The sequence below is a fragment of the Chamaea fasciata genome, unplaced genomic scaffold (genome assembly GCF_029207755.1).
Source record: "Chamaea fasciata isolate MVZ Bird 193981 ecotype frontalis unplaced genomic scaffold, bChaFas1.0.hap1 SCAF_11, whole genome shotgun sequence".
Classification (NCBI taxonomy): domain Eukaryota; kingdom Metazoa; phylum Chordata; class Aves; order Passeriformes; family Sylviidae; genus Chamaea; species Chamaea fasciata.
The window spans coordinates 10,178,291-10,726,193 of record NW_027094096.1 but is presented as its reverse complement, the minus strand read 5'-3'; the positions used below and the strand labels follow the sequence as shown (position 1 = coordinate 10,726,193).

Below are 547,903 nucleotides of genomic sequence, written 5' to 3'. Positions count from 1 at the left end.
GATCAGTTTAAACATGTTATTAGTTTGTATACAGCTGTTGCACCACTGCTACCATTCTGGTTCTGGAAACAACATAATGCCTTGGAAACTGTGGAGACAAGCCCTTCTGTGAGAGACAGATGAAAATAAGATCTGATAGTGAATGTTTTGTATGAATTCAGGGCTTACTCTTCTAGAGTCTTTGATCTGATATTAACTGTGCTTTTACTATGTAGTCCATCTCTACTAACTTCTTCTTTGCTGTTGCTTTCTCCAGTTCAGCTGCCAGCATCACTAACACAGTAACTGTATAATACAATATGGATGAATGGAGGGAAAAATAGAGATGCTTTCTCTCCAACTTACAGAGATAAAACAATATATCCTGGTTCTTGATTTGTTCCTATAGACTGCCAGAAGACACAGATGAAACAACCAGATGGAAACTAAAGGAGTGTCTTGGTCTTAATGTGGGCTGGAAGAAATGGACCAACATCAAAAAGGTTTCTCAACACTTACAGCCAAAGGCATCTGATCAGATGATCAGTCACCTCCTGCTTATCTGGATACTTCCATGCTGCAGTGAGACACTTCAGTTTAGCCAAAGCATTTTGAAAAAGCTCAAAAGCCTGAGCTGCTGTATGTAACCAGAAGAGAAGGGAGCAGACCAAAAGGCAGTGTTAAGGGAATGAAAGTGTGAACTATGTCAAGAAGATGGTGCCAGGCAATCTTTCTATGAAACTGAAGGGCTTTCTAAAAAGCAAAGGGAATAGGATGTGACATCACTGATGAAAACAAACTATAGTGTAAAAAGTTATTTGGTATGGACTAACAAAAGAGTAATCTACTGTCATCTAAAACTGATTTTAAAAGGTGCGTATGTAAGCGTTTATCTTCCTAAAAGCTTGATCACAGGATTAATAGTCAAGAAGTTGTTACTTGTAATAATACTGTAGGCAGAAAATATTCTGTTGAATACAGTTGTTTGGGGTTTTTTCAGTGGCAGCATAATTTACATCTCATCATTCACAGTTTATAAAAATCATGACGTTAAAGTATATTCTGCTGCTGGCAAGGAATTTTTCTTAATACTCTAGCTGTGAAAATTTTGTGATTATTTCCCATTTCTATCAGGCATTCACTTAATGTTTTCTGTTATGGAAGCATGGGTTTTGATCCAATTTTTTATGAAATTTCAACTACTTTATAACAAGGACGTGTCAGCATTCTGGTGACATTTGTGTGCTCCATTGGCCTGCAAGGAGCCAGGACAGTGGAAGCAATGTCCTTCCCAAGGGAGATGAAATGTTGATTTACTGTACTCCCAAGTTCCCAGCTCTTAAAGTTGGGCTAATCCAGAGGCAATACCAGAGGGCTTTATCTGGCACTCCTTGTAAAGGAGGATTTGTCAAAGATAGTACAGTAATTTCTCCAGAAATTACATTTAAGCCCCTTCTTGGAAGTCTTTTCTTGCTCTGTATTTTCTTCTGGATATATGAGTAGAATTCATGCTCTGCATGTTTTTGTCTTTCATGCTAACCTTGGTCCTATATTGTATATGCTCACTAGCCTGATTCTTGTTCCCTGCTGAGAGGCTGAGGGAGGGGTGAGGAGGCATTTGGAAGAGGGGCTGATACCAGCAGAAGACCACTTCAAAAATTTTACTTCACAATTTGGTCTTTTTATTTCTGTTTTCATACAAAGAGGGAAGCTTTATTTCCCTTGGAAGTTCGAATCCCAGGAGTTATGAGGAGACATAGTATGCCATAATATTCATGATATCTGTTACATTGAGATGGGCATTATTGTTTGTTTGGTTGGTTTGTTGGTTTCAACTTCCTAAAGCTGTCTTTAACATATTGTTATTTAACAAAACTTAGCCTAATGAAGGCATCTGTCACAGCTCAGAGTGCATTGATCGGCCTTAATTAGGCTTTAATAGTCCCTGACCTGCCTCATCTGGGTCCCCACAGTCACACTCCATCCTCGTGGGCCCAGAGCCCCATCTGAGGTCAGCCCGAGTCCTTGTGTCCTTCCCTAAGCAGGGCTGGTCTGGGGTTGGTCTCTGGCTGTCCCCCAGCCTTGCTCTGGCCATGGGCCCTTGGTTGATGGTTCTATCCCCAAACCGCTCCATCTAGTTGTAATCCCTGGTTGTTGCCTTCCTGCCCTTGTCTTTGCCCTGCCTTGTCCTCAATGGGCTGCCTTGTGCTTTGGACTCTTGGCTGAAGCAGCTCACAGTCCCTGGACCTTTCCTGCCCCTTGCTCAGGTACCTTGGGGCTGGGTCCCCTTCACAGAGGTTGTTCCAGAGTAAGGAAGTGGGGAGGAAAATATTCAAGGCAGTGAATCTGAAAGTGGCGGTTCAAAGCTGGTAAGCTCTATTGAAGCATTACTTTCACCTTTTTCAGTATTCGTTTTTACAATATTCAGCAGAAATTACAAGGCTGCTGTAGATAGCAGTAAAGTAAATGAAGATCAAATTGGATTTTTGAAGCACTTAAGCATTTTTTAGCATAGAAAGTAAAGTGTGAGTTATAATCAAACTACATAAAATTACTGAATATCACCAAACCTGAGAGCTTGTATTTTGTAGCTGTTACTCAGGTTCAGCTCAGGAGAAATTTCACTCTAACCTGATAAAGTAGCATTTTGTGGCAAATACAATATATTGTATTTGGTCAGCTAGTATAGATGGGAAAAGCAGACAAGCCTTCAGGAGCACAATGCTTTATTCAGATCTGAAATAGAAGCAGTGGTTTTCAAAGCTCAATAAAAATCGAAGGGTTTTGTATTTTTTTTAACTGCCTTTAGAGCATTGGAAACTACTGAAAGCAGCTGGTGGAAATAACTGGTGAGTCTGCTGGGGATGATGCTTTTTTGCTGTGTATGTATAGGACATAACACTCAGTCTTTACCTTGAATTCAAATAGCAGCTTTCACCCACCCCCACTTTTGCGGTACTGCTGCCGTGGCCATAATGATTGCCTCAGGACAAAGACAAATGTGTTGTTTCTTGTCAGACCAAGAAAAACAGGTGGAAGCCTTCCTTCAGACCTGGAGCAGCAGCAGGAGATGGCTCGGCGCTGTTCTCCCGTGACTGCTTGTCGTGACATGCATCTGAGCAATGCTCTGATGCGGTGCACTCACTGAGCAAACAGCTGCAACAGGTTGCTGTCTTACTACTCCAGTTTGTTTTCCACTCTGCTGAAGATGATTGCCTGTCAGTCCTCTGCTGATAGTGCTCTCTAATCTTCTTTAAACAAAATCAGCGAGGTGCTTGGGATCGGGTTGAGGCTGTCTCCAGGGGCTGGGTGGGGCTGGAGCAGGTAGATTCACATCGTGCTCTGCATGTGCTGAGAGCCAGCACAGCTCCCAGCTAGAACAAGTAACAGCCCCGGGCTGCCCTGTCCCACAAGCCATCTCCACTGCAGGAATCACTCACTTCAAAGGCCACTCCTGGAAACAGAGCAGAGGTCAGGGCAGAGGGCTTGCAATTGGCAAGGAATGAGCACCGGCAAGGGCATAAAGATAGTGCTCAGCCATCTGCAGGGGTGTTTATGCAAACTTTCTAGGACTTGTTCAGGTTTCTGGGGATCTTCCAGCTTTCTAGGTAGAAGGGCAAGTTTTTCAACCATTAGTTAGATGAACCCTCCCACTTCCCAGAGTCAAAGAATTCCCATGGGGATTGCCCTGGGGACCTCCTCATCCTCTTCTAAAAACTTGTGAAAGTCTATTTGAAGCTTTTTCTTTCAGCAGCTCACTAATGTGTGTTTCTGCTACCTGTCACATTTATTTCGATTATTCATTCTGTGTTCACATTTTGGTCCATGTCCAATGAGCTTGAGAAATATATATTTTTAATTACTTTCCTTGTTCTCTTTACTGGCTTTCTGTCTGTAATACAATGGTCTCTGGCAGCTTTCTGGGTTTTGGCACTGCAGAGTACCTAGATCAGTTACAACAAGGTGACTTGGCATTCTGTGCAGCTGCCTGTGAGGATTTCAGCTAGGCCTCTGCTTGATTAATGAGCATTGGCCTATTCTTGAGATAAATTCGTGCTGGATTTTGCCCAAGGGCTACAGAGTGGGCACTCCAGGGAGTTTAGTGGAAGAAATCTGTACTTGAAATGACTTTTCTTTGAGATCTGTTTACTTAATGATTGCTTGCATGAAGGTAATACCACTGATAAGGAGGAAAAGGCAGTCAAAATTGTCAAGAGAAATAAATTCATTAGATTTTTTTTTTCTCCTACTTGAGTATTACAGCCAGTTCTCTCTTGGAGGAAAGATTATATGGCACACCCTATGCTGGGCCAAGTCCCTGAGGTAGGTGGGAACTCACAGGGTGTTCGCTTGCATCTGCATGGTGCCTGTCAGCAGTGCCATTTGTACACCAGGGACTTGGCAATGAGCAGTAACCCCCCTTCTGCCCCTCCCAGAGCTACTTTTCTTTGTGATGACTGGCATACCCTGTTGGTATCAATCACCAATCCTGTGTATGAGCATGTTTTAGCTGATTTGCTAAAAATCAACATGTGACAATTTTACCTGCATGCTGCTCTCCCAGTAACTTTGGAATCTACTGACCACTTTCAGTCTCCTCTGCCAGAAGCGTGGGTTGCTTGTGGGCTGCAGCCCCACCAGCTCCTGCAGCTGCCACCTGTGGTCAGCCTGCCTGGTGAGGGGAGCTGCTCTGTGCTGCTGATGGGAGTGGCCGGGATGTCCTTGCCAGTCCCAGAGCTGAGCCCCAGTTCTGGAGACGTGGCAGGATACCAATTTGTTCCAAAGGGCCTGACCAGCTCTGCTCATTTGTGGCTGTGCCCCCTCCACAGCTGGGGCTGTGCAGCAGTGGGTTTGTGAGGAAACTCATGAGCTTTACCTTCCCCTACAATGTGCTGGTTCTTTTCTAAACAGCAGGTCAAATACGGCTGGGTGGGAGACTGGAAACCCTTGGGTTGAAAATGGGAAGCAGGGAACCTGAGGGGTAAACAAGCAGTGTGTAGGGAACATGCCAAGCTGCTGACAGTACTATGATTAAATCTGATATTCAGACCAGGCAATCAGGGTTAAATTTTCTGTTTTTCATGGTTTCTGCATCTGTAAGGAGTTGGACAACTGTTTCTATGCACCATTGGGGGATGGGTGTTGAAATACTTAGCAAAAAAATTTACCGAGGATATAAACTATGCAATATTTGAGTGCTTCTGTGGCTGTATCAGAGGAGTGTTTCTCTGAAGGAATCATGTGTGATTCTGCAAATCCCAGGTTCATTTGCAGAAGGAAAAGAAATAAATGGAAATGTGCACAAAAAGTCAATGTACTGAAATGAAAAAGCAACAGAAGACAAAACACAATATGTGTGTTTTTAAAGTATCTGTCAATCTAAAGTAATAAATAAGTAAACAGAACCTTTTTAATTCGTTCAAGTAAATCCCTTTCAGGGCTGAATTAACTAAAGCATATCCCTATGAAATAACCCTCATTATATAAATCAGTGTGCCGATGGATTACTGATTTTGCAGCCAAAAAACCTCACCACCATAGGTGTGAAGTTTCCTGATCATCTAATAAATTGATAACTTCGAAGCCTAGTTGTGACAATTTAAATGTCATCACTATTAAACAAGTTGCCAAAATGCAAACAGCCATCCTAAGTCATTAAAATGTAATTATAAAGGACAGCTGGGTCTACTATCAATCTGGGCTGTGGGGACTCATAATGGGGAAAAATATGAAATTTTCACACGAACAGAATGAGATTGCTGCATGTGCCAACCCTGCTCGAGAAGCAGGGGAAATGTGTGCTCAGTGCATGCACAGTTACTGGTGCTCATGGAAGGCTTGCATTGCCGACATGGACATAGGAGTCAGAGGCAGCGTGACATCCGTCAGATGTCTTCCCTGTCTCTTTGCCATACATAAGGAGTCCTTTTGCTTATCACCAGGGTCTGCCTTGCTAATGAGAGGCAGATAGACTGGGTGGCAGCCACAGGCCAGCAGAAATGCCAGTGGAGTGGGACTACATTTACTCTAGTGTAGAATGGAAGTGCAGGTGGTGTAATCGCTGTTTGGAAAACCAGGTGGACTCTAAGTGATAATGAAGGTTTGCTTTTTGGCTGGGAGGAATAAAGGAAAAAGTGACTATAAGGCTTTGCAGGCATAGACCTGATATGCCTATGAAAGCTGTGTTTAGTGATACTGATAACGAAGTTATTGAACTTTATTTTTTATGTTTATTATTTTCTTGATACTTTGATAAGGCCATGATGTGGGCAACAAGCCCAGTCCCTGCTACATGTGCTACAGCTCTAAATTCCCATTGGTTTCAGCTCCATCCCAGTAGGTTCTACCTTTAATTCAGCGATGCAGTGTGCAGGCGATGAGATTTACTGCTGATATGCACTGTGGAAAGGGTGGAACAAGCTAGAACTGTGATACTGCTTCATTAAAATAGTAACCCCAAAAGGAGACACTGCAGTTTTTGGCGTTTTATTTATATGCATTAGGGAGCTACAACAGCTGCTGGCTTCCATAATTAAGCCCCATTTTCCCTAAATGTGGTGGAAAGGGTAAAATAAGTGAGAAATGCTGATCACTGGTAAAACTCTAAAAGAAATCTTTTATGTTATGTCTCTTGATGCGTGAACAACTCAAATATTGGATAGCTTCTTTTTTTTTTTTTTTGAAGCCTTTATAAACTCAGGTTTAAAATAAAAAAATTGTATGAATGTTCACATATTATTTGAAATAGTGGAATTCTTTTTTCCTGTATGTCTGCCTATAGCACATTCTTCTCAAAACTGAGTTGCAAATAATTTCAAGGTGTGTTCTAACTGACTGGGGTTCCTAAAATATTTAGATATCAAATTAATGTATCTTTTTTACACCCATGAAGTAAATTCTTGTAGTGCCTTGGGGCATTCATTGTACTGAGAAATTTTTCATTTATTCTCACTGAGAAATGTCTGCTATTGCATGTGGGTATTCACAAACCATTCATTTCCTTCCTTTTGTGTACTTGGAAATGATCTAATAACAGAGTCTTCTGCTGTAATTATCTACCTTTCACTTTTGTAAATTGTAATTTTTGTTTGTTTTGAAACGAGAATCAGTTGGTATGGAGCTTAGAAAAACATTTAAGATTATGAACTGTTTCTAATGAACAGATTGTTTTCTGATGCAAATAGAAAGCCAAGCTGAGAGAGGTTTCTCTTTTTTATGCAGAAAGATGAAGCCTCTCAACAGGCTTTGTCCTTATTTTTTGGCAGAATTGGACTGCCCTACTCAAAAGCATAAACAAGCTTCAGCCTATCAACAACAGAAATGGGACACCAACCTGCCAAATACAGGGAAATGAATAAATGGAAGAACAATAAAAGTCAGTAAAGTAGGAAATCTCACGTGGTGTGAATGATTTCCTATATAGCGTAAGCAAGTTTTTTCTTCTGTTTGTTTCACACAGCTCCGCTAAGGATGAATAGATTTTTGTCACCAATGCTTTTATGAAAAACATGCAAATTTGAGAGAACACACTGACTAATGGACAGAATGGTTATTTTGGAAGGAAAAATAAGCTTTCCAGCAATTTTCATCACTATCTCCCAATGTGAAATGACAATTTACTGGAGGCGTTGGAAATCAAATGTTAGTTTTCCATGTGTACTGAAGAGGTTTGGAAATTAACTTAGCAAAGGTGAAGATACATGGTATTTCTCAGTGCACAGTGAGAGTCAGCAAGATGACATTGTAAAATATCCTTAGTAATAGGCAGTTAGAAAGTCTGCAGGGGATGAGGTCAAAGAAGGGTTAGCAGCTGACATCAAATCAGAAGCCAGATGTGCTGACCCTTAATCACAGGCTTTTGCAGGCTTTTTGTGTACTGCAATTCAGCATAACATTATTGAATTCACCTTTAGATTAAGCTGGTCTGCTTTGACATATACAAGCCCATATGCAAGTTAATGGCTGTGTCATCCACTTCATTATGCAAGCTTTGATAACAGACCAGCGCGGTGACCTCTGCAAGGAGCAACACTTCTCAAGGTCCTTAACCATTTGCATTTTTGGTGAACAGAATGTGGCACTCCCCATTTAGGTCATGTTGGATCATTAGCTTTGTGTATACAAATTAAAACTGGGAATTGTAATCTGCCACATCTTTTTTTTCTTCTTGCAAAGTTACAACTATTTAATTCAGCACTCTTATGAAAGTTCCCTGCTTCTGTACCAGTGCAAAATTTTTGGCTTTGCAGAGGATGCATTCTTAAGAGACAGTAGTTCCTGCAAAGACATAGGTGTTAGTGAACCAGAACTAAACATGGTCAGAAATTTTTAAAGAAATAAAAAATAATAATAAAAATATATGGTCTGGGAATAACAAGGTTAAAAATGTGCATGCAAACCCTAACTGTTCCGTGTTGGTTTTATATGCTTCTGCAGTCTTAGCTTGTGAGATTATTCTGCAGGGTATTTTTGCATTAGAACTGGAGTGAAAGAGGGCTTCCCATGGTGCAGTTCCTGTTAGCTTAACAAATACTTTTGGGTTGCTAATATAAGCTTAAAATAACACAATATTGATGTAATGTTATCTTTATTCAGAGGCTGTGCTTCTGACTTGCTCACTTACACAGTGCTTACTCAACAAACCGCACAGTAATCGGTAGTATTAAGGTCAGTGGCAACAGATCTGTCTCTCACACTATGCGCTAGAGACGACATTTACTGAATATTGCACCAGTAAACTCATTGCTGATTCCCCTGAAGCTACTTACCTTTCATGCGGCTGTGGGAAAGGATTTAGCCAGGAGCTGGCCAGTGGGCTTGTGCCCTTTGCAGTCCTCACTGTGCAACTCACATCCTGAATAAGGCAGGTATGCAAGAGAGAGGGCTTGTTCCTTACACTGAGTAATATCTGACCTTACAGTGAGGTGTCTTCAGTGGGAATTGTGTGTTCCTTCCGTGGATGACCCTGATGGCATCCTTAATGACCTGGAAATCCACATAAAATATTATCATCGCAGCTATTAGCATAAATCCTGGTTCTCAGATCCTGAAGCCGCAGAACTCAGTGGTCTGATGTCTGCTGTTCACAAGGCAAGGGGAGGCACATGTATGGGCCAGACTTTTCCCATGCTTGATTTTAAGCTGCTTTCTGAATTTCTTAGCCCCTATTTCACTCTTATTTTTATATTCTATCCTTTATTCCTATTAACTGTTGCTGTGGGAGAGCACAGTTGAATTGCTTTAGCACTTATACCTGAATTTTTGGTCCTTATTTCACGTGTATGAGGAGATTCAAGGCAGTAGGGTTGGGTGATTTTGTCTTCCCACAGGAGTTTCACCCAGGAGTTTGGTCACTTCATTTCTGAGGAATGCAGCTGTTGAGGAAGTTTGTCATCACAGATTAAAAGAAAATGGCTCTATAATGCTGCTTTCACAGAGACAGCTTCTAGTTGCCTGAGAAGCCTCTACTTTTTGGTGAAGACTTTGCTCCTCTAAACAGATATATTTCACTTGCAAGCCTTAAGTCTTCAAAGTATAAACTTATTTTATAGAGGCTGTGCTTTCTCTTTGAGGTTTGATTTGCAAAGGTCATGGATATAAAATACAGGATTTATAAACCATGTGAAAGGCATCCATATTGTGCCACTACTCTGCTGGGACAAGAAGCACTGCATGAATCTGCAGCTGCATAGATGGGGGAGACTTTGCAATCTATCAGCTTGTAATCCCCATGAAAAAGACCAAAAAAGTAACTGCTGCTTTCTTCTTTCTGAAGTGACTGATACTAGGATCAGTCAGCAGGCTCAGCTGAGAAGGAAGGCCTGACTTACCTTTTCACACCTTGGTTTTAGAGTTCCCTCTGCCCCTTAAAAGCACAGCAGCGAGGGGAATTCCTGCCAAACCCAGAGCACAACTGTGCTGGTTGCTGATGCTGTGCTCTGCTGTAGCACATACCTGCAGGACCTTAGTGCATGTGTATTTAGGACAATAATGTCATTTTGCAAACTGGACCCATGTTTTACACCAAATTTGTTACAGAAGTCTAATGCACCAGAAGAAGATGGGTATTCTACAGTAGCTTAATTAATGTTAAGACATTTGAAGTTAGTTAAATATGAAACTGTTTCATAATGAGAATGAATTCCTCTGAGATACCATTTTTTATTACTTTTTCTACTGCATGGCCAGCTTTGGACTGGAGGTTAAGAACAAAAGCTGGATGCTTCTGCTGGAATTCTCCATCTAGAAATAATTACAGAGAGCAATGCTGTAACTTATCTTTCCATTCCAGACGTGACCACCCTTTCAGGTGATTAGGGGGAAGCAGACCTCTCCATTAAATTTTTTCAGGTTGTTCTGCAGACTCAGGAAGACATTTATACTCTCTTCATGTATTTAAGTTGATCTTTGTCATTCTGTGGCCTGAAACATCTGTTTTAAACAACAAAAGCAGGGATTATTAATCACTATCCTATAGGAAGGACTTAATTCAGTAGCAAACTGCATAGCTATAGAATCATGCAATAACTGGAGCCTTGCTGATAGCATGGATAAATTGAGGCTTTCATTGTATTGAGATGTCAGTCTTGCATCTGTCATCACTGCTAAATAATTTTTAAAGGCTTAAAAAGCCCAAGAGGTATTCTGTCCCTGGATGAAATACCAAATTAATTTGTTCCTATCTCCTGGGTGCTATTTTTGGAAATAGCAGAAAAACCAGACAAATTATTCTAGCAACTATATTCATATTTATAGTTTAATCCTATGAAAGCGGGATAAGTAAGGCAATTGTAGCAATCTGTAGGAACCAGAATATGCTTAGTAGCATGTTCGTATTTTCTTTTTGGTGAAAATATTAAAATTGGAAAGTTGTGTGATCCTTAAAGATTTCTGAGAGGCAGAGGAACTGCAAATGGGCACAGAAGGGGTGTCTGGAAGCAGTCTGGATGTTGACAGTAACAACAAGGAAATGAGAGAGTGAAAAACATACCAAATAAAGCCAATTTTTTTTTTTTACTTCATGGTATTTACACTAGTTTTGTACTTATAACATGAAACAATAAATACAGAAGTGATCCAAAGAGCTAGATAAATCTAACTGCTGCAAACCTGGGGAGATCTTGGGTGTGAAAATACGTGAAACTACTCCAAATTTGCTACTTGAATCTGGTCCTTGGACTAAGGCTTAAAACAAAGATAAGACTCCTGCCGCTTCATATGTAAAAACCTCTGTAGAATGAGGAAAACTCAGCTTTGTGTTCTGCCACTCAGCCCTTAAGTTTTGGGCCTTTAGCTCTGGATTTCTGCAAATACAGGATGGGAAGTCAAGAGTGTGGCCCTGCCAGTCTGTGCAGTGGGCTGAGCAGCACATCTCCTAATCACACGGGGGTTACATGAGGAGAAACCCTGAAAATCAAACAAATATAAGAGATCTATTTTGCCATGTTCTCGCTCCCCTTTAGTAGCTATCCTGATTTTCCCAGATTTTACAGTTGGGCTTTACTGGCTCTTTTCAGTCTACCTAAATCCACCAATTGATAAATGTTTTCTTCCTGTCTGTATCAGAAAAACAGATTCATATGTTACCCGCTGTGAGACCCTCCTCTCCACAGCTGGGCTCATGTCTTGGGCAAAACAGCTGCTTGCTATACTTAGAGTGTGATCACCAGCATGTCAATCTGTACAGCGAGCCCGTGGAAACTGGGTGGTTGTCAACTTTGTTTTTCTGGGCTGTATGGCAAGGATAGCATTCTCTGAATCTATCTGCTGGCTGCAAATAATCCCCAGTAATGCTTTGTAAAAAATAATCTAATGCATGTAATAACATAATAGGAGGGGAGGATGTGTTTATGTAAATCAACTAAAATGTCCTCAAGAATTAATGCATTAAAGTAGTTAGCCAAGCCAGCAGTGAATAATAGGTGTGGAGACCTTCTCCTGTTTGTCATCAGAAGCTGGGAAATGGCTGAAACTGCTGTAGCTGTGTGCATGCCAAGTACATACCAAACAACTGTCAGCACTAGAAAATCACTTGATAGCAGTAACTCAAGTAATATATTGTATTTAACTCAAAGGGATGAATGTCATGAATACTTGTGTGTGCTGGCATGTAAGTGCATAGCAAAATAAATTATTTCATTAATGAATATTAGCATTTTCATGGGTGATCTTTCTGGAAACAAATTTTCTTTGTTCTCTGTGAAGTTGAAGAGAATTAGATAGCTGCATTTCTTTAAAAGTCTGGCTTTTGATGTCCAAAATTGACAAAAAATGCTATTTTAAGAAAGTGAAATGGTTAATGAATTTTTTTTAAATTTCAATTTATAGGAGCAGTCTGAAAGAGGTAGAAATCCTGCTCTGTTTCTATTACCTGTGTCATGCTGTGTGCAGTATTGGAGCAGCAAATAGTTTTTTCTAATATTAGCATGCACATGAAGGAGACCAGATGTCATGTAGTTTCCATAATTTGGCTTAATTTTAGAGAGAAGTGGCTACAGTTGATAATATTCAAAGCTAGTCAGATTTTTTTTATTTTTTGTAGCTGTAGGGTCTGTAAAGATGCAGGTCTTGGGGTGGGTGCAGATCCTGGCTGAGGAGCAGGAGAGCCTGAGGACTCCCACACAGAAAGAGCAGAGCCCTTGATCCCTGTTCTGTGACTTCAGAGGCTCTGTCAATTGGCCATGACGTGGTCTGTGTCTTCTAAAGGAATTATCAGCATTGAAAAAATTAAACTCCTGGGTGAATGTTTCATTTGCAATGTTTATTCTCAGTTAGTGGCTTTTGTCTCATTCTGCTCAATGAGATTTTCCTTGATTCAACTGTAACAACTTTTCTATATAAACATATGTGCATACATTAGTATTTCCTTTTCTTTCTATATGTACTCTTTCTGCTGGAATACTTTTCACTTTACTTTACAAAATATTTTTCAAGTTTACCTTGGCCCTGGAATTAACAGTAACTTGGATCTCCTCAGTTTACTAATGAAACAGAGTTTTAACTGATATTAAAAAAAAAAAAAAATTAAAAATGAGCTGAATGACTGTTTTGTGGCCAGATCAACATTGCACTGGGATGGCAAACTGTTTCCTATCTCCTTATTTCTCATATTCAGAAAGGAGATATTTCTCTGTTAAGTTCACAAGAATCTCAATAGATAATTTTTGGAAGGAAGTTCCAGTATCTGTTAAATAGCAAATTTTCAAAGTACTCACTAGAAAGAAATTATGTAACAGCCCTGTGACAGATTTATTTAGGGATAAACACACATACTGGTTGGGTAAACAGCTTTTAGTTGCTTACATTCAAGTTGTTTGCTTTGCTTCTAAAAGACAAAAACTGGACCTTTTTTATGGTAGTCCTAAAGTAATTTCTAATTCAAACCACATCAGATAGAGGAAAGAAGATGAAAACCAAACCCCATTATTTTGTCACAGCCTTTTTTTGAGCCTGGCATGTATTAGACGTATAATAAACCAAACTCTGAGTATTTCAGTAATTTAATCCATGTAAAATTCTACGCTAATTAAAAACAAAACAAAACAAAACCTAACAAACCCCATAACCAAATTGTTGCTTACAGGGCAAAACCACTGGCTTTCTGGGACCAGTGTCTTGCTCAATTTTAAGCTATCTGACATACTAAAAATAATGAAATAGAAAAATAGAAAAATAATGTTTTAAGAAGGCAGAAAAGTTTAAGATTTCTTCATGTGGTGTTTTCTTCCTCATTGATTTTTGAAGGAGCTATTACCATTAGTAAATCCTCCATTAAAAAGAGCAGATCCCCATTGATTTCAGCCCCATCTATGCAAATGTTTATGGAAATATAATCCACATTCCTGATCTTCAAAACTTTAAATCCCATTGCTGATACACAATCAGCTATTCTGTCCCTTAAATCAGGTTAGTATTTCTAATCTGAGAAGTCAGTGTTTTCCAACCAGCTCTTTGGAGTGACCAAGACATCCAAATGTTACGGGGAAGGTGGGCAGTTCTGAGTGACTGCTGCCCTTTGAGGTGCCCCCACACCTGATGCGTTTCCACAGGACCAGTGGGAAGCATTCCCAACCCATGGACCTCCCTCCTTCTGCTGCTTTTCACCTTCAACTGAGTCTATAAAATATTTGCAGGAGCCAAGATCAGGCATTTTAAAGAATATTCTTGTGCATGACTCACTAATTAAATGTGACCTTATTAAGCAATAATAGTAATGATGTTCCAGGTAAGTAGCAGCTATTAACTTCCATTAGGCTGAAAACAATTTCTTCAGCGATGTCCCTAAAAATGACTCTTCTAATTTGGCATGTATTGTTTGAGAAGTAATTACTGTGGTAACATTTTAAATGCATAAGGGTGCCTTTCATTTTAAATAGCAAACCTGCAGGAAGTAGAGGTAGAAGTTGAGAGAAATTAATGGATTTTAACTAGACTATTCAGAACAGGCTAGAAAAGGAAAAATTTGAATAGTGTTAAAAAATGAAATGTAGTTTGGGTTGCTCTTTCATGCAGGCAGAACTCAAAACAATTGATAGGATTTTGTCTAAGATTTGCTAAATTTGCTTTTTATCTGACATCAGTCAAGAAATTGTTGAGTCCTGAAAGTATGAAGAAAATTGAGTAATATGAAAATGGGCTTTAAATTATTTTAGTGCCTTCCTTTGCATGTCAAAATGTAAGAACTTGCAGGCATACTTACTCATCAGTGGGCATATATGAAAGTAAATATTTTTAGTGTTTTATACACGCCCCCCTGCCATCCACCCTGCAAATCCTCCCCAAATGCAGATAAAACCTTCTGGCAACTGAGGAGAACTAAATCACAGAGCACAGTAATTAACATGCATAAGTGTGCTTATGCCATATTTTTATATTTAAAATTTAAAGGGGTCTCACTGAAAACCTACATCTCATGACCTGCACTTGAATCAGCTGCAGATACATTTAGAAATCGAGGGAAAACAGGCTTTGGATGGTAACTTGTCCCTGGGTAATTTACCATACACCTTCATCCCTGATGTGAAGCCTCCTCATGGGGGTAAGTGGTTAAAAGTGTTCAGCAGAAATCTGCAAAATAGAAGCAATGACAGAAGAAGACTGGCTACAATTACTTCCAGTTCAGGTGATTTGAAGATGAGTCCGGTTTGGACCATCCCAGAAAAGTCCTTTGCTATGGAAGATGTCCCAATTACCTTTTCTGGGAGATTTATTCCAATATGCAAAGGCATATTGTGTGAAAGGTGTAATGAAAACCAGTGTATAAATAGTGCAATTACTACCCAGTGCTGCTTGCATCACAGACGAGCATATGGATATTCTCTGGGTCTTGTCCCAGAAACTGTTGAGATATTATGGTTTAGGAGAGATGTGGGATTCTAAGCAAGTCATTGAATCATTCTCTGTCCAACAGCCTTTTTTAAAAAAAAATCATTGAAATTCTTACTGCCATAACTGAACAGGATATTTGGCAGGTGCCTAAATGTTCCTGTTTAAATAATGCAGAATTAACATCACTGTCTAGAACCCTGAGTGTTTCTTAAACAGAATAGCCCAGGCTATGGATTCAAACACAGAAAGTGTCAACAGTTACCAAAGAACTCTTACAGGACCAAGTGAAATTAATCTTAAAAGCATAAGCATGTGTGCTCATCATACCAAGGTCCATCCAGGTGCTCCTTGGTGACACAGACATGTACAGGAGTAAGATCCATAAACAGTGGCACTTCTCTGAGCATACTGCCAGCTGCTGTATCTTCTGCAGTCCTGGAGCTGGCTGTTGTGTCTTTCTATTACATGGACAGACTTTCCCAAGTACTTGTCCACTGATTTTTCAAGTCAAAGCGTCCTGTGGTGATGATTACACAGGTTCATTGACATTAAAGAAGTAACTTTGTTTTGAACCTTCTAGTTTTAATCCATGTTCTTTATCTTTTGTATTGGAGCAATCAATCCTTTTCACCTTCTCCATGCCAGTAATGATTTTTCTAGGTATCTGTCACATCTCTTCTCAGACACTCCTTATCCAGTCTGAAAAATCTCAGTCTGCTAGCTCAGTTTGCACAACCTTTAATCATTTACTGTTATCTTTTTCCAATTCTTTATTATTGTTTTCAAGTCCAGAAAGTAGAATTTTTCCACAGTAGGCAAGGACAAGATGCACGATAGGTTGCGCATTTGAAAAAAAAAAAGTTCTCTATTTTGTTTTCTCTCCTTTACATGATAATTTCTAAGCTTCTATTTGCTTTTTGACTGCAAAAGTGTTAAGCTGATGTTTTTAAAGAGCTAACTCTTACAATTCCAAGACCATCTTCAAACGTAGCTGTAACTAACTTGGAGCATATCAATTAATATGTAAAGTCAGAATTGCTTTTTCCTGCATGCATTTAAGCTCACTATTTTATTGCCCAGCATCACATAATACAAGGAGGCTTTTCTGCAACTCTTTGAACCTTCAGTAATTCTTTGAAAGAGCAGAGACCAAGGAAGTATGTTCCATTTACGATCAGCAGGCCATGATTACACTTGATCATATCACACAAGAGAAAGCTCAGGGAATTCTGAATCACAGCTGGAGCCTGTGAAATGAGCCCATGTCTTCTCAGGTTGATAAAAATCAATAAATTTTGCCCACTATCACTGGACATAAGTCGGGTCTTTAGATAAGCTTTGCTGCTAAACTCTTTGAAGAAAACCAGAGTAAATCTCCTTTTCCTCTAGAAACTGTTGCTTACTCTTTTGCTTTGTTATCCCATTTTTCAGTCTCCCGTTCCTGACGAGCACAACTGAGGAATCAGTCATGTTCAAACACCTGCAGCTCATCCTGCTTAGAAGTAAGCAACCCTGAGGGCAGACTGAGTGCAAGGCCAACAGCAAAGGGAGCTGGTGACAGCAGTGTCCTGGTGGCCAGGGCAGGGCTCTGACTCCAGGCCATGAGCTTTGTGCTGCTTCCACCGCAGGAGTCCGGCTTAGCCCACCTGGATGGCACGGCTGGAGCAGGGGCTCAGCACAGCCCGGCTCCCTTCACTCTTCTCCAACAAAGCAAGAGAAAAGGTAGCTGATTCTTGCCTCAGAAGGATCCCCTGTGGGATCCTGTTGGGATTAACATGTTTCCTCTTTTTTCCTCCGTAGCTGTTAAATGGCACTGTGGGCAGCAGCAGGCACATTACCTTCTGCTTTATCTATCATTCAGGGTTAAACACTGACACCTTGAAGATGAAATAAAGCTGACTGAGCAAAACTGAGGCTGCTGCTGTCACCAAGTAACCATGGGTAAAACCTTCTATTTGGCTTTAATTTTCATACCTCTGTGGACTTTGCTACAGTGGTAAAAAACCCAAACCAACCCCCCCATGGACCTATGAAACTCCCTTGCTCAGTCAAAAAGTGCTCAAGACCATTGCTTTAAGCTATGCACAGACAAAACGTATTATAAATTAGATAAAAGATTCTGTAACTTGCCCTTTGAAATTCATGCTCCAGGCAATTTTGTCTGTGGTGAAGGAGACGGAACTAAAGCACAAAAAAAAAAAAAAAAAAAAAAAAAAAAAAAAAAAAAAATCTGTGAAGCATCACTACAGTTTTTGAACTTATTACAGCATGGAAATATAAAGATAATAGATGCAGAGCTGAAGGTTGATCAGTATAGTCTGGGAATTATCCAAAAGTCTTACTGAGCTTCCTGTTAGTTTAGTGATACTTCAGTTGGGATATCCATATTCCCCAATGGAAAGCCTAGGAATGATGTTTTATTTTTTCTGGCTTGTTTAAACAAAGACACGTGAAGCTATATATGGAGGTACTAATGTACAAAATCATATAATCTGTATGAATTAATTTTGATCACTAGAACATAAATATTTCATCGCATTAATGTGCTCTAAATGCTGTTATGAGTAACAGTGTTTTACACATGAACTAGAGAATACATCATAGAAAAAATCCTAAGAAGAGAAGTATAGAAAAGATGCCTTGAGTCTTCTAGTTCTCATTATGGTGATACAGTGGGATACAGGTGTCAGCATAATTTAATATAATACACTTGAAGATTCTAATTAATCATTCCACATGTGTTCTTGGTTTGCTTCAAAGAGATGACAGTAGAAGCCAGTGATACAAAATGTATAATCATGATATTACTACTACCATTTCTTTAACAGAGATATTAAATATCTTGTTTATTTAAGTAATGATTTAACTAGCTTAGAGATAGCTACACTATTTTTGAAGGCGGAGTTATGCAAATTTCATCCTTACTGTTGATTGTAGAAAAGTAAATACTACAAATGAGCTTAAAATAAATAAAATATGCAATCAACTCAACCCTGAGATGAGGCCCAGAGCATGCGTGTTTTAGTGTGAGAGCTGTAGCACACTTCTCTGTAGTGCCCAGTGTTAGGACAAAAGGCAACGGCCACACGCTGAAAAACAGGAAATTGTATTTATTTGTAAGAGAAATTTTACATCAAAAAAGCACCAGGGTTCCCTGCTCACCTTATTTGGGTACAATGGGAATGGGCTGCAATTGGGGAGGTCATTGCCCCTTGGCACCTGGCTCCCCTTCCCTGGCAGAGCAGCTCATTCTTCCTGCTCCTGGATAACTTCAATCAAACTCAGTAGGAAATGAAAGAAAAAAATGTTCAGAAAGTTTTGATTTCCTGACCTGTTGTTTTTGGTTTCTTTTAATTATATTCTGCCTAGAAATAGTTTTGTTTTGACTGAAGAGTTGGGTGTGGAAAATGAGATCAAACATTTTAGGAACAACTGGGAGTTAGGGTTAGAGGGAGCAATTTGTAGGTCAGTTGTGTCTGCAAGGTGAATGGAGGAAGGTGGGGAACAAGGGTCATTCTGCTTTTCTTAGTGACTTACAGTGATGTAACTTCACCTTTGGGGAATTTTTTATTTTGATTTGCATCCCTATGAGAGAGATTTTTTTAGTGGACCCTAGAATTCTAGAAGATTGTAATAACAAGTCTAACACCCTTTTAACAGAACAGTCAGATACATAGGAAAGTGAGCGAAGTGCATAGAGATGTGTCTGAGGAGAGAAAGGTGGAGAAAAAAGAGCCTAAAAGCAGTTGATGGGAGAGGCAAAAAAAAAAAAAAAAGAGAAAAGAAAAAAAAATCAAGAGCCTATGGCAATCACCTGAAAAGATAAATAAGCAGTGTTTTTTTTTCCTTACTGTTTTAAGGGTTTATGCTGAGTCTTAACTTCTACTTTTACTCATATTTGCAGCTAGCTGAGAATCTATATGTGAACAGGTAAAGGTGGCTGCAAGAGAAACCAGCCTTCATTGTAATTTAGAGCAGCGCTACCTCTTCAGTTACTTTTGGATCCTTGCAGTTGCCCTCCTGCGATGCCATTTCACCAACAGAGCATTACCAAAGCACAAGTTTTGATTGTCTCCCAGTCCTTACTGATCTGCTCTGCTAGGTTCAGGAGAGAGACTGTGAGAACTAATTGTCTCAAGCACTTTATGCCTCATGAGATTACCCTGTGCTAAATTAATCTTTCAACCACTTACTAGGGCAGATAAAAGTTAGGAACTTTGATCCTTATCTGTTGTATTATACTCCTTTCCCTTCTCTATATCAAATAATCATGTTGTCTCCAAGGGAATGGATATGGATATATATGTATAAATTTTTATGTATATATATATATTCTGAGGTGTGTGATCAGAATAGGGGGATGGTCAAAGGGTACTGCAGATATGAAATTCAGGATTTGGACATGGGTGCTAGACAAGCAACCTTAATTTTGTTCTTTCTTGTTTATTGAAGCTGAATTTCTTGTATAGAGAGACAGTGGTGTAGTGTGATAGCTATAGGTGTTTACACAGGGAATTAAATGTCTTGGTTTGAACCCCTTTGCAATTAGCTACAAAGTCGGACTTCTCAGTCACTCATGGTCAAGGCAGTGGCAGTGTTTAAATAGAAACAGTAAGGGTATATTCTTCTCTTTGGTCTGCTGGTGTGCACACTTATGTACCTCACAGAGAAGCACAGTACTTCAGGGTTTTGGAACTCAAAGAGCAAGAAAACAATTCCAAGATGTGGTCTGGCATGGTGCAAACTATCTTTAAAAAATAGTTTTCAGAATATGCTGGAAGTATGTTATTGCCTGTTATTTCTGCTGGGCAAAGGACATGAATCTATATATAAAGTTTGAAAACACTTCTGGGACATTTACTGAATCCCCTTGATAACCAGATAAGAACAACCAGATTTTCTTTTATCTGCAAAATCAGCTATTATTGAAGAGAATGTTCCCAGGATGAATGGAGCACATTTAAATATACTGTCTGGCCACAAGCTGTGGCTTGGACATGGGATGAACTGAAGAAAACTGTTATGGGAAGTTGATTGGACATTAGGAAAAGGTTCTTCACTGACAGGGTGGTCAGTCACTGGAACATGCTCTCCAGGGAAGTGGTCAGGACACCAAGTCTGTCAGAGTTCAAGGGGAGTTTGGACAATGCCCTTCATCATATGGTTTAGTTTTGGGTACTCCTGTGAGGAGCAGGGACTTGGCCTTGATCATCTGTATAAGTATCTTCTAACTCAAGAAATTCTATGATTACAAGACTGTCTCCTGCTTTTACTCTCAAATCCATGTTCCCTGCTGCAACACAAGTCAGGTGGTGGTTTTTCTCCATCAAGAGATCATTCCACTTACATGTGCACATCAGTGGAACAGTGTGCCAAGAGAAAGACTGGGGCAGAGCAAATAAAAGTTATTCTTTAATATTAATAAACTTATCTACTATATGCAAATTGTTTAATTTAAAAAGCAGTACATATTTTCTGTGCAAAAACATGCATTCCCATGCTTGTGAAGGGACAGGGAAAGGAGGTTTAGGAGCTATCCTCCTGCCACAGGACTTTTTAACCATGGATGTATGGGGATTGTGCCCTCTTCTCATAAAACATACCTTGTCATTAATGACAGCCACGATAGCTGATCTTAATATGCCTTGGGGCTGCAATTCTATCCCACAGCTCCATGGTGTGGGCTGGGGGAGCAGTTTCCTGTCCTACTTGTTGGAGGATAGAAATACACTTGGTTTGTACTAATGTTTATCTCCAGGTATGTATAACAGATTTATTTTCAATACAAATATCTGCGTTTGTCATGATGAGCTACGGTGTGGAGGAAAGAACGAGGTGATGATATGTTATTGTTACAGTGTGGATTGTATTTTTTTCTCACTCCTAACCAGCTAGACTCTGCTCTTGCATTAGAAATTGTCCTCTTGTGTTTGGCAAACACCCTTAAACAATTCTGTGCTTTATAGTGTTTTCTACAGGATAATACGCAAGGGTGGTCTGTGCTGCTGCCTGTTGTCCTTTCTGGGTTCTCCATGTGTTTCAACTGTTTCAGGGGAATTTTTCACCTTTTGACCAAATAACTGCTCCTCTCAAATAATTGTACGGCCATCATCTCTGCAGCAGCAAACTTAGTAGTGCAGACGCATTAGAAAATCCTCCAACTTACTTATCCCGTGTTTGGACCTACACAAATCCAAACGAGAGTATAATTTTGTATTTAATTTTAACCTGAACAGTAGATGAGAGCACCGCTGTGGCGCTTTCACCTCGGACCAGCTGCAATCAGTCTGCTCGGGCAGGGCAGTGCCAGCTCAGGGCGATTCGAGCCCCGCTGCCCTGCCAGGCTGTGCAGGGTCACCCATCCGAACTGGTACCAGGGCACACCGAGAGCATCCCCCGACCCGCCCCCGCCCCGGAGCCGCAGCCCGCAGGCAGCCCGGCGCGGCGGGCGCTGTCCCGCAGAGGGCAGCATTGAGCGGCGGATGCGGCCGCAGCGCTCCCGCACTTGTTCCCGGAGCCCAGGGCAGAGCCGCGGGCGCGGCACGTCCAGCCCCGGCACGGCCGCTCCGGCTGCACGCTCGGTTCAATTCGGCACAGAGCGGAGCGGGGAGCAAGGGGCCGCTGCACAGCCGGTGGCCGGAGCGCTGCTGCGGCCCGGCCTCGCCCGCCATGCAGGCAGCGCCGAGCCGAGCCGAGCCGCCCCTCCCGCCAGGCCCCTGCTGGGGACCGGCCGCGCTGGCAGCGCCGGGGCCGCGTCCCAGCCCCAGGAGCGGAACGAGTCCCGGGCGGGGCGGGCGCGGCCCCATAGCCACAGCGCTCCCCTCTCCACGAGGCCAGCGGCAAGGGCTGCGGGCAGGCGGGAGCAGCTCCCCGCCCGGCCAGGCCCCGGAGCCGCCACACTGCAGAGGCCGCCGGCGGCGGGTATAAATAACACGGCGCTGAATGGCGTCTACGCCTCTTTACTACGCGCCGCGCCCCAGCCCGGCCGGGCGCCGCCGCCGCCGTGACGGACGGGCGGCGGCACCAATGGGGGCGCGGCGGCGGCGGCCCCGCGGCCGCGCTGAATGAGGGCAGGGCGGAGGGCGGAGCGGCGGCGCTGGCCGGGAGCCCGGCGGCGGCTCCGGGGATGGTCCACGCACTGGCGCCGTCACGTGTTGTTCTCCTTGGAGTGAGCCTGAGCCGCGGCGGCGGGCGGAGGGGGCTGGACTGGCGAGCGCGGCCCCCGCCGCCTGTTTTGGTGCGGGGCGCCGGGAAACTCCGAGGAGAAGCCGGCGGAGAAGGAGCCGCCGCGGCGGTGCCCGCTCCTCCGGCGGGCTGGGGCACGGGAGGGGGCCGCGCCGCCGGCCGCTGAGGCGCTGCCGCCTGGAATGAAGAGGAGGAGGAAGAGAGGATGTTCCTTCGGCACTCGGGCTTGCCTCCCCTCCCGCCGCTGCCGGGCTGCGCCGCGTGTGGAAATGGCACTTTCTCTGCCTAACGAGATGGGACTGAATGGGGTCGCCAGCCTCCTCCGCACACACGAGCGGGAGCAGCAGCCTCGGCGCTGATATTTGGGGAAGGGGGGTCGTATAGTGGGCGGCATTTTTTTTTCAATTTTTTGCTTTTTTGGGGGGAGGGCGAGAGAGGGGGAAAGCAGCGTGTATTTTTGGGTGCAAACCCCGGACTTTGCAAAACAATCTCCGCCCCCGAGAGGATATTTAATCTGCAACAGTGATCGCTGCTCGCGGAGGCAAACTTGAGCCGGGGAAGGGGTGCAGGGAGCGGAGGAAAGGGACCCCCGCCCCGCTCCCGGCCCCGCCGGAGCCCGACCCCTGCAAGGGAAGATGCGTTTTTCATTCCCGGCGGCTCATTTTGGGACGAGACTTTCGTCTGGATTGATCGGGACTGGACTTTTTAAGGACGAGCTTACTCGTCTAAGCGCGATTTGGGCATAAACAGCAACACAAACTCTGATTTGGTGCTGGAAGCTGCCTCTGCCACTGAACAGCTGCTCTCACCCTGCTTCAGTCCCTCCCCCGTCCCGTTCTCAAAAGAGGATCCTGAGCTGTTTTGCCTTTTTTTTTTCTTTCTTTTTTTTTTTTTTTTTTTTTTTTTTAATTGTTGTTGCATGAATTTTATTTTAGGTGGTTGCCTTTCCTGGCTGGCTTGGCTGTTTTGGGGTCTTGCAGACTGTGAGCTGCAGTAGCAGCTCCACCACCTCTCATCATGGCCAGCCCCACGGATAATAACGAGGGCTTCTTCTCAGATGTCAGAAAGGTGGGTTACTTGCGCAAACCCAAGAGCATGCATAAACGATTTTTTGTGCTGAGGGCAGCCAGTGAGTCTGGACCCGCCCGGCTGGAGTATTACGAGAATGAGAAGAAATGGAGACACAAGTCAGGGGCCCCCAAGCGCTCCATCCCACTAGAAAGCTGCTTCAACATCAACAAACGGGCTGACTCCAAGAACAAGCACCTGGTGGCCCTCTACACCAAGGACGAGCACTTTGCCATTGCAGCTGACAGCGAACCTGAGCAGGAGAGCTGGTACCAAGCACTGCTGCAGTTGCACAACAGGGCCAAGGGCCACCACCACCTCCACCACCATCACCACCACCACCACAGCGATGTCACTTTTGGAGGCAGCAGCACAGGACTGGGGGAAGCAGGTGAGGACAGCTATGGTGAGGTAGCCCCTGGTCCAGCTTTTAAGGAAGTTTGGCAAGTAATTCTGAAGCCTAAGGGCCTAGGTCAGACAAAGAACCTGATTGGCATCTACCGCCTGTGCCTGACTAACAAGACCATCAGCTTTGTAAAGCTGAATTCAGATGCGGCTGCTGTGGTGCTGCAGCTGCTCAACATCCGCCGCTGTGGTCACTCTGAGAACTTCTTCTTCATTGAGGTGGGACGCTCAGCTGTCACTGGACCTGGTGAGTTCTGGATGCAAGTGGATGACTCAGTGGTGGCACAGAACATGCATGAAACTATCCTGGAGGCCATGCGAGCCATGAGTGAGGAATTTCGGCCCCGCAGCAAGAGCCAGTCCTCCTCAAACTGTTCCAACCCGATCTCTGTGCCCCTTCGCAGGCACCACGTCAACAACCCTCCCCCGAGCCAAGTGGGGCTCAGTCGGCGCTCCAGGACTGAGAGTGTCACGGCCACTTCTCCTGCTGGTGGCGGAGGTACAGGTGGCAAACCCAGCTCTTTTCGGGTTCGAGCATCGAGTGATGGGGAAGGCACAATGTCAAGACCTGCCTCTGTGGATGGTAGCCCAGTTAGTCCCAGTGCTAACCGGACTCATTCACACAGACACCGTGGCAACTCCAGGCTCCATCCTCCACTCAACCACAGCCGGTCCATCCCAATGCCTTCCTCGCGCTGCTCTCCTTCAGCCACTAGTCCAGTCAGCCTGTCATCCAGCAGCACTAGTGGCCACGGCTCCACCTCAGACTGCCTGTTTCCAAGAAGGTCTAGTGCTTCAGTTTCTGGCTCCCCTAGTGATGGTGGATTTATTTCTTCTGATGAGTATGGTTCAAGCCCATGTGACTTTCGCAGCTCTTTTCGCAGTGTAACCCCTGATTCATTGGGACACACCCCCCCTGCCCGGGGTGATGAAGACCTCAACTACATCTGCATGGGAGGGAAGGCCACCTCTTCTTGCTGCAGCCTGGCAGCGCCCAATGGCCATTTCATCCCACGCACCTGCCACCCTCAGCAGCAGCCCCGCTATCCTAGTACGCCCTGCTGTCCTCGAGGTGGAAGTGAGGAGGTTGCCGACTTGGAGAAGGCATTCAGAAAGCGGACTCACTCTGCAGGCACTTCGCCCACCATCTCCCACCAGAAGACACCCTCGCAGTCTTCGGTGGCCTCCATTGAGGAGTACACAGAGATGCTGCCTTCTTACCCCTGTGGCAGCAGCAGGCTGCCCTCCTACCGCCACTCAGCCTTTGTGCCCACTCACTCCTACCCAGAGGAGTGCCTGGAGATGCACCACATGGACAGTGGCCGTCATCGGACCAACTCTGCCCCACACACGGATGATGGCTACATGCCCATGTCACCTGGTGTAGCCCCTGTGCCCAGTGGTGGGGGGCCCCCCAAGGGTGGTGACTATATGCCCATGAGTCCTAAGAGTGTGTCGGCCCCACAGCAGATCATCAACCCTGGCAGGGGTGGCCGCCACCCTCCAGCCACAGTGGACTCTAATGGCTACATGATGATGTCCCCCAGTGGCAGCTACTCCCCCGACAGCAGCTCTGCGGGCTACGGCAAGATCTGGACAAATGGTGCCGGCCACCACCCAAAACTCTCAGTGGAGAGCAACGAAGGGAAGCTCCCCTGCGGCGGCAGCGACTATATCAACATGTCCCCAGCCAGCGGCTCCACCACCAGCACTCCGCCCGACTGCTACTTCGGGGCTGCGGGGCAGCCGGGGGTCGAGGAGGCGGCCACCGTAGCGCACCACAAACCCATCTATTCCTACTTCTCGCTGCCTCGCTCCTTCAAGCACGTGCACCGGCGGGGCGGCGGCAGGCCGGCGGGCACAGCCGAGGAGGGCAGCCCCCAGCCCCGCATCGCCCTCGGCTCCAGCCGCCTCCTTTACGCGGCCGAGGACTCGTCCTCGTCCACCAGCAGCGACAGCCTGGGCGGCGGCGGCGGCCCCGAGGGCGGCCCCCCCGCCTCAAGCGCAGCCCCCGCGCAAGGTGGACACGGCCGTGCAGACCAAGGGCCGCCTGGCGCGCCCCACGCGGCTGTCGCTGGGCGGCCCCAAGGCCAGCACCCTGCCGCGGGCGCGGGAGCAGCCCCCGGTGCTGCTGCCCCCGGAGCCCAAGAGCCCCGGCGAGTACGTGAACATCGAGTTCATCGCCGGCGAGAAGCCGCCCTTCCCTTCGGCTGCCCTGAGCATGGCCCTGCCGCCGCCGGGCAGCGAGGCCGCCGAGGAGTACATGAACATGGAGCCGGGCCCGCCGCGGGCCCCCTGCCCGCCCGGCTTCGCCACCGCGCGGGCCGCCCGCTTCGGCCGGGACTACGTGGCGATGCAGCGCGGGGGCGCCGCGGCCGGCGGGGGCTCCTGCTCGGACTACGCGGACAGCCCGTCCCCCGGCTCGCCCGCCCGCCTGCTCAGCTACGCCGAGGTGCGGGGGGGCCGCGCCGGCCCCGAAAAGCCCCCGCCGGCGGCCGCCACCGCCGCGTCCCCGGAGCTGCCGCGGCCGCCGGCCGAGCTGTCGGCGGCGCCGCCGCGCTCCTCCTCCCTGCTGGGGGGCCTGGGCGCGGGCAGCGCCTTCACCCGCGTCAGCCTCAGCCCCGGCCGCAACCAGAGCGCCAAGGTGATCCGCGCCGACCCGCAGGGCGGCCGGCGGCGGCACAGCTCCGAGACCTTCTCCTCCACGCCGAGCGCGGCCCGCGGAGCGGCGGGCGGGCTCGGGGCACCCTTCCCGTGCAGCGGCGCGGGGGGCACCGAGGAGGTGAAGCGGCACAGCTCGGCCTCCTTCGAGAACGTGTGGCTGCGGCCCGGCGCGGGGGAGGCGGCCGCCCGCCGGGACCCGGGGGCCGCCCCCGCGCTGGAGAACGGGCTCAACTACATCGACCTGGACTTGGTGAGGGACTGCGGCCACCGCCGCCACCACCACCCGCACGCCCCCGCCGAGGCGAAGCAGCCGCTGCCGCCGAAGCCCCCGGGCCAGCAGCGCGGGAGTGGCCACTGTGGCGAGGATCTGAGCGCTTACGCCAGCATCAGCTTCCAGAAGCGGGAGGAGATGTAGGAGAGCCGGGCGCCCGCCGGGGAAGGTGAGCCGGGACGAGGCGGGACGGGGCGCGGCTCCGCTCGGGGAGTGGAACGACCGCGGGGAGGGGGCTGGGGCGGGGGTCGAGGCTGCTGCTGGCGGTGCCTTCCCGCGGGCTGGGGGCTGGCGGCATCGTTCCCCGGGACAGCCACGAATTGGGTTGGTTTCGTTGAGCCTTTTGGCCTCACTGCAGCATGTTTTAGTGGCAGAAGCGTCCAGGAGCGCAGCATCTCTGCGGGTGTCCCCCCGTGGCACCTGCACGGGCTGGGGAGTGCTTCCAAAGCAGCTTTGGAGACTCCTGTTCAGCCAGGGATACATTACTGTGCTTACCGTGTTGCTAAGGTTTTTTACTTTTCAGAATTAGCAGTGCTTCAAAAGTGTGTGGGAGAGGGGTGTGAAAGCAAGTCACTTCTAGTATTGGGCTGGAAACAGGAAACTCCCAGCGTAATCCTGGTTTGGTCAGTAATCATCGCTGTGAGGCTTGCCGTGAGGCTTGGGGTCTCACGGGGCTGTGACCAGCGGTAATTCAGGTTTGTTGGAAGGAGCTTTGAGTTTGAAACCAGACTTCAAAGCTTTTAGAGGATTGTACCTATCACTTGTTTTCCAGTTGATACTGTGTGGCTGTCCCTCACCCGCAACAGTGTTACAAACAGCACAAGAAATGAGCCCTGTGAACGATGATTTTGGCATTGACTAATGTGTTCTGTTTCTTCCTGAAGCTTTTAATTTTTAATTCGGGAAAAAAACTTCTTCCAGGCTGTTGCGCGTTGATTACAGCCATGTAAGATGAGTAGGAGGCTAGTTGGAAGCAGTGTGATGTTTCTGTTGAGTGGGAACTTCATGCAGCACAGAACAGTGTATCTTGTTAAGAGCTCACAAAGGACAGCACACCTGTGTAAGTCCTTTCATGAAAGGTGAAGCCGGTTTTGTTTTGGTGCAGGCAAGTACTGGCAGATGGTTGTCTAGTAAATTTTGTCACTCGATTTTAACAGTTTCCTACATACCTGAGCAGCAGCAATCGCAGTAGTTTAAGCAGTTACTCTGAATATATGCAATGACATTACGGGATGAATCTCATACCACTGTTGACATCATCTCAGTATTTGTGTCACCTGTTGGCTGTGCTGAAGGGAACATCGAGGGCTGGTGTTGGTGTGATGCCTGGGATCAAATGTTTTTCATTTTTAGATGTTTTACATCCTTATAACCTGAACAAAAGCAAAACAGTCTCCTCACATTTGCTGCTTGGCACTTGCTGCTGTTGCCCATTAGAACAAAGCAATATTGAGTCTTAGTCTTACATGACCTACGAATACCAGGTTAATTTGAAAGTTCGAGGTAGGACTTAAGATCAGTGCAAATATTGCCAGTCTGGTTCAAGTGGTAACTGGTAGGAAGTGGTAATTTTTGTGGTGACAGGACTGTGCTGAGTGTCACCATACATTATTTGTGACTAAATGTACACAAATTTACACAGCCACACCTTTTCTCAGTTCTGGCATGTGCTTGCAAGAGCCCTGTTTTTGCAGATGGCTCCTTACCCTGGGAATCCATATCTGCTTAGGACTGCGTTAGTGTTGGGAATTCTTCAGGAGGGAATTTTTGCCAGAGGATGCTGCAGGTTCTGCAGTTAAGTCACTTTGCTGAGAGCATCACTGTTCCCTCCCACCTGTGCATTGCTGAGACTGGGGAGTAAGTGTGAGAGAAGATCCCTGGTCAGTGTGTGGGTAAATAAAGAACATATGAACGGTATGAGAAGGCAGGTCTAGCAGGGAGCAGTGTCATAACTGTTTGCTTACAGGTTTTTTTTTTCCAAATGCACTGCTTTACTTTTGCTTGGAAACAAGTGGAGAACTTGTTTGATTGAACTGTGTGTCATCCTTGACATAAAAGCTGTGGCAATGCTTTCCATGGTGGTGTTAGGTAGATACTTGGCTGTGATTTTGCTGTTCAGTGAAAGATTAGGATGTGGAAAATCTGATATAAGAACTGAAAAATACTATGCAGATTTTATTAGGGGCAGCATTGTGTAAAATAGAGTAATTGTTATTTGAAGTTTGTTCTTATTTCAGAAAATTAGAATTGGATTGAGAAGGCGCAGCTTCTTCTGGAGGGCAAGGGAAGAATCAGGTTGTAATTATATGGGGAGTTTGAACCATGGCTGTTCCTTCTCCCTTCCCACTATGAAACTTTGTTGCTTGCTTGTAGCCTTCTCAGACATTAACCCTCAGGACTCTTTTATTTCCCAGGTTAGATTTCTTGCCATCAACTGAAACTTCCCTTGCAAAATTCAAAACTCCTGAGCATGCTTAGGAAAGAAACCCAACAATGTGTTCATACTAGTTCATACTAAACCATTTTTACAGATATTTTTTGACATGTGCTTGTACCTTTTTTGCTTTGGAGGTAAAACTTAGGTTTGGCAGGAGACTTGTTCCATGTAAGGCTGTACCTTATGCCATTCTTAAGAAAACCTACCTGGAGCTGTGTGATTTATGGGACTGCTTGCACATGCCTGAAAAAGTTGTTGAGCACCTTCAGCCGAACTGTTCACCTGAAAACTCCACATGCAGTAAGGGTGCTCCAGTTCCCCAGAGCTTTGCCTGCCTTTCCCAGGGAGCAGCAGAGCAGGCTGTGCCTCCTTGGCCAGCTTCCCCCGTGCTCCTTCTGGCAGCTGAGGCTGTTCAGGCTGCAGCTGAGAAGCAGGGAGGTTGTGGTTGTGGTTTCTCCTGTTGGTGTCTGAGCAAGTGAAAGATGAAGGAAAACACACTTGGTGTGTTTGCAGGTACAGCGGAGAGGAGAAAACATCTGGAGCTGGGAAGGGAAAGGTGAAGCTGCAGGTATCAGAACAAGGGCTGGGGAAGGCTGCACTAAGTACTCTTGCTTTCCTCTCTCTCTCTCTCTCATGGGTTATTATTTACACTTTTAATCTCAGAAGTGGCAAAGACAAGACAATGACCCCAAATGTTGGCTATTCATCTCCTAAGGGGTAAAATGATTCTTGCTGCTTTGATGCAAACTAGCTAACTCCTGTCCTTTGCCCTGCTCTCCTGGCCTTCTCTCCCAGCTGCCTCCAAGTTCTTCAGGCATTAGATTCTGAAGTATTTTTAATCTCTTTCAAATGTAATTATTTCTCCTGACATTAAAGATACTGGCTGAAATAATCGTGTTGTTTCCCAAATTTAATTGAAAAACATTTCTCTCTCACCCACGGCATTCCTCTGCACTCTCCAATCCCATCGCCTTCCCTGTCATATACTCTTTGCTGTTTCCAAACAGCTTGCCCTGCCCTAGCTCTCTTCTTATTTCCTGTTAGAAGTGTTGTACTTTCAGTGCAGTTCTTTATGCTCTCCTGCCCACACTTTTACCTCTGCTTTAGAGAACTGGGCACTGTTGTGTGTATCTAGCCTAGATGGTCGCTCTTTGGTGCTCAGATCCTCTGATTAGTGGCCTTTTGTGCTGTGGCTGGAAGGCTGCAGATGCCAAGTTGTGCTGGGAAACACCAGCCCATGACATGGAAAAACTGAGGGGAGAGAGCAGTGTAGCCCTAAGGTGTTTTCCTTCTGCTTACAGTCTTGCATGCACAGATGTGGTGGGCTGGTCCTGGCTAGACACCAAGTGCCCACCAGAGCCACTCTCACTCTCCCCCTCAGCTAGACAGGGGAGAAAAAAAAATATAACAAAAACCTCATGAGTCGAGATAAGGGCAGGGAGAGATCATTCATCAGTTACTGTCACGGGCAAAACAATCTCAACTTGGGAAAATTAGTTTCGTTTATTACCAATCAAATCAGAGCGGGATAATAAGAAATAAGAACTAAATCTTAAAACACTTTTCCTCCTGCCTTCCCTTCTTCCTGGGCTTAGCTTTACTCCCCGTTCCTCTGCCTCTTCCCCACAGCAGCACAGGGGTATGAGAATGGGGGTTTTCGCCAGTTCACGGCATGTTGCATCTGCTGCTACTTCCTCTGCAGAGTAGTTCCCTATATCCACAGTGATCTCAGATATCCTCACTCCCCTCTCTGGCTGCAGTTGTGCAGGTGTTTTTCCTGTTCCTAAACACATCATCCCAGAGGTGCTGACGCTGTCAGTGGCACTGCTTGGCCTTGGCCAGCAGCAGGTCCATCCTGGAGCTGACAGGCAGTGGCTCTGTCACACACGGGGGAAGCTATCCCTATAGTCCCCTGCCACCAACACCCTGCACACAAACCCACGGCAACAGCTGAGCAGATGTTGTGGATATCCTGTGGATCCTGCTTGTGGGGTTGCTGTGAGAAGGCTCCTCAAATGAGCAGGGGTTTTGAAGATGAACTGCTGATAGCTTGTGTTCTGAGTATATAGTCAAAAAATATTCCAAAAAGGAAACCATTAGATGTTGGCTCTAGAGAAACAGGAAATGCTGTAGCAGGATAATAGAGTGAATCCAGGTATCTTGCTTTCATCTCCAAAGCTTCAAAGCTTCATTTCCATTTTGTTGATGACTCTGAGAAGTCCTGAATGTAAGTGCTAATAACACAGAATAGAATATGAGTAGTGTAAGCAAGTGGTAACTTGGCTCACTCTAGCTTTGATGCATGGGTGGTTTGGGGCTTTTGGGTGATGTAAGAAAATAGAAAACAGTACAATGAGAATTCAGCACAAGGGCATCTATATAGTTTTTATACCTTTTGCCTGTATCCAGTTAAAACAAAACACTTCTAAGGGTAGAACTAAACCTTTGTGTGGTTCTCATGAAAATACGCATGATGGTAAACAGAAAATTACTCATGTAATTCTTGTACTGTATACCTGGGTTTTATTTTTGTTGGGACACTGCTTGCTTGTTTAATTTGTTTCTTTCATAGTTTTCAATAGTTGTGTTCTTTTTCTCAAGTTAAAAACTTAATGTGGAACAACAGAAACACAGCAATTCATAAAATCATAGGATATCCTGAGTTGGAAGAGACCCACAAGGGTGCCAAAACAAGACTTGTTAAATTAAGTTTCTAGGGACCTGTTGTTTCCTGAACCGAAGAACAGAAGTTTCTGTAGTTTTGGGTCAGCACCAAGGTAAATACCAGCATGTTATGAAAGTTTTTCATGCTTTGTGGGTATTACTCTAGACAAAACAGTGCATTTTTTACTGTATGCACACACCAGTTTTCCCCCATACCTAATTATTTGCCAAAATTGAGCCTGTGTCTCTGCATACTTGCGTATTTGCAGTTCTCCTGTTTAACAAGACCACAAGTTTATAATTAATGGGTTTAGGTGTTTCTCTTTTGTTTTTCTGGCTTAAAAACTGAAACAGAATGATTTATAAAAAAAATTTGTATGATTATGAGATACTACCTGGACATCTTTAGCACATGGTTTTTCCATGTAGTTAATTTTTAAACTGGTTTTTGAATGTGGTTTAAATTTGAAAATGAAACAGGACATTGCAGGGTGAGGATGATGTTGATTTTTAATAGCAACTGTAGGGAGATTGTAAATTTCCTTAGATAACAATAACACTTGTAAATAGAGAATTACAGCTCTTAAATAAAATGCAGCAAGCAGCTGTGGAATGGGAATGTTATTTGACCAATATCTTCAGCATGTTGCCTTGTTACAGGAATGTTTTAGGATAGCTAAAATTTTATATTCATTAGGACTGTACAATTTTCATGACTTCCTAAATACATGAGTGCAAGTTATAAAAGTAAGTGTACTTGAGCATTCTTCTGAGCAAGTAACTGTATCATAGCTTGTTTGTGAAAAAAGTGGGGGTTTTTTTCCAGTTTATTGAAGCTCTGAAGGTGAATCTGTTCAGTACTGATTATTACGTGAATAAAGTCACATAAGCTTTAAAAATAATTTTGGTGTCCAGTGATATGGAAGAGAAATGGATATTATTTTCCAAAACTAATTTGGTTTTAGGTTTAACCTCTGTTCCAAGTTTCAATGAAAACTAATTATTATGTTTGATTGATGGAGTTATGAAATACCCTTAAGAGATGAGAGGAAAAAGGAGGGGAAAGCTGTTCATGGGACCTGTGCTGTGACTAGGAGAGACCAGGGGCTGCTGACATTAGATTATGGGGAACTTGAGGTAAAGGCCAGGCAGCACGTGTAGAAACTGGTATGGGACAGAGATGGAAATGAAAGAGAAATTACTTGGGGGACAGAGAAACTATGGCAGGATGATGTGGCTAGAGAGAATTGCAAGGTGTTTGTGATCTGAGGGGAACTGGGATGGTGATACTGGAAAGTTTGAGGATGAGCACAGAGAAATGTGGAGGGCCCAGATATACACAAAGGGTTTGTTCTAGAGGTGCTCATTTTGCATGGTACTGCAGTTTTCTTGAAGGTGTTTTTCCTTCTGTATTTTTTTAATCTTTATTACAGGGATGGACACTCTGCTTAGGAAGCATATGTATTCCTTATTTGTTACTGGATTTATTCTTTTTTTTTTAAGTATTCGGATATTCTTCTGACCCTAACAGGATGATTTGCTTAGTAAGGCAAGAAGAATTTACCTCCAGCTCTTCTTTCCTGAATTCTTTGTCTTGTAGTATCCATGTCACAACCACAGCAGTAAGCTGCAGATACAAATCTGAATTAAGTACAAGGTAAATGAATGAATTTTAACATTAAAACCCACTGATTTTATAAATTACATACAATAAATGAAAGGAGAACTGTATTCACAGAGGTTTTGTTAACTGCAGCATTTTCTTTTTCACACTCTCCTACTTGGACAGTTATAAATTTGATTTGGGTTCATTAATTAAATAATTTGTCTTACAGATTAGTAAGTATAGATTCTCTTACTTTTTTAAATTTAAAGAATATATTGTAAAAGAAAACTTCAAATGGCAAAGCTATTGTGGCTTGTTATGGCAGATGTGGTTTTCATTTTGTGGTAAGAGCTGCAACTCAAACATATTAATATTGACAAATATGTCTGAATTCCCAATTTGTCAGAATGGTAAAAACTGACTTTTGGTCATCTGTACATGATCTGGTGTGTTAAAGTACCTGGACATGAAAGTGAATAGCATTATTCTGTTTTTACAGAATTCTGGGGCTTTGATAAATGGTGATTATTATTTTGACTACATGAAATACAGATAGTAAAGGAAAGACATTGGTAACTTAAAAAAAAAAAATCACAAGTTTAACAGCTTTACACTTTGCTTACAGAAATGATGTGAAATTTAACAAAAGCCAAGGTGTGAACAGATAAAGGAGATTTAAATAAGCCTGGCACTCTTAACTAACTAGAGGATGTCTTGATATATGTCTCTCTGATCATGTTTGACATATCTAGGTCATGTTCTCTGAAGACTATTATTAGAGATTTAACCTTGGGTAATTGTGAAGTGTATTTTCTTCAGAGTAATTTTTGATCAAGTAGATGAGACAGTGGAAGTTTGTGTGTGTTCAAGTGCTTGTAATAATTTGGGAGTCTAGTTAGAAGATCTGGTGTCAGCCACCTGAGCTAGAAGGTGAAACGTGCTGTTCTGTGGTGCATCACAGAAGATTCACCTGTGTACATTTTGTCAACTGTTGTAAAATTCTAGTTTTTTGGAAGCTGGGAATGTGGAAGAAATGACCTGTTAAATTTTCAAATAAGATATGCTTCAGGAGGACGTTGTGCACTTTACTACTAGTAGAGCTGAGGTGAAGTGTACTTGCACATTTGAACTCTGATGATGTGTGTTATATAAGGGAGGAATGTAGGGTCTGGGAACATGTACAGTTTTCACTGACTGTGTTTCTTCTTCTGCCTCAGCCCATCCCCTCCAGCCTGTGTAGGTTGGACATTTTTAACCACTAGGGCACCTAAGGACTGCACATGCTTTCTTTGAAATACAGAATGTGTGTGAATAGAAAAAAATGGGAATTAACTAGCAGCCTTGGTTCCTGTCTAGTTTCAGCGGTCTGGCTTTCAGTGTGGTGCACAAATATTTGTTAAGACATAACTATAGGGTAGGGACTCCATAATCTGGATTTGTCAGTCAATAAAATACTTAACTAGTTTGTGCATGAGAGCTGTCCTACAGTGGCACAGTTTGCACAGTTCCCTGAAGGAATAAAGAGCTTGAAGCTGGAGTGGAGGAGACTAAGCCAGTCTGATTGTGTGGGTTCCTTCTGCCCTTACTTCACTGAACTGTGGAACTAAAACCAAATCAAAACAAACTCTCCCATCATCCTCCTCACAAGATACTGCATGTCTGTACATCACCAGTAACATTCATGTAAGTGCTGTGCCGAGTGTTGTGTGTCTTCATTGAGAGAGTAAAAGAACCTCAAGAAGTGTACATGGGAGGTAGAAGATTGAGTTTGTTTCTCCTCTTACAGCACATCTCACCTGGGGTCTTCTGTTCATCAGTTTGTAAGTGACGGCAAAGGAATGGAAGGGAGGTGGGGAGCTTGAAACACCACGGCTGGAGCTGTGACTTGTTTCAGGTCTGACCTGAGCTTCCCTTGCCCTGTGCTGTGTGAGAGATGCAAAGACACCTCAAGTGACAGCTGATGTGTGTCAGTGAGGGAATCTTTTAGATTAAAACACTGGATGGTAATTAACCTTCAGCCAGCTGGCCTTCATTTTGAAGAGAAGATTGCTGTGTTAGAAAAGAGAATTTTAACCCCTAAAGAGCAGGAAATGAGTGACAGGGGAGACCTTTTGGCTTTAGAGACAAACTCTGAGCTTGGAAGCCTTCTGTATGTGCTGCAGGGGAGTGGCGCTGTCCAAGTGAGTGATGCTTAGGCACTTCGCTGAAATACGTTGAAAATTGCTAGAGCAAGGAGACAGTGGTCCTCCAGTAATTCCCAGTTTGGTTTGATGGTTCCTGTACAAGTGATTGACAAGGTGTTTGGGACTCACTGTCAGCTGTGATGCTGGAGCCTTCACAGAGATATTAAAACAGGAGAAATACAGAAGCTCTTCTCTTTTCTGGAGAAGGCACAGGTGTAACAGAATGTCTTTTGCTGTGCCTGCTGTATCATAGGGCTGGTGAAGTCTGCAGCCTTCCCTGCATGGCACAATGTGCTTTTTCATGGTACTTGGTCTCTGTGGTGATACCCAGAGAAGTAAAGGCTGGGTACTTTGCTGAAATGATGGTGGCTGTTCACTTCTGACTCATGCAGGCGTTTTAGGTAAGTGGTGGTGGCATTGGCTGAGTGGTCTCTGAAAAATGGGATTAATTTTCATGTCCTCAGAAAAGTTTGCACTGTTGTACATAGCGATTCCTCTCCTGCAACTCCTGATCAGTTTCTGAATTACTTGTTACTTCAAAATAGCAAATGGGCCATTTTTGGAGCAGAATGTTATATAATAATGAGGACATAAACTAACAAGTTGTTTACTTAGTTGAGGCTAAAACAGTGTTATCTTACTTTTTTTCCTACTTTGGAATTTATCCACAAAGATTTTCCTTTCATAGTAGTTTTATTTCCTAGAAATGACCAACAACAGGTAGCTCAGCTGCTCACTCCTTGAAAGAGGTAGGGCAGCTCAGCTTGCCACAGGATTCAAAATGACTCTTAGATGTCAGTAAGGTAATGCATTCCTTGTTTTGATGGGAATGAAGATCTGTACCATGGTTACATGAAGGAAAAAAATGAGCAATACTCAGCTTTTTTTGCAGTGACGGTAAATTCAAATTGAACATTTTGATTTGGGGAAAGTGAAAGTGACTAATTGAAATCTTTAGGAGGACAAACATTATTTTAGACAGGTGGAAACAGCATTGTTGAAATTAAAAAATTTTCCTCTCTTTAACCTGTTACATTTACCCTGTTTCTCTTTTTGACTTCTTTGCTTGGTAAACATGGTCACACTGTACCATCCCTTCATGCTTTGCTATCCTACAGTATTTTTAGCATTTGGTCCACTTTTCTGTGTTGTAGACCACAGTCCATTTTTTTTCTTAAAAGTGTCAACTAAACTACAAAAAAAAAAAATGTTTCTCTTTTAAAAAAAGGGAAATTCAGGAGTACTAAATAGTTAATTGCTTGATTGCAGATACAAAATGAAATACAGGTAAGGAAACCTTAGTTTAGGTGTGAAAGCTATTGCAAACAAAGGAAACTTTTTATCTCGTGTGTGAGGTTCAGGAATCCCCAAAAGCAGGCTGGCTAGCGTATCTGGGGCAGGATCCTGCAAGTGGCATTTTGGGCAAATGTAACCAGCTTGGGGGTCTCACCTCAGCTGCCTTAAGCCATCTGCCTGCTCCACCTTTTCTGTGTGCTGGTTCCATACCATGACATGCTAACTGTAGTTGGGCTAGCCTGTTCTTCAGTAATTGTTTATATTTTCTCATTTTACACGTAATGGCATTCAGATTTCTGAGGAACAGCAAAATAAAATACATAAAGAGGATTTTAGTTTGTTTAGGAAGCTGTATGTTGAAAACTGTAAATATTTTTTCTTGTTGAAAGTTAATATTTGTTCTAGTGTCAGTATTTTGGAAATAATCTTGTATTTTGTTGACTTTATCATCATCTTGCGAACATGATGCATAATGTTCTTGAATGCCTTGGATATCTTGATATGGGTGGATAGCCATGTGTGATTTACATCTATCTTAGCAGTTTGAGATCAAAACAGAGGCAGATGAAACTAAATAGAAGAGCAGTGATGGAGGCCAAACAGCTCCAGATCACCCCTTGTCCTTTTCCAGCTGCTGTGCACACTCCCTCCTCCCACAGCTGCTTCTCGGGAGCAGAAGCTGAAGAATGGGTGCCCTGTGAACATCGTACTTTAAACATGTCAATGGTGAACTTTACTCTTCAATGATTAACACAGCTGATCAATTCATATGGAAGGCAGTCTTCGATCCTTCATACAATTTAAGAGTTATTAAAAGTGAAACAAATCTCTCAAATGTATTTAATTCTTTTCTGGATGAAGCTTCTTTCTCTAGCAAGCTCTGATAGGAGGGAAAAGCCCTGCTGAAGGTGTGCAGGCATGTAGCTAGGGCATGTTTTTTCAGGCCTTTGAACTAGGTTAGGAATGTGTCTCAAGATGGAAGAATGAATAGTTACTTGGTGCTTTTAGCCTCCGGGCTTGAAACTCGCAAGAGGAATGTTATTGTGTCTTCAAAGCCTGTTTCACACAAGCCTTTGTTGAGCAGGAACTTGGAGAGTCTTTGTATTATCATGCACACAACAAAAAGAGCCAGCCACCCAATTTGATCTAATTGGGCAGCAGTGGTGAGATGTTTCTTCAGCAGGGAGGCTCTGGAAAATAGGGTGCATAATTTTAATTAGGAAATACCCTTTAGAGTGAAGTGATTGCCTACACAGATGTTTACCAGCTTGCTAAAACCTTCTAATTATACTGATGCAATTCCCCATAAGCACATCCCCTCTTTTTCCCCTCTTCCCTATGTAGTGCTTTCCCAGGAAGGAAACAAATATTTACGTTTTCTTTTAAATTCTGTTTTGACCCTGAGGTGGTGGTAGCACATCTCTGGAGAAGGCAAGCTGAGGTTGAGAAAGAGGGGTGGTTCAGGTTGAAGTAATTTTTGTCTTGCTTTCTCAAAAATAAACCTGTATTCAGGACTAAATATCCTGTAATATATTAATACTACCTAAGTTAAGATAGAACTTTGACTCAGTGTAACTACCACATGTTTAGAGGAAATAAACCCATTGCTCTACTGAACATGAGTGGGGTTTGAAGTGCTAAAACCTCATTTCTGGGAACAGCAGCTGCTTCAGAAGACACCCAAAGAAATTTTTCATTTTAGTTGGGAGTAGCCTAACGTTTATTCAAAACTGAATGAGATCAAGAGAAATGGGAAGAAGATGGAAAAACAGCTTTCCTAAGTTTTTTCAGTAAAAAAACCCCTGAAGAACTCTACAAAATCAGAAAATTTGAATTTCACAGTAGCCAAGTTCACTCCATTTCACCTACTAAAGAGACAAGAGGCTTAAGAAAAAAAGAAAAAAAAAGTCTTTAAATGCAACATTTATTTTGTTAAGTAACATCATTAGGTGTTCAGGGATTTTGTTAGTTTTCATCCTGTTTTTCATTCAAACAGAGCTTGAAAAGTCATAATATAAAATTTAACCAGCTACTAAATAGCGACCTATGTTGGTCGTTAATTTCATGCCAAGAATCTGCACAAATATACACTAATAGTGTTGTCTAACTAGGGACTATATTAAATGCTAAATTAAAAGGTTCTATTACAGATCATCATGATTTACTGGTTATTGGTGTTTGAGAATGACCATTAAGGACATAAAAATAAGTTACCTCATTTGCTAATCTAAATTTGATTATTTTAATCACTTTAATTTGAATTAATCCACCGTGAAGCTAAGTGTCAGTATGAACATGATAATTAAATGTATTTGAACTGATATAATCACGCAGAAGTGAAGGGTAGGTGCAGAAAGAATCTGGATACAGGATGCCTCCTGATCCAGAGGAGCAGGAGCAGACATCCATGAAATGATAGGAAGTTGGGTTGGGGAGAGGAAAGGGCAAAACCACAAGTACAGAGAAGTGGTGGTTAAATGTATTGAAGGGGAAGAGTGACAGGCATGCTGTGTAAATTGGCCAGCTCCTGAGTCTTCTGTAAGAGAAGTTTCACAAGGTTAGAGAAGGGAAAGTTGTGTAGGAAGGGGTACAGGGGCTGAGTGAGCAGAAAGAGAAATTGGAAGGGAATTGCCGGGAAGCTCAGATTTCAGTTGATGTAATTGGACTTTAATGGCTTGAATGATTCATAATCTCTTAGCTTGATAGGCTGTTATAAAATTTTAAACATAGGTATGAATGAAGCCTTGTGCTGATAACATTGTGGGATTGCAGCAGTGGAAACATTGATGTGCCAAGAATTGTTAGGGGAAAAAATTCCTCTAACATGTAACGTGTTCATTGGTTTTGTGTAGGCATATTTTGGAGGAAGGTTTGAATGATCCTTCTGCATGAATGGGCTATGAATTATTTTTCACCCAGGTGTGGAAGGGGAGGAATCTCCAATAGATGTAAATTGCTGTACCTGCTTGAGGTTGGTGGTACTACAACAGCATGCCCCAATTCAGAATGTATCCCTTTAACAGTTTTTCTTCTCTTCTTTTTCTGGAAGCTGTTACTACACTGTTCTGTTTGAATTAATAGTGAATCCCTATTAATTTTAATTAGCTATAGTAATGAGTTAACTCTAAAGGGTTACAGAATAATCTGTAATTCAAAGTCTAGTTTGTCTCCTACCTTGCTTATTTCATCTTTTCCAAAACTTCTCCTGAAGATTGGTGAGATGTTTGATCTGTCTTGATTCAAGCTTGTTTACTTCTGTTTCTTAGAGTAGCTCATCAGCTTTTATTCCTTTATCAAATAACTCCTGTCATGTTAATCATAGACTTGGGTCATATTTTGGCATTTGCATTTGGGTTGAAAGAACAGGTAAAAGCAAAAGACTATTAGTAGGATTGCTTTATACATAGGAAAAAAGAGGACTACAGAACATGCAGTGGTAGCCTTTGCATTACGGGACTCCTGTTACCTGTAGGACTTTCCAATCTGTGTTTTTAACTGATGCACTCTTGTAGTAGCTTCTTACTGTTCTTCACTGTAACTTTTTGAAAGGTTTTGCTTTGGTTTTATGAAGTCAAGAGTGATACAAGTCACTGTCTGGAATGTTTCCCTGGCTTTATCTGCATATCATTTGGCTGATAGTTGCAGCTTTTACCATTGCTGTGAGTTTCTCTGTTCTGATTCCTTAGGCTCAGTTCATGCAGGTACATCTGACAGAATTAAAGCCAGGGAGAGCTGCAATAAATATGGGCAATCACTGCACTTCAGAAGCAGAATGCAGGACACAAGTTTACCATCAGCTTCAAGAAACGAAAGGCCACGCTGTTGTTTCTGTCTCCTTGAAGATGAAACTTCCTCTGGAGATTTGTTTTTGGCATCACCTGGGGAGCACTTGGGAATGTATTTAGGAGGAAATCCGGAACCATTTCTCTAGACATCAGCTAGCTCCTAGTTTGGTTAAAAACCAGCTGTGAAACCTCATCTGCTATATTCTTTCAGGCAGCAAATCTTCAAGTAGAATACCTTATGTGATTAATGCCTTACACTGCCCTTGAAACCACACTTGTCTTGGCCTACACTACTGCTCCCTCTGCCTGCTGCAGAAGCTGTGTTGAGGCTGCAGGGTTGCTGTGAAACTCTGCCTTCAGTGAGTTGTGATCCTGCCCAGCTGCAGCATCAGCCCCTCAGCCCAGCGAGCCTCTGCAGGTGTGCTGAGTGAGAATCGGAGAGGGTTTATCAAACTGGGTTTGCTTCTTCACTCACCCTGGAGCTGCTACTTTGAAGTAGGAGTGCAGTATGAGTGTATTTATGCTGTTAGAAAAAACCCCACTTCTCAATTACAGCTTGTTTTTGTTTAGGTAGTCTGTATCTGAGAAAAGACATCTTTTACTGCCAAACCTGTGCTTGCTGCGTTAGTATTCCTGCTAGTTTAGCCGTCTGTGTTAGTCATCTTCTCCAACAAACATTATCTGTTAAAACCCAAATCCACACTGACAAATTAGCCTTTCTAGTTTAGGTTGTAAATACGTGGAAAATATTTTCAGGTGAAAATGAAAAATATATGTAATGGCTTCAGACAGCTGTCTTCCAGACCTTCTAGTGTAGTTACTCAAGATGTCATATGAGAAACAGGCAGCGTTCTCACCCTTCTGTCCCCAATTCTCGGTCAAATTTAGTGATTGTAGGAGGATTCAATAAGTAACTGACTCCAGTATTCAACAAGTAACTGGCTGTGATAGAAGGAAACATTACTTTCCCTAAAACATTTCCTACTGGTCTCACAGCAATTCAGATGAGTCTGTGGAAGAGAACTTTTGTTCTTTTATTAAAAAATCTCTTGCATGTTTGTCCCCAGTGGTGTATTACAAAACTGGGTGTCTGTTGTCCGGCATGACTGGACAAACAAAACTTCCTTTTAACTATTCATTGAACTTCTAGCCTACATGATCTACATTAAGAAGTAACCTCTTAAAGACAACTCTGCCTTTCTGCTGCTCTGTGCAATGTTTCCAGATGTATTTGGGTACAGTTGTAACATTAAAGTGCTCCAAGAGCTACTACAGTTGTCTGTAGCTTGGCTTTGGTTTTTTCCTTTGCTTCAGCTTTCTAACGCTTTCTGTTTTAAGCCTTATTTATTAAGAAGCGTTACTGCATTCTGCTTATTTTTTCAAACTACTGTGTCATTTATTTGGCAGGAGAGGAGGAAGGTTAAAGTTCTCCTTACCTCCTCCCCTTCTCTCCAGTGAATTTTTTGATTGTTCTGTTTAATGAGTCATTTTCTCTACAGCTGAAGTTAATTTAGTGGCTAATCCAAGCAGTGAGTATTTTCTGAGTGAGGAAGTGAGAGAACTTCAATTCTTTCCCCTCTTTCCAAATACAAAGGTGTGTCTTGGGTGTTCCAAAAAAAAAAAATAAGAAAAGGAAGAGAATAGTGCCTGTTGGAGGTATTTTATCATTTAACAATAGGTAACAAAACATCCATTGAGTTCACTGGAGTGAAGTTTCCTCAGAGTACAGGGGGTGTAAGTAGGGTTTGCAGTGCTGTAGAGCTGCTGTATGTGCAGCAATGCTCTTTTCCCGGGGTTCCTTATCAGTATGTAAAAGCTGATAGTGAAAGCTATTGAACGCTAAGTTGCTCTAATTCTTTCTTTCCTGCGGAAGTGTATGTGTGCATTAGAGTGAGTTGTGTGCTCTGGGCTGTTGAAGCCAATCCAGGCAAGAGCATTGTTTTCCAAAGAAAAAGGATAATCAAAAATTTGAAATTAAAATCACTTGTGAAATATTTCTGATGTGTATGTCATGGATTTGTAAAATCTGTTTCATATACTTCTGTTTGCCGAACCTAGGGTGTTCTGATTTGGCTGAATAGAACCAAGTTATTGTGTGGCAGTCTCCTCACACACAAGGCTTTGATTAAGTGTAAAAAAATATTAAAGGATGAGCTACATACTAGAGAAACAGAGAAACAAAAAGTGTGACTTAAGGAAGATAGCATTTTAATACAAGTGTTTCAATACCATGCACAGCAGTGGCTCATCTGGGCAAATGAAAGCGATGGCATAGAGTGAAAGATTCATTGAGACCTTTGGGGAAGACACAGAGACATTTCATACCAGATCAGGGTTTTTTGAGGGTGTTTTTTTACAACTGGGTATAATTTTAACCAGGGTAGGTTCAGTGACTTTGTTTGCTCATGTGGACCACAGGTATGCACAGCTATTCAAGGTTCAGTCATCATCTCAACTTCCAATTGACTAAAGCAGATTTCTCCCCTTGCTGTGAGCCCCTTTTGCCTTTGGTTGCAGTGTGTGACAGTGTATTCCTGTGCTGAGCTGAAGTTGCTGTCTGATTTGGGCCTCCTCTTCCCAGGAAGAAGAAGGGGGGGTTACTGGGGCAGGTGTGGTTACAGCCTTGTCTCTGAACAGCCTCTGGACAAGGGAGAGTTTGTGCTCTGTCAGTTCAGAGCATGAATGGGACTTGTACACGAGTAGCTGCACGAGGGCAGCTTTGGACGTGCTTTCACTGCTACTTTTGACACTGTCATTTTGAAGAAGGGTTCTTACCCCAGCTCCCATGCTGACACCTCCTTTGCCTGAGTATATGCATTCCTGTAGCTGAGCCAGGCAGCCACCTCAGGGACTTAATCCAGGCTAAAAGTAACCTGGCTTGGGGGGGGGGGCAGAAATCAGAATTCGGATTAATTTCATTGAATTGCTACAGACCCTGGTGCCAGGGCAGAGGAGGGGATGCTGTGTGTGGTGGGAACATTTACGGCAACAACAAGACAGGTTTGTACAGGCTTCAAGTAGACATGAAACAGTGATCATCATCTCCTTGCAACATTTTCATTCTTTTTCCAAAGTACTTATTTCATTGGGCCAGAGCAATAATGATGGTGTGAAGCAGAAGGGGCTTGGTTTTTTTCCTGCATTAGGATCATAAAAACTTTCTTAGTCTAATGGCTGGAAGTGAGCCTTATGCACAAAGGTTCTTTTGTTTTGTTTTTGTATAAACCCATTTGATGTTAAGCAGCCAAATCTCATCCTTTATGGTTAGTCTAATGCGTTTTTTAGAAGCTACTGCACTTTTTGTTTAGCTTTCAGCCCTGGTTTCAGAAGGCTGCATCTCCTTACATGGTCTTGTCTCTTACCTGGTAAGTCAGGGTACCAAACCAGCACTGAACACCTCTGGTTAGAAACCTGAATTTCTTCTTAGGACTGCTAATTACTACAATAATTTTTCCGTCCTTCAGCTATGGAGAGTTTTCTGGGGTTTTAAAAAGAAGATTTCCAGTTCTTAATAGAAATGGGAGTGATTGTCCTGAATTATGTAGTGAGGTGAGGGGTTTGTTGTTGTTGTTTTGGTTTGTTTACTCTTGAATAGCTTTCCTGAAAGGCGTTCTCTCTGTGCTTATGGAGCCATACAGGCTCTTGCTCCTTGGGAAATGTTTCACTGTGAACTCTCTGTAGCAGTCAGGCAAGAAAAAAACCACAGTGACTGAGGTTTATGCTGTAAGCCTGTCAGAGTACTGACAGCAGGTGAACTGATGGCTTACCTTACCCACTATTTGACTTGGATGTCCAGGGCATAAGATAGATTCTAGGTTTTGTTCCTCAGATCTGCAAGCAAGTATTTTGATTTGAAATTTTTGCCATCTTACTGTTTATTTGAAAATTAGGAACAGATGCGGGCTTTATTTTTTTTTTTGTAACAATGATTAAATGATTAAAGCTTAAGACATTCTTCCAAAGAAGGAGAAATAAAGATTTTTTTTTCCCCTCCTATTTTAGGACTAGAAAGATAAAGGACAGGGAAAAAAAGGAACTTCAAAGAAAAACTTTCTGGATCATTCCATGAAATGCCAAATTAAAAGCAAAACCCAAAGACCAAAATTAGTTAATGAAATTTTTACTTGAAGAAACCTAAAAATTGTGGAATACCTGGTGGGTGACCTTTGCTGTAGTCTCAGTGGGCTGAGTTTGGAAACAATGAACTTGTAATCTGAGGCCTCTGGCCATGAAGGAATAATTGATAGAAGCCACACCACTGTAACCTGCTGCTCATCTTCTCACCATCCAAATGATAATCTAGTGCATCTTAACAGTGAGGATGTATTCTTAAAGCTTGAGATGAACAGCAGGAATGAAAACACCCAAACACAACTCCAAACACTCTCTCTTTTAATGTTTAGTGTCCTGCACTAGTCTAAGGCAACAAGTCTCACCCTTTGGATGGAAGTTCTCAGATGTGGGCGTAGGAAGGATGTTGAGTAGTTGTGCAATTGCAGCCATATGTTCATTAATTAATGAGAAGTGACCTGTCTGTGGTCTTTGGTGAGTTGTACATGAGCCTCTCAACATGTTGAGAAACACTCTGATGTCACTCCCTGTGCCATGATGTATCTACTGGTCTCCTTTTCCTTTCCATGTTGGTCTCCTGGGGCAGGAACTGTCATTTTCCTGTGTTTGTGCAGCATTAAGCTGCATGGTGCTAGTGTTGGAACCTCTCTGTTTTGGAGATCCATTAGGAAAGATGGATGCATCCTTCCGGGAAAACGAGGCCTTGAGGCGTGTCTGGAGTTCTGTGTGCTGTCCTGGCAGTGCAGATAATGCCAATAATCATTAGCACTGGTTATCACTCCTCATCACTCCTCATCCCTCCAGTTCTGTGCAGTGCTGGCTGGGCCTTGGCTGAATGTGTAACATGCTGAGATTCAAAGTCTTCAAAAACCCCAAATCAATAATCCTCACCTTGTTCACAAAACTTGAGCTGTTGAGCTTTCTCCCCTTCCTCCATCCTGGTAGCTGTTTCTGCCAAAAGTTGGGCAGTGGGATGTTTGTCAAGCCTGCCTCATTTAGGTTGTAACCAGGAATTTGATGTGTACACCAGCTTCTTTTCCTCTGCTTTTAACGCTGAGTTGTGTGTGTGCTGTTGCCTTCATTGCTCTGTACTCTGTCTTGCTTTTTCTACTTGCTGGTTGGTCTTTAGGAATAATGGCAATCTTAAAAGCCACATCTTGTATTATTTAATAAAGATTGGATCCTTTTTAACGCCAAGTGACACTTTGTTAGAAAACAAATGACAGGCGATCTGTCTTCTTCCCTGCCCACAGTTGTCGGGCAGCTTGTGTGGAAGGCTCTGTGTACCTGGAGTGAGCTGCATGTGCGGCAGAGGTGAGACTGACGGGGTCACTGCCTGTAAAACAGCTTGGGAGCTGCAGCACTTTGGAGAGGAGAGAAACAGCTTCTAATTCTTTAATTTTATCACCACAGTCATCTAAATTTAAATCTTCTGTGATTTCAGGGATGATGAAACCAGATAGCTTGGGAGGTTCCTCCTTTGGGGCACATGAGAGAGAGCAGCAGCCAGACAACTGGTACAGACAAGCAGGAGGCATAGAAACACACAGCGTGCTCAGTGGAGCTGTGCAGGAGGGAGAGCTATATTTACCAGATACAAGTGCTAATAATGAGACTTCAAAGAGAGCACACCCTTTTATTCCACAGCTGTGCTCTGCCATGCAGAAGAGACAGGGTAGTTTTCCAGTGGAAGTTTGCCACGTGTCTTTGCCTTGGGGAGGAAGTTCAGAGAGAAGAATTAGCAGAGAATTTCAGAAAGGAATTGATCTACCAGGAAAATCATTATCAATTACGTAAGAGATTGATAAAGGATTGACAGAATGGTGGAGTCTGGTCTTGCTAAAAATTCTTGAATGAAACCGTTCTAAGTTTGCTCTTCTGTACTGTGTCCTTACTTGCAGTCAAGCATGACCAATTCAAAGAGGATGCAAGATAACAGATAATCATTGTAAGATGCATTAACCTGTCATCATGTGCTTCATCTTCCTTAACTTGATATCTTATTGGATGAAAGTCCCAATCCAGGGAACCTCAATAATAATTGGTCAAAGGGAATAGAACACATATGAAAGTGAAAACACATAAACACTGCTAGTCAGCTGAGGGTAAATAAACCTTCCATTCTGATGTTTGGTCTGTGATTTGAAACTAGTCTGGCTGCTGAAAAGTGACCTCTGAAGATGGGCAGGAGGAGGGTTTTCAGTTCAAATGCTACTGGGGCAACTTTTTTTAAAGTCTTTAAAATGACTGTGAATGTTTCTTTCTCTCCCAAGTTAGAGGTATAAAACAAGACTTATCAAACTTAGAAGTGCAGCTTTAAGGCAGTATTTTAATTTCATTTGTCAGCACCTCAGTTTTCTCCTGTTAAGTTTTCTGTGGTTTAGAGGGGGTTTTAAAAAATTCATTTTTAAAGGCAAATGCAGATCAGAGAAACCAAAATATTAAGTCTAATGAATAGAGAGGGAATTGTTAAGAGGAGAGAGATGATCTGTAATGTTTGACACATAGCCTTGCCCTGTTTTAAACAGATTATAAATTACATTATTTATTGCCTGACTTGCGTAGGACAGACTGCTGTTTAGGGGAGGACTGGATATAGATGCCAAGGTAAATGTGACAGTAGTAGCCTTTCTTTTCTTTTCTAAGTTAAACTCAGGATGTGCAGGGTAAAGAACCAAATACCTGAGTTAGCCTCTGCTAGTATACCTAATGTGTGTATTCTGACAACTCACTAACAAGTTGTATATACAGATTTCAGAGTGTTTTGAAAATAGATTTTTGGGTTTCTGAAAACAATACACTGAGCAAACATTCAGTAAATCCCAACACACACATTAGGGGGAAGACAGTGCAAGTAGATTTCAAATACATTGAATTAATTTGCACTCTGGAATGTGGAAGTTAGTGGGGGGCAGTGAATTATGGCAGTTTTTCAGTAGGTATGATATGCTAATTGTTACTTGCAATATAAAAGCATCTTTGCAGATGAAAAATACAAAATGAATAAGGCATTTATATTTGTTAAGAAGCAATCTGTGCCCACAAACCTGCAACAGAGTCCCAGATCTAGTAGGTGTGGCTAAAAAAATTAGCTTTTGGTTGTAAAGTTACTGTCTAGACAACAGAATCTGATAAAACTAATACTTGGGGATTTTTTTGTCTGAAATTATTTGATGCTCAAGAGAACAGAATTCTCTTTGACTGACAAAAAGGGGAATGGAGCTTTGATAGTTAAATTAACTTTTGAGCTTGAATATAGGTATTGTGCATTTGTTATTTTTTTCTTTCACACAGCAAACTGCAATCATATTTAAAAATGGAAATTACCAGTCTTTTTTTAAACTTTAGATCTGCTACTTTCACTACATCAAATTTGTGTAGTACATTTTAGGGGACAGCCCTTGGCGATTCTGCACATGATAAATGATGATTTCTATCATGGTTTAACAGTGCTCAGCATGCAGCTGAGAGCCAAAATACTTTTTTTCTTAAGATCTTACATTAATCAGAAAAGTTCTTAAGGCATTTGTTTACTGTTGCTGGTTAATTTTCTTGTGTGATAAGCTGCTGTAGCCCTCTAATTTGGGTGAGTTTTTGTATCATTTCTGTTGGTGCTGTGGTGATTCAGCTTGCCCAAAACCAGAATTCTTTAGCAGAAGAATCTTGCTTCAGTCTTCAGTATGTTTTTTAATTAGATTTTTTTTCCCTCCAACATTACTTGGATTTTACATCAACTCTTTAAAAAGTAGTTTCGAAGATTCTTCTTGACAGTCGTTTTTCATTGTAAGGTAAAAGTGAGGACTGATAGCTGACAGATACAAAATGACATTAGGAAGCCTGATATCTGTCTGTCATGCTTGAGGTATCACCAGAGTTGGTGTTAACAAGATCTAATTTCCTCCACAGCAGTGTTCAAGTAGCTCCATCCATGGATAGTCTACAATTCCATGGACAATCCAATGCAGGTTTTGTTTGCCATCATCAGCCATGGAGGTGTGATGTGTGGGTTTGGGTTTTTTTTCAGTTTTGTTGTTTTGCACCCAATTTCTGTCCTGTTATTAATAAATCTCCTGTATCTGGTAATTTTCCCGCAATGATAAAACTAGCTCAGGTGGTCTTGATTGATCTCACTTGCCTTCCCTGTGACTTCTAGACATCACTCAAACCAACAGCGAGATTTGTTACCTTGCACCAGCCCCAGAATAATTCCAGTTTTGATGAAAAATGGTAGTACTGTTACTTTTGGGTAGCTAGATGCTGTCTAAGTGCAGAGGAATTCCAGAAGGCCATCACATAACGTCAGTGGACAAGAATGTGGTAGACTAATGTCAGCATAGGTAAACATAGGTTTTTAAACAGAATTTTTTTCCAGTTAGGAAAAAATTATTCTAAACCATGTTTTTGTGATGCTGAACTCAGAACTGACGGTTGCAGCTCGGAAAAGAGGCTTTGTGGTTGTCATTGACAGTTTTCCAGGATTATTGTCAGCAATGTGGAGTAGCAGCAGCCAAAAAAATCCAGAAAAACCTGGGCAGTGTGTGCCTCTTGCATCATCAGGAAAAGGTACTGAGGACAAGAAAATACCTTTTGCTGGTATTTAAAACATTGGTGCGCTCACCACATTTTGGGCATGGGGTCTGGTTTTTGTCCCCACATCTAAAGAAGGCAGAGTTGTGCCTTTAGCTTAGGGAAGGTACAGAGGAGGGCAGCCCTCAGTCCAGGGGGTGGTATCACTGTCTCCCGTGGAGTTGCATCATTTAAAAAGTTTGATTTGGAAGGTGGGCAGCTGAGAGGGGCAGCGGGTTCAAGGTTTACAAAATCATGAGCTGGTGGAAGGGTGAATGCCAAGCTCTTGTTGACAGAAACCCTGCAGTACCAGGACACTTGGTGAAACTGGTTGGGAATCAGTTTAAGACAGATGAAAGAAGAAAGTGTTTGTTTACATAGCAGGTAGTGAATTTATGCAACTTGCAACCAGAGGATGTTTTGAAAACAGGCTGCGTAGGCAGGTTCAGGACAGGGTGAGGAGAGTTCATGGTCAGCGGGGAGAGTGTAAGGGGAGTGGACCACAAGACATGGGCTATTGGTTCTCTCCAAATAGCAACTTTTCTGCCTTGTTGGAATGAATTCTGAACTAGATGAACCATCAGTCCGACCCAGTGGTGTGTTTCTTACATTCTTGAGCTCTCAGGCTTAGTGGGATCTTTTTGTCATTCACATAAAATTATGTTTTTGATTACGGCAGGGTGGTAGATGGAAAACATGAAGGCTCTTTTCTTTTTTTGTATGTTCAGTAAGCTGCACCTCCAAGGGAGACTCTTGGATCTAATTGTTAAATTCATCAGTGCTGCAAGACGATTTGGTTATTAATTCTTAATAAGCTGGAAAAAGTTTCCTCCTTCCTAGCCAGGAAAAAGTACTGGGAAATCCATCTGGGAATGTGATTCATCCGGGTCACAGTCGTAATTTTCCTCTCAGATTGTGAGGAGAGGCTTGGGCAGACACTAGTGATAAGGTTTTCTTTAGACATAGCTTTCAGTTGTAGTGGTGAGCACCTACACTGGTGTTTATGCAACAAGACTCCAAACACACTTTTTATTACTTCATCAGTGGGACACACTCCCTGGTATTTGGTTATGTCCCAGTGTGCTCTGAGAATTGGGAGTTATTCAGCCTCTGCCTCATCTTACAGCTACCAATGCTCAGGAGCAAGGGTAAAACCCACAGCTAGAAGTCATTGAATCTGAAGGATGTGAGTAATTCTTTTGCTAGAGAGTAGGATAGAGTATTACAATATTTTCAAGTTGGTTTTTTTTTTTTAAATCCTCCTTAACAAAGTTAACTTCAGTACAGCAGTGCCTTGCAGAGTGGTAACCATTGGTAACTGGAAGACAGTGAGCCTAGGTTTACTATCCATATTTTTAGATTTTATTTGGGTAGACTTAACATAAAAGAGGTCAATAAAGAGAATTTGGAGGTTTTTGCATGATGTTAAGACTGGAGAGACTGCAAAGCTGAAAAATAGTGATGGCATTCCTTTCAAAGGTGTTGACATTTTGTTTTACTTTTACCGTCAGTGTCTTACAACAGGGAAATAAATGCCCCATTTTTAATGTAATGTTCTACAATGCTTTTTATCCTAGAGGGAAACTTAATTAATGGAAAGAGCTAGGTTATGTCTAAATCTGGACACTGTCAAGCTTCATCATAGCTGAATGTCAAGCTGCTGTAGAATCCATCACTATGAAGGCTGTGCTAGCAGGAGTTATTATTCATGTGGATATATACATCTGACTTTTCCTTGCTGGGGCACAGTTGTCTTGGAAGAAGACTGAGTATGAGCCCTTTGAGAGCTTGTCCTGCTTTCTTCCTCCTTCCTTCCCCATCCCCACTTTCCACAGCTGCAGTAAAATTTGATAGCTCAAAGTGTAAATGAATCCTAAGTTATAGAAGTCCTTCCTTCCTTGAAAGAGAATGTAAATCTCAGCAATACACTTCTTAGAATACAGAAAAGGAACCTCTGCTTATGGAAGGAAGGGGACTTATTTTTATTTTTTTTTTATAAATACTGAATAGAAGTAAAGCTTCCTCAATAAGTTCAGAACCAACCAACCAAAAACCTCCCCAGCTTTTCTTCTTTGACCAAGAGAGAGCTTTCTTGCTGTTATGAAATACATCAAAAGTGTCAATATTTACTATTGTGTGAACAGGCTTTAATATTTACTATTTGAAGCAGCTCTGTACCTTTTTATTCAGTTTTGAGAGTGCCTAGTGTTTCTACTCAATACACTGAAAATATTAAATGTTAACACTATTTAGTCATCAAAATAATCTTCTAATTTGCATTAAATGAGTTTGGTGAGGTGATCTAAAAGGCATTCTTGGTGGGTGGAAGAAAAGCACTAGAAGAATACACAAAGAGTGGCTGTTTTCATGATGAGCACTGACACTGCAGACCTGAGCTTAGGAGCATTAGGATTTTGGTTGGTTTGGTTCCAGTCACATTGTGCAACAGGGAAAAACAAATGTATGGAGAAAGCCTCCTTTGCTTTTTGTCCCTTTCTAGGCTGCACCTGCCTGAATGACTGTATGTCCTGGTTTAGGGCAAATTTGGGAGGGAATTTCCAAAGGGGTCCCTCTGGAAAGCAAATTCAAGCGGCCCCTACCCCCACTGGTTCAGGAGACATAAATCTCTTTCGAGAAAAGTAGAGAAACCTGTTTATTTAACAAGCAAAGTATAAGCATAAAAAATGAATAATTATTAAATAATAAAACCTCTTGCTGTTCTGAAGGGATGGCAAATTCAGACAGTTCTTGTCGTGGGGTGCAGCTCGGCTTGCTCAGTCTTTCATCAGCCCCTCCTGTGCTGGAAAATGCCGCATCCCAGCCCCGGTGGGACACAGGTGTCTTTCTGGTTTTCAGTCCAGAGCAGGCTGATCAGTTCCAGGAAAAAGAAAAGCCACAGTCCAGGGAACTTCTCTGCCTCAGTTGCTGAGAACTAACTAAAACCAAAGGAGAGCTCTTCCTGCTCTCTGTGCTGCAGACCGCACTGTCTGTGTGAAGGGTGTGGGGCAGCAAGTGCAGTTTCTGCAAACAAACTGTGCTTCTTTCTCCCCCTTTGCTCTCAGAACCAGTCCTAAAGGTGCAGAACTTAATGTCCAGCATAAACAGAACAGACAACTGGGGATACAAGCATCATAAAGTCACCCTAGGACACTGTGGAAATTGATCTTCCCACCTTCTTACCATCTTAGTGCTCTAATGGTGGGGGAGGAGGAGGAGGAGGATGGTGACTTCTTTTTGCTTCCTACAAATCATTACCTGTAAAGAGAAGGAAGTGGTAGATAATGAAGTCTGCCTCAAACCTGTTTGGTTGTTTTATGCACAACCACATTGTAAAGCACCTTAGATTGCTTTGCTGATCTGTTGGTAGTCCTCCACTCCTTGAAATACTAAATTGCTGCAACTTGGTCTATGCAGGGATGGGGCACTGATGCCAGCCTGCCAAACTCTGAGGGACACATGGAGCCGCCTCTGGCACAGGGAAATGTGCAGGGGCCACCTGATGCACTGTACAAGTACTCAGGGACAAACATCAACATGTTTTTTGATGAGTGTGTCTGAGTCTGCTGAGAGAGCATTTAACAAATGCAGCATAAGAGGAGCTGCAAGATCCTGAGGTTCGCTCTGTGACTGACTAAGGCTGCATACCAGCAGTGATGAATTTGGTGCTCTCAATGTCCATTCAAGTGGCCTTGCTCCTTAAAGCATACATAGTGCTGTTCTGCAGGTGGATGAGTAGAGATAATGTTACAGCCTGATGGCTACTGAAGGGAGAGAGCTGCAGCACGGCCTAGAAAACTGTCACAACTTAGTTCAGTTTCTCTGTTTCTATGGAAGTTGTTTTTTTCCACAACTATACTTGTAGAGCAGAAACTGAAATTCAATCCAGCTTCCTAATATATATGTATTTCTATTGGCAGCTGTATTTGAAGGTTTCCTTGGCTGTTTAGCTTTGAGAGGCTGACAAGGCTGTCTGAAATACTCTCTCTGATGATGAGGTAACTGACAGTATCGCAGCATGCGGGGAAAGCTTCCTGGGCAGCTAGAGATGGAGGAGAGGCAGTGGAAAACATTCAGCTCCAAATCAGCTGGGGAGAGAGGACAGCTGCACTATGCTGCTATGAACAGAAAAGATGCAGTTTGGTTGTATCAAATGGGGGAGCAGCCTCCCTAAGAAGGGAGAAGATATATATATGATAAGCTGTCAAATAAGCCAGGTCCCAAGTTCTGGCTAGTGCAGGGATGGCAGCCTACCTGTGCATTTGAGGTGAGAATGGAGGAATTCTTTTAATAAAAAGACAAAGTCCTGAAGGCTACAGGTCCCTGTGCTGGCTGGATCCCTGTTTTCTCCCTGTTGCAGAACATCAAATATCGTGGTATTCCCATGACAGCCTCACTAATCCAGCTGCTGCAGTTAGGAGTGACTGTAGCCTGGTCACATGTGGAGATTACTGAAGCTACAAACTAAAGTCTGGCCATTGATATTTTGAGTTGCAGTCAAGTTCTCATCTCTGAAGTTCTGTGAGCAGAAAAATTCCATCTGTTACTCTTGGAGAAATATGTGAAGTATCCACATAATCTCTTCAGCCTCTCAGTTCCCACAAATCACGGGGTGCTCTGACGGACATGGTTGCCATGTTCATTATGAGAAGGCTGAAGTCTTGTTGCATAGTTTCAAAGTTAACTTTAACACCTTCTTGGATGTTATCTCAAACTGTGAGATTTGTAGGTTTTTATATTTAGCTCAAATGGTCTGCTATAATTGGCTTTGAGGCTGTGTATAGAAGGGTAGCTCACTGCTCAGGAAACACGCTTGCATTTCATGTTACTTAAAAACATGCCTCTGTCTTTTTGTCATCTCAGAATCTGCTTTGCAGAGTAAGATTTGTTGGCATAACTCTTCAATTTACTTCCTTTATTTCCTTGCTTCTGTGAGAATGGTATGAACCTCTGCATCTTCTCACTTGGCCACACACTTGTCTTGACACCCCAGCCCACTCCCGATGGTGCTCAGTTTGGCTCTGACTGCAGTTTCACACAGCCAGGCAGCAGTGAAACCTGGAGGTGGTGGCTCTGCTGGGAGCTCTGCTGAGAGGGACCCACACAGCTGGGCTGAAGAGCACACCCATCCCTGTGCCTTGGGGTCGTCTGTTCCCCGATATATTGTACCTTCTAATTATAGAAGAAAGCCGTGTAATGACAGAGCTGCTTGCCTTGGACTTTTTGAGTAAAACAAAAATATATCTGTATAGCTGTAATGTTTTATAGTGATAGTTGTTCTCAGTGCCTTGCTGGAGGCCTTGGGTGATAAAGAAAGAAAAGTGAAGTTGAATTCCTTCAAAACATTCTGTGAATGGTGTGGAATCAAAATATAATGCAAGTCAGAAGTTTCTGTCTTCGCCCCCCCCCAAACAAATGTTTTTTATTAATTTGCAGTTCAGTTGCATTCTCTCAAGGTTGGTTGTAGTTGTTCCAAAATTTCAAAAATAAATCCATCTAGAATGATGGTTCCCAATTGACATGCAGGGGCACGCAGAAGAGCCAGCAGGCTGTTCGATATGCTTTGAAATCTGAAATAATTATAGCGGCCTCTCTGAAGTGTTGCGTTCAGGTTGTAAGCACATTTACGCAAGGATTTTGGCACATGCAGGTATATCATGGAACAGTTAATGGATGCAGGAGGATGCTGGGAAGAAGGGCTCCTCAGGAGAGTTAAGATACTTGGGCATCAGATACTTAGCTGGTGTGGATCTTACTTGATGCTTTGTTTCATAGTGATGTGAACGTTTTTTCTTCTTAGTGGAACTCAGAGCTCTTATTGCACTTCATGTAAATGTTTGCATATTTGTGGTAATCAGAAAAATTGCAGCATGATGATCATATTAGTGACATGTACGATACTCTTGCTTGTTCTTTATCACATGTGGGTACTATGAATATCTCACTGTACACGAAACAGAATGAACAGAAGAATCCTCCCATATTTCATCATGACACACTGTATTAGAAACCCCAGTGCTATGGGTTTCTAGTCTTGATGTAATTCTTCCTTTGGAAGAGCTGCCTGGCTTAGCTGCACTCCCTTCAGTGATGCTTGTTCAGTTGGAGTGTAGACATACTTGTTAGTGCACAGCAAACCATGCAGGAGGTGCAGCAGGGTTTGTGAATTGGGTGTGCTGCAGCTGCTGTGCAGGGGTTGGAGTGTCCAGCTGTTTCCCAGCTGCTGGAATCTGTGCCAGGCACATGGCAAACTCACCCCCTTTACCTCGGTATTGGAGCCTGGGCTTGAACCTGAGTATGTGCTCTTGCCAAAAGAAAGGTGTCACAGCAGGCCTCGCATTAGAGGAAGAAATGTGACCAGACACACACTCTTGTTCAACAGCTTGAAAAAGTCCCAGTTTATTCTCCCTCACAGCTCAGCCAGCAGACTCTGACTCCAGCAGATCCCACTGCAGGCTCAGACTGACCTCCCAGCAGACCCTCACAGCACCACTTCTCTTCCCATTTGGTTAGACCTCTCCCAGCTGCCCAACCCACTCTTTTATCACACTCCTCCTTATTGGATATAGCTGTGACCTAAGGGCAAGGCTGGTTTTGATAATTAGCACAGCTGTGACTTATCAGGGGTGAGGTTGCCTGTAATGCATTCTCCTACAGAAAGGGATGCATGAAGTGGTAGAAAAAAACTATGAGACATAGGGCCTGTTAGAGATGCTCTGCACTGTGAATAGAATGTGCTTAGTAATGGCCTTTCAAAATGATAGTCAGTGTCTTTCATAAATGATAATATAATTCAAAATTAAACAATCCATTCCTTTATTTTTGCCTTCCTCCTACTTAGCTGATGGGTTTAAAACTGAAGTATCAGCTGCAGAAGGAGCTGCACATTGTGGGGCAGGGAGTACAGTTAAGTTTCCTGTGCTGAAAAGGGGCCAGATCCACAGGTGAAGAGGGGCTGGGGGAGGCCTCTCTGCTGTAACTTAATCTTAAGAACGGATAAATTATTTTCTAAGTCAAAGCAAGTAATTCTAAACTGGTTCCCTCTTGGTAAACCAGTGATACACTGATTTATAAATGACTGCTGTTTTAATGTTGTTTTTACAGCCTGTAAGATGGAGGGGCTTGAACCTTTGGGGGTTATTTAGGTGTGTAGACACAAGATTAATTTGTACTTTATTTTATGTGGGCATATATGGGTGCTAACACTTTATTTGATTTTCACAGAAATAATCACCGCTAAGTGCAGAGACTGGTTTAAAACCATAGGAAGGCTAAATATTGCTTGTTAACGTAGTTTGATTTCTCTGTTGTGTATACCAGAGCTTCTTGTAGGCTTTTTTCTGATAAACGTTCAAATCACTGAAAATAAAAGTCAAGATATATTCTCACAAGACACCTGAGCCTTTCTGTAAGCTGCTTTCCCCTCTTAGCCCCTTGCCTAGCCTAGCTTCTTTTGGCTATGGCTGTAATGCAGGTTACAATGGTACTTGAACTGCTTTGTTGCAGGTGAAGGCAAAAGGCGGTACTTTAAAATACTTCCAGCTCAAACTACTGAAACTCAGCCAAAGGATGTTCCTTAAGTGCTAAGTGACTCCAGTGTTCCTGTTTTACCTCTCAAAAGCTGAAGCTGCAGGCAGCTTCAGGACAAAGAGTGATGCACCCTTTGCAAGCTTCTGGGTCATGTTTGGAGCTCACAGTTTTCTAACAATTGATAAACCTGATACAACTGATAAAACTGATAAATTGATAATTTTTACCTGGAGCTGGACCATAGCACATACTGTAGACGTTTGAAGGAAATGCTGAAAAAAGTTTTGCTTGCCTATATCAACAAACGAAGACTGCTTGAATGTGTTGTGTGCAAATATGTATATACTTATGTGTATCAGTCTGTGTGTACCTGTGTGTGTAGAGGGAGGGGGAGATAAAACCAATTTGTGGCAAATGGAGGCGAAAAGTGGGATAAGTCACATCAAAACATGCATCTAAATGATTGCAATATCAAGGCTGGTGGAAGGGGTGATCTGCAGTAAAGTAAAATGTCCCCTTTTTGTCCCTGCCACCTGACAGCAGAAGCTCTGTAGTTGCTGCACCCTTTGGAGCATCCTGTCTACTTGGGCTGCAGTTGAGTTTGCAAAATACTACAGGGAATGCAGTGCTTTAAAGCTACTGTTGTTTTGTCCTTCATTAAGGCACAACATGTTTTGATTTGTATGGAGAATATCTTAAAGACTGGATGCTTTGGCAGTGTAAACAACTGGAAAAGGAGAATGCATCTGTTTTCTATTACAGTCTAATATTATGCTCATCTGTGGCTTCTAACTAATGGGCACTTGTTTACATATTACAGAATATAGATTATAATTTTATAAACAAACTTTATAGTTGCATATCGGTTTCCTAAACAAAAGAAAAGCAATAGTGGCTTATAGAAATGCTTGCACTGAGACAGTCCTGGAAGTCCAAAGAAGCAGCTGGTATCCAAGGGTGGGAGTGGAAAGCCTCTGCTTTCTGCACTGCCTTTCCCATAGCTCAAATACTGCCTCTCTTGATGCTCAAACCTGTGTGTTCCTACTAATGACTTCTGCTTACTAAATTTAGGGTTTGTTGTAAATGAAGGCTACAGCATTGTTGTCCTGTAACTGAATCTGATTTGTAAACCCTTAAGCAGAAGATAAAGTCTTCTTTAAGTGTTTTAAAGCAAAATGTCAGTAGACATCTGTGTACCTCCCTGGTTTAATCACTACATCTAAATTGCAGCTGTGGGATATTTCCAAACCCCTGTTTTCCTATCTTACATTTCCATTAATTTTCAATGAAGCGTGGCTTTGTTGAATAAATTGGGTTATTATTTTCTGAATCTCAAATACATCATGTAACTGTAGTGGCCAGTTCAACATTTAGAATCCACAGCTTTGAAATCTTACACATCTGAATGTGTTATTACTGTTTGTTAATATAAGATTGCTCTGACTGAAAGAACAATGCAGAAAAAAATTGGTAATTTAGTCCTCTCTTGAGTGTCTAAGCTGACAGTACACTTCAAGCAGCAATAAAGTAAAGCACAGAAGAGAAAATAAGAGTGTAGCATGTGTAGATACATTCCTGAGCCCATGTAGAAGAAACCTGAAAAATGAAAAAGTAGAAAAAGATGGGAGGATCGTGGTTTTTTAATTAAAAATCTGTGTTTACAATTATGCAAAAATGTGATGGTCTAAGATGAGTTAACTTTAAAATAATTGTTTTGTTTGCCCTATAAGGAAGTTCAGGGTATTTTAGCTAAATTGCTTATTCTTTTGCAAATATATATTACAAGAAGATTTTTCACTTAAAAAGTCATATGAATGTCTGAATTGTCTATATTTTGCATGGTAAAATAGCAGAACATTTAATTTGCTGCTATTTTTGACAACTTTCAGTGCTTAAGGCAGAAATTTCCCATGCTTGTTACTAGTCTCCCTCCAGTTGAAATTCACTGGAAAGCTTTAGCTGAAAGAATTTAACCATCTTCATTCCTTTTTCATCCCTTCCAACCACTGCTTCAGACAGTGCTGATGTTTGCATATTTTGAAGTGACCTTGAAGTTTGGAAGGAAGCAATTGCTCCATTTCAGGGGGTGTATTTGCCTGAAAGCCGCACTTTGTTATGTCAATATTCTGAGAGACTGAGAAATGCCAAGTTGCATTGACAGTAGAACTTGCTACACCTTCAGGTATTATTTGAAAAAGCTGTGGCTCCCACTGTGTGAGCTTCCACAGACCCTGACCATGTTCTTCTCTTAGCAACCAGGACTGCAAGCTGGGAGAGAATCACAGACAAAAATTAAGTTTGAAAGGCAGTTTTTTTCTTGCTGAAATAGCAGGACTTCGACAGAAAGAAAAGGTTCCCGTGTTTGTATTTCATCATATTGTCTCTGTAGGAAAAAAAAAAAAAGAGAAAAAAAAAAAAAAGCCTGCAGATGCTACAGAAACTCCTGAGTTCTAGTTGTCATGATTTTTAATTCAAAGTAAACATTGCACTAAACCTTATGCATAGTTGGTAACTAGAGAGAGAGGAACACGCAATTATTGAGGCTGGAGAACATGTAATAGAAAAACGACCATTTCCAATATAGGATGTATTTATCTGTAGAAAATAACTGTAGTTAGTTTTTCCCTTCTCCTTCTGTGATCATTCTTATTTCTAACAGTCCTCAGAATTTGAACTGGAAATCATAAATTTTGTCTGACAATATGGAGGTTTGGGGAGGAGGGTGTTTGTTTTCAAGGCGGGGAACTGTCCTGGTTTTGGAGAGCTTTTTTGTCCAGTAATGCAATTGAGCTACTTATTTCATGCTACTATAGCCTATTCTAGCTCCTTTTTGAATATACACACACTTACAGGCAGTGGTGTTACACTCTTAGCTTTGGTACATGTGATAAGTAGAAGAAGATGCATGTTACAGAACAATGTGATAGGCAATATACCTTCTGATAGAATTCTAAACTGCAAAATATATATTTTTGCATGATAACATATTTTCAGAGTTTTCTTTTGTTCCTTAAGTGATTCAAAATGATGAAACATATCTTCAGAAAAGCTTTAATAATATGAAAAATCTGCTGTTGCTGGAAAGCAGATGTACAAAATAACATCAAGATCTCTTCAGTTGCTGTGATGTGTACTTTTTTTTTACCCCAAAAGACCATGAACATGGAAGTTTTATAACAAAATTGCTAGCTATATCTTAATTAAAACCTTCATTTAAGAGAACTGGACCTTCAATTAGAATATTTTTGGCTTTGGCATGAAAATACAGATGGAAAATAGAAATTGGGATACTCTGCCATTGTTCATATGTCCTCTTTAGTGTAGCTTGGCCATTCAGAGTCCCTACCTTTGGAGGTACAGGGAGTTTCCAAATGTATACAAAATTAAAAAAACCAATGCAATATTCTGTTGGATAAGGGGGGAACACAGGAAGAATTTATAGGTAGCTTCTGAAAGCAGAAGTTGTTTTAAAAGGAACTGAGCTGTAAAATGTCTTGAAAACTGCACTGCTGCTGGTCACAACCACTGATTATTTTTTAAATTATATTTAAAATTTTATTTTATAATTTCCCTCTACATTTCAGGCTGCTTTCTTCCATCTCAGGCATATCTTTGATTTGCACTTGCTCCTTGAAGTACAATGCAAGCTTCTGTTTTTAAAGTTACATCTATAAGGCTGAATGGAACATTACCCTCCTTGTTTGACCTCCCACATGCGATACACAATCCATTAAACCTCATGTAATATTTAAGAATTTAATACATTCTTTGCATAACATAACAGTAATAATACTGACAAAACACTGCTCCAAGCAAAACTGCTTATACAAACAGCTGATCTGTGAGCAGTGGAACTAATGAAGCCGTGTTTGCTGTAGATTTTTCTCTTGTATGAACTGGCCCTTTCCCCTCTGCAGCTTCTCTGGAGTATCTGAGCAGCAGTGCTGGGCTGATGAGGGGATGGGTGCAGGGGTTTTGCGTGGGTGCTGACCACCCTGCTCTCCCCTTCAGTTTGGGGAGAGTTTCAAATGTATCATCAGGTACTTTTGTAATCACTGAGACTATCAGCAGGCCAAGTTAGGTACAGATTCTTCTCATGGTTAAGATTGGACTGGGTGGCCAGTGGCCCAAGTTTGTGTGGCAGGTTATGAGAACAGAGAACTTTCTGTTTTAGGAGATTGTAAAGTGCAGTGATACAGCATGATAAGCCTGAATTTTTATATATTTTGTCAAGGTTAATGTCTAGAGGATGTTTTCAGTCACTGATTAACCAAGACTTCTTAATAATATGTGATATTGTGTGCAGATCCTTTAGTGTGCATGCTAAGCCTGTCATCTGTGCTGCTATATGCTTTTAATTTTCAATTGACTTATACTAATAACTTCTAAAGGGCTATCCTTAATGCTGGATTTGACAACTCATGGAAGATTTATGTGTGACAATAGTACAGTGTCTATCATCTAGTGAGATTCTTACTGATACTCTTGTAAGCAACTTTCATTAGATGGAAAGAATTTCACGTGGCTTTTTTTTTTTAAGGTTTAAAATATCTGACTGAAAATTCACAGATGAGAAAAACTTTCACCTAGTTTGACTTTTGCTTGTGTAATTATACAGTTTCATAATGCTGGATTGGTGTTGCAATTAAATAGCTAATGTGACTGTAGATTAGTTTCCCATTTGAAATCATGGCGACTGAACAAGTGAAGGTTGGTCCATTTAGGCTGTTAGTAACTTTAAAATATAATATTGGCAGTCATTCAGGCTTTTAAGATTTTGCTGAATGAAACTGGAAAAAAAACATTAGTAAAATACTTGATTTGTCTAATTGGTCTTTATAATTTGGATTTAATTCACAGCTGTATCCAAATAGGGCTCCCCCCTCCCCAAGTGCCTGCCAGGTGCTGCCTCCTCTGCTCATGTATTTCAAACTTGAGATAGCTTCATTGTTTTGAATGAGATTGTATTTCCTTTGTGCCCTTTCATCACCCTATATTTAGTATTTTCTTGTCACTATGGTTTCTGGAAATAAATTGGATGTCAGTTGTTCTGAAAACCTAATCTATATACAAACAAGTTTTTCAGTGTTTAAATGGTGCAATGAATAGTTTAGCGTGGACTATCTCAGAGCTCATTAAAATGCTCAGCATTGTTTTTGAGGTTAATCCCATTGGAGTCTGGGGTTGATTGCTAATTCAGTGGGAGGAGAAGGGGTAGAGCTCTTTAGCAGTGAAAGCTTGTTTTCTGATGTTGGAATTTTGTTGTCTTTTTTTTTTTCCTGCAGCTAAAAATTATATTGCATGTCGAGTTTACTTAATTTTATATATCTGTTTTAATGTGGAAGAATGCTTGGCTGTATGTAGTCACACTCAAATGTTATTTATTTTTCCAAGCATTGATACTTTTGCCTCCCACCCTCATGTGTATGAGTTGTTGTCGTTTCAGGCCATGTAGCACAAAACATACATTTCCCACACAGAACATATTCTTCAGTTTGTAGGAGTGATCCAGGAATGAGACATTTTTTCAGTTCTTTTTATTCTCAGCAGTGTGTGGCTGCCCAATGTTTTATTTATAGCACCTTGTCCAGATGCTGCCCTGCGTCTGTCTTCATGTGGGCACTGTCAGGACATTACCACCCTGCTGTCTGCCCCTGGCACAGTCTGAACTCTGCTGGCAGGTAGCAGTTCTCAGCTCACAGGCAAGGCACTGAGACACAGGGTGATTAGGGGAGCAAAATGATTCCCTAGATATTCTAGTGACTGTGCATGTTTGAGACTTCATGACTTCCTCCTCCTCACAATAAAATTTCATGTAGGAAGTAGATGGGGTTTTATCTTTTCCTTGAGACTAAGACAAAGTAACTTGGGTAAAACTACAGAGCAAGTCAAAGCAAGGGCAGAACTAGATTTCAGGTCTTTCTGCGTGTAGTTGTGTACTTGTCCAACTGGCTGTAGGTCGTATACCCCAACCACAGCACTTTAGTTTTGGCAGCTTTTGACTGTGGCTGATGCTTTGAATTTCAGTTATCAGCTTAAGTGTCAGAGGAGTCTGAACTCCAGGTTTGAAGTGCTGGGAAGAAGAAGATGCCATGTGACTCTTAGAGAAGTTTTGCAATTTACAGCAGAGAGGGAAGGTAAAAAGGTCAGGTCAAATGAGTGCAAATTACTAGAAATAAAGTGTCAATGTTTGTGGATGTACATGAAAATGCATTCCTACTGGAACAAATGATGCTGTACTCAGTAGTTTCCTAGGATTTCTTATCTTGGCCTACAAAGCAGAAAATAACGTGTCAAAGCAGTTAACGTAATTCATTTAATGTCAGCCTGATGGTGATACCTTAGTGAAAAACTAAATCTGTGGTTAAACTATTGTTTTCTAGTCCAGCTTTAAGATGTAACAAACTTGGCTGTTGCTTTCTGCTTTTTACCAAAGGCGTTCAAAGCACAACCCCTAATTTGTTTTCAGCTGTTTCTGCTGTATATCCTGTTTTTATATTATGGAGTAGCAGACGGTTTCAAAATAATGGAATCTTTCCTTCTACCTTGGCTGTCCAAACTTCTTGGTACAATTTTGTCAACTTTATGATATTTCATTTGTTCTTATCCCTTCCCTGCTTTGTTTTCTTGGCATGCTTTTCACAATGTGTTTTCCAGTACCTCCTTATTAACCTTTTTTGCTATTTAATGCACTGTTGTTTTGAATTGAGGAAGTGTTTCATCCAAAATCACTGCACAACTTCCTTCCCACGCTGCTGCCCAGACGTGCTGCAGACTAGCTACTTAATTTGCACTGGCAGAATTTCAAAGTGAAGGTCAGCTGGCCAGGTTATCCCCCTGCAGGGCTTCTGTATCCCTTCCTAAATGCCATTTTTCTTCTGTCTGTTCTGCGTTTCCCCCTTATTTGTCCATTGGGAGGAAAATGGCTCCAGCAAAGTTGAATGGTGTGACTCCTTCCTTGCTTTAAGCTGTAACTCTCTCTCTCACAATTTAGCATGTATCACAAAAACAGTTTCAAGGCAGTTTAGACTATTTATTTAGGGGTTTTAACATGTCGTCAGAGAAAATAAATCTGTCAGAAAATGAGCATTATAAAGTTGGGTCAGAAAAGCACAGGAGAAAGTGGTAAGGTTTGGCTTCTGGAATGGGGAACTAGCCCAGAGTGCTAGGAAGGCACGTGAAATACAGATTCACAGAAAGATGATGATACTCAGCAGCTGAAATATATTCTGATTATGTGGTTGCTACACTTGGTGTAATGTGTTGCTGAGCTCCACTGCTGATGTAATTTAGTTGATATAATATGAGCACAGCTTCGGTGCACTCAATTTTGATCAAAATTAATTGTGTATGTTTAAATTGCTGACAAGCTGAGGGGATGTGAGTGCATCTAAAGGCACCCAGGTCATCTGACTCCCTATGGTCAAGAGCAGTTGTAATGATTCCCAGCATTGGTGAGTTTATTGAATTCGAAACTGCCATTAACGTAATTCAATTTGAAAAATAAAAGTTCTAAGAAAGCTCCTTTGGAGAACAAATTGCATAATGAAGTTGTTTCTGGGTTCCCCTTGTTAATACTGTCGCTATTTGGTTATATATTTGATAGAGATAGAAACTGAGCAGTGTTTTCTTTTGAAGGATACAGCCATACAAAGTGTACTTACCCGTGCTTTCTTGAACTGTGTGTGGATTATTGGGTCATCATGAGAGGTGTGAATGCCACAGATTCTTCAGGTTTAGACTCTGCAGATTTGGTGGCTGAACAGTACCAATTCCAAAATAATAAGTGATCCCAGTTGTTGAATTTGCAAGTTTATTTGAATCTTAAAGACACAAGCAGTGTTGCCCTGTGAGGACTGAAGCTCTTAACTGTTAGGTGGTGTACACATTTAGGGTGTGATATTGCTCTCAGTATTGCATTCTGGGGAGGAGAGAAGACCTTGGGCCAGCAGTGGGTTTATCTGAAGGATATCAAACACAAACAGTGCTGCCAAGTGTATTAGAGGAGCATTATGAGGAGATTTAGGATGAACTTGGAATATTGATCTCATGAGATCCCTGGCATTGTAGTAACATCATTATTTTCAGTCCTGAAGAAAAGGGGTTTTCTCTCTATTATAAGCTGGACTCAACCTTTAGCTGATTACTCAGATGGACTATTAGTGAAGGAAGGGAAAGATCCAGACCTTCAGTCTTTACAAAATTGGAAGACACAAACATGAGAATCCCATTTATAGCATCACACCTTTTAATGCGAAAGACTCTGCCCAAATTTTTCATTTCATAGGAACCAAAAACCCACAAACCATCTTGGATTTTTGTAACTTGCAACTGCTGGACGCTTGTTTTGTTTTATGGCTTGCTTAGCTGTGCCACCACAAGAAAAGTTGTAGAATTTCTTTACAAAACATGCTATTGAATTTAAGCTCTTTCTTTCTAAACTTAATTGTATTTTGTTTCTTTTAGTCTTCAAAAACCCCAAAAACTCGGTAACTTTTTTCCCCCAAAATTGAAAAGATGAAATATTTAATCAGAAATTCAGTATTTGGTTCATCAGTCTTGTTCAAACCCTAACTGCTGCTGATTTTGTGCAGTAGAGCAGGAGATGCCTTCAATATTTTTTCTACATAGAAACTTTGTGATTTCCTTTTTCCAGTATGTTTTATACCAGTGCAGAGAGCTGGCTGGTGTCCTCTTTATTGGTGGAACCAGGCAAATCCGACCTCCAGCAGCTTCACTCTCTCCCATGCCAGGTGCTCGGGGCAGGCAGTCCTTGGCTTCGTGTCTGTGGCAGCAGCCTTTCATGCTGACCTCAGTGATGGGTTGAGTTTTCTCTTGAATGAGTTTAAATCAGGTTGACATGCTGTGAAGCTGAAATCAAACATACGAATTCTTTGCTGGGCAGAAGCTCATCCAAAGAATGTGTGTGGTTTAGTTTGTGCTTTCCCACTGTACTTACATCCCAGGAAATGGGTTATTAAATGTAAAAACCTGGTTCTGCTCATCATCTTATTTCTAAAGTTCTCATGGTTGTTGTTTTTTCCCACCTTCTCTTTCTGGGGAAAAGAGGAAAATTTTCTGCTCTAGGGAGGATGGCTTTTTTGGTGCTAGTGCTGTACGTGAACTTTGTCTGAACCAATAGCAGAAAGACGGTATCATCTGTAAGTGGTCTTTAGGTTCCTTCCTCCAGCAATGAATGACCTCTGTGAAGACAAAACCGGATGGAAACACCAAATTCAGTTATTCTGCCTTATAGGAAGGGACTTGGTGAAACCGAATTTTCAGTAATTCCCCATTTAAGACGTTCACGGAATAGCTGAAATAGGCATTTTGGGGTACAAGGAAGAAAAGCTTATCTATTAAATGTAGATTATAGCCTGTCAAGTTAAATAGCAATGTTGTAATTACTTTGTTTGGTTCTGTTTGGAATTGCTTTTGTTAGAGCCGGGCTGCAATTAACACACTGGAGCAGCCATTGTTCCTGCCTGCATTCTTTGGCTCTGGCGGCGTCGCTGGGAGTGAGGAAGCGCTGCAGCTTATTTGCATCTCTTTGAAAAGGAGTTACTTGAGCTAGCTTAAATTTTGGTCTGTGTTTTTAATTTATCCGAAGGAGACGCTTCCCGTGCCTGTGTTCTCGGTAGTGATGCCGGGGAAAATGTAAGCAGGCCCTCCTTGTGCTCATCCGTGTGCGGGGCGCGGAATCGGGCGTGGGCTCGGGTCGGGGGTAGGTGCGCAGCGTTTCCTTCTCGCTGCCTCACGTCTCATGCAGATGTCAACAAGACGAGCTGTTAATGAGTTTTTCAAGACTTCTTCATGTGTTTCCTTTGTATCGGATGTCTAAAGACACCCCGTTCTACCTGTCCTGGCAAAGGGTGCCCAAGCTGCATGGAGACCTCGGCTGGTGGAGTCCTCCCGAGGATGTTCATAATGGCTCTCCTTTTGTTTCGAGCTTTTGTTCATGAGCTTTTTTTTTTTATGAGCTAGATTTGTTCATTATGTGGGAAGCCACTGTTTAATCTCCACAGACTATCTATGATCTATATGATCCTAAAGTAAAAAAAAACAACAAACGCACTTGTAAAACCTTGTGTTTATAACTAGTAACTATGACAGGGCGTCTTCAACAAGTCCGTGCTCATGGTTTCAAATGAGGTGTTGATGGGATAGGTACAGTTCTGGAGAATGTGTTTGGATTAACAAGGTGAATGACAGAGCTGCAAAATATCCCCATTTGGGAGATTGAGAAAAAAATCTGCATTTTCTTCAGTTAAGAACCATTTTTTCATTGACCTGGCTCTGTCACCTGTGGAGTTGTTTCCGAAACAGATGGCAGCTGACACTGGAAAGGTGTCACAGTGGGCTGAGCAGGTCTGCTGTTTGGGAGCTGTGTGTTCGACCTGCTGTGTTAATCAGTGACAAAGTAGTTGCATTTATTTGCTGAAATGATGGTGGAACTTCAACAGCAACTTCATGTTATTGAACTGTTTCGAAATTAAATGACCCTTTGGAAGGGCATTTCTATTGGTGTTTTAGGGACAAGACACATTATTGGCTCTTTATAGCAAATGGAAGTTTAAATTGGCTACTGGAACGCCTTTTGCTGGAACATTGCTTCAGTTTTCACTTTTGTTTGCTTTGTTTTATTTTTTCCTCCTTGGTTACTTTCAAAGAGAGTGGAGTGTAAGGAAGGAGTAAGGATTACACTTTAAGTGTAGTTTAGCAACATATCTATGTTATGTATGAAAATTCTGTTTAACTTCAGAAAAGGTAGATTAAGCTGTCTAGACACTTTGCTCTTAGTTCAAAACTTTAAGTACTCTTCTTCTCCAGCTCCCCAATAATGGAAATAAAATGAAATAGCACCTTATTTTTAGTTACTGGATTTAAGAATGAGATTTCAGCGGTAATAGGAACTGCAGCTAGCTGTGCTGTATCCATCCTGGACTGAGAGATTTGGGAAGGAAGCTTTGCCAGCTGGAATGTGCCTCAGTGTTATCTGCATGTGTGTTGTAACAGATGTTGAGCAGAGACTACTTGTCAGAGGTACCTTGTAGGAACTTTTAAAGATGCCTGTTTGTTTCGGTACATTTTTCTTGCCTCGCTAACTTTTTCCATAAAGTCAACCACAAACTGCATTATTGGGGACTCCAGCTGAAACTTGTGGTGAATAGGAAATAGATTGAACACAGGTTTTCCCTTTTCTCGGGTTGCCAACAGTGATGTCAGTAGCTTTAACGATCCTTACCTCAGCTCGCTGCTGTCCTCGCAGTCTCTATTAGAACACTCGTCTTCTGCACTGTTTTGTGTGTTGTTAAGGAAATGCTGATGGCTGGAGGCATCCAGCCGATTACTTCATTCCCAAATAAGGTTCTTTCACCTTAAAGCACACTGCAGTAGCTCACTGAGGAGAGAGGAGATTCAGACTGTTTTGTCAAAAATTGGGAAATACTCTTTTGAAGTCCAACAAAGAACATTTGTATGCTAAAACTGAGGATAGGGCTTATGGCTGTGCATGAGACACAAATAATGGATCCAAGCTTTATAGGTTGAGTGTATTTCCAGTGACCTCGGAGGAGCAGCTTTGCTCTCAGATTGTTTCCTACACATCTTTGTGCATTCCGACAGAACAGGCACCACTGTACTGTAGCAGTGGTGTGGGTTGTCATTCTTGGTTACTCAATTCGTGTTTAGTTGAAAGAGATTGGTCAGAGGAGTTGGGTATGAAAGCCAGTAATTGCAATCAATAATTTCAGATGGTCCTTAGCAAAGGTCCTAGCTGATTTTTTTTCCTTCCCAAAATTAAAAGAAAACAAAAGCTACCAATACATCTTTAGGGAAAAGAGACAGACAGATTTCCATGTTGTACTGCTGAAGATCTGGAGGTGTAAGTACAAGCTTGAAACTGCTCCATGCCCCTGTGTCCTGTCATACCTGCAGCTGACATTTGTGTGAAATTCAGCCTGTACCAGGTCATGTCCTACATGATTCTGGCTCTTCATGCTGTCTCCAACTCTTGGGTATTTCAGGCTTCTGTGATTTTTCACTCCATTTACACATGTGCAGGACTATAATGTACAAGCGTTTGGGTTTCTGTAACTGTGGGTTTCTTCACTTTTCTGAGTGAATTTCTCTAGGAAGTCTTTTGTTTTTCCCCATAGACTTTTTACTCTCTTTCTTCCTCTGCTCTTCTGACTTTGGAATCCAGGAATAAATGCCCTCCAGTAGTGGTTGAGATGACTTCTTGGCCGTATTGATGGAATTGCTGAGGAATTGGATGGGACAGGCCGTTTTGTTCAATGCATGATGTATTTGAGTTTCGATGACCTGAATACTGGTGAAGAGGTGTAGAACTTGGCCCTGATACTTCAGATCATGTATTATTTATACTCTTAAAATCTCTTAGCAGAATCAAGTCTGGCCATGTAGAAAAGCTGTTTCCTCCTCTTGCCCTGTGGGTGCAGGGCAGGTTGGACCTTTGGGCCCTGCTGGGGGCACCCAGCTGTTCCTCTGGCCCTGCTGGATGGCAGCTGGGTGTGGAACACCCACCTGGGATATGCAGCCCACACATCACACACACTTTGCTTCTCCATTTAAATGAAGCCATTTCTCCTTTGTTGCTTGTCTTTATTAATAAAGAATGGCATTACTGGCTAATTTTAGGTCAAATGTAGTTGAAAGCTGCTCAGCTATGTGAAACTGTGTATAGATACTTGGGTAGGAACATTCCAGTAGATTGCAATGTGAGTGCAGAAGAAAGTTGAAAGTAAATAAGAGATCTGTGAGATAATTCTCCAGGGAGTTTTCACAGCGTACCACACATCATTTCCAGGGATAGGCTTTCCTTTCACTTGAAGGACCACACAAAGTAAATTTTGTTTCTTGTGCAATTAAAGAATATAGGACAGGAGGTCTTTTCAGTTTTTTCAGTTTTTTCACTTCAACGTGTCTATGGGAAGCCTTTATTTTGTACTGAGGAAAATGCACTGTTTACCTGTCTCTTCAGGAGCACATTTAACATTGAACATAGGAATAGACCCACTTTTATGTAAAATATGAGTCTTGCTTCAGCATTTTAGCAAAACTACTCAAACGTAAATGCTGGTAGTCCTCTAACCCCAGTTAAAAGACAAATTATATTCATTTCAGTGCTGTGTGGTTCGGTCCCCAGTGGATCTGGCTGGATGTCAGTGGTGTGCAGAGAGGAGCTGGGGCTGTGGTGTGGGCGGCCCAGGGGTGGTGGGCAGTGGGGGACACCAGGGCTGTGTGTGTGGCCAGCCAGTGCCACAGGAGCTCAGGAGCAGTGGGAGGCAGCCCTGGTGCCCCAGCGTGTGACCTCAGCTCTGTGTCCCCCAGCAGGGACCGTGCTCCCCACGGGGCCTGGAGCAGCTGCCAGCAGGACACGAGGCCATCCAGCCCCAAGTGCGTCCTGCTGGGCACTGCCTCGCTCCTGATCAGGGCTGGGACTGACAGCCTGCCTGGGGAGACGCAGCAGAAAGGCAGAGTCCAGAGGACTTGCTGACCCACACTGGTGCACTGTGCTCAGTCAGGGAGGCTGCAGCAGATGAGAAGAACTGGGGGGACAGGGTCAAAGGCAGCTTCTGGCATTCGTTCCCCACTAAACCTGTGCCATGCATTATCAGGATTGCGGGACTTTGTTATTCACCCAGCCCTCTCTCAGAGGGAAGCAGAATGTAGATAAATTCATGGACTTTACCAGGATTTTCTATGTACAATTTTTTTAGAACTTGTGTGTCAAATAGGGAATGGTGATGCTGCACCCTGAATGCTCCATTCCTTGGTTATCCTTCCCAGGCCAGCCGTGGTGTTTGCAGGTGGCCAGGAAGGACTCTTGTAGGGCCTGGCATACAATGAGTCTTTCCTGTAGCTGGTAAAAACACCAACAGCAGGCTGGTGTTTGGAGCTTTTCTTTCTCTTGTTGCAGGAGCTTGTCAGAGTTAATCAGTATGGACACTTAAATTGTTTCTGCTTAGGTGAATCTCTTGCAAGTTTTAAATGTGTTTCTGACTGCTTTGAATTTTATTGCCAACATCTGTTTTAAATGCTTTTGGGATTCACATGCTTGAGTACAGTTCAACTGGGTATGCCACAATTTTTCAAGGTAACACTCAGTTTGAATGATAACTCTTTTCAGACAAAAAAAAAAAGGAGGGGGAGGGAAATAATTGCAGAAAAGTTTTAAAGTGCTCATGATGCTAATTTTCTCTCTCTTTCAATTTCAGAATGATGACCTACACAACCTCACCAAATCCTTCTTTTAAACTCATGGGTATCAAGACTATAAATGTTTCATGCTATCACAACTAGGACCTCACCTCCTCCTCCTCTTCCTCTGTAAATGGGTACGATGCATCCAGTTCAGTTTGTTTACTTTACACAAACCTCAGGAGTTGTTGACTGAGCTGCACATCCTGTGTTGTGCCAAGCAGAAGCACTGTGACACCTGGACAAGTCTCTCTTCATCCTCTACCATAAGGACTTAGCTGGCCACATGAACTGATGTGCCCACCACTACATCATGGTGAGAATGGGTATTTTACTAGCACATTTACACAACTTCATTTGCTGCTGAAAACCTGTATGACAAATCATCATTGTAAATTATTACATACAAAAACTTAATGTTGGTTGAAGAGTATTAAATATTTAACATAGGTTTTGATTTATACATGTACTTTTTTAATTAAAATGTAACTTTTCCTACAGCACATCTTTTTTGATGTGGAACTGAGGTATACTATATTCTGTTGTAAACAGAGTGGGGAACCTGCTTAAAACAAGGCTTCTAAGAATAGAGTAGGGTACTATTCTTGTTTTAAGATTGTAATTCAGAAAATAATATAATACAAGTCATTGGTCCCTGGGCCTTGATTGTACAGTCATATTTACTGATACTATCAGTTGTAAGATAACCCTGATGTTGAACTGAATTCTTTCCAAAAGAAAAATAATTTTGTACTCCTTGTAAAATAATAGTCTGTATTAACTGCAATGAAGACAAACATTACTGTACATGGGTATTTACAAGTGTCAACTTGAATTCGTCAATTGCACAGGAACTGACAAAAAAATCAGAAAAAAGAAATCAAAGTCTTCCATTGTATATATTGTAAAGAAGAAAAACAACAACAAAAAAAACAACCAACAGGAAACCACAAAGCAAAATGAAAACAAAAAAAGGGTGAACTTTTTAAATCGACTCTTTCCCTGGAATGAAAATGTGGGTGTTTGTAAATTCTGGAAATCTCTTTCTATATGTAATAAACTAGATACTGTTTTATCTGCTGTAGTGGATTTTGGGTCTTTTTTATTTCCTTGGTAAGCTGTCTCAAATATCTGAAATTGTCCCACCAGGTTTCTGTAATGTTTCCATAGTTTGTCATTGAGAATGGCTGTGGACCACCACAGCTTAAGAATGAAGTGTAATTAGGTGGAGTAGGGAGTATGCTTCCTTGCATTATTTCACTAAAGCCCTTGTTTCAGTTTTCTGGAGACTTTTCAGGATACAGCCCTCCTTCCGCTGAATTTGGGGGAAGGGTTTACAGCATGTAAAATCACTTGGAAGCCATAGCAAGACTTCAGCATAAAATTCAAAAAGCACAACTCAGATGATTATTTGGAAATCAGTGCAAGAGGCACAACAAGGAAGAATTCTGTGACTCTCCTCTGCTTTACACTGATTCTGTGCAGATGAAAATTCTTTTGCAGAGTCTTAATTCTTTTGGGGACTGGAAAAATACTGAGATCATGGATTTTCAAGTAAAATGTTGTTGAAGTGATAATTGAATTTGAAGCCATGTCAGGTCCCCGTTGGTCCCTCCTGCTTCCTCGAAGCAACTCCATGGACTAGTGCACATTCAAAAGAATTCTTGTTATCAGGAAAAGGCAGGCAGGCACAGCAGCAGCTCTCCCTGCAGGAAGGCTGTCAGCCCTCAAAGCAGGGGTTTCTTCCCCTTGAGATGTTTATGATGTCTGGGATTAGGCTGTGGTTAGTGTGGTGTCCACTTCTGACTGCAGTATAGATGAAGGGGCCATTGCACAGCTGCTCTTCACCTCTCCTATTGCTGGAGGCTTACCAGTCCCTTAGCTCTGCTGCTGATACTGCACGCATAAAACCACTTTGCCCCTGTCAAGTCAGAATATTCACTTAAGGAAGGACTTGTAGCTTAATAATGCTTAAATCATTCCAGATTCACTGGGAACAACTGCAGCAGGGGTGATGCTGGCAGAGTGAGGGTGCTGGTGTGTGGGGAGGCTGCAGCCTCAGAGGGACCTGTGCCTGCCCAAGTGCTGCCTTGTGAAATCTTGGCCTTTGCTGACAGAGCAGTCTCCTCCTAAAGGTTCTTATACCAAGCAGTAGCAGACAAGAGGCTTTGCTGCTGTTTTATATAGGAAGGGGCGACTGGATGTGGAGTAGCTCACCTGTTACCCTTGATGAGCAGTGATGTGGATTTTTTCAAAGAACCTTTAATACCTAAGAAGGCAGCACTTGCTTTAAAAAGAAAGCCACATGCATCAGACCAGTATTTAAATTTCCAAGTTACCCATTTTAATTTTATCTTAAGCCTTTTTGTTGTTGTTGTTGTTGTTATTTTATGAGATTTATTTGCAATGAAAGCTTGCATATATTCTGAAGTAAAAACATAAGAACAACTCACCCTCAACTCCTTTGCCCAGTCTTCTCCATCTTAGTGAATTAAATTAAATGTTCACTGTGTTGATTTGGTTGCTAAATATTAGCCTGTGTTGATGTTTAAGTGCCTTGCATAGAAAAGCATTTAATGTCCATTGTGTTTGCATTGTTCCAGGCAATTTGCAGAATCTGGCAGTTCCTAAAATCACAAGTTTGGAGGTGCTGGAAGCCACTGTTAAGGTTTAAAAGGCCACCAGTGATTCATTTAATGTTGGGAGGAGTATTTCACAGTTATACCTCTGTGGGCAAATTTTGTTCATAGAACAAAAGTGTAGGAATTGACAGTGGTCATTAGGGATGGCAGGGGGGATAGTGCTGATCAGGTGGGTTTCCGTTCGTCTTAGTGATAACACATGGGCAGAGAAGGAGCTTGTTAAAGATGTTAATGTTCATAGGGCTTACGTTAATCATTATTGTTTCCTGAGTAAAATTGAAGATGCCTGTTCAGCAAATGTTTTGAAAAGACTTTTGTAACAAAGTGCATTCATAACCAAACCTAAAACTCTTGATTATTGCATAGATTTATTCTTATGAATTACAAACTTTAATAAAGATATGATTATGAACTAAGCCCTTTTAAATTAAAGCATAAATGCCTCAAAAATACAGTGCTATACTATCTTATCCTTTTATGAATTCTTTTGCACTGTGCCACAGAACAGATTGTCATTTCTCTAAGTTTGAAAATGAGCACATGGGATCAGTCCTAGATCAGCTGGTAAAACTCAGATGCTCGGGAGTTTATGTTGCTTTTAATTTTTTTCAAGTGGAAGTTCCTGGTTATTATTTGAGTTCCTTTCTGGCACCTTTACTGGCACAGCTTCAGTGTTCAAAAATTCTGTACTGAATGCATTTTATTAGTGCTATTGGTTGAAAATTAGAGAGGTTGGAAAAACCATTTGAAGCAGTCTCCAGGAGCACAAGGAGCATTTATACACTTGGGTTTTGCCAAAGATTACTGTGTTCAAGCTCAGTTTGATTGAGTTGATGTGTTTGTTGTGGAACTCTAAATAAATTTTTGTCCTTCTAGTATTTGATACTAAACTCTTTACTTAGTATTTAAATTACACCATGTCTTCCATAGTGTTGTTTTGGGGTTTCTTCAGTAAAAGTACAAATTCAGAAAGCAAAAAGAGCGCTCAGGCCATGTTTATAAGCAGGTTCTGGTGCTGTAGCCTTACTTTGTGCGTATTTAAGAACCAAGCACTGTGTCCATCTTGCTGCCAGCTGACTTTGAGCTGGAGCTGTTTTGGTGCCCTCTGTTTCACTGCAGGGCTGGGTCAGGAGCAGAGTGTGCCTGGGTGTGTGAGTTGTGTAACCGCGGCGCAGCTGAGCGCGGCAGCCGGAGCAGCCTCGCGGGTGTTCCTGCAGCGATTCGCTGACTCCGGTGCTGGGGAGCAGCTTGACTACAGCATTCAACTGCTCCTTGAATCAGTCTGCTTCTTCTGCAGCTTCATTCACCTAAATGAATTTTAAAATTTCAGTTTAAGGAAACAATACTGAAAATAAAGCAGTTATGGCAAATTTTTGCCCATCTTCTGTGTGGCCTCCCAGCTGTCTTTGGGTACAGATGATTTGGGGGGTTTTTTGGGGTTGTTTTTTTGTTTGTCTGATTTCTTTGCAAACTTTGAGGCTAGTTCAGTGGTGATAGGGAAGTGTAAATACTGTAAAGTGACAGTATTCACCCTTGTCCAGTTCACCTTGTATTTATCTGCTTATCAGTATTTTCATTGGGATGTGACTTCGAAGCTACTGTAAAGAAGTTGTTTGTGAACTTAGCAGATCCCCATTAAAAAAAATGTGAAAGAAAGTTCAGGACTTTCAGTTTGGAGAAAAACTTCTATTTTGTCTTTGCTTCTTTAATGTGATACTATTCTCAAAAAAGAGGAAATGAGGAATCTGTGATTTCCAGATTATGTTGAAAGAAATTTATACGTAAGAGGAGAAGGTGGAGGCCATTCAATGACTACTTGAGGAAGCAGGTGTTATGCTAACTTCTGTATTTAAATATTTTCAGGTTGGAAGTTTTTGCTCTACATTTGGGATAGCAGTAACAGGATAATTGAATATTAATGTGTGCTTGCAGTGGCCAGTCTTGGATGTCACAGAAAACAGCCCAAGAACTCTGCATGTCTGCTGTGAGACAGAGTAAGGCTGGGTGGGAAGCCTCAGGGGGGAAGGGTGGAGGGAGAACTCAAACACTGTGCCTTGTGAAGCTTGCTGGGGACAGGTTTTTTGTAAAAGGTTCCATGCCATCCTGGATTCCTGTTCTGAATTGGTGGATGGTTTGAAAATTGGAACTTTATGTTACTGAAGGGGCCTGGAAAACAATCTGCTGGGAAGTCCCCCTAACACTCCACAACCTATGGAAAAGCTCTGCTTGGTGGGATCCCCAAAACTCCTGTTTCTGCTGTATTAGGATATTTGACAATTGTATTTGGAGATGGATGAAAATAAAATAAAATAAAATGAAATAAAATGAAGTAAAATAAAATAAAATAAAATAAAATAAAATAAAATAAAATAAACAAAATCAATCTGCCTTCTGTAGATGTTGAATACCTCTCAGAGAAATCAGTGTCTGTAGGCAGATAAACTGTATTGAATCAGAACAGCAAGAAGTGGAGCTGTGCTGTGTCATGGCTTGATAAAATGGTTCTGCTTTTTCAACCAGTCTTGGACTCTACTTCTGTCTACAGAAATTGAAGTGCTGGTTAATTTGAGGAAAATGACCTGCCTGGAGAACTCACCTACAGTGTTCATAGAGGATAAAGCATTGCAAGGATAAACCATTAGAGCAGCAGTGCTGCTACAGAATTGATAAAAAATTAAAACAACCAGATAATGTCTGATATTTTTACCACTAATTTTTGAAGAGGAAAAGTTGTGACTTAGAGGTCTGCTCCTGTCTGTCCGTTCAAATGCCTGTGGTATTGAATATGGCTGTCACAATCTGCGCCTTTCTTTTTACTTATATTTTTTTCATTTCAAAATCAGTCTGGCACCTTTTGGCTGCTGGATGTCACAGCTGAACCCTCCTGGAATATCAGGGAGAGAGAAAGTCCCTTCTGGCACGTGGCTCTGCTCATGGGGCTTTTCCCAGGGTCCATATCTCAGACTGGGAAGTGAGAGCTCTTCCTCCTCTTGTTTGTTTGTTTGATTTTGGTTTTTTTTTTTTTTTAATTGTAATAACCAGTTATTAGTTAGATTGAATAAAATGTCAGTTTTGTTGTGAATTATTTGCTGTCAGTAAAGTACAATAAAGCTGAAATGTCAGGGGGTTTATCCTCAGGTTATTGTGGACATGTCTACGGTCCTGCTCAGTTTCATCATTGCAGCGGCAGTGCTTTGGTTTTCCACCTTTTTGAAGATGGACTGAAAGAAGAAATGATAATTTTAACTATCTATCAATTTACAGTTTTACCTTCAGATTGTGAATTTTAAAAAGCAGTCCATTTTTCTTTACACTGTTTAGAAATTTCATTAAGGCAGGAGTTTGAGAGCAAGACAACCCCCAAATTTCTGGCACACCCTGATTCTGCAGTCAGTTGAGCTGGGTGCAAGGCAAACTTGTCACTGTTTCTTCCTCAGTCTGTATCTTTTGAAGTCAAGGCCAGGTTGGCTTTTGTTTTTAAACGGCTGATGGAAATAAGGTGAGTTCCAGTTCCCGTGGTTGTGACCTCAGTCCAAAACATGCATTTGAGCCCGTGCAGGGCCAAAAAGTCATTATTCGTCCTTTAAATTACTAACTTCAGAGAAAAACTGTTGTCTTCTAACACTGATGTCTTCAGCCACCGCTGTGGTTCCGTTGCAGCGGGGTTTGGTCATGGTTCCTCCGGAGCAGCCCCGGGGCCTCTGCGCTGCCGCTGCCGGCTTGGCCGCCCTCCTCCTCCTCCTCCTCCTCCTCCTTCTCCTCCTCCTCCTCCTCCTCCTCAGCACTCCCAGCCGCCCTTTCCCCACACGGTCTGGCTTTCCTCAGCCACCTGGCTGTGATGTGGCTGCTCCTGCCAGCCTGCCCTTATCCGCAGCGTGTTTTGCTTTAATTGCAGCCTCTTCACAGCGAGCCTGTGACTGTGGGAACGCAGCCCGCTGGTGGAGAGTGTCCGTCTCCTTCAGCCACGCGTCGGTGCCACCCCAGCGGGGTCAGGGAAAGGAAGCTGGAATTCTCTGTCCTAGGTCTGCCTGGAGGCAGTTTGCCTGGATTTCTTCCCTGTTAGGCTGTGTGAAGTGGCCTGGTAATCTCTTGGCTCATCACCAGTGTTCCCAGTCATGTGCGTAATCCTGAGGGTTGTCATCTGAGGTGAAAGATAAGGAGAAGGGCCTGAACGTGACACGTGGATGTGAAAGATCAAGAGTCTTTTGGTCGGTGTGTTATTTTAAAATTAGAGCTGTTTAGTTTTGCCTCTTCCAAAGCATTATATGAAGGTGAATAAATAATTTGGTATTATTGCGTTGGTTTTGCGTATGCAAAGCAAAACCGAATTTTACCTTCTTCGTTGAGGTGTTAGAACGATTAAGTAATGAGTAAGAATTACTTAACTCCTGTAGTGTTGGGTTACAAAGAAATGCTGGTAACGAAGCTAGAAGCTCCGTAAACTGTGTCCTTGCAGAACAGCAGTGCTGTCCAGCCCCTTTTGTCCCTCCAGATTACAGTGTCCACTTCAGTGCTTCCTCTGTTCTGTTTAATGCCATCTCACTCGCTCAGAAAACTCAGCTGCTGGAAAGTTTCCTTCTGTGTTTAGTCCCTTTCACTCCTGAGTTTCATTCTAACCTGCACAGCCAAGGTGTTCTCACCAGAAGACAATCAGTTCAAGCCTGGTCTGCAGTTCTCAACCCTCTTCCTTGTTACTCAGCTTATCCCTGACCCAGGAGGCTGCTGCTATTCAGGAGTTCAGAGCCCACTAAAGGTTCATCAAAGTGATCTCTACTAAACAAAGGCTATAAACCAAACACAGAAGCTTAAGCAAGTGTATCCTTAAATTAAGAATGGCTCTTCAGACACATAAGTGCTTTGGGGAGGATGTGTTTGTTATTCCAGCAGTCTCATTGTGAGAGCTGGAGCTCTATGAAATGCAGATCTTCAAAGCTTCCTTGAATATATGATGCCTACGATTGTCCCTGTCAAAACAGAAGTCTCTTTTAAGGTCACAGTCAGCAAGTTTTCTTCCTCCTAATACCTCTTCCCTTGGATGCTTCAAGGAGGGAACTTCTTATTGTTGAACTCCTCACCTCTTCACCTTACCAGTGAGCTCCCAGTGCCTTTCTGAACTTTTCCTTTGCTTTCCTCTTTTCTGTGAAGCACTTTTATCACCTGAATGTTCTTTGACTGCCAATGCTGACTCTGGGGACAGTGCTGCCTTTGTGAAACAAGCCAGCAGAACTTTCTGGAGACATCCTGTGAGCAGCATTGGCTTGAACTTAAATGACCCAAGAACAAGGGAAAGTGTGAAATCCTTAACTTGAATTTGCCGTAGTAGGCAGTGGGTCCTAAAACCACAGGCTCTTCAGTTTTACTGTGAGTAAATGGACTTATAGCATAACTATTGGGGAGGGGAGGGGTAAAGGAGGGGAAATAAGATTATTTTTTCCACATAATAGAATTATTTTGATCTTAAAAGATTTGGTCTTCTCTGGTATCTTCAGCTGGAAATGAAGCCCTGATAGAATACTGGGAGGGTTTTACCTGCTGGAGTAATTTTGACCCTGACTAGATATGTGGAATGATTTCACTTGAAATAAAAAATGAAGACATTGTTTGTTTGTTTTTTAAACATTATTAAATAAATACAATTTAGAACATGGTTACTCAGTAATAACATTACTCAAAAGGCAGAACTTTCCAGTGTGAGATAGCATCCTATTAAACTTACCCTGGCTTTAGAATAAGAGAAACAAGAAACCAGAAGGCCAATGGCTCAGAGAACATGTGATCTTTTTGATGGGATCCCAAATGAACTTGGTGTGCAGATCAGAGTCTCTTTCCCACAGTATGTGCTGCACACCTTGCTGTCTGGCAGTGCAGTGGAAGTGTTTCCTAATGAAACTTCCATCACTGTAAAATAATCACATATCCTTGCTAAGCAAATAATGTCATAACTGTGATGTGGGTTTGTCAGTCCATTTGCTTAACAGCCTTATTATTTAAGCAGGATGTTTGGCATGAATAACAGTAATATAAATTGATGCTGAATAGGTGAGATTTTTTTGAGAAAAGCTATGCTCAAACCTATAAGAATTTAAAGGCTGTTTGAGGTGTTTTTTCTTTGTTTTCTTGAGGTTCTTTTGCTGCTTATTAGGTTTGCGTGTGTGCAGAATAGAAGAGACTCTCAGTAGCTTGTCAGTGAAGAATCAATGACTGGTTGCATTGTAACAGACATTTGGATAGGTGCTCTCTGAAAAATTTATATTTGATCTTTGTGTAGACACTGCAAGTGTCACTTTCCAGCAAGCAGCAGCTCTTCTAGCTCCAGTGATCACTAAATGTTATTTTGGGAAGTTACAGGAAGTACGTGCTTAGTCTGAAAATAGTTAAGGCCAATACTTAAAAAGAGGAGTTAAGCCATCTATGACTTACAATTGACATAGATAACTGTTATTCTATTATAATTATTCTCTAAAAATATTTCAGGAGCTATAATTAGAAGGAAACAAGAAGTGAAAGTCAAGGGAAGCAAATTACAAGTCCAATGTGCTTAAATTCTCCCTTTGTCATCTTTGCATATTTTGTTATTTTCAGTATTTCCACATATTTATTCAAAGCAAACTTTACCCAGCAAACAAGTCAGATTTCTCATCCCTAACATTTGCATTCTGTGGTTTCTTCTCTGTTGTTCTCAAAGGTTGACAAAGATAAATTTAGATTGACTTTGCTTGGTGTTTTAGCCTAATTCCATCTGTAGAGTAGCTCTTTGGTGTCATTACAGTACTTTGGTCTCTCTAGGTATAATATTGAATGCATTTTCATTTGTTATGAGGGAAAATAATTCAAAAACAAACTTGTGAGAACTCTTAAGGCAGTGCCTTCAGAAACAGGTTTTACCTCCTCTATTCCTTCACAGGAAATGAAATCAGAAGAGTTAAACAGGAGTGCTGATTTTGCTGCAGGAAAATGCAGTGCCTCTGTGTGATCATGATTTTAAATTACTTCTCCAGCTTTGTCACTGCCAGAATTAATCAGGGTAATGTATGGCAGAGTGAACTGAAATACACAAACACAGTAAGGTACCTTGACTTCCTAAGACAAGAAAAATAAGCATTAATTTCTGAGAGATGGCTGAATTAACCAGATAATTCTTTACCATATGAAGCAGTCCATAAGATATTAGTGTATTGTTTTGTGCTGTGTTTTGTTTTAATGGTGACACTTAAAATGAGGCTGCGTAAAGGATGTTCAGTATCATAAGGATTCTTTGGGAGTTAGGGGAAAAAAATTGTGATTCCCTGCCAGGTTTTTTGTCTGAAAATGGGGTAGGTGTGAGAGTATGTTGTGCACAGGTTTCCATAAACCAATGTCCTGAGGCACACAGCAAATAAACACTCTAGAAATTGTAATTATTGTTCAGTTGATGCCCAGTTTAGATCCAGTTTAGAGAGCAGAGAAGTCACCCTTCCTCCCACCAGCAGAAAGACAAGGAGGTGAAAGCTGGGTGCTAGGCTCAAGCTTGGGCTGTGTTTATAGAGGGATGCAGTGGGATAAAAACAGACAGCAAGGATTAGGAAAAGCCTAACAAAGTCCACAAGTGCAATCTGTGCCCAGGGAAATGGCATGATCCAAGTGGAGCTCGGATGCTGAATTTAACTTTGCTCACGTGGTTCTGGCCTTACCTAGTCCCTGCTAAGCAGAAGTGACCTCAGAGGAGGGCTCAGCCGGGGCTCCGTGCTGTCCTGCTCCTGGAGCAGGAGTGTTTGCAAGGGCGATGCCCCGGCCGGGCTCGGGCAGTGGCTGCACCTGGCCCAGCTGGTGGGAAATGTCAGTGCTGATGATCACTCACCCCTGACACACCCAGCTCAGTGCCAGTGTTCAGTGCACGGTGGTTACGTGTGGAGTGTTTTCAGAAAAGACGCACTGTTACAGTTACAGACCTGAACAAAACAAGGGGGGATTAGGCTGCTTGTAGAGCAGTCAGAACATGTCATGATGAAGTAATTTTCTGCAATCCGAGTGGTCCTCCTTCAGTTTATAATTTATGAATATGTTCCTAGGAACAAACACAGGACTTGTGTGCTTGAGGCAATTGTTTAAAGCTCTATCTTGGTCTTGCTTCACTGCATAACAAAATCCCCATCACAGATTGTAGTCAGGCCAGAGACAAAGCTTGTAATGAACTGATGCTAATTTGCTTTTTTTTATCTAACACGCACCGTTAGATTTTTGTAAACATTTCTTTCTTTGTCCCTTCTTGGGTACAGAGTATCCTCACCTGCATGGAAAGTCTACCACTACTACGAGAATGACTTGACCTAGATTTTAAAACAAAAACTGAACCCAGGAGGTTTTCAGCTGTAGGCTTACATTTTCACTGGAACTGAACTTTCCCAAAAGTACATTGGCCTTGATCAAGGTCTGGAACGGGTGAGCCGAGAAGGGAATTCTTGCAACTCAACCCTGACTTTCTGATCCAGCCAGCATAATTACAATTTAGCTACCGGCCAGTAGCCCTGCTCTGGGTAGCATCAAAGCATTCTTGTGAAGCGTTTTGAACTACTCCCAATGACCACTTTTGTGGTCGCTGTGCAGCAGCTTCTGAGCACACCCGGAGCCGCTCCGTGCCCAGAGAGCTGCGGCTTCTGCTCCCAGAGCCCGGCTCGGAGCGGTGTGAATGGCTCATCCACCAAAAGCTCCCTTGTAAAGGCCCGATAATTTGCCTGCTCGGGCATTGTGGCATCCATTGCATAACTGCACTTCAAACGCTGTCTGGAGTCCGTGGCAGCTGCCCAAGCAGGATCTATCGGATCAGATGCATCCGGAATGGGCTCTATCAAAAGCTTTAGCGAATCAATGCCTACAGAAATGTAATTTGTCTTTAATCAATTTTATTGTTAGCAGTAAAAGAGGAAATTGTAGATAAAAGCTTTAGGAATACAGAAAGGAAAAAATTAATTTGTAGGAAGCCAATTAATTTGTTTTCAAGATGTGTTTTTCCAGTCCTTTGCTGGAGTGCAGCTTGTTGAAGGAAACTGATGTGCTGGAAAGAAAAGACAGTGTCCATAGCAGTGTGTTTGTCTGTGCAGAGACTAGTGCAAATTATTTGTGTTTTTTTCTTCTCTCTTGGAGGACCTGAAATACCTTATTGTATATGTGTGTTCTGATTCAAGAGAAAAAGAAGGGAATTAGGTGAAACTATAGAAGATAAGGAAAGGGGAAATGGCAAAAGCATCAGAGTGACTGTCTGAGAAAGTCTGTGTGTATGAATGTATATGTGTAAAACCAGTAAATGCTCCAACAGCACTGACTGCAGCTTAACCAGAAGTCACGAATTGCCCTTGAAAACTCAGTTCTATTTTTATCCCACAACAGTGTTAACATCTGAATTTCATAGGTATTTATTCATTAGTGCATTACATGACGTGATGGGTTTTGTGTGGGCTTTGAGTTATGATTTGGTTTCTGTTAAGATGCACATGTCCTATGGGATGTGTTTAAAGCTGGATGTTCATCCATTGCAGGAAATGTTGAACCGTTTGTGTTTCAGAGAATGTTGAATATTCACCCAGGATGCAATAGCCCACTCCTGTGAGGTGGCTACAGTTCAACAGTTTCTGCTGGCCAAGGTAACTCTGGGGTTGCTTTCCTGCAGGTGAAAGCTCACCTGGACCTCTGTGCATGTAAGAGAGGTCTGTGTATGGTTCTTGCTTCTGTAGCAGGCTGCTCAGGAAATCAGATAATCCTCTTGCTGTTTGATTTGAGGGATGTCTTCTGGGAAAGACAAATACATATAAATCTGCTTACCTGTTTAGATGATATCTGAAGAATGTTTGTGAAATTAAGAGGCCATATATTTACATTTAACTGTAGTCATTGTGTAATACTTCCTGTTCCATGTGCAGTGAAAGAAATTAAATACTGAAATTTCCTATAGATGTATCTAAGATTAGCTGTCAGTCAGGCCATCCTGGTAATGCTGTGAATCCAAGCATTAATTTTCAAATGCTCTCCTTTCCCCAGTTTTCAATCACCTTGCTGTTGCTATCCTTAACTCCTGAGCAGTCAGCGTTTGGGTTGGGGGAAGATGGAAAGTTGGGATTTCGTGTGTGTGCTTCTTATTGAGGACAGCTTAAAGCTGGAGAGGTGAATCTGACCATTTGTGGGGAAGAACTGTGTGAATAGAAATTGGAACTAAGCACTATGAATTTTTTCTATTTATTGTTTTAAAAGCAAGTGAGATTTTTATGAAGTTATTGGAAATTTACTTTAATGGGACAGACATAGGAAGTATCTTTATTTGCAGTTTTTGGACTTGGCCTGATTTTCACAAGTGCAAGGCACTGACAGATGCTATCTTTTACATTGGGCTCTGAGGTTATGACGCATTTCTGAACCAAGCCATTTGCTCCAACCTCTGAAACTAGCTTCTTAAGGTATTCAGGTCTATAAAATGTGATTTATATAATTTTCAAATATTGTAAATTATTTGAAAAAAGAGTTCTCTTTAGAGGAAAAGCATTGCAATTGTTACGGCGCCATTATAAAGCAGCAAACCTATCAAGATCACCACAAGGAAAGCATGTTTGCATAAACTATCATGCATCATTTCAAGACTTAAATATCTTCTTTTTGTTATATTGCCATTTGCAGTGTTTTTTCTGTTTTGTTCTGTTTAAGTGAGATAGTGCTGATAAAGAAACAACCCTCTCCTCCTCCTGCTTAATGTGAACTCTCACCTTTAAGTTAAAAATCCACATATTTAAAAGTGTGTGTCTGTGCACATACATGTGCTTGCACATTAATAACAATTTACACAGAGAGAGAGGGGGAATGTTGCGACAACTGCCTCAGTAACTTTATGAACTTCAGTGCTGACTGCTCTTCAGAGTTATGATCCTTCTGTTCTAGGGTGAGCATTGCTGGAGGGTCATATTACTATTCTTTGTGCTGTATATATTTCCTTGATTTCTTGCAATAAAAAGAATCCCTGCTCTTACTGTAAGCATTTCTAATTTGTAACAGATCAGCAACCCAGTGTTGTTTCTTTGGCAGAGTGAGGCCATCAAGACCTGTCCTTTATGGGTCTTTCCAGGTGATTTACTAGCTATGACTTTCCCTTCATATCACACTTGAAGTTTCATCAAAATCATTTGGAATGTACTGGGACCAAATAAATGGCATAGGCTAAAGCATCTGTTTGCCAAGATAACCACACTACAACCTGCCAAACCAAACATTATTGTTAGAAACATGGCTTGACCATAATGCCTATCTCTGAACTGGAGTGGGAATGGTTTCATGGGAAAAAGTTTCCTCAACAATATATGGGCTCATAGAGCCTACTTTGGAAAAGAGACAGCATACTTTAGTTTAAATAAGTTGAAACTGCAGCCAGTACTATGGCTTGTGGCTAATCTTTATTATGTGCTATGTTTTCAAATTCTACTTTTTTTGTTTTTAAAATGTTATCTCAAAATAATTCCTTCTTTTTAACCTTGCTTCCCCCATTGCTGTTTTTGAGGACTCATTGGAGAAAGCAAACTCAAGATCCTCAAAGATTCTTCTTTCATTTTGCCTTTGAATTTTGTGACTGTTCTCCCTCAAAGAACGTGCAGCTGATTCTTGACTTTACAATGCTTGGGTGCTTTAGCTTGAACCATCATTGCAGCATTGGAAGTTAGAAAAACATAAAGGTTTCATGATGAGATTATTGGAAAGGAAGTGGAAGGAGATGCACTGGATGTTGGGCTTACCAGCTTTGCATTCAGTACTGGTGAGAGATTCCCAACTTTAGTAGCATCACCTGAGAATGGCTCACTTCCCTGATGTGGCTTAAGGGCCAAGGCTCTAAAAGGCAGTTTCAACACTTTCATAACCTACCTGAAGTAATGCAGTTGTGGATGGGAACAACAGAGCAGGATGGATTCCTCAGCACCCAAACCTTGCCAGCCCCACAGAGAAAAAACAGCACAAGTTGATGGAGCCAGCTGCAAATTTAGCTGAAAAGTCTTTTCTGTTGATTTCTGTGCATGGATCACTCAGGTGTGGCAGTGCTGTGAGGACAGTGCAGCAGCAAAGCCACATGAACTGTTCATCACCCAGGGGCTGGACTGAACTAGAGCAGGGGCAGAGCACCACATTAACAGGATGAAAGGGGATTAAGTAATTAGAGTAAGTTCTTTTTCCTGGAAAACTTGGAAAGTTGGCAGTTGTTTCTCCTTGCTCTTTAGGGAGGAGACCCATGGCCGAGCAGCAATGCTGAGATTGTTTCTTGCCTGCACAGGGTTTTTCCAGTAGGTTCTGAAGAGGGAGAGGGAATGATGGAGCACTTGACTGCTGTGCTTTCAGCTGGCCTTTCCCTTTCCCTTAGAAAGCTTTTCTATTGAGGATCATCCAAATATGTGCCATCTTGCCTCGTGAATGTGTCTAGTGTTTCATTTTGACCTTGGTTCAAATTCTCAAGTGGTTTGAGTTTTGTTTTTTTCCAAGCACCAATGCAGCTCATGTTTTGTTCTTCCCATATTTTCCATCACACTTTGACAAATTTCGACTAATCCTTTCGCCAGCTTTATTGTCACTTGTCTCTGTGTTACTGTTTCTCAGCTTGTCATTTAATAACTGAAATACTAGGGTATATAAGAACACGAGAAGTGCCATATATCATCCAGTTGTCATGTTTGGAATTGCAGCAGCTCTGTTGCACATGATACAGTTATAAATTAAAATTTTCCATTGACCTGGAGCTTACAAGGATATTTTCATTGGAGTATTTACTTAGTTTTGCTGATCTTGATGTATTTATATCTATTTATCTTTTATGTATCTATTTGTATTTCTTCTTATGTTCCTATTTCTCACTTCATTTTGCTATTACTAGTAAAAATCCATTTCTCTGGCATGCCCTTCTCTCTACTGAGGTGATGTTTGCACCCATTCCTGAGATGGAGTGAAACCGTTTGATTGTAAATGGATTGGCAAAAATATACAAAATCCTGCATGTTCTATCTATGCAAGGAACTAGGAAAGTTGACTTTTCCTAATATTGAAGGAGAAAGGAGAAAATGATGTCTTTCAAAAAGGGCTGTCTCTGAAATAATTCAGGATAATTCAGGTTTTATGAGACCTGTCTTTATAAATTCTGGAACTGATCCATTTATCTCTTTAAAATTTAACTGCAGTCAAGAGAAAAATTAAAGATTGTGTCGTTTTGATAATGTAGTACAAAGCTATTTTTGGTAACTAAAAGAGCTTGTTGAAAGCACTTGCTTTCCACCAGGACTAGCACATTGAAGCCAACATGGGACTTGAATCCAACACATTTTTGAATCGTGACAGGTCCAAGACATCTTTAAAAACATTGAGATCGCAAATGCTGTCTGATTTGGTTCAGACTTTACAGGTAAGTTCTGCCTTGGCACAAGGTTGTGAAATTCCCGCTGTGTTGGTGTTACTTTGCAGGAGCTGGGACTGTGTCACAGTGGGCTCTGGGAGGGAAGGCCCGTTGCAGGTCCCTCCGGAGAGGCCATTGTCTCCTCAGGATAAAGTGAGAGGTATTTCAGAAGCGCTTTGAAGCCTTGCCAGCCTCCTCACAGGGCTGTGAAATCTGATACCTCCGCTTTTGAGCTGTTGGGGAAAGTACAAACTGTAGTACTTGTGGAATTCATTCACTGACTTCCAAAGTCGAGTCTGGCCTGGGAATGGAAGAAAGAGTTTAAGAAGAAGGCGGAAAAAAAGACTTCAGTAGTATGTGGCAGTTAACTGTCAACTTTGGCATCTTTTCAGATTTGCAGCTTCATGCTTTCTAGAGATAAACTGTGACTTTTCCCGAAGGACTGGAGGATTTCATTTTCCTTCCCACTGAAGCTGCTAGGATTGTATGACTGTAGGAGCTATGTGAAGTGCACAACTATCAGCAAGATGCCTGCTATGCTCTTTGGTAGTTAATTTAAGGTTACAGAACATTTCTTGCAGCTTGTTCCTATTTACATTGGCTTCTCAGTATTTTCCATTTGTAAAGCAAATCAATGGGGTCCTCCTGGCTGTATTACTATGCCTTGTCCTGTTTCATCTGGGTTTCCCTGAAACCTTTTGTCTCATTAAGAGGTGGATTGAAGATTTTCTGCGGGCTCAGAGCATTCCTGTGCACCCTGTGTGACAAAGGAGCTTGTGTAAAAGCAGAGAAGGAGCAACCAAATCTTCAAAGAGTCGAACTTTGTTACACTTTTTGTTTTCAGTGGAGCTCAAACGCGAGCGGGCAGCGAGGCCTCTGTTTCTGCTGTGTCGCCTGTTGCTCTTGTTTCATTTTGGCAGAGCTGAAGGGAAGCATTCACTTACGTCTCTCATGGTGCTCTCTGGGCTTGCCCTGGCCATGCAGGACGTGTGGGGTGCAGGTTCTGCGAGGAAAGCGGGAGCCTTTCAGGTGGGGATGGTGCTGTCAGCACTGCAGCGAGCGTCTCTGCGGTCAGCCAGCGCCTGGCCAGCTGCTAACGCGGTCATTCCGTGCAGTAACCCAAGCCCTGGGCGCCATCCAGGCCCCCTTCGCAGCTGCTCCCGGCTCACAGTCCCAGAGAGAGGGCAGGGGGAGATAGGAGCCTGGCTTAGTGCACTGAGCCGGGCAGCGAAAGGTGGCAAAGGTGTGTTCCTCCTCAGGGGCTGGTATGACAGATTTCAGGGACACATAAGGGGGAGTTGGAAAGCTCAGGCTAAAACTGAGCTGCAGCTGCTGAAGAAGGAGGAATAGCAAGAAAATACTTAAGTAACCAAAGAGGAGGAAAGTAGAAGTTTATAGCTTAATATGGAAATAAGCAAATAATAGGTCGTCTCTTTGATGTCTTTCTTCTTTCGACCACCACAGAAAAGGTGAATTATGACCAGATGCTTAAACCAGTTAATTTTAACAAAAACAGGACTAAAAAGGAACAGGTCAGGTGTACTTGATAGATAAAAAAGATTATGCAAGTCAGCAGAACTTGATACAGTATCCTATAATATGAAAAATTTGCAAATACTTACTTATCTGCCATTCTCTGTAAGAAAAGTGGAGTCGCCTGATGATGTCAAGAAGACAAATGCATTACCTGTGTTTGAAAATGCAAGGGCAGCTGAGAGGGAAGAAGCCGTGGAGAATTTAGAGAACCTTAATGCTTATTTAGTAATAAAAATGAATCACGGCATAAACCATTAGGTGATACTTAAAAAATCTTTCTAGTCCTTACAAATGTGATAAATAATTGTCCCGATGCCACTCCGTACTTGTGCATAGTAGATTTGGTAGAACCTTATTGCAAAGACAAGCTAGGACACCATCCCACATGACATTCTTGAAGGCAAACTGTGCTGGGTTTATGTGGTAAGGTGGGCTCACAACTGACTGAGGCAGTTGTGGGTACGTGGGTATTTGGGGATTTAGAAAGGGGTAAGTGGGGATTTAGAATGTTTCATGTGAAGATGGCCCAGGGAGGTCATGATGACTTTGCTGCTGGAGTATTTCAAAAAGGCTGTAGATATATTGTTCTTGATTTTGCCTCAGAGATGGGATATGGATGAGATGATTTCCTGTGATTCCTTTCGCTTCTCTCTTCCTGGGACTCTGATGTGAGGCTGACTGGGGAGGTATTAACTTAAGTGCAAATAACTCAAGTTAACTGTGCACTGAAGACACAACCCTCAGCTTAATAGATGTCATTTTAAAACCTGCCTGGGAAAATGTGGTTTCATATGTGGTAATAATGTCCCAAGAGGACATCCCAAGATGATTGGTAGATTTGAGAATGATGTGGGCTGATTGGAGAGATTCCAAAGTGGGAATGATCAAACAAATAGGAAACAAACCCAGAAGGCAGCCTGAAACAATTTAGATTGTGTAGGGAATAAAAGACCAGAAGAAGAATTGCAAAAGTCTTCAAATACTGAAAAGGCTGCTGAAAAAAAGAGCAGTATGATGCTTAGAGAGAGTCCAATCCCTGCAGAAGATGGAACAGGAGTTAATGAACTAAATTGGAGCAGAAAATATCCAAAGAAGGCATTAAAATAAAGGGAAAAACCCCCAAAACAACAGCAATCCAAATCAGGGATAGGAAGTACTGGAAAAGATTGCTTGGGTGATTATGAAATCTGTGATGATGTTAAAGGGCAGGTGAGTGAAACACCTCTCAGAAAGGACGTGGAGATGGTTGTTCTTATTTTGGGACCTTTCAATGTCCCTATCTGATTTCTTCAAAGACCTTTTTCTCCTGAGAAAGAATGCTTTGCCTTGATAGTTGAGGATTAAATTTATCCATTTACTGCTCAAAATAGAATTGCTACTCTCTATTCCTACCAAAAGTGTCTGCCTAGCCAGTAGGGAAAGTCGCCAGCCGTGCATCTGAGGTTTTCACCTTTCTGTTCCCTTTTGCCTGTGACAGGGAATCTGTGAGAGGTAACCTTTACCCCACTGCAGCTTGTGGGTGGGGAGACAGAGATGCTGTTTCTTTGCAGGAGGTGCTAGGGCTCTTCACAGACAGGCTGAATATCCAGACATGCCAGTGAAACTGCTGTGTGCAGCTCTGAATGCAGCTTCCTAATTAGCGTTTGCAATGGTCCTTCAAATAGCACTTACACCGGTGTTCATTGCACATATTTGAATTTTGTTTCAAGTAAAATCCTCACATAGCTAGAGTTTCTAAGTTGTCTTTGTCTTTTGGGTATCCAGCTGGAGAATGTGCTGTAAATTAAAAACAAACCTGGATGCAAAAGTCAGCTCCTATTTAGGCAGTGTCAGATAGGTTTTCTGAGGCTTGATCTGTGGAAAAACTGCAAACGGATCTGTCATTTCTGTTTAGAAGTTCAGAAGGAGGCAGACAGTTTGGATCAGGCAACAGTCTGCAGTGATGTGTCCAAAACAAGAGCTTTTGTTCCAAGCGGGGCTGATGCAGGCCACCAAATATGCCAAGAATGCGGGGCCGTTTGTGGTGCTGCACAGATACCATCACCGGCGAACTAAGCACTCACATTCCTGCTCAAAAACCAGCGCTCCTGGGATGGAGGCAACTGAAACAAGGGAAACCCCGAGCAGAAGATTGTCACTGCCTACATGTACACTTATGTCAAAGATAAAATGATCTCCGTTTTTCTTTGAAGTCCACCGTTTTCAGACCTCTCCCTCGAAGAGGCAATTAGCTGTTAAACCTCTCAGGGTCAAACGGTCAAGGTTAGTTACAAGGAGGGCGTTAAGAATTTTTGAATCAGCTGCTGTGATTTCAGTGAAAAATCTGTGAATGATTTCAGTGATAAATCTATGAAGTCTGAGTCCTTCACATCAGGAAATGATCTTTTTCCAGTTGACATAATTTCCAAAATCAAACATAGCCAAATATGTGAAAGCTCTGTGTGTAAATTTGTATGAATTGAAGGAGTTGTTGCACTCCCTGGCTTATGAAAAGGCTCTACCAATTGCTCTGAGCAATTTTCACACCCATTTCAGGGGTATTTTTTTGTAATTCCATGATAATTAACTGCTAAGATTGTGTTCATACTTTCAAAGTAAACTAGGGTTTATTTCTTGTTATTAGATATGAAAATACTGGTTGAAATAACAAAAATAAACAATGTTCTTAGGGAAAAGATTTATTTTTCTGGAAAATTGCAAGGAAATATACTACATCCTTTGGTAATTCAAAGAAGTTAAAATAAGTGGCCATTTGAATTTTACAAGTTCTGTGTAACATTTGAACAGTCAGGACATCGTAGTGGTTGAAGCTTTAGGGAGGCACTGATTGCAATCCACTCCAATAGCTTGTCTGTCTTGAAAACAATTTAAATGAACCACGACACCTTGTTAATAGCGGCTAAAAGAGCTAAAGAATTAAAAAACCCCAAACCCACAGTGCTCCAAATCTGCCATATGGCACATCTGAACTCTGACATTGCCAGTTTTGGATTAGCTCCTTTGAGCACTTGGTAGAGTTCATCTTTAGTAAAGCAAATATTTTGCAGAAGCAAGTTTACATTCCCCCCAGGATGTGGGGTGCAGCAGGGAGCTGTGCTTTGCAGGACCATGACTCTGAGAGGTTGCTCAGTGTCAAGATCACCATCTCCTGATGTGTGGTGTGCTGCAGGGGAGGCATTTTCATCATCCACAGGGGTGAGCCAAAGTAAATCTGTTTGCTGTGGGTAACCCCGAATAAGCCCAGCTGAGCACATCTGGAGAACAGGCGTTCATAGCCATGAAACACCACGGCCCTGGCTGGTTAAAAGCACTCCTCCTGCTGTACGGAGGCAGGAGGGGCCCTTGGCCTGACCAAAGCTGGCACTTCTGATACTGGAAATCAGAGTGTTAGGAGTCCTCGTGCCTGGAGGATACCTGGGTGGATGTAACAGATAAAAAAATGGCTTGGAAAATACTGATTAATAAGTAAAACCAGGCCGCTACTGCAGCAGCATGGGCTGACACCAGTGGTGAAATGGGAAGCAAAGCAGATTAAACTCTCTCTGGAAAGATCAGTTGGTGAAGGCAACGATTTGGATCCCAACCTGCCAATTAACCTGTCTAGAGGAGTCACTGTGGAGGATTCCCCCTGCCAATGCTTTGATGAAGTAGTTGAGTGGTATAAAATCACAAATCCAACACAACTGGTATTTTACTCTCTTTCATTACAACAATTTTTCAATCATGCTTCGTTTCATTAAGCTCATAATGCAGATTAACAGATTTCCTTGCCTTTTTAAAGAGAAACTGTATGGTGATACTAGGTAAAAAATTTAGGGAAGAGAGACAATTTATTTTCAGTATCTTTATTGTCTGTCAATGACAAGATGGACAATCAAATCTTCTCCGTCTTTTCAGAATGGAGTTTATGTTTAAATGGGTGGGTCTAGTCAAAGCTAAAAGGAAATCTCACAATATATTTTTTGTAGAGAAGACTCCCCATGCTAATGAGCAGCTGAATCTGTCTTGGGGAAACAGTTTGTTACTAAAAATAAGTTGCAGCCTAACTGTAACTAAAATCAGATTGCAGAAACCAAGCTACTCTGATTCCTGATTTCTGCTACAGAAGGAGATGAATCTATTACAAACAGCTCTGATTATTATATATTTTTAAATGTGCCAACTGAGTTCTGTTTTGAAATTAATCCACTTATGAGCTTCTATCAAATATGCTTACAGCATTCTCCAGAGATTTTCTTCAGACTCTGCAAAGCCAGTGAGGAACCAGTTCATAGTTATGAGGCCAAAAGGAAAAACAGTGCACATGAGCTATTTATAGAATATGAAGCAAAACAGTGTGATAAAGGGCAAATGAAAGCTTTCAACGAGAGGCTTTTCGTTCCCAGTCACATGGTCTTTACATGCAATTTCTTTTTTACTATAAAATTTAGCAGGGAAATTAAATCACTTGACAGCAGCCTTTTTCTGGTTAGAAGAACTGTTCAGTGCTCCTTTACCATTTATAATCCACTCACTTGTGGCTGTTGCTGTTTGAGAGGGTTTGTTTGCAGAAGTTTCTGCAGGGCCAGTACTTTCCTGGCAGGTGGAAGCAGAAATGGTGGCCAGAGAAGATTCTGCTCTGGGAAGATTTCAGTGTGGAACAAGGAAAACCACCCTGCTGCCGAACACAACATGCAAAGTTCTTAGTCATGAGCCCCAGATGTTTGGGAAAACAGGACAAGGATCCCCCTCCTCTGAAACTCTGACAGTTACAGGCAGTAGTAGAAGCAAGTGAAGGTAAATCCAACCTTCCTATTTGCTTTTGTGTCCCAACACCCACAGTATATAAATGTCCTTGTTGTGTTCCTGCCTTTTTGTTCTCAATGCAAAGAGCAAAGGACATTTCTGTCCTGGGAATTTATCAACTACCTCATTCTTTTTGGATTTATTTCTTCCAGAGCTGGTTTGTCCAAGTCAAGTATCTGTGCTCCATCTCTGGGGGCTGCCTTTAAGCAATTCTGACCTTGAAAAAAACCCCAGCTTGACCTGGGTGCCAGATTGTGACTTAGCCTAACACCATATTCAACTCTTTCAGAAATACAGGATTTGCCAATTTTTTGACAATTACTAAAATTAGATATTTTACTGCCTAAGTGTGATGACTCCAAGAAGGAGAATGGTGCAGAGGAGAAATAGCATGAACTGTGTCCCAGAGGTCCAGGCTACTAAAAATAAATGGCTTCTCAGATAGATTTCTTTTTGTTATCTTTCCTTTTTCTTTGTGTCTGTGATGAAGTTTGAGGGAGACTAAAGAAACTGGATAGTTTATCACCCAAATATAGGGCCTGATGATGTAATTTCAGAGTATTTTCACAGACAGAGTGATTTATGGCAGCAGCCTTTTCTCCTTGGACATTAGCAGCACGTTTGCAGGTTCTCAGTGTGTTCCATACCTGAGCTTCTCACCACTCAGGCCATCACCCAAACTGTCTTGTCTCATCTGTGTCAGATTCCTCCTTAGTCCTGGGAGCTCCTGTGTTTGTGTAAAAATATTAATCCTTCACAGACTCATTCTGCATTGTGACAAGTGAACGAGTAGATCAAATGCTGAGGCTTCAGCAGCAGTGGTGCTGTATGGGAGCCGAGTGCTGCAGCTGGGAAGCAGGGGAGCAAGGACCAATGAACGTGGTACATCTATCTTTAGTCCCACAAGTCAGTCCCTCAGACAATTTAACAGATTTGCTAATGGGAACAAGGTTTTTCAGTGAAGCTTCTTCAGGCCCTTACAAAGATGTGAATGTACTCCAGCACCCTGATGAATGATAAGCAGAAACACTGAAAGACAAATTTGCACTACTGCTTCTCAGACACATGAACTCCTTCAGAAGTCAGGAGTTACTCAGATTTTAAAGAAATCAATGTTGGCTTCCTCCCAGGACATAAACTCTTTTAAAGAGCTCTGTTTTATGTGTCTGCGTCTGTGTGTGTATATACATATATAATGTTGTTTCCAAATACCCAGTGGAAATTTAATGGAGTTACAGGAACAGCAGAATGGAGGAGAACTAAGTCTGTATCCAGCACATAACCCAAACAGTGCAGCTGAATTGATCTCCAAGAGGAAGGCAGGGCAGTAATGCAATACTAGAGTTCCGAGGGTTTGGGCTGCAGTGAGAAAAATCCCCAACTTCTCTGCTCCCCTAGTGTTCTTGCTGGACAATAGAACCAGCCTAAAAATAAAATCAAGCTAAACTGGAAGAAAAAAAGATATTGGAAAGAGTGGAGGGAAAAAAAAGTCATTTTCAGCAATGTATACTGTGCAAGATTTACTTTGCTGGGCAAGAATTAAGATGGCAATTTTGAGCCATCACGGCTCATTGCAGTTGTTCAGAGACGCGGTGCTCCCGTTCCCTCTACAGCCGGAACTTCCTGGTGACACTGGCAGTGTCTCTGGAGGACACTGCCTTCCCATCCAGCAGCTGCACAGGGGTGAGGCAGAGGAGCAAGGAGGTGCTGTCACCCTGCCCTATGAGCTGAGAGTGTCCCCTCTCTGTCACACCCTGTGCAGAAGCAGCTGCAAGGGGAGGTGACAGGAGTGCTACAGCGGGGCTTGGGAGCTGCCTGAGCCTGGCTTTGCTTCCCTCAGGTGTTTCTGGGGGCATCACGAGGCCTCAGCTCACCTGTTCCTGGCTGCTGTGGCATCGCTGATATTTCTTCACTTGTAGCCACTTGTGTGTGAAGCCAGCACAGGTCTCTCTTCCTAAGCTAGACTGTGACCGGAGCTCCAGTCAGTAGATTTTAGGCTGGAAACCAAGTCAAACCTCACATGCAAATTCCCTTACCAACCACCTGGAGCGAGGGTGAGTCCTAGAGAAGGGCCTTACAGCCGTGGTGTTGGAGCACAACAGACACAAATCTGCGCTGCCTGTCCCAGCCTGAGGCTCAGCCCCTGCAAGTGAGAAACAGGCCGATCCCATTCATTACTGTCACCTTCAAATATAAACCGGCTGGAACAGAGAGCTCTTCTCAAAGCCATCCCATACTCTATGTGCTAACAAACAAGACCGTGCTTGTAAGAGCACACCGTGAAGTGGCAGAGTGCTCTTTTTTTTTCAAGCTGATCAAGAGGGACAAGAGACACAGGAGAGTGGCTTAAGGCTATTCAGATCACAAGACTTTTTGATGAAGAGAACATGCAGCTGGCTGCATATGCTATTCCAGAAAAATAAACACCTCTTGTAAATATCTAGCCTTCTTGCCATCTCTGAAGAATTTCTGGCAGCTGATGTAAGTAGCTGAGGAAGAGGTTGGAAAGCTGTCACCCCAAGGCTGCCACCCTTGTGTGTTGGCAGGGTGAAACGAGTAGCCTACAAAATCTGGGGCAGGCAGGCAAAGATAAGCAGAAGGGACTGTCCCACTCCTGGTTCTGCTGGATCAGGTGTTGTGAGCCTGGCATTCTGCTGAAGCACACACGGAAGAGTATGCACTGCAATTTACACTGAAGACTTAAAGGGTGAACCTTACTGGGCACAGGCCTGTTTTAAGAAGTTGCTGAAATGATTTCTTAAAGTATGGGACTACATCACATGCACTTGTGTGCTCTCAGCTGTCTAAAACTGGCTTTTATCCTGCCACTCCAGATGCAGGGAAGTCCTTTGGCACAGATGGGATCCTCTGGCACAGCTGAAGGGGGCTGAGTACCAGGCAGAGCAGGGGCTTGGCTGGAAGGGCACCCAGTCACAGATACTGAGCTGAGCTTTCAGCCCTAGGAACTCTGCACATGCTAGGAAGTGAAGCAGCCCTTACTCAGAGAGACTTTTCTGGCACAAAGGCAACACTGAAGCAAGATCTCCCTTGTTTTGAAGGAAGCATTGATTTGTAAAATATCATGTAATGTGATAGGTCTCCTTCCTGAAGAGTGGCTTCAGAAGAAAACATTGTGCCTTTTATATATTTCTCTTTTCTTTGCCATTACAGTTTGCCTCTACACAGTTATGGAGACTACAGCAAGAAGTTTTCATTTTGGTATAAGAATTCATCTCCTGCCCATCTTTCTTCATACTAAGTCAGTGAAGTGAAAGTTCAGGTAGTATCTGGGTGTACTCACTCAATTTCAAGAGTAAAAGTTTCCAAAATACACCAGGATTGCTGGCTTTGGACTCCTGCCCACAGACACATGCGATTTTGATACACGTCTGATTCCCTGCATTGTTACCTCCTCTTTCACAGTTTTACTTACACTGCAATAAGATTAAATGAACTTTATTATGAATCATACATGAGCATACATGCAGGTCTGGATGTACATAGAAACAGGGAGAAGGGAAATACACTAGAATATTTAGAGTGCTTAGTATCTATATATTTACATAACAAAATCCGCCTATTCTGTTTCCATTTTTACACAGACTGGTCTGATTACTTAATCCAAAGCCACATCCTCCACTTGACGGCTGCCAAAGCGAGCCACAGGCAAGAGGCGAGCTGAGTTGTGTTTGTTAAGTCCCCATGCAAGTTGTTCTTTCCTTTTTTTCTTCTGCCCTGTGGGTTTTTTGCTTGCTCTTCTTTTTTTGCTTACTTTATTCCATACACCCCCCCCCCCCTTTTATTTTTTGGTCATCATTTTACATATGATCTTCTTGGTTTGGGATGTTCTTTACCTACATGTTTACATTGCACCCAATCACATTAGGCTGTGATCCCAAATTTGGGTCTATGTGCTACTGGAATATAAATAATGTCTTGTTGCTTTGGTATGCAACTCTACTCTGCATGTGGGCACTACCCATTGCAAGGCTGCTTTCTTAATTTTTGCCTGAAAGTGATACTATGTATACTACAAATACCACCACACAGCAAAATAATGAACAGCAGCAGCATAGCAAAAAATTCAGCTGTACCAACGGTGAAAGCATTTTCTTACAGGAGTGAAATTGTGCTGTAAGTACTTGTTGGTTTGTTGGAAATCTTGGGATGTGTAAATGTAACTGATCCCATCTATGTTATCATTAAGGGAGTTTATTGGTGAGTCTGAGGTTAAAAAGCCCCTAAAGCTCAAAGGATAAGGGAAACAGGTGCTTTCCCAGAGCCTTGGAAGTTATGCTATAATCAGTTTCTTCCTTCCCTTTGGGCTTAATAATATACTAAAAGTGGTATGTTATAGCTATGGTAACATTTATAATAAGAAAATATGCAAATACAGCAGCACCATAATTTTTCCAGACTGCTTAGCAAGTAAATGGTTGTGTACAGAATAGCCTTCAATCCTGTGAGCATCCTTCTGTCAGAGGCAGCTCCTATTATTTATGACAGCAATAAAACTACTGATTATTATTGGACAAATTTCTCAGACATGAAAAAAAAAACCAACAAACTTCAGACATTTTACTTCCAAATCTTTCAGTATGTAACAAAAGGTTTGAGGTTTCCAAAGTTTAGTCCCTGAGGATAAACAAATAAAGTTGTAAAGAGCACACCTTGCTAATATGATTGTTCCTTTTTAGCATAATAGTTTTCAAATAAACAACCTGCTAATGTCTATAATAAGCAATTACTCTATGATGAAAACTGCAAATGGAGCCCACTGGTGGGTAACAGATAACAGTAAAATCTGTCAATAAAACAAATATTGTTCTGCTTGAACAGCTCTCTTCTTCACTCCAAGAGAAGAACAGAGCTGCCTGGATATTTTTATAGGCTGGTGGTTGACAGCCAGATATGTTACAACACTGCTCCTCTGATGCTTTGCTGTGATGTTACATGGAATCTTTACTCTTTACAGTGTTAGTGTTACAACAAAATAAAGGTAGAGATCTTTACTTATTTGGTCTTGAGTCCAATAAAACCACAGTAGGGTGAATGTTTGCCCAGGAAGAGGGATTTGACAGATTAACAGGGTTTGCTTTCTTTCATAAAAGGAAAATGATAATTAAAAATTTGGAGTCCATCCTATCTCTGAAACATGCAAATGAAAAGAAGAAGCATCTCGGCACTCTTTTCTTCTTGCTAGTCTTAATCATTTGCAGTGGCAAAAAGGTGTTAAATGCATGCAACAATCTCACTTTCCCAAACATTGAAAAATGTATAAAAAAAGATCATAATTTTTCAAGCATGGTTGACAAATTATTTTCAAAATATTTGCAGTGCAATTTACATACTTGCCTAGTTGCTCCACCATTGATTACAAAGCTGTGTTGTTCTTGCTTTGTTCCCTGTACTTCTGCACTCATTTTTCCAAAACAATTTTGCATTTAGTTTTCAAGAAATAAGGATATGGAATATGAGAAAATCACAAATCCCCAAGCCTGGTCCTCTCCAAATTCCATGGCGAGTATGAGGGTTTTATTTTATATATAGCTTTGTAGAAATGGGATCATTTGAAGGAAAATCTTGAGCAATTCTTATCTTTGTTCCATTCTGGACTGACATCATGGTATGAAAACGCAAGGAATGTACAGTAAAGCCTGGTGTGGGAAGAAGATCTTGACAGAGGCATGATTAATGGTGTCTGAAAGAGGGAAAACAGTTATGTAAGAAATACAGCCCATGAGGCTGAAACTGAAGAAACCATCACAGGTGCAAACTGTAAACAGGCCCCAGAGGGAAGAATATTGGTCTTTTAAAGGTGGACTCTGTAAACAAACAGACGAGGCATAGGAAATATCCTTCCATATAAATTTTTATGGTACAAATAAGTACATGGAGCACATAAGCACTGTAAGTGTTTATAAACTCAAAGAACATCCATATTGCAGTAAAGCTGCACAAATAGTACCACGGTGTAAATTTATATAGCGTGAGGCAGATGTGTGGTCTGATGGCTTAGTTTGTTTTTTTTGACTTTAGCAAATGACATGATTTCTGTGTCTCTGGTTTTGTTTTGTTCCATTTAGCTGCTCTCAGCTACATAATTGTTCTTTCAGCTTGTAAATATTATGGTCAACCTCCAGCAAAGTTTAGATGAGGCCAATCAAATGTAAACAAGTGTGTCTGCACCAATGATGTGAGTAAGCAAAGTCATCTCTTGTGATGTTTCCTCCCCCTTTTCTTACTCCCCTGGGACTGCAAGAGCTTTGTGGAGCCTGCTGTGGTACTGCACAGCCTGGGGTTCAGTTTAACTGCCTGTCTGGGATTTTTTTTTCCTTTTTTTTCCCCTGGCTATTTGGTGTTGAATTTATCCAGTGAAATGAGCATAATGGACCAGGATCACCTCTGGAGAGTGTCCTCACATCTGTCCTTGTTTCTGCCCCTGCCCTGGGGGTGGCTGCCTGCAATCTGAGCACAAAGTTAATACAGGTGTGAAGTGCAGTGCAGGGGCCCAGAAGGGCTGAGGGTGAGCAGAGGCTCCTGAGGAGCTGCAGCCTGATGCAGTGCTGTGGCACAGAGGGGTGGCAGCGCTGCTGGGCCATGCTGTCAGACCCTCTGGGCAGTTTCCCAGCAGGGCTCAGTGCCCCAGGCTGCTGTGCCTGCAGCAGGTGACAGCCAGCAGCACAGGGCTCTGGCCTGGTGGCTCTGGCAGAGCTATTTCTGTGCCAGGACCCCAGGTGCTGCAGTCACCAGACCTTCTGGGTGAAAACCTTTGCATTAAAAAGGTGCACATGGAACAATTTTTAACCTTGAATGTGATCTTTAGGGTTTCACTCCACGTTGCTCTGCAGTCACTGTGCAGCCCCAAACGTGCAGGACATACTGGCAACACAGAGAATGCATCCCATGGGCTTTCTGCTGCAAACATGAACAAGCAGGTGGGTTTTCCCTGCATGCAACCTCCTCCCCTTTCTTTGGAGCCTCTCATTGTTGCGCACTGAACACAGGCCCTCCCTGCTCCCCTGCATCCAATATTTACCTGTTTCCCAGCCCAGTTTTGTGTCTCCAAGTGCCCAAATCCTGCTGTAGCTTTTTGCAGCTGTAGCAGTTCAACACTACTGGCAGCCTGACATTCCACACCTCATGCTCCCATAAGGAGTGAACTGTTGGGTCACAATTTTTGGTTAGATATGAATTAACCTTTAAGTAAAAAAACCCCACCAAAGTAATGACTGCAATGCTATTGATCTCCTGGGAACAGAGCCTGGGAGGTGTCTGACATTTTACATTGTTATCTATGGGAGAGGAAGGAGCTGGGCTGTTTTTTCCCACCAGAAATGTATCTATTTTAGAAAGCAAAGTACTTTCTTTGCCATGGGACCCAAAACAGTTTTCATTCACTGATTCACAGTCTCTGGAGGCTTTTTCCCTGAGCTTAGGAGGCAAATGCTTAGTGGTTTGCAGATGGAAAAGTGACAGCCCAATTAGCTAAAACTGTTAATTTAAAGGTAAAGATGTTACTTGTTTACAGCTATCTTGGCTTTGAGAACCAGTCTCCACCAGCCTCATTCCTCTGTTTTTACATACAGGGTTGCTGCAGATTTGGTCATAATAACTACTGGGTGAGAATATGAAAGCAATGTATCAACAGCATATGATTTATTCTGTGGTTCTTGTGCAGAAAGCCAGAACATGATTTCATGCTTTCCTGTTTCTCTTTTTGTCTTATGGTATGAAAATCATTATTAGTTATTTGCTGTTACATTTTTCCAATAGCCCATTTGCTTAATTATGGATGAATGCTTATTGATGAATCTTTTCCATCCCAAGAGACAGTCTCACCAAGACCCAGGCAGAAACTACAGGAAATGTATTTGGACAATGTTCACGTTGTATCTGTTCTTGTGGTGTATAGCAGAGCCAGTATGGGTCAGTTTGGCAGCTCATGGCCTCACATTGATCCACGGGAAGCTTCCATGTGTGTTGCTACTTATTCTTTGAACCATGAGGAATGCCTGTAATAGCATTCATGGTCCAAACAGCTGAAAACTCTCTGCTGCATCTGCCGGGTCTGAGGGTGGATCCACATCTGCCTTGTCCACATAGAAGGACAGGACTTGGTGGCAGATGTACTCTGGGAGCTGCCAGTGTCCACACAGGCTGGAAGTTTTGGCAGGTATGGGACACTGGCAGTTGGGACCAGATATCTAAACATGCTTTTCTGTTTCATTCAGAGATTGCATAAGAGTGTTTAACTTTTAGACAAAGCCTTTCCAAATAAAATGCTTTACCAAAGGAATACAATATCAAGGAAAGGGGTAAAACAATATTTAGAATTCTTCCACATAGCAAAATCTGTGCAAGGAGCATCAGAAGAGTTACTACCAAATGTGCCCAGTAGCATTTCTTAATATTTGTAGTTGTTCTTAAATCTATATACCTAATCAGCTCCTTAAACTATGCTCCAGGCATAGTGAAGTGGAAAGAAATATTAAAAATATTGCCTGAAGGGATGAATTCTCTTGGTATTTATGGTAAATGCACCACTTTGCTCTTGTTAGGAGCTTTCATTAGTTTGAATTGTCTGTCTTAATGCAGTTTATAAATTACTGACAGTAAAGGAGATTCCAAAATGGCACGTATTACCATGGAATACTTTTACTATTAATATACAATAAAGAGGTAACCCTCATATATCCCGAAGTCAAAAGGCAACTTCAGATTTCCTATTTAGAAGATATCTTAATTGAGCTCACCTGAGAGATCACCAGGTAAACTTCATGTGATGTTTTTGCTTAAGGTGTGTCTGTCAGGTGCAGTTGGTTGTTTTGAAAAACATAGCGAAGAATTTCAGTGCAGTGAAACCATTTTGCTATCTGTTCACCACAGGTCATGTTTTCTGTTGGCTTTCTGGAGTTTGGTGTGACTGAGGCTGTGCCACAGCAGGGCAGAGGGTCCATGAGCTTCTGTATCTCGAGGCACAGAGAAAACAGAGCTACAGGACAACACGCTGGAGTGGGATCCCTATCAAACAACTGAGAGCTCCTTGCACCACATTTTTGACACTGGTGGGCAGGCTATGGACATACAATGTACTGAAAGTGTGGGCAGGACTGGCAGGCAGTACCTTGTGTCTTTAGGGAAGGATTCCAGTCTGTAAAGGATCTGCTGCAGCTGATTTTATGCTTCTTCCTCCTATTCTTTTCAATCAGCCTCATATGCAGAATGTCAGCTTAAAATCCTTCTTAGTGATGTTTCATGGTCTCTTATTTCCATTATTTGACAATTACTAAAAGGAGATCTTGTAAGTGATGCAGTATTAAGAGCACATCTTAAGAATAATCAGTAGTTTCAGCAGCTCTTTCTATTCTCCCTGCTTTTGTGGCTTATTATAAAAGTGTCAATCTCTCACTGCTATCTAACAAACAAACTTCTGCCCTGGATCCATTTCCTCTTGGGCAGTTTGCCAGGAATAACAAATTAAACTCCAACTCTCAGTTTAAGAAGTTTCACTTCACTGAGTAGAGTTCAAGTACAGTCTATTATCCTGACTAAGTGATAGAGGAATCCTTTGATGTTTGCTTCTTGAGTGGTTTATACAAGCCAGGGCTTCCTGTAGGAAAAAGAACTGCAGCTGAAGGAAATACTTGATTGATCAGGTAACCTCTTCCTCTCACTCTTTCTTGAGAGTGTCTGAGTGCCCAATGAAAGAATCACGCGGAGAAACAAACAGAGACCCGGTATAGTCTTCACAAGAAGAAGTCACACAGTTTAATGACGTTTCTCCATTTTTTAAGGTGAGAGGGACCAATCCTGCTCCTTCCACGTTCCTATTCCTCACTGCTTTCCCCACATCAGCTCTGATGGTCCAGCAAGGCTTGTTCAACCTACTTAATTTGTAAGACTTCACAACTGAAAGTAAGTGTTCTGCCATCCCTATGAGCTGAACAGGATAATTAGTCGTGCTGAAGGGGTGGGGCTGTACTGGTGGCACTTGGAGCAGGAGGCACAGGGGAGAGAGGAATAAAAAATAATAATGTAGGAACACAAGTTCTCCATCTGCACCTGCCAGCCAGCCAGGTCAGCCTGGCTGTGTCACTGACCTGTGCACTCAGGGCTCCTCCGACCTTCAGCTGGGTGCCACTCTGAACTCTTCTAGAAGATGCTGGTTTTCTCCTTTGATCACCAGGGGCTGTGTTCATTTTATCACATAAAATGATTCAGTGCTGTATTTTTTCTCTATATAAGAAGGTACCGTGACGCTCTCCTCCTAGTAATTCTGGCCTGGAAGTTAGAGGGAAAAGCAGAAGTTGGCTAGAATATATAGAGGAGAAACTATAGGAGGGAGTGGTGCAGTGCACTGTGATCAGAGCATAGGGATCAGCTAAGAACAAAAAGGAAAGGAAAGAGGTACCAGCAAACCTTGCATTGTCTGAGTTGTTTCAAGATACCCACTGTTCTGTGGTCAGTGGTAGTGAACTGCTGTGCTTGATTTCTGAATCTGAGTATTTAAAAACTCCCTTTGTTAGCTTGTCACACACAGATAATTGGGGTAATTTTTTCTGTGCCAATAAATGTTCAGGACAACTTTGCTTCTCCCTGATTCTTGACAGGCGTGGCCACAACATGTGGTGGGTGCAGCATTGATTTCCTGTCCACCTTGGAGCACCTGGGCACAGAAGTGACTTGCAGAACTCTTGTCTCTAACCAGGGGAACAGCTGAACAGCACATGAGCAGCACTGCAGTGCCAGAAGCAGCTGTGCTAATAGTTCAGTATTACAGGGGAGGTCTTGCTCCCCTTCTTAGCTCCTGGCCTGGCAATTCCGCTGCTTTCCTTGACTTGGGTGTGTTGGGTGCCTGTCAGATGGCTGATTCAACTCACTAACCCAAAAGAAAATCATCTCCATGTAACATTGTCACTGTTGGCTGGAAGGAGAGCATGAGGAGATTTGGAGGCAAACAGCCTTTATTTTGCAATCAGATGTTGCAATACCTGTGGATATTGCATGCTCCACAGTGTTGCAAGAGTCCCTTGAGCAGAACTCATTGAATTTGGTTTGTAAAAGCTTGTCTAACTAAGTATGAGTATTGGAAGTTGTGAAATTACCTACCCGTTATTCACTGCATGCAAAGCAATCCTGTAGTATTTTATTACAATTTATTTTGGGTTGTGTGGTTCCTTCACCTAAAGCTTTCCATGCCTGAAACACTTTTAATCCCAAAAACCCAGACTCTCCTGAGCTCCTTTGTTATACAGAGAAGCATTTAATAAGGTCTAATTATCTGTAGAAATGCACATGTTGGAGACCTCAGCGTTTCCTTGCTTTGGAGCCTGATGCAACAGGCAGTTTCAGAGTACCCTCTGGATGACTGAATAAACCTGGGAGTTGTCCTTTTCCCACAAGTTATTTGCTGTTGCTATCCACTTTTCAAGATCTGGACTCCCATCACAGAGAACTCTGGAAACCTTTTTTGCATGTAGCCCCAGGAGTTTGTCCCATGTAATGGACACTGATGTTTTCCAATCAGCAATGTTATTTTTAAGCTCTGCCATGTCACTTATCTTATTGCTTCACAGACCCCGTGACTGCTTGTGCCTGCAGACAAATCTAGCTCAGGCCAGGGGGAGGGTAATTCTTCCTTTTTGGTCTGCCCCCTCCCCTCTTACATCCCAGAGGTCTATTTCTATCTGGAAGTGGAGGCTGGGAGACCGGTTTTCTATATGTGACTTTAAGTGACAGTGCCTCTGTGAATCCAGGCAGTCTAGCTGCCTTCTCTGAATCTCTCCTGTAACCCATGGTGCTTCTTCTATCCCCAGTAAGACTTTTGCCTCTAAACGGCAGTAAGTTTTCCTGGGAATCATTTCTAAAGCAGCTATAATTTTCCAGTTGTACACCCAAAATGTGTACACCTTTTCAAAGAAACCAAAATGTTTCTTTGAAACCCTCCTCTTCCTGCCATCTCATAGAAATGCTGCTTGCTCATCAGCTAGTTTGACATTTGTGCATTCCTTTTCTTGTCCTAGAGCTCAATGTAACTCCTTTCTCAGTCTGAAGATGGATAAAGGATGGTCCCTCACTAAATGAGAGCATATTTTTTCCTCTCAAGAGATTTTCTTTTATCCAAGTTGTTTCTTGAAGAAAGACAGAAATGTCAGAAAGAGAGATGTGAGCTGAAGCAGTCTGTTTGTCTGCCTGCAGGCTCACCCTGACATCAAAGTCCAGTGGAGCTGTGTGGTCAGCTTGTCAGGTGCGTCCTGAGTGTGAGGAAATGAAGTTTACAATGACTGCAAAGGAATAAGCTTTTAGAAAAGTTAAACTGGGCAAGTCTCAGTCACCTTTCTCTTGGTTGCACTCATTAAAAGACATATTCTTACTTTCTCATGAATTCTCTTCTGGATGGAGCATTAGAGTGAGTTCCATCATGCTCATCCCATGCAGGTAGTAAATCCCTGGGAAAACACAAGTGATAAAATTCTGCAGTCTTTGCCAAGCTTCTCATTTTTGCTCTCAATGAAACATATTCCAAGGTGGGTGTAAAACAGAGTTCCTCAGCCATAGAAAATTTTACTGTTGGTGGTTTTTAATTTGGTTTTGAATTTCAGTCTTTAGAATCATCAGCTTTGAAGTGGCAATCCAGGCTGGGTCCAGATTCTGACCTGCAGAAGGTTTGGAACAAGGTATTTCAAATAAACTGCATTTTCTTGGAATAATTTTTCATGATTTGAAATGTTTAATACTTCATACTGCTGGTCAATTGGATTTGTCATGCAGAAGAACCAGACTCTGTCCTAGATGCCCAAAACCCTCGGATTGTCCCTGGGTGTGTTCATGGAGACACAAGAGCAGGCACCTCAGCATCCCCTCCAGAAAGTCACCTCTGTGCAGCCTGTGGCATCTCCCCTTGCAGCTGCAAGGCTGGAACTGCAGCTTCTGTGACTGACTGCAGCTCTGATGATAAACATAAACCAGAAATACACTGACTATTTGCACTGAGAGACAAAGCAGCCCTATGGCAATAGGACTCCTAACTGCCAGCATTTCTTGCCTGCCAATTTACTTCCATAGTAACTGGGATAAGGCCTTAGGGGGAAAAAACCATGACAACGAACATGGCAAAATATGAAGCCCCTTTTCTTTAGTAGCAACTGCTCTCTTCCCAAAGCAGGCAGTGAGGGAGAAAACATGAAGAGAGCCTGAAGCTCCTTTTTACCCAGTGTGTATCTTTGTGATCAACTTCTTCTGCTAGCAAAGGACACATAAGAAATTCCTGCTCCAACAGACTATTCCTGCCACAGGGTTTTGAGCTAGCACATCACAGAGCCAGGACACACTGTTGCACAAGCAGCTGCACCTGTGTCCCTTGCGTGGTGAGCTGCTGGTGGAGTAGCCAAGAGCATGAAGCCACACTCACAGCACACCTTGGGCAGCCAACATAGCCCAAGGGAAAGGATCCTTCCCACCTGTTGGCCAAGCAGCACCACATGTGCTGTTGCTCTTTATCATTGTTTATGCAGGTGATTGCAGCTGGAATGCTGAATGTTGGATGCTTCTCTTTATTGAGGAAAGAAGACTGTGACATAATCATTTGATTGAAAAATATGCAAGGAAGCACAGAGGGCAGAGAAGCAAAGCCTTGACATTTCTCCAGCAAGAATGAAAGAGGAAGGTGATGATAGGTCCTTTTTAGGAAAGCTTTGCTGCTTCGTTATGAGTCACTCCCATTCAGCTGGAGGCCTTGTGTGTGCTGTCTTTTGCCCAGCACTGGAATAGCCAAAGCATCGCCCACAGGAACTGTAGGAGTCACAAGCCCATCCATCGAGTTCAGCTTTGGGAACTTCATGTTGTGCCAGAGGCACAGTGTGCCTCTCTCGGTGTGTCCTACAGGTAAAGGCATTCATTGCAAATTGGTTTCAAGGCTTCTTGGCTTTCACTTTTGTGGTAAAACACCCCTCCTAAAACTTTGGAGAAAGGATGAGAGAAGAGGAAAACTGCATGCAGCTGACATTTTTATATCATTATTGAACTATTCTGATGAGAGAGAATCCTGGAAGTATTTTAGTGATTTGAAACATTTCCATTTCTTTGGAAAAGTCTCTGCAGAAGCGCATTCTGGGATTTTGGCTGGCATTTCCCAGCAGATGTTGCCAGCTTTCCTACAGGTCTGCCACAAAGTACATAGACTCTGGTGTGCTGTGAGACTGTGTGTTCCTGGATGTTTTGTCTCTGTGACAGTCCCCAGTCCTCATTTCAAATTTCAGAAGTCTGCACAGCGATAAAGGCTTGAGCATCCTGCACTGGGCAAGTGCAAAGGGAAACTGCCTTTGCTTCACCCCTAAGGCCCATCGTCTTTGCTAATAACGATTCACTGTGTAACTCCCCATTAAAAGTGGCAGTTGGAGGCCAGGAAAAAATCAGTTATCCGGTGTTTGAAATATCCGTTTAGCTGCTGGGAGCCACTATTTGATCTTAAGCAGGATACTTAGATGTGTTCATTTTTAAGTGTCAGGTAGTACAATGACTTCACTCAGCATTTGCATTTTATGGGGATGCATGTAACCTGAAGAACGAAAGGAAAGTTTGCTATTTCCTGTAAACATTTTTATATAAAAGTGTCACATGAAAGGCTGTTGGATGAAAAAAAATTACTGTATTGTGGAGTGCCTGGAAAAAATCACTTAGGCATTATTTTAATCCTTGGCAGTAACTATTTCAATGTATATTGTTTGTTTAAGAAACCTAGAACACTGTTCCTGAAATGACTCTTATGACTCTGGGTACGGAGCCAAGGTGCAGGGAATCTGTGTTTGGGTGAGCAGATAGAGGCTGTCCCCTTTGGGACAGTCAGACCATGTAAGGATGCAGAAGGATTCTGACTGTTTTACCTGGAATTTAATTCAGACCACGTTGGCTTAGCAGTGGCATAAGTCTGTAACCAAAGCAAGTAAGCCTGAAGGTCGACAGTCATTAGGTGATTTCCCTTATACCCCAACAAAAAGCACTGATAATGAGCTCTTGCTCTTCATCTTCTCAGGCTCTTTCGATTGGTTGAAAGGTGTTAAACATGTCACTCTTTTAGGGCTTTCATCTTTATGGCAACAGTGTAAGTTTCTCTCTTTGAGTAATTATAGGATAAAAAAGAACAGGGAAAGAAAGAACCTGGAAAAGCCTGAAGATGCCCAAACGAGACAAGTGAAAAACACATTTTGTGATGATGAGGTGTAAATCAAAGATCTTATATATTCAACAGAAAATTTTGTCCTTTCAAGTGGCAGGAGTATTTTAGTGATTAATTTTATGTTTAATCTTGTATCTCACCACAGAAATAGAAGTTTAAAGAGTGATTTAGTGACTGACAACAGAAAGAGATGAAGAGTTTCAAGCCTTGATACATCTTCAGCAGAAAACAAGTGCCAGTAAGAAACAAAACCATCCTTGTAATAGAGAAATTGGTGGCACAGGTCACCACCTACTTTGACAAGTCCTTTTCTCTTGTGTCATTTGTTGGTTTTGCTGTTATCTGTAGGAATGATCAAGGAGACTGATGTGTCATTGGAGAGCAGGAGAGAGGTCACACACGACACTTGTCTCCTGTACTGTCTTTAATTGAACTTTCCCTGTTGTTTCTTCAGGCCGGTGGCTTTTCTGCACAGATTTAGCTGCAAGCAGTGCCTTCAGAGAAGACAGGTTGATGTGACAACTTGGCCAGAGCAAGAGTCTTGAAAGATTCCAGGAGAACTGCAAACATTGATGGAGGAAATGGTAAATGGCAAACAGATGTATACAAATAGAAGAAGGCAACTGTAAAAGGTCAGGAAAATGCAAATGAAGGAGGACAGGACACAGTCTTTCAATGTCTAAAGGAGCTCCTTTATACATGTAGTAGTTCTGGACACATGAACTGGTCTCATGTAGTCAAATACTTTTCCCAGGAAACCTTTAGGTGATTTGAATGATACATGTTTATTTTTTGGTGCTTAGGCAGCCTGTGAGTGATGGTATTGAGAAATTATGAAGTGGCTGACAAACTGCTAAACAATAAACTGTATTGTGTTTATCAGGACCTAACCTGTCCAGCTCTGCTTTTAATTCGAGAATATTTAGGTACCAGTTGCTATAGTGCAGACACACAGATCTGAGGAGAAATCAGCTTCTTTCCTACCTGCTGGTGTCATTGTCCCTGAGGGAGGAGTGAGGGAATACAGAGGCCCTTATTTCAAATATCCCTCTTCTGGGGCAGTCTTCTCCAAGAATTTTAAAGTCCCAATCATCCTGTGCTCTTTGTTCCACCTGAATGGAGGTGTCCTGGGTTGAAGTATATTCTATCACCATCTTCATGAACTGTTGAAACCAGGTGAGGCAGTGCTCCCTGCCTCCTCCACTCTGGCTTATCTTCTGTTAATGGACCATCAGCACCTTTGCCACACAGCTCACAGATAACCCCCTCCTGGACTACCTCCTGTTAATGGGCCCATCAGGCCTTATCACATGACTCACCATCCCATTGTGGGATGCTCCGCCCAGAGGGAGAAACTAAGCATTCCAGCCTGGATATAAGCTGAGACTCTGAACACCAGAGGGGGGCTTACCCACTGGATTCCCAGAGGACCCGAGCTACCAGACCTTTCTACAGGATCACTGCTTCAGGAAGACCACCTCATCTGGACTGCTTCCATCACTACGCTCAGGTTGTATTCTGACTCTGTCAGTGGTCTTTTGTATTATTGCATCGATTTTATTTTACTTTCTTTCCTTTTTTTTTTCCTATTAAATTGTATCTCTGACTTGGAGCCTCTCATTTGTTTTGCCTTCAAACTACTACATTTTTGGCGCCCAACGTGGGGCACAAGGCACTGAGAAAAGTCAGAATTACAATTTTGTATTGAAGAAGACACCTGTTCACTATGATGCTCAACATGCTTACATGTGTCTTATATCTATCTCTCTATATTTTTCCACAACTGGGGTACTATCTGCCAGTCTTAATGCTCCTGCGTAGACCAAAGTATGGTACTAAAATTGCTTTAGTAGTCTATTATGTCCATTGCTTGATAAACTCTGAGGCAATGAACATTATTCAGAATATACACCCACTTTTGTTTTCTTGTTCTGGTCTAAGATGCTACATCTGGGGCCTCAACAATCTCACCCAGCCCCTGTGGGGAGGGGTGAAGAATGATTTTTTCCAGCTTTTCAGGCATGACACAGTAGTTTTTGAAAATATGGAATACCCTCTGGATGCCAAGGACAGCATGATGTTGTTGTTAGTCCTGCTTTGTCTTCTCTGCACGGCCCGCACCATGCTTAGAATCAAAACACTACATGGTGTGATACAGCGTGTTCTGAAGGAAGAGGAAGAAAGAAAAAGAAGCAGAGCAACAATATCAGTGTCTACACAGAGTGTCACAGAAGTGAAAGGAACCAAAGGCAAAGCAACAGTGTCCTCATCTACACAGACCATCACAGAAGGAGAAGCTAAGCTACTGCCCGGAACACCATCTTGGGCCTAGAAAAGCAGGTCCTGTGAAGACATGGCACCCCTGAGAGAATTAAGTCAAACAACAAGACTCATTTCAAGAATGGCCTCATAAGCACTTGGGCCACAGAACACGGAATCGAATGGATATACCATATCCCATACCATGCACCAGCTGCTGAGAAGGTGGAACGCTGCAATAGACTGCTTAAAACTACCCTTAAGGCACTTAGTGGAGGGACCTTCAAAAATTGAGAACAGAACTTAGCAAAGGCCACCTGGATGGTCAATACCCGAAGGTCCATCAATCGAGCTGGTCCTGCCCAGTCTGAATCCTTGCATACAGTAGATGGAGATAGGGTCCCTGTGGTACACATGAGAGGTATGTTAGGAAAGACTGTTTGGATTAATCCCACCTCGGGCAAGGGCAAACCCATCCATGGAGTTGTCTTTGCACAAAGACCTAGTTACACTTAGTGAGTGATGCAAAAGGATGGGGACACCCACTGTGTACCACAAGGAGACCTTATTTTAAGTGAGAACTGTGTGTAGGATTTCATTATATATATATATGTGTGTGTGTGTGTAGTTTAAAGAAGGTATTGATTTGGGATGATGTAGATGGTAATAGAATAAGGAGTGGATAATGTCCTGGGTTGAAGTATATTCTATCACCATCTTCATGAACTGTTGAAACCAGGTGAGGCAGTGCTCCCTGCCTCCTCCACTCTGGCTTATCTTCTGTTAATGGACCATCAGCACCTTTGCCACACAGCTCACAGATAACCCCCTCCTGGACTACCTCCTGTTAATGGGCCCATCAGGCCTTATCACATGACTCACCATCCCATTGTGGGATGCTCCGCCCAGAGGGAGAAACTAAGCATTCCAGCCTGGATATAAGCTGAGACTCTGAACACCAGAGGGGGGCTTACCCACTGGATTCCCAGAGGACCCGAGCTACCAGACCTTTCTACAGGATCACTGCTTCAGGAAGACCACCTCATCTGGACTGCTTCCATCACTACGCTCAGGTTGTATTCTGACTCTGTCAGTGGTCTTTTGTATTATTGCATCGATTTTATTTTACTTTCTTTCCTTTTTTTTTTCCTATTAAATTGTATCTCTGACTTGGAGCCTCTCATTTGTTTTGCCTTCAAACTACTACAGGAGGTTTCTCTAGGAAGTCTGTAGAGGCTGTTTGTCTGTTGTACCAGAGGAGTTGGGGAAAAAGCTCCCTCACTCCTTCTCTCCTGCTCCTCAGAAGTAGCCACCTGACATTTTGCAAATTGTGGTCTCTTTAGAGGCAGGTCAGGTACATGTTGTCCTCATAAATTTGGGGCTAAAAGTGAACAGTAAAAAAAAAATTGCTGAAAAAGGTGAACATGTTTAAGAGGTGAATTGGCCCCCAGGAGATACTTCCTCTATTGTACTTTCCTAAAATGTTGTAAATAAAATGTCATGGGACAGATATTTAATGCATGGGAAAAGTTATATGACTTGAAATTTTATGCTACCAAATTGAATTTAAAGACTTTTCTCTTTGCTCTCTGTGTATTTCCAGCATTTATTTATTTATTAATTTTCCTTTCCTTTTTCCTTTCCCCTTTTTCCTTTCCCCCTTTTCCTTTCCCCTTTCCCCCTTTTCCTTTTCCCTTTTTCCTTTCCCCTTTCTCCTTTCCCCTTTCTCCTTTCCCCTTTCCCCTTGCCTTGCCTTGCCTTGCCTTTCCTGGAGGGGGTCTTCTATTTTTTTCCAGTTTTGCTTGCTTTCCTGGTCTGTCCCTGACCCTTCACAAGAAGCAGTTCTTCTTCAGACTTTTATGGAGAGCCAAATGTAGCAAACCAGAAGTGGTCTTAACTATGCAGAGCAAAATAATACTGTGTTTGAAATTTAATTTTATGTAACCAAGACAAGAAAAAGCTTGTCCAGGTAGAACTCATGTAGAAGATAATTATAAAATAGTACCGAAATCAGATAAATGACTGGGTCATCAGAAGCTAGAAAGTTTTACACAAGTTTAAAACTTGCTCAATGGAAGCTTGAACCCTGTTCTGGCCCCCATGCCCTGCTGCAGTGTAACTTGGAGTACTTCCCTCTGAACTGCAGAACTGCCCTTGTCAGTCCCGTATCTGAGAAGGGAAAGGAGGAACCCTTAGTGTCAGCCATAGGAAAAGCCCCAGAGGCTTCAGGCCAGGTTATTTATTCTCCTGGTGTTGCATGTTGTGCTGTACCATTCAGGACAGAGCCAAAGTCCTGGAGGCAGGTAGGTGAAAAGCAGTTCTAGGCTTTTCCCTGTCACAACAACTTGTCAGGGAATCTCTAATAGCTGTTCTCATTCTTGCATTGGTTGAGTCAGAGACATTTGATTCAAAACTGCTGCCCTGACATTTGAACCTTTCAGGCAGACTGCTCTGGCAGCACCTTATTTTTCAAAGGTGATAAAAAAAATCATTGACATGTAATTAATGGAGCCAGATATAATCTGAAATCTGAACGACACCCATTATTGAATAATGAGATATAAATTCTTTGTTATAAATCACTTTAACATCACAATGGCATGGGAGGATTCAGAGGAGATGGTGACTTGTTTTGCTTAAGCACTGATCTTGTCCACATACAAATGCTCATGAGAGTTGTTCTGTTAAAGACAAATCTTTACAGAGCAAACAGAATCATGGACCAAAATGGCAAAATGGAGCAGGTAGGAAAGGTGGAAGGAAAGGCAGAAGGAGATCAAGATCTTACTTGGCCTTTTTCAACCTGCTGAGTCCCTGTCTAATTTTGTTTTAGAATCAGGACTGTAGAGTTCTAGACGGGTGAACTCTGTCTTACATCTACTTTTCTGAAGTATCCATCCACAGATGTGTTTCTGTCTATACAATTGTTGTCTCTCAGAATGCTAAATATTACTAATGCATAGCTTCTAATTGATTACTAAGCTATAATTAATTGTTCTTTTTACTAAGAGGGAGCTTCAATGCTTTTAGATCTCCTAATTTTGAAAGTAATTAATTGCAGATTAAATCAGAAGCCAGTTGTTAGATTTAACAAAACCAAATTAAAATCTGAAAAAATGGCTTTATGCTGTAAGAAGTAAATGTTACATGGAGCAAATAGTTATAATTATAATTTGAATTATCTTTTTATCAGTCCCAAACTGTAAAATATCTGTATTACATGAAACCTAGATAAGTTTTGGAGGGATATTATATAGTAGTGTGGGATTCTGCAGAGACAGGTAGAGGTGTCAGACTGACACTGGATAGAAGCAAATGTAGGTTAGCTGAAATTCTAGGGCACCTCAGAGATGCTTTAAGAAAGTGCGATTTTACAGTGTTTTTAAGAAGGTGAGAGAGAAAAAAACAAACAAATGTTTACCTGTTTTAATAATATAGTCTGCAAAGATTGTGACATCTGTTTTTAGTGGTAACTGAAAGCTGAGGGATTTGGGGAAATGGAGCTGTCTGTGTGGGTAGAATCAGAGGAATGTTCTTTAATGCCACATCCTAGGATGTGAGCTGACAGAGCTGCTTTCTATGTAAAATGCATAAGACACAAGCTTTTTTCTGCTGTATGGAAAAAATAACTGAAACACTGGCAAATGTTCCAAATGTTCCAAAAGTTCAAAAATTTGCTCCATTCCGGCTCCCTGCAATTCAGAAAACTATTGAAATTTTTCTGTGTCATCTCTGGACAAACCCCCTGTGCCTGCATGCAGGCCTCCCCATGCTCTCTTGCTTTGGCTCATTGCTGACCCCAACCAGCTCCACTCAAGCTCTCCTGTAGTGCTTGGAGGATCTCTGTCCGTCTGGCCTGGCAGGCTGCTGCCATGGATCAGGCATGCTCAGGGACTTTCCTCAGGATTAGAAAGGTACAAAATCTGTTCAGTACCTCTCCCTGTGAGGAAGCCCATCAGCAAGCAGGATTTGGAGACAACCCAGGTAAGCATTGCTGAGTCTGCTGAGATACAACTGCGTGTTCCACAAAACATCAGGAAAGGGATTCCCCCACACCTTTTAGAAAAGAAATGGTTGGGTGATTTTATTCTGATATATATCCAGGTGGACTTGGCTCTGGAAAATGTGATTTGGTTTATGCTGTTGAGAAAAGTCAGGTTCCAAGACAGTTTTATCAGTGTATTCATAATTCTATGAGCACCACTCCTGGCAGAATCTACCTACTCTCCTTCTTAATCTTGTTTTTGCAGGTACATTGGAGACCAAGAGATTGGAGCCTAACTCAACAAAGTAGGACACAGCACAATGCAGTGAGCTGAGTATCCCACATGTCCTGGGGACAGATCAGTACCAAGCTGGTTAGAGAAGCCCTTGTGTTCCTCAACTGGTGCAGTAGGCATCAACTCACCCAAGAGGCAAAGGAAAGCAGTTACAATGTAAAAGTTAACTTGTAGGAACCATTTCTGGAAGAGTCGAACAGTAAGAACTTTTAATACAGTCTTGCTTTAATACCTGACAAATTAAAATGCTCCTTCTTTAACATATACTTTTTATATAAGTGTGTAGTTTCCAACTGAAATGTTTTTATATCTGATGCAACCTCTTCATGGAAACAGATTTTATTCTAAAAAGAACAAGACAAAAATGTCTAAAATTGTGCCTTTATTAGTACTTTGTCACTTAATTGGTGTTTAAAACATTGGTTAGTAGCTCCATATACTTCTTGCAATTGCAAACGGTGTGCCCATGGTTATACTGCAAATGTTTTGGGTAGTACAGATTAAGAAGCATGTCACCAATGAAATGTACATTCGACAGTTGTGTTGTGTTGTGACATTAGACTACTGCAGTTTAATTCTGTTATCTGGTCAGTTGTAGTATTCTGATGGGACTGGGGAAGATAAAGTTACAGGAAGAGGCTGATACGAGAAAACCTCATGTGCTGCATTAGATTGAGTGGGTCAAATGCATGGCGTTGTATATAGATAAAGAAATCTGTTCTTGGTTAGCAGCTTCTGTTGTGGAGCAGAGGAAAAGACAGTGCTGCTTCATCCCTGTTTCAATCCAGTAGGAGTTCATTGCTCATCTAAGCTTTAGTGACTGTGACATGGTGTCTCTGAGTGACATAAAAGAGAGGAAATGACGTTTGGAGAGGAAAATGCCACTTGACCTCAGAGGCTCATCCCCCCTTAAGTTTTTCTTAACCCCCACTTTTCTGTTTTGTCACTAGATCCTTTAATCCCTTCTCTCTCCATAAAAGTGCCAAGATGTCTCCAAGCCACTTAGACTGCCGTGTTTCCATGCTCTTAGTTGGCAACTAATTCCATGAGTTCATTATTCTGACCCTGAGCGAAATAGTTTGAGTTTCTGGTATACACAATTATTTTGGGTTATGACTTCTGACTTCTGAACCCCTCACCAGAATGCACCATTTAAATCTCTTCATCAGCGCTGAGTGCTGTCACTGGGTCAACTCGGTGTCAATATTTCCCTAACAGCATTATGCTACTCAGAATTTCTTCCTGTGTCTTCTCTTGGAATAACTGCAGCAAAATCTGCAATCTTCTGTTCAGAAGGCGTAATTCTTTCACTATTATGCATGTTCTCCAGGAGTCATGGGATTGTTTATAGCATATGGGACAGTTAGATGCTTTCTGAAAAGTAAACTGGAGTCAGTAACAAATAGTCCTTGCTGCGTATTTCATGCTCTCTGCAGCTGTGCTGGGCTGCATTCTGGTCTCATCTGCAGCGATACAAGCAGTAAGCAGCACAAGCAATTTTGGTACATGATCTGAATGCAAAAAAAAGGTATAACTTCAGGAAGCTGATCTGCTGACATCCCTCTGTGTAGTAAATATATCCTACATGCATTTTACTTTCAGTTTAAAACAGCTTCATTTTCAAAAATATAATTAAAAATTAGCAGATATTAAATACCCAGACATTGCACATGGAAAAAGAAATCTGATTTATCTTACTGTTTCTTCACATATTTTGCTCTGCAGCTGTAGGAAGTAATATGATATTAAAGAGTAATTTTCCATCTAGTTGCTTCATCCAGTTATTGTATTGGTATTGTCAAGTGCCCCTGTAAAATAAACTAGCAGCCCACACTCACTTAATTCGGCCAAATACTAATCTACCAGTATATATCTTTAGTGAAGCTCGATTTGGTGGAAGGGAGTTCAATAGAGGGTGCAAAATGGACAGACAGATGCATTCCCAGATGGAACGGTTTTGAAGTTTGTGTAAAAGCAGATAACAATCTCCTGAAATGCACTCTCAGCCAAAAAAGAGCAGAAAAGGACTTACACCACTGAAGTGGTATTTACTATTTTTTATTTCCTTCCTTAGCTTGCTATCAGCCATGGGAATTTACAAGCTTTCCAACAAGACTGAAGAAATCCAGGAAACCACAATGACAGATCCACTTGAAACAACCATTTCATGTGAGTGAGTTGAAAAAATACAAAAATATTTTTTATCAGTGGCTGAGGATGTCTATTGGAAACATCACTAATACTAAAAAGTTCAGTGTAATTAAGAGTGTTTCTCATGCACAGCTGGCAGGCATTTGTTGCCATCAGTATTTTTTTATGTGAAGGCCACTGTAAGCAATACACTTCTCTCAGAACTGAGTGTAAGATTAAAAGTTCTGGACACTTTCTTTAAGTAAGTGATTTGTTTTTCTCTTTAAACACTAATTTATAAACAAGAGATCTGCTAAGAAAATAAGACCTTGCTTCCACTGGGCGTACACCTTCCTTTTTCAATAATCCAATATCCCATCTTTGTACTGTAAATTTGCTGAAGCTCAAGCTGGTGACATTTCTACTACTTACTAATTCTATAGGAAGTGTTCAGAGCCTAGCTTTGAGAAACAGTGTGGTACTCACTTCTTCTCCATTTGATTCCAATACAAAGTTCTGGGGCAGAGAACCTGTCAGTGCCTTTATTTGTCCCACAAACTGATACTGTGGGTTGAGACAGAGAAAGCTGTTTGTCAGAATGAATCTCAGATCCCAAGCTGAGCTTCCAAAGCAAGCAAAATAAAATAAACTGAGCACAGTTTATGTGTAAATCAGTAAGATACAAGCAGTGTGGAACCTCAAATGTAATACTGGTGGGAATAGGTGAATTACTGTAGTTAGTGAGGTACCACTGTATATCTGAGCATGTGGGTTTGAGACAGCTTTTTGAAAATAGTCTTTGTCAGCTGTGCTATCCTTCTGGGTTTGGTGTTTTTTCTTTTTTCATGCTTCTGCTTAGTCTACTTTAGGTCTCATGAGTGGAAGTTTCCTTGACTGCTGTCTGCAGGTGATAACAGTATCACACAAAGCCGACACAGTTATGCTGATCCCAAGTATGTTTTCTGGGGTAGAGCTTCATTTAGAACAAGTTTTTGGTGCAAATGAAGGCATAAGGGCCCACACTCTCTGGCTTTTTCAAGAGGCTTTTTTGCTGGTTTCCACACCATTGTTTGGATATGCTCACTGCCAAGAGCTATTAATTCAATAGGATTGAGATTGTTTCCCATAACACAGTACTCCATTGCTTTCTTGTTAAAAATAATCATGTAGGTTTTTTGAAGGTTACAAGCAGTCATCGGAATTTTGTAATTTCATTGGAAGATGCCTATAATTACCAATTAACTTCAGGCTTAATTGGCTTATTAGCTTGTCTTGTAATTCTGCCTGCCCTTTAAATTTTCAGCTTTTTTTCCCAGATGTGCTCAGCAGAGTGTCGTTTTTTACTTATTTCAATTTTGTGGATGCTTGGTGATAAATTCTTTTTGAATTTATCAAGAATATATCAAGGTTTTGAATATAGTTTAAATAACTATGCCTATATAGAACCTAGAGTGCCCTGTATAAAATTTTGTACTGGCACCAATGTAAACAGAGCTGAAATGGCTAGCAGGCCACAGCATAATAAATCAGAATGATTAGTCAGCCTCCTGGGACACAAATGAGTCAGCTCAGGTCAAGACTCTTCTGGGAAAACTAGATAGCTGGTAAATGTATTACCAGCTGACTATCAAAGTCCCTGTGCCATACCAGGAAATATCCCTTGCCTTCGGCAATTCTTCCTCTCCTGCAGTGACAGAAGCAAACAGTTATTAAGAATGCTCTCCTTTCTATTCCTTGCTACCTACTCTGGCAAGTCAAACAAATTGTTTCTCCATGCTGTCCTCTGTACTTGTGAGCTAGCAACACAGCTTTTTATCAGATGCAGTACTATTTGCCGTGTAGCGTGCAGCCTTTTTATCTTCTGGTAGAAAAGAGGTAGAGTCAGCCCACGATCTTTTAAATTTTGTTTATTTAATCATCTTTTCGTCTTATATCAAATGGGGTCCAGACTCTGATTTCAGAATAAAGCAGAAATGTCCTCTTTTATTGCACCACATTCTACTGCGATGGACAGAATTAAAGCCTGTGCTGCCACCTGAGTAAGGATCATATAGTTTGCTCCATAATAGGATGTGAAACAACCCCCCCCCCCCCCCCCCCCATCTGTTCTCATCATTATCTCTTCTTTTTTATACTGGTGAATAAGAGGCACTTGGAATGCCCTGTTGGGGTTAAACACTGATGCCTCAAGGTAAAGATGTTTCTTAAACTCGTCTGGAAACACCCACAGCTCCTTTTTCATTTGACAGGCAGAGCTGATCAGCAGATGGACAAGGCCCTTTGCCTGTTTGTTTTTATAAGTAACTTCTCTCCAAATGAAATATAAAGTCTTTCTATCTTAGCCTTTTCCCTATCATCTTATTTTAGATGTCTTTCGATATGCCACAAACAGGGAGGGCCTTGGTGATTTGTCCATGACCTCACCAGGGATGAATTTACTAAGGAGTCTGTTAGTTACCTCTTTTTCCCTTCCCTTTGCTTTTGCCTATTATCATTTCTCAGCAGAACCTGTCAGCCAGGACCTGTTGAACATCATAGGTGGATCCAAGTCTGATCTAATCATTTGCATCCATTTTTTATGCCCCTGAAGCTTTGGATAACAACCTCATTCCAACATGTTCTCTTTATCTTGTGTGTACCTGTGTGTCAGAGGAGTAGTACCATTCAGAGAATCAGGACAAATGGAGCTGATGGGAGTGGAACTGTCTGGAAATGTTCCAGTGATGCCAAGGTCTGCAAACACAGATCTGTTGAGGCTGGAATATTTGGAGTTACATGCATTTTTGCTGAATTGCTGCAGCCTTGCTAGAGAATATAATCTTGCATCTGGCATATGGCTGCCTTGGGAACATGATCCCAATGCCTCTTGGAGTCTCAGATCTCAGGCTGACTGACAGTGGCCTGCCCTGCATCAGGAGACTTTGAGAACTTCGCAGAGGAGCAGCCCACACAGGCAATGTGATCTGGAAGGGGTTCCTTGTGTTTGGTGCCCTTTCCAGCTTTGGAGACAGATATCTCAGAATCCAGATACTCAGCCTCATGTGTGAATATATTCTTTGTCAGAGTCCTAAACAAGCAACTGAACACGTTTCTGTTCCTACAGGGTGTCACCTTCTTTGTGTTTACTTATTCAGATTCCAGCAGGACACATATTTATATAAAGAGTAATTGTGACCTGGAATTTTACCAGTGAATACATATATTTCAGAATTTGTGTTCTGTGAGCCGTATTAGTCGTAATGTTTGCTTTTGAATGAAAGGCTTGTTTAACTTACCAACCCAATGTGAGTGCACCTCTTGTCTCTTACAGTGAAGAAGCTGCAGCTGAAGACACATATCTGATAATAATTTTGACTTTTTGCTGTTTGAGTCGTAGGCCTATAAGAGCTTTCATGATACAGCTGAGAATTTTGCAATGTGTGGACAACGGCTAGGACAGAAAAAAAAAGGGTCAAATGATTTGGTTAGAGCCAATTTGTACAGGCCAGTGATGTTCAGCTAATAAGTAACTTAGTGCAAATAGTTAAAATTATCTACAAAGACAATATATTTTATATTTAGCCCCTCATTGCTGCTTTGTCACTTATCTGCTTTGGCCAGAACCACACTTTCTAAACCTATGAAAAACTTGAATTTGTTTCAGAAGAGAAAAAAAGGTTTTATTACAGGAGAGTTTGTTTATTTCACTCTGGTAGACATCATGAAGGATTTGACATTGCTGGATCAGATAAGTGTGATTCTTAGGTTTTTCTGACTAATCTTTTTGAAGCTCAGTATTCAGAGGGCTTGGCAGTGAGTATTTAACAAACTTTAATGTAAGATAAATGTCCGGTGGCCTGTCCAAGGTTCTGTTTCCTAGGCTGTATGGGATTCTAAACCTTCAGACAGATAAATCATGTATATGGCTCCTGGGAAATTCAGATGTTAAACTGATCCTCTCATGATAAAGCTCAGTTAAGTATTCCTTAAAGATTTTAAAATGTGGGACTCAGTCCCACAGGATAAGGCACATTGATTCACTGGCTTGTGCTAAGGATTTACTTGAAAACAGGTGTCCTCTTGTGTGTAAACAGGGCAGGATTAAAACTGATTCCCCCTTATTTTGGTTTCTGGGAAGCTTTTACCAGAGAGTATGGAAAACTGGTGCTACAACCAAATGTATACTGTTCTCAATGGCATAAAATCCCAGTGGTCTACAGAAATTGAATCTGACTGGCACTTTTGTCTGACTGAACAGACCTAGTTATCACCTACCATTATTGGTTTTCTTTTCTATTGCTGCAGTTGTGAATGTGACTCAAAAATACAGGCAATAATGTCAATGCCACAGAGTATATGCCTGAAATTGAAATGCTATCTTCATTGTGTGGATTTTAATTTGTAACCTGGATCTTAACTCTATTAAAAATCCAGGTAGAAGTATCCTTCTGCCTTCACACATCTCTTTTGGCCTCATTTCTTGCAAACAGAACTGCTCTATTAGAAGGCCCTTCCACAGAGAACTCTTTGTAGGATTAGGACCGTAAGCAAGCTGTGACAGAAATGCCAGCTGTGACACAGGACTGTGTCAGTGCTGTGGGAAGATGGCAGAAGAGCCTACTAGTTCCTGTGCAGCACTTCTCATTCATAGGTTCTTTGAGTATCATTTTATTGCAATATCTCAAGGTTACTCAGTAGATAAGTGACACAGCTGGAAATGAAGTCCAGGTGTTCTGAGCCCTAGACCACTGCTCCATCCATCCTGCCTCCAAAGCAGCAATGTTTACAAAGAGCTGTAGGAAATGCCCGATTTGCCTTGTGTTTCACCCCGGCAAAGGAATGTTAGGTCAGCAGTATTTATTTTCTTATCTTGATCTCACTAATTTTTACTTTTTAAAGAGCTCTCTCTGTAATGGAGCTTCTTGCAAACTCAAAACATGTTGTTGGTAGAGCCTGGAAAATTTCTTGCAAGTTACTGATGCTTGTAAAATGGTGATTCCCAGATTTTGCCTGTGAAGCCTGGAAAATGGTAGTGGGAGAAAGTGATCTTCTGGCAGCATGTGAGCTGTGGTCCCATGCGGTTCTGATCCCATCAGGTGACTGGATTTGAGAGTAAACCATGGCTGGTCCTGTCTCTGCCCTGTGTTGGATTTCACCCCTCTGCCCTTGCTCTGAAGGGAACGGACTTAGAGGTACGAACTCACTGTCTTGTTTTTTGGTCTGGAACTGAACAGATTGCCCGACTTAAAAGCCCCACCACCCATTGCTACAAATCTATTAAACATCTCCAGTTAACCATAGAGCCTCCTGCTTCAGCAGCTGAGCATGTAAATTCCTGTGACCAAATAACTGCACAGCTAACTGCTTTCACATGTGCTCCCAACGTGCCCATCTCAAAAGGCGAAATCCTAGCCTGGCTTCGCCCCGTGGGCAGCTGGACGGTGACCAGGACACGGCTCTTTGGGAGGCCGGATGGGGCACCCTGCAGCCTTACTCCTGCCTGTGCTGGGGCAGAGAGAGCGTGTGGGCAAAGGCAGCCTGCTGACAGCAGCACCTCTGGCTGTCCCCCAGCCTGGAAGAGCCGGTGGCTGCTGGGGGAGGCTTTCCCCAGGATCTGATCCTGATGGGGCTGGGCAGTAGGGCTCACGGTGGCTCCCCTGGCGTGGGCCGGTGTGTTCTGGGGTGCTCCCCCTCACAGCCCCATCACACCTGTGCGAGAGGAAACTGCTTATATTTTTCTACTCCGAGGCTGCGGGCAGGTTTTGTTCCAAGCGGAATAATGCTGTGAGGGGCGGGGAGTTTCCCCCGGCTGCCCGTGCCGGGGCTGGCACGCAGGGGCCGTGCGGAGCCGGCCGCGCTCGGCACAGAAGGGCCGCGTCCCCCCGGGCCGGGACCCCGCGGCTGAGGCGGCGCAGGCGGAGCGTGTTTGCCGCTGGCCGCCGGCCAGGCCCCGATGTTTCCTCTCGCCCTTGTTCGCGGAGGCATTCAGGAAAACAATCGGGAGCGATGAGGGCTTTCCCGTTCCGGTGGCGCCGGCCGGCGCAGCCCGGCTTGGGCACCTGCCATCAGTCACCTCCTCGCTGGGGCTGGCGGCCGGGCCGTGTTCGGGGTTTTGCTTTGAGATGAAAAAGCCCTCACCGCCGTGGTGGGATGGGTGTAAAGTCTGTGCACGAAGCAGGCCGCAGGCTGCCCAAAATGTCAGTTGTGCTGAGGAAATCCTATGGAACACAAACTAGTAAGGCCAGAAATACTCAAATTACCTGCCGTTTGCATCACCTGGGGCACGGCAGCAAAAAACGTGAACACAAGGAAACTTGGCAAGTCCCTCCTTGCACAGATACAACCACACCAACTGTAATGGAGCCAGCCAGGTGCTGGGAATGCTCCTTCACAGCTCTGGGACTGCCTGAGACCTTGCGAGATCCTGATTTCCTTTGCAGATCTGAGCCTGTGGGCCGAACCGGGCACAGACAGGCAGTGACGCGCTCCTGATGCCAGGGTAATTCCGTGTGACCAGGACAGGCTCCAGAGGAGATCACCAGCCCTCGCTAGCGGCACTTAGGGAAAGTGCCCACCTTGAGTCACTACGGCCCAGGGAAGCTGGACAGCTGAGAAAGAAGCAGCGGCCAGGGCTGGTATATAACGTAAAAACGGAGTCAGAACCTTGGCTGCAGAGTGATTGCTGGCCTCTTGCTCCATCCCCACAACACACCTTGTACCGCTGTCCTGCTCTCAGGAAAGAGCTGCTTGTCGGGGGAAGCCTTGCATGTGCAGATGAGGCACTTTCAATATTGCAGGTTGAGTTCTTAAATTTCGGGGTCAAATTCAAAGGAGTTTCCTTGTTCAGGAGGCAGGAATGCTAAAACTAATGTTGAATCTTGAATTGGTGTCTCTCATCAGAAGCCTGTACACAAACGACCATCGTTACTAGAACAAGCTTTTTCTTTTCAAGTAATGATCCCCTGACATCTAACTACAGGAACCTGTTTTGGAAGAACTATAGCCTTCAGGGCAGGTGCACTGGTTATACAGGAGCGCATCCATTTTTCCACTGTAGATGTGAAAGCCTTTGACATATTGCAGCCTAAACAAATTTTTATTTTAATGACATTTGAAAAGCACCTGAATTGTTGTTAAATGGGTTTCTTCTAAAATAGTGTCAAGAGCACACGCTGCAATTTTCTGTTGCACTCTTCTTCTTCCACATCAGAAGGAAGTTGCAGGTAGAAGCTACCTTGAGCTAAAAAATTGCACAGTTTCTGTTGCTGTTTAGCTGGAGAGGTATGCACTGCATGTTTCTCTTTAGGGCTGAACAGTTGTATCTCACATCCAGCAGTACCAACAGGGAGTTTTAGAAAGCAGTCTACCCTGAGTGTCGTGCCTTTTCATGCTCAAAGGAACGCTAGGAACTCTGTCTCAGTTCCAGTGAGCTCGTAATATTCCTTTATCTCTGTGAAGTCTTACATTTTTCTAGAAATTGTGGCAGCCCATGAAATGGACTTCATTTTGGAATTATAAACTCTGAATTCAAATTTTATCACTTCTTGGAGTTTAACAGAGCATTAGGTTTGTGATTTTATTCACAAAGCTATGGATCATTGCAAATTGCTTCCTACTATTTGACAGCTTCCTTTTTAGAAATTTCAACACTCCAGCTATCTGCCTTCAGCAGTGTATGATTCTAATCACTGATATGATTTCATAATCCTTTAATTCAGCAAACATTCCAGATTATCAACACATGCGATTTGTATTTTGGGAGATCACAGTGCAGCAAAATTTTCCTGTTGTCAGGCTTTGGGCTTTGTAGCTGAAATGTACACATTGTTAACCAGGGGTAATTTCTTAGATGGAGTTTATAAATGTGTGTAACTATTTTGGGTCGTAGAGATGACATTCCCTTCAATGAATGTAAGACATAAAGCTGCAGAATATAAAGCCAAATTCAGCAGGAAGAAAGAAAATTACTTCCATATATCTTCTGTATGTCATTAAATGGAAAATGAGATAATTCTCCCATACATCTGAAAACTAAATAAAAAGGTCTATTCTCCTCAGTTTCTGTGGATAACTTCAGCTAATTTTTGTGGCAGTTATGCACATTGATGGGAGAAAAGATGCCTCAAGTAGGATGATACGGTATACATTTATTACTAAATAAAATACTCGTTTTACTTAGGATAATCTCCCTTTGTTCCAGATATATGTAGGCATTCTTCTTAAAGCAAGTGTTTCAGTTGTCAGGATGACTTGATACATTTGTTCTTTGATGTCAAATTCAGTTGCATCACCGTGGAATGGTTGCTACAGAAACCCCAGCCCAATTTTTACATGTATTGAGTTCACTCCTTATTACTTAGAAAAGCTGGATTTGATTTCTTTCCTGTAAAAAAGTTCATAATAAAATGGGTGAAACCTCTAAAACTGCAGCAAGAAGCGTGGAAAAAGTACCCAGATAGTGAGATCAGAGACAATAAGGAAAAAAAGCAATTTAGAGTCCAACAAACAAAAGCTATCTCTTGATAAAATGCTCCCCATTGTAATTGAAACCAGAGCTAAATTAGATCAATACCGAAATATTAAAGTGTGCCAAACCTGTTTTCTGTAGGCTTTGCTATAATTGGATTCTGATGCAAGAGATAGCTTAAGTAGGCAAAGTCTGTTGACTTGAGACCACGATTATGCATAGAAAAAGAGCTTCCTGCTACGGTACACAGTACATTTATCTAGTGTTTCTTGATGAATTAATACATTTCTATCCTGCCCTTCCATGCTGATGCATTTGAAGTCTGTATCTTGCCTACAGTAAATCTCTGTCTTACTTAACAAGAAACTATTTCACTGCATAAGCGAAGCATATTGACAACAGATTTAACCCAGACAACTCAGCTTTATTCAATCAGAAAAATGCTGGCCTGGTTTCAGGTTTCTGGGATACAAGCACAAATGGACATGCCCCAAGTAGAATCCATTTGTTTTCCCATGAATGCACCTAGTAGGAGGTCAAATAAAAATAAATATTTTGGCTCTTCAGAGCAAGATAGATTTCTGGAGTATTTGTGATTCAGACTGGAAATGTGATTACAACAAGCCGAGGTAGCATCTGAAATATGTTCTGTTGAGAGAGAAAAAAACATTTTCTCTCTCTCTCTCTCTCTCTGTTTTAAGCTGTGGTTATGCCTTGTCTTCACTAATCAGGTTTATGAGAATAACAATGTATATCTTTATGTTGCTCAGCTCTTTGTTAGAAGCTTAGGAGTTAAGGAAAAATAGCCATTTTTGTAGTCTTTTATAATTTTTTTTAAAGTCAGTATAACTTACGCAAAGGAGTAGTTTATTGACTTCCCCTGTGATAGTAAGAATAAATCAATTTAGACCCAGCATACTAGGGGCCTCAGATTCTCTGTGGAGTTCCACCAAACAATGGAATAAATTGTGCAAGGGCAATTTGTCCCTAATGTTTTTGGCTATTTGATTTTGTTGAGGTTTTGCCGGTATTATTTAGATATTCACTGTAATTTATACGGCCGTGTAAAAAAACCCTGCATATTTGCCTGCAGGGGAGTGAGTGCTATCTGAAACAGTCCTTTGAACATAATAAAAATGAAATCCCCAGGTAATAAAAAAGAAAAAAAAAACTCTGGCTTTTATGAATAATGCATTTGTGGAACAGGGGGGAGAGGAAGTGCTCTTTAGATTTATCCCCCCTGCTCCCCATTCAACCTGTTGGCAGAAATAAAGTCTAGGTTGGGAGTGGGTTCCTACGTTGTGAATGTGCTCTCAGGCACTTTTTTAATGTCCTGGCCTAAATGCTGCAACACAAACAGGCACTAAATACTGGTAATTCTGATTTATTTGTTTGTTTGTTTTTAAAGTCTGTGGGTGTCTTCCCCTGTGTATTGACCATCTGGTTGTGGGTTAGGCTGTTTGGGATATGCCTGGCATGCTGAAAAGCAACATAAAATTGCAAAGTGATTGGAGGCCCATTGAGGATGGTTTGTTTGGGGTCCTCAGTGAGCTTTGACAGAGAGCAGGTGTTGCGATGATAAATTCAGAATGGGGTTGAGGATTTTTCTCTTCAGCTGGTAAGTGTGTGGGAAATGCTGGAGGCGCGCTGTAAAAATAAATGATTCTTATTCAGGAGATACTGAAATGGAAACACTTTTGTGTCACAATCTCAATGGGAGAGCTGTTGGAGGACTTTAATGGATTTCACCCCATAGCAGTGGTTTGGGTTCAGCACAGGAGGGTCCAAACTCAGAGCTGAATTATGGCTGTTAAGCCTAAATGAGACTTAAAACCAGATTTTTAGAAGGGTTCCCATGAACAAGTGTCCCAGCCATGAACATTGCCACAACACCTATTGCTGTACCTTTGGTTTTTGAAATAAAGCTGGCAGTTTCCAAAGAGAGGATATTGGAAGAAATTTTCATAAGGTGTGAGGGGTGTATACCAGGCAGTAGAGAATCAGTTCTCTCTGGTTTCTGAGAGTTTCAGTGGATGTGATGCTCTTACAGCCCGTTAAACTTTGAATAATCCTTTTAGGAATAAAATATATTTTCTGTGACTGTGATTGTGCCAAATCATTTTAACTTGCCAAAAAGCTGCTTTGGACGGACTTGAGGAAACCACAGCTGGGAATTGTGTCACAGATATAAAATGAGATTTATTTACTCTTCTACATCCAACACTGAAATAATAAGGAAGTCAGGAACAGATGAAAGAAACACTTGCTTTTTAGAGATTTTTTTTTTAAAAAATTGATTTACTTTTTATAGAGTTTCTGTAGCAAATCTGCATTTTCAATAGGGACTTAACACTCTTCTTACGGAGGTCATTGACCAAATGAAGACTAGGAATGAGTCTGTTTTGGGGGCAGGGAGTAGAGTGCATGTGCTTCATGCCTCAGCAGCACCTTGAGGATTTCAAAGCACCATGCTCAGTGTGCAGAGCCTGTTCCCAGGCCCGTGTTCACTGATGCTCTTCTCTGCACGCTTGTTTTGCCTGTGGACTCTGTTTATCTTACTGCTCAATATCAGAATTCAAGTGGTGTCCAGGGACCATACTTCCACAAATAAAGCATTTTATCACTATGATTTTTAAATGCTTTAAAAGGCTTCTGCATTTTGTGGATTGCAAGGATCCTTGCTTGTGCTAGGACCATTTGTGGGCTACTTCTAGTTCAGCATTCTCTCTTGGACAGTGTGTGGGAACTGTAGCTATATAGAAAACTTGCAGGTTTTACCTGGACATATATATCCAAATATAAACTGACCCCTGCAGATCTGTCTCCATCAATCCTAATTTTTTCAGTGTAAATTAAAAACAAAGAGACCTGCCAATAATTCTTCTGAAGTCTTTACTTTTTGGTGTTACTTGTATTTGCATAACAGACCAAGTTACAGAGTGAGGGGTAAATGTTATTTTCTCTTCTGTTTTTCCTTATCTAATTTACTGAGAGATGCATTAACAAGAAATCTGTCTTCTAGCCTGGTGCAGACAGGAACTTGCATGTATCCGAGATGATAAGGACTATTGTAATAATGGGAATCTGAAAATACAATACAGCTGAATACGTGTGCGTATATACATCTTACCTCATTGTATTTGTGTTTCTAAAAGTATTAGGCCAGTAAATTTTGTCTTCTGTTGATATGAATTATTTATTAAAATGTTCTTGCCTTGCGTCAAATGAAACATGTTAGAATGCAATGGCTTTTTTCCCCTCAAATGAATGCCCATTAAAAAATAGCACTCAATTATTTTTGAGTAACTGTTTTAATCATTGGACAGGTATCTACTTTATAAGCAGCAGCTGGCAGGGGAGTAAAGAATGAGGCAGAGCAGAAACATGCAGAAACTGCTAATTGATGCAGGTTCCACACTGCTGGCAGAGGAGTAGAGAGAGCAGTTTTCTACCAGAATGTAGAGAGAGCAGAAGCATGGTAAAGAAGCTGGCATTTGAAGAAAGGTATTTTAAACAATGAAAACACTTTTAGGGACTCCTTAAGAAGCAGTAGAGTTCTTGAAGCATATAGCATGGAGTCCTTTTTAGGGTCAAGCCCTTAGGATTGTATAGTTTGAAACACTGAGATTGGGATTTGAAGAACATGCTTCTTACCAAAAAGGCCTCTTTGTATTCTACAGGTATTAAAAAACCACCTAAACGTGACAAATTTGAGAGAAAGGAGCCAAAATTAGCAGAGGAAGATTGGCATGATTGAAATGAAATTATCTAGTTCACTTTGTATCTTTACAATCCATTCAAATGTTTATGGTAGGATTTGTGTGAGCAAATGTATAAACCCTGAGGCAAAACGTGCTGGAAGTGCTGTGTAAGATGCACTTGCCACCATTTCTGTTAAGTTCCATCTGCTTCTGCTTGGGGTGATTTTGTTCTGTTTTATGGACAGCTATTCCAACAGTTCTGAATGAGCTTTTTGGGAATGTAGGTGGTGTTATCAACACTTTTATTGAACTTTTTTAAAGGAAAAAATATTCACTGAAAGGAGAGCACTTTTTTCACATTACTGTGCTGCAGGTTCTCATGTTTTCAAGGCTCAACTGTCCAGTCCTTCTTCCTGGAACTGAATGCATGTTTACTCCAGTTCAGCTGATTCTCTCACATGGGAAAGGTATGTATGAAACCTCAACTTTATAAAAGCAAATAAATCTGTGGTTTTAATTCATACTCCATGAACAGCACCTTTAGGCACGGCAGGATTTGGGACTCTCACTGACCATTTCCACTGAGTGTAATTAGTTCAATTTTTCCTTGGCTTTGCACAACTTTGAGTGTAACTGAGTGCTTCATGACATTGCTGTTATGGGGAGGTGGATGAAATACTTTCTGTTAAAGTTGTTTTTTCAACCAAATATCAGTTCTTAGAATATTTACTGTTTATCTGAGCACCTGATCCTCATGGATGGTCTTGCTTTAGCTTTGGAAAACAGAACTTTAGAAAACTAGGGACTCAACTATGATGATGCTCTTCTGGGAAAAAAGGCTAGTGTTTCCTAAGAAAGTTTACTACAAGGCCAGGTTTGTTGTTTGCAATCCCTTGTTTGCAATCCCTTGTTTGCAATCCCTGCCTTATGCCCCCTGAAATTCTTAAGAAATGCCTCATATTTTCTTTGAGAGAAATGAAGGTTAAAGGAGTCTTGAACTATTTTACTGCTACTTTGGCAGTGTCAGCAGACCCCATTTAACACCTCACTGTTTAGCACATGCTTGCAGCGGAGGTGTATAGCTCTTTTTTAAACCACATAGTAGATTTTCTTGTTGTGATTTTAGAAATTGTTTTTCAATACAGTTCTGAACTTTATTATATTCATGACTTTACAAGATGCCAAAGAGAGCAGTCCTCCAAACTAAAGCTTTAGATGTAAAATACTAAAAAACTTGACCTAACACATCTCCTGACAGAGTAATAATCCATGTTTCTATTCCTTGTAGAGGAAGTTAAAAGATCTCAGATAAATAACTTGTCTGCTGTTGTCATATTTTAAATTAACTCCTTCTTAGTATAATCAGCTGCATCTCCTCCTGGAGTTTTGGAGCCTTGTATCATTGGCTTCTGTGACTTCAAATTCCCTTGGAAAATTCTTGTTCCTGTGATGCTGTTTTCTTTCCTCCCATTGAGCAGATCTGTGAATAGTCCAATGAATTGGCCTTTTCCTTGGGTTGGCCATAGGAATCAGTTGCTTTCACTTGCTCTTCATTTGTTTTTCTCTTCTCTCTATCCTTTAACCAAGTGCAATTACAGCATATTTTATACGGAATATCTCCTGAAAAATAAGAGACTTCTAGTTCTGTAGTACCAGCTGTTGCTGTCCTAGGAAATGTTGGAAGAGCCACTGAGACTCAGATACTGAAGCAGAGTTTCTACTAGGTTTGTATATCTTCTGTGAATAAACTCAGAGGCAAAGTTGCTTTCTTGTGCAGTGCTATTGATAATTGTGGAAGAGACATTATTGTTTTGCAATACAATGTAAAAAAATCTCTTTCATACATGCAAAAAGTGTGAAAAATAAAAACAAATCCCATTGTATCTAAGACTAAATACTTGCCAATTTTTAGGTTTTGGAACAAAACAAATTTTGTTGCTAAGAAAGCTTGTCAAAAACATTGAAACTACTAACTTCCACTCTTTATTTGGTGTATCTGCATTACGAATCAGTGTTACTTGGCACTTTTTAGAATAAAACATTTGCATCTACACTAGCAATTTGACATGATACTTCAGCTGAGTATGTCTTAAATGGTGAACTAATAAAGTGGTTTTAAATGGAAATTGAAATTATGTCTTTAAATAAAATTATAGTGATTATCTCAAATACTTTAGTCAGTTAAATAAATATTTGCTTAGGGGAATATGTACAGGATAGAAGAATATTCTCAACAGTTTTAGAAATACCTGTCTGCCTTGCAACATATTCAGAAGGCATTTGGATAGCTTCTTATCCCATAGAAGATTCAGGCTTACTCAGAGGCCCAAAACAGGTCAGTGTTGCAAAAGATAACATTGTCCAGGAATGAGCAACAGTCCTCGTGGTGATATGAAGAGAAACTGTCTTGGAGAGTGAAAAATCTGGCAGAAAAATTGTGATTTCCAAGCTCTGGAAGCCTGATAATTGCGGGGTTACTTGCAAAGGAAGTAAGTGCTGTCATTTAAAAACAGAAATCCCAATGGAGCTTAATTGGACATTTTGTAAATCAACTGTACAACTGTATTTATGTTATGTATTTATTCAAGTATAGCAACTGTGAAATTCTCTGATATGTTGTTATTTTGTTAGGGTGGGAGATCATGGCTAGCAGTTTTCAGGGGTCTTCCTCTATGGCCATTGAGTCTGTTTGCTTAAAGGGTAGGAAAGCGTGCAGGAAACACTGCAAGTATCTTCAAAAAACACCTAATCAAACTTGTTCTTAAGGGTCTTTTCCAGCCTAAATGGTTCTATGATTCTGTGATCATTACCCAAACAGAAACTGCACACTGCTCTACCTGAGGCCTTCCTGTGCTATTATCTGTGGAGGTGCCATCCTCAGTCTGGAGTAGCAGCTTGTGCCAAGGTCTGTGTTGGTGTGCAGTCTGTGTGGAACAGCAGTTCTCAGTGGCCACAGGTACTTTCCACCCCACACAGCTGGTATGAGACTGCAGTGAGGTAGCCAGCAAAACAGTGAAGGGTCACAAAGGGTGGGGTGTGTCAGTTCTGAAACTGCAGCTTACAGCACATTTTCATGGAGAAAGCATGCCAGAGGTGTGGAGGCCTTTGTCCTGGGGGGAATGCTGTTCCCCATCTCTGCACTGCTGACATAGGGAGCTTTTCTCACTGTTCTCAAGTTCCAGCAACATTGTGCCTTTTCACTGGAAGCTGTGCTGAAGCACTGGTGATTTTTTGGGCTTTTATTGCAAAACTTAAGTGATTTGCATAATTTGAAGTGAAGTAAAACCCTGGTTATAAATGGCCACCATGACCTGAGGAGGCCTCTTGACTGAGAAGACCATTGGGGCAGAATCACAGCTAGCAAAGGCTCTCTCTCTCTAATGTCCTAAATCTGACCCAATCTGCCTCTTTGTCTTTTGGGGAAAGGTAGTCTGAAAGCTTGTCTGTGATATGACAGCCGAGTGAGAGGTTAGGCAGTGTCCCAAGTGAGCAAAGATATGCCCAGATTAACATAGGGCTGTTTTATATAGAAATGTTGTGGATTGAGAAATGTTTTCCTTCATATGGTAGCAAAAGTCAAAAGGTACATAGTCTGAAAGGGGAATTCCTCTGTCTGGTGTACTTAGAGGGACCGAGAAACCAGAGCTTGGGCACTCTGGAATATAACAGGAGCAGTCCTGTGTTCCAGGGGGGAGGTAAACTTCTGGATGGAGGGGCAGGGAGGGACAGAAGCTGGGGTGGGGGTTAAGGAAGGTGCAGGTTGGTAAGTGAGGGATTCTGGAAGTACCCAGTGTGGGAGGCATTAGGAGAGACATACAAATGGATGGAGAAGGAAATCACAATATAATGAGGAAGAGGTGCATGCACAATGGTTTGTGTTGATTACAACTTCAGCACGTATTTTCAATGTTTCAGCTTTGTTTCTCTGAATTAAAAACTGTTTGTGGCCTGACTGCTGGCCTGTTCTGCAAATTTTTTCTTGCAAGCAATGGAGAAATTACAGATATGACTGCAGAATGCTGTGGAAGTATTTGAGTTTCCTAAATGCTAGATTACTCAAGTTCTGGAAGCAATCTTTCCACAGGAGTTTGAAGATCAATCCAGTTCAATTTAGTTGGCAGGAAGGTCATTAGTGTCTTGCAGCCTTTGTGTAAGGCTTCATGCTGCTGTGGGCAGCCAACCAAACTGGGTGGTTGGATTGAACTGCCTAATAGTCGTGGCTTTGCAGAAGTGTCTTGAGTAGAGTGTCTTATGAAGAGCCAGATTCTATGCAAGGGAATGAGGGACCTGCATTGGCTGTAAGACTGAAGAAGTTGAGGAGCAGAGGAGTAAGATTTCCAAAACTATCTATGGAGTTGAACAGATTTCAAGGAATCTTCTTGGCCAACATTAATGTATTGTGGCAACCCTAAGTCCTAAGCAGGAACATCTTCATTCTGGGTTTTGGTACAATGTCTAGCATCAAGAGCTTTGTATTTCACTGAGCCTTTGGCATCAGTTTAAGAAAATCATGATGATTTGTAGCTTAATATTCAGGCATGACTTTCAAGGCTACCAGATGCTGCTTATTTAATAACTGTGGTAGTAGGTGTGCTGGTTGATACATGCTCCGTTTGGGCAGCAGAAGATGAAATATTCCCTTCCCCTGCCACCTCTGAGAAGGCTTAAGTATAGGAAAAATCCTTGGGATACTCTGCAGTGGCAGTAGGGAGTTATGAACCTGGAGAAAATGAAGTCATGCCAGGGAATACTTATGCTCCCATCATCCATGTTCCCTGGCACGCCTGGTGCAGGTCAGCACCCTGGCCAGCCCTCCTCTGCCCTGCTCCCACCTGCCAGGGCTCTGCTGGCCATGCTGGGGAGGAGGCCCTGGTCCCTGCAAGGGGCTGGGATGCCTTGTGCTGTCTGGCACAGGTGTGTGAGTGTGTGGAATGTGGTGGGAAGGTGGGGATGGAAGGAGCTCATCTAGGTATTCCCTCTCCCTTGTGTACAGGAGTGTAGAGCCTGTTCATTCTTACACCTGATAAAACTCTGCAGGGATAAGATCAGCTGATTGTAGTTGCAAATGTGAAATTTACAGCAAGTAGTGAGCTTATTTAACCAAGCAGGAAACAACTGGCTCATAAGAGTGCACAGTACACTGGTTATAAGAGAGATGGAAAATCCTGGTTGTGGAAAACTGGCATAATTCTAAATAAATAGTGAGACTGGTGAATTCCTGTGCTCCTGCAGATCGTAGGCTCTACAGAAAAATTGTAGCTGAGGTTTCCCATTTACTTCTGCATCTAATTGACCTATCTGATCTTGCTTACTCTCCTCCCATTGTGCAGCTGTTAATGTGGCTCCCAGCTCCCAAAAGAGCGCACAAAGGGCACTTCTCTTTTTGTACACTCAGCTTTCTGGACACATGCTTTACAACATGAACACCTGTGTATACTGGGGTGCTGTCTTCCCTCTCCTGCAAGCACAGATGTCATGCTCAGAGAGTGCACTTGCTGACTTTGTGCTGCAGAACAGCATGGAAGCAAATGAAGGCAGCTTTTGAGAAGCTTGATGCAAGAGCATCTCCCTGCAGCTCTGACATGCCTTGGAAAGTGTATGGAGTTTTTCACTGTATTGCTGAGGGCCCGCTGTGCCCAGCTTGATGAAATTGGCAGTTTTTTGCTGGCCTTACCAGACTGGGTGTCTTTCTTGCTCCTATCCCTCACTTTAGTCTCCCTGTAACTGAGGGGAGATAGCCAGGGTCCTGTGTGTGATGTCATGTTCTGCAGCTACTGTTTGTGCCAACATTGTGTCCACCCATCAGAATTCTGTAAAGCAGATAACACAAAACCGCTCCCACATTTCCAGAACATGTGGAAGTGCAAAGTAAGGCCCTACTCTTCAGAGGATTTCTCTTGTTTCCATGTTAGAAATAGGAGGTGTTTATTTTTCAGACCTCTGCTTTTCTGGCAGAGTTGGTTAAAATTGGCCAATGGCTTCAGAAGTTACTGGAGGAGAGGGAATTTATAATCAGACACAGACAAGCTGGCTTTATGTGACTGTGTGAGCCTCATTTTTTAGGAAACCATGGTAAAATAAGTGGATAAAGTTGCAGTAATATTAAGGTTAGAGTTCATGCTGGCCTGTATTTCTCTCCCAATTTTTCTAGCATGACGGTGTTAGTCAGCCTGAGCTTTTGGAAACTTTTTATTCCATATGCTGAAATTTTTTGAACTTAGATTCTCTATCTTCCCTCATTTTTCCTTGCTGAGTTTAATCATTAGGTGGGAAAGTGAACGCTTTAAAAATAGAGGAGCCAGTGTAGAAATGTTGCTGGCTAGATTTATTTGTTTTCTTTTGTAAAAAACTCAGTGTTGGCAGAACATTTTGATTCATTATTACAGTCCTAAACCAGCATTAAAGCCTTCTGGCTAGATAGATTCCCTTGTGGCCTGCCAGGAGTCCCAATCACCACGATGATCTTACTTGAGAAAGAAAACATGCTCTACATCTGGGAGCAGGGCTGTGTCCTGTTAAGCATGGTCAGGGAGAGTGTTAACTATGTTCTCTCAATCTTATTTTTTCCACTTGAACCCAGTCTGTTGGATTATAAGATCTATAAAGACCTGAGCATAAGAGAAAGACATGGAAATATTTCAAGGTGTAGCATTGCCTGAGATTAGTGGATTTTGTTTGCAAGGCTGGAAAAGGCAGAAGTGGCCACATAGGAATCAATTCTCAGCTTTTTGCTTGCCACAGCATTTCAGATAGGTAGAAGAGATGAATGGAGAGGTACCTATCTGGTCATGATTTTCCCATCAGCTTCAGTGTGTGTGGGAAAAGGCAATCCTGTTGTGTGAAGTGTAACCTTTAGCAGCCTATTGAATAAGGGGATGATAGCAGATGTGGCAGGAGACATTCAGGCTCATTTGCTCCTACAACTGAAACAGCTCTAGCAGGGGAAAAAAAACCTCTTAAGAGAATTAGCTAAAACAAATGTGTCAGACAAAATTGTGCTTTGAATGCTTTATAAGCACTTACTCTCTTGCAGTGAGAAAAGACAGTCAGGTGTTGATAGCATGTAGGAGGCAAGAGCTGTTATTAGTGAGTGGGAAGAAACACATTGAGTGTGGTGTGGGAGTAGGGCAGATGGGAATGAATCTAGAGGCTTTTTTGGAATCACTCATTCTGAATTATCTTACTCTCAAAGCCTCCAGTGCAGAACACCGTCATCCTCCAAGGTCCGATGGCACTGCCTTGCTGAGTATGGCATTGAGAGAGATGTTGAGTCAGCTCTGCGCGCAATTGTAGTAGGAGATGTTCAGTGAGGAGTTCAGGTCACTCCTTCAGCCAAGTACATTGTGACCACAATACAGAGGTGGGATGCATATTCATTTATTCAAGCCCTCTGTGAGATGAAAAACTGGTAGTATATTGTTATTGAGGTAGTTCAGTGTGTCTGTGCCGAGCCACTAATGAAACAATTTCCATGCCCATTCACTTGTGAATGCAAGGGCTTTGTTGCCAAGAGCCTGGCTCTGCAGGATACCTGGTGGGAATCATAAGAGCATGTCCAAATGGCCTAAGAGCAGCCTGAAAATGTCTAACGAGAGAGCTCTTCCTTGGACTTGACATCCATGCTATGTGCTCTGACAGAAGACATATGGTGATGGTGTTAGAAATCTGGTCCTGGCCCTGCAGATCATGGTATTGCCTACACAGTGTTTTGAGAGGCACTGCAAGCTGTCTGTCCAGGCTCCCAACAGCCACAAAAATGAAGGAGGCAACAACAGATGGACTCAGTCCAGCAAGTTTGGTACTGGAGGTGTGGGCATCCCCACAGTGACACAAATGGGAGCTTGCCACAGTCTAGAAGTGAATGCCCTGTGAAAAAAGTGGCAGAGCTGTGACACAAAGGCTTGTGCCTCTGACCATTTGGTGACAATTTCATGGCTCAGCAGCTTGGAAAAAGCAGGAACAGTAGGACTTCCCTAGGACTCTCTAACCTCCAGGCCTGTGCAGGGTGTTTGTACACTGAAGGCATCTGGTGGTTTATCACTGAGGCACAGGGTCCTGTGACGTGAGGACCTCTTGGATTGCTGCTCTGGCAGTATCTTTTACCAGCTGCCACCTTAACATGCCACCCCACAACAGGAAAGTTGCAGAAGGCAACTTATTTAGATTCAGGTTTATGACTTTCACTAATTACAGTGTGCTTTGTATGCTCAGCTGTGTCTTAGGACATGCCTTGCAATGTGGAGAAAACAGTAGAAGCTGTGAGGGTGTGTTTCCTTTCTCTTCTTCTGGCCTCTTAAGGAAGAGCACCAAGAGTTGCTGGGTTAATGCCTGACTTCTGTCAATACACTGGGGCTGCACTGGGCCAGCCAGAGTCTCCCTTTGGATATTAAAGGTAGGTACATTCTTGGAGAATAGAAAATACAATCAGCAGAAGCAGATTGATAGCTTAACACATTGAAGCCTGTTCTCTGGGATTGTCACAAATCCATTACCTTTTTCACTAATGGATTTTAATTCTGAACTTTTTGCTTATATTTGAAAAAACGAGAATACATAATTTTACCAGACTGTTGCTTGCAAATGCACCTTCCTGTTTGTTGCCTTTATTTGTCGCTGAATGTGCTTGTAGCTGTATTTTTACTTCTCCTGCTTTTGTCTGCTAATCTAGTTTACCCCTAAAGGACAAAAGAAGATTTATTTTACAAATTTACACTTGAACTTCCTAGCACTAAGTGGTGGTTTTGCTCTCACGTTTCAAGAGTGGTGATGAAAGGTATTTCCCACAACACTTGTGAAATTTAAATGAAAATGAGTCCCTACATTACATTTTTATTATACTTCAAATGTATTATTACAATAATTGGATATTCTTTCTGAGGCTTATTATGTTGGGATTGTGTGGTATTTCTTGACCTTTGTCATTAATTTTGCCTCAGATTCACACATTTATTTAATGTTTATCTGTGTACATGGATGGGCAGCTAGCTAGCTAAATATTAATGTATTTATAGTTTGTTTCTGGACAATTGTTGTCCTATCTGAATAGTCATAAAAAAAATAGAAAGAAAGATAACAGGAAAATATATTTTCAACTCCAAAGGATCATGTGGATGAAAAGTGGGGAAGGAAGGAAGGAAGGAAGGAAGGAAGGAAGGAAGGAAGGAAGGAAGGAAGGAAGGAAGGAAGGAAGGAAGGAAGGAAGGAAGGAAGGAAGGAAGGAAGGAAGGAAGGAAGGAAGGAATCAGTGAATAGTCATAACAGAGAGGTGAAAACACACATCTTAAAAAACCAGTAAAAGCTGTAGATTCCTTCTGTGTTTTTCTGAAGCCTTGAAACAATTTAAAATATGAAAAACTTAGACTAATTGAGAACATTATATTGATTGGCCCCAATTTTCTTTCTTTGTTTTCAATCCAGCCTCTCTTGTTATAGCCTCTTAAATAAAAACTCTTTCTATAAATATCTGAAAGAGTCATTCTTATATAATAGCCCTTTCTTGCATCAAAATTTATCATTACAACAATGCTGTAGTAGTTTTGCTGGCAGAATCACAGCCAATCAAAGCTATTACAATAATGGAACATTTCATGGTTTGGAAAATTAAATGTGTAACCATGGAACTGAAATGTCTCTTAAATCATATTTGGAGATGTATTTTTCACCAAGTGATTTGCACATTATCTCATTCCATCTGAATTTTATTTTCATCAATATTTCACCATTGATTTTTTTTCCCTTTCTTTTTGTTTCTGCAGTAATTTTGCAATAGAACTTCCCATCTGCTTTCACTTTTTGCAAGCTTGATCATATTTGTTCAGGAAGCAGATCTAAACCTTCTTTTATCACAGGGCATAATTTAACAGCTGACTAATGGTCAAGCTGTAAATTGTGCTGTAAATAACTAGCATGCTCAGATTCAGGAGTGAGTAATACTGTTCTCAAAATTAGTAGCTGTATTTGTTTCCATACATAAAGAAAGTGGCTGATGCAGTCATTGTTCCAAGACCTGAAATCAGCTCAGGACACATGAATCCTCAGAAATTTTACCTGTTGGAGAATCATGGGAGCCAGGCACTTTTGAATAACAAAGGTAGAAATCTGCAGGTGTTTGCTCTCTGTACATACACCAAGTGTTTCCTGAGGTGTTTGTATGCACCTGGAGCCATTTTTGGAACTGAACTAACATGCAATCTCCTCTTTCCTAGGAACAATGTCTGTCTCTTGTTCAGAGAACTTCATAAGGTTTGTTAGTAGAACTTCCTGGACAACTGGAAGGAAAGATAAAATAGTAATTGAAAAACACAGAGAAAATAAAACTATGGAGAGAGGATAAAAACGTATCTGTGGCATGGCCATGGACTGCATTTTAACTTGCACAGCTCAGATGGGACATCTTTCCACTGGAGAACAGAGAAATAGTATAATCAGTGCCTCCAAAGCATTCACATGAATATACGGGTTTGAACAAAATGTTGAATGAGGAAATGAAGTAAAACCTCATCTTGGTTTTCTTTTTCAGTCATGAGGAAATGTTTTCTTGCGCTTTATAATTTTTGTTTATATGGATTTGAATGATTTTTTTGTGGATAAGGGAATATGTGAACATAATTTGCATTTTAGTTACATCTCAAAATGAAGTGACAAAATTTAAACAAAAGTATTAGTGATATTAAGATGTGTGGATTTTTCTGGACCTGTAGATTACCCATGACAATGGCAGTGGCTTGGGTGATATTTGGGTACAGACACACTCGAGGTAGTTCCTCCTGGAAGGTGCAGAGACACTAGACAGGGTTGTTGTGAATCTTTTTTGTGAAAATGATCCAGCTACATCAGAAGAGCAGGTGGGTTTGTTAGTTTGGGTGCAGAATGAAGCGCTCTAGGCTGTTGCATGCACAGACTGCTGTGTGAGGTCAGGTAGACTGTTAGCCTGGGATTCCCTCACCTTTAGTGCAGGGATTGGAGTGCTATTCCAGGGCACTGGCCTAGTGACAGGGTTGTTGGCTGCTCTTGGAATGTGATTTCTCTCATCAGAAATGCCATCTTGTACTCAAGAAAGTGTTCCAGACAAACTTAGTGTGTATATTCCTGCCAAAAGCTTTGGTTTCAACTAATTTTCTTTTGAAAAACAACTTAGAAAATGACCAACAAGCTCTGGTTTCTCACCCTCTGATCTGTCATCTCTGACCTGCTTAATGATATCAGGGTTCCAGTAGTTCTTGCTACTGGACTTTCAAAAATCTTTTAAGCTGCCTTCTGCTTTCATCTACGTTTCTCTCTTACTCCACTCATCTGCAGCTATTTTCCTCTCCTTAGGGAGAACCCTGATCCTGTTTCAGCCTCTTTCACAAAAGCTGTCTGCTGGTTTGCTGGCCTTTCCCTCAGCTCTTTTTTTCCCCAGAAGTGCCCATAACTAAAGTGTAATAGGAAAAGAATCATCCCAACCTATTTGCAAACTCCTTATCAGGATTATGCGGCTATTTGGCAAAGGTTCAGATCATGTTTTCATATGAGATCTGGGTATGAGTCCTAAATCCTGCATCCTCTGTCTGGTTGGTTCTTGCAGTACTGTACTCACAAGCAGTTCTAGCAAGCAACCCATCAATTAATCTGACTTATCATAGGCCAAGATTTTACCCTGGTTGTCACAGCATCCTATTCCCACAAATAACCAGAACATATTCTAGACTTTGTTTGTAACTGCCAAAAGTAATTTCTTTATATGGTATTTCATGTTGAAAAGGAATAACACCACATGATGGGGAAGGGAAATACAGAGGTAGTTCTGGATGTGTTGTGCTTCAGTGAACAAAAGCATTTCCAAATCTCCTTGCTGTGATATAGTAGATTGTAAGAAGGCTTTACACATATCTTTCTCAATGTGCCCATAAGTTACACAGGGTAAAAAAAAAAACTCCTCTAACTAAAACTGGCAAGTGTTCAGAAACCACAAGTATTCAGTGTATTGCCTGGACATTTTTAAAATGTATTTTGCACTTTTGGTAGATGTTGTAATGCATTCAGCACAGTGTGAAATCTTGGCATAGATGCTGGATTCTAAAATAAGATGAGCTCTGCCTTTTAAAAAAGTAATGTTTGCCTGTGAAATACCTTTGCTATTAAGGGGTTTTGGGAAGGGGGATAGGAAATGATTATGATGCTGTTACCACTGGAAAAACAGATTTATTTTGAATTTTGCTAAATAATCAAAGCAATGGACAAAGCCCTTCTTAGCGAACACTGGGTGGGTAGAATTTTATTGTCTTTATATGTTAGTCTCATTCCCCAAAAAACTCTATAAACAGTCAAATGTGCTCTTGTGTTGTGCATGTGAAGGTGACGTGATTTGGTAGAGTGGGCAGAGGTCTGTCCCACAACACACTGTTCCTGAGATCGTTTCCTCCTCTGCAAATTGCACATCAGCAGCTCCTTTCATGGGGTCTGGTTTAGCCACTGGCTGGGGGCAGCCTTCAGAAATGCTGGTGGTTTGGCTGACTCTGTCAGACTCCTTTCAGCGAGCACAGACTTAGATCAAGGTGCAGAGCATGAGAAGCTGTGGCTGACAGCAGAGGGGTTTGCTCACCTTCAGCAGGGCTGCAGCCTTGGAGTGATGTAGGAATGTAGGCAGTGTGGTTGTGTGGGTGACACACCTGAGAGCTGCAGTGCAGTGTGCTGGGCTCCTGTCCTTAGTGTCTGCACAGAATATAAAGGCTATGCAGACGCTAAACTTTTGTTAAAGGTGGGAAGGTTTTAGGACTAGAAAGGAAAGAGGGGAATTAAGTATGGCCATGCAAAATCTGTAATGAGCTCCATATAGGTGAAATTCCTGCTGTGGCAACGTGAAGAAAGTATTTTAATACAACTGAAGAGGCCTGAGCAATTTGCCATACAGATGGAAACTCTTTCCAACTTGTGTCAATCTGGAGATCTATTGCTCCCTCCCAGGTTCTCCTGTGATGTGTTTTGTACTTTAGGTTTAGTTGTCCTTGAAAGTGCCTATGGAATATCCCCATCCTCTCTAGAGGAATGAACAGTGGAACAGGGTCTTTATGAAAGCCCTGGAGTGGCCACCTTCCAGGCTCTGCCAATGCTGCAGTGCAGGAGGAACAGGTGAGCATTTTATAGTTGTGGTGTGAGGTGCTGGTTCTTGCTAGTGCACACTGCAGTGACTGTTGCAGGATTTTTTCTCCCGAGGAAAAGTGTATTCTAGCCCTGCTCTGCTTTAGATGTAAAATATAGTGTGCCTGAAGTACTCCCATGAAAAAAAACCTGGAGAGTAGCTGTAGCCTCTTCTGCAACAGAGAGACTAGTTGCACCAAGTAACTTGGCCTCAGCCACTATGGTGCTGAGAATAGTGTGGTTAGTGAAATCAGTGTTAAAATGAGGGCAGAGGTACAGGGTATCTATTCTTTTACTGACTGAGATTCTGTTCTAGGCTTAAAGTAGTATCTGTTACATGCCATGAAAACAAAACAAAATGAGAAAATAACAATCAATGACATAAAATATTGTAGCCCTTTTTACCTTTTCCTTTATTTTTCTCCATATCTGATTTCTTTCTAAGTCAGGTTGGAGCTGATTGGCGTAAGAAATCATTCTCCTCCTGAGGGCTGGTCACATTTGTACTTAGACCAGAGTGCTTCTGGTGGTCCTGGAGAGCCTCAGGAGTCCCCAGGGCTGGCTGCAGCAGGCTGGCTCTGTCTGGGGAGCAGGTGTGTGGCCTTGAAGCGCCATGGGCTGTGGTGTAGTGGCTGCTGCTCCTGCCCGCTCTGGGCAGTGCCATGTTCTGCGCGCCCCTGCCAAGGGCTCGCCTCGTTGCTGTGCTCCAGGGTGGTCTCCTCATTAACAGGGTCTGACCCTGTTACCCGTGTTGTTCGCTTCCATATCTGATCCCTGGGGGTGCTCGGTCATGACTGCGAGCGCAGGGCCGGCTCTGTGAGCCAGGGCGCTTTGCAGAGCACCTTTGTCACTGCAGCCGAGCTGTGGTGGGAGGGGGTGTCCCCCGGCGCCGAGCTCCTTTTGCTCCTGTCAGCCCTGCAGTGTGCTGCCGCTTCTGCAGCTGCGCCGGGGAGCAGAATAAACCTAAATTGGTTTGTTTATTAGGGCTCCAGGGAGCTGTTTTGCAGCCCTGGAAGCTCGTCTCGTGTGTTTCCCTTGCAAGTGCCGTCCGTGTCTCGCAGGGTATGCCTCTGAAGTGCTTCCAGCTGCTGGCTGCACCTCTGAAGAGTCCTGCTGGGAACCTGCAGCCCATCCCCGGGCAGCACGGCAGGCAGCAGCCGCTGCTGCTTCGGGAGCTCAGGTCATTGTCCTCCCTTGGCACAGCCCGTCTGGCTCTGCTGTGCCTCGGTGTTTGTGCCTGGAGGCAGGACTGGCTCCGGAGATGCGGCCGGGTAGCTGCTGCCTGCAGCATGCGGGGATGTCAGCGCTTCCGAGGGGATGGATTGCGGCCCTTGGATGTGCTGAGCGCTGCAGTGAGCGTGGAGGTGCCCTGCCGCAGGGCCGTGCCATACAGGGAACATTTGCCCTCGCTGCCATCCCCGCCCGTGGGCCAGGGAGAGCTAACACGGGCCCGCCTGGGAACTGCTGCCCGGGCTGCCAGAGCTGCAGGCGCTCCCCTGGGCACTGCGCTGAGGCTGGCCCCTGCCCAGGTGTGCTGGGGAGGGGAGGAGGACTCCATCTGGCCTCTTCTTTGTCTTGTGCACCCCTGGGAAAGGAAAGCATGATTTAGCTCCAAAGCATTAAACAAAAAAAACCCCTGAAAGACTATCCCTCCAGATTTGTCCAACCCTTTATGGCTTAATATAAGCATGCCGAGGATTGATGAGAAAAGGATGTCGCTCGTGTTGGTAATTACAAGTTTGTTCCTTTCAGTGTTTTTTATTCTGATTGCTCCATTTCAGCATTTAGTCTTTGTCGTAGGTATGTGCAAATGCATTCTGCTGTGTCAGGAGCTTTACTTAGCTATTCATGTGCTCATACCCTTGGTAAGATACTTATCCTTTCAGGCAGATCAAAGACACATGTTTGGTCGTTTGGAATAGGTAAGCAGGAAGAAAAAAATCTCTTAAGAGTGATGACATGGTATAACTGCTAAGTAACAAATACAGTTACATACATACATACTGTGCACGTTCCTCTAATCATTACTGTTGCCCATGACACAGAAATACTCTGCAGTTGAAATCTTTTAGTTAATTGCAATGGCTGTCAGTCAACCTGTCTTACCAATGATGTTTTTTCTATTTCAGTGATCTTCTCTCTTCTATTCAAGAGATGAGCTTCTGTCAACAGAGAGAGAAAATACAAGTTTTGGTTTAGGAAGCAATGTTTAGACCTGGGTCATGAAATTAAAATGCAGAATCCTTCCCTCTCTCCACAAAACTAAAGGCAAAAGAGCTAATAGATGATTACTGGGATTCATTTAAAACTCCATGTTTCAGTCACAGTATAAGCACGTGATGTAGTCAGTGTTGAATAGGAAATGTGGTGAGATGCAGGTGCTCTGTTTATTTGTAGATTGCAATGTGTGGATAGATAAATAAGTTTCAGTTTAGGAACAGACATTTTTGCATACTGGAGTGTTTAGAATTCAGACAGTCACGGCACTCTGACAGCCATGGGTCTGCAGGAGCAGGCCTGTGATGTGTGGAACAGATAACATTCAGCAGTGCAGAGACAAGCGAGCTCTGTGCAGTGAGGGGCTGTGTGAGCTGCAGAGCTTGTTCTGGATCAAAGCAGTATAATGCAGAGCTAGCCTGAGCTCATTAGCCTGGGCGTAATGCCATGTTAATATATCTATACTACTCCCAGGACCCAGGCTAATGGCTCAGCATGGTGCTATGCTGGGTACTCACACCAGCTGGTGCAGGGATTTCTGCATTGAATAGTGTAGACATGCCATAAGGTTTTCACACCGGCTCTGTAAGCAAGGAGAAATGGATTAAGGGAAAGATATAGCCCAAGACTTTAAAGAGCAGAGGTGTTTAAGTTTGGGTTCCTGAATCCTTGTTCATGAGAAATCCAGTGTAAATGTCATGGAAGTCAAGGACTGTCTTTGGATCAAACTCAAGAACTCCAAAGTACCTAGTAATTCCTACTGATGTGATTTTTCAACACCATTTAATTGTATTTCTGGTAAACAGGCTTGTTGAGCTAGTCAGTCAGATGCTGTGCTGCCTTTTGAATTTATCAGGAATGAAAAGTGACTGAAAGCTTCCACCCTTGTCTGGGGGATGTTTATATGAAATGTAAAAATAATGCCCTGTCTCTCCCTCAATAACAAGGAACAAGTAGCGCATGAACAAGAAGTGATTGGACTAGTTGATATTAGTTAATAATACTCTAACTGCCCATCACTGGCTGAAGATTTTTTTTTACAAAAGGTAAAAAACAGAGGCGCTAATAGTTGAGTTATATTTTTATTGATATTTTCACTGACTTGATTATCTGCACCAATCCATACTTACTAAGGCTGTAACTCTAGGTGTAAAAAAATCCCCAAAACAAACTCAAACTAGAAAAGAGATAGTTCATTTTTTAATTGTGGCTCAGATGCACTTAGGAAGTACAGGAAATTGCAGAACTGAACCTGCTGTCATGCCCAGTAGAGCCTCAGATTGCTCAGTGAAGAGTTTAGGCCCAGCAGACTCAGTGCACTATTAATTCCCAACATGGGAGGTGGTATCAACCAACTGATGTACATAGGAAATGCAAAATCTTCTAGTGGGAGTTCTGCCCAGGAACTACAAGTTCTGGCCTCAAAAGAGCAGGAGGTAGACAGTTTACATCTGAAAAGCAGTTATGTATTATTTCAGAAAAGGCCATACAGACACTAGAACTCCAGCACAAGAGATTGTTGTCACTGGGTGACAATAATAAAATGTTTATAATGTCCAGTTGAAATATAAACTAGTCTAAAATGTAATCTGGCGGGATTTCAATGAATGAGTAAGAAGGCAGAAGTGTGAGGGTCAAAACTGGGTAGAGCTATCTGTCATGGAGAGAGGAATTAAATAGTTTTTCTTTACTAAAAGTCATGATATTTTGCCTTTTTTAGCATTACTGAACACATTCTGGAGATAGATAAGAAATTAAATACCTATTTTGCCAATTTCACAGCTGAAGAGACTGAGGGAGAATGATTAAATGTTGGCTTTTCCATGTCAGTATTTTGTGTCCCACAGAAAGTCTAACCTGGGATTGTTGTGTCTGTAGTAATGCCCCAGAACTGCTCTTCTCTGTCATCAAGGTCATTGATACTGCAGTGATAAAAACCTCACTAAAAATCAAGGCTGATGTATTCCTGATTTCCACTCCTCTCACTCCAGCAGTAGTAGACTTTGGTTTAATACCTGCTTTTTTGATTCCTTGGATGATTTTCTATTCCTTGAAAATTATTGCATACACTTGTGCTTTGAACTAAATGAAAACACATAACAATAACAAATAATAACATGCAATAACATAACAATAACATAAAACATATAATAACTGTAACTGGCATCTTAAATACACTGATTTAAAATTGTCAGTTATATCTTCCAGTAGCATTTCTATGATTTTGGAAACATTGGAAGGTAAATTTCTCTTAGAAAAGTCAGTCCTGTAACACTGTTCACAGCTGAAGGAGGATGTGTGGAAATAGTACCTGCTGCAGAATGCCAGGAGGTCCTAAGGTCAAATCCCTCTTGGGAAATGGTAATAAATGGTAGCTCAGCTGCTGTGTTCTGAAAATATTTGCCAGATAAAACTGTTACCTACCCAAGAAAGATTAGAATCTTCTGTGGCACAGATGGGAGCTTGCAACTGTCTGATCTAACATGTGATTAAGTATGTACCAGGACCCAGAAAGCAGTAGCCTTAAAATGCAGCTCATGCAGCATCAACAAAATTGTATTTGCAGTCTAAACAGGGAGCTATTAAGTGGTGTTGTAACAGTGTAAATGCTCGTACTCTAGTGTGCTCCGAAGGTTGTCAGAACGTGTGCTAGGGTACTGTAAAAAGGAATAGAGAACATGGAAAGATGTTTCTGTCAAAACAGGATTCACAGTAAATATTAATCTTCCATGTGATTCTAAACTGCATTTTTGGTTGAATCTTGATGATGGCTCTCTGGTGCTTTGGAACTCACATGAAGTACTTATTGAGAGTAATATTTTTTTAAAGTCTCTGGCTGCTTGGACAATTTCTTTGTATTCCTCCCAGGCCACCTGACCTTGTTTCCATTCTGTGTAGGCTTCCTTTTTGTGTTTGAGTTTGTCCGGGAGCTCCTTGTTCATCCACACAGACCTGGCATTTTTGCCTGACTTCCTCTTTGTTGAGATGCCTCCCTCCTGAGTTTGGAAGATGTGATTCTTGAATATTAACCAACTTTCTTGGACCTCTCTTCCCTTCAGGCTTTTTTTCCATGGTACTCTTACTAGGCAGATCCCTGAAAGTGCAAAGTTTGCACTCCTGAAGTCCAGGGCAGGGAGCTTGTCGTGAGCCCTCCTCACTTCTCCCGGGATCTTGAATTCTACCATTTCATGGTCACTTCATTTTTCTTTTAATTTAAAATGTCAATATAATTTAATTTCCTTAATGCTTTATCTAGTTTCCCACTTGCAGGAATTTGTGGTGGAAATTGTGGGAGAAAGTGACCCCTGCATCAATTTTCTGTCATAGGTTTGAAAGTCATTTAGTATTGCTTCTTTGTTGGGGCAACAAAGCTCTGGAGTCATGTGATTAAAAGCAGCCTCTTTGCCAATAGACAGGCCTGTTACAAGGTGTGTTGAGGGCGGAGCAAAGCTGTTTGTTCTTTGGAAAAAACAGTTTAAGGAATGAATGTACCACTTTTCCAGTTTCAGCACACAGTCTTGTAGTGTCCTTTTCCTCAAATTTCCCATACTGTGTGTGTTAACTGATGACCCTGTGCTTTCTAACAGCAAGGATGGGTTCTAGAGTTCACCATGTGCCCAGGCAGTCTGACCACTCTAAAGCCCTATTGTAACACAAAATTACACTTTGTAAAGCCAAGAAAATGAGAGGGTGCTGCTGCTGCCCTTCTGAGAGGCACCATTGCTTCATTGCTCCCAGAGTCTGAGGGGTTGTGGCCAGCTGGCTGAGATGGCCAAAGGCTTGCGTTGTTCAAGTACGTCAGGCAAAGCTGAGTCCCATTAGTCAGTCCTGGTGCTGTGGGCAGACTCCTTTTGGGCAGAGTAGAACTTCGGTGTCCTGGAAAGTCACATCAGTGACCTCTTTTCATCTGCCATACAGCAGAGACCTGTGGGCTTGGCTAGCAAAGGGCAGAAAGAGCAGTATCTCTTTCTGGGAAAGGGGGAATGGCATCTTTTTGCCTCATGCTTCTGCCTCTTTGCTGAGAGGTGTGTGAAGAGTTACTTCTTTTTGCTCTTTAGTAGCTTTGTTTAATATTAAGAGCATTGTTTACTGCTAACAGAAGGTGTCCCTTGGAAAGGACACGTGCCTACTTCTTTGTTTGATTCTAAACAACGTGGAGAAGAAAGAGCTTTTGTGCCACGTTTTGCTGACTCAGTGTGTTCATGCTCACAGAATTAGCATCACTGCTGTTTCTGCTTGTAAAAATCTGCTGAGGTTTGGGAGAAGGTAAGCAGGGGAATGGTGAGAACAGGGGATGCAAATATTTATCCTCCTTTCCATCATGGTTTTTCATTTAAAAATTACTAAGCAGCAAATGGTTTGGCATTTCCTTTATTTTGCTCATTGGCACGTGAGTCTCAACAGTCGTGGACCAATCCTGCAAGAAGATCTCTCAGAAGTATCTGGGATGAGCCGTACTAGATGACATGCTCCAAGGAGCAATGGATCTTAGGGGCAATGGCTTTTGTCTGCTATTTAGGTAACCAACTTAGAAATAATAATAAAAAAAGACTGTGTCTAGATCATTTTGACTCCAGAATGACTGATTTCAGAATGGCTTTAGAAGCGTAATATGAATGGTAGAGAAGGGATCCCCTAGAAGACCCATCTGAAAAGCTGTAGTAAAGGAATGAGATGCAGAAGAAAACAAAGCAAAGCTGTTGGTGTTGTGAAGGGTGCCAGCAAATAAGCCTGTGGCAGATGTGTATGGGATTTTCACAGAGTGAGAGCAGTCTTCCCCTAAGTATTAGACAATTTCTGAACTGTATTTTTCCTCTGCTAGCAGGATATCATGTAAGCCATGATCAAACCTTGGTAATTCCCGTGCTCTTAGCTGGTGTTCCTTGTCCCCCTGGCAACCAAAAGAATGAACTTAATTAGCAACACTGTAAAAACACACCACTTAAAAAGAAATTAGTATTTCATTTTTCTTCTAAAAGACAAGAAATTCCTTAAATAACATAAAACTTGATAGTGATGTCAACGCAGTGATTGTCCTGGCACTGAACAAAGAGTTTTCGGGGTCATATCACCAGAAACAATGCTCACGATTTGGAGATGATGGCACTAGTTCATGTTTTTCCTGTGCCATGGGGAACTGTTACTGCAGGGGAAGCTGGCAACTCTGTTTTGTTTCCTATCCATTCTGCTGGATCACAACTATTCAACCTCAGCTGTATTTGTGTAAATATGTATATATACATTTGCATACATTTGAATCTCTTTATGCCATATGCTATTCCTAGATGTCTGAATGAATTAAAGAGAAAGAACTAATACAGAATTAAGAAGGAGTTTTAAGATTGTTTTCTATGCATATATTTAAGCCATGCAGAATTGCTTACTTGAACATATCCATTTCTAAGGTGTGCAGGGATTATTGTGAGCTATGGATATGTCGGCTGTTATAATCATATAGATGAGGTAACACAGGATGAGGGGCATTAAAAGAATTTATAGTACAAGTAGCATTATAAAATAGTCTTTGAAGATATGAAGATCTTAAATGAAGAAAAAAGGGTCTGTTTTCATACTCTAAACTTCTTAACTTGCTTACTGATATTTTAAATGTCTGATTTTTTTAAAAAAGTTTAACATATTTGGAGATTTTATGAATGTGGTCCCTCTTCCTCCCTAGTGTTGTCATGTGTTCAAACTGAAATTTTTTTATGCCTACAACTAATTAGTAGCAGAATCTGGAGACTTAGGCCTCTGTTTCATATTTCTCAGTGAGAAAGAATGGGCAATGGTAATTAAAAAAAAATCAAGTATTTTTACTTTGGATGCTTGGAAAATCATTAGCATTGTGGCAGTACTGAAGGATTTTATACTGGCAGAGCTTTCACTGAAATTTCCTTTATATGTCCAAAATACTGACAAAGAATGTGTCTGCACATGAGAGTTCACCCCAAAATGTTTCTGTTTTGGCATTTTTGCACATGAAGTTTGGAGATTTCCACATTTTTCTCCCTTACAAGAGTATTTCAGCTACATTCCCTTGTACTGCAAAGACTTTATTTCTATGCACCTCAGATAAAAGTGCACAGAAATCGTAACAGTTTTCTTCTCACTTCCTTAAATCCCATAATGAGAAGTTTTTGTATCTACTTGTAGATCTGCTAAGTTACTATATGAGGATGAGAAATCAAATCTTCAAAGGCAGAGACTTGCACAAATTCTGGACCCTTACTTTTCTCTCAGCAGGACCCTGCTGCTACAACAAGATCTGCAGTTAGTAAGAGAAAAGACAATTGTATCTGGTCTGTGCTTATCTCACTAAAGGAAGGATCTAAAACTGAAAATAAAATGTGACTTTTATTCTTTTTCTGAGCTCAAAGTTTTGGGTTATTTGGATTCAAAGGGCTTGGCTTGGCTGCTCCCAGGCTTTATAAACAATGTTAGCATCTCTATTTGGTTGCTTCCCCCCCCAGAGGCCACTGATACCCTCAAAAGGAGAATTAGCAGAGGCAGCAATTGCTATTTTGGCAGTAGTTAGTGGTCAGCAGGCAACTTAACCTGTGCTTAAAATGTAAAGTTTATTTTGGGGATTTTGGAGGGGCCTAAATGAGTTAGGCAATAAATGAAATTTGATGAGAGCTTTGTGCCAATGCTCCTGATGCTTCCTTGAAAGTTCCAGATTAGTTTACATCATTCTGGCCTCCTGGGCCAGCATGGTGATGAATCACTGTGAGAAACCAGACAGAGTTGCTGATAGGATTTCCACAGAAACCCATGTTGAGGAAATATATGCATGGTTTCATTGGCTAGCCCTCTCTGTGGCTATGTTGCCCACTCTTTAGGGAGAAAAAAATCGGGGGCACATTTCCCCTTGATAGTGAGCATATGCTGGCATGGTTGGAGATGTTTTTATATCTATGATGCTAAATAAAGATGCTCACTTGAGCATTTTGTTTTGGCTGAGTCTGCCCTTTCAGGATGCGTGTGTAACCTCTTTGTAAATTACTGAAATAAAGGAATTGCCTAATGCAAAAGATTTTCCACAAATATGAAACCCTTGGAATGTTTTCTACATCAGCCATTTCCTTTTTTGCTTGTGCAATGTGTATGGATTGTCAGCATGATGTGGTGTGTGGTAACCAATGTTTGCAGGAGGCTATTAATCTTCTTCTTACAGGCCTGTGTTCATCTAAGATTCGGGAGAGAAGTGGAATTCTGTTCAAACACTCTCAGCTTGTAATTATCTGCCCATATGGATCCTTTGCATGCACTCACAAATGTGAATCTACTTACTGTATGTGTCAGCATGTTCATCCTTCCCATACACTCTGGGTAATCAGTCAGCTCATGGATCTTGATGTGCTTTATTGATCTATTCCCTTTCTGGGGAAGGGGATTCATATTGTCCTGAGTGTGCTCAGGGTAAAGATTCTGGTGGAAACAATCAGGTCTGACCCACCACCTATGGGATTTAAATGCCTGAGGGCATGTGCTGTACTTTTAGATATGTAGATTTTGAGTTAATTTATAGATCAAGATTTCATTCTCTAACAACTTGCCAGACAGTGAAGCTTGCAGATACGTTATACTGCAGTTGAAATTTAAATAAGGGCTTAGCTGAAAAGGAGAGAACTCTTAAAGAAAAAAAAAAAATTGGAGGAAAAGTGATTTATTAAACTTTTTATTTCCACTGTCTTTGCAATTATAAACTATCACATTGTATAGTGGTTTTTTCCCTACAATGCTAATACTCCCTCTGGTATATGTAGGGTATTTTTTTTTCTATGGTGTTTAAAGTCTGAGGCTTTTAGCAGTTTAATCCAAACCAAAGCATCTATATCATGGGACTTGCCTTTAATTCTCTCTTAGATGCTTTTTTCCCTGTATGCAAAATTAGATATCATTCTGAAGGCATTCTTAATTAACATTTTTTTAATCAATGGCTGGATTCTCTGGAGGATTTTTTTTCTATGCATCATTATTTTTCTCTTTCCACAGCAACTTCACAAGCAAATTAAGTAAACAGAAACACTTTGTGGATTTTTCTTGTGACAGCCTGCAAACCTGTGAACTTTTTTTTTTTATTTTTAAGTTGAAGCTGCTAATTGTAGAACTGTATAATTAATGCGTTATCCACGACAACAAGGTTACACGGTTTGTGTTTAGCAAACATGCTTTTTCTGGAGGGTGGAAAAATACGTAGTGAAAACTTATGGAAACACTAGGCTGTTTTTTACCACTTCACGTGACAGGCAGTCTCTCAGCCATCGTTAGAGCTGTGTGCCTAATCAGACTGAAAAGTTACCCTGAAAATTGGCTGGAGCCCTGGTGTCACTGTCTGAGTCCACGGCTCAAACCTGGTGTTTTCACCTTGCAAGACAGGCCATTGCAGGCAGATATTCTCAGAACTGGAATGTTTACTCTGCTAATTGGCACATTCCTACTTAGATTTGGTAGGACATGCTGATTTGTAACATGACTCAAGAATTTACTTCTTAGTGAGTAATTGCTTCAACTTTCCTAAATCTTTCTGTTTACCAGCCTCCTTTCTTTATTGTGCCTGTCTACTGCTCATTCAGCATTTGTAATCTTCTTTCATTAGCTGGACATCCTTCTGATTATTTCACATGTTTTTCACTGTTTGAGAATTCCTTTGCTCCCTGGCCTTTTCATAAATCAACTATGCGTTGGTGTGTGCTGGAAGTGATGGAACGATTTCCTTAAAGCTTGCAGCAAATGATGTTGTATCAATGCTGACTTTGTTACTACAGTTGTGGAAACATTTTTAACAAATTGGATGATGCTTTCTGTATTCAGAATTCAATTGCAGTATGTTTTGGGACTTCTCTGCAAACTGAATGCTTGAGAGCCCCAGAAACAGTGTGACCTCTTCCACTATGAAAACCGGAAGCTTACACAAGTCTTAATGCATTTCCCAGTACAAAAAAATTATTCTAAATACCATAGATTTCACTGATTTTGTCTTTTTGACAACTTCTGTTCATGTAATTTCCCCCCCTTTACTCCTGGTCATTTAATTCTCTTGATTTTAAAAGTGTAGTGGAAGAAAAACCATATTGCAATTCTTGGATGAGTTTTGCAGTTACTGCCATTGTCCTTATGTGGTTATTGATGTCTTAGGGTTTCTTGGTGAAACACTTCTGTCACTGTTCCAGATTGAAATACCTGCAGGAAAACACTTCTGCTCTCAGGCTAAGTTTACACTGGGTTTGCTCTTTCCATGCCTCTGTGTAAGTGATGGAAGTGCTACAGGTGGCTTTGAGAGCGGAGAGATTTTTGTCTTGTCCTGACAATTTTCTAATACTTTATTCGGTTGGCTTTCCCCAGAATGACTTACCTGGTGTGTCTGTGTTCATCAGCACTTAGAGTGTGTGCAGGGAGCCACTGAGCAGCACTGTGGGAGAAGGGAAAACTTGCTCTGCTCCCTGCATAAGATTGTGTATCTATAATTCATTGCCTTTGAAAACTGTCTTATCACAGCATCGACTCCTTAGCGCTTTAATACAGGATAAGCTTATTAGAGATAATCTGTTTACTGAATGTCCTTAGCACAAAGCAATCTAGTTAACAGCATCTTTTGAAGCTTTGTCTTCTGGATATATCTTTTAAACTCATCCCTGATTATTTATCTATATCTGTTTCTTTAGATCCTGTTCTTTAGACTTGTATCTGCTTTGGCATGAAATTACAGTGTCTGCTGAATACACTGATAAACTTAATACTCTTGTGGGGAAATAAGGCAAACCCACAAAAAATGAGCTAGTCAGGGCAAATAATTTAATCTCTTCATGTTTCTTTAGGCTTCAAAATAATTTTTCTTCTCTAAAGATCTAGACTGTTATCAGACATTGCCACAATCTCCACAGTGCTCCTCACACAGCAACTTGTATATGCAGATGTTTCCCATCCAACATACTGTCCTACTTGAGGTCTGGACCACTGCTTAATTATCAAGCAGCCTTTACCCTTAATAGGGAAAGAGAATCACAAACTTACCAATAAAACCAGTGTCTGAGCATCTTAAGAAATTGTTTTCTCTGAAAGGCCCAAGTTTGGGACACAAAGATAACTGATGGCAATTTTCCTGTGATGAATTTTTCAAGTGAAGTGACTGTTTAAAAACCTGTATTAAAAAAACTGTTTAAACACTCTGTACCTCTTGCTTAACTGATCCTTTAATTGCTGAGGAGGCCTGGATGCCAAGGATGTAACCAACCTGTCAGAAACCTCCTGAGGCAATCACAGATTTTTGTGCTGCACTCAGGCTAATTTTGCTTTGGTGATTATTGTATCTGGTCAGGTCTTAGCATGTGATAAGCAGTGAAAGTGCTGCAGTTGGAGGGAATTGCATCTCAGGTGCAAGGTGTACTACATAATGCAGACTTGAAGAGTATCTTGTAGGGAAAAATCTTACAGTGTCTTGACAAGGCAAAACAAGCTCCTTGTCAAAGAGAGTTTTTATTTTTGATCTTCCTTAATCTTTTTTCCTTTTCCTCGATATTATTAGATACATGCACAAAAGCAGGTGCAAGAGACATTATGCTGGAGTTGATACTTGTGCACCAATGTGGTATTATTTCAGATTGTGTTCAAAAGCTGAACAGTAAAGGCTTTCAGTAGGAGTGACTTGCTTGGTAACATCATAGGCAAATTCCACAAAGTTCATTCTTTGTAGTGGAAAATATTATCATTGCAAGGGTAGAAAAACTTTTGTGTACATCAAGAGGAGAAAAAAAAAAAGAAAATAAACACTTCCTTGCCAATGTTTTTAGAAATGTAATGCCCATTCTTGCTGGTGTGGACTGAACATTGCTACCCCAATTAGAATACGATTGCTACGTGCTGCAGGAAAGTGGAGAAGTGTTTCCTTGCAAGCACTTTAAAGCTACTATTGAATTTCTGTAAGTCCAGAGAAATCTAGTACCTCCAGCCTGTTAAACAAGCTTCTCTATTTGGCCTCATTAATGTTTAGTCTGTTTTTTCTTGGCAAAATTACTTCAGTGACAGTCTCCACCAGATTGACACTAAAGTGTTTTCTTTACTTGCCATCTGTCTGGACTGATTGGAAAAAGTAAAGTGGGGCTTGTTTAGAAAAATACATAAGCAGTTCATTTGGCACAAAGTTTGTTATAGATGTATGAAAAGCAGCTGGGTCCAGCTCAGGAGGTTAAAAAATATGTTTTATTGCAGAGGGATGACTTTTCATGTACAAGTTCATGTACTAGATGTGTTCTTTCATTTAGCTTGCAAGAAGTGTCTAAATAAATTAGCTATGGCATTTAATTAGTTTTATTTGTGTTTTACCAGGTGAGTTATAATATTATGTGTGAATAGGGATCTGATGTTTCAAATGCCTATCAGTTTCAAGCACATTCAAAAGCACAACATTTTAAAGTAGCAGAATAGAGCTGAAAGGTGTATAAGCATTTTCTTCTACCTTAATTCAGCAAAGCACTTGAATACATCAAAGCTAGATGTTTTACTGGATAGATTCTGGTTTTTTTTTTCAGGTTTCTTTGACAGATTTGCAGCTTCTTGGCTTTTTTTTTTTTAACATTGAGAAAATTTGGCTGAAGATGGCTTGGAACAGTACTGAAATCCTGTTCACATGAATGCTTTCTCTAAAGATGTTGGTATGTGTGCCGGCAAGTACTTGTATGTGGAGAGAGCATAAGCATGATCACATGATGCTGTTTTCTTCAGCTGTATCCATTGTTTAGCTTCACCCTTAATAGTATTCAAAATGCATTATGGTGAGAGGTCAGAATCAGTCTTTAAACCAGCTCTGTCTGGCCCAGCCTTTATTCCCCTCCTCTTTTGAGCCATCCGTAGTTGTCTTCTGCTGTGTTCTTACTCTGAGACTTATGTGAGCCTCTGCCATGCTGAATGTAAAGCTGAGCAAAAAGCCATTTTTCTATGGTTTCTGAACAAGAGAGGAAGGCTGAATTCTAGTAGCAGAAAAAATAGGAAATAGAAAATTCTTTCTACTTTCTGAGGGACATTAATTCCTGGTGGGAATTGTCTACTGTGTATGTTTTGCTTCTGCTTGATCATAAAGCTCTCATTACTGTTTCTTATAAAAATTATTCAGTTTTAGGAAGGAAATTATTTTTCAGGCTCTCAGGTAGGAGGGGTCAGACCTCAGTTTTCTGTATTTCTGCTTATGGAGACTTTCACTTTGTTATTTGTAGTTTAGGGTACATAATCATTACAGGAGAATTATCAAAATAAGAATTTATTTCCCATGGGTTAAAATTCTAGTGTTGCGTCAGTGCTAAAGGCTAGTTCAATTTCTGGTTCCAGAAACAAAAGAAACTGAGTTAGCCCTTCTGAACTACAATTTTGCTTTCTCTGTGTTTCATAATCATAGACAACTCTAGGTTATAGATAGCTATAACCGTCTGAATGTGCTTTTAAATTTCAGACCCTCTAAATTTTCATATTTATATATACACTTGTTAACATCTTTAACTGAACTGGGAATATTTTGGACTGTTCTAATGTTTTTCTCTTCTGAGATTCCATTTTTGGGGCATTACTCATGTTGAGTGGTAATTCCTGACTTTGAAAATCTTTGATTTTCATAATTAGGAAGTATAGAGTGGTAAGGTGAAGGTTAGCAGTCCCCTTCTGATACAAAGATTGGCAGAAATGATGTACCTGGAAATTATTTATGAATAGGTGAATGTTTTCATTCATTAATTCAAATACTCAGCTATGTTAGACACTATCAGTCAGCGAGTTAGAGACATCTGTATAGGAATTACTGGCATAGGTTCTACCTGCATCTCCTCCATGGCTGGATTTGCAGGTGGGGTTTTTGCAAATTCTGTTGTTCAAAACCAGATGCAGCTGTTTTGATGCTTGCCAATATATTGATTTTTTTTTTCTCTTGAGACTTTGATTAACATATAATTATTTTTTCCATTGTGCTTGTTTTGCAGCATCTGTTCTATATGACATGTTTACTTTGTCTCATCTTGGTCTCTGTGGCATTTTCCCACTCAGTATTTTTCAAATATTTTCTGTTGGGTTGGATGATTCATGTTTTTGCTGGACTTTATTGGCTCAATTTACTGCTTTCACTACGGTTTGTTTTCAGTTCTAATGTAAAGGCTTATTCCTCCTTTCTTCATTAAAATTATTACTTTCAGTACATAATGTCTTTACGGATGAGTCAGTTATCTTGTCTAGATGGAGAGGCTAATTTTCTTTGAAATCTCATGTGTCCATATGGCACTTGATTTGTCTTTGTTATGCTTGTTTTCTGCTGTCGTAGTTCTACTAATGGCAGTAGAAATATATTTATATAGAATTTATATAATAGTTCTTTAGTACCGATGGCACATATTTCAGCATCTTTTGTGCATATAGTAGGTCAGGGAGGTGTATATAGAAAACCTATGGCCTGTTCTGTGTGCCAAGAACCCCCATACTATGAACTGGAATCATTCCAGCAAACTCTGACTTACCAGTTCAGATGATGTTAGCACTGTAGTTTCATGTTTGTAAATCTAGCTATTTTCATGGAGGAATTTGTAGGAATCTGCACCTTGTTCTCTCAGTGTTACTGGTCACTGAGCAGTAATAACATTGCTGCCTCTTTACACAAGCTATTGATTGTTTTGTGTGTTGATGAACTGGTTTTGACTACATATAGGAGCCTAAATTCTTTATAATAAAAAGAATATCATGCAAACACAAACCACACCAAACTAGATAAATCCAAGAGACATGATTGATTAGACTGGTAATCATGTGTGCTTTCATTTCAGAGCAGATACAAATGAATTCCTTCCTACATAGAACTTTAAAGAACAAACTCAGTTTCCCATTGTAAATCTACCAAAAGTGAGGGACACTCTTTGTGGTTTTCCTCCTTTTTGCATAAATAATTTGGTATAAACATAAACTTATGGGACAATAATACTTTTGACAGATCTAGTGTGGGTAGAGATTTTGCAATTGTTCTTCATAGTGGGCTGCTATTGAATTTCAGGCTGGTCAGGCAATGTTGAATTAAACTTGAAAGTCCTTTTGGTAGAGAAGGCAATTGTTGCTAAGTTTTCACATGATAGTTTATGAACTGAACAGACAAAGATCAGATATTTTTTGTCCAATTCATCCTTATAGTTGTGTAGTCCTGCATAATCAAGCCATGTCTCTTAGAGGATGTAGTAAAAAAAGGTTGTAAAATAACACAGGAAAAGGAGTCGTTTGGTTTCAGGAGACTGTACTGAGCACGTGGCTCCAATTTAGGTCTCATTGTATGGCATTAATGGTTCAGTAGAGATAGGAAATACCCTGCAGAGGAACTCAGATTATGTGCACTGTACTGTTTTAACTCACACAAAGACTGTCAGTAAGATCATCAGGTGTGGATTTGCCAGGTTTCCTTATACTGCTCTAATCAAACAAGTGTGGGCTTAGAAAAGATTGGCTGAACCAAAACTATTTGGGTGCTGAGGCAGTCAAGGAAAAATTCTGTTTTCTGAAATACTTTCTCAAGAAAGGACCATCTTCTTTAGGCAGTAAATTCACCTTCCTCAGTTCTGGCATAGAGTTCTTGGTTCCTTAAAAACATTTTGGCACCTATATTCAGCTGTGAAAGACCAGGAGCAGGAACTCAAGAAGCAGACTGGAGGCAGTGGATGGTATGGCCCTGTGCCTTTATCTCATAAGGTTCATCTTGGTCAAAACTAGTTTGCATTCTAGTTTTTTAGCCCTGGAAAACAGAGACTGGAGAAATCTTCTTTTACAGAAAGTTGTTCTGTTTTTTTTCCCATGCAGCTTTGAAAATCCAGCTGCAATTTCTTGCAGTTCATCCAGATCTCGCAGTGCAATTTGTGTCATGACAAAACCCCTGCAGCTGGTGTTGTGTACTGATGCCGACTGAGGGGGTTGGTAGACACGCTGTCTGTAGTGAGTGAGGAATGAGCAGGGATGGGTGCTGCAAACTCAGTACCAAACTTACCCTGTGGTTTCAGTGCTGGTGAAGGCTGTGGTTGCTGGAGATGTTTAGGGGAACTAAGTGCTGGTTCTCATCTCTAAACCAGTCTGTTGGTGTCATACCAACCTAACCCAGTGGTGCTGAAATTTGCAGCAGGAGTGATTCCAAATGAGGTACTGCTCTCACAGACCGGCTACCACTTACCTCAGTGCTCATGTGCTGGATGGAGAGAACGGTAACAGTCCAGTACATCATTTGACAGGTTTTCATTCTTGTGTTTACTTCCCATTCAACACTGGAATATTACCACCTCCCTACAGATGTTGTCAGACCTTCTTCCATGAGTTTGGGAGGTGTTTTGCTTCTTCCTTATCAAGTGAGAATGATGACTTTTTAATTCCTTCAGTATTTGAAATGTATCTGTGATGCATGAGCTGATGCTTTTAGGGCTCAAGGAATTTTTGGACTTTCTGGTATCCTTTTCCCCCCAAAATTTTGCTTGCCCCATGGGTGAAATCTGAGACTCATAAGAAAAACTAAGAGGGAAATAAAGAAGCCAAATTCCCATGAATACATTTTATAGATAGGGAAACAAAGGAACAGGAGACCACACAGTAGTTTCATATCCAAGCCAGGAGAAGCTTCAGATGATCCAACTTGTGCTTTAGTTATGAGAAAACACTATCTTCCTCCTTAATTCCTTAGCTGGTTAAAGCTCCTTCTCTGTCCTGGAGTGAAATTTCCACGTACCGAGCTTCTGAGAATCACCACTCTGGGGATTGCTGTTAACTCCAAAATGTGTTATTTGCACATTGAAGTACTTAACTAAGGAGCTTTTCTTTTTCCAGTTGCAGTCACTGGAGGCTTGATGGTAATAGAGCTGTCTTCTGCTCTCTGCCAAGTTGATTTTCCAAAAGAAATATCTGAATGAGGAAACAATGACTAAAGAGGATATGTGAACTGTCTAGCACACTGCAAAGGTCCACATATTAAGAAGAGCGAGGACTTTTGGATGGCTGAAGGGTGCTTTATTATGACTAGATTCATTCTTCGTGAAATTGAGGGAAAAGAAAGAAAGAGATTGGCTATCAAGAAACACTTTGAGAAGGGATTTGGTGAAAGTCTCATGACCTGAATGGTTCTAAAGGACAGAAAATCTTGGGAGTGACTCTCCATTGATGTGCCATGCACTTTATAACCAAAGAGGTATTTTCTATCTGCCTACTTTTTAAAAAACTGATTCTGTGTTCAGCATCAAATTCATGTGTTAGTGTCAGGCTTAAAAAAAAATGGGCATAATTTCAAGGCTGTTGGAAAAAAGAGGCAAAAAATGTTTTGAAACTGGAGGTGGTGGGAAGCTCTGAGGGGAGAGCTGAAGGTGGGGCTCAGCCCTACTTTCACACCTGCTTTCCAAAGTCCCGATGACAGTTTGCAAAGGCCCGAGAGCCTTGATTGCCCTGATGAGCCCCACCTGGGGGGCTCAGGAGCCCTATTTAAACCCAAACTCTTTCTCTTCTCACACAGTGCTTTTGCAGTGCCTCGTCTACTCCATCCCTGCTACTGGGACAGGAAACAGCTCTTTTGTGAGGAGAACATTGGTGGTGAGTCAGCTTTAGTACTGTTTTCGTATCACAGTTTTAATTTGAAACTTTTCGTTTTGTTGTTTTTTTGTAATTTATCTTGTTAAATTAGTTTACATCCATACAGAAGAAGTGATCTTTAGGCCAAATTGTTTGAATGCTCAGGAAGAAAATTGGATACCTCACAGAGGAGAGACATAAATTTGTGCTATCTGCCAAGTTTCAGGCTCAGCTAGAGAGTTAAAAAGTCAGCCAACTGGGCTAAACCATAACCTGTGATAAACTCTGGCCTTCCATGGAGATTGCTCTGTTTTGCTTAGTTTGGTGTGAAATCACCTCAAAGTAGCTTGGAGTTAAGGTCTCATATCTTCTCCTTTTCCTCTGTCTAATGCTTACTACACTGTGAGACTTGGAAGTTTTTGTTTTGATTGGACAATATGTAGAATGAAAAATAGCTTTCTAAAGTGAGTGTCCTTCCTTGCTCCTTCAAGAGCCTTTTCCCAGTCCTTAGTACTTTTAACAGCCATGCTGGGGTCAGTGGCAACGTTTGAAACCCACACAGGTTGTAATGTTTGAAACAGTTTGGCTGTAGTGCCTCAAGCTCCACCTGTGTTCTAATTTGGGGATTAAAAGCAGCTGTGAGAGATGGTCAGGTGTGCTGCAACCAGAGGGGCTGGAGGAGCTTGACTCCAAGCTGCTGTGGAAAAGAGATGCTTTCAAAACTGTGCTGGAACTTGGGCATTGCTTTACCAGGTAGCAGTTTTTCCTGTGTCAAATGACACTTAATGCATATTGTACTGTGGGTGACTGTACTGTGCATAAGTGCACACTTCTTTTAACTGGCACTGGCAAAGGTGTTGAACTGTTTGTTGGGATTTTGGCTTGTTATTCACAGATATTATTGGTTAATTTAATAGCCTGTACAAGTTGTCAAAGTCAGGTTGAAGATTCTCAGGTTTCCATGAGATTTTTCTGTCAATAAAGGTACTAGAACCTGGTCCTTGGCCAGTATTTTACAAGGATTAGAGCAGTAAAAATGAAAGGAATCTTGTTAATCTGCCTAAACAGTTCCTGCAGATATTTGAGTTGTGGGGAATAGAGGTGGATTTACTTGTTAGTTGCTTTTGAGAGAGACATATTTGAGAAAAGACACTTTTGTGTTCTATGCAGCTTGTTGCAAAACTTGATTATATAATAATACTACAGTACACCAGTAACAAAATGTTGATAGAAAATACTGACAACTTCCAGTGAAGAATTTCACAGGGAGGTAAAAATCACTGTTATAACACATAAAAGGAAGATTGAGAAATGGAATAAATTAGTGAAAACATGGCCTGGTAGTGTTTTAAGGGAAGAGGCAGGGTATTAAGTGCATCACGCAAAGGGGACCGCATGCAAGTGCAAGCCCCAGGAAATTAATGGAGTCTTACCAGGTCAAGACCCACCTAATACAAATGCATTTGAAGTCTTTGAACACACAAGGTTTTTTTCTGCCATCTAACTATTTCTTCTATTAGTATCAGCATAACTGGAATTCCTCGTAGTATTTGTTCAGTGCTCATTTCATCCTTTAATAAAAGGATCTGTCTTTCTAAAGATAAGCTTATTTTTCCACCCCAAAGAGAAAAGCAAGAATGCTTGACAGCTCCTTTCTTTCTTTCCTCTACTCACTATGCAGCAAATAATCAATCTTGGCTGAATGACATTTTAGAGAAATTACAGTCGTAAATGTGTCAGTACTTAAGAAAAGTGTAAAATGCCCCTTGCATTTTCATGGGTGGGAAATCAGAATTTAGCTAAATATACACGTGGCTGAAGAAAGCATAGAAATAAAAAGGATCTTGTAACAAGAAAATTACAAGGCAGCTTTTTGAAGAAAATTGCATGAATGGTCACCACTGTGGAGATTTAGATGGGTGGGTCCCAAATAAATCCTTGAGACAAGTGAGAGTGCCTAATTCTGGGTGGTGGTGGGTGCCCTTGAAAGGTTCTTCTTATGCTCTCTTTGCTGCATCAAGATCAGACATCACGTACCAAATGTAATTCCTCTCTTGCAGGCTGGTATGCAACTGTTTTTCTCTTCCTTTCTCCTAATTTTTTTGGTACAATGTATTTACCATTGTTTCAATAATAATGTAATAACATGCATTGATCCCTTAAACACATACGGTTTAAAGCTTTTTCCCAGTGGCACCTCAGCAGGCTTTGCAAACAGTGATCAATCAATAACCTTCACAAAGCCCTCTGCATCCCTCTCTTAGTTACACAGTTGGGGAACTGAAGGATAAGGGTGTTGAAAGACTTGGCCAAGGTCACACAAGGAGTTGGTGGCTGACTTTTTAAGTCTCAGACTCCTATTTCAGACTTCAGACCACACGTCTTCCACATAAGCATGTTTATATTTTGGGCAGGGTATAGGGAAGTCTTGCCACAGTGACTTTCCAGGTCAGTGACTATTCCTTCATGAATTCTAAGCTTTCCAAAGCCAAACATCTGAAAAGGAAAAATATATGAGGGATGCTTCAAGAGTGAGAAGGCTGATGTTGCGAGGATGTAGATTTCTCACCAATGGAAACCACTGATGTGTTCCAACATAATTTGGTTTGCCACCAACCAGCAGGCTGGTGACGGTGACACTGTCTTGGAGTCAGCCTGTGTGAGGTGTTGGTTAATGTTGCTACAACAGATATTCATTATAACCTACAGCTACCCACAGTTTACTCTGTTTATGCAATCATTTAGTGGTTATTCATTAAAAATAAAATTTATGTATGGTTATTGGATGTGTATTTTGGCAAGGAAGTGACCTTGGCAGAAGCATGTCTGGATCAACACTCAGCTAGCAGTCACTCTTTATGTTGTCATATAAAACCTTGTTAAATAATATTTTGTTTCTATCTTCAATTGCTGTTATATAAGACCAGTAACGAAAGTCTCCCAAAGGATTGGTAAATGGAGTGAGTTTTTCTGTACATTTTCTCTATAAAATAAAGAGCTAAGCCAATGAGCATCAATATTATTGCCTAGTTGAAGTGCTTGCTATAGACTCTGATAGTAAATTGTTTACTTTTAGATTTTTGCAGGTTTAGAAGCTCTCCACATTTAAATACAATTTGAATGTCTTTTGAAGAACTAAGGATAATTCACATTCAGAAAGCATTGAACTTTTGTTTCAGTGAGCCTACTCACATGCTTAGAGTTAAGTGGTTGGTTGAATTGTTTACTGCTCAGAAAAGACACTAAAAATAAAGCCAGGGAGAAACTGTGGCTTCAGACAGAGAACCAGTGCCAAAACTGATTGTAGCTGTGATATTTTAAGAAGACACCTTAATGTCAATGTACGATGTCATTGTGTTTTATTAATTTTCATTTATTTGATGTCATTTCAATATAGCATCAATTTCACCTGTTTTTGTGATTTATTTTTTATTTTTTAAAACAAAATCTTTTCATGAAAATCAGTGGATGGAAAGCTGCTATAAATCCAAGAAGGAATGTTGTTGCTGCATGGATTATATTTAAATATACTGGTACAAGTAATTGGTGGCTTGAAGATAGAGGAAGGCTAATTGTGGAGTCAGGTCTTCTTCATTAACATTATCAATAAGGTCTGAGGGGTGCATTTGTGCTTCTAGAGGCAGAGACATGTTACATGGACAGAAAAAAAAGGCTCATCAGCTTATGGACTGCTGAAAGCAGGGGTGATGCAGTGACCTCCTGTTCTTTGTTGGCTGTGATCACAAGACAGGGATGGGAGAGCTGCAGCCATGTAGCTGCACTGGCTGGCTGCAGGGACTCTCTGGGGAGCACCTAGGAAGTTTTTTGATATACCCAAGGGTTTGGACAGTTGATAAAGTGAAGAACAGACAAGAAGGGGTCCCTACCACTGCTAGCAACTCTGATAAATGAGGGTAAATTCTATACTTAACTGTTTTCCAAAACCAGGGGATATTTCCTCCTGGAGCACACCTGAAGCTGTCTCTCTTCACTAGAGTAAATAAGTAGTTTGTTTCCTGAGTCAAGAAAACATGCCATTGAGCTTTGGTTGTCAGGGGTAGGCAAAACAAACCTGCCTTTGGTTTCCAGAATAAAAGGACTGCAGTCCCTAGTTGTTAGGGGAAAACAAATCAAGAAAAACCTCAGGTTCTTGCTTTGGAGTTAAAACAGACCAAGAAGTGTTTTTGCTCTGGGCTGGCTGTGGTAGTTGCCATTTGGAAAAGTTAGACTTCACCCATACTTACCAGTTGGCAAGAATTATTTTCTCTATGTTCACAGGGTACCTCTATCAGGTGGGAAGTGGCTGCATGGTGACTTTTGAATTGTGACCAACACTGCTGTGTGTGCCTCAGCCCAGCACAGGCTATGGCCCTTCCAGTTGTTTGGTGTTAGGAGGCCAGGGCAGATTGAGTTTCTCCCTCCTAGGGGGGACAAAAATAGAAAAGGAGGCATGCAAGACTACTTTAATCATGGGGTTTTTTTGAGAGACTGACTGTCTTTTGCAGGCCTATGTGTGTTTTTTAGACTACAGACATCACCTATCTGAGCTGGCTAGCAACACCAGTTTCCATGATTAATTTGCTCGGTCTCCTGTCTCTGAGCTGTGATCTTCTTTCTCACTGCTGAATTGTGCTCATCAGGTGAACAGAGCAGTTTATGTAGTCCTAACAGAAATTCAAGAATGACTTTCACCTCCTGGCCCCTCAGCACTCCCCAAGATGTGCTGCCTCCGAGCCCTTGCTCAGGGCTGTCCCCTGACTCTGTAATGTGGGCACTGTGGAAGGAGGGTCAGGCTGGCCTCAAGCTGCTGTATCACCTGGCGCTGTGCGTGCTGAAAGCCAGCACTTAAGTGTGGCATTTAATCTTCCCACAGTGGCAGCACACTTACCCCTACCCCATCTTTTCTCTTTGCAAGGGGGAAGTATCTTTGTCCCTCAGAGCAGCAGTACTGGGAAGTGTTTCTGAGTGGTTTGGTGTGTGAGAAGGACTCCAGATCACATCTGTTGCTTTCCCTATCATTTTTTTGAGAATCCATCGTATTTCCAGTCACTCTGTTAGAATCTCTTGGGAAAATCTTGCAGCATTGTAATGTAAAGGATACAATGCAGTGAGGAGAAAGTCTTTACTTTGATAACTTTGAGAGCTGGAATTTGAAGCCTTTCAGAAAGCTCTTCCAAAATCACAATTACTTTTGTGATTATAGCTGGGTTTTTTTGTGATGTGTTTTCTCCGTACCTCATATAATGTTGTACGGGATGTTTCTTATATTTAAGGAGAGAACTATATGCCATGCTATGAACAGAGTAGTGAAATGGCCTTTATCCACAAGCCATCAAGTGAGCACTGCGCTTCATAGCAAAACAAGGCATGCGGTTAGAAGGTAGAGTCTGGAGCCATGCTTCTTGTTTGCTCAGCTTCAGGGGATCCTAAAGATCCCTTGAATGTGAGAAAAGTATGTATCAAAGGATATACTAGAGAGAAAAAATATAACAATAAAGGGGTCATTTCATCTGACTAGATACATTGTTTCTATTACACAAGCATTGGCTCTATTTTTGGTGTCTTTCATAGTTGTTTTTTTTTTTTCCTCTCAACTGTAGAACAACTTAGGAGCTGAGTAAGCTGTATCCTGGAAAAACACATTGCAGGAAATGGTATTTACCCTTTGATCTTTAGATCCTTCCTCTGCTGTGATATACAGTAACTTGTTTTGTCTTTGCTCAGTGAACAGGCTTTCTCCATTCAGATTTATGGCAATGGCTCATTGCTGTAAAAGGAGGCTTTACTGCCTTTCATAAAATAAGGAAAGAAAGGCCATGTTTTCCACTTATCTTACAATTTTCCATACTGTCTGGAGACCAAGGAATTTTCAGTTATATATATTTGATTGCAAGGTATTCATTGCACTGGATTGGCTGCTACTGTCCTGACTTTGAAGTGTCACTCCATGCACAGCCCCATTAAACTCAAAAGAAGCCTTTGTAGAGTAACTTGGCTAAATCAAAGTAAAAGTTTGCAGCAGTTCTCCCAGAATAGAGTATTTAGATTCCCAGTTAAATGCTTGGAGAGCAGTGTAGTATCCACTGAGGCTGCATATTCACTTCCAGGTGTATTACACTGAATTCTTTGTATTGACATAGCCAGGGCTGCTATTCAGTATCAGCAAGGGGATCAGAATCTGGACTGCATATATTATTCATGATGGTAAAGGGAAAAAGCTGAAAGTGGGGAGTTGATACACGCCTCTAGCACATGCTTGAAGCCTTTCTATTTAACTGTAAGAAAGAGAGGACTACTTCCCATTTCTCCAAGTACACTTCACTGAATCCTTCTGGGGTGCTGCCAGGATAGGATTTGCTTTCTCTGCCTTTGCTCTGTGTTTCTTTAACTCCACCTGCCTTTTGTTATGTTGGAGGCATACACTGATTGAGTTACAGCCTCAGTCTCTTCCTGGCAGGGTCCAAATTCTATCCCAAACTGCCTCTGTTGCCTTGGGAATGCCAGGTCAGGTGCTGAGGTACTCGATTGTTGGCAGTGGCCTTATGGACACCAAAGCTATCTCACTGTGATGTCTGTCTTATTGCGTTAGTATTTGAAAAGTGTGTGTGAGCATCTCCCAGGCACTCAAGGGACAAGGACCTTGAGTAAAGTGGGAATTGAGAGGGGAGGCATAATTTACTTTCAGCTCTTTTTCAACCCTTACTAACAACTTAATTTTAACAGACAAGTGAAATACCAGGGTGTAAAATTGCAGAAGGAGAAGTCAAAAGATTTTGAGTGAAGCTTGTGGAAAAATTCTATAACTTGCATCTGTATACAGTTATAATCCTTTGTGTTTGTTATATTTAAGGACTTTTAGACACTTTTACCGTGGTAGTGTTTTTGGAATTTAAAGGATATAATAATGAAGGGAACACTGACAAGATGTAGATTTTTTTTTTTCCCAAACTGACTGTTATAAAAGCTGTAGGCAAGGATATGTTTGAAAATTTCCTACTGGTTTACTATTTTATAATGCCACTTAAAAATACAATGGATAAAATTTTATTTCTGATCCAGAATTATATTCATATGTAAATATAACTTTGGTACAGAAAGAAACAAGTAACAAATCAGTAAAAATGTCTCTTTCCATAAATTTTCCATGTTTTGATTGCTTTATGTGCTAGTCCTGATGATCTTTAATCTCCAAGATCTACAGTCGTGCAACTGCTTTCTTTTCTAATAACTTAGACTAGAATTTTTCTAAGGAAAAAAGACTCTTTATATACAGCTGTATGCTTTCATGAGGAACTAATGACTTGATAAACATTAGACTGTTATTGTTTATGCAAATGCAGTCAGCTCCCTGAAAAGAAGGCCAGGTCACATAGTGTGTGCATGATTTAGTGCAAGAAAGAAAAAATATTTTTTTAGGAAAACAAAGAGTAGGATCCACAGCATAAACATCAGTAACTTCATATATGGAAAAATTCTCCTCTCTTAGAGAGCTCCCTGCTCCTTGATCACAGTTCTCTTTTCTCTTGGCAAAGAGTGGCAAAGAACCAAGGCCAGTTGAGTGAAGCTTTCTGTAGCTGTACATGGGTCTCTAATCAATTAACAAATTATGTCTATTAAAAGATACTGAAATAACAGTAAATATATAGAATAATAGAAATGGACATACCTTGGCTGCTGCAGTTACTTTTGTTTTCAAAGACTATGCATGATAGTCACCATTTATTTTGTTTGGGCATCTTGAGAAGGCAAGGAAGAAGAGTTTTAGCCATGAGGCAGTAAAGCATTTAATGTGCAACAATTTTGTTGATTGCCTGTGGAAGGGCAGACAATAGAGCCATTTTTTCCCCCTAAGAGATCAGGAGATGATTCTGAAATTCACATTTTCAGGAATGTCTTTATGAGGAGTCATGATAGAAACAAAATGACAGCCAGGGATTTCAAATACATTCCTTGAGGTTGTTTATGAAAACCTCTGCCAGGGCCCCAGTTTTTGGTATAGGTTTTATTTATGTGGGCTGCTGTTTGGGGACATGGTGTGCAGTGTTCTGTGCCCTACAAATTACTACTTCTTGCCAGCTTTCAAATGTTGCTGTTTTAGCTCTAAATGCCTTTGGGTAACACAGGTGTACATTTTAACACTTTGCACCCAGTAGTTAACAAACACCTGGCAAAGGGGTGACTTCCGGCTGCTGGAGGTTGCATAGGGTGTATTGCCCCAAGAATGCAGTTTTGTCTAAGGGCCAGAACCTGTCTGCTCTGGTGGAACTAGGGAAGAGCTGCTGTCAGAGGGACAGGTGAAGCAATGGGAATATGGGGTAGGTGCCTTTGGGATCCCTTAGCCTGGTTTACTGCTGCAAAATCTCCCAGGGCAGCAGCAGGAGGGAGAAGATGGAAGCAGACACAGAGCAATAACATCAGCAGTATCTTTGCTTCTTATGACACAGGGATGTTTTCTGTTATTGTGACTTTGCCAGCCCCAGGAAGCCACTGTCTGCTTTGTGGCTACAGCTGGCCATAGCTGGTGTCAGGAGATGCTGCCGTCTCAGTCTGGGATTTGCAGTTTTATAAAGCCAGAACTGGTTGGGTTGGAAGGGACCATAGCAGGTGACCTGGTCCAACCACCCTGCTCAAGCAGGGTTATCTTTGAGCCCATGGAACAGGATTTCATCCAGACAGTTCTGGAATATGTCCAGTGAGGGGGACTCTACACCCTGTTCTAGTCCTTTTTCCTCTGTTCCTCTTCGTGCAAACCTTGCATTATAGGAATTATTCTATAATGAGCTGAGTTACTAAATGAAGCTAGCATCAGTTATTGTAGTAATTAATGGGCCTAAGTGGAGTGAATAATTCTGTTGTATATTATAGAAATGGAATAGGTTGGTCTGCAGTCTTGTAGCAGCAAAGCTATTGTAACTTTGACCTAGAATGGGTTGACTCTAAAATGTCAAACAAAGCTCACACCAACTGAAAATTTGCTGATGACTTCAGTGGGTCTTGCCAAAGAGATCCATATCTTCTTTCACTGGTGCCAATGACAGAGTTTCCATTGTGTGGGAGAAAGCCAGAGTGGTCCTCCAGCATGAATTAAGCAATAGGAACATTAATTTAGTCATGCTTTTTTTTGGCTGTATGAGAGTAAAACTTATTTTCAGACAATTCCAGTTATTGTTGTCCTGATCTTCTGCTTTGAAAATAAGCAACATATGAAACAGCTTGAAGTACCAAATATACATAGAAATGATGTTTCCCAAGAAAGCAGCTTGAAGTTTTGATTATGGATGTGATTGAGGAGCTGTATGGTTGAAAAGCAAAACTAATAGTTTTTAGAGGGAAGGGGTCTCAGAGCATGTTTTTTTTTTTTGTCGTAGTCATGGTTGGCAATGTTGATAACTGGCATAGATCTGTAGTTCTTTTACAGAAGCTTTTATTTCAGAGTGCAGGATGAAGCACCATACAATGATGCAAAATGTTAAACTTTTGACTAATCTTAATACTAGTAAATATGTTAGTGGATAGGAATTGACCTGAAGGAATTTACAGTTTTATATGTGGCCATGGCCATTTTGATTTAAAAGATCGTAGAGTAGAGCAGCTTGCACTAGACAGTTACAGGGCAATTGTTGAGTGTTTTCTGCTTGTCATAATGAATTACATATAGTGTTTTATAGAATAGTCCCTGTTTAGGCCTCCTAACTCGGAATAATATTTTACTGAAATTAAATATTCTGTGGTAGGATGTATGTCTAACAATAAATAATCACCAACAGCCTGAAGTATTTACTGAGGTATAGCTGTGAAATGTCAACAAGATGTTGTAAGTGCACTTGCCAGAAATTATGCATGAGAAGTGTCTGAAATCCTGGCTTTGAAGATGAGATCTAAATAAAAAAAAAGTACAAGTAAAAAAGCCCTGCCTCTCATGCCTTTGTTTTCTATGTGCTTTTTACATTTTCTCGTGTATGCTCCATAAATAATAAAAGGTTTGAGGCTGTGCTTTCATTGTATCAAAGCTGGACACCTAAAATGCTTCCTACTGACCCATGTTTCTTAAATTCAGCATATTTATGGCTGGATTACGCCAATTTTAGCTGAGGTGCCAGAAAATCTCCAGTCACAGCAGGACTGAGTTTAGCACTGGCTAATATTCCTGGCCTCCTGGCCACTCATTAATTTACTCTGGGCATGAACTCTGTGCTGAAGCTCACACTGATGCATTTCTGCAACTCTCCTTGATCATGCACAGTAAAATATTGCTGTGATAGCCTGCACTATAATGATGCTATGGTAAGGACATAAACATCAGAACAGTTATGCACTTTCAGACTAAAGGTTCACCTTACCTACTTACTGTCTGCAGCAGTGACCAGTAGTGGATGCCTAAAGAATTTACAAATAGGGCAGGTATGTGGGAATACTTGCAATAGCTTTTCAAGAGCTTGCAGCCCAGAGATGATCAGAGCTGAGATGTCTTCTACTATTTAATTACCTTTTGGGATTTCTCTTTCATTAAGTCGTACAGTCTCGTCTTAAACTTACATAAACTTTGGTATCTGCTGCACCCTTTGTCAGGGTACTCACATTTTGGGTCCCCATGACTCTAACACATGACTAAAGTTTATTTAGATGGAAAAAAAACTGTGAGTGGAGTTAATTCATGCTTAGTGTTGTTTTGTATATTTTTGGACTCCTCAACTATGGTTTATTTGCCTGTTAATTATAGCTGTGACCAATTAACAATGTTCAAATGCATTTGATACATTTATAAATGTGTGCTGTGTTTTTTCTTCCTGTTCAGCTGCATCCTATTGGCTAATGGCAGCACTGAAAGCAATGAAAATGAATAGAAAACAAAAGCAACTTAATGTGCCTTGTTATTTAGTCTCTGGATACATCATGGCCGGAGGGTTTTCACTTTTCTGTTTAGGTGGGAAATTGTGGTTAATTTTTTAAATGGCAATTCAAAAAAAGTGAAAGATTTGTAATTGCTAAATGAAAGTATCTGAAGTAGTTGCACTGATGTAATGGGAGAGAGGAGAGTTTATGCCTAAGCACAGCTCAAATAAGCTTGAGCAAGCTGAGGGGATTTTTTTCACATCTGAAAGTGAGTGAGGCTGTTATTCTGGTTTTAAATCATGGGAGAAAGCCAAGAAACCTATTGCTGCTGTCAAAACCAATTGTGTGTGTTATTGTGGCCACTGTATTGGCAAAGTAAATATATTTACACATATAATGGAGAATATGATTGTGAGTCAGCATCAGGAGAACGATGTCAAGAATTTCTCAGCACAGCTTTATATTTAGTGCTATGTTGGTATTTGTTGCAGTTTCTCATTAGTCTGGCTCCACTTTATTTTTTGCATGCCTACCATTATGATTCTAGCTGTAATCAGTATGAAAAGTATCCAATATTCAAATAGCAGTTCTGTGTTCTGACGAAAAAAGCTGTGATCAAAATGTCCATAGGCCAGTTTCTTTTTTGCATCCACAGGGTTTATTCCTGACTATATTCCTCAAAGCTACTGAGGTATCAGAGTACAGTACTACCTGTGCACAAGAAACTGTCCTGAAGAGTAGTCACTTTTATAGCTTTGCAAATCTGTTGCAAGGAGATGGGTTGCGTCCCACATCAATCTCTTTTTCATTTTTAACTCCAGAATGTATGTGTAAATATAAAAAAACAATGAAAATAGAAGAATGTTCCCTAGATTTTATGTTGCAACTATTAGGTCATACCTGGCTAAGCATTGGAACATGGAATCACAGAATGGTTTGTGTTGGAAGGAGCCTTAAAGGTCACCTGGCTTCAATCCCCTGCCATGGACAGGGACCTTGCACAAAGACAGGTTGCTCCAAGCCCCATCCAACCCAGCTTTGGATATGTCTTGATGAGGTGGTTATTAAGGCATTTCTGGGATCTATTTAAATTTCTTACTCCAGATATATTTTCTATGAGCAATTAGTCCATGACTATTTTGAGATTTTTCTAGAACTCCAAGAGTATTTCTAGATGCTCTGATGAGATGGTCTGGGTTGTTTTTCTACTACTGGATGCCTTTTTTATCCTATTCACTGATGAGTTGCTGCATGTTGAGCTGTGTAGAAGGGTTGCAGCAAATTCTGGGATGCACAGTGTAGTGAAATGGAAGATATTTTTGCAGTGGCTCCATGACATGTTTGACTGTGTGCCCAAAGCTTGGCAGAATCTGTGGGCTTGAGCTATGAACTCCATGAGAAATGAATGCCGGGGGAAAAACAAAGATTCTTAAAAATGTTGTTGGGTGAAGAACAATGAGAAACTGGCTTATCTGTCATATCGCAGCTCTGAATATTTTCAATGTCATCTGAATTAGCCTTGTGGAGTACTGAGCATTATGAAACCTGAAGGTATTTTTTTCTGCAATATCGGAAGTACAAAGGTCGTCTTGAGTGCACATCAACTTGAATGTGTAGTGAGTGGCATAACATGAACTAAGTGCTTAAATATGCAAATTGCTGAGATGAACTCAGTTTGACATGCTGTTTTCCAGGTGCAGTTCAGGCTGACAGGTTATCTCCTTGGGTGGGTGTGAGATCATGGTTGAGATTTTCCACTTTATTCCCTTTAGGCTTGGGAAAGGGCAAGGGACATCAATAAAGGGACCACAGACACTGAAGTCTGATTAGGGAAGGATTTTTCGAGTACCAGCAGTGTGAAATGCCTGTTTAAACATTCATGGGACAGCTTCATAGCAGACATTGGAGCATTCACCTGAAAGATGTAGATTTAAATCTATTCAGGCAGTAGAGGTTGTTCCACAGACTCTGACTCAGAGGGTTCAAGACTCTGACTAATGTGCAACCTCATGAGAAAGATGGGGGAAGTAACAACTTCATGGCAATATGGCCAGTATTTCCAACAACTTGCTGAAAAATAAATTCTCAGAAGTGTGTCCCTATATATCTAGATGATGTCTCTAAGACTAATTTCTCTTTTACTTGAGTATTGAATTTAGTTTGCAACGCTTAAATACTCTATTGAGTAACTATAAAAATCAAATCTTAAAAAAATGAAATTCAAATTCCCACCATTCTCTTTATTCTATGTGTCAAAGGAGGTCTCTGTCTGAAAGGTGAGTATCAGTCAGGGAGCAGAACAAATATTAGCTTCCTTTTCTGCTTTGTTTTTGTGTGCTGGAAGGAATTGCCTCCCAAACTGCAGCATATAAACATGGTAGAGATGACTGTTCCTCAGGGATTCAGTATAATACAGAATATATATAAACAGGTAATACATAACACACTGTGCATGGGCTGGTTTTGCACTTGTGGACTTTATGCCTTGCTAAATGATGGAGGGTGCCAAGAGTGCTCAGACTGCTATGGGGTTCACACAAAGTGCTTTTCCAAATTGGCTGCTTCACTAGACTGCTAGACAGAGACTAACAAGGAATTTTTTTTTTAATATAGTAAGAGCAGCTATAATTGAAACTTCTCCCATCCCTATACAGCCACTATGTCATAGTAGCCTATATATAAGTCATTAAAAAAAGAAATTGTTTACACAAATGTTTTTTAATGAAATCTTTGTTGGCTCTAACACATGGTGCCAAAACAATTGCTGCTGATGTATTAGGTGATTGAAGCTGTAGCTCATTTACAGTGTTATGTCCTTTCACTTCTCTGTGTGGCCTTGGAAATGAGCCCACTGCATTTCGAGGGGTGCCCTTGGTAAATTCTTCTCTTATTCTGTTTCTACAGATTCACTCAGATCTATTATGAGAGGGAATTGAAAGCAATGTAGACATTTAAGAGATGAAACATAACATGGAATTTACTGATTAGGCCCCTGTAATTACGGTTTTTGCAGGAAGAAGCACTCCCAGGAGATTCCTGCAGATAAGCAGCAGGAATGATGGTGCCTTTCTCCTGCATTGCTGAAATGTGGATTTTCCCAGATGCTTCTAGGTTTCAGATAAAGGATCTGGAGGCTGCTTGTACCACCTGCACTGGCTGCTGCAAGGCAGCTCCAGGGGGCTCCTATCATCTCTCCTGTCTGTTAGCAACTCCTTCCATTGCTGCAGTTCCCAAAGCTTCCTGCCTTAGGCAGGGGTCCTGCTCTCATGGCGGGCAGCAGTTTGGCATTTCCCAAGGGAATGTTTGGTTCCATGACTTTGTGTGGTTGGTCTTGGTTTTTACCGCTTTGACATAAGAATGACTCAGGTGAATCAATGCCAATGTGCAGACCAGCTAATGTACAACTCAACAGAAAACTGCTGTGCTCATTACTCTGAAGTGTGGTGTGCCAATCTCACCTGGGGAAAATGTAATTTTTTTCTGTCTTTATTACTTCCCCTGAAATCTGTGTGAAATTGGAGAATGAAATGAAAACAGAGGTGAAATGCTGCTTCTTTGTGTTAATTTTTCTGGTGGTACATCAGCTGTGAAACCAATGGGGACTTACACTGTAGTAGAGACCTGCCTGGCAGTGAGTAGGGGCTTCTCTGCTTAACCTCCTTGCAGGGAGGAAGAGAGGGGGATAATGTGAATTCAGATACTATCCCACAGGGAAAGGTGTTTCATCTTAGGTCTTAGAGTAACAAAAAATAAGTTATTTTCTACCAAGAGTAGCTAAGGGAAAGAATCATGTTTAGGCTTATTCTGACTTTTTAAAAAGCAGGTTTGGTGAACTGTGCCTCCCAGTGACCCCTTAGCCAGGGGACTGGAATCTGTCTGTGCTGCTCCTCCTCTGTCTTACACTCCAGCCACAGAAAGGAGATATTTAATTATACATGGGATTTAAAAAAATCTGTCACTGAATGGCTTTGAAATGTTGCCAATAATGACATTCCTAAGTAATATTCTTGCTGCTTCAGAGAGAATAAGTACAAGAGTGCCAGCAGATACCTTTTCATTTCTCCGTGACTGGCAGAAGCTGTTTTAAATAGGTAGAATGTATCAGGAATCAGTGTGCTGCATCTAAAATTTTTTTTTTTTTTTTTTTTTTTTTTTTTTTTTTTTTTACCTGAATAGCATTCTTTTGGTAAACAACAAAACATTGTCTGTATCTGGAATTACCTGTGGCACTTTAAGTAGCTGTAATCTTGTTTCTTTTGATATCTGTTGCCCATCCTGCAGGTCCTGGGAGTGCTCTTTGGGGGTGGTGATACAGTAGCACTGGCACAGAAATTCTTTGAGTGAGTAGCTCTGCAGGCACAGAGGAGCACGTGCTAGCAGGATTTTGGTACTTGATACAGAGGGGAGATGTCTTGTGTGAGCAAGTTTATTGAATGCTCCCCAGTTTGGTTGCACCATCATGGTTGGTATGGTCTGTTCTAGTCTATCCTAACATCTTTTATCTATAGAAGAAATCCTCTGTTTTTCCACTAATGTTGCTTTTGAAGTTGTGCCCATCAGTTTTATAGAATTACAGCTTTAGTTTCATACTAGGTGATTTTTTTTTCCCCCTTAATGTATTCATTAGAAGAATCAGTGTTAGTTCACATGAAGTTGTCCTTTGATTGTTCTAATCCAGGAAGTGGTTGTAGTTGAAGAAAAACAAGTCAGGACTGGAGTGCTGATTAGAGAGCCAGCACAGATGGTGTGAGTTACTGCTAATGCATCCTTCCATCTTTAGGAATTGTAAACTCCTGGATGCAATAATGGAATATGATCTGGGATACCTGGGCATCTAATTGTTCTGTGCTTGCTTGAGCATGGGAATATGAACTTTCCTGTGACAACTGTGATGGTTCCAACCAGTGGCAAAGAGTTTTGTGGTTTTTTGGTTTTTTTTTTAAAGAATTTAGTTCTTTAGCTTTTATTAAAAATCCCTTGACTGCTGTAACTTCCATCCCTCTGACCTTCCCCCCAATCCAACAAAAACCCTAATCCCAAACCAAACGAATTTTTATATAGGAAAAGGGGTTGGGGTATCTTGAGCTGAAACAAGTATTTTCATAGTGCATGACATTTAGGATAAATTAAGTTTTGGGACTGATGTGAAATACTTCTGGTTCTTCATCCGGTGAGCCATGACATCAATTATTCACACAGGGGTTTTTATTTGTGCTGTGTTAGAAGGCAGGCATTTTATGGGAAGTTTTATGTTAACTTTTGGCATCTGAGAACCGTGGATAAGACTGGAGTCTACCTGATCTCTTTGGCAGAGACCAGGCATAATTTATACACACTAAAAAGACATAGGAGAGATGAGTGCCTCCCCTTCCCAACCTGTTTCTGTTGTGCCTGTCTCTCAGTAGATGTTGGTATGGATTGACTGAGGTTTGAGTGGGGAAGAGGGTCTTTGTTTTATGTTTATGCACGAGAGAGCAGAGAACAGCCCTGTACAGAGCAGGCACTTTAGAAGATGTGAATGGCCTCTTGGAATGGTAGTTGTGCATCCATCGAGTTCCCAGGGTGAAACAATTGAAAAACTTGGCAATTTCAGCAGTCAGAGGGCAGCTGAGCTTTAATCCTTGAGGTGTATTTAAATTGTATCCAGAAAGCCCTTCCCTCACCCTGGTAGCCTTGCATATCTGGAGGAAAATCTGCTCATGTTTTAATCAACTTCAGACTCCCTTTTGTATCCTTAGAAAGCTGATGTATGGTTTCAAAGCAACTAATTTTTTTTTCTTTAATCTGTGTGTGGGATTAATTATGTGAAGTTCAGATTTTTCTCCAGATCTGAATATAAGTTTTTCAGAACTCAGTTTGGTCAGGTGGCAAGTCCTACTGCTCCTGCAGTTTTCCTTGCTGAATCCCATGATGTGACCTGTGTCCTATTATATGTACAGAACAGGCAGAACCTCTGCCTCTGTGTTCTATAAACCTTTCTTGTTCAGCTCCTCAGGCTGGCTAGGAAAGTGCCTGTTAATACAGTGATCTGATTCCCATGCCTCCTTACCTCAGTACATTTCCAGCAGCTCTGCAGCAAGCAGGAAACTTTAGCTGTGTACAGCCTTCCTGTCAAGGGGCCACCGAGGGGGGATGCCAAAGACATTTGCTCTGCTTTCCCTGTGAATGCAGGGTCTCTTACCGAATTCCACAGCAGTCTCGTGTGTTATTCTCCATGAAATCGCTGAATTACAGGTCTGACAAAACAGACTTCCATCTGTGACTGTGTGTTGAGAAGCTGGATGAGGTACTGGATACTGTAACATAGGAAACACCCATGTAAATGGGCTTACTGATATGGTGAGAACATAGCAAGCAATGCCTTTTTTAAAAAATGTTTGACACTTACCTTTGCCATTCTAGATGCAGTTTTTTATCTAATCCACAGAAATTTGCTGAAGACATTAGTTTTTGTGATAGTTTTCTCAGTGATCAGCCCAGCTGAATTTTCCATGATACATATAATGGATTTTTTAATGCAATTCCCATTCATAATTTTCCAGTTAGCATGTATTTTTGTGTTTATCTACATGTTTAGAAAGTTATGCATAATTTGTAATTGTTATACTAAGAGAAATAAGCTTAGTAGGCTTTGAAAAAGGGTTAAGCATTTATAAGCGTAATAAGATAACCTAGAGTTAAGTTAGAAAGGATTAAAAACATGAGATATAAATCCCTATGCCTCAGGGTGTAATTGATGGAGTTTAAAGAAGAATTTCCCTGATGGGTAAATTAGTCTATAATTGCCCCCATAGGGACTCCCTCCTTAAACATCTGATACTGGTGTCAGTCAATACCATGCTTGATGGACCTTCAAACTAATTCAGGATGGCAACTCTCATAATAACTAACACAGTACTGTGTGTATATCATATTCCTTCCTGGCAGTGTAAACCAATATTAACTGTTTAGCAATAGTGTGTTATAGTAATATGTTACATCTTGTGTGATATATCACAGTATGTAATAAATAGTAAATGTAATTGCTGGTACTATGTATTGGCTCTGATTTGCAGTTTACAAGTGAAGTCTCTCTCCTACAGTGGAATTAAGTGATATATTTTGAAAGAAAATTCTTTTTATTTTAGAGTTTTAAGCAGTAGTAAAGGGGCTCTGAGTCCAAACCACCTGTGGAGACTACAAAAAGACAAACTAAGGACAGCATTCCTCTTGTTCCCACTCTGACTCACATGAAGCTTCCTTGGGCTTTGTGACAGAAAGGGCCTCAGGCAGAAAAGCAAGTTAAATATGTAGGTAGGCAGGGACTGAACACCTGACTCACCTCTGAGGCATTTTGGATGTGTTGGAGAAGGGAGATCATAAGTCTGAGGCTCCATGGATTAGACCCAAGCCACTTCTCAGGAGACTTGTGTAATTCCAGAAGAGTGGCAGTGGCAGCTGAGTAAAATACTTAGAGAACAGAAGAGGTTTTTTCCTTTGTGTTCAGTGATCTAAGAAGTCATCTGCTAGAAGCTCCTCCTGCTGCTTTTGAGAAATGACTGTCTGTGTGGGAAAACTGTTGCCTTTGGAATATGTGGTATTCTTAGTGGGAGTTATGGTACTGCACGGGAGCTACTAATAAGTAATAAATCCTCAGATTTGATGTGCATTAATGACAAACCAGCACTACCACTGTAAAACTGCGAACCAACCAACCACACACCAACAAAAAACAAGAATCACTCAAACTTTCCCTGCCTACAGATTCAGTTCCCCATACAGTGCATGAAGACATTTTATTGCTGGGGTTTTGACTGATTCTCATGCTAGTTGTGTATTGCTCATTTGGGGGTCAAACTCTCTCTGTGGGCTGAGAACATCTTTAAATGTGAACCTGCAGGGCCTGTGTATGAGGTTCCTGCTTCACAGCCCCTCTGCTGTGTAGAGGCAATAGAGAGCACAGTTTAGAACATATACCCTCTTTTATAAGTAATGTCAAGTCCATACCTTGATATTTTTGTACTTTAATTTAGCTACATCTAATATTTTTAAGGAGTGGACTTAGTTAATGCCCATGTATGTGATCACTGTGGGCTCGACAGTCAGCTACAACTGAGCTCTATGACCTTTAATTACAGGCTAGATGGTATTTTGGGCTGCTGGACTAAATATTCATGCCCAGATTAAACAATGATGTAAAAAATGAGAGTAGAAGACTTTCCCTAGTAAAAGCCCAGGTTGAGACCGGTAAGTACAAACACTGCTGCTAAAAATATTCTGATTTCACACCAGATGGTTCCCTTCTTTGCTCTGTGGGAGTAATGCAAGAGACCTTTGGATTCATTAATCAGAAGAGATTAATTATATTAAAAAAGCACTATAGTGGAATGACAAAGTCCTTCAGGACCAGCACTAGCCATTTTTTGAACCGTGGCAGTGTGTGGTGAGAGGACACACATCTCTATTGCCCTGCTGAGCAAATACCAGATGGGCCAAGTAGGAGAATGTCACTGCCTTGGGTGATGGAGCCCCAGCCAGGTGGTACAAGAAGCTTGAAGGTAAAAGGAAACAAAGGGAAAGAGGAAGGTGGAGGGTGAAAAAATCCTGGAGGCATGGATAGCTCAGAACATAATCAGAACAAAATATGCATGTTCCTGTAAAAACTGTGGCTTTTGTATCCTCTTTTCAGTATTCATGGTTCCAGTTTCATTTAATATTTACATAATAACGTTTGCTTTTGCATTCAATTAATACTGGGTTGTCCTATGGCAATTTTGTACATGAATTTTGTCTTTCCAATTAACAAACTGCACAATAGATTTGCTCCTCAACTTTTTGGATGAAAATATGATAGAAAGTTCTCACAAGTGCATTTTCTCTTTCACATGTGAATTCATGGAAGTGTGAAATGTGTGCTACTGAGTTATTGCTACAGATATGAGAAACAAAAACCAAGTTTGAGTGGCTGGCAAAGGTTCAGGAACTTTGTTTATACTGTGAGTTGCCTATGTCAGCCAACAGTCTGCACAGGGACAATCATCAAGTCAGGTATTCCTGAATGCTGGTTGTACTTGGCTCAAAGCATAAGATCTACTGAGTGCCCACAGGAAAACTCAGTGGTGGTGTCAGGTGAGTTTTGTCTCTGGACATGAATTCTTATGAATATAGAATTAGGAGCAGCAGAAAAAGCAATCTTGTTTTTACTTCAAGTTATGGGTGTGAGAGCTGGAAGATAATGCAGAGTTTGTTGAAATGGAGAGAATGGGTTTATCTACAGCTGCTGTGGTACCTTCTGCTTTTGGTGTTTCCTACATTTCACTGCTTCCATCAATCATGACTGTTTTATATATGAGAGATAAATTGTTGAAGATGAACTTCAAAATTAATACACCTAGGCTGCTCTTACTAATGAGCATTTGTTATTAGACAAGGAAGAACATGAAGCTGCACAACCATCTCTAGGTTCCACTTTCCCTGTTCTGTGTAGAACTGACATTGCCCAAGCAAAACTATATAATTGATGTAGCATCTAAAATTTGGGTCAGTGAAAGAAGAGCATTTTGGAGAGTGTCCTTGAGCTATAATCTTGACAATGTGGGGAAAGAAAGGAGCCCCCTCTCAAATAGTCACTGCCCATCTTGCCCAGCCTGCAGGTCTAGCACATGAGCTGGCCTCTACACAACTAATCTTGCCACAGTAAATAAATTCAATGCATTAGAGTGCACCAAGGATATAAACATCTGCTGACAGATAGATGGAGAATCACTTCCTACAGGGAAAGCCAAGAAACTTGGAGCAATTGTCTCTAGGCAAGTTTTCTTGGAAAAAAAAAAAAAAGTTTGTTACCCTTCCGTTTTGCCCCCAAGCATTAAAAACTAATAAAATACAAAAGGTGCTAAGGGTTATTGAGTACTGTGGATTTTAGTCATTTACCACAGGTGCTGCTGTAATTGATTCATTTGTGATGAAATGTGATTCAAAGCCAGACTGTTCACTGACCATTAGGCTCTGGCTTTGTGGAGTGAGGGTCTTGTGCTACTGTTCTGGGTTGCAGCATAAATCATATTGGTTGACTTAGGTATGTTTTGTTTTTCTCTTATATTGCTCTGGGCTCACTTTAGGTTTTGACTGTACTTGTATCTTCCCAGTTTTGCTTTCCAGAGACTTGTATTTTCATGCTGGGCAATTACTGTATGACTGCAGTTGAGAAGCTGTGGGGAGGTTTGATGTAGTTTGTCACTGTCTCTGAGGACTGGAGCACCTACAGGAGCCAGTGGCTTGGGAGGAGGGATGGTGGGAGAAAGGATGTGTGGACTTGTACATTCTGTCTGCCATGGGATGTAGGGATCATTTTGATTAAGACTGGAAGAATTGACTTGTGTAGTATTTGAGTGGTGTTGGTTTCTCAGGCTACTGTTCTCATCAGCTTGTCAGCCTGACAAAGAGTGTCATCTGCCAGATTCACTTCTGAACTCTTCTAGACTTGCTGTTCTCTTCAAACTTCTGTACCTGTGCAAGACCCCTTGGATAGGTCTGGTTGTCTTGAAGTGAGCAAAATTTCCCCTGATTCAATTGGGTAAAACAGGATCAAACTTTATTTTTGTAACTGTTGACTGAAGTGTTAATTAGGTCTTTAAGAAGTAAATATAAGTAGCTATACTGGCATGCTTGGGGCAACAAAAAGTTGAAAATAAGCTCAATTATTTAGTGTGTCTGGTAGCTTTCACATCTGGCACCTAAACAGTTCCTTTGGCGGCAGTCATATTTTTAGTAGATACGAAAGCTGCCTCTGACATAGTCAGTGATTTTGAGCAGATTATTTATGGTCTGACATGGTAACAGTGGTGTCAGGCAGAACTTTAATCTTATTTTTGATATGAAAATCCCCCAGTGGCCTCTGTAGTGAGCACCAATGAAAAGGCTATCATTTTCTTCTGCTTCAGTGTTATCCTAAATACTTTGCCTGTGATCATCTGATGACCTTGCCAAGTATTTGAGGAGAATTCCTACTCACAACATTTCACTGGAGGAAAAAAAAAACCCTAAACCAAAACAAAATCAGCTTCCATTAGTTGATATTCTTTTAGCATGTAGCTTCTCAAAACTGTGTGGTCCTCAGTGTAGCACGTTAGCCTGCGTGTTCTTTTCTACAGGTCAGAATGTCTTTTGAGATACCTTTTTACTCCAAGTTAAGATCAGTTTAATTCCTCTACCCAACTGGTTTTAATCCTTTTTGTTGCATATTATTTATTCTGAATCCTATATTATTCAATGGTAGACAATCAGGAGATTGACCTTCCTGATTGATTTAGGAACACCAGTAAGTTCTCTGTAGGAACACTAGTTCAAATGCTGTAGTAGAGACCCAGAATAAATTAATAATTCATGCCACCTGTAGCCTCTGAAGATTGGTCAGCCATTTTCCAATTTACATTTTCTCTTCATTTCCTTACAGCAACCTTCACTACTTTTTAGGCCATTATCTTTTTTGATTTGATGAGTGTTTTATAGGATAAGTGTGTCTTGGATAGTAAAGTGGTATGTTGGACTGGTGTAGAAATGTATATTGCTTGTTGAGTGACATTTACTTCTGTTCCCTGACACTCCTACAACTCTCCACATGTTTGAATGCCCCTCACCCCTCAAATTTTAATGAAATTCTCTTGGTGACATGAAGGTTTCCTGAAATAATGGCCAGCTAATTCTTTATCCTAAATTCACCCTTTCAAGGCTTGCTTTATAAAATTTAGGTTCACCACCTCATGGAATTTTTTTTTTTTTTAACTAAGTAAATAATGTTTTCTCTATTCTAGCTTGTTTTTTTACGTGCAAGTTTAGTGGTAATTTTAAGCTGAACTTGTTGCCTGTCCTTTTATTTGCAACTTTAATTTTCCATAGTTGTTCTTCCCCTTTGTCATCCAGCATAGATAATGCTAGAGCCTATAGGAAACAGCCTTCCCCAGGCCTGTGCATTCCTCCTGTCTGGGGCATTATATCAGCAGAAGTGAAGGGTGAATTTGGTTCCTGATGTGGGTGAGTTGTACTTGACTCACTAAGTATCTAGGTAGGAATTTATGCAACATCAAACCAGCTGTGCTCTTGATTAAGTAAATCAAAGAGTTTTCTGGTTAGGACAGTCTGGCCTAGATCCTTGTTAAAGAAAGATGTGACAAGGTTCAAGTATTTACTTTTCACAGGGTAAATTAGTATTTTTTTAAAGTGGGATACTTTACCAATATAATAAAGGAAACTCAAACACAGGCTGCTAGGTCTTGATGAGAATGTAAATTGACTTGTTCTGCTTGGTGGAAAAGCCCCCTGACCCAAAACATGTCATTCCATCTGTCAGCATGTAGGCATCAGAGGAAAAGAAAAATGAATGTTGTGGCTTTAGAAGAGTTACTTTTGGAATAATTTATGTAGTGCCTAATCTGTACTCTGGTTTAAAAGGGAGAGTTTTTTACTTTACCTCAGAGGTAAGTAATTTAAGTCAAAAGTAGGTAAATAAAATGTTATGGAAAATGGTACCTTGATTGTATTTTTACTTCTATTCTGTTCATCATCAAAGAAAGGAAGAATAACAAAATGGTATTACACTTTGATTTATCATACATCATTGTCTTGCTTGCAGGCATCTTTCAATGGAACAAATAGGGACCAGCTTTAGGCTGCCCTTTCCAGTGTCTTGCTGATGGTGTTCAGAGATGATTGTTTACCTATGCATCATTTGTTACAGGGACTTTTATTTCTTTTTAAATAAAGGGATGGAATAAATCAGGAAAAAGAAGGCCATTTAGGAAATACCTCAAATATACTCTACTGCACTTAGCAAAAACATTGAACAAACACTTGAATAAAATCACCTCTATCATGAAGAATTTATTTTTACAGAAATGAGATAATTTAATTTATTTTTTCTAAACTGTATAAATAACACTTTCCCTGCTTTTTTGTGACAAACTTCCACAAAAGAGAGACAAATGTGTTCAGTTCTGGTGCAGTTTCTCAAAACAGCTGAATCTCGATGTGCATGATTTCCTCTATTAATTCCTGTTATTACACAAAAATAGTCATCCAAAATGGTTTTACTTAACCACTTTATACAGACATTTATGTGGTGAGTTTTTGTCCTGCGGGTTATGTAATATCACAGGCATTCATGGCTGTTTACAGGACAAACATGGTGTCATTCTGTCCTTGGAGGTTAAACTCCAATATATACATGAACTGTGCTGGAATAATGAAGGTAGATATAGCTCATTTTTGAGGAGAATAGTATACCAGCTGTGGCCTCGAGATTTACATGTGAATCCAACCATCTTCTTACAGTTGAACTCCAGCTTAAATCAAAATATATCTTCCAAATTGTTGTTTGGAAGGAGATTGAAGCTTGAATTTTCAAGCTACAAGCTTAGATGTATGTTAGTGAGTAGATTGTGGAGGTTATCTTAGCACGTGTTCAGCACTAGGATAAAATACTCAGTTATTTTGCAGCCTAGGCAGAGCTTTTGTTTTGGCCTGCCTGCAGCTACCTCAAACTCTCTAAAGTTTTATCTTACAAGACCTACAGGATGCATCTTTAGATATACTTCAGGGTAGCCCTTCAGTGGGGAGGTTTTGTTTAAAAACTCTATTGGATTTTGGCAGCTGTTTGGTGGCTTCCAATAGAAGCGTTGGTGCTTTCTTACACTTAACTCAGTATCACAATTTTGACATCACTTGACAGAGAGATATTATGAAAACAGAGTTCAAGGGAGGAAGCGTAACTGCTAGTTAAACACCTGGTTCTAAGTGGAGAAACATGTACCTCTGTAATCTGTGTTCACATCCTATAAGCTGTGTGGCAAGGACATATTATTTGAGTTGGATGGATGGATTTTGCTGTTGTCTCTAAAGGGATCTGAACAAAACTTATTCCAGAGCTTTTTAAACTGTTGTAATGAGTTCTGTTACTTGTTACACCTCTTTCAAAGACTTCACGCATCTTGTCTTATTCCAAGGGATAATACACCCATTCACCAACATCCCCTTACAAATGAGTAAAAAAGTTAACTGGATATTTGTGGAAAATATCATAGTTTAGAGGACTTCATGGTCAGTTCTAATATTCCTTTAGTTCTTTTAATGCATCAAGCTTGCAGCATTTCTGAAATACAATCACCTGCTGTTTTGAAGAATGTTCTCAACTGTTTGTAATACCTGCTTGCATTTAAATATGTCCATGTGAATGTATGAGCATTCATTGAAAATTTTATACCCTCATATTGCTAAGACTCCTTTCCTCCAATAAATTAGTTTTCAGAATTTGCCTGGGTAACTTCACAGGTTGTATTCAGGGAACTTTGATTTAAAATCGTAGACTAATTTAGGAATTTGAAAGTAATCCATGCATTAGCAATGCTTCTCTTGCTGCATGCTTACATTTACTTTTTCTATCACTTGTGCAGGTCTTTACTATTCAGTGAAGCACGCTGAGCATGCTGAAGGTTAGCCCCAGGAGTAAATGTGTTGCTGAATAAGGGAGATGATCTGAACTGCTGCCAGAACTTTGTAATTTGCAAATCCACCCTTTACCTGTGGTACTGATTTTATCATAGGCTAGAACTAAAAATATCTCCCTCAGAAGGGAATATCCACTCTTTCATCTGCTCTAATGTAATTGCTTCAAGAACAGGTACTACTTTCTGCAAGCTGATGACCATCCCATAGGTAATGAATTGATAGTGGCTTCAATCCCTACTGGGCACCTAAGGCTTCCACATGAGCACCACAGAATATTATCATGGACACCCAGAGGGCACTATTCACTGGGCACTGAAAAAAAAATCTCTGAAATGGTTTAATCCTTTCTCTCCATGTTTTTAGGCAGCTTGTGATGATTGTGCTCCTTTTGTGGGCAAGTAGCATTTCTTGTCATAGGAGTTTAGAGTTTTAACCTGTTATTAAAAGGATAGCAAAGAAAACTTGAAAACTTATGACTTGTAAGGCCATAGTTATTACCTGTCTATCACAGGAAACTCATTTGCATATTTCCATCCCCTGTGGAATGTGCTGTTCAGGTGATTTTTCTTTTTTTGCCTTGTAAAGTAATTATTTTCATGAGTATGCAGAGTTTGGTCTGTAACTCCTGAGGCCCCATTACAAGTTCAGATACCTTTTCACTCTAAATATCCCTTTTGCTTATCAACATCTTGTATGCAGTTTGTCAGTTCATATTATTTATCAACCAAATTTGCATAGGATATTAGCTTAGAAAGCTCACAACAAGAAGTCTCCTAGGATTCTCACGTGGACGTTAAAGCAAATGTGATGCATCTGAGAGGATGCATTTTGAAGTGGTAAAGTCTAATTTTAATTACAGCGGGAGTATATCCTGATATTTTTCCCCTCTTGGACTTGATGTGTATTTAAAATGTGAAATAAAGGTTTAAATTGGGCACATAGGTTTCCACCTTCACAAAATAAGGTTAAATGTAGTTATTCCATTTGTGTTTGTTGACACCTCTATGAAACAGGAATTTTCTTCCTTGTGCTCTGAAATAATCTTAAATTATTTCTGATATGTGCTGGGAATTCTTTTCTGAAGATGGAGCTAAACCAGATCTGTTTTGTTGACCCAGTGACATTTTAAGCAAGACAATGGAAAAGAGCCTGTCTTAGACTCCCTACAGCAGCCTGGTTCTTGTTTTCTGTTAGTTGTGAGATCAAAGGTTATCCATGACCTTGCACCAAGACCAGAAAGCAGTCTGTGCCTGGCAACATCAATGTAAAATGGGCTCAAACTGAAGTTCTAAAGGTAAGATGGAGCCCTATCTGTAATGTGTGTTTTCAGATTTCGGTAGAAGAGGAAGAAGCTGGAAAATTGTGCTTCTCTTGCTTCCTGTGTAGGAAACCTGGGATACAACTCAGTGAGGAGTTTTCCTTTGTCACAAATAGCAGAAAGAAAGGGCTAAATAGCTTTCTAACCTCTGCAGTCAGTGACCTCAGGGTGTATTTTACGTGGTTGTCATAGGTTCATGGTGAATTCTGTTCTGTCTGTGCCAGGTATATCTTTCTAGAGCTGCCTTTGTGATACTGGATTTTGTTTGGTCTAGAATCCTTACCAACAAAGGAATAATGTAACAAATACTTGGAATTTTTGTCCCTGCTGTTTACTAGATTATTTTTTTTATTGAATCTCCAGACACCTCTGTCTAGCTCTGCTGAAGTGCAGTGTTTATAGTGTGGCTGCAATTCTCATATTTTTGTGGCTTCTGTTTTGCAGATAGGGTGACACTGGTAGCTCCTATGCAGTTTTCAAGTAATAATGTTACCCTGTGTGCATTCCAGCAAGTCTGGCCAAGTGTATTTCCTCTGTGAGATCACAGACTACTGTGCACAGCCTTCACTTCCTCATTCAAATTGCTTTTATTTCTTTCCTTCTCTCCTATTTTTAAAAAACTACTTTGTGAACTGTATTTAGTTTAATTACTGATGATCACCGTTGTTTTTTCATGCATGTGCTCTCCCTGTTTTTTATGCTGCAGACAAAACTAAGTATCAATTGCTGCAGATGTTGCTTCCTTCTGGAATGACTGAGTAGTGGCTGTCTCTTTTTACTGCCCTAGATGTATGGGCCAAAAGCTGACAGTTATGAAAGATGCCTTTTTTTTTTTTTTTTTTCTGGATAAAAGTAGTCTGCCAGTATCAAATTGAAAAGCAAAAGTGTTTGATCAACATTCTATTTTGTAAATCAATGAAATTTCTGTAATACTTTAGTTCTTGTGGTTTTGGACAAAATCATTTGACCTCTGTTTTTTGATAGCCAGATACTTTTTTCCCCTCTTGTTTATTTCACTTAAGTGATGTGTTGGGAGGGAAACAGTAGCATATTGTCATTATTCAGGAGAATACTTAATATATCATGCTTTCAATTTTGCAGAAATAATTTTAATTTTACATATTTTTCTCTGAAAGCCCATTTGCTCCATGTATGAAAGCATTATAAAGTGTCTTTGTTGTGTGAAGTTGAAAAAGGAATTATTTTCACCAACATTGAAAAATACTATGGATTTTGCAAGAGTTTAGGAGGTATATAATCTAGTGTTTAAGAACTGGCTGAAGATTTGAGATAAGGTGGATCAATTTGCCACTCGAGTGTGGATTTCCTGTTTGGATGAGGGCTGCTTCTGCCTGATTTCCTTACTGCAATGTGTTTACAGTTACACAGGGTGATTAATGTTTGCCAGGTGCTCTAATACTCCTTTGAAGGGAGACATCTAAATATTAGCAGCATCCAACAGAGTACCAGTGGGTCTGAGAAGCAGAAGTCTAAGTCTAAGTGAACACTGGCCATGAGACTTGAGCAAAAGGGACCTATTATCCTTCACTCATATTTATGACCTCCTCACATCTCTTCTGTGTAGTCACACCAGATCAAGTCCCCAGCTTAATGTAGGGCCTGGTGATATTGGCCTCAGATAAGTGATGAAAGTCAAGGTTGTTCACCTGCTTCTGTCTCAGGATCCTCTCTGTACAGATACCAGTAGAGTATAGGAGACCCTTTTCCCCACCTAGAACATGTCATTGCTCTAGAACACAGGTTTGCTTAGGTATGTTATATGTTGTAGAAATTATCAGAGTGCATTTCTAGTAGAGGAATGCAATTTTTCTATGTAAAGTCTGCCTTCTGGACCAGGAAATCATTAAAACTTTGAAGAAGAAAAATGTGCTCCTAGTATGTGTTTAAAAAAACCCCCAGAAGTTAAATTGATAGCTCTGGCAATACCTGTGTCTCAGTAATTACCTAAGAAAATCTTCCTGAGAATATTAGCTGTAGCAGAGACTTGCTAGATTAAATCTGAATTGTTAAAAAGTCCTGGAAAATGGAGAGAGAACAAGTCTGTTGTCTTGACATGTCCTTGGATGTATTTAGCAGCCTCTACTGTTGTGAACTGCTTCTAGAAGGCCAAATGACATGCCCAGGTATTTCCTCAAGAACTTTTCCAGTTTCCTGAGTCTGGCATTTTGCAGTAGCATTGCTCCATGCATTTCATTGGTCTCCCTTATATATCTGGCAATTCTCTCCAAAAGTTCAAACTTTGTTTGCATTACCTCCCACTCTCAGTAACATGAGATGTATACCTGCAAATACTTTTATTTTTAAATTTTATTTTTGTTTTTACTCCATTCTTGCATGTTAAACTACTTGTGAAACTCCAGAGCCAATCAGGCCATTTCTACACCCTGTGCTCTTTGGCTGTGAAAATTTCACGTTTGGGCAGAATAACTTGGCAGAATTTTAAAGCATTTTGACTGTGCTCATATATTCAGCTGTGGAAGTAATCTCACACAGGGAGCATGGTTTCATGTCTGCTCGGGGACCTGGACCTATCAGCACCTGTTTATACCTATGGAAAATCTTAAAGTCTGCACTGTTCTTCATGGGCTCAGTGTTAAATCCTGTGGTGGCAATGCCCAAAGCTGCAACTTTGAACACGACCTTCTCTCTGAAAATGCTTCTCAGATTTATTCTTAATGAATGTCTTCAAAGTTTAAGTTTGTCACTCTCTCAGTGAGCTCGTTTTGCTTGAGTCTGCTGCTTAGCTCAGTAGCATTAAACGCCGCTGTCAAAAGCTGATTGATTGCTGCTTTCCATGAAGCTGGACACAGGCCACCCAGTGGGTGATACTTTTGCGTTTGGTGCACTTTCCCATGTTGCTCTTTCTGGCTTCTTGATGATAATTTCTTGCTTTCTTGTCTACTTCTCTAGATCTGTGCAGAGACGCTGGAGCTATACAGATTAAACCCTAATTAGATTACCTCCCTTATATTCCTCACCTCTAGATCCTTCTAAACTTCTTTTGTACTCTGCTTTCCTAAAGGTTTTTTTTTTCCTCATTTTTATTTTAGCCACAATATTTTGCAAAATCGTACAACAGAAAAAAATATCCTGCCAAGTGGAATGCAATGCTCTGTGGATGGCACAGAGAACATGGGAACTGGGGGGTCTCATGTGCCTTTCTGCAAAATGGCAACAGCAGCAATCAGGGACGTCCTGCAGCTTCCTCCACTTTCTCTGGGGTTGGTCTATGAGCTTTCCATCTCAGAGGCTTTCTTCAAAGGTTTCTACCTGCTACAATTCTCTTAAAGAATATGTTTGTATGATAAAGAGGAGGATGACTTGCCTTTACCTCTCATGGAGCTGTTTATAAAAGAACAACTTTCTGCCTGTAGGGGAAAAGTTCCATCTGGATGTTGGCAGCTGTTAGAGATTGTTCATTTGCATGCTAGAAATCAGTTTCACTGGCTATTTTACTGTCCATCCTTATATTCCAGCAAGAGTAGGAGATTGATAAAGGTCCTGTCTCTGTGTGTGAACAAGCTGCATGCCACATGGATATTGCTTTAAAAATATCTGCAAAGACTTCAAATGAAAACTTAGATTCTTTACCCTGAGTTCCAAAGGCCATGTCTTTTATTAGAAGGCCCGGAGGAGGCTCTTGTCACTAGAGGCAGGTAAATATAACAAATTTATTCAGATGTTCATAGGAACAAAACAGCACCAGAAAGCTATAAATTCATGAATTTAGAGAACTCACCACAATGAGGATGGAAGTGATCATGGTAAACTACATCTGAATGCAGTATTCTGTTTCTACTCCTTTAAATTGACTTGGCAAAGATATGTGATATTCACTATTAGGATAAAATTATGTGAAGCAGCTGCACTGACAGGAGATTAATTATCTTTTACACTGCTGACATTAACCCTACCTGACATCAGGGTGATGAGAAGAGTTGCCTGCTCATCATGTCATTTTGTGAACACATTTACTATCACTGTTATTTAAAATTATCATAAAGCATGAGTGAAAATGGAGACTCTCACTTGTGGTTTTCTATCAACACTTTATGATGATCAAATCTCTTAGATTTTTAAAACTCAGAGGGGAAAATGCTAGTAGTCATCGGTTAGGCTTTGGGGTTCCCACAGGGTATGTACACCTTTGATACCCTTAGGATTTACTGTGGTGAATCTAAGATAGTGTCATAAAAAATCCCCAAGACCAGAAAGCTAATTCCTCTTTCTATAGAAATAGAAATAACTGGTGTGCTTTAAAGGGAGTAGGATGTCTTGCTGGTTTCATTGAAAAGGCTACTCTAGTTTCATTCTTCTATTTATCTGTTCCAATAATTATGATGAAGTAAATACTTACCCCCAGGGCTGGGCTGCACTAACAGAAACCAGGAGCTGGCCCAAGGTGAGGTGCAGGGCTGCCCAGTGGTTCTGTTGTCATGCACTCAGGTGAGAGATGAGCGTCTGGCATGCTCTGGCTGTGGTATCTGGCTCCAGACCTCTGAGAAAGGTGTGTGGGTTTTGGGAGCTCTGCTAGTCAAAGGTGTCTTGCTGGCAGCCTGGGGGTGGAGAGTCCTGGGCCTCTGCCAGCCTGGTGACATAATATATTGAAGAATGTTACTCTGATTCTTCCCATGCTGTGGGGAGAGTCTCCAGGGCATATCTCCAGATACAGGGAGTGGGGAGGCCAAAAAGAGCTCTCTAGCCTTTGTTGAGACCTCCTTTGCAGGACAGGGTGTTTTTTGCTTCTAAGAATTGAACACAAATTTCTAGAGTTCAACACACTGGGAGGGTGGGATTCTATCCAGAGGGACTTAGACTTGGGTGGTGAGTCTGTGCAAACCTCCTGAAGTTCAACAAGGCCCAGGGCAAGGTCTGGCACCTGGGTGGAGGCAATCCCAGTACCAATAGGGGCTGGATAGAGTGTGGATTGAGAGCAGCCCTGAGGGAAGACGTTGAGGGTGTTGATTGATGAGAAAGTCAAGATGACCCAGCAATGTGCCCTTGCAGCCCAGAAAAACCAATATCAGCATCCTGGGCCACATCAAAAGCAGTGTGACCACCAGATCATAGGAGGGGATTCTGCTGCTCTTGTCTTGGAAACCCCAACCTGGCGTTCTGCATCCAGCTCTGGTGGGGAGAAGATGGGTAAGAAGGATGGGGACCTGTTAGAGTGGGTCCAGAGGACGACCAGGCAGATGCTCAGAGGGCTGGAGCACCTCTCCTATGAAGGCAGGCTGGGGGAGTTGAAATCATTCAGCCTTGAGAAGATTAGGCTCTGGGGAGAACGTAGAGAACCATCCAGTATCTAAAGGGCCTTCCAAGAGAGCTGCAGAGGGACTTTTCATACACCCAGGTAGTGACAGGACAAGGTCTAATGGGCTTAAGCTGACAGAGGGTAGATTTAGGTTAGATATTAGCTAGAAATCCTTTACTGTAAAGATAGAGACACTGGTGCAAGTTACCCAGAGAAGCTGTGGGTGCCCCATGCCTGGAAGTGTTCAAGGCCAGCCAGGTTGGATGAGGCTTTGAACGGCTTGGTCTAGTGCAAGGTGTTCCATTAGCAAGGGGCTTGGAAAGCTGACCTTTGAGTCGCCTTCCAATCCAAACCATTCTATGAACCTTTTGTAATCCCATAGACCTCCCAGTAGGAGGTGGGAAAATGGCAGTGTTTAGTATGACATTAACACAAAAACTCTGTCTATAACAGTAATGCTAAATTTTCATCTCCTCTCAATTTTAATATGGATTTGGGGTATTTTTCATTATTGAGTCTTCATGTGGATGTTAGAAAAGTCATGGGCTTTCTGATTTGTGTGCTGAAACTCTTCTCCCTGTAAAGAGAAGAAAACTGTTAATGCTTGTAAAGAAATAGCATTTGTGATTTCCAGTAGGTTGGAGTAGCCTATCCCCTAGTTTGCAACAGAGTTAATTAGAATATGGAAACCATGAAGAAATATAAAGTGTTAACTTGATTAAATTGGAAATGGGGCTGCCCACCTGTTCATCTAAATATAAGTGACTCTGCAACATGACCTGACAGTCGTCAGAGGTGGGCAAAGCCAGCAGAAACTTCCACTGAGCCCTGGCTTGGGCTGGGCTCTCTGTCCATGAATGAGGGCAAGCCAAGGAAGGGAGAAGCCTGCAAGAATGTCTTGGCACTGCTTCCTGGCTCCCACAGTGACCTTAGATACATATCACTTTATGTAATATTTTTTTCAAATGTGTATAGTCAGCTCTAACAGCTTGTTGATCCCAGCTAAGCTCTTTGGCTTGGCTCTGCTGTCAAGTGTTCATGTTTGCCTGGGTCTAGTAAGCTGTGTAGCTTGAAGCTATGGGAGCTTCCTAAATATTATGGAAACAAACTCAAAAGCTCCATTGTGATCACTTGTTGAAACAGCTCTTAGTGCACCAAGGTTCCCTGATGCTGTGGAGCTAAATGACTTTGAATTGGTGCAAAACCTTGCCAAGCAAATCTGCCTCCAGATCTTATCCAGTTCCAAGGTGGTGTCTTACACCTTGTTTTAACTTCCTTTAAACAACTTCACACCATCCTTCTCAATAGAATTGAATCTGCATAATCCATGTGAATCTTTCGACTTGGACATTGAATCTCAATTCTTTTCTTCTTAGTGGGAGATAGTCACCATCCCAGTATTATTAATTAGCTCTTTATTTAAATGAGTCCCAACACTTCAAACTTCTGTGGATGGCAGATCTGCCAATTGCATCTCAAAGCAAAGCTTTGAAGTGCTCTTATTAATTCCACACATTCCTCTCAGCTGCATCTAGCGTGCTGCTGTCCTGCAGGTGTCTTCCTCTGCTCTGCTGCTTGTTCCCTAAAATACTGGCTCATTTCTTCTTCTGCCTAACATATGTATTTTTTGTAGGGCTACCAAGTGTTAAAATCTGTTTTGGTGAAGTAATGTTATGCTCCTGCTGTAGCTCTGCCTCACTGCAGTGACCCTCCCATGGCTGATCTTAAGCCTATTAGGGTGCACTGGCCAGCAGCTTCTTTTTTGAATATGTGTTATTTCCTTTCCCAGGAGTACTAATTTGAAGAAGCAGCCCACCTTCTAATGATAATATAGAGCTTGACTGTTAGTTGCAATTTAATGGTGCCTTGACATTGAAAATCTGCCTTCTCTCTGATTTTATACACTTTATTTATATACATCATATACTGCATTTGTTGCTGAATTAAAAACTGTATTCCTAATGACTTCCATGGCAAATTTGAAATAGCTGTCTATATTGCATAAATAACAAGCTTTTCAGCTCAGAGGTGATTTACATCTTCCCAAGTTGCATGATTTCTTTGTTAGGCTTATTAAAAATTCTCAAAGGGCACTTTATTTTTACCTCCCTTCCCTCTCCCTGCCATTGTATCTGTAATTCAGCACTCTCAGAAGCCACGGGGGAATGGCAACCCTTCACAAGCAGCCAGGTTGACAGTAAGTAATGCTGGTTCAAGTCCTACCCCTGTGCCTTTGCTACAATTGCACCTTGCCTCTGCTCTGCCAGTATCCTCATTTGCTCCTGGACCTCTTCTAAACAGGAATTAAGGGCATAAAAATGAGTTGTGCATGAACTCTCCTTTATAGTGATTTTATGCTGTGGGTAATTCTGTTAGAGATCAGCTTCTTGGCCCATAAAACTTCTTTCAAGTCTCTTTTGAACTGAATTCCAGTTTCCTGAGGTAAATAAATACAACTTTCCAATCCTGTTCCGTCCACCTGCCAAAATTGGGTCTATAAGGGCAGCCAAAATCTATTATTGGTTTACACTGGTGCGAATCTTCTGACGTTAAAGATGGAATCTGTGTAACTGAGAGTGGAATTTGGCTTGTGGCCTTGGTATCTTACATGGCCTGGGTGAAAGCATACGGTTCAGACCAGATATAACAAGGGGGGCTGGTGGGGGGATGTGATGGAAAAAAGGTACTAAAAAAGGCTGTATACAGGCATGTGAGCATAGGAGTGTGTGTAAATGCTCTGGTTGCTCATTTCTCCTTTGTTTATTAATAAACCTGCAAAAACTCCTTATATTAAAAAAAATAAATTTGTGTTTTTAGGTTTTGTGTTATCACTTCCTGCCAGCAGGATAACGACTCTTTTTTGGAAGTCTTTGACATCACGTGCATGAAAGCCAGTATGTTATTATTTTTCTGTAACATGGTGAATGTTTGGGTGTCAACTTTGCCAGTTTGTGCAGCATGAATGCCCACTTGGTAGTGGTTAGGTTCCATTATATTAGAGAATTGTGAGAAGTAACTGTTGCTTTTGTCTTTCATCCTGACTTTTGTTTCTATGTTTCCTTTTTTCCTTTTTACTATGACATCTTTAGATGCTGTCATCATCTTTTCAGTAGAATGTTTATCTGTTCCTCCAAGAAAATACAGTAGCTTTTTTTTTTAGGTAATTTTAGATAATGTTAGAAGCACTGAGTTTGAAAAACTCAATTAAGCAAAAACTATGATAACAGTTTCTTAGAGAAAAAAATATTTTGGCTATGGAAAGAACACTTGTGTATAGAAACAATTCAAAATAATAATACTGCTTTATTCTGGAGAAAATAAAGAATAATAGGAATACTCAGTTAATGATAATTTTAGAGCAGTAAATTCAGTGTTCACTTGCACTGTTTTAAGTATGAAGCAACCCCATTGTACCAAAAGGAATTGAGATTTATATGCTCACAGTCTCTTTGCTGTTGCCTTTCTTTACACATTTACTGCTGATATTTTCACAAAGCTCAGCAATTTTAAATAATGTCCAGGGGAAGAGAGGCTTCTTCTAAATTTTGAGAATATGAGAGGGCATCCAGGGCCAAAGTGGTTATCTGTGTGTTGAGTACTGTTTGTCAGAGCACCAAGGTTCTCTGATAGGCAGGAGAGTGATACCTAATATAGTAACTGGAGCAGGTTCTTGGCCCAGTGGAGGAATGGCTGCATTGTGCATGTGGAAGTCACTTGAAATCTGTGGAGTTTTTCACAAGTGCGGCTGAAAACAATTTCTCTCATCCTCTTTGTCCAGCACTGAAGATTAGTCAGTCTCAAGGTGTTAAAAATATGAATTATGATTTCACATGGTGTCTTGGCATGCTTAAATCTCAATGGATTAATTAATGCTTTTGTTTTGGCCTTGATTTTTTGTTGTTTGTTATTTGAAAAGTAATTGCTTTCATTAAGGTTTTTTTTTTTCCCTGAATCTTGTGCTGGTACAAAAATATATCTTTAAGTCTGAAATTCATTTCCTTAAAAATGTTATTAGGATATTTCTGGATTTGTGGGTGTTTAGATCAGATTGTTAATAAATTTGCCTTACAGGCTGTTTTACATTCCTTTAAGAATTCAGAATTTGGGATTGTTATTAGATATTTCCTGTCTGACTCTGAAAGAGGGAAGGAAACTGAAAACAGAAGGGTACTTCTTGAGGGAGCAGCTGTCTTGATAGTCCCAGGGGATTTCCTCTGAAACCCTGGCTGTGTGGACTCCGAGAGGGGTGAACATCTTCTGTCATCTGAGCCTGCCTAACAGACATGGTGAATTGTGCTGGGAAACAGCAAAAGGTGGATCATTCTGCTAGGAATGAGGAAGAAAAAGAAAAAGGCCAGGTCTGAGCACCAAAGCTGTCTTCAGCTCTACTTTTCAATGGCTACTGTGCAGACTCTCTAAAGTTCTGCTTCCAGTCCCTGGTGTGTTATAGGAGATGTGTGAGAAGGGTTGCTTTTTCTGGTGGGTGGTTGTTTCTTTTGGTTGTTTGTTTGTGGTTTATTTTTTTCCCCCTGAACTTCTCTGCAAATTTTATGCAGTGCCCGAATCCTGTGCTTTATGAGGAGAAAGTTTCCATATCAATGGATGCAAAGCTACTGGACAGGCCAAGGCCTGACTGCATTAAAGATGAAACTTTTGGGACCTTGATTTTATTTCTTGATAAACATAAAAAATTAAAAAAACACAAGAGTGACTTCTACTTGCATTATCCCTCTCCTCACCTGTGGAGCTGATGTCAAGACCTATCTATTCTGTAGTGTTATTCAGCATACTTGGACTTTTTTCCTTCTGTTTTTTCATCAGCATGAGCTTTGTCTTAGGTGAGTAGCGAGGGTATGAAATAAGGAGATGTGAGGAATGATGTGCATTTGATCAGGACATGGCAAGTAACATGATTCTGGCTTATGCTATGGAGCAGGGTGACAAAATGGCCCTTATTGGCGTGAGAAATCCTGTCCTGGGGAAAGCTAATGTCTCTGCAGCTCAAAGCTCCAGCCCAGGGAAGGTGAGAGGCGGTGGTCAGTGGAGTAAGAAGGGGCTGTGGGAATGTCCCCAGGCTGTCCTGGGGCTGGTGGCACACAGCAGCCTTGACTTGATCTCTGGGGAGTGGGGCTTGTTTGAGGCCTGACAGTATTGAGAACTTACATGCTGCTTTAACTGGAAAAATACGACATCAAGACACTCATACAGCAATGATTACTAGAAAAACTTTATATTCACCCACTTACTGGTTTATGCAGAAAATTTGGTGTTCTGACAAAAACACTTGTTTCTGGAGAGGTGATCAGATTTAAAAGGCAAGCGAGAACATGGGATATCTTGTTTCAAAATCTACGGAATAATCACCTTATAACTTATTGTGGGAGTTTCAAAACCTGTTTATGGGGGAGATAAAGAGCAGCAGAGATAAGTATGAAGTGTTCTGAGTTTTTGAATTGTCTATCTAGTATAGATTCTTAATTTTATATTCTTAAGTGATGATTTCTTTGGTAGTAAGGCTCAATTTAACTATGGTGTTGTGTCTACTAAGACATTTAAGAAAATCAGATTTATATGATGTCCTAGTTTATATAGGAGAAAGTGCAAAACAATGAAGTACAACTGATTGTACTCTGAAGGTACTGGTGTGTATTAAATGATGAGTACGACAACATGGGAATCAGGAGAAATGAACTGCAAGTAGCCTGTGAGCCTGTGATCTTAATGGAAAAACTGTGGGGCATGTGCAACACTACTCACCGGTTTCCTTTGTTGCGCTTTGTGTTGTAATGGATACCTGGTGCCAAGGAAACTGGTTGCCGCTGCCTCCATGGGTTCAACTCCCAGAAAATAAATGGGTCCCTTAATTTTCCTTCTGTGAGGTTTTATTTATTCATTTTCTTCCAGCTCTCTGTTCACTCCTTGCATTTTCCTTTTTTTCTTTTTTTCTTTTTTCTTTTTTTTTTTTCTCAGCTGTTGAGATAAGTGAGAGCATGAAGTATGCAGGCAGAGTATACCAAGCAGATATTAAACTTCTGGAATAACTGTTTACAGGGCCAGACTCTGCTTTCATGTACAACTCATAGTCAGGTATGAAGTGCTAAATGGCTTTGTGTAAGAATCCCACTATTGTTAAAACCAGGGAAAGCTTTGCTATGTCTTCTTCGATTACAAAATTGTCTTGTCTTTCTTCTCAGCTTTCCAGTGAGTTCAGTAAAGTGTTCACCAGGTAACACAGCTGCAGGGAAAGCTCTCCTAAGCTTGTGAAGTTGATAATTTGTCTTTTAGAAAAGTATTATGTCAAATGATAAGGTAAAGCTCCGTGTCGCTGCTTGCAAAATTTGAATTGCTGCAAGCAAAGCATCTAGTAGAGCTGCTGAATAGGGTGGTGTAAGACTTGGCACTGCTGGCTTTTGCAGGTTTTGCCTGGCTCTTTCGTGACTTTTCTTCCTGTGATATGAATTTCATCTTTTGCAACTCTGCTAGAAATAAATAGGAAATTAAGTAGTGAGCAGTGTTGTTTTAGCTGCCTTTAGGCTGCTGAGCTGCTAAGCAACTAAAAGACCTTTTGACATGACCCCTTCTTTAAAATAATCTCAAATATTAAAACATGTTTGCCTTGTTTTAGATTTAGGGATGAGGCAAGGAGGCAGAGAGAGAGACAGAATCTAAGCCTCTTCTCACAACTATGTAATCTGCATTCATTTGTTACTTTCTTTTAAAATAAGGGGACTATGGCACTACCTTGGGTGAAATGTCTAAGTACCTGTGTGGGTAAGGATTTGGTGAGATTAGTATTTCATTTAATTCATTGTATAGGAGCAGTTACCACATGCAAAGGACTATAACTCATGAGGGTAGTTCTGGTAGTAGGCCTAAATATCTTGCCACAACAGTCATCTTTTGAACAGGTATTTTTTCCTGTATATTGGCATGACATAATAAAGCAATAAATTGTAAGCATTTTTAATTGAGTTGAAAAGTTTACTGTTGAAAAAGGGATAAGAATTTTTTTCTAATGGAAAAAGCTTTTTGGATACATTTTGCAGTTGAGATTGAGTTTGTTAGTTGAGATGAAAAAACTTCTGGTGGAAAATTGAGATTTAAGTACCCAGGAGTGAAAAATAATAAATGAATTATTCTTAAACAGATATACTTTAATTTTTCATAAACTTTTCAACATGAACGCAGTTTCATGTAGATGAATTTGGACGTTCAGTACAACTTGTCATTCAGTATAAAAGATTATGCTGCTGGCAAGGTAACTTTCCCTGCAGCTGGAATATTACAATAAGGATTTTTATTTGTTTGTGACACGAATTTTGACTGATTCCAAGGACCCACTTTAATGACTGAATTCTGAACCTCTTGGTACTGTAGAGTCTAATTTGTAGCAGTCCCTATGAAACAAGACCAAGGTTAAGAATAGGAAGCTTTCTAACTCTTTTCTGTTTTAGGTCAGTATCCTAAATATCTAGTTGGCTCAGGGGATTGCTGGTAAGTTGCTTTCATCTGTAAGTGACCAGTCTGAATATTACTGAGCTTGACAGCATCTAAAAACTGTTGGCATGTGTGGAATAAGTTTGGAAATCTTAGCTTTTCATGGAAAGATACGTGTGATGCAGGAGCTGTTTTCACAACTGCCGGTCCTGTTGTCACTTGTTATGCATGGGGTGGATGAAAATAAGCATCCTGCTGGCCTCTGGATGTCATTCCTTTGGTCACGCCTTAAAGGCTTCAGTGAGGGAGTAGTGTGGGGCTCCCCCTGTGGAGTACCTATTTGGGAATCTCCACCTCTAAGGCCCTGGTTTGGCATATGTCACATGATCCCTAAGCCAGGGATTCCTTCCCTGGTGGAGTATTCCAGCCAAGGGAATCATGTGGATTCAAGAGGTCAAATACTTAAAGTCCAGGGCTTTTGGCAGGTTTGATGTATTTCAAAGGTGGCTGATTTTGTTTCCTTCCTAGTACTGATGGTTGACTGGGACCCGTCTTCTCTGGGAACAGCAGGAAAATGAAGTAGGCACTCCTGTGCTTCTAGAACCAGTGTCCAGCAAAGACAGTAGCAGCATCAATTAAGGCACTGTGTTGGTCAGCCTGCTAGTATTTTTAGGAAGCTGATGGAATTTGGCTTGTCATCTAATGCATTGATCCTTTGCCAAATGTCAGGTCCCCTGACCAGCCACCCAAGTCCCTCTACCAACTGTCACCCTGCCCTGCAGAAAGTGGAATGCCATGGAGTCGGCAACTCAGTGAAGGATTAACAGCCTCTGCCAGCATGCTCTAATTAAACAGCTGTATAGCCAACAGCTGGGAAAAATTCATCAATCACAGAATGTTTGTTATTGGAATTAAAACACCCCATAACTAATGCATAGATTTGCATTGATTACCATTTCCTGGAAGGAACAAGTGGTGCCAGCTCCATGTGTCTGGGCATTTTGAATGTTTGTATCACTTGCACTGGTCACCCATCTGCCTCTGTTTTGTTAACCATAGTTAAAGGTTGACCAGCTTCTTTGCAGCTAGTCAGGGTCAACATCTGTACAACTGTGAACGCAACAAGGAATTCTAAGTTTGTTTTGTCATGTGGTCCGCGGCATATTTGTTTGTCAGTCTTCCAGGCACATGGACAGGACTCTCAATTTATTCACACTTGAGCAAATTAGTAGCGATGCAGCAAGTACTAGCTTAGCTGCATAGACTTATAACCATGGTTAGTTCATAAACAGGCTTATGGTGAGTTGCTCAGATTGTTTCTCTGGGCATGTTTTGTGGTCTAATGTGGCAGCAGTGCAGTGGTGTGTGTTCTTTTGTAATACAAGGGGGCTATGTGGCAGTCAAACTACTGGGAAACTTAATAGATGAAACACTTTCTAAGCTTTTGAAGATAGTCATTAAAAAATATGCTCATGTGCAATCACATTTGTGTATATTCAATGCCATATTTTTTTTTAAAAATAAGGGCAACATCTTTGCCTAATTCAGAAGCAAACATTAAAATTTCGGTCCTTACAAGGGCTTCAGTAATATGATTACAGATGGAGTTCTGAAGCACTTGATCCATATGTTCATGGCTACTACAAGGTCTGAGGTCTCACTTAAGCCCTCCAAACTTATGGTATTCTTCCTAGAACCACTATATTCAAACTAAATGGAGCAAACTTTAATGTTAGAGGTGCAATACAATATCCTTTTCCAAGGAGTGAAACTGAAGATGCAAAAAAGACCAAGCAATAAGTTAGCTTTAAGGTTTTGAACCTCATGGTCTTCAGTGCTCGTGAAATGGTACTTACAGAATCGTGTGCTTGACAAGCTGCTAGTAATTTTTTTCTGCCTCTAAAAAAAAGGCTTGAAAATATTGAGTGGCACTGATAGTTTGAAAAATATATTGGTAGGTAGGCTGCCAAATCAGGTTACTTATGAATGAGAAAAATTGTATTGCTTTAATTAAATTAAAGAAAATGGTATTCAGTCCTGGAATGTTTTTATGACACAGTAAGCACTGGCATTTGTATTTGTCTGTGGTAGGATCTCGTTCTGCCTTTCAGCATGGCAAAAATATGGTTATCGTGGAGGAAGTCTACTGATTCTCTTTTAAATCATAAAATCAAAACCAAATATAAGGTGCGGGGATGTGCACCTAAACATCTGACTCCCAAAAGATAAGATTATCATCCAACACTTCATGACTGCAGTAGAAACTGTTTTGGTGGCTATTTTAACTTTTAGGTTAAACCTTGAATATTGCCCAAAGTGTGCAGACATTTGATGAGGCATTATAACAAATTCTTACCACTATATAATTGAGATAAATAACAGTTTTAAATAATAATTCTGATCTCTCCTTCAAGACATGAATGAGTGTGTTTGGAGAAGAGCAAAGCAGAATTTATTCTTTATCTCACCTACTGACTTAGCTGGCATTCATGAGGTAATTCAGGAAGCTGAGGAACCCTTCCTAAAAGGGGCATTGGGAACAGAGTTCATTCGCCATGTTGGTCTTTCTTTTGACGGGTCCTTTGCTACCCTTTGAGCACAGCCCAGACCTTTAAGAATATTCTGTTTACCAAGATGAAGAAAAAGATCATTCCAGTGAGTATTTCAGGGATTCTGCCATCAGCTGTTTTTCTGCGTTCACAAAGGCTCAATCCTGACATGACTGTTGGCTTCAGAAAGGTAAGATGATATACTTGTTGCTTTGTTTTTTCTCGTGAGAGCAAACTGGATGTGTCTTTAGATTTGCCCGAAAGTACTACTGGGATTGGCAGCAGCGAGACAAGGTAAAAAATCCACAAAACACTGAAATGTTTATTGATGCACGATGTAAATGCTTCATGTCCATTGTGACAGCTGATGAAGATTGTAGTCATAGCCAAGCTAAATTTCAACTTCCATGGACAGGTGTGCTGGGACAATGTGCCCTGGGATTTAGGTATATTGACTTCCTTGCCTTGGACCTGGAGGAACTTGCTAGATTATGGGTGGGGCAGGTCTACTAATAGCTGTACTTAGATTCTGTGCTCAAACTATGGTAATTTATTTCTGGTATGTCCATCTTAAACTGCTCTATCACATGTTCATGCATAGTGGAGGTTGTCAGTACTAAACCTGGTGCGTGTTGCTCCAAAGGCTCCATGGGCTTTAGAGGATGAGAGAGGTTTTAAAATGTGTCAGCCTTCACTGCACTGAAGGGTTTGACTTTAATGCCATATTTGCAATATTTCTTCTAATTAAGAAGAGTGAGGAATACTACTAATTCAGCAGTAAAGTTAATTAGCACAGACTATAAATGTTTATTTGTTTTTTTAATAGCAGCAAATGCATTATAAATTACTCCCATGTTCATCTATTGTAAAATCCTGCTGTTAGAGTAATTTGTTACATAGTTTTTTTCTTACAATAGCTGTTGGCATTGCAAAAGCATGAATATGATTTTGGTGTTGATTGTGGAAAAACCATGTTAAGTGTTTAGCCTGCTGAATTTTTAACAAGGACTTGCCATGTGAAAAAGATTAAAATAATTTTCATGTATATTGATGGATATTGAACTGCTTAATGTAATTTTTATTTACAGTCAGGAACCTACTTTTGCAGGCATTTCAAATCTGAGATAGATATGTTTTTCCTAAACACAAATTTACTATGTCTAAACTCTAAGAACTTGATGGTAATTCTTGGCTTTTGAAATAAGTGTGGAAGTAGAATTTCTAGTTTTGTCTCTTAGATTGACTGGAATTTCACAGATGCTTCTGAAAACTTGATAGGAAACTTTAATCTTTAAATATTTGATAGGCTTTTATAAAGTTTTTTTGGTAGCAAGTACTGTTTTTGTAGCATGGTAGATGTACCTAATAGTTTCAAAGTGAGTATTTGTCAACACTTGAACTAAAATATTGGAATCTTTTAATTTACCCCTTAATGCAGTACTGCAGTTCTTAATTTCTCAAATAGCACAACCCTGGAATGAAAAAATGCTTTGTAGTCCTGCTTCATTCAGGACAAACACTTTGTACTGTACTTAATCCCATCTGAAATGAGGGGAGCTTAAGAGATTCAGGTTTAAGACATATTCGATGAAGAGGGAAAATAGTAAGGTGCAATTTCTGCTGTGAGATGGTTTCCTTAGAGAAGTATCTCTTAGAGGAAGATTGAGAACTGAGAGCCAGTTTGGATTTCTAGAGTGGGAACCTTCAGTAGGTGTGGAAGGCAAAATATTTTGAAAATGACTAAAAGAGGGCTGGTGTGGGGGAATGGAGACGCTATGGGCAGAAAAGGTTATGCATACCTAAAAGAAAGGTTACTCGTACCTAATTCAGCCAGCACTAGAGAACTGAGAAATTGCCATCTCATATTGTCTTTTTTTTTTTTTTCCTTTTGTTTGAAGTAAACTTTGCCCTTAGGTCTTATGAGAGAGAAATCTTGACTCTTAACCCCTTAATCAATGCTATCATCTTTTCTGCAACTCCAGTCTTTTCATAGTCTTTTCAGTCTTGATGCTGGTCAAGCTTTATTGAGCCACTCATATTGATTAAGGTTTTTCCAATTTTGCAACATCATCTCTAATGCAATGAATCTGGTGACCTAACCATCTTCTCAGTGTTATTTCTGACTCAAGAAGAGAAGCTTGGAAGATTATGCAGCTGTTGATTATGGTGGTTTCTGAATTGTTGGTATTCCCATGGAGAAGCAAATAGTGTATGGAAAGCAGTGAACTTTTTTTGGGAACAAGAGGAACAAAACCCTTGTACGCACACTCAGATATACTGTTGGATACACTGAAATGTCACCATAAATGCTGAATAATATTTACTTGCACAGCAAAAGCTCCAATTCTGGGAAGTTGTGACTTTGGTAAGAAAATCAGAGCATCTGCTACACATTTTTCAGGATATTCTCTGCATAAAGCATGTATTTTATGAGGATTTCTGAGTAAATGTTTTTTTCTTTAATAAGTATGTTTCTAACACATATAATTATTTCTGAACTTTAATCTTGGCTTCTGAATGCACTGTCTATAACTTTGGTTTCTGCAGTAGTTCCCAGAAGACAGTTACTTGGTTGCTGAGTATCTTAGTGAGATTCTCTTTATTAGCCATTGGCTGCTTTATACTTTTCACAGAGGTATTTGCACATGTCTCATTAAAACAACAGATCCAAAAGAGTGGAGAGGTGGTGTCTTATGTAACCCTCAGTGAAAAACTCTGGACTGCACGGACTCATTATGAATTAATTCCAACTGATGCAGAATAATCTGTAAAGATATGGGTTATGTTTTCTTAGATTTAGAAGATTAGATGCAAATCTGACAAAATCAAAGTTGCTTCCCATTTTCTTGGACGTTAAAAATGGAAAAAAAAATCTGGAGTTTGAGCTGCATTTAGTTTAAATATTGACATTGGGCTGGTGAAGGGGATTAGGGGAAGAGGAGCAGAACACAGTGATAGGCAATTTTATCCTGGCTTCCAGACTCCTACCAAAGGCTGATTTCTCTTTCTCCAGCCTTAAGTGAATATCTGAGCACTTGGGAAAAGGGTTTAATTTCATGAAGAAGAAAAAGTATTCACTGTTTATAAAAGTTGGTGTATGATACTGAGGAAAGCTTGGGGCAATAGGTAAGTTTGAGGTGGACTTTTAAAAATCAGTGTTCTTTGAGCTTGCTTTGCTCTTCACATGGTCATCTCTGCCTTTAGACCTGTTTACAATCACTTAAGAGTTTTTACTAATCGATGTATTGATGGCAAAGTCAGTTTAATTTCTATGTCCTGGACTGTTTGTGTTGCTGGGCCCTAAAAAAGCTCTTTCAGGAATGCTGTTGCTCTTTTTTGTCTTTCATGTAGAATGCTCGGCTCTGAAGTCTGCTCACCATTCACAGAATTAGAATGGTGGTTAATAATCATCATATGATACCTTGGGTATAAAATGTGTGTTTCCAGATATTTCTGTCCTCCATCTCTCTGATTCTCTTGCCTTTAGCTGTGGTTCCCTTGAAACAAGTTGCTCATCAAAACACATTCAATCTATTGAGAATTTTCTTGAAAAATTCCATTCAAAAATTTCAGTTTCATAAGTTGAGAAGGTTGAATTATTTGCTACACAAATTGGAAATACTGTTTTAAATAATAGCTTAATGTCATTACTCAGTGTGTTATTACCTGCCTTTAAGCTCAGAAAAACAGAAAGTTGGCACAGGTGAGAATAATCATAAACCTATTGTTATTAAAATGCCTTAATACATTTTCAGAGGGGATTTCCCATTCGTGTGTAGGTGTGGCTGTACCTTTCAAAGTTTGATAAAGACGGCATTGAGAGCTGAAGTATTTTTAGCAGTCTTATAAAGGGGAATATATTAGGAAGACTTTGTGAGTGCATTTGTCTATTGCTTTTTCAGGCTCACACATCTAACTCAGAGCCTTAGTGCAGCTGATCTAAATACTCATTCTTTGGCTGTATTTAAGGTCAGCATTGCTGTGAGTTAAAATGAAGGAATCATATACTGCTCAGGCTGTGGATTCCAGAGACTGGAGATTTTCACCTGTGGAAATGTTTATATTTTGTTTCTGCTTTAATTCTGAATGGAAAAAACTTAAATATGTTGTTCAAAAAATTGAGAACTGAATTAGTAAAGCCCTGCTGAGCTGGTGATGGTTGAACCCCTGGATGGCAAATGAAAGGCAAAGTACTATCTGCCTTCAGCAGTAAAAAGTTTTATCTCCTGTTTGAGAACTCTATAGACGCATCCATCAAGTGGTCTGACAGGGAAATAAATTGGGTTACAGCACTGCAAGAAGCCCAGATTATGTTCCTGCTGAGCAGTAACAAATTGTGGTGAACTTTTTATAAAGTTTTTCTGTTTTCCACAAAATAATGCAGTATAGAGGCAGTCAGTGGTCACAAGAGACTCTGTGGAAACCCCTGGAAAAGTTTGCTATTCCTTAATAAGCAAAAGATATGAAATTATAGATGTGGCTTTCTTTTTCTATAGAACCACTTGTGTTCTCTGCTCCTTTGTAAGCACACTAAATCTACCAAAGGTGAAACTTGCTTTATTTGCTGCAAAATGAAAAAAAAAATTAAACTAGTCTCCTGACCATGAGATAATATACTTGGGCCCCAGTTGTGGTGGGTCACCATTAACTCCCACTGAACCTGGTAAGAGATGCAGCTAATTTTGCTGGGGCTCACTAGGGAGCCCCAATTTTCATCCAGTAATAAAATAGAGTATTTTCATTCCCTTCACCTCATGCATGCATTTCAACTAGACTGAGAGTTTAGTAGGCTTTTTAAATCTTTGATTTATTGAAAAAGGAGCTCTTACACACAGGATCTAAGTGCTTTTGAATGCAGCTCTATTCAGATTTAGAACCTCAGTGTATTGCTGACGTTCTCTCTTATCATTCCATCCTGGGCCTGAATATCCTTCAACTTGAAGAAACTTCAGACTCATCTCTAATGCCAGTGGGAAACTATGAATATTTGAAAACAGGTACAGAGCTGTTTTCAGGCTTTGTGAACTTCAGCCAGCCATTCCATTAAGGTGTCATTTTCTTCAACCAAATCTGAAAGAGGGAAAGGTTTCTGGAGTCAGATTTCTTTGCGCCCTTCTGCAAATCTTTGCATTCACATGGAAAATTACCATCCTTTATATCTTTGCATGTATCTAGGTATAGACAAATAAAGCCTTTAGCACGTGTGAGATCCTGGATGTTTTAACAAACAAGAATGAATTTATTTGCTATTTCTTTTGCGTCTCTTTCAAACAAGTTGCATTTAACTATACAGCCTGGACTATTTTTGAATAATATCCACACATTCTTAGACTCAAAAGAAAAATAAAAAAGGGAGAGATTTCCTTCCAGATGGGTTTTCCTCTTACAGTGTAAGCATTAGGAGCCATTGACCACCTAATATCTTGTTTATATGGAAGCTAAGATACCTTTTAAAAATAGATACAAATGAACGCAATAGAAAAATAAAGAAGAAAGTTTATTAGACAAGGAAGGCTGATGTTGTTTAATGAAGTGTGGCATTCTGATCTGTTTTTAAAAGCCTTATTCCTTCTTGGTAAGCAATAGGAGTAAAAAGTTTCTTATGGGCTTCTGCTTTACACATTGCATCCTTGCCTTGAGGGATTTGAAACCTAAATAAATCTTAACTCACAAAATATGTAAGTATGAGAAATCTCATCCTTTTTCTGGAATGGCTTGGGGGCTGATTGTTTATTTAACAAGCTGGTGCCCTGATTTTGCCACTGACACACTTCAACAGAAATGTCCTCACAGGCATTTAAAGTTGCAAAGGGGAAGGAAATTGAAAAGAAAGATGTGAGTCAATGCACAAAGCCACAAAGGTCTGCTGGCCTAGGTGTTTTCAGTATTTACTAGCTATGTCCAAAGTTGCAGCACTAGAATGGTCTGAAAGAGAGAGGAGTCAGTGATGTTCTGATATAATCAGACCAAAGGAGATTTTCCTGTGCGTTGTTGGTTGCTTGAGTTATGTACAGGAGCTCACTTGAGAAGAGGGAAATCGTGTCTGTGGAAAGACCCAGAAGAGTCCTTGCAAAAATCCTAACAGTCTAAAGTGAAATTTAACTAGTGCACGGGCTTTGTGCCAGCTCATAAAAGGTGAATGTGCTTTATCCTTAGATGTCAAGATCATTGAGCGGCTGAGTTTGGGAGTTGGCTTTTGTTCTCTTCACTGAAGGAGCTGGGAGCTGTTGCAAAAGGCAGGTGCAGATGTAAATGTAGCATCCCTACAATTAGCCCTTCCCAGAAGAGTGTGAAGTGCCAAACCCAAATATGAGAGCCAGGGCAAAAGTTTGGTGTTTAGTTGATGGATTGTGGTGGTGGTGGTTGTTGTTTTTCGTGTATTTTTTAAAATTTTGTTTAGTTGTTGGTTTTTTGTTTGTGTGTTTTTTTTTTTTTTTTTTTTTTTATTTTTGGTACGATAAATACTTATTAACGTTTTGAAACACTGATACAAAACTATTTTCATAGTTGCAAGATTCTCTTCCCACTAACTGGATTTTTTTTGATACTTTATTCCCTTTAAAAACTTTATTCCCTTTAAAAAAAAATCTGACTAGGAGGTGTTGGCTACTCATCAGGGAAGAGGGTTTTTTCACTTGTCTAGTTCCTTTCTCTTTCTTATTTCCACTTCTTGTACCAAGGTGCAAGAAGAGGGTGTATGGGGAGAAATGGGGAAGTGGGTGGAAAAACCCCTATTTATGTTATTTGGAACCAAATGGGGAAGAAGGAAAATAGTGGTTTCCCCACTAATTTACATAACTGTACAGTTGGATGGAAAGGCCAGAAAAAGAAGGTAAAGCCTTCCTTTGATGTTGTGGACATTCTAATTTTTTTATGAGCTTCTCGAAGTGTTTCTACAGGACTAAACTGTCATGTTTCCCCAGATGAGATTTCCTATGGTGCTTCATTCCAAGTCACAACAGGCTCCTCAGCAATCAGAGTTCCCATTTTTGACATTGTAGAACTTGGGTTCTGTTATAATTATTATATTAAAATGCAAACCCAAAACCTTCAAATAAGCAAAATTTTCAATTTCTTTTCATGTACCTGCAATATTTATGGGTTTCAGGAAGCACTGTTTCAATGGGATTTCACCTTGTGACCAGACAAATCATTGAAGTTTGTCAGTGACAGGGTTAGAAAACCTTCTGATCACAAAGGAAATTGAGCATGATTCTGAAATGTGCAAGCAGGTTATATTAGTAATTGGTATACATCTCATGTTAAATAGTTCATTCAACCATTTTTGTGTTTTTAAAGAAATTATTTATTAATGGAAATACACATTTGAAGCATAGTTTAATACTGAGATTGATCAAGAAAGTGACATACAGGTATATCCTAAGTTGCAATAAAAGCCAGCATTCTCAAATGCTCCTCAATGAAAAAAATCTTATTTGTCCTTACTTACTCTACATGTAGAGAAGAATAGACTTGAAGTGGTTCAAGAAACTTAAGAACAATTTGACTTTAATTTTTTTTTAGAACAAATGGTAGTATCTTCTTTTTCCATTCAAGTAGTTTTGACTGGAAAATAAAATAGTTTGTATAATTTCAAGTGATATAATTTTCCTTAGATAACTTTTCATGAAGAACTTTTTCTCTAGTGTTTTTTTTTTTAATTTGCTGAGGAAGTTGGGAGGGAGTCAAGCAGGAGAAGAGGGCAGGCACCTGTTTTAATGAAAGCTTTCCGACCAGTTCTTCTCTGTATGTACTCTTTTCTAGATTTGATTTTTTCCCTCACTGAATAAAGGATTCTCCCTTATTATCTACATTTGTAATTTCATTGTGTTTGACCTATTAAATACTGCATACAGCAAATCTTTAGTTTTCAATACTAGGTGGCTAAAGATGAAAATGGGTCTCGTAGAGTAACTGCCAAATGAGCTTTAAATTCTAATTAAAAATCATCTTATCAACACTACATTTCACTTTGTATAGTTATGGGTCTGATATTTTCTGAATTGGCTACGCCAGATTACTTTACAGTACATTGTGTTTGAGAGGGAGCATGACTTTTTTGAACAATTTCTTTTGCACAGCGGGGTGACTTAAATTGGTGTGACTGACATCCTCCTAATATGCTTACAAATCTTTGGAACAATTGATTTGAAATTTGAGCATTTTTGTTCTGAGTGGATAACAGCACAGGGAAAGAAGTTGGATATGCAAGCAAATTCAGAGAGCTGTTTCTCTTAAATCCCAATCCAAGGTACCTAAGCATATGTGTAAACTTAGTCTATGAATATTGCTAAAGCAAGTGGAAATACTCAGGCCCAGAAGAAACTGTCACACCTCATAGGAACAAAAATGAAGCCAGGACTTTACCAATGAGTAAATTTATAAAATGCAGGTGCTTAAATGTTTGAGAGAAATACATAAAAGAGGTGAGGAGAAAAACATTGCTGTTTGAAATTCTCCCAGATGAAGGATCCTAGCACATGTAAAAAATCCCACTTAATGTCAAAGTTGCTTTCTCTGGACTAAAACCTGAAAATTTCTCTGGACTAATCACTTAAAAATGATTTTCCTTAGCCATGTTGCTGTTAATCTCCAACATGATACATTCTTTACTGGAGCAGGGATTCCCTTGTATGGAATACCATTGCTATCCCCCTCCCCAGTGTCAGGCATTAATTAGCTTCCTTAATGTATTTTCTATAAAATTTTTGCTTATAGATCTCTAGTAGCCTGTCCTTTGTATCTGGCCAGTAGAGTAATTCTATCATTATAAAAGAAAATTTGGAAAATAGTAGCCTGTGTTCAAAGCATCAATCCAACAAGTGGATTGATAATCCTTGTAAAGAGTCATATCTTTCCTGCTGCTGAGTGTGCACCTCTGCTGAGAGCCAGTTCACCTCACAGTGTGGTGGAGGATGTACATGGGATTAGGGATGCAGGACAAGCTGAGCAGAACTGTTAAACAGTCATGTAAGTGAGCGTGCCCTGAGCACCAAAAACTGGAACTATCTGTGGACTGTACAGCAATTCATACAATATCTTGCTTTTTAAAGATACTGTCAAAGGTAATAGAAACAAATTTTGAGTGGAAACATACACACGCATCCTATGAAGTACCTGTGTGACCAGTGGTGTGGTCAGACTCAAATGAAGTCACCAAGCTTTGTATTTATCTGTCTGGGAGGTGAGCATGGTGCTAATAACACCCAGGTCACAGCTTCAGTCCCTCTATGGGCCATTCACTTAAAAGCTGGGCTGATGATCCTTGTGGGTCCCTTCCAACTTAGAATATTCTGTATTTCTCTGATTCTCCTCTCATGGGTAATTGTTGGCGTAGTGAAATTTATTCTAGACAGTCATTAGACTTGCTCAACAGTATTCCTTTAAGATCTTGCATTTCTCTGTGTGCTTGTTTTGTCTTAGAGATATCTTAGATCTTTTAAATTTAGGAATAGATCACTAAGAAGAAGCAGTTTTTCCTGGTTACTCAGAAAGTACCATTGTGTGTGGAATGTTTGAAGTAAGATGCACTATTGTAGCTGAAACATTTTCTAGTGACAACGTGAGTTTCTCTGAAGAAGTAATACTTCTTCCACCTGACTTTTTAGATTAGGAATGCCTTTACATTGACTCTTATGATATCAATATGGCAGTGCTAAAGAAAGGTACAGTCCTTTCCCCTTAATATCCTTGTCTTGTCTTTTTCTCCTGTGGCACAAATACTGTCTAGCTGGAACTAATGTGGATTGAAGGGGAAGTCATGTCAGCAGAGGTTTGTGAGTTGACCGAGCATGTGCCTGTCCTTTGGTACCCCCCAATCTGTTGTGGGGTTGTTTGGTCAGCTGAGAATGGAGGTCGGAAGTTCAGCTGGCATTTAGCACAAATGATGTCATCACCCCTATGGGGTGCACTTACAGGGCAGAGCTCAAGGGCTCTTGCTGATCACATATTGATGTGTAGTTTGTTATGCCGTGGATTAATCTCGTGCATTGTTACTGGTAGGCTTGCTAACAATGCATTTTGCAGCAGTAACTAGACTGCATCTTGGTTTAAGATAATTACAGATATGTAAGATGGTGAGTTTCCAAAAGACCTAGAGATGGGTATATGAATGCAGTTTTTGTGATATTCTTCTCTGAGATTCTTACCTGCTAATTCTCCATTTGTACAAAACTAGGGAAAAACTCTTCATGTGGCTGGATGGTGCTGCCTGTGCTCCTCTAAGTGCTGCCAACTTGTGCTGGAGGGTACAATAACTGCTCTTCGATAAGGACAGTCACTAGTGATATCAACATCACTGTCATGTGGCACCCAATCACACTGAGGCATTAAACCAGAACAGCCAAAGACCATGTCTTGCAATGAGCATGTTCACATGGCTCCAAACAGTAGCTCAGTTGCTTTGCTTTTTCCTTCAGTTGCTGTGTTTATGGACTTTCATTTTTAATATGCTTGATAAACAACAGTAATCAGAAGGTAAGGTAGATCTGCCAAATCCCAGTTTCTAGAAAGCATGGTGCACAAAAGTCTGACCTAGCCCTGGAATCCAAGAAGGGTGAAAATTGCAGTGCATGGGTTTATACTGGAAGGAGCTGAAAAGCATGCCCCCATGCTACCTGGGAGCCAGTTACTGCTTTAAAGGTCACAAATGTGCCGTCTTAAAACTGGATCCCAGAAACAGCTACAAACCTGCAGTCCCCCTGAAACTGAGCTCGTGGGACTGTGGCATGTTTGTGGTATCTATGTGGTATCTAGGCATTCCTGCCAGTGGCTAGAGTGGGTGTGCACCTGTTTTCTAGGTGCTGGGGGTTTGTTTCTTTTTGGTCTGCATATGACCAGAAGCTGAGTTTTTTCCCCCAGTAGCCCTCAATTATTTGGGATCAATCTTTTGAGATTTAAGTTGTAAAAAATCCTGTTCTTTTATCTTTATGGATATTACAGACAGTGGGGTTTTTTGGTTGGTTCCTATATAGAACCCGTACTGCCAGGTTTGGCATGTCAATACTGACAATCCTGTCAATACTGACCCTTGAAGTCCTGCTCAGTTTTCATCTGGTCCTAGAGCCATTGCTTTTCATTCCACCTGCATATTATGCATGTGCATGGTGTGGGACCTGAGGAGTGCATTGCGCCTCTCTGAGCGGTGTTTCTGCAGCACACCTTGTGGCTACAGGCAGCCTAATGGTTCTCTCTCACCAAACGGCTTGGGGGTGAGTGTATGTTCATACTATGTTAGATATATTATTTCACAAAAGCTACAGCAGCCTAACTGGCCACTAAAGGAAAACCAATCCAGCCTTTCCAGTTTTACAAAAAAATCTCTTGAAGTATGAAAAATTCGACATCTAATAAAATAATGCTGAATCATGTGAATACGTTGCAGCCTGTGAAGGATTGAAACTGGGATGCTGACAGCTCTGAAGCTTTTTTTAAAAGTTGGTAACAGTTCAAATCTCATCAGCTTCTGAGATTTCATCTGTTTCTTTGGGAGGGTGGGATAGATGTCTCTGGACGTGATGCCAAGATTGAATCTTTTGGAGGAAGACTTGGATGAAAACTCCTTTCTTCTTCTGACCTGTTCTCTTCTCACCCATTGTAATATTATACAAATTGAATTTCGGGGCTAGTGAGCTAAGGATTCTGCAGTGGTCGGCAGAAGTGTCTTTCCATCTGATTACCCTTGAGGTCAGAAGCATGTAATATATTCCGGGGGGTTTCTAATCGAACGAAACTCAGAATATGTGAGGGTTGTAGACAGCAGCTGGCCCCAGCAGAGACTAACAGATTTGCTGAGAACCTGCAAAGATCTTGGCAGGATGTCAACAAAGATACTGCAGGGTTGCTAGATGCCAGGAAAAAGAGTTCTTTGGTTGCAGCAAGGAAAATGGTATTTAGGGAGGATGGGATGTAATAAATTACAATAATAGCACTGCAAACAAGTCTCATCCAAAAGTATCAGAGACTGACTATAGCTGGAAAGCTGTGTACTCGTTTTCATTGGTGAAGAAGCTGAAGTGGATGCAGGTGAAAAGAGATGCTTTCTTTTAGTGGCAGAACATTATTATTAGAGCCAGGGAAAGCAGTAGCTGGATTCTGTTTTGGAATTGGTTTTTAAATTTAGTGAAGGATGACAGGAACAGAAGCAGTGACGGAGAAAGGGATGTAACTGATTTAAAACAATGGCAAATAGAAGGATGGAATCTGGATTGATAGAGACTTTGGGGAAGAAGATCACAGAAGAATTTGCAAGGACCTTACTGTCTCTCTGGGCTAATAAGAAGTTGAATCTCTGCAGCATCAGAAGTTTCTAGCTTTCATTATTCAACTATAAATTTACTCTACATTTGCTTAGTGAATTGCTCTGGGAAAATACATAGGTATTTCTTAGGAAGATTTGTGAACTGTAAATATTGGCTGGCCATTTACCTGATGGAGTGTAACAGTGCATGCCACTCCCACACATGACCCTTAGATGCTTTCAGAGGACTTTTAGTTCAGTCTGCAGGAATTTTTTTGATCTGTTGTGCTAAGGTGTTGCCCCTGCTTCTTCAGGAGGATTTTAGTGAAAAAGGTGCTTTCTAAAGAGCCTGTCCAGCATTAGTATTTTACTTGAAGCAAAATTCTGGCTTTTAAAAAGGCAGATTCACAAGGACAGAAAAGAAAACAAGCTCTCATCTAAATGGCACTTTGAATGTGGCACAGAGAACAGCAGCTCTAGTGGGGAATGCCTACATGGGAAATTTCTGCCCTACAGAATAGGTTTTTCTCAGGGTTTCAGAAATTTGATTTATATTATTTCAGGGGGATTTTCTCTTTTACCCAGTAAAGCAATCCCTGTAACTTCTCATTGTTCTTAGGACTTGATTTGGCGATTACCTCATCAGGTTAAAGTCTGTTACTGACAATCTGTCTTAACTAGAAGGCTTTGTTGTCCTGGCAGGATGCCAGCAGAGGGGGGAAAAGCAGCTGTTCCTTGAGATGGGAATAATAGAAAAATGCCAACTGGTAAAATCTTCCTGACTTTTGCTGAACTGAAAAAGGCCATTAACAGCTCTTGGAATTCCTTGGTTTCTTGCATCCTTGAGTTCCAAGAGAAATAATGTTGCAGACAGGATACCACTGAAAAAGTAGTGCAAGTGGTACTGGACTGAAATGTGTGCACTAAAAATGCCAGATGCTGGGGGCTCAGGAGAAATGCAAACTGTAGGCTATTTGTAAAATGCAAGGATGACAAAGAACTCTTTACCTGTATGTGGGTCTATTTCAAAGTGGGAGACAATGTGGGCTGGTTTTAAAACTACTGAATGGACCAAATCCAACATCCTACCATGCTGACAGCCTGCTCAGAAAATAGTGGCTTCAAATAGCAGTATAAAGCTCATTAGTTTTGTGGTAGCTACCCAAGCCTTACAGAAACTTTCAACTACTTGTGCTTTCTTCCTTTAGCACAAGTGTTCAACAGGTAATGATAGTCTCCATGTGAGCAGTCTGATGTAGAAAAGAGAAAACCCTGAACATCTCTGAGCCCTTGGGGTAAACATCTGTTTTAGAAGATCGTGTTAGAGCTGGGAGGCCATGGCAGCAGACTGGTCAGTGTGGCTTCGAAAGCTGTGCAGAGCTTTTGACAGCAGCTGCTGTGTGTCAGAAGTCTATAAATTGACTTCCTGCCACAGGAGGCCTCCAGCAAGTTCATCTGGAGAGTTACTGGGGGAAATCCTCGCCTTTCATCTCACCAACAGAGCAAATCTATCCAGGGCTGTGCCCAGGGCGGGGAAAGGGGCCTGGCCTGGCACAATCCTCATGCCAGCCAGCATGATATTGATGAATGAAACTGCTGTGGGTGGGGACCTCAATGTCTTGTTGAGGGAGAGAAGGCACTCTCCTTTGAATAGTATATACACATGCTCCATCATAGTCTTTGTTTTTAAAAATTCTCAGATGAGCACACACATCTTTCATCATGTCTAGGATAACATCCAGCAATATATTTTCTTTTCCCCCACCTCTTTCTTTGTCTTCAAGGCAGTAATGTGCTATCTGTTCTCTTCAGGGTGGATGCATGTTCCCTTTCCAGTGTTCAATTCCCTTTACAATAATCCTTATCTAGCAGTTTTGGAACTGTCCTTCTCCAACAGGATTTAATTTCCTTTAAAAATTGCACTCTCACTGAATCAATAATCCAACAAGAATCTCTGGCAAAGGATGGGTTTTGGTGTGGTAGGTGTCTCAAGAGTTAGTACCTAATATTGTCTTTGTTGGACCTCATTGTTTAATTGAAGTTTAACTCCTGAGCTGCTGAGTTCAAGCTTCTTCCATTTCCTTTCTGTCCCTGAGGAATCAGCCTGTTTTCTGCCAAGCAGAGGTGTATAATCTCAAATATATAATAGATCTTCTGTATTGCTAAAGATTTTCTTTACTCATTCAGCATATTAGATAGGTTTGAACTCCTTTAGGTTAAAAACTGAACTTGACTATGCTGCTTCATACCAAGAGGAGTAATTCTTTTTGCATATCTGTGGTTTTCAAATGCAGTCCTGAATACTGAAATGAGGAGGAAAAATCCACAATGAGATATTTGGAAAGTTTATCCTGGCCTGTATCCATCCTTGATTCCTTTGGTGTGCAGGATAAGGTTATGTTTATAGTGAAATGTGAAATGCAAAGAAAGCTAAAGGTTCAAAAGCCTGGAGATGTTTTAAGCCTTGTGGAAGTTGCTAAAGTGGAGGAAATGTAACTTGATTTAGAAAAGCAAAGTGCAATGCCTGAGATCTCAAAAGTGTGTTAGGCTTAGATTGTTTTAGCATAATAAATTCTAGAAATTGTATTTAAATGCAATTTAGGAAATGTATTCAATAAAGCTTTCTGACCTTGTTGACTTTGGGGGGTTGGAAGGGTGAGGTATAAATAATAGAGGGGGGGGGAAGGAAATCAGGAGTTGTCGTAATTCTTAAACCATGTTTATTAGTACTGTGGTCAGTTTTGGTCACCATGATATAAGAAAGATATAAAGCTCTTAGAGAGCATCCACAGGAGGGAAGATGAGGATGGGGAGGGGCCTTGAGAGAAAGCCACTTGAGGAGCAACTGAAGGCACTTGTCTGTTCAGGCTGGAGAAGAGGAGACTGAGGGGAGACTTCATTGCTCTTACATCTTCCTTGTGAGGGGAAGAGGAGGGGCAGACACTGATCTCCACTCTGTGCTGACCAGTGCCAGAACCTGAGATAATAGCCTGAAGTTGTTTCAGGGGAGATTTAGGCTGGATTTTGAAGTTCTTCACCCAGAGGGTGTTTGGGCACTGAACAAGCTTCCCAGGGAAATGATCCTAGCACCAAGCCCTGGCAGAGTCCAAGAAGAATTTAGCCATTACTCTCAGGTACACGGTGTGATTCTTGGGGTGTTGTTTGCAGTGCTGGGAATTGAACTCGACCATTGTGGATCCCTTCCAAGTCAGCATCTTCTGTGATCCTGTAATTTAGGCACCCCTGGCTTTAGCTGCTTACTGGAACACTCTCTAAAGCACTGAAAACTGCTTCCCTCCTGAGTTAAAATCCCAAATGTGTATATATTGGTTCAAATGCCACAAGGCATAGACACCAGATATGAATAGCACAGATTTTTGTCTTGTCTCAATGTTCTGCCATGTGTGGCTGTGTGGGTGATGAGCAGCAGCAGAGTTCCACCCTGCAGAGGAAATTCACATACCTGGGTATGGGCTTTGTTCTGCCCTCCTCTGCTTAAGGGAGTGGGGTCCAAGCAGAGTCTGCCTCATTTGTCAGCAACTCAGCCAGCAGTCAAATAACACTGCTAAGGAAAAACTCCCATGAAATTCTACCCCCCTTTCAATTAGTTTCATTTCAGAGTAAGGCAGAAGATGGGCAGAGCTTAATTATAAAACTCCTGTGACATGCTGCGCAGTTTGGTCTGTGAGACTTAATTGTCTGTCTGTGCATGCATAGTTTGGAGGGATAATAATGGGGAAGGGCCCTGGACCCATCAGGTAAACAGTCTGGGGTTCATACACACGCTCTCTTAGAACTCCCTTGTGCCTTTCTGTACAATTACCTGATACATGTATTGGAGTGGTTTGTGCATATATAAATACTGAACACTCATAGGAAGTGTATGGATATAATTTAGAAAGCACTGTTGAATTTTTGGCTTATGTAGGCACATTCTGTGGCCTGACAAGATTACTCCCGTTGGAGTAATAAGTAGAAGTTTTGCTTATTTAGGGCCTGTTCCTACTCCCTTTGAAGCCAATGGCATAATTCCCAGTAATGTTTAATGTTGCTGGGTCAAGTCTTTAAGGATGACAGAGTTTGATGTTGGAGGCCTCAGCCAGTGCTTACTGGAGTACACAGGGGTTTCCTCAGTTATTTCAGTGAGCAAATTGCCATTATTTAATGAAAATAATTATTTTAAAAACAACTTATGCAGAAATGATGTTAGTGTTAAACTTCAAAAAGAAAAAAGTAAATTAAGAGACTTTATTCTGGCTGACACCACACACTTTTTACAACACTAAAACATTCAATTCAATTAAGTTCCGAGAAGCTGGAACAGCTGTATCCAAAAGCAATGAACTTGTTAAATTGAAAAGGACATGTTGTGTTGCTGCCACATCTCTTGTGACTTCTGAATGCATTTCACTACTCCTGTTGCAAGAACAGCCGTTCTCATGGTGTCTCAGGCTTCATGCTTCTGGTCTCAGCTGCTCTGACACCGTATCATCTGCAGGGAGAGGGAGATGATGAAGAGAAATGTTGCAGCTGCTTGAGAAAAATGCTGGCTCTTGCTAATCAAAAAGGCCAGTACCATTGCAGGTATTTAAAAAAAAAAGATAAATAATTCCTTCCTCTTTCTATGTGTTTTAAATACACGGACTTTGGTATTTCAGGCTTGTTAAGCTGGATCTTTAAAGGGATGAAGTAAAAACACAGCAGATTGAGGAGAAGCACAGAAAGCTGCTAGAGGGTGTTGGCATTTTCTCTTTCTTTGGTTCAACATATCTATTGACCTAGAGGGTGTGCAGGAGGGTCCATCTGTTTTCCCACAGGTCTGAAAGGAAAGCAGAGAAGGACATGGAATTTACTGTGTGTATTAATATTTGGGTACTGCTGATCTGGGTTGCTTTAACTGAATACAGAAAACACTTTTCTTGTTATTTCCTCCTGTTTAGATCTGCTCATATGCAGTTATAATGGATCTAAGTACATAGAGCAATCTAAACTACCAGCCAGACTGCCCCAGTGCTTGGCTGGATGCTGTTGGGCCTTCTTAATGCACACATAATCTCATTTGTGTGATTTAAACTTCTTCAGGTCTCTATATGTGCAGCACTTTTTATCACCTGCAGTATCTGTTAACCTGTTACAGAAGTCAGGTTCAATGATCCAGATGTCCTTCCCCTTTCAGTGGCAGCATCAACACTTCAGAACTTCCTGTATTTTAAAGGCACATCCTGGAGCCCCAGCATTTGGTGGGGCCACCCTGTGTAGGGAAGGCACAAGATTCCACTTTAGATTATATGAAAAACACTGAGCTCTTGAAGTTAATGAACCAGTAAGTGTTTCCCTATCTCTCTTTCATTACTGCCCTGAAGAGTCCTTTAGGCTTAGGACTGTAGGGTTGCTACTTTCTGGGTAATCCAGCACGTTAAAGAAAATACAGCAACATGAAACCAATGTGCTTTTTAAGCCTTGTCACTGGAAAGGGAGATTCTGGCTGTTAGTGTTACATTAAGAAGCTGTGTTTGATTTATGATACTTCCTGCTCTTTTCCTTGTGTTTAGTCTCTCATGCAATTGCAAATTTTACAGCTGTTTGAATGATTGTCTTGTCTACTACAGAAGATGGCCATAAATTTTAATGAGTAACTGCACGAGTTCAACAAGACCCAGGTGAATGGCTTTTTGTACAATGCTTGCTGGAGTCCAGCTCAACAGCTTTTTGGTTGTGCTGTTCACAGACAGTGTGTGAAACCCAGGGAGCTCTAGGTGATCTGAATGCTTGGCTTTGGAAAGAGGTGAACCAGGGAGAGTTGTTGAACTCATCAGTATTGCTGGGTTGTTCGGAGACTGAACTATGTGTCCAACCCACCACCATCCTGCAGTGAGATGCTGGATCTTCTGGGAAATATGCAAACCACTCCTGCAGCTCCTCATCCTCTTGTCTCTGGGGCACTGCTGTCTGTGTGTGGCTTTCAGCCGTGGGGTTCACAGGGTTAGAAAGACTGGTTGCCATTTCAGACTCTGCTTAGAAAATGATTAATTTCATTTTCACATGTGTATTTGATAATAAATATGAAAGCGTGTTAATAGTGCAAGTATGTATATCCATAATGAGTGTGTTTTAGTATTTAAGTCTGTAGCAGAATTCCCATTAAGAAGTGGAGGAAATAAAGTATAGACATGATTGCAAGAATGGCTACAAAAATGCGTGGTGTGTATTTATAAAAGGAAGTTCTTTGTCCAGATGTCCCCCTGCACTCCTCAGGGAATGTTTCTGATTGCTCTCTGAAATTTATATTGCTTCAAATGAAATATATGATACACACCCTCTCACCCACCCCCTCCCCCCTGGGCCAGGAAAATTAACAAAGGCACTTAAACTGTACAACAGCAGCACTTAACTGCTCTTGTTGAATTATATTATAAATGAGCCATCACAGAAGCCTCTGGGGAGCTTCTGGTTGAACACTTCAATGTGAGACAAAGCTGCTTTTCTTGGGGTTGTTTTTAAATTTATTTTTATATTTGCACCGAAGAAGAGAGGAATCAAAAAACTGATGTCACAACATTAGTCACAGGAATCTGCCCCGGTAATACCTTTATCTGCTCCAGTGATGGATGTTGAATTTTGGTATAATTCTGAAAGTTCGTAGTGCTCATCAAAACTAATGGGGCTGATTCTCTTAGTGGGTTTTTTTGCTTGATTTTTTCCACCTTATACCTGTAAAATATTCCCAAGGAATGTAAGTTCTAATTTGTTAACGCTTTATACTCCCACTTTGCAAAGGTGTGAATAGCTGTGAAGGGAAAGAAATGGCAAATAAGGCCAAACTGAAACATGAAGAGTTCTACATTTCCTAGGCATCAGATAAAAAAGGCAAAATATTTTAAATAAATGTTGTAACCTAGGATTTCAAGATGAATGAGTCTGATGGTCAGATTTGTGGGCAGGAACAAATCAGAATTGTTTTCACCTCCCTCTGACCTAGGGCTGCCCAAAGACACTGTGTGCAGGAGATGCCCTTGAGCTGTTAACTCAGGGTAGCTTGCAGGAAACAATTCCCTGAGCTCAAAGAGTAGTGGCTCTTTCATCACTTTGTAAATTTCATATTGTTCTTTGGAACCCCTTTGGAAACACTCTGCCTGTCATACAGCAAAAGAGAAGTGTTAGCTGTAAATTTAAAACCTTTTAAAATGCTGTCTAATGCAACATCATAAGATCACTTCATATAGATTCACTCCTTATGTAGTTACAAAACCTGGGAAAAAATATCCAGTCCTATACAGCACAGACATAGAAGTTGAGTGGGTCAAAAAAATTCCTTTTTGACCTTAAGTTAATCTTACAGTTGCTCTCTTCATGGCAGTGTTCAATTCAGACATTGCTGACACCTACTGAAATTGAGTTTTAGGACAGACCCAAACTGATGTGGAAAAGAAGACTATCTCCTTGGTGCAAAGTTTTCATTCAAAAGGAGTGAAAAACCAGGAAGGATGGAAGTTTGAAATAGTCATCCCATGACAGTTATTAGTAGTTCAGTGTATTTTTCAATGGGTGTAAATGCACAAGAGATTCTTCAAGGAAAAAGTGAAATACAGATTTGCTGTTTGTTGAGAATTGCTCTTGTTTGCACTGCTGTGGTGTCTGTCTCATACTGGTGCCTCTTTTGCAAAGTGGCTTGGCTTCCGTAGCAATTCACAGCTACATATTTTAGTTTTTATTTGGTGGATAGTGGGTTTCCTACTTCTTTCCCTTATTTTAATGAAAAATAGCCTCTCTCTCTCATCTGTTCCCAAAGAGGAGAGAACAGAAGTTAAATAAGAACAGCCTCAAACTTCCCGTCTCAGAGCTGTAACAGCAGCCATGCTTCAGTCTGTGAGACTGTGTGTAAGAATTGATAAAGTTTTCCATAATCATAGTCTCTGTAATGCTATCCTTTCCTTCCTCTCAAAATATAAGCTAATGTTATTGTCTTGGACACAGAATTGCATCAATTAGAGATAAAGATTGATTTATTATTGTACTCTACCATAAAATTTTATAGACTAAAAAATGACTTACACCAAGTAGCCAATGGGAAGCTGATCCAATCTAAGCAAAAGGGAAAATCAACTTCATGAAAACAGCCCACCACATTTTTCATTGATTAATGTAATTCATAGCCTTTGACAGTTGCCCAGGAAATGCTGCAGAAATTTGCATGAGGCTAGTACTAACTTAAAAGGGAGGATCTGAAGCATCTACTTGGTATGTATAGTAAAATTGCCACTATTTTCTCCATTCCTGCTACTGACTGGGAATCCGAGGTTAATTCAGAAGGAACTGAGGCCTGAGAATCTTGCTGTTACTTTGACTTCTCTCTGTCTCCTAAAACTTATATACAGCTTGTTTTCTTTGTATGTATATCTTCTAGTAGCGAAATATAGGTGCAGGCACACTCACAAATTTATACACGGGAATTCTTGCCTTTCCCTTTCCAAAGGTAACTGTAACTTGCATTTTTCAAGTTTTTCAAAATACTGTTATTCAGGTTTTGAGTGATGCATATGAATCTTATAGGCATATTACAAAGTTGGTAGCCAGCTTCAAGCTGTAAAGAAAATAGCTAAATCTCAACCAATTAACATTGGTTACAAAAGTTTATTAAATTTGTGTTATAATTAATGCTATATTTTATTTATTCTGGTGTTTATTAACAAATATATGTCAGGAAAATGGAAAACATTGTTATTCAAAAAAGACCACTGTCCCATTTATGAGAGAAGCTTGTTGCAGTGGTTCTCCAGATGTGCCTGCACACTGCACAAGTCAAATGGACAGGCATCAGTATGCCTACTCATTTCTCATTTGCATACAATTCATATTTATAAACAGTAACATAATTATAAAAGTCTGCTGGAAAAAGTAATTTACTTTTTTCCTTGTGATTTCTCTCTCTAAGGCTGAAGAACACCCCTGGGGAGTGTAAATTTACTCATCTAACATTGTTTTTTTCCCCCAAGCACTCTTCTCCCATATTAACATCGATTCTAATAACTGTAGCAGTTCACATGACCACAGTAGTGTGTTTTCCTTGCTATTGGGAGTAGTAGAAAAATCCAGCAGACCTCAGGTTTTGGCTCCCTTTTGAACACTATGGGCACAAACCAGTCACAGACAGGATTGAGAAACCTCTATGGTGACATTGTTTCAGAGGCTTCTTATGTGAGCAGAATTCAGAAATTTAATTGGTTATGCAACCTATTACTGCAGCACTTCACATTGAGTGGCACTAAGTAATTACACTGTAAGTGCTGCACAACTGTTGTAATTTTTCATGCAGCTCTGTTACATGATAACACGATAACGCTGATGCTAATGCTAACGTTGGGTTAGGCAGCTAAAGAGAGGATTACAACCCAGAAGTGCTAATAGCATGTTGTTAGGAAACAGGATGCCAAGGAGTCATTATAAATGAGAGTAAAAGAATAAAATGAAAACTACAGTGGGAAGTCAGAAAAGATTTATTTAAGGCAAACTGCAGGCAGAGGGTGTTGTGCTGTTTTTAGTGTATTTAAATCCTTGTTAAAGGGTATAGACTAAGAGGTCAAGAAATCATGATGATGTGAAAAGCAGTGGGAAGTGATGGGCTTTAGAGTAGTCACCTCATTTAATGACTGCAAGGTGTCTTCACATAATGCATCTGCTGGGTTTGTGGAGTGTTTCTTTGGCATACTTCCATAGATATTTTTCTGAAAAAGAGCAAATTGATATTCCTAAAAATACCAAAGGTAATACCTGAGTAACATGAAAAGAAGAAAAGGGCTCCAGATGGTGGTGACAGGGATGAGACTTGCAGATTTGTAACAACTGAGGCAAAGAAGGTCAAAAAGCGCGTGTAGTTCTGCATGGACAAAGGCCCTCTGTACCCAGAGCGCTGTGACCTCTCCTTGGTAATTAAATTGGCTTCCTTGAGGTGTTATACATACAAATGCCAGCATGCAGAGATTGGGATTTTCACAAGTACATTCCGAATGTGATAAGTTTCCTGCCACACTATCATCACAGTGACATACACACAAGTGTCAGCAAGCTTGCTTTATTCTGCACCCATATGTGGCAATGGGAACAGCACACGGATCCTGGGGGAGAGGACAGGCAGAGGGCTGAGGAGGCAGCAGGGGCTGCTCCCTGCTGAGGCCCCCAGGCTGAGCCAGAGACACCCATGGCGGAGAAGGACGTGGGAGTCTTGAGGGCCTGAGACATTTACAGGACAAGCCTCTTGGAGAGCAGTGCTTGTGCATGTGGGTGTTTGTCCCAGAGGCATTGTAGGGGAAGGATGAAGCCATACTTGCAGTCTAGCTCCTCTCTTGTACACTGTTCACCCAACTACTGCTGCTTTTGCATGTCTTCCCTCCCTTCAGAATACTAAAGATTTCTATATGAAATATCTAGATCTCTTCAATTAACTGTTACACCAATAGTGTTTGCTGACTTTGTTGTACCAATCGCTTGCCTATGTTTGAGGACTGAAAAGAAAGATTATTTTAGTGTTAGTCACGCATGCAAAGGAGTTTTGTGCACACCAGTATGTTGGCATTAGACTGTCTGGTTCCTTTCTAGGTTAAACTACAAGGAATATACTGATAAATATTGCCACACTTATATGTATCAGCTTCTTAGTTTAGATTTCTGCTTATGGGCAGAAAAACCTAAAAGGAACAAGCCCTCTTAAAAACTAAACTGAGCTTATGAGAAGATTTTTCCCCCACATATTATGATATGAGGGTGGGAGGCAGGGGGCTCAAGTGAATTTTGGACTAATTATTGCACAGTAAATAGGTGTTTCAAATACAGAGAGGCATGAATAGCTTTTTATGAAAAAGCATAACAAAAAGTCTCTGATTAGAAAATAATTTTTCAAACACAACAGTGTACTCAATTTTTAGTTATTTTCCCTCCTGGAAGGAGGAAAGTAACATCTGGTTCCCATTTATTTAGTCTGAAAAACACCAGGAATATTAAACCTGCTCTTTGCTAGTGAGGGTTTAGGTCTTGTAACATGCCTATTGTGATTTCTTACACCTCAGCTAAATCTTTAATGAGTGTTTTCTTTCTGAAATACTAATTAATTGTTTTAAATGAATTCAATGTTAATATAAGTGTATCTGATTTTTTTCTCAGCTTCTTTTTCATGGCCATGCCTCAAGGGTTTTCACCTTTCTGCTAATTCTTACAAGGTGTCTCTGCTCTTTCAATGCCTAACATTTGGGCACAACCTCTCTACCCCCAGGAAACACTCAGCCATTTGTCTGACATAGAGGCAATGGACAAACCCAGTGGTTTTCTTTTGAACCTGACCCTTCCCAAGCAGTGAGGCAGTTATGACCCATTGCTTAATGCTGAATTCCAAAGTGAAGTGTCATTTATTTGGCTGAAGACCAAAAATCCCTTCAGGTTTGTTCCCATCTTGATCAGCATGTCTGCATTTTTCTGTCCTGCTCAGAAAGCATTGATGATCTTATGTAGTATCTGTATGCATTCTTTCTTGCATCTGCAGTTTTCTCTATCTTTTTGTCAGACCTGATGGCAAGAGTGGTATTTGAGGTTGTTTAACACTCTATCATAGCTCTCTCTTACAAGCAGCTTATTAAATTATTAGAGTAAAATTTTTCATGCTGCATGTTTGCTATACATTGAATATTGAGGAAAAATAAAAGGGCATCAACTCTTATTTCTAGACAAAACCATTTGGGAAAGTACATCCTATAATTCTTTATTCCGGGATGTGGGGAGCTTGGAGAATCTTGGAACAACTTAGGAAGTTGTTCTTAAAACTGATTCTCTGAGAAAAAGTCTGAGTTCTGACATAAATGTATTCTTTACAAGTTAATGTGGGTGGGAAGAGGGTCCCTTTTCTGTATTGTATTTCAGCTGAAATACGTTCCTAATATTTATCACTCTGGTAAAAGGAATGTTCCCACTTTGTCTTCTACTGCTATATGCTTTTGTCTTTTCAGGAGAACTTCAAGTCCAAGGTGGTTCTGGGATCAGGGATTGCTTTTGCTGTTCTTTCAGGACATTTACCTAGGATGGATTTGATCAAAGCCAAGTATCAAAACATTTTGGTTCAGAATTGCTCAGTAGAAGCAGATGACTTCACCTAAGATTGATTGCTGCTCTAAGCATCACCTCAGGGCATCCAGGTGCTCTGCGTGTTCTCCTTGTGATCACCTTTGCTGGCTGTGCAGATGTGGGACAAATCAGATAGAAAATAGATATTTTCTGGTGAAGAGATGATAAGAAAAGAGAACTTAGGACAAGGGTGAGACAACCCAGCTTTAGGGGCTGTGCAAGGCAGGAGAAAGCTGAGGCTGGATCATGAGGCAAGTTTTCTTTTGGTGAAACGAGGCTGAGACTGCAAACGGGAGCCAGTGAGTGTGGGGGGTAAACTGGAGGAAAAGGATATTGTCAGGAACACTGTGAATGAGGGATAAGTGAGAACAAGCAAGAAGGTAGAGAGCTGGGGCAGAGGTTTATAAGCTGAAAATAGTGGAGTGAGACAAGACTTTGGCTAAATGGAGTGGTACCTGGGTCAAGAAGAAACCAGGAACTATGACTGGGAGTCATCATAGAAAAGTCACATCTTGCAAGGTGGCATCTGTTTGAGAAAGTTAAATTTGTTCTTGTCAAAAAGAAAGTTGAGATTTGTTGTCAAAGCACTTGATGCCTTCCTTCCAGTGGCTGGTGTATAAAGAAGACAGCCAATGTACTGTTTCTGTGGCTGTGCTGTCCCTGCACTGGGCTCAGGTTAGTGTTCCTGTGTTTCCATCCCCTGTCCTTTGGAACAGTGTGATCGTTCCTGTTGTTGTTTCTTCCATGTGAACTTGCTTCCTGGGGAAACGAATTTCAGGCATTTTCTACCTTTTGGTAGATTGAATTTGCAGATGTGGTAAGTTTAACATATCTGTAATGACTACTAGATTCACCCACTCTTCTGTAGCTTTCAGTGACATTAGTTTAGCACTAGACAGCATTTCTCGTGAAGTTGTATTTTGAACCATCACTATTTGCTAGGACTGCTCTGCACAACAAAAAGGGAGCTCACGCCTCTGAGAGTTGAGGACTCAACTAAGTCTCAATTAACTCTACATTGAGACTCAAAGTCTAAATTAACTGCTGAAAACTGAGCTTGAGCTTGACTCCTTTTGCGTGGATGTGGAGAAGGATGGCATTGGTGGAGTGGTTCAAGTTCCAGGTCAGGCTGTGCTGCATTCCAGCAGCAAAGGGCTCTTTAACTATAGGCATTGCTGGGGTTGCTGGGTTAGGCTATTCCCAACTGGGTTGGATTGGACCAGTGCTGTTAAGTCCTCCTGACATGCCAGATTGTGTTGTGTGGTGTGGGTTCACTAGTGGGAGTCTGTGCAATTTCAGACAGCTTGGCACTACCTTCTCTTTCTCTGTATTAACATATATTTAAGTATGCAGCCCAAATCCTGCTTTTAATGTCAGCTCAACTTAGAGCAAGTTAACTGAGTAAATAAGAGTAGCTTTTTTTTGTAACTGTCTTAGAATTTGGCTTAATAATGCTAACACTGTTTTCCTCCAAAGTACTTATTATATTAGAAAACACTTTAAGTCTGTCAGCCAGCCCAAAGGCTGCAGCTGCAGTCTGATAATAAATACAAGCTAATGAACAGAATTTCACTATCTGTAGCACATCTCTTTATTCCAATAGAACATAAACACATATCAAATAGGGCATAGCATCTCATTTTTTACACCAAGCGCTCCAATTTATTGGCTTCCTGTGGAGCTAACAAAAATCTTCCAAGACCACAGGGAACTTCTGCTTCGGAAGCGTCTTAGAAAACGCTAATGTGAGTAGTAGAATACCACAAAAAATGGAAAAAAATGCTGTGTAAGTGAATAAGTAGCACCATAACATCCTTTAGGAGAAGAGGTTTTAGTGTTCAACAATGAAGGACTGTTAATGGTCCTTGGGTTGTTGCCCTAAATGGAGAATGAGCATTTCACTTCTCACAACAGGACGCTTCTGAAAGCAAGAGCACCTTTAGTGTTTCTGAAAGTCAGTTGTCAGAAACAGAAAGTAAATAATTGTATTGCCAAGAGCCAGGCTTAGTGACCTTTAATGTTCCAGGTTTTAGAATAATTAGACTTATAATAATTGTTTTGGTCTTGGCTAATATTATTGCATGGTTCAAAAATATTTGCACAACATGGCAAGAGACAGTTCTTTCAGCAATAAAATAATATACTACAGTGAAAAGTTATTAAATCTGTCAAACTTGCTGAATAATATAAGTAAAAATATCATATACTGTTCCACCAGGTCTGATTGTCACCTGAATTTTGAGTTTGCAGTTTCAGATTGTGTGTCATTTTTGTTGTTGCGATTGTATGCCTGGCTTGATAATACAGTGATCATCCAAGACTTAAACTGTACATTCCCAAAGGACTCGAGCTGCTCTTCTGTGTGTAAAACACTGAGGAGGAAAAATATTTCCTATACTACATTCCACTCTTGGGAAAGTCTTCATGAAAGTTTTGCTATCCTCCCCGTTCAACCCAAACCTTTGATGTGACACTGACACTGTGTTTGAAGGTGTCTTTCAAACAGGGATGAGTGCTTATGTGTTGCCAAAAATGAGCTGCAACTGAGCCCAAAGCTGCCGTGACTGCGGTTCTGGGATGGACTTGTTTGATTCGTGATAAGTAATCCTCTGAGGCCTCTGTGGTGCAGACATTTCTCTGTAGAATGCTAGAAAATTTGCTTGTGTTTTCTATGGGATATTGGAGGCTCAGCTGCAGACTGACTTGTGACACACTGACCTCAGCTTCACTGGCTGCACTGATGCTTGCCAGGATCCCTGGAGAAGGAGCCTGCACTGACTCAGTGGGGCAGTGGCTGTGCTCTGTTTCTCCTTGTGCCAAACAGGTGAGCACAGAGTGGGCCAAAAAGCCTCTCAGCTTGCTACTGTGTCTCTGTCCCTGCTAAACCCTGGAGCTAATAGTTTGCAATGCATCTGAATCAGCTGAAAAGCTAAAGTTGGAAGGCTTCCAAAGATCAACAGAAACATCCTATTTCTGCTTCCCTTTCTTTATCCCTAAAGATATTTCAGGTGTTATTTGAAGCAGAGGAGCTCATGAGCTCGTTGTCTCTCACTGCCTGTTCTTTGCCCTCCTGCAGGTTGACTCTCTTACAATTTCCCAGTGCAAGGGAATCCCTGCAGTTTCCTCCCTTGAAAATGGTGTGTGAGTGTTAAAGAATTGAATGGCAAACAGATATTATAGCTAATGGCTCTTGTGTTTGACAGGGTGTAATCCTGTGAGCTGTTCAGAGCCCTTAATCTGTTGATAAAAGCCAACAGAGTCTCCATGTTTTTCAGAAGTCCCAAAAGATGTGAGGCCAAGAATGCACAACTATTCTAGGAATGGGTGTCAATGAAGTGGAGTGCTCAGAGGTGTCATGGTCATATCCCTCTCAGGATATCACTCTTGAGTGGTGCTCACATAGAGGATACTGCACCTTACCTGGGCTCTGTCTTCACTTTAGTCTGTGTGATCCAATTGCTTAGAAAACAAATAGCAGCTCTAAATTCATTGCTAAAGAAATACTGTAGAGAGAACCACTCGAAACAGCTCATACAAAAAGAAAGTATGGCCACTGCATTCCTTAGCTATGTCTCTGGTCTTAAAAAAATCTCGGCTGCTGGTGCATACCAAAAAGAATTTTAGTCTCATTCATCACTTCCTATTTGTCTTAAAGTGAATGCTGTAGATGGGATCTGATTACCATGGCACAAAACCCTTTTGTGTTATTTTGCAGTGACACAGTTTTGCACCAAGATTTTATGGATCCTGTTTTCCCAAGAGCAGCCTGTGGCAGCTGGGATTTCAAAAGCTTTAGGATGCTTTCCAGCACAAATGGCATGTTCCTCAGCAGCCCTGCAGCTCCCACAATCCAGGGAGCAGTGGTAGACCAGAGGCAGCTGTGGAAAAGCCTCTCCTCAGCTGAGGCAGCAGGGCATGCCCTGGTAGCTGGGGAGAGGTGGCAGAGCTAATTCCTCCATGCTGCATGCTCTTTTTACCGTGGTGGCTGTAGAAATGTTAGCAGTGTGTTTAGAAGATAGTTTTCACTATTTTTCTGTACATTTGTTGTTTAACTGTTTACAGATCAGTTCTGGGAAATAAGTTCCCAGATTGTTGCTTACATTGGCTTTGTTCCCTGTTCATGTGTAATGGAAATCATAGGTTTATTTACTTGATAAAATTGTTTTACAGGAAGAATAACGATATATTGGGTTGGGTTGGAAAGACCTTAGACATCATCTCATTCCAACCCCTCTGCCATGGGCAGAGACACCTTTCACTAGACCAGGTTTTCTTCTCTAGCCTGAGCAATCCCAGTTGTCTCACCCTGTCTTCACAGGAGAGGAGCTCCAGCTCTGAGTGTTTTCATGGCCTCCTCTGGACTGGCTTCAGCAGATCCACATCCCCCTTATGCTGGGGCCCCAGGACTGGGGGCAGTACTCAAGGTGGGGTCACACTGTTGGTGTGACTGCCCAGCCAATTAGTTACCCACCACCAGTGATCCATCCACCGAATCTGTGTCTGCAGTTTAGAGACAAGGATGTTGTGCAGAACAGTGCCAAATGTTCTGCACATGTCTAGGTGCAGATGATGTCAGTTGCTCTTCCCTTACTTACCAACACCTAAATGAACACCAAGTAACAAACAGTGAATAGCCATAAATGCTCTTATTTACGCATGAATTTTGTCTTTCCAGCATTCTAATATTAACATTTGTATGAAGGAGAGTAATTCCCACAGTATTGTGAAACAAAACTTTTGAACAGATATTTGTATGTTGAATATGATGAGAATATTTAAGCATCTGGTATTTGACTGAATATAAAGTAGAAGCATGCATTTTCTTTTATGATTTCATCAGAGAGCGCTCAGGGGATAATTTTCAAAGACACTGAAGACAGAAGAACTAGCTGAGACTCAGAAGTTTTATGATGGGGAGCTGTGCTTGAGGAGACATGAATTCCAGTATGCTTTTGTACTGAATTGGAACAAAAAGTGACATTTCAAAATTTTCCACTCAAAGGAAAATGAGAACTTGAAGTTCAGAAAAACGGGAAAACGTGGTTTAAGCTTTCCTAAATGAAAGAGGTGTCATAACTTCTGACTCCTGGCTCTGCCATGCTTCCTTGGGGCACTCTGAGAAGCTCCCAACCTGTTGGAAGCAGCTTGGGAAGCTCCCTGAAGTGCCAAGTGTTGCTCAGGTTGGATCCATAGCGGCTGTCAGGCTCCAAAATGAGTGGCAGAAAATCAGGAAGCCCTGAATATGTCAGATGTGATTTGAAGGTTTCCAAGCAGTATCCTGCTGATTGGCTCTGGCAGTCGCTGTGGAAAGGTTGTTGTCCAGTGCAGGATCTGGGAAGGTGGATTTGCAGCAGTGGATCAGGCTAAGTGGAAGGAAATGCAGTTGTGCTTCCAGCAGGGATCAGCCTGTCACACCTTTTCTGTGAGATATTCATACATCACAATTCTCCATAAGCTGTTTCACCAAAAAATTCACCAAGTGCCAGTTGGAAAGAAAATGAGGTTGGGCTACCAAATTGTTACAGTGTTATGGAAAATTTCACTTGAGGTTAAAAATGACTCCATTAAAAATCATTCCAGGTAAGCAGTCTTCCCCTCCCTACCCCAAAACCTGACAGGGAAGTGGGGCAATTTGGCTTGATTCAGTTTGTGGTTTTGCTTTGTAAATTATCTATTCTCACTCTCACTTAATATACCCATAAGCTTTAAAATATTATAGGTTTTGCTTGCAAAAACATTTGGAAAGTGATTTTAAAAAAGCCTTGCCAGTTTGCACCAATTTGGGGTCTGCTTACTCATTCATTAGGGTACAAATACAGCCTTGTGAAGTGTTGGCAGTGTTAAGGGGCAGCTAAAGGAAGCAAATGATAGGCAACATTTAGACAACCTGTAATCTAATTTCTTTTTTTAAATGAATAGGGGAAATTATTTTTTGCGATTGGGTGACATTGGGAACCAGCTTGTCTATTGGGCAATGCTGTAAAAAGTAGCAATCCAGGCTCCTGTATTGGAACAGGGAAAAAGTATCCATTATAGAAAAAATAACAAGGGCATGTGAGGGTTAAGCTGAAGAATGTACCAGCACAGTTCAGTAGAAAAAAGACTCCAGGAAGGCATGCAGGGAAAGCAACTACTGACAGTTGTTTCTTTCAAGTATTTTACCTTGAAAACTGGAGCTATTTTTCATTTTTATTTTCTCATAAAATAGGCCGAACATTTAACAGAGAAGGAGAGTTGGTGGACTTGTTGTTTTAATAATGAACATATGCCTGCATGTGTGTGATTTCTTTTTTATGCTTTATAATTGGCATAAACTCCTCATGTGACAAGTCTTCAACTTTAACTACTGAACTTGTGCAGACATCAAAAGTCATTGTGGAATTTCAGACCTTTGATGTTTTAACAGAAGAGTTGATGGCTGCTAAGGAGTAGCTACCAGGAACAAACAGATTTTCTAGGTCTCGTCACACACAACTTATTTTCTCCCCATTTCTGACATTTTTCAGAGTTGCACAAATGTTCATGGTGGCTAGTTGTATGTACTTCTGTTGTTTCTGATGTTCATAATGAGAATTTGGCCTAAAAAAAAAATATCTGATATTAAAACCAGCCAGTCCCACTCCGCCCCCCAAGATTTCACAATATTGTGTAGTGACTTTTTAATAGATGTTTAGTCTGTTTTGCATGTCCTATTTTGCCTAAGTTGTATCTTTCTAACTCTGTGAGTTCTCATGGGTGTGCATTCACTTGCTTTCACTAATATTAAATCCAAACCCAACAAACAAACTATATTTATTATCTGAAGTCTTGCAGACAGGTTTGGTCTCACTTTTTCCTCCCATTAGATCCCAGAAATCCCGATTGCTATTTTAGTACAAGCAGACTCTATCATCTAAGAGCCTCCAATTCATGTGGCACACACGGCTCTGTAGTGTGCATAAACTATTTTTGAGTAGCACAGTTAGGGAAGAGCTGTTACAGATGGTAGTGGAGGTGAAATTACAAAAAGGAGGAAAAAAAATGCACAAAGAATGATGGTGAAAGATAAAAGGAGAAACAAAGAGGTAAGAAAAGGAAAAGAATGTGAGAGAAGGAACCAGAGGTACAGAACTGTGCTTTTTGTCCTTGCTTAGGCTGCTGTTTAAGTTGCTCTTGAAAGCAGTGATGAATTGGGTGGATCCAGCTGCTTTTGTGTAGCAGAGACTGCAAACAGATTCTGCTGGGTTCAGACAACCATTTTGAGAAACAAAAGAATAAAAAGAATCTTCCTGTTAGTCTACAATCTACTTCATAGGATGATCTCCTTCCACACTGTGGTCTTGAGTGGGTTTGCTGGGAAAGGCCAGCCTAGCACTGCACACGAGACCCCAGGACCCTGGGGGATCTGAAATCTGGGCTGTGGATGAGCCTCCCGAGGCACGTCCAGCCCTCCTGTCAGAAAGCAGGCAGGATGCCTGTGACCCTGTGCTGCTCTGCTCTGTGCCTGCAGCCTGCTGACCCAGGCCATGAACTTTCCCTGCTCACGACTGCAGGCATGTCTGCTCAGTTCCCTTTCCCTTCCCTTACCTTTGCACAGGCATGGATTGTTTCTGTCAAGTACAGTGCTAAGCACCTTAGGAGATTTCTGTGCTTGTGCGTATTTAAGTAAGAGGATTAAAAACAATAGTTCACTGTCTGGGACACTCCCAAAACAGTGTCCTTATTTGGCTTCTTGGTGAGGTGTGAGTACTTTCTTGATGATGGAAAGTAATTTTCATCACTGTTTCTAAGAGGTTTTCAGGCTGAGACACGATTGTCAGACTTGTCTGAGTAAGGAATATGAGGACACGTTCCTGCAGCTTAATATATGAGCACCATGCACACACTGGTTCATTTCTGTAGCAAGTAGGCATCACTGCATAATATCTTGAAGGCTTTATTTTCCAAGGAGCATCTGCAATATGCTGGATTCAACTGACTGCTGGTATTTGTGTTTGGCTTTAACAGACCTATAAGTGCATGAACTGTCCTGTGCGTCCAGCAGCATCTGCTGATCATCATTCTGTCTGCAGAGACTACTGAGCAGCACTTAGTTGAGCTGATGGAAATTTTCTGTTAGATAGAGCCCTGACTTCATAGCTGTTCTGATGTGTCTGTATCAGCAGTGTGATGGTATGAAGAGGTTACCCTACAACCAGCCTACTTTTCATGAAAAATTAACAAATGCAGATATGTAGCTCTTCATGAGAGACACAGAAACCCATGAACAGCATTCACTTTACCAATTTCAGATAAAATGGTTTATTCTTTGCTTGTCTCAGCTCATCCCCCTGAGTATCATAGACCCATGAAGCCTACTGTCTGAATCCAAGTTATTCTCTGGAACAACAGGCAGTATTTTCAATTGACTGTGCAATAAACTCAGCAATACAGATGTTTCAGACAAAATGTAGCTCCCTAAGGACAAAACTCCACAAAAGGATTAAAAAAGGTCTGTAACCACCATGCAGGGGTTGGGAGCAGCTGCAAGTGGAGCTTTCCAAAGTTCAAAGAACCACCCTAGAGCAGGTGGTCCATCCCAGCTAACATAACCCAGAGCAATAATATGTGGTCACCTGTAATAACTAGCTATCAATTGGGATTAGCCTTTCAGGTGAGCAAACCTTTAGTAGAGATTGAAGCAAAGCTTTTGGGACCACAGTAACGTACTTTGCCTCTCTGTCACAGAGCATGATGTCTCTAATTTAGCCTGTGTGGTGGGCGGAAGTGCTTACACAGCAGCTTCAGGAGAAGGAGGTGGAAGAGACACAACAAACAGTTATAGCCTGGTGGTAAAGATGCCTGCCTGCCAGGAAAAATAGATGGGTATGAATTCTTTTCGGGATAAGATGCAAATTGGCTCAGGTGGAATAAGTGTAGTATAGTGGATAAGTCACTTCTGGTTTGTTTGGGACTATTTCACGAAGTCAATGCTAAGTTTCCACTAGCTTGAAGGGGATGCATCCCTTTGAACACCAACTTAAATTCCTAAACCACAAAATGCAATTCTGCAAACTCCATGCTAGTTCCAGTGCATCAGGGAGGTGCATAAGTCTGTTTTCTGTCTGATGTTCAGAGGCATCTCTGACACTGTTCTGCTGCGCCACCACATTGAGCTCTGCTGCTGCCAGGTGCCAGAAATTTGTCTGATGCTTGCACTTGGACAGGAGTGAAACATCTGGTGATGTGCAAGAGCCCAGCTCACCTGCCTGCTGAAAATTCAGCAAACTAGGGCCCTGCATGAACCACAGTGGATCTGCAAGTCCTCCCCTGCAATCAGTTACCCCTGTAATTGCAGTGGGGTAAGATTGCAAGATGTAATCCTCAGTGACATTTGCGAGGGGAAACAAATGCCACAGCTGCTGCAAGCTCCAGAGGCAAGAGAGGAAAGTGCTGGTAAGGAGATCACCCGTTTTGCTTTCCGTGTAAATCTGTCCTGGATGGAGCCCTTGCCCTGTGTTGCAAACTGTGAAATTGGATCCCAAGAGGGTTCAAAGTGTGTTGGCTCAGCTGCTCTGTCCAGCAGGCTCAAACCTATTTTGGTACAGGGAGGTTGAGGATCAGCAGTCTCTTTCCTCCCCTTTTTTCAGAACTCTCCTGGTTCATATTCCTTAGGTCAGAGAGAAATATTGACTCTTACTCTCCTCCAGATATTTTATGTACTTACATAGGAAGAGGGAGATCTGTTGCTCCAAAATCAATCTGAGCATTTTTGCGTGAAAATACAGAAAATCATTTGCAGAATACAAAAAATACTATTTAAACCATGAACTGAAATGTGGGGATTCCACCGAAGCAGAGGCTGTTTACTCTAGTGTGCTCCTTCCCTCTCTTGAGCCACAGAGAGACGGTGAGATTGTGCTGGTTTCTTTTTCCCGGGATAATATGGTTTTATGACCATCCACAATGGTGCAAGTACTACCCAAGACTAGTCAGATAAGTCATTACTCATAAAATGTACCTAAAGCAGGCTTTCCTTTTTATTGGTTTTAAAGGGCAGAATTTGAGCTCCTGAACTTTGTTTTAATTTTTCACAATGAGTAATTAATACTTTTACCTGCTGTTCAGTTCTTTTATGGGCTAAATAAACAGCTGGTTTAAATCATCACTATTCTGTTAAGCCTGGCAGAATGATGCCAGTGTAAACCATTGAACAACTTGGCCCCATTTGACTTTTTCAAGTGTTCAAAAAAATTTTATTACACTTGCAGAAAAATAAATTAACAAGAGACATAGTGCATATCCTTGAGGAGTCTACTCATAACAAATCAGGTTCATAAACAAGTGAGATGTGGAGCAGAACAGAAAACTTGGCAAGAAACAGACTTCACTCCAGGCTGACAACTGCTCATATGGCAAACTGTAGAAAATATCATTACAAAAAATATATACCAGGTGTATGCATCCTTTAGCAAGCAGGAGACAGTACTCTTGATGGAATAATATGAACATGCTCATCACACAGCAGAGGAGATCATTTAGATTTGCTAAGATCCTTTGTGCAGGAAAAAATCACCAAAAGAAATGTACACGTGCAGGATGTTACCACACCGCAGCAGGAATGATAAATTCTAGAACATTTCAGCTGCTAAAGACATTGCTTATGGCAAGGTATTCCTTTTCAGCCAGCCAAAGGCAGCAACAGCTGTACATGGCAAGAGGGAAGCTTTTACTGTGGGGCACAATCCACTTAGTGCCCGGGCCACGGATGTCCCTGGTCCCAGTCACTCCAGACCCATTGCACCATTATGTGCTTACTACTCTAACTGGCTTGTTTATTCAACATTCACTCTAAGTAAAAATTAGACCTTGCTAAAACAGAGACTGAATGCTTTCCTGTTCCTGATGATTCATATTTCATTTATTCTGAATCTCAAAAAGCTTGCCACCTTCCTTTGTAGATAATGTTTATTTACCTTTAGTATAGTGAAGCCAGTAATCTGTATCTTCAGTGCTGCAGTTAATGGATCATGACAGGAGGGGTTTTCAGGGAGTTGGGATGCAGCTAATGATATCCTAATACTGTTTTTCTTAAGCTCTAAGGGTTTTGAGTCTTGCAGATGTGTTTGAATCCATATAAGCAAATCAAGATGGAGGAGGAAATGTTGCATGTCTTTAACTTTTACATCAGCAAATGGATAGGACTTATGTTGAATGCAACAGACAGCATGTAACTATTGTACTTAAATAGTTAGAAAGCAATTTACACTACTGAAACAATGTGTATCTCAAGTATGACAACCTTCATATTTATCACTCTCTCTCCATCCTTCTTTTTTCCTACATGCAAGTAAATAAAGTTGACCTATCAGTGATATTACTGATGGTACTTTTCTTTACTAGACAAACACAGAATTAAAGTTGCTATGGAAATACACAAATCTCACAGTTCATGCATTTATCAAAGGAGGATCATCAACATCACATAATATTGATAGAGTGCATGCTGTCTCCTACATACTTATCACAAGACTCTCAATGTCGAACAGAAAAATGAGCTGCACTATTTCATTGATGTTGTGTCCATTGATCATTGCCTAACGTGACCAATTTCTCATTTTTATGGTGTTTAAGGTGAAAATCACACTCCCCAAACCCCAAATGTGCAGGTGTTCAGTGTGATCTCATTTCAGAAGTCTGGTGATTTTGAAGGCCATGGCTTTCCAGAAAGCCAACTCATGACAGAATCAATCTCTGAGATTTTTTTATATTTTTTGTATGTTTGTTTTTATTAACGAACATTTCTTTGATTGAGTTTGATTTTATTCCCCATCTTCCACCCTCTGTAAACAGAGAAAAGGAGGCAGTAATTTATTTTCTATCATTATTTGGGATGTGGTAGCTTGTTGCACCAGCTGTTCTAGTGCTGCTGTAGAAACTTCCAATATATTTAGTCTTTCTGCTTTCTGACTTTGGATTCCCTTTGATCTATAGAGGCTTCTGGGGCAAATGGGTGAGGTTAGACTATAACTTACAATTTGCATAGACTATATAAACTGGTTCCCACATTTGTACATGTGGGTGCTGATGAACTTGAAGACCATCAAAGCTTTCTGTGTTTGTGTAGCCTGGATACAAATGTGTCATCATCCCTTGCCTTGATTCCAGTTCTCAGATTTATTTCTGAATGGCTTTTGCATGAGCTTTTCTGTCACGTATTTCAGTTTCGCAGATTACCGGCATCATTGGAGCAAATCATCTGAGCACTGAATGTGTAAGCAAAACTGAGATATCCAACATTTGTATAAAGGCAAATACATTAAAAAAAAAAAAGAAAAAAAGAAAAAAAAAGAGCAAATCCCTAAGCAAAACTACTGAGTTGATAGCCTTGAAGGAAAAAAAAAAAAGGCACAAATCTAAAATAGTTGTGAATTTGCAATGTAGGAATGGCACCAATCCAGAAACATATTGGGATATTTTGGTAGAGGAGTTTTTAGTGCTATCATTTCAAATATTTGCTTTGTTTCACGGTGCTGTGTTTTCATTGGTGTTAATGAAACTCTGAAGTTTCTGATGTGATCCAAATCCCAAGCCCCTGGTTTTGAAGTGAATATTCCTATGCCTATGTTGGCAGGAATGAACTGAGAAGCCTGACACATAAATGGAGTGGGAATTTCAGAAGCAGGTGAATCAAGATACTTCTTTGTCATTTGATTTCCTAAGGAAATATGGCTTGCATGATTGTACATGGTGGTTAATTTCAGTTTCACAGGGATGAGTTATCAGAAAAGACATTATTCTCTCAAAACTTTGAGTAACAAATGAGAAGAGTATGTACAAAGGACAGCCCATAATTCTGTCCTGTATGTTTTCTACCAATGCAGAGGGCTACATGCTAAGTTCAGACATTATTTGGCATTGGTGTGCACATGGAAGGAGCACTTTATAAATGCCCCAAACTGTGAAAAATCTTCTGCCAGAGTTTGCAGGACAGGAGTCTGATTTTAGTAGTTCTGATGCCAAGGGTACTGTTTGCTTTTTGTCTTTGTCCCTCACCTGCAGAGAAAGTTTTCACTGAGTAGAGGATCAGTCTTAAAGAAGAGCCAGCCTGGCAAGAGAAACCATCATGGTATAACTTGGTTCATGTTAATCAGTTCAACAGGTGTGAGACATGATAAATGGCACATTGGCTTATAACAGCTGACCAAATTTCTGCCAGATACAGGTCTTTTAACTATCATCCTTCCTTGCAGTCTGCTCTGGGGATAGGAATTCTCAACACAGTTGCTGGCCTCAGCTATAGGATTTTTTTTATTTTTAAAATGTCTGTAACAGTCACTCAGGCCATTGAAGAAGCTATATAGAATTGTTTATGTTGGAAAAGACCTCTAAGATTTTAGAGTCTAACATGCACTGTTTTTGGGTTCAGTGATTAGGATTTCTATTTTCTATACACTTCTTAGCTGAAGCGTTCTCTTGTGCAGGCCTGTGATTGGCTTAGATACTGCTTGGACAGACAAGTGATGATACAATTACTTACAGTTAAAAGACAAGATCCAATTTCATTGTGCAACTTGGCTATTTGTCTTTTCTTAATTAATTGTATTTTGGGGTAGACACACTATAAACTTATAAGTCTATTTTCACATGCCTGCTAATTTTGTAATTAATTATTATTGCTAGATTTGGGTGAATAATTTCTAAAAAATAACTTACTTTGATGACTTTTGCTTTTTTTTCCCTATTCATTAATCCCATACAAACATAATGATTTTCTGAAATTGGCTTGTTATTTTACTGTTATTCACTGAGTTATTCTTCATGAGTACCCAACACACAGTTCATCACAACCTTTAAAGACTGAAATAAGTTGCATTTTGACCAGAATCAAATCAGCATGTTACTTATCAACCCCTTTTCGTAACAGTGTGTTCCTTGCAGTTCTGGTTCTGATGTTGTTGTGTGGTTTTTTTCAGGTTTCTTTTTTTTTTTTTTTAAATGGTTATAATCACTAATCTGAAATTTGCTTTGTATCAGTGTTCTTCCAATATTTAATTATTGTTCTTTTTTTATTGGGAACATTCTTGCTGCTAACTTGTTTGGTAGCACATCAAAAGGTGTAAAGCAAATGAAGCAAGAAGCTGGAGAGGTTTGTTTTGGAAGGCTGTGAGATCTACAGTTTTGCTGCTGGGTACCATTCCCTATTAAATAGTTTGTGGAACCAGACAATGCAAATGCAGCTCTGCTATATCCTGACATGAATGGCAACTCTGCACTCAACCAGTGTTCTGTGATTTGAGGGTTTTTTAGGCTGCCTCAGTACTACCTCCATTGGGGCAGTAATGGTGTGTTGTAGACATGTCCTTTTGTTTAGCTGTGCTTTTCCACTGTCAGTTTTTCCCTCCTTAATTTCTGCTCTGCTTTCTCGGCAGAGTAAAATAGCTGGTAAGCTGGGCCCCACTCAGGCCAGGTTTGCATTCTGTGTTTGACTTGGGCCTGAATCAATGTTTATGTCGCCATTTACCAACCATCCACACTGTTAAATAAACAGTGTCATTGACCTCAGCCCGGTCAGTGACACTGAGGTTTCTCTTTGGAGAAGCAAAGATCCAGCTTTCCTGGACTTGAGGTGTGCTCAGATGCTTTGATGCAGTGTCAACACAGGATCTGCATGAATAACAAAAAGCAGCAGCTGAGAGGTGGCACAGCCCAGCTCCTCGGTGCCTCTCAGCTCTTAGGCAGTGGAAGGAAAGCACTCCCTTGGCCCTGCCATGGGCCACAGGGGTTTGGGCTACCTCTTACTGACTGCTCTGGAGCAGAGGAGGAGCCCTCACACTCTTGGGCTCCAGACCCAGCTGAGAAGCAGGTTAAGAAGTTTCCCTTTTCTGCCTCTGGGCTCTCAGATGCCTTGTCTCAGCAGGGAGACATGCTGGTTGTGCGCTAATTCGGAGTCAAGAGACTGGCCAGGCCATAGCCCCTCAGCTTAGGCTTCAGGTCAAATATACAACGTAGACATGCCCTAAGAAATGGGAGTGAAACTGTGAGCCTGGATTTCACTGGCAGAACCCACAGAGTCATTCTAGCTCCCTGTGTGCAGTAACTCATTTTGGACAAAGCTGCTTCTCTGCTGGACTGTGTGTATCCTCCAGTGTGACATTCCTGGTGAGCCCCCAGCTCAACCCTTGGGATCTGTTGCCATAGCTCTGTTTTGCTGCTGTTTGCTATTCCTAGCTAGATAACCTTCTGAGGTTCCTGTTACTCCACCCTCTCAGTGGGTGCCCAGAACCCGGCTCAATTGTTTCCCATCTTTTTTGGTCCGTGCTTCCAGCCCCTGAGCTCTCCTTCTGCCTTGTCAGATAACACTTCACCTCAGCAGCTCCCCTGAGGCTCTTCAGTCTTCAGGCTACCTATGGTATTTGGTTTTCTTGGTCTCCTCATTCCCAGGCAGGAAGAGCTATTATGGACTTGTCTCACGGAAAAGACCAAACCATTTGAATTTTGCTTTTCTTATCTCTAATGAGCTTTTCAGGGGTGAGATCAGATTGCTGTGTTAGGGCACAGAGTTTCTTGCAAGTGTCTTCAGCAATGACCCAGTGGCACCAAATGTGTGCACTATAGCAGTTTACAGGGCAGAATTTATTTTCGAAAATGAAGTTTGTTCTCTGATAAAATGGCTGTTGTTTTCAGCAAGGTGGATCCAACACAACTGCTTTGGATGTAGCTAGGAAAGGCATGAAATGAGGAGCCTCTAGTCCCTCCTGACGTGGAACTAAGTATCACAGGAGCTCTGCATGAGCGTTAGGGTAGGTTTGGATAAATGTGACAGGGACCTGAAAATTTTCTAGAAGGAAGACTGCAGGTGAAACCCTTGCTTACCTTATTCTACTACAGAGACAAACTGGAGAGGCAGCAGTCTCATGCCCCAAGCTGAGTCAGAAGGAAGGAATCACTCTATCTGTGGGTGGTGGATTTGATAACACCCAGGCAAGATTTCACCTTCCCTGAATAATTTTATAGTGGTTCTGAAGTGAAATTTTATTCACAGATTTCCGTCTTTCAAGTCTATGTTTCCTCCTGCCATGTATGATACACTTGAAACATCCTTACGGTATTTTTTTACAGTTTTTATAATTAAGGGCTTTTCTTTTTCATACTTTTTAAAGCAATCAGCATTGCATGGGTCTGGAGTTCTCCTAACATCAACTTCATGCTAGTGTATCACAATTTATTGCAGTGAAGTCCAAACTGCTCTGCTCTAGACAGTTCATTTATTTTCTAACAGCATGGTCTTTGCATTAAACTCCATTTTGTCTTATGCCATCCTTATAGTAACTTCTCCCTTGCCATTGGAGCTTGCACATGAATGGAGACTGGATTTTCTAGAAGCATTTGTCTATTTGCCAGCTCTGTATTGGCCTATTAGCTAACGTTGGTCAAGAAGGCCAATGGCATCCTGGCTTGTAGCAGCCAAAGTGTGGCCAGTGGGGTCAGGGCAGTGACTGTCGCCCTGTCCTGGGCACTGGTGAGGCCACACCTCAAATCCTGTGTCCAGTTCAGGGCCTCACAGCACAAGAAAGACATTGAGGTGCTGGGAAAGGAGTTGGGGAAGGGTCTGGAGCACAAGTCTGGTAAGGAGCAGCTGAGGGAACTGGGGGTATTTAGTCTGGAGAAAAGGAGGCTCAGGGGAGACCGTATTGCTCTCTACAACTCCCTGAAAGGAGGCTGTAGCCAGGTGGGAGTTAGACTCTTCTCCCAGGTAATAAATGATAGGACAAGAGGAAATGGCCTTCAGTTGTGCCTGGAGAGGTTTAGATTGGTTATTAGTAAAAATTTCTTGACTGAAATGTGATCAGGCATCAGAACAGGCTGTCCATGGATCTCGTGCTTGGGGATATACTTTAGTGGTGGACTTGGCAGTGCTGGGTTAACAGATGGACTTGATCTTAATGTCTTTTCCAACCTAAAAGATTCTATGACTCTAATTTAGCTAAGTATTGCTAAACCAGAACCCTTTATACATTTTCTGTCTTTCTCTGTTATCATAGGAGCTTGCTTCTTCAATACTGTGAAATAAAGGCTTCCTTCTCAGAGGCACAAGGTGAGATGTTTGCTCCTATGTTTATACCTCCCAGCTGCCCATGTTCTATCCTGTGCCTCCAATCACTCCCTCTCTTGCTCCAGGGTCTTCCAGCCACTACTGGCACCTTGGTGCTTTCCCTCAAAGATTCTCAGAATTTTTAATCTCTTTTTATTGGACAGCAGCACATAGGTTTTGAGTGGATTTGATGCTGTTTCATACTCTTCCACGGTTACAGCTTTCTGAATGCAGTGATAGGTTCTGGGACTAAATATTAGGAGTATTTTGCTTTATGAATAGCTGGTAGTAGTAACACTTCTCACTAGTAGTCCAGAGTTAAAGCAATAACAAGCAGTCAGAGTCAGAATTGTCATTTAGGCCATCATAAACCATTATTTTGCTTTAAAAATAATTTTCTGAAACTCAAGTTTGGCTCTTTCCTTTTTTGTGTTATGCTATAATACACTTTTCAAATACTTCAGTGGAAAGTTTCCTTAAACTTGAGCCAAATTACAATCTGGATGGAACACAAATGCAGGTTTACAGTTTGTAACTCAAGATAATGGATGCAGGATAGTATGGTGTCACATTTTAGAAATTTATTAATATTTATAACCCATACCTATTTTAGTATTATTCGTAAGTTTTATGGAATTACAGGATATTTCTGTTTGGTTTCTGGCCTGGAAATGTTTCTGGGTTGACTTGAAACATTTAATTTGTCATGAAGCTAAATGTTTCATTCCATCTTCCTATTGCTTTGCCCTTTTAATTTTTTTTTTCATTAGAAAGGTCATTTGAAACAAAAAGCCTAAATGGTTTATTTTGTATTCCCTTTTTTACAGTTGGAAAAATTTACTAAATTGAGTTTACATTTAAAAGCTATTTTTTGCAGTACACTGTTTGCCAAAATAACCACACTGGTCATCTTGGAATAATCTTTTTCTTACTTTGGTATCTATGAAAAATTTTAATGGAAAATTTGCCATATGCCCTTTACAATAAAAATAAGTGATACACTGTCTTAAAAAACCCTCACAAGACAATAAATACCCTGCCACCTTTCTCCTCCACCTGCCCCCCCCCCCAAAAAAAACCAAAACAAAACAACAAACAAAACCCCCAGGCTTCAATGTGCTCTTTAATGTTTCAAATATTCAGGGACTACTATTGATATATGTGTAATAAATTTTAAGTCTACTCTGTGCTAGGTGTTGATGAACCACAGAAACCTGGACTGTGGCATGGTGACAAGCAAAACCTAGAGTGACTTTGTGGCACTTGGAGTAAAATTTGCTCTGTAAATAATGAACAACAAAATGTTGTTTACATTGATGTGCTAAGCCCAGAGAAATTGCTACGGGCTGTGTCAGCAATCCCAACTTTTCCTTATTATGAAAATAAATGGAAGTGATTAAATGCACACAAAAAGCTCTGAGAGGACTGTAGGGGTGACTGAAATAACAAAATTTGATGGCTAGAGTGTCATCATGCTGCAGGTTTGCTCCTGGACAAGAATTCAAGTGTTATTTCCTGCATGGTTGGGAAAGGTTGCAATTCTTCCTGCAAGCAGGATGGACTGAGCAGGAGGCACCATAGCTGCCTCCAGTGTTCTAGGCCTGGCTTTAGTCACATTTATTCGTAGTGTTTTGCTTCTTGGTAATTTAGGTTTAGCCATCTAATTTCACTTTTTGGAGATTTCTTATGTGTCTGGTAACCCTCACCAAAAGGTTTTCCCATTCATGATACGTGGTATGCGTACACACACTTTATAATAAAGAGAAAATGATGGAGGACTGTATTAAAAAGTCTGTACTTTGAAAAATGTGTTGAGTTACCATTTTTATGAAAAGCAGGTGTTAGAGTCTGCTGAGAAAGCCTCCATCTTATGGCGGTCACACAGGTTTTTCTTTGAAGGTGGAAGTTGGGATCCAGGTTTGCTTGGCGCAGCAGGAGCTTTTCAGTTGTCACCAGTCAGGGGGTTGAGCCCCTGGGGGTGGTTATGTGGATGTGACAACTGCACCAAAGAGCTCCCTGTGTTATAAACTGTTATAAATTATAAACTAAGCTGAACGAGCACCCTGCCCAAGGCAAGGAAACAGGAATGTGGTGTAGAGAGGGAATGGGTGCGTTAATGGACACCAGGAAATTCATATTGAGACTTGAAAATGCCTTAGTGTGTGCCTCTCAAAATGTGGCAGCATCAGCTGGGTGTGGATTGCACCTGGGTGATAATGTGTGTAGCTAAATTAGATTGTAGTGCTCAGCTTACACAGCCCTGTGCCCTGAGCCAGGATTTGTTACTGAGCTCCATGACTTTGGGATTGTACCTGCCACCCCTAGGAACATGCATGCTGAAAATGAGTTTTCTTTTCTGGAAGTGTATGGAAAATGTTTGTTTGGACGTTGCCAAATGCTTCCTCCTTTACCAGAGACCCAATCACATACAAACACATACAGAAGCTCCTGCTTGCAAACATATTTCTTTTCATAATACAGTTTGCAGAAAAGAATATTATTTTTCTATCACTAAAAGTGTTTATTTGCTACCTTTTTCACAGCTAGAAGGTTTAAGAAAGGAATATGAAGTACTTGGAAAAACAGATGCTGGCTGAGAACTCTGTGATTTAGCTGAAGCTGAAAATACTTGTGTTAGTGTTTTTGTTGGTACCAAATATGCAGGTGAACTCAAGTCGCTGGTGCTGACTGGTAGGTGTTTAAAAAGAAAGTTTCAAAATTACTTCACTCTCCCAGGGTCAGAAGTGGGGCTGTCTTCATTTGTGGTTGAGACCTGTGGTGTAAACCAGGTGCAACAGCTGAAGAGGAGAGTGCAGAGAAAGGCAACTAAAGGCAGAGAATTAAAAAAACAGTAGTTACTTCTGGTTTGTGTGAGGTTTTCTTTATCAAAAGGCCTTGTCTAGAACATATTTTTACATATATCTTTTAGACAAGGTGTCTTTTTTAGTTTGAAAGTTGTGCTTGTATTTCACGATATTTTTAAATAGCTGTATTTTATTTGGAATATGACTGCTATTAAGTTACCACTGCAACAGCATCACTTTAGTTTTGTAGAGGTGTTACGTGTAAAATATTGTACCATGGCTGCTATCAGAAGGGCTTCTCTCTGTTTTTAGAAGCATAATGTGTAGTCAGATTTCTGGAGGTATTATCCTATGGTTGATATATTTATGGTTTTGTTCACATATAAACATATATATTTATATGTATATATTCATTAAGATATACAAACACATATCTATGAACACATTTATTTTTGCATGAAATGCAAAGTGATAGCTTTTTGAAAAATGGCTCTGATGTAAAGTGTAATTTTTCGCTGAAGTGTTCCTGAATGAGTCTGTATAATTGGCTTGTACATGTTTCTGAACTGGATGAAGCCTTTTGAGGTTTAGCAAGCTAAATGCTAAGGAGCAACAAGAGATGCACAGCCATGCTCTGTTGTATGTGATAGTGTTCTTTGTTTGTGTAAGAGGTTTCTCTATCAAATAACAGGATTAAAAAGATCTGGTGTATCATCAGTTGTTCAGGATCATAGAGTTAATTGATTCTGAGCCATTTATCATGAAACTCAGTGGGAATAAGACTGAACCTGATGAGAAGCATGATGAGCAGTGTTTTGAAATCTGCACAGCTAATTTGCAAGGTCTGAGTCTAACCAAGTAATCTGATTTTCAGAGGTAAGCAGCAGTGTCAGTTCACAGCAAAATGTAATGGGATCTCCAAATGAACTGGTACTTAACATGTCTTTTACTTCAGTGACTAAACAGAGATGTGGGTGTTTAACAACAGCAGCCCCGAAGTTCAAAAATGATATGCGGTGTGTATCAGTTTGGGATTCACATGTGTTGGCTGCCTGATGACATTACTGGGATTATGAGGAAGATGTCTGATAATCATCAAGGTCTCTTAGTAATAGAGATAGTAAGGGAGATGTTACCATTTCTAATATTCTTAACTTGCTGTTTTGCTTGCCCAGAACTGCCCCAGCCTGGCTCAAGAGTCACAGCTTTCAACACTGTGACCCATTTTCATTGTATGTACTCTTCAGTGCATCTGCCTCTGCATGTGCATCTTCACTTAAAACCTGTTGGCCTGAGCACTCTCTTGTGAGGTAGTAAATATGGATTTCTCCCTCCTTGACTGAATCCAATGGCAGAAGTCAGTGGTAGAAAGAAGGTTCTGAAAAAAAGGAGGCATGACTACTTCTAAAGGCTGAATATTGTGTTTAAGTAGGGCCACAATTTTCTTATAAGCGATCTGTAAGGGCTGATATTAGCACCCAAGGGCAAATCTTTAGTCTGGGGATCCTAGTAAAAGGCAATTGTTTCCTTTATAGTCTAGAGTCAAGTGCATCAGCTTTTGAAAGGAACAGTTGTACCCTAATTAGTGCAGGGGGTTATTTTGTCATTTTTCTCACTTCTTCCATGCACAGTTTAGGGATTGTAGGTGCCTTGTGCAGCAGACTTGATTGAATTTTGGACTAGGGTCTGAAAGGTAATGGGTGACAACTGACATGGAGGCATTGATTGCTACTGTCAGTTCTATCCCTTGACACACACACCTTGACACATCATTATAGCCGCATTGCAGTCTCACAGACTTACACCTCTGATGTAAAATGTTAGGGGTTTTAGTAATATTTTAGCTATTTGCATCCAGGCAACATAACTCTGGAAGCTGTAATTGATCACCTATCTTATCTTCTTATACTTTTTTTTTTTTTAGAGACTCTCCTTGGAATTGTGAATCTCTGTAGGACAGGGTAGTATGTGCTCACTGGGATAATGTAATTGAGAAATCAGGAAAAGCCTGAGCACAGACGGTGCCAGTCTGGTGTGGGAGTTCTGGCACAGGCTTTGTGCTGCAGCCACTCAGTGCCCTGGCGTGGGATCAGCACTTGAGCTCGTGTCAGAGAGGCTGGTAAGTGATGAAGAAAAGGCCAATGTGAGGAACAGATGCACCTCAGATCCAGATTTGGGAGGCAAGCATTCTTACTGAGTTTGCTTAGAATCAAATGCTTTTGCAGCAGGTTTAGTTGAGTTGCACCCCCCAAATATCCATTCAGCTACAGCACTCTGCACATGGTTCAGAGAGCTCAGAAACACACAAGTTATCAATATGGAGTTTATCCTGCTCAGTCTGATTAGCTGAGGCTATCTGAAGTGCATCTGCTCAGGGAAAGATGTTTGTCACGCTTGGGCTTCCAGGCCTGTTGTTAGAAATGTGACCATTAGGAAATAATGGGAATGGCAACTTAATCTCATTGCATTGTTGAAACTCTGAGGTTTTTTTCAGGTTTGTTTGCAATCTGAAGATCCCATGCTGGCTCTTTTCCTCACAATTGCTAGTCCATTATTCTGTCACTGATGCCCATTTAAAACACAATATAATTTTGAAAACAATAATACCTTCTACTCTGCTTATTTTTTCTGCATGAAAACAGACCCCATGGAATAGAGGTCTATGTGGTCTCTAAGCCAAGATAGTTCATTCTTCTTTCTATTTGGTTTTTATTTGTTGCATTTCCTAATTAAACTGCTGTACATCTGGCTACAAAACTAGGGAAGGAAGAAGCCCCAGACAAAATAAGCCAATTCATTAAAGTAATAGAAGTTGGAATTATTAAGGGTAAACTCCTTTTTTATTAGATTTCTTGAGTTATTGTTACCTCCAAGGGACTTGAGGCACTGGAAATAGTCAATCCAATTCCAGTCACAACTTTAACTTCTTGGATTAGTAATACCTCTGTTGTGAGTCAAATGTAAGAGTTTATCACTTTTAGAAGACGTATTTTGCTCACCTCTGCAAAGAAAAATTGGTTCATTTGCTGGAAACTTATAATATAAAGTTGTAAGTGTAGTCGAGCAGGACGTGAAAGAAATCCTGTGTAGAATCTCCAGCTTAGTCTTTACAAGTATCCCAAGAAAAACTAATTGCTGGTCCTGTTCAGGGATATTTCAGCACCTGATGCTGGAAAAAAAAAATCCCTCCACAGGGAGCTAGAGAAAAATAAAAATTATCTCTTTCCTCTTAGAAAGATATTTTTGTTTTTTGTTTTCAGAACTTACTCAACCTAATATTCATAGGGATAATCTATAGTCTTGTTGACAGATCTGCCAGGAAACACCTTTATGGCACTGATGGAAGGGGGGAAGCATGTGCTGCTTTGGTTTAAGAAAGACTGCTATAGCAGAAGTCCTGACTTTACACTCCAATATTTTTATCAGTTGTGTTTGAAGTGATGAGGTCTGGAGAGTAATGTTAACATGATTCAGAGAAAATTAATCGTTAGTCAGCACTTGTCTCTCATGTACTTGGGGTCGGGGATTGTTCCAAACTAACTTACTTTCTTCTTATTCAGTGATGCAGGAAGGAAGATTTAAAACTAGCAGGAGGGTAATAATAGTATGACAGGAAGGAAAAGGTCACTGGGAACAATATGAAAGCTGATTAATAGAATCATCCTCATAGGTGAATTAGAATTCTGCAAATGACTTGTCCATTTCTTATTCTTTCCCTACTCTATTTCTGGAGCAATTCATCTGAACAGGTGCATCTGAAAAACAAACCTTAAAAGCCTGTGAGAATTTTTTCCCATTGAATTTCCTTTGTCTTTTTCTTTGAGCATTGCAGTGCACTAAAATAGAGTTTCAAGCTGTGCATAGATTGTGAAGAAGAAACCAACAAAATACCCTGACACCAAAAATCCCCAATAACACCAAAACCCTCATGTCCATCAAAGCATGCTTGATCCAATGCAAAAAACCCCCCAACTTCTCCTGCTCTTCAAAGGCCCTGAAAAGTGGTTCTCAATATTAAGCAACAGCATTTCTTAGGCCATGCTGTTCATGATAGGCTTGGTCTCAGTTAATTGTGGTTTAGGATGCAGTTTTAGCATAGTCAGTATGTCTTGGGGAGAATAAAATGTTAATAAGTAAATGGATAAAATCCATGAACCTGTGATGCAGTGTTGCTGCAAATAAAGTCTTTAGAAGGTTCTGAAGGTGGGATTTCTCTTCCTCACCTTTAACCATCTAAAAGCTGGTGTTACAGGCTCTTTTTACACAAGCTTAAAACATAAGAACACCTACAAGATGCTTCTGCATTAAAGTTGCCTTCTTGAGGTGCAAGTCTGCTGGCTTTAGAGGTGCAGCTCGGATGCAAACATCCTCTACAGGCTGGGCAGTGGGAAGGTCTTCAGCTTCCTGCTCTGATCCCCACGTTCTGCTGGCAGTGCAGAGCCAGAGCAATATTGGCTGCACTTCCCATCAGTTTGCAATGTGCTGTTTAGCTATAGTTTTTGATTTGAACTCTTTGTGTACTTCGTGTACAATCTATTGTGAATGTGACTTCGGCTGTAAACTGGAGGACTAAGATCAGAGAGCAATTCTTGGGTATTTCAGTTCTCTTTTGCTGATTGCTCTAAGGGAGTGAAGTATGCACTGCTGAGATATTTTGTTACACTGTTGATTTAAGTTTTCAGTTGGTCTGTTTTCATGCCATGTTTGATTAGTTGGCTTTATTGTGCCCTCTTTTTTCTGCTCCTTTGCTGCTGCTTCCCAAACAGGCTGAAGGCTCACAAGATTTCTACAGGTAGATACAGTGTCCACTGCAGGTACATCACTGTGTGTGAGCACAGACTTACATATTCAAATAGGGTTTTCAAACCTTCTTTGTATTTTCTTGTGGGCAAGTTGTACTTTAGACTGCAGTGTGAACATAAAGGCCAGTATTGCTTAGGCCACATTATTGTTTTGTCCAAATATTTTTCAGTAATTGCCAGGGTATAAATCAAGTTTGGTGACATACACTTGATAGCTTTTTCAGTAGTGCTATATAAGGAACTATATATACTTGCAAATATAAAGTTCCATTGAAATGCAAAGTTTGAGTAAGAATGGATTTTATTCAAGTAGTTTTAAAAGTTCTTTAACCAGATGCTTGAGGAAAAGGCAAGAGAAGAAACTTAGTTCTTTCGTGCTCTAAAATTCCATATTCTGACCTTCATACACTGACACGTCTCTCAATATTTATCCCATTCGCTTGCTCACTTTGATGAGGTATATTAGGCCTAGAAATTTGCATGGGATCTCGAGGTACTTGTCCTGTGAAAAATCCCTCCCGCACTAGAAATATTTACTATTTATGACAACTGCCATCTGCCACTGTGAAGAGCTGAGATGTCTGTGATCTGAGATTTCAAAAAGACTTTAACTTCTTTCTCTATGTGGCAATCAATTAGCTTTAGCAGAACAAATCAACTAATTGGATTTGTTTAGGTAACTTCTAGTTATTTAAGGAAAAACTGATGAAGTCCAGTACATGAAGATGATGCATTATATCACTGTACAGAGATGTCTGTATTCACTGGGAGCTGGCTCTTGTACTGCCAAAATAGTGAACAAGTTCCTGAACAAGTAATCCAGGATAACATGAATGATATGGTAGGAAGAAAAGATGACCACACAGTGAGACAACACTTCTCTTTAAGTGTTGTAAAGAAGGAGATGGGGAGATTAAATCCCTGTTCTATGAACTGAACTTGGAGCAGGTCTGCTGCAGAGCTCCTCTGTGCCTTACTGGGGCTGGGGATTGACACCAGAGCTGGAACCAGCATCACAACATCATCATCACTTATCCAGAGCCAGTCCCCGTCTGGTTTACATCTTGTGAGATGACCAAACTGGCAACGTGTTGAGAATGTGGCTGTGATGATTGGGTTGGTCCATCCTGTAGCTTTTCAGCATGGGATGTCTCTGACTGCACTTGGAGTAAATCTCAACCCAAATCAGTTAACACTGAATTTAAACACAGAAAAATGGAAACCATAATCAGCATTGGCACAGAGATCACAGTGGCATAAAACTGAGCCTAAAGATATTTAATGAAATAATTTTTGAAAAATACATTGCTCTCGTTTACAGCTTCATTTCCCTCTCCCTCTTTTATGACTTTTCACAGCTAATAATATAATTTTAATTTTGAGATTTGCAAGGTTTCCAGTTTTCTCTTTCCACAGTTCAATGGACAATGCTTATTTTAAATGCATGTTAGAAGAGCTTCGTTCTGTGTTAAGGTATTAATTATCTTTGGTGCTCTCCACCTCCTTGTAACAAGAGAATAAGTCACCACGGCAGCTTGCCATAGAACCAGAGACAACAAGGAACTACTTAATCTAAAAGGCAGCACTGGCACAGGAACAAGTATATGGATTGATCATAAATGCATTTAGGCTGAAAATGAGAAAAAATATTTCAATGCATGCTTGAGCTCTTTTATGGGGAAAGAAAATGTAACTGTCCATAAGAGGTAAATTTCTGTTTTTGTGAGTAGAATTGTAAGATGTGGTGTGTGAAGACAGCTGGAAGTGGTGATCCTTGGAAGGTTTGTATATCATCTCTGGGGAACAGGCATGCCTAAAACCAACAAATGACATGTTTGTGTCAAATACAAACTCACATCTCTCACTGTCCCCATCTCCCACCTGCCTGAGACTGGAGTGAGATCTGTGGCAGTCTAGCTACCATATCATAGCAAAGTGCACCATCTGTTAGCCAGAGAAAAATCATCCTAGTTTCCTATAAAATACACATAGCAATTAACTGCTACTACCTTGATTTCCACTGGGAGCTCTGGATAAGTAGAGGATGCCCCCCAGGCAGTGGTGACTTGTGCTGTGCAGTTTGCAGGCCTTGTGAATGTGCCTGCACACAATTCATCTGTGTGAGGAGTGCTGGGTGGAGTTTTGGTCTGCATGGTAAACGTATGCATACAGAACTAGATATTTCAATCAGTTGTGATGCTCCTTTTTGCTTATCCCGTCCATCTGTGGTGGCTGACACGCACAGGGGCCCTTGACATGACAGTTTCTCAAATATGTAGTTCTAAGCTGGCTATCAGACCTCAGAATTGTACCCAGCTCTGCAGAAAATAAATGGGTGTTGTAAAAGTCAATATGAATTCTTCTTTGCCAATATACTAGGGAGGAGACTCTCAGGTGTAGCTGTAACACCAAGGAAGATGTGACGAAAGCTTCTGCGGGGTGGGAGGGGAAAGGTGTGGAAAAGGCCTCTAGTAATTAGGAAGCAGCACTCTGAGAATTGGCTTTTTGAACAGGAGGGTGCAGTAGCGACTGGATACCCTGAATTGTGCCTGGTTTGTGGAGTTTGGTCTCCATGGGAAAGTAGCAGCACGGCTAAGCTCTTTTGAGATAACTGGAAAATCTGAGTGTTCTGAATAGATTCCCACCTAACAGCTTGATCTGTGACACTTAATCCAGAGAAGACTGGAAAGTTGTACATCAGGCTAGAAAGGATGTAGTTGAGTGAGTGACTATATATACCTTTAGGTGTGTATATATAGGAGTTTGTTAGGTGTGTGTTTGCTAAGGCTTGTTTCAGAAGTTTTAATAGACCTGTAACACCCATAGAAACAGCAGAGTCCCCACCTGTTTTCTCAAATTAACTGTGTAATTGTCCCTTAGATTCAGAACCTGCATTCAATTTTTTTAAGATCAGTTTTCAATTCATCAGAGGATTTTTACCCAGCCTGTTCTTATGACTTCTGATATCTTGGTGTAAAGTCAAAGCATGCAAGGATATTGTACACTTGGCCAGCTGTAATACTGTATATGTAAAATTCTCTACTGGTATTTGGGCTTTTATAGAGGGTGAAATTTCATCACCCATGCCTCCACATTCAAAGCTACAAATAGCATAACTCTCATAGAAGGAACTGTGGAACTATTTTGTAAAACTGAAGGAAGACACAATGGAGTCCACTGAAGTTCTGGAGGTCATAGGGCTGTCATTTCAGGTATCACTGAAATGCAATCTGTGCACAGCACTAAGCAACCAGGAAAACTTCTTTTGCTGCAAAAAAGTCACGTATGGGTACATATTTTTGCAATACATAAGAGAGTTTTCTTAAGTGCATTTCCTGATTATTTTGGTTAGAAGAAACAAGGCTGTCAAATCTATGTAGACAATTTCTCTTTTCTGCTGCAGCATAAAAGTGGTGTGATACCTCCGGCAAACCCTGCAAGAGCTGGTGAAGAAAATCTAATAGTTTCCCATTATGGTTAGGACAGCAGTTTGCTGCCTACCCCTGCTCTTTAACGATGTTGAGAGGCTTGTGACAAACCTGGATGTCCTGCGTGAAATCATTCTTCTGATCAATAGTAAATGATTTTGTAACAACATTTCTCTGGGGCTGGTTGAGTAGTGGCAATATTGCACTGCCCTGAGCTTGCTCTCTTTTTCTTGGGGACTAGTTAAGGGATACTTTTGAACTATTTCTAAATGCTTAAGTATCATATTCTTGCTAGGAGGGACAAACTGTTGTCACAGGAGTTGCCTTTTGATAGGGGAATGCACTCTGCATGAAGCATTCGCTCCTTAGCTTACAGTGCAGGCCAGTTATGACCCCTTCTTCCTCCATGTAAATATAATATCACCTATGCTTTGTCTGCGCCAATCCTGTATCTAGAATCAAGCGCATGCAGGATTTACTTCTTTGCAATTTTGTGATGAGAAAACATCTCAAACTTGTTACAAAAAGGAAGTTACAGCTAAATATATTTTATAGTAAGTTGTACATTCCAGCTAATAATTCACATGGGGTGGGTTGAACAGTGGGTGTAATCAAGTTCCAGCTGAAGTCCTGAGAGTGCCCTGCCCTGGGACAAGGACAGGTCCTGTGAGGAGAGCCTTGTCTTGACATGTCTGTAGGATGGGGAAAGATGAAATTTTCAGTTCTCTTGCAGAACAGTTTTCTATTTGTCATCTGGATCCTGCCTGAGCATATGGACTCTGAAGTCGAAAGTGGTGATACTGATAAATAAGAAAGGAACACAGTTTCAGCCATGTCAAAACCACAAGGCTTTCGACAGAGGCGGTTAGTGTTCACAAGAAAATTAGGTGCTTTCAGGATGAGGTAGTAGATGAGTAGAATATATTAGGTTCTGAAACTTGAACTGAATTTTTAGACTTACTAAAAGGTACATCCTTAGTACTCGAGAGTGCTGTTGTCTGGCTCATTACCTTTTTAGTCCCAAATCTGACTGCCTCCAGGAAAAGATTAAGGAGCAGAGCATGCCTCGGGGTCTCACAAAAGGCTTGGTTTTAGAACGAAAGTCTTGTGTGCAGCTGTCATTGGGAAAATGCAATCTATAGCCTGCTTCTACTGTTTTAAATGGATATGAAGGGTTTTAATGATGTAGAAAAATATCTATCAATATTTTGCTTGGTGATTTATAATATTTATAACATTTTTAAGGTGTTCTGTGTGAAAGTTCTTGACTGTCTTTAATCTGATCAGATGGACATTTCTTGGCTTAACGAGTTTCAGAGGAAAGGCAGTCATTCTGGTTTTTTCAACAGTGGGTGAACTTTTGGAAAACTGAAAAAAGTTTACAAAAAAAAAATCTGTGTAGTGTTTGGAACCACTATTGCCTTTAAAATTGAAGCTAATAGCAGTAAAAAAAACAATTATGACCCCCCCCTTCAGTACTTCAGTGAAATATTTTCAAACTTGAAGTGCAAATGTTTTGATTGACCCAAACTAAATACTTCTGTTTGAGGACTGAATAGAAGAAAAAAATGAAAAGTGTTTCAGTTAAAGAGTTTGATGTTGTAACTCTTTTGCACAGTCTCCTTAGGGGGACTTTCGTGAAAACTCAAAAATCTTGACTGATCTGAATTCAGTTTCTAATTCCTAATTTTTATGAAAATGTAATCAGAGGACCTTGGTTTAATCAGTTGTGGTGGGAAACTCTAAATGTTACCAAAACTCAACACATTGGTTTTACTAAAACCTTTTGGTCAGCTCCACAAACTTCTCCTGTAGTTTAATGTCTCAAAGAATCCTGATAGAAAATATTCAGCAGCTGCTGCTGCTTTGATGGTATCTTTATCTGTTGAAAATGTTGAAGATTCTGCTGTGATGTGAGATAAGGTTCTTAGCTCACTAAAAGTGAAGTGAAAACTGTTCATCTCTACACTGCATTGTAGAATATTTGTTCCTGGGACTCATTCAGGGAATCAGTTAAGAATGGCTAAAAATCAAGTAGACCAGAGCTGTGAAGAGAGACTCTGTGATCACCTCTTCAAAATCTGTGGAACAGATGCCCAGTTAATTTAACTTTTCATGTCTGCATGGAAGCTGATAGCCCTGTAGGTCAAGATGATTTTCATGGAAAAGGCCACATTATACAGGGATGAATCTGACTGATTGTTGCTTCCTGCACATCATTATCTGCGTTTACTTATTAATATCTTTTCACGGACCTAAAGATTTTTGCAAATGTTAATGCGTACAACTGTACACTGAAATGTATAGCTGAGAAAATTACTGCTACAATGCAGAGGACCAAGCTGGGAAAGAAATAACGTAGACTACTGGATTAAAACAATGTAGGGCATGAAGTGAAGGCTGGAAAAGTATGCAATTCTGACCATAGGTTTTGTCTGATAATTGCAACATTTTCTTTCCCTAGCATCCTTCATGAGAATAATTTATCTTGTAAATATTTTAAAGTTTTCTACCTTATTTTTATGCTTCTTTTTAATGCAATAATTTCATATTATATGCATTTTTTCCTATTTACTCCATGCATTGTAATATATAAAGATTTTTTAGTCCTCTTCTATTCATTTGCATGATTTTTAGGCCTTCTACTGCTGGTGTGAAATCTTTTCAAGTATGTTAAGAATTTTTATCCTTTATCGACTTTTATGCACTGCTTCACTTGTCTCCAAGCCTCTCCAAGTTCTCTTCATTTAAATCTGTTGTCCAGTTCTAAGACTTGACAAAGTAAAGTGTATTTCTCTGTTTCTGTGAGCACACTTCAGTTATTCATGCTAATGGAAATTAGGTGTATGCTGAAACTAGAACTGACCTGGTGGAGGCCATTATGAATATTTAAAGAAAGAGAGATATTTTGACAGAGGAAAGATAAAGATACATCATCCTTTTTTATTACTTCCCCTTCCTTTCCTGTTTTTACTTCTCCTAAATAGTAACCTTTTCTTCTCTTTGTGTAACTCAAGAAGTTCTGGAAATATTGACAGTAAGAGAAAAAAGTGAAAAGGATGAATGGACGGAGTTTAACTTCTTTATTATAGTTGTTTTTCCTGTATTTTTTCCCAAAAACAACATTAAAAAATCTAATAGTTTCATTTTTTGGTATTAGTTTTCATTATATCCCTTAAAGAACAACAGAAGGGAATAGCAGCATACACGAAGATTTCTCAGGCTGGATTTTTTTGAGTAATTTTTTTTGTGTGTAGTCATTTCTGGGAGTAAATAGCAATAGATTGCTTAGTAAATATGGACATTGGTTTTTTACTGTTCACCAGTGATCAGTTAGGCTCCAAAGATTGCGTATCTCATTTCTCAACAGCTAAAACTTATTGATTTGCTCTCAAATATCAGGCCATGTGTTTTAGTAGGCTGTAGAAGTCGTTTTGTCTCATTTCTTTGGTACCAGAATGGTTTCACAGAGATTTATTGGTAAATTTGCTTAGTGCTGCATTATCAGCTATATTTTGAAACAAGGACTTTGTGTAATAAGATTTTTTACATTTACATATACAAATTCTTTTTGTGGTTAAAATGTTCAAGGTTTTGGTGGTTAGGGGTATGTCCATTTGGTTTATGTCTAAATCCTTTCCCTGTTTGTCCTGCAAAGTGTTGAGCATGCCCCCTTCAAAAATCAGGCCCATGTCTCAAAAGGTGTGCTCAAAGGAAGACACTTTTTAATGTTATGGCAACAGAAGAATAAAAAATAAAGTAGCATGCTTAAAGAATTGTCTTGAAAGCAGAAGAAATCTGGGATTCGCATGTTGTTATCATTTAGAGTATGGTCCTGACTCTGAGGCAAAGGTCTTCCTTTCCCAAGACCCATCTTCAAGGTCATCTTGTCCTTCATCCCTCAGATTCAGCTGCCTGTATAAATGCCCTCACCCTCCTAAAGGCAGAGAGCGCAGAGGCTCTGGTCCTGAGCTCAGGATGGGGGAGCATTGCTGGCTGACTTGCACTGAGATTTGCTGTTTTCATCTGCAGAGAGCATTCCCGCACTGAGAGAGCCCTGCTGGGCTTGGCTGGATGCAAAACTCTGCTCAAGGTTTCACCGCTGAGCAGGAAAGTCTCAGATCTTCAGTGCCATTGGTGAAGTTAGGCAGACGTGGCTGAAGATCTGATTTTGGTGCCTATTGCATGGCAGAAGACTTTGAAATGTTCTTGAATCCCAGACTGACTAATAGCCCAGGGTGCTCTTTGTTATGGGGCTGTTCACTGCCCTATAAGATAAAAAGTGGTTTTCTGCCACTGGAGAAATTACAGTGATTTTCTGTATCCGAGGAACACTGACTTTGTTGCAGCTGTTGTAGAAAGGAAAGGATTTTATTGCAGGCTGGGCCATGTGTTTGCACAGCTGGTGCTTCCTCTCACTGTTGAGATGTGATCATACCTTCAGCTTCTACTTTGGTGGAGTTGCAGAGTGTGGGGAAATGGTTCTGTTTGTTGCACCTGTGGTGCATCTTTTGTGACCTGAAGTCAGTGATTGTTTGGAGACTTGCTAGTAAAAATATCAGCTGTGGATCTTCATGGTAGGGAGGCAAACAAATCCTACTGGTGGAACAGCATTGCATCTCTTTAAAAATATATGCCTAGTAAAAGGAGGGAAGCAGGAAGTGGTACAGTAAATGAAGCCAAGATTTTACACTTAGGTAAATAGATGTCATAATTTAGGGCAGATATTGACTTACATGTATTATGCTTCACTGATCTTGCTCCTTGATCACACAATCTGTGCTAATTGACACAAATATATTTCCTGTAAGCTAACTCGGAAAGCATTTGTCATGGCTAAGTTCATGGTAACACACAACAGTTGGTAGGAGTAGCAGCCTAATGATTTCCACTTTGATAATGCAATGACATTACATTTATATTTAATAACAGAATTTTGGTTCCTATCAAATATAAATTCAGCAGATTTATTAGTTTGAAAAAGGATGTCAAATAATTTTCTTAGACTGCTCAATTACAAATCACTTGGAGGCTATGTAGAAGTCTCTCCTAGCACTGATAGCAACATGAAAAATCACACATTGTTTTGAAAAAGTGTTAAAATTCCCAGAAAATTCTGTGAATCTTTGGGTGAAGCAGTAAAAATATCTCGTATCTGTTAATCTTGTTCCCTCACTTACCCTGCTGTAGCGAACTGTCGAAGGTTATGTAAGAACAAGGCAACTTTCCTTAAAAAACCAGAACTTTCAGTGAACATACTGGGGATCAGAGCTTGCCTAATGAATCTGCTCTTCCGTTCAGGTTTTACAGCCTGTGCTTTTTTCCTTTGTATTTATTGGCTCCATGGGGAAATAAAATGAAGAGAAGGCAGCATCACCTCTTCTATTCTGTGTTGTTTCATGGTCTTGCCCATTTCTGGACACTTTGGGTTTATTTTTCAGTTGCTCCTGCACCAGCTTTGCAAATGAAAGGTTTATTAAAACCACTGGTGTAAACGCTGAGGGAAAACAGCCAAAGTGCAAATATGTTGCTACATTTTGACATCCCAAAGGTTTCTAATCACAACAGAATTGTGGTTTTTCTGGTTTAGTAGCACACCTCTGCACAACCCACCAGTGGGGTCAGTCAGGGGGAAAAACTGCATTTATTTGAACTGTTGCACTTGTAAGAAATCCAGTGAACTAGAAACCACCACTGTATTTCCACTTGCCTGAGTTACATTATTCCAGAAAAGAGCAAGAGACAAGGGGACTTTTGTGTGTGTAAAACGTGGCAGGTTACAGTCACGTTTTCCTGGTAGGCATTTGCAGCTAAGATGAGCTGAGATTATCCACAAATCTCATTTCCCCTAGTCTCAGGCGATATCAAGAGCCTCCTAACAGGATTACAAGGACTTTGATCTGTCTCCTGTGCTGACTGCTGACCATGTGGCACTGCTGCATGGCAAGAGGGATAAAGGAAGCTGCTGCGCTTGGCACGATGCATGCTCTGGCCTTTCTGTCTCACAGTGTTGTTTTTACTTATCTTAGATAACACTCCATGGGCAGAAAATTTGTCAGCTGACCTTTTTGTTGGCCAAACTCTTTCTTTCCCCATAAAAACGGATTTTAATACTTTTTCTAAAAGGGACACCAAGCTTGTCTTCCAGAGGAAGCTCTCCAGCTTTAAGTGTCAGTTAAGCAGTCCAGATCAAGGTGGTAAAATCTTCATCTAGCAAAAGCTGTGGCAGTTGCACTGAACAATCTTCTGGAACAACATAATCCCTTTAATCCCCAGTAGACTTTGACTTGCCCCCATAAAAATCAGATTTTCTTCTCTTCATAAAACCTTTAACAAGCTTTAGGAAGTGTTTATAATAAAAATGTCCTGCCACCATAACTATGCATCCTTGTCCAGACCAGAACCCATTTAATCCTTGTCAGTGGATATGAGAAAAAGGAGAAGCAGTCTTGGAGATCCACAACAGCACACGAAAGATAAGTGAGCATTTCACTGTGGAACATGAGCAGAAATAGGTGTGAGTACTTGAGAAAAGTATTAATGAATAGTAAATGTGTGAGAAATAAAAGAAAATAAGGGGAAATTACCTGATGGTCATCAGTGTCTAGTTTGTTACCTTAGGAGTGAAATGGTGTGGAGGAATACTCTGTAGAGGATATCCACACAGTGCAGACAGATTACCAAGCCAAAGCAGCCACTGCTTCTGCAGCAGTACCACAGATCTGGGATGCCATGGGGTAGGGTTCAGGCACATGCTTGACCACAGCACAGCCATAAGTCCCATTACCAGATGTAGGGAGATGGTGTGGTGACTCCAAGATGTGTGTGTTGGTGCGTTCACATTCTAACCCTCAACTCATTCTTTAATTGATTTTCTTCTTTCATTGCCTCAGTTAGCTCTGGGGTCTGCAATACCCCAGCCTGGGATGCTCCTGGGGGGACAATACTGCACTCAGATCTTTCTGGTGTTACAGCCCAGTGTCCCAGCAGCCCCCAAAATGCTGCTTCTCCCACCCAGGAGTTCTGTGATGGGTGGGCTTGTGAGGAGTAGGGCTGCAAGAGAAGCCTAATGTCCATATAGGGATTTCTTTCGTAGAGGGTCTGTCAGTGTCAGGACTTTCTTCTATATTTCTGAGCTTTCATAAATTGGAATGAGCCAGAAGATGGTTGCAGTTCTCATTTAGATCATGCCAATAAATTAGAAAATTTTTATAAGCAACAATCATATATACCATTTTAACGTTTTTGAAAAAAGAAGGGAGATAGAATAATATCCCTTGTTTATTAAGTAATTTTATTTAGTTAGTACTGTACAACAAGTCTTTAAATTTTCCTTTAAAATGCTATAGAAATGCATTTTTTTTTTTATTTTTATTCACCTGACTTCTGGCCAAGGACATCAGGATGTTTCAAGACATTGACCTTATGAATGTTTTTCTCTAACTCACCCTGTAAGTGAAGATAATTTCCAGAACTGATGTTAGATCGGTCCTATAGAAATCTTGAAAGTGTTTTACTCTTTGCAAGCAGTGCAGTGGGGAGTAAAAGGAGAGTTAAGCAGACACTATGTATTGATTTTATAATTTTTCATTGATGTAAATTAAGGATTTTCACTTTCCCCATTGAAACTTCACTACAGAGGGGGATCTGAACCTAAGTTTTTAAAAGGCCCCACAATAAAATTTTAATTTGTGGCTGATTTCAAAGGGTTTTTTGAGTTAGAAGTTTTTTCATCTTTTACATGTTCTGTGCTAGAGAAAATATTTTCCGTGGCCAAATATGTTAAATTATGGTAGTCCTGCCTTTATGTACTCTGCTGAGCCCACTATTGCTGTGTTTTTATGTACAAACTGTAGCTTTTAAATTTTAGCAGCTTAAAAAATTCAGCAGTTTTCTAAAAATTAGCTCAGAATTTATCACAGAAAATCTAGCACTAAACAGATAGGCTGCACTGTCACATGGACTTGGAATGCATTAAAACCCAGTATAATTAAAAAGTTTCAAATATTACACTTATGCTTCTACTTCACTGCATTTCTTGAGGAATTTATTCGTGAAAACTAGCCTTTAAGAACGTGAAAAGTTAATATTTCTGCTAAAAGGATGTTTTATTAGACTGTGCTGTTTTGCTCATCGTGCCATTAGCATATTAATAGCTATGTATTTTAAGAACAGTAAAATACATGTCTCTGTATGGTACAAGATAATGTGAGAAATTAAAAACAGTGGATTCGCTGTCTTCCTAGCTCTAGGTGGCTGTAGCATGTGACCTAATTTTTGGTCCATGGCTATAAAAATACCCCATCCTTAAAACATAGAGGTTACCTCAAATAACCCATCCCTACACAGAGTTATATTGCTGGCTTTCCAAATCATACAAATTACTCTGAAGTGAAAACCGCAATGGAAACAGTCCAAAATCACATTCTTGGCTCAGCTCATCATACCCTATGTTATTTGCCAGTTCCCTTTTCCATGAGCTTTTAGGATCATTTACAGCAATGTTTCAGTGTGTCACACTGAACACTCAAACCAATGTTATCTTCTCCACATTCATTAATTGCTGCTATCAAGATACAGAAACAAGAAGGAACAAATTATTGTAAATCAAGTGGCACATATATAGCTTGAGCTTCTTTATTATGTTAAAAGATGGCAGGTTTTATTGTGTTTATATGCTCCTTGTAGTAAACATTATAATTCAATACTTGGAAAATAAATAAGGTAATCAAAAGGATGGAAAACATCTTTGTGATATGCTACAAGCTTTCGTCTTGTTGCTCAGAGCTTCAACCAATCACTCATGAATTTCTGGGTTGTTAAAGTGCCTTTGGGGGGTTGTTTCTTGAAAAGGGATTTCAACGCAAGACATCACATAAGTAATCGGAATATCTGGTCTGCACTGGGCATGTTCCAGGAGAAGGAATTTCAGGGAGAAGAAGACATGAAGTCCAAAATGTCCACATGCATGTAGCAGTGGTAGTGGTTTAATTCCTAGTGTTGGGGTTCCCCTTCATTTGAGGAAGGATAGATTAGTTGGTGATTTCAGCCTTGAGTGTATCAGTTTGCAGTGCAGTTTGTTCTGAGACTGCTCCTGCTTCAGACTAAGGATCCATCAGTAGCTTCATGAATGGACTAAAACCATGCTGGCAAGTGCTGCCACAGCTCATCCCAGGTTTACTTTTGGTATCAGCCACTCATGGATATCTGTACTGCCACAAACATTTGGATGTTGACTGCTATTCACAGTTTTTTAGTCTTGTGTGAATATGGTTATTCATTCAGATGTAAAAATTCTTTGCTATTAAATTATTAGAAGTTTTCATGTATGTGGCCTGGAAGAAAAAAACCGCCAAAAAACTGTATGATGTGAATGACCAGTTACACAGCATAAATAAAAAGTGGGAAAGAGTCCAAGTGAACACTTCACAAATTCTTTGCATAAAGTTTGCTCATCTACAGCCCTTTCCCAAAGCCCAGTGAAGTCAATGAGAGTTTGGGGCTTTGGCTCAGGCACTTCAATTGTCTGTCCTACAATTACAATAACAAACACAGCAGTAGTCTGTTTGCAAACAGCTGGTAATTGGAAAAAGGGCTGAAGTTGTCAGCAAACGTATTTGTCAGCACTGATTTGACCAGTTGTACACATTACCTTAAATGACATTTCTTCCCTTCCATGAGGAATGTGGAGTCTGTGTCCAACGAGTTTCCTTGGTGGCTGTCATGCAGTGAGCATGGCAATCTGTGGTGTGTACCCTTTGCATGTTAAACACCCTCCAGCACTTGCTGTTTATTATACAGGATGAATAGGCTGGTTTCCAATTCATTTGTCAAAAAACAGTCCTGGTAACACAGTAGACATATTTGTGACAAGTGGATTTAGGCAGCTCTGTTCAACTTCAGATTTGCCTATTGATAACAGTTAAATGTTCCCTCTTGGCAGGAGAATGGTGACACTTCTAGAGGAAAAAGATACCTTCCTCTAAGCTATAGTTTTGTCTTATTTGGGTCTTTTTGGGTTCTGTTTTTTAGCTTGTTGTTTTGTTTTTTTTTTTTTTTTTCCCCTTTGGTTAAGAAACATCCTAGTACACAGTTCTCTGAAACAAATGAAGCCTGTGTAGTAGTCACCAATGCTCACAGAGGAGTTGATTGAGTTCTCCTACTTTTTTACATCCTTTTTAGAGGCTCATATATCTCCCTTGAACTTATCTGCATTTCCAAAGGTCCCTGTGCCTGAGAACTGTGCTGAGTCCCTGGCTACAGGAGAACCCTCCAGTGCGATAGCACAGACCACAGACGGCTCTTTTGCCTTTGTGATGTAAGTGCTGCTGTTCTTGCACTTTCTCACGTTTCCCTTTCAAGTTTGCAAGAGCCAGCAGTTATCACATCAGCTCATGGCCATTCTCCTGTTTCCCACACTTTGTGTGTGGATACCTTCGTGTTTTTTTTTTTTTTTTTTTTTTTTTTTTTAAGGGTGTGGGGGTTTTTTTTAGGTTTGTTTTTTTTTTAAGTTTTTTTCTAAGAAAGTAGATGGAAAACACGAACTCCAGTCACCAGTCACATTTGTCAGCCAAGACAGGATTACTGTTTTAGTCTGAAGCTACTATGTTTTTTCTTATTTATGGTTTGTGGTTGCTCCACAGGTACTGATAGCAAATGTTCATGGGTGATTTGTTAATCATCTCTTGGTTCTTGTGGATAGTTTGTTGTTTTGGGGTTTTCTCCTCCCTGTATTGCCATCTACCCTGTCCATGTTGTCTTCTGCTCTTTTTGCCTGCTCACTGTATTAATCTCTGACATTACGTATTAAAAAAACATGTTGGTATGCTGTTCCTTCTAAAATTGCCGGTTTTGTTCTGTGGCCTACAGATAGGAGTGAAGGCAGGGGTCACTGGTGGGTGTGCCTCTGCCCTGGCCTCTGTGTCTCATGCTTCTGTTACTCAGGCAGTTATAAAATCAGGAAATACTGTTGGTACTGTCATCAACACATGAAGAAAAAGCAAAGTATAAAGGTGAATTAATAAAGTTTTTTGTGAAGTAAAGCAAAAAAATAGATGGTACAAGAGCAGTTTTGTTAGGTTTTTTTTTTTTTCCCCTCCTTGTAGCAAAGGGAAACGCAGAGAGCAAAAAGCTCTTATTTCTCCTAATCTCAGACAGACCTAGATTTGGATTCCTTTGGTTAGATAGGAAAAGAATGGGCTGGAGAGAAGTTATGAATCTTGCTACTCTCCACTGCGCTGATAGGGTGAAAACATACATAACAGGCTTCATGGGAGTGAATCCTCTCCTGTATTTCATACTTATTCTATTGTCACTTCTTGACTGCAGCAGCTACCATGGTTTATTGCACATCCTCTTTGCAGTAGTTCCCTTTCTCTGGCTTTTCAGATTGTGGCCAGGTTGATAGGAAATTTTGCCTTTACAGCATTCCCATAATGGACTGAATAATCTGCAGGCACTCAATGAAGTGAATGTCCTATATTAATGCATAGGCAAGAGGTCTGTAAAAACATTACTGGTTTTGCAAGCATGAATTTTGCAGTCATCAGGTTAATTAGCAGTTGATGAAATTAAATGGTGAAGTACAGAAATATCAGCAATTCATTATAATGCTTAACAATGAGGAAAATAGCCCTTGGGATGCATATTTGATCAGTTGGGATGATGGCACGGTTGATGATATATTACCAGTCTAGTGGAAGGGAATTCTGTCTTTTGTGTCTTTTTGTTTGCCCTAACTTTGTGTGTGCTTTCCTTTATGCTCTTTGCTTGTTGTCTATAGGCTTCTCTTTGGGCTATTAAAGGTGATATTTTACGTTGGCAAACTTTTCATTATCTTCAGCCGCCAAGCTGTGATCCAGAGCACAGCCTGGCTCACCACAAACACCCTCACCAGGATCCTTAAAAGGCAAATCCTAAAATGGGAAATGGAAAACGTGGAGTCAAAATTCTCTCATCTTTCCATGTCCCATTATCACAAATGGAAGATGGTTTAATATTATTCTACCAGTAATCATCGTGTCAAGGCTAGAAATATTCTATCCACAGGGAGCCAGTGGATACTATCCTTTTAAAAGTATTCTATATGCATGATAAGACTTTCTTCTCTGTTGGCTTGCTAATCGTTTTGACTATTTCTTTTGAAGTAAGAAACAGATGGCAGCATTCACTGTAATAAGTGCAGCAAAACATGCCAGCCAATTAGGAATGTTTCAACTCACTGAAAACCTGGATCCTTTTCCAATATTTTGGTGATTTTTCCCTCCCTCTGTACGTCTAGAAGAAATTTTTATTTATCATTTGTTTAAAAGAATAATAAAATTAGAGATTAAAGGAATCTTAAGTCATGAAATCTCTAGTAATGAACCCAAGAACAAAGAGCTGAAATACAATTTATGGATTTTATGTATTCTTTTGTTTCCTAAAGGTTTGTTATCTGCTGGAAGATTAAAAAAACCCCAAACAAACAACAACAACAACAAAAAAACCCAAAAAAGCAAACCCAAATCAAATACCCATGCTAATGTGAACCCCATCCCTCACTTGAAGGGCCAGTATGAATTGTATCTCTAGATGATCCTAAAATATTTACTGATTTTTCAAACTCTTTTTCATTCAAAAAGTTAATTTTCAAATATTGTAGCATTTAAATACCTCTTTCATCAAACTGTTAATGTTATGTTCCTGAAATTGTGAAATTGTAATTCCAACAGTTCATTTCTCAGCAACATTTTGCAGGCAATGTATGCCCCTCTCACTTTCTCATCAGGGGAGGTTACTGTCCTCTTATTTCCTACCAAAATCAGGCAGAGTTTAAGATATTTTAGATCTCTTGGAAAAGAGATTCCTCTTTGTCTCATGCTATGAAACTGAAATTAGAGGTCACTGCTGAAAATGCAGGTCACTAGCGATCTGCTCTTTTTGCACCTGTTAATGCCTTTATCCCTTTATAGCAGTCAGTATTATTGAGGCTATAGGAAAAAGGGCATTTTGGCTTCTAACATGTATTTTAGTCCCTGGTTATGTAGGGCTTTGATCCTTTTTTTGTTGGATATTTTGCAGTCCTGTCCTCACTTTTCCACTGCTTCACTTCAGGACTAGAACTATGCAGATTTCACTGCTTCAGGATTTTCAGTCCAACTTCTATTTTTTTTTTTTTTTTTTTTTAGAATTTTATTCTACTGCTTTCTGTTGCTACATTTTTATTCTTAAGATTATACCCTCTAAATGTCTACTTTAATACCATTATGTATATTTTTCTACTAATCTTTCGGACTCACTCTTCTTCAATGACTTCTCAATCGTAGTCAATGAGCTTCTAAGGATGTTAACTAAAAGCAAAGCTGGTGCCACTTATTAGGGTCGATTTAGCCTATGAAAGATGAAAATCTGCTTCAGACAGTAAAGCAATTTTCAAAGTAGCATACTGGCTTTTATCAGGATTGGTCTGCTCTTCCTAAATGAAGATAGTCAGTCTGTTTATGGGTGACCATGGTCACTCTGGGAAGCATTTGGTGGTAGTTAAAGGTAAAATACTGATTGTTCAAAATTAGAAACAACTGCAGTGATGATTTAAATTTCTTTTTAAAATTCTTTCAAACCGCAAAGCTGTGTGTTGTTCAGTGATTGAATGCGTTTGAACTTATGGAACTTTTCATTTAATGCTGCTCTCCATTGTTTTTGGCTAAAGCCCAAGCCTCACATCTTCTAGTTGCAGGATTCCTTTCTGCAAACTCCATCCTTTGCTGAAGCCTCAGTGTAACATGAGACCATCCCTGTTTCCCAGCAGGCAGCACATTAAAGGTCTGCCTGGTGACCAGCTGCAAAGACAGGTGTTTTCTGCCCTTATTTTTCCTTCTCCCTTTATTTAGTCTTATAACTTCCCTAACACACTGTCAAGTCCTGAGTGAAATGAATGATTAAACTTTATAAGCTTGGAAAAAGCTGTGATTCAGACAGTGTGGAGCTGGGGATTTTCGTCTAAAGTTGAGCGTTGTTAACTGCTTGTTTGCCACATTTTCTTTGGGGCAGCAAGAGGCTGAGCCAGACTGGAAATTCAGCTCTTAAGGATAACTGCAGTGATCACAGGCATTAAGCATTTATCTTTCCAGGGCACTTAGCACTTACAGAACTAAAGTGCAGATGCTGCAGGAGCCTCAAGGTTTGAATATGGCACACTCACACTCTGCACACAAGTGATGTGCAGTAAGATCCAGTCCAAAACTCAGTCCAATTGCCTGCCCCATTGTTGATGAAACGTAACTCTTCCTGCTTTTGCCACTATTGTACACCCTCAATATTCTGTTTAAAATCAAATCTAAACCATAGCTGCCTCTGCAACAGTCCATTTCTCATGCTGGCCTGTATGGTGCCATGTACACCTCTGGTGTTCTGCTGGTAACACAGAACAACACATTTTAGGAGCAGAGTATTTCTCAAGAGGTCAGCATCTGCTCTAACAACAAAGAAATGACACCTGGAGTTTAAACTAATCCACAGCTTTAACTTGCTTTCTTACCAGTGAGATCAGCTCAATCCAGTAATGCTCTATCCACCACTTCACATAATTCTGGGTAAGATTTAACACTCTGCATCAGCACTGTGGGCCTGTCTCAGCTGCCATATCTGGTATTGCAGCCTGGATGACTCACTCTATCCTTTGAAATTATCACAGGTAAAGCTAACATTAAAGCCCTTGGAAAGATATTTTCTTAATTTTCTCAGTGGTTATGGCAGAGCAGTCTAGCCTTATTATGTGCTGCAAGAGTTTTTTAATGTCTATTATTAGTTAATAATAATCAGGGTGGAAAAGCTATACAGACATTTTTAAAACCTTTCTCTAACTCATGATTTTTTTTAAGCAGTAGCAAATCAGAGAACTGAGACTCTGTAACTTCAATGGAATTACAGTTTAGTGATTGGTATAATCTTTCTCTTATTAATTTGGTTAACATAGTAAACACTTAATATTGGATATGAAGACATTTTGAAATTATAATTGTAAGTGAAACAAATTATGGCAATATTTCTTTAAAAACATTTTTTTTTTTGCAAATAAGAACTTATCATTCAAATACTGTGAGGTGGCAGTGACCTCACACATTAAAATAATGAAAAGTACCAAAGATACAAACATTAGTCATCTATAAAACTCTAACCACATTCACTTTTCAGCTTTTCATTGCATAGCCAAGAAGCAGTAAGTGAACCATAAAATATGTGAAAAAACTTGGCTGATACGACAATAGTTTCATCCATCAAGTAGTAAAACTTCAATTCATACTAGTAGTATTTTCTATTCAGATCTAGAAGAGTTCAGGCAACCTTCTGAATATTTATCATCTTTTTTTTTTTTAAAGTTTTAAAAATTCTAGTGAATTAGAACATGTAGAAATGCTGATAGTTCTAGGTTTTATTTCTTTTTCCTTTGCCTGTCTTAGGTAAATCACTGGGATTTTCCTTAGGAGCTGAGTAGCTTTGAGTCAGACCTTGTTCAAGATATTTAAAGTAAATGCCCATGCTCACAAAATTGTATCAGGATACCCCATGCGCTGAACAGAAATAGTGATAATGTTGTTGTGGCCAGTTTGGTCAGATATTTCTACTACCCCTGACCAAAATGCTGTCCTTGACTTAAAAAAATACTATACGTCATTTACTGCTTTAAATTGTGCCAGTCGTTAGATTTTAGTCAATGGCAGGAGTCCTGCTGGTGTCACTGGAAAAAAGTGCAATAGTTATTGTTGGAAGTTGCTTTAGATGCCTCATATTATCTGCTTTTAAACCAGAAGTGTATCTGGAGTCTCTTTTCCTTCAGGCAAAACACATTTCTTGGAGATTACTCTTACAGAAGGCAGGGATTGACAAGTTTACATTTTTGAGTATACCAATCATGGTATCACTGGACAGAAATATTCCTTTAAATCTTTCAAGATTATTTACCTTTGATAAATATCATAACTCGGATGATGCGTGGTATCTTTTGGTTTCAGAAGAGATTGGTTGAGCTGAAGAACTGCAGAATTTGTCTAAGCATCGGTTAACTCCATTAGGGTGGGTTGATAATTTAGTGGGATACAAAAAATGCATGAATATGAAGTGCTTTGTTCCACGTTCCTTTCGAATCAAGGGTTTATTTCTGAGATTTTGGCCATGACTATGGCTTGAGACTTCTTCCCCTCAGGCTTCAGGATTTAAAATTTCGATTCAGGGTCTGGAAGTACCTTGGCAATGTTGATGCTGACTTTGGGATGAGTTGCTGTACCACGGTAACTGTACTACAAGGAGAAAGTCACACAGCCTCTCTGTGGCCATGTACTGAGGCTGGCCCACAGAAGGGTATTTTTAAGTCCAAACAGCCATTCATCCTAGACTTTATGTGCAGGAATGTGCTCTTGCACAGTATGATTTCATTTTCACTCTCTTATGTTGATATGCCCTTGATTTTAGTGATGTTTCATCCGATGCTCCTTTGCCTGTTCTGTGCAGAATTCGGTTCTGACATGGAAAGATCCTAACCTGTAGGGCCTGACGTACTTGACTAAAGAACAGAGAGAAGGGGAAACTTTTGAGACATAGCTAATAATGTCTGCACCTTTCTTCTCCCACTGGGAAGTCCTTGGAGAGTGCACTTGGCTGTTGAACAAACTAATACAGCCTTGAATGGACTGGCAGAAATTTGTATAAACGGATTTGCCAGAAGGGTAGAAAGTTGTTTCATAGCTTGTGACTTACAAAACATATGGAAAACACTACAGAATTTCAAGTGTATATGGTCACACTCTCTATACAACAAACCTTGTGAACCTCCTACTCTGCTGTGTTGATAATTGAGGGCAATGGCAATCTTAAGGATCAATTTTCAGCTACTGCCTCCTTTTGAGCCTCTGATAGCATGAGAACATGGGCATGATCAAAAAGCACTCAGGCTGATATATTCATGTGTTCCCTGTAGGCACATCCTGTGCTGCACCTACTGTAATCCTGAGTTCTGCACTAAAAAAGGCCTGTTTTTGTTATAGATGCAAAGGTATTTACAGGTAAATCAGAACAGCCTCATCTCTGAAAGACACACACATGTTTCTTTGTGAGTGAAACCCTTAAAAAGAAAAAAGGAGTAAGCAATCTTCTCCTAAAGTACCATCACAGAATGCATTAGCTAGCAAAGGCAGCAATGTCAGAAATAGTGGCAGAAAATAGCTTCTGAGAAAGTGAAGTGTGTTTAAGTTCTTTCAAGTAATAAGGGATTTGCTTTCAGCTCTGTGGGAAATACAAGACTTGTTAAACATCAGATATGAGCTGAAGCTACAGTAGAATCTGCTTGCATTTCTGTATTTGGATTTCAAACAAAATTCCAGAGAGTTTGTAACTAGGGACTTCTATCAACATGTTGTTAATGTGTGACACCTATATATAAACACAGGATCAGAAATGGAACAAAAAAAATGAATTTAGGTTCTGCAGATTGACAAGACACCATGCATCATCCAAGTTGCAATATTTATTTCTGTATGTTGTAAGTAGTTGCAGCAAAGGCAAGAGAATAAAAGTTGGATAACCCTCTTTAATAGCAGGCTAAGTTAAATTGAATTAAGCTTGCATTAGGCTGGTGAATATATCCAGACAGTTACTGTGCCTCAGCCAATTTGCAGTAGCTTGAATTCCTTGCATCATCTGGCATGTGTAACATTTTTGTTTTGGGTAGCAAGAAGCTGTTGGCTGCACAAATCTCAGATATCTCAATTTTCACAGATGAATTGTATTTCTGGACTCCTCTCTACAAAAGATAGAATGTGATATTCCTTCATGGAGGTTTTGGTTTATAAAGATACAGCTGTAGAAGTAACACACTTTCAGCTTAAAAGGACCCAATTCTGCAAATCATGTTCTGTTAATACTTTTCCAAGACAGCTCATTGACATTTCTTCCTGTTTTTCCACACAAACAATGCTCCTCCAAATCTCAACCCTGTACTGCACAAAAGCTGTGCATTGAGCTGGTACTTCATTCTCTTGAAAGCATTTGGAGTGCCAGGAACACTGCTGATATGAAAAACACCAGCTTCTCCAAATTCAGTTCTCACCACAGCATAAGGACTATAATCCCATCATCAGATTTATCATGTTTTAATTTGACCAGATATGTCAGTAGTTTAGAGGATTTTGCACTAATAAATTGCTTTAGGTTAATGTGAAATACCTTCAAATCATCAGAGATTTCATTGTGGAAAATGTTTTGCAAAGCTGCATATCCTAAATGGCTGCAGTCCAGAGTCTGGAATTCAAATCTCATTTACTGTAAATGACTGGCAACCAGAAGACGTAGACCTTTTTTTGACATGCTTAATAGAATATAAGGGAAAGGGGGCTGATTTTTCAATTCCTATGTAATGCAAATGGGTTTATTCAAGAAATTAGCTGTAAATAAAGGCAATACTTGTCAGATAGTAATTGGGATAATGCATATAATATTTGAAAGCAATCCAGTGAGATTTGACGTGTTCTCAAGTAATGGATATAGAGCTCATTTTGTTGTTTCTTTGTCATTTGGCATTCCCTTTCAGGTGTGATTGCTTAGTGCTGCTGTGAAACCTCAAGTTACAGAAGCCCAGTGGGAAGAGAGAAGTTCAATAGATGGTGAGTGCTTTTCAAAGCCCCACACATGGGCCCCTAATGGGAGTTATGTGGATGTGGGTGGGCTCTAACCTAGGAGTCTGATGTTCAGCTGGCAAATCGATGCTCATTATCCATGGTCCTCCCTACCCTAAGCCACCACCTGGGAATCAAGCAAGTGCCTAAAAAAAGAAATTTGAAGTCTAAATATGGACTCTTATTTTCAAAACTGTGTATTGACTTAGATAACAGCTGTTTGAGTTAGGCACTAATAGGCACTGTTTAGCTCTACATGCTTTCAGTATGCAATTAAAAATACAGTAGCTTCCATCCTAATTTTGGTAACTGACAGTTACAATTATGAACATTGAGAGGAATAATATTTTGCAATAAAGAAGTTTTTCTTTATTGCTTTGGGGGGAGTTATTTATCCATCTGCTACATCCCGTAGCAGTCATTACTTCCCCCATTCATACAAAGGAACTCCTTCCAGTTTCCTCCAAAGAAAAGGGTTCTATTTTGAGGAGAAAGAAAGCAAGCAAAATAGAGCACAGAACAAATGATGTCTCTAAATATTAATGAAGGACTTGTAGTAGGTCTTGCCAAATACTGCGGACTAATCAGGCTCTTGATGGGCCACATAGTTCCCATTGCCACAAGTAGTAGACTAAGAAACTTGGATTCTATTTCTGTCTTTGCCATTGACTGGCTGGTGTAACCCTTGGCCAGACATTTAATTCCCTTGTGGTTTTGTTTTCCCTATTACACATAGCCTGTTTTGTCTGTTTGGTTTGTAAGCATGCTTGGACAAGGATTGTCCCTGGTGATGTTTGTATAATGCCAAGCTGACAGGGTTTCAGTCTTGGCTGGACCTTTGATGTGCTACCTGGGTATAAAATTATCATGTTAGTACAGTTATCAGTTATCCCTGTTTGTTGCACTGACAGTTTTCTTCTTTGATTCTTGATTAACGTAGATGAAATCAGAGTGGGTCTCTGTGTACTCCCACAGCAGGCATTGTCAAGCTATAGAAATAAAATAATCATAACAAAGAATTTGTTGTAACCTTCTGGGCTATCCTGGCACCGTTTGGGTTGTTGTAACAACTCTTCCTTTCTTTGGGCTGAATCAGTTTTGGGATAGAGATTGTCATGCTTTGAATGGGAACCACAGTCTCTGCAAGACACTGAGTGACTGTGGCAGGTCACATCCCATGGCACTTGCTGGCTCTTCAGGGATGTCATGGGCTGGGTGTGCTCAGACACTGAATTACCCTGGGTCTCTGAGCCCAAGGAGAATCCCACTCCCTTTGCATGAGAATCTAAAGGGGGTGGAGATAAACTGGATGTCACACTGTTGGCTACAGATAAGAGGTTTTTTACATCAAAGACATTCATGGCAATTTTATGAATGCAAATAAAACTAGAGGAATATTCCTAGAAAGACTATCACTCAATGTGCTTAATTGTGTCCTAAATAGCTTTGTCAATATGCCTCTCAACTTTTCCAGTGTTGCCCTACATATGATTGCTTTCACAGGCCCTCTGTAGCCAGCCCTGCTGGTAACTCACTTGTACTGCTGCTGCTGTACAGTGTGGCAACCAAGCATGAGACCATCCTTTTGGGCTGTGATCAGGAGATGGTCTTTTCTGTCCTGAGATGTGAACAGGCAGATCTCTTCACCCACTGTATTTTAAGGTGTGCCTTTGAGGGCTGTCAGAAAGGGGATGGGGATAAAACTTAACCCATAAACAGAACCCCCCAAAACTTTGGCCCAGGGGAGAAGCTGGCACTGTTCACAAATAAAAGATTGTGAGGTGTGACTTTAAAGATTGGAGCAATGTCCATGGCATACTTTTCAACAAGGGGAGTGGTGAGCTGTGCTGGCTGTAGAAGAAGCAGCTTCACAATACTCATGGAATAGGAATAGTACCAGAGCGAAAAGTGTAGCAGGTAAGAAAGACTGCCCTTTTTTAAAGTAAGTCTCAGTTTGATAAATATATTCTTGAGAAGCTCAGACCTTACACATTAAATAAAATATCATGATCACTTTGGCATCACCAGCAAACAGGTACCATGCACTATTGATAAGAACAGTTGTAATCTGGGGAGTAATAGATCATCTCTGAGTAAGAGATTATTATGATCATCTCTTGGGAATATGTTAAATCAGGAAATTTGAGAAATGCTTATTTATTCATACTGTTACAAATGGTGGCTTTTGCTAAGTATGAGGCAATTCCTGTTGCTGAAATGTGTATTTATACTTGAAGTTTTTCCACAGCAGAGTGGAGAATTAAATCTCTTCTGTATTGATTTAAATCACACGGATTTAGGTTAAAAAAAAAAAAAAGAAAAAAATTGGAACAAATTACTTGTTCCATAAAGGTTTGAACCCCCTTGTAGCACCCTGTGAAATCCAACACCTGCTCATGACATTTTCCCCTTTAACTCAGCAGTGTGTGACTCCGGAGGACCAGAATCTGTCATCACCTGTTTGTGTCTGATGATCTCTTTTGATTCTCCTTGGAGGTGTGTACAAAATGTCTCCTTTATCTGGGGTTGCCACGGTGTCCCATGTTTGTACAGCACCCAGAACACTTGTTTCATGGCTGAGCCCCTGAGGAGCTTGTAGCATTCAAAAAAGAGGGTGCAGTAAAGAAAGAAATTGTTTCGTTGATGGATTTGTTTGTTGGTGGCTTTCAGTGCAAACATACGCTAAATGAAATCTGGGCAGAAATTTGGTTCTTTGGTCTTGCTGGTAATTTCCAAATGTGCCAAAAAAACCTGCTTAGGGCTTGACCTTGCAAGGTGCTGAGCATGTTTGGAAATTCCCCACGTTGCTCAACACTGAATATAGGTTCTTTTCTCTTAAAAGAAACTCTTGCAGTTTAGACAGAGGCAGCTTGGAGTTCTCCATATGTTTTGGAAGAGATGTAATTTACTGTCGGCTTTTGCAACAGTGGGCCCTTTGGAAACATTCCCCTTGAATAATATTAAAAGCAATTCCAACTTCTGTAATTTAGCCCATCCCTATCATCAGCATCAATAAAAAAGACATTTGCAGATTCCAGGCTCACCAGGACCTTTCCAAGAGCTGGCATACTCAGAGCCAAGTAACTCATAAACAATGACTATTGATCTCAACAAGTGTGGATGTTCTTGCAGGGTGTTTGTGTGTGCTGAACTGGCACCAGAGGTGAAGAGCTTCAGTTGCTGCCATTATACTTGCATTGATATCTATCAGAATCACTACTAAAGTTGCACGGGCGGATCAAATCATGCACTGTCTGAAAGGTTACCCAGGTGTGATGTATTAACAGACATAAACTGTGCAGGAATTAAGTCTTATTTAAGCTTAAAGGTTGTGAAAGTACTAAGAGCTTGAATTGTTGTATTCTTTTGGCCTCTATGTGCACCATGTTTTATAGTGCTACTCTATATCCTTAGAAGAATTGCCTTGGTGTTACTTGCATGTCAGAAGGTTTGGGTGTGAAGAGAGTGATAGTTTTCTAAGAACCTCAGGCTTTGCTGCATTTCCATAGCTGTAACTTGTGTATTTTGGCAGTGGCAGGAGAGAAAGGCCAAGTGCTCAGCTGATAAAACTGTCCACAACCAAAACAGCTTTGATGGTGTCCTGCACTGTTGGGTTCAAGCACTCAAGGACACAACTGTCAAAATTGAACTGCAAGAAGGGATATTAGAGCAGGCACACCACCAGGTGCTCTGATTCCTTCCTCTTCCAGTTTCTCCCAGGTTTACTTCCTCTGTGTTTGTGCCAGAAGAGACAGTTGCAAGGTGTGATATAAATTAAACCTCTCTGTCCTCTTAGTGCCACGTGCAAATTATGCAATTTTATAGGAAAGTAGGCTCAATATGGCTTGTTTGTAGCATGGTGTCTGGGGACTAGATCCCATCAACTTTATGGCCTTAAACCTAGACTTTCAGACACAGATCTTCAGAAAACTTTTGTTTTCCCCTTTTTTCGTGAAACTGTGTTTCTTCATCTCCCAATTTAGTGGAGCTACCACACAAATGATGAACCTTAGTGTTGCTGGAGACCTTCTTTCTGCAGTTTTCCAAGGGCCAGAATCCTGCTTGACCCACTAAGCATGACAAATATAGAGAAATACTCATCTCTGATCTGTTTGCTTTGGGTAATAAAAGATATTTTTGTTACCTCTTTATTCAACCCCTTTGTCCTTGTTGGTTATTTTTATTTTTTTGTTTGTTTGGTTGTTTTTTTTGTAGCAACAAAGTATTGTGTCTTTTTTCCCTGTCATGATCTCTCCAAGATGTTTTTTTCTTGGTTCTCTTACAATAATTTCCAGAGCAATAAGCCAGTGCAGTCCTTGTTATGAAGCCAAGGAATGCAGAGACCCCAGGCAGGTGCATGAGAAAGCCCTTTATTGCAGAAACCTGGCCTTTTTAAGCAGTTAGCTCATTATCAGGTACATTCTATTTAAGCACAACAAATGTAATTCAACCAACCAATAATCCACAATGTGAGCATGTAATGGTTTTATAACTTGTTTTTCTACCTCCAGTTTGGCTGAGTCACTTCCCCATAGTCCTCTTCTACTTAGCCAAAGTGGCAGGCCTGAGCCATGATTTTACAAGGGTAACAAGGCCTTTAATTTATGAGGTTTTTCCTGTATGCAGCACAGTCCCTACTATGGTCTGAGCTCATTCAACTCCATCTTGTACTCTCACTAAAATTCTATGTTCCCATGCCACATTTCCTAGGCCATTTTTCTATCCTCAGGCTATTCCAAAATATGTTCCATCTGCCTCACACAGTGGTATGAGATGCCTTTAGTTTCCCTGTCTGGATGGAGGATACACCTCAGACACACTGTAGAAAAATTGCCTTTTCCTTGTCTACTCCAAGTGCTTTTTCATTCACATAATTGAAACCTGTTTGCTTTTGTACCAGTGGCCAACTTAAAAATATCAAATGTGCCATCTGCTTTCAAGCTGATAGCATCTTCATCTTCTGTAGCAGAGCTATCCCTGGGCCCTGTGTCTGTTCTGGCAGGTACAAACTCTTAGCAAGTGGCACCATTCCCAGTCTGGCCTTGGCGTGGCCTGTGCTGGTGTTTGCACCTGCAGTCTGAACGCCTGCCTGGAGGACTGCCCTCGTTCCCCTCTGTCTTGTGTATTTCTTAAGGACTCCTGTCACATCCTTGGTGGTATGGTCATGTCCACTCTTCATGGCTTTCACTCAGGCTGCAGGACAAGTGTCTGTCAAATTGAAATAGCATATAATGAGTGACTGTGAGGTTCTTTTGTTCTTTCTCTTTAAGTTCTTTTCCTAGATCCAGGTCACTTGCTCATCCCAACACACACTGGGACTTGCTGCTCAGCTTTAGCTGAGAATGGCTCTTCTGCTTCCTTATGCTTTTTGTTTATTTAGAGCTTTGTTTATTAGAGCTTGTTGTTCCATTTCTGTGCAGTATGCAACACTCAGATGGCTGCAATCCCACTGCTTAATTAACAGCAAAATACCCAGAACATTGCAGTGCTTCTGAATCAACCATTTCTCTGCATTGTTCTGCCATGTGACTGGTTTCTCTCTGCAGACACCCATCACTTGCAGGTAGAGGGTGAACATCACTCAGTTCTCTGAATTAAGGGCCTAAAGAGCTTAGGGGGCATAGTGGGAGACATTAGAAAGGTATATAAATACCCTCAAGATGTAAGCTCAAAGTAATTTTCTCATTTTATGAAAGCTGCAGCTTCTATGAAGCTTCAGAATCTCTGTTCTCCCAGGGAGAAGACAACAAAACATTTTTTTACACTGGGCAACATGTGCTGTATTCAGTGATGGTGTGCAGGGCTTAAAACTTCTTACAAGAGATCTGTTGCACTGTCTGAAACCACTTGACTATGTGTAAAAAAACCCTTCCCTGAACCCTTATTAGACTTCTAGAGTCTGGGAATCCTCTTCCTTAAAGACAGAACTAGGACAAGGAACAACTTCTACAACTATGGAGAGGGAAGAGAAAGGTACACAGCCTTTGTAATACCCATGTAATATGAATTCTTCCTGCCTCAGAAGGATAAAAAATTGCAAGTGAGAGGAGAGCAACGATGCTTGTTCTGGGCTTTTAAGTTGACATTTGCCCTTTTTGTATGTTTGCAGGATCACCAGCTACGTAATTGAATTGGCAAATGCATAAAGCTGTAGTCAAAGCCTTTGTTTTGTATTGCACAATGAGATACTGTATTTCATTTCTCCTGTAAGATGCTTAATACTATTCTAGAGTGTCTTAGCCAGCCATTTCTGGCTTGAAGCAAATACTTTTAATAACTGGGACTGACCAAAAGGATGTTGTCTTCTTCTGTAGTTTAGGCATGAGGTATGATAGATCACTTTGTTACTGTCAAAGAATGCATTTTTTTCACTCCATTGGCAATGTGTTTACTTCTGGATCTTGTTATTCTGCTCTGTCTCTGCTACCATTTGCCAGGACAGAAAGAGGAGAGTGAAGAGGAATTTTGCCTTTGAATGTTCTGCTGAAGTCACTCGTTTTTATTGAGGCAAAAAATGTTTTGTCCTATTTGGAAATTAGCTCTGTGAATTGACTGACACATTGCTGGAAGAATAAATAGTAAAATACAGCATTGCTTGTCTATATCTGACAATGTGGATTTTTTGTGAAAAATTGAAGTACTGGATAGCACCCAAATGTAAAATCTTGTGCTGGCTAAAAACTGTAGCGTTCTTAAAATCAGCTTCATCGGATTTTGGCTGTAGGCTGAAAGGGCTAGAAGTTCAGTCTCATTCCAACAATCACTTGGTGAGATTTCAACTGCTCACCTTTCTAGTGAAACCATCCTGTTCGATTAGGGCTTGATTATCTTTTCAAATCAGTTTTATGTGAGGAAAATACCACTGATTTCATCCAGTGGTTCACCCAGGGGAGTGTCCTGATTCTCCTCCTTTTCCTGCTCCCACAGGTAGGGTTTATGCGAGCAGCTTTTAGAAGGGCCCATGGTGAGAGTCCCTGCAGTGTGTAATTCCCAGGCCTGGAGGATTTTGTCAGTAGGTCCTGCTTTCCCTAAATACCTGTTGCACAGTGTCATTCTGGGAGCAAAATGTCGATGGCTGATCCCTCTGCTGCCCTTCCTGCCCTGCTCCACATGGCCCTGCCATGCCAGGGGCCTGTGACTGTGCCAGGCAGCACCAGACCCTCCCTGCAGAGCTGTCACTGCATCACTGCTGTCCTGCCTTCTCATTCAGGGGCTCGTTCATTTGCATTCTGGCTGAAATGTCCTGAGCAATGTCTTTGGGAACATGGGGCTGGGAGTGGTCGTGGCTTTTCACCTGAGGTTTGTTTTCTGGGGTGTGTCTCCTCTGTGGCTAAAGATGCAATGGCAGCTATGGGGATGGAGCAGAGCTGCACTAAACTGTCTGGGGGCGTATTCCAGGACGCACAGGGATCACTGGGATTCTGCGAACGTGGGACTCTGTTAGACCCTCAGCTAGGGCTCTTGCACCTTGTCAGCTTCTGTACTGTCACAGGTACAATGTGATATGTGCCTGTGTTGGCTGGATGTGCTCGTGTTTCTGGGAGAACTACAGCACCTCAGCCCATCAGAACTCCCACCTGGAGATGCAGGCGCTCAGACCAGAAAGATGAGTGCTCATGTGAGCAGGGCAGCACCCAGTCCTTTTGGATAGGCTGCTGGTTACCAAAATCCCACTGTCAAGAAGGCTAAATGAGATTTTAAGACAGGTTAGATCCAATTAATTTTATTTGGGAGTAATGCAATGCTGCCTTTTGGTAGCAGCAGTCAGTTTCATGTAACTGTTTGGGAGCGATAGGCTTGTACTGATGGTAGGTGTCGTCAGTTCCAGAGGCACTTGGACTACATCCTTGAAGTTGCTGAGAAAGTCTCAGATCCAAACACATCCCACAAAGGAAGTTCTTGAAGACTAGGATGTGAATTCTCCAGTTCTGGCCTATTGCAATCAAATTTTGTAATAAATCCAGAGCAGGAGTTGCTATATATTTTTTCAGATTCTGCCCAGACTGTATGCTTAGACTTGAAGCGTGTCACTTTTCTAAATGGGAAGTCTACGATTCCACAATTTTTGGCTGGGTAAGCCACCTCCCAGCTCTGTGCAACAGGATGGTGGGCTCTCTTTGGTGTGTTGATATGCACATATGGTACATAGACAGTTGGTGAATTCTAAAGGAATGACCTTCCGGACTGACATTCTTCTATATTTTCATGTTTTTGTCATGCTGTGGTGGGTTTGTTCATTCTTCTTTCATCTCCTCTGAGTGAAAAACTCTGCAGTCTTCCAGACAGCGTCTCTCTCTCTCTCTCTCTCTCTCTCTCTCTCTCTCTCTTTCTCTCTCTCTCTCTCTCACTCAGACCATCTGTTCCCAGATTACAGATTTCTCTGCATGAGTACCAGGTAACAGACGTGACTTCGCCCAATAACTACAGCAAAAAAGGCTTTCACACACTCTCCACAATCTGTGAACATATGATCAGTCTAGGATAACATGTCGTGCCAAACACACACCAGAGACATTTATATGCAGTAACAGAATGAACCCTGAAATCAGGTACTTGGCAGCCCCAAACCTGACGTTTCCTCTGCGTGTTTTGAAAAGAGGCCTCTGTGCCCACAAGAAAGTCTGTGTTCTTGCCCTGGTGCCTTTTACTCAGAGGTGGAAGAATAAAATCCTTCTCTCAGGTTTTGCCTAAAGGGAAGCTGGTAATATCTCACTGTCCCATGTCGGTCCTTGAGGCTGGTGTGGGAATGAGGTCTCTGTTCTCTACTGGCAGCTCCATAATGAGCATTTGCCAAATAATGGGAGAGATCAGAAAGGATATTTTATCCATCTTTTATCATCTTCACTGGATTCTTGCTCATTTTGGGAGTAGGATATAGAGACAGGCTCCTATCCTATACATAAGTGTGTGTATGTAATAAATCTTCAATCGTATATTTGAGCTCTTTTATCCTCTCTCCCATTATCACGTGAGTCCTCAAAGGAACCCTTATCAGACTGGATATTAAAGCAGGATTTTTTTTAACTCGAGGAAGCTGCTGCTCACTTACTCAATGGCCATTGAGCACTTGCCTGAACCCTGTGCTGCTCTTTGTAAAGTTTATTTGCTGTGATGGTTGAAAAGTTAGGGAGCTGACTTAAAGCTGAGGAACCATGTGTGGGTACCGAAGATAGATAAAGTACAAAGCAATGGTTTGTTGAGCTATCACGTGATCTGTGGGCCAAGTTTAGTCTTTATCTCTGCTGCAGGGTATGTACTGCAACAGATTCCAACAAACTGGTAATATATTTATTTTTTGATAAGTAGATGTGTATGTTAAGTGTCTCCTGCTAGTCTTGTCTACTCCAGTGACTTGAAAGAAAAAAAGGATCTTAGACAAATTAGTTCCCAAGAGAAACTGGTACATATGCTGGAAGGGAATTTGCTAGTAAATATTCCTTTTAAGCATTTTATAATGTTTTACAATATTATTTATTATCCCTTTTATTTCTGATGAGAAAAATAATTGGTCATCTGCTAAAACAGCACTAGGTGAAAAAATACTTTTAGCAACTCAAGACCTGAGTGCAAAGATTTTTCCCAAAAGTGAGATAACTTCAACAGATTTTATCAATGTGCACTAGTAACCACAGAAAACTCTAAAATAATGTTCAGAGAGTTGGGATGCACATTAAATATTAATTTATTATTAACCTGCCTCATATGACCCTGCCTGAGTCTTGTTTCCCAGGGGCCAACATCCACTGTCATGGTTACAACATGAAAAACAAGAGTGGTAGAACAGTATTTTGACAAGTCTCAGTTGGAAAAATGCTTCCTTCTAAACATGGTGTAAACACAGGGCACAGAGATGCTGTGGGTGTCTGATGGAGTTTGATCCAGGACAAAAGACAGTCAGTGAGCGTGTACAGTTTGCATTCTGTGTGTGAGCTATTGCTGTATGCTTACCTGGGACCCCACACTTGCTGCTCTGTGTTTAACTGAGGGGCGTGCTGCTGATGGCATGAGCATGCCTGTCTTCTGAGTGTCTACAAATGAATATAGTCATTTGACAGACATCATCATTTGCTGTGCTGCTTTGTGTCTCAAATACAAAAATCTAGTGCGGCATTGTTGGTGTAAAGACTTCATTTTATATTCCGTAGTAGAGATGACTTCTACTGAATGGTGCTTAAGTTACCAGTAAACTCCCATTTAAAATCCAGCCTTGGTCTGATGCTTGAGAGACACTTGCCTCACTGAAACAATTTCTCTTCTGTATTTGCCCTGTTTGCTGAGCAGTTGTTTTTGTGCTAACAGCTCCTGTTGGGTCCTAAAGAGGATTTCATACACGTAGGAGATGCAGTAGGGTGATTAAGTGGAGGTTGACCTCACATTTCCTCATGCTGTTATAATATTTTAGCCAGTCAGTACCACTTTGACTTCTGAGAAATTGGGGAAGGTTCTTAGAGCTGGGCAGAGGCCCTGGGCTGTGTGATGATGTGTGTGCATAGGGTGTGCAGGGCTGAACCTGGGACACGGTAGTGTGCTCTCTCCCTGGGGTACACCAAAGGAAGGGCTTTCTCCACTTCCCTCTCTTCAAAGGAGGCATCATTTGCCCAGGGAGTTTGCAGTTGTTTCTAGAGCCTGGGGTAAAAGTGCAGTGTGTTTCTGGTTAACAGCACAGGAAAACTTGTATATTCAAGCTTTTGGCCGAGGCAATTCTCTTGTGCAATCAGAGCAGCAAACAGTTGCTGAGCACAAAGACACACTCAAATATTTGAGAGTGAAATGTAGTTATAGACTAATACAAAAGAGAAGATTTTCACTGTAAACAAATCATTCATTGCTATTCTTTCCTGGAAGATTAGCTCTCAATTTGGAAGAAATCCCCATTTATCCAAGGCACCCTCCTGTCTCTGCTTTGGAGAAAACAGGAAAAGCAGTTACTTAACCCATGGAATGGTAATCTCTTTGTCAGAAGAATTGCTATGTTCTGAAAATCAAACTGATCTTGGTGTGATTACCTCTGTGAAGAGATTTATGTTTTCAGTATTAGGCATAAGGTGTTAAATCAGTGTTGACTCAGGCTTCTGCCTTTTCTCTCTAATTTCCCACAACTTAATTCTTTACTTTGGGCAACTGCTTCTGAAACTTGGAACTAAATCTTCATTTTAATGTTCTTTTTTTTGCTTCTTTCACTGCTTCATCCACATCTTTCTGCTTTAATGCTACAATAGTGTGTGGGAGGATTAGTTACACTGATGAAAAAAATTAAAAAAAAGAGCAAGAGTGAATTAATCTACAAGCCAGACACCTTCATTAAGCACAGTAGGGAGAATAATATATATAATTAGCAAGACTTCTGCTTACTGTATGCTCTAATGTAATATATTAGCCATCTCATTATTTTAAAATATTAATTGCCTTGAAATTGGTAGCTACTGTTGTTAATAGCCAATTAGGGCTACTCTTAAAAGGGAGCTATTTACTGATAATTAAATCTTAGAAAATTGGGGTACTTAGCCACATTTGCTTTCATACTTTTTGTTTATTCCTTTTCAGAATCTATAATCTATGTTACTCCCTTAAAACAGAAGGGCAAAGAGAGACAAACCCATGTTATATAAAAGGTATTTACATTGGTGGAAAAAAGTGCAAAAGACCTTTTATTTTTCTCTTTTTTGTTAATATGAGTGTCCAAATACTCAGTAAAACACGTGGTGCACTGGAAGCCCATCTGTTTACTGCTCTCTGCAGTGCTCTTTGTGTTGTACCTGTGCTCCACAGCAACATGATTGATACGAGCACAGCCTCTGCCTTATTCCTGGAAGTATTTTTCTCATTTAATGTTAATGTTCTCAGAACAGAGATCACATTCCTGTTCACCAAGCTCCAGTCCTGCAAAATCTATTCTCCTGATTCACTTAACTTTTGCATCCATTTGCTTCTGTTTTGTTATAAATAGTTATTCATTATAAGATAATAATAAATATGTTATATATTATGTTCTTACATACAGCTTATTGCATGGTAGGTGGGGGGAAGGGCTAGAAAAAGCTAATTTTTTTTTTTTTGCATTTACTTCTACATAGAGAAAGGGATAGACAGAGATGCCCAACTGTGACTGAAAGCTCTGGCAGCTATGAAGGCTGTAGATAGTTTTGTCTTCTGCTGTCATAGCCGGACATTTACAGAACCTACAGAGAGGACAGTGGCAAATATTCTTTGAATAACAGAAATATGGCTTGTTCTGTCATTTTTCCCTTGCTGGTGTGCTTGTCCTGAGCAGCAGGATGTGACATCTCCCTGAAACAAGGACAGGATGGACACAGGAAATTCAGCACTTCCCCAGCACTCCATGTCAGTGGGATCCTAATTTAATATCTCCTGTCTATAACTAGTCTGGCTGAGATTTCTGAGGAAACTTAGAGAATTAGGGGTTGCTAATGAGCTTCTAACCCTCTTTAGGCCTTTTTCAGCCCTCTCACTCTCATTTCCACTGGCAGTCACTGTCACAGTCAGCAGTGCTCTCAGGGTCCCCAGTGAGCAGATCAGATTCAGAAGAAACCCATCAGCAGCTGGTACTTCAATGGCTCAGTCTTGCCTTGGTTGAAATAAGCCCGATCTGTTAAACAAGCAGAGATGCTTCCACTTACCTTTAGCCTGATTATGATCTATTGACTGTTACCTGATTATGATTAAAATGAAAAGGAAAACTCTTCATACCAGGGCAAACTTTGATGGAACATGAACCATGCTTTACAAATCTATCAGAGGCCTTTGAAGAGGTCAGTAAGAAAGTGAGTAAGGGTGAGCTCCTTGTTATACTTGTATTTCTGAAAGGCTCTTCATGAAGTCCTGTGCCAAAGACTTTTAAGGGAAACCAAGAAAATATGTTATGGATCTCAATAATAGAGTTCTGCATAACCTGTGCTGGGGTTCTGTCCTGGTGTAAACACACCATAAACTTCTGGGACAAGAAGGTGAACAGAGAGGTGTGACAATTTGAGGACGATAGGAAATTAGCTATTCAGGGTAGTGAATATGAAGGCCACCTACCAGGAAGCACAGAAGTATCTCAGGAGACTGTGTGGGCAAATGAAATTTAATATGCACAAATCTAAACTGATGCATGTGGGAAAAAGTTATCCTAAATTCACATACAAAATAATAGACTCTGATCTGACACTCATGACTCAGGATCACAATCCTGGGATTATAATAGTTTGTTCCATGAAAACATTGTATCAATGCTGCAAGGCAGCCAAAATGTTAACCAAGTGTTAAATGAGGAAAAACTAGAGAGCAGCTCTATGAAACAGTGTTCATCCACGTGCTGAAGAATGTACATATTTCCAGTCCTTTCATGTCAAATGGAATGTAGTACAATTGGGACATGCTCACAGAAGTCCAAGCACAGTGGAATTCCACAGTAAGGATGGTCTGTGCATGCCTGGGCTGTTCAGTTTAAACCTGTGGCAGACCTACAAACTGATGAGCACAATGGGTAAAGCTGGTCTTTGCTGTCTTTTCTAATGCAAAAGAACCATCGAAGGAAGGTTGTAGGAACCAAGTTCAAAGGAAACCAAATAAAGTTTGGTTTCTTCATGCAGCAGACAGTAGATGTATAACTTTTCCAAAGGATGTGGGGGCTGTTTTAACTTTACAGGGATTCGAGGAGAGACTGCACAACCCTCTAGATGAGAAATTAAGAGCTATTACATTGCAGAAACTGAAACCACTCAGAAAATCCCTGCAGCTAAAAATAGTTGTTCTGTGGCACAACCTGTGGGAACTGCCACACATACATGCCCTCTTCCTGCTTTTCCCAGCTCAGCTCCTCGGAAACCCTGCTGGAGACAAGCCCTGGGCTCAGTGGGCATTTGATGTGGTCCACTGTGGCTCTCAATATTCTACCAACACTGGTCTTGTGCCTCTGTGGTGTCCAGAGAGGTTTGGGCTGTGTGTGAATGGTTGGGGTAGTGAGACACTTTTCTTTCTTTCTTTCTTTCCCATTATTGTGTGCTGTGATAGATATCTGTTTAGCCAGCAGAGGATCACCTGGTCCTTAACTGACCAAACTTGCCTTGCCAGAAAAAGCACAATTTTAAACTATGCTCTAAAATTGAGACACCTCTTCTGGACTGGGCAAAGCTGCAGCGAGTAGCTGTAACAGTTGACAGACCTGTGAAACCCAGAGTCTTCTTACATACCCCAGAACAAATAAAAAAGTCTTTCTTATTGCCCATGATGAAAAGCTATCAGAAACTGTGATAGTATTTTCTTCATTGTGAATTTATTTCTTGTTTTTCATAGATAGAAATGAAAATTTCCAAAACTTACCCTGTTGAAGAAAAAAAACCCCAAACAACAAAAAATAATTAAACTATATGAAATAAAGAAAAGCAATTTAACTGACGGCACTCCAGTTGCAAAATGTCTGTCTTGAGGGAAGACATATCTGCCATGATACAAATTATATTATTAGAGGGGGTGTTCTTTAAGAAAAGACAGAGGGAACATCTATTAGGTTCTGATTGTCATTGTGTTAGGAAAATTACAGCTTACTGAGATATTTTATTAAAAAGAATTCTGCCACTTGAAACATTGATTTCTTGTCTAGCTTAAGGTTGTTCAGCTTGTGAGACAGAAGAGATGACTATAATCCTTTGTTCTGACCCTATGAATAAAATGGGCCATAGTAATTCACAAAATTATTCAAGCCACAAGCTGAAGTGTGGCTTTTGGAAAAGTGCCCAGTCCTGAAAAGTAAAGAGTATCTCAAAATACCAATAAAATAATGCCTGGACAATATTTGACACCTATATTTGAGGCATCAAGGAGAGGCTAAAAGGTCTTGAAGAGGCCCAGTCTATTGTTCTTGTGGTTTTGGTTTTTCTTTTTTAATGGTGGTGTCAGCTGGCTGTAGTGGATGCCTCTAAATTGTTACCATAGAAGAAAAGTGCAGGGAGCATTACAAACATTTTCCCCAAGTTTTTTTACCCCACCCCTCCCCTCCCCCAGTATTTCCTGGAGTTGCCTGGGGCCTTGGATTTTACCCTTTCTTTGAAATGTACTTATTTCCTTTTTTTAAGTGCAGACACTCACTGGAGAACGAACCTCACACAATGAATCCCAAACCTGAAATCAGTTGTAGGGAAAGCTGAGACTCCCACGAAGTTCACTCCTGTGCTTAATTCAGAAGTCAAGAATGGATTTGACTAACTTAATAAAGAAGTTAAGGAAACTGAAATAGCACAGAGCTCTTATGAAACACTTAAACAAAGGTTTACAAACTTTCTCCAGAGATAGAACTGAGGCAGCCACTGTAATCTTACAGGAGTTTGTTGATGAAGTGACTCAAGGGATAAAACTGTAGAAACAAATTACAAACTCCTTCCACCCATACCCAAATATCCATGGGAAAAGGTGCAATAGTAATTACAGTTCCCTCTTTCTTGTTATGGTATTTATAGGGGAAGAAATCATAAAACAGAAAAGTAAAGTTGAATTTGGATATTAGTCTCCTTTAGGAAAATAAATCCTGTAGCTGTTGTTATACTACCTCACAGGACAAATATCCATGCAAATAAAGGGAAACCATCTTAAATATCTTTGCTGTACTCTGAACTTTGTCCTTTTGAGCAACAGGTAAAGATTTTTCTAGAGTTTGATCCTGTAATGGTCCATCTCCTGCCTTTTAGGCTTCTAAACCTCAGTATGGCATTTAGGCTTGCTTTCTCTCTTTCTTTCTCTGCCCTAGCACCCACTCCAACTCACTTTGCAACACCTGCTGGGAAACAGGGGTATTATTATGTGAACAAAGTACTTGGAGAAAGATCGAGTTCAAACTGAAAAACCCCTGCATTTCCCAAGCTACCTGTATCAATGAAACCAGACATTTTTTACAGAACTAGGACAGTGGAAACCACAAAACATTTCAGCTCCAGCCCACAAACACACAGCTCAATGCAAGTCCTCAAGTGAATACAACTTACTCTCTTTGACTTTTGCGCATTGGAAAACCTAGTCTTAAATACCAAGATGAATAACCTTTGCTACCATCTTCACTGATAAAAAACCACACGCACCATTTTTATGTTCTCGTAGGAGGCAGAAACACTATTTGAGGAATCTACCTGGCTATAATTAGAAAAGACTGCTGGTGTCCAAGGTGGAGATAACAAGTAGAATAATGACATGTTCTGTTGTGCTGAACTGAGGTAATGTGACAAGAACTTCAACCATGACGGAGTGACAAAGCTCCTTTTAATGTTTATTGTTAATCAGGGTACAGCCCTATCCAGAAATGGCTTACTCCCATTTTGCATTGAAACGTGGAGGAACTCTAATATAAGGAGCACTAATTCTTTTTAGAATTCTCATTACTAATGTTCCTAATGTTTCCAGTTACTGAAATTTTTGTTTTGTGCCTGCAGCTTGTTGTAGTCGGTATAAATTGTTCAGAGCTTCTTGGTTCAAAGTGAGAGTAAGCAATATCTTAACAGCAGTCATCATCCCTGTGCACCCTGAAAATGAGTGAAGCAAAGCACCCCAACTGGAGAAAGATCTCTCTGTGCTGAATCTCCCACAGATCTGATCTCTTACCTGAGTGTTCCTGGTGTGGGTGGGTTCCTGCAGGAGCTCACTGATGAGGATCAGGGTGGTGCTGTGTGTCACTGCTCTGCTTCCCTGTGTGGCACAGACGTGGAATGGCTGGTTGGACCATGACTGTCAAACACGGCCCGTTCCTTCCACCTGAACCCCCACAGCACCAAACCTTGCGAGATGTCTCTTTCTGGTGGATTTGTGACATGCAGAAATGAACAGTGCAGTGGCAGAGGATTGTTATGCAGCTCCTTCAGTTTTACCTTAGCAATACAAGTTCTCTGAAGGGCCATGTGAATTACGTGAGGATGGATCTTTTAGGATATTGTGGATATCAGGTAAGTTAACCCTGATTTATGCTGAAACAAGTGATTTCTCTTCTTCAGAGTGTGCTGAGCTTGAATTTAATTTGCAGCGAGGCAAAAGTCTTCAGTAAGCCAGTCTTTCCTAGAAGAGAATATGTCTTAGCTTTTGAGTTTTTGTCACAAAACTGAATTTTACGAATGATTACAGGGTGGGAAATGCTGTTTTTAAATATTCAGCACTTACCATCTTTCAATTAAGAACTGACAGAGCTCTCACCTACATGTTTCTTAATCAATCCAAAATCAGTCTTGTTTTGCTTTGTATTTCCAAAGACATTTAGAGAGGGAAATCAAATGAGATTTGTGCATGTTATACATCTAGAAACATCCTCACACAGAGAAATGTAAGTCCTTCAGCTCACCCAAAAGTAAGAAGAACCTTTCTGGAGCCCTGATGCAGTGCTGTTTGCTGTCTGGTGGGTTCATTGAGGATGTGGTCCTAGGCATGGCCCTGTTACACCTCTGTCATTGTCAGCAGAAATTACAGATGAGCAGGCAGCTGTGTGTAGGGACTGGTGGTGCTTGTGAGTCAGACTTGAGGAATCAAGCACTGCATTTTTTTGCAGCAGGCTTCTACGTTTTGTTGGTAAGGAATGGTACAACTTGCTGTAAATATTGTCCACCCACAGGTCTCTGGGTAGCTGAATATTTTCGTGGGTTTTACATGTATTGTCACCTCATCCTGTGGCAGCTGTTGCTGCAGTGAGAGGCTGTGAGGCCATTCCTGGGGTTGGAGGGATGAACCTCTGCACAGGCTGCATCATCCAAGAGAAGGATGTACTATATGCTTCCAAAGGCACACCTTCTTTTCCTGATACTTTAGACTGGTTAAGCTCAGGTCTAAGTGTGCTATTTATTACCTAAAATTATATTCTAAGTGCTTTTAAGCCTGTTACCAGGCTTAAAATTAAAAATGATCTTGGCACCTGGTGCATTATTGCAATGTTTTTGTCTGTGAACAAAGCAAGGAGATTTCAAGTTAGCATCAAAGACGTGTGATTTTGAGATAACAAACAGTTTTTTCATGGTTCTGCTGATGCAATGGATCACATTTAGCCTGTGGAAAGATTAATATAGATATCATGTGACATCTTTGTGACCACTACTAAAGCACAGTGCTCTGTTGTGTCGTCCCTCACCCATTTGTCAACCATACCTAATTGATTAGGCTACTGTAACATTTTTATTCTGCACATGAAGTTCCCTCCTCAGCAATCTCTCCCTCCCAAAATGTACATTCATCATTAATTACAAAATCAATGGGAGAGATGGTCTGGACATATACAATTGATAGCTTCCCTCTTCAGATTAGCATAACCTCCCAATTCATTACATGGAGTGAATAATACGGTTGCTGCCACCATGAAAACGGGCAGGTCACCTGCTGTAAATTTCTTAACAAAACGTGGTGTCATGAGCCTTTTCATTTGCTGAGTGTTTACCGTGTGTTTGGAGGAGTCCATCTTCTTTCTGAGCCTCTCTCTTGGCAAAGAAACAATCGTAAATTTAGACAAATAAATGCTTAAATGTTGAAAGACTGAGAAGTTCCATCTGAAAGCTTCTGTGCTTAAAGTGAATCCTGCAGAGTGCTGACACTGCAGCTGTGAATAAGATATTAAAAAAAGATGAAAGGATCAAAAAATTTGGTCTCTTTAAACCCAGTGATGTTTCTTGCATGAGAAAGGTGATGGGAATTTAGGCCACAGTGTGCATAGTTTCCTGTGTTTTAACATATTAAAACATTGAAATCTCCCAGATCTTTTTTTTTTTTTTTCCTCTCTGTACTATATTCGGATTAGAGTTTTCCATTCCCCTTTTCTCAAAGAAAATACGCTTTCAGTCACATTTTCCAAAATAGCCTCTATGGTCTTTTAGTAGCTACCCACTTATAACTTTACAAGTCAGGTCCATTATCAAATAGATGCAACATTTCCTGTAAGAGTCAGAAATGTAACTGACATTAAATAAGGATTCCTTTAATAGAAGGATAGAAGACTGACGCTTTTTTTTTTTTTTTTTTTTTTTTTTTTTTAAGATGACAGTTGAGGTTCAGATTTTGAGATTGTTCTCCATGTTGTACCTTACTCCAGTAGCTTCACTGAAATTAATTGGACACCTTGGGGAATAAGGAGGTGGACAACAGGGCCGTCCTGTCACTGCCAGGACACTGGAATCTTTATGCTGGAATAAAACTTATCACAAGATATGCATATATATGAAGCATGTATATCTTAAATTCTAAGATAGGAAAGATAATTTAGCCATTTAAATAAAGGGAATTTATGCTTGCAATTCCCATAAACATTAACAAATTTATTGGAGTTTTAGGGGGAGTAAAACATCATTCCAAATTAATTAACTGCAAGAGAGCCATTCACCTCAGCAGGATGTGGACCAGGTTTCAAGTGATTTAGTGACTTTAATGGACTTTATTCTAGGGATTATAAAATCATGCCTTGTAATGTTTAAATTGGGGTTATAAAACAAAAGGTAGGAACTGAACTGAAGCGTTATTAGAAAGTTGTCATCTGTAATAAATAAATTAGGTACAATACCTGAAGCACGGCTAACATTAGTATTTACAACAAAATTTAAACCAGACTATGAATAAGAGTATTGATAATTGTCTTCCTTGTTATTAAAGGGTTATGTAATTATCTATGTGTTAGAGGTCAATGGGATATACAGATGGTTACGGGCATGCATTAAACCAGACATGTCTTTTTCTAGTTTGGTATGAACAGAAATTTATGATCTGTTTTTATTAGCACTTCTGCATTGTCCCTTGAACTAATTTTGCAAAACTCCAAATGCGATTGCCATACGCAGTTTTTATTTAGATCTCAGTGAGGAAAATTACTGCAATCTCTTGCTCTTCAGATGTACATTCTGAGTCAGATATTCCTTTCCTGAAAACTTTCCAATAGGATCCACTGGTGAAAATCCCATTGCAAAATCAAAGTCTTTCTCTATTGAAATTGTGATGTCTTTCAGCCCACAAAATAAGGGCAGAGTGCATGTAATGATTGAAGCCATACTTCTAATGGTACTTCCCTGTCAAATATCTATTTCTATTATTTGTTTCAGTATTATTTCTCATGTTCCAAATCATGGGGCTTTCCTGTATTTGTCAGCTCCTCAGTCATCTGGCAGGCTTTCCTAGCCGTTGTTTTCCAGTAACCACAATTCCAAGATATTACCAAAATCCTTGCCAGAACCCCTTTGTCTCACTTCAAATAATTCTTGCCCAGCCTCCTGGGGAGCTCTGCAAACCTCAGCAGCTGTGTGTGGCACCTTTCCTGCCTCACCCACACTGGATATCCTGCTGTCCCTGCAGCGGCACATGGAAAAGGGAAAGACAGATGTACTCCATTTGATTATTTCTACATGAATGAGGTTTTCTTAGCTAAATAGAGGCCCTTTTCATGTGAAAAATCCCTTGCAAACTATTGGCTTGTGTAACTACATTTATGAAGTTTTCTAAAAGCATGTTACTGACTTGTTTGTGATGCATTGTTACTACATTTTATTACATAAATATGTACTTAGGAGCCTTTATAAAATGCAGATTATTGACCCAGTCCTATAAATATTTACTCAAAGTTTTAAAACTCCAATTATTTGAGCTGATTGTATGGCTATTCATTCTTTAAAAAAGGAAAAGCCCTGTAGTATATCTATATTGGGAATTAAAACAAAAAATAGTTTAGAGTTACCTCAAAAAGCTGTTAATAGTACTTTTGGAATAATTTCAAATTTCGCACATTGTGTGTTTCTCTTCTAGTATAATGGCTTTCAAAATTTTCTGCTTAAAATACAAATTTCTCTTTTTTTTTTTTAATAATAGGAAGAAAAAAAATTAAATATGTTTCAGTTCTATAACTTGTTTCCTAAGTTTCAGCCCAGAGCAAAATTTTTATGGTTGAGTTACAAACCTCTGAAAATAGGGGTTTACAATGGAAACACTGGCAGCACTGGCAGAGCAGTGTAATATACACTAGAAATAGAAAGCAAGATTAGAGATGACATTTAGGACATGAGGCCTTCTCCAGGCTGTGGGAAAAATAACTGTGTTCTATTTTTTTCCACAGCCTGAAAAAGGCCTCCTGGTCTAAGTGTCATCTCTAATCTTATTTCCCATTCGTACCGTGCATTTAACTAACTCCTTTTTTAATTATTATTGACAGCAATTTGTTGCAGTTTTAAGTACCAGCCCACGTCCAAATCCCAGCTTCCCTGGCTAGCACATGTCAGGGTGGTGGGGAGGGTACCAAGGAGTACTTTGCTGATGTTTGTGTCCCAGAGAAGCCCAGTCCCACGGCTGTCGGTGCTGCGGGAAGCAGCCCTGCTGCTCCGGGTCAGGCAGCGCAGAGCTCCTCACCCCTGTGCCAGCAGGGCATTGCACTGGGCACACGTGAAAACTGCATTTTCTAAGGGCACAGGAAAGCCTGACAGTCAAATACACTTACCCTGCAGGGTCTGGAGTGGTAACCAGAGCAGGCAGGTACTCGGGTGCACTGATTTCCACACCACTTCTGGAGCAGGCCACATTTCCCACCACTATTTAGCCTTGATCCAGACTCCTGAAAGCTCCAAAGTGAGAATGTCCTGAACAATAAGAAATAATTTGGTGAGATGTGACTCCAGACTAGGCTTCCTTCACCACGGAGCCGTGGTGCTAATATCTACCAGTGTGGCCCCCATGAAAGCAGGGACTTGGTACTGTCTCCAAAAGGTAGCTAAGCTCAAGGGGGTAAGTTTTAGATTTCTCCATGTTAAACCCTTTTTCCATGCTTAGGCATCCCCCGACTCAGCTGCTCCAGTTTCGCTGCATTAAATGATAATTCCCTGTATACATTTATGGCCTTTTAATGCCTACTGTGCCACAGCATTGCTTTGCAGTGATCTTGCAATCTCCATTCTCAGTGTGGGGTAAAAAGGAGCAATAAGGAAAGAAAATGCCACTGCAGAACAAATGCAATGGTAATTACTTCTTGCTCCCACCAGAAAAAAGCCAGTAGGAGGGTCCATATCCTGAGGGTGATCAGTCAGACAGAATGCATCTATGTGGCTTGAATGGTCAAGGGAGAAACTTATTCTACATTTGAACTGCATTTTCAGTACTCATCAGATCAATTCTTTTTATTGCTGTACTCACAGCAGACAAAGATACTGGCAGCTACTGCCCATTCTCCGAGAAATGTATCCTGCAAAGTCAATAATAGAGGCAAATTTATTGCTGAAGCAATTGCCTAGTGAAGGTGCTTCATTCCAGCACTGTGAAAGCTGGTATTAATGTAGGGATAAACACGACCTGTTCTGTGTGTACATGTAAGTAGGTGTATAATTTTGTTTGTAAGCACAGTGTCTTCTTGGCAGGTACTCTGCAGCCAGCAATTGCCAGCTGCTAAATGTTCAAAGAAACACGATGTGAATTGTTCTCCTCATTGGGAGAGGGGCCAGGAAAATGCATTTAATATAATCAGTGGATTCAATTCTGACAGCAGAGACGTAGAAAAATTTGCTTACCTGTGAACATCTTTTGGATTTTAATTTTCAGAAAAAGCAGTTAATAAGAACTATTCTCTCTTGCACAAATGATATATCATACAGCCAGAAAAATTGAAATATGAATTATTTTGTAAAGTTGAGCTTTCACATTTGTTTTTCCACAAGATTTTGACATTGTTATTGGCACAATACTTCATTCTACTTTGTGTTGTTTATAGATCCAGGAAAATGTCATACACTTTCTTTAATCCTTACAAAATATAAACACTCTTTTAAAAATGTTCTTTTCTGTGGTTAGATCTCTGACTAAACAGTACTTTTTGCATAAGCCAAATGCATGATGTAGTCGTTTGTCAAAAAGTAGCATGAAGATTTGAAGTGCCATTAATTACTGAAGCTGCTGTAAAAGGCTGGTAACCACAGTACTTGTGCACAGGCAACCACTGGGACACAGAGTGTTCTTCCAAAAGCACCTTGGTCATATAGGGCTGTGAGTGTGGCACATGAAGAAGGGGTGGAAACCAAAGCCTGCACTTCAGGCTAGCTGTGCTAATCCCTGAACATGGAGTGCTGTTCCTGTCAGAACACTGTGTTACACCAGCCACTCTGTCTCACTTGTGACAGCTCCTAATCATTTTTTTGGCCAGAAGAGCCAGACCAGAAGTTTCTGAGACAAGATATTCTACCCACAGAGGCTGCAAGGGGTTAACCTGAAAGAACTGTGTTACAACAGTGCAGTGGAGTGAGTTGGCACTGCTGATAATCTCATCTGAGCCAGCCCAGTGTGAACCAGCATAACTCTGGTTTAAATGATGACATGAGTTTCCATGCAAAACCCAATTTAACTAAGCACACAGTATTGCACCTTCTGTTAGCCTGGCACAGCCCTGTGTCCAGGTGATTCTATCCCACCCAACCTGAAACAAAAATTGGGGTCTGCTGTTTTGCAGAGGGAAGGAATATATTTACAAAACAAAGCTTATGGCTGGCAGGCATGGATCTGCAGCTTTCAAGACCACACCAACCATGCAAGTCCTTGACCCAGAAAAAAACCCTTACGTTCTGTTTCTAGGGACAGTAAGTGACCTTGGAAGGACTGCGTCAGTGGATAATATCAAGTCAACACTAGGTCTTTTCTTCTGTATGCTCTTGAAAAATTTTGTGTGATGATTCTGAACATACATGGTACTACTCTTCCCCCTCATTATCAGAGAGCATATTAACTCTGAGCTGAACATGCATAGGAAAAGAGAACATGGCAAAATTTTCCTAGGTTCAGCACTAGCTCTGATTTTCCAACACACAAAAATTTAAAATTCATTGTTGGGAAATTAAGCAAAGCAAACCAGCCTCCTGGCACAATTTGCTGAAGCAAAAGTTCTGAGCTTCACACAACTCAGGGTCCAGCTTATCCAATTCCAGGAAAACTTCATGGCTTCATGCTGCATTTCTTCCTCTGAAAGTCAGTCTTGCTATTTCCTGGTGGTTTATTTCCTTCTTGTGCACCATAGAGATGTGACAGTGAAAGCTTAGTTGCAGTGTGCGTGCACAGCATGGGAGTTATCTCCTCCCAACAGGAGGTCCTGTTCTTCATCACTTTGTTCATAGGAAGCATTAGGAAGAACATTAAAATGTTAAATTGTGAAGATTTACAGCAACATTTTTCTATGATAACCTTATATTTATGTTAATTGGAAGCTGCTTGTAGTATCATGCTGGTCTCTTAGTACTACTACTCATAATCCATTTCCATCTTACAGCTTGGGAAGCATATTGGCTGGAGTTGACTGAACAGATTTTAATAGGTGATGAAAATGTCTTCCTGTAGACTCACCTTGGTTGCTTCCCCTCCTTGATGAATCTTTTCCTTGAAGTCACTTCGGGAAGCAGCACTACTGGGAAGCAGCAGGAATCCTCCTGCAAGAGATGAGGGTTCATGTCAGGATGACACTGCTGAGGATTCACAGTGCATCAACACAGGTCACACTGTCCTTTTCTTTATTGTGTGGTCCTTTTGGATCAGGCTTCAAAGCTGACCATCAGCTCTCATTTCTACATGCCCTGACTCAACTCTGAAGTTCCTGAGTGGCTGGAGTTGGCTGCTCACTCCTGTACTTCACTCTCACTTTCTGTGCCCTACACATGCTCTGCTCCACTCTGGAACAGAGATTTGAATCACAGTTTCCCAGATGCCAGAGAGTCCCTCAGCCACTACTAAATAGGTTTGCAGTACTCCTTTGTCTGGTTCAGGGCCTGTTTTGCTATTCAGACCAGGCTGAAATGCCCTGGCAGGCAGAGAGCCTGGCTCAGTCCAGGACTGCCGGTTACCAGGTGCTCTGGGCGCTCAGCTGGTGAGCATGTTCTTGCTCTGACTGAGAACAAGCTGCCAGTCATTCTGAAATCCTCTCCCATTGCATCAGATGTGTTACTCTGTGGGAAAGTTCACATCTGAGAAGTGTCTCAGAAAAAATACTGATGTGCCTAAAGCCCTTCTCCATTCACTCCATTTCTTTCTGCTCTCTTTAGTAACCTTTTCTGGAAATTGAATCCTCTGTACACGTTCTTGGGGAAACCTGCCTTTGACAAAGACATTTAATGATCCAGAGTTTCTGATGCTGACACTAACTCAGGTTTTGCAAGTGTTGCTGATAAGCTGTCTTATCTTCTCTTGGTGCTGCTCATTGCAAACAGGACAGGTTTTCTCTTAGATTTTAAGAAAGTACCTCTCTGATTTGCAAGTTAAACTATTAATAAAACTAAAAGCTTGATACATAGTATCTTACAAAACCCCTTAACTATATCATGATTTTGTAATACTTTTATCAGAAATAAGTTATAAATTCTTACATTGAAACTGCTGTTTCACAGACAGAATATTGCCGAAAAAAGACACTGCTAACTTATGTTAGTGGGTAATGCCAATTCTTGCAGTCTGGTCCTAATCTTCCTTTGAACATTTGTTAGGGAAAATATGTAAAATTGATTAATTTTTGAAGTATAATAATAGCAGCAATATTATACTGTAGTGAAGGTTATTTTGCATAACTTTAAAACATTTGCAGAAGGCTCAACATTTGGTGCCTTAATAGAGAAGTATCTTCCCAGTAACAGTTAGTGGTTTGTGGTGCCTGCTGCAGTAGCTGCCACAGCCTGGAGGGTCTCAGTCCATGTTTGCCATGCACAGGGCACCATGCAGTGCCCCCACCTCGGCTGAGGTCAGTCTCAGGGTGTTGGCTAAACAGCTCGGAGCTCAGCTGTGACAAGTGGACAAGCAGGGTGACAGGGTCCGTGCTAATGTCTGCGGGAATTTGCATAGGGGGAGCAGGGCAATGGTGAGAGCACAGAATAAATCAAAGTGTGAAAGCAACTGCAGTCAAATGTCACACCCAAACACTCAGGGGCCTGGCATGCTGTTTGGAGCTAGGTTGGGTTACCTGTCAGTGTGGCATTTTCTTTCTGTTGCTGGAGAATAATATTATCTGAGGATAAACCCTAAGGAGCATGGATGGTTGTTATACAGACCTGACCTTCTAAACTCTTGTCAAAGCAAATTATCCATTGATGTAAATTGGATTATTCCTGTGTAAAAGATCTGTTATATTATCCAATTCTTCCATTATTGAAGTTATCTGTTGAATACAGTTTTGTTGCTTTGTGTGTGTGTGTGCATGTCTATACTTCTATAATTAAATAACGTTATCCGTGGCACAAACTCTGTCATAGGCTAACAGTTCTGCACACTGCACTGTACATAATGTCTGTACATTATGTAGGACTGTAGGATATAAATTCTCACTTCATAAGAAATTAGAAATATTATTTCTGCACTTTCTAAACAAAGAGATATGAACCCTCATTTGGCCTTGGAATTTTCTTTGTTTGCCCAGAGTCCAACACCTGTCTAAAGTCTAATGCTTCCTTTTATAAAAGCATAGACATTGAGGACTTTTGGTTGTGGAGCAAGAAGAGTTTAAACTGTAAACAAGAGTAAAACAGATTAAAATTTAGAATCAAGCCTTACTTTGTTTTTACCTATTGTAAATTACTTTATGTGTTTTGATGCAAATCTCTCAGTATTTCTTGAAATACTCATTGTTTAAATGCAAATCATTTTTTCAGCTGCTGTTTCTGTTATCAGACAAGCCTCTACACCCTGTGAATCTCTCATGAACAGAGGCCTTACCCCACTTACTGTCTCAGGAAACAGCCCTGCTGGCTTCAGAAACATCAAAATAAGGTAAGCTGCCCTCAGATGGGAATTTTGCAGCCAAGAAATTGACTCAATTGCTTAACTTTACCATGTACCTCACTATGTCACTGTGCAATTCGGTTAGAAAACACTTCTCACTTCCTTTTTTCTACTTAGAACTGAAGCCAAACCCTTGGAAATCCCTTTTATCTAGGAAAAAATTAAGAGAAAATATTGAATCCTCACCCTCCTTCAGTTTTCAGGGGAAAAATTTACAATTTTTACATAAAAGCCATGCAGTTCAGCTCTGAGCCTGGCAACTTTCAGTGGTTGTGTAGTAGTTGGGCATTATTTAGACCTTCTCATTTACAGTCTACTCAACTATTTTTAATTTGAGGATACCTTTTCCCCAGGAAAACATGAAATGTTGGAGTAGAAACTATCCCTGTCTTGGAGTTTGAAGCCCTGGGCCACATACCCACCCTTATTTTTTAAACCATGCTGGCATTACTGGACCAGGTAGTGGCAGACTGGTTGTACAGAAACATGGTTTTTGAAATCTAGATTCCTTCCAATTAAAAACACTCCATGAATTCTCTGAAAGGAAAAAAAATCTTAGCATGGCTGATTTCTATTATAGCTGTCACTGTCACACTATGGAATCACCTAGCTGAACCATTTTTTATGAATAGCATTTAGTTTGAATTCTGGTACTTTTAACTGAGTGTTTCTTCATTATTTTACCAGAGATAGATTGCAATAAATCTGACTACAGTGTTTCTGACCCAGATTTTTTTAAAAAACAGAACCAATGTGATGACCTGCAGATGTTTTGCTTATTTTTGCTCCATTTACTCCAGAATTCTCCTCTGGTAGGAACGTACTTCTTCACTAAAGGCTGAAAAACAATGGTGTTAGTCCTAGGTTCTCACACTCAAAAGCTATGAGGAAAAAAAAATGGAACCATTTTCACAAATAACAGACCAGCCCAGAGCTCTTCCTAGAAAACAATGCAAGGAGATTTTCTACAGCTGTCCATGCAGAAAACAGACGATTCAAGTGGTTTAATATTTTTTCACAGAAACATTCTTGCTGCTGCTATAATGGAATATTCATCACTGCCCTTTATCTGAGGAAGCTAATCCACAGAAATCGTTTGGAGCTAATTTTCTGGAGTTCCACCTGAATCTCACTATGTGTCCATGTGACTCAGAGTGTTACAGACAATAACTTGTCTAGTGACACGAGAGGAGAGCTCTATATGTCAAAATGAACAGGCCTGACATCATAAATTTTGATCCAAGAGTGCCAGTGAAGCACAGTGGAAGATAATCCTGACATTCATTTTGGAAGCTGTAATTTAATTCAGTCATAAATGAGCTTGGTACAAGTATTAATTTGAACTCACTTTTATTTCTCATCTGCTGGCTAAAGCTTGCAAACAATAGGGGAAAAGTCTTGCTATACTGCTACAAATAAGTAAACAATCTTTTCTGCCAGGAAGACTCCAGTGTAAATGCAGAGTCAGGGAATAATTTTTTGACTAATTTATCCTGCATATGGATACTTGGAAACTACAGATGCTACATAACGAACTCTATCTACAAATATTTCCCAAAGGACAAGAGAATTTCAATTGCACCAAGTTTATAATAAATCATTGCCATGGAGTGCTGCTAGCTCACATTAGAGAAGCACTGTGGACAGGGTGAGGTGTGAGTGAGCAGTCTGGCTCAGTGTTAGGAGCACAATTCCCACCTGAGGTCAAAGCAAGGCAAGGTCAGAAGTTGGGAAGAGGATATAGAAGAGAATGAAAACCTCAATCTATCAGAAAGCAGCTGCTGGAGCTTCTCTGTAATTATTTCCCTGCCCTCCCTTCTCCCTTCCTCCCCCAGTGCTTTCTCCCTCTGTGCTTTGACCTGGGGCTGTTTTCCTCCTCTTCCATTATTCTGTGGATACCACCAACCCCATATCCCGGAGACAGCAGGAGTGCAAGGAAAACAAGGCTGCAAAATGAACTCTGTATTTACACTGGTTTCCAGCTCCTTCTATGAACAGGCATATGGTGTTAATCTAAACTGTCCAACACATTAGTGGGAGGGAAGTAGCACCCAGAGGATTATTACAACATTTTACCTGGCAGATGCCACCATATTTATTGATATGAAAATTTCCTCCCTCCATATCAGCCACTGAAACCTCCCTCTGTGAAATTCTCCTTATTTTAGGCATAGCTCTGTTAAAATATTTTGTTAAACTCCTTAAGTTTTACTGTGTCTAGAATGTACATTCATTATTCAGGAAAGGTTATCGCTAAAGTCAATAGAATTTTAAAGTAATGAATGATCTGTTTGTTGTAGTTGGCTGGTTGAACACATTGCATTTTTATGAGTAATTTCTGTGGGCTATATATATATGTGTCCGTATGTGTGCATAGGTATATATACGTATGTAGAAGTATAGATATGTAGATTTGTATATTTGTGTATAATTTATCTTCAAACCTGTGATTTTATATCAAATATTCCTGAAGGTAACAGTAAAATCAATAAACAGTGGTACATAAAAATGCTAAAAAGGAGGGCCAAAGTAAAGTATCATTGAATTAACTTTCAGATAATCCTGAAATATGTAATAGTGTCAAGCCAAATCTGGAAAGCATTTATAAACTAATGCAGATTATATTTGAAAAAAATTTAAAAATCTAAGTTTCTTTATTTTTCTTTTAAAAAGAATATTTTGAAATAGATTTTCTACAGTTTTTTATCAAATAACCAAAACCAATATACATATGAAAAAAACAGGTCAAAGACAATTTTAAAGGCATCTTTTAAAAGGGTAAACACTTTCAGTTCGGTTTTACTTTCACAGAGAAAAACTATATTCCATCAAGCCCCGTGTTTTCAAATATTTTGTGGTTCTGACTTAATTCCAGAAAGGGGAAAAACTTCAAAGTTAAGGAACAAGCCTCCAATACAACAAAGTTGGGTAAAATTAAGGATGGTAACCTGTTGTGATAGACAGTAGGGAGGGAGTGATCTCTGACCCTGGATTTCCTTCCTTTTGCTCAAATCACAACAAACCTCAAACAGAGATGAATTTCTTTTGCTATTGCAATAATATGTCTTTTTATTTTGGAAGCAAAAAAAGTCTAGAATATCTGCATATGTTTATTGGTAATAAAACATTTCATACCTCTAAGATAGCTACAAAACCTGACTCCCCTTTCCCAAGGAACTTTCCTGGGTAACTTTCCTGGGTTCTTTGTGTCTACAGTGCCTTGCAAACATCCTTTTCTTCCCTTTGGCCAGCATGGGAGTGTGATCATAATATCCAGTGACACATAGTACAGTTTTTCTTCCTCTAATAGGACTGGTATCTGAGAAAAGTCAAGGCTCACACATGGAAACATCATTGATAAATCCATTGTTAGAGCTTGAGAAACTGGGCAATGTTTTGGGCTCAAAGCCAATCACCTTTAATGCAATTTTCTATAGCAAGGCAAGTCAGTGGACATGCAGACAAGATGGAGGGAGGGGTGTGGAAACCACACATGTTGCTACATCTTATAGGCTAAAAATTTTCTATCTCCATCTGTTCCTTAAAGGGAAAGTTGGATTTTGTGACCATATTTTTTCCACAAAAAAGTATCTGCTTTCTGTAGAAAATTAGAGCTATTCATCAGACAGCCAAACACCTGCAAGCCAAATGTTTCTGGCTGAAAGTATTGATCCTTTTCAGGAGGATGAGAGTTTGGTGCTTCATTTCCATGTTCTTTGTGAGGGGCTCACAAGGGCCACATTTTCAGTGTCTTGTGTGGCTGAGCTCGAGTGGGGACAGGAGCACACATGACAGTGGTGCTGCCATGCAACAGAATTTGGGTGTGAGCTGATATCCCACTCACTCCTGCAAGACTAGGATCTGCCTGCAAGCAAGCCAGGGCAGTGGGGATGCTCAAGGACCTTGGGCTGGAAAAAGCTCCAGGATCAGGTTAAGCAGACACAGATTCTGATACAGCACTGCAGAGAACAGTCATATCTTCAAGTACATAAACCTACCATTTGCATGGTTAATGCTTTTTACTGTGAGTTTTCAGATGGAACCTTTGTTATTTTACTGTTATAAAAACAAATCTTTTCAGATTTTCCAATTAAAAACAGATCAATAAGCTCAAATAGTTCTTGGAAAGTAATGGGTCTCACTCTGCTCCATTAAACTCAGAGACATTAATTGGGCAGTAGATTATCTAGAACAGAAGCTTGGTAATGCTTGAATTTAAATTAGATATAAGAAAGAAGTTTTATTACAACACAGGTGGTTAAACACTGGCACGGATTGGCCAGAGAGGTGTCCCATCCCTGGAAACACTCAGTGTCAGGTTGGACGGGACTCTGAGCAGCCTGGTTGTTGGAGAGGTCTCTTTGTGTTGCAGGGGGTTGGAATAGATGGCCCTTAAAGGTCCCTTTCAGCCCAAATCACTCTCTGAATCTATAGATATTTGTTAATGGTGCTAACAACTATTTATTTTTTCAGAATTGCTTTTTAGTTTTGGTCAAATTGAGTTTTGAAATACAGCTGGCAAAATAAAAAATAATCAAGAAAAGTATAATTCTTTTTCAACCCAAAATATTTAGTTTTGCTTCAAAAGAATGGCTTCATTTTTGGTTTCGGGCTGTTTCATGTGTTTAAAAGCTTTTTCTCTTTCCTTTTAAAATTTAGAGCACTTTAGAAATGGACAGATTAAAAGCTTGTTTTGAAAGTTTTTGGAAGTGTTTTGGCAGTTCTGAAATGAACTACTCCATTTTGAAAATACTAAAATGAAGTGCTTAGACATTTTAATTTTTTTTTCTGCATTGTTTCATCTGGGACTATTTGCTAAATTCCATTCAAATTCATGAAGAGTCTCACTAACCCTGCAATTCATTTGTGTGGTGTATTTATTATTTGTCAGACAGCAGTCATTCATTAAACTCTGCATCAGTTCAACCTTAAATAATGGGAGAGAATTCTCCCATTCGAATTCTCCCATAGAGAGCTACCATTCTCACTCCCCTTGTAATTACTGCCCTAAGGGACACTCAGCTGTGCAGAGCCACATTTACCCCTCTGAGAGAAGAGGTGGCAAGACAGACCTCAGCCCCCTAAGCTGGTGTTGCTCCCTCTTCTCCACCCAAGAGAGTACTCCTCCTGGAGTACCCATATCACCCTTACAGCTCACATCAGGGTTTCTGTAGCCTCTTGCTAAGCTCTGTCTTTCTGGCTCTGGTTGCTCCTGCCATCAAAGGAAGACTCTTTGCTGTTCATGCCACTATATGTGGTCACTGCACTTCTCATGCTTTACCACCTTCTTTCTCACCTTTTTACCATTAGTGAAGATTGGCCTGTTTTATACTCCAACTGGTTGAAATGTTTCTAAAAGCCATTCACCTGCAGCAGCAGTCAACAGCTGGCATGCTAACATTTTTGTCTTTTCTGGCTGCTCAGCTTCACCAGGGCTATTCACAGCTTGCACTTTGCTAAGGTCGTTGGTATCACCCTTACACATTTCCTGTATTACATGAGGATCAGGTTCCAGTAGTTAACAAGTCAAAAAATATTCCTGGGGGAGGAGAGGAACTAGGTAGATAAGTGCGTTCCACATGTGCACTTTATTTTGGGAATTGCTGCCTTCATCTATGTGAGAAATAATTGTGATCAAACATAGGTCTGAAACCTGGCGCTCCAGATCCCACAGAAATGCCTTTGTACTCTGAATGTTCCGGTCCAGCAAGGCCAGAGTGTGATGGGATGTCAACTGCTGGCCACTGCTCAGTGCCTGGATCTATAAATAGTCTCTGGGTCAAACTTTGCACTACTGTAATTGGGAATAGCTCCAGTAAAATCAGTATCTCCACATTTATTCTCTTGAAATTTAAAGCCAGGTTTGGCCCACTATGTGGCCAGAGTCCAACTGGAAACTAGGGCCAACCCGAGTTATGGGAGAGGAGATGAGAACTAGCTCTCCTGCAGTTAGTTAGCCTCAATCCTCACGTGTCTCCCAGATATAACTGTTCTGACCTCAGTGGAATTGATCCTAATTTATGCCACTGTAACTGAGATAGCAGCGTGCATTGTTTGAATTCTGTTGGGTGCGCCTTCTTCCAGATGGAAACTATTTGCAAACTATAACGGCTTCTTTCCTAATGTCGAGGCTTGCCATATCTGAAATTTTTGGTGGGGCAGGGGTGTGGAGAAAAGGATATAATGCCAACTTTGTGCTTAGTGCTACCTAGTGACATTAAATTCTGCAGTGTTCTATTAAATTATCAGTGCCTAATTAGGGGATTAGAAGACTCCTCTCCTCTCATCCTAATTACAGAATGTGTTCCAAGATCACCCAAAAGAAGGGAGGAGGTAGCTCTAGGAAACTCAGAATGGCAATGTGGTGATTCTGTGCCTTTTTTTCTTATATGGGCGTTCCTGCTAATTTATTTTTCTTGCATCTGCAGCTTCTGTTTTTTCCAGCTTTACATATTACATTGCTGAAGCATTTGATGAATGGGATGCTGTGCAGCTGAAAGATCACACGTCTCAAATGGCTCACTTGGTGTTCTCAGACTGAACTGACTGGCAGAGTTGCAGCTCTCTGACAAGGGGAATGGCTGCTTTTCTCTCAGAAGAGCACTGTAACTCTTAAATTCAACATAAAGGCAAGATATTATACACACATATATGAGTGTGGCTGTCTATATACATATGTATGTGTGTGTGGTTATATGTGTTTTTGGAGTGAAAAGCCACTCTGTCTTCCCATAATTGCACTGGAAATGTTCAGTTTGTCAGCCTTTTTTCCCTGTTAGCAATGAAGTTTGGCCAGGAGTCCTAGCATGCCATAAGAAATCAAGCCGTGACCACATTAAGCATGAATGGCAGAGCAAGGTTAGAGCCTGTAACACTATGCTGGGGTGACCTGTTGCAGAGTTAGAGGCTGAGGTGTGAGGCTGGGTCAGATAACTATTTGCAAGTGAAGCACAAAATGAAGCTCAAAGCTGCTTTGACTATTTACTCTTTCAAGAGGTATTCAGTGAGTATTTTTTATTTTGAAAGCATATTTAGAAAACTTCAGCTGCAGGGCTTGTAGCCAACCTTCAGAAATCAAACCAGAATATTTCTTAATTTTACCTACAAGTATACTCATGGCACATTCCTACTTATTCTACTTTTCAATGATTTGAAAAGCTTTTCTATAACCTCATGTAAAAAGTGACTGCTGAGAAGCATCTGACAAAGATGGAGATGTTCAGCTGCAGTGAAATAAAGCACGAGATCACTCAACCAGTAAGAGGAGGAGGTTGGGGGATCTTTCCTGTGACCAGCTCTAGTGCTGTTCTGCTGACCAGGAAGTTAGATATTCTCTTATAGAAGAAAAAAGAGAGGTGCCAGGCAATTATTTGCACCACCTATGAACTTTCTGCCCTAAATCTGTCCCCTAAAATGCTGAATTGAATGCAGATGGAAAAAAAAACCCTCAAAACAAAGACATTTTTGATTTTGGAGCCTTCTTATTAATTTGTCTTTTTTTTTTTTTTTTTTTTTTTTTTTTTTTTTTTTTTTTTTTTGTAATTTTTGATTTATTTTGCTTACTAGAGCCTTTAGTCCAAGAGGTACATTTGAATGCAGCTTTGAAGGGAATTTGGCTCAGTGCTGTAAGGCAGGCTTGGGAAGAGCCTGGTCTTAATATAGACACAAAGCACAGTGCATGAATTGGCTTCCTGGATCCCACTGAAGCACAACCTGAACTTTGCCTTGTGGAGTAGTAAACTTGAAGAGCACAATGGAAACTTTCACCAGAACCAGGGCTGCAAAGGATCTGCTGTATCTCACCCTTTTACAGCAGTAAACAGGCTCTGGGGAAGGTCACCTACCTACACCAGCCTTGCCTCTGTCTTAGACTGCACACCTTTGTGTGGAGTCACTTACGAGTTATCTTTCTGTGAGGAGAGGATAGTCTGGCTGTTTCATGCCTCAGGCAGTTGGAAAACTATTCAAACTGCATTGGATATCACCAAAGCTGATTGAAAAATAACATTTTATATTTGTACGTTGTGTCTCAGACTTCATGGTACGGTCTGACTAAGACTGAGGTGTTTGGAAGGTTTGTACTGCAGCCTTGTTTAATAATATAATCCAGAGCTGGATTCTGGACATCAGTATGAGACTGATGGCAGCAGCCCCTGGCCAGGGAAGTGCCATAGTTCAGCAGACTGCTTAGGGAGCTGTCGATTGTCCCAGCAGGAAAACCATCTCCTCCTATAGTGCAGAGCAGCAGAGCATTACAGAATGCCAGTTCTTGCAAGAATTTCTGGATTAGCAGCACCGTGCAGCACTTTCTGCATCCTAGAAAGCTTAAGATGCTGAGGACATAAAAGGTCATTAAAGGACTACCCCAGCATAGGCCCAGCCATTTCTGCTTCATTTCTGGTTGACATTAGTCCAGTCTGTTCTTAAAACCCTGGAGACAAAGCACCTCCATAGCTTCACAAAGAGCAAGCTGTGCCTGGGCTGGTTCCTAGCATTACAAAGCTTTTCCTAATAATGTCCAGTACCATTCTTTCTTGCTGTCAATTATGCTGTTTTCGCTTCTTTTCTGCCAAGCTAATTCCTTCATTTTTATACCAGCCTTTTCTGTGTGTGCAGACTGTTATCCCAGGTATCTCTTCTGTGCAGTAATTATCTCTAATTATTCAATCTTACCTTTTAAGTTGTGTTTTCTAGATTTTTGGTTCTTCTCAGAGCTCCATCTAACAGCAGTCTGTCCTGTCACTTAACAACTCTCTGGAAGCCATGTGCTCAACACTGAACCCTGGTACTTTAGCTGAAGCCTTACCCTGGTTATGGCTCTTTCAGTCCCTCTTGCAGGGCTGCTTTCACCAGACATGCCAATGAGTGCTTTCAACATTTGTAAGTAGCTGAGGCTACTTATAATTAAATTAATTGCTTGATATAATTAAATAATTACTTGAGGCTGAAGTGATGCTAAGAGAAGCCAGACATTCATCTGGCATAAAACTGATGCAATGTCTCAATGTCTCTAAATAATACTGACTTACGTTATCCGAGCACAGTGAACAGGTTTACCAATGCCCTGGCATCACAACACCTGAGCCTCCTGAGCTGTTTCACTGCAGGTGCTGCTTCTGCCAACTGCATCTGTGTCTCAATCTGAAGCTGCTTCACTGTTGTGATGGACATAAACCCCCAGTGCATGAATGATGCATGTTTGCATAATTAATACCAATTGTTTAACCAGAAGCATTTGCTGCATGAAGTGTTAAAATCATATTACATCCAAATACTGCTGTGTTTTTCTGGTTTATGGACACTAGTGTTTAAAACTCCAAAATATTGTAATTAATTATTTAAGTTCTGTTAAAATGTATAAGCAGTGCGTTGTATTCAAAATGCCATCAGCTTGATCAACTCTAAAATTGAGAAACGTGTTTGGCTGATTTAAGGCATCACAAGATGATCATAATGTTATTGCAATTAACAATGTAATTAAGATTTACAGGTTGCATAATTCATTTCACATGTATAACAATTGAAATTTAATTGATAAAACTTAAGTGAGCTAATTAGCAGCATTTTCAGAACCAAAAATGTTTCAACAATGAAATTTGGATAATATCTTTTTCCTTTCTTACCATTCTTTGCTGGATTGTTATTCTGCTTCCACATTTTCAGGTTTCCAGACCTTCTTTTTTGTTGTACTTTACTGTAGGGGAAAAGAATGAAGTTTTTAAAAATTGCATATCTTTAGCTGATAAGCCATATTATTCCATTTTAAATTGTTCTTCTTTTACCCACAGTGGCTGTTGTACTTGCTGCTGCATGTTCTTATCTACACTTTGGTCATATATTCATTTAAGTCATTGTGTAGCAGAAAGCATGTTATATTCATGGATTTGTAAGATTGAACAGTTTTGGAGACTGCTGCAGTCTCATTTATGACAATGTAACTTAGTTGCAGGCTCAGCTGAAGCCTTTCAAAATGGAATGGATCAAGCAATAATTCTTATTAGAGAACGTTTTACTAAAATCAGGCAACACCTTTTTCTGTTACTATTACTGAACATGTAAGCAATAGCATGAAGCAGTAGAGCTCCGTTGTTTTAATGATTTCCCAGTTTTATTTAAATGTATTGGTAGATCCCCTACCTTGATGTTGAGATGAAAAAAGACAGCTTTGATGGATACTTACTCACAAGGGAGATTAAAGGGCTTAAAATCTGGTCCCGGTCTAAAAGGTGACAGGGTAGATCATTCCATGTAATCAAAACAGATAAGAGATGGCAGTGATTATTGTAACTGCTCCTACTGCTGTACCCAAAGTCCTTCAGTAGAATCACTCTTCTGAACACTATTACTATTTTGCACTGGCTTTGTTACTAATACTCAATGCAAGAAAACAACCCTGCAGGTGTTTTTCAACTTTGACATTTACTCATTGTCATGGAACTTTTGCAGGTCACACCTCACTGTGTGAGCGGGTTGAGGAACTGCTGGAAAAACAGATCTTTTTATTTTTATAGTTGAAGAAGTCCTCAATGCATAAAAGGACACAGCTTACAGGATTGGGCTGTCAGACAGCAGCTCATGACTTGCATTATGTTATATTGACAATGTCTTGGCAAATAAGACGCTGACAAATCGTTTTGCAATGAAAGCATAAACTATACAGAATATTGTGCAAAGCAGGCAATAGAAGGAGACACCCTCCAGTCTCCAAGGACTTGCATTTTTTCATTGCTTACCATACTTTTTCTAATATCTGTGCTGATGCAGTGTCTCATTTGAGAAGTGGGATTTTTTTTCCCTTCTGCCTCATGCAAAGCACCCATCCAGCCCCTGAGCCCAACAGCCCTTGTGTTTGTCAGGTGATGCAAAGGGAGCCCAGACTGCTGCATTACAGAGGCCAGAAGCTTTTGTAGGGGCTAACATCAGAGACTGAAAGATTTTAGGTATTCAAAGGGGTAATGTCAAGGAAGATTCCGGTTAGACCTTAGGTCCCCAGAAGTGCAGGTGGATACATTTTATCTAGATGTTATGGACTACCCATCCTGGTTTTAACAAAAACTTAAAATTAAGAATAAAAAAATAAAATAAAATAAATCTCCTACAAAACCCCACCATCATTAAGTTAAAAGCAAAGGCAACATGCAAATTTGGTTCACTGCTGCGAATGCAGAGGGTCTCTCGCAGCCCCTTCCATTGCTGCTTTTGGGGTCAGATCTTAAACTGATGCTGAATTCCTTACATCTGGGTGGACTCAGCATGGTTCATTGGTACTGATTTGTGTTTGCCTCCCTTTGGTAGGAGTGGGGATTTAACTGCTTAACAGCCCTGATACTCAACAATGCTCTGTCAATCTTGTGTTTATCAAAATTTCAGACAAAGTGATGTTTTTAAAACAAACTTAGAGATAGATTAAGAACAATAATTATTAGATGTGGCTGAGTTTCACAGTTCAGCCATTCTGGAAAGATGTTTTTAAAGAAATTTAGGTGTGTGGCACCAATTTACTGTGCAGAGAAAGATGGATTTTTTTTTGATTTCTGTCTTTCAAAAACAAGCAGAAAGTGGGGAAAAATATATTTTCTTTAACTTGTTAAAATCTGTAATTAAATAAGCTTTCCACTAAGATAACATATGGAAAACACTGATTGTGAACAAAAAATAAACCTAGAAAGACCTGAATTAGTGAAAAGGGATACAAAGAAGGAAGAAGCCTATAAATAAATGTTATAATAGAAATCACTGTAACACAACACCATCATTTCTGTTATATTTTTCTGCTCTAATGAAGCCCTATTACATATTTCTGTGGCCTCCTCTTTGATGAGTTCTTTGGTATTCCGTGCTGCAATAAGCAGTCATCTGAAATACCTGTGGGACTGGCCTCTCCCAAGACAGCCAGTGGGGATTGTTCCCTAACTACTGATTTTTACCATTTCAGTGGCACAAAGGATTCTGTGTTTTGACAGGAAAATCCTTATAACTCTAAAATGAATTAACTATTCATCCAATCATAAAATGACATCATGAAAGCAGCTCTTTTGCTGATATGTGGTGACTATAGAGTTGCTTGACATTATTCTGCTAACACAATTTGACTGGATATATGTTTTGACATCCAGACAACAGGGACACTGATGGAAACTGATGGACCCAATGTCAAAAGAAAAAAAGTTGGCTGCAGGAGGACACCCAGAAAATTAATAGGAGGATTGCAAAAAACCCCTTTCCTACAGGGCAAAGTCAATAAAGTGAGGACTGAATAAAATCCCCCCAAAAGAAAGAAAAGGCACAGAAGGAAAAACTAATCCTTATAAAAATAGCAGAGAGATTCTGAGGGGAGTTTTGGAGCTCAGTAGATGCAGGCTGAGGAATAATTATTTTGAACCTAAATAGTTGACATTCAGTATTCATATTTTTGTTTCTCCCACAGCCTTCAAAAATAACTGTGTTGATACTGTAGAGAACCTCATTATTTGAGAATCCTTTATATTGTTCACACTTTTAGTCTCTTCCTTAATTTCCACCATAATTATGTTCCAGAATACCGTGAACAAAATGCCATCCACAGGAGGACTAGAATTTTTAGACATTTTTGGGGGGACATTTCAATTTAGAAGCCAAGACCTTTTCTTACTTCCATCAAGAGCCTTTGTAAGCAGTTCTGCTTGCACATTTATAAAGTGTATTTATATATAATTTTAAAAATCTCCAAGATTAAAAAGGAAAATATCCAGTTTTGGAATCAGCCAGAAAGATTATCCTTCAGATATTTTGACCATTCTGAATTGAACATTTGTATCTATTATAGATTGGTCACTTTTCCCTGTCATTGAGTGACATGAGTCATAGGTAAAGGACTTGTTACAGGGCTCAAGGCAGAACTGTGTTAAATAATGCATTGCCAAGAATCCACTATTTGCGCAGTCAACAAACTCCTTTTCTCCAAGTAAATGATAACATTTACATATTTTGCCACCTGCTGACATCATGTCTCCTTTTGCACTGACTCCAGTATCAGACTATTTCTAATGCCAGTCAGAGAGACTTCATCATTCTAATTTTTGGAGTAGTCTCTGAAGTCCCTGAGCAGCAGATTTCAGAAACTGTGAGACTGGTATAGCGAATATAATTATGTATTTACTGTTCTCTTATATTCTCCTGTAGGCCTCTAGTGTTGGCTACTGTTTGATACAGGACACATATTTGCAAAATGGAACTTTGACTTGCTCCAGAAGGATCATTCCTATTGTTCTGTGCAAAAAAACCACACCAAACCAAAACAACCCTACAAAGAAGCCTCGTTTAAACAGTCATCCAAAATACTAAATGACAAGAAACTATTCTATTACTAAGAAATGATACTTAGATCAAAATACTGAAAATCAATAAAAAGGAAAAAATAAGTTTTGTGAAAGTTACTTGGCTTCATTTTCTGTAGTTCTTGGCTAGAACATTTCCATTGATGGAGTTGCTAAGTGCATTCTATTTACAAATATAAACACTTGATTTTGATCAGCAAAAATGCATCAGCACACTTGAACAGTGTCAATGATGACATAATTACACTCACAATTTCCTCTCTGTAATGATTTTTAAATGTCAGCAGTCATTTTTTGTCTAATTGTAGCCTTCATGTCAGCACTTCCTCTTAAAACAGCATGTTCCTCTCTGCTGGAATTTCACACCTCTCCACTCACTCACTCACTTCACCAGTGAAGATAATGAAGATGATAAAGAGCTCCAGGATATTTTCACTCCTGTGCTGCTTTACCATTTAACATCAAGCAGGCAGAATGAGGACTTTTATACTTTTTAAGTAGAGTTTGATCAGTTAAGCCATAAAAGATTATTTAATTTTAATGAACAAATCAAAAAGTAGTTTTCATTTTTTTCAGACCCCCAGCTGGTGCTTTGCTAATAACCTGCTAAAAAGCTGGGGCTTGTGATAAAAACATTCTCACACATCTAGGCCTGAACTTACTGGAGGAGAAGTGCCAGCCCTTGATCACTTCAGTGTTCAACACAGTGCAAAGCAGGTGAAGCTTGCTCTTCAAATGCAGCCTGGTTGGAGATATTATCACTACCATCTCTCGCAATGACCTAGAAAGTGGCAGTTCAAATGTTATTTTGCATGGCTCCAGGCCCCAGAGCCCACAGCATAACAAATAGGTGCTCCTCAGAGCTCTCTTCCTCCTCCCACAGATCACAGACCACATCATCAAGTGTATGGATCTCGTGCAGCAGACAGGAATCTCTGCACTGAGGTTAGCAGCAAACATTTTCCACTCATCTGAACATATGCTGGGACTGGAAAGAGGGGCCAAGGAGGCCCTCCTTCAATCCAATTTGCTTACAGCTCATCTTCAGCTCTCTGATGATGCTCAACTGTAGGGTTTAGGAGATAAAGCTTATCATTTGCTGGCCCATTTAGTATTAGAACAGGTGAAAAGCCAGAAAGAATTCACACTGTGTAATCAAATCATGAAATAAGGTTGAGACGTCTGATAAAAAAAGAATACAATTGAGTATCTCTAATTACAAATACACACATACAATGACATATCAACTAGTTATTTGTCTGAATAGGTCCCTGAAAGCTATAAGAATAAAAAATGAATAAATTGAATAAACACAGGTGAGGGGGTGGGAGTGGGTTTTCTACAGCCCATGGTAACACTCATTATGTGTCTCTGTGACACTGCCATGGCATGTAACTCCTCCATACCCAAATGTCTGTGTACACACAGGCATGTGGGGACAATGTACAGATTCGTACAACACAAATGCAGACCTGGGTCTCTGTGGTTTATGCTGCATTTTGTGCCCTGCACTTTGAATTTTCTTTTTTGGCTAAATTGGTGTCTCTGAAATCTTTTGGAGCTCTTGGAAGGGGCAGGGGTTTTTTAACAACTGCATCCTATGCACTTGTGAGATGTGTGGATGCATCGAGACAATCCGAAAAGAGATGCTCCTGCCCCCCAATGCAGAGGGATGCCCCCAAGGAAACAAAGCAAAACAAAGACACCAACAGCCAAGCAACCAAGAGCAAAAGAAACCAGTCTTTGAGTACTCCTAGGTGATTATGAGTGCTCAAGACAGAGGAAGACCTGCCATGGGGAACATGGTGTGTGTAGCTAGCTTGCCTGTGCCCACTCTTGAGAGAACAGGAGTCAAAATCTAAAAACACTAAAAGCTGAAAGATTATGTATGAGACGAACCTAGAACACAGAGGCACTGCTCTAAAACTTTCTTTCACCCCTACCCCTTTCTTTCCCAATACCAAAGAGAAAAGTAGACAATATTAAAATTAGTTTTAAATTGGGTGTAATATGCTCATGGTCAAGTCAGCTATACAGGAGTGTTAATGGAGGGTGGGGTTTTTTTTTTTTGTTTGGGTTTTTTTTTTTTTTTTTTTTTTTTTTTTTTAGTTTATTGCCGAGTCTCTCTTTCAGCTGGAGCTGAAACCCCAGCTTTTTAATGAACTACCAAAGGCAAAATGCATATTACACCCACCCACCCACCGCATTTGAACATGAGGAAATTTGCAAAGGGAAAGGGGAAATGGAGTTTTCTGTTTCAATGGACCAAAGGTATTGGAATATTGATGTTGCACATAGGAATTGAGCTTATGTTTTATATTACAGTCAAGCATTCCTGTAGCTTCAGACAAATAAATAAAGGCTGCTGAGAGAATGACACGCTGTTCATTTAGTGTCTAACAGTGTTCAGCCTGTAGGAGCACAGAAACATTCCCTATACTACCTGAAACAGGTTTATAGCCTTGTAAAAGAAGACTGTCACGGATTGTGCAGTTTGGCAGATTATTCATGACTCAGTCACTGCAAACAGAGCATTGGCTTCTGCTGTGTCTGAGGGTGCTTGACATCTCTTAAAGTCATGCCAAAACTATTGTAAGCTGGCCCCTCAGAAAACGAGGCACATTAAGTTAGAGACCACATCTGAAAACTTCAGTTGATTTGCTTCACATGAACTTGAATTGAACCTCAACCTTACAAAACAAGGCATATTAAAACATAAAGACAGCTGAGTGGTAACCATGACAACACTACTTCCAAAAAACCCAGAGGTATAGCCAACATTTATACATATATACTGCGAGGGATAATACATTCTTTTGTACACTTATTAATACCAGTTCATCCTGTGTGCATGACTTTTCATTGGCAAAACTGTACGTTACACAGGAATTTCCAGATATTAATTTACCTTTGATGGTTTTTGCTACTCTGATAAGGCCCATGCAAAATGAAACCAGTCAAAATGTTCCAAGCTTTAGGCTTGGGTGCAATATGGTCTCAAAATATTGCCTCAATTTTAAAAGTCTGTCTTGTGGCAAAATCTGTGCTGCAACTATGTGTTGCATTCCAGTGAGCTATAATATTAGTTGTTATATTTCTTTTATTTTTTAAATTGTGACAAAAAGAGTCACTTTTCTCATTGCTGTGTTTTAGAAAGATGAATGCCAAATTTTTTAACAGATTATTATGTTAAATGAACCTTTATTCCATCTAGATGTCTGCTGTTTTTCAGTCTTTGGACTAAAGGACGATTCTTTAGTTTGGGCTCTTGTCAGCAGTGATGTAAAGTGCTTTATGTCTCATTTTTATAACTGATTTCATCCCAACTAGGCTGCATTTTTAATCCCCTTTTCTCTAACTAAATTGAGGAATACAGCCCTTTCCATCAGTTTGGAGAGGAATATGTTTCATTTATTTTGAAATAGCCTGCCAAGGGCCATTTTCCTAAATGAGTATTTTCTAATCTTTAATTAGTATCACAAATACTTCTGCTGCCTGCACATTCTTCCAGTGAAAGGTTGTATAGAGTAGTCACTGCATGCTGCATGTCCTGTGGGACTGTGTGAGGAGCTACACACTCCCCTTTCACACAGTGAACAAAAGCTAAATTCTAGCCTTCTTTTCTTTCTTTTCCTTAGGTCTGAAATGCTAAAACTATAGGTGCAGTCCTGAGGGCTGAATACTGATGCTCTGACCTTCTTGGGTGGTACCAGGGTAAGGCTTGATCCAGGTCTGTGATTCTTCTGCTATCTCTTCTTTTGCAATTGCATTGCTTTTCTGACCTTTTATATATTTACTTCATAGCATAGATTCAGTGTTTACTGCTTCTTTGGGGACATAATGAATTGCAAACACAATGTCCTTTCCCCCAACAAGACCAGAGCAGAACTAGTTCAGTCGCTATCAACCACTACACATATATAATTTCTTATGTATTTTTATATGTGCATATATTTTTATAGATACATGAGATGCCGAACATTGACAATGTACTAACTTAGCCCGTTAATGAGTTGAGTATGTTTGTGGTATAGGCACTTCTATTACACAGCACACAGAAGCAATAGCAAAGGCAGCCTTAGAGTGCAAAAATCTCTACTCTGGTACTATTAATGCTTATCATTCTTAGCTCATCTGTGACAAGCTATGTTAGAGTTTTGCTAACTAGAACTGTAATCATACCTTTAAATCCACTCTTTCCTTTGGAAAAGAGATCTGGCTTGCATCTGGGCTGTCCTCAGTTGCTGTGCCTGCAGTCTCAGAACAGTGATTTCAGTGAGGTCCCTCCATCCTGCAGGGAGAACCCGGGGTTTGATTTGTCTTGACTTTCCCTGTTGGCTTCTCCCAGGCTAAAGCCAGAGCGTAAGCCGACACATAAGGAGTACGGATAAAATGGGTGCCAGGATTTGACTGTAAACTGCTGCCCAAATTAGCACAATGGTATAGTTACTATTAAAACAAATTTCCCAGTGTTGCAAAGAGACCTCCAAAAGTTGAATTTGTGAAGGTCTCATGGTCTTAAGCACAGGGATCTATTTCTTGCCTTTTCAAAATACAGAGCTTGAAAATGAAAACTTTCATTGACCTTCCCTATTCCAGGGTTCACTTGCCTATTCCAGGGTTCATGTAGTTTACATTGTATTAATTCTCAGATAAAAGGTATGGTTATGTAAGCATCAGTTATGAGTGACGGCTGCAGTGACGGTGGCATCCACCCCCTGTTGAGTTTTTTTGGTCTAAACTTTCCTTTCCTTAGTGTGTGGAACCTTGTTCCCCTTTAAGGGACAGTAGGAATATGTAATCCAAAATATCCATCTCCATCTGGATGCTCCCTTCCTTTCTTCATCCAGCACTTATTGCATGAATGCTACTGTAAAGGTACCGTGAGACAGTGCTAAGGGCAAAACCACAGTTCATTAATTGTTGTAGGAATGAGAAATGAAAGAGCAGTGACACCCTGGAGGCATTAAGGACAGAAGAATCATGGCATGAGCAACAAAACTCTGTCAATCCCCTTGGTGCAACTCTCCCTCTGGCTTTTCATTCACCCTGGGCCCTGCTCTGAGGACATGAGCTCCCACCATGGTGGCAGCCCATGCCCACTCCTGGCACCATGTCCCCTGCCGTCATCCTCTGTGACCAATGGCCACTCAGGTTCTGGGCAGGCAGGAGCCAGCCTAGAATCAGCCGTAGCATGGCTGCATCTCTGGGTGTCACCTGCACTAAATGAAATGGCAAGCAAAGCCCTTCCATAGCTATCCCAGTGCCATCCTTTGTTCTTTAATGCAGTTGGCCCAAGAAAACTTGACATTAAGAGCAAGGTTAGCTGGAATTGATACTGCTGTGATGCTGTAAAATCTTTAGTGAAATGGGGTTTGTAGCTGCTAATAACCCCCTCTCCTGTCAGGCCAAACACCACCACCGCACTGCACAACCTGTGCCAAGTGTTACCAGCCCAGCTGTGCAGGGCATCACCATGCAAGGCTCTGTGCTGCTCACAGTGCCACACCGACCTGGCTGGGATCTACTCTAGCTGGGCTTGTGCAAAAATCCCAGCTCTCTGCAGTAAGATTTAAATTCTGGTTTGTAGAGAATATGGAGAAATGTTCTGTCTCACAGTCTGCTCTGAAATATTACTGCTTCCCCAAACGATTAAGGTCTTTAGAAGACAATCAACAAACTGACTTATTTCTCCTGTAAACGGGAAAAACACATCCCTTACTTCTGCAGAGGTTCCTAAATAAGGCACAGCTGGATGGCTGCCAGTAAAGCCTTAGTATAGTAGTTGGCTGGGGAACAAGGATGCCCTGGCAACCACGTGTTTGTTAGTGAGGATGCTGCATAATTTTTAACAAATGGTTGTGAGCTAAGGCTGGGGGTGGGGGTGTGGTGAGGAGGGAGATTTGCTTCCCAGAGATTTACACAGGAGCTGCTGCAGAGAAGGTAAGCACTCTCCATGGAAAGCAGTGCTGGAACTATGGAACCTTAGATGTTTAAGGCTAAACAGCCCTCATTTTGCAGGTGTACTTAACTCTTTCTTCTATCTGCTTGAAGCTACAAACGTGACAAGGTGCCTCATGATCACAGGACAGACCTAAGGGAAGATTACACAGGCTCCTTTTGAAAATAACAAAAATTAAAGCTTACAGAGAAAAAGGGTGAAAAAGCTGGGTTATGAACTGTGATTGGTTTGGGCTGCACTAACATGCTTGATCCCTGATTTACTTTCATAGCTTCAGTCTCCTCCTGTGTGCATCAGTGCTCTACTAATTAAGGAATAGTTACTATTTTAACATTGATACTGGTGGTTTTTCTTGTTCTCCTATAAAGCTAAGTCAGGTCACTTCCTGTATACTGAGAAAGAAAGGTAAGTTCTTTTCATACAATTAATACACAGGATTTGTTGATCTCAGCCTAGGGCAAAGGTCCCCAGGGTAAAACATTTTGTGCTTTCATAAATCTAAACTTCTGAGGAAGACAATGGTGCACAGACAAGTCTCTTAAATAAATCTGCAGAATAGCATAACAGTTGCAATTACTAACTGAGGCCTTGCAAGCATATTCATTAATTCTGCCCACTAATGACAGCCCAAAGCCCACAGCAGCTCTTTGTGAGGGCAGGTGAGTTCTGGTGACCTTGCACAAGTATTCAGCTGGTGGTTCCTCTTCCAAACCTTTGCACAACAGGAAAGGCCACTGCTAAGGAACAGATGTCACAAAAAGCTCCTGCTCATGGGGCTGGGGAACAAACTCAGGGGCATATCTCATGTATTTCACAAAGGTGGTGTAAATCTTACTATGTGATAGCATTAGTTTTAATATTTACAAAGTATTTTAAATTCCCAGAGAAATCATCGTGAAGCTGTTGTAGACATTATTATTCCTATTACTGTCAGGAGCAATATTGTGTTTTATAATTTACACAAACGCTAATATTGTTTTGTTTCTTAAGCGTACTTATGTGCTTTATAAAATGTCGTGTATTGTTCTCTGTGTCCTCTGATCCACAGGAACTTCATAATTATATGAAACACTGACATTTGGGGATTGGTTTTTACTGTCTTTTTCTCATACTGACTTCCATGGAGGATTTGATAATGGTATATGTGTGTGTTTGAATTAAACCCTTTAATGCTAGGGGAGGAGATCAGTTTGACACGGAATTCAACAGCTGTTGTTTCTTTAAAGAGAAAAGGCCTGCTGGATTTAAGTGTGTTTGAGTATATCTGGTTGACTGAACAGTTTCCTCAAGGAAGTATTCATTCAGTCAATGTCCTGAAGGGTTAAGAAAACAGAAACCCATAGTGTTACTGAGTTGTTGTTATGTATGTTGCCAAGGGAACTGTGGCTGGAATGTTTAAATGTGTTGTTTCTCCCCAAACCCACAGGAGTGGAGCTTGAGTGTCTTGGTGTGCCCTAATCCTCACAAATAGTTTCTGTGTGGTGGTGGGGGGGGGCTTATGGGGGTGATCAGACTAAATACTTGTAGTGACACTGGGTAACATTCCCACCATGCTGGACAGTGATCTTAGCATCGTACTTATCACTGAGGAGAATCACAACAAAAAAGAAGAAAAGGGAGTATATTAGAAGTCTCCTTTTTTTTGCTTCTCCCTGAACCCTTTGGATTTCTTTTAGTAATGCATATTATAGAAATTAATGATCTCCAAGGAAATCTCCTAAAGACTTTGGTAAGAGAAATCATGACATTGATTGATCTTGACTCAGATCTTTAGTATCGATATTGTTTTGTCTCACATGCCACTTAATTTGCTTCACTGGTGTAAAGCAGGAGGAACCTTTGATGCAAATGACCATTTCAACAGAAGAGGCAAATTTTAGCCTTGTTTCCATGTAAGGGCTGGGCTCTTGCACGGCAACAGATCAGTCTGCAGAAAGTCTCATCAAGCACTCCTTATTGCCAGATAATTGCTGTAAGAAAAATACCTAAATGTATCTGTAGAGGTCAACTGTGCCATAGGTATTTCAAGAAGCTGGGAACAACCCTTCCAAAACCTTCCACTGGGCCATCACTCCAAAATGTTCAGCCTATTCTACCACCATGGCTTTTTCATGGGTGGTTGGCAGCACTCAGTTGAGTCAAAACTAGCTGAGCAGCACTCAAGCCCCTGTTGAGTCAAACATTTTTCCAAGCACAAACTGACCCACACTTTGACTGATTTATGTATTTTTCCTGGTATGTGGGAGGATTTGCACTCAGGGGAATGTTTCCACTTTTGTGCTTGTACCCCCTTCTATCACTCAACATAAGGTTTTTAATATAGTCCAAGATAATTCTGTCTTAATATTCTTTTAACCAAGTCTAGTTGAAATAGATGTGGAGAACATGCACATGCTCCTTGCAACTGCCTCTCAAGTGCAAAAGCTCTCCCAAGGCACATTTTCTGAACACCTGATAATTCTAAGCAGGACCCACCTCTTGAGGTGGAGACATCCTGAGACAGAAGAAGGTCTCCAGCTGGTCAGTGTTGGGGCAGATGATAAACTTTTTATCCACAGAAGTCCCATGTACACATCTTTTTGTGAGGTTTCCTTTCTTTTTTTTTTCTTTTCTCAGTAGGAAGCCACTGATGTACAGACCAAGAAGCCTTTCTCTCTGCACCCAGATAAAACAGTGAGCTTAGGCTTCATCGTGTCCTAGAGTCCTCATCCTCCAGTTGTTCACACTGGGAGTCACCTGAACTGCAAAACACTGAAGACTGGTTCACAGTCAGGTCTTCTACCAAGTGATTTCAAAACTTCTTTGAAGATGTTAGATTTATAAAAGTTAGGAAACCAGACACAGTGATAGAATCCTGGGGAGTCAGTGTTTCCATTGGTGCTCAGAGGCCAAGTGTCCTATTTCCTCTAGGATCAGAATGAGCGGACAGTGCTAAAGCTTGGGAATGCTGACACCACACATTTCCCAGCTGTGATGAAATCTTATGATTTAAAATAAAAGAACAAAGAAATAAATGCCGAAGCTTGATCAGTGATTTCTGTCTCTTTTACTTCATGACTTTTGATATTGTGATGCTAAGAGGGATGACTGACAAGAATTAATTTTTTTGTTTATTCTATTACCTATTTTTGTGCTTTCCGAAACTCCTACACAAGTTAGTTTGACCAGGCATTTCTGCATAGTTCTGAAAGTTTTATGTAGGCCAGCACTGAGGTGCATTGGCAGGAGCTGAATGTGGTTTGCCTACAATCTTGTTGGCTCAGGTTTGTACTTCATCACCCAGATATACCTATGTTTTTATTTAAAATAGTCTCTTAGAAGTCTCTTTAGGTATTCTCAGGTCTTGTAAACTGAATGAAAAACAGAAGCTATGATGTGAGCTGAGTCCGCTATGTATAAGACAAAGAATCTATTAAAAACCCTATAAAAAGCAATGTAACCAAAGCCCTGCACTCCTCAGAAGAGTTAATCCTGCAATGGGTGCTAAACTAGAGAGCCCTAAGGATGGGGCACTCCTTACCTCTCTTCCTTTGCCATTTGCAACCACAAGGTGAGGACGAGCAAAAATCTGACTTTTCCCTTTTATTAGGTGGGGGAAATTTCTGTTTTGGCAGTGCTTCTTTTTGTCATTCACAGAGTTTGTTTTTCTCTTGATTTTTTTGGGCACTTTTTATTTCCTGTCAGAGGGTGGAGGAGAAAGCTGTTCTAGTCTGTAAGTTATGCGCCCCTTACAGTGCCCCTTAGTTACACAGCACAAGGAAAAGAGAAACAGAATCCATGGCACCGTGCAGAAATGCTGCACTATATAGTTTGCCCTGGTTAAAAATTTCCAGAAAGGGAATAACACAACGCTGTGGAGCTCCTGAATGTCTTTTGGCCCTGGTGCTGCAGAGGCGCAGGCATTTAGGGTTAACCTGAAACAGTGCTGGATTCTGGGCAAATTGGTTTTCAGATCTGAGCTGCACAAATCACAATTATTTCCTTTTTGAATTACCACAAGACTATCTCCTCCATACCTGAAATAAGTGGCAACTGGAGCCTTGAAAAGCAATACACAACAGCTGTGTGAGAATTTAATTTGATATCGCCACATGCCCCCATCTTCAGCCACCTTTTTTGATCTTTCTTCAAGCAACTTATAATATCTACAAAATAATGCTGAAACTACTGTATGTACAGATTTTTTGGTAGTATGTAATTCTATCATTTTTTGCCTTGTCTTCTCCACATGCAGGGAGATGTCAAACTGGCCAAGAAAGAGTGGTTATTTACATTTTTCAAAGCCTGCAGGAGGCAAGAGTTGCATTTTTGGGTTGAGTTTGGGATGGTCTCACTTTCTCTTCAGCACTTTTCCTGTAATTCACTTTATCTTCCTCTAAAATGTTTTGGTGAGGGAACATGAGCACTGAATCTAGTCAGGTCCTTACAGCTGCTGGGGTTTTCTGAATTCTCCCTCAGTGCATTCATGGCTAGTGGTGCCTAATGATAGAATGGCTCAAACCATTAGACTTAAAAAGCAGCTTACATGAAATTTGAATGTACACCTGTAGTTTGTGAATCTTGTGTCAGCTGCTTCTTCTTTGCTACTAATATTTGAACCTTGCACATTCCAGAGTTTCTATGCATATGTTTTAAAGATGCAAGACCAAACCCTTTATCTGTTTATGCCTGTTCTTAAAGCACCATGTGGACTTTAAAGCTACAAGGACTGCTCACAGCTAACTTTGTCTACTAGAGGCTGAGTCCATGCAAAACACTGGATGGTAGAGCAGGTTCTGGTTGTGCTCAAAATCAACTGCAAGTAGGAGGCATCAGGATTTTAATAATGTAAACAAGAAAAAAAGAGTCTATCCTTTAAAAGTGCACATTGGAATTACATGGTAGCTGAGAACAAGTTTCCACAGCAGATGTATTATGAACTAGGAGAAAACTCTTTCTGATTTGTTCTGATTTGTAAACAATAATGTTGTAAACTCTGAAATATGGTTTATCTGCTGTTCTACCTATTAATAACTTTCTATTATGTTTAATTGATTAGTTATTGGAAAAACACGGAGGCCAGCAGTCGTACAACGAACCAAACCTTTCAGCACATTCAGATGCAGGGGACGCTGGCACACATCTGCCTTTTCTGCCAACAGCAGAGCAGCAACAACAACCCCAGCAGAACCATGGCCTTTGCTCAGCCCCTGCACTTTTACACTAGGATTTACCCAGTTGATATAAAATGGTAGCTCAGGCAGTCCAAGTCATCACTACAGGGGGCCTCTATAGGGGAAAACACAGCCCCTAAACAGGCTTCCAGAGTCCCCCCCCTCAGGTTCCAAGAATGCGGTTTTAACCATCCCTAAGACAAACCCCCCACCAACTTTTACAGAGGCCACCCTCTGCTCACAAAACCTAGTCCCTTCCCTGAAGGCATTCAGGATCCTTTGAAATGGAAAATTTATGCTGTACTGAAATAGTTCATACTATAATAAACAACTAGTGCCATCATTCTGCTGGTATTCAGAGCACATTTAAACCTGAACCTCGAGTGAGGACTCCATTTGGGGTGGAAGGTGGTGCTGTGGGGAGGACAGGCAGCTCACCCCAAGAGTCTTCCATACTGCAGCAGGTTTTACTGCTTGTCCTCCCCCTGCCCCTGCAGTGAACAGCCCCCTTCTCCCTCCCCACATTTCCAGAAGGCACGGGGGCTTGTGGGGGATTATATAACTTATAGGTCAATTTGTTGTTTGGGCAGAAGAATGTGGTATGTTGGCCGAAGCTGTTTGTTTGCTTAAGTTCTCAGAGTTCAATGAGGTCATTTTCTCATCTTCCCTGTGTTTTCTGTATTTTCCACAGACCTGCCAGCCTCAAACAACACCCTCTTTCTTCGCATTAGAAATGGAAACACGTCCTCTGCAGGAATTTTCCACTTAATAGCTCCTGCTTTCCTACCGGGGGCCTCAGTGCACCACCACTGCAATGCTGTATTTCTTTCCACTGCAGTTTGACATTTTGCAGCCAGAACAAGGAACGGCATTCACTCCATCCTGATTTTTGAAAAACATAGCTCTATAGGCCCACAGAACGCACCCAGTGCAGCAACCACCAGAGGAAAATGGCAAAGGTATTTAAACATCATTACATGTCACTAAGACTATGACATTGTCTGGTAAAAATGCTCTTTTATACAGTTGCTTTTCCTTACTCCCCATTCCTCCCCCCTCCAACCTTTTATAGACACACACACAGACACCAAACCTCTGCCCTGCTCTCCCACCACCAGCCACTCTTTTGTTCTGCACTCTGTTGTAATTGTTTGCCTTTGTGAATTATTTCCTTTGCATAATATTTACAAACTGTGTATCAGGTCCTGACACTGCGAGGTGCAGAAATGCACATTGCAGATAATCTGAGCAGTAAACAAGGAGCCTGCTTTAAAATGTGCCGAGTGACCTGTCTGAAGGCAGCAATATTTGCAGATTGTTTACTGCTGAGATGCAGTGATGTTGCTGAAATGCAGCAGCTTGAAGATTGGAGCAAAATGGGATCTCAGACACTCAGTCAAGCACAACCTGTAATTTTTTTATTTATTGTTTCTGTTCTGCTTTTTTTTTTTTAAAGTTAGAGCTCTATTATAAATTATTTAAAGCTATTTTCTAAAAATCCCTTTACTGTGTCTATGAAAAAACCCCCTAATTCCTTTAAAGGGAGCAAAATAAATGGAAGTAAACATGTTTATTGCTAGAAGGAAGGTCTCCCCTGTCTGCGCAGTGGTAGAGTCTCAGACAGCAAGGTCCCAGTAGGTCACACTGGCACATTGAATTGCGTATCAAATGAAACTGGTATTCTGGAAAAAGGGTGGAAAGAGGAAGAGGGGTGTTAGTGAGGAGGTTGCTCAGGCCAGGAGGGTGGGCCACTGAAAAACAACAAGTTAAAAAATAGGATTGATGATTTGCAGGACACCTAGGGTATTTCTTTCAGGGGGTATTACTTCCACTTTTAACCAGGAACAAGAGCTAGAAGAAAAAAAGCGGCAGGAGCTGACAGCTTTGTGCTGATCAAAGGGACGGAGCATTGAATGCCTCCTTTTGCTAGCTATTTATTAGAGAGAGAGAAGGGCTCCTTTGCCATTCTACTTAGGAGAGAAGGGATTAAAGATCAAAAAAAAGAGGAGGGGGACCGGCATGAGTTCTTTGTTCAGAAAATATTTCTCTCTTTTTATTTTTTATGGTGTGCTGTGCTGTCCACTACAAGACAAAAACATCATTTCTTTTTATAGCATTACTCCCCTTCTTTTCTCACTGACAAAAATTTCTAGTGATAAACAATTCCAGTAGCTTTTTTTTTTTTTTAATGTAAAGAAGGCCCCCTTTGGGAAACTCAGTTAACTGTCTTTTAGCCTGATTAACCTAGGAAATAAAGTTTAAATGCACTGCTGGGATTCTATTAGGATCATCAGTTCATACAGATAACAGCAAAAGGTGTTAAAATGCACTTCACTGGTGCAAGTGATCTCATGTTGTAAAAATGATTATCCCCAGCAGAAAAGGGAAGGATTAAGGGGCCTTGTCTACATCTGGGAAACTCCATAAGTGTTTTATTAGCATTAGTACATGTATTAATCACACAGACACAAAAAAAGGCCCGTCAGGATGGTGGCAAATGGCACAGCGCATTAAACCTACTCTCTTAAGTCAGTGGAATGTGAGCATCTTTATTCCTAGAATTGCAATAAAGCTGTTAAGTAGTATGAATGAAGGTGGGGAAAGCCTGCTTGTATGGTTGTGGATCATTGTGGATTATCAAAAAAGAGAGACTGCTTCTAAGGTAAGGCACTCCCATTGCAGAGACTTTGAACAAACGTGGGGTAAATTTAGTGTTCCAGCCTCAAATCAGTTGAACTACTGCAGATGTTTGATCACAGTGACCTAACTGCTCATTAATATTCTAATTTCTGTTATGTAGATCAGAAAGGAAAAGTTTATCCATGTCCTATGCTTCTGCTCCATCCTCTGCTCCTTAGTTCAGGTTGCTGCTTCCCAGCACAAGTGATAGTCAGGCTAAATGGCTGTGCAAGCAAGGCTGAGGTAACACTGATAAAAACAAATGTTGTTGACCAGACATGTGAATAATTCAGCAGATGATCACCGTGGGGTTTGAGATGATCAGCATTTTCCACACTTTCACTCCATTTCCATTTGCAGCCCCTAATTTTGTTTCATCTTGATAGCAACCACGAATAAAAAGAAGCATTGCCAAATACGTGGTGATTTTACAGCCAGCTTTTTATAAGGCCTATTGCCAGCATTAGGTTAGCAAACCAGATACAGGGTGATGATATTTAGGGTTCTTTTTGATCTCCAACCTTCACCACCACCAAAACAAATCCAAGTCCTTTAGTGGAGATTAGGAATGCAACTCTTGGAGGGAAAAAGTGCTCATGTTTTTGCTGTAGTCTTGGCTCTACTATGTTTGTTGACAATCACAAATACTAGAGCAGCATCTAGGAGAGTCTTGATAAAAACTACTTTAGCACCATGATAGATGTGATAGTGAGACATATTATTGACTTCATTGCTAAAAATATTATAGTTATACATGTTGAAATCCTGTCAAGAAGTTGCCTCTTTCATTCCAATATTAAACACTTTTCTTTCAGTGGATATTTGGAATATTGTATATGTCTGTCACCACAGCAGTGACATTTGTTATTTTGTTCATCAAAATGTCACCTGCCTATCAAGATAGCTAAGATAAGTAGGACTGGGAAACTTTGTTGAATCATCACACACAAGCTCTTTTCTGCCAGCAGATGTATTACATGAGACACTTACATTGATGTGGAATAGCAACAGAAGTCAGCTCCCTTGTCTGCAAAGTTAAAGAAATGATCATTTGCCTTACAAGGATATTTTAGTATTTCCTTCACAGCATTAAGGGGACAGATGGACTATAAAACCAGTCAGTCACTGATAACGCAGGGTTGTTCTTAGAGTACACAGAGCTGCAAAGGACTTTGAGGAGGAAGGATACTGTGTGAATATGAAGCATTTTAAGTACCATAGTATTTTGAGCATACTTAGCTAGCTTACTTGGCTGCCCTCAAAGCCTGAAAAAAACCTTAACTGAGGGCCTAGTAAGTAGCCAGGTGACAAAAGAGACAGGAAATAGGATGCTAGAAAACTGGAAATCAACCTCTGGACCGGGAAACAAAGAAGAAATTAAAAACCAAGCCCATAAATACACAGACAGAGTTTTAGAAGTGACACCACTCTGACAAAAGATCAACATTGTTTCAAATAAACTGTATTTCTCCACCCACCCCTGAGTAGATCTTAAGTACCCTTCACTGCCTTGGAGTCAGATTTCAAGCCAAAATGTCTCTGTTACTAGTTTTGCAAGTGCTACCACTAATTGAAACCACATAATGTTGCAGATCTGAAATAAGGCAGGCAGGGCATCTCTGCTGAAAAGCTACCCAGCAGGACAACCCCTTTGTTCTCTTTTAAAATAAACTAATTCAAGGGAAATGTTGTCTAAATCATTGCTTCTAAATGTATACAGAATTTCCTCCCTGCTCCCCCAGCCTCATTTTCCTGATTCACTATCAAAGGGCTTTGCTATTCTTGTAAACTGCAAAAACGGTTTTAATATGCACTCTTGTCATTTCTAGGTGTATAAATTTTGCTTTTGTGGGGATTTTACATGGCACATATTGTGATCACCTGTGGGTAGGGCAGTTAATTAGCAGTTCAGGTCCTATTTCATTTAATTTATACTGGAGCAATCTAAACCAACAGAATGATCACAGCCACACTCAGTAATGTAACTCCCTCCTTTCAAAGCTGTTTTAGTAATTATATTTGGGTTGTAAGTTTTCAGAAGGCTTTTACAGTACTTGTTTTCTAGCCATGTAAGCTCCCTCCCTTCTCAGCTCCCCTCAGTCCTGGCTTTTGTCCTTCTGGGTACTGTTGGCTGCATTCCATTAAGAAATTAGAAAGGATGCAGCTGTCATTATTTTGTCAATCGTAAAATCTAAGACATGGAAAAAGTCTTAGGAAGGCAGGGGAGTCATGTAACTTCTATTAAGAAAACAGATTATTCCTCAATACTTTCAACAGTAACTTCCACTTGACCTAAAAGGAAAACTTTTATGTGGCGGACTTTTATGATCCGGGCTTGAATTTCCCAGCAGATCACTGAGATGTGTGCACATAAACAACACTTTATACTTGCTTTGGAAATTCACAAAAGCCAACCCTCAGCACTTCTTGGGGAAGAACCCATTATATAATTTCATTTTGAGCCTCATCATCATTAAAAGTTTTGGATCAATAGCAATAATTTATTTACATGCTTTTACACCCATGGCATAGACAATATGCCTGCAGCACAGACCAAGTCAAAGCATGTTTCCTGTCACAGTGATTGAAAAAACAATAGCATGTAACTGGTAATGTGCGTACAAGTTATTCAGTTGCAACTCGGCAATGAAGGCCTTGATCCCCGTGTGCCCTTTTAAAATTGATCCTATTTTACAGTGACTTTGAGATTTAGAAGACTTTCAGGGATGGGAGGACTCTAAAAAATCCTGCTTTTGTTTTTCTCTCTGAATAGATACAAGAAAAATAATTTCACTGTAATGTCAAGATTCCACCAAAAAAAAAAAACCAAACCAACAAAAAACCAACCCCCCCCCCCCCCCCCCGAAACAACCACAACAAAAAAACCCCAACCCCCCCCCCCTAAAAACCCCCAAAAAACTGTGCAGTTTTGCCATTGGAACTTTGATTGCAAAGTAGCAGACAAATAGGTTAGTGCTTGCTTGTCACTACTGTAAGAGAGCTGCTGGTAGTATTGCCAGTTAACCACATTCTCATCAGACATACATTATAATTTAAAATGAAATAACTTCATAAATTCCTGTGAGTTTCTGTATGTCTGCTACAGATTATACACTAAAGATCAAGCTTTAAACATCTGTTCATGCTGGAAAATATTTTTGTGTGTTCATTTTCTTGGCTTAAAAGTCTTATTTAAAGTATGTCAAATAATTTGGTACTTATGAAAAATTCCTTCCTGACCAGTGTTCATCTTGTTTGTGTGTATGGAAGCACAAATCTCAACAGTTACCTCACTTTTAACTTAAACAGCTGGTGGCAGTCTAATTATTTATTTTCTTGGGTCCATAGCCTTTGGAGACACAGATTTCCAGTCACTGGTTAGTTTCCCAGTAGAGAGAAACCTTTTGTAAAATATGGCACTTCCAGAGGAGAAGAGAGGGCTTTTCTTCAGAATAAGAAAAGTGTCTGTGGATTGTGTTTGAAGAGACAATGTATGATTAATGATTCCCTATTCACTGGAAAACAGCAACTCTTATTAAGTGAAATGAGAGTGCATCAGAGTAAAATGCAGCCTGACTGAAAACAAGAACTGAACCTAGGAAATCCAAGCATCAACCTATTTTTCTGGGCAGTGAAAAACAAAATGTAGACGTATTAGGCTTAAATTTCCAGTGAAGAAGCCAGATATATTTTGTTGCTTTCTCTCCACCACATAGATTGGTCCTGAACTCTGCCAAGGGTTGTATGTTGCTTGTCTGGGCTAATGAGTAAGTTATCAAAATACGAGATTTATGACAGCAGTCAAGGAATTAATGAGCAGAGTTCTGAAGGCTGAGGAAGCCTTTGCAAATCCCCAAAATAGAGAGAAATCTCTGCTTGAAACATCTTCTGTTGTGAGTTGGTATGGCATCTGCTGCTCCAAGTCTAAAAGCGGAATGAATAGACAAAGAGTTTCAGATGTACAAGCTATGCTTAATCACCAAATAATAACAAATAGGAACTCCCAACAGCCCTCTGTGAGATCACGTTCAAATTAGCTACACATTCAAGTTTTAGAGCAACAATTTCCTCACTTCTATTTATGGGAAAACTGTAGTATATATATCAGCCACAGAACTTCAGTATCACATGACATGGATGATTTCCTAATTGACTCACTCTCTATATTGCTTCATGCATGGTCCTTTAGGAGCTTTTTTTAAATGAAGCTCACTGTAAAGCTCTTCTCAAGAGCACCTCCTGGCCATCTTTTGGATGTGAAGAAGAAAAAAATTGTCAGGCATTTCATGGTGCCTAGGAGAAATGCTTTGTCTGTGAGCCTTTGTATATTAGTCCCAGTTATATCTATTTGCTTCCTGTGTTTTCATGTCAAACTGTGTCAGATGACACAGAGAAGAGTTTGATTTCTACATAGTATTTTTCATACTGAAATTATCCCACTATAGACATAGGCAAGTTATGAGTGTTATCAGAGGCTTTTAAGTGTACTTAGTGGGTAAGCTGAATAGAAAAGTCAAGCTGTGGTTAATAATAATTCACATAAAACCCAGACAACGAGAACTCTTGTTTGAGTGGGAGAGTAGGGAAATCTTGGCCATAGACTCAGAGTATATCACTGTATCCCTGACTCTTTTTTCCTTTCATTCTTTCCTCCCTCACCAAAACTCCCTCTTGGTTTTTAAAACTCAGGGAGTAGCTATCCAAACTTTACTTTTCATCTGCTCCTTAATGTGCCTTTTTTTTCCTTCAGGCAGCCATAAAATACTGCACTTTGCTGCGTAAAGGATGAAGTGTTTTAGGAGGAGATTTCAAAGGTATTAGACACCTAAACAATACAGTAAGGATCACAGCAGGATTTTTCAAAGGTAAAAGCAGAAGTGGGTATTATGTGCCCTTTAGCTTTTTCAGCTACCCACAAAACTAAAAGGAAGCAAAACAAAACAAAAAAAAAACCTGCTTTATTTCCTCTTGAGGGTCACTGGTCCAAGACCCACTTACAGTGGAGCAAGGCTGAATCATTTAGGTTAAGAGGAAACTAGAATAGTAATTGGAATTAGTGGAACTTCTTTTAATATTTCAGAAATATCAGGCCCATTAGAGTTTATGTGGTGTTCTGTAGAACAAGATGTGTGTCCTGCCCCCTGTGGTAGAGTCCTTCCAGCACAGCTCCACAAGAGTGTATCTGAGGCCCTCACATTGCATTCTGCTCATGACACATTTACATTCTGGATACTAATGAAAAAAAAAGCAATGCTCCAAAAACCTCACACCGGCACCAACTAATCAATTAATTCAAATAATGTTCTTTCAGTTCCTGTCTGAACTACCTCTACCAGATAGTTTAACACCATTTTTATGAGTCTCTCTTGATGAAGCCAATCTATTTTGGATGAAGCTCTACCTTAATCAATGACATAAAGAGCATTTGCACCTTTTCCCAATGGATGCCTGGCTGCTTATCAGCTTCAGTACTGTTATGTAGTCAGGTATTTAATACAGGGCCCTGGCAAGATACCCTGCCACTCAGAATCACCCATAACCTGATGTTAAAAGTTTCTCAAAAAGTAGAAGGCTAATAGAGAGTTTTCTTACAACATGGGAGAGTGGTATGGATATTCCTGCATTTTTCATAGCTGAAAAGAAGAAAATTTTTTTCCAATTTCTTGCATGTATAAATCATGCCTCTGCATTTCCACTACTTGGCTTTAAACAAACACAAAAATAATACAAATTGATGCCTGAAAGGGAAAGAATATGCTTTTTGGAAGACTGAGTGAAAACAAATGTCAGTTTTGGGTCGACTGAAACATTTCATTCCACCCAAAACCAATTGTTCACACAAAGCTAAATAAAAGGTGCTAGAACCAAGCCATAAAAGCTGTTGCCAGAAGCGGAGCTGAATGTGTTACTCAGTGCTCTGAGGCTGCCTGCCTAGCTGTGGTTCAGTCACTAGAGAAGAAATACATATATTTTCAATTGAAAGATAGTAAAAAGTTTCTTGCTTCTCCATCTCCACTCCAGGTGGCTTCTTCATCGAACACAGTCCCACCCTCTCTCCCTGCTTTGAGCCACAATTAGCACATATTTTCAAAATAGAAATAAGCCTCTCCCTCTGTCCTCCCAGCTGTGCTTCCCACCCAGATTCCCATTATGAATTAAGACAAGAACATGTGTTTAAAATAACAAAAAATATGTCTTTCTTCCCTCCCCAGGCTTGCTGTCTTTTTCTACCCATCACCTCAGCTTCACTGAAATATTTCCTGGAGGGCTCCAGAGTTTCTGCTGAGCTGAAGGTGCCTCAACGATCTGATTTCTCCTGCAGTGTTTTTAGAGCACCACATGACCAGCATTGCCCAGCAACACTGGGCATAATGTCAGGAGTCTCTGTCACATTTGTTTAAGACAGTCAGGCACCAAAGGCAAGCTGGATGGAGGCTCAGAGACCAGAGGGGTGAAAGCTCTACTTATCTCTGTGATTCCCCAGGGGTTCCACTGCAAAGCTAAGCTCACTGACAAACAGGCCCCGCAGAAGCACTCTCAGTTTGAACATTAACCAGTGTGCAGAGCACGTAAGTACAGAGGGGTGGGAGAATATCCTAGCCGGGCAGGTCCACATATATTCTGATAGATGGATTCAAAAATAGGTGCCAAGGAAATTCACCCATGCAGGAGTCCCTCCACTATTCTGGCAGAAAAGGAGAGGCTTTCTGTAGGTTGACATGACATGTCCAGCAACTCTTCTCTGAGATGGAAGCATGTAGGTTGGTTGGAAATACCATATTGTTACCATGATGCAGAGAGTTACATTCATCCTTCTTCATGCCTCAGTTCCTCTGGAGCACAATTGCGCAGACACCTATTAAATATCTTAAAACACTCCAGAACAAGCTTATTTATGTTTAAAGGTTGTCCATAAAACTACTCTAGATACTTGAACAATGCATGTTTTCTCAGAGAAGTTTTTTATTCTGTTTTTGTTCAGTGTTGCATGGCTTTCAAACCAAACACTATGGTACCACCTCTTGAGATCCAATCCATACTTTTCAAAACCAAATCCTACTTCATGCTTCTCAGCCTTCTCAATCCGAGCTTCCATTCAGCCTTCAGCCCACTGTGTAACCAAATGAAACTGAGTTTTCCATCCTTAGGTCTCTGTGTTCTAGAGTAGCTCTGCTACAGATGAGTAATATTTGAGACAAGTTTGTTCCAAGGCGCAAAACTGGCATTGCTTGCACACTTCCCTGTAAAATTTTTCCCACAATGAAAACCACTGAGGATGTTCTCATTTTGAGTGACTTGCAAGAAGCTGCAAGGGTCCTGGGTGCTTTAAATTAGCTTGGCAGACTAATGCAGAAAAAATTATTTTTTGCCTGCCTAACCTCTAGGATTGCATTCATAAGCAAGGGGCTTTGGTTCAGTTTGCTGCTGGTTGAAAGGTCATATTTTGTACAAAATTGTTAGATTTTCACATTCTACAGTTGTCTTTTCCCAATACCTTACATCCATACACAGAATTACAGGCCTGGCTATTGAACTGTCCAAAATGCCAAGTGTGAGCCCTGTTGGCAGAGCAGAGCAGGTCCTGAACCCTGCCAAGCCCTCTGAGCCCTCAAGGTGACTGGCCAAAGCAAAGGTCAGCTAACAGCCACCATGCTATGCCAAAATCAGACCCTTAGCCATGGGATGGGCACCTGCCTGGCTTTCTCAGTCCAAGCTGAGCACATGAGCTCCAGGCAGGTGCATCAGCTTTTTCTTTTTCAGAAAAACACAGCCTAGATCAAAATGATTTTCTGTCACTAGAAAATATTCAGTTCAATTCTTACCATTAATTACAAATATTCATAAAAGCATTATCCAGCAAGCCAGAGGGGACATTTAAAGGACATCTCCTAGTATGTATATCACTATTGCATTGCCTGTTTTCATTGCTCTGTGAGCAATTTATATTTATTTATTCAGGCTTCTAAAGGCTGAAGAGGCCAGGACAATAAGCTTGCCATAGGTAGGCACCACGTCTCTATGCTGAACAATTAATGACTTGTTTCCCAGTTTTCCATTATGGGGTCTTGCATCCAATCCACCAGTTTTGATGCCTCCACATCTACCAAAGGCTTCATAAGGTAAAGGACAGTTTTGATCCTCAAAACAAAGGACAATGGATGATGTTGCTTCTACAGAACATTTCTTGCCTATGCTGATTCAGACTCCAGGGGGGTGGATCTGAGAATGTAGCTGTTTCCTGGAGGGCTTAGCCTCCTTCTCCAGCAGCATGAAATGGAGAACAATGCACAGGTGTCTTCCCTGGCAGAGCTCTACCTGGCACAGGCCACGGCCAGTTTCAGAGTCAACCACTATGAATGAAATGCAGCTTCTTATCTTCTCATTAACAGAGGCCAGAACAGGTCTTCAACCCACAGCATGCTTGTTTTTTATCTTCACTCCCAACAGAGTTAAAACATGTATTTACTCTTCCCAAAGCAGCCCGGCTCCCTGTGAGTGTCCCTCCCTGGAGGCTGAGCTGTCTCTGTGAGGGTTGCCTGCCTTCCCACTCTTCCCAGGGCTGCTCCCTGCCCTGGCCCTGCACAGCCACAGTTTGGGGACAGCTCTCAGCAGCCAAATGGCAGCTGCTGTCAGGGGCAGTTTGGCAAGTGGCACGTGGCCAGGCATGGCGGGCAAGATGGGCTTGGATGCAGAGGGGGAAGGGGTTTTGGCTGGCTGTGGCAGTTCAGGGACCATATGCTCAGGGTCAACCCTGAACAGCCTGGGTGGTTTGGAGCAAGGCAGTTAATAGATCCTTGATTGCAGCCAAAATTCTGTGCTATTTGTACCAAACAGGCCTTGATCTCCCACAGCTCCTTTGGAAGGAAACTCTGTCCTGACCCTCCTAGGTGAGGTACAAGGTGATACCCTTAAAGCAGAATGAGCATCTGCCCAAACTATCTTCACCCTGATCTTGATGCTGTGAAGAACCTTGGTGGTAGGAGTGACCCATGAAAGGGCAGGATAAAGGATTGTAGGATTCCAAGCACTTTGTTAGGGTCTGCTGGGAGCAGGAAACTGAAAGTACTGCTGACTTTCCTCTGGCTATCGGGCAAGTCAGAGTGCAAAGACTGCAGTCAATGTTTTGATGGTCCTGTAGACATGAGGCATGAACTGCACCAAAGGAGCACAAGGGAAACTACAGCTTGTTTATGCCGTATTTATGACTAGTGAATACAGTTGCCAGAGAAGACACTTTGTTTTTTTCCTTTTTTTGCTTAAGAGTAGGGTTTGGCTGCATAAAATTAATTCTAGGCAGAGATTGTACCTTGGGAAGATAGAGTTTGGGGTAATAGATTTTTTTTGTGCTTGGTTATTAATTTGTTGTGTAAGCAATGCTCAAAACATGTTAAATGCTGCACAAGCATGCCCAGGGAAAAAAATAAATTAGAAAGTAAATGGAATAACTTACAGAGAACAGGATGGTGCAGACTTTCTGCTGGGGTAATCAGGCAGGGGAGAAAGTATTAATATCTCTGCACTATTAGGCTTTGGTGTGCTTGTCATAACCTTCCACTAGCTTTCATATTTACCGACTAAAACCAGGCTACCAGATGGCATTATTTGGCTTTGCCTGTGCTTCTGAGACACCCTAGTATCATCCTGTATTCTATCCAGAACCCCTTGGTGTGTTGTTATACAGTAAGAAGAGTGAGTCTGGCACCTTTCATTAACAAACCATGCAATAAATAGTACGAGATCCCCAGGAACAAGCTGGTGCTGTTTTAATGCTCATTTAAGTCTAGTATTTTTCTGGCCAGTCTTCTCTGGATTTTAATTTATATCATAGTTTCATACTTCTATTTTTGTTTTTGAAAACATCAGGAAAAGGAGGCATAAAAGTTTCAATCAGTTAATTCCTCTCCCATTAGTTTTCTGTCTTTATAATTCTAATATCAGTATTGATTGGAGTTAACCCCTAAATTTACTGCTTGCTATAAATAAAAAGCAAATTGGCCGAAATACATTTCTCATCATCTTCTAAGTATTTATATCCTACAGCGATTTTTGTTACTCTGCCTTGCTCCAGTGATGCCTATCAATATTTTTGGCTTTTAACACACATTTTATGAAATTATTCATTTCTGAAAACAGAATTTTTCCACCCATTAAGTCTCTATGAAGCAACTTATGAGGTTAAGAAGTTATGGCATTTCATAATCAGTTGAGTAATCATCCTCACATATTACTGATAGCTAAATTTTAGTTCTATTAATATTTTGCATATAGTTTACATTCTATGAAGTTTGGGGAAACCCTTTTTAGCATTGAATGCTGCTGTGAGCTGTGTCTTTCATCTCTCAACTTGCTGAAGTGCCTGTGGTGGCTACCTCCTGCCTTAGGCACTGCAGATCTGTGTTTCATAGTTTATAGAGGTTTTGGGTTTTGTTTCAAATCAGTTCTGGAGAACAATCACATTAAAAGATTAAAAGCTCTTTTAAAACAGGCAGCTAGCAAGCCCTTAACTATGAGGCTTTATCTGTCAAGACTGGAATAGAAACCCCTACTCGCAAAAAGATGTTTGGTCCTTCAGCCTCAGTTCTCTTAAGGGAACCAGTACAGATCCTGCAAGGTATGTGGCTCAGTATGGGATTAACTGAAGGGTGCCTTTATGATGTTCTCATGAGCTGCTTCTGGCTGTGGCCATGTAAATAAAGCCTGGGCTCTGTGGCCTCTCCTGTTCCTCCACACAAAACTAATTCCTTTGAAGTCAGACTGTGACTTTTTCAAATATTGGCTGCACTGACAAAGTGTGCGCATGAGGCATGGACTCTGAGTTAGGAAAACCCCTCAGCAGGATTCAATTAAGATTACATCCCAACTTCCTGTTAGTATCTAATTTTAAAGGTAAAAAAGGAAAATTCATGGTCATTTGCCTATGTAAACAATGAAGGAGAACCTTGACGTCCTGCTGCCATGAGTTATGTTGTGGAGTAAAGCTCTTCCAATAGGGCCTGGTGCAGAGTCAGTGCCCTTGCACACACATTTGCCTTGGAGCTGAATTCCATTTTCTGTAGCTAAAGCTCAAGGAACTCCAAGTATGTTTACAAAATTTTAGGACTTCACAGTTCCCTTTGCCAGTGCCTCCAAGTAATGGGTTTTGTTCTGTCAAGCTTGAAAGGTCTTGTAGTTAAATTGCACATTGAAATCTGAAGACAAAGCAGTGAATATAGTGAGTATCCAGAGTCATTCATTCCCTGTATTTCCATAATGGAATTGCTTGCCCATGTGGTTAAATAACATATCTAAGCAAAATGCATCTCTGCAGGAATAACATTCTACGTATTAAAATGATCTTTGTCACTTACTTCTGGATTCCTCTAGTGATATTACAGTGAAGTGACGTGAAGAATAGAAATAAACATTTTTAATTTGGTAACAAGTTCTCAGTATTTCTGTAGGACTGGGTTCTACCACAAAGACACCATCTGTGCTTGAACATTTGCTTCTTTTTCTCTCTTTGTAACCCATAGTGGAATATAGGACAAAGGTAAATACCCTTCTGAAACAGAGCAAAGTACAAAGCTCTTTCTTGTAACAAGGAATCACAGATGTTGTCTACTTTTTTTCTCTCATCAGATAGTTAAATACCATCTTTTATTTTTTTTTTTTTTTGAATCAGAATTGTCAAGGTTGGAAGAGACCTTTAAGATCACCAAGAACAACTATCAAGCCAGAATTATCACTGTAACCCCCCAAACCACATCACCCAGTGGTTTAAACACCTCTGCAGATGGGAATAATAAGGCCTGGTGTAAAGACCAGCATTCTCTACAGAAATTAGAAGACATATCTTCATGGAGATCTAAAAAGCCAAGTGCAAGACTCTGCACAAAGTCCTGCATGGGGTGGGCTGGGGCAATCCCAAGCACAAATACAGGCTGGGAGGAGAATGGGTTGGGAACAGCAATGTGGAGAAGGACTTTGGGGTGTTGGTTGTCAAGAAGCTTGTCATGAGCCGGCAATGTGCACTCGCAGCCCAGAGAGCCAGAAGTGTCATGGGCTGCATCCAAAGGGTTGTGGGCAGCAGGTCAAGGAAAGGGATTCTGCCCTTCTGTTCTACACTGGTGAGACCCATCTGGAGTCCTGCATGCAGCTCTGGGACCTTCAGTATAAAAAGGACATGGACGTGCTGGAGCTAGCCCAGGGGAGTCCCTCTCCTGTGAAGACAGGCTGAGATAACTGGGGATGTCCAGCATGGAGAAGAAAAAGCTCTGAAGAAAACCTATAGCACCAAAAGGGGCCTACAAAAAAGCTGGAGATGTATTTTTCATAAGCATATGTATGAATTAGAAAAGGAAGAAGGGCTTTAAACTGAAAGAGGGTAGATTTAGTTAGCTATAAGGAAGAAATTCTTTTCTGTGAGGGTGGTGAGGTACTGGAACAAGTTTCACAGAGTTGTGGATGCCTCATCCCTGGAAGTGTTCAAGACCAGGTTGGATACGCCCCTGAGCAACCTGGTCTAGTAGAAGGTGTCTGTAGCCACAGAGAGGGGGTTGGAAAAAAATGATCTTTAAGGTTCCTCCTAACCCAACCCATCCTGTGAGTCTATTTCTTGTGTCTGAAGACCCTGCACTGGAGAATTGGCTTCTGGTTGCATTATTCTCAGTGCAAGAGAGGATAGGTTTACACTTGTGTATAGGGTTTGTGAGTTATTATCAATCAATAAATCTGCCCTCTAGAATCCCTCAGAAAATCATCAGAGTTGCATTAGCTGCATTCTCCAAAACCAGTGACCTTAGAAAAGACCTGATGAGACACTCCTGCTGTTGGTGAATGTCAATAAGAGAAGCAGAGAGAAAGCCGTATGGTCAGGCCCTCGGCTGAACCGCATATGTGCTAAAAACTTCAGTACAACAGCCCTCACACTTTGCCTCTCTTTAGAAGTCCCTGTACCATTGCCTTCTAGTTCTCTTACTAAATTTACAGTGGGTAATGTCTCTCATTGTGCTGTCTTTGCAACACAGCTCTCCTTAGAGATGCAAAAGTCTGCTTTGCTGAAGACACTTATACAAACCTCTCATTTAGAGCTAAGGGCTAAGAACATTTTCTTTTGGTGAACTTAAAGAGGATTTACCACTGATGTCAGTGAGGCCAAGTTCCCACCTCTTTTTCAAGCAAAACTAACACAATGAGGCGAGGTGACTGGTAGATATTATGCAAGAATTATAACTCCCAAGACAGAAAAACAGTCGGGTGTCATGTAAATCTTTGGTGTAACAGGATCAATGAGCATCAATGCAGATTTATGAGTACGCATTTATTTATATTTGTCTCCCTTTTGAGGCAGAACTTATGTCCTCGGGAAGTGCTGCAAAGCTCCCACACCTCGTTATATAGGTGTATGTAAATATGTCATGCACAGTAAATACACTCATAAAGTATTATTTTTGAAGTTGTCTTTTCAATCTCTTCTAATGTTAGCTCTGAGCAAATAGGCAAATAAAAGCCTCACAGCCACACAGGGAGAAACAAGTTGTGAGTAGCATTTACTGCGTTCATATATTGACCATTTTACTCCTCTGTCAGTCTGAGTCCGGAGACTGCTGCTTGGGTTGGAAATGGCTGAGAGCAGCTGTGCAGGTCTTTTCAGCAAGCTGACCTGGGGACAAGGGCCTGAGCAGCCATTTGTGCTGCAAGGGGTGATTATAGGGAGCCTCTGATGAAGTGGAAGGAGCAAGGTGTGCTCAGCTTTTGGAGCAGAAAAGATGATGGCAGAACAAACTGGAGGAAGACACTTGTTCCAACAGTTCTGGCGGTATCACAAAGCCAGCAGCACCCAGGTGCAATTGGAGAGGGCACTGACTCCACACAGTGCCAGGAATCCGCTCAAGCAAGACAATCAAGTATGCAGCCAAGAAAGCCCACATTCAGGCAGCAAAACAGGAGAGAAATCCAGGAACGTTACGTGTTCTGAGAAAGCTCTAATCTCTAATCTGGTGAGGAGTGGCATGTGCTGGCACACACCAGGATGAATGAATAGGCTAACTTTCCCAAATAATTTCTAGAGAAAGGTTCCTCCTGAAGAACCCTAGACTGCCTTAAGTGGCAGGATGATATAATCTTCCATGGCATGATAACTTTGCGGTAAAAATGGATGAATAAATCTGAGAGAGAGCACACTTGGCAAGCAGATTAGCAAATATCAGAAGTCCTCCCCAATAAACAGACCTTCCTCAGTGCTGAAGTAAAAAAAATGGCCAGAAATTTCTGACTAAGTGCATTTCCTTAGATCAGTCTCCACTATCAAAGCATAAAAATTTCTGAAGTATTACAAATTCAACAAGTTTATAATGTGAGTATTCCTGTGGTGTAGATCACTTCCAAATGAAGAGACAAAAAGGAAAAAACAGACCAAAAAAATGTGATCCCCCTTCCCTCCTCCTCCAATATTTAATATAGAAAAATCCAGCACTTCTGTTCAGTGATATTTTCTGAAGATCGTATTTTGTGTGTTTCAGGGTGGAACAAAATGAATTTGAGACCTCTAAAGTTATCATAGAATGGAATTGTTGTTCTAGGGCAAATTACTTAGGCAGACTTGAAGTTACAAGAAATGCTCTTAGAAATGAGAGATATAAAGACAGGAAATAGCATAGGAGCTGAGAAATCTGACTGTATGCTTAATTCAGGAAAAAAAAGGTCATCTCTTTGATTCCAAGCACAGTAGTGTCTTAAGGACAAAACATAAGACCTTTGGAATGGAATTACCTAGGACAAGTGAGAACACACCCAGAAAGCATCTAATAATATCTTAGCAGAGATTTTTTTTTTTTTTAAGTTGCCTTTATCTCTCTCCAAATAGCCTTGCAGATGCATAGCCCAACCCAGGAACTTTGCAAACATTAACACTTGCAAATAGCTGATAAATTCTGCAAAAGCCAATGTCTCTCCTAGCCTTGCAATAAATGGAGATCAGAATTTGTCAGATTAATATCTAGAGTTTGTCTGTGTAATGCTGAAAGCCAGAAATTTTTTTAATAAAAAAAAAAAAAAAGATGATCCTTTTAAACATTTTCATGTTTCTGAAAAGAACTTGCATGCTGGTTCTGCACCTCATGAAATTATTATTTCTAGAGGAGCTATCATCACCTAGTTCACCAGCTGGCCAGCCTTTTAGTATTGGCTTCCCTTTAAAATAAGACATCAAAATCAATGAAGAAAGTTACAATGATTGTTGCTAGAATTTCCTAATTTAAAAACAAAGAATTAATCAGAATGCAGAGTTCTGCAGAACAGAGTAGGACAAGACAGGCTGGCTGCCTTTCTTTCAATGCTTATCCTGAAGCCTCTATATCAGCTAGAGAAGCTGCAAACCCTTTGGGAGCCAGGATGTATCTTGCTAATGTCTGGAAAGTCCTTGTCACATTTTCAGCTCTGTGTTACCATTAAAGCCAAGTTGTAGATTTTCATGTTGTACAGAAAATGAAATGTATATTAAAGGGAACAGTATTGTGCAGCTCAAGCATGGTGCCTCTCTGCTTCATCCCGTTATGACAGTGTGTCCTTGTGCCTTGTTTGTACAGCATAGAAAAACCCTGATCTGCAGGTGAGCAGTCCTTGCAATTGCCCACATTGCAAAGGAAAGTGTTTACTGAATATTCTTCAGAGGAAACAAGCAGGGAGGCCCTAAAAACATGTTGTACTCAACTGAGAGATAGATGAAGATACGCAGTATGAATTTATTTTTGTTAACAGTCAGAGAAATAATGCTAGTTATTTTAACTTGCCCTTAGAGTTACTGCTCTGAAGGAATGTGCTAAATGCTATGCATTTCTCATGTGTCTATTTGAATATGAAGATTCAACAGCATGAGGCTACATCTGTTCAAAAAAAAAAAAAAGATCAGTGCTTGGCATCTTGATGTGAACTGTGTACAATTCATTTGATTCCTTGCAATGCAGCTAAGATCTACATTTTTAATATTGGCTAGCAGTGCCTCCAGTTTTGGGTTGTTAGCCTAAATTGCCTTGCAGATGTTGGATGTTCTGGGACTGAGTACTCTGTGCTGCTTTGAAAAGCCTTAAATGAAAAATCCAATATTATTTTGGGAGGCACTCAAGAATTATCAATTGCCTAAATACATGAATATTTCAAGTGCTCCTGAAGATAATAGTGCTTGAAAACCTCATGCAATAATATTCTGAGATGCTGTAGAGCTTACTTCTCATTATATCTCTTTGATCATTGATTAAATATTATTCACTACTCCTTCTACAATTCATGAGAGACTCTACAAGACTTTAAAATATCTTGAATTTGGAGTTGCTTAGTCAGGTCAGAAGCCTTATTTCTCAGTCTGAAAATTTCTCAAGTTCAGATTTTTTCAAAGGCAAAAAAGCAACACTATATTTCTTCCATGGCCTCAAATTGTGCAAGTCGTTCCAATACTTTTAGGAAATAACACTGAAATAGTCTAAACAAGTGCTATAAACAGCGCTTAGTATCACATAGAATTAAATTAGAATGTACACAGAAATGGCTTCATTTGAACCTGAAAACCTCACTTAATAAACAATAAAAACCAAATTAAACTCCTTGAGTTCCAATTTAACACCAAGCCCCCCCAAAAAAACCCAAAACAAACAAAACAACAACAACAAAAACTCCCAAAAACAAAACAAAACAAACAAAAAAAACCAAAACACTGACAACTGCATCCATGTCAAGCTATAATTTTCATAACTAGCTTAATTTCTGGGCTGCAAGAGATCCAATAACCAACTAGTGCAACGTCTGAGACTTTCACCGTTCAGCTACATTCATTTCACCCAGCAGAAGCAGCCCAAAAATGGTGTGTCTAAGCTGGATGTCTATTCTGCCTCCCTAGTCACTGCGGTGAGAGACTGGTATATCCAGAGATGTCTGAGAGAGGATGCAATGAAAAGGCCTTTGGAGGTGCTACAGCTGGAGATAAACATCTCCCTACATTTGCTAAAAAATGGAATATATTTCAAATTTTAAACACAAGCAGTCACTTGGCAAGATCTGCATTTCTTTTACTATCTTACTGTTTTGTTAGGTTGGTTCTGCACGTGGACATTTGCATCTGGTAGAACTTGTGCTGCTGAACTGACCCCAACATGCAGAGTTCCTGACATTTTTAGAAGTCGTTTGCGTTTAAATGTTTATAAAACAGGAGTTTCAAAGCTGTATCACAGAGAATTTGTGGAAACAAGATTTAAGCCAGCACATGTGAGGAATTGCTTCATAAATGCTTAAATATGTAAGAAGTACTGTGTGACTTCTCTGATGAACAGCAATTCAACAGCACAGCTTGACTTTCAAATATTCATAATCAATTCATTAAATAAAGAATGAATGGAAGAAAATTATGGTCAGATATTCCACAAACAGAGAAGAAAGCGAAATGACAGTTCTTATGTGTCCTCTGAATATTTTCATGAGGAAACTGTATTAATATTTAATGCATGTATTACCTTTTTCAGCCAGCTCTAATTTAAGTGAATTTCATTCTCTGTGAAATGTCTGCTAATAGAATACTAATGCTACTAATAGTTGCTTGCCATACTTGGAGAGGCGGGAGTTAATATTACCAACGTCTGTGTCTAAAGATGTTATTCTTAACACTGAATTAGAGAATGCTGTAACCATGTAAATTTATAAACTAGCACAATAGAAATGGAAGCAGTGTGTCAGAGAGCTATTTAATCTATCTACATAAATACATAACCTCACAGATGGCAAACAACCCCAGATTTGAGAAACAGACTGTGAGCAATACTGATACTAGAGAAAAGCATGTCTCTCAAATGGCAAAAGCTGGGGTGTCTCACAGCAAAGTCAATGCACCATGTTTCTAATTAGCCTGAATTGCCAAAGACCTGCCTTGAACTGGCAGCTTCTCTTCCCAGGTCTGTGATTCTCTCTGTGGAGGAAGGCACTCTTCCCTCCCTTGGGACACTCCAGGCTGTGCTCTCCACAGCTACTGAGCAACACTGCCAAGGCTCTCCAGCCTGGGGAGCAGAGCAGGGGAACCTTCTCCAGTGTGGGCTATTCCTGAAGACACCCAGCTCTCCTCCTTTCCTTTCAGGGCTGGCACTTCTGAGGCCTTGCTGACCCACAGGTTTCCAGGACTGATGGTAGAATAGGACCCTAGAAGCTTCAGTGTTATCAACCACATGCAACTCCCTCCCCACGCAGCAGTGACTCTCTCCTAGCTCCAACTGGATTTCTACTGGTAGGTTCAGTGTTTGAACTCAGACGGAAAATCACAGTATGGCTGACCAACACCACAAAGTTCCCAGAATCTGCTCTAAAGCACAGAAAGGGGGTTTCGCAGTTAACATGATCTACTGTTCTCTCAATCTTGCATTTCAGGGCGCGTATGGACTCAGGATGATACTAAATTTGGATTCCTTCGTGTGGAAGAATATCCTACAAAAGCAGTAATACCATCTCAGAAGCAAGCATAAATGTTGCCTACAACTTGAATAGTGGACGATTCCAGCACTTTCTTACTTTTTACTTCACTCTAATGCTATTCAAGCATGGGAATGGTGTTAAGAGTTTGGGGGGTCCACATCTGACCCAGCAAAGGCAGCTGAGCATAGGGTGAGCCTGCTTGGGGCAACCATTGCCTCCCACTGCCTTCTGCCTCTTAGATGGATGCAAAGATGGAAATCTCATGGAGATTTAGATGGGGAAGTGCTGGTAAGAGGGAGATGTGGAAGTGCTGGTAAGAGGGAGGTGGTTCTTTGATACTTCCCAAAGGCTCCCTCTGAGCAGTATTCTCTCATCAGAGGTCTCAGGCTACAGTAGGCATCAAGGTGGCTCTTTCCCTCCTTCCCCAGTGCTCTAGAGAAGCAGATGGCAGGATGTTTGCAAGTAGCTTGCTGGTACCTAGAGGAAGATCCAGCCCTCACAGAGCTTTTGGCAAAATCCATCTTCATCTGGCAAAGCTCTGACCCTCACCTGCCATACCAGAAATGAGATGGGGGTGGGCTCTTTTGAGACTCAGGTTGAGTCACGTGGTGCCTGTGGCACTGGGATCTATTTCTGTGTATTGTCCTGCATCCCCACCAATATCACCTGTGACCCAGGCTGGTGCTGCAGCTGTATTGCAGGGCCCCAGGAGAACTAAGTGGCAGTCCATGCCTGGGTCAGAGGGGTATTTAGAGCCTGAATCAGTAATGGATCCTCACTGCAAAATGGGTGTTTAATGGCTTTGGTCTGCTGCTTCTTCATCGTATCCCAACTCCTTGATGGAATTTCTCATGTGTAAGTGAGCCCCACTAATTCATCCTGGCCATACACATGGGTGCTGGTGAGGGAAGGAGCACAAACATGACCGGATATCAGTAACAGATATCCAGGCAGCAGTGTGGGCAGCTGGCAGCTTGTGAGGGATTAATAGCAATGTCTGCAAGGAAACCTGAGGGCTTGCCATATTCATAGCTGTAGGAAAGGCCAGGCTTTCTCTGCAATGCTTTGGTGGATGACACAGAGCACTTCATAGTGTTAGGGCGTTGCCCATAAGATCTGAGCCTTTCTCTCCCCTCTTGGAGCACATGAAGTGCTCCACTGAGAACAGGAAAACAAATTAGGTCATTGACCTTTCCCGTGACCTTGACACAAATTCCAGTTTCCATTGACCAGCAGAGTGCCTACTTGAATGGGACCTGTCCTATCCCCTTTCTCACCATGCCTCACTCATTTCAAAGTGGCAGAAAAAGAATAGAAAATCAAAGTTCAGATATAAAAAAAGATTTTTTAATAGCAGAACCCTCTTGGGGCCTCCCTGTCTTCCTAATTTAAGGAAATTAAGTTATTTCATTCTAATTCTGATATTTAGCAATGTTGACAGCTCTAATACGTTGTAGATGCTTCAGATCATATTGTTAAACTAGCTCACTTTTACAAGTTTATCTGAAAAAGACAGATGCCATAAATTGTGAGGCTGATAGGTAATGACAACTGCAGCTGCATTTAAATGCAAAGTGCATTTCTTTCCTTCTTGTGCTGCACTCTCTAGTCAGAGAGCATGCAAACATTTTCACAGTAAGGATTGTATCTTAACCGTTTGTTTTATGGGCCACCTCTTGTGTCATGGGCCACCAACATAGATCACCACTTCTCCCTGTTGGTTAGATACCAGCAGTACAGTTGTTTATATCAGGTTCTTTATAATAAAAAAACAGCATTTAGGTACATCTTCTAAAGCATATGGCTGTGCATGTAAACAAGCATTCAAGTATGGGCACAGCTTTATAAAAATTTAGACTGGGCCTGCAAGATCCAGAGCACAGGCAGCTACACAGGCAGCAACTTTTTGGAAACTGTGAGGCTTCTGCAACTGAGACATCACCTGCACCCTCCCTGAGTAGCTCGAGTTCTAGGCTGAGAGTAGATAAATATTTAGAGTTTTCCCAGGAGTAGGTATAAAGCCAGTGCTAACGAGGGGATAAAACCCCTTTAGCTCCACTCCTCCCCCAATGAATCCATGGTTTTGTAGGTTTCCCCAGACATCATATCAGTGATTGCTGCCTCACCAGGAAGGGAGCATGAAAGGAACTGGAAGTGTGGTGTAAGGCCATTAATTGCTAGAGAGAAAAAAATACATAGCTAATCATGATGCAGTTTAATCAACAGAGGAGTTGGGTCCAACCCCATGTGCATAGCCACAGCTTTCAACACCCTTTAGGCTACTAGTTGGTTTTGGATCACAATGTGAATGTGTGTGACAACCAAGAAAAAGTGTTTGCCAAAGCATTCATCACAAGCCTAATTTGGTCTCCTGTAAGTCAATAATGAATTCTTGAATTTCTGTCAAATGAAGCAAAATTAAGCCAATGCTAAACAGTTTTTAAAAACTCACCCAAAAATCATACCTAGCGATTCAATTCCTGTTAAGGATCTGCTTGTATAAATTCACAAGTGGTGCAGATGCACAGTCCTAACATGGGACTGCACTCTCCACACAAACAGGATGGAGTGGTTTATGAGCAGTTAGGAAAACTGACACATCCCTGATCCTTTCACAATTAGGTATTTGATCTCTGTGCATCAGGAATTCAAGTGTGTGCTGAGCACAGGTATAAGCCATTGCCCACGTATTTTTGCAGAGGAAAAGAGGGTTAGAATAAACATTTTTTGGTGTTAGGTGCCTTTTCTTGTTGATGAAGACATCTTTCTCCTTCAGCTATGGAACCTTAAAGACAGAAGAAGGTTCTAGTTCACAGAAAAGCTATGTGCTTTAAGATTATCCTGAAAGTTACTCAGTATTTTGTTGTTCTAAATAATTATGCCAGCTGCAAGCTATTAAGATTAAATATGTGATCCTATCCTAAGAAGGCAGCTAGTCTCCCACAAAGGGAGATGTGCCAAAATCTACATCAGCTGAAACAGGGATTTTAGTTTTGCTCCTCAATTTTATAAGGAAACTGTTCATGTACAGTCCTGGCAGAAAGACAGATGGATGAGGAGGGTTGATACATGAATGATCTGTCATGGGAATTTCAGATGGACTGCATGATTTGTCTTTTTTTTTTTAAGTAACAGGAAAGAAAAAAAAATTGATTAGGAGGATGTTAGAAATCAGACAAGCAACTTTTTAACAGAAGGGTTGACGACTTTTCTAAATTACTTCAGTCGAAATCATCATAGCTATTAATATTCAATAGCTAAGTGAGAGATCTTTAGCAATAAATAGCGAAAACAGAAAGAGGCACTTGTGTATTTAAAGCAGAAATTACTTATGTCTGTAAGCTGTCCCTGGGGACCTGTATTCTTCTTCTTGGTGACCAACATTTCATTTTCTCATCTGAGAGTTTACCCTGACATTTTCACATCAAAGGAGTTCTGCATTTCTTGCTCAGTGTTTGAGCGCCTCCTTCCTCCTTGGCCCCAGGCTGGAGCTGCTTGTCAAGGAGAGCACTGCGAGCTGGCTCTGCCTCACTGGCTCTCCAGACACACCAGAAGGAGGCTTCTGGTTTTCAACTCCCAACCATTTTCAAATAAGCAGCAGAAGTTTGCTGCCATTCAGCAAGAGCACTTCCCCCAGCCTTCCCCTCTGCCACCACTGTGCCATGCATGCTTGTAAACATTTTCAATCATCATAGCTATAAAAAAGCAAAGCTTTATAGTAACAAAATACTTATTTGTCTCCTTAAGTGCTTGTCTGTAATTCAGTTTAATGATGCTGCACTTTCTTGTGGTCTTTCATTGCCTAGAGGGTACTTTGTATTGATTAAGTCATTGTGTAGGTCTCAGTAAAAAAAACAACCACATAAAATGCAGACTGGAAGAGGAAAAACCTTCTTCAGGTGGAAAACCTCATGTATCAGAGTAATGAAACTTTTGATTTGGAGAAGTATTCAGAATGAAAATGAAAAGAAAGAAATTGAGTGCTTCAATAGAAACCTTCATGAAGAGGATAGGGAAATACCCTGTCAGTCTGAGGTTCTCTTTCCTTTCTTAAACTGACCATTCCAACCACAGACCATGAAATACTGCTCTATGTGCCCTGTGTCAAGTCCCACTGAGAGATACAATTGGACTGGGTTTGCCTGGCCAGGTTTTTGCAGCAGGGGGCTATAGGGGCAGCTATAGCTTCTGTGAGAAGCTGATGGAAGCTTCCTCCATGTCCAGCAGAGCCAGTGCCAGCCAGCTGTAGGATGGAGCTGCTGTGGGCCAAGGCTGAGCCACAGTCAGGAATGATGGTAACACCTCTGTGATAACACATTAGGTGTAACTGTGGACAGAGAAGAGCAGAGTGACAATATGTGAGAGAAACAACTCTGCATCCTCAAGGTCAGTGCAGAAAAGGAGGGGTAGGAGCTGTTCCAGGCTCCAGAGCTGAGATTCCCCTACAGCCCATGGAGGGCACAGGGCTGCAGAGATCCACCTGCAGCCCCTGGAGGAGCCCCATGCTGGAGCAGGGCCATGACTGAGAGGAGGCTGTGAACCCATGAAAGGCTTGTGCAGGCAGGAACCTGTAGAGCCATGGAGAGAGGGCCCACACTGGAGCAGGTTTCCTGGTAAAAATTCCTGTAGGGGTCCTGGCCGGGAGTAGGCTGTACCTGAAAGACTGGACCCTGTGGAAGAGTGACCCACATTGGAACAGTTTGTAGAGAACTGTTGCCCATGGGATGGGCTCATACTGGAAAAATTCATGGAGAACTATCTCATGTGGGAGGGAACTCAGGCTGGAGCAGGACTCTGCCTGAGCAGCAGCAGGAACAACGGGCAATGGACAGACCACAACCCCCATTGCCTCTCTCCCTGTGCCACTGGGGGAGGAGGCAGAGCTCAGGAAGGAGGTGGGGGGGAACAGGGTTTTAAGATTTATTTTACTACTCATTAACCTGCCCTGATTTTGTTAGTAATAAATTCAGTTAATATCCCCAGTTTTGGCCTGTTTTGGCCCTGATGGTACCTGGTGAGTGATCTCTTCTGGTCCTTAACTCATGAACCTTTGTCATATTTTCTCTCCCCTGTCCAGCTGAGAAGGGCAGTGACAGAGTGGCTTTGGTGGGTGTCTGGCATCCAGACATGGTCAAGCCATTATAACAACACATATACACTTAACCAAATTCCAAAATAATGGGGTTTGCCCAGTTGTAGTTATTAAAGATTTTTTTTCCAGAGAAAGCAAGTTATACATGATCAAACCCCAAATGTTATTTGATAAATGGCAAAAAGTGATCCAGCTACTATTCCTATATATTTAATCAATGATCTGAAATAGGACCTAGCATTGATATTGCTATGGCTCAAAGTAAAGTATTTAAGACTTTTGAATACTTTGAATTGCTAAGAGATAAGAATTTTCTTCTATTTTAGCTGCAATATAATGAAAACTCTCTTGAGCCTGTAGAAATTTTTCCCAGAGAAAACATTTCTTAAGGAGTTTAAAACAGCAGTGTAGGAAAAAGGTAAAGAAAAAAAAGAAGTAATAAGTCTCATCAAAATATGCAGAAACCATTACAGAAAGGTTCCTTCCTCCCCACAGGGATCAGACCCCGTGCCTGTCTGCTGGGATCCCTCAGTGAGTGGGAGTGCAGACCACTCTGGCAGGATTGGGATGTGGGATGTCAGGCAGGGAGCTGCTTTGCACAGCCAGAAGGAAGAAATGTAGGCAAAGAGACTGGGGAAAATTTGTGTTACACTGCCTTTCAAGTGCAGGTTTATGGGATGATGCTCTTCACTAAAAATCAGTGGCAACTTCAGCTTTCCCTTTTTTGATGGTGATGCCTTGAAACAAGCTGTGACTGACAAAAATATTCTTTAGACCACACTGGTGTCCTCTTCTTGTATCACTGTCAGCCTATAAGTTTCCAATTTTTGCAAGTTAGTGTAAAACATCACCTTCCAGCTATCTCTAGTTTTTGCCTTTCAGAAGCAGAAATTGTTTTGGAAGACACTACACACTGTGTAGAAACTCAGGAACCGCTGAAATGTTCTGCTAAGAGCTTCATCCTGCATGATGGCAGCATGTAGGTCTTAAACCTGGGCTTTTGGGTCTCTAGATTGAAATGCCAATATGGAGCAACTCCCAAACTGAGTGCTGGTTTTCAAATGAGAACTAAAGCCTCCCTTTTCAATTCCATCTCTTTTTAATTACCCTGTGTTCACACACTCTCATGAGTAGCCTCAAAGCAGTCATAACCAAAGGGCTTCCTAAGTATTTCTCACTGGAAAATGGCATTTTGTGCTGTTTTACAACTCTCGTGCTATTAACCACCTGATTGGCACAAACTGAGAAACAGTATTTAGAATTGCTCTTGGACAATGCCTAAGTTACTGATTCCTTAGGCACTAGTGAGGTGTATGTGCTTTTTGTGCAGCACACAGCTACAGACAGGCAAAGCTAATTTTTACGGCCACGCCATTCTATTACTGACATTCACGTGCAACACACTTATCATACGGTAATATTCATGAAGGAGCAGAAAACAAGCAAAATAAGACCGACAATTTGAATGATGCCAGAAATAACTCTAAAGATAGTTTCCCTAGAACAGCCATCTAGCACTAATTGCCTCAGCCATACAAGAGGAAGTATAGTCTTGGTTGAAGACCTGGAATTCTCTTTTTCAGAAGATGCATGAGCCTGGAAACATATTTGTGTTTCTAACTGTAAGCATGAGAATAATCCCATTAGAGAGATTTTGTGACTGGTTTTATGCTTGAAGTTAAAATTGCAGTAAGTGTTTAGAGGTTCTGTGCCTTAGGCAGATATCAATATTGAAAGAAAAAAGTGGTTAATAGACATCAGCTCTTTTTTTTTTCCCTAAGAATGATATCATTTGCTATCTTATCTTTAGCTGAAAATTGCAGGAATGGAAAATTCAGTTTTGTTTTTAATAAATAAATCATCATTCCTCTGATGTCTTATACTTTTTTTTTCCTGTGAAATCACTGAACTGAGAATTTCTCCCCATGTATTTCTTGTCATTTTCACAGAGGCCTGATGAAGAGGAAAAAGTGCTGTATAAAAAAACTGTTGCAGACTGTTACATTAAAAAATTTAATTTCAGTACAGACTTTGCTTCTTTTTCAGCCATTTACAGACTGTTTTCTCTCTAAGTCATACTTAATATATTTATAGCAAACAATTTAATCAATTAAATAGATTCCTTAACTAAAAACTACATTTGTACATGTTCTAGAACTTTTGAGTGCATTGCTTCTATTCAAGCAAATAGAAACAAACATAATATTCATATAGAAATATCACATGGAACATTAACACTACAGCACTAGTAATAGTGCTTGAAATAATTTACGGCAAATAAACAGCACTTCAGGCATTTTCTTTGGCAGCCTTTAATAAACCATGAACTCCAGGTTTACTACAAGTCCTCACAGCTGATGGATAATACTAGATGGTGTTGTAGCTCATCCAGAAGAGAATAAGATTTCCCTACTCCAGTCTCTTGAGCTGAAACACTGACACAAATCCACGGGCCTGCTCTCTGGTGTAGATTTACTGAGGAACCAACAACCATATAACTGAATATTCAATGTGTTTTCCAGATTTTAAGGATGTGACACTCTAATTTGAAGTTAAGAATCATACCCAAGATTAACATTTCACTCCAAAGGAGATAGCATGGGTACATAAACTGATGAAAGGATTCAAATGATCTCATGTAACCTCTGTAGATAACTGAGACAGTAGACACTTGTCTGGTGACATTTTCTGTTCACACTTAGGACTGGGATCCTGTGCAGTAAAAGAAATGCCAGTTTCTTCACAGTGTCTTCTCCCATGCAGGATTCACAGACTAAGTAATCACATTTTGCTGCCTGGTGCACTGCCTGGTAGTGGTGGCTGCTGAAAACAGCACGTTATACTAAAAATATATCAACCTCAGAGAGTAGCTACAGGATGTTTCCTAAAGCCTAGAGCAGAAATGTATCTACAGGTAAAGTAATTTGGAAGATTTTCTTCATCCAAGTTGTCCAAAAGAGATAATCACAGTGTGGCAGATGGAAACACAGTGTTGCAGGGGTAAAGGGAGGGTAATAACTTAGGTAACTTGGTAGTTTCAACAACCCTATAAAAAGAAGCAACAATCCTATTTCATAAGAACAAAGGAGAAGTCGAAAATTTGCATCTTTGTCACGCAAATCCATGACAATCCTTGTTTCTAGTCCTAAGTAATCAAGTTTTCATTGCAAACAACAATTTCTCTTACCTCCACTTAAAATAAATCCAGCCTCTAGGAACATACAATAAAGAAATACTGAGAACAACATGATCAATTACCCCAGAGTGATTATGTTAGATGGTATGTTCTGTCTATATTACAAACCCTCACTTTCTGTAACTGCTACCAGGGATCTGGTAAATACTCAGACCCCTCACTTATGTTCACAGGCACTATGAAATCTGGAACTCAAACTACTCACAGAAATGAGTCTCTTCAGTCACTGAAAAATTATTTTGAAACCTTATATTAATTGCTGTATTACCATCTGAGAATGCCAGGGCCCTCATCTTCAGCCTACATCCTATAGGCTCTACTCACTTTTAAAGCAAGTTCTCCTGAACTGCCTGTAACTTGCACAGGGTTGGGGTTGTAGTAGGTTACAGCAGCACTGGGCTCACAGCCTGTTAATGCTGTTTCCATTGTAAGATGTCTTACTTTTAATCAATCGGATTAACTGTGCTTTTTCCTGCCAAGAGTAAGCAAAATGTGGATTTCTGGCACCAAGGAGCCATGCCTACTGTGGATGGTATCCCTGACCTTGAAGAATGATCAATGTTTCATCCAAATGTCCCAGTCTACCCACATCCATGATGACAGGTGAATCCAGCTGGTCTTTGACTGAAGTGAAAGCTGTCAAGAGAAGAATGGCTAAAGCAAAAGACAGCTGATGGCACAGGACTGGGAGATGCCATCCTTCCGCCACCTGGGAACACTAATTTTTAGAGAGATGTGCTCTGTCCTGGGCAGTGTGCCTGCCCCAGTACAGCCATACAAGTGCATTTCACGATGCTGTTTCATGCTGCGAACTGTGGCAGCTTGCTGTTGCTCTTCCCCAAGGGAATGGCAGAAGGGCAGCTCATCTGCAGGAGCACAGGAAGCTTCTCCTGTACAAGATCTTTGTGATCTCCAGGTAAGATTTGCTACTAGGCCAGGCATAGTGGAGAATGCCATTTGAGAATGTCTCCCTTAGAGATTAAAACTGCTCAGAAGTGGAAGTTCTTAAGATTACAAAATAAGTGCCAGGACACATTTTAATCAGTTGTCTTTGGAACATTTTCATATCTTGGGGTAGGAGTTTGGTGAATACAGCCAAAAGGCTGGGTTTATGGTGGATAGTCACCAGGAATGCTGCTAAAAGGCTTCATGACAGCATAGCCTGCTGATCCTCAGGTATATCTCATTTACCTGAAAAATTGTCTCTGGAAATGATGCTGTGTGTTGTTGTCTCTGTCTACTGAAAGCAGATCGTATGCAAGGTTCTGTCACATGGGATTTGGTTGTAGAGTTCAACCAGCTGCTTCCACACTTTTTGCAGGTAACAGAAATACAGCCTCCAAAGGGTGAATCAAAAAGAAGACTGAAAATAGGTCTGAGTGTTTGTGTTTTCTAGCTTGAGCTGTGACCAGAAAGAGTCACCCATGCTTGGTGCCTCTCTTGGAAGCTGAGTAAGAAGAGGCAGTTCCTGATCAGTACAAGCCATCAGCAGTCACCACAACCCCTGGGAACTGGCCAGGCAGAGCTGGGACTGTGCTGCCCTTCCCCACCTGCCCATGGGAGTACCACCATGGCCACAGCTCCAGAGCATGCATATTCTGCATCCCAAACACAGATTCTTTAATAGACATCATGCAAAATTATCCTCTCATCAATATGCAGGTCTTCTTCCTACCTTTTCCATCCATGCAGAAAGACTTCAATAGATAGTAATGACATTTTGTGTCAGATTAAGAAAAGAGAAAGAATACTACTGTTGAAACTCATCTCCAGCATGACTGAATTGTAAAATATTTAGCTTTTGGTAACTGCTTATTGGTACATAAATAGAGGCTTTCATCTGAAATACAGCCCTCTGTTATCCCCAACAGAAAATTAATATCCCATCCAATATTCACTTTTTTTTTCATGGAGAAAATTAATAGTCTGTACTAAACTGTCCTGTTTTAGGGAGACTGTAAAGCAAGACAGTGCAGTCTGCACAAATAGTTTTGATGTTTTGTCACCAAAAATTTGAGGGAGTGGAGAAGAAGGAAAAGGGTGGAGGAACCTCCTGATTCTCAAGTACTCCTAGATACCAAAAGTTCCTGACGAACCCAAACTAAAGCTTAGTTTAGTTTAAGCCTCTGTAAATAAGTGCAATTCATATTTAAAAAATTGGAAAAAAAAAGAAAAGAAAAAGAAGAAATCTAGTAACTTCATTATCATGCTTTCTGAGATGCACAATACACAGTGATCAAAGATTGTATGCTTGCCTGCACCCCAGCTAGCTAAAATTGAAGTGGGTCTGAAAAGAAAAGTTATATAACAAAATATTTAAGAAATACCATTATAAACAACATGTGGTATTTGCATACACAAAAGAACCTTTGATTTACCAGTCCCAACCCCAATATCACTTTACACCTGCCCTTTCTTGAACAGGGGGTTTACTTGTCTTTGGGGCGAGGGGAGAAATCTCACAGCCTTACAGACAACTCTACCAAACCCTGCAACAGGCCCATTGCTATGAGCCAGTTAAAAAGGTAATTCAAGAAGCCCAAGTTTGTTTCCGTAGCTACATAACATTGCACAAACATTTTGGTTGCAATTTTGTGGCAATGGTTTCACAGTTATTTGATTAAACTGCAGGGCTGTACTGCTTGGAGCCTGGGAGTGTCTGATATCAGTGAAAGCTCTTTAGAAGTGCTACAATTTAAAATTATAGCTTACCCTGTTTGAAGGGATATTTTTAGTCTATTTATTCAGAGTATAAATATAGTTCTGTACATCACTGGTTTAATGTCTCTCTTGCACTGGTCAGAAAGACGCTTTACCCAGCTCCAGACAAAGGTCAACAAATGGGTATCTTTTTTTTCCCCTTCCTTTCTTTTTTTGTAAAGCTGCATTAAGGGCTTTAGAAAGCAAAGTATCTTGTAAGCAAAGGCTGCACGTCTAACCCCTTTACTGCAGTGACCTACTTATAGGAAATACTTCTATTGAAAGAGGCTTTTTCCAAGATCTAGCATTTCAAACAAAAACATATCTACAATTAGCTGGAAAGAGTTTAAGGGATCCCTGAGCAAAAATAATTGAAAGAATAAAAGGCAAGAGAAGGGAAATGGTGATGAATCACCACACAGTCAGGAGGAGTGATGTAGTGCATATTTCTGTGAATGGCCATTCTCTGGCTTTATTATCAACAGCTCCACGAGGTTTTTATTTCTGATTATTTGTTTGGGCGTCAGGGGGACTTTTGTGCCTGCAAACCCCTGGAAACCAAAGTTTTATGTACATACAAAAGGCACAGTAGTGACAGTGGAGGCAGCCACATCTTTGCTCAACTGTTGCCCTTGCCCTTGACCTAAAGGGACCCTCTTTTCCACACAACCACCCAGCAGCACATATTTAGTTTCTGTGTTAATGTAGCTCTGGGCTTTTCTTGAGCTGGGCTTGCTCATTGTGCTGAACTGTGACAAATTCTTCACAGAGCAGTAGGGTTGGGCTGATTTCAGGCTTGATGTGTGCTGGGGGAATGGGGGAAGAGGCAGAATTTCTTCTAAACACGTGGTCCTTCCAGCTGGAGCATACCTAAGTCTTACCGCAATTTACAGAACTGACCATACAGAAAAGACCATAAAAGTAGGCTCTGCAGTTCACATCTCAGTGGAGTTCCCACCAGAAAAAATCCACAAGAGCAGAATTACTTTTGTGTGGTGTTTCTCAGCATCTCATTTGGGAGGCAAAAATATCTTAACATCTTTCATATCATGAACTGGGGAGTGACGTGTGCAGGGGGACAATGTAATGTCCTTTCGTGGAGCCAGAGAAGACACAAAAGGAGTGTTTGAGGTGATGCCAAGGAGTAAAGGAGTTTGGCTGTCCAGGATCTGAGGAATGGCAGTGACATTTGTGCATATGTGGAAAAAGGTGTGTGACCAGGAGGCATGACGCAGGCACACACCTGAGAAACTTGTGTTGTTTCTAAGGACACACATTTATCAAAGCACACAATACCTATTCAGCCACAATCTATTTTTAACATCTTTTCGAGAGGAAATGTTTGAGATAATCCATACATTACTAACTTACAATAAGTAAGCAATTTGTCTGAGATGGGGTAAAGTTTTAGTGAGGAATATTGTTCTCATGATTTTTTCCAGTTTTGACTATATATTAGGAAGATTTTCCCCAAAAAGCATGCTCCAGAGAGGCAGGAGACTTTGCAAGACATTTCAATCCTCTTCCCTGTTCACTGTAAGTCTTGGCATGTGTCATGATCTTTGTATGTCCCAGTTATTCACAAAAAGTGTCTAGTGAATCTCCCAGTCTCATCTGCGTAATCTGAGATTACGCTCTTAACACACTTCTACACATCACAGTCAATCTACCACACAGACAGTGGTGTGACCAAATAGTACAATTACAAAAAAGAAAAAAAAATTCTAATTAGTTCAATCCTCACTTCATTACCTGACCCTTTCCAGCCCCTCCTTTCTTTACTCTGTCTATTTCAGAAAATGGAGATTTCGACTTTCCCGGGGCGATTAGAATGCAAGGAAGGATGCGGAGCAGTGCTCTCCTCCCCGGGCTGCAGCGCAGGGGCTGCGATCAGCAGCTCTGCACTCGCCTGGTGTGTGGAATACATATCCACGTCAAGGGGAGTTCCTCCCGCAGAACAAAGGTGGAATGCGCAAGCGGGAGCGGCCGGGGCCCCGCCGAAAAAACAGGGGCTGCTCCTGTGCGGCAGATGAGAGATAAACCCAGTCTCCATTGCAGGCTGAAGAATGGTGTGACGTAAGTGGTTTTCCTGCTAATTTTTATCCCACCCCAAAGAAACCTTTGGAAAAAATCCCCAAATGCTCAGCATATAGAATAAAAAATATTGGGGAAGTTGCTTGACACTCCATTGAGGTACACTGGAGTCCCAGAAGAGCGCAGTGGCTTCTGTGTTGTGTGTGTGGTTTTTTATCCCCTGAGCACTCTAAATACGACTTGCAGTATCTGCAGGCTGGGATGGGACTCCCCCGAACACTGCAGGTCTCACCACACAAAATCTGCGAGCTCCAATGTGTAAACAGCCCTTTCTGAATTCTGCTCATGAAAGCTGGGTGGATTTCACTGTGATCTCAGCCACCAGCTATCCTATTCCATTTCTTTGTGAATGATTATAGACAAAATAAGAAATATGTACTTTAATCTGGACTTTTACAAGCCTCTATGATCGACGTTGCTTAGCTGGAGAAGTAAAACTTGCTAGCTCTTTCCCCAAGCTAATTTGTAATTTTTAATTGTTGCTAGATTAAACACAGATTATCCATTATTATTTCATATACTTTGGAGTTTTAGGACTGCATACAGTAATCTGTATCCTACTGCCCCCAGAAAAATACCATTTCCTATTCATGAGCCAGAAATACAATAGACAGACAACAATGTGATTGCTGCATAACACAGCACCTACCCCACAGCAAGGATTGCACCTGGAAAATGTTTATGATAGCCAGAAAGACAGCCCTCCCTGTAGATATTTTAGATGTGACTCATGATAATGACTAATAGAAAGTTACTTTACTCATAAATCTGCTTTGTCCCTACTCCATCTGTTATGCTTGTTCTTACAAAAGACAAAACAATTTAGCAGAATGTTTTTACACAGATATAATACTTTTACATGACTGACTCTCCATTGCTGCTGGAAGAGCAAGCCATTATATCATGAGAATATAGTGCAAGAATTCCTTTTTGGATAGCATTTTTGCAATGGCAGCTCCAGGTGAGCCATCTAGAGGCAAAACCAAGATTTTCTTAAGAAATCTCCACAGTAGTAGTGTAATGTATTCCTCTCAAATAAATGTCCTGAAAACCTCAAAGCATCATATGTACCAAGAGCTAAGATTGCCATCTGTTAAATTCATAAACCTCTTACATGTTTTAATTTCCTGCATGCTCATACTATGAGTTTAACAGTTTCCTCTGCTTTTAAAAATAATTTCTGAGAGTGGCTTGGATTGCTTTATGCTAATGTAGTATCAAGAGGAGCCTGTTAATTATAATAAATAATATACCAATTAAAGGAGGGATTTTAGAGTTAAAATAACTTGGAGTCTCTTCCTGCTCTTGACTCAGTGTGACACTGGAAAATTCTCTTAACAGGAGTCAGTTTTACCACCCATAATGTACGGCTCATGATTTTACCAGCTTTGTAAAGCACTTTATGATCTTTGACTGAAATACTAAAACACTACAATAAAGATACACGCACAGTAAAGACAATGCACGGCCACATTCTGCCTTTACTTCCCTCTTGCTTAATCCTGTTAAAACCAGAACTACACGGTGCATAAATCAGAGCAGAGCAAGCAGCCTTCTTTGCACTTAGCAGTAGCAGCATCACAACACAGCTTATGAAGCAGGGATAAAAGTCACCAATCTAAAACACAGCTGGGCTCATCTTAGAATAGGGGTGCACCTGGTGCACCCTGTGGGAGAGTTTAGAGTGGGTAGTAATCACAGGCTGATTTACTATTGAAATTGCTAAATTATTTTGAAAACGTTTCAATTCACACAAATGTTCCCAGTGCCATCTAACTCTACTGAAATATGAGATGTTTTTGACAATGTGCTGGCTAAAGTAGTGCAGCCAAAAGCCTGACCTCCACCACAGGACCAGCACTCAAGCTGATTACAGGGTGCAGGCTCAGAGGGCTGCCCAGGCTGTCAAGTGGGAAGTATAGCTTCAGCCCCAGGGACTCAGAGTCCCAAATCAAACTGAGACTACCCTGATTTAGAAATTGTTGGTGTCCAGTGCAGCCACTACTACACCAGATACTAAAAGTAGATGCACATGCTCTGCCTTTGTACCAACTACAGCAACTGCAATGGGAAACAGAAGTGAAAAACCTCACTTAGCGGCTTTGTTCCAAGCCCACACATGGGAATCTCTGCTACACACAGAGTCACCCTTGGGGTCTGGAAGAGTCTTCTTTGGGCTACCAACAAGGCTCAATAGCTGTGTTAAAAAAATCTGTACGAAGCCTGGGATGTAATCTGTCATTGAATTTTTCCTGGGAGTACAAAACGTGAAACCTACAGCATATGTCAGACTGGACACATGCTGTCTTGAGTACTGCTGGGTGAGGCTGGCCTCCCAAGGGTCGAGGTTATTGTGGCTGGGAGCTTTGGGAAGCAAGGAAAGATGAGAACAAGGAACAGGCTGGTGATCTCGTCCTTCCCCAAGTTCACAGGGCATACTGGGATAGCCACTGCAGGAACACACTGTATTCTTGTCAAAACCATAAATGAAACAGAGAGAGTCAAGGAGCCAGAGTAATGATTCCTGCTGGGAGCTGGAATGAATCAAAGAATGTCCTATACTCTGGAAACACAAGTTTTCACGTGGCATGACACTATGCATGGAAGGGGGTGGTGAGGATACTCAGACAAAGGTGAAAGTCAGGCTATGAGAGCACATGGACTTTTTTTTTCTCCAAAAGCTGGAAATGGTGTTTTACTGGGTCCCCAAGAGACAGGGCTGACCAAGTTCACAACCTTGGTATCTTGGCTATTGGGGTGTGATTTGGATGAGGAGATTGACCCCATGCCTGATCCTGTCTGTACCTCTGGATTTGGTGAGCTGTGGGCAGCCCTTGCCCTGGCTCACACCATGCTCCAGGTGTGTGCTGCTCTCTTCTGTACAAGGGTTGGATTCCAGTCCCCATTTGCTGCAGACAGCTGTGGTCTCCTGGGGCTTCCCTCTCTGACCCAACACCATAAATGCTTCATAATATATTTGAACAGTTCTTTCACCTCTCTCTTTCAAGAATTACAGAGGATTTTGTTAACCGGTTAAGTAGTGCCAATAATTGCCTGGTATCAGCCTCATAATAATAAAAGAATTCACTGATTTTCCACAGGTAAAAGCAGGATAAGCCTCATGTATATATCACAGACACTTATTCAGACAGAATAAATAAATTCCATCCTACAGCTGTTTCCTAGGTAACTGAACCAGGACTACAGATACAGACTGTGCGCAGTTCAGAGTTGAAAAAACAAAATGCAGCATTTCTTTCTCTCTCCAAACTTTTGATTTTTTGGGACTGCAAATATGATGGAAATGTTTCAAAAATGAGATATGTAACTGGAAAATATGCACCTATTCTCATATAGCCAAAACATGCAATTCTGAGGGCCCTGCAATGTATCACTTCTCTAAACCAGTCAGAACAACCTTGTCTATGATTGGATTTCTGCCAGTGACTGGCTCTGCCAAACCCCTGGGAAGCTGCAGGGAGCAATCACCAAGAATTGTGGTTGTGTTTTTTGAACATGAAATCCAGTCATCTTAGGCAAACAGGCTTAATGTGCAAACTGAGAGGAAGTCAGCCCTGTACAAGGGACTGCTGAAATTTCTGGTGTCTTCCAGCAATGTAAGGGCTCCCTACCATTAACAAGCCAGAAAGTTCCAGTGGATGGTACTCACCTTGCATCAGCAAGGTGTGAGCAAAATTGTTCATCAGAGAAACTGCACACCCCAGATATGCTGCAGAAAAATGCAATCAGATCCTTTGAAGCCTTGTTTTGCTTTATTTTGTCCATGAGTTAGAGGAGTAAAGAAAACCCAGCAAAACTAAACACCCATGCTCTTTGTCAGGGAAAGCAGCAGGTGCAACTTTGCACCTGCAATGACAACAAAGGGAGAGCAGTTGTGAAAAATCATTGGAGTTCGACAAAGGTAAAAATTATTTGGCTTCCCACAGTTCAAAATGCTGAAGTACTTTCTGTTAGGACCTTGCATTCAGATAGGAAAATCGGAGAAAATAAAAGCTATTATGCTGGGAATACCCTCATTTCATCTATGGGATGAGTAACGTGCTAGAAATCAGATGCTAAATTACATTTGTTTATGACATTGTAATAATTACTTACAAATACATATTGTGCTGCTTGAAATAAATGTATTTTCTATTTAATACAAAGCTATGGAACAGTATTTCTGCCTTATGAATTAGAACTTTTTGTGGTGAGAACCACTCGCTGTCATTTGTAATGACAACAGGCTGATAAATATTTAACAGAACTGTTTTGTTAGCTGTAGGACCAGAGAAGGGCAAATATATTTGATCATCATTAGAACTGAGGTGATCTAGTTTTCATCACCTAAGTGAGTATGGAATACTCTGAAAAAATCAACAAATCTGCATTTACTAAGTTCATTGTAAAAAAAAAAAAAACCAACTCCTTCAGTTGTTCTCTTACATCTGGTTATTTTTAAAAATATGCAAAATGTGGATGCCAGTGTGGGAAAGGAAACTCTTTAAGGAATGACACCAAGACAAACTTCTATTCCTGTATAAAAGAGTCAGAAAATCATAAATTCCAGTGGGAAAAAGCCAAATCTTCTGTTTTAATGATGAATTAAATGCAATCTTTAGAAAGGGAATTACAGCATGTGCCGCCTATCCACCCCACCTAGAAACACAAGTTCTGAGACTGAACTTCAGGAAAAATGGTACCAGCTTTTTGCTGAATGGCATTTTTGGGGTCCTAGTGAAGGCAGTGGGCTTATATGAAATGAAAGTCCATGCAAAAATGGACTCAGTCAGTCCCTCTAGAGGTGTATAGAGACCACAGGTCCAGAGTCCATCTCTTCAGCAGTGATTTGAATGTGTTATGTTAAAGTCTATTGACTTCATGGGATGAACTGTTAATGTATGTCTAGGTAAATGTAGTTAGATCACCCACAGCTGTATCCAGCCCTGCAGCTGTGAAGAAGAGTCAAATCCTGATGATAAGGGTTCAATGGTTCTGATCCATTTCACTTCCATATGCAAATTCTAAATTTGCAGGGAAACAAGTTCCCATCTCCTCTGCTTCCAATCTCAACTCAACAGCTCTGAAAATTGCTTAATCTGCCCTTTTGCTGTTCATTAGCAAAGGGGACTTGCAATAGTAACTGTTCATGTAAAACTCCCAGTAAACCAAAGAAAACAAGTTTTTGCCTGTACTTCAAACAGAACATCCTTAGATGACCAAAAAAAGTTTAGTTTTCTGGTCAGAAGCAAGAATTAAAACTGAACAGAAGGAACACTTTGTCACCAAAATTCCGAGATTCCATTTCAAAGCCACACACATTTGTCAAGCAAAAAGGCATTTAGTTGCTGTAGTCCCTTGCCTGAATGTACGTATTTTAAAATTTGATCACCTACATAAAACTAAGAATAGGATCATATCATTTCATTGGCTGCAAGTCATAACCTTTCCAGGTCCTGTGAATACACCAGACAGTAAAATCCTGATGTTCCCATATATCACCTAGCTAGAAACAACAGTCCCCTGGGGTGAAGCTCTTTAGTAAGCATAGCAGGTCCAGGATTTCACAGCCCAGCTGGTTCAATCTTCCCCTGGGTAACAGGGAAGTGCTTGAGGACCAGGCTGGGCACACAAATCACAGAAGTTTGGTGCTTCCTATTTCAACATAGCTGGCCAGGCACCAGGACACAGCCTGCTGTTACCTGTTGCCCTGGCATTGCAGATGCAAGGGTGCTTAAGTTACTCTGACTCGTTAAAAGGCTACGGATGCCTCTCCTGAATAGAATGTATTTGCCACAGAGAACAGCTGATATAAAGAGAAAGCTGCAGCCTGCCAGGGGAGTGCAGATGATCTCCAGGTGGATTGTCTCACATGGAAATCTGCCTCTGACTTGAGTTTTGCTTCTCCCTTCTGGACAGTCTTAGTTACAAAGAGTTCAAAAGCAACCTGCAGAATTAATACATCAGTGAATTGCTAAAACTAGATAGTCTGAATGTGCAAATACAAAAGGGAATGTAAAAACAGACAAGAGAGCCGAGGAGTCATTCAATGCCATGCTGATGATGAACTCCAAGAGAAGAATCTATTAATACTGCCTGATGAGCTTGCTCATCCAATTTATTGGAACACACAACTAAATGGATGAGAAAGCTGTACCACAGCTAAGCTTTAGAGCAGAGATAAGGCCATGAGCACGAGTAAAGCTACATACACCCACTGAATTTTGTAATACAAACTGTATGCAACTTACAGGGTACAAAATGAAACATATCCACGACTTGGTTTATATTTTCTACTTAACCTTATTTCTCCCACAGCTGTAATTAACATTACACTGCAGCACAACCAACTGTCTCCAACTTCTACCAGACTGCCCCTATCTCAGGATTCATACTGGGAGCAACCCTTGTTTGGAGTAATCAAAACCTAAGAAGTTCACAACTATCCAAAAGAGCTGATAGAAAGATCAAAGGCAGCTTGACCCAACCTCTCCCTTTAACTAATACCCACCACTTGCACAGGAAGATGTTTCCCATACCGTATATACTCTACTGTGTTTAGTACATCAGGATGTATTGTAACATCAAGCTCAATGCAGAGTCAAAAAGCATATAGGGAATTAAGGTTCATTCATCCTCTCTCTCAGTCAGCTCTGAACCTGACAGGATTTTTGTCCTCTTGGTTTTGGTTGCTTGTTAATTTGTATCAGTCATTCTCTTCTGGCTCTGTTCTAACCTAGCAGACTTTTATCTATGCAGTCTGACAGTGAATTGAAAATATAAATCAGAAGGAAGGAGTTTAGCTTTGTTAAGTTCATAAGCTGCAGCATTTATGCACATAGAGAGCACAAAATGTACACCATTTGAAAGGAAGCAAGCCCCGAGTAATTAACCTCAAATACTGTAATTATCAGTGTTGTTTTCTTTTTAATCTAGACTCCTAAGAAATCACTTCAATTACTGTTTTGTTATTATGGAAACCACTTAATACAAAACACCTCAGGTTAGAAATGTTAATAGCAGATGAGCTTATGTGATCACAAAGTCTCGCAGTGATGGATCAATAGAGGTGGAGTAACTGGCAGGCAGCCATCAGCTCAGTTGTTTCTTCTTTCTGTTAGAGCTATTTCTTGTAGAATATTCATATAAAATTAAATGATAGATGTTTTCCTTAGGTTTACTCAGTGAAGTTCTTCCTGACTGAATGAGAGTTGGTGTTGGTCACAAATAGAGAAATGTTTGTAATTTCCCACTGCATAGCTAAATCAAAATGTGCTCTTATTTCCCACCCCAGCATACTCTTTAACTTTGCAGGAATGACAGGCAGTTTGCACACACCACCTATTTCAGATGACTGTGGTTCTCTTCTGCTCCCATCCTCCTTTTTTTGATCTACTGCAATGCCCACTTTTAAGAAAAATAATACTTAAATGCCCAGTGGTATTACCCAAACAGCCCTTTATTTGTTGAGAGTTCACTGATCCAGGCTTACACATCTCTAAGGAAAAGCAGTGGGATTTAGATGCAACAAGCTCAATATCAACATTTTTCATACGGAAATAATAGAGACTGTTTCTCTGGCTCCATTTCCACAGAGATAACAAGCCTTTTTGGCATGGATATCTCAGTGCAATGAGCTATCAGTGCTTCAAGGACCACCTCAGAGTAGGTACTCTGTTGGACTTGCTGGCATATAGGCTTTCAGTTTTAACTCAACTATGAAACGAAAAATAATAGATAAACATTGGAGTCTGCTATTAATACAGTTTGCTGGTAATACAGAAGAATATACAGGCAGAACATGGCTATTACACTTGCAGGAACCATGGTATCCCAATTTTTAACTTTAAAATGTGAAAATAAGAAACAAAAAGCACTCAATGTTTGTCTCGCAATGGCAAACCACTTTTGCAGGACATGAATTATTTTTTTCCTAGGACAAATTCTTATTTTCTATGATATTCACAAGTATCTCCATGTTCTTAGGGAGCCGAGAAAACATCCCAAATGCCCTGTAATATTGTCAAAACCTACTACTCCCTTTTTACTGTTTAAAGATGGAGGAGAATGCATTGACACCATCTTGGCAAAGGAAGGAGTCTTTCAGGTACCACACCAGAAACATCTTTATCCCTAGACATATGTGCCCCAGGACTAGAAATGCCTTTTCCCCCTTGCATTACATCATTAATAGCAATAATTTAATTGATTTATTATCATGACAAGCAACCCTGACATCCAACCCATCAGGGAACTGCATGAGCAATTAAAAAATACAATCCTGCAGAAAGCATCATGAAACTGATAACATAAAATGAAATAAGTTATTAAAGTTCCACTTAGAATTCTTATGAACCTATAAATATATGGTGAAGTATATTAACTTATTTCTCCCAAATGTAGATAGCTAGCACAGAAACATGTTGAAAAATAAGGTTTATAGTGAGAAACAAGGGACACAGGCTTCACTCCATAGGTCTGAATAACCCTTTGCAAAATAAACTTTGCAAAAATATCTCACATGCTAATAGTAAGAAAGTCTTTGCTCTTTGGGATGACATATTCCCGAGATTTAGGATGTGTGTTCCCACTTTAATTTTTTTTTTTCAGAACCAGAGAGAATTGTATGGTAATTGCTGATTCTGCAATAAGAGTTCTAGCAATATTGTTAACTGACTTTTCCTCCCAATGTCAGTTGGTAATACAGTAATTTTTCCACCTCCAGGATTATATTACCTGCCAACACAACCCCAAATGGCTTGGAAAAGAAGGGAATTTTATTGCAGTGCTTTAGGCCATGTCTACATTGGGTAGTTGTACCACTTTAACCATGGTTAGCTTACATTAAAGTAGCTGGTGCGTACATCAAACTGGTTTTCAAAGTGATTTAGTACCTCAGGCTACACTAAGCAGCCCTCCTTAGAGCAGACATTAGTCCACTTTGCAGAAGCCTGTTCCCTTTGGAGTTCGTATGGCCCTAGCTGCTCTGCTGCCACAAGTCCTTTACTTGGTACCTCTGTACTAAGCTGCCTTGAGATTTCTGTGTCTCCAGTGTGTTGATGGTGCCTTTGCTAGATGCACTTTCTGTTTAATTATCAGTAGCCCTACAGACATCAACATATCAAGCTTATCTATCTGCTCTAGGACACATGTAGCCCTCTGGGTCTCTTCATGGATCTGTGCTTAGTTCTTAGACCCAACTGCACTTGTCAAAGACACTTAGTCAACCTCACCACAGGAAGATACCCTGCAGCAGGGATGCTTTCAGGGAATTGCTAGAGCAGAAAAGCAAAAGGCTAACCAAAGCTTCACTCAATGCTGAGTTAAAGTACAGGACTCTGGTAAAAGTGAGGTAAAACAAGAGGCCATGATGGAAACACAAGCAGAGCTCCTAGACATAAGGTAACGGTTGTATTTTTTTACCCAGGCTATAGATAAAGCCAAAACCTAACCGGGTGCAGGGTGCACGCACTGTGATAAATACCCACAATAGAACTGGCAGGCTCTGAGGACTCACTGAGGGGGCCCAGTACCCCATGCACAGATGAGATCTGACCTGGAAGAGAGTTACAGGGTGCCTGAGACTATGCAGATGGTACAGAGGCAGAGAAGCCCAGGAAGGGCAGCAACAACGAAACACAAACTCAGCAGCCATCTTACCACCACTGCTGGGACTTGCCAGCAAGTATAATGGGCTATAGTGTTACACAAGGGCCCACAAGGTTTTCAAAGGGCTGGGGTTTTTTTATTAGGAGCTCATTTGAAAGAGATAGCCCCCTTCCACCTACGTGTTCAGCCCTCTCACAGACATCACCTTTGTCCTTTAGTACATGATATTCACACCTTTCCTCTGTCAGGAGGAAACTCCTGAGTCCTTCCTCCCAAATCCCAGCCCCACATCAAAAACGGATACTTCTAATTTCTGACTTAGGGTACATTTTTGTTTTCATATTTAGGGCTTCATCCTCTTCACACAACACAATCAAGGGGAGTGCACCTATGTGGAAGCCAGAGGGATGGGCAGGACTCAGCCCCTGCATTGCAGCACCCTCAGTCCAGAGCAGCTGGGGGCAAAGCCCCTGCTCTGCACAGCAGCAGGGGAGGGAGTAGCCACAGAGATGCTGCTGCTCTGGGAGCAGCAACATATCCTGCAGCAGAGGATGTTGGTTTGGAACAAGAGGGGGAAGAAAGGGAAACAGTCAGAATCTTTCTGCACTTCACCGTGTAACAGAGTGAGAGAACATACTGAGAGAACATGCACTGCATCAAATCTTGTCCTGAGCCCAAACACCTCACCATGGCCTCTGGTCAGATGAGAAATGCAGTCCCCATGAGATGCTGCCCTTACTATCCTTGAGATCTTCAGAACTGGAAGAGTTTTTCAAGCTCTGAAGGTTTGCTTCTTCTTTGCCACAATAAGTGCTCACTGTGTCTTAATGCTTGAGCTGTATGGTGGCTTGAGCCACTCATTCTCTTTCTCTCCATTTGGGACAAACAGGCCAAGTGTGACATAGGATTTCTTGCACTCATAACTCAAGTAAAGCATTATCTTAATTTCTACAGATGCTAAGTCTGCTGACAGTCAGTAGCTACATCCAGGAGAAACTGGTTCTATTTTCACTAAAATCAACTATAGAATGTCTTCTGCAAGTCCCAGTGTAAAGCCAGTGAATGAGGGGACCCTGCAAGCTTGCCACAGTGCAGTCTTGGGGGAAGCCACTTTTACTGAGGTGAACACAGGGCCAGAAATGGCTATTTATGTTTTTATGGCTGAGAAACAGAACAGACTTCCAGAGTTCAGACAGCAAAACGGCCTGCAAAGACAGGTGAGCTATCAATAGCCCTTGATTAAAACTCTTGAATTCAGACTGTTTCAGTATTCAAATTTCAGAAAAAGAGAAGGGCTCTTGCTTCTCACTTCAATTCTATTTCACGAGAAAAGACTCTTTTCCTTTCCAAATACAACAAAAGATAGTAAATTTTATTTGTTCCTACCTTTTGTATGAATAAAAGAGGGCTATAATTTCTAGGAAAATTAAAATAATATATCACCACATTGCCTTTGTATTTCTCTTTTATGTTGCAAGTTCTTTCCTTAACTCTTGAATCGGCTATGTGCAAAGGGAGTGAGGAGAGCTGCAAATATAATCTTGAGACCTCTATTTGCAGAAGTATGAATCGTGAGTGGTTCCTGGCTTATTTGCCTGTCTACAAGCATCTAGTGCCAACTGCCTATGCAGAGTAGCCTGCTGGGCTCCACACAACTATTCCTGAAAGCAGCAGGTCTGCCTGAGGTCCTTCACTACACCTTCTCTATGATCCCCATAGAGACACCCACATGTTTCAAACTGCACTGGGTGTTTTCCTTTGTTCAAGATACCTAAATCAAGCCTTCCGCTGCTTCCAATATTTTTAATTTCCAAGCCACAGTATAGGTCAATATGCAACCCAGACTAACATTGTACATGCAAAAAACTTGTTCTGAACAGAGTCACAAAGTACATCTAAACACAGGTCCCCCTTACTCCAAGAGGCTCCCACTTCTGCTGTACATTGTGGTCCACATTGTGAGGGAGCAGTAAAAAGTTCAGGGCCTGTCTGCACATCTTTAATACTGTCTTTGTAGGCATAAGAAAAGGAAAAGCACTGATTTCACATAAGCAATGAATTAGACATTGAGCCAGTTTGTGTCATGTTATTAAATGTGTTTCACATCTATCAATTCCACACCACAGAACTGCTCCAACTAGGTATAAAGTTCTGCAACCAAACATGAATCCCACTGAAATCAAGTGGTAAGACTGCCACTAGACTTCAGCAAGCCTGGGCCTTGCTCTAGAGGGATTGTTAGGACTGCAGTTTATTTTGTTTTCCTAAGGGAATGGAATTTATGCAATCTTGCTTTGCGTATAAGCATTTCAGTCTATCCCAGTAACTTTGTACCTACTGGAAAATTTCAAAAGACAGCCCAAAGACATCAAGTTTCTATGAATTCAGTAAAAATAAGAAGATGGGTGGCAGAGAAAGGCCCTATTAGTGCTAAGTGAAGGCCACGTGGCAAAACAGCTCACAGATCTTTCCACATCAGATGAAATAATCCACACAGGAGGCAATTGTAGAACACCAGACTTTAGTCCTGCAACCCCTGGAGCAGCTCAATTTTGTTGCTTTTTTGAGAGTCTAAGCTCAAGATTCAGGATTAAAATCATTCTAGATTAGGGGTGCTATTTGTGTGGTTTTTTATTTCATCAGAAGACAGAGCATGCCAGAGGCTGCACAAGTGAGCAGAAGTAACAAGAGTATGTGGTGATCAAACACCATTCCTTCCATGACACCATCAGACCCAAATATCCTACCTGCAGAAATCAGTGGAGAGTGATTTGAAAGAACACCTTGATGAGTAAGGTATTGCAAAAGCTGAGTGATCCTCTCTTTATATCCTCTCTGATTCTTGCAGAGTCACAATGGTTTACATTAAACCATTCTCATATCTGCATCTCAGGGGCTTTCCCTGGTAATTCAAGAAGAATTTCTTTAAATATTGTTTTGTGGATTTTTTTTAGATAAACACAGTAGTCAGTTTCAGCTGTATTCCAATGATAAAGACATTCCTAGGGGAAGACTTGCCAACTTAGAGCCATGAATGTAGGTTTTCTGCAGTTGTTTCTAGACTAACACTGAGATAAATATGGGGCTTGTCTTTATCTTCTTGGGCTGAACTCACCATTGCTAGAAATCCCACATAGCTCAGGAATTCAGTGCCCAGGAAAATTTTAGTCTGATAATTTTTGGATAGACTAGAATTGTGTAAGACCCAGATGAATTATGACTATCCTATAGCAGAAAGGTCTGTCACTTTTACTCTTTTTTCTGCTGTGCATCACTCATACTTGAAGAGTCAACCGGTGTTCAGGCAAATGGGAACTTCTTACGACTTTATTCAAAAAATAGAATTCTAAAAGTGTCAATTTAAATTCATAGATATTAATAAGTCACTAAATAGCCCATTTTACACTGAAAAATTATACCACACACATTGTTCTGAATAAAGGAGATGATATTCTACAGACAAATAGATAATTTATTCTGTATTGTACCCCTGATAGGGGTGTTTTCACAGTCATTTCTTTGTGTCAAAATTGGTGGGGTTTTTTAGGCTATACCATAGTTCTAGGACAGTTACATACTTAGAATCAGCCTTTGTCAGTATGCGCAATCCAATAAATATAAGAAATATCCCTGAATGAGAGAGCTGAGACAAAGAATTAAATCCTTCAGTACCATTAAAAAATTGTAAATTTTTTTGTACTATGACACACAGTTTCTTGAAGATACTACCTCATGTTGACAACTTCCACTGACTTCAGATGAATTTATACATAAATCAATGTTCATGCACATGAGTATTTGAGTGTGCCCACGTGCACGTACACAGCCTTCAAGTATTTACTGCATTACAATTTGAAGATTTTTGCTTTATCTCCAGTTGCTTTAAGATGTCTTTCCTTTTTAAGAATTCACTTTTAAATCTAACGGCTTTTCCCCCTTATTTATTTCTTCTAGGATCCAGTGCTCTACTTCTGACAAACATTAAGCAGTTGCTAATCTCAGCAAGTTATATCCTTAATATCTATAAAGGTGTCTTCCTATTATTGTGAAGCAATCTTACTGGATTATATAAAGAAATCCAGTAGTTGAGAGCAATATTACTTTTTAAAGTACAAACATCTATTTCCTGACAGATGCCAGAAGAAGTAAGAAAAGGATATAGAAAATATATCATGAGCAGAGTCTGTCATTAGAAGACTTGAATCTATATTTTAATCTTACTCTGGGAAGAAAATTTGTGATTATAGTGTATATACAATAACTTAAGCAATGTAACTCTAATAATGTTAAGTGAGAGGTTGCTGATATGATGAGATGAGCAACCAGAGCTATTAGGGAAAATTCTATAACAAGTCAAAATGTTACCAACAGAGCATAGCTGTTTCTCTGTCTTCCAGAGATAATTTATATTGGTTGCGACTGCCAGTCCTTAAACACTCTCCATGTTCTCTGTGAGGCAGGATAACAATGAAACAGAAAAGATCTGGGTGATATGACAGCTGTAGCAAGACACAAGATTCCCACAAGAACAATCTTCAACCTTGTGGTTGAAATATTTTAACAGAACTACAATAGCTGATCAAGGAGGCCAGCAGTGCTCATGGGTACAGAGAGGATACTCAGGTTCTTTATATCATGACACAGCACCAAGGACTCACAAGCACACTGTAGCCAGCTTAGGGTTTAAATGAATTCCTGACCTTAAGTTATTACAACAACTAAGCTTCTTATATTATTTAACTTTTTTTGTTCCTTATACCCTGATGGTTCTTCATGCCTACTTGTTTTATGAACTATGTCATTATATACTCTGTAAATTATAATAAGTAGTTACATACCATGTAAGTATATAGTACAATTATTATAAAACACTTGGATTTGGGTGTATATAAAGTTTTGTATCATATAGAAGAGAAATGATTGAGAGATTGTTGTAAGAAAACATAAGAAAACGCACAGCTCTCTTGCATAATGCCTTGGCACCAAAATTTCCAAGTGAATGACGCAAGCATAGCAAAACAGCTTGGTCAGTTGCTTCCAAGTCCTTGTACTTAGTGAAAGGATCTGACAGTTAAGGACTCCAACATGAGCTTCATAAAAATAAAAAATGCAACTTATTTTTTTTCTACTGGAAAATAAAGTACTTTTTCGACAGAGGCATGATTAGAGAATCCATTACATAAATGGCATGACCATGTAGATGCCACACATAAGACTGGAAGATTAAAGTTCCAAAGAACAGAAAGCCTCCAATATTTGACTTTTATTATGTTTCTTAAGCTTCTCTGAAAAAGCTCTGCCTGTCTAAAGGTTGGGGCTGTTATGTTATTTCTAAAGACTTCATCAGGGCCAGAGTTCCACACCAGCTCTTACCCTAAAATAAATATGCAGCCTCAATCCACAGGCAAGAGCAGTTGCAGTGATTTCTGTGAAGTTGTGTCACGCTGTGTGTCAGAGGCTGCTCTAGATGGCCAGAGTGTACCCTTGTGGCCTTAGGAAACAATGAAGATTCACATGCCAAAAACATCACCTGAACAAGACAAGATCTTTGCAAAATCAAGTCTCGTGGAGTTATGCACATACCTAAATGCTCTGCAAGGTCCAGACATTTTGCATTCTTGTTTTGATACCATATTTTTGTTGGCTAGAGTGTTTATTAATTGTGGTTGCTTGCTTTATTACAAGAGTATGTGACAGTAGTCAGGCATGCCACTTGAAGAATCCACTGTGCCCATTAGAAAAACCATGCCAGTGTCATTACAAACTTCGCACAAGGTTTTAGTGGAGTATCCCAGGGCTGCACATTGGAAAGTGTGGCTCTTCTATATAGCTTACACTTTTAAAAAAAATTCCTTCCCTGGTTTGATGTTACCACAGAGCAGGCGCTGCCCCAGGGGAGCATACGAAGTTGACAGGAGCTGTGGCACAAAACAAAGCTGGATTTTGCTCCCCCACCCCAGACAAAGTGTCTCTGTGGCTGCACAGTCCTGTGGAGCTGTGTGTTTGAGATGCTTGTGTAGGAAGAAAAAGGCTTATCCTATAAATCATCTCAAGATGGGCTCTGAACTGTTCACATTCATTGATCAACATTTTTTCCCCTCTGTCAGTCAGCCATGAAGTAGGATTCTGCAGGAAGGAGGTGACAATATATTTCTGAAACTGCTCTGGTACCTCCCCTTTCCCATGCTGAGAGGCCAGGTATTGATGTGCTCTTAGCTCTGCCCTGCTTCTTGCATTACCCATAGGATTTGTCTGTTGTAACTACAGCTCCTTGCTTACAACAACTGGAGCTCTCTGTCCTTTGCAGGATCAAGAACTCTGGTCTCACACATAATTGGTGTGATGAATACCAATTTATTAAAGATTCAGAGGTAAAGTTGGCCCCAGAAGTGCATTGCACACTGTTAACTGCTTGTGAACACAGAAGGCTCTAAGCTCCCCTCAATGAACTCACATATAATTTTTGCATCATGTGCTCAGGGACAATTTGGCAATGTATAAATTGTGGTTGCAAGAAGCCGTTTTTACTTTATTTGCTTGAGTGATTTTTTTTATTAGTTTTTCAGACTTTTGGCATTATTACACCATGGAAGCATTTTATAGAGAAACACACAGCCATATTTCTGGGGCTTTGAATCTGCATTACTCCAATTAAAAATACAAAATCCAAAACCCCAGACAAAACAATGAATAAAAAACTCTTGCTTTGGGCTTCACTCATGGTAGATTTGGATAATCTTCACCGAAGAGCACAAAACCAAGTTCTGCCTCTGCTGTTGAAACACATGGGATTTGTTCTTGCACAACTAATAGTGTTTTACTGGGAGCTTGCTGGTTGACTTGCACAAGTGGGCACAAGATCTTTTTGCATCACTCCAGATTATATTTTAATTCAATGCTTTATTGGTACATGTAGAACAGGTAAAATGAATTTGTAAATTCTAGATAGAATAACAATTCTTTTACCTTTGAAATTCTACTTCCAGTCATCATGTTTGGGGTGTCCTCCCAGAAAAGTTGAGGGATGTTAGTACAAAATCAGCTTTCAATCATGCAACTGTTTGCAAGTGAAAGAGCCAAATATCATCCAGGAATCACAAAATACGTATGTGAGTGTGATTCAGACTGAAATAAAACCTTTCATTTGTCATCACAAGGGAAGAAAACTAAACAGTGCTAAATAGAGCCTCTATAAAGAAGGTTAACATTTTACCAGAGTACAGTTTCTGCTCAGGTACTTTAGGGCAGCTTGTTCACTCTTTCAGCCTTGTACTATTTCCTGTGGGTGCTGCCGTGAGAGCTTGTAACATTCAAGAACAGACCTATCAGACAGTTTTCATATGCTAAGTGCTACTTTCAATGCAATCATTGCTGCTTTTAACTTGTAACTGGGGTCTACAAAGAGCTAGAGACTTCATTCAGAAGAGCAGGGGAATAATGTTATGTATATATAAACAATATACGATTATCTTACATCTCTGTGCAAGTAAGAAATTTCTATTTGAATGGCAGTGATCACCTTCAGCATGGCCATTCATTTCTCAATACATTTCCTAATTAACTGGTTCTTCTAAACCTTAGAAATTAGACCTTTAGCTTAAGAAATAAAAGAAAACATTATTCAGCCCAAATATTTATTACATAGAGTACATATGAAGCAGTACAACTAAGCACTGATATATAAGTCTCAAGAAGATAATGCTCCAAAACAGAATGATTTTAGAAATTATAACCTTGCTGACAGAGGTTAATTTTTCTATTTAAAGGAAGTATTTTTTATTTTAGCATCTAAATTCATTTCAATCTTCCTAAGTTACAAGCAGCTGCTGACTGAGAATTAGACATAAGTAAGCATAGGCTAAAACTGGAACAAAATTTTAAACCTAGATTGCTTGATAGTTAAATAGCAGTAACACAGCCCAAACCAAAATGGACTATGCAAATGAAAATTTTGGTGCTGACAACCTATAGGGTTGGGGTTTTTTCCAAATTACACATTCAATGGTTATTTGTAAAACATGCCTGATTAAAAAAAAAAACAAAAATGTCCTTCACTGTAATGTAGTTATTTAGAAATCTTCATACTAATGAGCTTTTTGATTTTCTCAGCATCTCAGGAAGTAATTTTCACTTAACACATGCTTGAACTTTTACAACTTACATAAAACACCAAAAGAGGAAAATGCACAATTCTCCCAGCTGCACAAGTATAAAGCAAGAGTAGGGATGCTGGCTACACTACATGAGGGTAGGTGTTCCCAAGTACATCAGAAGAAATGTTATGTCTGATAAGCTTTGACTTTACCTTTGAATTCATTAAGGGTCAAAGCACAGCTCACAGAGGTTTAAGTGTTCAAAAGAGAGGCAGGGGAAACTGCCAGAAGGGAAGTGCCTTATTCCTGCAAAGAGGATGCTTTCCCCTGGGACCCTGAGAAGGGGGAGTCAGGAAAATGTTTTCTCTACATTCACTATCATAGGAAAGATTACTTTAATCCTTTAGAGTTTGAGAACGGAAGGGCTCTGTGTGTCTTCTCTCCAGTTGAATGCTCAGTAAGAGACTTCAGCTGAGATAAAGCTGACTCAAACTTTTTTTTTAATTGAAAATCATTTATTTCCCCAAGTACCAACATATCAACTTTACAAGGCAGGTTTAATCTGGTATATTAGATGTTGAATGTATCATAGTGTCATTTAACTATTAAAGCTAATCACAATCTTTTAATGAATTCTTCCATTATTTTAATCTCTTCTAGGGAGAGGGACTAATTTTTTATGTACTTTGTATTTATAGTTCCTGCTCCTTCTCTGAATTGCTCCTGATTCTGAAGTTAGCCGCATCACTTGTACCAGTCAACAAGAGGTGCTGCAAACTCCCTTCTTACATTTGCAAAGCTATACAGATAAAAGAGTAAATCTAATTCTGGTTACTAGGCTAAGTATCTTGCTGAAGGACCTGGTCCACTACCATGCATTAGCAGGAAAACACAAAGCAGCTACAGATGGTTTTATTTGCTGAATCAGATTTAATTAAACAAAAAAGAAGAACCAAATGTTCACTCTGTATCATGGACATTGACTAGGCATTCAGTGCTATGACTTCTGATTTTTACAGTGCACAGATCACCCTGAGAGGAGAGAATTCAGCTGGAGTAGAGGAACATCCCAAACCCAGAGTTAGGTTCTTTCATAAGCACCATTCCATGCTCTGCACAAACTTCCTCATGAAGAGAGCAGCACATGCCAGGGCACTGTCCTGGCTCAGTCCTTTGGAGAGGCTGCATCACACCTTGCTAGTGCTCAGGGGACTGTGTGCCACCAGCCTTTCACCTCCTGCCAAGTGCTTGTGGCTCAGAAAACAGAGCAGCGAGGAAAGGAAAGGTGTCTTTGGGCCACGAATGGCAGGAGTTGGTGTCTGCACCCAGGCCTGCAGTGCAGGCTGGCAGCAAAGAGCCATCACTCACTCTGAATCTGCAAATGCAACGATTTCTCCCCTGAGTTTAATTACATTGACTACATCTTTATTAGGGAGGTGTCTTCCCCTGCCTAAAGCCATAGCTCAAGAAAGATTTTTCCCATTGCAAAATCTAGGATTGAAAGCAGATAATGCTAAGTTCCCACCTTCACAAATCAAGATGATTAGCCATGAGATTTCTTGTTTCACTACCAAATAAGATAGTTACATGAAAACATTAACATGGGTAAGACTGATTACTTACCAATTAGTCTAACTGCATAAGCTGTGTGCAGAAACCATGGAAAACTGACAGTGGGTAATACAATGCAGGTGTATATGCTGGCAGACAAATTAAAGAAATTAGACCCTGATCTGCTGCAAATTCACTTCCTAGGAGCAAAACCACAAATTCCAGGTGATCACAGGGGAAACATGATTCTGCTACTGGACATTTAACAGTGTTAAAATGACATGATCATTTTGGGAATCTTTTTTATAGTGCTCTGATGCAACATCTGACTTTGTCTGTTAGACTTCAACATTTGAAAACTTATGCCAAGAAAGAAATAGAGCAGAATTATTTCTTAGCAAACCAAAGGAAGAGTTACTTAAAGGGTGAAGAACAACGCTTTGAATGGAAAAATGCTAAAAAATCCAAGGACAAGATAAACTGTTCCTGATGCTAACAAAAAACCCAACATACAAGTTTTTAGTTCTATAAGCAAGAAACCGTAAATTACACGTGCTGTCAAAGCATAAAAATTCATATTCAGGAGACTTAATAGAAATAATCATTCCTATACAAATAGAGTCATCACTAGACTCCATATTCCTGCCTTCTAGTAGCCACTCTGAACATCAAGGCCTGCTGATGCACTGCTTGCCCCTGTTGCCTGCACATCTTGTTGACTGCAAGGAGGCCAATGAAGAGTAACACTCTTCCATTTTGTTCAAAAGTACTGACTGCTACGTCTTCTGTGAAAGGGATCAAAGGTATATTATTTATGTAGCTTCACTGGTTAACAAAAATAGGGCATCTTCTCAATCTTTTTCACTTCTGGGCTCTTCTTCCTTTTTTTAATCTTTTCAGAGTAATGGACCTCTCCTGCAATCATTTCTCAAACCATTGTCACCTGACCCATCTTTTTCATCCTACCCTCAAGTACTACAACAATTTGCAACAATGCTACTGTTTTTTGAAATTATTGCTGTTAAGCAACAAATGCCTTCTACTACAGTAAATCACCTGTACAAGCAGTTTACATATAAGACTTCTGTTTTCCATTTCCAGTTTCTTCTCAACTTCTTCCTCTCCTGTGGGCCTATTCTCACAGTGCACTTTATGAGCTGGAAGCCTGATATTTGAACCAGCTATACTATTATAGCTGAATTGCAACAATGACATCACCCTCCTCCTGAAAGTGTTTAATGGTATTTAATTTTTCCCCTGTGTTCAAATTTCCTTTTAAAATGAACTCAAGAAATGAATGCAAGAATTAAGGTTTTTTGTTCAAGTGTATTGTCTTCAACTTCATTTTCAATTTGTTTTACAGAATGTATTTGCCAGCTGCTCTTTTATTGTTTTCATACCTCTCTATATCCAACTTTCTAAATACTTATTATTTGGCCCAAATTCTGCTCCCTAATGTGCATGATCGGAAGTCACAAGCATATCCAAGAGCTGGAATTGGCTCTAGCTATTCACCCACAGCCTGTCACATCTTTCAGTCATTTTTTTACCATATCCGTTTCATTTTTCTTAAATGATCTAAACCATTTTACTGAGGCAGCTTTTAACAGACAAGTGTGCATAACTAACAGCACATTCACTGAATTTAAAATTACCCAGATTTTATGTTTTAAAACTTCGAGTGAAGCAGGTTACTTTAATACAATACTCCTGACAATTGAACAGAACCCAGTTCTACTCACAAATTGCTGCAATTTTAAATATCACTTCAATTAGGAAGCCAGATCACACAAGTTATAGATTAAATTGGTTAGAAACCTGATAGGATACAATACTTATTTGCCAAGTATTATAGCAGATAGATGGTATTATTAAATTCCCCTCCTCTTACAGCTTTGCAACATATTTCCAAGCACTTCTAGCACCTCACTCCATATAAACAGATGGAAATCTTTTAGAAAAACATGGAGTTATATTGCCTGCCTATAACATAAGATACAGCTGCTAATTCAAGAAATGAAGCATTTTGAATCTTAATAACAAAGTATTTTTACTTTAACAAGAGAGGCAACACTTATGCACTTCACCATTGCTTTACCCTTTAGTTTAGAAGCTGACAACAACTAATTCAGAAAACAGCATTTAGAATTCGTTTTAATTTTTCACACACTGGGGTATTTTTGCTAAACTAGGGGTTAAGGGAGAAGATAGTCCTAAAGAAACATTTCATAGATCAGATGATTTGTTTATGCAATTAAAAATTTACAGCAGGCTTTCAGCAAAACCTACCATGTTGCAAAATGACTTTTACCAGCATTAAAAGCATTTTACCAGCACCAAGAGAAGAGTTCAACCTTGCTCTGAAGCAGCAGGTGCTAGCTGCTGCTAGTAGGTGTGGAAAAAAAGCCTAAGCAAAGTTAGTTAACACACTAATGTTAACTCCTCTTGAAAGTTCAGGCTCTTGCAGTAAGTTTTACACATGAAGTGGCTGTAAGGACTTAAGAATGAGTCAGTCACAGTGAATTACTGCTGCTGTCAAAACCATCCATCACTGTGTCTAAAGATTCCCATAGTTGGCTGCAAAACTTGTAGATACCTTGTAACACGAATGCTATTGCAGCTGTACTCAGTTATATCAACAGATGTTTTAGCAGAGACAGGATACTGAAAGAAAATAACCCAGCTGGCTTAACTTCAACATGCAGAAAAATGCTTGGACTCCTTAGAAATACTTAGAAGATAACATGACATTTGACACATCCATAATGGACATTACAGTGTAACAGAAGGGAATGGGGTTGTATTGACATTATTTGTTTCAGATAACAGGTGCTATGGGCAGAGGAGAAGCAGTAGATGTCATGCCCTGGCTTTAGTAAGGATTTTGAAATGGTTTGAAAATCATATGCAAAGAGCAGCTGTCAGCTGCTCTCTGTCAGGAGAGAAGGGTGTCTCAAAGACTGCACTGGCTTTGGTACCATTCACTCTATGGATGTTGGATGGTCAAAGTTAATTGAATTCTAGACAAGCAAAAAAAGGTAAACCCACAGATACAAGTCATTAGGTAAACAGTATTTTTCTTCTAAAAAAATAACAATATAGGATTGTGCATGTAGCTTAGCTATAAAACAGATCAGGGAATTGCAGCCAATTGCATGCCAAATTCCATAAAACAGTCACTTTACTCTGTTGATCTTGCATGTGTCACAGAGTAATAATTACCTCCACTGTGGCCACCAGACTATAAGAACGATCAGTTAGGCCAGGGGAAAGAAATTAAAAATATTAACACCTAGAAAATTCAGCACAAACTATGGCAGGAAAGGAAATCTTCCCATTCTCATAGAAGATAACTTTAGGGGCTTAGAGGTTTCAGCTGATGGAAATGACACCAAAGAAAATGAGGAAAAGGCAGTGTTCAGAAGTGCAGGAACCAGCAACTACTGCAGTGGCCTTTGCTGCAAGGCTTTACAGCAAGGGAACAGTGGCAGAGACAGTGGAGGCACAGCTAATCCCACTTTGGGAAAGGAGGGTGGTTCTTGCAGATCTAGAAATACATGTCCTATAGAGAGAACTAGTCCTCTTGTGTTTCTACTGCTGGACTGAAACTTAGACCTCCATTAGATATTTCTTGTTGTTTCCTCTCCAACTCTTTTGGAAGCTTGTTCCTTTGCTGCTTGAACTAAAAATTCTTTATGTTTTCTGCATCACCTTACAGAACATACTGTGCAATTGCTCATACATGGCATGAAATTAGCAGCACAGTTAGCTAAAAGACAGAGATCTGCAGAACTACAGATAGTGATAAACCGTCAGAGGGACTTCTCCTGTCCCATGTTGACTTCTGTCTGGGGTACAAAATATTTCAGATTTTGTCTTGTAGAGCTGCTCTGCAGAAGGGAAAGAATATAAGCTCTGCCCTTCAGACCAAGGAAGGAGTTAAAAAGACATGAGAAACATTTGTATGCTTTTAGTTGTTGCACCAGAATAAGTAATTCCATAGGAAATATTACCATGAGAGCATTACAACTAATTAGATGTAAAAGCTACAAAATTAATCTTATGTTAGATAAGTACACAATGGAAAATAAATGCTGTTCTTTACACCTGATAAAGAGTGTAGAGTTTTTATGGCAATTTGTACTATTTTCTTATATTAAGAAGAATAAATTAGAAAAAATTTTGATGGAAAACAGCACTTTGCTTGTCTTTCTTTTGTAAAACAAACCTTCACTTCACAAACTATTCTGTATATGTTGACAGTATACAGATTTCATCCCAAGATTTAAAAATTATTTTTAAATGTCTGCAATATCATCTGACTTATGGGATGGAAGCCACTTTCTTCCATATTGCAGGGAAATTGCATCCCACAACACAGGAAGCCCAGAAACTCATGACACCTCTCAGATGGTCAGTTTTTGGTTTTCAGACAATGTTTATACCCCATCCCAAATAGTCAAAAGCTTTCCTTGGAAGTTATCTCCATTACCACTTCACCTCTTGAAAATTTTCAGTGGCTTTTTAGTTCATGATGTATACCTGTTCAACTCTCAATTCATCTAAAGAAATAATTATGTTTTTGATATCTGCTCTGTTTAAATTGACAGCTCAAGACTATCTATTCTCACCAAGTATCTACATAATAAAAAACCCCTATCCTTCTCTATCAAAAGACCAGCTGCCTCATCCTCCTTCTGCAGAGATAAAACTGCCCTTGGCTCCAGTGACTGCAAGGCTTGTTTCTTTAAAGCATAGAAATTGTTTCTTAAATGAGATTGTATTACATTTCACTTCAGTCCTTATTTTGTCAGATGCTAAGATAACCCACAAATTTGGTCTTTAAAGATGCTAAGCAAACCCATGAATTTAGATTTTTTCTTTAAAGTGAGCACTGATCCCCATTACAACAGAATTATGACAGTAACAGGAGGTAATAAAATTATCTGCTTGACAACAATGCGGAAAGAGGAAAATGTAACTATTCCTCCCTCCCCATCTCTTCAGAAACCAGGTAAGGAAGAGACTGTGAACATGACTGTGGTACCAAGGATCATATACTCACTAATCAAAATTTTTTCATTAATAATTAATCATAATTAGTTAGTTGTTATTTTTCATTTAATAACACCTTGTACCTTCATTCATTAACATTGCAAACCTGTCCTGGATATTGTAGAAACTTGCTACAAGGAATCATTTGTCCTCCAAATGTGTAATGCAACAATAAGCATTATTAAACACACTTGTGATAGAATCTCTAAGAATTATTACACATTATGCAAAGATTTTTTTCCATCTATAAGAATGAGTTTAATAAAAAGTTATTAGCATAAGAAAGGCTGAATAATTGTTTGTTCTAGAAATATCACATTTATTCCAAAAGTTCTATTTACATCCTGTTTACATCAAATTCCACAATGATGCTTTGTTTGCTTCAATCTGGTTTGCATTTCTGAGCACTTGTCACTATCTGCAGGTAACTATTTTGGTTACATGAAAAGATATCAAACCTACATTAGCCAGCTTTTCAAACACAATTTCAATCCTTTAAGTTGCTAAAATCGTTGCAATGCTTTACCAGGATTTTAAAAGGAAGGAGGAAAGTGCATTATTAAAGATGTTTTCAGTGAAAACTTCAAGGGTGCCATGAAAGTATTTTAAGAACACACAGCCACCTGAACATTCTTTTGACTTACTGATGATTTCCTTCTTAGGACAAAGGGGCTAATCCACAGTAAGACTACTTTTCTGACAGACCCTATAGACAATTTTAGCCAGTCAAAACTACAGCTTAGAATGCTGCCAAAAGCCATGACTTGTAGCCTAGTGTAGGGTTCAGTAACAAGAGCCAATTAGGAAATCTGTCTTTTGCAACACTGGTTTCCATTCTCAAAATGTCACTTTCCATCATGGAATAAATGAGCCTACTGCAGCCCAGTCCAAGAATATTCTATGCTTTTCCATAAAAATGCCCTGGCCAACGCTCTAACACTGCTGCAGGAATTGATCCCTGTTGTTAAGCTTTTCAAGAACATTTGACCACCATCTATCAATGCAGTTATTGCTTCTAAATTAGTTACAGAAACTCTCATAATGGTTCTTGAAGGAAGTGAAAGAAAACTGGACTAGGAATGCACTCAGAATTGGCCTTGAATAGATGTAAATTTGTCTCAGCTTTGGTTGAGTTGAGCTTCAGACTACAGATCATCCTGAGGAACAAGAATTTATTTAGGACTAAATTTTTACCCTTTTTTATAAAGCCAAGCCAAGTAACAATGCGAACCATATTAGAGTATACTTACACCTGCAACAGTCAAGACAAGAGCAGCTCAAACACACCCTTGGGCACTCAGCCCAATAGACTTGTCAAAAACTACCACACTACCTTCACATCATCCTACCCATGGTACTGGTGCTGCCCTTCTGGGTTTGTCCAGGAAAGGATAAAGCTTTCCCTGCTCAGCAGTGCAAGCTGAGCACAATGCAGGCATTGGCACGGAGTCATCCAGCTGGTACAGAACTCCAGAAGCCAGAGAAGCCCTTGAGCCCCAAAAAAAGCCCTGCCTCACACTGAACCTTTTCCCCAGCCACAGCCTGAGGTACCAAGGACTGTCCCTAATACATGCAGCAGAAGGTATCACAGCCAGCCCTTAGGAATAGGACAAGCAGGGGCAGCAGCAGTCACAACTGGGCCTGGCAATTCCATTCCTGCCCAGCCCTGGGCTTCACCTTGCAGATACCACAGAAAAAAGGGAGCAAACCCTGCCAGGCTCCAGAGCACTCGCTAACACCACCCTGCTGAGAAGGGGCAGCTGGGCCCACACCAGCTTTCCAGGCAAGTCAGTTTAAATCCCCCCTTAAAAAAACATGAACTAAGACTGTTCTGTAGTCTCTATGACCATCCCACACATAGCTATTAAATAACACAGCTAAGTTAGTCACAAATTAAACCAGAGCATATGATTCCTGCTGGGTAGACTACAATAATTTTAGTGAAAAAAGTATATATTTTTAGTGGAAGCTGACAATGAGGATGTGTTGAATTACCAGGATTTAATGGGTTTTCAGAGGAATCTAGTCAGTTTTGAAATATGTTCTCAGATTTTACTATGGAGACAGTTCAACCTTGACAGATCCCAAGATAATGATCTTTTAAGGGCATTATGTACTTAGCTGACACAAATAGCATATTTTAATTACAGTTAATAAGAGTCAGATTTTGTTTTGAATTCCATGATGTCAAACCTGGCATGCTCCTTTAAGGACAAAGAGCACAATAGTTTTGTTGTTGTTTTTTTTTTTTTTCCTGTAACTCATCTAGACTTCTTTTTAGCTCATGTCAGTTTGACCTTGAAGAGAACATGGTGTCCTTTGAGGTCTTTTTTTAAAGAAAAAGTCACACTCAGGGCCAACAATTCTTTCCCTAAAGAGACCTCTGTATCTTTAGCTGGTGAAAGCTGCTGCTCTACCATGCACCAAGAGGCAGTATTCCTTATCCTCTTTGTTTACAAAAGAATACAGCTACAACTGAGCTCTGATTCCAGAAGTACTCACCACCAGTATGGGAAGCTTTTGTACCAGTCTTAGAAGTCTCTGAGATAGGGTGTTAAACATACAGCAGAGCTATACAAGCTTATATAAAGTCTGAGCTCTTAGTTATTTAGATAGGATAAGAAACAAGGCTCCTGCAAGTTACTAGACAATGTGAATAGCCCAATTGATTTCAGTAAGCATATTTATATATCACCCATTATTAAAGTGTCTGTGAATTTGGGCTATTACCCTATCAATTGTAACTATGTCAGTTAATTTATTACATTTGCCTGCATGTAACATCTGGTGTTTTTTACTGATATCACAAGCTGTCCTTCAGATTCCATCATCCTGTAATAGTTTTGCAGTCAGCTGTAAATATGCCAGCAGCCTTACTAGGATTTCACTAGATAGTTCAGTGGAATTAAGCAAACAAGGCTGATAACAACAGAGATATTTTCCTACTATTACTGTTCTAATGGATTGGCTACAAGGAGGCATTTAGAAAATCCACAAGACTAAGTTTTTCCTTCATGCAGTGCCAGTCAACTGCTTGTGGACAATAATTTCTTCGCCTGATCCATAAAGCATGATTACAAAATTCATCAAGCTCAATAGGGATATACATCTAAGAAGGATTTATATTGCCAAATAATCCTGCTGGCAGCTACTTTGTCACAGAGTGTAAGGCAAAAAGAGACTGTTAAGATAGTATTGTCTGGCCTCCTGCATAACACAGGCCAGTGAACCTCACCCAATAATTTATGCTTCAAGACCATAAGTTGCTTTTGAGGTACAGCATCTTTTAGAAAGATCTTCACTCATACACTAAGTGGGGGTGAAATTATTACATGTCTAGGTAAGTTGTTCCAGTGATAAATAACCCTTACTGATAATAGACTGCCTTATCTCTGGTCTGAATTTACATAGGTTCACTTTTCACTATTAGATTCTTCTGTCTTTTCCAGCTGCATATAAGAGCTCTCTATAATTTTTCCCTACAAAGACAGTTGACCACTGTTAAGTAACATCTTAACCTTTACTTGGAGAAGTTAATGGACCAAGTAGACATCTTTCAAGACACAGCATGTCCTTATAGCCTAATTAATTTTGTAGTTCTCTGTATTTGCACTTATTTTAATGCATCCTTTCTGAAACTTTGCACCAAAAGGGCTACATAATTTCTGTACCACCAAGATTCTTTCTTACTTTTGTACTTAGCGAGCAAACCCTCAGAACTCCTTGCCCTCATGAAACCAGGAAAAATTACTTGTAGAGAAGCTTTATAACAGAGTAATTTAAAACACATAGGGAATTAAAGATGCCGATAGAAATCTTAGAACATAATTCCCACTGACAAGATGAAAATACCTGATGGAGTATGAGTCTCAAACTGAATATGACTCAGGATTAGGTTTGTTATCAAGCACAAAAATTTTCTTGTAATTACCATTAAGTTAACAGAAGAAAGACCAAGTATTTTTAGAATTTCCAATTTTATCTCAACTTTATATTTGGGTGTGTCATTTTTAGCTTCAGGCTGCATTTTAAGTCTGAGAACCTTAGAAAAATCTCCTTAAAAACAAACTCACAAATTTTGCCATTTTTTAATCCACCCTTACAAAGTCAGTTTTGAGAGAAGTTGTTTGCCAGTAAAGTCTGTATTGTTGGAAAATAAATAAATATAAACAAGTAATTAGTTCTACTTGATGCTGTTTAGAAGTGGCATACAGTTAAATGAGCCCTAAAACTTCTGAAAGCCTTTGCGTGGGAACAAGCACTCTAAAGAGCACCCACTAACCCATTCCTTTGCTTGAGCCAGGATTTCTTCTGTTTCTATGTCAAATTGTCTCCCAGGAAACTGAAGAAAGCAGTCCATTCGCAACTCCCCACAGATTTGTGTACCCTACTTTTCACTTCTTCTCTCTAGTTCTGTTGGGAAGCTCACTGATTTCCCTTGAGCTGTTCATACACAGTGTGTGCCTATACTTGCAGTTATTTATATACACACATACATGGGGATGTATTCCAGCTGAACAGGCTTTTGCTTTTTTAAATACAGAAAGTTTTCCTTTGGCCTGTGCATCAGTCCACTGCATAGGCCAAGCCAGTTATTACACACAGCAACACTGCAGGAGGCTCAGGGACTACTGAAAATTAGTTGCATGCGTAAATCATTTCACACAAGTAGGGAGACAGATCACCTCGAATTTTATAAAACATTTATTCTCTCTGACTAACAACTACTTGAAACTGAGCTCTTTTTCCCAAGTGTAAGTGTAACTTACACTTCAGGATCCAAGGTGGCTGCACTACATTTGAGGAAAAAAAACCCCAACAACTAACACTAGAGAATCACTGAAGACAAACTAAAGCTATTTGACAGATAAGACTGAATACCTTGGCTATCCAGATTCCTATTATACATTGAACAACTCTGTCTTTTTACCTGCTTTACAGCCTTCATATGTGCCAGATGCATGACCACCCAAGATGGTTGCTTCTCTTATCAATAAGGCAATTACTAGAGCAAATGGGGTTAGGGGATTTCTGTTCTAAAACTGAAACAATACTTGATCAAGATCCAGGGCAACTAAGTTCAGGGCTGTCATTAAAAATCTGGATGACTTAATTACTAGCATTTACAGTTAGAAGCTAGGCACTCTGTGAAGATGGTTTAATGAAACCCATGCCTCAGGCACCAGAGTTGGCAAGGCACTTCATATTTAATGCATTGCACAACTATCACAGATTTTGGGTTTCTGCTTTGTACAGAGGACTGAGAGATACAGAGCAAAGACCTGCTCTAGTAGTTGCCTCTGCCTTTCTCAAATACCGTTTCAGCAGTGCTACTGGCAGACCATTAGACATCTAGGTGAGGCTGTGATAGACCAGAACAAAAGAGACCTCATCCTCCTCCGCTGCTGAGCAGGCCCTCTCAGTTCTGGATGTAGAAACAACAGCATAAAAGTTACCCTGAAGGCCAGCACAGCACTAGGAGCTGTGGTAACAGCTAAATTATCAGCTGTTAGAGGTCTCCTTTGCATTATCTTTCTGCTATATTGTTCATTTCTCCCCTGCAGTTTTGAGCTTCATTTAAGACTCACATTTCTTGGTATCTTATTTGTTCATGCTCAAAAAAAGAAAAAAAACAACACTAATGAATGGAGCCACATAAACCTCAATTTCCACATATGTTTTAAAATAAAAGGACCAAACTCATCAGTAAAATCTTGTTCTTGTGACTAGAAGAGACCCATGCCTGTTAGCAAGAGCAAATTTGTTCCTTGGTTGCTTCCTCCAAAACTTCCGTAAAATTTCTTTCTAACAAAGAGTTTGCCTCGTTAACATGTGAGAAGCTACATGGAAGCACCTAGGAAGACACATTGTTATGCTAAGCTGGAAAAAATTAAGTCACTTTTAGAATTTTCTCATGCTATAAATAATTAAGGCTTTACCTTAAAAAATGCTTCCTCCAGATGCAATGGGGAAACCACCAGCAATCTGACTCATTACTATGAGTTATAAATCACAGATTAAGTTCTGATGAAAGGAGCCATGGAACAACCCACACACCTGAGAGATATTTGATTGCATAAACAGCCATAACATTAGTAATTCCCTTCAACTTGATCAACTGAATAAGATCACCGCTTTTCTGAATCACCATATTATACTCATGTGGTTAAATAATGAAAGCACCATTAGAACCAAAGAATTATTTAGATTGGAAAAGATCTTAGGATCATCAAGTCTAACTGTTAACATAGAACTGCCAAGTCTAAATCCAAAGTAGAAATACACATGATACTCGCTTTTAGATAGGAAGACACCTTGAATATTCTCTGACTTACATTTACTCACAGCTTTGCAGGTTCTCTAGGACAGGTCTCCTTTGTTCTGGAAATAATTACTTGGTTCTCAGGCCACAACTGCTACCCTCTCTAAAAGAGAAAAAAAGATGTCTTAATAATGGAGATTTTTAGCTTATTACATATAAGAGAAGCACATATATCATATCATTCTTCTAAACTACATTGCAAAACCTTCCCAGCCCTCCTCACCTCCAAGACACCCATGTTGGCTGCACTCCTACTCCAAGCCAAAAGCAGGCACAGGTACTCCCAGGGCTCCTTTTGTGTCATGCCTGGGTGAAGGGAGCACTCCCAGAACAGCTGAACCTCGTCACCCTTAACGAGCCTAAGGCCAGGGCTCCAAAGTGGACACAGGTGCTGAGGTTGGCACTTTTATCGCAGCTGGGTGTGGTTCATTTCAGCGACAAACTGTGGATGCACTTAAAGAAACGTTGCACTTGATGCAAAAGCTTTTCACTTCTTCACAGCCTAAGCTGACACTGATACTTTCAGTTATACTTGAGAGACTTTCTTGGGGAGGAACGTTTCACAGGTGTAACATTTTACACTGTAATTCAGCAGGGTGGCATGACTCATTTGATAATTAGTGAGAGGTCTTTTAGCAGGTCCAAACAAGGCCCCAGGAAGCTAATACCTTCCAAGAAACTTCTTATTCACCTCCTAAGGATTATATACCAGAATGAGGAGTGGCAACCATGAGCAGAAACACCTGGCAATTGCCATTTGGCTCTGTGGAGCCAAATTAGAGACATAAACCATTAAAGTTAATTTCATTAGATTTTGCTGTTCAGAAAAGAATTACATGGGAAAAAGAACTGGAGTAAGAAGAGGCAAATCATAAAAATTATACTATATGCACTTTCCAGGTATACTTTGGATATTCATATAGTCATATGCAGAAGTTAAGAAATCATTGTAATATGCATGTGTTTCTAGTAGGTGCTGGTTAAACTATTAGCAGTTTTAAGAGAAGGATACTTCAAGTCATTACTTCTATAGCACTCTTCATCAATGTTCAGCTCCAGTATGATTGTGCAAGGAACTAACTAAGGAACCTGTTGTAAAACATCCAGTGTCAAGGAAAAGGGGAAAAAAAACCCCCAAATCTGTGTAAAAGGTATGCAAGCAGCTAAGGACTGTTCCAGCAAAGCTCACTAGGTTCATATTGCCTTGTTCTTGTTCTTTCAATTACAGTTTCTGTCACCCTGCAGGGCCACTGTCATGGGTAGAGCATACAGTGAGAGATCAATCCTGGACTTAGGAGGATAGAAACACACTCTTCCTCATTTCAGGATGGGCCAATTCTGATGTATTCCACCTCAGGTTTGCGATGAAGCAATCCAGATTGGTTTAGTTTCTGCCATCTGCTGAAGGCTCAATATTATAGAGTCAGCATTTGCAGGAAGAGGTAATAGCCTTGATTAAAAGAACAGAAGAAAAAAAAAAAAAAAAAAAAAAGGAAAGCTGGGAAAAGCAGGGTAGATAGCAGGCACTCAGCCCGTCAGCCCATGGTAGGTCATGCAGAACACAATGTCATACATGAAGACAGGGTGAGTGCCTGGAAGTATATCTTTTTCCAAGAATATCAATCTAATAAAAACTATTAATGCTGCCCACAGATCCTGCCTGTCTTATACTCTTAGACTATCCTGGCTTCAGAAAAGATCTTACAAACATCTGGGAGCCACTGCTGGCAGGGACGGGCGAGTTCCAGCAATGCTGCTCCCTGCCAGGCCACCCTCTCATTTCCCAGCCAAAAATAAAAAGATGTGCTCCCTAGAAGAGTACTCTGAAGGGAAGCTGGCCATCATGTTTACCACAATTAAAGAGCAGGCTTGTAAAAAATATGCTCTGGGATTATAAAAGAACAACCTTGCTACTTCTGTCTCTAGTTCAAAGATGCCAATCCTGCCTCCCTTTGCTGGAATGAGGCTGATTTAGACCACAAGATACTGATTGTTACAGAAAAATTGCCAACTTCAGGACAAAGGGAGAACAAACTACTGTTTTTAAAGAGGCAGGTAGAGCTTTGAGAGAAATGAATCAACCTTTCTCATTCACCCCTTGACCTTTTACAGTATGTGAAAAGTCAGTCAATTAAAGAAAAGAAAAACTTTAAAAGCAAGAAAAATACCTCAAACAACCACAACCATTTTTTTCTTCTTCTTTTTTTTTTTTTTTTTTTTTCTTTTTTACTAAACACCACAGCTGCATTTACTAAAATTGTAGTTGAGACCACTAGAAAATTGCTAGGGTGATAAAACAGCTTGTATCATAACCACCATTTTCATTCTGCTCTGGGGTTTAAAAATGCATCTGATTTACTCTCTACCTTTTCTTGTCTGAAAAATGTAGCTATACAACCCTTAGTGGTTAAAACTCTGGCTGAGTCATTCTGCTTTGCCACAGCTGACTTATCCTTCAGAAAGCTCCCACCATGCTGTCTGGAGAATGACTGGACATGCTTTGGCTTCTGCAAAACCATTCCATGGAAGGAGACCACGTATATCCCCAAAGCTTGAAACTGTCCAGGGAGTTCTTTGGAAGCTAGAGATGAGAAAGGACTATGAAATGTGTGCAAGGAGTGTTTAGACACAGTAACAGGAAATGCAGAAAAGTATTCGCCAGCTGTTAGATTCTTCACATCAGAGAGTGATCTGAACAATAGGCTGCTTCCTGCACACCTCAGCTTCTCAATTCCAGGCTGTCATTGAGAGAGGATTCACTGGCTGATTCTTCATATGGGAAGGAAGAATAGATGCAAGAGAGCAAGACTGGGAGAAGTTAAGACAAGGTCACGGGAGAGTGCAAAAAGGTTTGGAGAAAGATGGAGAGGTGCAAAGTCTGCCAAATAAACCCACTATAACAAGACTACTTTTAATTGTGTTCCACTTCTGCTCACCAATGCTGCCTGGTCATGCCATGCAAATCCAGTAGAGCCCATTACTTCCCATTTGTCAACACAAGATATAAAATTGCCAGTGATGTGGGAATTTTGCCCCAACAGACTCTGCAGGTTTTCACTGTGTGTGCCACCCAAGAATGTAGATCCTGCTTTTCTCCCACGAGTAGGAATTTCTCCCTTCCCCAGCATTTTTTACCAGTCTGTCCCAAAACTCAGTATCCCCCTTATTAACTTTTTGCCTCTAATTGGTTTATCACGGGAGAAGATGCTAAACAGGTGGTGAAAGTACTCAGGCAAAAGAAAACAACCAAACCAAACCAAATATTTATTTAAAACAGCCCTATGGTAAAGTCTGCGCTTTGGCTTTCACATCCCCAGAGTAATCATAGCAGATCTTACTGAAAGTAGAAGTTCAGACGTGACACAGTCTTAAATAATCAGAAACAAAAAAATTCAGCAGGCTGTGTCCTCAGCTCATAAAAACACTACATCAAATGTAACAAATTTACTACAGCCCTCAAGGGTGCATAGTAAAAAGGTATATTTTTTACTCTGCAAGACCTATCCCAAGTCTATTTGATTTCACTTGGGAGTCTGGATTTCACTGGATTTAAGTGACTACCTTCTGATCTGTGCTCAGTGAAAGAAGGAGTTAGAGCCTGTGCAAAAGAACAAGCCAGGTGTATTTATTTAGTAGCATGTTCTCACTGCATAGCAGGATCTTAGAGTGCACATGGGTAGACACTTCGTGGCTGGGTAAAGCTGCTCTCAGCAGGTGGATGTAGCTGATTCCAGGGGCTCCCGGCAGGTAAAATTCATGTAACACAGGAAAAGAAAGAAACCCTGGACTCTGTGCTGGCACAGCAGTGTAGCAGCACTAATGGCCAGGGTTTAAATGCAATTTAAACACAGCATCTTCTCCCAGGCCAAAATTGTGCAAAAGTGACTCGGAGAAATTTTTCACTTCATGACTTCCCCTTGAACAATAAAGAGAAAGAATCTATGATCACAAAGAACTGTTTCAAAATACTGATAATGCCTAAAACATCTGTCATCTCCAAACACAAAGCTCAACCTTTATCACAGCATAACTCTGCAGATCCTTTGCTAGCATAAAAATCAGAAGATGAGGTAAATTATTTTCCTAAGTAAACTTTTACCAACACTGGTAAATCACCAGTATTTTATCACCAGTATTTTCGTTTCCAAGTGCAGGCAGAACCTGTGGTTATGTTGGATATTTTGTGGCTAACCCTGGTAAATGCTGCAGTTCTAATAGCAGGTTCCATAAGCAGCACTCACAATTCTGAAAGAGTTTTCCCAAATATTTTTCTAACAGCACCTTTTTTATCCTGAAGTGCTCAGGTGACTGCAAGAACACTTTGCCTTTAGCTCCATGGTGTAAGTCCTGGTCAATGGCTGAGAGGAAAAGTGCAGGGGATGCTTTCACTCCCAGGTAACCAACCTTGCCTGGGAAGGGCTTCTCTGTCACGCTCAGATTTTTGCCCAGGATTTTGAAAACTCTCAGAGTATGCAAGTTGAAACATAAAAATCTCATACTATTTAAAATAAACAAAACAAAATAGAGCTGTTGTTTTCTACTCCAGATGTGCATTAGGCTATCAGATATGAGCCCATAAGATATAACAAGAGCCCTACCTGCAGTCTCTTATTACAATCTAAAGATTGTATTGTCATGACAATGTGAAGGCAGCACATTTGGTTAGACACAAAATCTTAATGCTATCATTTCTTGATTTTTGAGTGCATAACAATGCATTGAAATTTTCTTAATGCAGAATTTTTAGTTAGCATCTTTTTAAGCCTCAGTAGTCTGTGAATATAAAGTCATTCAAGCATAAAATTGATAATATTTTAGATTCTTTGAATTTATAAATATTCAGGCTTACATAGGGAAAGAAAACACTAGGTCCTCCATTTTTCTCTTCCCTCACGTACTCTTCAAAATAATTTATTAACAGCACATATAAGAATGGGCATTTATAATAGAAAAAACCTCAGCCTTGATAAAAGATAAGTGTAGCATAAGAAGAAACATCCAGTTAGTGCCTAAGGAACTGAATAGTTTCATCTACCATAAAGATTTTTCAGGAAAAACCTAACTCTACTTTCTTTGTTGTGGTTCATATTCAGTTTTGTTCCTGTGAGCCAGGTGGTACATAAAGATACATGAAGATGTGAAAATCAGATTTTTCAGATAAGCCACAAAACAATAGAAATTAGGGCTCTGGTAGATGGATTATCACAAACCCAGAAAAAAGACTACTAAAAAAAAAGATTCAGAACTAAACTGCTGATTATCTTTCAGATATGATGCCAGGGTAATATTGGTACTCAACTAACCTCTGGAGCTCAGGAATCCTTCTGTACTCTGGGATCAATCAGCTCCAGTGCAATGAAAAGCAAGCTGTGGAAGGCATCCAAGGCAGGCCTCAGTTGTTGTAGAGTTTGCTTGAACCAGATTTCAGCTCTGTGCCCATTGTCTTTATGCAGCTTTTATGAAAATTTGGCTGTGATATCAAATCCATCCCAACATTTAATCTGTGGGGATTGAGTGCATCCTAAAGCTGAAGCAAACAGGTGTAATGCCACCATTTCTCAGAAATTGAGACTTCGGCTTTGTAGCTTCACTTTTGCAGAGCAGGTTTAACAAAACTGCTGAGAGGAAGTGTAAGGAAATGCAGTTCTTCACCATCCTTACACAAACACATATCTATCACAATTATATATGTATATATAAATATATATACAACTTCATTTCTGAGCCTGACATAAGCTAAGAAAACTTCAGTTTCTGAAGCAAGTCAGTATCCAGTCATTCATAAATAGCAATGACCACACTAAACTGCCTGGAAAAGATTCCAGAGCAGCAAACCTTCTCCTACCCTCAGGTTTTTTTGGTCAAACTTGGATTGCTGGGATTTAGGCACTGGTTCTGTTTCACCAACTAAAATTTCTGATGGTCAGGCTACATATTGCTGAAGACTGAAAATTAAATAAGAAAACGTCTCCCAGTTTTTGTTAACTGTGACAAAATTTCAGTACAATAGTAACCAAAAATAAACTCACTTGACAAATATCTCACTTTCGTCATTTCCATTTGTATTTTTGATATTTCTGAGTCATTTAGTAGGTGTTAGACTAACAGTGATCTGGAAGATTTGGAGGAAGTAAACTCTCCTGTGATCCATGCAGTAAATGTCACTTCATGTAATTTTTCTCTCTTTTTTTTTTATTTAATGTGCTATGTTCACCTTTAACAGAAAAATAATAAAACTCAAAGACTGCTTATCTACTTTGTGAAGGCACACAAAACTGATCACTATTTTAAAATCCTTATGTAGCTTTGTATTTTTCTTAAAAAGCTTAAATGCCTTGCTGTTAATATTTGAAACTACTCAGCCCAAAGTAATTTTAAATTTAACAGATGGAACTCTTTATTTAATAGCAAAACCCAACATGATTAATCTTGGATTTAAATGCTATTTAACTCCAAAGTGTTCAAAATGCTGAAGTCAAATATTGTAACCATAGCTAATCTCAAAACAAATGAGAACATTGCAACATGGTTCAAGCCAGAGGGAAGCTGAATGTTAAACAACATCTGGGAGCAGAACAGTCATTTAAAGAAGCAGTTTTACTAAACGAGGCAAGATAAACAAATACATTCTTCTGTAACAGAATAACTGAGTTCTACACAGTACCTGATGTGTAAAATACTGTAAGTGAGGGGCAAGAGACTAAATCCCCTTCAGAGCTGTGATCTACAGTCAAATACAAAAGTTGAAATTAGAATTAATATTTCTTTCAAGTTCTTGAAGTCATCTTAGTGCATCATGGGCCACATAAGCTGCAATACTCTCTCTAAAAGTGTCTAAAAGCAGAATGAAGAATTGTTAGCGACACATGTTTTTTTCTTTTGCACAGCCTGGATGGAAATAGATGTGCCTCCTTTTTTTCCCGATGGAAAACGTTATTGCTACAAAATACCAATAAACCCTACTGAAACAGAAATATTGCTCAGGAAATCATTACTTTACAGTCAATCACCAAAAATTTTCGTTTAAAATTGCAGGAAGATCAAACTGATACCTGCTGGGCAGGAGAGCAGGCAGACTTAGACAAGTGTGTACGTGCCGTAACTCTTCCTGAATTTCTCAAGTAAAGTTTGAGCTGTTATTTGAGGTCCAAGCACTTCTTATTCATTTGGAAAGTATCAGGTAAGTCAATTCCAATGAATCAATAAAACTAATTCCAGAACAGGGAGCAAATCAAAAAGACCAGAAAGGATCAAGGACCCTTAAATCAAAGTATTTTAGACAAAAAGAAAAGTACACATATTCATATTAATACATTACCATTCTGGAAAAAGCATTGTTATTAAGATGGTGCATGCTGTTATAACTATCATTGGCAGAAACCTTCAGGCTGTGCCATTTAATTTTATTTTTTACTGTACCAGATGGGATGTTGGTATCACTGTCTAGTTCTTTCCTTCTCTCATATCTTGACAGTATCTTTAGATATCACAAATGTTTAAAATACTATTATCAGGAGGAAATGGGATTGAATATAACAAATTTCTTGTCCTCCCACCTCAAAGAACAAAATTTCTCTGGAAAGAAAAGTAGAGGGGTGATACATAATGAGAAAGGTGACAGAAATCAAGGGAAGATAAACCAGAGGAAAAATAAGCAGGCGGAGAACATGTAGAAAAAAAACAGGGATTGATTAACAAAAGTGGTCTCACTAGACAGCTGTCAGATTTTAATACAATACTGATTGTGAAGTTCCAGTAGATATCAGAGCCCTTGTAGGCAATCTCCTTCATCTTGAAACACCGACAATCCTGTGTCCAGGGCTACTGGAAACTCAGAGCTTCACCTGCACTAGGCACAATGCTCCATCTCACCACAAAACACTCCCTGTGTGTTGCTCCAAAATCCCCACAGGGTGCTGGACAAAAACCCAGTGAATGTCTTCAGTAGATAGTTGAGAAAAATCACGTCCATTCCTTCAAAAGAGTATCGTGTTTTGAAAGATTTCTTCCTTCAAGGAGGGGCCAAAAACTTAGAAATGTGGCTTTTTCTCCTTTATTGACAAGGAATTCCAGGATAAAAGGGGATTGTTTTGGAAGAACAATAATGAATTTTCTCTTCCCGCTGAAAGGATCTTGGGAATTTCACAGTAATAAAATTGACCTGAACAAAGCCTAGGCTGACAGAGAGAATTCAAGCTCCCAGAAATTTTTTCCTCCCTTAGCTGGCTGCTTCAATGGCAGTGAGACTGCAGGGTACTCAGCATCCTCATCTCCCTGTAAGATATTCACAGGAAAAGAGCTTCTCAGTTTCATTTTCTCTCTTCAGGCAAAGTTTTCCTGAGGGGAAAATATTTTCTTTCCTGTAAAACCATATTTTTTGCATGGAAAAATGTTATTTCACCCAAAAAGGCATTTCATTTCAGAGAATTTGCATGACAGAAGAGACCCATATGATTTTATCATCTGATAAAATTGATTTCACAGTAAATTATTTTAAAATATTTGCTGGGAACAGATTATTAGCTCTTGAGAAATCAGTCCACGGCTTTTCTATTTAGATATCCATACTTTACATTTTTAATAAATCTAACCTCTTCCAAAGGAATAACTCTTAAAAATAAGTTTCATTTTTTTTTGAAGGTCTGGTTCTTTCCCATCTCTAATGCTTCTTCCAATACTCCAGTACATTGGTATAGCAAAAAAATCCTCAAGTTCATATGGTGAAATGCTCTCTCAGTGTCTTAAAGTGCAGAGATGTTTTGATTGTCCCTTGTGATTCCTGGGAAAGGTTCAAGTCATCAGCTGGCAGATTCAGTTACTGAGCACACAGAGTCAGTGAAATCTCACATCTTGGGCATGACACAAGAACTGGGAAGGACAAAGTATTTCAAGATTAGATGGGACCTCCATTCTTCAGAGGTTCACACGGGATAAGAAGCAGCATAACCATATAAACCCCTTGTGCCCTCCTCACATCACGTGGTGAATCAAGTTCAAGATCCTTTTAACTTTAATAACTCTGCCTTCTTGCTCCATCTTATCAAATTGATCCTTTAATGTCCATGAGCCAAACCAAAGGCTTTGTTTCACATGGCACATCCCTTCCCAAAACCTGGCTGAACCTCAGGGGCCCAGAGCATTTTTTGGCACTCCTTGGCATTTACTGCAGTGATTTGTCCAGCATATTCAAGAACTGCAAGGCCATAACCATTAACACCTAAACCAAGCTTTGTGTCAGTTTTGGTTTGGGCCATTATTATTAATTTTCTCTTAGATCTGTGCTTGGAGAGGAAAAAGATGAATAGAAGTCCAGTGCTGCCTTGTAAGAATTCTGGCAGAGAGTGTGAGTTAAAGTCCTGGTAACTAGAAACTCTCACAACTATAATGATCCTCAAGGCTTAACTAACAATACCTTTAAATATCAGCTTCATACAAACTATCAGTTAACTCACAGATCTCTGTACAAATATACACCTGGAAAATTTGAACAACTCTTGCATGATGCATTCGGAAGCTGAAATGTGCTTTGTAGAGGAAACTTCATTCTCTAAGTTAAGGGGCATTGCAGACGCAGCTCAGGTACTGCAGACAGGACCAATTCAGCCTGTTCAGGTCAAAAAGAATTTCTCACACAGTATGTTCAGGAATGATTTGAGATAGTCACACAATAAATGGGGTGACCACGAATGTAGATCATTGGAATGGGATGCCAAGTGACTGTTGCTACATCTGGGACAATTTATGACACACTTAACCTGTCTCAGACCCAGAGGCCTGTAAACACCCTGTAGTGCTGGTTTCTGCATGACTTTTTGCAATAGCACAGTGGGTGATGACCATTTGCTCATGTTTACAGCAGGACCTGCACCCCTATTTTCTTGCTCACATACACTTGGGGTAAACATACAGCATTCAACCTAGTATTCAAATACAGAGTTTTCCAGACTTAAGAACCAATGGATACGTAAAATGTAAATAAAACAAGCAGTGTTTTGCTTCATTATAGACTTCACTCCTTTCAAACTTCAATTGTACTTCTGTTATTTCAGGGATTTTTTTCTTGAAACATAATTTTATTTGATTATAATTTTTTTGATACTATGTGTCTCTTGCATTTTAATTACAGCTTTAAGGTACTTGTTAACCTACAATTAGTACGGTGTGAAGCTGAAGGGCTGCCTTGGTTGGGCCCAAAATAACCTTGTAATTTTCTCCTTATTCTCAGCTTTCTAAGCTCTAAGGCTCCAGATTGTTTGATTCCCATTTGGATTTTTAGCCCATCGTGAACTTGACACAGTTGCTAAGATACATATCAGTCTGCACCGTGTTGATACAATATTATTTAAACACTTTAAAGGGCAGCCTAACAGTTCTCTGTAAACACAAAACTCCACCATAAACTAACTGTTCTCTGCAGAAGCAAGCAGCCTGACAGAAAAATTAAATCCAGGGTATTTCAGAGATTACTGTGGAAGCCTTCATGAGCATCTGCCCACCACCAGCAAATTTTTGTGGCCACCCTGGTCCAGCTTCAGTGTGCGTACACAGGTCCTCTGGCTCGATGCCTGCAGCAGCCTCCCTGCCTCAGCTCCCTGTCCTGCCAGGTTCCTGTGCTGCTGTTACTGTCACAAGTGTGCAGAAAGTTTGATTTGATGGTGGCAGCCCAGGACCAACACTTGTCTACCTCAGTAACCCGCCCCAAATCAATCTGACCAGGAGCCCTGACCATGACCAAAGGCCTTGCCACAGTGCATAACGTTTAAATTTAAATTAAAAAAAAAAAATTAGAAGGTCGCCCCTTTACAAAGAGGGGCCAGAGAGTCACACAGTCAGCAGAAAATACAGGCCAAATTCATGAGGGTGCTCCCATAATTGGTGTATGTATTCCACGGCACCTTGTTAGCTCGGACAACAGCTGTCAGGAAAAAGGTTTAAAGACTTTCTCAGATGATGCTAAGAAGCCTTCCCTGAAACACAAGGGAACTCTTTCACAGAGCTAAGCCCCAGTGATGATGTTTTCTCAGTAGTGTTTGGTGCTTGGCCTGTGAGCCGCATGACCCAGCTGGGACAGCCACGGCGGCTTCTCTCCAACGTGGGCACATGAGGGGAGCGTCACACCCAGTAAAACACACACAACCACACAACAGCAGCTTGATCCTAACAGCTGGGTCACAGCCTGACATCCCCCATGACCATTTCCAACTCTCCAAAGACAGTGAGCAACATCTTATGCAAAATATCCCTATCTGGGACCCAAGATCCAGAGGTCATGTCTCATGCTGTGTATTAACAGCATTGCCCTTGTGCAATCATCCCCTGCACCATGTTGGCACTGGCAATAATAGACCAAGTTTTCAAAACCAGAAAAAACTTCCCCAAAACTCTACGTTGTTTTCAGAGTAAAAATATTTGTATCCACACCATACCTTGACTCGACAGTATCACAGTCTTGAGGACAGTTTCACGAGGGCCATGTATCGATATGGGTGATGGAAGGAATAAAAACACCTGAAAATTCTTTCCCACTTAGTTCATCCCTACCAGGTTTTTTTGTTTTTGTTTTTTGGTGGTTTTTAATTTTTGCTTTTGTTTTGGTTTGGTTTGGTTTTGGTTTTGGTTTTTGTTTTGTTTTCTTTTTGTTGTTTTGTTTTGTTTTGTTTTGTTTTCACTAATTATTCTGAATATCCTCAGGTCAGCCTTAAATTTTAACAGCATCTTTGGCTGTTTTCCTGGTTTTTACTCCATTAGGTACAACAGTGGTAAATGTTTATCTTCTCCCTTCTAGTTTTACTTCCTCCACTAAAGCATATTCAGTCTCTTCATTATCTCATTTTTTGGGCCAGGCTACAAACTTTTCAGTGTCATGTCTTCTCTTTCCTATGGTGGTTCAAATTGCTGCATCAGCTTTTCTTCTATCTGATTTTGCCCTTTTCTAAATATTCCTGTTAATCACTTCAACCATTAAGTTTCCAATGATATGATGAGTAAAAGCAGAGCAGGCTGGGGTGCAGGTAACGATTCAGATCACCAGCGAAGTCCAAAGCAACAGGGCTTTCTCTTGCAGAAAATGAATTTCTATCTTACAGAACAGGCCACAACACACAGCATGTCTTTTCTGCCTCAGTTTTTAGTCCCATCATTTTGTGTGGTCACAGAGACAAACACTTCTCATGAATCTGAGGGCTTGTTTTAGGGTTTTCTTGATATTCATGTTGTCCTTTGACACTGTGCCCACAGCCAGCTCTTCTGAAAGACCACACTGTGGCCACAGTCCGGGTGTTTATATGTCAGTGTGTCATGCTCTGGTGCTTCAAATTCCTATCAGATTTTATTTTGTTTTGTGGATCATGTAATCATTTTGCAGCCTGTTTCCAAAAGAAACAAGGTTTGTAGTCTTTCCTGTTCTAAGGTCCTAAACTTCAGTAACTGCACCAACGATGGTGATTTTTTTCTTGAGATTTTTATTAATATGTTAAACATGCTTAATGTTAAAAATACATTTCAAAATAAAAAAAAATTCTACTTGCAACATTTAAAAATTGCTTCATATTTTTAAACAAAACCAGAATTTTAACATCTTTTTCTATTAAAAAAAAAAGTCTCTAGATAAAAAGACTTCCATTTCAAATTTTCTAATCAACTGTACTTCCAGTTCTTTGAATTTATCTTCCTGAAATGTTCTGTCATTTATAATATGCAAAGAAGTTTGTTCCTCTTTCTCCTTTGGAGAAAGAAAATGGAAAGAGATCCAATTCATATTTTCCCCAAAGCCAGGCCTGAGTGTTGCAGTAACGTGAGACCACAATTTGCCATGCTACTGCTAATCCTGCCAGACCAGGGAGATGTGAACATCCTTCCCTGTACAGCCATCAGAGAGTACCAGCCTGAAAGCCACCTCCAAGCACATGGTGAGTGCTCTCAGCCACCAGGGGTCCAAGAGATGGAGTCAATTCCCTACACGCTCTACACGCTCAGCAGAAGAAGAGAGAACAGAAATTATTCTCTAGTCCTACTCTGACCCCATGAAATTTGGAAACTCAGTAAACTGAAGGCTTGTGAAGATACAAGACATTCCAGTTATCACATTCTAGGATCTGTATCACACAATTTCACATTTGTGAGTAAATATTTTCACCAATGTTAAAAGAAAAATAAAACAAAGCATGACTTTAAGACAGAATCCTTGGACTGACTGTTTTAAGATCCATGCTCGAATGAATACTGTACTAAGCATACCTTTTTCATTCTAAATTCAAAACTGCTAAGTGTCCCCACATGTTCTTAGTTACAGATGCTAGTTAGGACTTATGAGGAGGACTAAAATGTAAGAAAAATCAATAATGTTATTTTGAAGTGTTCAGCCATGAAAGAACTATCAATGGTTGAGAAGACCAGGAACAATTGATTTCAATGAGCAATTCATATTGGGGAACAAGGCAGCACAGAGATAAAGATTGAACTGATAGGAAAGAATATTTAAAGCATTAATTAGATACACTAGAGCTTAATGCCCCTCGGAACAGTTTTTAAAAGAAGACACTATCTTAAAGTTTCACATCCCATTGCAGAATCACAGCCATCAAATAGCACTTGACAACTGTGACATTGAAAACTATTTTCTTTTAAAACAATAATAATTTGTTAAGCTAAAGCATATACTGCTATTTGAATTCTGTTGGAGCATGTAATGTCATTTCTTGAACTCTCTAGAGGAAAGTTACCCACAAGTCTAAGTAAATAACTGCCAAAATCTATGGCAAAGTAAATGTCATCTTCAAATTGGGATTCCAAGCTGGAGCTATCATAACATGGTGTGAGATTTTCTCAATGTGAAGGCCCTGAATTCCAAAAAGGCATATGACCCTATTTTCTTGTTCTTCTATAGGAGCACTTGGAATCAGGTACCCATTTTAGTTTTAAGATGTACATACATACATACATGAATGGATGTGTGATATACCCATTCCGTGTTATGGAAAACTAGTTTATCTCTTATTTCAAAGGTTTATGGGAGAGTGTCAGGAGAATAAAAATATGTAACAAGACTTACAATCCCAAAACCTAACACAAAAGACCCACAGCAAACTAGTTAATAGCTGGAATGTGGAGAGCATCTGTAAGGCACACATTGTAAAAATGGTACTAAATTCAAAAATGGAGAGAAGAGTTAAGGGAATACGGGAGGTTGAGGTCTCCAACATTTTAAAATGTTCTCTGAAACAGTGGGATAAGTTGACACGCATCTTTCATTGAGGCTTTGATTTCCCTTTGATAGTATCAGACAGCCACTAACAGTCTACCCAAACATAAATCAAAAGGGTACAAAATATTTTTGGTCCAGAGTAAAACTAAGAGTGTACTTGTCTATGCCAGAACAGCAGTAAATGTACCATTAATTATTCGACTTGGCTGTATTATCTAGTGCTCTTCAGTCAAGATAAAGTTTGAAGGACAGAGAACACTTTGCCATAAGAAAAATCTAAAGTCAGCATTTTGTCCAATTTCCTATTAATTTGTCATGGAAACAGTATAAAACTTTCCCAAAATACGCCTTGAACTAGCAGAATATGTACATTAAGTGCTATATTTCACCACACTGAGACACTAAACAATCTTTCCCTTCCTTAAACCCACTAACCTCACTTGGCAGAGCCCTCATTTATCTTGTGGACATACAGAGAAAGAAAAACCTGAGTGAAAAATGCTACATATTCATTCTTTCTCAGAGAGGGAAGGACAGAAAGGTGATTTATACGTTGTAGAACCCTGTTAACAAAAGAAATAGTATCTCTGTGGAAATTAAATGGGCTATAAGAAAGCTTTCTTATGGAATAAAGAAAGCATGAACTCAAATTCACTATTCTATTGGATTAAAACTTGTTAAAATTTGAAATTTCTTTTGGTACCAAGTTTCAAAAGATTATTTGTGCTTGAATTCCTGAAAGAGATGGAAAATAAAGGAATATGAAAGTTATGGCAAAAATAAAAATAAGAATCAGAAAAGTTACTTCGTTCACTTCAAACCCTGCTATTATGAAGGGTTTCCAGCATTTCTCTCTGCCATAGACTCAGAGTATTAATTCAGACAGTGTGCTGGAGATATGTACTTCCACCTGTGTCTACAAAAATAGACATAAGTGATGTAACAGAGGGGAGCTTCGCAGGATAAATGAAACAGCAGCAAAAGTACAAGGAAAAACTCATGATAGCTGGTCAAATTCACAGTTCCTGCCAGTCCACAGCAGTAAATCCCTGCCACAAATGCTGGCAGGATCATTGCAGCACTGTCTGTGGTGCCTGTGCAGCACCTGTTTGCAAGGGCTCCCAGCGATGCCCTGGTCACACCTGAAGGCACATCCACACCACAGGGTGGGCAGTGCCAGGGCTGCTCCGAGCTGCTGCTCCGAGCTGCTGCTCCGATGAGATGCCTGGCTGGGCTTTTCCTCAAAGTTCACCGCCTTTCTGTAGTGCTGCAGACCCCAAGGAGTGCTGCCAGGGGCACTGCAAGGGGTGTTGAGTGGCTTAGTGAGCTTAAATGACCCTTCCAGGTGCTGATTTTCAACCCTTTGACCCTGTGTGCAGTACTGCAGGATTTCCTCTGCTGCTGCACAAGGAGGTCTGGTTTTTATTGAGGCTGATGGCATTGCTTGCAACCTTGAATACCCTGAATAGGTTGGATCCCAGTTAGTTTCAAAATTTGTCCTCTTTTTTGGGTGTACCACCAAATTAGATACCTTTTAGGAAGCTAGGCCAGGTGTTCTGTCACCATGGTCAGGGACAGGGATGGCCAAAGCATGGGGGAGAAGTCTTACCCATGGTGAACGCGGAAATTTTAAGTGACACAGTTCAGAGGATGAAGAAACACTCTCAGGTCATGTCTGGTCAGTGAAACGCGTACTCCAGGGAATAACTCATCCTATCAGCTTATTCCATCTACAACATGTGCCACCACATCCCACACACAGGGTAAGAGCCAGGGAAATAAAGTGTGGGCTCCTTGGATGGGCCACATAGTTCAGCAGAAACTGTGACAAAATTCTCAAATGAGCGTAAAACCCAGGCAGAAAGTGAATGCCTTTCCCTGCTTGGCCAAGGAGACCTTAGCCTCTTCAAACTTAATAAATAAACACGCTAGCCATTCAGTTGTTGTGTTTACAAGAACAGTAAAAAAACCCTGAAGAACTTGGGAAAGAATAAAGCTCCTTGGTAGGAGCTGGATTCCACAGGGGTTAATTTAAATTTCCCCAGACAGATGGAGCCTGGGGAAAGCCGATTTTCCAGTGCCCTGCACCTTGTAGAATCATTTACACTTCTCAAGTGGATGTAAAACCACGCTACAGACACTAACAACACCATTTAACACCCACTTTGCAGAGGTGTTAACGTCCACAGACAGTGTAAGGTCACGGAGAGCAGGCCGGCATTTCCCCGCTCCCCGAGCACGGCTCGCTGCCACGGCCACCAAGAACCTGGCACAGGAGGTTCCTCCTGGCGGGTGTCACTTGTGCGAGGGAAAGAGACCCTGCCCGGCTCCCGGCAGGGTCACTGTGACTGGCCCTGCTGCCTCAGGGACGCCCTTGTGCCGGAGGCTGAAGCTCAGGTGTTTCCCGTCACATTCCCAGCCGCTCCTCTTTCCCCAGCCCTCTGTGAAACCTGCTGTGTATGAACCAGGAGCAGCATTGATAAATCCTGCCTTCTAAAATAAAATCAATGGCGGTTCATCCTCCTGCTCTCCTTGTATGTTTTCATGAGGGTTGAGAGAGCACAGAGCCAGCTGAGAACAGGGGAGGGAGAGAACATTAATGGGGAAATAATAATAATTAAAAAAAAGGTGACAGGAACTCTTGTACCTACAAATATATTTCCCAAAGCACATCATGAAAGAAAGGATTGAGACAGAAAGAGAGGAGTCAAAAGAAGATGAAAATATACCACGGGTGGGGAGAACGCTGAAACCACCATCCATCCCGGTGCCAAAAATCTCAATTAAAAGGTGACAGATGTGTAACCTTGTATTAAAGGAAAAGAAAAAGCACCATAAAAGAGATGTTGGCAGGTTTAGAAAATGCCAAACGTGTTCAAGTCTTGCCTTTGAGCAGTGTTTCTTTTCAGTTGTCTTTAGTTTTTGTAAATTTTATTTAGTTTCCCGCAGTTCCCTTGCCAGCTCTGTGAGTGCTGGCCATTGATCTGAGATGTTGGCCCATCTTCCCTCTAAGGGCTGCTTGACTTCCCTGCTGTGCTCAGTGCAGGTTACTTGTTCCCAAGCAAGACAAGCCCCTCTGTGCTTTAATTGCTTCTCAGCCACTCTGGCACCAGCTGAGGTCACTCCGAGTGACTGCGGGGGAGAAACAGCAGCAACTCCAGCCAGTGCCATTGTGATGGCTTTCAAAATGCAAAAGGAGAAGAGACCCAAGATAGAGCACTGCAGGCACCTTTCCACTTCTAAGTAAACTGAGAGAAAATACAAGCGTAAAAACTCAACTGTTGCTTTTTATGGTTTTGTCTCCTTTTAATTTAAACCTCCTCTGTTTAATAAACAATGATATATAAAAAGTGTTTCTACAGTGGCAAAGAAAGAGAATACACATGTTTCAAATAGGAAAAGGTCTGAATTTGCCCCATATTTATGCTCCCTGTTGCATTTTTCAATGCTTCCATTTCATTCCTTCTCTGTTCAGGTGCTGCTGTGTCCAGAAGTGGTCAGGCATGTCATGCGGAGTAAGGTGAATGTTGGAAGTCACCGTGGCAAGCCTTTAAAAAGGAGCTAGGACACAGGACTTTGTGAACTGTACCACTGAAGAGCACATACATGAATCTGACAAACTGACAAAATCCCTTTTACTCTTTTAAGGCTGGAAAAATCCCTGTAAAACACTGTTAATTTGGAGTCGCCCATATGGAGTCTTCATACTAAACAGAGAGCCTGTGAGAAAAAAGCTGGACTGAGCATGAGGAGGTAGCAAAGCTCTTCATCCTAGATATGGGCCCTGTCAATGGGATGGCTGTTGAGGAGAGGGGCTGTGCCTTGGGGAAAGCAAGTGATTCCAGGGCCAGAGAGGCACTTGGAAAGTACCTTCTGGATCATTTGCAGCCTGTCCCAGAAGCAGCTCCTGCTGAAGACAACCAAAAGCTTCCTCTCACAGTGCACTTCTGCATGCAGATCTGTACAGACAAGGATAAGACCTTTTTTGCATATTAGAGTCAGCTTTTTTTCATGAAAAGAGGGAAATATGGTCTCAGTGCCACAGCAAGAGCATTACTGTTTCTTCTTGGGTTCTTTATTAACTACTTGTTTACTTGTCCTTGGAAACCTTTTTAAATTACAAAATGCCTTCTGAAAAATATTAGGGGGGATGTCTTCTTAAAAAAGTTGTGGAAATCCTCTGCAAGGGCTTGGTTTTGCATCCTAATGGGACTAAAGCTCTTGTCTGGAAACAGGAAGATTATGTTTACTTTAGAGCAGATTTTTTAGAGCTTTATGGAGAGTGTGATAGGTCCCTCTCCCATGTGGGGATTTTGTGCAAATGGAGATCTTTGAAGGAGGTGTCTTTGAAGCGAGCATCTGCCATTCCAAACTGTGAAAGGTGCTTAGACAAAAATTTATCTGCTCTTCAGAGAAATCTTATCCAAAGGATTTAGTTGAGGATGGCACTCATAGCATTAGATGCAACGAGGCATGACTTGCAAATACTAACCTATTAAAGCAATTAATTCATTTCCTCCAACAAATGGTACGATTAAAACTGTGCCTAGGGAATGCTATAAATACACATCTATGACTTGACTTTTCTTCCCAGGAATCTCTGGCTAATCCTTAGTGAATAACCTGTCTCTAAACTTAAACTATCAAATGAAAATGAACAGCCAAATATTTTAAACTATTGCTTTTTATTATAATTACACCGGAGCACAAATAAATAAGCACTAAATTATTGTAAAATATTGTCAATGCACTAAAGAAAGCAGAATTGATCTTCAAACAACATCTTATTACTTCAGAAGTATCAAAGTACATTTAATTACATCTTACCTAAAAAAATCACGTACAAAAATGAAAAGAAAATTAATATGTATTTATACTGTGTATATAGAAACGGCTAATAATATATGATTACAGTTAGCCTCTAGCTACTCCTTAGTCCTACACAATCTCAGGCACATACCTGACAATTTCTAATGAAATATATAAAAAAAAAAAACCCAACATGACATTCAGTTTCAAGATATTGGTAAATGTATTACATTGGAATGAACACAGAATGATTTCATTTTATTTAAAAACCCTGTCATTTAAAAACATAGTGCCATTGTCCACTTAAAAATAAACAACCCAAACCAAAAAACCCCATACTATTTTATACCATTTGCTTTAATTTGTCAAAAGGAGCGATAAAGTAGACATACATTGGCTAATATACGTAAACACATTTTTAGTGCAAGAATAACAAGACCTGTGACTTTACTGTGCTTTCTTGAAATCACAGTGCACCTTACACAAATTGCTACACTATAATGTTTAACTTCAGGAGTTTAAAGCAAAATAAGTGCATACCAAACAATTTCATATATACAGTCTCCATAAGTGTGTGTATATATGTGATCTGTATGTATATACAGATTGCATATTTAGACAGACTACAGCTTTAATGACTGTGTGTAACTAAGCACTGTCATTCACCCTGTGACACAGAAGCTGCTGAGACAAGAGGTGATGTAGGAAATGTTTGACAGCATTCTGATGGCAGCTCTTGGCAGGACCATGTGCCTTTTACTCGAGCCGTGGGGTGGGCCGGCAGTCACGGGAGAGGGCGGTGGCTGTGTCCTGCTCTGGCTCTGTCCCTGACCTTTGGAAACTACTCTGTCTGAGCCTCACGTCCCTCCTCAGCAAAACGGCTCTCACAAGCATGAGGTTTATTTCACATTTCTAAAGTGCTTTGAAGGTAAGTGCTAAGTTATATTTTACTTTCTCAGGTTGTCGCACTTTAAAACAAGAAGCCATTGTTTCCATGGGATACAATGGAGGTCTGGAAGCACGTGGGCAGTTATTTAGGAAGGACAACATAAACAGTGTTGAGCAATAAAAGCAAAACAAGGAGTTTGCAGTGGGCTAACTGTACAAGCAAGTCTGCTTAGGACAAGAATGCTTCAATTCCCTGATCATTATTCCTATTACGTCTGGATATGGAAAGGACACGATATGAACAAACACTAGCAAGCACAGAAGTGTTCACACTGACACTGCCTTCCCCCAGCAGGTGTGCCCGGGGTCCGCGCTGCCAGCCATGCTCTGGCAGCGCACCTTTAAAGGAGCTGCTCCAGGAGGAAACGAGTCAGGAAAAGGGCTGGCAGAGCTGACTGAGCGCCGGCTTGCATTTTGTCACCAGTGGCTTTGTGCAGCTGGGGGAAAGGGCTGAGCTAAGTATTTCACACATGGATATGGAAAATTCTTCTCTTGCCACATTACAAGGAAGACAAAGCATGAACACTTGCTGAATAATGAACCTGTTATCTCAACAGATTGCTCATGACCAACAAGTTGTCTTCTTTCCAGCAGATTCTGGAACTTTGCGAGATCTCTGGGGTTTTTCTTCTGCCATTTTCTTTCTTTAAAAAAAAGAGAATAAGCAGAATAAACAGTTGGTGTCTTTCGGATGTAACGTGTTCAAAGATTCCCTCACAGCTTCCGGGTTTTTCTCATGTCTTCTATCATTTTGGCTGTGAGAGGGTCTTCAAATCTGCATTTCGACTCTGTACCTATTCCAGCCTTTGTATAATTGTAACACACCAATATTTAACATATGTGGATATACGTATGCACACATCTATGGGTATATATAGATACATGCATATATACATGTATATGTGTGTACACATATGCATATATACATATACAATAATGCTAATATACATACACACATATAAACACACACTTCATCTTTTACAGAAATCTCAGTTTGGACATCAAAATATACATTAGTTAATTAGTTATAAAATATTTAAAAACTTTTTTTTAGAGGCTGAAAAGAAACTACTACTGATAAAACATTACTGAAACTCAAACTTTAGCAATATAGATTACAAAAACCTTCTAAAATTTGTTATTTTTGGTCTTTTTTGATCAGCAATTACAGCTGTGGCAATGCTGTCAATATAATTTTAAAGAAAAGCCAATATAACAAGTTTCAAACAACACACCTTTTCTCCTTGGCAAATATAACATTAAAATGATTGTTTTAAAGAGGGAATTTTGTACTACCAAACTTCAGACACATAGATAGAAATTTTAATATACAAAATATATGCCATAGATCTTTTTTTTCCCCTCTACTCCACTGCAGTACAAGTTTCCCTCATCCTCAACAGATCCTTTTGGAAGATATTTCACCGCACAGATTTCACCCTCATAATCAGTATAAGCCATCTCTTTCTCCCGTTAAAACCAGGAGGTCATAATTCTTTGGTCATGACATAATATTCTGTTAAAATGGGTGTAATATAATACAGGATTGCAAGCCAATTCCAGAAGCAGCCAGGAAGAAGAAAGGGCATAGCCAGGAGAACACGTTACGTGGGCTCCTGCTTCAAAACCGCATGAAATCAAGAGGGATTTCCCAACAGCCTTTCAAGGGGTCTGAAATCCAGCCCACAGAAACAACATGAGGAAATCTGACACAGCGTAAGTAAGGATGTGCTGCTGGATTTAAAAATAATAAACATGTAAACATATTTTGTCGCTTTTATTATCTGGGCCGTCGGTGAATGCGGACAGGGACGGCGGCTGCAGTGGCACTGCCTCAACCCGCTGAGCGACCGGCTCTCTCTGCCAAGGGCTGCACAATGCTTAGTCACAGTGAACCATGGTCTCTGCTAATCAACGGAACGTCATCAAGGAAGAGATTCTGTCCCAGGCTTTGCTGCAGAAAATTTAATTCCTCAGCCAAATCATTTTAGTAACTGGTTTATATAAAACCAAGGACAATTTATCTGGTTACCATTACGGGAAAAGAGATGCAGAACAATGACTATTTTAAATGCAACTTGGGCATCCGCACTGAGCACTTGTCTTTTCAGTGCTTGCAGGTTTGCTGTTTCCCCCCAGAACTCTCTCCTTTGTCCATCCCACCCCCAAGCTAAGGACATCTAACAAGTACAACTCTAGTTATCTTCTACAGCCCTAGCACCGAGTTGTTTTGAACATCGTCCTCTCCAACAACACGTACAACCACATGCTTTTGTACAGAGGCCACATCTAGGCAGGTCAGAGAAATGAAAAGGTGGCAGTGGGGGTGGGGGTGAACACTTGAATAGAACATAGAAAATAGGTAATAAAACAGTATAACAGTAACATTATATAGTAAAATTCTCCATAAATTTTTGAATTTTATATATATATATATATATATATTTATATATTTAAACAGTGTATTAGTTTGGGTGTTTTCAATATATTGGTGAAATATTTACATTTTGATATCTTCTGGATCCAAAAAAATCCTGGATAAATATGTATGCCTCAGCGCAGTTGGAAACTTAAATCTCTCTCTTGATTGACAGGTGAGCACTGTACCGCTGTGTTTTTTCCTAGGAAGCTCACCACCTGTAGGTAAGTCTTATGTTAGAGCCTTTGCCTTTTAAAGAAAGCAGGCTACCTGTCCTTGGTGCCACACAGCGGAGAGGGCATCCTCCACAGATCTGTCAAATTGCAGTGTCCCAGAAAACAGTTTGTTGTTTGGAATAAGGAGGAGGGCTGTATTTCTTGGTCCCGGCATTCTTTTTCCAACTCGGCAAAATAGGCATGCTGTCCTGTTTGCAGAGTCCTTTCTCTGATTTCTGTCGAGCCTTGATCTCTTTGCAGAGGCAACGCTTTTTTTCAATCATGTCCAGCATTGTATGGTCCCCTTGCAACCACTGCATGCACGTCACCTATTGGGGGAGGTGGATGGAGGAAGAAAAGAAGGGCGGGGTGGAAAAGAGGGAAAAAAACCCCAAATAACTGTCTTGGTCACAGAGTAAATATGATTTTTCTTTGCAAAGTTAGTTCATTCTTATTTGAAACACTCTAATTTTATGAATAAAAATCTATATGCCAACAACAGAAACAGAGTTAATCTTTACTTTTAACTACTTCTTTAAGGAAAAAAAGGGTAATAGAAGATCCCTGTTTAAACTTCTCCAGAGCACTATAATCTAATAAAGATAAATGGTTTTGGCTATCTCGCACTGGTTGGATTTTAAATGATTGAACAGATCTTAAAAAGGCACATGGATCTTAACAACATCCTTAAGTTGTGGAAATAAAAAATTCTACACACTGAAACCCATGTTTTACATTGCTTTCCAAATCCAATCTTTCACATTAAAAGCAGGGTGTTAACATTTTTGAGTATCAAGCTAAATATAACCGCTAAATTTTATTAAAATGATTTAATGAACTCCACGCAAATGGTATAGATTAACCTATCCTACTCTGTGATATTTCATTAACTGGAAGGCACCAAGAGTTAAGAAACTGCAGATTCTCATGCATGTAGAATACTGGAAATTGTGATCCTGATCCAAAAGGGGAGGTTAGCATATGTTTAGCTGTAAGGACATGTCACAGCCCCTCTGAAGCTGAGAATGTGGCTTCATTTGAGTTCAGTGGGGAGTTCACAATTGAAAATGTGTCTTCAGAGACATTAGACTGGAACAGAAATCACTAATAGTAAACTCTTCTGAAAGGGCTCATTGGTTTTGGATATCACTGCATACCTGCAGCTCAGGAAACTTCCTCTGAGCACTTACTTTGCAAATTTGAAGTGATATCTTGAGTGTCCCCACATTTATTTCCCATGAGCTGAGGATTTGTGTGTAAGTAAACACACACAGTACATTCACAGGGGCTGTCCAGGTACATCTCTGCTCTTTTAATATAAATGAACAAGTACAGCAATACTTTGCCAGAGTTTGTGGTTCATGAAGGGAATATCTTTATTATTAAGCATATTTGAACACATTTATTAATGCATATGCCTTTCATCCACAAATCTTAGAATGACAAGCATGGACACACACCAAGTCCCTAGAACTTGGGCCTGGTTTGCCTAGGACCCCTATAGAAATTTCCTTGGATTTCAGTAGTTTTTGTGTTCAGCTTGAAGCATATTTAGCATTTACTGAAATAGATTAAGCAAATGTTCAGAATCATAGCAGAAAACAAAGCAAAAGGAATAAATTTAAGAAAGCCTACTGGAAAAAGTAATAAAAAATTATGTACTCAAACAGAAAATAGAATACAGAAATGTCAGTATTTTTTGTAAAAAATAAAGGGACAAAACAGGATAAAATAATTTTATCACAAAACCATGCTTACCTTATACAATAGATAGCACTCTGAATAAAACAAGCCTAAACCATAATATGGATTTTGTTCTTAAACATTCATTCTTATGAATTTTGAATTACAGGTAACTTATCAACAATTTGTCCTCCTGAATGGCTGAGCCATTTCTTCAGGAATTCTGCTGTGCCTGCTCTTTTAATTGAATACTTATCTTTCATTTCAGGTGTGACCTAATGTTTACTGTGGTGCAGGTGGGCATCAGGCACAGCATCTTTCATGGCCATACATCTTTCTGTCTTTGGGTGCCCAGGCTTGGTCCAAAACTCCCTGTCTGAACTGGAGATGCTCCTCTCCCACCCCTCAGCTCCACTCCACAGATCTTTGGAGAGGCTCTTCCTGACCCAGATTTCCTGCCACTCTGTTCACCAGTGGTGGTGGGTCAGTACTTACACAGCAGAGTCTTCAGCTTGGCTGGGTCCTCCTCCATGGGGAAGGACAGGGACACAGTCTGCACACAATTAATTACACAAATATTCACCAGCACAGTGGTGTCCGCGCCGGGCTTGACGACAACAGCACTTGAGCACGGATTTCCTCTCGTAGGCACCGGGAAATACCTTCTCTTTTATAGCCCGTCAGTCCCAGGCAGAGCGTGTGCCAGTGCCAATCCCCACAGCACGTGGTGTGCTCCAGCCACCCAGTGTCACAAGCAGCACCCGCCACAGCCCCCGTGAGAGTGTCACATCCACGCCAGCCCCGCTCGCCGCCGTGCTACACACAGTGCAGTGCCAACACCGTGCCCAGTGCTACTCATCTCCTGCAGACAAGGATGTATTCAAGGGGACACAAGCAGCACTGATTGATTTCTAACATGTTGATTTCTAACATGCCAGTTGCAACTTCCCAAAGATAGAAATGGAGTTGTAGAAAGTATCAGTTACACAGACACTCTGCCACCCCCTGCAAAACAGCACCTAAAATAAACCAGAGAGTAGGCAGCTCCAAATTTTTTTTTTTTTTTTGTACTGGCCACCGTATTTTGTTACAGTTAGTGAATCATTTACTGTGAAGAATTTGAATTTTCCCACTTTCCCAGACACAGATTTTCAAGTCTACTTGGGATTTTTTAAATCCTATTTTTGTTTGATGGCTAAGTCCTTCCTATCAGCATCTTCTTATGTATACTGTCCACTTGGCACATTCCTCTCCTGGAACTGCATTCAGTAATTGTCTGTGCAGGGGAAACATGTAGAACTGGGATGGGTGAAGTCTTTTGCTAAAATACACCAAGTGAACACATATGATGTTGAAAGGCCTGGGGGGGAAAAAAAGCTTTAAAATAAGCCTGGATACTAAAGGTTTTTGTTGGTTTTTTTTTTTTGTTTTTTTTTTTTTTTTTTTTTTTTTTTTAATATAGTTTTGCCCAGTTCTTTAGTGTTTAAGTGCACCAAAATAAAAATATTAGTAATAAAAGTTCATAGCCACTGGAAGCTGCGGGACAGACCTGAGAGGAAATACTCACTCTGAAAATGCAGATCAATGAACTACAGAAATGGCAATAACCATGTTGATGATTTGAAGTCCCAGAGTGTTAACTAAATTTTCAGTGTGTTCTAGACAAGTAACAGACTCTGAGGCTCACAGGCCAGGACTCAACCCAGCTGTTTAATCAGAGTAAAAACCCTCAATGACTTCAGGAGGGCTACTGAGGTGTTTAAAGCTAATGTGTTTAACACTGCAGTCTTAGGCCTAATCCTCACAGTGACTGAACTGATGGCACTCACACTTAGTTCCAGCACTAATTTTTTTCCCATCCTCCCTCCTTTCTGGCTTTAGCCTGCTCCTTTGGTCATGCATCAGGCTGTTAATATCCCTGCTACATCATAGCAAGGAATTTGTTCAGTGTGAGAGGCACAAGAAATTTTGATGTTACAACCTAATTTATGGAAAAAAGTAGAGCATTCAGAATGTTTTACAGCTATACAGCTCTCCTGGGAAAGATCCCATCGTGCTTGAGGAATGGTGCACATACTGCAGCATGTCAGAGCTTGGCTGCAGAATGTGGATGTACACAGACAGGCACAAAATGCATCAGCACAGGAGGTAACAGCCAACAAGGCAGAACACAGGAGAGGAAAACTTGGTTCTGACCAAAGAATCTTGGCCCAAAGCCTGAAGTGGGAAGAAAGAGCCAGGAACTAAAGTTAGGATTGTAAGAAGGGACCTCCTGGAGACTCCAGGATGTGTATCAGGTACTATGCCCTTTGGATTACAAAATTTGCTGATTGCACATCAATTTTTGTTTTCATGGAATTTTTACTTATTAGGTTATTCAAGGTATAAGACACTTTTAAAAAATTTTTATTTTAGATCAGATAGAGCAAGAGAGTGAATAAAAACACCAGGCAAAGGCCTAGAAGTTTGGACATTCACCAAGAAGGTTTTGGAAGTAGGCTCAATTCCTTGCTCCTAAGCAGGCAGTAAAAGCTGTGTGATAACTGGATGTGTAGGAATGTGACTGAGTGCAAGAGTAAACCAGGATGTCTGACAAGTTGGTAAACACACTCACCCTGTGATTAGTCATCAGTCTCTAGTTTTCCTTCAAAAATCTTCTTCAAAGCAAATGCATGTGCCAAACTTGAACATCAACAACAAAAAGTGAGAAACTCCTTCCACTGTACAAAACTGAGCTTTTCCATACAGTTTTAATCACCAACGTGTTTACAATCTTTAGAAGAAGCCAGTCTATGTTGCCATCTTACTTTTACTATTTTCTCTCAGTTTTCTGATATGTTTTATTCCCAAATCATTGGAAGTAAATATTATTAAGATCTTTTATATACTCCTGGGTTCTATGTTGGTAGTGCCATGGAACAAGAAGTAGTATTATAAACACATCTTCAACTAAGATAAAACAACTTTACATATCCTCAAAATAATGCAAAATTAAAATCTTTCAAAGTAAAAAATATATCCTTTCTGGTGGGTGTTTTAATGCTCTGTGAGGGTCAAAGAAACATGCTAGACAAAGGAATTCCCTTCTCTGCAAAGTGAAAATGGTACGTTTTCGTGTGTGCCTTTATTAGCAGTGGGCCTGGCTTCATATTTCATTGGTTTGAAATTTCATATTATTCCAGAAAGATAATTAGCAGCCCCAGTGGTTTCCAAATGCATGTATTGCTTAAATTAGATTGCCCTGAGCTAGACCACAGAACTGTCTTGGAGCAGAGGTCTGATGGGCAGAACATGTCCAGTTCTATTGCTCTTAGAGGCCAGGACTTGGAGCCAGAGGTCAGTACATGCCGTAGCTCTCTGCCACATTAGAATTTACTGGGAAAAGCACATAATCCCAGGGAAAACTCAGAACAATCTTTGGGGAATAGACAATGACTGACACTGCCAGGAAGCCCCTGGTGTCACAGCAGACTCTTTGTTTTCCATTGTCCTGGCCCTGTGTCTGCCTGGCCCTGGGCAACCCAGCCCTGACTGCTGGACACTGCTGGCCCTCGCTGTGCTGTGACACACTGCACCAGCACACCCACTGACCTGCCCAAAACATGGGTGTTTGAAGCAAGAAAGAGAAATGTGAATGAGCATGGTTCTTTCCTTGCTCTTAACCAAGCAGGATAGTATGGTTTGGCAGAGAGAGTCATAGTTACAGATAAAAAATGAAATATTATCCAATGATACAATTAAGCAGCTACTGATGGACACAACTTTATACACGGGCTAGCTGTATTCACCGGATATAGAAAACACCTTGTATCTTTTTGTGGATGAACATCCACTCTATGAAGGCAGACTCTTGGGCCCTCCAGGAACTGGACACTTGCTAGAAGGAGCACCAGGCACAGTGCATCAGGACAGGCCCCAAGCAGGGCTGAGCAAGTTCCTGAACACATGAATGACACTGAAAAAAGACATTGTAAGTTACATATAAACCAAATGATCCCATGTAGCATAGCCTTTCCAAATGAAAAACATCAGGGCTGTGAAAAGAAAAATCAATAAGCAGAAGTAAAAATATAGAGTGAAACATCCTCAGCACCAGGCCTGGGACTCTCTTTGTTAGCTGTGAAAAACTTTATTTATTCATGTGTTAAATAGATAGCTACATAAATACATGGATGTATAAGGCTGTCTCTTAGTAAAAAGACATTTTGTGCTACGTAAGTCCCACACATATCCCCTTGCCTCAAGCCAAGCCCCAGGTAACCTTAGCCCTAAACACTGGGCAGGCAGGAGACAAGAGGAGAGCAAGTGCCAGGAGCAATTCTGCTCCTCCAGTGTCAGGCCACTGGGGTGAAGTGTGGTATGAGGATAAAGCCACTAATTTCCAGTGCTAAGAGGTGTTTCAGGAATCCTGCCATTGAAGGTGCACTATAACTTTTTCACAGAAGTGCCCATGAAAATATGTGCTGGTAAAAATGCCATGTGGGAGAAGAAATACCTGAAATATTGTACACAGCTCTATCACTAGTTGCTACATTTGAAAATGTTGACAATTTTCATTCATTTCTGAGGAATCCTTTCTAACATTTGAAGTGACCACATGATATCTCATTATCTGGACACATCTGTGACCAGGGTGTTCTTTCCTGGTGTATGAACTTTTAAAGACCAAAAAAATTATCTTCCAGTATAGTTTATGTGAGGGTTTTAGACAATACCATACCCCCTTCAGCTGTTTCTCCTCATGACATCTTGGCTGTTAAATCCTTTGCTTGACTTGTTTTAATGCTGTCAATTAAATTGATGTGAAATCAAAAGCTCTGGGCAATAGGAGAGCCCCATGATCCAGTTGTATTTCCATAACTTTTTCCTAGTAGTGTAGATTCCTGCTTATTGTGCTGAAATTCCATAAGGTTATGGGGCTGAGGAAGATGCTGTTCCCTTCTGGCCTTTGTGAGCATCTCCTTCTCCTGCTGGATGAGAAGAGGGGCTGACTCTTAAAGAATGGGGAAAACTACATCACATATCATGACTGTCATATATAAATATCCTTTTCCTTGTCAGAACTGCATAACACAGATAAAATAAAAGCCCAACAGCTGAAGTGAGGCTATAACAAAGTGATCTTAAACTAACACAAAATCCAATGAAATAAAAAAAGGCAGCAGGAGGAGATTATTAGAAAGGTCTCCTGGATCTGTAAGCAAAGTGGTCTGTAACAGTGCAATCTGTGTGCAGTGCTATACGTCATTCAGCAGAGCCAAGCATGCTGGTTTGTTTTGGCAGGCTGCAGTAAGTGAAGAAGAAAGGCTTTCTGAAAGCCACTTACCATCCTCAGGGAGGAAAAGGTACTCCCTCCCTCATGCCTGTTCTCAGACAGGAGTTTCCAAACTCTGTTTCCCACTGAAACTCTTGATGGCACTTTCTCTGGTGCAGATGGCTCCCAGCCCCCTGGGAAGGTGTGAAACCCCACTCCTAGAAGGCAGTCCTGTGCCCGGGGGCAAGCGCTGGAGGGCTTTGTTAAGCAGCAACAGTGACTTCGCTATCTGATACTCGGCTTGACGTGCAGGTCCTCTTAGCACATGTTCGCAAAAGGGGAGTTGTCCAAGGCAGGAAGGAGTTCAGCCAGAATCAGGTTTCAGAAAATCTGAGCAGAGAGATCCTCACCCATTTGAAGACAACAGGAATTGCTGGTCAGATGGTAATCTGACCTCCTGGGTCCAAGAATTTGACTACAGTTTGCTTAAACAAACAGTAAAAATAACCTCAATAAAAACGATTTTAAAATACTTCAGAAGAGCACTTGGAAAATTACTTTGGACAAGATATCTTTTGCTAACTGTGAGCTATAACCATTGCACTGCCGTTGAATGTTACTTCCAATAAGCTGCAAAAGTCAGTAAGTCAGGATGGAACTACAGGCTAAATTTGCAGTCATTCCCCTCTCTCTGACAGAGGTATTTTGGAGGAATATTGCCATGAAAGACAGCATAATTTGGCCCAGGATAGTTACTTGTTCATACAGCTCAGTACTGCTAACCCATCCTCCTGTTACTGTCAAATTCAAAACAACAGTTGATTATTAATACAAAGGTGATTAAAAGTAACAGTCTGTTCAGGAACACGCAGGGTGTGCAAGGTGAGCTGTGAAAGCAGACACTCTCCATGCAGTTTGGAGTGCCTGGGAAGGCTCCCTGGGGACAGTGGATGGCAGAACTGCAAATTCCTCCCTAGGAGTGCCTCAAGTGTTTTCTAGAAGCTTTCCTCTGACGCCAGCAGTCACATTAGAATGATCCTGTGCAATTACGTAGTTGCATCACAAGCACAAGTGCACACACAAGGTGTTAAGCACTACCCTTTCTGACCTTTCACAAATTCTTCTTTTCAAGGGACACAAGACCAATCTCTGTTTTCCCTCTAAGAACATGGGGAAGAATTTCCCCATCACACTAGTTTTTATTTCAACAAAACATGTAGGAGTGAACACTTTGTAATCTTACCCTGTTTATATTTAACATTAAAAGCAGTCAGTGACACCTGCTATTTCAACCTATGGAACAGCATATGCAACACATTTGAGGGCTCTTGTAACATTTGAATTGCTGTGTTTAAGGTTTTGATTTACATATTCCGAATTTCTAAACTCCTGGAAATATATTTTATTTCAAATGATACTACTACAGAAAAAAAATGAAAACAAGGGTGCCTGTAAAAACTGTGAACTAGAGTCTTGGAAAAGCTACATTATCACTCAATGTAATTACATGATACAGTACTGTAAAAATACTCTGGACACTTTTCAAACTTAGAAGTCACTAAAAGACTTGACTACATTGTGTTGCTCTCTATGGCCTGACTAATTCACCGCTTCAAAATGACTGACAAGATTATTTGGAACTCCAGGAACTCCCAAAGATTCAAGATTATGAGCAATTAATACTTATCCTAAAATTAAATTAGCAAATGATCAGTAAACCTTCAGCACCTCTGGTTCCAGACCTCCAGTTTCATGATTCATTGCTTTCAATTACTAAATGTCACAGTTACTTTACTCAGAACCAGCCCTGCACCTATTCCTATGCCTCAAGTTTTCCAGTAGCCCTCAGATTATTGCTGAGGCTATTAATAAAGCAAATTTTAGGTGACAAATTCACTGTTCTGCTTTCCATTTTGATACTGGCAGTCAGTCTAGGTATAGATCTTTCTGAGCCTGCATTACTATCTTATTTGGAAACATATTCTTTTCATCTAAGTTTTTTTAACACCAAACAACTGCCCAAAATGTACTGATGATCACACTCTGTAAATGTTGTCAAAAGAAGAGCCTGTGAATTCACATATATTGGGGATACTGTGGAAAGTCATCTCATGCATCTCAGTGGATCATCAAAAAGTGCATTCCTATTGAGATCACTTATTAAAAATCAAAAGTTCATCTATGTCTTTGCTAAGGAATAAATGCAGAACTCAAGCAACCCACCATTATACTTCCTGTAATTCACTGTAAAATAGAAAGGAAAATACAATATTGTATTAGGTCAATCACAGGAGAGACAAAGGACAGACACTGCTAGAGTTCAGAGATACAGAGATCTCCTGTGAACTGCATTTTGCAGTGCAGCAGCTGCAGGGTAACACTCTTGTGTCCCAGATTTCTTTGGGGGGTCACTAACCCGTTCTCTCCAGCATTTCCCTTTGATGGAAGGTGCTGCTTTGTGGCCACAACTGCTCTTGAGCCAGACTTTGCACAGCAGAGTGGTTTGGGCTGTGACCCCAATGGCCACTGCCCTGCCCGTGTCTGGGTGGTCCTGCCCACAGTACAAGCCACCTGCAGTTAATGTTACTCTCAGTCATGGCAGCTTTGAAAAAACTGCCAGATTTTAAATCTCATACAGAGGTGAACAGTCTCCCTCTCTGCACTGAGAGGTGGTGTGGAGCAGTGAGAGCTGCTGGGCAAGGTCCCTTCCTCCTCTGGATCCACAGAGGCCCTGTGGATTGCAAAAGCTCTCATGTACAAGGGAGCTGAAGGCAGCAGGGTGAATGCTCTGGATACTGCTCGAACAAAGAAGGGCCCAAAAACTGAGAATGGAAGGTTGAAAGTGAATGGAAACAAGACCATGACTTTGGAAGACCTAAGAACTGCAAGAAAGAGGACATTGAAACCAGTCCTAAAGTTACAAAAATGTGGGACGCGGGGACACCACAAATTCCATTAGCTTCCCCATTTTATTGCACCTCATTGTTTCCAAACTATAAAAAAAGCACGACCTTCAGCACTATTTCTATTGAAGTAATACTTGAACACAAGATTTAACTAACTTTTATTGCTGCAACTGATGAAGAACTTCACCACACCTGTTTACCAGCAAAGCTCCTAAGTCTTTATATTTCTCTAGTACTTTGAAGAAAATGGACAAAAAAGAATTTTAAAAATAAAGAAATATAAAATTAGCAAAATAATGCACGGAGTGAAAATGCCTCAGCACTGAAAGCTGCTTTACTTTAAAGTTGCTTTACTTATGAGAAATTTTGAAATATGCTCTTACAGTTCTCCATTTTTGATAGTGAAACTGATAATTTTCTTAGAGTAAATGCCATTTCTCAAATATTGTACTGATTGTATGGAGGGGAAAATGTTCAGGAAAACATGACTTAAAACCAACACTGAATGTTCAGAGATGACCATAGTCTTGTAGGTGGTCACAACTTCCTTGTAAAAATGTGTAAAAACATTATTAAAAGACTTAATCTTCATTAATCATTTACTTCTAACTCCAACTTGAAGTGCAGTTAAACAACAGTTGCTGCAGTTATAAACCATACTGAGAGTTTCTGACGAATACAAAGATATAAGAACTTGCCTCAGTATGGGATACCACATCTGATGTTACCTCACAGCAGCATCATGCAATTTGGAATATATCAGGAATAGCTAAACTATTCAGTACCCACATCTAATATAGACATGATTTCCTGGCACACAGAATGGCTGAGATACAGCAAGAGACTTGGTCTGACATCCATGTGCTTTAGAAAATAGGATTCATTGGGTTCAGAGATTCCCTGTACCTTGCTTCTGTTTTCTGTTTAAAAGGAATCTCTGAGGGGATGGTGCTGGCTGACAGAGTGTGTGAATCAGCACTAACACACTAAACCAGGAGCAACAACCTCCTCAACCGTGGAGTGACCTGGCAAGTTCAGCTTAGCCTATGCCAGCAGCATGGGCTGTGCTCAAATTCACATCTCCAGAGCAGGAAGGAAATTTAAATATCCAACTTAAAAGGAATGGCTAATGACAATGCAGGACAAAGAAAACATTGAGCTTCATGTTAACCTATGGATAGACACATATCACCTGTAACATAAGCAAACAAACTCAAATAGTAAAAACATGCTGCTTTTCTCCTTTTGTGTTTCAAAGTTTGATGCCAAGAACCATGATTTGATCAATGTTAATTTTTAAAATGCAAGTTGTCATTGTCTTTCCTCATTTTTATTCTTTCCTATTGTGAATTATACAACTGTGATCTGAAACACCAGATAGCAAATGTGCCTTTCCAGACTGTAAAAGAACAGAAGGGCCAAGTGAATCCAAGAGTCCACTAACTGCCACTGACTTGTAAAGGCTTAAGATCAGGCCACTGGCCCATAAACTCCTGCCTTAATTAGTGGAATAAGTCCTTTCTCCAGCCTATGTTTTGTTGAGGGAAAGCATTTTTTGGACATTCTTGTTACAGCTTAGGAATAAAATGGAAATTTGCTATTGATGTGTGTGAGGTCAGAATTTAACTCTGTAATTTCAAATTAAAAATGAAAAGGATTTTCTATTATGCAATTTTAGTTGGAGTGAAGGGTCTTCCTTAGAGTGCATCCATCACCCTACAAGGTTCTCAGTATTTCCTGCATAAAGACTTGTTTTCTGAGATTTTTCTGAGTAGCTGCTGCCACACTGCTGCAGTAACTTATTGCACACTGAGACTGGACCAGCTGGACAAACTAGTACAATGATAAAATTAACTGTAAAGAGAGAAAATTTATTACTCATAGGTCTCATAGAGAAACACAGATGATTATCATTTAAGTTTCAGTTCAGTGGATAACCTAAACACATGCTCAATTGGAAAAAGTGTATCTGTCATCATCCTGACTAACAGAAATATTTTACTGTTTAAGATAAGCCAGTGCTTTGCTGCCTCAAGGCCAGATAACTGAGCCTACGTACAGATGTGTGGTGATTCATTTTACAAAGGGCTAATAAATGATTGTTAGCTGTTTCAATAAGTGCTTAATCAATTGGCAATTGTATATTACTGTGAACTGCAAAGGGTAAGAGGTCTGACAAATAGTCTGCAATGCTCCCGTAAAATGCACTTATAAAGTTGAGAATTTTTTTCCATTCCTAACGCTCACCTGCACTGGAGAAACTTTCTTTCCAGCCTAAGGCCTTTCTATGTCCAGTATCTATTCATGTAAGATGTTATGGATGTGAGTCACCCCTAGATTGACAGCAAGCCCCTCATGTGAATGGAGCTGGGATCTGCAGCACAAGAGTCCAGCTGGTTTAGGGCATTTCTAAACCTTGGAGCACTTGATCTGCATAAGATACAGACAGCCAAAACTACACCGACTGAGCTGTTTCCAAATTTTTTTACCTACAGAAAACTGTCGGGAGAAACACCAATATATTTGCCATTTTGGATCTGAAAAACTGGAAACCTTATAAAATTAGTAAAAAGAATAATCTTTTAAAGTTCTCATTTAAAATACATGATGTTTTTATTTTCATTGTTTTAACAAGACAAAATGAGAATAAAAGTAGGTTATCAAAAGTGGGTGCTGGCATTCATACTTTCTTTTTTTTAATCAACATACACTTAATGTATATGAATAGCCACACATTTCTAGTGAAAGACTATGAACAAACACACGTACATATACAGAGAAACATCCTATACATACATACATGAGTGAATATACATATTTATGTGCATACAGTATACAGACAAGATTCTATACAGGTACAGTCAGTGCAATATACTGTATAAGGCTACACAAACACCGAGAGAGTCTGGTGGGGTGGTGACAGCCATGAGAACAAAGCCTGGATGGTTGTGACTCAACAGAGACAGTGGGGACAACCTGGCTGCCCCGTGTCGTGTTTTATGCATCAGGCACACGCAGCTCCAACAGAAACATGGCACAATACACTCAGCTCAAAAAAGGAGGACGAGTGGGAGCGCATGGAGGAAACTGAAATGCATATGAGCAGACAAATAAGGTTGTTCTACCTAGGATACAGAATGTTTGGTTCATTTACAGAGAATGTCTATATATAAACCCATGCTTTCATGAATTCATGCCATTTTTTATTTCTATCTTTTCCTTTAAGAATATTATAAAATTCTTGCCCTGAGTTAAACATAAATACACACAGAAAAAGGGGTGGGGAAAAAGGAAATTGCATGCTTCTGGGATTTTTTAAAATAAATTTTTAACCAAGGCACAATTTCTTCAAGAGTGGTTGCAGGACCATTTGAAATAAACTCAGCAAGTGCTATTGTTCTGGGACTGTGGCAAAACTAATTGTTTGCATACAAAAGTCTCAGAACAAGTTTTGAAGTGAATTTACAATTTTAGAAGAAAACAAGTAAATTCATTACATATGCCTTAAAGAGAGATTCCCTGAAGAGGAAGGAATGCTACCAATGCTACCAAATTAAATTATTTTATAGACAACTTATTGATGTTTGGACTGAAATTATTTCACACAAATGACATTATATATTTGTTTAGCATTAGTTGTTACCTATTTTTAGTAGAACCATGTACAATGCTGTAGGAGCAGCTAAAAATGAGATGAAGAACTTCCAGATAATTTTCAGTTTCTTTAGCAAGCAGTACACGCAGTGGTCTCACTGATTCAGTGAGCTGCAAGAATCACAGCTCAGGCACAGCTGATCAGTGGTGGCATAAGACTTTCAAGGCTATATCTCTCTCTTGTCATTGACCTGCATAAGTGTTTTATTGGAAATATTAGTTACTTGTTCCTGTGGGTCACACTGTGTACACCCATGCTCAAGTCTGACTCAAAAGAAAGGTCAGAGCGCAGAGGCCATGCTTGGCTGTTGCCCCCACATTCAAGCACTCAGGCTCCATAGACACACAGTTGTCATCAACTTCCAGGCATTCTGGAGGGTACCTCAGATTCCAGGGGCTCTGGAGGGTACCTCAAATTCCAGGGAACAACCACCTTGATTGTGCTGCATTGGCTGCGGCATCTGTCCCCATAAATCTCTCTGTTGATCTGACTGTTTTTCAAAGTGTTGAAATACACCATCTCAACTCTATCAAAACATGGCACAACATAGCAGCTCCCTGAAACCTCTGACCACACAGGTGAGAGCTTCTCATGTCTGTCCTGTGCCTGTTCAAGAAACTGTAACTCTCAATCTGAGAAACAACTAGGTAAGGACAGTAAAAAAATGCTGAGCATGAAAGGGAAAACCTCATAAATGCTGTGTTATTTCATCCTTTGTCAGAATATCATTGCATTTGAAAGGTTTCAACAATTTCTGTCACTAAGCTCAGCTCTTTCTGTTCTCTGCTGACAAGCTTACAAAGTTTGTGCAAGAATAAGATATCAGGGTAAAGGAATGGAATACTCTTTCTTCTCCTCTCTTCCATCACACCTGAAATAGTGGCAGCCACGTTGGCACTTGAGGGCAAGGCAGGATGACAGGCTCTAGGTGTGGTGCTCACATCAGTCACTGTTCCCACACCTGACACCCTCTTGTTGTGGTATTACTTTTTCTACAGCTGATCTGTATGCTGTAGAATGCTTTCACCCATTACTTCCTCCCCCTCACATATTTATTTTGTGCCTAAACCCCGTGCTATGACCCATATGGAGAGGGAGATTCACCAAAGCCATGGTGGGCTTTGGCACCTACCATGACAGCAGTGCAGGCTCAGAGCCACCTGTGCCTGCTGTCTCCCCTGCTGTGGGACAGAGGCTGCTTTGGCAGTGTGGGGCCACACTTAAACCAGAGTCCTGGCAAAGCAATGCACTGGCCTGCTTCTGCTGCATGATCAACCCAGCTGAATGATGAAGAAAAGATGTTGGGACAGCAACAGCAGGCTTGCCTGCCAGCAAAAGACATTGCAGCAAATGACACATTTGGTTCTCATGCCAGTCTGTCAGGTTGCCTTGGAGGTGAGGGATGATGGATGTGATAATTCCATCTACTTCAAGGCTTGAATTTTCTTTTATTTTTTTCTTTATTTTTTCTTTTTTTTTTTAGCTTTTACTTTTTTAATAAGCATTCTCTATTTGCAATTTGTATCTTTAGAAACCATTTGCACTGCTCTGTACCCGTGCACTGATTATGTAAGTCCAGATTCAAGCTTAAACTCAACACAATGCAATGTGGAACCTACTCCAAAGCATTAACATTCTTGTTGTTGCTCTCATCCAAAATTTTGACAGCATATTTGGCTGGACTGTCGACAGCAGAATTTTGCCTTCATGTGCGCAAGCGATTTGTCTTTGCAGGAAAAACCCGGAACAGCGGAAAGTAATCCAACCGCTCCCTCTCGTGGGCACAGCGTTCTGCTGCACTTTAGGAAGGCACAAATCACGTAAATCCCAGATCCTACAGATTCTTAGCAGTGCGAAGTCCCAGGACCCCAGAGGGCTGTGTGAGACTGCGGGACACAGTTCATGCCTCGTGCCCCTGCACTTCTTTTTCAAGGTGGTGGCAGACAGGGTGAGTGATCCCTGACTCATGTACATTCAGTCTGAACAAGAAAGCAAAATCCAATGGCTCTGCATTCATGTTTCTAAACACACTCAGGCCACACACGCTGGTCAAATCCAAACATTATCTCAAGGTAAAATTGGCCCCTGTCCCATAAGTGAAGTGCCTGTCCCACAGGCTTCTCTCTGTAGCCCGTTGTGGGTTCTTCCATCCCTGTCCATCCTCCCAGGTAGGACCCAGAGGATTTCGTCTCTCCCAGCCATTTCCAAAACCAGCATCCATAAGATTCAGTCTATGCCCGCGTTCCTTTCTCTTTGCCTACACAGACACTAAAGATTTCTCCATGACAGGGCCATTTGAGAGAGAGACATAATTTATAAAGTGTTCTGAGTCAAATATACCTGGTTTTCCACTTTTAGGCATTCAAATGCATTTAATTGTATCAGTGACACATAAAACTTTGTAAAATCACTGTAACAGTAAATTGCACCCCAAATAGTTTTTGCACTTTCTATTTTCACTAAAACCAAACCTTAAGCAATTCCTGTGAGTTATACCCTTACCAATCTACTCCCAAATGCAACCTCTTACTTCCTCATCCATTACACTGAATTTATAAATCCTTGGGGCCGGAACAGCCTTTGTTCCATGCATATTGTCTACAAACAAATAACTATGACTCTTGGACACCACCACAATCAATATTGTGGTAGATCCTATTGGCCAACATTAAGCAGGTTTTTGATCCAGTTACAATCCCAAGCCTTATTATATGTGATGGCTAAACATAGGGAGTAATTAAGTTCCTTTAAGTGAATATCTTCCCAGGCAAAAATAGAAGCTACCATCTAAAGTAATAAATAGTGTATAGAAAGTCCAGACCAAAGCCCCATGGGGTGCTGATTACAGAGTGAGCAGTATGGGACTGTTCCCACACTGTGGACATATATTTTGGATGAAGGAAAAGATCAAGTATCAAAAAGGAGCAACCATAACCTTGGCTCCAGGAGCCCAGAGACAGACATCTCAGAGGCATTGCACTGGCTCAAGAGGACTACTTGGCATGTACACACAAGGGGAGGAAAAGGATTGCCACTGTCCCATAAATTGTTTTGTATGTTTTGCTATTCTATGTCCAAAACACACAATAGACTTTCAGAACTTTAGAAAATTAGAGGAGGAAAGAGGGACAGAGAAAATTATAAGAGTGGCAATTAGCACAGTAGTTAGATATTCTCTTTGAATAGAAATCTGGGCCTGCATGTCCCCTGAGATCTTAAACCAGCAGCCCACGGGGATCATTTTTCCCTTTGGTCCAGAGGGCAAGGATGACAGAAGTTGATTCTTTCTTTGCAAATCCTTGTGCATAATAAGAGCCAAAACAGCAGAATCACTAGTGTCTGGTGCTAGTTCTAGGTTGAGATTCATCAAGGAGTGCATGTAGCACAGATTGACAATGCTGAGTGCTGTCATGGGTCCGTGCTGTCTAACACACACAAACTCTCTTGCTAGCACAATTTGTATTTTTTACTAACATTTCCCTAGTAATCAAATTGGATGAATGACTACTTCAGTCCACAGAGTTCTCCATCTACCTGCAATGACTATATTTCTTTCATATATGGAAGCTAGAAGAAGGACTGCTGTGATCAGATACGGAGCAGTGGATCTTAATTTATAGATGCTCATTTCTCAGCAGCAGAATTCATTAACTGTAGAATCAGGAACCCAGCACTGCTACTGTGCCCCACAACTGCAGGGTGTTTGCTGACTCTTTGAACTCTTGTACTCTACTGCTGGGAAAAAATGGCAACTTTAGGCTGAGAATAATAGAAGAGCACAGATGCTTTGTTTATGCTCACAGAGTATTCACTTTCAAATGCACATTTGCCAACTAAAGCATGATAATGTCAATTCATTGGGGAAGTACTTTGTCTAGGTGCCGTCAAAAATAATTATAGCCATAATGGTAACAATTTACATTCCCTGCATTCATTAATTACAGGGTGACCAAAATGCTTACAAGGCATACAAAGACTATAATATGTTTTGTATTCACAACTAAAGCTAGAGACATTACAAGCTGGGCTGGAATGACCCAATACAGAGTGAACTTAGGCATGAGACAAACATGTAGCTGTGTTGCTGAAGAGTACTTAGTACTTGAAAAAATTCAATTCCAAATTATTCATTTAAAGTTTTGTATATTTTTTACAATGAGCTTTTACTGTGCTTAAACTGTAAGGTATTGCTCTACTCATGCATATGAAAAGCTGCTAAAATATATCTCAGTTTCTCTGTGGTACTTCCCTTTCATCATGATTTTATTTTAAAATGGAACAATTAGAATACATGTTTGGGATTTTTCAGCTGAAGTACAAAATTAAAGAATAGTCACCTTGAAAGTCTTACATCAGTTTTATTGCTAGAATTTTTTTTTTTTTCACAATACAATGCATGCATTTTGGCTGCATTTCAGTTAGCATCTAAATATGGGGTCTTAAATAAAATATTATCTAAATTGTTGTGTGGAGGAGTGGGGATTTAACAGGTGAGGCTGGAGCAAGCCTCCTCCTTCTCTCCTTCTCCCCTTCTTTCCTTCTGTCCTTCTCTCCTTCCCTCCCTCCCTCGAGGGCAGGGCAGGAGCAGGTGGGGTGGCCCCAGTGAAGCCTCATCTTCCCCTGCAGATGGAGGATGTGGGATGTGGGATGTGGGATGTGGGATGTGGGATGTGGGATGTGGGATGTGGGATGTGGGATGTGGGATGTGGGATGTGGGATGGGCCAGCTGAATGGGGTGTGCTGGGCCCACCTCCCCTCCCCTCAGAGCTGAGCCCACCTGCCCTCCGTGGGACGGGGTGAAACCTCAGCAGCACCCTGCTTTGCCTCCCCAGCTCTGGGGCAAATAAAGCTTTTTCTAATCCTGCTGGATTAGTCAAACTGTCCATTTTGAACAGTTGCTAAAGTGCATTTTCACCCAGGCTGCCTCTGGCATGGATCCAAGCAATCCCAAGGGGCTTCTCTCCCGTCCCTGTTCTCACACCCCAGTGTACACCACCCCTGTCCTAGGCCAAGGGGACATGAACACAAGGACAACCGTCCCCAGCTTTTAAAGCTCCCCAACCCTCCCCTTTGCTATTCAAAGTAGCAAATCTGCTTCTTACTTCCCTACCTACACTGCTATGTTGGAAAACAGCTGGAAAACTCCTGGTCTCTGCTTCCCAGCTCTGTGAACCTTGGATTTCCATGATTATACTGCAGCCCCCTCAGCCTGACAGCCCCAGGCACCAGCCTCCCACAGCACATGGTTATTCTACAAGTCTTTTTATTTTTCTACCTAGATATGAATTTAAGGAGCCAATCGTATCTAAAATTCTTGTCTCTCAAAGACACATTCTCAAATAAACTATTGATGGATTCACTTCTTGTGGTGCAAAACAATGATCAAGTCCACTCTTGGGAGACCTTTCCCCTTTGCTATATTATATTAATACAAATCATAAAATAAGTGAGAACTGTCCTGAATTTTGGAGGGTAATGCTTAGTTTCTCCATCTTGTGACTTTTGTTGTGTTTATCAATGGGGTCATGTAAGGAAAGTAAAACGCTGCCTCAGCTTGCAGAGGGCTCAGGAAGATACCAGGCAAGTAATGAACTGAGCCGCAATTTTTCTAAAATAAGCCACAAAAAGTTTCAGTGTTAATGCTGATATATTTTCTAGCTTTTTCTTCATTCCTTCAGTGCACGTTGAAACTCCTTAATTCATAGCTGTCCATGGAGCTTCATTCCCTCCTCTGAGTTATTCCTTCTAATCTCAGCATGGCTCCTGGATTTTACTTTGATCATCTCTGTTAATTTTAAATCTTCTTTCCTTGCTTAAATTGGAGCTAGATATCACTGCCTGGTTCTCCCCACAATAAGACACCAAACCTTAAGAGGCATACAAACCCTCAGAATTAAGATAACATACCTTGAGGAGGCAACAGGAAAGGACAGTGCTGTCTGGCCACTGAAAAGCAAGAAACTAACAGGCAGCATGAAGAGAGGCTGTACATTTGCAGATAAGGAACACAGTTTTGTGGAAATCTATCTAAAAATAGGCTCTGCTTTGCAGGAAAGCTAAAATATTAAACTCTAGCTATCAGTAATTTTGTTTTCAAAGAGTGTTTTTTCTTCAGGTCATGGATCTTAAAAACATGCACTATTGTGCCGCTATGCAGCCTAGTACATGGGATTTTCCAATCACTATCTACAAATTAGTGAAAACAAATCTCACTTTGCAGAGTTCATTCACAGAAAAAAATCCCAATGTGTTTATATGATCTCTTTTTTTCTTAAAATGGAAATCAGTGGGGTTTTTCTGTGCTGAAAACTGTTTCAGAGAGGCATGGCAGTGATACAGAGAGGATTTTATGTACATTACAACTCTGGATGCAAGATGTTCTGCTCTCCAGCAGAGGGACTTCCACAATCTGCTTGAAACCTTTCCTTCTTTTGTGACAGACATGCTCAGTGCACACATACCCTGTGTGCCACAGGGATATCTGAGCTCATCGATGGAATGTAGTCCTTTGTTACCCTGAGGTGAAGATGTGGAGTACGATAGGATGGCAGGGAAACATCGTTGCATGGCCGTGATATCTGTGACTCCAAACCCTGCTTACTTTACACAAGTGCACAGTTTTGTTCACCGTAGCTGTCCCATTGCAGGGCTGAGCATTTACCACTGCAGGGTGAAACCCTTGACCATGCCTGCTGCACAAGTCGCGAGCACCAGCACAGAGGGTCCAGCAAAATGGGTGGGGAGTTATTTACTGGGGCATCTGTGGACCTTGTTTATTGTACTATATAAACCTCACAAAGTGGTTAAATTCTACTGTTCTCTGTCCACTTAGATGGCTACAAAAGACAGTTACTTGTTTTCATTTCCATATAAAGGCCAAATACCGATGGACTTTTACTATCTCTAATGTTAGTCACACACTTCTGTTCTCTAAGATAAAACTCACTTTGCTTTCTATATTTCTCCATTCCCTGTAAGCTTTTTGTGAACAATGTTGTATAGAATAAGTTTATGTCGTATAGAATATGTTTATAGAATAAGAACCACTTAGGCTGAAAAATGCCTTTAACCCAGCACTGAAAAGCCCTCTACTAAACCATGTCCCCAGGTGCCATATCTACATGTCTTTTAAATATCTCCAAGGATGGTGGAATGGACTCTTCCACTTCCCTGGGCAGCCTGTTCTGTTGCTTGACAACTCTTTCAGTGAAGAAATTTTTCCTGATATAAACACATGGAATCCTACTGTGTGTGTCTAAGTGTTAAAGTAGGTTACTGACCATTTCCCTGTGGATTATAGGGGCTTCATTCTGCTCCTGGTGTCCATCTTCCAGCTCAGGGGGATGGTACCTGGAGAACAGCTGGTCTTACTACTGAACACTGAGGCAAAGAAGGCATTAAGTATCTATCGAACCATTTCTTATTGTCTTTTCTGACTGTAGACAGATTGCTAGTCAAGATTTGGCCCTTCTAATTTTCTCCCTCCATAACCTCATGACATCCTTGTCCTCCTGAGTTGTCTGTCCCTTCTTCCAACTTTCATAAACTCTCTCTTTTCCTGAGTCCCAGCAAAAACTCTGTTCAGACAGTCTGTTCATATTTCCTGCTGGTTTGTCTTTCAGCACTTGAGGATGGCCTGCATGCTTAAGATTTCCTTCTTTCCTTTCTTTAGAAGACAGTACATCCTATCTAGAATACTCCTACTTACATCCCTCTCTGTAGGATAATTTTATTTAGATTTGCATTTAGGAAATACAGCTATGTGCTACTTTTGTAGCTCAAATATATTCTATGTTTCTGCCGTTAATACAGTTCCAAGCCCCCCACCTGACTTCCTCTGCTACTTCCTTCATTTCTTAAGCTTTGTCCTTTCACAATCAATAACTTCATTTCCAGGATAAACTAATGCTTATCTTTCAGTTTAACTGAGACAATTCATAACTTCATCCAAAGTTGCTTCCTGCAACCAACCCTTTCCAAATTCCCTCACCATTTCCCAGAACTAAGGACAGAAGGCAGGCTCTCAATCTGGCTCAGCATGTTGGTGAATGCTGGCTGCCACTACACTACAGAATTTTTAGTGTTCTCCATCAGAGACCAGCCACATAATTAATCTCTGCTTATAAGACCTTCCTTCTTGTGTGATTCCTCTACTGCCTCCAATCAATATCCCATAGATATATTCTGTGAATACTAACTGATTAATCATCACAATTCCTACATCAATAAGCAAACAAGAAATAAGAAAATTAGGAAAAGGGAATTAAATGAAAATAGTTACATAATTATCTAATATACGACTGGAATGATAATATAGGCGTCCTTAGATCAGATCTATTTTTAATTGCTAAACATAGTCACCACTTCTTTGGACAATTGTATTACAAATGATGGGTTTTGAGAACTCAGTTGCAAATTTGTCTTTTTTTCCAAATTAAGCATTTTAAAAGCCATTAGTTTGGGATCCATGAAGATTTGAGAAAACCAATTAACAGTAATCTGCCCTTTCCCAGATCTTATATTCCTGTTTGAATGTTACCTGTGCCCATATGATCAACAAAGACGTGGATAACACAATACGTCTTCTTAATATTTTGGAAAGTCTAACTGCTCATTATGATGTTGTTAAGGAAAGCAGTATCAATACAATCAATAGCCACGGCACACAAAAATAGATACCCTGTATTCCACAATCCAGCAGATTGAGAATGGGCTAATAGCCCAGCTGTTGGAAACACATTTCACCCGCCATCCATTATTTGCACATTAGGATAGAATAGACATTGAAAGAACAATCAGTGTTTGTATCTGCCATAGAGATAAGACTTCTGTCATTCCTCTGAAATCAGGGTCAAATCCACACCTTTGAAAATTATGCTATCATAGTAAATGGCAATGTAATAGATGGACAGTAAGAGATTGTCATCTGGAAGGGAAGACTTACAGAGAGAAAGCATATACTAGTTTTTCTTGTTTTTCGTGAAGTCATGACCGTACCATACATTATTCAATTAACAAGATCACCCTCCTACAGTCACTTGAAAATTCGTCTTATCCTCTTTGTTCCTTTCTTCTGTATGAATTGAGGTGGATTTTTCCCTCCACAGTTACAGTGAACCCTGGCCGCAGCTTCTAAGAGGCTCATTATCTCTTCTATCACATCAGCTTTTGCTTTCAAGGCTTATTGTTTAGCTCTTAGTATAAACTGACAGGCTAAAATCCCTTCAAAACACCCAAGGTGCCTTTGCCACTGAGTAAACAGCAAAGCATCATGAGTGCTGTAAGACCCATTTAATCAAAAATATATACTACATGAACACTGGGACACTGAAAACCTTTGGAAATACAATTACCCTAATTTCTTCCTTAGATGAAGGAACACTTGATGTGTTATTTAAATGGGCCATCATTTTGCATCTCCATTATGGATTTGATTTGCTTATGTAAAATATGCTTTAGAAATGTGCAGGGTTCTCTCAGTCTTCATGTCTGGCAGCACTCAGAAGTAATACAATCATATCAATTCACACAGGTTACAGAACTGTAACCTGTCCAGACATGGCTATCCAAATATAATCTTCCTAACAAGTTGCTGGCTGTTGGGAGTAAGTAAATCAACCTTACTCGTGGTCTTTGCTTTGGTCAAGACATTATTGGAGCAACTCACCAAGATACAAACACAAATATGTGATTATTGCAAAGCAGTGCTCAGGGAGATTTCCACTCAAACCTCAGTGACATTCAATAGGATTTAGGGGACTAACACCCTGAAAGCCAGTCAAAAATTCTCCATCAAAATAAGGGTGCCTGTGTGCATACATATACGCACGTGCACATAAATCCATCTGTGTTCCTGCCTCCTTGTGCACATACACCCCACACGTACACACCAGTGATGCAGTGCCACAGTGCTTTGACAGAAGCCATTCACATGATGTTTAAGCAAAACCTCTTCTTTCAATTGCTACTCTCAGCTAGTTCTGTCAAACTAATAATACAGGTCTGTGCAACAAAAGGTTACAATATCAGTATTAGCATATAAAATAAAGGTAAGTATAGGTTTCCCATGTCTTTATTTCTTTTCCATTTTCTATCTATTGGAGAAATTTGCCACACCCAAACACATTCATTTTTTCTTATGTGGTAGTTTTGTTTCTGATGAGGACAAAAAAAGTATCTCTGTTTAGGATAAAAGGAGATGTTGCTCCTTTGATTTTAGTTGTTTGTTTGTTTTTTTTTCTTTTGATTCTTAACAATGTATAATAAATATAATTACAGTGGACTATTTAATAGTCCTGTAAGCATTACATGGTCTATAGCTGAAGAGGGTCTAGCTGCCTCAACTAAACAAAATCACTTGCTGTAAGAGCAGTTTTCAGGACAGTGATAAATCACAGTGTAATACAATCATGCATTAAGCTCCAACCAGATGTGAGACTGGCACAAATATTAAAGTACAACTGGGAAGAAGTCAAGTATGTACAAGTCATTGACAACATTGGTGTAAGTGCTCTAGACAAGACATTCAAAAGAAATTTACATAAAAACAGAGATTAAATTTATCAACGTTTGATAAATTTTAAGACAGTAAAAAAGTACAGAAAACATGAAAAAATAAAAAACCCAGCCAGTTCATACAGTACAGTTTTACTACATTTATATTACAGAATGAAGACAGAAAAAGATACAAGGAGTTAAGAGCAAAGAAAATTCTGCTGGCTGCGGCCAGCGGAATTTCGTTGCCGATGAGAGATGCGCACACACAGATGCACGCAACACGCACAGAAAACAAAGAGACAAACCAAAACACTCATTTACTGTAACAAATGACAGACAGAGAGGTGGGAACATTTGGCATGTTGCAGCACATGGAGTCATTCCCGATGGGCTAAGGATGGTACCTGGCTCGGCTGGAGGTCGCTGGGCTGCCGGAGTGGCGCCACAGACGGAGGAGGCACTCCTGACGTGGACGCGGACCGGCCCAACCGGCAACTCGATTTCGACTCTGGAAGGGAGAGAGCAGAAAGAGCAGTGAACAGGAGAGGGGACTGCTGCAGCAAGCTGAAACACTGTGGATCCAGGATTCCCTTGAAATGGAGACTGCAGCCTTGGTAATGAGTCAAAGTCTTGGACATTTGGAATAATGAGCAGAAGTTGAGATCAGAAGAGGGATTCAGACAGGACTCATGCCGTGTCCTGGCCTCTTTGCTCCGGCATCTCTGAAGGATAGAACATAAAACAGCAGACAGGGAGAATACAAAAGAAGCATTCTTGTTTCCCCACTCCCCTGCTCCCCAACACCTTTTCTACTCCACAGTAATACAGCTGTGATTAAGGGAGTTACAGAGGCTTCTGGTTTCAACTCTCCAACCCAGAGCTGAGGGACATGGCAGCCCAAAGACTGACTGCGATGAAAGAAAGCATGAAATGCCAGAAAATGAAGGAGGCAGTATGTAAAAGTGGTGAGGATACTGGCACACTTGGGGATTTGGAATGACACCAAAAATACTTGGGAATCTCATGTCAGTGGCAATGATTTGAGAGACATAAAGTAGGAAGAAGAGACAAATCAAAACATCACCAGTGGCAAAGTCAGTTGCCCAGAACCAAGGTGATAAAAGAAGCAAAGTTTGCCTTGAGAGAAAGCTTCACTTCAGAGAATAACTGCACAGAAATGAGTTATTTTATTTTCCTTCTGCTGTTTTATATGGAATAATTTCTGAGAAGGCTCCCCATTGATTTCCAGTACAGGTTACTGTTGTACACACTGACATGAGGTGACCATGCAGTTCAGGAGGCCTGGACAAAGGTTTTTATATCTGAGCCATGCTGACAGCCATATGCTACCCCAGCATTCAGCTGGTCTGGAGGAAACTGTCTTTTCCTGAAAAAAAAGGATCTGCTTGTTTCTGCCCAAGAAATTTTTTTTGTCCTTACATTTCCTTTATATGGCTGAGGAAGCACCTCTCAGGCTATGGCTCTGCTCAGATCAATGTGTTCATTCTCCTTATGTTTCATAAACCTTCTCAACCCTGCACCTACTTTTTCTAATTAGTGGGCCAACACTGGAAACATTTGGACTCACCAGACAGATTTGGTAGAATAAGAGAGTCTCACTTTTCACACTGACAGTGCTGCTTTACCATGAATAACAAGTAGTTGCAATACCGTGCTTCATTACAATTTAAAGGATTTTAAGGGGTTTTAATAAGGTTTGAAGAATTCCTCCTATTCAAGTCCATGTTTTCAAGAAGAAAGAAAGGACCTATGCCTCGTGCAGTTGTGGTTTAGCACGTTTGCCTCTGAAGCATGTCTTTTGCCTGTGTCTGTCTGAAATTTATTTTCTCGTGCCTCGTTTACACGGCTGCTTTGTCTGTGTCTGTTTTACACTGATTTCTCTATTTCCTGTGTGGATCTCTAGTGTCACCGCTGGCCACTGGTCGGGCCACAGCTTGAAAGGCAGAAGATGCCTATCACCAGCATGTCCTTAAAGTCACTTGGCACACCTTGGAAACTTGAGGATAGCTGGCACATTACTCTACATAGCAGCCACATGCTGAAATGGATTCTTCCACTCTCACTGATGCTTTCTCATTGTCACCTTGAAAGCTTATTTTCCTCTGATATTTCAGAATTCAATAGGGCGTGGAGAAGAGCTATCCACTTATGCTGGAGCACTTAGACCAATGAAAGCATCTGTATGGGTGAATATTCATCAACTAAATATTAATAGGTTAGTTAACATCCAGCTGGCTGAGCAGCAAAAATATTTATGCTGTTCACCAAATGCATTATTCAATTCACTCTCTCCTAGTCAGTCTGTAAACACACCATGAGTCAACACAGCCACAGGCACACAGAAAGGAGCAGACTGGCCTTCTCCATAACCTTGCTTTTGTACACAGTCTGCTGGTTTGCTTTTTTTGGACTTGGGCAGCTACTCTGAAGGTTGATTAGATTTGTTTTTGTTCTGATTTCACACTGTCTGTGTTCCAGATTTCTGACTGTTCCTTTCAGTTATATAGATATAATAATGGATCTCATTATTATACCTCATCTCTCATCTCACGGAATTTTGCTGGGGTTTCAGAAAGGGCAAGAATTGGGGGTTTTTTTCAGTTGTTTTTCTCTACTGCTAAATAGACATTCTGCTGTGACAAGCAGAATCAGACACTCAGCACATAAAAAACTCCAAGACACTGTCTGACTATGCTTCTGAATTATTTTCTTTGCTTTAGGAAAGCAGAAAGAAGTGTCATAATTTCCAATTTGGATCTATGTGCAACAACAAGAGATTACCATTTCCTTGCCAAAGAGACTCCTTTCATCTGGCATCAAAGAAATAAAACCCATCACACACAGATGAAGTATTAGTTCCTTTATCTCCCTGTAATATATGTTACAGTATTAAGGAAACTATTGTGATTTCCATGGTGATCCTTACCAAAAGGTGCTTCAGAATTGGCTCCATCTAGCTTTTGTGTCTCAGTGGCAATATTTTTTAGACCAACTAAATACTATATTCTACTGTAATTAGTGGTCTGAGTAACATCACACCACTGTGGAGGAAATATAGTCCATAAATAGTCTGTTCTTTAAGAGCTGCACAACTCACTGTATTCTGCAGCATGTTATTTTTCAGCTATGGGCAGCTTATTCATTGTACTGGGGCTATCTGGATTTCCCTATTTAATGCCAAGGATCTTAAATGGAGAACCACAGCAAATATCAGGGATGGTTTCTAGTGTTTAGAAATTGGTGTTTATTTCTTGTGGGTGATACTGAGACAGCTCAGTGTTAACATCTGAAATGAGCACTCTTGGGCTTCCTGAGAAGTCCCCTTAGTAACAGTAATTCCTGGTGTGGAGCCGAGTTCTCTCAGCCATCCTGACAGGCACACGGGGAAGGCTCTGTAGGCCAGGGGATGTGAACAGCCTCGAGGGATGCCCCTTGCCATCAACGGGCAGCATGAGATCTGAATTCAGCAGATTCTTGGGGGAAGCCAGAAAGCTGTGAAATGTTATTTAAAAAAAAAAAAAAAAAAAAGTTCTTAAAATTGAGTTAGTGTATTTGGAATTTTAGTGGTATTATTTTGCACAGCTTCAAACGTCACATCTCTCACAGTGGCATGATAAGAAAAAAGCACTGCAGGTCCCTGGGAGCCAGGGGCAGAGTAGTGCTGGGAGGGCACGGTGGGCCAGGGAGCCTCAGTCCCCTCTTGTGGCACCCACAGTGGCCACAACTCTCACACAGCGGGGTGGGACCACAGCTCCCTCACACTGAGCAGACCCACACACAAAATCAGCTGCAGTGGCCCAAACATCACTGCACTCTCGGGTTTAAACTCAGTCTTGACAGCACTGGGAGGATTACATATGGAAACAGGCAAGCAGTTAGTTCCAAAGGGCAGCATCAAGGATGAGAATTTTAGGAGAAACTGTGCAACACAGAAATATAGGCTTTCCAAACACAAATAGGATTGCCTTAAAGTTGTGCATTGAATTATGTGTCTAAGCACTCATATAAATGGCATGTTTTCCAAAACACCCAGGGCTGCCATCATGACTAAAGATGTAGAGGCTTGGCTGATTGCATTTGGGGCATAGGGTGGTTGTAGGATTTTCCTCCATAAAGCACAGTACTGAAATGCCACAAGATTTTATGTAAATATTTTCAATCAGTTTTATACCAATGTGCTATGGCTTTCTATATTCTCCAGAAGTACAACGACTCTTCATGATTTTTATTTTGGGATCTTAATGGGAAGAGTTCTTTATTGATCCAAGGAAGCCTTCATTCTGCCTATTCTAATCTTAATTCAAAAAACTACTCTGGCTGTCACTTATATTGGAGAAGCTTCTTATCCTGTCACAGTCTCTTCTTTGCACATGAAAAGAGAAATATTGCTTATTTGCTGCCAAGAAATGCGTTTTGAATTAAACAAGGCAATGTGACAGGCTGAGAGCAATCACATAAAAAAAAAAAACAAAAAGAAAAAGAAAAAGAAAGCATGCATACTGGAAAAATACATCACACCAAGTATCTTCATACTGGCCTAAAAAGAGATGAGTAAGCTGAAATATAACTTGGAATTATGAAACAAATAGGGTGCAAAAAACCATGTAGTATTCTGTCATCTAAAAAAAGCATTGAGTCCTTTGCTATTGGCAGAAGCCAATTAGTGCTCAAATATCACAGCAACACATCAAGCTGAACAATTTTCACAAGGGGAGTGCTGAACCCATGGAACTCAGTGTTACCAGATAGATATCCATAGGTCAGAAGTTCAGCAAGTCTCAAACCCAAGTCAGGTAATGAGAAAAATCATGTCTGAAAAGGAATCCTATGTTTAGGTTTAAGGGACCTTTTGCCCAAAGGGAAAAGCTGTTAGTGTTACTTTGTATCCTGAAATACGGGTGTTTATTTTCTTGGTAAACTATTTCTGTGTTGTAGGATTTGGCTGTGTTTGTTTGCTATTTCCTGGCTTCTTTGAAATACAAGTAAATGTTTCGTATCTTTTTTCTGTTTGTTTTTTTTTTGTGTGTGTGTTTTCCTTACACCCAGGCAATGTTTTGACTCCAGCCAGAATCCATGTGATCCCACATCCTAGAGGTCACACAGCAGGACCACGGGCATTGGCAGGATGCCCTCAGTGTGCAGTTCCCAGTACTGCTCATTTTATTATAGTGGCAGGCACTGCTTAGGAGGAGCTTGTGAGCAGAGAACATGAATGACCGCAGGAATGACCAGTGCAGGCAAGGCCTGGGCCTCACTGGGCAGTAACATAAAACCCCGACACTAAGTTGCCTTCATGTAGAGAATCCTTCTGGGTTTAGGAGCACAGTGATCCTGCCTGTGAGGAGAAAACGTCGGGCTTTGTGGGACTGCTGAGTCGTCTTTGTGTGAAGCAGACCTTGCTGGCATGAACTGACTTTTTGCTGCTATTCCTTTCTTACACCAGTGTAAGGTGTAAGGCATCTTGTGCCTTGCGCTTCCCAGGCTTTGCCCCACTCCCAAATAGATGAACTGAAAATTATTTCATTACTTTTGGAAATCAACAATGATGGCCAGTAATCCCAATGAAGGGTGGGCATTTATTCCCTTCCTGATTACCTACAGTGTTTTCAGTTGGAGTGTTTATGGCTGGCTGAGTGACAAGCTGGTGGCAATTCAAAACCAGGGTACAACAGTTTCTGGTTTAAAAGGCAGGGCAGTGCCTGTCTCCAGCAGCAGGTGGCAATGCAAAATGCTTCTTCGTTGCAGTGAGGAAAAAAGCAGCAACATTCCAGAAAATACTCTTCAAGTCTCCTGGAGTGAAGTTATACATATTCTGTGTTACAGATTGTGTTTGGCTGTTCATTATAATTGCACCGACTTTCCTAAAAGTCAGCATGCCCCCAAATCACACTGCTTTCCATAAGAAATTATAGGATGCCAAGAAACAGAAAGTGCCCTTGACAAATTCTGTCTGTCACAGAACATTCAGGCATTAGAGACAGTGATAGCTGCGTGCAGCTGACAGCCCAGGCTCTTTGAACAAAATGGGCAGAAAAATTCAAGATTCTGTTTGGAGATAGCTCATTCTCCCTCTGAGCTTATAAATAGTTTCAGAGTTGGGGAGAACCCACCAAAAATCAGTATTCTCACTCAGGTATTTGCCCAGGCCACCCCAGTTGCCAGCTCATCTGTGCTGGAGCAGAGCTGCCTGATGAGCACACGTGGGATGTGCATTCACATCCTTTCTCTTTTACAGCTGAGGAATTCAACCCCCCTTTTTTAAAAAATGTATTCCAATATTGCCCTAACAAATGCCTGTACCAGTGTGAACTAAGAGGTAGGTACCAAACTGTGGTGTTTCAAGGACATGTCTGCACAAAAGAAAAAAGTAGTCTTTTTTTCTGTCATCTATGATGTTGCAAAGAGACCAACTGATGACTGTACTGGGGACTGCCTTGATTTTATTTAGTCCTGTGGTAAATCTAAATTTTAATTCCTAGTACAAAATTACTTTATCTCCTTGACTCCAGAAAGCATTTGCATTCATATGAAACTATTAAATCTCTCTTCTTGCATTCTGTTACAGTTTTAATTTAATTGCAGAGAATGAGCTGTTACAGTTCATGTACAAGTTCATTGAGGAGAACTGTGCACAGCATTCTCAATGCAGTGCTCCAACAAGTAAAGGTAAAACATGTTGCTCAGGCAACAGCAAGAGACACAGGGGAAAATATTCAGGGCAGATGAGAGACAATATTCATCAAATATAATATCATAAATCTGCAGGGAATGAAAAATCACAATCAGCTCTCAGATTTTAATCATAGAAGGGAGTCAAAATTCAGCCAAGAAAATAAAATTTTTCTTTGACAGTCCCAGCAATGTAAGACAAAGTCACAGTTAACTAAATCAAGGCATGATTCAACAACTATTACAGTTTGCTGATGCCAAATGGAGATTGAGGCCAACATGTTTTGTCTTCTTTTGGAGATCAACCAACTCTTTGAAATAAAACTGCTGCAGAAATATTGGACAACAGTGTTCTATTTTCCTAAGAGCTTACTCTTCAATTTTAACTTCTTTACTACTCTGCTCCACAGTGTCATCTTGCAGAACTGAAGAGGTTGGTACACACCTTTAGTCTAATTATTGGATGTCCCAATACTTTGATGTGGTAGCTTTAAACCCATCCTTTAACCTGCATTAGCACGGATGATGCTCTAATACACTGGGAGCAGAATTCTTACCAAAAGCTATGAGATGATCTAGAAAATTCTCACCTTCCAGGATACTTTGTGGGAACAGACAAGTAAGCAAATGGTAGTAACACACAAAAAAAACCTAAGCTAGAGACATGTTTTGCAGAAAAGTCACTTTTGCTGCACCGGTAAGGACTGTTTGGGGGGTCTGTAGCAAGTAAATCTGGACTACGTGATTGCTGCAAATGACATTTCACACCAGCAAAGACTCTTCAAGTCATACACTGAGTTTCAGGTGTCATTTTCAGCAATTCAGGGACAATGTGAGTCCCATTATCACACAGGGAAGTAATGTTCTGGGTGAGGCGTGAGCATCTCTGCTCACTCAGCAGTTTAAACACTCCCTGCTGCCACTCACTGCCCAGTAGGTCTCTCAGGCAGGAATGATTTCTCGTCTGAACAGCTCTTACTGAACATTGACCATGAGTCGTCATTACTAGATATTCCAACTGTCCTTAAAGTGGACATTTCTGATAGTCCAAATAATAAGCAATGAAATTACTCTTTTATGAGAACTGGCAAATCTCAAAAGTACCAATTCAGTGCTCATGCAAGGGCCATAGATATCTCTTTATAGATGTCTATTCATTTATCAGTTCAGTTTGTCTTAGTCAATTTATGAACAAGACTGCATTATAATGCCATGGTATATGGCAATTCACTATTTAATATGTAAATATTTTTGATTAATAAAATGAATAAGTGTGAATCTGAGACTTCTGAAATCCACAGTCACTTTTCTAGAAATTTCTGTACAAGCAGAAAGCAAAGGCTGCCTGTGTCCTGTCACTGTGCCCCTCAGTAAGACAGCCTTGCTTTTGCATAGTGTATTTTTTACTTTATGTGATACCTGAACTAATGAACTTCTTCCTGTGTTTGCCATGGTGTCCCTTTTCAATGTCAGCTGGAATCCTTTATTTCTTTTAAAGCAGATGACTAGCATGTTTATGTGCTTCTATTCCGTGCCACCATCCCAGCTGTTCCAGCTCACAGCACAAGTACAGCACAAGCTTTATTAGTGCAGCAGTCAATGGGCAGGGCCAAGTCTAGAAGATATTTGGAAGTCTAAAGAATCTGTATGCTTCCTACACCTGTGCATCTTTAGAGATACTTTGTCTCACAAGAAGATCCATTAGATCTTCCCTGCTCTGCTACTTGACATACCTGAGCTGTTGCCTCCAGCCAGCATGGTTGGGCTGACAGAGGATCTCCCCAGCCTGCTGGACACCACAGGGGGGCCCGGCGTTCCATCCCATTCCTGAGCTTTCCCTGGCTCCCTGGAGGAAGCTGTCCCATGATGTCCTCTCTCTTTGTTTTCCAGCTTTGGTAGTGGTTCAGTGCTGTGACTTCTGATCTTCAGCTCATCTAGTGGTTCTACAAAATACACAAGTGCACATTTCATTATAGAGTAACTGCTTATCATCCACATCATACAATAATCTTTTGCAAAATACTCCATACATATCAATCATAAATCCTTTAAGGGTAATTTATAGCATGGTTTTACCATCTAGGCCAAAACCCTATAGTTTACGTAGGTTTCAATACACTTTTTAATTATTAAAAGCACACACCATGCAGCAGATGGATAAAATGGAACATTTCTGTTACAACTTTTTATATGCCAGGAAAATAATTTTGAAAATGGTTCCCTACCAAATTGTGGTTTATTAACAATTTATAGAAGTACTTGAAATCTTTTCAGCTGTCATTTCACTAGGAACTAGTTCTTCTTCAGGCACTTTCTAAGGAAGATCTCTCCTAAGGCAATATTGTGCAAGCAACATATCTGTACTTCTCATAAGCTCCAATAAAAGCACACAATCCACAAAACAAAAGAGCACAAATCCATTTTGGGTGTGCCCAGCACCATAAACTAGGGAATGAAATTGCACTTGGCTAGAAAATCCTTGAAGTCACAAAATTACTTTCTGCTTGCAACACCATAAGTCAATGAAAAGAGGAGCAATTCAAAACACAGTTGAATGATTTTTTCAAGTGAAGCAGTGATGTCTGCTTTCTTTATGGCTGGTGATTTTATGTTCTTTTCTCAAGACCCTAATTTCTTTTCTTGCAGGTTGAGCAATGCATGGAGAAAGAATTCATTCCTGCTCTTTCCCATCTGTAGATGTGAAAAATTCACACGGAAAACTCGGTACAGAAGAAACATTAGATTGCTCTTTAGTTGTAGGAGCTAATTACTGTGCCACTCAGTTATTCAAAGCTGCTATTTACCTCCTTTTGAAAAAAAAAATACCAGTTCTCAGTTTGGAATTTTGTATCTCAAATGCAAAGAGATCCTTACACGATACTCTCAGTTCTAGTCACAGAGATTTAATAATCAGTCCCCTGATGTACCTAAATTTCTGTAGGTATCTATAGTCTTGGAATCCACATTTGATAGAGACAACAATCTTCCCTTGAGATCTATCTAAAAAACTTTTAGTGGCTTTGAGGGACTTTGGAAGGTTTGAGAGAGCCAAACAAAGAGAAGATGCCAGGAGATGCCAGCAGTTCCCTGTGAGGGGCCCATGCTGAATGGCAGGGCAGGACTGACAGTCTGAGTTGCCACCTCCTCTCCCAGTCATCCCCATGGCCAGGAACTGGGCCTGTTCATCAGGGATCACCACTCAGATGCCACAGTCCCAGAAAAGGACCACATTCAAATCGCTTTGATTTGCCTGTGGCTCAATACCCCATTGACTGTTACCTGTGGTACAGCAAACAGGGGAAGGTGCACTGTTGGACATCTGTGATGGGCAGAGACCCCACCTACGCACAACAGTGACAAAATCTCACCTTGTTTTGGGCTCTTTGACATTCCAGCCTGCAGATGACCTTAATGAGTAACAACACAGTCAGCCTGGGGTTTCCGCAATGAAATGTCATACAGGATACATGCAAAAATATCTAACTGGATATGCAGTGCAAGATGTTATCATTAGTGTGTTTCATTAATTACTGTTGGTTAATAGTAAAATTTAATATTGAGGATATCTTACCACAGCCTTCAAATAGTAACTCTACATGAGAAAATGATTAAACCACCCCAGGCTGGGAGTTGCAAATAGGATTCAGTGACATTTTATGTGACAAAGACCTTCAAAACTCAAACCTATTCCATGAATTTCTAGGTCACTTACCTACTTTAGTGTGTGCAAAAAGACACTGCAGTGAAAATCCAAAGTGTTTGTTTTTCCTAGTTGGTAACCCCAGCAGGGTACAAGGCTGAATAACAGTCTGTATCAATATAACATGACATCTGCCTTTCAGGGACCCTTGCTACGAGATGTCTGTGACACAGATCTGTCTGTGACTGCACAGAGAGACCTGCTAATACAAAGAGCTGTGCCAAGAGAGGGAAAGCCCAAATTATTACCAGAATTTGAACTGTTTCAGTTGACAACATCAAGCTATCGAAAATACTGATGTGTTTTTTCACATAACAGATGCATGCAATCATATGTGATTTTTTTCTTCACACTAATAACATTCACTTCTTTAAGATACTATTTATCTGGGAAAAGGAAAGATAAAAACAAAGTTTCAAAATGCTTTGGAAATGCACACAATCCTCCTTCCCACTAGTACAGGATGGGGTCTAGATTGCAGTTTATTCTTCGCAAGAAAATGAAGAGAAAGCCGGAAGACTAGAATGTGTTTTTAAAAAGTGAAAATTGGGCCCTACAAGTGCCCTACCAAATTAATGCATCATTCAGTAGACTTAATTTACTATGTCATCCAGCTGCTCCTGGAAATGCTGTGACTATCTTAGTGAAAACCTTCTCTGTGTGTGCCTCATTGACACTACTTGAACACCACCCCTTGAAATTTCACACACATGCAGTCAGCCCTTGTCACAGTGGAAATGCTCTGGCTGAGTGTGTAGCTAAGGATTTATCTACTTCAGTTTACTTAAGAGAGAAGCATTTGTACTTGTTGCCTGATAAAAAAAGATTAGTGCATTCTTAGTTTTATTGTCAGCTGAATCAAAGCACAGCAGTTCTCTGCAACCAGCTGGAAATTGTGGAACTATTCAGACTAAATAAAGATTTGGTTTATAGCCTATTTCTTTGTAAGGTGTAGAAAATCAGTTTTCAGCTGGCTGTCTAGACTCTGTAAATTTACATTCCACTGTCCTTTCTTGGGGATTTGCAGTTCACAGTTTATCTGAAAAGTAATATATCCTAAAAATGAAAAGCAGATTGAAACAGATTATAATGTCATGTAACCCATCACAGGGCCTGAATCATTATTATTTGGTGATCATTATCAGTAACAATGATACACAGACAGAAAACAACATGTCAGTGTTTTATGCAGTTTTCTGTAATGTTGCTTTCCAGCTCACTTGTGAATACAGAAAAAATGAAAAAGAAAATTATTGCCTCACTTTTACTCAAATATTTTTGGGAGAATTTTAGAATAATTTCAGCTTCTTTAATAAATGTCAATGGGAATCATACTCAAACTCAATTAAAAAAAAATTTAAAAACCACTCTGCTACTTCTTGGTCGACTGAAAGAGCACTTCCGTTCCGATGTGCCCAGGACAGCTCCAGAAATGCAGAATGCTCCCCTGCCAGGTCTCAGCCCATCACTGGCATGTTTGTTGACTGTCCCAGCCACTTGGACATTTTTATCTTGTCAACTACTCCCTGTTGTAAATACAGAGCAAGCTAAGTGGCACAGATTATTGTGTCTCATAAGAGCACATTCCCTGCTCCAGGTTTTGGCTCCTGCACAAGGCATTGGCAGAGAGCAGAACACGCCTGTAGCTGCTGGCTGTGGTTACCTGTGGGGTGGGGATCTTATCATCCACTGGAAAGCAAACCAGGACATTTTACACAGAGTAACCCTTTATAAAAGCTACAGTAGGATTTAAGTGGCCACTTTATCCCTATTGATCCCATCCTGAAAACAGGAACTCTGACCAGTCAGATATATCTATGTATACAGACACACAGCTGAAAGGTAACAGTATCTGCTGCACAGCATTTTTAATTTTTTCATTTTGGGAAGTGCAGGAACATAGGTTGGATCTAGGTTATCTTGTGCTGTTAAAAACCTTAATTTGGAGGTAGGAAATATTAAAGCTCGGTATTATGCTGGGAGCTCACTGAATCATGTGGTGGCCACCAGAAAATCTTTTCACAGTCAAGTGCTACTTTTTGAAAAGCTGAAGTTATTATGGAAATCATCTTTATTGTTCAATATTTCTTCCACCAAAATGGTACATAAAAATGTAAATTTCAAGAAATAATTCACTGCTTTAAATATTTATGGACACAGTTGGTTAAACTGCTATAAAAGGCACTCAAATGTTTCAAGCACTTTCAGCTGTCATTGTATTTCAATATTTAAAGATATGAATTTTTCTTATTTACTTCACCTGAATCTCAGACTTTTCCATTTGAAGTATAAGATGGTTATATTTTACAAATAATTGGCATGTACAGTCTCCCCTCTAGGAAAGGTTCCCTAACAGCTGTGCACTAGGCAAGGCTGGCACATGAGCTGTGGTACTATAAAACCTGGAAATGCTAAAGGAGGTGAGAAACAAACTGAGTCAGTTGCAACTTGGACCTAAGAAAACTGAAATTACAGCTACAGAAAACATCTTACCTAAAAAGCTATCATTCAAATGAGGTTAACTCTGTGGCTAGTCTGCCACTCTGCTCTTAAACACAAATTAATTCCAGGTCCAGGTGGCTTCTTCGTGCAATGCTGTGATAAATGGCAGAGCCTTTATTACTGCGTGGGGTTTTGGGGGAAGAAGGAAAAGCAATTGTCTTAAGGAACTAAAAATGAGGATTGCTCTCTGCCATCTCTCTCAGCTGCGAGCTCAAATGTATAAGCTAATCCATACATTATTAATTTATTCCTTTTTTTTTCTTTGTGTTTGTTATAAACCAAAATAAATAATATATCACTCTAGGCAGAACTCGCATATGGGGGGAAGCAAATGGTCTAAAATTCAGCACTCACATACAGGTGCAAAGCAAAGTAATTCAGGATGGGGTTCAGATGTGAGCCAGAACTGATCTCCTCCAGCCTCGACATGTCAGACCTCACCTCGTGTGGCTGCAGGGCAGGCATGGCCCTGGCTGAGGGAGCAGGAGCACAGAGCACAGAGCACCTCAAGGGCTCAGCTGGAGGGGTGCAGATGCAGGATGAGACCGCAGCCAGCACGTGTGTGTGATGGTCAGTGCTACCTGAGCCATGCCCCAGGCACAGCTGCACCAGTGTCCCTTGTGCCACTGCCAGCACCACGGCAACCCGTGCCCCTCTGACTGACCCCTTCCACACCACTGCGTGCAGAGCAACCCTGAACCCTTCAGAGAATCCCAGAGTTTCTTCTATCTGCACCCCAGGGCTTTTTATTTACCTTTACTACACATTTAAACATTAGAGGATTTAATGAATTTCCTGATGTGTGGTGCTTTGTCTGATCTACACAGTTGTAAATTCATCCCAACCTTTCCCAAAAAAAAAACCAAAACAAAACAAAAAAACCCCACCTATTAATACCACACACAAGAAACATGGATAATTCTCAGTGTTTCAGCCATTAAAAAAAAATTATTATACTGTCAGTGAAACCCGTATCCTCATCATTATTAACTATAGTGGTTTGTCTATTCTGACTTCATCCACTTGCTAATTAAGCAGAAGTTTGCTTTGCATATCAATTTTTAATATCCCTTTTTTACAGTTAAGTGAGAGTTGCAGCAGCCAGCTTGTTCAATTAAAAGCAGCTCTGACCTAGTTCCATGCAAAATCAATAGAAAGCCTGGAAGTCTCACAAACCATCTAACATTTAGGGAAGACATGGCTGAACTGCTTCTTGGTGTTCATGGAGCATGTTCCTGTGAGCAGTGTAGGGCTTTTTTTGTTTTATGTGGTGAAATCCAGAGGAGATCACATCGGCCTGCTACAGAGAGCCAAGGGAGCGGAAGAGGGATTGCTGAGGAAAATGCATTTAGTTGATTTTCTGTGGCTGTCCCAAACCTGCTAAATGTGCAATCCTGGTTAGGAAAAGACCGGAAAAGAAAAAGCTGCAATACAACTGAAGACTAATAAAAGAAGGGATAGATTTATAGCAAAAGGTTTATACCACAGATTTATCAATCAATTCTTTAGAATAAAAATATTCAATGAAAATTATAAAAGTTATGATCTGCTTGAAAAACAGAATAGAATTCTTTAAGTTTCAATAAACTTCAGCTAGTGGCATTAGTCCCTTAAAAGACGAAGTTTTAAAACTTCACCATTGTAAGACATATTCAACATTATTTGGTGTCCTATGGTAAGAGGAAAAAATCCTCTTGTATATGGATTGAAATAAAGGAAAACCTGTTTTGACTATTAAATGAGGAGAGACATTTTCCATCCCTGGAAGTGTTCAAAAATCTGTGGATATGGCACTTGAGGACATGATTTAATGTTGAACATGGTGGTGGTGCTGGGCTGACAGTTGTAACCGATGGTCTTAGAGGTCTGTTCCACTCTTAATTCTATGATTCTATGATTGATCCAAGATAATCATATTTTGGCATATATTACAGAAGTGAGGACAATCACCTGTTTCCAACAGGGCCATCATTATTTCTTAATTATTCACTCGGTGTTTGATCTTTGAAGTGCGCATATTCTGCTGCAAATCACATCACAGCCCCATCTGAACAGAGGCCACATCTGGAAGATATGCACTGTACAGATGTACTACTAAAGCAAATAAAAGCAGTCTCCCGGGACTCCCAACATTACATCAAATGGCAGTCGATTAACAAGTTTTCTACTTAATTCAGACAAGTCACAATTACATCATTAAGCAGAACACTTTATTATCTGACATTTATTGCATTTTTCTTTTTTTATCATTTTCCTTTCAGACCTTGGAATCCTGGAAATTTGTGACTTGCACTTTGAAAAACCCTAAGAGAAGCCTGTGTCCTCTGGTGCCTTTTTGGGCAAAAACCTAATTACGGCAAGTCAAAGGGAATTCTGCTATTTACTTCAACAGAGTAAGGGTTTTCATTCCTGCAGTTATTAGCTGGGGCTAGCCAGCCATGCTGATTCATATGAATTTATGGAATAGCTGATCATAGGGAGCTGAAAACATTTCTCTTAAACAGTTTGTGCACATCGATGTGCTGATAATCCAGGCTATGCTTTCAATTAAAAAATTAAATGTGTGCACATACATTTCATACCCATAGGTGGGTATGAACAAAGTCTAAGACTGCAGCAGATAGGATTTAAGTAGAAGGAAGAAGCCTAGCCTGAAAACTCTGAGTGTGGCAGGCTTGTGAATCTTTGGTTTCACTGCCATTAGCCTTGCACTAATTGGCAACACACACTGCACAGACTGCCATGCCCACCCCAAACTCTATAGTGATCAAAGAAAACACTGTTAATGAAACCTGTAATGGAACTGTGGAAATCAGTCTCTCTAAAGGTGGCCCAACTGTTTCCTGGGATTTAATCTGAAGGGCTGGTACCTGCTCTTCCTAAAGGCTTTCCTCCTCAGCCTCATTCATTTCACCTCTCACTCATTCTGTTATTCAGGTTCTTAAAGTACACCCTTGATTTTTGAAAGAAGACACGATGGTTGTATGGGCCCTGCACACGCCCTGGCGCAGTATGGCAAGAAATCATAAGGCAAGAGTGAGCCAAAAGAGCTGAAGTACAGAGACATTTCAAGAAAAATGTTTTTGTAGAAAGTTCATGACCTTGTGTTTCAAAGCTTCAAAACATCAATCTTTCATGGAAGTCCTGACTATATTAAACTTGTCAACACTCTTTTGTCAAGTTTTCTGCTGAAAAACAGCCTTTGAACTCTTTTGGGAGTTTGAATGTAAGGTTTTTCCATTTTCTGAGCACTTTAATTTCTTCTAAAGAGTATGTTTTTATCCAGATTCAGTAGTAAGTGTGAGTCAGAAAATGAAGATAGAGTAAAGGATATGGATTGTGGAAACTGGGGACAGAAACCCTCCCTTTTGTATGTGCACATAAAAAATACCAATTTCAAAGTTGAAGTGAAGATGAATTCTTTCTGCGTTATTTTGTTTATGGTTTAACTAGCTGTATGAAAAACCTTTTTATTAATGCATTTCTCTTTATAGGCTTCATTAATGAATTAGAAAATTTGCCCTTCATTATTAGAAGACACATGCCAATTGCACAACTCTCCTTTTATCCGGCATGTTACCTTTAAAAGGGAATCCTGACACTTCGTGGACACTGACATCTGAATTTTTCTCTCTTTTACAGAGCCAGGCACAAGCACCTAATGTTTCTGTGCAGCCTCTGTGCCTAGCTCTAGGTCAGGATCCCAAGAAATTTTTGCTCTGCAAGTAAATGCTTAAGATTCCTCCCTGTTGTGGGATGAAACCTTTATGTCATTCTGGCTTTCTATGCATTTAAACAGAATTAATTATTTTAGGCCCTCCCCGCTTTCTAATTAGAGGTTTCATTTTGTGAACTGGTTTTATTCTTGCTAGAAAAGCAACTGTGAAGCCATGCCAGCACAGACTTCCGATATTGAGGAAATAAGTAGAATTGCAGATGGTCTTGTAACAGCTCTGGCTGATGTCTGTGCTTGCAAGGCCTTACCATTATTGCCTTCACAAGTGTGCAGAGCAGGTACTGTGGCTGGCACAAGGCTCTCTGTCTGTGTTACAGCACATGCAGACTACATACAAATTACACAAACATTGCTGGAGCAGTAAATTAGCTACAGATTTCCTGGAAGAAGGTACTTTTTGAGTCATGAATTCAAATTGACACACAAAAATAAAGTAATTGCCATCTTCAGTAAAATTAAACACACAGCTTCTCTCTTTCAGATGAGTAGTTACAAGAACAATGGTTCTCCTTACTCATTCTTAAGTGCAGATAAAGTGCTAATTGCATGTTACTGTTTTAACAATAAAATAATTATTAGGAATGGATAATTCTGTTCAGAGGAGCGAAAGGCATGTGGACCTTCACATCAAATTGAATGTAAAGGGACCTGATTTTTTAATATACATGATTATCCTCACAATTATTTCCTCAGTGTTCCTGTACTTTTTACCTTATCTATACCCAGCAAGTTTGTACACCCCAGAAATTTCGTACTTTGATATTTGAATCATTTACATATAGAAACTAAATAAAACCATTTCTAACACTTAGATTTTTCTTATTACTGATAGAGTCTTGGAAGGTTCAGAGAAAATTTCAGGGGAAGCACATCTACCTTTCCTCCATTAAAAACCCAAGACTCTTTATCAGAATATTATCTCTTCTCCCAGGCAACTAATGAAAGCAAATGAGGAAATGGCCTCAAACTAGGCCAGGGAAATTTCAGGTTGGACATCAGGAAGGACTTCACTGAGAGGATTGTCAGGCATTGGAAAAGACTGCCCAGAGAAGTGATAGAGTCACCATCCCTGGAAAGGTTCAGGAAATGACAGTATTGTTTGTTTTGCAAGGTGGTGTTTGGTCAAAGGTTGAACCCCATCTTGAAGGTCTTTCACCAGCCTCAGTGATTCTATGGGTAGATTAGACAATACACTGACAAAAATGTGCAGCATATCATGCATTCATTCACTGCTCAGTGTTTATATTATTCACTGCAACATTCTAGAAGCCAAAGTACAGAGTGGTTTTGTAAGGAATAGCAGTCTAGGACAAAGAGGACCCTCTTGTCATAATTTATATGGGATCCCCTGAAGTATATCTTCAGGGACCTTCGGATTGGGTCTTTAATAATGGGGTTTAAAAAATGAGCTTGCTCAGGCAGGAACCAATTCAGTCGTGCCAAAAAAAGTGTGTCCTTTAAAAATGGATATATGAACCACTCAGCCCAAGATATTGCCAGTGTTTGTTACTTAGATCAGTAAGGTAAAAGCATTTTAAGAAATATGAAGAGGAGAAATAGCAGTCAGAGAGATGGGATTTTGGAAGTGAGGGAACAAACCTTGCTCCTCCCTTTAGTCCCCACAAAGTTCCCACCATCTTCTCTTAAATCACACAGGTTCTACAGCTGTGTTACTGTAAGAACAGATAAGGCATTTAATTAAACCTTTTCCCTTGTAAAGATGCAATAACAGCAGCTCAAGAAATCCTTGGATCAGTTTTCAGATCATAAGCTGGTGTGCAAATGTATTTAATTTAACAGTGATCTCAAGCAGCTCCTGTAGCTGTGATGTAGATATTGCAGTTACTGAAGAAAAAAAAAATGCAAGTTTTGTTTGCAAAACTTTTTTTTTTTTTCTCTCATGATTAATTTTGAGGAAACTGTTATGATCTGCTCTGTTTGAAACTTGTGCAGTATTTCACCATCCTAAATTTCTCAGTCCTTGGTTTCGTGGTGGTGGTGTGGTCTGCGTGGTTTTGATTACTTTTCCTTAACAACAGTGGGATCTCCTTCCCTGTGATTTGGTTGAAGCAAAGAAACTTAAGTACCATCTCTAAACACTTGCCTGTGGAAAATGTCATATGGGGTTCAGAGTGCTTTATGAACACTCTGCTTAACAATAAACACAGACCTTCCTACTAACAATCTCTAATTCTACTAGTAGGACTAAACAGACAAAAATGCACTTGAATCTTAATGCAAAGAAAATCTGACTCAGTTCAGGAAAAGATGCATTTCCAGGTTCAATGCTTGGTTATAAAGAGAAGTTCTGAAAGAGCTGGCAGCTTGTGCTCTCAAGCCACTGGCCTTGCCAGCCCAGCCAGCTTCATCCGATGTGTCTGTGCCAACTTCCTGAGTGGAGGAAACATAAATAACCCTGCACCATTCTATTAAATCAAACTACTTCCATTCCTATCCTCTTTTTTTTTCTTCCTTAGTTCTTTCACAACAGGACCTGATACCCTACACTGACACCACATCCCCTGAAAAAACCACAGTGGGAAATTTTAGGAAAATGTATTTAGCAGGTTTTTTTAAGCCAATATATGCTCATGGAAAACACCACCAGATTAAGTATTTCTTGCCATTAAGACTGAGCACCCATAAGTTGGTCATAAATTGTGTGGTCCTGCTTGAAACAGAAAGGCAATAAACTCTCCAGTTCAGTGTCCTGCTGTATCACCGCACCATTTTGAATACAAGCTGTTCTAGTCACAAAGGACACATTTATTTTCTTGAAGCCAGAGACACAGATGGTATAAACTGGAGTACCTCTCCCGATTTCAAATAAAAAGCGGTGATTTATAAGTGCTGAGGATTTGGTCTAAAGGTCAAGATATTTCTCTGGCTTAGAAAGCTCTGTTCAGAGGAGTGGGGAAAATCAATGGCACTTAAAACTGAGAACCTATTATCATTATCCACGTCCTTAAGTGCAGCACATGTTCCTTTGCATATTTACCATATAGTGAACTAGGTTCCAGTAAGTGAATTTAAGACATTTTTTCACCCTCTATTTTTAACAGCTTTCAGCCATCTCACATCTGACTGTACATTAATTATAAAGAGAATTTCTTTATGATTTCTTTATCTGAAACCATCTTTTTCCTTGAAATATAACAGAGAGATAATAGCTTTATCTTTTCTTTTATACCCCTTACAAGTTTATTTCAGAAGAAGAAATTTTATCAAGCAGTCAAGTAATATAAACAGAAGGAAAAATAAATCTGTATACATCAATCAGAGACAGCAGCTGTTTCCAGAAAAACCTGAGCAATTATTTATGAAATTATGTCTTCTTGAATGCTTCTGCATACCCACAGAATCCCGGGAGGGCCCGATTTCCTGATGAGCCTAAATTGCTGAATTAGAAGAGGACACAACGCCATGGTACCAATTAGCAAAAGTACTGCATATTGTCTCAAAATGCTTGTTTTCTGTTTTAATAACTGCATCTAACAAAGACATTCCTTCATCCTAAGCATGGAGGAACATCCTGCCATCAATGACTTGAATGACTAAATGCCCTTAAAATGACCATGCTCACTTTTGTGTGAAAGCAGCAAGACAATAAACACAGCATGCATTTCAATCAAGGAACAGGTGTCCATTATTTATCCATTAGAAACAAGTCCTTAGACCTGACATTACCCTTGGTGCTGAGAAAGAATGGAATTACTGTCCTGCAATCCAAATTGGGGCAGTGATGGTGGAACTGTGGCATGGGATTACCATGCTGGGATGTGCAAGGTGCCATGGGGCTGCCGTAGGTGCTTCCACACGTTTCCCCTTTGTACCTTTGATTTGCAGCTCACTGCTTCCCCTTTAGGCTAAACAAGCCCAGGTGAAATTATGTTTTCCTGCCTTTTGTGGGCTTGGCTGACAGACCTGACTGACATATTATGATTTTTCTTTGCAATTATTTTCTCTGACTGCTAATTGGGGAACACATGTCAGCTTCAACAAGAGGCTCCAGCTGGCTGGATTAGCTGATCAAGCCCAAAATACTTAGTCCAGTGCACACCTTCCTTTGCTAGGGATCTAAGGACTACTGTGGAAGGACAACAAGCAGGCATAGCTGATGCAGCATTCAAGACCACTGAACTGCAAAGTGAATCTTATTTTTCCCAGAAATTTGACTCCTGAAGGATGCTGACCATATCTGGTCATCCCCATGTGTACACTTCAGGCATTTTCAGTGCTGTCCTACAGCATGGCACAGCCCCCAATAGACCCCTCCCTTAGGGGAGGACAGAGCTGTAGAGACCCAAGTGACCCTGGCAGATCATGACCTTTGTGGGTGCAGGCGTCCACAGCTCTTGCTTCAAATATGGACTCACAAGTGAGCACCTGCAGAAAGTATTTCTGATGCTGCTACTCCTTGGCTTGCTGATATCTTGGTAGACCAGAATAGGCGGAGCAATATAACCCTCTTGGGGTTTGACTAAATGGAATTAACTGTGGCAAGATCATATCCTTCCAGGGGTGGACAAGTGTCATTCTCTTCAAAGCTGCTGTTCTCTTTACCTTTTCCTCTGGCACTTTCCCCTGCTCCCACTAAGTGTTTGCTTTCAGACCTACTTTCAGGACTGTCAAATGAGATGTGACTGTTTTGATCACCTCATTTAATCCCACACATATCATGGCTCATCAGATTACAAAAGCTTACTATTAGGGAAATGGATGCTTCTTCAGTGATGGAGAAATCAGTACACCTCTGGCTCAAAGGTTCAGGAATAACTGAAATGCTGTGGCTATCTCATTAGACTGAATACAACGTTCATACTGCATAGAATCAATTGCTACAAAGCAAGAAAAGGGACGGAGAATTAGGCTGACATCCCTTTAGATAAAAGTATGGAAAAAATATTAACCTAGAGGTTAGAAATCAGGTAGGCACTCAAATTTTAGTCTCTAGTGCTGACTCAGTTGGGCAGTAGTTGAGCAATGGACGTAATGAAGTATCTACAATGGTTTTTATGGACAGCCTTATCTTGCAGGCAAGGTTTTCCTCTTCAGGACAACAGAGGCTGAGCAGGTACACAAATGAAAAGCTATGCACACAATGCCATCCCAATCCCACCCTCCTTAGGCCAACATTTCTCATCCTAATTCTGTTAGAAATACATCAGCTGAAATCCTGCCCTATGCCCCTCATTCTGGACAATGCATGAAGATAGAGGTTAAATGGGCCCACATGGGGTGAATTTTCACTTGATGCATCTCCCAAACTCTGTTCTCCATCACACTGTTCAATCTAACAAGGAATCCAAAGCTGACTGAGGAACATAAAATGACCTGGATTAGAAGGGACCTTAAAAATCATCTAGTTTCAACCACCCTGCCACAGGCAGGGATGCCATTCACTAGATCAGGTTGATCAGGGCCCCATCCAATCTGGCCTTGGACACTGCCAGGGATGGGACATCCAGTACTTCTCTGGGATTTCTAGCTTCCTGGAAAGCAGCAGTACTAAAAAGAAAAGAGGAAAACAAATTTCTACTCTAAGTCTCAGCTGCCTGAAATCAGCCTAAACTCCTTTTTAATAACTGAACTACTTCAGCATCCCCCCTTTCCTTACACTATTTGACATGTTTAGATTCTTAATTCAGTACCAGCCAGGAACAGGAAATGTTAATAATTATCCCAATTTTCAATCACTATAACTGATTTTTCAAAGTAGCACGTTCACAAATTTCCTCCCTTTATGTGACTAGAAGCCGAAGAGTGAAACTCCATGTAGGCAAACGCCAAAACAGCTCTGAAGCCCTGCAAAGCACCTTAGGAAAACAAAAACCTGAGTTGCTGTGCATCACTTTTTCTGACCTCACACCTTGTGCTCATGCAGAGTCAGAGCACACAGCTGAGGTCACTGCTCTCTTGTGCAAATGGTTAGGGTGAATGTTTGCAGTAATCACTCTAAACTGGCATGAAGTTCCCAGGAAACTGTGAGGAAACAGAAGTCTTAACAAATGCAAACAATCAATATACAGAAAGAAAGGCTGGTCCTGACAAGGATTTACAGGAGTATCTCACAAAGAAAGCCTTGGAGCCACACACAACCTGAAAGGCAGAGCAGTGCAGATGCACAGCAGCCTCTGTTTGCTCCGTAGGATATGGGGATGCCTTCAGGCACATGACTCCAGTGCTAGCTCCTCATGGAGTTCAGCGTGTTTCTATGGTGCAGGACAACAGGAGCAGCAAATACAGCTCCAGAAAAGCTTCAGACCATCCTTTCCTCTCCCTCCATAAATCCCTCTTTACTGAAAGACACGGGTGACACAGACACTCTGTGCACAGTGACAACAAAGGAACTGTGTGGTTCCACACAGCTGGATCGAGTGGCCTTACTTAAACACCTTCCAGCTGCTTCAGAAAAGGGCACAGTGCAGCAGCCCAAGGACACCTTGCAGTGTTGGTATCCTTTCAATAGTTTCCCTCTAACCTCTGAGGATTGACACTGTATTTCACAGGAGTCTGCCAAGTGTTCAGGCACGCTGTAATGTTACCCCACAAAAACTCAGAAAGGTTTAAGGAACAGTCAGTGACAATTAGTAATATTTATCTTTTCCAATCTTTCACATTCTTCATGTTCTACCCCTTCAGCTTTCTGTAGGCTTGTCACCATTGTTTTGCATCTTTTTTTCATAATGTTCCACCAATTTTTTTTCATTTCTGATTTAGTGTTATAATTTACTCTTTTTTTTGTTATTTTCTTCCCAGTTTCATAATTGCCTTAATACATATTTAAGACGTTAAGAGAATTGAAAAAAGTTTTTATAAAACAGGACAATAAGTGGGTTGTTTATGAAATCCAGATTGGCACATCACAGGTGCAGCCAGTGGATGCTGAGTGTGTTCATCAATGTTTGGAGCTTCAATGGAAGCTCATATCCTCAGAAAATGTAGCCCTGAGGTGTCAGACTCCTTAGTCCCACTGATTTATCCCAATTTCTCAATAACACAAATGAACCCCAAAGAAATAAAATGGAGAGGGATAAAAATGGGATAAGTGGTAGAAAAGTGAAGAAAATAATACAGAAAGGTTAAAAGGGCAACTTTAGTTGTATACTAAAGCTTTTAACTAGAAATAATTTTTGTGCAGTCCCACCTCCTCAAAAAAAAAAAAAAAAGCCCCCCAAAAGAAGAAGAACAACAAAACCAAAACAAACAAACAAACAAAAAAAAACACCCAAAAAACCAAACAAAAAAACCCCAACAAACAAACCCCTTAAAAAACCACCCGAAAAACCCATTCAAAAATAACACAAATTAGAAGCCAGCAAATACATTTGGAGTTTGGACTTAGATGCTAAATTTCCACAAAGTCAGTTGCAGTAACCATAAAGATGAGACAATTATCTCAGTAAATGCTGAAATATTTTCCAAATAGACTCAGCTGAATATAAAATTTACTATTGTGCTTTTTTTTCAGACTTGCATATGGTAGTGAGGACTTCAGACAAGTCACAGGGGGCAGAGTCTTGGAGGGTTCAATGAGAGAGTTACTTGAGATGTGGTCAGAATAATTTTATATTTTAGAAGCAAACATTCTTAATTTCCTAGCATGACTTTGTAAGAGTCATATACCTTCTTTTTTTGTATGTTTATTTTCCTCTAGATTATGGAAATCTTTCTGTATGCTGAGAACAAATTACCCTGTAAGGGCAGTCCCAGTTAGTCCCACTCTGCATTTGCTCTCCCACTGCTTCAAACAAACAACCCAGAATGGTGTGGTTGCCTTAGGCTTCCAGAGTGATTTGCAGGATCAAGGTTTCTTTAACATATCAGATGAGTAGCCCAGCCTCCCCTGTCTATCACCATGTAAATCATGACATGTAAATGTGGCAGTCTGATCAAATGCCATGTTCAAATCTCCCAACTGAGATTCTTTGTGGTGGATTATTTCAATGTAGAATTGAAAGACATAAAATGCCAGGCCTGTGTGTGTTTTCTATAAATCTTAGAGTGTCTTCTACCTCTGCAATATCTGAACACAAACCTGATTCTTGCGCAGGGCAGTAAGCCCTCAGGATTAAGTCATACTGTAAATACCAGACAAATTACAATCGGATTAGATGGGCAGTCTGTTCATTTACTCAACAAAGCTGCACTCCAGAGTCTTTACACTACTGGTGTCTATTTATAACATGAATGTGTTTTTTTTAAGTAAATGAACACAATTTCAATTTCATCTCTCTCTTGTTCTTACCATTTGTGACCAATAAGGAGTACATTTCTACTTCTTAAGGAGCAAAGAGAGTGCTCCTTGAGATGCCAACTAGGCTGTTCTTGGTACAGATCCGCAGAGCAAGATTTAGTCTAAATTTACCAGTGAATAGTCCTTTGAAAGTTTTGCATTCAATGTCAGTCAAGTAGAATATTGCAAACATATTCTGGAGATAGGTATGAGACAGCAGCACAGATATGCTGAAATTTCCCAGGACTTGCAATATTCATGGCAGGAATTTCTCCAGGTTCCAAACTTGCTTACACAAGTGGTAGTACAAACCTCACCTCCATGGTGTAGCATGGGATTTACAGAGGATTTCTGCTCACTTATGAATAAGAAGCACATTTAATAATGTTCAGTCTTACCTGCCAAAATCTCCCTAGCACTTCACTGAAATTATTTATAAATGTCACATCACATCCCTCATAATTGTTCCAAATTACAAGAATCATCTTACCTTTTAGACACAAACTTGCTTCCATCCAGCACACAAATCCGGTGTTACTGTAGTTTTACTACTGCAATCAATTAATGAAACCCTCCTGAATCATGGAGCTGAGACTTTCCTAAAACAGGAGTAATGACTACAGGCCAAGAAAATACTAAAGGCAAATCAAGCAAACTGCTGCACCAAATAGTATTCTCTGCATCTTGCTAAGTCTATTCTCACCTTCACCTTCTGACTGAAGGGTCGTTATTCCTGATGTTCACAGAGATAAATAATAATATTGAGGCTGGAGAAGTGTGCCAATGAGTCAGGAGGGATGAGTTGTAGGCCAGCCTAACCCATTGCCACCAAGCTTCTCCATTCTTACACACAGGCATGTCCTCACTCAGCTGCAGAGGTGCAAGACACACAACTCTGCCCTGGAAACCCAGAGGGGGTGTCCTGCTGAGCACCCTGAGCATGCCCCAAAGTGCTGTGACCACATTCCAATGAGTGACATAACAGTGGCACAAACACAACCAGAAACACAGTGTGGAATTCACTTCCCTTCTGTGGTGATACAGTAGCCTGGAAACCAGAACATGCTTTTATCAGGTATAAACCAGTGCAGTTTATCATACCATACGGAATATGTTAGAGCTGTCAATAGCCATAATATTGTACCTACACAAATATGAGATCAGCTGCTCTCCAAAGACAGCTTTTTCATTAGGCAAGTGTCAACAATTCAAAGTCATAAACAGTTTTTACAGAAGTGGAGGAGAAAGCATCCCAAGTCTGTTTTGCACTGAGACAGGAGGTGTAAGTACGACCATCCACTGCAGGACACCCACTGAACAGGAACATTTTTGCAACAGAAATACTGGTGCCAGGCTCTGCTTTCACACATGTGACTGTTGATTTCAAAAGGAGTTTCCATATTTCACTAGCTCAGAAGTACATGGTGTACATGGTGTAAACGGTGTAAACCTGAATGCATATGGAACATTGATTTTATGACACAGCATAAGACAAGTCAATACTGACTTCAGGTTTCCCTGCATAGCCTCCTTCTGTGCATTTCCTCCTGTGTGGGTCTTTAGGTTATGTGCATTATAGGTTATGTTGGTTTTCAGATCAATTCACAGCACAACCTTCCAACCAGTCACACCAGTCCAGCTGAAAGAGATATTCCGTGGCACAGCATGGAAGGAGAGGAATGGTTTACAGAGAATCACAGAATCATTTTGGTTGGAAAAGCCCTCCAAGAGCATCAGTCTTAACCTTTGCCCCAGGCTGAACTAAGGCTAAGCTGGTACCTCTGGTTGCCATCATATTTTCCAGGATTTCTGGCCAAGTTAAGGGCGATCAGTGGATCTTTGCAAATAACCCTCAACAGCTACTGTTTGGTTATTTTGCTACAAGCTGCTTACTGTCTTAGCATCCATCAAGAAAGGAAGGATATGACAAGGTGAGAAGATCCCAACCTCACATGGAACCTTTACAGCTGTGGAAAAATTAGTGAGAACTGACTCTTTTTGCAAGATCAAGCCATGAAATGTACTTCTAAGTGCAGTACGCATACTTAAAAACCTTAGAAATATAGCAATATGAAGACTAAAGCAATTTTAGCAATAATAATTTTTCTTTTCATTACAAGAAATTTCTATTAGGAATTCAGAACTCTGACTTTAATTTTTTGCAAGCATTTTGATTTAGTAAAGTACAGTGGCAGATATTATTATACAAAGATGAGGAAAAATTACATCAAGGACTTACTTTCTGCAGGTTCCTTAGATCTTCTGCCACTGGAGGATTTCCTCAGAAGACTTCGTCCTGAGGTGAAGAGGCTGGTTAGTTCCTCCAGAGGACTGGTGGGTGTCCGAGAACGGGAACTGCTCTGAGATGATGACCCGTAGGTGCTGACCGAGACACTGACCATCTTTCCTCCTTCTTGCAATGTGTTTCTGGCTGTAGAATGAGGCACTGATGGAGAGCTTCTTGAGAGACTTCCTGAATGTACAGAGTCATAAGGTGGAGGTCTTTTGAGGCTTAAGGGGGTAAGAGACCTACCCATACTGACAGGAGAAGGTGAGGCAGAGTGACTTTTAGGATAACCGTGCGGAGACTGCGTTCTGTATAAGGTAGAAGGATGAGGAGGTGAGGAGGTGTGCCCAGGGGTGCTAGTTCCATGAGATACTGTCTGGTCTTTCTCCAGTTTTTGATGGCCTGGTGTATGAGGTGGCAGTGAAGATGGAGAAGCTCCAGCTTGCTGTTTGATGTAAGACACATTTTCTAAGACAGGAAGCTTTGTGACCTCTAGTGGAGTTAGAGGAGACTCGTCAGAATTCGGGGAACACTGCACTGGTGCTGGTGGGAACACCAGCAGTGGAGGTCTGTGGGAAAGCAGGTTTGGAAATGGCGGGGGTATGTCACAAAGCAAGCCCTTGGGAGTAGATGGCACTGAAGACTTGGTGAAATCTAGGTCAGGCACTGTGGGAGTAGCACACTGAGAAGAACAGGTGTGATGGTCATATTCACATTGACATTTTGAGTCTTGGCCTACGTCATCAAATATAGGGTATTTCATCTCCTCATAGACCGCTTCGCTTTGGTCATCCTCATCTTTTTTGAAGTCTCTGAGAATATTCCCAACCATTTCAATATAAACAGGCTCTTCCTCCTCTGTGTCTGGAGCAGGACTGCTGACCTGCGAGAGTGAGGCATCCCTAGTGAGGGTGGTCTTCATAGGGCCATGCTTTTTGATGTAGGTTTCATCAAAAGATGTGCTTAGCTGAGTGTTTGGGTTTCGTTTCGGCTTAGGAGGTGGAATCTTCTTTGTGTACTCATCACTGTGAGGTCTTGGTTTGGCTGACACTGAAAACAGAATAGAACATAAACTAGTCAGAAGCCTGTAATGTGCTTTGTCAGCCATAGGGTCTCTGTTACAGCGTCATAATTCTGGAATGGATTTTCTGGGACCAGCTTGTTCCTGGTTTTCTCTGGTATTACATCAATAGAACACTATAAAAATAACACTCAATTCAAAACTCTCCTAGACATCCCCCAGAATGCTTTGACACTCCAGGATTAAGTAACTGGTGAGCACTTCCCTTCCTCCGAGACATCTGTTCTTTCCCAAACTCTTTGGGACAGGGGAGTTTCCATTTTTAAATATTATGCTTTTCAGATATCACTGTGGGATTTTAAAGACCCATAGAGTTGCCAGTGACATAACACTGAATATCAAAATGAACTCGTTTTGGCTCCAAGAGAACAGTTAAGGTCCTGGACAGTCATACTAGAATGACAGTGAGGTAACTGCAGTGACAAAGTGATGAATCAAGACCTTTTTATTTATAGTAACTTCTTGCATAAAGCACGACAATTGTCTCAGCACTAACTGAGAAGGAAAATAGTCATACATACACAAACTGTAAAATCTGCTGTTGAGATAATCCTAGTGATTTATCTGGACTCTATTCTATTGTTAGAATCTCATGAATCTCTTCACAAGATTTCTGTGAAGTCAAGGAATAACAAAGTATCTCACAGATTTGGATCCTTTCCACACTGATTATTTATAGAAACCATGTCTTTGAAATTATAAATCAAAACATTGTGATGAAATTCATTTGAAATGAGAGGTCAAGGGTTTCTTAGAAATTATCATTTATGAATTAAACAATAAAGAAACTCATGCAAATTGCATTTTGTTCACTTTGCATAAAGAGCTAATAAAACATCTCATTAAATGTTAGGGTTAATAAAATGCCTCATTAAATGTTTAAGTGAAGTCAGTTTTTATCCCAAGCAGACTCAACAAACTTGTTCAGAAACAAAATTTATCACATACACTAAACCTAGCTTATATTTCTAGAAGGTAATTGATACCTCATTGGTAAGTTCCCCAGTCCAAACAAACAAACAAACAAACAAAACTAAACTGGTGACCAGGTTAGAATGGTAGCTTTCCTGCCTTTCCAAATTTTGTTGCTCCTTTTAATTCACTACTGCGTATCTGCCAGTTTGAACTCAGTGCTCAGAGAAATTTCCAGACACCTTCTGCTGACCCATCAGCAAACAGCCAGCAAATGTCTGATGCTAAACCAGGCAGGCAGCACTCATGGAGCTGAAACCTCTCTTTTATAAACAGCTGTCAACATATTCCTAAAGCCAGCAGTGAGGCAGTGCTCTGCCAGCTCAAAGACAGCATTTTGAATCTGGGACAATGCTGGCTCAGAGCTGGAAGACACCTGCATTAAAGCACCTTGCTAACGTGGTTTGTTCACTATCAGAGGAGGATTCAAACAGTGTTATCACTTTGTCACACTTGTGCTTTGATCTGCTAAATAACTTCTGTTCAATTCCCACAACTGTAGCAGTAAAGGCAGATGATAAACAAGTTTTGATCAGGAATAAGGAGCTGTGAATGTGCACATATACAAAGTATTGAGACTACTCTTTACTAACAGCATTTGTTTTAGCTTAACCCTTAACTAAGGTACAACAAAGCAAAAAGCAAAAGAAATCTTTCCCGAATTAAAAGGGAAAAAGAAAAAGACTCAAAAATTATATTATACTTTCATGATGGTTCCAATTAATGTGTTCCACTTTGCAGCAGGCTGGGGACATGCAAAGTCTACCACAGATAAGAGTGTTTGGTAGCTTGATAGTTTTTCACTATGTGGATATATTCTAATGCATTTTAAATTTGTCTTTTTAATTAACCCAAATTAATTTTCTTGAATGTATTAGGCTAGACTTTTGGGAATAAGATGTAGGCTACCAGAATCATTTGGGCTTTGCAGAAAATATTACTTGTGATGTATCTGACAATACTACCAGATTTTTCTTGCCTGCTTCCAGCTAAATCACTATTTTATTTCTGTTTAGTGCCTTATTTGTGTATTATGTTTTTTATATAGTCTACTAGCATAAACTTGATCTCAGTCCTCTCTCCAACCTCTGTTAATCTGATTTACAACCCTGTCAAAAGCAATCTTATTCAGATTGCTGTCATTAAAATGAAGAGACAGTCAATGAAACTGGCACAAACTGCCTGATCATTTGTGATCATGTTGTACATGACCTGAACTCTACTTCAGCTACATTTTAAAATCCTGTATTTTGTAAACACATGCTTCTCACAGTCTTCAGGTCCCTGTGCATCACACTGGCATCACTAATGGATACCTGAGAAAGGAACATTTCCTGCTCCTTGGCTTCCTCAGGTCCCTGTTCCCAGCGCTGCCCTTTACATCTTCTCTGCCACGGGTGTCACGCTGAGAACGTGCTCTGTCCTACAGCCACAACCCCACTCTTTGATATCTTTATCTGGATGGATGTTAATGATGGGAAAAATAATCAAAACCTGAGTTACTTGTTCTGTGATCATTCAAGGCTAACGTTAACTGATATTTTTTCTAAAATCAGCCAAAAGTGATCAAAAGTACTGTGTTTTTAGATTGCTAGAAAAAGCTTTCTTTTCTTTTCCCTCATTCCATTTTCACAACTTTTACGCAGCTGAAGAGGTTCTGTTACCTGGTCTAAACCTGTCCTTGGGTGTTGGAGTTCCCATATACAACATCCACAGGTTATTACATTGCAAACAAGGAAATGAGAAATGTCAAGGCAAAACGATTGACATTCTGCCATCTAATCTTTTATTTTTGCATGGGTTGAAATTAAGTACCACAATGACACACAGAGCCTCATCTGCCATTACATGATATGTAGCATTCGCCTAGCACATATAGTGACATTATCAACAAAAAGGTCAAATGACCCAGTTTTGCTGTATGAGACAGGGTAAAACATGACAAGGTGATTTACTTTCTATTTGCTATTTAAAGCATTTTTCCTCTGCTGTAGTTTATTTTACTAAACCATCTATTTCCAGGAGGTGGTGTGTTACTGAGATCTTTTTCCTTTCATGGCAAATCGGACTTTTCAAACTAAAAATTTGAATTAAATTGTTTAAATATTTTACAAACCTTAAAATGTATGTAAAATATACCTCCTATACACTGCACAGAGCATGAACATTTGCTGCTATAAGACTCCCTAGAGAAAATACACAGGTAAATGGATAGAGTTAATAACAAAGAAAGTTTTTCATCATTACTAGGAACAGAGGAACTATTCACACCCACTAGGAACTCCCTCAGCTGCAGGAGGACATTCAGGTGGCAAACTGAATTATTTTTAAGAAGGCTATGGTGCAAGACACTTAAATTTATTTAACAATGGTTTCTACACTGAAACACAGCTCCCTGGCAAGGGCTGAACTCTACAGCACACCTGCTAGTGGAACATGGATCATGAACTACTGCTCCCGCCCAGAACAACAGAGAAAAGTAACAGTAATCCTGCAGCTAACCAGAGCTGTGCAAGGCTAACAAAAGGAGCAGGGAGTATCTGTGCAGTTCCTGTGTTACCACCATTTGGCAGGGATAGATGTGCATAAATGCAGAAGCCCTGGCAAGATCCCACACCCAATGAAAGGAAATTATTTGGCAATCTCCAGAGAGGAACAGGCAAGATTACTGAAAGTACTTGACATTTTTCAGGCAGAAAAAGCATTCGATGCCTGCTGGGAACATAAACTTCTATGAACAGCAAACCACACTGGCATATTTGTGATACACATACTGCCATGTTTTCTGCTCTAAACATGGAATAATTAAGTGCCTTTCAGCATGAATTGCTATGTCCTTGATGAAACTGTTGCCTGGAACTTGTGTTGAGACTCTGCCACTTGTATACATCAGAGTGCACGAGTCCTGATCCAAAGCTAAGTGCATGAAAGTGAGAATTGTTTCTTTCCCCACCAGGTGCAGTTTTCCTCAAACATCAATCCCAAAGTGTAGCACAAAGCTCTCGTGAGTGGTTCTACTACAGACACACGCAAGCACAAGAGCCCCAGGCCTGTGAGGAGTCTGAGCACATGGGAGATGCTCGGGGGATGATGCTCAGCACGCTCTCCATGGTCCTCTGTCCCCACAGGAGCTGCCCCAGCTGTGGGAGCTCTGAATGCTGTGCCAGCACCCCCTTGTTTGCCTCAGAGCCACCCAAACAACCAAAGCTGATAAACTGGAGGAGCAACAATCCTTGCAAACAGGAGTGAAGTGCCCAGAGTTCCCAGCACCTGGGCAGGAACTCTCTATGTTTAGCAGGGCACTCCTTCCAAGCAGCTATTTGGCTCTAACAAACTTCAAGGGAAACAAGAGATGCAGCTCCAGTAACTCCAGGTCTCATCTCGAAGCAAGAAGCACGGTGCTTAAAATAGCCCCATGGAGGCTCTACTGAATAAGGAGAATATGACATTTTTGAAATGAGATATTTGTAGTGCAAAGGTTATACATAGCTTTCAGACATGCCCAGACAATCTCCCTTTCATAGTTAATTTTGGAAACAGAGAATGCTTCTGGTATTATCCTGCTGAAGTATTTTTTTATTCTTTAAGGAGGGACTGACATATGAAAACATGTTTTTAGATTGTTGTTTATTATTTGCTCATTGCACAAGGAATGAGTGAAAACATCTAAGAAATAAAATTAATTTTGCTATTTTATATTGTCCTTTGGGTGTTTTCCAGCTTTTGCATTCCACAGATCAATCCAGTGAATTGTTCTGTTCATTGTAAACAGAATAAAACCACAAACGGGAAAATTGTTCCCATTCAATTTCTATAAGAGGCTATAGATTCAATGAAGGAATGATTTGGGGCCTAATTTTAAAAAAAAAATCTTAAAAATGGAACTTTAAATGCAGAGGGAATTAATCTTGCTGTATTTTGGGGGGTACCTCTATCAAAAAGAGCCTCCAGGAGTGAAAGGAAATAGAATTTCTTTAATTAAACCCTGAATATGTTGGATACTGAATCACAGATGTACAGATTCTGATTTACATCAGAATATTCTAAAGAGAACATCCAGCTTTAGGGTAGTACTGAGCCTGTGGATATATGTGCAAGCTCAAGACGATGAACAAGCAGTTCATTTCGTTAACACCAGTGGGGTTGCTTGCACAGGATCTTAAGTGCATTTGTGCACCAGTGCTTATATTGGGTTAGATTTCATTATCTCTGTAGATGAAGTTTGAATAGTCTTAGTGAAACTGATTTTTAAAAGGCAGAGTCAGCTGAACTGTGCAAAAGATTGGCACTCAGGAGACCTGAGTTTAATTCATCTCTTTTCACAGGCCACGGAGCCTCACCTATCATTTTACCTCCTAATGCCACCTTTCAATATTTCTCTTCTGCCATGTTAGGCTCTAAGGTATTTTACACAAGGGTTTTATTTTAATTTATTCATTTATATCAAAACTTGCACAGGATTTCCTATCATTGGAAAGCAACAGGAGAAAGCAAAACAAAAATTGAATGTAGTTGTTGGAGACATGCAGTGTTGAATATGCATCTTTTCTTTTCCAAGAAATATTTGAAGGCAAATGTTCCTACACTGTGAACAGCTGTAAAATACACAGGCAAAGATGCATCTTAGCAATTGATTATTGAAACATCATCAACAGTTTGAAGTAACATCAGAGAATGTACTTCTCTCAAGAAAAAATTCTGGCTCTCAAAATAGCATTGTCCTCATGGACAGAAGGCCCTTCCCTGCAGGTTACCTCCTCCTTTCCTAAAAGATCCTCTAAAAGAAGGGAAGCACATGGGAGGAATAAAAGGACCATCTAATTAATTCAAACAAGCAATAGGTGGTTTCAGCACAATAGTTTCAAGCAGTATATATTTCCTCCCCCTCCTGAATCTATTAGCTCTTAGTGGAAATTATTTGGGCATTTAAAGAGCACAAAACTATACTGAAAATGAAAGGACTAAAAGCCATGTCATAAAATAATACTGACATGTTACTCGTATGTCTCAAGGCTATGATTAAGGATACTTCCTCAAAAGCATTCAGGTCCCTTCATTTTGGCTATGACTTCTTTTGGCTTTTAAAATGATTGATTTCTGCTCTAATTGAAAGTGGTGGAGAGCTTGTGGCTCTGGGAGTGATACTCCAGAATTAAACATCAATACAACAGAGAGCAAAACCAGGGCCTGCAGTTAAATCCAGGTCTGCATTGCTCCAGCAGTCCAACCACTGCAGCTGACAGGCCGTGGTTGGAGACATTCTGCTCCCACGCTCAGCTCAGGTCTGGGCCACAAAACTGAACTCCCAGCCCCAACAGCACAGCCTTTTACACTCTGCATATGCCAAGGTTGCCACACCTTCCTAGGGCTCACAAAAGCCAGCCCAGAGCACCAGTGCCTTGCTGCCAGAGCCTCCTCCCAGCCCTGCAGGGGCTGCCAGTCCTTTGCTCTGCAGCACCAAGACAAGGGCAGACCCAGAGGTGCCAGGATATGTCAAACCTTTGTAGTATCAGCGTGGTGCAGAAAGTCCCTGCCCAAATTCCAGAGTAGACTGACTTCCAGGTTTTCTCCTCCATAGCCCTCACTTCTCTGTACCTCCACGTGGCCAATTACCCTTTCCTACTGTGCAAAGGTCTCCAAAAACTCACAAAGTATCACAAAATGAATGTCTCCTCCTGAATGCCCAGCCTCATGCTCTTCTATATTTTGAACTTCACATCCTTGTCTTTTTAAAGAAAGGGTAATTGAAATGCCTGATTTTTCCAGATAACATTGAATAGGCAAAGAAAAAAAAAAAAAAGGAAAAAAGAAAGGGGTATTTGAGAAAAATTACAAATTATTTGCAATCAAGCTGTTCTGTACTATTCACTGAGGCTAAAAGTTACTGTCAGTTGGCACAAGCCTGGTAAGGCAGAAAAAACAACACTTCAGATAACTGAAGAAGAATAGTCAATTTGAATCATCCTCCTTCTACAGGAAAACTGATATGCTGATTGCAAATGGAGGCAAATGAAAATCTCACTGTAATTTTTTTTTAGGTTACACTCTTAGTACCTATCTAGAAAAATATCCTTGTACTAATATTGACAAGGGGCCAGATTTCTGGCATTACATGGGTTTAAGTTATAGAAGTTCCAGTGGAAGAGGCTCTGAGGACAGAGAGGTGGGAGAATTACTGAGGAAAGATCCTCATACTGCCCACACACGTGTTGGGGGTTGGGTTTGTTCCTTCTTTCTCTGGGGAATTTTTTCCCCACGGGTTGCCAAGGGGACCGGGTGTTGGATACTTGAGAGTGCTTGGCTGAAACAAAGAGATGGACAAAAGGTGGAAGGGGGAGATAACGCAGGTAAAAGACACAGCTTGAGGCAGCTGCGTGCTTTTCTGCTTCCGGCGTTCGGGAGACGCGTGTCGGCCGCTCCTCGAGGATCTCAGCCGCCGCAAAGCACGCCGAGCAGAAGCTGAGTCGCTTTTCTGCCTCGCCTTCGAACTTCTTCGGCGCTGCTCCTCTTGCTGCAGCGTGACCCTGCACTCCCTGCGCTGCCGGGACATCCTGCCCCTGCCTGCCGGGACACCCTGTCATCCCAGCTACCAGCCCGGGACTTTTCCACTGTTCCAGCTTGGTGCTCTGAGGATCCTGCAGGGACACCGAAACCAAACTGCCCTGGGTTTTGTGAAACAAAGCCCTCAAGGTTCTTGGTGCTGTTGTCGTTTGTCATTAATGCTGTAGTTGTTTGGTGGGGGGGGGAGTTTTTTTTGTGTTTGTTTGCTTTGTATTACATACTAGTAAAGAACTGCTATTCCTGTTTCCCAAATCTTTGCCAAAGAGCCTCTGATTGTAATTTTACCTAGCAGATACCTGTCTTCCTAAACCAAGACAGATTTTGGCGCCCAAGTGTGGGGCTTGAGGGCACTGAGAAAAGAAGAGGGAAGAGAAATAGCAGTTCTTAACTAACCTAGTACTTTCTTTTGTGTGCGTTGGATATAAAAACCTCATTAGGCTGCATCATGTGGTCTAACTTAGCCTGGTTTGGGTGGCATGTGGTTGTGGCTGTATTCCTTCCATTTGCAGGCCCTTATCTAAACATGGGCCCTATAACTAAGGCTACTGTGACTGTCATCCAGTTTATTTTATGGCTTAATAAGGTGAAGAACTCATGGATTTTTAATTTCCTCTGGAAGGCAGGCACATGGATTCAGGGCTATCGTACACTAACTGTGTGTTTTTGGAGTTACTTTAACAATGGTACCTACTGTGAGGAAATGACACCGGGGGAAGTTTCTTTTTCCCAACCCTTTACCCATCTCTTTGGGTCTGCCCCACCAGTTTTTGAAGGGTTTAAATCCTCTCTGAATGCTAATGATATCATACAATGGCTGGTGCTGCTAATATGCGTATTCTGTTTAGCATTCAGAGATAAGGGAAGATTGACCTGGATAACCACCCTGATACCTACCCCACAGAATAGGGATGATACCCCAGAGCCTGACTCTGCCCCACAGCCTGCCTCAGAAAGGACCCACCCGGATTGGGTTGAGGCTCTGGTAAAAGAGATACATGAGATGGGCCAGATGCTGAGGGAGTACATTTCTCCAGCTCATGAAAAACCCTCCCCCTGCCCCGAGAAGGCAGAGACTGATGGTGCAGCAGTGGAACCCACAGATGTTACAACTGTCCAGGTTCCAGCTGAACCACAAGGGCAGCCACAGCCAGCAGCAGTCGCCCCTGTGGAAACAAGGAAGTGTAAAGTGAAATCGTCAGATCCTGATACTAAGGGTAAGAAAGGAGGGTCCTCACAGCCCACAGAAGAGCCACAGGTTGAGATCATCACTGAGTCCCTGACATATGAAAGTCTACGTAATCTGCAAAAAGATATTGCACGACGAGGACGTGAGGCTTATACAGCCTGGCTACTTCGAGTCTGGGACCTTATGGGTACAGGTGTGCAACTGGATAGTGCTGAAGCAAGGAATTTGGGACCCTTGACCCAGGACTCAGGTATAAATCAGGTATTTGTAAGAGAGCAAAGGCCCCTTCCCCTTTGGGAACGACTTCTAATGAGTGTGAGAGAGAGATTTGTCCACAGAGACAGAATGCAAGAGCACAACAATAGAATGCGATGGAAGACCCTTGAGGAAGGAATCCAACAGTTGAGAGAAGTGGCAGTATTGGAAGTACTTTTTGGGAGGACCGGACAGCATGATAATGACCCCGACAAGGTTAAATGCACAGGGCACATGTTGTGGAATCTGGCAACTCATGGACCATCCCAATACGCCACATTCATCGCAACAATTAATGCCGAGGATAACCGAGAGACAGTGGGTTCTGTTGCCAACAAGCTCAGAAATTATGAAAGTATGATCAGTGGCCCAATGCAGGCTCATGTCTCTGCGGTGGTGAAGGAACTCAAAGAGGAGATAAAGGAGGTGAGAGAAGAGATGAGAAGGAACAGTTCCCATGTAGCACCGGTGCGAGTCACAGGCCCCAGAATCAGAGCCCAACATTCCCCAGCGAGAGAGAGAGGGTACACCCCTCGAGCTGACCTGTGGTTTTATCTGAGGGACCATGGGGAGGACATGGGAGCGTGGCATGGGAAACCTACTTCTGTCCTGGCAGCACGGGTACGTGAGCTCAAGGAGAGAAACGCTAACAGAGGGAGTTCCACTAGAATGAAGGTAGCCTCAGCCTCCCATGAGCAAGCTGCCAGGTATTACGGAGGTGGGAATGCTGTGTCAGATTCCCTCGAAGGAACCTCTACCATGTACGTCCAAGAAGGGAATAATAACCAGTGCTAGAGGGGCCCTGCCTCTAGCCAGGAAGAGGCACGGGAAAATCGGGTTTTTTGGACTGTGTGGATTCGATGGCCTGGCACATCAGAGCCACAAAAATATGAAGCTTTAGTAGATACTGGGTCGCAGTGTACTCTAATGCCATCAGGACATGTGGGGGCAGAACCGATTTCCATTGCCGGGGTGACGGGGGGATCACAGGAACTGACTCTGGTTGAAGCCGAGGTGAGCCTGACCGGGAAGGAGTGGCAGAAACTTCCGATTGTGACCGGCCCAGAGGCTCCATGTATTCTGGGCATAGACTTCCTCAGGAATGGATATTATAAAGACCCTAAAGGACTCAGATGGGCTTTTGGAATAGCTGCTGTGGAGACAGAGAACATTAAGCAGTTGAACACCTTGCCGGGACTATCAGAGAACCCATCTGCAGTGGGACTCCTGAAGGTAGAAGAACAACAAGTACCTGTTGCCACCTCGACAGTGCACCGTCGGCAGTATCGGACAAATCGGGACGCCGTGATCCCCATCCACAAGATGATCCGTGAGCTGGAGAGCCAAGGGGTGGTCAGCAAAACCCACTCACCCTTCAACAGCCCCATCTGGCCTGTGCGCAAGTCTGATGGAGAATGGAGACTGACTGTGGACTATCGTGCATTGAATGAAGTGACTCCACCGCTGAGCGCTGCTGTGCCGGACATGCTGGAACTTCAGTACGAGCTGGAGTCCAAGGCAGCGAGGTGGTATGCCACTATTGACATTGCCAATGCATTTTTCTCCATTCCTCTGGCCGCAGAATGCAGGCCTCAGTTTGCTTTCACCTGGAGGGGCGTGCAGTACACCTGGAACCGGCTGCCCCAGGGGTGGAAACACAGCCCCACCATCTGCCATGGGCTGATCCAGGCTGCACTGGAGAAAGGTGAGGCTCCGGAACATCTACAGTACATTGATGACATCATTGTGTGGGGAAAGACTGCAGCTGAAGTGTTCGAGAAAGGAGAGAGGATCATCCAGATTTTGCTGAAAGCCGGGTTTGCCATCAAGAAGAGCAAAGTCAAGGGACCTGCCAGAGAGATCCAGTTCCTGGGAGTAAAGTGGCAAGATGGACGGCGGCAGATCCCCACTGAGGTCATTGATAAGATCACAGCAATGTCTCCACCGACCAGCAAAAAGGAAACACAAGCTTTCCTAGGAGCCATAGGTTTTTGGAGGATGCACATTCCTGAGTACAGTCAGATCGTGAGCCCTCTCTACCTGGTTACCCGCAAGAAAAACAATTTCCACTGGGGCCCTGAACAGCAACAAGCCTTTGCCCAGATCAAGCAGGAGATTGCTCATGCAGTAGCCCTTGGCCCAGTCAGGACGGGACCAGATGTGAAGAATGTGCTTTATTCTGCAGCCGGGAACAACGGTTTGTCCTGGAGCCTTTGGCAGAAGGTGCCAGGGGAGACCCGAGGCCGACCACTGGGATTCTGGAGTCGAAGTTACAGAGGATCTGAAGCCAACTACACTCCCACAGAGAAGGAGATCTTGGCCGCCTATGAAGGAGTTCAAGCCGCCTCAGAAGTGATTGGCACAGAAGCACAACTCCTCTTGGCACCCCGACTACCAGTGCTGGGGTGGATGTTTAAAGGAAAGGCTCCCTCCACGCACCATGCCACCGATGCCACATGGAGCAAATGGACTGCCCTCATCACACAGCGTGCCCGTATTGGAAACCCAAATCGCCCTGGGATTTTGGAGATAATTACAAACTGGCCGGAAGGAGAAAACTTTGGTTTCACGGACGAAGAGGAGCAGGTACAAGTGACACGAGCTGAAGAAGCTCCTCCATACAACCAATTGCCAGCAGAAGAAACACACTACGCTCTTTTCACTGATGGTTCCTGTCGCATCGTGGGAATGAACCGTAAGTGGAAAGCAGCCGTATGGAGCCCCACACGACAGGTTGCAGAAGCCACTGAAGGAGACGGGGGATCAAGTCAGCTTGCTGAACTCAAAGCTGTTCAATTAGCCCTTGACATTGCTGAAAGAGAGAAGTGGCCAAAGCTCTACCTCTACACTGATTCGTGGATGGTAGCCAATGCTCTGTGGGGCTGGCTGGAAAGGTGGAAAAAGGCCAACTGGCAGCGTAGAGGAAAACCAATCTGGGCTGCTGATGAATGGAAGGACGTTGCCACTCGTGTAGAGAAGCTGCCTGTGAAAGTCCGCCATGTAGATGCCCATGTTCCCAAGAGTCGGGCTAATGAGGAACACCAAAACAACAAGCAGGTAGATCAGGCTGCCAAGATAGAAGTGTCAAAGATAGATTTAGATTGGCAACACAAGGGAGAGTTGTTCCTAGCCCGATGGGCCCATGATGCCTCGGGTCATCAGGGCAGAGATGCCACCTATAAGTGGGCCCGAGACCGAGGGGTGGATTTAACCATGGACAGTATTTCTCAGGTTATCCATGACTGTGAGACATGTGCTGCAATCAAGCAAGCCAAGCGGGTGAAGCCCTTATGGTATGGTGGGCGGTGGTCCAAATATAAATATGGGGAAGCCTGGCAGATTGACTACATCACCCTTCCCCAAACCCGCCAGGGCAAGCGTTATGTGCTAACCATAGTGGAAGCCACCACTGGATGGTTGGAGACCTACCCTGTGCCTCATGCTACTGCCCGGAACACCATCCTGGGCCTGGAAAAACAAGTCCTGTGGAGACATGGCACCCCTGAGAGAATCGAGTCGGACAATGGGACTCATTTCAAGAATAGTCTTATAAGCACCTGGGCTAGAGAACATGGCATTGAGTGGGTGTACCATATTCCTTATCATGCACCAGCGGCCGGGAAAGTTGAACGGTGCAATGGCCTGCTTAAAACTACCTTGAAAGCACTGGGTGGGGGAACCTTTAAGAATTGGGATACTAATTTAGCAAAGGCCACCTGGTTGGTGAACACTCGAGGTTCCACCAACCGAGCAGGTCCTGCCCAATCTGAGCCCTTGCAAAAGACAGACGGAGATAAGGTTCCAGTGGTACACATGAGAGGTATGCTGGGAAAAACTGTTTGGATTAATCCTGCCTCCAGTAAAGACAATCCCATCCGTGGGGTTGTCTTCGCTCAGGGACCAGGATGCACCTGGTGGGTGATGCAAAAGGATGGAGAGACCCGATGCATACCTCAAGGGGACCTTGTTTTGGGGTGAACTATCCATGACAATGTGGCTGCATCCATATTTGCATATATATATATGTATTTTTAATAGTTAAAACTCAATGTAATATGTTTGTATGGGAAAAAAATTCGGGGTGGATAATGTTGGGGGTTGGGTTTGTTCCTTCTTTCTCTGGGGAATTTTTTCCCCACGGGTTGCCAAGGGGACCGGGTGTTGGATACTTGAGAGTGCTTGGCTGAAACAAAGAGATGGACAAAAGGTGGAAGGGGGAGATAACGCAGGTAAAAGACACAGCTTGAGGCAGCTGCGTGCTTTTCTGCTTCCGGCGTTCGGGAGACGCGTGTCGGCCGCTCCTCGAGGATCTCAGCCGCCGCAAAGCACGCCGAGCAGAAGCTGAGTCGCTTTTCTGCCTCGCCTTCGAACTTCTTCGGCGCTGCTCCTCTTGCTGCAGCGTGACCCTGCACTCCCTGCGCTGCCGGGACATCCTGCCCCTGCCTGCCGGGACACCCTGTCATCCCAGCTACCAGCCCGGGACTTTTCCACTGTTCCAGCTTGGTGCTCTGAGGATCCTGCAGGGACACCGAAACCAAACTGCCCTGGGTTTTGTGAAACAAAGCCCTCAAGGTTCTTGGTGCTGTTGTCGTTTGTCATTAATGCTGTAGTTGTTTGGTGGGGGGGGGAGTTTTTTTTGTGTTTGTTTGCTTTGTATTACATACTAGTAAAGAACTGCTATTCCTGTTTCCCAAATCTTTGCCAAAGAGCCTCTGATTGTAATTTTACCTAGCAGATACCTGTCTTCCTAAACCAAGACAACACGTAACAAGTATTTTCGAAGTTCTGGTTCATTCTGAAGTCTGCAATATGCAAAACAGGTTTTGCAACCAGTGCTACAGTGACAATAAAAATTTCTGTAACTCTGTATACTCTGAAGGAATTCTAGAGAAAGGCAATTGGCATGGAAATTTCTCTATCACAAGCATCATTAGTGAAGAATGTACAAACAGAACTACTGAATCACGCATGCAGACAAATTAATTTAGGAAGTCTATGTGCTTGTTTGTTGGTGTCTCTCATGCAGGAACTTATATAGAGCTGGAGTACTGAGGGGTTAAGCGTGTTCCCAGCACAGAACAGTAAAACAGCCACAGAGCAGAAACACCAGTAAAGCCTTTCTAGTTTGTAGCACCATTTGAAATGAAACCCGAAAGAGTTTGCTGGTTTACTGTGAATTAACTGCTATTGCTCTATTTTTATGGCTCCCCACAAACTGACTGCCCTTCACACGGAGAGCAATGAGTGACACCAGCCTGCTCCAGCCCCCAAATCAGCACTTTTGTTGTGGTGCAGTCCTCATGGAGCTGTCACCCTGCACTAGCTGCCCCTTCTCCCTCTCTGCAGCTCCCCTGTAGCTATTCCCTATCCCACAGGAGATGGTGATGCTCTGAGTTTCTACAGGCTGAGCCATGGGAGGGCTGCAAGTACAAGTGCAAGAAAAGATCTCTCCTCTGTCTGGAAAGGGAAGCTTCTGGTAGTGGGTGAAGAGTTAAGTCCCATCAAGATGTGCCTTAGACACCTACATCACATGAGCTTGGTGTGTAGAGGACACAAGGATAGCAGTGAGTGTTTGAGTTGCTTATTCCTGTTACCTGCTGCCCAAAGGCACTGAAGGCCTCTGTGGTATTGTCTGTCAATGCTCCTGTAAACAGAGGCAGACTCCAGTCTGGATGCAGCTCCTGGCTTCACAACACTGCTATTGATTACTGCCTGTGCAAGCTGAGGGCAGCAGTGTGGGAAATCATTTGCTGAACTTCCATGAACTGCTTGGAGAAAGTACAGAACACAGGCTCTCTGACCCAGTGCTCACAGAGACACTGAATGAAACAAATCTCTGCAAGACTTCCTGGCTCTGGGGGATTTCTACAACCAGGACATGCACCCAAATAGTGGACTCCAACATTATTTACTGGAGAAATGGTAAAGAAGGAGATCAAGCTAGAGCAAGACCAAATGCTAAATGAAACAGTAAGTTAAACTTACCTACTTCATTTATCTAGAAAAATAGCCTGTATTTGCTCACTTGATTTGTTGTTTTGGTTCACAAACAACCAGACCAGAACACTATCAATTACTATATGCAAAGACTTGAATAATTTATCCAGAGATATGAGACTCCTCATTTTTCAGATCCTAAGCAATGCCTATCTTCTATTTACAGCTAACATAAGTAGGTCAAATGCATTATTTGCTTATATAAGTAACAATCTGTTTGCAAGCTTCTAAAATAATTGCAGTCCATTAAATCAAGCTGGCAGGCCTACCAAGGTGGTACTGAGCTTGTGGGGACTTCAACGTGAGATGTGTTGTGTCCAGCTATTCCGCAGGCACAGCAGCCCCACAGAGGCTCCTGTGCTTCCTTGGCACCTGCACCAGCAACAAGGAACCAAAAGATTTCAGCAGCCCTCTCTCCCCTAGAAGTTCGGTGGGCTCTGTACAGTCTGTACAGTTTCTGTACAGTCCTTTCCTTGAGGCAGTTGTACAAAGCTGCCACTGGCTGACATATCCAGCAGGTCCTTCTGCCACCACCGAGCTCACATTTCAAAACAAAGCACAAGGTTGATGGCCCGGGTCAGATGAGTCACCACAGGAGGAGCATCAGAAAGCAAATGAGCCACAATGAACAAGAGTTCAGTGACAGGAGCACTCTTTGCTTTACCAAAAGGCCACAAGGAGACCCTGCAGAAGCGGTTCCTGTAAGTTGCCACTGAACATTTTTGGGTGAATATGATGACAGCTGAAGTGGACAGAGCACTGCCAGAGCAGCTCACAGGCAGGCAGCAGTGCCTGGAAATGTAAGAGCAACAGCACTGTGGTCAGAAGCTGAGTGGTATGAAATACTCACTGCAATCAGTTTTAGGAAAAATGCCTCCCAGCTATTAATTTTATTTCCATCTCCATAGGGGTGACTCCTCTACCCTCAACTCTAAATAAAGTGTTGACAAATTACAGACAGGCCACACTTTATCAGCTGTCTCATGTTCAGAGCTTCTCTGTGTGTCTGGCATCTATCATTTCATCCTGCATTTATTTGCAGATAATGTAGTGAAACTAGTAGAGCCCGTAATAGTGTTGATCTACAAGGGTCAAGCAGCTGCGCCTAATCCCCGTAAATTCACCTGGTATGACTGCAGTGGACAGTGCCATTTTGACAGTGTTTTGTGCAGTTCCAAACAAGCTTTAGGAGAAGCATCTTCTGTTTCAAATGTCAGCCTTGACCTCATTATTCCACCCAAATGCAAGATAGGATGAAAAGGCAAAGATGGAGCAGAAAAAGGAAGGAGAAAGCAGAGGTTATTGCTACAACCTAGTGTTTTACAGCCGGTTTCATTTTGTTGTTTTTCAGAAGTGAAGCTCTTTGCAGGAATTCATCCCTACCAGCAAGGCACAGTCTATGGCAGAGCACAGCTCAGAACAGCCTGAGCTCTGTAGAGGTTGTTACAACACCATCTCGTGGGACTGTCTGTTCTGTAAACCCATGGCATTCAGCATTTCAGAGCTGCACCATAATGGCAGCTCAGATTTTGCCATCCCTTTTCACACTCTGCAGCATGAGTGATACCAACAGGAAGCTGAGAAAAGGAACTTGAGCAGTTCCTACACTGAGTGGCTGCTTGAAGTCTTCGTTTCCACTGTGACTGCCCTGAGTTCACAAATGAAACCCTGCCATGTGTGTGGAATTTCACATTTGCAAGGAGAGTGTTTTTCACATATTCCCTTCTCCACTCAAAAGCCTCTTTCTAGAGTGCTGCTCACAAAAGCAGTGTCCCATCAGCTCAAGTTTTCAATGTGAGCAGAAACATTCTCATCATAAGTTGATTGCAAACTACCTCACTAAACAAAGCTTTTGTCACTATCTCTGTGTTACAAAGGAGGAATCTGTGACACTGAGGGACAAGTTAAATGCTCAAGGTCATCTGAGCCAGTGGCTGTTCCTCCACTTACACCCCTGGGAGAGGATGCTTAGTATTATTTTACAGTAGTCTCCATTTGGCATAACACTTACTGACATGCAAGCATGCATTTGCAGGACTGGGATCATATGACAATGAGTCACTGCAGATATTTGGCCACACCACCAGTAAAAATTATTTCACCTTTAACAGAACATAACAAATTCAGAATGATAGAACATTTTGAGTTTTCATGCCGCTCCTGACAAACACTCATAACTAAGAAAATAAGTAGGCTAGACATATTTCCAAGCTTTTGCATACATACTAGTCCTATGGCTTCAAGTTTGTGCTTGGCACACTTTGGTATGTTTGCCTTTTTGGTTTTGGGTTGTTTTTTTTTTTCTTTTAATCAAAAGGTTACTTACCATCCTATTCACCAAAATTCAAATATTAAGAGACCTCCATTGTCATGAGCAAAACCCTAACCCCATTGAAATTGTGACTTCTGGCACCACTCTAGTGATTCTAAGGCAAGGTTTGTAGCCAGTCCATCCTTTGGTATTCTACCAAGAGGAAACAGGACAGAGCTCCATTTGTCATCATGCATGGAGGGGAGAATGCCAGTAATCTCCTTAATCCCACAAAGCACCGTTAGGGACAACAACCCAAAGGTAATACTGCTGGTTTTTCCAGGCATGTTTATGCTCAGAGAGTCCTGCACTTGTAGTATTGGTTTTACCACTTAGCATAAGGGGAGATATAATTCTTCAATTGTTATATGCAAGGGGGCTGTGAATTTGAAGGTAGAGTATTATTTGTGATTATCTCAGAGAAATTATGGGAGCCATGCAAATATTACACCACTGTACTGGGAATGGATATTAAGCTCTTGCTGATGTCAATCAGCATCCATTCTCCAGCTTTTTACTGCCCACTTCCAAAGCTTTCTTCACCCTGAACTAGCAGCCAGCTACAAACCACATCAGACTTTGGGACATGTGCTTCTCATTGGACACGCCAGCGGTTTAAATTACGGTCACTAAAACCAGCACCAAAATTATGTGGGCATTGTTTCATATTTTCCCCTCTTGCACCTGTGAAAAGCCCAGGCTGGTTCACTGTGACCTCCAGGCAAGTTGATGGCCCTGCAAGAAGGAAGCTGTGCCCTGTGGAGCTGTCAGTGCTGTGCACATTACCCCAGCACAGCAGTGTTTGCACACGGACGGACGGACAAGCATGAAGTGCCAAGCACAGTTGCAGCATGTCAGGCATATGTTGCCTGATGTCATCCAGCATTAAGTGAAGTGGAAAGGATTAAAGCAACAAACCAGTGCACCAACCAAGACTACTATATTCAAACAGTCATTAGAAAGAAACTACCAACAAAGCAGAGGCTGGCTGTGACAGGATCTCACCTGGAGCTAGACTTGAATCTCTTGGGATGTGATTCTGTAAAGCACTGTGCATTCCCAGTAAAGCCAATGTGAGTGCAGGGAGCACAAAATGTTTTGAGAGCTCAGTCATGCTTCACTCCATGAGGATTTGTCTCATTTGGTTGTTAAAGTGAGAAGAGAATTAGGGCACCAGTTAAAAATAAGGTAAAAACAAAGAGGTGGAAATCCAACATACTTGATATATTATAAAAAGTGCAGCTGTTTTGTGGGTTTTTTTTTTCTTTAACTCCAAATGAATTTTGCCAGACACATCCATTATCACAGACCAGCTCTGAGAGTAAACAGGGGCTTTAGGATTTCAGTCTGATCCCTCAAGCCTTTACTCATTTGTCCACAATGCCTTTAACAGAAAAACATGCCAAAGACAGTATGCAAAACAGAAGTGTAGTAGGAGTATTCTCAGATTGTTATTTTTGCAGTTTCAGAGGCATTTCATTTTACTTAACAATCTGTGATGTGCTGTCAAAATAAGGCAAGAGAATTAACCTGGATTTCTCCTCCCCTCCTCTTCTGGCCTTGGCTTCAGAGCCATTCAGTGAAGCAAAATAATGCAAGAATCTAGTATTTCATAGTATTTCAGCTCATAATATTTCAGTATTATGGTCCCCTGAGGTATAAACAAAACAAAAAAAATGAAACAAAGTCACATATGTGATGACTTACCGTGACCTGCTGACAATGAATAGGTTTATTGATATTATAGCCTTACAGTTAGATAGGGTCTGTCTATTGAGGCTGCAAATTAACCATGCAGTGAACAAGACCACCCACACTTCAGCTTTCTTCAGAGACTCCCTCTTCATTCTGGTCTTTCTGGCAGATTATTGATTCAGACACCTCAAAGATCACATCTGAAGTACTTCCAGGAGTGGGTTGGCTCTAAAAGCAGCCTAGTGACTTTCATATGATGTGAAACCTGTGCTAATACTCTGTCCTGGATTTCAGGCATGAAGAAGTGGCTCACATTTCCTTGCCTTGTTGGCATGTCCAGGGGCTACTGTGACCTGTACAGTCAGAGGAGAGCAGTCTGAGAAAATCTCCCATACAGTACATCTGTGTTATGCCCAACACTGCTCTTGGGTCTGAGATGCTCCAGCTAATTCCAGGGCAGAATGATGTGAATTCATCAGCAGTTTGGACCTGGGACTCTGACCAGGCTTATGAATTCTCCTGAGCCCTGGAGCAGTGGGGCTCTGAACTGAGAGTGCAGAAAAGCCCACATGCTCACAGCAGGAGTCACAAATGTTTAGCAGAACTTGCTGGCCTCAGCTGAGGGCAGGCAGCTCCTCCTGGACTGGCTGCATTTGCAGTTAATCTGGTAAATCAGCTAAACACTCCCTAAACTCGCATTATTACAGCTTTTCCATTATCAAGAACATCACAGCTTCCACCACCCTTGAGAGCAGAGCAATAGCTGTACTGCACAGTTAATTTTGGGCTTTTTTAACCCAGGTTCAGAGTCTCAGCAAATGAGCAACATCTCATCATGAAAAGAGTGAGGAGGAATATATAAAGCAGCTTTGTTAAATTAAGAAGAATAAAAAAAGTCACTAAGTACACAGGATAGACTAGCAGAACACAGCTAAAGCACCAACTGCCAAGTCCTGGGCACTGTGTGATTCCCCAGTGGGTAACAGAGCTTCATGTTTTTTACCACTGCCTGATCTATTTTCTGTTCAATGCTTGCAGCTTCCATTAACGTTAATGACTATGCATATGTGCCTGGAGGGTAAGAACATATTCCCTCTGTGGCTTCAAAACTTGTTTATAAATCCCTCCAAAAATCACATGTGTTCATTGCTCTGCACAGAAAGCTATTATAACAGCTGTAAGAACAGCTATGTCCATTCCCTCCTTTCCCCTTGCCCTTGCTTATCTGAGGGATGAGGAAACAGACCTGGAAAGATGGAGGGCTGAAGGAGGTGATGCAGGGAAGTAAACCAGCTCTGGAAGCTGCAGTCTGAAAACTGACTAGCTGCAGGGAGGGGCAAACTGAAATCTCAGCAAAAGCAGAGAAAATCAAATCCCAAAGAACTGAAAAACTACTCTTACCACCAACACCCCAGGAAGCAAAGCCTTTGAAAGTCTCTAAGTTATTAAATACTAGAGAACAGACGTCTTTGCCATGTCCTACCTGCTTGAATACAGGTCAGTGGGAACAAGCTGCTGGGCAGTCCCAACACAGGCCAGTGCTGCCCTCCACCCTTCTGATCCCTGGGCAGACAGGAGGCTGTGAGGGGAAGGGCTGAGCAAAGGGAAAGACATGCCAGGGCTCCATCAGGAGCGGCATGGCTCTAACATTGCTGAAGGCACCATATGCATCCCCCATGCCAGCAGGACACACAGGGCACACACATCTCTGGAGTCAGACATGGTAGTTGAAAGCCAGCTCCACCTCACTCTACTGACAACAAGGCCTGTGATTTCTGACTTTGCTGGATTTGACTTTTCCCTTCATCAGTGGCAGCCCTCCTCCTGACGTGCACAGATTCAAGTTAAGCTCTCTCGAGCCTCACAGGCTGCAAGGGATACAGTGCAGCATACAAACAATTATGGGTAAGACAGCACTGAGATCAAGAATCAGATTAAGGTATGTGAAGGAAAACACTTTGCTCTACACACAGCTCAATACCAGATCACATTATACCTACATAGGTAATATGAACCAAGCTGCAGCTTCCACTGGGAAAAATGCTGTGCTCAAAACACAGTGCAAGCTGCAGGAGAGAGGAAAATGAGCTGTAGAACATAGAGTGCACAGAATTGAAGTGCTGAGGCCTCTCGGGCACAATGACCCACTGCAGCTCAAACTGAGCACCTGGCTGAGGAGCGTGTGCCCTGGCAGGATGTCCTGGGGCTGGAGCTCAGGAGGCAGCACACCCTTGTGCTGCTCTGCCGTGCTGCCCTTCCTGTTCCCAGGCCCACACCCTGGCACTGCAGCAGCGCCACAGGCCACAGTGACAAGTGGCCCTCATGGCAAGAGCCATGTCACAAGTGTTGTGCTCACTGCACAGGGCTCTGACAGACTGCACTGCAGCATGCTGCTCCCCAGGCCTGCCTCCCCACTCCTCTGCCACAGCTCCCATCACACCCCAAAGACACGTCCCTAAAACACTGCATTGTGCTGGGCTGTCGTGTCAGCAGGAGGCCAAACACATAGCCCAGGGCAGGAGCATCTTAAACTGCCCACAGGTCAACCCACCAGAACCCATCTGTCAGTCCCTTTTGACTTGTTAGGTCTGAACAGGGCTCATTAATGAGATTTCTTCCTTTGGTAGGCATGGATGAAAAGATCTGGAAACAAGATGTGGCTATAAGGAAGGACATGTCATGGTTACCACAGAGGATACTATTTCAAAGTTCAGGTTAAATACATTATTCACTAAGGTAGAAAATAAAAGGAAACCAGCTCTATGGAAAACCAGCAAAAGTGCTAAATCCCTTTAATCCAAACTCTGGTTAATGAGAGTAGCAAAAGTTCAAATTTACAATGAAGAGCCACCAGTCTAGCTGACAGAAAACTAGATTTATGAGAGAGACCAGCTGGACTGCAAGCCCAGTTATAGTTACTGTAATTGCTTTTCTCCTGAGAAAATTTTCCTTACAAGCTGCCCCCCTTTAGAAATTGCTGAGCTCACTGCAAGGACTTAGAAGGCAGCAGCAAGAAGGAGACCTTTTTTCCCAAGACAATTGGAAGGAAAACACTAAACAAATTGAGTGGGTTCAAGAGGCGGGTCCCCTGCAAGTATTTTCTCACGTCAGAGGTAAATTTTCTTTTGGCTCTGGCAGCAGCAGAATTACGACCATGAATAGCATTTTGAAAATGCTACTCTGAGTTTTAAGTGGTATTTGTGTGCACGTTTGTATGTATATGAAAGTATAGAGAACCTGCATTTCCATTACACATGTGTAAATTATGCAGATATAAATTAAATTTTATAATTCAGTTATATATTTCCTGTGTATTTCCTTATATAATTTAGTACTCCATATTACTAAGCAGAATTTTAACAAAAAATTCACTTTCAAAATGCAGTTCACTTGTATCTTTTCATTTTTATTTGCACTGCAGCAGATCTGTAAACCTTTACTGTAGACATGCAGTGATCATATCAAAAAACACTGCTTGAGGCTGGTTACATCAGCCAATTACACTGTTTTATTACTTCCTTTTTCTGTGAGATCGGGCACTGGAAACAAATCAATTAATTACACTCCTACATTTTCTCAATAAAGAGCCTTTCAGGATCGAGATTAGATATGCCTTCCACGCTGAAATGTTATTTTAAATTACCCTTTTCAGTTCACTTCTCACTTCCAATGTGTGATGCATGGGGCACAGCTCCATTTGTTTGCTGTTCCTACCAGAGTTTGAAAACTCTGAAGAAAAGACAACCCACATTTAAAAAAAAAACCTTTCCAGAAATCTGTCATGGAGAAATGCATTGGGTGGAAGGCGTTCTGTGGGTGCATATGAGAGGCAGCCAGAAGAGTAAAAAATGGAATATTAAAGCGCAAGAAGGGACACAAAGTGTGGAAACACAGCAACAAAGCTAAAGTCAAGTTTAGGAGAAGGATGCCTTCAGGCTGGAGAGGGCTCTTTCAGGCAGAGCCAAGGTAGGCTGGGATGAACGAAACAAACTCAAGCGCTGCCACGCTGCTGCACGTCGAGACAGGGCCAACATGTGTCACTGCAACTCAAGGGAAGATTCTCACACTCCCACAAACATGGAAGACAGAGCACTCACAGGAAAAGTGCACAGAACCAGTGTGGGTGTTACTGCTGCTATTTGTGCCTCAGGAGGAAAAGGTCCCTCAAGCTCATGACCAAACTTCTTCTGCTCCTGCAGTAAAGTCCGATGTATTCAAACCAATCTCCAATCTAATGTTATGGCAGATATTATGATGGGGCAGATTCAATATTTTGATTTCAGCATGATCAAAAAGAGTATCAAAGTTACTATCAGTTAATGCTTTTGTTTGTATAAAGAGGATCACTATCAAAAAGCAAAACTAAACATGTTTAATTAAAACGAGTGATGAGGCAGTCCCTGGTTGTCTAGAAAATGTAGCAAATTCCTTTTCAAAGTAGCCACAGGGTCAGACAATAGACATTATAGTCTGAATTGTTCTGCAGAGCCATAAAAAAAATTGAGCTGGGAACAATTTTGTGACAACTCCTTTGTAGAGATTCCATGGTAATTGATGGAAAAACAATAGGGGTTTTCATCATTATTTTCCATAGTTCCTGGAAAAGGCTGTAGTCATTCGGCTTGCAAATAACACAAGTACATGCAAATGTGTGAGACACGTGCATATACAAATATTTGGTTACAATATAGACAACAGTGGCTGAAAATGAAACCGGCCTGTTCTTGGACCTGAGCTTTCAAAGACATCCAAAAGAAAACATGAATGTTGTATCCTATGGAATTTCTCACCTGAAATTGAGAAGAGGCAGACTTACAATATCTTGAATTCAAAGTTTGTTATTAGAATGGGAACTGCTACATAGGTAAAAAACATAACCAGTGGTCCACAAAAAACAAGACCACTAGAATCAGAGTTTCACAGGATTCTCTGAGCAAAATTTCAGATACGAAATTTGCTGGGAATCAATTTTAGAGCAACAGTAATAATTTCATATTCAGTGACAAAGCTTGTCTAATATTTGTATCAATCAATACTGCAGGCAATGAACTTTGACTTCCATCTGTTCTGCTCATCTTTAGAGGTTCTCATCAATGTATGACCATAGTTTTTATATAAACATTCCTATATGATCCAGATTACTGTGAAAATTCATCAAAACAAACACTACCTTGGAGTACACAGGTGATAACAAAGCCTCTCCTAGTGAGAGCAAAACATCTTAGAAATACATTCTGTTCATCTAAATACCATATTGTACCACCCTTGAGTGTTAAAAAATTGAGTGCTCCCTTAAAAAAAAAATCCCAAACCAAACCAAAAAAAAAACCCCACAATTTGATCTTTCTATTAAACTCTTTGGAGAAACCCCAGTATACATAGAACCAGGGTAGGCATTCTGAACACACAAAAACAACAGTGTGATTAAAGGGTTCTATCAGTTGAAAACCTCCAGGAACGTCTTCATTTTAGCCTGAAAGTGCCCATTTGCTGCTCTACATGCAAAGCAGCAGAATGAACATTATACATGTCATAAATTAAACATCACAGAGATTCTTAATGTTCCATGGAGGCATTTGTTCTCACTGAAAGGTAACATTTAGGTATTATCTTTTATGCTGGTGATGGAGTATTACTCATTCATCAGTTCTTTCCAGAGATCTTGCTATAAATATTCAGCTCTTGATTACAATAATGAGAATCGAAGGTGCTCTGCAATACTTGGACTCTGGTACACTACCATTGTCATAGAGATGAACCAGAGTGAACAAGGCTACAGTACCACACATGTCACTCACAACCTCATGTGATGGGATAGATCAAGCTCAACCTGCATGGAGTGATGGAGGAAAAGTGTCTTTGGAAACAGAAATGTCAACCAATTTCAAACTCTGAAATCTGTCAGAAGGGACATGATATACATATTCCTTCCTTGGACTCAAATATCAGATGGCAGAAGATGAGGAAAAGGAACCAAACTTTTCAGAACCTTCCAGAATGACAATAATGCTGAAGAAAACCTAGTTCTGTGAGGACAAAGGCTGCTTAAGGGGTCTGCCATAACTTCTGTGAGGCTGGCAAAATACTTGGATGCGTTTCAATTATCATTGTCATTGCTATTATTGCTACTTCAAGTCCATCAAGTTCTCTTGCTTCTCAGCAAATGAGGAAAAGGACTGGGATATGGGTAAAACAGACTCCATTCCTAATCATCCTAGAGATAGTGCAGAAGTCAGCTATTCTGAACAGCACCATGCAACTCTAGGGAAGATTCTCACACTCCCACAATGCACACTTGTGATGTGACTCAATGCACACTTGCAGGAATAGTCATTAAACAAGTTAGAAAACATTAAACCCTTTCCTACTGCATTTTCTGCAAAACAAACTTCATCTAGTCTTGGTGATTCTGGTTGGGCAGATTTAAGGAGAGAGTGCTAAGAAATACATTAAATAATTATAAAAATACTAAAAAATGTTGTGTTTCTTGAAGAAGTTTTGAGTAAAGTAAGAGCTCCTGACTTTCACCTCAGAGCAGATCAGACCAAGAAGTTTGTGCCATGCATTCTCTTTTGATATTAAAACAAAATTTGGAAGACTTTCTGATATGAGAATTTAAATCTCAGAGTTATATGGTTTCTGTGTAGGCTTAGGATCAGTAAAATTGTGCTTTTGTTAAGGACAGCTACTTAGTGCTTGCATTTGCATTTTAGTCTGGTGGAGTTGATGTCGTGGTCCCTGAAGAAGACAAGCCATGGAAGTAATGAAAAATGTCATATGCAAAAAAACCTACCAAGAGCATAAATAAATCCACAGCTTTGTTCAGCACTTGCTTTCAAATTCACAAGCATAGACATATGTGTCACCGTGATTTACACATTCATTGGCATCTTTGTTATCGCTGACAACTTTTTAAAATCAGATTTGCTTAAAGGGGGTCACAGCATGAATGTAGCTAACAAGTATTCCTGGCCACAACACCAAGCAAAGGGATACACAACAAGGAGGACAATGTGCTGTATCGGGTGTCAAAACTGATACGTAGCACAGCAGAGGGAGACACCAGCACTAATCAAAAACATTTGTCCTTATGGGTTCCTTCCTACAGTTCACAGTGGGAAGCAGAGTCATCCTGATCTCTCCTAGGAGAGAGTACAGCTGGTCCTACTGCTGCACAGAATGTATTTACACCATGGAATAAAGGAATGAGATGATCCCTACAGTGTTAGCTCGTCTTTAGCAGTGCAGAGTAAGGAACAATATCCTTACTAAAACCATTTGTTAATTCTCTTCTGAATGCTGCACTGGCTGAAACGTAACTGGGAGGATTAGGAAGAGAAAATGTAGAATCGAACACAAACAGGATCCTTGAGCAATCCATTATATCATCCTGGCTAAAATTTTTACTGTTGAGTGATATTTCCTTGCTGTGGAGTTTCAGGGCCATGCAGTATTCTTTTTATTAATTTCTGTTCTTCACTGCTTTGTTGAGGAGAACCCTTTCTAGAGCTGTGGTTTGCACCATACTAATGATATGGTTGGTGGTCCTTGTCTGGTGGGCAGATAACATCAGCCTACATTCCAACTGACAGCAATCTCTTTTCCCCTTCATTTTTGAATAGATTCAGCTCATTCTCCAGTATACATCCACACCATCTAAGTGATGCAGTGACAAATGTCCAAGGAAAAACTATCCAGGGGAGTAGGATAGCTGATCCAACATGTAGACATGAGTGGTCTAGGATAGCTGTGTTGGCACTGTTACACTAATAGGGAAACCTACAGGTAATTTTTAAGTGCAACAGGATAATCTTAAGACTGGTTCACCAATCCCCATTTTTTCCAAAGAATGACTGTGTTTACCTTCAGTCCTGTCTGGTAGTTTCCCACTTTTGCTTGTTGTTCCAGTGTTGACTGTTTCAGATGAGGTGCTCAGTTTGGTGTTGGGGTCTCGCTTCGGTTTTGGAGGCGGCTGCTTTCGAGAGCTGCTGCTTTCATCATCTGTTCCTCCAACTGAGTGAAGGGACTGGGATCTGACAGTGAAGCCACTGGAGCAGGGGTGTGGCAGTCTGTCCTGAGGAGCAGGCATTGTCATAAATCCCATGCGGAAATGTTTCCCCACGTAGCTGCCTTCATTTCCTCTTGCCACTTCTCCACCTATGCTGTAAGAGAAAATAAAAATATAAGTCAAAGGTCCTCCTTTGCCTGAACCGTACCTGCAACCAGGGTCTCAGTTCTGCCTGTGACAAGCAGATCGTGTTTTTGAATTTGAAAACAAGCAATGCTCTTCTCTGAAAAGAAGATGACTACTAGAAAAGTCTATTTTTCAATATAAGCTGCCAACAACTGAGACATAGATACACTGCTATGCAGTCAGAATTTTGCAAGAAGAAATCAAGAAAAGCTTTTGTCAGGTTTCAGAATATTGTAACTAGAAATTTTCTACAGAACAAATTTCAAACATTGAAAGTTAGAACTGAGTTTTCAGGAAAACAGGAGACAGTGAGTAGAATAACACTTTAGAAATACAACATGGTGTATTGATCCACCCTCCCTGACACTCATCTTTGACTACAGATGCTCGTGTAGCTTGGGAAACAAGGCTCATGGCATCCAATCAATCTTTTCCCTTGAGACTAAAGAATGGTAAAGAAGAAGTGTTCTAAAAATTACCTGGATATAGGAAACTCAACATCACATCTAATACACATAAATCTGCAAGACACACAGCTTCAGATTAGTAAATTACAAGTGTAGCAGATGAAAAGGCCATGGACTGTGGGACAACAGGAAGAAAGTAACCTTCAGCCATTCAGATACACAGGTAAAGAAGAAAATTTCAGTTGAAACAAGTGCTACCATACCAAACACTGCATTTTTCTGTGGGTGGCATGACTGAGAACTTGGTATTATTCCTGTTCCACTCATGCTTATCAGTTCTGAAAAACAGCTCTTACTGGTGTTTATACAGCAAATCAACAGTACATTTCAATTCAGGCAAGTCAGTGACTATGCAAAGAAAATCAGCAACACACACAGGTCAACGTGGGCCTCTGCAAGGAGGTTTGAAATGGTACCACTGTGGGCACATAGAAATGTCAGTACAAGAACTGTGAAGTATCAGAAAGCTCTGATTAGCTCCTGTTTCCCCTTCACACAGAGTGAAGCTCTAGGCTGGGTCAATGTCCTTCTCTGAAAGTTTCTTACTTGATGTTGCCTTGGGCTGGTGCAATTTTTTTGGGGGCTGGAACACATTTCCTTTTTTAAAAGACGGGAACATTTCTCAAAAGTGTGAAGAGTAAGCAAGGTCACCTCATTTCCTGATACTGTCCCCATCTTCACTGTAGGTAAAACACAAGCTGTATCTAATTGTCCTAAAAGCATCAGACTGGCAATGAGCAATACACAGCTTTGTGCGTGATAAAGAAGAACCTTTGTTTGCTTATTACCCTTCATGCTTTCTTATTCCATTTCCTCTCCAAGTGGAGATGTTTACTCTCAAAACTGGTTGACAACAGAACGGGTCTAACTGACCATGTGCCCCTTTCCAGGGGCACTGACACCTGCCCACATTTGTAAATGTGTGAACATGACACACGTATGCACACACTGGTCCATGTTCATAATCAAATTGTTACTAAATCCTAATTGGCATCAATTCCAAGGGGATTTGCAGCCAGAAAGATCAAAAGGTAGAACTCATTAATTTGAATATTTCTAAAAAACCTGTAGCTAGTTTGAATGATTAACTATGCCTCTACTAATCTTCCAGAAATTGTTCTGAAAATAATATAATCCGCTGATATGACTACAGAAAGAGCCTGTCATGTTATTTAAAGAAGATTACTATCCAAACATGCTGAAGAATGCAGGTGGGGAGCCTGCTTCCTTTCTTAAGTCCATTGGATAATCACGTTCGGCAAAGAAAATTTCAGTTTGCCATCTCCAGTGTTACAGTTCTTAACAGTTTACACTATTTAATTACTGCATTTACTTCACTGCTGCATGAAGGTGTTTGAACCATCCATTATAAGCCAGGTTCTGTTCTGGATGGACTTGCACAAATCCCTCTGAGGTGAAATATTTCACCCTTTTCCTAAGAATACACAGAACTGCATTTGTATGAAGCATTTCTGCCAAACTGCTGCATCTTGTATTCCAGAAATTAAAACTTACAAAATGTATACCTGGTATGTAAATGCCTGTCTCATTAAACAATTAAATCCATCCTTTTCCTTCTCGCTCCCCCCACGGCCCCCTTTAGTTTTTCATTCTTTACTGAATTTCAGCATAGATGAAACCCTCACCTGTTCCCTACGCTTTCTCCAGAGCAAAGACCTTCTGGCCAGGTCAGAGAGAGGTTGTGGGTACAGATGGGAACAGAACCTGCTGCTGTTCAGCATGGCAGCTGGAATAGATCTGGTCTTGCTTGCCTACAACCTCTGCTCAACTACCAGGCAAAACCAGCAGGGCACCACATTTAAAAGAGGATCCATTTGTCTTTGAATGTAGGAGCCAACACTCATCTGCTGGTTAAGCACTGTTAACCACAAGCTGAAGAAGACCAGCCTCTAATCTTTGGTCCTGGGCCCTGATCACTGACCAGGATCACAAAAGGCTCAGACTTGTTCCTTACGGTGGTAGCAATTCCCAGTATAGCGCAGTGGGTGTTTCCCAGCTGAGTCTGACCAGTTCACACCGGCACAAGACACAGTGGGGTGCCAAGTTCACACCTCAGCAACGCAGACCAAAACCCCCTGTGAGAAAAGAGAAAAGAGCAACTCCAGACTCACAAGTTCAAAAGCAGGATGGCAGATTTCAAACATGGCATCCCCTGCCCTCAGGCAGTAGCATCCTGAAGGTCCATTTGGACTTGTGCAATGAACAGTGTTGCTGTTGTTACATCATGAACCCAAACAGAATGAAAGGATTTATTTATATACTCCTGCTCACAGCCATTGGAATTGTCTGGGGCTAGCGTGTGTCCCACTACAGCACAACAAGTTACACATAACTTGCTGTGCAGCAGTGACTACAGACACAGTGAGAGTGAGAGCAACTGTGTAGGTCTCAGTCCATTATTTCTGACAGGTAAGACTCTGTGCTCCTCATTGGACTGATAATGAGCTCTATCTCATTCCAAAACTGTATTATGTGAGTTGATACAAGTATTACATAGTTTATTAATATATATGAAAATGCAGATTTGGATTATTCCTCTGGGAAGTTTCAATTTGAACTTGTCCAGGATCAAATGCTTCTTTGACAAAGAATTATGTACAGCATTAAATAACCATTAAAAATGCAAGAAATTTGTCTGCAAAGAGAGCCATGATTATATAACAACAAAATTAATACTATGATGGCTTACGTTAAACACATCAAAGCTGACTTTGTCCTGAAAATGCACTTCAGTGTTTGCCCAGGTCTAGTGACTGATGCTGCCACGGGTGCAGAAAAGGGCAATGCCAAGGCTGGTGTCAGACACCTTTAACAAGACTGCTGTAAACCATCTCTCCTTTCAGAACCACATTACAGGCCTTCTCCAAACCCAGCTAACCAGGCCAGTGCAGACCATCGAGTGCTGCCAGGTTACATGCTCTCTCCTTGGGTGCACTGCAACAAAAGCAAGATCCCTTCCCTCTCCCTCTTCCACACAGTGATGGAATTAAACCATTACAACAAATACCGGAAGAGTCGGATCTGTCTTAAAACAGTAATAGCAGATTTCAGCTTTCATTTCTTAAGTGTGAACAAGAGATCTGACTGATGCATCCAATGTGTCTCATTATATGTCCATACAGTTTTGGTTTTATCTGCCAGCTGAGTTTTTTGAGGTCAGAACTGGGCTAGCATTAAATCACACTGGCCTTGCTGCTCCTACAGCAGTCTCAGCCTGGTGGCATGTAGGCTGTGGCCATGGCAGCTCTGAACACTTCACAGCTCACTTCTGGTGCTCTGCCTGCTCTTTTCTACCCAGCAGATACCAGAGTATTGAAGTAACTATGGCACAGAATAATGGAAGAACCTCTTTGAAGAACTACAGAGGAGAGAGTCTTTTATATTATTCATTTCATTACACATCACAAGAGTGAAAGTTACAGAAGACTAAACATTAAAAATGAACACGGAAAGTACTCAATGCAAGCAGCATGGGGAAGGTCGTGTCTACCTTGCTATGCCATGAGACATAACGTTCCTGTTGACTGTGAACATATTTTCAAGCTGTTAAGCTAAAACTAAGACAAATTTTCATCACATTGATGAAAAATACATGGCAAACAGAAAGTATCCAGAGACTGTCTGCATCAATCAGTGTGGTCTTTTTAGTTTGCATTGTTCCTATTTAATATTGCAAATAACAACTTTAATTTGCTGAGCAGTTTCATTACTTGGTCCAGATAGAAACTAAATTAATTCCTGGAAAGCAAATTAATAGTTGCATGAAAACTTCTGTTTTTCTTGGTGTCACTGTTAAACTATAAACAAGATGGAATATTACATTCCTCAGTGCAGCTGTAAGGGGTAAAAATCTTGGACTGAGACCATAAAGTCAGAATACCCTGGAGATGCATTTTGTTCCCACATATCTATCTACTCTTTTTTTCCTGGTTTTCACGCAAAACTTCTCCTATCAGTTTAAATTTACACTGGATTATTTTCATCCCTCAGGCACCAAGAACCACTTCGTAGTTCTCCTCATCTTTGCATGGTTTCCTTTTTTATTCCTGTGCTGCTTTATATGGGATTTTCTGATTTTTAGACACAAGTTCAAAAAGGGAGCTACACCTGATTATGAGATTCGACCTCCAAAGCAGGAGGAAGGGGGATGTACTTTGCTGAGGATGTGGCATCTTTGAAGGTATTTTACCATTTCTTTGCTGTGTTACATTCTAGTCAGGGACCAGAGGTCATCATCCTTCTAAGTGCTGAAATTCCAGGTAGCCAAGAGAAACCATTTTAAGAGCATCTGCTCGCTCCTCTCGTGCTTGAAGAAGATTCAGCACAGATACTGGTTCATTTGCTGGCAGAAACTGAGCTGGGAGTCTCTGCAGGCTCCTCTGTGGAAGTGGGGAGAGCTATGAATTACAGGGCAAGTGAAGCACATGGATGGCCAGGCTCCTTCCCTCCGGGGAGCTGCAAGCCCACGCAGAGCTAACCCCCCATGACATGCTTCTAATCCCTCAGATGGGAAGCCATCTGAGTCAGAGACAGGAGAAAAGTCACTAAAAAATTAACTGATAACGTAGGAAGAATTTTCTGTAGAAATGACTAATCATCAGCAAAACAAAAGGAATAAAAATACTTAACTCAAGGATTTTATACAAGTTGCCTTCACTGTGCAAGCAGCAGTTTATGCCATGGTGCATTTATGTTTTCTGGGTTAAAAGAGTAGCTACTGCTGTTTTAACCATTTCCTTGCTCTTACAGCAGTGAACATCCAGCTGCCCTACTCATATCAAATGTTCTGCATATGAAGGGCTGAAATGGCTTTGAAATGTCTATTCCCCATCAGAATAAATTATACACACATATACTAAGGATGACACATTTTACTTTGAATCTGAGAAGCACTTTCAAGATTAGCATAAATTATATTTGTAAATTAGAGGTTGGATGCCAAAACAACAGAAGATATACTATTTTTATCCCCCTAAACATGATTTCAACAGACCATGAAATGTAACACTGAGGAAATAAGGACAGGATCACAATCATGGATACAGGAACTACACTGTAGGTATGTTTTTACACAGACCTATACCGTTTTTATCACAAAAATTAAACATGCAAATTACACACATTTATCTCTATTTTTAATAACACTTTAGACATCCCCCTTCTAATTCCCAAAGAACATACACACTTTTTTTCTGCATTACTTTTCTGAAATATTCCAAACAACTCACCATGATCTTAAATCAAGATCCAGAGGGTAATACTTCCACCCTTTTAGATATAGGCTAAAGCCTAAATGGGTCGTGACAAAGGTCAGATTTAGAGCCATTTTGTGCACCTGGAGGACTGCCTAAAATGAGCAGCCAATATGTCTACACACATCAAACTTCTTCCCTCTACCATATGACTCTGCTTTTGAGGTATGAGATCAGGTGCTGCTTAAGAAGTCAGGCCTCTCAGGATATACAGAATACATTAGTGCTATAAAATAAAATTTATTCTTTTATCCCACCTGTCAAACCCACAGGCCCAGTGTTTGATCCTGCAGACATGCAATGGGCTGACAATCCCACTTTGAGTACCTGCATTGTGCACTGGAACACCCAGGAAGCTTTGTGGAAATTGCTCGTGCCTCATGAATCTCTTGTAAACAACCCCACTTGCAGATGTGTATCCATTGCCCATTTTGACACTTATTTCAAAGGGTTATTTCTTTTCAGGGTTATTCATTTAAGCCCTTTGTGCTCCTCTTGAGCGTCTGCCATCCCCAACAGGACTCACAGAAGATGCTCCAGAAGAAACTGAACTGCCACACCACATGTTGTGGCTGCACTGTGAGATTGAGACCCTGGGGAGCAACCAAAAGACAGCTGTAATCCCTCTGCAGTGCACAATGGATAATAAAAGCAAAATTAACCAAGACTGTCCACAGCAGGTTTTCCATATGATGCCAGAAAATCTGATTTCAAATGATGACCTGTATGCTCTGCAGTGAACTACTTTTATAATGCAAAATGTTGAAAATTCTAGCAAGAGTTGAAGTTTAGGGGAAAGAGGGGAAAAAAAGCCAAATCAAGACAAACTCAAAACATTTTTATGAGAAACACTGATAAATTAAAAACCTCGGGTTGTTTTTAACAAATCTAACTTAAGCTAGACAGCTTGGAAAGGAGTAACTGAGGAGTAAGGACCTTTCTGATCCACAGAGAACAAAATCGTTTCATGAGTCTGAACAGTAGTGCAGGTACTAGTTCTATTTTCCACTGGCACTGCTTCTATTTAGATGAGACTGTCTCTTAAACCAGGGACTAAGGATGCCTGCATTGGGCTAAACACCCCCAAAGGCCTGAAGCTGCTCTCCTCAGGAGGACCAACCCTCACTGCTGTATCTGGGGGACAGGGACTCCAGTGCTGCAGCTCTACGCGTGCCTGGTGACCAACTGACGCATATGGACCCACACCTGTGGGTTGTGAATACACAACACTTAAGAGGCTGGAGTGGAGGCTGCTGTTATATGGATACAGTTATTTTTAATTTTGCATTGGGGGATGCACAGCTAAAAGCCAGCAAATGAAAGCTCATATGTTCAGAGTCACCTAGAATTAGACATGGAGCATATGCAATGTTTAAGCTGAGTGCAAATGCATGTTCGCATTAATGGAGTAGGGTTTTGCATCCTGTCAAAAACAGGTGGAGCTCGACCAAGGCTGTGTTTTTATCACATTCACTGGAAAACCACATGGCCCAGACTCCACTCTGCCTGAGCAACTGTGGCTAAGTAAATATTTCAATGAGATATGGGAATAAATTAACATACAAAATAATTCTTGGGCATTTCTCTAAGGAAATTTTTCTGCAGTTTTGACTCAAGGCTCCAATGGAAAAAAAGAAATCTGTACAGAGTAGAAAACCCTTTTTGTGGATCAGATGCTGTGTAAAGTTAAAACCTGAGGAAATTAATGAAATGTGCTGAAACTCTATGACAGAGACCTGTAAACCAAGTGCTCTGTGTGGGCTGAGATGTTACACTGGGTCTAGCCTTTCCAAATTCAGGCTTATTTCAAACACTGATTGTACAGATGCTCTTCTCAGTCCCTCAAGCAAACATGACACTACTGTTTTTTCAAATCCAAGCTCAAATGGACTGACAAGGAAATTATGGTGTTGAATAAATGCTTCCTATGGTATCCAGTTCCAAAGAGAAAGGACTCTGAAAGTACTCTTCAGTCCTGAGTGGCAGTGAACAGGAAGGGCAGCATTTCAGTTTGGAGGAAAACCCCTGACAAATTGCACTTTAGAATGATCCATAGCAAAACATACAGATTATTTTTTACGCAACTAGTGATCTGAAGGTCTAGTTATTCACATTATTCTTCTGGTAGTATTGTCATTCACAATTTGCAGTTCAAGATACACTCCCTGAGCTGATCTGCCTCTTCATTTTCTTTTTTAAATGCCCTGTGAGTAGGTTAGAAGGGGAGAGGCACTTCCTGGCAAACTGGGAGAAGCTCTCAGTAGCACAGTTACAGCAGGGATGTGACAGGGATGCAGGTTCTATTGACGGGACAGTTTTATTCAACAGCCTATCTTGTGGCAGCTCACCACTCCAGATCTGTAATATTCACATAGGGTGATTTTGCTTCCAGACATCTCAGCACATGACAAAATTTGAGTTTACATTCTTTTGATCAGACATTTATTCGAATATCTTGGGTACAATTTTAGACACTGCTTTCATTGACGTTCAGGGTCAGTGGGTAGTTACTAAAAAAAATCTTCACATTAGCAATTTAAATAGGACTAAATCAAACTTAATCTACAAACTGTATATTAAAAATTTCATTTCAGGGGAATGCAGAGTGCAAGTTTTTACAAACAATGCAAGGCTTATTTGAGTATTTTCCCCACTTACAAGGACTCTGGGTGCTGGACCGGCCTTTGCACAGGAAACAACAACAACAACAAAACTTTACTGCAGTTTACCCAGCCTAACTACATAAATGTTCTGCTCCATACATTACTTTGCTGTCATAGGTTCTGGTACTCATAGAAGTCTTGACCAGAAAATCCATTTTTACCTGGAAGAGCCCTGCCCAAGCCCATTGCCTTGACTTTACAGCTAGAATTACTGCCCTTGTGCTATTAGGTATCACCATCTCTCTGTTCCGTCTGATGTCTGAAGGAGAGGTTTCAGCTCTTTTGTCCATCACCACTCTGTATTTTAAGTGGATAGCAGTGAGTATCTCTGCTTTACAAAATGAAACAGACTCAAAAACTAAGTGAAATATTTTTGACTGGTGTAGGAAACCCAGAAAACAGGAAAGGGAATCACTGCACAGATGTGTACATTGGTGTCCCTCCGTTCTTGGACAGTCTCAATCTGCGAAATAAAGCTATATGAAATCCTGTACATCAGTATCAACAGTTCTTATCATCAGAGCCTGGAGAGGTTTGTTCACTAAGATACAAAGTTCTTGTGAAGATCTCCCTGCTTATGTCACTTTTCTATGAGTAACAAAGTGATCATTATTTCAACAACAGAATATTAATGTGCTTCACATCTAAGTTTAGAAATAATAATATAAAAAACTCTTTCCTTGTCTTGATGGATGTCAGTTTCTTAGTCAGGGTTGTCAGAAGCTACTTATTTTCTCAGAGAAATAAATTTAAAAGGACATTTTATTTTCAGAAACACAGTTAATTTAATATTGCACATCAGAGCATGTTGAAAAGTGTAGTGGGCATATAGGTGGTCAGGACCTAGTGATTTGAGTCAGGACACTGAAGGAGGCCAGCCAGTAAATGTACATCTTTCCCCACCCATGCATGTACCCAGCACAACCCTGAACCCTTTCCACACTGAGGTCTTCCAACGCAGTCATTGCATTTCCATGCATTCCCTGTAGAAATCAAGGTGAATTGTCCAAATGCAAAGCACAGAAACTCTTTTCTCCTCTGTATCTGAGCACAGATCTAATGGGCCAGACTACTAAAGGAACTCCAGCAGACTACTAAAAGGTCTTTATGTATACAGGAATTTAATACCAGAGACAACTGGCTACAATAAAAGCTGCCAATAAACTTCCAAAGCTGACAGAAATCAGCACATGCTGACTTTCATCACTCTCAGAATTACTTTTGCAAATGGGGATGATCAGAAAATTTTGGGCACTGCTGTGTTGTGGTTTGTTTTTTTGGTTTTTTTTTTTTGTTTTGTTTTGTTTTTTTTTTTTTTTTCCTGCAAGAGTAGCTTTTTGCCAAATTTTTGAGCAAAAAACTATGTCCAACAAACTCTGACAGTGAAGGAAGATGGTACTTAAATGCCTCTTTAGGGACATGTACTTACATTGCCCAAAGGGTCACCACTACAACCTATGAAGCCGCAACGAAATGGAATTTTACTAAAGCAGCAGCTTGTTTTCCAAGCTGTGAAAGTCTGTGTGAGGATTTGTTAGAGAGCTAAAGCATTAAAACAAAGAGCAAACACCCTTGTAACCTGCATTTAATGGTGTAATGGTAAATTAAGTGGGGAATGTACTAGTTCAGTTCCCTGCATGGGAGGTGATCAGCTCTATGCTGTTCATACTGAAAGTATGTAAATTCCCTTTATTCCTCAGGCAACTCTTCAGATCTGTCATTTATTGAGTGTCACGTTTGGAGTGTCTCAGCTTGAAGAAATGATGCCGTGTGTGCACTGAGGTGGTGAGCTGTGGCAGCCAGGGTCACGCAAAGTCTGGACCTAATTTTACGTCAAGATGACAAACCAAAAATAATGTGCTGTTGTTTTCCTTTGGTCTAAGAATTATTGTTAAAATCTGCAAAGCTGCTGGTAATAAGTTGCAGTGCATGTACATTTCCAGGCTCCTTAAATCCCTTTGAAAAGTCTTCTATCTAGGAACAATAACCCTGACATAATATGAGCTGGATTTCCCTCTCCCAAAGCTACATTGCAGGCAGCAGCCTACTTAAAAACAACAGAAAGGGGAAGAAGCTCAGAGACAATTTGTGTGTAAGCTCCAAGTCCAAATCAGTTATCTGCACACCAGGCTGCACACAGGGGATGTCTCTGTCCCTCAGAAAAGCAATTCAGCTATGCTTTTTAATTGTTTATATATTTTTAAACCCAAGAAAATACTGTCCTCTTCTCCAGAGTATGTGATACCCCTTTCCCTGCCCTGTGGCCCAGCACCCACACAGGACACAGGAGCCTGTTGCTCTGTCCTTACTGCACCAGCAACCTCAGAATTTTCAATTTTGAGATGCTAAGACAAAAAAACTTCCTTCAAGATGGTCCCATGATAAAAATCTTAAACCAGAGCAGCCTCAATTTAAATATTTTGGGTCATTATGTATAAGACTGGAACAGTAGACTCTCAAGTCCTACAGAGAGCTCATGACAACAAATCTTTTAATAGGCACTTTCACCCACTTAATAAATGTAGGGATGGGCTACTGAGCTTTAGGGAATAGAATCACTGAAGTTGGAAAAGATTTTTAAGATTATCAAATCCAGCCATCAACCCAGCACCACAAGCATGTTCACCACCAAACCGTGTCCTCAGTGCTAGGAAGGATGAACCTTACTGGACTTTGCACATGCACCTCTGTGAATTTGCATGTGAAATTATTTTTTACCCTACCTAGAATGGCACACAGAAATGTTAATGGTCCTGGTGATGCCCAGCTCATTATTCTGATCTCTAGAATCTCCATTTTATTCTTACCTCAGTAAGAAGTGAAAGACAACAATTGTTAAGACCTAGCAGCACCTAGTTATTTAACCAGTGGATATACTGCTTTACAACAAAAGTGGGTGATTGGAGGTAAGAAAAGACAGATGCAACACAATTACATTATTGCAGCTCTAAAGTGCCTTCTAAAAATTTGTGGAGGTAAAGGGTAAAATCAGCATATTTCCCATGGTGGGTTTTGAGTTAAACAGTTACCCGTTGTCATATTTCAAGTTTTGCCTTATATCCACAACGCACTTAAAATGAGAGCCAAGGCCTTTTTGATAGTCCTGCTATTGCATTCTGGAAAACTAAATGTAATTTAAGCTTGTAGGACAATAGAAAAAAATCGGGAAGTCAAAACTGTGGAGTTTCACAGATGATGTTTGTGAGTGATCCAAACTGACACTTAATCCTCTCTTGGACATTAAAAAAGGATATTTCACAGGTGTATCCAGTAAAATTAGGATAGCTTTGATTCAAGATCCAGAAGAGCTTCAAGAGGGCTCACAAAAGAATAGTATCAAGGAAAGAAATATCTCCTAAGGAGAGATTCTCTCCTGTGACAGTGACAAAATTGGGTCGTCTCCTAGATGCTAGCATCTATAATTCTTGAAATGCAGATAAAAATAAAAACAATGTATAAACTTTCATAATACATTGGAGCTATTTATGCATATGCTTACTAATCTGTGTTTACTGCCCTTCAAGCTGCATACAGAAACAATTACATCCCTTTTTAGAAGGGGTAGCGTCGAGCATGCAGATCTATAGCTATGATTTAAAGAGTATGACAGGCAATCAGTGTGTGTCAGAGGGAGCCCACATCAGCAAAGAGACATGTTAAAGCCACATTTGAATTTTCTTTTTTAGGACCAAACAGATGAGTGTTTCCTTCGTGTTCTGAACACAGTGGGATTGGGAAATATTCTGAATTTCAGTTTAGGAGAAAATGTATTGCTTCAAATTATAGGACAAAGAACAGCACTGATTTTATTGCTCACTTTCAGCAGAATTGAGTAGTGCATAGCAGAAAAAGGAAAGCCAGATGCATTCCTAAGTATGTTATATATTTCCACCAGAAGTAGCATAACAACTAGAAATTAACTATTTCCCTACATTTTTCACTCCCATGAGATAAACATTAAATTTGGCTAATGAACTGAAAAGAAAAAAGAAAGTCTATGGATTAATTTTTTTTTTTTAATGATTAAATGAAACGGGAATACAGACAGGAAATTTAAGGCTGGATTCCTGTATTAATACTGATGTCCAATGAGAGCAGCTAAAGATCCCTTTTAAAAAGACATCAATATTACTTCCACAAAATGTTTACATCGGTTGTGAAAATATGAACTGAAGCTATTTCAGCTGGGAAGAGTCTGATTGCAAAGTCAAAAAACTGTTAAAGATGCAGACTAGTAGGAAGAAAACATCTAAGCTAAGCAATCAGTTGCATTTTGTTTTTGAAACCAGAGACTCAAACCATTATGTGTTAAGTTTGAAAGAAATCACTACAAAATTGAGAAACCTGAGCAGGACTCCCCAGTTCCTTCCGTCCCATTTCCATAGACAGACTCCTCACATCCTCTGTCTGTCAAAGCCAGGCTGAGATCTGTCCCACTGTGCTTTGTCAGGACTACAGAGCCAGAGGGGAGTGTAAAAATATTGCTCTGTTTTTTATGGTGATAAACAAAAGTCAGCTTTTTTCCTCCCAAATCAAGTCACTCAGTGACTACAGTGAATATGAATGGCTGGACAAATGTCTAAGGCTGTCCCTGGAGAGGAGAACTCTGTGCCCTGTGCTTCTTGTGCCAGGAAGACTCTGAGCCAGACAAGTCTCTGTCCTGCTTTTTAACTGCAAAGTGCAATGTAATTGAGAGTCAAAACAGAGCCTAAATAACCCAAGAAACAAAGTTCTTGAGATTCAAGCTCTCCAAAACTTCCTTTAGAGACAGTTATACACCCGTGTACTGCTCACACAATCTCATGAAGAAGGCTTCAACCTCAGCTAGTGCTGTTTCCAATGCCAATGTTCCAATATGTGGTTTAATAATTCCATTGGTATTCTTTGACAATAATAACCATTGTTGCTCCTTTTGGTTCTGCTGCACTTTCTGTTATTTTGCTAGCTTCCATCCCTAATGTGATTTATTATTATTCAGGTCTTTGCCCAGTCTGTCTGTTACCTGCTCATTAGAACTCCTGTGGTAGAAAATGTTCCTGCAAGAACCTAATTCTGGTACATTTCAATTTATTTTCAGGCTGAATGGGTATAAAAGCTCAGATTATTAAGTTGAGCTTGCAGTGATGTACTTGATAGACTGTGCTTTGTTGTACTAAAGCAAAGGGAAATTTATCTATAAAGTTTTAACTTTATACTTGGAAAGCTAAACAAAAAATAAGGAAATCTAGGCCCTCGAAGACAGGTGCCTCCACTGGGGCTTAAAGTGACTAGGAGGTCACTGGGCAAAACGATTCAAGGCATTTCTTTGTAAGACATATGAGAGGGATGCATGGCAATTAGCAATTCAAGCTTGTTCTGATGACACTTTCACAATGGAAACACAATTTGGAATCCTCCAAAACAGCTTGAAAATTTCCAAACAGATTTTTTTAGTTTAAATTACTAATAAAACCACTGAGTGAGTCAATGAATTGAACCTACAGCAAGATCCAGCAGCACAAAATTTTTGTATGCAATTTTAGGGCTGAGTTCCCTACAGAATGACTGTAGAGTTCTTGCTGCACTGCAGTTATGGCTATAAAGTATTAGCAACGTTAAGTAAATTACAACATATTATATGAGAATGGCCTTCCATCAGGTAACATCTGGGCCTCCAAACTATTCAGAACAGGCCTTATTACTTGTCTCCACTTTATTTCAAATTAATTCATTTACTAAGACTTAATTTAGAGAAAAAGAAAAAAGAAACAAAATTCCAAGAGTTTAATCATAGCTAAAAGGTTTACAGCATGCACATTTTCTTCCATTAATTATTAAAAAGAGCAGCAAAAAATGACTGTGATATTGAAAGTGCAAGAGAAAATTAAGCAATGCCTCATCTACTACTTCCAACTCAATTTTAAGCACTCTGGGCCTTTTAATATAAATGGCAATTTTATTGCTAGCATTAGAGAAGTAGTTATCCTGCTCTCTGAAAATGCCTACTACTTTCTGGGCAAGTCTGTGGAGCATGTGTAAATGATTAACCACAGGCCAGGTCAGCTCAGACACAGAGCAATTACAGACCACTGCAGAACCCTAGAAAACTTCAAAGCCACAGGCCAGAAGAGGCTCTGGACTGAGGGATGCAGACTGAGCCACTGGCCAGCAACTCCTGCCAGACCAAGGTGGACTCAACAGCCTCTTTCCTGTTCCCCTGCACTGATTTTTTTCTCATTTCCTGAGGCAGGACCAGTGTGCACATATCCAGCAGGCAGCACCATCACAGCCAGCCCCTGAGAGGCTCTGGTCTCCACAAGAGCTGTAACTGCCCAGAAGCATCTTGTCAGACTAGCCAGCCTGAGCAGAGAGAGCCTGGCTCTAGCCCAGCCATGCCTTAATGAGAATATCATCTGCCTTATTACAAAAGACACCAAATAAAACTGGATATGTAGGACTCATACTGTCATGAGAGGGAAAACTGCTACTAAATATTAGCTTATCACTAGGTATCCAACCAATTTCACAGAAGACGAGCAGCATCTCGTTAGGTTTATATATATAAACTGTCATCTGTTCAGTCCATTTATAAAATGTGGGAAGGCAGCAGGAAACCTAAGGATTCATGAGGAGCTGGAGAGAAACATCCACTGCTCTCTTTCTCATTTCTCTCAGCCTTGATTTTAGCCTCATCTTTTCACAGTTCTTTTTCCTCCTTTCTGCATGCCCCCTGCTACTGCAGAACCACCAGTCACCCTGTGCACTTCACGTTAGACACTGAGGGAGCTCCTGTGCAAATGTTCTGTCAGCAGCTGTATGCTGGCTCTGACATTTTACAACACTTGCTCTTAATCTAGGGACAAGGGGGAAAAGAGGGCATGAGGTGCACAGGGGAAACCAGCAGCCACCCTGCAAAGCTTGCTTTGACAAAGCCCACAAGTGGAGCTGCAGGTCAGCAGGAGGGCAGGGACTTCAGAAACCCCACTGAGTACACAGGATCCAGCTATGGGCAGCTGTCTTGTACAGTTATACAGTCTCAGGGACTTACACTACCTTGGCCTCTCCTGATCATTTCCTCTTGGACTGCTGCTATTGCCTCATTTCAAAAATGGGCAGATGATGCAGAACCAACAGCTGAGCCAAAACCTGAATTCACATCCCGTGATTCCCAAGCTGCCATCTCAAACCCAGAATCCCTTTGTCATGCTTCTGCTTTTCTCCGTGTGCTTAGAGTTTCACCTCAGGAATACACAGAAACACTGGTGTGAACACAGTTTCAGAGCCCTCAGAGAGAGGGCACCACAAGGCACCACCCACCAACTCAGGAGGAAACTGTTGATGCCCATGAAGACCCCTCCAACACACCCTTTTATGACACAAGTGACAATGGCAGTTTCTCAGGAGAAGACCAAGTCTTTGACCTGAGACCATAAAAGGGGTTTGCAGTGAGGCCACAGACCTGGAAAGCAAAGCAGAATATGTGCTTGGCTTGTCTACAGCTGCCATCTCATTATTTCCCTTCTCATTTCTTGCTGTCCAAAGTTCCCCAGCACACTAGCAGGAGAAGCAAGTCTGTAAAATACAATATAAATACAAATAAAAGATTAAATAAAATACCTCATGTTGTCAATATGATATAGCCCTTTGCCAGCAACCTGTGAACAGATTTGAGTATTTGGACAATCTGTTCATTACAAAAGACACGAAAGACAGAAATGCAAGAGTGTAACCAGTAAACAAGGTGGAATGCCAAGGGTGCAGAGATCAGTAGTGACTGGAGGAAAACAAGTTATTTTGTTTTCCACAGGCCAGATAAACAGGAAGAGGAAGATGAGGAAGAAAGGGAGAAGTCCTGCCCTGAGCATAGTCAGATTCTGCATGGATGGATGCATATTTGCTGCACTGCAGATACACTCACACATAATAGACCTGAATTCATTAATACTAAATATTTACGCTCAGCTTGTAACTTGTCCAAAAAAGCAATTATGATACATCATGCTGACAGAGAGTATAAAACCATTAAAATTTGGATCACTCACACAAGGTACTGTGTCAATACATAGCTAACAGTAAAATTCCTAGTACAGTACATTTAATGGGAATAGTCCAATGCTTTCTAATAAAGCAATGCAAAACCTGTTTGGCTGTGACACTGCCCTGGTTCCAGGTGGGATAGAGTTAATTTCTTCTCAGTAGCTGTTACAAAGCTGTGGTTTGGATTTGGAACGAGAATGGTGTTGATAATACACTGACATTTTGGTTCTTTGCTAAGTTGTGTTTAAACCAAGTTAAGGCCTTTTTTTTCCTTATCTCATGGTCTGCCAGTGAGGAGGCACATAAAACACAAACAAATTAACAATACCCCAAAAACTTCCCCCCCCCCAAAAAAAAAATTAGCATAGCTTATCTAATAAACTAAAAGGCAGCTCTTGGGACTGAACATTGGTTGTAATGTTTTCCCAGCAGCCTAACATGTTACAGGTGTCATTCGTGGGGGTCTAAAAACACAGAGATGAGCTGGTAGCAACAGCACCTTTCACCTCATCATGGCAGGTGAGGAGAAGCTGTACAAGAAGAGACTTCTCAGTGCCCATCCTCAGCCTGTTTCCAGTCCACTTGAATATCTTTGAGAAAGGGCTAAATGAGAGAAACTCCTCGGCTGGAAATGAAGAGTGCAGCTATCAAAAGTCAGACCCCGAGATGCGACAGAGTTCTGTCTTTCACAAATAACACTTGACAGTCATTTAGCATGTGGTCTTTAAAAAGGCAGCACATTCCCTGTAGAAGTCATTGTCCATGCAAGTGTTGCTGGATATGGCTTCAGCTCCCACAGCATAGTGGCCTTGGAATCAAAGCCTGGTTGAAGTGGAGATTGTAGGTTTTTGGAATTACCAATAGCTGCTTAAAAGATAGGTAGCCTAAGGCACAGTCCAAACACACTGGAGGGAATGTGACGCCAGCTGATGACAGACACAGGTTTTAGGGGAAGTAGCTGTCCGGTTTGGCACTGGGAATACATCACTCCAACAACATGACCTACACAAGTTGTGGGCATCCCTTTGGATAACCCTGTATATAAACACGTGATGCCAGTGCTAAAACATCAGCTGGCAGGATAAATTGTAAAAGAGATAGTATTAAATCAGACGTTTCCAGGGCTCAGATCCAAAGATAATAATCCTTTTATCAGGATTCAAACTGGCAATATTCCACATAGGAGGACATTTGTTCTCTCTCTGACTGGATATAAAATTCATCTGTCCAAGACAGTGAACTGTCTTCTCTTCTACTCTCAACTCCACTACTGAGGGAAGGCATTAAACCATGTTTGCCTTCTGTGAGTCTCCAGAATTACGAGAGTGACCACGAGGGCAGTGACAACGCAATGACACTATGTGGGGAGATGTAATGCTCAGATATAAGGCTTTGTATTGTGTTTCATAAAGCCCATTGATGGTACAGGAGCATGCAAAACATTTGACCTACACCAGCATCAAATATCCTCACTCACTGTGTTTTAATACAGGCCCACCTTAGTACTTGGTCAGATTCATGAGTTCACAAACAAATCCAAAGTTTGTATTTAGGCTGCTAACATGGCTCTCAATGCCAGCACAAGAATGGTATTCAAAATTTCTTTGTTTGGAAATAATTCCAGTGGTCTAGATACCACATCACGAATCTGCTGATGTTTTTGTAGTGATTGCCATTCCCTCACAAAACTCATCTACAATGAGCAGTTCTCCAAAACCAGAATTGCTATTTTGATAGAGAATGATAATCTGATGATTCAAGTCAGACAGCAAGTAAAACAAGTTGGGACTACTTCAGAATATTCAGTCTGTGATCATTTCCTTGAGTTTCTGTTTTGTTGTTTCCTTTATTCTTGAGGCTGAGCCTGAGAATTTATACCCATGCTTAGATCAAATTGTATGCTGCTAGTTTGGGCAACCACATATAGTAAATATCACTGGATGTATAAACAATAAAGATGTCTTACTCATTTCTCTGCTCGATTCCTATGCACTAGGATGTCTACAGAGTGGCCAGAGCCAAATAATGATTTATTTTCTGTGGTTGGTATAAAAGTATGATCATTACCTTGAAGGCTCTATTTCACCCTAATACCATGGAACAGGAGTGTGATACTACCACTGAGAATAAACAAGTTTATTATTTCTGGAAGTGCTTCATTGATCCAAACACAAATCACAGGTCAGGTTTACCCAGCTATAGAAAGCCCAAGGAAGTATTAAATGAGATGTTAAAATTAATGTCTGTGTTATCTCCCAGGTAATTTAATAAATTATTGCAAAGAAATCCCTCCAATTCTGTGTTGGATATCATATGTGGTAAGTGAAGAACCTCAGCCTTTGGATTTCTATATGTATAAGCAGAACATTTTCCAGGCCAAGTTTTTTCTACTAGTATGTGTTAATGCATCTTATAATGTGTGAAATATGGTTCAGGCAACTCAGTCTGAAAATTAAAGCATTTTTGCTACACATACTCACATGCTAAGTTTTTGGAGAGTAACTATGCTTTAAAAATAGATTTCTATAATTTACAAATAAAACCAAGGCTTGATAAGCTGTATTTTAGCAAAAGGAGAAAACTCCTTGTTTCCTAAGGAGAAAACTATTTGTGGAAGCATGATATAAAGTATTAACTTAGCAGAAACCATCAAACAACTGTCTATTTTCCCACTGTTTTATAAAGCACTTTTGTGCATAATACATAAAAACACGTACTTAGCCTTAACATCATTATTGGAATCCATGGTCCTAGGATATAGTGTAAAAAGCATCAAAATCCACGGTCTTAATAACTTTTTATTCATTAGTTTCAGCTCAATGAAGTGCCATGGAATCACGACAAAGCATGTTATTTACTCTTTTTTCAAAGTCAAGCAATCTCTGTATTTTCAGGTTTTTTTTCTTGTGTTGCTCCTAGATGGAGTTACCCTGTCAAAAAAAATGTCATAATATTTCTTGAAAGTAATTGAAAATACTCTCTAGATGTGTTCTTTTAGGATATATTAAAGCACAATAAGCCATTCCATTGCCTTTGAAAAATTATAACTACTGTAAAGCCCAGCATATCAATGAGGCCTGATTGCACACTGCAGCAATTAGCAAGGGGTTACATCTCATTTAGCCATCTCCAACAGGAAGGTAAGAAGGATGGGTGCAATAATAACCCACTTAAGCCTGCAAACACAAGCGACAAGCTCTAACCTTGCTTTTGGACAATCAAGACCCTTTCCTTCCAGCCCGCACCACACAAAACCCAGAAGAACTGGCCAGGGAGAAAATGTCAGTGGGACAAGCCAAATGAGGAGCACAGATCCTCAAAGAATGGCAAAACTACTTGCTCCATATGAGCAACTACATTTTGCTAATAAAATGGTCTGAAGGAGTGGGAACTGGTCGGGGAGTAGAATTCAGTGCAGCCTGGGAAAGGCAGGGAAAGTAATGACACTAATGGAGCTGCGAAGCTGCTGCAGTAGTGCATGAGGCTGGCTCTGGGAAGGGAAGGGCTGATAGCATCCTTACATTCTTTACTCAGGTCTAGAAATGTCCTAGAAAGGGAATTTTGCTTTATAATGAGAGGAAATACCTTTGGATCTGTGAACTGCCCACTGCCAGCAGCTTTCTGGGATGCAGCAATGCAACCTTTGAGCCTTGTCTCCTGCCCAGTCTGAGGTTCTTGTGCAAGCAAGCCCCACAGGTGGGGTGGTGACCTACCTGAACACATGGATCTTCTCATGAAATAGGAGTTCCTGTTAGGAATTTCCTAGCTTTGTCTCCCCAAACCAATCTGCGAAGAAATGATGGGCCTAATTTCTGACTTTATAAACACTAGAACAACTCCCTTGTCCTACATAAAATATCTCTAACTGACCCACATATAACCTCAGGTAATTAGGTAGATTCCTAGATGGCAAATACCCAAGATTCATCTTTAATCTCAAGGGAAAGAATAGTGACAGAGCTTTTAAAAGATTTTCAGGTAATTCATAGAGACATTACATCCCTCATTACAGTCATCTTAAATGCAGCAGAATTGACTGTGTTGGAGTTTCTGGAATGAAATGAGATACAACCTAAAGCATGCTGAACAGCCCTTTCCTAAGCATCTCCTGTTTCCTAGTCAGCCTCCTCAGACAGGTGATAAATGCAATCTCTCCATTTATTGGGTCATATTTCATCAAACACAAATGTATGTGTCACTGTACATCTGTGAGTGCCTACACAGCCCCTCCAGATTGTGCTAATGGGGCTGCAGCTCAACAGAACCCGCTCAAATCTCCATTAAGCAAACTCGGGACTGCAAGGGATGCTGACACAGGGAAACAGTTTAATCTGGAAATTAATTCAGGGCTTATGCAGAAAAATAAATGATCCACTTCTTCAGAAGACCTCTCTAATTTAATTCTCAGCTAAACAGGAAAGAAAGAACTATTCTTTCCTGACCCCAGAGATCCTGAGGTGAGCAAATCCCTGAGTCAATATCTGAGGTAATTCACCCCGATCTGGGCTGGGTTCAGACCTGGTCCAGGGCTGAACATTAAAGAATACTCTCAGACAGCAAGATTTCAAGTGGGATGGCCATACCAGAAACCTAATATACTGTGTTGCTAAATCAAGCAAGCTAAAGTCACTTTTATTTCTTTACTACTGCAATTACTCTTAAAGGTCCCAACAGCCAACCTACAGACGACGAAAAAGCAAAAATCCAGAGCTAGTCAAGAACACAGAGAAGCAGTTGCTGATAGCCTCTGAATTCTAAATCAAAACTTCTTGAAATAAAAAGTAAATAGTTTATAAACTATTCAACAGCTCAAGGATTAGCCACAGAATTATCCAAACAGTTATAAGAAATTTATAAATCTATTAATAAAACCATAAGCCCCCCTTTAGCAATTTATAAAGCAGAAAAACAACGTGTCAATTATTTGCTGTAAAAAATGTTTTCTACTTTAGCTTCTACTTAAGTAGCTGCAAAAATAAATAGCTTAACAGCCTGCAACCATGTTAGTTTGGCACAACAGCATTTGAATTTAACTCTTAACAAAAAGAACTTATGATTTACAGTCACTTTCATTTCAGAAAAACAAAAGAATGTACTTTTTTTCCTGTCTTTACATTTATAAAGTAGAGGGCATGGACCTTACAGAGAACAGCCTTCAGCATGTAAATCTGGACTGAGGGAACTGCAGAAATGCCTCAGTTGCCCCAGGCTGATCATCAGGAATCAGTAACAGTCAACTCAGGATTCAAAAATTCCTGCCTACCAAGGATGAAATGTTCATGAGATGTGACCTATTTCAAAGTTCAGTGAGGTTCAGTTGTAGATCTAAACTTTGTTTCAATTGTGAAAACATAGAGCAAAATACTAAATCCAAACTCATTTCATATCTTGTTAAATGTAAGTTTTGGGCCCGCCCATCAAAAGCTTACTTTAAAAACCTCTCATGACAGAAGTACAAAGCAGAGTCAGTTCTGCGGGATTGGGTATTTTGATGAATGGGAAAATTGGGAAAGGGAACAAATGAGGAATTACATCAAGAAGTAGCTGAGCTTCACTTAAGAAAATAACAGATAGCTGATTTCAAAGAGAAAGATAATGGCAAAATGAACTATGTGGGAAAACCTGAGAGAAGCTTGATAACTTTCAACTCTTATGATGTGGTATTCTTGTTGTGCGGATCAGCTCTAATACTTTTGCCATACAAGTGGAACAATTCCAGCTATAAAGAGGAGTCAGTTAATTATACATGCATATTTGTAGATAAAATGGGTAAGACTATGTTTTTCAGAATATGGTCTGATCTATAGTTCTGGAATTACACAGCTGATAATATTTCTACACTTTAGATATGCAGTGAAAAACATGTGGACTGATTTTACTTAAACAATTTAAAGTTTGAACTGCTTTCTCATTTAGCTATCAGCATATAATAACCATTAGAACATGCCATAAAGTTATCATCTTATTTGCATGAATACCATACTAGAGGAAATGAAAGTATTCCAGATTTACACAGTCATTGAGAGGAAGATCAAGTCCACAGTGTATAAACATTAAAAAGACCCTAATTGGAACCAAGTATTTTTGACAATTTTATTTCCAGCTAATTAGCACTGATGTTTTAGTACTTGGACCTGACTGCACTGTATTCCGCAATAACGATGATTCATATCTACATTCAAATAAATAATTCAGCAAAGAAAGATGCAGAGAAGTGCTTTTGTTTATAGTGCTGTCAAAATGAAATACTTGGGGAAAAAAAAATAAATGTTAATCGTCATCCACTTTTAACAGGTTGAGACTAGACTAAGTGCTATTTACAGGGAATCAGCTGCCCTGCAGACTGGGAATAATTAGACACCAGAGCAGGTTTCTTGCAACCTGACATGTAAAGGCCAATTTCTGGTGTGTGCACACACCCACATCTGCAACGGGCGGAACAGCTCTGTGTGTGCAGCTCAGAGACTGCAGCTACAACCGTGCCATTATGTGACATATTTGGGTGGCTGCCTTGCCCAAGACCCTCTTACAGGGAGAGGAGGTTCTGCTGGCAGTACAGGGGAGAGCCCTGCCCTATATCCCGTGGGGGAACAGGGTGATGCACTTGCACAATCCAGCACCCAAAACCAGAATCAAGTGCCAGGACCGTGCTCCACCCTGGGGCTTCTGCCACACTCCCATGCAGGGAATATTGCTGCCAGAATACCCCACACCTGTTGTAAGACTGAAAAAGTACATAGAATTTGCAGGTAGAAACACAACAAAATGGGATCACTGCATTTGGAAATGTGTATTTTCATGTCCAAAGTCTTGTGTATACATGCAAAACTGTAAAGGTTACACGTACAAGCCTTAATATTAAATGTAGACTCTGTAGATTAAGCGGCCTGGAAGTACATTAACCACAGAGAGAGACACTTCACAGCCAAACCCCAGAAATATATTGACAGTAGGAAGCAGAGAATCCTGAATCACTCTTGTGCACAAAATAATTACTATGTCTAAGGTCATTTTAAGAAAGAAATGGTCTCTAGGCATGGCTGCTGTCAGAAATGGCACAGAGAATAAAAATAGAACATCAGAGTAAGATTGCTACAAAGGAGGGGACAGGCTATTCAAAATAAGGAAAACCTCCCTTCATCTCTTTGCTTCACCACACACACTGCCTAAGACTGGCTTAATCCTTCATATCATCATTTATAAAAGTATTCATCCTTTGGAGGCTCCTGTCCTTCCACAGCAGGTGCCCAGTCCATTCCAATGTGCAGTTATGGACATAAAAACCATGGGACTAAAATGGGATAGGTCATGGGGGGCTGCCCCATTCTGCAGCCACACTGTTGGCATGAGGTGCACTGTGGATCAGAAGTTGCTCCAACCAGCAGCAGGCCAGTACTTACACACCCTGAGGAGAAGTGGGGAATTACAGTTACCACTGGTCCTGTTTGCTCACAAAACCTGTTTAACACGTGGCCAGAAGCAGCTGCAAAACAGAACCAGATCTTTTACTCCAACCTTCTATCACTGTGTATAAACCATCTTAGTGAGCAAAAATAATTGTAATGTCCTGTTTTGCTCCTCTATAAGTAGCAGTGCACTGACTTCAGCCAGAGTAACAATCCAGTATGTGAATATCTTGGAGGTGATGTTTCTCTTCCCTTGTCCCAGCCCTGCTTTGGGCCAGATTCCCAGCTGGTGTAGGCTAGAAAACATCACAGGACTAAAAGAATGATGCTGACTTATGGAAGCTAAGGATCTCTGCTCTGCTAAGTATGAGGAGGAAGAAAAGGGAAATTTATTAGTGCAGTTACTTTAAAAGGCCAATTACAATTTTATTAGAGGAAAAGCTTCAGCAGTTTTAGTTATTTACAATTTAACAACCATGCTATGAATTTAATTGATATAAACTTCCCCCCCCCCAAATAATTAACACTATAAACAATAAAAATGAATTGAGTGTGGATCAAGACAGTTTGGAGTAGACTTGGTGGTATTTTCCATTTAGTGAAGCGTTATTATTACCACTTTAATGACCTGAGCTTAGACATTCTGCTTTCTTTTACCATATGTCACTTTTATTCTGCCCTTCTGGATACCCATGTGGAAAAGAGCAGGCCTGATGTATATTGGAAAAGTTAAGTCATTCAATTAATTAAAGCCTTTGTTTTTACATCACTAATATTCATGAAGTGGGAAATAAAGAATTGATTCTAAACAAAAAATAAAGAATCAACAGCATTAATTAAACCTTTAATAATGAGTGACAGTAATAACCCCAGAGACTAAATTCCATTTTAACCATGGTAGATAAAAGCTGATGCAATAGACTTGTGGTTTTGGTTCACTAGTAGAGATTCACGTACCTCACCTGATATCTCACCTGAGGACAGTAAAGTCGCTGCTGAAGTCTCAGACAAGGTACCAGATTTGCATGCAGTGACTGATTCTGTTGGATGGAAGCAATTCAGCTCCTTCCTTATTCCCAGAGAGCTGGCATGAGTAGCCAGAGTCTGATTTCACACCAGTTTAACACATCAGCAACATTGCAGTAGTATAATTCAATCTCAAACTACCCCTTCACTTACACAGATAGCCAGCCAAGGTGAAAAACCAGGCAAAAAGACAATTCCAGAAGCAAGGTTGCTATTGCCTGGAGACAGAAAGGCACATACCTCCCACATGTCTGTGCTCCACAGAGAGATTCATTTCATCCATTCACCCAGAACAAGCAAACCCACAAATAGAAGAAATGAAGCATTCTGCTTCAGGCTTGGATCCACAGCAGAGTAGAGCTAAGGTCCATCCCCTCTGCCATGGGCCTATTAGCAAGCAGCTCCTAGTGCCTCAAGGGAAGAGGGAAAGTGGGGATAAGACAACTCCACCACACCCACACCTACCTGCTGCACCAGCAGGACAGGCGGGACCTGAGCACAACAGGACTGGAGCCAAGACATGAATTGGTTCTGCTCTATCTAGCCAGCAACAGCCACTTCTCCTCCCACCTTTACTCATTTCTGTAGCTGTCACCCTAAGCTGCTAGCCCAGCCTTGTGTTTTGGTAACTCCATCATGGACTGGGAGGGAAGTGAAGGCATCTCTACCCTGTGGCTGCAGTTCCTCCCCAGGCTTCTCCTGGCAGTACTGCACAAAGGAGTTTAATCCCTGAAGGGAAGAAGAGCTTGCAATCCCTAGTTCTGAAGGGAAGGCACATTTATTTTGAGCAGGTTCCAAATGCTGCAGAGCTCCATCCTTTTTTAGCAAGATCCAGTCAGCCAGTCATTAAAACTGGTGCTGGATTCTGCTCACTTGCATTTTAGAAAGCAGCCATGGCAGCTCCTCATTTGCTCCTCTGTGCAAATGTTAGCAATTACAGCTCACACAGACATGAAATGTAGGTATGTAGGCTTAATTAGAGCTGAAAAGATTTAAAGACAAATATTTTCCTTAGAGAAAACCCATCTGAAACCATACTTCAGACACTTGCTTGGACAGGTTCTTTGTGCTAAAAAGAGTTCTCCACACTGCACTGTGCTGGAAATCTTTAAGGAGAATAAAAGAATCAGGAGCTCAGAGCAAGCTTTAATTCCAAATGCACCACTGATGTCTATATTCCTGTGATCCCTTGACACATTTCTTTAACCAGCCAGCTGGGATTGCAGCCAGGCCAGTAACATTTAGTTCCAGACTAGAGGAAAAGCTATTTGCACATTCAGCCCTCTGGTGTAGATCAGCAGCACTAATACTTATCGTTATGTTATATATAACAATGAATTAGAGCTCAAACATTAACGAGCTTTTACCAGATGCGTTCATTAGACCCTGCTGCAGTGAGTCTGAAACCAAGAAAATGCTGTCACCTGTCTCCTGTGAGCTGCCTCTTACAGTTCCATATAGTCAGTCTACTGTCATTTCAAGCAATAGGAGAGATATTTTTGAACACCTTTGATCAGGCTTTTTTATCTTTTGCAGAAATAGCTGAAAATAAGGAGCATCTAGGTGCCATGTCATCCTTTCCCCTCACCTACCACTTGCACTGACTGATTCCAGAGAAGAAAATTCTTTGGCTGGTAGCAGAAATCCTTTCACTTCGTCAAAGCTGGTGGTACAACTTGAGTTTACATGCTTGAAAATTTGGCTTGGTGAGGATTTACCTACCATACCAAAATGTGGTCCTGGATGCCAATTTGCTTCCTCTAGCTAAGTTTAAAATCAAAAGTTAAATTTGTTTAAAAAACCAGAAAATTTATTTTCTTGAGCAGACCCCATGTGGAAACTTGAATCTTCATAAGTAGATTAACTTTGGCATCTCCCACCATGAAATAGGAATATTTAAATCTAAAAATAGTATGCTAAAGCTGTTTTAAGTCGGATAATTCAGCTGGAGGTGCTTTTATTTCATCTAGCTCTACCTAATTTGCTACAGCTAAAAGCTATTTGAGGCATGCTGAGCAAAACAGACAAGCAAAGCATCCCCTTGTCCACAGCTTAAAACTCCACTTTAAATCTTGCAAGTCACTGCACACATCCTGTCCTATATTTGAAAGGTCACATTTGACCAAGCTATAATTAATCACACAACCTCACAATTTAATCAATTGGTAGAGAGGTTATACTAGTAGTTTTCTGTAGCAGCATGCAAATCTTTTTGCCCTAGTTCAGCTTCTTTCCAGCAAAGTGAGTCAGTTTACAGCAGAAATGTGAAAAGCTATGGCTCATCTGTTAGAGGAGACAAACACAGGAGATGCCTCTTCCTTTTGTTTTCCTACTTAAAGATCAAGGAGAATGTACATAGGTATGGGAAGGCTGATGTTTAATTATACAATAGCTATGGAGAGATAACAATCTCTTTGAAGTGCTTTAACTTCTGTGCCACTTTCTCGAGTGAAAAAGGAAGGAAGATACTTATCACTTTGAATGATGCCAGCTTAGACGTGGGGGAGGAGACAAGGGGGAAGAATGTCACACTAAGGAAAATATATATTCAAATTGATTAATAAATGTAAACACATCATTCAATTAAATAGCAGGTTAGTTTCCTGACAGGTAGGTTGTCAGGAGGAGAGAAAAGAACGAAAGGAAGATCACAAAACCCAAACAAACAGGTGCTAAAATAGTGCAGCTATTTGGACCTTGATTCTGTTTCTATTTCTGTGGATGAGAATCTTTGCATCAACTAGATGCAGCCGGAGGAAGCCATGGGTTGTTTTCTGCAACCCTGTTTTTCTTTGTGTCAGTGTAAATTAACCAATTCCTACTTTATTCAATTAAGGCATAATTAAAATCTAGATTTTAGCCATAAAGTGATTCCTCATCCCTGTCCAGGATTAAGTCTGAAGTTCTTTCACGAGGGATTTCCTGTTTCAAGGAGGCTATTCTGGTCAGGAGCAGGCAGGAGTACCTTCTTGCTACCTGCAGAAAGATTCTATTTCCAGCTACTGAAATGTTAGGAGTAATCAAGAGGGAAAATTCTGTAAGTGTCTTGAAGTGATCTAATCTGGCAAAATAAAAAGGGATAGATTTTCGATTAATAACTTCTTGAACAGGGAAAGCAGAGTGAAATGAAGAGTTTTTCCTTCCACTAAAATCCTTTATAAATGTGTATTCTTAGTAGGCTGTAAACTTTAAAACAAATCTTTACCAAAGAGAAAATCTATACCAAGAACACAAAGAAGAAATTAAATTAATTCCATTCTCTGTTATTTACTGAGGGAGCAGAAATGTCCAGCTGTGAATTTCTCTGTTCAAGAACTAATACTTTTTTTAGATATAAGGATGGCAGAATTTAGTAAAAAAATATGGACTGATACCCTAAGCAATGAAAGTGTTGCCAATTAAATTATACAGCTGATTAGTACCCATTAAAGCAGAGGGAGAAGGGAAGTATGATAATTTAAGCATAGTGTGTAAGAAGATAAAAAAACTGGTATCCTTTTCGAGGGCTCCAAATCTGATCACATAATCTTCTGCTATTGCTTACAGAATTTTGGCCCTCTCCATGACACATATATCTATTTAATCTTACATACCAGATGTAAAACAGACATGTAAGCCTATACATGTTTTAAAATGAAGTGTTGCTTAAAGTACGCTTTTTATTAAATAATATATAATTTCCATATGCCATGTGACACACATGGTTTGATTATCATAGCAATAACTTCCACTTATCTCTGTGTACTTGCAAATACTCCCTAGAGACCAATAAAAGGACATATGGCATAATGGCATCTCTTCAACTGTAATCATTATACTGGTACATATTAATGTAGTGAAGGTGAACTGAGGGCTTGCCAAAGACAAGCCCTTTAACACAGATATTTGCTTTTTTCTTTCAGAAAAAGTGAGTACTACAAAAGAGGGTACCTTATTTGTGGTGGTCTATATCATTTGGCAGTGGGGGTGCAGGTTTTGGAAGCACGTACTTTTGACAGGAAAACTGGCCTAAGAAATTCTACTTCCCATTTCTTTCTTTCATAGCTCAAAAGCCCTTCAGTTTGGCTTATGTTCCAGTTTAGGTTAACAATAACCCTTTTTATTTGGAGGCAACAAAAATTTCTTCTCTGTAAACATACACATATAAGTGTGCTCTGTTCCTACCTTGGAAGGTTTACTTTTGGAACTATCTCATCCTATTCCAGCAGAACAACTGGTTACCCCCTATTTGGAAAACACAGCTTTATTTCTGTGGCTCAAAGACAGGCAAAGCTTATGAAAGCATGTAGCAGGCAGTGAAAATTGAATCCGGAATTAGGGCTTCAGTTAAATTTTTCCAAATTTTTGAGAGCTGTCTGGATCCAGGGAGTTATGACTGTAGGCCAAACACCAAGGTTCAGTGCCTAAACTCACATATGGAATATGCTTTTAATTTAGAAACTGGGCCACCATCCAATGATGGCAATGAGGACACTCATTTCTACTCTCCTTCCCAGAGAAGAACAGTGGGTGTCAGTGAGGGAACTGTTTGTACTACAACAATTGCTGTCTGATGCAATGATGGTAAGAGGTCACCATCTTGTGTCTGATACCAAGTAGGGATTCTCATCCCAAAATTACAGCTTTACTTGATAGCTGTCTCCAACTTTCATCCTAGCAGGTCAGAGGCATCCAGACCCCCTGTACAAATCATCCAGACTCTCCTCCTAACATCACAAATCCACACAGAAACAGACGCTACCTGAGGAATGCAGCTTGAACACCACACACCTCATGGAAATTCTCTAACTTAATTCTAGCATCCAAATACAACCTCAAATAGTTAGTACCTCATATTTTCTCAGGAGCTGCACTCAATACCCAGGCTTTCAGAAATGTCATTTGAGTGCTGAGCATGAGATTGGTTTAATCTCCCTCAGAACTTCTGTGTGATGCAGTTGTACAAATATCAGACAACATTATTATTTATTGCTTTCCAAACAGGAATAATGAGGATGTGTGTGAGTGTTATTCTCATCAAGATAAACACTAGTAATTCTGGGACTCAACTATGTGTACCTATGTGTGTACACAAAAAGTGGAGTTGGCTTATCACTCCAGATGTCTGGTGCAAAAGACATCTGATCCCAACAATAACCAAAAACCTGGGACATTAAACATGCAGTGTTTGCAGCAGCCCTTTTGTTAGAGGGCAGAAATGGGCCAAGACACAGACGTCTTGTTTATCACAGCATGAAAAGGGCCCTGGTTTATTCCTCTTTACTGCTCAGCCATCCTGACTCCAGCTATTCACTGGGTCTGCCAGCAGCAAGCTCCTGCTGTGGGTTTCCCTTGCAGCCTCCGACTGCTGGTTATTTCCTGCTACACTCTGACTGCAGGGATCAGTGTGCAGACTCTGACTGCAGGCTTTTACCCAGCTAGACTGGGGCTGCAGGTTCCAACAACAGGCTCTAACTGCAGACCCAGACTGACCTCACAGCAGTGATCCTCTCTCCTCAGGATCCTTCTTCTTCATGATCCTCTCCTTCCCTCTTCCTCAAGGTTCCTCCTCTTTCATGATCCCCCTTACCAGGTAACCCACTCCCTTTTATCATGCTTATCTTTATTGGTTAGACGTGTTACTTATCTGGGGCGAGGTCACCTGTATTCCCTTCTCCTACAATGCAGATGTAAGCAGCAGTTTTAAACCATATTCTACTGCCCCTTCCGATAAACCAGCTCAGTACCACTTTGAATCACACTGGAGTTAACAAGCTGTTAACCCAAGCCACTGACAAAAATGTCTGTTGCCTCAAAATTTACATCTCCACAGCTGCTTAAAGAGTACCTTATTAACTCTTTTCATAACTCATCTTCTCTAATGAAACCTGAAAACTTGATTCCTGTTGTTTCCCTAGAGGTAATGGAATTATATGGCTTCTGAACTTTAGTCTGTCTCAAAATCTGCAATTAAGGAATGCTACCTCCATTTTATATTTATAGATTTTTCCATCATTAAAAAAGTATGACAAGATACAAAGGAAGAAAATCAGTCTGAGACTCCTAAAATAATCAATGACCTCTGATCCAGCAGCTTTCAGCTTAAAATGATGAAGGATAAAACCAAGCAGCCTTACTCAGGAGGTATTCCCCTCTGAGGCTGAGGAAAGTGTCTGTAGGCAGGACACTCCAGTGCTGCTGCCTCTAGCATCCCTCCCAGACCTCCATGGTACCATCGTGGGCACAACCACGATGAGACATGGTCAGCCCCTGCAAGGGGTTCATAGTCTGAAGATAAGCAGGCAAAGCAGGGGGGGAAGCAAAGGAAAACAGGTTTAGTGATTTTCTTCAGGTTTCATTTTCTAGCAACAGCAGAAAGAAAAGAAAATCCTTCTCTCCAAAGCCCTACTTTGGTAACTTTTTGTCCTCTAAAGTGCTGCTTACGACAGGGGAGTTCATATGAGTCTCTCCAGCCTTCTTCCTCTGGACAACAGGATACCCCTCTTTGAGCTCTCGTATGACTTGTGAGGAGCTGAGAATTTATTCACATCAGCTCAAGCCCTCTTATTGGAGACCTTGGAAACATATATATAATTTCCAGGAGATCTTCTTTACTGTTATTTATATTCCTGTTACAATCTCCTACTCTTCATCCTTTCTCTCTTCCTCAATATTCACCTCTCCTGGAAATCAGATGAATTGCAATTTTCACAAAAAAGGAAAGCAGCAAAGAAGCACAGGCAAAAATTCAGTTGCAGGGGGAAAACAAAAAAAAGCAAACAAACAAAAAAGACAAACGAAGAAACAAACAGGAGGAAGAAAAGACATCCAGTTAGGCATAGAAACATTTCCCAAGAAAATCCATGCAGAACCCAACAACACTTGGTGTTTGGACTTACAATTTTAAGCCCAACAGAACCACATCTCTGTGGCCTTCCGCTTGAAGATGTAAACAACCCCAGCCCCAACAATGCTTTATGTTAAAATCAGCACTGGCAAAGCATGACATAAATATTTTTTGTCTCACACAGGAAAGGATTCCATTTGCTTTGGGAACTATTCAATGTTATCTACTACCCTCCAACTTAAAAGTTTTGCATTGTATGAAAATAAAACCAAACGCAACACTCACACACAAAGAATAACAAGCACAAAACAACTCACGGGTACTCTATAGGCTGAAATTTGTTTGCACAAATTATTCAGTGAGCCCTTATGAATAATGAATGCATTGTGGAAGTCATGACTAGCTTATGAATTATTTATTAACTGAAATATGGGCTGAATTTGTCAGATAACCTTATTTTCCACAAATCATTCAACCATCTCCTACATTAAATGGTAACAACTGGCCTCCAAATAGCCCTACCTGCAAAATACAATCTTTGTTTTCTGTGGTATGAGAGGAGCTTTTAAAATCAAATTTCTGGAGACCTTCCATAATATTGTCTGTCAAAGCTTTGCTCAAAAAACAAGTAATTATCCAGAACCAATACTAATGCCATCCTATATTTTAATTACCAAAGGCTATAATGTGACAGCTTGGCACCTATCCTATCAATCCCAAGTCTGAAAAGAGAGTATGGGTAGAAATTACCTACCACATAATACTTTAGGAATAGTCCTGCCAATCACAGTGCCTTTAAAAGGAGTCATTATTTTTGAGTTGTCTGGGAGAGAGAATAACTAAAACACCCCAGTAAGTGAATGAGCACGACAAGAAGTTTAAAATATTTAATTTTGAAGTGTTTTAAAATGCTTGGGAAATTAATTCAAATTTGACATTTTATAACATAGCCTCTTTTCTCAAAGATGTTGCTCTATAGCCTGTTTAACCAAGGACTCTGAAAGTAATTTATCAGTAAAAATCTTCCACATGGGAGGTAGTATTGGTCCACAGAAATTGTCCTACTGGGTTGACCTGAAGTCTTGCCAGCCTTCTCTCTTTGATGGCACCCAAAGTTTGCAGAAGCTTGCAAAAAACCTGCAGTAAGCAGCCAGATCTCCATCATGGCTCACAAAACATCAGAAGAGCAAGCTGCTGCTCTTGACCCAGTTCCTCCCTGGTGCCAGAGGCACACGGAGGCGTTATCACTGCATCTCTCCTGATCTCAGGCGCTGCTTATCTCAGGCGCTGCTTATCTCTGTCCCTTTCACAGCAGTCACGAGGCAGAAGGAAACTCCACTCCGTGCTCTCTTTTTCCGAGCATCCCGGAGTCAGATGAAAACTTGGCTGAGCGAGAATGAGGGCACGTCCCCTCAGAACGCAGGGTGATTGTACAGGAAAGCTCTCGAGGGCGCGGGCAGCGTTCACAGCCCGCTGCTGTCAGCTGGCGTGCGGGGCCCGGCATCCACCCCGCGGTGGGCGCGGGGCGCGGGGCGCACGCCGGGATGCAGGCGGCCGCTCGCACGCGATGTCAGCGGCGCCGGGGCTGCTCCGCTCTCCCACAGCCTGTCACACCTTCAAAGGACGGCGACGGCAGGCAGCTGCCGTCTGCATCTGCCGGAGAAACAGCTCAGGTGGGATTTCATCTCCCTTGGGCTGGAACGGCTCCGCACGGCAGAAAGCCGCTAATGATCGCGCAGTGCCGAGCTGGGGAAGGCGCTGGTTGTGCTGTGTTTGTTGCTTGCTCATGCAATTGTAAGGAAGGGTTGCTGCAGCAGTGCCAAAAGACCTGGGGTGCTCGTGATCTTTTGTTTTGCTTGCTGCAGTCCCTGGCAGCTTCAGCAGCGTGATGGCTCAGGGCAAGCAGCAGCCACTGAAGTATTTACTCGGGGTACAAATGAATAATGAACAGGAGCTGAATCAGGACCCCCTACATCAGCATTCTTACCCTAATAATGTCAAAATGCAACAGGCTACTCACAAATAAACCATGCAGAGATGAAAAAAATAGCATTTCCCCAGTGGTTTATTGCAACTCAGTTCAGGAATAAGTTCATCCCAAATATTATTCCGGTAAATAAAGGAAGTTGAACTAGATTTATGTTAGCCTTCACTGTTTCAGGACAAAATGTGAGCTTGGAAAAAGTGGGAGAATATACTGATTAAAGATCTAGTTATTAATAGATCCAGTTGGAATCTCTTTCTAGTTTCTCATCTGGACAAGTACAATGAAATCAAAGTGAAAGAAAATTTACCATCTTCTGCAGTGATGGGTGCTTCATTCTTTTCTTCTTTATAACTACTATCCCAATCCAACAGGTTTTCTACCATGGCTGAGATGTGGTTACAGCAATAGGATGTGTTATCAGCATGGCCAGGAAATGGTTCACTTGAGGCAATCAGAACTGACATACAAGCCTTCATTATAATTGCAAAATTGGGAAGCTTTTTGACCACAGGCTTTTTTTTCCAGTGACAATATAGTGTGACCTGACCACAGTCCCATCACACATTCCCATTAAAAATCAACAAAAAACAAATCAAATGCATCAGTCTCCAAGGAAGAGGATAAAGACTAAACTGTCTTAACAGTTTCCTCCATGAATAGGCATAAAGACCCTAAAAGAATAGCAACACAGCTGTTACAAGAAGTGGAAATCCCATCTTATGAAAAGCAGTCATAGACTGTGCCTTGTTGGGAAGACCTCTCTCCTTCTGATGCTTTGAGGCACTTGATAAATAAAAAATAAAATTAAAAAAAATCAGTTACTGAGAACTCTATTTCCAAAATTACTTCCTTTAGGCTGAAAATTAAATATTTAATCATGTATGCAACAAGATTCTAAAACTGCACTGGGAGAAGACTGGTTAATTTTAGGATTAGGCTAAATTTGCTCCTGGACGCTTCACCAGGGTATGAGAGACATTTGTTCTAAAAAATACACAACTGCATCTCCTGTTCCTCCTCTGTGTTCAGGTGAGTGGGCTCTGAGTGCAACCTGTGAAAGTCTTATCCACCACAGTCTCAAAATGCTCACATTACGATGTTCCACTGTTTCCTATGCACACACAGGGAGAAAGATGAAAAGGACTGGGAAAAGTGATTTGCATCTCTTTCAGCAGAAAGTATTGCAAAGAGACAAATGAGGACGGAGCAGTGAAAGCAAAGCAACTACAAAGGTTTGGGTGAGGCAATCGGAGAGTATGAATTATCTGATGAACTTTGCCACTGCTTGTCAAGCAAATTATTCATCAAATTACATCTGCTGCTCTTTGACTGGTTCTAATAAATATCCCAAGCTATAAAAAGCACAGTAGTAAACCAGCAAGACTAGATACCTTTGTATCTTGTGGTCTCATAAACAAAATGAAGAAACTGAAAATTCTTGCAAATTGAAGATGCCACTGAGGCGGCAAAGAATCAATTTTGATTAAACAACCTGAAATTTGTTTTAGTTCAAACTAAAAATAGATCAATGCTTTGACTTTACAGAGTAGGAGAGAAAAATAGCAGGCAATGCATTTTTTTTCCTCAAGCTGTCATTTCATGTTCACCCTTCTAAACAAGTTCCACTCACCTCAGCTATCTTAAGGCTACTGCAGACTTTTAAACCAAAAGCTTAGGCAGGTCTGCACCATATGGACACTGCATCCCCTTGCAAATTCTAAGTTACTTACAGCCATACAGTAAATATTCAGGAAATCCTGCTCATCCAGGCACCTTCTGCTACAACTTATCACCTGGGCCATATTGGTAGAGACATTTACACTGGCACATAGTACAAAATTTAATCTGAAAATGACTGAATCTGAGCTCCATCTGCTCATGGACACAGCTGTGGTTTGCAATGCCAAAAGATCCCCAACTTGATGAACCAAAAGGTGACTCTTGTGCGGTGTGAAACCTTGCACTCACCAGAACTGCAATGCTCAATACACACATAAAACTGCCAACACAACAATCAGCTAATCTAAACTTTGCAGGCTGCAAGTCTACTGAAGCACTGGGATTGTCCAAAACCAATCTGTCTAGGAAGGGCTACTTTAGTAAACAAGCACCTCAGTTTTCTTCATGTGTATATCTGCTCTCCAGCATTGATCTACATGACAAAAAAAAAGTGAAAAAATATAAAGTCAGGTATGCAAATAATTACAGTAATATTACCAGTCCTGGACTTTGGTCAGGAACCAAGGCAAAAAACCAAAATTTAAATGTTTTAAATGAAACAAAGTTCAATTTGCTCTTTCAATGAAATTAAAAGGCCTTCTTCAATGCACAGCCTATCACTAGAACTTGCTAAAGAAAGATTAATCTTAGATCTTAGAAATCATACACCTTTTTTTTTTCTCTCCTGAGAACTGAGAGAAGGTTTCCATATGCTACAGAGGACACAGGCTTCCAGCTCCCAAACCAAGAAATGAAAAGGGTGAATTGTAGGACTGCAAATTGCAAACACACAATTAAAACTGACCACCCTGTTCCTTCTGTTTCAGCAGAAAACAACTGAGAATTCCAGTTCCTCTGCTGCCTCTCTCTGTTCTCCTATTTCTGCTTCACTGCCTCTGGTCATGGAGAGTTTCTTCCAGCAGGTTGACAAGCACTATGGAACAAGTGGCGCCTTAAATCACTGATGGTTCATAAAGCACATTGAAATAAACATGGATCAACTACTTTGGCCTTCAGATGATCTCAGTCTGTGAGGTGTCTCCTTACTCAGGTCCCCTTTTATTGCCCCAAAATTGCACTGCATGCACTTCACTGGAAGCCCACACAGGCACATTTTCTTGCTGTCACCAGCACAGAAACCACAGCAAACCCACAGGACAGAACACAAATCCAAAGGGTCTGGAGATTACAGGGACGACAGACACGGGGGGGCGTTCTAAGTGAGCAGGCTGAATGTTTCCAGTATGTTAGTTGGTTTGACTGGGTTTTGGGTTTGTTTTTTTTTTCCATCCCACTCCTACATTTTACCATATTTAATCTGGAATCTCACCTTATGTGAGAAGATGATGAAAGATTTTGCTGAAAGCCAGGCCATCTGCAGCCTGTGTCACTTTTGATAGTGTTTTAGGTCAAGAAACAACTTAAAAGTGAGCATATCCACTGAATCCATATGCAGCGGTCACATCTGAAGTTTTTCACAGGGAGATGTTTCAACATGGAGTGACCTTTAATTTTAGTATTTTAAAATTACATATCAAAAGAAAAAATCTAGACCTTGACTTTTAAATTCATTTCACAGGAAAAAAAACAAACAAACAAAACAAAAACAACTATGATTTTGGTTTTAGTCGGAAAACAAAATTCAAAAAAGTTATTTCCTACAAAACAGAATTTTAAAAGTCTACATAATCTTTTTTCAATTCCATACAATTAATTTATAGGAGAAAAACATCACTGTGAAGCTGAGGAAAAAAAAATGTCGTGGCATGCATAGTTTTGTCCGTAGAGCAAAAGCCACAAAGACAATGGATGCTGGGCTATTATTTGCTGCATTTGGAGGTATTAGACCAGGAGAATTCTAAACACTTGGAATATTTTTACTTTTGCATGATTTATCTTATGTGTTTCTTTGCCTTGCTTTGATCTCATCTTCTTCAGACCACAAATCTTGAGCTCTGTTCAGTAAACAGGGAAAATTGTGGGGATCTCTACCCGCAGATTTCAAAGCAGGCAGCTTCTAACTCTCAGCAGGCTCTTGCTGGGCTGTTCAAATTAGAAATGGAAAAAGCAACATTATGCAATATTTCTGCTAGAACACACATGGGCCTAATACACTTTTTAGGTGTTATAAGAAAGCAGGAAATAGACTGACAGAACTTTCGGGGGGGCGGGGGTAATTTTTTGAACAAAAAAGAAACTAAGATAGGAAGAGAAAAATCATTCCAGCCTTCACAGATTTGTCCTCCTCAATCCACAGGAGAGAAGCAAATGGTCTCCAGATGCTAATATGAGTGTACAAGTTCTTTACTAAAAAAAGCAGATCTGAATTTCCTTTCCTTTTACATGGCAGCCCCAACACTTCAAAGGCTAATATGCTGAGAACCATCTTATTTTATATGTTACTTTACTTATTAAATATCATTGCACAACCAGTATACAAACAATAACTACTGTAAGCAGTCAGAGCTGTGTTCCAAGCAGCAAAAAGCCCACTCTGACCCTAGTACCAAATATATCAATTTAGTTTAAATAGACCCTATCAGCCTCCAACAGACACCCTCACTCTTGTGCAATGCTTGTTCTAAACAGTTAATAAGGATTGAAAGAAAGCTCCTGCATAAATATTTGTACAAATATTTTTATTTGTACAAATGCCTTTCCCCAGGAGCTGCAGGCCCTTGCCAGGTGGCAGCATCTCTCTTCTGGAACACAGGGCAAAGCTTGGCTGTGACACTGAGAAAAGCAGCTCTGCCTTGTGCCCCGTGTTCGTGCTGTGATGGATTTGCAGCTGCCAGAGGACCCCAGCTGTCGAGCTTTCCACTCAGGCCACCACCTGGATCACTGTCCCCCAGCCTCTCCAGTCCAGCCTCCCTCCTGCCTGGCTCAGGGAGCAGGAGGCACCACAGCACTATTTATATGGACACCAGCCCCTGCTGCGTCCATATAAATAAACCCAAGTACTGAGCAACTGGTGGTTGCTCTGCCCTATAAAACATATCCCAGACAGTGACTGACAGGGACTGAGAGCACTGAGGCTTGAGCTCAGGTGAACACCTCTGTTGGTCGTGTGGTGTTTGACCTCACACCATAGAAACCCTTGAGGCAGGTTACTGCAACTTTGTGAAATCAAATAGATGCAATCAAGTACCGAGAAAGCACAACAAATGTGTCAAGCATACTAAAGGCCAGCAGGCATACTGACAGATTTTTCCACCAAAAGCAGAAGCATTTTATTCTGTCTTAATGCAAGAGATCATGGTATAAATCAACATATGGAATGATAAAAGACTTCCTAAAACATATTACAAAAAAAATAATGGCAAAGTATTGTTTATTTTCACAGAGAGGCTGAGCTATGCCATTTAATCATGGAACTGTCCTTGCAGTTGGAGGTTTAGTGAGACTCTACAGCAGGAGATGTGCTAGAAAAAACAATACTTGCTATGCATGACCTTGGGAACTGGACTACTGTAGTTAACATATATATGTGTAAACTAACTCATAATATGCTCTGAACATTTACATTTCTTTAATTAATAAAAACATGACCCGCCATATATTTCATTAAAACAAATTGTAAGATCTCTTTTGCTACTAGGCATCAACTAAAATCACTAAACAGCATCGCCTTGTGTCAACACCACTAGAGTGAGCATCCCAGTCATTTCAAGGCACTTTATGATACAAGGTCTACAATAAACATGCAGCTCTGATGGCCGTGCCATTAAAGACTGAATAAAGCTTTTTCTGTCCCCTTATTTACATTAAATGGACAAAAAAAGGTTAGAAATAACCAACCTCCCTTTCTATTTTTCTGTCACTGCATTTCACTTGCTCTCAAAGAACACCCCAAAATAATTCTAAAAAATTTTAAGTAGAAAAGTATATAGAAAAAGTCATGGGATTCTGTACAAAGAGGGCGGAAATTTACTGATTCAATTATTTTCCATCTCAGCAATTGGGGTTCCAGAAGTTGAAATGTATAAAGGAATATAGTTTATCTTACCCCGTTCTTCCTGACTATGTGTTTAGGGTGAAGTAGAGCAAAAGTTATCACACAAAACCAAACCAAAACAGACCAGAAAGTTTGCAGCAAACCCCTTTGTGGCATGGCATCTCCTTACATTAAGGGCTTCTGCAGCAAGACACAGCACTAGGGGCTGTCAGTGTGGTCACAATAGATCGCCCAGGGACAGACTTCACTGGCAGCTGCTCATCCCCTTCTCTTTAGGCAGCGCCTTGGTGTTACACGTGGGAGCCAACTGCAGATCACTGGAACTCCGTGGAGAGAGGGAGCAACCACCAGAAAGCCCTTGCTGAACTCCCACGGCCTGAGACAGCCTTCCAGAGAAGTCAGAAGGTGCCAGGAGGAAAACTGAGACTTAATCCTTTAGCTACCCAATACAGGTTTCTGATGTTGAATTGCCACCACTGGAAACTAAAAGAATGCCCTGTGTCACTGGCCAGTGTGCCTGCAGCCCTGTTACTTCTAATGCAGACTTTAAAAGACAGATTTCATCAGAACTAGAGCAGGACTACTTTTGCAGCCACAAGGATCAGAGAATGAGCCAGAGTTACACTCAGGGGCTGATGCTGTCTCCCTAAAGCTCCTGTGCTTCCCTAAAGAGCTGGGTCAGAAATGGAGGGCTTTCCAGACAAAGTCGTTCTGGAACAATTTATCTGGGGTAGTGACCTGCAGTATGGCTGTGCTAGAGCTTGGTAAAAACATCGACATTCATACATCCCAATGAATGTCAGCAAACAAAAAGATAGAAAGATTCACAGACGACACTCCAGGATAACCTGTCCCAACCTTCCCAGAGCAACGTCCCACAAAACAGTAATGCACTTGTATGGACATACTTCAGCACTACATTATCAGAGATACTGAGTGAACACAGACTCAGATTTGAGCTCAGTATCAGGCTGGTGAGTACTGCTTATTCATTTGGTATTGTGGTGAGTTCTTCAATTTCACAGCTAAGGTTTCACATTGGCTAAAAATGAATATTTATTTCCATTAAAGAAACAACAATGGAAGAAATTACCATTCTGAAAACTGGGGCGAAACCTCTGCTTCTCTCTGTTTACTGCCTATATTTAATTTGCCAGATGCATGCCTTTAAAATCAAGAAATTTAATAGCTTAGGATGGCATAAATCTTATATTGCCTACATAATAGCTGTGGTGACACCAAGAAATGAAAACTTCATTGTGGCAGAAACTATGTTTGCACCCAAAGTTAATTGCAGTATTCATCTCAAAGAGCAAACCAACACAAAACACTTTAGAGAAAGAGACATAAAAAGAGTCAATAACACATGGTGGGCAACCTTACATTAATGTCAGCATACATTAAAAATGGCATCCTAACAGAGGAACACTGAACACTGCTACTTTTAAAGAATGTATCATTTTCAAGCAAGCACAGCTGTTAATTCTCCAACTAGAAAAAGTGCGTTTTTCTATACATTTCATTTTTTCAGTTGTGTGTGGGGGAGGTTGTTTGTTGGGTTTTTTTTGTTTGTTTGTTTATTTGTTTTTTATTATCATCAGTTAAAATGCATGTAATGTAGATTTGGAGAGTGAGAGGGAAATGAAAATAACCATTATTAGACATTTAGGAAGAAACCAGAGGTCAAAGCTCTCGTGTCACTTCCAAATGCCCTTAAAACTGCATTTGACAAGAAAATGCATTCAGCTTATTTTGTGCATAGCTTAGAATTCAGGGCAGCCCACAGCTCTCCCCCTTCCAAGTGTTTGGGAATGGTAAACAAATTGGCAGATAATTACATTCCGTCTCTTAGCAACCCTAAATGTCTTGCAATGAAGTTATTTGGCTTTTTTTTTCTGATGTGTACTGGTTAATGACATTATTTCCACAAATTTTAGACCCATGCTGACAAACCCACTTCATACAGAACCTCCTGGATCAGCATACAGTTTAATGGCAGCAAAGATCAGCTGTAAGAGCTACCATCTTGTTAGTAATCTCTTGGGAAGACAATTCACAATAAATATATACTGAGGACAAACAAATGAGTAAGTAGGAAGAGGCTAGTCAAAATATTTTGTCAAGAGCCTAAATAGCTTTTTCCACTACCATAACTGCAAACAAACAATACAGAAACCTGTGGTTTAAACACAAACCTTTACACAGCAAAGTTCATTAATTAACTGAATTAACGAAATTTGAAATTTTAGAATAGGAGAGAGGTTTGGGCCAGTTTCTCAGGAAAAGAATTGATGATGGTAATCTTTTCTGAAAATGCAATCCCACTTGTAGCCATGAAGGAATTCTAAAAAGCCAGTTCATGAAAGGGGAAATATTGCTGCCACTCCTCCCCTTCTGCAGACACAGCACAACACAGCAGCAGCAGATTGCTGGGAGCGGTTGTCAAAATCTTCACTACATTTTAGTGGAGTGGAGAGGGCCTTTGTTCAGTGCCTTGCCTGGAAAGACAATCTCTAAGTTTTCTTTCCCTCTTAATAATATGTCAGAACAGGTATTAATAACAAGTAAAATATGCTGAAAAATCAGTACTGCCATAAAATACAATAAAAACAGTAAACTAGAATACCTGATTCTGCCAAAAGAGTTATCATTACACATTCCCTTGCATGTCTCCTTATTTAAAGGCTGATTTTGTATTAGAATCTGTGTACAATTGCTGGCAGAGATGCATGGATACACACTTTGTCACCATGTCCCTAATAACACAGATAATATTTCTTCTCTGTTTAGTAGTTGATTTAGGTACAAGTTCCCCTGTAAATCAATTCCCAAAGCAGGTTATTGTTCCCTTACCATAAATCTTCCCCAAAATGGTAACCAAATAATAAACTCATTTGAAATAGAAGGAACAAGCAGTCTCTCACTGAACAGTGTTAATTATCAGTATTTGCACTTTGACTGATTACTTTGGAAGTGAAGATGAAAATCTGGCAGCCTGGAACTGGACACTGAAAATAGATTTTCCTCAAGTTCAAAAGTAACACCATAAATCACAAAAATTAACCTCAGCACATGGACTTAAGAGTTGGTCTTTCTATAATGCTTGATAAATTACATCTGCATAGCAGACAGGAGCCTAAATAACTTCAAGGCATTTTGGCAATAACTAATTTAGACAAATGCAGTATTTCAGTGTTTTGTTGCTATGCAGTGTTCTCCATTTTAGTCAGGCACCTGATGGTGTAGATGGGCTCACACAAAGTTCTTGACACAAAACCCTCAGGTTCCAACTAGATGAGAAAGAAAAACCACATCGCTTCAGTCAGGCATCTGACAGAGGAGAGACAAAGAGAAGGGCAAAGTGATTCCTTTCCATTGTTTTAGTAAAGATCAGTTTTTCAGGAGCTCCTTTCCAAGTACAGACTGTGCCAGGGGGTGGCAGAGCTGACCCTGACAGCAGCATATGCTGCACCTGCCCCATAGCAAAGGAATCAGGGCAGCACTGCACTGCTGCTGTTCCCGGCGTGCACATTTAAGGTGCAGACAGACACTTGCTTAACTCCTGCCACCTCTTACCTTCTCCTTGCACACCACCTCTCATTCCTGTGAGACTGCCGCCCTCCAGATTTCCTAACCAAATGCCACACATAACTCATTTTAAACAAGCTAAGTTAGGAAAAACTTGTATCAGTCTACGTTTTGCTGGGTAAGGAGCCGGAGACCATTGTCATTGTCATCATCATCATCAGGCCTAAGAGGAAGTATGTAAAGGAGCAAACATCTTTTTGGAATTCTTTGTTGATGGAATGGCCTAGGGTTACTTTGGATTTTTTTTCTTTGCTCTGTCCTCATTTTCTGAGGACACCACACATTCCACTAGATTTTCTGAAATCTTAGTAGAATCTAGGAGGTGAGAGCAAAAAATTTTCCCAGAAAAACAATGCATTCAGTATAGTTCACTCAACTGCAAAGAGCTCCTTAATATCTAATTTTAAAAATCATCATTAAACACATCCCCCCCCCCCCCCCCCCCAACTTTATCTTCACACATAGATTTTTTTTCAAATGAAAGACAAACAGAAGGGGAAAAAAAGCTATCAGCAAAGCCTTTTCAACCTTCATCCGTCTTTTAAAATGCTCAAAACAGCGTCTAAGAGGAGAAGAAGGAGCTCAGGCAAGACGGTGCGGGTGAAAGCACGGCCAGTTTCCCTTTAAGGATCTGCCTGTGCCGGAGCAGTCGCAGGGGCACTGGTGTGTGTGGGTCTGTGCTCAATAAGCCGTGCGGCTCCCCGGCTGAACCAGCGCTGTCATGTGAGCCGGGGGTTGCCATGGCGAGCGCAAATGCGGCTCCCGATCCGCCCCAGCGCCGAGGCAGCGCGCTTCAGATTAGCAACGCACGAACGTGATTTCCTGGGGACGAAAAAAAAAAAACAAAAAAAACCCCAAAAAACTGCGCTTCGCTTTGCCTAACTGTTTGGATGTAAAGCTGAAACAATTAAAATCATCTCTGAAATGGTGTTTATGATAAACTGCTGAAAACCCTTTTAATATCAGAACAATAGCCATGTGACAAACACTAGCAGTTCAATCTTTGATAGCAGATGCATTTTGGCATAAGCTGCAGTACGTGAATTTCAAAATATTCTTCCATTTAATACCAAGAATATTGAATTTCTTCTTCAGCCCTTTAATCAATTACAACTGGAAGGGAGAAGAACGGGAGATGGCTGTTCCAGTGAAACAAAAATCATGTCAAACCAACCCTAAAATTCACTCATTGCATTTCTTAATGTGGTAATCCACAGGCTGACATTCACTGCAGGAAATTTCTGGGGAAGGTGTTCCTGACACTGAGGTAGAATTTTATCACCAGAATCCTAACATCTGGTACCAAAATTTAGCAGCTTGCTAATACAGCGGGCTAATGAAGACCTACATCATATGGGCTGCCATTTCTAACTTGGTGATGGAATGCAGCTGGGGCTACTTGCAACCCAAAGGTAGGTTTATTGAGGGGATTCTGGTTCTGTAGGGGCAGCCACAGGTCTGTTTGACCAGATTGAGGTGAATTCCAGCAAGGCACGTTGTTTGTGCACTTTCAGGAACCTCACTGTGATGCCAGGATCTAACATAAAACGTTCCGAGACCTCAGGCATACTATGGCCTTCAGTGTTTAATGCACATACAGGGGATATTCCTGCGTGCTACTGCTTTCAGAGAAAAGGTATTCAGGTCCTGAAATAATCCCAGATAAAGACTTTACACAATAATTTATAAGGAACCTAACCATAAAAAGTGAGTTGCCCAAGCCTCTGTGCAATTATGTAAAAGCAGATAGACCTCAAAGTAATTGAAATTTTTAATAAAAGTCAGTCCTTTGTCTCCATGTTTGTAGAAGGTCCTGAAAAGGGATAACTTGCATTGAAAAAGATAATTAATTCTCTCAGTATTTCCTTTCCACCAGAAAACCAAATAAAAATTCAATTTTAGTTAAAGCCAAATAGATTCCCCATACCTCTACAAGGCCTTCCTAACTCTGCCCATCACTTATGAGGGGCTGCTCTCAAACCTTGCAGCACCATTCAGCCTGTAATTGCTACCAGCTCAGGGCATGTGGAAGTGCAGAGCTCTCTCAGCATGGAAAGATCATGATGTTGTCTTTGTTCTTTTCCCTCATTAGAAGATACTCTGTTGGGGCTTCATGGGTTAATTTCAGATCCTTCTCTTTGTTAACCTTATACTTTTTACTGTACCCCAACACATCTAACTTTCAGCATGTACTATAGGTTTTTCTCCAATAGCAATAAAAGGGAAAAATCTCCATTGCAAATCACTTGCTGATTTAAAGGAATCAGACTGCTAAAGCACAAAGTGATGCTCCAGGATTTCCTCCCCATCAGAGTGAGCAGCATTTAGCATTGATTGCTATTATTTTTAATGGGATGTCCAAAATATTGAAGACCTACCTCACTACTGATCCAATCAAGATGCTTCACCCACAAAAAAAATTGCAGAACAGATTATATGAATTTTCACTGAAACTACCTTGAATCTCTCTGCCTATGGAAGATGAATATCAAAATCTAACCACTAAAATATTGGATGCAGTCTCAGGATGAAAATAGCTGATTTTGTTGTGCTACTGTGTTTTGTTAATGACAAAATTGTTGATATCTCACTCAAATTCATCTCATCACCAAAAATTAGAAAAATGAGATCACCGGTCAGGCTCCTACTAATAAGATTTTGATGTTTGCAGACTAATTTTTTAATTAGGCTCTCTTGGTTTACTTATTCAGACATGCCTATTGAGGATGGCTGCAGGATTATCTGATGTCAGAGTCACAAAACTGCGCATAAGATAAATAACTTCTCACACCCCTCGATACCTCTTTCAGCCCTGAGCTTTCTGCAAACCGCAGGAATTTGGTACCCCATAGCTGCACACAGAGAAGCAAAACAAACTTTGTTTAATTATAGAAGATTATTCTCTAGATGAGCTACATTTTTAAACAATCTCTTTTTGAAGTACTAAAGGACTCAGCAGTTTCCTTTTGTCTTTAAAGATTCAATTAAAAGTATGTTTCCAAAATTAAATTACAGCATGAAATTAGCTAAGGGTATGAAATACGGCATTTGCCCTGGCATTCAGGGGAAGGCTGTTCAAAGCAATTCACTTAATGGCTCCAACATGTGATCTCAACTTAATAACTAAAGTGCCCTCAGCTCACAGAGGATCTACTGGTGAGATATGCCCTGTATAATCCACCAGAAAGAGAAATGGATTAAACCCAGGTAAATCTTATTAATTTACGGAAAACCCTGCAGTTACTCTCATTTTTGATCTTTTAAAATGTTACCATTTTGTCAAGAAAAACACTTGTTGGCAGGAATATTTCTGTGGGTTTTAGCTGGCTTTGGCCTTCTCAATCCTGACACATTCCAGAAGCATCTGCCGGGGTCCGTTGGAAGTGTTTGCTCCTCTGTAGTTTTCAGAGAGAACTGCTGGATGTAATTCATCACAACCACTGGGGACACACTTGAGTTTATTCTGTGCTGCACTAATAGAGGGAAGGAAATGAGCAGTCTCCAAACTCCTCAGCTGCCCCTTTAGGCACCCATTGGGTACAATTTTAGCTCATGCTGGGAGCTGTCTTTGCTCTGCGTGCACTGGGCTCATGTTTCAGAACAATTTCCACATGGGGTCCTTGGGTGCTGTGCAATGAAAAGGGAAATGAAAACCAATTCCACTGACACCCACCTTCTGTGGGACCAAAGCAGCTCCCTGGGCTCATTCCCAGGCTCCTGGCAGCTCACGGGGGGCTGTGGCACCTGCCCCAGCCCAGCAGGGCTCTCCCGAGGCCTGAGCTGGGCTCACCCGCTGGCTCTACTACTCCTGAAGGAAGGCCCCGTGCTCAGGACACACCACACAAAGGTATTTTTTCAGTTGGTTTGTGTTATGGGGGGCTATTTGTGGTGAGGGTTTTGTGCATTAATTTATTTTTTTATATGTTTTCAACTGACTTTGCTTCTAACTTAAATTAGAGTGGAAAGCCAGAAGGAAAAATAAAAGCATTCTCAAATTAGCTATAAAACCCACAGCTAATAATGTCTCTGCAATCCATTTCTTCTCTAATCTCTGCTTGCTCCTATTTTAATCCAATCACACAAAAATGTAATCACTGCACATACATATTCCTCTTTCCATATAAATTTTAGCCACTGATGCAGCATAACTTGACGACAAGATGCCCTTCACCTGATGCCTCTGTTACAGAAGTGGTGTGACATTCTCTACTTTCAGGGGCATACCCAAGAGCAGACTCTCTACTTTAGGCTAAGAAAATAAACATCCCAATTAAATAATCAAGTATTATACCATGTTTCCCTGTGAAAGAAAACAAATAAATAAATAAATAAATAGGAGTATGCATAGCCTGTCAGGAGGGTGCTGAGGAGAGCATGCAAAGGGCACAGATGCCTGCCAGCTGGATGGGGCTTAAAGCAATCTTTATTAATATTAAATCCAGACAAATACAGCTGTGATTCATGGCCCTGAAAAGAGCAATGAACTGAGCTATTTTGCTCAAAGAAAACATTTGTTTTTCTTCAACTTTGTGAACAGTTATTGTTAAATAATGGATTTTCCTGAAGGTACAGAAAGATTCACTCTTCCTATTCTAATTCTGGCACAAAGCATCAGTTCTGCTGGGTTCTCAGACTGGGGCTGTGTGTTCTCAGTGTCTAGGACAATGGCTAGTTGCAATTTTCCCACAATGGGTTGTGAAATTTCTTTCTACATGTTTTTTGTAGAAGTATTTGTCCTCCAGGTTGCAACACAAACTCTAAATTTGGGTCACAGGCAATTACAAAATTTGTCAGGTGTCAATGAACTTCAGCATGGAGCACTTTTTGGCTACTGGAAAACCTGTGCCAGAAGAGGTCAATGCTTTTCATTTGCATATGAATTTTGCTGTATCACTGAATGTATTTCTCTATTAATTAAGTCCATCCTAAAATAGTTATAAAAACTTCATCTGGGCATGCTTGAGAATAGTCTTCCTTATTTTTTATCCAGTCTTCATAACAACAGTTTTAATTAATTTCTACTTTACTCTTTGCAAATTTGTGACATACTTGAAGACGTTCTTGAAACAAATGCAAACATTTGACTGCGAATAACGGCACCACCAGAACTCTACAGGATCATTCAAAATGTCTCTATTTCCGGAGCTCTACATGCATCTCTCTTGCTAAGAGGAGTTTTGGGTTTAAAGAAATGCAGGATAATTTTAACTACATCCTGTAGTTGAAGAGTAATCAAAAGATAGTGAGAGAAGAGACTAGAAATAGAAGTGGAGTGGGAACAAATGGCTACAAACTGTCCATTAAGATCCAGGGAGGCCCAAGCATCTCCCAGCAGTAGTGTGCCAAGGACTGTGTCCTGGAGGTACAACACACCTCCAGGATGACCCAGTGTACCCAGGCAGTTCCAGCCTCAAGGCTGGATGGAAACATCCACCCAGATGGAATTGGAGCCAGGCCATTCACATTACTCCTTTACAGAGGTGGTCAGGCAGTCCTGTGAATACCAACAGCCTTGAGAGTCTTCCACTGGGTTTTAACAAGAATAGGGGTCTGGAACCCCTTTAGAAGCCTTCTGGGCTCTCTATGACCCCACACTCCTGATGTGCTCTTAAACAGACCAAATGAGTCCTCAGAGAAAAAGCACCCACCTACATAGTGGATCTGAGCAATTTGTGGAACAATGAAGGGAATGAGACCATGTGAACTCTCTGAGAAGTAAAGGTTGTAGGCAGAAGCCCTAAAAGGGAAGAGTTTTTGAAAATAACTCCAAGATTTAGATAGCAAACTGATAATGATTTCTGCTTTATTTCCTTGGTCTTTTGGATTGTGTTTCTGGATATCGGCCTCTATGGTAAATTTTAAATGACATTAATCACATGACTGTTCTAAAATAAAACTTCTCTGAATAACAGCAACAGCAACATAAAATAGTTTGCATTGTGTCTGTTGTTTATTTTGTGTGGCAATAATACAGGCAGCCATATGGATATGAGCATTTGGAAGGGAGGATTTGTTGGCTAAATCATCACATCTGTTTACTTACAAAAGCAACAAAAATACATTTGGAGGTCATTGACTGCACAACCATTTTACTTACTCTTGGTGGAAAAAAACTGTCTATGCTACTCTTTCTGCATTGAACCAATTACAAAACACACCCCAGGATATTTTCATGAGAAAGAGGTTTTGAAATCATAGAAGAATATTAGTCTCTATCACACCTCATCAGGCACTTCCACCAAAACAGTGGTATCAGAGCAATAACTTAATCTAGGATGAAATAAGCATGCAACATGTCCAGGAGGAAGATAAAGGAAACAACGGTGCCCCAGTTAAGCCTCCTCATAGCACAAACGTTTTGATCAAAGGAGCACATACCACTGACCCCAAAAGACACATTCACCAAGTGGACTCAGATTTGAATTAAAACCAAAAACAAACAGAAAAGCCCCCAAAAAAACAAAACCAAAACAAAACAAAATAAAAAAGAAACAAAAACCCGCAAACAAACAAACAAACAAACACTCCACAACTTACATCAACACAACAAGCCAAAAACAATGGGTTAACAAGCTTGTAATGTATAATATCTCAATAATGTGTTTACAGGTATTTAAACTGAGGCTCTCACCATGATCCATAATATTTAATGCACTTCCTTCATCATTTTTTTGAGGTCAGGCTATAAGCATACTATAATCTAGCAAGAATTATTATTCCTGCAAATTTAGAAATGCTCAGTTTACTACACAGAATTTCAACTAAAGACAGATGTTCAGAAAAAAAAATAAATAGTACTTTAAACATTCTTTCACCTAAAGTATTGTTCTGATTTCAAGACATAATTATAAAAATTAAGTTCATAACGAAATTCCTTTCAGTTATTTTTTATTCTGGTAGAAATATTTTGGTAGAAACTCTTCAGCATGTCCATATAGTCTAAGATTACACACATTTTCTCAGCTGAACAGAGCTTTTGGCAGTGAATAATCCCATGCATAGAAATCTTTTTCTATTTTCTTACTGTCACCCACGCTTGATAACAACTTTTAGCTGAAGGACACATAATTTACGTCTTGTTCACGAAGGAAACTAAGGATAGGAATGACAGAAAACTACAGAATGATAATACCTGAATTCAATTACTTCCATGACCATTAAAATTAAGAAAAAAAGGCAAGAGAAAAATGTGATCTTACTTTCGCTGATGGGTTAGTCTTCAGTACTTGGTTTGCCAAAGAAAGGAGAGGTTATGACAGCTGCTCATTACAATTCCTTCTTTACTACAAGAGCTTAACTCTGCCACTGGCTGGCTGGCCCATTTCTGCTAGCTTTAGCACACAACAGTGCTCCTAAAAGCTCCTCCTCTCGACAGCATCTGTCTGGATACAAGCACAAGCAAGGCTTTCCATAGAGCCATTTAGGTGCTGGGAGCGAGCTACAAGTAAGGGAAACCATTAGAAGTAAATATTTTGATGACTAAGTCCAGGATTTGGCAGGCAGAAATTCATGCCCACTGACACCACCAGCTTTACAGTAGTCACATCTTCACAGTGTTACAAGTGAAAATGATGACTTCCCTGACAGAAAGAGTAACTTAAATGATGCATAAAAAATAGAAGCCAGACCTTTGAAAGCATGCACTCCTTAATAGTTTGACTCTGATAAATGCAATATGTCTGAGCCTTCAGAGGAGGAGTGTTCATTATTTGTTTCTTTCCAAGATTTTATTTTTGTGCAATTAAAAAGGGAAAACGTTGGTAAAGTATCCACACTAAACAATAATAAAGTATCTAAATATGTGCATTTCAGTATTGGATGAGTCAGAAGGCAATTGCTCATTCTAACAGATGCCCTATATGAGCTCCAAATACTCACCTTTTTCCTGGCACCCACAATAGCTGAGGCAAATCTACCTTCTGTTCCCAGAAATGCTGCCTACAGCTGATATTGTATCGTGGCAAATGTACATCTCATGGTATTGCCAGTGAAAATAATACTGCTCCATTATTTTATTTGCACTTTATAGGCTCTGTAGGCAATATGCCAGTACCTTCCCTTAATCTGGACACAGCTCCCTGAGTAGACAAGGATCATGTAATAAGACCAGAAGAATAAAAGATGGAAGAAAAAAAGTCTATACATTAGGTCCTATATACATATGTATTTATTGTGTCTTACTCTTAGCTACTAATCAGCACATTAACCTTATTTTCTCCGCATGAGCGCTAAGTACCATACTAAAATTAGGTCAGAAATTCAGATCAGATCAGCTGACTCAGCCCAGCAAGATTAGACAAAGACTAGTTGCTGGGGTTTTTTTTCCCAATCCAATACGCTGTGTTTATCTCCCGCAATGTACAATGGATCCATACATTTTTCCCCACAATTAACCTATCAGAAGCAGCACCATGGGACAGCAATGACACTGAAGGTACATCAGTGCTACTGAAGAAACACAGCCCAATGTATCCATTGGAAGGAAAAACCTAAAATCAAACATTTTTTTTTTAGGTCATTTTTTCAGATCTTGTTTCCAAACTGCTCAGACTAATTAATTTCAATGAACTTAAGTCATTCAGCATAGTTATGAGATGATTTAGGTAAATAACAGCTGCTTCTAAATACTGTTGTATGTGACTACAACCAATTTATTGGACAATATATTACTCATTATTATGTTGTTAACATACACAACCAGCCTTCTTCTAATAGAGACCATCTGAACAGTAAAATTGAATAGCTTCTAAATAATTCAATAATTGGACTAGCAGGTGATTCTCTGTAGGTGCCAAAGACTTCTGGCTGCTTTGATTCTCAAATGCAAACGAAGAGTATTTGTGGGAACCCTCTCTCCTCCTCAAAAATCTACCTGCAGTTAATCACAGGGGATGACTCCCTTGTTGCTAAGGAGATTGCTTTCAGCTATTGGGAGTCTCCAGACTGGTGGCAGTCACCACTGCACATGTGCACCACTTGCTATCTAGGCCACGCTCTCAGGAATTAGGGACAATATAAATACCCACCAAGATAAGGTAAAGACATAAAGAATATAGTACAGAACAAAGAAGAAATCAATGATCCTACTTTACCCTTTCCTGACTGCTGCATTTCAATAGACAACGTGGTCTTGGATGAATCTCTGGAGGTTACTAGAGGGAGCTGACTCAATTGCAATCAGCCTAAGTGACTTCAGACATTGTGGTTCCTTTAGTCAAATCAGGTATTTTCCCTTGGTCTGCCATTGTTTTTAGTTTTTCCAATCAAAGGTTGATGGCAAATATCTTTTTTTACCTCCCCAAGTTTACATGGGAGAAAGCAAAAAAAAACTTAAAGAGAGTGTTTTCCAAGATTTCCTGAGGTGTTTTCCTTCTTTGTTTCCTCAGGCAGATATTGTTACCCCCCTCAGTGTTATTGAGATAAGCCAGGTGGGGAGGGATCAGAGGGGATCACTGCAAACACAGTTTCCCAGAGAAGAACACTGTATTGAGGAAATGTTGCTATCTCCAAACCACATATAAATACATGCTGTTCCTCTAATAAGCCCACTGTGCTGCTGGTCCTTTACCTCCTGTCTTCTGGCTCTGTGACTGAGGGTAAATACTCTGTTCTCATTGATCTCAGTTGAGTGTGGGCAAAAATTCCATGGTTTGGCTCAGCCCTAAATCATCTGTACTTATCCAGAGCTCTTCATCAAATCACTTTGCCAGGGTCAATGAACAAAACAACACAAACCAACCACAGTGCAGGAAATACTGTCACTACTGTTGAAATGAGGTAGAAAAGCTTGGCTAGAGGACTATAAAGAACCAGGTAGGTCCACAAGTTATTCTCTCATGTCCCAAGAAACCTACTCATAACAAAATCTGTTCTGGTACTTAGTAACATTTATGGTCACACATATAAAAGTACATGCAAGCAGGTTAGCCAGAGCACAGCCTAATTAACTGTATTCACCTTAATTTCACATTATTCTTATCACTCCAATGAAATTACTGACAATCCGAATAGTTCCACTTCCTGGAACATACAGCAGCCATATTTTCACTATAATTCCTTCATCTCCCTCCTCTCTCAAACTGTGTGTGCTGCTCTTTTCCTTTTAATGTTCCATCAAAATTATCAGACTACCGAGGCGTTGCTCAAATGTTCACAGCACAGCATGTCTGTTATACCTGGATGTACAGTACCCAAGACATAGCATAAAATTTAATCACTTAAACTGAAATACAGAAGATTCATGCTGGGGAAAAATATTCAAAGGACCTCCTATCAGTTTATGCTCAAGCCATCCATTTGCATATAAAAGTTAAGGATTTGGATGGAGGATTTACCTGTATTAGAGAATTTTACCTTCACCTCAAGAAAAACCAATTTTTTGTATTGGCAAATGTACGTAATAAATATTTATATCTATTCTGTTCAACCTTCTTTTCTTCTCCATGAGGCTGCAGAGATTTCATTGATATCCATTGGCACAAGAGGCCAGGTCATACAAGTGCTCCTCTCATTAACAGTCAATTAAAATCAATGGAATTGTTCAAGAAGAGCCATTATAGGGTTCTGCCCATCAGGGGCTTGATCTGTTTTCCTGCAAGTGATTGCAATATTGTTACTGACTTCATAGATCATAGAATTTAAAGGAAAATGTAAATAATAGACACTTAAAAAAAAAACCCTAAACAACTCAGACACCAGTTAGAAAGCTTTGAAAATTTACCTGATTCAAAACATCAGATCAAGAAGAATCTATTTTGACCTGTGAGACTCTCCCTGTCTTGCTCACACACAAATAAATTTTTGCACAAATTGCTCATCTAAAAGCACTGAGAGGATGACAACCCTTTTGTCACTAGATGTACATCTCCTATTCCAAAAAGCCAAACTTTTTGTTACAAATCACACCTGCTCAAGATGTTCAAGCTACATGTTCAAGCTACGCCTACACAGTGTAAGCCACATGTGTTAGAGGCCTGACAGAGGCCAATGGTCTGAACTGCTTTGGCCAGCAAGCTGCTTAGAAATCAACTGCTCTACACATATTTACCATATCTGAATCCCTTGGTTTTCATTCACTCTGCCAGACCACTCATCTTATTATCAAAATATTTACCGTTTTATTGCTTCTTCTTGTTTTCGGCGTTTTTCACTCTTTTCTTTCAAGTAAGCCAGGTTTGTTTCATTCCTCATGCGATCATTCTCTCGAGCAATGTCTGATGCATTCTGTATAACCAAGCCATCATAGGCCTTCATCCCCATGTCTTCAATATACTGGAGAAAAGCGCCCAAAGTGACCTCCTCCTGATTAGAACTCATCATCTTGCAGGAGATAATGAACAAAGGAAAGCAACGTTTCCTGCAGGTTGAAAAACACATAATACCTTAATCAGTAGGAAAATAACTTATGGCTTATGACAGCAAGATCACGTCAGTTGTAATTAACATCTCCGTAAGAGACAATTTTTCAGACTTTCTCATTTAAAGGGTAATAAACAAAGGAATTCAGAACACAGAACAACTTTACTCCAGACAAGAAGTGACAAAACCAAGAGTCCCTTCTTGCAGACAACACAGATCCATACACTTACACTGTTTAAATCACAAAAATATTTCTTTCCACCCCCTCCTATTTCCTAGTACCCATCAGTAGCATAAATACTGCCATTCTGAATCTCAGTTTGAATTGTACTGAGAAAGCTCCCAACACAGGATGATGGGTCCCTTTTACAGTTTAGGTAAGGCTGCACCAGAGCAGATTACCAGAAAAAAATTCTATTCGGACTACCAGACAAAGTTCCTATTCTGCAGGATATTCTAAACTTCAGGTGAAAACTATTGTTCCATTTTTTGAAGCAAAACCCTTAAATTTAGAGATAAGTATTGTGAAATATTTTTCTGTATTTCTCAGCAATTTCATATGAGCCTATAAGCCCTGGTTATCTGTTGCCCAACATCTTGTTAGCTTGAAGCTCCAAGAATGGACAAGAATGCCCAGCTGAGCTGGGACCTTCAGAGCAGACCCTTGAAGTCTCCAAGAGTCTGTAATCCAGAGGTATGACAGACACTGGGTTTTACAGCACCTCCAGCTGAGCACCTTGACACACTTAGACCCCTGGGTCATTCCTGGGTCTGTGGCAGGCAGCCTAAAAACTCTATGGAAAGGCCCCAAAGGTTTTCCATTCATCAACAAAACTCCTGGGAGTTGCAAGAGCTCTGGTGTACAGACACATCAGTAAATACTACAGGAGACTAAAGGCAAGATAGAATTTCAAGAGACAGACTGTCTCTCTCTCAAGTCTGTGCTGGATAGGACTGGATTGGTCACTCATTAAACGAGTAAAATAGAAGTTTAAAAAAAAAGGACTGTTCCATCCTTTCAAAAATACTGATTATTGTTAGGTCCAGAAGCATTACAAGCTTGAGGGGCACTACCTGCACACAGCCCTGTGAGGGGCCCTCACCCCACAGCCGGGGATTTGGTGCAGGAGTCACTGAGCGATTTGCTGGCAGACCTGGCAGCTGAACTCAGCTCTCTAAGGCACGTTTGCTTATTCACTGCTCCAGCATTCCTCC

The 547,903-nt window shown here is 40.8% G+C and overlaps 2 protein-coding genes and 4 long non-coding RNA genes across 11 annotated transcripts; 4 read left to right on the top strand and 2 right to left on the bottom strand.

Annotated features, from left to right (window-relative positions):
• The first annotated feature begins 1,953 nt into the window (after positions 1 to 1,953).
• Positions 1,954 to 3,093, top strand: LOC136295274 (uncharacterized). The gene is made up of 4 exons (XR_010722618.1): positions 1,954 to 1,990; positions 2,247 to 2,348; positions 2,789 to 2,828; positions 2,998 to 3,093. It is a non-coding gene; the product is annotated as an uncharacterized lncRNA (long non-coding RNA).
• Positions 3,094 to 22,474: 19,381 nt separating this feature from the next.
• On the top strand, positions 22,475 to 71,363 carry IRS1 (insulin receptor substrate 1). The gene is given in 3 exon segments (XM_066193189.1): positions 22,475 to 25,953; positions 25,955 to 27,068; positions 71,275 to 71,363. Coding segments are annotated over 2 exon segments (3,534 nt in total). The 5' UTR covers positions 22,475 to 23,508; the 3' UTR covers positions 27,044 to 27,068; positions 71,275 to 71,363.
• Positions 71,364 to 100,404: 29,041 nt separating this feature from the next.
• On the top strand, positions 100,405 to 104,303 carry LOC136295280 (uncharacterized). Its single transcript, XR_010722624.1, has 3 exons — positions 100,405 to 100,539; positions 103,399 to 103,519; positions 104,215 to 104,303. It is a non-coding gene; the product is annotated as an uncharacterized lncRNA (long non-coding RNA).
• Positions 104,304 to 137,935: 33,632 nt separating this feature from the next.
• LOC136295009 (uncharacterized) lies at positions 137,936 to 312,866 on the top strand. 5 transcript variants are annotated; one of them, XR_010722580.1, is made up of 6 exons: positions 137,936 to 137,987; positions 161,424 to 161,500; positions 274,365 to 274,437; positions 301,035 to 301,152; positions 307,593 to 307,793; positions 308,731 to 312,866. It is a non-coding gene; the product is annotated as an uncharacterized lncRNA (long non-coding RNA). The 5 variants fall into 5 exon arrangements; XR_010722582.1 differs by lacking the exon at positions 308,731 to 312,866 and adding an exon at positions 276,873 to 276,945 and having other exon boundaries at positions 307,593 to 308,436; XR_010722583.1 differs by lacking the exon at positions 308,731 to 312,866 and adding an exon at positions 276,870 to 276,945 and having other exon boundaries at positions 307,593 to 308,436.
• On the bottom strand, positions 298,749 to 390,708 carry LOC136295010 (uncharacterized). Its single transcript, XR_010722584.1, has 6 exons — positions 390,636 to 390,708; positions 390,426 to 390,515; positions 318,663 to 318,771; positions 315,143 to 315,261; positions 310,788 to 310,858; positions 298,749 to 298,832 (listed from the first exon to the last, which is right to left on the bottom strand). It is a non-coding gene; the product is annotated as an uncharacterized lncRNA (long non-coding RNA).
• Positions 390,709 to 409,304: 18,596 nt separating this feature from the next.
• On the bottom strand, positions 409,305 to 546,658 carry NYAP2 (neuronal tyrosine-phosphorylated phosphoinositide-3-kinase adaptor 2). Of its 2 annotated transcripts, XM_066193186.1 has the most exons (7): positions 546,444 to 546,649; positions 492,074 to 492,372; positions 464,105 to 465,202; positions 445,425 to 445,634; positions 437,406 to 437,509; positions 413,062 to 413,335; positions 409,305 to 411,016 (listed from the first exon to the last, which is right to left on the bottom strand). In XM_066193186.1, exons 1-6 carry the CDS (start codon positions 546,647 to 546,649, stop codon positions 413,108 to 413,110), a joined length of 2,145 nt encoding a protein of 714 aa, XP_066049283.1. In that variant the 3' UTR covers positions 409,305 to 411,016; positions 413,062 to 413,107. The 2 variants fall into 2 exon arrangements, with proteins under 2 accessions (XP_066049283.1, XP_066049284.1); XM_066193187.1 differs by having other exon boundaries at positions 409,305 to 413,335; positions 546,444 to 546,658.
• Between the last annotated feature and the right edge of the window lie 1,245 nt (positions 546,659 to 547,903).

Bases quoted from the DNA above. Each gene is read 5' to 3' on its own strand.
- NYAP2 (XM_066193187.1), bottom strand. From the start codon at position 546,649: ATGATGAGTTCTAATCAGGAGGAGGTCACTTTGGGCGCTTTTCTCCAG. The intron at 492,373-546,443 runs GTAAATATTTTG...TTTCTCTTACAG, and splicing joins CAAGAAGAAGCAATAAAACG to CATAGGTGGAGAAGTGGCAA. The intron at 445,635-464,104 runs GTAAGTCCTTGA...TGTATTTTGTAG, and splicing joins ATCTAAGGAACCTGCAGAAA to AACCACTAGATGAGCTGAAG.